Source organism: Canis lupus, chromosome 6, assembly GCF_011100685.1.
Source record: "Canis lupus familiaris isolate Mischka breed German Shepherd chromosome 6, alternate assembly UU_Cfam_GSD_1.0, whole genome shotgun sequence".
NCBI classification, from domain to species: Eukaryota; Metazoa; Chordata; class Mammalia; order Carnivora; family Canidae; genus Canis; species Canis lupus.
This window is the reverse complement of record NC_049227.1, coordinates 23,190,180-23,677,766: the sequence shown is the minus strand read 5'-3', so window position 1 is coordinate 23,677,766 and position 487,587 is coordinate 23,190,180. Positions and strand designations below refer to the sequence as shown.

Below are 487,587 nucleotides of genomic sequence, written 5' to 3'. Positions count from 1 at the left end.
TCCAACCTCCTAGTCCAACCTCCTACTCAAGCTCATGTACCACATCTCAAGCTCGATGTGAATCAAATTGAAATCATGTTTTCCAGGGTGCCTGGGTGGCTCAGTTGGTTGGGCGTGTGCCTTCCGCTTGGGTCATGATCTTCCGTGGGTCCCAGGATTGAGTCTCACTTTGGGCTTCCTGCTCAGCGGGAGGCTGCTTCTCTCTCTCTCTCTCTCTATCTCCCTCCTTTTGCCCCTCTCCACTACTCATTCTCTCTTTCTCTCTCTCTCTGTCAAATAAATAAATAAAATATTAAAAAGAATAGAAACCATCTTTCCCACAAATTCCTCTGCATCCTGTGTTCCCTCTCAGGAAGGGAAGAGACACCACCAGTGCCACCATCCAGTGGCTCAAGTCCCAAACCTGGCCATCACTTTTGACATGTTCTTCTTCACATCTTCATCAGTGAGTTCTCATCAGATCCCTTCCACAGTGTCTGTCTGACCCACCCTTTCTGTCCCACACACTGTCACAACCAAACCATGGTACAAGGCACTCCTTCCCCTAGACAGCTGCAGTAGACTTTGAATGGAACCTCCTGTTCTTGCTGCCAGAGGGAACTTTCTAAACCCAAAATTGGAACATGCCTCCCTCTAGCTTAAAACCTTTTGTGGTTTCCTATTGCCCTCGGGATGAAGTTCAAAGCCTCATGTGGCTTTCATGACCTTCCTTGCCTAACATGCCAGCGTCATCTCTTGTGGTTAATCCAAGCTGCTCTCTGCTCAGCTGCCCTGAATTGCCTTTAAAGCAACTCAAGACTCACCAGGCTCTCATTTGCTGCTAGGATTTTCCATATGCTGTTTCCTCTTCCTGGGACTCTTCTCTCCCATACTTAACCTGTCCATTTCAAGTCCCAGCTAAATGTCACCTCCTCGGTTGACCTGTGCCAGGTTTGCATGCTGCACTGCATAAGACTCCTCACTGGTTTGTAACTTGAAATGATCACAGCTGTAAAACTGAGTGAGAAGACTTGCCTGCCTTCTGTGCTCTGTAGCCTCAGGACGAACTTGGTTTCTGGCACACAGCAGAACTTTCATAGTTATTAGCTAAATAAATAGATGAGAGGCCCCTGAGCCAAGCCTGAAGACCAGAGAGGAGGTGGATCAATGAAGCTGGGACCTCAAGGTTAACAGCCCCATGTGGGGCAAGCCCCCTGAGGCCCGAGCCTTTCCACAGGATCACCTGCCACGCTTCTACCAACAGAGGTCTGTGGAGTCAGCTGGGGCTCTCCGTAGGACATAGAGCGGGCTGGAAAGGAGCCCTCCCTAACTCAGGTCACAATTAAATCACCCCAACCAACCTTTGTCCTTGTAGGGTAAGGAGGTTTGCTCCCTGTGGCCTCCAGTCTTGGAGCATTAAATTAAAGATGTAGGCAGTCTGCTGGAAACTATTAAAGTTATCTCAAATGCTTTTCTCCTGGAAATTAAGGAGGCACCCCTGGTTTTGTTTTTTAGGTAGCCGGATCGGTGGGTTTGTGTACTGGGCTAGGACAGGAAAGGGCCTGGGTTGCAGTTTCTTCCTTCTCCCGTTCGCTCTCTATTCCTTTTTTTTTTTTTTTTTTTTTTTTTTTTTTTTTTTTTTTAAGAGCGTAAGAGAAGAGCAAAAAGGAAGAGGGACTGAGAAAGGATAACAAACAAATTGAAGGGTGAGAAGAGTGACAAATTGAAGGGTTCAGGAAAAGTGAGACCGTCCTGGGTGTGGCAGCGGTGGGATTCGAACCCACGCCATCGAAATGACTGGAGCCTAAATCCAGCGCCTTAGACCACTCGGCCACGCTACCGCCCGCTACGACGCCTTCCGCTGAGACTATATTAGTCTAATGACGTGGCATCTCACGCTCCATGGCCCGCCCTCCTGGGTTTTGCGCATGCGCAATATCAGCCGAGTGTTTGCTGCGCCTGTTAAAGGCGTCTTGACCGCCGCCTCCCTTCTGGGCCTCGGAATCACAATACTTTTGTGATCGGCAGCAAAAACTACGGTCGGAACCCAGCATTACAAAGGAAAGGAGAGTTCCTAAATATTAAGCATTAATATTCAGTCCTCCCATGCGTGTACGTGGGCTTTGCCGTGTGCGTCGTATGCTGGCTACGGCCACGAGGGGGCGGTGCCGCGCCGCCGCTTCCTCCCGGCCGGGCTGGGGCCCGGCTGCTCTGTCCCCACCTGCGGACCCCCCAGCCCCACTCCAGGTCAGCTCTGCAAGCCTGGGTGGCCCCACGGCGCGGTCCCTGCTCCCGCGAGGTGAGAATCACCGGTCCAGGTGGATGCCGTTACAATGACAACGTTGTTACACGGTACCCCTTGTCCGCATCTTAGAAGCTGAGGTGCAGAGAGGCCAAGTGACTTGTCTCCACCTGCCGAGCCAGCCTCCCAAGACGCTTCCGTGCAGGCGATCTGTGTTTTCCGTTTTTAATGCAACACAGTTGCATTAAGTACAATCTCTAAATACAGAGCAACTACACCGTACATAAGTACGCGATACATTTCTATTTCCCATCACCCAGAATTAATTGTTAACGTTTTGAATATTTGCTTCAAATATAAATTATTATTAATTATTAATTAATTATTATATAATTAATTATTAAGATTCAAGTGTCTTTTGATATCCTTCAAGTTCAGTTCCCCTTCCTCCTACCTGAGGAGTCTCAGATCGTTTTAGTCCTTTTTAAAAAAAAATAATTTTGCATATTCTTGGGCTTCTCCATTTCCTTGCATGTTTAAGGAAAATAACAGAGATACAGCATAGTAAAGATAGGCAGGGGAGTATGTATGGTAAGCGGAGTATTGCCCACCACCAAAGATGTCCATATTCAAATCCCCAGAACCTGTATGTTACTTTATGTGACAAAAGGGACTTTGTTAAAAAGAAATAAATAAAAGTAAAAATTAATTTTAAAAAAAGGGACTTTGTTGATGTAATTAAGGATCTCAAGATGGGGAGATTACTCTGGATTATCCAGGTGGGCCCAGTATAATCACAAGGGTCCTTGGAAGAGCGACGCAGGAATTAGAGCAGGAGATGTGAAGACAGAAACAGAGGTCCTAGTGATAACCACCACAAACCAACAAATGCATTAGAGGCTATAAAAGGTAAGGACACAGATTCTCCCCTAGAAGGTACAAGACGGAACACAAGTGCCTGTGACACCTTGATTTTCAGACTTCTCACTTCTGGAACTAGAAGATGACTGTGTTGTCTTAATCCACTAAATTTGTGGTAAGTTGTTACAGTAGTCATAGGAAACCAGTACAGTGGCTAAACCAACCCATGGGCTTGGGAATCACACAGGCTGAGCTTGGACTAGCTGTGTGACCTTAGGAAAACTACTTCTTTCTGGACGTGTTATTCATCCCTGTAATGGGGTGATCATAATACCCACTTCACAGGATTGCTGTGAGAATCAAACTCATTCATTCAGCACATATTTCCCGAGCACCTGCAGCGTGTCAGGCACTGTTGTGGGTACTTGGCTACTCGAGAATGAAGCAGAGGGAAGATTGAATGTGGTAATGTGTGTCATGCACTTAAACATCCCTGGCACATAGTGCGGATGTGGTGGTGGTGACCCCAGGGATCTAAGCTCTTGGCTCCCTCCCAGTACTTCCGTGTGCTCATCATCAGAGTTCTTACCTGGGTGGTGACCAGTTGGTGATACTATTCCACATACATCTCCCTACCTCTGCCTTAAGCAGGTGTTTGAGTCTCTCCCGGACCCTGCTAGAATGTCAGCTCCAGGAGGTCAGGCAGTCGTGTCTTGTTCACCCAAAGCCATATCCCTAGTACCTAGAACAGTATAGGCTGTGAGACTTCTCCTCCTACTGGTGGTTTTGCATTGCTTGGTTAAGGCCACTCCATCTTGCTACCTGGACCTAGACAAAGTCAGAGGCAAATGCCTCTGGCTGGAGCTGCCAGACAGGAGAGCTCATAGAACTTTTGTCTGGATGTGGCCAAACTGTGATCTGTTCTTCTGGAAGATCACTTGCAGCCACAAGCAGGAGGCAGAGAGTTATTTAGGAATTCCCTCCCCCATGCCCCTCATGACTCAGCATTCTCCTATAGTTAGACCATATGCTGGGAGTAACCTTCCCCCACCCCAACTCTCTCTCTGATCATTTAATTCAAGTGAACATTAATCCTGTACCTACTAGGCCTGATCAGGCAAAGAACAAGTCTTCTGAGAGGAGAGCTGCTTCCAAAGCTGCCCAGAACCCTCAAGCCAAAGCTGCTTCTCCAACAGAACAAAAATCCAGTGGAGGCAAGGCCATGAGCTCATCTGCTCCACTGAGCATTCCTCTCCTGGCCTGACTTCCCACAGCCGTGCTGACTTGGCTTCTCCAGTGATTTATGTCTTCAAGGGTGCTGTTTGAGAGAAGGCAGCTTCTGTGCAAAGCCAGCCCTAGCCAAGCGACCACGGAAACCACAGCAACAGGACTGTTGCATTTTGGGGTTTTGTTTCATTCTGTAAAAGTTTTGGTTTTGAAGTGACATTTAAAAATAACTTTTGCAAATAAAGTAGTACGTGTTCCTTGTCGAAACTCGAGCAAAGAAGGAGAAGCACAAATAAGAAAACAAAAATCACCTTTAATTTCTCTACCCAGTTAAACTCTGTCAACACTTCAGTGAATAAAGGAAGGTGCTTTCTGTCTGTGAAAATTTGAAATGTAGAGGCCCCAGCTGGCTCAGTCAGTAGAGCATGTGATTCTTGATCTTGAGGTTGTGGGTTTGAGGCCCATGTTGGGTGCAGATATTACTTAAAAATGAAATTTTAGGGGCACCTCAATGGCTAGGTCGATTAAGTGTCTGCCTTCAGCTCAGGTCATGACATGATCTCAGCCCTGGGATTGAACCCCATGGCAGGCAGGCAGTGCCCCCCCCCCCCCCCCCCCCCCCGCCCCGCTCAGCGGGGAGTCTGCTTCTGTCCCTCCCCCACTTGTGCATGCTCACTGTCTCTCAGATAAATAAAATATTTTTTTAAAAAATGAAATTTTTAAAAATAAATAAATTTGAAATGTAATGGAAGACATCCCCATTGCAAATTTTTTTTCAAATGTCATATCACAGGTATAAAGTTGAAGGGAAATTCTTTTCCTCACCACCACTGTCCTTTACAGCTGAACCCCCCAGCTCAGAAGTACTCCCTGTAAAGAGCAATCTTGAGCTGTCCTTCTGGATCTTTTCCTATGCAGATGTATGGCCAAATGCCCCACTCTAATCCTGGGGTTTGCTTTGCAGATGGCAAAGGGAGGTATGCCCTCCCCAAAAGACAGAAGTGTGGTCATTTCATAACTTCTGTGAATCTTTCTATAGCTATACACAGACATTCCAATGGTCCTGTGACAACGTGCTTCACTTTTTTTTTTTTTTTTTTAAGATTTTATTTATTCATGAGAGACACACGGAGAGAGACAGAGACAGAAGCAGGCTCCATGCAAGGAGCCCAACGTGGGACTCAATCCCAGGTCTCCAGGATCACACCCTGGGCCATAGGCAGGCGCTAAACCACTGAGCCACCCAGGCGTCTGGCACTCCACATTTTATGCCTCGTAGGCCTGGGACCTTCGGAGCCAAGGAGTTCTTTCAAGCTGCTGCTTTTAAGCATCTCACTGTGGTTCCCAAGAGTTGGGGAGGGGTTGTTAGGTGATGAATAGTTGGGAGACAGGATTTTTAGGGCAAAGAAACTATATGATACTACAATGGTGGATATATGTCATTATACACTTACCTAGACTCATAGAATGTACCACACCAAGAGTGAACCCTAATGTGAACAATGGACTTTGAGTGATAATGATGTGTCGGTGTAGGTTCATCAGTTTTCACAAATGTACCACTCCAGTGGGGAACAATGATAATAGGGAGGCCGTGCCTGTGTGGGGGACAGGGGAGGTATAGGAAGTCTCTATGCTTTCTCCTTAATTTTGCTGTGAACCTAAAATTGCTCTATGACCCCTGTGGGCACAGCCTCCTATGGAAAAGGGATCTGAACAGTTAACACCTGAAAACCATTTCCCTTCTGTGGTGTGTGTGGCTAGTGTGGTTTTTTTTTTTTCTTTCTTTTTTCAAGATTTTATTTATTTATTCATGAGAGACACACAGAGAGAGAGAGAGAGAGAGAGACAGAGAGAGAGGCAGAGACACAGGCAGAGGGAGAAGCAGTCTCTATGCAGGGAGCCCAATGTGGGACTCAATCCCAGGTCTCCAGGATCACACCCTGGGCTGAAGGCAACGCTAGACCACTAAACCACCCGGGCTGCCCCGCTAGTGTGGTTTTCCATGCTAGCCTAAGCCTGTGCAAAGACTATACCCGTCTCCTTGAAGTTGGGAATTGCTACATATCTGTGACAGGGCCAGTGCACATAAGAGTTGGGCTACTATTTCTGGTGGCCTTTCCTCGGCTGCCACACTATGAAGCACTGGGTGAGATGAAGACTCCATGAATATTTTGGAGGCGGGCTGCTTAGCAGCTTTAATGTGATATAATCCACAGATCATGCAATATGCCCATTTAAAATATATAAATAAGTCAGTGTTTTTTTTTGTTTTTTTTTTAGTATATTCAAAATTGTGCGACCATCACCATGATTAATTTTAGGACCTTTTCATCACCCCAAAAAAGAAACTCCATACCCATTAGTAGCCACCCCTCATTCTACTGAAACTCCCTTCCCAGCCCCAGACAACCACTAATCTACCTTCTATCACCATGGATTTCCTCATTCTGGACATTTCATATAAATGAATTTTTTAAAGGTTTTATTTATTTATTTATTCATTCATTCATTTTTAAAGATTTTATTTATTTATAAGAGACACGAAAGAGAGAGAGAGAGAGAGAAGCAGAGACACAGGCAGAGAGAGGCAGGCTCCATACAGGGAGCCCGACGCGGGACTCAATCCCAGAACTCCAGGATCACACCCAGGGCCGAAGGCAGATGCACAACTGCTGAGCTACCCAGGCGTCCCTTATTTATTTATTCGAGAGAGGGAGAGGGAGAGAGGGAGAGTAGGTGGAGGAGCAGAGGGAGAGGGACAAGCAGACTCCATGCTGAGTGCAGAGCCCGATGTAGGGCTCGATCCCACAACACTGAGATCATGACCTGAGCCAAAATGAAAAGTCAGACACCCAACTGACTGAGCCACCCAGGTACCCCTCTTTTGCCCATTTTTAAGTTGGGTTGTTTATCTTTTTATGGCTGAGAGGTAAGAGCTCTCTGTTCTGGCTATGATTCCCTTATCGGATACGTGACTGGTGAATATTTTCTCCCATTCTCTTAATTGTCTTCTCACTTAAATATATACATATATATATACACATACATATGCATATATGTTTGACATAAAATCAAGGGGTGCCTCGGTGGCTCAATTGGATAAGCCTCCAACTCTTGATTTCAGCCCAGGTCTTGGGATTGAGCCCTGCATTGGGCTCCTGCTGGGCGTGGAAACTGTCTTGGGATTCTCTCTCTTCCTTTCCCTCTGCCCCTCCCACCCCTGCTTGCACATTCACACTTTCTCGCTCTCTCTCGCTCTCAAAAAAAAAAAAAAATATATATATATATATATATAGAGAGAGAGAGAGAGAGAGGACACAAAATCACAATATTACATTGGTTGCTGGTGTGATTTTTCACTGTCTTGGTATCTTTTGTGTCTTGTGGGTTACTGAGTCCCATGGATTACTCTGGTGGGAAAGCGGGGGAAAACCCAACTCCCTGTCAGTGGGAAGAGGGATTTTCTAATAGAAGCAGGGCTTTTGTCCCTTAGAACTTGAAGAGATGTTTGTCCATGTGAGAGGAAGAAGGGCAAGTTTTAGGACAGGGGAGCAAGGCTTAGAACTGGAATGTGCCAATGCACGTCCCAGTTAAGTGTTTATTTTTCCTCTTGGACACTGTAACATTGCTGGTATGGGTGAATGTTTTCCCTCCTACATTCTTTTTGTTTTTTTTTTTTTTTCCCACAAGAGAACAAATCTACACCTTTATTTATTTCAGTAAGTTTAAATCCTTGAAGGGTACAGCATCACACGGATTCGGTGGCCAATGGCTTTACCAGGAAGGTTGCTTCTGAATTTGGTATGAACCATGCCACTGCTTCCATGAGCATGAGTTACTTTTCCCCAGATTACTCTGGTTTTGTCTGGTTTGCCACCAGGAGTTACTATGTTGTTCTTTGCTCTGTACACATAAGCACATTGCTTGCCTAGATAGAATTCAGTTTCATCTGGAGCATAAACACCTTTGATCTTAAGTGGAGCTGTGTGCTCCCTCTGGTTCTGGAGACCCCATTTATAGCCTGCAAAAATGGCCTTGGACCAAAGCCTTCCAGACATATTCGTCGTTTTAGGAGTCCTGTTTCCACCAGGCTGCACTTATTTGCACCCAAAGTTCAGGAACAGGAGCACTTCTCACCTCCACAGGCCCCAAGTTGGTGGAAAAAGCGCCCTCCTACATTCTTTTTTGTTATCCAAACTCTTCCATAAAGTCTGAACAGCTTTGTGTGATGGCGATAGGAGGAGATTAAGGACTAAGCAAAAACCAAGAATGATCTGATCTACATCTCCTTGCTGAGGCCACCCAAGGCACTTGTCTGCCTATGGCTTCTAAAAGTGATGTCTACTTTTCCTTCAGGGCTCCACTCAAATGTAATTTCTTCAGAAGAGCCTTCCTGAACAAGTTCCCCTGTGTCATCTCTTATTGCCTGCTACACTTCTCACTCGTGGCACACCTGGCAGTTTAAATGGTATGGAATAAAGACTATGTGAGAAATTTCCGTTCTCCCATTTCTCTCTGAAGCAGGCCTTTTTCCCAACCCCTAGCCCAATACTTGACACACAGTAAGAACTGAATAAATAGGGATCCCTGGGTGGTGCACAGAGGTTTGGCGCCTGCCTTTGGCCCAGGGTGTGATCCTGGAGACCCGGGATCAAATCCCACATCGGGCTCCCAGTGCATGGAGCCTGCTTCTCCCTCTGCCTGTGTCTCTGCCTCTCTCTCTCTGTGACTATCATAAAAAAAAAAAAAAAACTGAATAAATATTTGCCTTAAGAATGAATGTCCAGAAACCCTAAGCTTAAATCCTACCAGCTCTCTGGGAAAGAGATATTCTCTTTTTAAAATTTGGCAGAAAAGATCTAGATTAATATCTCATTGGGCTAAAGGGATGGAATATGTCCATTGGCCAGGTCTTGTCATGTGTCTACTCTTGGCCCCAGGTCAGTGGTGAGGGCTGTTCTCAGCAGCTGAGAATAGGGTGGTCTGGTTTCCTGAAGACAAAGCCAGATCTTCATGCAAAGAAGGGGAACTTCTGTTGGGCAGACACAAATTACAGAGGCTCAGAGGAGTTAAATACCATGTCCAAGGCCACAGAGCTATAAATGGTTAAGTAGTACAGTCCTTGTTGGTCTTTCTTTCTTTCTTTCTTTCTTTCTTTCTTTCTTTCTTTCTTTTTCTTTCTTTCTGTCTGTCTGACTTTGGACTTGGACAGAGTAGTTCAAACTTTGTTCCTGCCCTACTTTCCCACGGTCAGAATTTCAGGTGCAATTTTGTCTTGCCAAGAGCCAGTGGAGTTTTCCCAAGATGACTAAAGGAGCCAACACTTCAACCCAAAATATCTACTAGCTCTTGTATTTTCCAAAATTTGTAGCACAGAGGCCAAGGATAAAACACTGAATGATGGGTTTCTTCTTTTTTGTTTCTAAGATTTTGTTTACTTATTCATGAGAGAGAGAGAGAGAGAGAGAGAGAGAGAGAGAGGCAGAGACACAGGCAGTGGGAGAAGCAGGCGTCCTGCGGGGGAGCCCAATGCAGGACTTGATCCCAGGACCACGGGATCACAACCTGAGCTAAAGACAGATGCTCAACTGCTGAGCCATCCAGGCATCCTTCAATGATGGGTTTCAAGACCATTTATATTTTTCATTCTCCTCACCACCTGATGAGATGCCATCTGTACCTCACCCCCCTCCCCAAGCTGCATAAACGTGAACCTACTCCCTGCAGAGACCATAGCATCTGGTAAGCTGAAGGCCTTTGCTCTTCCAGGGGAATCTGAATTTTCAGGGACCTCAAAAACAGAGGAGTGAAAGCTTAGGGACAGAACACTTGAGGGGCCAGTCCATACCCAGACCTGGGTCAAATCCTGGCTCTGCCATATACTGTGTAACCTTGGAAAGTCCTTTAACCAGTCTCAGTCTCCCTGTGTATGAAGTGGGGATGGTAAGAGGGTTGGGATAGGAGTGAAAAGAGCTAATGCCTGTAAAGCAGTTACCACAGTGCCTTGTAGACTGAGTGCTCTATAAATATCAGCTCCTATTGCATCGCTTCAGAGGCATGTCAAAGCAGGCATTACAAATGACAGGTGGCTCTTGACCACAGAAAACATGTCCACAAGCTAGTGTTGTGCTGAGGGAGGTGGGAGGGGCGTTGAGCAACAGATAGGAGTCCATTCTTCCTAGGAAAAGTGTAAATATGCCTACATGCAAACCCAGATGTCATCATCTGTCTCTGTGTCTGTGTTTGCTGGGCCTTGCTTGAGCAAAGACTCAGAATGCCCTCCAGCTCCTGAAATGTAGATACCCCTTGCCAAGAGGAGCCACCTTAGAAACGCTTTGGGCCGGGGCAGGGGCACCTGGCTTGCTCAGTTGGAGGAGCCTGTGACTCTTGATCTTGGGGTCTTGGGTAAAAGCCCCATGTTGGGTGTAGAGATTACTTAAGTAAATAACGTTTAAAAATTTTTTCTTTTGGCAAATCTATCACTAAGAGTCTCAGTTTTATGATCTGTGAAATAGAGCTAATGCAACCTACCTTTCAGGGTTGGTGTGAAGATAGAATGAGATAAATGAGATAAATGAGATAAATCACTCAATAAGTATCACTTATTTTTATATTTGAAATACGAGTTGTAAAATCTCTAAAATTTTACTAGAAAAGTATCTGGAAGGATAGAATATCAACATTAATATATGTCAACTATGTATAATTAATATAATAAATAGAATTGATGCATATTAATATGTATTAATATTAATGTATCAATACTAATACATATTCTGTATTGTATTGATATATGATGTATTAATATTAATGCATACTAATATGTAATAATACTATTAGTAATAATACTAATATTAATACATACTAATTATATATAATATATTAATATAGCCTTTACTTTTTTTTAAAAGATTTTTTAAAATTTTTATTTATGATAGTCACAGAGAGAGAGAGAGAGAGAGAGAGAGAGGCAGAGAGAGAAGCAGGCTCCATGCACCGGGAGCCCGACGTGGGATTCGATCCCAGGTCTCCAGGATCACGCTCTGGGCCAAAGGCAGGCACCAAACCGCCGCACCACCCAGGGATCCCTGGGATCCCCTTTCCTTCTTTATACCTTTCCATATTTATCCATTCATTGCCCAGCTGTTTATTAAGCATCGAGCATGTGCCAAGCCCCGTGCTGAGAGTTAGGACTACGGCAATGTACTAGAACGGTAAGGAATGTCTAGAGGGCAATAATTACCCAAATGATTGCAATTGTTGTAAGTGCCTAAGTTTTTACAAAGCAGAAACCAGGACAAAAAAAAAGGCAGTTTCTGATAAAAATATTATAAGTTTACGCACGGAGACTTAATGAGCTGGATTTCTAGGGATTTTGGAAAGGACTTCTGGGCTTGCCCACGGGGAGGGCGCCCTCTTGGCAGGTGGGTGCTAGGCCCGCCCCTCGCATTAGGTGCGAGCGAGGCGCGGCTTCTGCGCTGGAGCCCGGAGCCCCGCCCGGCGGCTGCAGGACCGCCCACGGCCACCAGGGGGCGGCCACGGGAGCGCCGCGCGGTGCGCCCGCGGGCCCGGAGCCCCGCCCCTGCCCGCGGCTCGAGCCCCTGCCGCTGCCCCAGCCGAGCCCCGCTCTCGCCGGGATCCGAGGCCGGACGCCGCACGCCGCACGCCGAGCTGCCCCGGCTCCGCCGACTGTCGCCTGCGCCCCGCCCCTGGCACGCGTCCCCCGCGCCCCGGGATCTCTCGGACCGCCGCGCGCGGCCCCCTCTGCGTCTCCGGAGCGCCTGCCGGTGCGCCCCGCTCGCTGCTCCCCGGCACTCTCGGGGGGCCAGCCCGCCCTGCACCCTGGAGCACCGGGCCGCCAGCCTCTGCCAACTCCTCTGGATCCTCGCGGCCGTGCGCAGCGGCGGCAGCGCCTGTCCGCCCGAGGGAGGTGGGTGCGGGCGCGGGCGGGGACCGGGAGCCGGGAGCCGGAGCCGGGAGCCGGGAGCCCGCGTGCAGGCCCGGCGCGCCCCTGTGCACCCGCGCTCCGCGCGCAGGGGGTCGGGCGTGGGAGTGGAGCGGAGGCGGCGCAGATGGAGCGGGGGGCGCTGCTCCTCGGGTTTCAACTCCTGGCGGCCGTTTGCCTCTGTGAAGGGGTGTGGGGGGGGGGGTCCCGCAGATGAACGGCCGTGTCTGCTCGGAGAGCGCTTGGCGCACTGTTGACTGGGAGAGGCAGTGTGGGGGCCTCCGCCCAGGGCTCCTCGGAACCCGCGCAGGGTGCGGGCAGCGCTGCCTTCCTGCCTCCCCCGGGGCCCAGAGCCGCATCCCCTGCCCTCCCCCCACCCCCCGCCCTCGAATTCCTGGAACCTCGAGGACAGTGTAGACGCGCCCCTGCTGCATTGTTGGCTGCGGGAGGGGGTCTGGGTGTTGGCAGGCTCCGCGGACACGTGCGCCGAGGGCCGGGCATTGATAGGCGAGTGGTGGCGCGGAGGTGGAGGCCTCCCGGGTAAGTCCCGGCCTAGATCTGTCTGCCCCGGTGGAGGATTGCGGGGAGCCAGCCTAGCTGCGTCCCCAGGTTGACAGATGGGCTGTGGGCACACTCTGGCTTCTCGGCCCTGCCTTGGGGCCACAACGTCAGCCAGGAAGTTGAGTGCCATCGCCCATTCCTCTGATTTTACAGAGGAGGAAACCGAGGCCCAAGGTTGTCCAGCAGCTAATATGCAAAGCTCATGGAGCCTGCAGGTGTAGAGCAAGCAGGTGGGAGCCGGTGGTGCCCTCTGTGTGGATGTGTGTGGAGGGGGGAGGTTCCCAGGGAGGCTTCCTGGAGGAGGTGATATTTGAGCTGATCTGGAAAGGACGCCAGTGGAAGGAGGTAGGGGTTAGAGATAGCGTATGTGCACATGCATTCCTTTGTTCCTGTATTGACAAATATGATAAACCTCCTTGATGATGTGAATTCAGGTGTAACATAGTTGGGATTGCCATCTGGGATTGCCATCCGTCTCTTTTGACTTCCCTTCTCAAAGAGGGGTGTGTGTGCAGGGCCCCCAAGTTCATATATTATGCAAGTGTTGGGGAGGCAGGAAGTCAGGGCCTGATGATCACTTGAAATGGTCTCAGATTACATAGGATTAATCGTGTCCGTTCTATGACTTACAGTTTCTCTCTTCTGTGCTGTTGGGGGACAGAACACTACTTTTTGACTAAGGATATAGCCCTGACTTTATTTTAACCCATTTTTAATGTACCATGTGGCAGAGATGGCAGTGAGTCGCCTATGGTCGCCTATATGCACATTCTCCTCTTCCCGAGGTATGTCCTGGCTGAGTTTCCCAGGTGCCCTTACCGTTTGGTGGCCTACGTGATTGCGTTTTGGCTGATGGAACGTGAGCAGAAATAGCCTGTGCCCCTCTCAAGTTTAACCCTAAAAACCTCCCTCTCCTCTTTCTACATTTACCAGTGGATTGGGAGGGCTGGGAGTGGGGGGCAGGGGGCGGAGCTACCAGCACAAAGGAGCCTGAGCCCCCAAGTGACCTTGGAGCAAACCCCCCCCTTTCTGCCTCCCCTGAAGTCCCTGGTTCCATGTCTGCTGAAGAGAATGGGGTCCAGTAAGCTCTTTGGAAGGTCTGGGGCTGTGCATGGGGTTTGTTGGCTGTGGCCTTCCCCTCCGGGTGATCTGGCTGGGCCATTCCACTGTGGAAGGGTGTCTTTAGGCCTTTTTTCTCACACTGGTTGGATTCTCCAAATACATCTTGTCCAGTTTGGGGCAGAATTGGTGGCCAGCTGCCAGGACACTGAGAACAGTGTGGAAGAAAGCTGAATGTCAACAGCAGAAACTTAGATTTGTTTAAGCCCCTTCTCTAGAAGGTTACTCATTCTTATCCACTTCTTAAAGCTGAAGCAGAAAAAAATCAATGATCAGGACTATATCCAAAGTAATACCGGCTGGCTGGACTGATTAAAAAATAAAAGTTTCTGTGTTGGAGAGACCAGTTCTGCTGACCAAGAAGCTGCAGACTATTGCCTTAGTGAACTGAGAAACTGAGAATGTTCTAGAAAGTGATTATGGTGACCACCATGGATGGAAGCAACTTGGATTTTTTTAAGATTTTATTAATTTGTTTGTGATAGAGCACACAAGCTGGGAGGGAGGGGCAGAGGGAGAAGCAGACTCGGCCGCTAAGCAGGGAGCCTGATGTGGGGTTCGATCTCAGGACCCTGGGATTATGACCTGAGCCGAAGGCAGACGCTTAACTGACTGAGCCACCCAGGGGCCCTGAGGCTTGGATTTTTAAATGTTGCTGGATTAAACCCTTGTAGTCAAGGCTGATGGGCATAAGCAAGAAGGCTTCCAACCAAGGAAGGCGTGAGTCATTAACCTGCTAGTAATAAAGTAGGAGATGACCGTCTCTTGGTCCCCAAAGTCCCAGGAGCATTTCAAATGGCTAAAAAGTCAGAGCATGGAGTGTTCAGTTCTTCAGCTCTGACATTTTTCTAGACCTAGCAAGGACTCCGCAGGGAGTGCCTGGAAAGCAGGTGGCTCAGCTGCAGAGAATTTCTCTAGGCCATTGGTTCTCCAACTTTATGGCACATCAGAACCACCTGGTGAGCTTGTTTAAACACAGATTGCTGGGCCCACCTCCAGAGCTTAATTCACTGGGCCTGGAGTGAGGCAAGAGAATTTGCGCATTTAACAAGTTCCCAGGTGTGGCCCTGCTGTGAGTGGTCCCATGACCACGCTTTTAGAAGAACTGTTTTAGCAAGTGATGGCTGAGTGAAAGCCCTGATTCAGCCCACATTGGCTTCACACCCACCTCCCCCACTTTCTAGCCATGTGATTTGGGGCAGGTCACTTAACCTCTCTGTTACCTCGGTTCCCTATTCTGTAGGATGAAGCTGATAGTGCCTACCTCCTGGGATTCAGGGGAGGCTTCTTGGAGGAGGTGACATCTAAACTGAGACCTCAAGAATGAGCAGACTTGGCCAGGGGATGGGTAGGGAGGGCAGGCCAGGGTGTGTGCCAGGCAGAGGGCACAGGGAGTGTGAAGCCCAGGGAGCTGAGAGGAGCTATGGCATAAGTGCTTTGTAAGTGATCCTGAAATGCTGTGAATCTGTTCTGGGCTACATGTCTTAGGGCAGGATTGCAGTTGAGGGAGACCTGGCCAGGGTGTGGAAAATGGGCTGCCGGGAGGCCCACATTCCATTGGCCCCAATGAGGTCACATGGCCCCACCTAGGCACACAGGATTCTGGGAAATGTAGTCCGTGGCAGGGCAGGGCAGCATAAAGCCCTGGTGGAGAGCTAGCTGTCTATGCCACAGTAGCTTTTTCTGACCCTTGGCTACCTCTCTTATCTCTTCTCCACTTTGCTTTGTTGGAAGAGTGAATTTTACAGATGAGGAAGCTGAGGTTCAATTTGCCCAATGTCACTCAGGTACTAGTGGCAGAGACAGGCCTTTTTTTTTTTTTTTTTAATTTATTTTTTATTGGTGTTCAATTTACTAACATACAGAATAACCCCCAGTGCCCGTCACCCATTCACTCCCACCCCCCGCCCTCCTCCCCTTCTACCACCCCTAGTTCGTTTCCCAGAGTTAGCAGTCTTTACGTTCTGTCTCCCTTTCTGATATTTCCCACACATTTCTTCTCCCTTCCCTTATATTCCCTTTCACTATTATTTATATTCCCCAAATGAATGAGAACATATAATGTTTGTCCTTCTCCGACTGACTTACTTCACTCAGCATAATACCCTCCAGTTCCATCCACGTTGAAGCAAATGGTGGGTATTTGTCATTTCTAATGGCTGAGTAATATTCCATTGTATACATAAACCACATCTTCTTTATCCATTCATCTTTCGATGGACACCGAGGCTCCTTCCACAGTTTGGCTATCGTGGCCATTGCTGCTATAAACATCGGGGTGCAGGTGTCCCGGCGTTTCACTGCATCTGTATCTTTGGGGTAAATCCCCAACAGTGCAATTGCTGGGTCGTAGGGCAGGTCTATTTTTAACTCTTTGAGGAACCTCCACACAGTTTTCCAGAGTGGCTGCACCAGTTCACATTCCCACCAACAGTGTAAGAGGGTTCCCTTTTCTCCACATCCCCTCCAACATTTGTTGTTTCCTGCCTTGTTAATTTGCCCCATTCTCACTGGTGTGAGGTGGTATCTCATTGTGGTTTTCATTTGTATTTCCCTAATGGCCAGTGATGCAGAGCATTTTCTCATGTGCGTGTTGGCCATGAGAGACAGGCCTTAAACCCAGATCTGGGGGATCCCTGGGTGGCCCAGCGGTTTAGCGCCTGCCTTTGGCCCAGGGCACGATCCTGGAGTTCCGGGATCGAGTCCCACGTCAGGCTCCTGGCATGGAACCTGCTTCTCCCTCCTCCTGTGTCTCTGCCTCTGTCTTTCTCTCTGTCTCTCTATGTCTATCACGAATAAATAAAGAAATCTTAAAAAAAAGAAAAAAACCAGATCTGTTTGTCCCAAAAGCCTGATGGGCAGATATAGTCTGAGTGCTTTTTTGAGGGCCACTCCATGATCTAGGCTTTCCCTGCTCAGGATCTCAGCTGTGTCTCAGGCTAACACCCCGATGCCTTATAATTATAATGGGATACTCCCTCCACTCCACGCTTGCAATGCCCATGATATGAGCAGAATTGCCAACTTTTCTCTAGTTACTCACTCATGCAACATGCATTTATGGAGAACTTGGTGTGTGCCAGGCATTGTGCTCTTGGGAGCTAGAGAGGAATAAAACACGGCCCCTTTTGTTCCAGATGCTCACATGGTCTGGCCACCGAAAGGCTGTGTAAACACAGAGTTCTCCTGAGAAGTGAGACATGCTGTATCCCTGGCCTGACCTGCAGGAGTACAGAGTGTCCTGGGTACATGAGAAGGGTGCCCAGCAAATGATTAAAAATTAAAAATCAGACTCTTGTGCATCTTGTAAATTGAAGCTATAATTACAATATTTTGTGCTTTGTCTTCTAAAGTGTATTTTTCTGATTTTTTTTAAAACAATAAAATTGTCTTTGCTCCATGACAGTTTTATATGCACAAAGCACAGTGTACTGCAGTGACATTTTTATGAGCCTCAGCAGAGCAAATGTTGACTGAGCTCCTTGGGTTCAGCTGGGGGTTGCTGTCTCTCATAGGTGAGCTAATTTCTCCAATCAAAAGAATGGTATGCCCGGAGATTTGCTTTTAAGGAAGAGAGGAAGGAGAGTAGGTCAGGGAAGTCTCCTAGCACTTCCTCCAGAATCTTTCTTTTTTTAAGATTTTATTTATTTATTCATGAGAGACACAGAGAGGGAGAGGCAGAGACACAGGCAGAGGGAGAAGCAGGCTCCATGCAGGGAGCCCGACGTGGGACGATCCCAGGACTCCAGGATCAGGCCCTGGGCTGAGGGCAGCGCTAAACTGCTGAGCCACCTGGGCTGCCCCCTCCAGAATCATTTTAAAGCACAGTCTCTTGGCACCGTTAACATTCTGAGCTAAATAATTAATTCTGTGTTGGGGGCCTGTCCTGCATGGTAGGATGTTTAGCAGCATCTTTGGCGTCTATTAACTAGAGGCCAGCTATACTCTGAGAGTTGTGACAACCAAAAATGTCTCCAGACATTTGCCAAGTGTCCCCTGAAGGGCAACATTGTTCTAGACTACATCTGTTTCCTATCGCTACTATAACAAATCACCACAAACTTGGTGACTTAAAACAACACAAATTTCTTATGGTTCTGGCTTCTGAAATTCAAAAGTAAAAGTGTCAGCAGGGCTGAGTTCCTTCTGCGGACTCAAGGAGAAATCTGTTTCCCTGCACTTTCCAGCTTCTAGGGGCTGCCTGCCTTCCTTGGCTGTGGCCCCATGCTCCATCTTCAAAGCCAACTGCATAGTATCTTCCAATTTTCTCTGTGACCCCTGCTTCCATTGTCACATTTCTTTAGCTCTGGCCTTCCTACACCCTTTTTATATAAGAACCCTTGTGATTGTATAGGGCTCACTGGATTTTCCAGGAGAATCTCCCCATCTCAAGATCCTGAACTTAATCACACCTGTGGAGTTACTTTTGTCATGTAAGGGAACATAATTCACAGGGCCTGGGTTTTAGGATGTGGACATCTTTTGGAGGGCCAGTGTGCTCACATAGAATGTTTGGCCTTGGGGCAGCTGGGTGGCTTAGTGGTTGAGTATCTGCCTTCGGCTCAGGTCATGATCCCGGGGTCCTGGGATCGAGTCCCGCATGAGGTTCCCAATGGGGAGCCTGCTTCTTCCTCTGCCTATGTCTCTGCCTCTCTTTGTGTGTCCTTTATGAATAAATAAAATCTTTTTTAAAAAAAAGAATATTTGGCTTCTGGGTGTAATGGAAATGCTTATGGAGAGCCTGGCAGGAGTGAAGTGACTTAGGGAGTGGGGCATAGGAGTTGGTCAGAGCACAATAACAGCTGGTACTTTTGAGTGCCAGTTCTCTGTCAGGTGCCACATGCCTGCTCCCACTGACTCCTCACACGGCTCCAGATATGGGTATTGTCCTCTGTTTCATGGATGAGGACACCACCCAGGGAGGACTTTCTGGAGGGAGCAGAAATTTGAGCTGGATTCTGAAGGGAACCAAGGGGCTTAGCAATAGGGAAGAGAGGCTTTTCAGAAAGAGGGTCCTCTGTGGTGCGCAAGCAGGAAGCTAAGAGCTTGGTGGTGAATGGTGACTGGTTCTTGGGCAGCGCAGGTGGGGATAAGATGCAAGGAGGTGGCAGGTGGGCATGGACATCTATAAATCAGTCCTTTTATTCTGACATAAACTCTATTATTTCCACAGTGTTTTAAATAAACATTTCTTTTTCTTTCCTTTTTTTAAGATTTATGTGGCATCTGCATGGCTCACTCGGTTAAGTGTCTGCCTTCCACTCAGACACTTCCACTGAAGTGGCCTTCACTGCCTTCCACTGCCTTCCCCATGATCTTGGGGTCCTGGGATTGAGCCCCAAATCAAGCTCTCCACTCAGTGCTTCTCCCTCTGCCTCTGTCCCTCCCCCTGCTCATGCTCGCTCTCTCGCTCACTCTCAAATAAATAAAATCTTTAAAATAAATAAAAGATTTATTTTAGAAAGCGTGCGAATGTGCATGCACACACACGCGCCAGTACAAATGGGGGGATGGGGGTAGAGACAGAATGCCTTGATTCCACAACCCCAAGATCATGACCTGAGCTGAAACCAAGTGTACAACACCCAACCAACCTAGCTACCCAGGCGCCCCTAAGTAAATGTTTCTTCATGAGCACCTACCATACGCCAGAGATAGAGACATTAATAAGACACTGACATAAGCTTGACTTGGTAACCTCTGATCCTGTACATTTGTTACTATCCCCACCCCCAGTAAATAAATAAAACGTAGTCTGGAGAGGTATTTGATTAGCACTGTGGAGCCCTGCTCAGTGCCAGGCACTGTGGGGGACAGACTCAAGGCGTGGCTTACCCTTAGAACAGAGTTTTGGCTCCTAACGGGGAGGCTGGGATTCAAAGTGGGCCCTGTGGTTGCAGAGCGCAGGCCCTTAGTCACTGTATTGGGCTTTGACTTGCTAATTTGTTTTTCATCAGCTTTATTGAGTGTAATTGACAAAAATTGTGCATACTTAAGGTGTACAACGTGATAATTTGACATAGATATGTATTGTGCCATGACTACCACAATCAACCTAATTAACATATCTGTCATTTCAACGTGTTAACATTTTTTATGTGTGTGAGAACAATTATGATCTATTCTCAGGGGGCACCTCAGTGACTCATTCAGTTAAGCGTCTGACTCTTGATTTCAGCTCAGCTCATGATCTTGGGGTCACGAGATCGACCTCTATATGGGGCATCCAGCATGGAGTCTGCTTAAAATTCTCTCTCTCTCAAATAAATAAAATCTTGAAAAGAAAAAAAAGATCTATTCTCGGGGTGCCTGGCTGGCTCATTCGGAACAGCATGGGACTCTTGATCTTGGAGTCTTGAGTTTGAGCAGCAGGTGTAGAGACATTTAAAAGAACTTTTTTAAAAAAAGGTCTATTAGTGAATTTCAGGTATACAATAGAGTATTATTAACTATAATCACTATGCTGTACTGTACTTTACATCCCAGGACTTACTCATCTTGCACAACTGAAACTTTGTACCCTTTGACCAACATCTTCCTATTTCCTCCACCTCCCAAGCCCCTGTGAACAACCACCATCCTACTCTCTGTTTTTATGACTTGAGGTTTGTTTTTTGTTTTTTTTTCAATTCTTCATAGAAGTGAGATCATAAAATGTTTGTCTTTCTGTGTCTGGCTTATTTCACTGAACATAATGTTCTCCAGGTTCGTTCATGTTTTTGCAAATGACAGAATGAATAACATTCCATTGTATATATACACCAGATTTTCATTATCCGTTCATCCATCTCTTAGGTTGTTTCCATATCTTGACTATTGTAAATTAATGCTGCAGTGAACATGGGAGTGCAGATATCTCTTCCAAGATAGGTTTTTCTTTCTGGTTTGAAGAAAACTGAGAACTCAAGCTCGAGCCTAAGATACTGTTGAAACAAGCCGGGTACAGCCCCGGACAGGCTGCCCCTGCTCACTTCTCCTCCCCATCACAAAGCAGGCTGTCAGTTTCTTCACCCAGGAGCTCCAGTCATTGCCAGATGAGCGTGTCTGTGTCGAGTGCTTAGCATGGGACCTGGGATACCAGAAGCTGTCTACATGTGTCACTTATCTGCCTTATTTCAGTACAAATTACTCATCTTTGAGGTCAGTAGGAGCAAAAGTATCTTCTGCTTTCTTATCACTCATTTGCAGCACAAAAGCCACATCTTTCCTTCTCTCTCACGGTGAGATGAACTCTTACTCAGCTGTGAGAAACCATAGCTCCTTCTGCTTGGTGGAATAAGAGGTTCTTGGCGTGAGATCTAAAGGAACCAGGAGAAACCTGCCAGTCTGGGGGTGGTGGGGTGCAGAAAGGAAGTGGGATGTTCGAAGGAAGCTCAAATCTCATTTATCAAACACCAGGGAATCAATAGATGAGGACTCAAATAGATGAAATAAGAAATAGCAGAGAAGCCACATTTAGAGATGTGGCAATATCTACCTAAACTAACATCTAGAATAATTAGAAGTGGCTGCCTCTGGAGGTGGGAAGCAGGGCCGCTCGTGTCCTGTTGCAAGTGCTGTTCACTAAAGTTGAGGAGTATCCAACCTGTATGATCATACATGGTGGCCTTGGTAGGAAAGGCGTATTCTTTGTAACTGTGTGATTTACTTTTTATTTTATTTTTTTAGATTGCATCTATTTGAGAGAGAGAGAGAGAGAGAGATAACATGAGTGGGGGTGGGGAGGAGCAGAGAGAGAGGGAGAAGCAGACTCCCTGCTGAGCAGGGAGTCTGATGTGGGGCTTGATCCCAGGACCCTGAGATCATGATCAGAGTGGATCATGACCAGATGCTCAACCAGCTGAGCCACCCAGGCGCCCCTGTGTGTTTTAATAATATTTTTTTTAATTATAAGAAATACTATGCCATTGCTCTACGTCCTGGCTGGGTTTTAAGCTTCATATCGGGGGTGCCTGGGTGGCTCAGGTGTTTAAGCATCTGCCTTCGGCTCAGGTCGTGATCCCAGGGTCCTGGGATCAAGCCCCGCATCAGCTCCCTGCTCACAGGGGAGTTTGCTTCTCTCTCTCCCTCTGCCCATCCCCCACCACCTTTTCCATGCTTGCTCTGTCATTCTCTCAAATAAATAAATAAAATCTTAAAAAATAATAATAAACTTCATATCACAGGTGAGAAAAAACTATGTACAACCAAACAAGTCCTCCCTGCCCTGCCTCCAAAGGGTAATTCAGAAGTCTAGGTGGGTACTTCGGCCTCAGGCATGTTTGGATTCAGGGTCTCAAATGACATCATCACTCTTCATTTTTTTCTTCATCTCTTGTTCTACTTTCCACCAAACCTTTGTTCTCTGGCGGCCTCAGCCCATCTCGGATTCGCGTCCTACAGGAAAGGATGCTCTGCCCTTCTGGGGTCTCAGGCCCAAGCGCGGGCTAACCTGGGGTTGCGCCCGATTGGCTAGCTGGAGTCACATGCTCCCCTTTGAGCCAATCACCGTGGCCGGCCGTGATTGGCTTAGGCCGGGGTCATGTGACACACCCGGTTACCCCGCCAACCGCGGAAGCTGGGCGTGGGGGAGAGGCAGATCCCCGAGCAGGAGCAGGAGCTGAAGTAGGTGCGAGATGCAAGGTGGCACCTAAGTCACCCTGTTCGCCGTGGGGCAGCTGAGGACGTGGTTCTGCCGTGCTGGGCGCATAGTAATGTGTGCACTGGCCCGCGCAGCGTGGACCATATGGGATCCAGGGTGCTGGCTCCTGGGAGTGGCGGGCAGGAGATTGTAGTTCATTTCTGCAGCTGACGAGGCAGCTCGAGGCAGCTCGGAGCGGGGGAGGGGAGCCCCGAGGAGGACCAGCACTCAGTGTGGCTTGGGCCACAGGCCTTGACCTAGACATGCTTTCTGCCCCAGCCACTGCCAGAGGAACCTTTTATAGCAAGACCCAGTAAAAGCAGTGGTTCCTTGGCCAGAGCCTGAAATAGCCTGTTCCCCCAGGACCCCTGAAGAAGCTTGGCTTGGCTGCTGACCAGGTATCCAGGTTACCAGCATGGCTGGGACCCAAGGCCCAGTCCCCCCTTATTTATGATCGTAAAAATGATGGTGATAAGAATAGCTCTGTGTCATTGTGCTTGCTCTGTGCTAGCGCTGTAATGGGGTGGGTACAACCCTGATTATAACCAGGAAGCTGAGACTTGATGGGGATCCTTAAGTGGCCCAGTGGTTTAGCACCTGCCTTTGGCCCAGGGCGTGATCCTGGAGTCTTGGGATCAAGTCCCTCATTGGGCTCCCTGCATGGAGCCTGCTTCTCCCTCTGCCTGTGTCTCTGCCTCTCTCTCTCTCTCTCTCTCTCGCTCTCTCTTTCTCTCTGTCTCTCATGAATAAATAAATAAAATATTTAAAAACAACAACAACAACAAGGAAGCTGAGACTTGAGAGGTGATGTCACACTTGAACTTGGGTCTGACTCAGAGCTCCGTGGAGCTGCCTCTCCATACAAACATTTTCCCAGGGTGTGTCAGGGATTGGGAAGGGAAGATGAGGATTTCTTTTTTTTTTTTTTTTTAATTTTTAAAAATTATTTATTTATTTATTCATGACAGAAAGAGACAGGCAGGCAGAGAGAGTAGCAGGCTCCCTGCAGGAAGCCCAACGTGGGACTCGATCCTGGGTCTCCAGGATCACACCCCGGGCTGAAGGCAGCGCTAAACTGCTGGGCCACCCGGGCTGCCCAAGATGTGGATTTCTAAGTGAGAGCAGAAGAAGCCTTCTAGAGAATTCTGATGTCTTGGGAGCTGGGGTCCTGCTCCTGGTGGTAAGCTTTTCGCTGACAGGAGCAGACCTCTGTAGGCTAAAGGAAGTCCAGGTCAGGTGGAGATTCCTGGGAGGTCGGGGTCTTGGCTGGTGTTGGAACACACATCGAGGGGCAAAGTTATGGGCCAGTGAGGGCTCCTTGCCTGCCTAGGGGAATCCAACATCTCCAGGGCTTCCTGGGCAAATGTGGGAGTTAGCTGACAAGTATGGGCTCTGGCTTGAGGTGACAGTTTTCCCAGGCTGATCCTACCCAGGTATTGACTTCTCATTAAGAGATGTGCTGTGACTTTTTGTGGGAGAGACAATATTACTGGACCAGTTAGAATTAGCAAGTAGTAAAGGAAAAAAAGAAAATTTCAGTAGATTATGTAAGTTTAGATAGCAAAGTCTGAAGATTGTGAGTCCCCCTGATATAAGATTATGCTGCCCCAGGCTCCTTCCGTCTCATAGCTCTGCCATCCACAGCATATGGTTTCCTCTTCCTGGTTAAAAATAGCTGCTTGAGTTCCAGCCATCATACCTCTGTTCCAGCCAGCCGGAAAAAGGAAGACTCCAAAAGGGCACATTCCCTCCCTTTAAAAACTCGTCCCTAATGTTGAAAACAGCCTTTCTGTTTATATCCCGTTGGCCAGAATTTGGTTACGTGGTCACACTTAACTGCAAAGCAATCTAGGAAGTGTAGACCTTATTTTGAGTGGCCATGTGCTTAGCCAAAAACCAGCAGTTGTTATTAAGAAGGAGAGAATAGCTGTTGGGGGACAGTTAGCAGGCGCTGCCACAGCTGCCTTAAGAGCAAGTTTATGGCAACGGAAAAACCATAAAACAGCTCCTGCTCAATCAGTTCTAGATTGAGTGCCTGCTGAGTACAAGGCGCTGTGACAGGCAGGCTCACAGCTGCTTGTCTGAAGCTCCTTTTGTTTCCCTTGTGAACTGGCTGTGGAACCTCAAGCCACTGCCGCACTCAGCTCCCCCCACAAATGGGGGAGTTGGTGAGATGAATTAATTTAGTCCACATCACCAGTAGCACAGCTTGGGTTTGTACTCGAGTACAGGTTCCTAACTATACTGCCTCTGCCGAGCACCATCCCAGCCCCCAGAGGCCAGTGACCTGCCTTTGTCAGCAGAGGTTCTGGCCCAGGGCTGAGCAGGGCAGAGTAAGCACTGGGGCTGGGAGTGGCCGGGAAGCAGGGAGAAGTGGGCCCAGGGCCCAGGCAGTTTTTGGTAACAAGCAGGGTCAGGTGGCTCAGGCATTGGCTCCAGCCCATGACTGTGTCTTGCCCACGGGATAAGAAACAAGCTTTGCAGTTGACACCTAGAGCTGTGATTTTCAAGAAATCACTGTGGGTGGTTCATTAAAGAAACAGAATGAAAAGAAAGTAAAGCAAAACAAAAGTGAGTAGAAAATAGAGTGCATTGTACAAAGTAAAGCTAAGTACAGATTCCCAAAACTTTAATTTACATTTTGTGTGTATCGAATAGTTAGGATAGAAATAGTTAGGATAGAAACTTTAATTTACATTTTGTGTGTATTGAATAGTTAATAGGATAGTTAGGACTGCTGTAATAACTGTTTTTTTTTTTAAGAAATATTTATTTATTCATGAAAGACACACAGAGAGGCAGAGACACAGGCAGAGGGAGAAGCAGGCTCCATGCAAGGAGCCCGATACGGGACTTGATCCCAGGACCCCGGGATCAAGACCTGAGCCGAAGGCAGAAGCTCAACCACTGAGCCACCCAGGCGTCCCCTTTTTTTTTTTTTTTTTTTTAAATATTTTTGTAATAACTGTTAAGAAAGAGCCAGAACCTCCTAGAAGGCTGCCTGCAGATGGAAAGAGCTGATAAGAATAAAGGGAATTATTGCCTTGATCTGAAAATGTTTTAAAATTGTTTTCACTTATTTATTCTTTTATACTGAAAGCAGTCCAGCTCTGTAAAAAGTGAAAACAGTATAGAAGTGTGCAAAGTTCTTAAAAGTTCCCTCCACCCCCAGCTGCCAGCTTCCACTGCCACTGCTCATCCCAATGTTGGTAGAACTCCCGGGGGTCCCTGAGGGAAGCTTTAATGCATCTACAAATGTCCTTTTTCTTTTCTTTTCTTTTCTTTTCTTTTCTTTTCTTTTCTTTTCTTTTCTTTTCTTTTCTTTTCTTTTCTTTTCTTTTCTTTTCTTTTCTTTTCTTTTCTTTTCTTTTCTTTTCTTCTTTTCAAGTAGGCTTCACTCCCAATGTGGGGCTCCAACTCATGATCTCGAGATCAAGAGTCGCATGCTCTACCAACTGAGCCAGCCAGGCCCCCTTTCCTTTAACAAAAGTAGGATTACCATAATATACTTCCTGTTCTGCAACTTGCTATCTATCTATCTATCTATCTATCTATCTATCTATTTATTTATTTTTTAAGATTTTTATTTATCCATGAGAGACAGAGGCAGAGACACAAGCAGAGGGAGAAGCAGGCTCCCTGCAGGGGAGCCTGATGCAGGACTCAGTCCCAGGACCCCAGGATCACGACGTGAGCTGAAAGCAGACACTCAACCACTCAGCCACCCAGGCGCCTCCGCAACTTGCTTTTTAAATTTAACAGTTTTCAGAGTGCTTAGCTGGCTCAGTCAGTAGAACAAGTGACTTCATCTTGGGGCTGTCAGTTTGAGCCCCACATTGGGTGTAGAGATTATGTAAAAATAAAATCTTAAAAAACAAAATTTCACAGTTTTTCTTAGCTTTTTTTTTTAAACTGAAGCTATATTGAAATATAATTCACAAACTGTACAGTCCATCCATTTAAAGTGTACAATTTGGGGTGCCTGGGTGGCTCAGTCAGATAAGCGTCTACCTTCTGCTCAGGTCATGATCTTGGGGTCCTGGGATCAAGCCCCACATCTATCTCTCTGCTCAGCAGGGAGTCTGCTGCTTCCTCTCCTTCTGTAATCTCTCTCACTCTTGCTTTCTCTCAAATAAAATCTTTAAAAAGGTGTACAGTCCAGTGGGTTTTAGCATATTGGCAGTCATACAACCAACACCAGTTTGAGAACATTTTGGCCAACTCCAAAGAAACCCATTAGCAATACTCATTCCCTCCTCTATGTCTCCCCTTCCCCATCCTTAGGCAATCACTCACATATCTTCTCTCTATATAGATGTACCTTTTCTGGATATTTCCTATAAATGGAATCATTCAATATGGGGTCTTTTGTGGTTATTCTTTTACTTAGCCTGATGCTTTTAAGGTTCATTTAAGTGTTGGGTTCTTCACTCCTTTCTGTGGCTGCATAGCATTCCCTTGTGTGGATACATTTTGTTTATCCATTCATTAGTTGCTGGATACTTAGGTTGTTTCCCCTTTTAGCTATTATGAATAATACTTCTGTGAACATAAGTATACAAGGTTTTATGTGGATGTTTTCATTTCTTTTGGCTGTATACCCAGGAGTGGAATTATATTGTAATTCTGTGGTTAACTTTCTGAGGAAACAAGTGCCAGACTATTTTCCAAAGTGGTTGCACCATTTCACATTCCTACCAACAGTGTATGAGGGTTTCAGTATCTCTGTACCATGCCAACATTTGTTATTTTCTCATTTTTTAAAAAAATTATATCCATCCCAGTGGGTGTGGTTTTTTTAAAAAATTTTTTTATTTGTTTATGATAGTCACACACACACAGAGAGAGAGGCAGAGACACAGGCAGAGGGAGAAGCAGGCTCCATGCACCGGAAGCCTGACGTGGGATTCGATCCCGGGTCTCCAGGATCTTGCCCTGGGCCAAAGGCAGGTGCCAAACCACTGCGCCACCTGGGGATCCCCAGTGGGTGTGGTTTTGACTTGCATTTCCCTACTGACCAATGATGCTGAGCATTTTTCAAGTGTTTATTGGTCATGAGTATATCTTCTCTAGAAAATGTCTGTTCAAGTCCATTCAAGCCCTTTGCCCATTTTTTAATTTAGGTTGTCATTTTATTGTTAAGTTGTCTATGTTCTTTATAGACTTATAAAGAACTCCTCTCTTGATTTGTGAAGGTTTACTCGTTCTCTCGTCTCTCGTTGCTATCTCGGTGATTTGATTTGTGAAGGTTTACTCGTTCTCTCGTTCTCTCGTTGCTATCTCGGTGTCCTTTGAAGCACCAGTGTTTAGTTTTGGTGGTGCTTAATTTATCTTGTTCTTTTGTTGCTTGTGTTTTTGGTATCATATCCTTTTTTTTAAGATTTTATTTATTCATGAGAGACACAGATAGAGATAGAGATGGGGGGTGGGGTCGGCGGGAGAGGCAGAGATACAGGCAGAGGGAGAAGCAAGCTCCATGCAGGGAGCCTGATGTGGAACTTGATCCCAGGACTCCAGGATCACGCCCTGGGCCAGGGGCAGGCGCTAAATCGCTGAGCCACCCAGGGATCCCCATATCTTTTTTTTCTTTTAAAGATTTTATTTATTTATTCATGAGAAACAGAGAGAGAGAGAGGCAGAGACACAGGCAGAGGGAGAAGCAGCCTCCCTGTGGGGAGCCCGATATGGGACTTGATCTTGGGACTCTGGAATCACTCCCTGAGCCAAAGGCAGACGCTCAATCACTGAGCTACCCAGGCATGTGTGTCTCTCTCTCTCTCTTTTTATTTTTTAAAGATTTTATTTATTCATGAGAGACACACAGAGGGAGGCAGAGACATAGGCAGAGGGAGAAGCAGGGTCCTCGCAGGGAGCCCAATGTGGGACTCTATCCATGGACTGGGATCATGCCCTGATTCAAAGGCAGATGCTCAAGTGCTGAGCCACCCAGGCGTCCCTGGTATCATTTCTAAGAAGGCTTTGCTTGACCCACATTAGAAAGATTTTCTCCTATGTTCTTTTCTTTTCTCTTTCTTTCTTTCTTTCTTTCTTTCTTTTTTCTTTCTTCCTTTCTTTTCTTTTCTTTTCTTTTCTTTTTTCTCTTTCTTTCTTTCTTTCTTTCTCTCTCTCTCTCTCTCTCTCTCTCGAAGATTTTATTTATTTGAGAGCGAGAGCAAGCAGGGGGAGGGAGAGGGACAAGCAGACTCTGTAGTAAGCATGGAGTCTGACATGGGGCTGGATCTCAGGACCCCGAGACCATGACCTTAACTGAAATCAAGAGTTGGACACCTAAACAACTGAGCCATCCCGGTGCCCCTCCTGTTACTTTCTAAGAGTTAGGTAATATTTTAGCCTTTATATTTAAGTCTTTGATTAGTTATTTTTGTGACTAGGGTAAGGAAGGGGTTCAACTTTATTCTTTTGCCTCTTATATATTCGCTTGTCCCATACCATGTGTTGAAAAGATTATTCTTTCTCCATTGAATTGTCTTGGTGCCCTTGTCATAATCAATGGCTGTAAACGTCAGGGTTTATTTATTGACTCTCAAATATATTCCATTGATCTGTGTCTATCCTTATGCCAAAACCCACTATCTTAATTATTGCAGCTTCGTAGCAAGTTTTGAATTCAGGAAGTATGACTCCTTCAACTTTGTTCCTCTTTTTTCAAGACTATTTTGGCTATTTTGGGTCCCTTGAATTTTCATATGAACTTAGGACCTGGCTTGTTAATTTCTTCAAAGAAGCCGTTAGAATTTTGATAGTGATTGGTTTGAGTCTATAAATCAATTTGGGGAGTATTGCCATCTTAGTAGTATTAAATCTTCTAATCTCTGAACACAGAATATCATCCCTTTTTTTTTAGATCTTTTTTTTTTAAGAGTTTATTTATTCATGAGAGGCGCACACACACACACACACACACACACACACACACACACAGGGGTGGGGGGCAGAAACACAGGCAGAGGGAGAAGCAGGCTCCATGCAGGAAGCCTGACGTGGGACTCAATACCACATTTCCAGGATCACACCCTGGGCTGAAGGCAGTGCTAAACCGCTGAGCCACCTGGGCTGCTTTTTATTTTTTATTTTTTTAGATCTTTAATTCTTTCACCAGGTTTTGTTTTTCAGTGGACTAGTCATGGACTTCTTTTTTTTTTTTTTTAATTTATTTATTTATGATAGTCACACACAGAGAGAGAGAGAGGCAGAGACACAGGCAGAGGGAGAAGCAGGCTCCATGCACCGGGAGCCCGATGTGGGATTCGATCCCGGGTCTCCAGGATCGCGCCCTGGGCCAAAGGCAGGCGCCAAACCGCTGTGCCACCCAGGGATCCCTGGACTTCTTTTATTAAATTTAGTCCCAAGTATTTTATTATTTTGATGTTCTTTTTTTTAAAGATTTATTTATTTATTCATGATAGACATAGAGAGAAAGAGGCAGAGACACAGGAGGAGGGAGAAGCAGGCTCCATGCACCGGGAGCCCGACGTGGGATTCGATCCCGGGTCTCCAGGATCGCGCCCTGGGCCAAAGGTAGGCGCCAAACCGCTGCGCCACCCAGGGATCCCCAATTTTGATGTTCTTTATAGATGGATTTATTTTCTTAATTTCATCTTTGAATTTTTTACTGCTACCATATAGAAATAGTACTGACTTTAGTATTCTATAATCTTGCTGAACTTTTTCTTCACTCTTTGTATATCTGTATATCTAGAGCTTCCCCTGTCTTTGTAATAGGCACACAACAGTGTATGGTATTGAAAGCTGTCGTTAATTTAACAAACCTCCACTGATGGACATTGTGGGCTGTTAGCATTTCTTTCTTTCTTTCCTTTTTTCCTTTCTTTTCTTTCTTTTCTTTCCTGTTATTGATCATGCTAAAGAGAACATTCTTTGGCCACTCAACCATTCTAGGAGTATGTATTGAGCACCCACTCTGTGCCAGGCACTCTTTGAGGCACTGGGGTTATAGACAATAAAAAAGTAAATGAGGTTTCAGCTTAGGAACATCTCTGTGTAGAGTATAAAACAGAGAGATGTGCTAGGGAGTGCCTAGATGTGCATTTGGGAGGAATTCTTTGAATTCAGGAGCCAGAGAAGATTTTTCTAAGAGGGAACTTTTGAGCCAGGATCCAACTGATGAGAAAGAACCCACTGTTGGAAGGTTAGGGAGATTGTTCCAGTCACAGGGAATAGCAAATACAAAACCCTGGGGTGGAAATGGGCTGGCTCCCTCTGCTCACCAAACAGAAAGCAAGCCAGGGGGCCTGGAGAGCTGCCAAGGCCAGAGGAGAAGTGGGCAGGAACCAGACCAAGGCCGGCTTTTTGGCCTTACAAGCCATTTGCATTTTATTAATAATGTGGAGAGAAGCTGCAGGAGGGTGTTAAGCAGCGGAATGACTTGATCTACTCTGTATTCTAAAAAGATCACCCCAGTTGCTTAAGAAGCATTTATTTTCCCTGCCTTATTTCAAACACTGAGTTCTTCAAAGTGGAATTACTGGGTCGACGGGTTTGTACATTTAAAATGTTCTAGATGCTGCGTGCCAAGTGCCTCCCCAAAAGATAGCTGTACTTTTCACTCCGAGGATGCCAGCTCTTTTTGTCACCAGGGCCATTCAGGGTGAGGTGCACAGTGAGCTCCCCCCACCCTTTCCCTGGGCTTCGGCATCCATTGTCTTGCTTCTCTTGTAGGACCCACAGCGCTGCATTTGCTCTACAATTCTGGCTGTACTGCCCACAGCTTGGGTAACACGGGCCTCCTGGGAACATGGCAGACGAAGACCTCATTTTCCGCCTGGAAGGTGTTGATGGTGGCCAGACCTCCCAGGCTGGTCATGACGGTGAGTCCGAGGCAGACAGCGACGATGAGGAAGGTTACTTCATCTGCCCCATCACTGATGATCCCAGGTCACACCAGGATGTCAATTCCAAGGTTAATAACTACTACAGCAACCTAACAAAGAGTGAGCAGTATGGCTCCAGTGGGTCCCCGGCAAGCTCCTTCCATTTTAAGGTGAGTGGACCAACCCATCCCACCCCAGCCCGCCTGCTGCAAGAGATGGGGAGTTGGGGGATCAATGGTTGGGGTCTTGCCCCCAACAGTGGACAGCACTCTAAATCCCAGATTGGGGGATATGCCTATTAAACGGGGAGGATTTTGTTAGCTTAAAACAAGTTTCGTTACTTTAGAGTGGTGTTTTGTTTTGTTTTGTTTTGTTTTTTTAAAGATTTTTTAAAGATTTTATTTATTTATTTGTCAGCAAGAGAGCACAAGCAAAAAAAAACAAAAAAATTTTTAAAAAAATTATAAAAAAAAAAAAAAAGAGCACAAGCAAGGGGGAGTGGCAGGCAGAGGGAGGAGACTCCTCGCAGAGCAGGGAGCCCGATGCTGGACTCAGTCCCAGGACCTGGAACTCGATCCCATGACCCCGAGATCATGACCTGAACCGAAGGCAAATGCTTAACTGCCTGAACCACCCAGGTGCCCCTAGAGTGGTGTTTTTGAAATAGCTGCTCAGGACCCACTACTGGGTTTTGAAAACATTGACTTCTAAAAAAATGCAACAGAACAGAATAGGTTAGGAAATATTGGAGAGCACTGAAAATTGTAAAGATCTTATTTTTTGGAACATATACTCACACATGTTCACATACGTAAATGTGATGACCTAGTTGGTTGTTGACATCTGAGTTCTAATCATGTAAATATTTGTATTTCCCCCCTGATGTATGTGTGTGTGGGTCCAGGGACGTGATTAAAAAATAACACTGCTTGGAGTTGGACATCCTTCTGGATTGAGGAAAGGGTACTTATTTTGTTAGGGATTTGTGTTCCTACCACGATAAAGCTGGTAAAAAGGAGAGGAGGAAAGATGAACATTACTGGGCTTTTGTATAATAACTGGTGATGAAAAAATTTCATTTATTTAGTTTAGTAATCTCTTTGCCCAACATGGGCTCAAACTCATAACCCCGAGATCAAGAGTCATGTGCTCTTCCAACTGAGCCAATCGGACACCCTGAAAAAATTTTGAATGCAACAATGTTATCCTGATTTAATTTAATGCCCACCAACAGAAGGTATCTGTTAGTGCTGTAAGCAAAATGCGCATCACCACTTTGGGATTTGGAATTGGAGCCATTCTTCTCTAACTTCAGAATCAATCTATTTTTAGAAAATTAATAATTCTAGTTCTTGGACAGTTGGGTATTTACTTCCTGTCAGGGCTGGAGTTCTAACTGAAGTCCCTGTGGGGCAGGCGGCTCTAGAAACAGCCTGGCGGGTCCCCTCTGAGATTGGGGGCCCCTGCAGGGTCAGCTTGTGGCTTGCCCCACTTTGCCGACCTCAGCCAGCCTCCGAAACTCACACTCAGCCCCACGGAGGGCAGTGTGGGAAGGACTGGGGAGCAGCCCAGTGCTTCTGTCTGTTTGCTGTGGGCCAGGGAGGCTTGGGGAGACAGAGATCCCTGAGATATCCTGTACCTGGTTTGAGGGGACCCAGGTGCCAGCAGAGGGCTCAGGGTTGAAGGGCTCAAGAAACAGACACCAGCTCACACCAGCTCAAGGGAAGAAGTGGTATTTATTATAACAGTCCAGGAATGTTTCTTGGGACCCAGGGGAAGAAACTGTGTCTGGTCTCTCAGGGGATGAGTCTAGGAACCGGAAGGCAGGAGGACTGTCTCTCTTTACCTGTCCTTCATTCTTCTCTGCCTCAGTCTAGCTAGCAGGAAAGTGGACCCCTACTGCCCCAGTGCCCCCTTATTACAGTTGGAGCCACATGCAAATACAGATTTGACCCCTCCAACCCAGTCGCTGGGGGTGAATATCTGGTTGGCCCAGCCTGGATCAGGCATTCTCTGTCTGACCCAGTCATTTCTGACCCAGGCCATGAGATTGAGGGAGTGGGGGGCGGTGTCCCAGAAGAGGGACTGCTTCCAGGGAAGGAGGATCCTGGTGGCCTCCTAGTCGGGGGGTCAGACCTCATAGCTTCTTGTCCAGAGAAACCATGAGCCTGGTGGGGGCTTTTTGGAAGACATTGAGAGGGCCCAGGAGCTAAAGAGTCTCAGGTACGGATGGCCAGCCCCTGACCACAAAATGTGACTACAGTGAAGCCTTTAAAGGAAGTGCAGACTGAGTCTGCCATTGAATGGGGGTTTGTCTGCACCTGTGGCTTGAGGATGTGAGCCTCACAAGGGCAGGACACTGTGGCCTCTTTATCTCTCATCCCTAGTGCCAGGGCTGGGGCCATGCTCTGCACACCGTAGGTGCTTTATTCAGAATCAGGGAGGGGAGGGACACCTGGGTGGCTCAGCGGTTAAGCATCTGCCTTCAGCTCAGGGTGTGATCCCGGGGTCCTGGGATCGAGTCCCACATCAGGCTCCTTCCATGGAGCCTGCTTCTCCCCTCTGCCTTTGTTTCTGCCTCTCTCTCTCTCTCTCTCTCTCTCTCTCTCTCTGTCTCTCATAAGTATATAAAGTCTTAAAAAAAACAAAATTATTTAAAAAAAATAATCAAGGAGGAGATGGAGGAATGCTGAACTCACTTTGGGTGCCCTCTTGCTAAAGGATAACATTCATATAAAACATAAACCCCTGTGGGCCATTTTACAATAGTTATTAAAATAAAAAATACAGTTCCTATGGCATCTGGAGATAGCAGACCTCCAGAGAATCGTCCTCAGCCAAAGTGTTCCCACTGGAAGTAGTATAGGCATTTGGGGAGGGACAGTTCTTTATTGGGTGGGACTATCCCATATATTATAGGATATTCAGCATGTCTGCCCCCCACCCAATAAGTACTACTATTCTCCCCTGTTTTTTTTTTAAAGATTTATTTATTTATTTATTCATGATAGACAGAGAGAGAGAGGCAGAGACACAGGAGGAGGGAGAAGCAGGCTCCATGCCGGGAGCCCGACGTGGGACTCGATCCCGGGACTCCAGGATTGCGCCCTGGGCCAAAGGCAGGCGCTAAACCACTGAGCCACTTAGGGATCCCCTCTCCCCTGTTTTTATGGCAACCTAAAATGTTCCCTGCCATGTATTTGCAAAGCCCACACGAGGGGGTACCCACCTCAGTTTAGAACTGGTACAGAGGTATTTATATCAGCATCCAAATTTACATATGCAAAGATACTGTTTGTAATAAAGAAAAAATGGCAATAGCTCAAATGTGCTTATTTAAATTATGAACTATGGTCTTAAGAGAATACTGTATTTACATTAAAACAAAGATGATGTTTTCATGTGATTTGACTTGAAAACAGTGCCATGGTGTGTGTGTGTGTGTGTGTGTGTGTGTGTGTGTGTGTGTGTGTATTTGGGCGGGGGAGGAGGGAAGATCCATGAAAAGCCATAGGGCAATATGGACATAATTAGAATAAACAATGTTAGCTATTTTTACTTTTAAATACTGGTAAGTAAAAAAACAAATTGAAATACAATACAGTCCCACATTTATAAAAAAAAATTATATACACACATCTTAGCATCTACATAGCAAAAACTGATGGAGGAATTTGTACCCAAGAGTTAACAGTGATTCTCTCTGGGGGAGAGGGTGCCGTTATGGGAGACTTTATCCACGTTATATGTATTTTTGAACATTCAGGAATTTTGAACTACATATACATATTGTGTGCAGAAAAGGACTTGTAGAAGAAGAAAAATAAAACAAAACAGCCAGGTAACCTCCCCTCTGCCAAACAAATCAATAAATTGCCCCTCCTCAAAATTTCTATAAGGCATAGTTCAAAATTCTCACCGAGGATGGGAGCACTCGTGGTCCCCAGGGATCCTTCAAGTAGGCTCTGTTCACCCCACACTGCTCCTTGTTCCTAGAATAGGTTTCCCTTTTCACGCCTCTGCCTGCAACCTCTTTAAACCGATGTCTCAGTCTGGTCTGTTAAAATGATTGTCCTGGCTCCCTCAGGATGTGGTTTTAAGACACCCTGCCCTGGCTATCTCTTGTGCATCCCCTGGGGCATCTGTCATCCTCTGACTCAGCAGCGGCCTGCAAGGCTGGGAACTGATGGCTCTTCCCATCCCCTATACTTGTAGAATGACCAGTTATGGACCAGACGTGCCTCTCTTCATTGCCCACCGTCCTAGGTAACCGAAGGCCGGCTCTGTGTGGTTCCTGTTGCCTGTGGCAGCTTCAGAGGGGGACAGCAGCTCAGTTTTCCAAACCTCCCTCTCCCTGGTGCTCCTCCACAAAGCTCAAGTGTTTTTTTGTTTACTGTCGACATGGCAACCTGGGTGGTTCAACCAAAGTGGCCACCTCGAGTTCCTCCAAAGAGGCACCACCCTGGCAGGTACCAGGCATGTATTGTGAACAGTCCAGTTCTGTCACTATCAAGGCCTTCCTCCTAGTTCCCTGGGGAATAGTGGCAGAGTCCTTCACCGCTGTCTTGAATGTCAGACAGCCAAGCGAGGATGTTTATAGTTTACAATAATGTGGAAAAGTTGTAAAGTGCTTCTGCTCTGGAGTTAAATTCAAATGGTAGAATATAGAGTACAGTTATAGCTTTGTAAAATACACTCACACGTGCATGCACACACATACACACACAACCAAAAACCCGGTAAAGAAGTATATCAGTGCACCAAAAGGGATTGTCTTTGGACAGGATCTAGAACAATCATATTCCCTTTCTACTGCTCTGTCATTTTTTCATTGCCTAGAATGAGCATATATATGTTTTTAATTTTTAAAAAATTTTTTAATAAAACGGGAAATTTTATTTTTAAAAACTGTTTTCCTGGTCTGGGTGTATCTCGGGGATCATTCCGTATCAGCATATATAGATCACCTCTCCTTTCCTTCCTTCCTCTTTTATTTATTTTTTTAATTTTTAAAAAATATTTATTTATTGTCAGAGAGAGCACGCACAAGCATGGGGAGCAACAGAGGGAGAGGGAGAGGTAGGCTCCCCACTGAGCAGGGAACCCGATGTGGGGCTTGATCCCAGAACCCTGGGATCATGACCTGAGCCAAAGGCAGATGCTTAACTGACTGAGCCCCCCAGGCGCCCCTCTCACCATTTTTATTTTTATTTTTCTTTCTTTTTTTTTTTTTTCTTTTTTTTTAAAGTTTATTTAGAGAGAGGAGGGGAGTAAAGGGAGAGGGAGAGAATCCCAAGCAGACTCCTCACTGAGTGCAGAGCTGGACACAAGGCTCCATCTAACCATCCTGAGGTCATGACCTGAGCCACAATCAAGAGTCAGATACTTAACCAGCTGAGCCACTCAGACACCCCTCGCCTCTTGTATTTTCTCTTGTATTTTTAGAGTGAACTATATTCTGGCACATGATGTACATGAATTTTTTTAGCCAGCTCCCCTCTTGGGAGACACTTTGATTGTTTCCTCCTTTCTTTTCTTTACAGACAGTGCTGTAATAAATCTCCGTATATGTATATCTAAGCAGACTTTAAAATGCATATATATTTCATAATACTTAAATATGTACAGGGTAAAAATAATTTGAGTTATATCCAAGGAATAGTGATAAGTAAGCCTTACTCCTCTGATCCCTGTTTCCCTGGGGTATGTCCTTCCAGAATTGTTCCTTGCATATATAAGCATGTACATGTATATATGACCCTCCCTTTTTCTTCTTTTACGGAAATGTTAGTTGACTATTAAACCTGTTTTGCACTCTGGTGGCTGTCTTCCCATATTGGCACAGACGAGCTGCCATCAGCTAGCACTTACGTAACAGCCACCATGGGAAGGACGGGCACTGCTCTGCACACTTTGCTCATTTGAGCTATATAGCAGTCCTGTGAGGAAGGCTGTAGAGAGTAAACCTGATGCTCTGAGATCTTAATCGCTTGACCCTTCTTGTGACTGCAGCGTGCTGCAGCTTATTTTGTTGTATCTTGAGGGCTAAATATCGTCTGCATGCCCCATGTTGTATTGAACCCATCCCTCATGGACCTTGTATGAAGGTCGTTTCCAGTCCTTTGCTACAGACAGCTCTTCCATAAACATTTCTGTCCATATGTCCCTGTGCCCATGCAGGAGTACACCTGCCAGATAAATCCCCAGGGGTGGAATGGCTGGAGCCAGACATTTAGAACTTGGCTGGGCAGTGCCAACTACTCTTCAAAGAGGTTGCTACTACTTCCCATGCCCTTGTCCCTTGTCAGAAGATTTTGGTGATTATACTTAGATTTTCAGTCCACCAAGGGTGACTCTAACAGCTTGCTCAAAGGACAGCAATTACCCCAGAATGAGACTGAGATGCCAGTGTCTGATGACTCACTGGGAAGAGAGACATCCCTGTCCACCAGAGCCCCAGGAAGCCCCACCCTGGCGGCACTGGGCTTCTGTCCCTGCCCAGTGGCCACAGGAAGCTCTATGACTTGGGGCTCTGCCCACTGCTTTGGAAATGCAGAATCTGACAGGGAAGCTTAGGCATCTAGCATCCAGAAAGCTTTGGACCTCCAGAAGTTGAGGGCCTGCTGGGCAGATGAAGGAAAAAGAGGGTGACACTGGCAGTGGGCAGGAGGCCACCCGGTGACCTGGTATCTAAAAAACAAGAGGGGACACAAGCCCGACTGCAGGGACTCCTCTGTCTGAAGCCTGTGCATGTGCTAAAATGCTCAATTCCAAAGTGCCTGGGTAGCTCAGATGGTTAACCTTTGGCTCAGGTTATGATTTCTGGGTTCTGGGATGGAGCTTGAACAGCAGGGAGTCGGCTTCTCCCTCTCCACCTGCCCCTCCCCTACCTCATGCTCGCTCACTCGCTCTCTTTCATAAATAAAATATTAAAAATAAAATGCTCAAATCCTGTGTGGAAATATGCTAGGATACAGAGGCCCCCTTTTTAAATTTTACTTTGCAAATGTTTTTTAGCAGCTTCATTGCAATATAATTCGTCTAACATACAATTTACCCATTTAAAATGTCCAGTGCAGGGGCACCTGTGTAGCTCAGTCAGTTAAGCATCTGCTTTCAGATTGGGTTGTGATTCCAAGGTCCTGGGATCGAGCCCACGTGTCAGGCTCCCTGCTCAGTGGGGAGCCTGCTTCTCTTCCCTGCCTCCCACCTGTGCTCTCTCTCCCTATCTCTCTCTCAAATAAATAAAATCTTTAAAAATAAATAAAATATCCAGTGTAGCAGCTTTAAGTATATTTACACAATTATACATCCATATCACCACAATCAATTTTAGCCCTAATTTTAGCCCACAATCAATTTTCATTACCCTAAAAGGAAACCCCACACCTCTTAGCCACAGCACCCCCCATATATGGATCCATTTCACCCAGCTCATGGCAACCACTAATCTACTTTCAATCTCTATGGATTTGCCTGTTGTGGACATTTCATATAAATAGGATTATATAACGTGGGGTCTTTTACGTCTGGCTTCTTTCACTTAGTACAGTGTTTTCGAGGTTCATCCACACAGAAGCAAGTGTATTTCATTGCTGAATACTACCCCGTTGTATGGATGGACCACATTTTATTCATCAGTTGCACTGCATTTGGTTTGTTTCTCCCTTTTGGCTTTTGCAAATAATGATATACGAGTCATGTGGACACGTGTTCATTTCTCTTGGGTAGATACTTGGGAATGCATTGCTGGGTCATGTGGTCATACTTTCTGCTGGGTTCTCCTTTTGCAAAAGAGCAGGGGAGTGGGGCTTGATGGCCTTGGTCTGAGTTCTGGGTCTGCAGTTCCTGGTTGCTGCAGGTCTATAGGCAAGTTTCCACCTTGCTCTGTGAGCCTCAGAGGTGCAAGCTAGGAATCTGTCTCAGGAGGGGCTTCCCGGGGGCAAGGGCATTATGCCACCCTGGGGAGTGTTACTGCTTTACTGGTTATTTTTTAAAGATTTTATTTGCTTATTAGAGGGAGAGAGAGAATGCCTGTGCACATGCACATGTGGGGAGAGGGGTGGAGAGAGAGGGAGAAGCAGACTCCCACTGAGCAGGGAGCCCAATGTGGGGCTCGATCCCAGGATTGTGACCTGAACCGAAGGCAGATGCTTAACCGACTGAGCCACCCAGGTGCCACCACCTTTGCTGGTTATTATTTCCAACCTTCCCATCCTTCCCTCTCCAGCCGTGGCTCTGAACCCGACTGGGTGGAGGACACCAGAAACAACTACTCTTTTTGACTTCTTTAGGACTTTTAGCTGTGTTTCCTTGGCAATAATTTGTTCAGCTGCTTATAGAAGTAATCCGTGTTCCTTGCAGAAAACGATGAGAGTGTAGCTATAATTGCTATTCAGGTGCTAGTGTGTATTTAATTTCAGTCTTTTCTTTTTTTTTTTTTTTAAGATTTTATTTGTTTATTCATGAGAGACACAGAGAGAGAGAGAGAGAGGCAGAGACTAGGCAGAGGGAGAAGCAGGTCCATGCAGGAAGCCTGATGTGGGACTTGATCCTGGGACCCCAGGATCATACCCTGGGCTGAAGGCAGACTCTTAACCGCTGAGCCACCCAGGCATCCCTATTTCAGTCTTTTCTGTATTTCACTATAAATATAGACTTGACTAAATAGGGATTTTTATGACAATAATAAGATCATGTGTATTATATGCTCTTGGTAAGCACAGTTTTTCTTGGCAAACAAATGGTGCATATCTTTCCATATTAGTAAATGTGGATCTAGTTTATCTTTTTTCTTAATGGCTCCCCTTCAGCCCATTGTATGGCCATAGCACAGTCACTGTAAGGTTTGCTTCTTGTGGGGGATACTTAGGCACTTTCTAGTTTTTTGCTGCAGTAGTCAATGCTGAGTTTCATGGAAATTGCCTAAAACCTCTAGTTGCACGTGGTCCAGAGTGGGGCAGCCGCACAGCACTGTGGTCTCTTCCCTAGTGAACAAGGGAACTTCCCCAGTTCTTCCTGCTTCTTCTATGTGTCTTTGCGTATAGATTAACCCTTAGACTGTGAGCCAGGAGGGGCAAGCCAGGCTGACATAGAGCTACGAGTTTCTTAGAGTCTACAGAAAGAATGATGGGAGAAAACATTTTATAACATCCACTGGGAGAACAACAGCTGATATTTCAGGGAGATTGGAGGCAGCCTCCAGATTCTTCCCCACAGAAGATCGGAGGTCTTGATTGCTGTGTTGCTGGTAGTAAGAGTAGTGATATAAATACAGCGCCAATAGCAGTAACATCCTATGTTGCAAAGAAATGGCAAAGGCATGACCCGAACATCTGGCCTCACTTCTGGCATATTACAGGAAATTTGTTGTTACTATTATTACTATTTATGGATTTATTTTTATTTTGTACTCTCAGGCTTTGAAGAACCAAGGGTTTTTCTGTTCTCTAGGCAGGGTTATGATTTTCTTTTTGAGAGCCTCCCCTGGGTCTCCTGTTCTGTTTAAGATACCACACCAACAACTGAGTTTGGATCTTTATTATTTTTAAAGATTTTATTTATTTATTTGAGAGAGAGAGCATGAGTGGCGGTAAAGGGGTAGGGGCAGAAGGAGAGGGAGAAGCAGACTCCTCACTGAGCGTGGAGCCTGATGCGGGCTTGATCGCAGGACCTTGAGATCATGACTTGAGCTGAAACCAAGAGTTGGATCCTTAACCAGCTGAGCCACCCAGGTGTCCCACACCTTGATCTTTTTAATGGCTGATACTTCTATACCAAGTGTATGGAATCATCCCCTGTGGACAGGCAGGTTTTTGGCAATGCCTGAGTTTCGTCTGGCATTGTAAGCACAGACCCATCCTTGGGCTCCTCACCTGTGCACACCTGGGTTGGTGATCAGGATGACTGCGTCACAAGTCAGTGAAAGCACTGCCAGATGGCTGTCAAAGGTGACAGTACCAGCTTCCACTCCCCTCCATGTCTGGAAGTACCTACTTCTCAGGCTTCCATAAACACCTGTTTTAATTAACCTGTTGGGTAAAATAGAACACCAATGATTTGCAGCTCATTACAGGCCTGTTGAACTGTAATGAGCATTGCAACCTCAACGAGCCACTATTTCTGGGAGGGGGAAACAGGTCTACCCCAGGTGTAGGGGCAGGAATAAACTTGGCCACTAGTAGTCAAAACATTCTTCATTGTCTTTTGTAAACAAGGAAATGGAGATTCACACAGCCGTGGGTGGAAACCAAAGTCCAGGGAACAAATCTTCATCTAGGACCTTTTATATTGTGCTTTAAAAGAAGAGTTAGTTGCATTAAACCCATCAGTTGCCAACAAGGAGTAGCATGATTCTTTTCTGGGTTTGGGAAAAGTAATTTTGATCCTGTGAAACGCCACACCCTCAAATTCTTAAATACTTTTTTCCTTGATTGTTTTCAGTTGGAGCCACAGCCTCCAGCCAGGAGGTAATTTCTCTTGGTACTCCTCACTGAATGGGGGAGTCAGGGAGCGTTTGAGTCACTGGTTGAGAGAGTGCAGCTGGAGAGCCATGTGTCCTGCACAGAGCACCCATTTGGGCAGGCTCAGAACACTGCAGGTTCCTTGACAGGCTGGGGTCAGAGTCTGTCTCTGCTGTTCACAGCTGCCAGAATATGAGAGGAGACTGGTACTTTTTCATTTTTTTTTAAGCACAGAGATTCAGGAACTGTTTTAGTTATAAACATGTCTGTGGCAGGGAATAACAGGGAAAAATCAGTGACAAGCTTAAAGTCTAACAGTGGAGAACCATAGGTGAATGATGACATCAGTAATGACCTAGCTATTCCAGATAACTTGTAAATTCATGATGTCATGTTTGTGTTTAAAAATTTAAGTGTTGGGGATCCCTGGGTGGCTCAGCGGTTTAGCACCTGCCTTCGGCCCAGGGCGTGATCCTGGAGACCTGGGATCGAGTCCCACATTGGGCACCCTGCATGGAGCCTGCTTCTCCCTCAGCCTGTGTTTCTACCTCTCTCTCTCTGTCTCTCTGTGTGTGTCTCTCATGAATAAATAAATAAAATAATCTTTAATAAAATAAAATAAAAATAAAATAAAAATTTAAGTGTTGGGGGCGCCTGGGTGGCATAGTCGGTTGAGCACCTGTCTCTTGGTTTTGGCTCAGGTCATGATCCTTGGAGTCCTAGGATTCAGCCCTGTGCTGGGACCCTGGTCAGTGGGTGTCTGCTTGAAGATTCTCTCCCTCTGCCCCTCCCCACACTTGTACACATGCTCTCTCTCTCTCTCTTCCAAATAAAGAAATCTTAAAAAAAAAAAAAAAATTAAGTGATGTGTTCTCTGCCTGTTGGAGTGTCATTTAGGAGAAATTTTTTGGAGAACTCCAAATTTGTACATTTTAAATGTGATCCAGCAACTACACTTCCAAGAAATATGTCCTACCAAGATCTTGCACAATTGCATAAGGATTTGGGTACGAGGGTGTTCACTTTGGGACTGACTGCCTGTACTAGTAATTATCGGAGAGAATCCAAATAGCCATCAGCCCAAGGTTAGAGAAATACCATAAGGCACATTTATAATATTGTATGCCTTACAACTGCAGAAGGGAAATTGGGCCAATTGTATAGCCTTTCATATGACATAGAAAGACCTCCAAGGCCCAGTGTTCAGTGGGAAAAAGGAAGGTGCAGAACAGAATGGGAGGCTCTGGCCCGGTGCTATATTCCCGTGTGTTAACAAAGGCAGAGGGGCAGCCCGGGTGATTCAGTGGTTTAGCGCCGCCTTCGGGCCAGGGTGTGACCCTGGGGTCTTGGAATCGAGTCCCCCATCAGGGTCCCTGCAGGGAGCCTGCTTCTCTGCCTCTCTCTGTGTCTCTCATGAATAAATAAATAAAATCTTTAAAAAAAAAAAAAGGCAAAAGAACAGACTTCCAGGGTAGTCACATTAGCAGCTGTCAACTGTGGTTTTCAGAGCAATGGGTCAGAAAGTACTTCCACTTTCTACTTCACATTCTGTAGTGCCTGTGGCTTTTCTACAGTAAGCAGATCATATATTTGGAATCAGGAAAATAATCAAGATCACTATATAAAGTGATCCCATGGCCCACTCTCCCGAAGGGCTGTACAGTGTGATTCCAGTCTTTCAAAAAATGCGTAGGAAGAATCTGGAAAAGAACAAGTCCAAAGCATTGACGATCGTTGCTCTGGGTGGACGCTGTGTGGTGGATTTGAAATTTGTCTTCTCTATTTTTTGAGTGTTTTCATGAAGCATGAATTAGCTTACGAATTGGAAGAAAGAAATCCTGGGCTTTAATTTTAGATTTTGCAGAGATTGGAAAGCCTCAGTGAGGAAGCCCTAGCCCATGTGAACCATACTTGTCCATGTACTATGTGCATGTGTTTCTCAGAAAACTCAGTTGCTCTGCCTTTTCTCTTCTGGGCAGGATCCCAGCCATGAGGCTGAGGCTCAGGCCGGGGGCATGCTTGGGGTGCTGACCTGTCTGGGCCTGAGTCCGTGGGAAGCCTGCAGAGCTAGTCCTCGTGGCTGAGAGACACTGATGGAGGGTGAGAAGGTCTGGAATTGCTGGGTCTGCCATCCACAGTGTTCATCCCACCATCCAGCCCCCTCCCTGTGGTTCAGGCCTCTGGCCTGGAAAGGAATTGGGGCCTCACAGATTCTGCAAGTGGCTGCAGGGCAGAGGTTCTGATTCTTTAGGGAAAAGTCAGGAAGAGATTGCTACCGAATATGAGTGGAGGAGTGTTTGGAGGGGACAGGGAAAGATTCCACTTGGGATTTTATAATCAATAAAATGAGCTTTTTATTATTTTTAAAAATTTTTATTTATTGGAGAGAGAGAGAGGCAGAGACAGAGGGAGAAGCAGATCCCTCACTGAGCAGGAGCTGGACGCAGGACTCAAACCCAGGACCATGATCATGACCTGAGTCAAAGATAGCCATTCAACCGACTGAGCCACCCAGGTGCCCCTAAAATGAGCTTTTTATTTTATTTTTTAAATTTATTTTTAAAATATTTTATTTACTTATTCATGAGAGACCTACAGAGAGAGAGAGAGGCAGAGACATAGGCAGAGGGACAAGCAGGCTCCATGCGGGGAGCCCAATGTGGGACTTGATCCTGGGACTCCAGGACCACGCCCTGGGCTGAAGGCGGCGCTAAACCGTTGAGCCACCCGGGCTGCCCTAAAATGAGCTTTTTAAAATAAAAAATGGGCTTATGTCATGATACTGTTGAGAATCAGCCTTATCTCCATAATATACCTTGGTCATCTTTCCCACTGAGTACCCAGAAGCCCTGGTTCTCAATAGGTTTTCAAAGGTGGGAGGGTTATTTTTGATCACCACAATGATGCAAGGCCACTAAGGCATTGAGAAGGTAGAGGACATGGATGTTAAAAGCCTGAAATGGGCAGGGCAGTTCTGCACAAAGAATTTTCCTGCATCCCCAGGATCTTGGAATGTCTCATGGAAATCTGTTTCTAATCATCTGAGCCTAGAACTTAACATTATGTTAATGTAAAGGCAACACATCTTCAGCGTGGTTGGAAATATTCTGAGTTTAGGAGGGTTGTGTTGTCTACGATTTTCATTTAGGGTGATAAAATTGGGCATATTTATGGTTTATACAATATTTACAGGTGATGTTGGCTCTGATAGGGTCCATAATTCCTACTAATAGGATAATAAGCACAGTTGTTTGGAAGGGCTCTTTAGCATTTTAAGTGGATATAATCAAAATGTATTTAGCCAGTCCCCACAGATGGACATTTGGGTTGAATTCAGTTTTGCACACAACAACACCTTTTATATATATATGTTTGCAGATTTGTGTTTGTACTTCTCTAGGACACTTTTCTAGATGTCAGATTGCTGGGTCAGAATAAAAGAATTCACATTTTTCATCTCAGTACATTGCCAGGTTGCCTTTGGAGGAGTTTTAGACCCATTGACCCTATGCGAGGGCATCCATCTCCCGGTGTCCTGACCAGCACTAGTTATTAACGGTCATTAAATTGTTTGCTAGTCTAGGAGTACCTGGGTGGCTCAGTCAGTTATGCATTCAACTCTTGATTTCAGCTCAGGTCATGATCTCAGGGTCCTGGGATGGAGGCTAGAGTTGAACTCCCTGCTAGTTGGGGCATCTGCTTGCGATTCTCTCCCTCTCCCTGTCCCAACCCCCACTCTTGCTCACGCTTGTACATTCATGCTCTCTCTCTCTCCCCCCATAATAATAATAAAAAAATATTTAAAATGTTTGCCAGTCCAAACAAGGTGGGATAAGGGGTTGGTCTCTTATTTTTATTTTCAACTTTTTGTTTACAGGTGAAATGGTGTGTGCTTTCCTGTGTGAATTATGTTTCTTTGGTTTCATAGTTAATTAAGATTTGTCACTTCTGCCCATGGGACGGCTGTGCCCACGTGAGAACAAATAGCCTTTGGGGAACTTTGTTCTTGAAAGGATAATAGATGGGAATATTTCTCTCTCTGATGTTGTCTGTCTCCCCAGAGCTGGGAGACGCTTGGGAAATCACAGGATGGGAGGAGGCTGGACAGCATTGCCCCAGAAGCCCCTGGTCTCACATTTCCCTTTGCCTTTTGCAGGAAGCTTGGAAGCATGCGATTGAGAAGGCCAAACACATGCCTGACCCCTGGGCTGAGTTCCACCTGGAAGATATTGCCACGGAATGTGCCACACGTCACAGGTCAGCAGCTTGTCTGGGGGTGCTACATGGCCCCAGGTTCAAGGACTCCTTGGGGGTGTGGGTACTGCTTCTGCTCATAATCAGTGAGGCCTAAGTACCTTTGGAGGTCAAGAATGGAATAATAATAGTATCTGCCAATATTTGAGCATTTATGCATGCTTAAGGTGCTTTGCATCATCTCGTTTACTCCTCAGGATGGTCCTCTAACATATGTGTCAGGCAGGCCTGAGCCATGCTGTAGTTAACAAATAGTCCAGTGGCTCAATGCAGCAGCAGTGTGCTTCTCACTTAAGTGAAGTTGGGTGAGAGCCCAGGGACCCTTGGGGGCCGCTCTGGGATCCAGGTTTTTCCCATCTTGTGGTTCTACTGTCTCACCACATGGCTCCTACAGTTGCCATCAAAGGGAAAGTGAATGCATGGAGATCCATGTGGGCTTTTTGATGCCTTGGCCCTAGGAAGATTAGCAAAATGGAACTATGAGCATCTAGATTTCCTATTTGAAAAGGCAGAAAAGAGGAGTTATCTCAGGGGGTTTCAAGGAAGAAAACAGAGAATACCACAGAATACCACCACCAAGAATAACTGTGATGACAATGGCTCTTATATATTGAATACATGTGACAGGCACTGTTTGAAGCCCTCTATGTGTGTGTATTCATAAAAAAGCCTGAAGTAGGATTCATGTCAAGTATTTGGGACCACTCTTGAGAATCTGATGAGGGCCATTCTAGAAAGTTGCACACTTATGTCTAATTTTGTGTTGGACCTATCCTGGAGTCCACCCCCTTGTCCTGTGACCTCTGTAGACCCCTCTAGGCTGAATCCTCTAAACCAATAGCCCGAGGCCCAGAAATGTTCCAGGGGAGATGGAGGTTTGCCCAGGGTTACTTGGATGGTTAATAAGCCAATCTCCTGACTCTCAGTTCACTGTCTTTGAATTAGTCAGAACTCCATATCAAAGGCTGATGACAGAAACCCAATTCACAGTGTTAAGCATAGAAGGGAATGTTTGGCTCACACTTGTGACTTCAGGTAAGGCTAGTTCCAGATGCTCCAAGGACACTTTGGGCTTTTAACTCAGATAGACTCTCTTGTATCAGTGGCACAGATGTTCCCTGAGAGCCCCATATTTCATTTCATCCAACAGAAGAAGATCTTTTCTTTCTCAAAAATTTTTTTTAAATTTTTTTTTAAATTTTTATTTATTTATGATAGTTACAGAGAGAGAGAGAGGCAGAGACACAGGCAGAGGGAGAAGCAGGCTCCATGCACCGGGAGCCCAATGTGGGATTCGATCCCGGGTCTCCAGGATCGCGCCCTGGGCCAAAGGCAGGCGCCAAACCGCTGCGCCACCCAGGGATCCCTCTTTCTCAAAAATTTTTAAACAAAAGTTCCATAATGAAATGTCATTGTTCTGGCTTTGGTTATATGCCCCTCTCTGAACCAGTCATGTGCCAGGAAGCTTTGCTCTGATTCGCCATGTCTAAATCACAACCCACAAGCCAGAGGGTCCTAGGGGTCAGTTCCACCCAGCCCACATATTCTGAGAATGGAGGACGGTGGTTCCCCAAAGGGAAGTTGGGGTGCTATTGGAGAAAGAATGCTAGGCAGACAGAAATGGTGTACCCTTCTATGTCTTTCTGCAATGTGTCCCTGCTTCTGTCTTGTGAGGAGATGGCATGCACAGAGCCTGGCATGCACCCCTTTCTGATCGCAGAAGGCCAACCTCCTAGCAGGCACTGGGGGTCATGCTGGCAGCTGAGGTCAGCATTGTGGGGGCCCCAGTAGGGCACAATATGGACTCTGTTCATCCCTGCCTATAAGGCCAACATGGTGACTGGTTGAGCACACCAGGTGACCCAGGCAGGCCCCTGGGAAAGCAGGCTCCCACATGCTGAGCTGGCTCTGTGTGTCCTGGAGCTCTGGGGTCCAGGGACCAAGCTGAGCTGTTTGTTTCCTAACTAAAGTGCTTAGAAACTCCAGAAAATTTCTAAACTGGAAGGCTTCCTCCTCTATTCCTGTTTTTTTTTTTTTTTTTTTTTTTTAGATTTTATTTATTTATTCATGAGAGACACAGGCAGAGGGAGAAGCAGACTCCATGCAGGGAGCCCGATGTGGGACTGGATCCTGGGTCTCCAGGATCATACCCCAGGCCAAAGGCAGCACTAAACTGCTGAGCCACCCAGGCTGCCCTCTATTCCTGGTTTTTAAAGAATGCTGGTGTAGGCCGTCCCCTGTGTTGAGACAGATTTCCTGTTCACATGGATTGTACACAGGCTGGCTAAGAGCAAGAATCTGGTTGAACCTGACCTGGGTCTGAATCCTGGCTCTCGGGCAAGTTACTCACCTCTTGAGCCTCAGTTTCCCCACCTGGAAAGTGGGCACAGTAATTGTGCCAATCTCACAGAGCTACTGCAAAGGTTAATTGAAGAAATCTGTTTTAATGCCCCACAGATAATGAATGCTTAGTGAACTTTGAGCAATTCTGACATTCATGGTGTCAGTGGCTGGGAAGGACAAATGAGATCTGTCTGACATCCCATATCTCTCCCGTCCCTCAACTTCTGGGTGTCCCTTAACCTTTAGTCTTGTTGGAAGTGAGGGTAGACAGTTTTCCTTTACCTTGGTAAAGGTAATAATAGTAATAATACATAGTAATAATAATAATCATTGCTGTTATTTATTGAACACAGTACTTGCTGTGGGCTGTTGCAGGCAAGTAGCAGCTCTGGTGGGCATCCCCCACCCTCCACCCCAGCCTGGGGGAGGTTACCTGCCAGGCTTCTGCTTGTCTTTACCCGTAGAGGTATCAGGCTCTGAGAAACCTGTTCTCACGGATCTGGGAGCGGTTTGGAGTCCATCCCGCTAAAGGGTGGGCCGGGGAGGCCTCCGCTAGAGCTGAGAACACCTCAGCCCTAGGGGAGGTTTTAGAATTTAGGGATTTACTGAAGTGAGGAGCTCTCCACCAAGCAGGTCTGTTTGAGGCCCAGCCAGGCCTAGGGGCAGATTTGCTCTGGGAGGATTCCTGAGAAAGGAAAGATGAAAATGTTCTGGAACCTTCTCTGTCTCTCTCTGCTTTGGGTGTCATCCAGCAGCCCCTTTCTCAGCTGGACTCAGAGGCAGGGTGCCCCCTACCCCTTCCTGCACCAACACACATGCCCAGCTACCTATGCTGGGCCTCACATAGGTACCCAGCAAGATCAGGGTACTGCTGCCTCCTGTCCTGGGACATGCACCATTTGTTGTGTTGACTGGTTAAAATAAGGATATTTATTTATTCAGCTGTTCATCCAACGTGCATTTTTTAAGCTTCCACACGTACCAGGCCCTGCAGTGAGGATGACACACAGGGGCCTGCCTTTGCGGCATTATAGTCCAGTGCAGGGGACCAGATGGGGAACAAGCCCACAAGTGCCGGAGGACATGTCGGAGAGGAAGGGGCAAGAGGCCAGTGTGTGCGGACCCGAGAGGGGAGGGAGACGTCCACAGACCCTTCATGTTTAGCCAGTGGGTGACAGGATCATGTTATAGATGCTGTGCCCTCAGGGTGGCTTCTCTCTCCAGGTACAATGCTGTCACTGGGGAATGGCTGGAAGATGAAGTTCTGATCAAGATGGCATCTCAGGTGAGCCATCCCCAGCCCAGTGAGCGCAGAGCTGAGTGGGCATTCTTCCTGAATAGACTTCTATTCCTGTTCCCTCCCCTTCACACTCACTTAATTGTTTTAACTAAAGGGCATTCTTTATATTATTGTGTATTTATTTTTTAAGATTTTATTTATTTATTTGAGAAAGAGACAGAGATAATGAGAGATAGTAAGAGACAGCAGGAATGGGGAGGAGAGGGAGAAGCAGCCTCCCCACAGAGCAGGGAGCCCAATGCAAGGCTCGATCCCAGGACCCTGGGACTATGACCTGAGCCGAAGACAGATGCTTTAACCACTAAGCCACCCAGGCACCCCTGTTTTATTTGTTATAATAATTTTATTGAGATATAATTCATGTACCATACAACATACCTATCTACACTGTATGGGTTCAGTGGTTTTTGGGTTTAGAGTTGTACAACCATCACCATGATCAATATAGAACATTTCACCGTTTCTAAAAGAAATGTCATCCTTACCCACCAGTAGCCAACTACCAATCCCCAGATCTCCCCCAGCCCTAGACAACCACTAATCTAACCCGTCTCTGTAGGTTTACCTATTCTGGACATTTTATGTATTTATCATACATCAGAAGTTGAACATACCTTGGCACTCTTGTCAAAAATCCATTGACGTAGGCATCCGGTAGTTCACTTGGTTAAGCATCTGCCTTCGGCTTAGGTCATGATGCCATATCCACCTCCATGCTTAGCGGAGAGTCTGCTTTTCCCTTTCCCTCTGCTGCTCCCTCTGCTCCTGCTCGCTGTCTCTCTCTCTCTCTCTCAAAATAAATAAAATCTTTAAAAATATACCAGTTGGCTATAAATGCATATATCAGTTTTCAAAAATTGCGGTCATCACTTAAACCTGAGTCATAAAAGGATTCAGTGGCTTGTAGCCATCCTTTTGGAAAAAAAAAAAAAAAAAGAAAGAAAGAAATAGACTAGAAAATGGAGCACCTCCTGCATTGTCAGAGGCGGATGGTTTTGCAAAACTTTTTTCTCATGTATCATACACTCCAAAAAGGGTGCGGCTTGATGAACTTCATAAAGTGAACACTCTGTGTAACCAGTGGCCCCCAAAAGTCCCCCTCCACTATGGTCACTACTCCCTTACCCCTGGGGGAAGCACCAACCCGGAATCTATTGCCCTGGATTAGTTTTGCCTATTTGTGTACTTCCTATAAATGGAGCCATGCCGTATGTATACTTTTGAGTATGGCTGCTTCTCCTCAGCATTTCGTCTGTCACATTCATACTTGTTTTTGCTAGCCCTATAGTTGATAGAATAATAAAGAATAATAGAAGAGAACAACAGAATATATTCATTCTCGTTGGTGTGTAGTATTCCATCAAGTGAGTAGACCTAATTGATTTATCCATTATACTGTTGGAGGACATTCAAGTTGTTTCTACTTTTTCTTTTTCTTTTTTTTTTTTTTTAAGATTTTATTTATTTATTGGAGAGAGAGAGAGAACCAGGGGAGGGGCAGAGGGAGAGGGACAAGCAGACTCTGCACTGAGCCTGGAGCTGGACATGGGGCTCGATTCCACAACCCTGACACCATGACCTGAGCTAAAATCAAGAGTTGGATGCTTAACTGACTGAGCCACCCAGGTGCCCCTATGCTGTTTTTCTGTTATAGAAAACAGAAAAGCAGAGCTTTTCTGACATTCTTTGACATTCACTGTTACCCCTATAACACCTTCACCCCCTGAGGCCTCTTCCCCTCAGCCACGGTGCAGGGAGGGTGGTCTTGTCATCCCTGAAGCCTCCAGGCTAGAAGTTTGCTCAGGCTTTAGAGCTGAGGTGAAGGAGGGAGGGCCCAGGAATTTTAGGATTGAGATGAGGTCCAGGCACCGATTTGGTGGGTGATGTCCAAGTAGGGGAGTCTTCCTACCTCAGGACTGCTTCTGGGTAGGACATGGAGACTGATAATCGTCTGTGTGGTGTCTTTCAGCCCTTCGGCCGTGGAGCAATGAGGGAGTGCTTCAGGACGTAAGTGACTCAGCCTGGCTCTCAGGGCCCTGCCCAGACTCTCTCAGGCTCCCAAGAGTAGGGGCATTGCAACATTTCTGGCTAAGAAGCTGAGACAGCAGCCTCTACTTTTTGTAGGCCAAGCTTCTATCTGGTCTCCTTTGGACCACACATTTGCCCTGGCTGTGGGGATGGGCTCGGGGAGAACATGGGAGTATCCCATTGACCTCTGCTCTGGTGTTTGGAGGCCAAAAGATGTGGGAAAAGAGACCTTTAGCTATGTCCCTTAAGCCTCTTCCCAGCTCTTTGAAGGATACAGTGGGTCAGGCTGGGTCCCTGATGAACCCAAGTGCCCAGGCTGCTGAAGATCCTCTGCTGCTTCCCCCAAACCCCAGAAAGAAGCTCTCCAACTTTCTGCACACTCAGCAGTGGAAAGGAGCCTCCAACTACGTGGCAAAGCGGTACATTGAGTCTGTGGACAGGGATGTGTACTTTGAGGATGTGCGTCTACAGATGGAGGCCAAGCTCTGGGGAGAGGAGTATAATCGACACAAGCCCCCCAAGCAGGTGCGTGGTGCCCCTTCCTGCCACCTTCCCACACAGGGCCAGGGACTGGAGACAAGGGCAACAGTGGTTCCAGTCACAGTTTCCCTTCACGGTCTTAATAATACCTAGTAACAACCATCCTCTATTGAGCATGATGGGCCAAACACACTCTGTGCAAAGAGTCCTTTCTTCCTAAAAACAGAGCTCTGAGGCTGTTTGAGGTTAGGATGTTTTTATACCATTTACAGATGAGATCTGTTAGGATTTTTGTTTGCAGATGTTAAAAACCCACTCAAGTGGGCTCAATACTAAAAAGGAATTTATTGCCTCATGTAACTGATACATAGGGCTGGCCACAGGTATGGACAGATCCAGGACCCAACAGGATGTTGAGAATCTTCCCCCATCTCTAGCTGAGGTGTTCCTCTGTGTGGCATCACTCAGGCAGTTTCTCCACTTGTAGTGGTGTGTCGACCACTGGCACCTGCAGGCTCACTTTCTGTCTTCTCAGAAACCTTGGTGGCATGACAATACCTGTTTTCCCAGAAGTTCCAATGAAAGTCTCAGAACTGGGTTTCATTGGCTCTGACTACGTCAGGTGCCTGTTGCTGAGCCAATCACAATAGCCAGGGGAGGGAATATGCAGATTGGGTAGGCCTGAGCCATGTGCTCACCCTTAGAGGCAGCAGTGTGGGTCCTTCCCCCAGACTATGTAGCCTGAAATTGGTGGCTCCCAAGAAAAAGCAGAAGGAGGGAAGGATGGATAGCATGTCTGCCCTCTGGGAGCCCCAGGTTCAAAGGGGTTAAGTGACCTGCCTGTTTGGGAGCCAGGGTTCAAATCCAGGCATTCCAGGCCCCTGCCCAGTTGGCTCCTTCACTTGAGTCCCCAGGTTGTTTAGTGACCCTGGGGCAAGCAGAATTTCCTGTTGCTTGTAGGCATTTGAGAAACAGCACTCCTTGTCTCTGCCCTGGCCAAATTCATAGCTTAGCTCTCCCATTGTTTGAATACCTACTAGATAATAGGACACTGTCTCCTGGGCACCTCAGGAGAGCCACACTTCCAAGAATCCAGCAGAATTTATTGAGTACCTGCTGTTTGCACGGCTTTTGGTTAGGTACACTTGGGGTAGACACAAGAACCCACAGTCCCCACCCATGGGGTCTGTGACCTCCTCAGTAATTTGCTACATGCCGTTGGGCCTCCTATCTCTTCCTCCCTCAGCTTGTTCCTGCCTCAGGACCTTTGCCCTGGCTGTGCCCCTGGCCTGTATCATTGTCATTGCCTCTCTCCACCGCCCCAACCTTGCATGATTTGCTCCTTCTCATAGTTCAGGTCTCAGCTCATATGTCACCTTCTCAGCAAGGCCACCCCAGGCCATCCTAAATGGAGTAGCCCTTCTACTACTGTCCTCTGTCACGGCTGTCTGTCTATTCTAGTTTCTTTTGTTTCAAGCAGTTAGTGCTGTCCAAAGGAGACTTGTTCCTGTAGTTAATATTTTGGTTGCCTCTCTCCCCCAGGGGCAGGGATTTTATCTGTCTTGTTCACTCTATCACAGTGCCTAGGTGCTCAGTAAATAATGTGATTGGCTGAATTGAGGAAGGGAAAGGAATGTAGTTGTCCGAGGGGGAACCGGCCATCCCTCCATGGCTGCACACCTCCAGCTACCCCTCCCCCAGTGAGCCCACTGGCCAAGCAGGTGGCCCATCCATAGATTTCCTTGTAGGGATAGAGCCAGTATTGGGGGTAGGAACCTCTGAGAACCAGCTGCTCCTTCCCCTTAGGCTGGTTCTTGGAACTGAGGCCAAGTTTGGGGACGCTCTCAGCTCAGGATGTCTTCAACCTTTGCAGCTGTTGTCTGCCTGTCTAATGATCCAGCCAGACAGTTCCTTGGATGGCTGTTTCCCTGGGAAACCCAGAGCCTTCTATACTAAGTGTTGTTAAGGGGGGGATGGGGTGCCATGGGTTGTGTTTCAGGTTTTACCAACCCCATTTTACAAACCATTCATGGGATTTACACATTTCCTTCTACATATAGATTAAACCTGTACTTGGTAAAAAAAAATTCAAGGAATGTCTAAGTTCCCCATAATTCCCCATTGCAAAGAGAGACTCACTCTTTATAGTTTACTGTATATTGCTCTAGAGTTGTATCTACTAGTAATATCATTATTTTTTTAAGATTTTATTTATTTATTCATGAGAGACACAGAAAGAGAGGCAGAGATATAGGCAGGAGAAGCAGGCTCCCTGTGGGGAGCCTGATATGGGACTTGATCCCAGGACCCCAGGATCACAGCCTGAGCCGAAGGCAGACGCTCAACAACTGAGCCACCCAGGGGCCCCTACTAGTAACATTAATGTCAGCAGATGTTGATGGACTCTTTCATGTATCACCAGATTTCATCCTCACACTAAGTGTGAGATCCCCATTCCATAGTTGAGGAAACTGGGGCGCAGGTGGTCTACATTCACAGTATTAGTGTAAGACACAGGCTAAGCTGCTTAGTGTACAGACCTGTAAATGAGTGCTAGCGCAAAATGGTTTCCTTCTTTCTCACCTGACAGTCCCACTTTGGTGGGGTGCTCAGGGTGCGCTGGTGCCTCACCTCCTTAAGTCATCCAGAAGCCTGGTTCCTCCTGTCTTGTTACTCTGCCTTCCTGTGGGGTGTGGCCCTGGACCATGTGACCTGGTTGGCCTCACTGGCAGATGTCCGCTCTACAGCCTCGGGAAGGCCAGAGGAGGAGGGTGCAGGCTAGAGTTCCATCATCACTGCTGCTCACTCCCCCATTGACTGGGCTTGATCACATGGCCATTCCTAGCTGCAAGGGAAGCTGAGCCCCATCATTCCCACTGGATGGCCCTACATCCTATTGGAATTCACATGGGCTTGTCTGAGTCCCTCTGGGCTGCTCTAACAAAATACCACGGACCGAGCAACTTATAAATAACAGCAATGTATTGCTTACAATTTTAGAGGCTGAGAAGTCCAAAATCAAGGTGCCAGCATGGTCACATTCTGGTGAGGTCCCTCTCCTGGTCTACAGCCAGTGCCTTCCTCTGTGTCCTCAGCGAAAGTGCAAGGAAGCTCTGTGTGGTCACTTTTATTGGGGCACCAGTCCCATTCATGAGGGCTTCTTGCTCATGACCTAATCCCCTCCCAAAGGCCCCACTGAATACTGTCACCTTTGAGGGTTAGGATTTCAACATATGAATTTGGGGGGGGGTGCACATTTAGGCCATCACAGGGGTTTTCATTCTTAGAAGGAAAGGGGAGAGTGGATTCTGGGGACAACTGGAAATTTCAGCTGCAGAGAACTGATAACTAAGTGCCAGGGTGGGAGCCCAGGCAGGCTGGGTTCTCCCAAGCCCTCTGCTCCGGCCTGCCATCGGAGGGGAGTGCCGCCTGTCTCTTGCCTGACCTGCTCCCCACCGACCAGGTGGACATCATGCAGATGTGTGTGGTAGAGCTGAAAGACAGACCAGGCAAGCCGCTCTTCCACCTGGAGCACTACATCGAGGGCAAATACATCAAGTACAACTCCAACTCAGGCTTTGTTCGCGATGACAACCTGCGTCTGACACCACAGGTGAGGCCCCTAGACGGGAGGGTCCCTGTGGGTATGAGGTCTCCCCTCCAAAGTGTCCTCAAGTCTCATGAGACAACCCAGCCAGCTTCTGTGAGCAGACCTAAGGTACCTGCAGGATTAAACAGGCCCCCTTCCTTTGTCTTTTCCTCTGTACAACCTTTCGTGGCAAGGAAGGCCCCACTACGGGCAGAGCTGGGGTGTTACAGCCCCTCCCTTGGTGGTGGCTGACCTGTGTCCATGTAGGCCACACCCTGGTCTCTAGCAGTCAGTCACCTTACTCTTCCTGTCTCCCCCACTCCGCCCCAACCCCTAGGCCTTCAGCCACTTCACATTTGAGCGTTCTGGGCATCAGCTGATTGTGGTAGACATCCAGGGTGTGGGCGACCTCTACACTGACCCACAGATCCACACCGAAAAGGGCACTGACTTCGGAGATGGCAACCTAGGTAGGTGGGGAAAGCCAGCTCATTTCTGTGGAGACCGCAGTCCTTCTACCCCCCCAAAATCTCCCAGCTCTTTGGACACCCAGGGAAACCAGATGAGGTGGCAGGTTGGCCTTTCCAAGATGGTGGGGATGGAAGCTTGGGACACCTGACGCCCGCCACTTCAGCGGATTCGACGCCTGCTCTTGCCACATTTATGGTGTCCCTCACTGCCCTGCTTCTGTCACAAAGCAAAGTGGTGCTCTAGACTTCCTTGCTCTGTCTACAGGTGTCCGGGGGATGGCGCTTTTCTTCTACTCTCATGCCTGCAACCGGATTTGCAAGAGCATGGGCCTAGCTCCCTTTGACCTCTCACCCAGAGAGAGGGACACAGTGAATCAGAACACCAAGCTGCTGGTGAGTGCCCAGGGGGAACCTGCTTAGCCCTTCTGCTGTCAAGCCAGTAAGCTATGCCTCTCTGTGATGGTAGCCCAAGCCCTGTGATACTTACTTGAAGAGTTCCAGGGACAGAAGGACCTCAACCCCCTCTGTGCCCCTCATCCCTCCCAGATCAGTGCACAAAACCCTTCCAACTGTCCCTATTAACACAATAACTGGGGTCTGCTTGATTGGACCTATTTTGACCAGAGTGAGGAGACCAAGAATGCACAGGTAGTGAGAGGTGTGTGGTATGTGTATTCACGTGACGTGTTGACAAATGGCTGAACTAGACTTGGACCTGGCTCTTTGGGCACCTTGCTGTGTCCAGAATGTACCCACTTCCTCTCCTATTACCTTGATCAGATGCAAGAAATTGTTGGCAAAGACCAGCTTGGGATTCTGGATGCATGGCAGCAGGCATTCCCCCAACTTGGGGCTGTAGAGTTGTGATCAGCACTTTGGGAGTGCTGGCCGGCTTTGAGCTCTTATGCCAGATGCCCCTTTTTAGATGCCTTTGGGTTAATTTCCCACTGGTTATTTTTAGATTTTCTACCAGTCCCTAAGCAGGCATATACAGGAACTATCAACTGAAAGGGCCTCAGGGTTCAGGTGAATAACATGCTATTGGAAGAACCCTTCACTCCCCAGAAGGTTCTGTGTGACACGGGTGTCCCTATTAATTCTCCAGCAGTCCGCCAAGACCATCTTGAGGGGGACAGAGGAAAAGTGTGGGAGCCCCCGAGTCAGGACCCTCTCTGGGAGTCGCCCTCCCTTGCTCCTTCGCCTTTCAGAGAACTCTGGAGATGAGAACATGAGTGATGTGACCTTTGACTCTCTCCCTTCCTCCCCATCTTCGGCCACACCACACAGCCAGAAACTGGACCACCTCCGTGAGTGACGTTTTGGTCCTTGGTCATCGTGCTTGGAGGGGACAGGCAGCAGAAAGAACACGCTAAACTGGCTTTCGCTTATGTTAGGAAATCAGACATGCTAACCAAAAAGGGTCACGGCCCAGATGGTTTTATGAGTGAGTTCACTGAATACATTTTTAAGACGCAAGTCATCCAAATGCTATAAAAACAACCCCTATTTTAGAAAACAGCATAATATTTTTCAGTGTGTTCTGTGAAACTTGCAAAACCTTTATACCAAAATTTAACAAAACAGCAAAAGAAGAAAACCTACATTCCAGCCTCACTTATAAATACACAATATAGGAATTCTAAGTAAGGTCTGAACAGAACCGTTAGTATCCTAAAAGAATAGTCTGTCATAATCAAATAGGGTTTTGACAGGCTTCTGAGAGTTATTCAATGTTAGGAAATCAATGAGCATCATGAGTAGGTCAGAGGAGGAAAGCAGAATCATTATTCCCGAAGTTGGAGTGAGAGTTTGCTGATGTGGACGTGGGATCTGCAGGAAAGAGGGGAGGCAAGGCTGCCTCTAGGGTTTTGATCTGAAGAACTTCAAGGGTGGTATGGCCATTTATGCAGCTGGGGAAGGCCACGGAGGAGCACAGGGTGAAGATTTTAGTGTCAAATGTCAAAGAAGCCTTTTAGCCCTTACCCTGAGAAGACTTTGGGTATAGTTTAAAGCAGGATTTGACAGCCTTTTCTTAGAAGGCCAGAGAGTCCATCTTTTAGACTCTGTAGAACATATGGTTTCCACATTAGCAGCATGAATGTGGCCATAGGCGGTACTCAAATGAATACGTGTGGCCTTGTTCCAATAAAGACATTTGAGTTTTATATTCCAGGTAATTTTCACATATCTCAGGTTACTGTTCTTTTAATTTTTTCAACCATTTTAAAATGGAAAAACCATTCTTAAAAACCACCTAAAAAAGAAAACTAATCAGGTTTAGCTGTGGAAGCTCAGGGTGGGAGATAGAAACTGGAAACCACCAGGAAAGAGGTGGTTGGCTGCTAAGCCATCTGAGGCTTCCCCGACTTGTAGCTACCCATTGGGCCCCAAATATATGCATGGCTGTGGTTCCTTCATACCTGCACCTCACTGAAGGCCAACTGTGGCCCATGTGTGTGTGCTTCTATGCATATTGTGCAAGTATATTTGTATTACAGCTTTGCAGAGGCACAGAGGTTAACTCCCTGCTCAGGACCCCACAGCTGGCAAGTGGCAGACTCTGAATAAGTTTGTTTCTTTTTTTTAGGCTTATTTATTTCACAGAGCAAGAGTAGGGGAGGGGCAGAGGGAGAGAGTCCCAAGCAGACTCTGTGCTAGGTGCAGAGCTCGATGCAGGGCTCGATCTCATGACCCTATGATCACGCCCAGAGCTGAAACCCAAGAGTTGGTTGCTTAACCGACTGAGCCATCCAGGCACCCCCAACTCTGAATAAGCTCTTAAAGAAGAAGTATAGCCCCCCTGGTGCTGACAACATTCTTCTATTTTTGCACCTTCTTAAACAAATTTAAAATGGGGGCATCTGGGTGGCTCAGTTGGTTGGGCATCTGCCTTCAGCTTGGGTTGTGATCCTGGGGTCCTGGGATCAAGTCCTGAAATGGCTCCCTGCTCAATGGGGAGTCTGTTTCTCCCTCTTCCTCTGCTGCTCCCCGCTGCGTACGCTTTCTTGCTGTCTCTCAAATAAATAAAATATTTGAAAAAAAATTTTAATGCAAAAAGGCCTGTTGGCAGGTGCATTCAGCTCTCAGCTGTATGTAGTTGGTCTTTTAAACAGTTCTAGTGTTAGAGCCAGTGCATTATCTCTGTTTTCTCTTGCCCAGATTGGCCTGTGTTCAGCGACCTTGACAGCATGGCATCCAGAGAGCACGACCATCTGGACAACCACCGGGTAAGCTGGAGAGGGACTGAGGGAGCAAATCTAGGAGGAATAGACTCACTGAATCCTCAGATCCGGAGGCAGGCAGCCCAGGTCTACTCCGGGCACTGCTCAGAGGGCACAGGGGATTACAAGTAACACACAGCCTCCTGCCCAGGGCAGTGGTGTCGTCTGAGAAGAGCTGGATCCATTGTAGTTCCCAAAGATGGTTAGAGATGAAGGAATCCAAATTACCAATAATGCAACCTTCTGGTAAATGTCAAGCAAGCTCAGCCCTGGGGTGGTCTGGTTACAAGTATGTGTGGGTTGCTGTCCTGGGGAAGGGAGCTATCCTGGGTTTCAGACAAGTAACTTTATAGCACAGTCCAATATGATGCTCTCAGGCTGGAAAAACAGGACAGGTTTCCAGCGGCCTCTGGCGGCTCCGTGGTAGGAAGCTAAAGCATCGCATTAGCATTCATGAAAACCTATATTACAGGTCAAAATAAAAACTTAGGGGGGCACCTGGATGGCTTAGTTAAATGTCTGCCTTCTGCTTGGGGCATGATCCTGGAGTCCTGGGATTGAGCCCTGCATTACATTGTGCTCCCTGCTCAGCAGAGAGCCTCCTTCTCCCTCTGCCTGTGTCTCTGCCTCTCTTTGTGTCTCTCATGAATAAATGAATAAAATCTTTAAAAAAAAAAAAAAAGAAAGAAACCAGAATATTTTTTCAGTTCACACAGAACAAAAGCCTTAGGGGAGGTGGAAGAGAAGTCTGTAGGTCAGGGCCTTTTCAGGATACACAGCTCCTTGGGGTGGGAGGATCCCTGGCCAGACCAGAGACCAAGGATTCCATTGTAAATGTTTGCATGCCACACGCCGCCCCCCCCCCCCCCCCCCACCGCCAACTAAGACAGTGATCCATTTACGCTGGTGACACCAAGATTCTTTTATTTTTTAAATTTTTTAAAAAGATTTTATTTATTCATGAGAGACAGAGAGAGAGAGAGAGAGGCAGAAACACAGGCAGAGGGAGAAGCAGGCTCCTTGCAGGGAGCCTGACGTGGTCTCGATCCCTGGTCTCCAAGATCAGACCCTGGGCTGAAGGTGGCACTAAACCACTGGGCCACCAGGGCTGCCCCTCTTTTATTTATTTTTTTTTTAGGATTTTATTTATTTATTTGAGATTGAGAGAGAGAGAGAGCACGGAGAACATGAGCTGGGGAAGGGGCAGGAGGAGAGGGAGAAGCAGACTCCCTACTGAGTAGGGAGCCTGATACAGGGCTTGATCCCAGGGCACCGGGATCATGACCTGAGCCAAAGGCAGACACTTAACTACTGAGCCACCCGGGTGCCCCACCAACCTTCTTTTAAATATATATTTATTAAAGTAAAGGAAAAATGGCTTATCTATAGAGAAATGATAAGTATAAATTCACAAAAGTGGTTTTTACCTGGAGCAGGAGCAGGCTGGGGTAGGGAGGAGTGCATAAGAGGTCTGGATTTTAACAGTAATGTTTTGATTTATTTTAAAAATAAAAGATCTAGGGCAGCCCAGGTGGCTCAGTGGTTTAGTGCCACTGTCAGCCCAGGGCATGATCCTGGAGACTTGGGATCGAGACCCACATCCGGCTCCCTGCATGGAGCCTGCTTCTCCCTCTGTCTGTGTCTCTGCCTCTCTCTCTCTCTCTCTCTCATGAATGAATAAATAAATAAAATCTTAAAATAAAATACGAGATCTAGGGGCACCTGAGTGGCTCAGTGATTGAACATCTGCTTTGGCTCAGGTCGTGATCCCAGGGTCCTGGGATCGAGTCCCACATCAGGCTCCCTGCAGGGAGCCTGCTTCTCTTTCTGCCCATGTCTCTGCCCTCTCTCTGTGTTTCTTATGGTAAATAAAAATTTAAAAATAAAAATAAAAGATCTAGGCTTGGGGGTGGGGCACCTGGGTGGCTTAGTTGGTTGAGCCACTCTTGATTTCAGCTCCAGTTATGATCTCAGGGTTGTGAGATTGAGCCCTGCACTCAGCATGGAGTCTGCCTAGGCCTCTCTTCCTCTCCCTCTGTCCCTTCCACTCTTCTCTCTCTCTGTCTTTCAAATAAATAACTAGGTAAATAAATAAATAATCAATCAATCTTTAAAAGATCTGAAGAACTAGGGCCTAATGTTAGGAGCTGACAAAGCTAAGTGATAAGTGCATGTGAGTTCATTTAGTATTCTCTGTTCTTAGTGGCATGTTTGAAATACTTCTTAGGAGAACAAAAAAGAAAACATAAAAGTATGAGCTAAATAGTGTTGCAGGTGACATGTGGATATGGCCAGAATTGGATGCTGGTGGACAAATGATTGAAATTTTAGAACTGCTGAAGTATCTAGAAGAACAAAAAATATGTCACAGTTTTGGCAGAGGGCTTCATTGTAGTAAATCTTACTCTCAGTGCTACATTTGTGTCCATAGATCATATCTCAGAAACCAGCCTTTGTTTTTCTGCCTGTGAAATGGGTGAGCTGCTGTTAACAGTAGCACTTCCTCTGATCCACACTCAGTGGGTAATACCTCACTTCATCTTCATCCTTCAGTGTAGGTGCTCTAATGAATCCCGTGGCCAAGGAAACTGCTGCCCAGGGCCTAGCGGGCGAGTCACAAAGTTCAGACTTGAGCCTAGGCAGTCTGGCTCCAGAGCCCGAGCTCTTTGCCATTACTTTGTACTGGTCCCTTGTCACCCAACCAGCAAGGACAGAGGAAAGAGAATGTTAACTGAGGTGATAAGACAAAGGAGAGAGAGCAAATCTGGCTTGGCTGTCCAGAAGTCACCACCACTCAGGGGACCACTGAGACCCTAGGATCATCTTCTCTCTACAGGACTCTGAGAACAGTGGAGACAGTGGATACCCCAGTGAGAAGCGGGGTGAGCTGGATGACCCAGAGCCCCGAGAACATGTAAGGAACCCCCAGGAAATGAGACCAGACTGTTTTGTTGCCTCATTGTCCAGGAGGATGGAAAGGTGGAGGGAGGGGCGGGCAGGAGTGGATCTTGAGAACCTAATAGGTAAATTGATACATGAGATAATTTCAGATAAAAATAAATGCAGGACAGAAGATAAAATGGGGTAATGTGGACAAAAAAAAATTAGAAGGCAAGTGTGAGAGATTAGACAGGGTTGAAAATGTTGGACAACTCTTAAGGCAAAGCTGGAAACTCTGGTTGCTGGGCAGAGAGGATGCTGGGTAATAGGTTGGAAAAGTGCTAGAATAGGTGGAAGGGCCCAATTCCACACATGGTATTCCAGCATCCCTGGGGACTACTCCCAAGGTCTCCAAGGCAACCCATCAGCATCCTGGTGAGGGTGGCTCAGGCAATGGCTTCCACTTAGAGGTTTTGACGTGTGCCAGAGTTGAGTGTGAACATCCACGCCAGTCTTGCTGGAAATCCCTTGGTCTCAGCTTTGTTACTACAAATAAGACTGTTATGGGAGCTTTGGTAAGAGGAAGGACGTTTTCTTGGTGCTTGTCTGCCATGATCCTGTGCCTTTGAGTCATTTCCACCTGTGCATACAGAGAGGGTGAGAGGAAGGCTGTGGGCACATCAGCTTATTAGTCCTGCGTCGTTACTCAGCATCCTCTCTGCTTGGCACCCAAGAGTTCCAGCTGCCCTTCCTAGGAGGCAGGCTTGTCCCTTAAGAGAAGGGCCCCTGGAAGGAGGGTGCCCTGGAGTCCCCTGCATGGAGGGAAGGTGGGGACCAGTTCTTGGGAGCCAGGGCTGCTCTGTGACTCATTCTGCCCTTCTCTTCCCTCAGGGCCACTCAAACGGTAACCGGAAGTACGAGTCAGACGAAGACAGCCTGGGCAGCTCTGGACGGGTAATGCGCCCCAAGGCATCCTTGTCATGGCTGCGTGCTTGCATTTTCTAACCTCTGCTTCTCCTCCCTTGTGTCACTGCTGTCTGCCCAGGCACTTCACATACCACCAGCTAATGGAAGATTTTTGCAAAGGAACCAGTCCCTTTGGCAAATACTTTTTGAGGCCCTGACCTAGTAGGGATCTGTGGAGAGGAATAGAGAACAGGGTAGCCTGTCCTGGACGGGGGCTTATAAGGGCCACAGCTCACATGTCAAAGTAATGCCCGTATAACCTCATAGCATTAGTTAATTTACTTCTTGCAACCACCCAATGAGACAGGCTAACATTATTCATCCCCATTTTACATATGAGAAAATGGAGATCTCGAGCAGCTTTCCCCAGTTTAGCCGGCAAATATTTCCAACAAGCATCTCAGGAGTTTGTTATCGGGCAGATAACAGATGTAGGAAGACCAGCCCTCAGGAGCCCTTCTCTTGCTGACTCTGAAACATGCTTCGAACCTCTCACCTTCCAGCCTTTGCTAAGGCGAGTGTCCCACCTGCCAGCTCCTTTTTCCCACTGTGGTCACATCTCTTCAAAGCCTACCTGTTCCCCCAGACTGGTCCCCTTTGGCACCTCCTACAGAACCTTCCCCGATAGCCCCAGCAGGCTTGACTTTTGCTCTGTCCGGACGTAGATCATTTACCCCGTGGTATTTATTTACCACATGGTACAAGGTCTCCGCATGATGTGGAGCAGAGTTGTTCAACCATGGTACTACTGACATTCTGGGCTGGGCCCTTCTTTGTCATGAGGGGTGCCCTGTACATTGCAGGATGTTTACTGTGCACGTACACACAGCTGCCTGGCTCTGTCCTGTAAGGACCTTTGGAAGAGCGTCTTTAACTGGGAACATGACACATTTTCAAAACCCATTCCCCAAAGCATCCTGTTGATTCCGAGAGAAAAGCGGAGTGGGTGTGCTGTAGGGTCTGAAGTCAGACTTTTCTGATGTATTGTATGGGTCGCAGGCCAAGGGGGCAGCTTAGTGTCCAGCTTCCTCAAGCAAACCCTGCCTGATAAATGAAGCAGAAGCACTTTGAACTGCTACAGTGCATTCTGCTGGCCTTTGTGTCCTGGTGCTCTAATATGCTCTCTGTGCCCATAAATTGGCAGGATTTGAGGGATTAGAAATGGAGTTGTGTTTGTCCAAGAAAATTTGACACCTTAAGGACTTGCCCTCTGCATCTTGCCAGCCAGGCTTGTGCAGTAGGAGCAACCGACGGCTGGTGGTGGCGCCTGCATCCCCGCCCCTCGTTCCCTGGCCTGTAAACCACTGTGCCTGGTTCTCTCCTTCAGGTCTGCGTGGACAAGTGGAATCTCCTCAACCCCTCCCGCCTCCACCTGTCAAGACCTTCTGCTGTGGCCCTGGAAGTGCAAAGGCTTAATACTCTGAACCTTGAAAAGAAAATCGGGAAGTCCATTCTGGGGAAGGTACCAGTGATGCCCATTTCAGAGCCCTCTTGCCACTGACCCAGAGCCTGGCCCACGCTTCTACTCCGCTAACGGTTCCTCCTGCAGGCTGGCTGGGCGGCCCTGGGGTGCAGGTGCTCAGGCAGCTGAGCCAACACCTAAGTCTGTGTGGCAGGTGCATTTGGCCATGGTGCGCTACCATGAGGGTGGACGCTTCTGTGAGAAGGGCGAGGACTGGGACCGTGAGTCAGCCGTCTTCCACTTGGAGCACGCAGCCGACCTGGGCGAACTGGAGGCCATCGTGGGCCTGGGGCTCATGTGCTCACAGCTGCCCCACCACATCCTGGCTGATGTCTCTTTGAAGGTGAGGGGTGGAAGGGACCCAGCCATGATCTCCGAGTTGTGAGTTTGAGCCCCATATTGGTTGGAGAGATTACTTAAAATTAAAATCTTTAAGGTGCACCTGGGTGGCTTAGTTGACTATGCATCTGATTAAGCAGTTAGCATTGATTTTAGCTTAGGTCATGATCTCAGGGTTGTGGAATAGAACCCCGTGCTAGCTCTGCACGAGGTGTGGAGCATAAGATTCTCTACTTTCCTCTCCCTCTGCCCCTCCTTCTCTCTCTCTCTCTCTCTCTCTCTCATATTTTGTTTATTCATGAGAGCCAGAGAGAGCCAGAGACATAAGCAGAGGGAAGAAAAGCAGGCTCCATGCAAGGAGCCCATTGTGGGACTCGATCCTGGGACTCCGGGATCACGCCCTGAGCCAAAGGCAGATGCTCCACCACTAAGCCATCCCCCACTCTCCCTCTCTTAAAAAAATAAAATCTTTAAGAAAAAAAATTGTTGATAATCTCACAGTTGGTTGTCACGAGACTGTACAGCTGGCTGCAGCATACTGCTGCCTTTGGCCTGTTCCCCCAGTATCTGCCACAGAGCCTGGCACAGAGAGGACACTCAGAGGGATCTGAGGGCTGAATAAAGTAATCTCAGAGCCCAGAATGAGTGGTGAGGGGCCAGGACTGGGGGAAATCTCCTTGTGAACTCAAGCTGTTTACATAAACCACACCCTGGCAACTCTGTAAAGGGATTTATAAGCCATTTCAGTTTCCCCATCTGTAGGCTTTCCAAAGGCCTTTCTCTGGGGGATGGACTCTGGCAGCTTCCCCTAGCAGGAGTGTGGTTGGACAGAGCTTCGCGGTTAGGATAGGGCAGGCAGGAAGGAAGTGAGCTGTGTCCCAGCAGGCTTCTGGCTTAGCAAGTAAAACGGTGGTGTGCCCGGAGAAGCCGCTGTGTGCTCTAGAAAGCCCATCACCCATTTTCTACAATGCCACCCTTGTTTTTTAAAAAGATTTTATTTATTTGTCAGAGAGAAAGAAAGCACAAGCAGAGGGGGTGGCAGGTATAAGGAGAAGGGAGCCTAATGTGGGGCTCAATCCTAGGACCCTGAGATAATGACTAGAGCTGAAGGCAGATGCTTAACCGACCGAGCCACCTAGACATCCCGTTCAATGCCGCTTCCTTTGGAACTTTTGTTGTTGTTTTGTTGCTAAGACATTTATTCACTCAGCACATGCTTTTTGAGACTCTCCTACACTTGGCTCTGTCCTAAGTTCCTGCTCTCAAGGACCAGACTTTTCAGGTGGAAAAGGACATAGTAACAGACTGTAATTAACAAATAAGAATCTTACAACAGAATTAAAAATAGCCTCTATTGAGCACTTCCTGTGCCAGGCATTATTCTAATATGCTGGGGAAAAAATATGACAGGGAATGTAACTGAAAGTAGCTGGATAGGCCTCTTGTATTAGGACACAGGTTCTAGCTGCAGGGGAGGCTAAGAAATGTGGTCTTCAGGTGGTCAGCCAAGTGCCGGCAAAAATGTGGCAGAGGAGGATGGATTTGAGGACAACTGGTGGTTCCTGCCACGCTTCTCGAAGCCCGAAGGTTGAGAAGGGCCTTGTGGGCTGATATGAGGGTTTGGGATTTCTCTGAGTGAGATAAGAAGCCATGGAGCAGCTTTTGAGAGAGTACTGTGACCTGACTTGGTCTTTAAAGGCATCTCTGTGGCTGCTGCTATTGGAGGATCTTGAAAGAGCAGAATGGAAGCAGGTAGGAATGTGCAGTGTTGGTGGGAATGTAAAATGGTGTGGCCACAGTGGGAAACAGTTGGACTACTCCTCCAAAGGCTAAGCATAGTGATACATGTGATCCAGCAATTGCACTCCTAGGTATCTACCCAAGAGAATAAAAACACACATCACATGAAAACTTGTAACAGATATTCATAGCAGCATTATTCATAATAGCCAAAAGGTGGATACGATCCACCAACTGATAAATAAAATGTGGTGTATTCATACAATGGAATGTTATTTGGCCAGAAAAAGAACAAGGCACTGATAAAATAAAACCTTTATGCTAAGTTTTTTTTTAAAGATATTATTCATTTATTCATGAGAGATACACAGAGAGAGAGAGAGAGAGGCAGACACAGGCAGAGGGAAAAGCAGGCTCCACGCAAGGAGGCTGATGTGGGACTTGACCCTGGGTCTCCAGGATCACACCCTGGGCTGCAGGCGGCACTAAACCACTGCGCCACTGGGGCTGCCACCTTTTATGCTAAGTTAAAGAAACGAGTCACTGTAGGCCACATAATGTATGATTGCATTTATATAAAGTGTCCAGAATAGAGCAATTTCTAGGCCAGTGGTTACTTAGAGCTGGGTGGGATAGGGGCATTTGGGAAATGATAGTGGGACGGTATGATCTTTTGGTTTCTTCTTGGTCTGATGAAAATATTCTGAAATTGATAATGGTGATAGTTGCACATTCTGTGAATATACTAAAACCACTGAATTATGTGCTTTAAATGGATAAATTATATGGTATGTGAATTACATCTCAATAAAGCTGTTAAAAACTTTAAACAATAAATAAAAACTTTTACTTTTTAAAAGATTTTATTTATTTATTTGAGAGAGAGTGAGCGAGAGAGAGAGAGCACACAAGCAGGGGCAGAGGGAGAGGGAGAAGCAGATTCCTCTGCTGAGCAGAAACCCTGACATGGGGCTCAATCCTGGGACCCCAACGACCATGACCTGAGCCAAAGGCAGATGCTTAACTGACTGAGCCACTCAAGCACCACCCCCTTGAAGCAGGGAGCCCCACTGGAGGCAAGAAATGATGTAGCTCTCTGGAAGAATCGGAGCAGATGGAGTACAGTGAGCCAGAGTGGGCTGAGCTTGCATTCCTCCCTGCCTCATCTCGGTCTCTCTCCCCCTCTTTGGTTTGTACTGACAGGAGACAGAAGAGAATAAGACCAAAGGATTCGAATACTTACTGAAGGCAGCTGAAGCTGGCGACAGACAGTCCATGATCCTGGTGGCTCGGGCTTTTGACACCGGCCAGAATCTCAGCCCAGACAGGTACTGTGGCTGTCACTCAGGGATTGCTGGTGGGATCTTGGGCTGCAGGTGGGGACCTCCCATCAGTATCAGCACAGACCCGGGTTCTGGGCTCAGCTCCCCTAGACCCACCTACTGGGGACAAGTTAACTTCACCTCCCTGAAGTCAGTCTCTTCATTGTGTGAAGTAGGAATAATTAAAGAACCTGTATCCCAGGGTGGTTGTGTAAGGGTTAATTGAGATGATGCCTATAATTCTCACGGTGTTGGGAGATACAGCGTGAGATAAATGACAGACATCTTGGCCATTATGTGAAAAGATTTGCTTTCGATCCAGAGTGTTTATCCCTAGATAAAAGGTTTAAGGGTGATTATTTTCATTTATTTTTTATTTTATTTTATTTTTATTTATTTATTTATTTATTTTAAAGATTTTATTTATTTATTCATGATAGAGAGAGAGAGAGAGGCAGAGACACAGGCAGAGGGAGAAACAGGCTTCATGCTGGGAGCCCAACGCGGGACTCGATCCCGGGACTCCAGGCCAAAGGCAGGTGCTAAACCACTGAGCCACCCAGGGATCCCCTTCATTTATTTTTTTAAAGAACGCTTTTATTTTTAAAAATATCTTAAAAGATTTTATTAATTTATTAGAGAGAACATGAGTGGGGGGGGGGAAGAGGGAGAAGCAGAATCCCTACTGAGGAGGGAGCCTGATGCGGGGCTCGATCCCAGGACCTTGGGATCATGACCTGAGCCAAAGGCAGATGCTTAACCAACTGAGCCACCCAGGCGCCCCAAAGAATACTTTTTATGTATGTATGTATGTATTTATTTATTTTTAAGAGACAGAGAGTGTAGGAGGAGGGACCAGGGGGGAGGAAGAGAGAGGATCTGTGTCCCCACTGAGCACAGAGCCTGCAGGGCTCAATCTCACAACCCTGAGATCATGACCTGAGCAGAAATCAAGAGTTGGTTGCTTAACCCACTGAGTCACCCAGGTGCCCCTCTACTTTTATTTATATTATTTTTCACTTCTGAGAGGGAGGAGGGAAGGAAGCAAGCTCAAGGAGTGGTTCAGTCTTGGTATGAGTTTCCAGGGTGAGTCTGAGTCTCCTGGAGACTATGGCTCTGCAAGTGCCAGCACTTTTCCAGCTGTCCCTCAGGCTGAGATGCCAGGACTAGTTTCTGTAGTGGGAGGAAGAGAGGGTAGCCCAGCTTCACCTCATCTCCTAGGCTTAGCCAGTGGGAAGTCCCAGTGGTCCCAACAGTAGAGATCATTTGGGGGAATTGAACTGGTCATGGGACCCATTGCTCAGCCCTGTGGCTCCCCCTGGATCTCAAATACCCCTGCTATCCTCTGGGGCCCTGGCTTTCTGGATGGAAGCAGGGTGGGCACTTTCATTGTCTATACCTACAAGGTTGGAACAGCCTGGAACTTCCCTCCTCTTTGGGTCAAGGTCTTATCTCCCCTCCCTGGGTTTAAGGAAAGTCAGGACTGTGGCTGGGTCATACCCAGCTCTCAGTGTCTAAAATGTCTTGTTATGTGACATCCTGCCTGTATTACATATGCAGTCCAAGAATTTATCAAATTCTACTATGTAACAATAATTCCTCTTCTATTTGGACCACATCTATATATGTGTGATTTTATTTCACTGAGAGCAAGAATCAGGTGTCCTGCATCTCTTGAATCCCAGCACTTATTGCAGGGCCTGGGTTAGTGGTTGAATGAATGAACCGACACTTCTCTCTGACATAGAGCAAGTATATTTTAGCCTCATTGTATGGGTGACTCAACTAGTTCTGAGAAGCGAAGGGACTTGCCCATGGTGAGATAGCTAGTAAGTGACAGGGCCAAATCTGGGGCCCTCTCCCCTCTCCTCCAGTCCGCTGTGTACTGGCCTGCTTCTCCGTGGACTCAGAGCTATACTGGCATGGAGAGGCGGTGAACAAAAAAGACATGACTTGCTTATGTCAGGTCAAATGCCGACATGTCCGGCGCCCATTGATTGCAGTGGGGAAGCAGGGCTTGGGTGGGAGGCCTGGAGGTGGGCGTTGAGTATTTGTTTCTGAGGTCCTTAAGAAGTCTTTGCTCTGTGTGTTTTCTCTTCATGCCTTTGTTTGCTTTTTATTCAAGATGATGGGGGGGGGGGTTGTTTTTAAGAATTTTTTTAGTATTAAAAAAAAAGAATTTTTTAGTATTAAGGCTGTCAACTCTTAGGCATAGGCTTCTGTCTCTCTCTCTCTCTTTTTTTTTTTTTTTTAAAGATTTAAAAATTTTTTTTGACAGAGCCAGAGAGCACAAGTGGGAGGAGTGGCAAAGGGAGAGGGAGAAGTGGGTTCCCCGCTGATCAGGGAGCCCTATGCGGGGCTCGATCCCAAGATCCTTGGATCATGACCTGAACAGAAGGCAGACGCTTAATGGACTGAACCACCCAGGCACCCCCATAGGCTTCTCTTTTTTAAAAAAATGTTTTTCAGAGATGGGTATCATCAATGGGGGGTGGAGGGTGGCACATGTACCTCTGGATGACCATTGTTACTGGGTTTGGGACAGCTGGTTTTTAATATTCATGTAGTTAAATCTATCACAATTTTCTTTTATAGCTTCTGCTATAGTCATTTTCTTATTCTTCTTCCTCATTCCAAGCAGTTCCAGCCTCTTCCATTCAGGGAGCGTTAATTAAGGGCCAGCTCTGGGTAAGGCAGGGCCCCATGTAGGCCCAAATTTGCATTTATGTGGTTTCAACCTTCTCAGAAGTGACCCTTTGATACAGGGAAGGAACAGTCATTGGAAATTACGAGGCAGGGTGGGCACCCTGACCACTGGGTGTAGAGTCGGGTGGGGGTGGGCAGGGAGAGATTAGGCCCTTTCTCCTCTTTCCTGTATAATGTTTTTGGGGCAATTCTCCTTTGCCCTTTTAGACTGGGGAGGGTCAAAGCTGAAAAGAGTGAGATCACATCATTTAGTGGCTCCCAGTCCACTATTAAAATCCTAGTTTGTTGGATATGTCACTGGTAATTTTCAAATGAGTTGCCCTTTGTATGAAATAAAATGGAATCAATGTTATCTCCTGAACCCCATCCCAGCCAGCCACTTGTTTACATTTATACATTCAGCAGACATTTAGAGAGGCTAATCTATTTGCCAGGCCCTGGAAATGCAACACTGGATAACACAAAGTTCCTGCCTTCTTGGAGCTTATGTTCTAGCCAGGGGAAACCATGATACCCAAGTGAATAAGGAAACAGAAGAGTTAGAGATTGAGTTAATTGTAGGAAGTAGGGTGTGCCTCTGACGAGGTGACATATGAGCTGAGGTTGGGGGGATGTAGAATCAGGTATGGAAAGACAAAGAATGAATGCTCCAAGTGGAGGGAGCAGCAGGTGCAAGGGCCAAGGAGCAGACAGGGTTAGGCATGTTCAGGGAAGAGAAAGGGGCCCAGCCAGTCTGGCATGGAGGGAGCTTTAATGGGTTAATGGGAGCCAAGGCAGGGGTAGATCCAGGTCAGGTAGGACCTCAGAGGAGAGGCCAGCAAGTCACTGGAGCTGTTTGCTCCTGGAACATTTCACGAGACCTATAGACTTTCTTATCTGCATCTCTCTTTGCTCTTTCCTGATGTGCTATAAATAGTTACTCACATGCTTAGTACAATCTAAGAAAAAGAGCCCGCTGCCCTGTTTGCTCTGTATTTCACATTGTTCAGATTTGATTGGAACCTGTGTATGCCCTTGGTGGCTTGGCCTTCTATGTGCTATAGTAGGGAAAAAGAGTTGAGAGCTGAGGGGTGGAGCCACTCTCTCTGAAGAGAGAGAAACCCACTCTTCAGGGGGGAGCCCTGTGTTGTGCTGGAGGAAAGCCAGAGTTGGCTAGCACTGGGAGGGCATAGGATGGGGCTGAGTGGTTACTGTTAGCTTGGATGGTTCTGGAGGCCTTGGCAGAGGGTCCCCCACCCACCTTTTCTCCTACTTGAGTCATAGGGCAGATTGGCTGGTGTCCTAACCACTGCAAATGCTAGCCCACAGTGTGATTTTATACAAACTAGGAATATTGCCCTCTTCCTTAAGATACTCTACATCATCTGTTGGAAAATTGTGTAATACACCAATCTTGCTAAGGAAAGCTACTTGACTGCTGTCTTAATATCTAAATCTGCAATGTGAATGACACCCCGTAGATATAGCATTGGGTACTGTGGGTCGTGAATCATAGGTGGTGGCCCCACTGGGATCCCTGACTTGCCCCTCCTGCTGATGGGCCTCCTCCCTCCTGTCTGTTGCCATGGTAACCTCTAACTTTATCTCTCTATCTCTATCTCCTGGAAGGTCCCAGGACTGGCCAGAGGCTCTGCACTGGTACAACACTGCCCTGGAGATGACAGACTGTGATGAGGGCGGCGAGTATGATGGGATGCAAGATGAGCCTCGGTACATGCTGCTGGCCCGGGAGGCTGAGATGCTGTTCATCGGTGGCTGTGGGCTAGCGAAGGACCCACAGAGATCAGGTAAGGTCTGGCAGACCTGCCCCTGGTAGGGGATGGGGAGCAGGGCTGGGCTGGAAGGGACATAATTCATGTCTCAGTGGAAATTATAGCAAAATGCAGGGCTGAGTCTCTTCTTTCATTGGAGAGAAGAAGGATTCCTACTGGCCCTGTATGCCTCCAGGATGCCCATGTGATGCTGGTTCAGGTGGGGGCTTTATGGAGCTGGTATACAGATGAACATTCTTATTTCAATAGTTACATATTAGGAGTTTGGTAGTTTTGCAGTTTTAAAAATTGAACTGACATTTTCATAAAATTCACCATTTTTATTTTTATTTATTTATTTATTTTTAAATATTTATTTATTCATGAGAGACACACACACAGAGAGAGAGGCAAAGACCTAGGCAGAGGGAGAAGCAGGCTCCCTGCAGGGAGCCCAATGTGGGACTCCATCCTGGGACTCCAGGATCACGCCCTGGGCTGAAGGCAGTGCTAAACCTCTGAGCCACCTGGGCTGCCCCAAATTCACCATTTTTAAGTGTATGTATGGTTCAGTGGCTTTTAGCCCCCAGGTGCGCCCCCATTTTGTTTATCAATTCATTAGTTGATATGCCTGATCTGTATATTTTTTCTATTACATAATAAACATACTGAACTCCTGATTTCATAGGATGAGCCTAAATTTAAGTTTTTTAAGGTGGTATTAAAAAAAAACAAACTAAGCAAATAATAGTGGAATTCTATAGTCCCTTATTTAAAATTTCTAAATCCAAAAAACTCTGAAAACCAAGTGTTTTTGTATACCTTGCACAGATTTTCTTGGAAGCAAAACCCCTCCAGAGCTGACATGAGGCTGTTAATAATCTTTATTTCTTCTAGTTTATTTCTTCCACTTTTTCACGCAGTCCCACAATTGGGTCTTATAAAAATCCCCTGCCTGATTCTCATTGGCTCAAATGCAATCACCCACCCACCTCCTAAACCAATCACTGAGCTCATTGAGATGGCTTACTCTGATTGGCTGCGCCGCAGTCTGGTTGTCTGATTGGCTCTGTGTGATTCCTCCGGGCCTGGTGGGAATGGAGGGAGTGCTCTGATTGGCCAGGCTGGAACCACGTGTCCACCCGGGTTCCAGGGAGGTTGAGGGGATAAGGAGTCGTTTGGCTCCTTAAAGAAATCTCAGGGTGCTGTTCCCAGGGAGGGGTCGGGGAAGGGGCGCTGGCAAAAACGACAGGTGATTCACCTCTTGGTGCCCCGTTTTGCTCTTCTTCAGGCGACTTGTACACGCAGGCAGCCGAAGCGGCGATGGAAGCCATGAAGGGCCGGCTGGCCAACCAGTACTACCAGAAGGCGGAGGAGGCCTGGGCGCAGATGGAGGAGTAGCTTGCCCGGGAAATCACTGCCGGCCAGCCCCGCGCAAGAGGGCTAAGACGGGGCGGGGGAGGGAGAAGACTTATTGACTTATCTGGGGTTTTTTTGGCGAGGAAGGGCAAGTATTTTTAGTGTGCTGTAAATTAACTTTTGTATTTTGTTTTTTGACTCTTGAAAATGTCTTTTCTACGAGTGGAGACACTTAGTTGTCCTTTGGGGCAGCATCTTGGGGAGCAGGAATTGAAAAAGCAGCCTAATGAACCAACATATGGTTTTAAGGGTTTTTTTTGTTTTGTTTTTTTGGGTTTTTTTTGGGGGGGGGTTGGTCATGTGATCTAAGAAAATACATTACCACCATGGATAAAAAATTAGGGCTTTGCTCACCGGCTGTTTCAGGCTGTACTGAAATGAAATCTCAGGTCCACAGAATTTGTATCCTGAGTTGTGATGGGGAAGGTAGAGCTGCACATCAACTTTCCATGGGGTGTGTGTTTTCATGACTGAGTGCCAAGCCTTAATTCTCAGAGCATTTGGAAGCATGCATGGCATTGTTCTGTGGATATGAGATTGCACGGTACCCGGCCCCCTTCTGCTGGTGGCAAAGGCCCGCCCACTGACCCTTTGCTAATCTTTTAGTTTAATTTCCTTCCCGAGTGCAACTGATTTTCTGGAATACAGCCAAATTCCGTTTTGTAGCATGACTTCTACAGTGGGTTTTATAAAACAGGTTTGATTTTTTGTATGCACATGTTTACTACCTCTAACTTATCCATCAGCTAGTGTGGAATTGGGTGCGCCTCAACCTTTTATATGTAAGAACAGCAATTTGGAATTGGAGCCTTTCCTCCAAGCAGACATAGTCTGCATCTCAGCGGCAGCATCCACCGTGTAACTGAAGTGTCTTTGTACGGTGTTTCTCTGTGTTTTCTTAGCATCTCACGTTGGTATGTAGGCTCTGTTCCCCAGCCCCTGTCCTTGCCATTTTCTGTTTGAAGTTGGGCTGATTTTCTTGTAAATTGCAGCAGTAAGAGTTCAGCAGCAGCCCCTTGAGATTTATCCAAGATGTTTGAGGATGAGAGGGCAAGAACTCTAAACACTCATTAATTCCAGTAGTTTCCCCAGGGCCAGGCTGCGTCTCTCTGTACTTAATGAGCTTTCCCTTTAAAAGGAATAAGACTTAATATGACTCAGCTGGTGTGTCAAAGCAAACACACTGCTTTGATCGAGCCCAAGTGCCAAAGCAGCCTCTCTTTCTGTGTTTAAAAATGAAAACATAAAAAAGCAGAATATGACATACAGACCGTTCTTATCTATTAAAACAGCTCTTTCAACACATTACTGTTAAGTGCTGTGGATGGCCTGGATAGATAGCTAAGCAAATGCTTATTGAGGAGTCAGTGAACCTGTGTATGCATTGTGTTCGAACTGCAGACTGTGCCCTAGGGGAAAAAAAATCAAACATACTCAGAATTACCCTTGAAAAATATCCTTTAAACCACCTGTAAATTACAGTATCCCTCATTTTTGTGTGGGTTCACCACAACTGGCTTCATTTATGAGTTGGGACTAATCACCCTGTTTTCATTTGTACTCAATCAAGAAGTTGGCTTGCATTAGGTTTTTTGTTTGTGTGTTTTAAACCAGTGCATATAGTTAAATTGCATATGGTAAATGTACATGAGAAGCAGCTTGCTTGTGACTTATCTCTTACCTCTGGTAAAGGGCCTGATAGTAAATATTGTAGGCTTTGTAGGTCCATATGGTCTCTGTTGTAACGACTCAGCCCTGGTGTTATAGTGAAGAAACACCCGGGAACAGTACCTAAATGAATGAGCTTGGCTGAAATTCCAATGAAACTTTATTTACAAAAATAGCCTGCCCAGGCAGTAGTTTGCTGACTCCCACTCTAATCCTTGACAAAGGGTTACTCTGAAGGCAAAAGCTATCTCAGTTTTTCAGCTTTCAGTGCTCAAAAACACAGTGCTTTGGCAAAGTAGTCACTCAATAAATGTGTGAGCAAATGGAGAACCAACCCTAGTCAGCACCTAATCCATGGCTCTGATTTCTTTCAACCAGTTAATGACTTGTCTGAATTGGCTTTCAGTGTCACTCCTCCAGTTCCATCCACCCACCTCTATGGCCTTAACTCAGCTAGCTTCTCTTCCAGGAGGCTGGGATGGCCTGGATAGATAGCTAAGCAAATGCTTATTGAGGAGCAGTGAGAGTACAATGATCTGCAAAATACCAAGATCCTGAGCCAGTAGGAGAACTTACCCCACCTTCGAAACCTAGTTTTGTGTCTGCTAAAGGTGGTTAGGGCATCTTTTTTGTTTCAGATTCTGGGCATGCAAAAGACAGAGAACCCCAGGACATTCCAGCCTAATTGGGAAGACATCAGAGACCATCTTCAAGTGCAAGGGGCAGGTGAAGGTCCAGAAGATCAGCAGAGTCTGGGATATAGTCCCATATCTTCCATCATAGATGGAGAAACCAAGGTTTTGAAAGATAAGACTCTCGCTGTGACCCTGCTGGTTAGCAGCTAGCTGCAGCTAAGATTTGAAAGCTGCTGTTATTTAGAGGATCCTGGGAATAAAAGTTAAAATTAATCTAGAGTATAATGTCCCTTTCAGTTTTGCTATAGGTTTTGTTTCTTTTTTTTAAAGCAGACTTTTTGGATGTAAGGAGGGAAAAACCATCCCCAACCCCAGTGCATCTGAATATCCCTTCCCATCCCCTCCCCTGGGGCACTGTGGGAATTCATCATCAAATGCAAACTTGGGGAACCAAGCCAGGTAAATCACCCTGGTTGCTATCTTAGTGACTTCCTTTCATCCCAACACATTTGTCTGCAGTACTGGAAATGATTTACAAATCAACACGTTTACAAAGGTATATGCAGCTTATGTGGGGGAAAGGGGACAATATGCATTTTCTCTGCATGGATTTATGCCTTTTACTCCTGTTTCTTGTCTCAAGGTAACCATTTAACCAAAATGAGGTGGATCTTGGGTGGGGCCCAGAGGAATGGCCTGTGTTATAAATTTATTTTTGCATATGTACCAAGTTCCATATCGTCTTTTCAAATAAAGTGGTTTCTTTCTTTCCAGTCTCAAATACAAATGACTCCTAGTAATAAGGGACAAAGTGGCTGCCTGGATGAAGTAGCTGTCTGGAGGGCCCAGGGTTCATCTGAAAGGAGCAGGTGGGATTCAGCTCCAAGTGATTGTCACCATGGGAAGTGTGTGGGCACAGTGTCACCCCATTTTCCAGTCTTTCAAGAGCTGCTGAAATTGGATTTGTTAATGCAAGGTCTCCTGATTTTTAATATTTTTAATAAATTCTAGTTTTTAAAAAAATTTTGTCTAGATTTGGCCCTACATTGTCCGTTGCTTTCAAGTATGTGAACTTCTTTTTTTCCTGATTTTTCTCATCCATAAAACAGAATAATCTTTACATTTCAGGGGATCCCTGGGTGGCTCAGCGGTTTAGCGCCTGCCTTTGGCCCAGGGCGTGGTCCTGGAGTCCCGGGATCGAGTCCCACGTTGGGCTCCCGGCATGGAGCCTGCTTCTCCCTCCTGTCTCTCTCTCTGTCTATCATAAATAAATAAATAAATCTTATTAAAAAAGGGGATCCCTGGGTGGCTCAGAAGTTTAGTGCCTGCCTTTGGCAGGGGGCGTGATCCTGGAGTTCTGGGATCAAGTCCCGCGTTGGGCTCCCTGCATGGAGCCTGCTTCTCCCCCTCCGCCTGTGTCTCTGCCTCTCTCTCTCTCTCTATGTCTATCGTGAATAAATAAAAAATTTTAAAAAATCTTTACATTTCAGAGTTGTCATCAGCCTCAAAAAAGATAATGCATGTTAAAGATGCTTTGTGATCCAGAACTTAAGAAAATCGTGGTTGCTGGTATGAGCATTTGGTTTCAGATTAATGCTTTTTTTAACTTCAAGAAATTTGAACTTAAGCCTAGTACATTGAAGTCACATACTTTGGTCCATTTCCTCCTGAGTCCCCACCAAAATGACAGAAAGGAGATTTTCTTAATGGTGTAAGCCCATGAGGCTGGAAAGCAGAGGGATTATAATTGAATTAGCACTGAGAGCCCCCCCCCCCCCCCCCCCTGCAAGGACTGAGGCATTGGCACCAGGAACCTCTGGAAGGGAAAATGAAATGGGTGAAAAATACAAGGTCAATTGAAGACGACTTAAAAGTATTGGACAGCTACACTAGCTCACCTCCCCTGTGTAGCCAGCCAGCAACCTGTCCATCACCCTCAAGAACCCTGGGAGGCCAAGCACAGTAGAGAGTCCAACTACTCTACAGAAAAGAGGGCTAAGGGGTGTCTGGGTGGCTCAACTGATTGAGGGTCTGCCTTTGGCTCAGGTCATGGTCCCAGGGTCCTGGGATCAAGCATTGCATTGGGCTCCCAGCTCAGTGGGGAAGTCTACTTCTCTCTGCCCCTGCTCATGTGTGCTCTCTCTTGTTCACTCTGTCTCTCAAATAAAATCTTTAAACCCTTTAAAGCCTCATTCTTGAATAGCCAGCCAAAGATCCCCATGTCCCTATGTAAGCATCCATAACCATTTCATACAAAAAACACCAGAACGAACGAACAGAAGAAACCATCTTGGAGGAAACAAAATGCGGGAAGAAGGAAACCTTAGACAAAAAACTATCCTTAATTTCCTCAGCTAAGATATTGCAGGGGCGCTTGGCTGGCTCAGTCAGTGGAGAGAGTGATGCTTCATCCCAGGGCTGTGGGTACAAGCCCTGTATTGAGTGTAGAGATGACTTAAAAATAAGAATCCTTTAAAAAAATTTGCACCCACAAAAGAACAGATGCAGTTCTAAAAATGCACACAACAAAAGAGCTCTTGTAAATTGAGTATGTTCTTACAGAAATGAGTAAATTAAATTACAGGGTTGGAAAATAATGGAAGAGATCTCCCAGGAAGTGGAACAACAACATCAATTTTTGGGGTACTGCTGTTGGGGTCCCAAGCCCACTGCCAAGAAAGGATCCTTGAGATGTCTTTGGTGCAAGAAAAGGTGATTTTATTAAAGCCTCAGGGACAGAGCTGCTGTGGCCCCAGAATTGTGAGAAGCAACCGGATTATATACTTTGGGGTTGGGGGAAGTAAAGATAAGTTTCAAAAGGATTTTCATATGCTAAAGATGACTCAGGATATTGGAAGCCTTGCTATGTCAAATCAAGATGGTTTTTCCCTCTAGCAAGGTGTGAACATTGACAGTTGGGAGCTTCCAGGATGAACATTATATATGCTCTACCTGCCTCAAGTATTTATCAATAGGCTGCAGGTTATAAGGGCATTTAATTTTATCTATATTTCCTCCTGCCTTTTTTTCCCACATAATCAACCAAAAAAAAAAAAAAAGATGAAAAATGTGAAAGAAAATTCTAGAAGTCAGAGGAACCGGCAAACAGCTGTACACTGTTCTACAATGGAACACTTAAAATCACTACCACTTTTGTGAAGAAATTAGCTAAGAACATCCCAAGATTATATATGTGTGTTTTTTGTTGTTGTTTTGGGGTGGTTTTGTTGTTTAAAGATTTTACCTTTGCATAATCTCTATATCTAACACAAGGCTTGAATTCACAACCCCAAGACCAATAGTTACCTGCTCTTCCACTCTTCCAACTGAGCCAGCCAGCCGCCCCTGTATGTGTGTTTTTTTAATGATCTTTCCCTTGGCCATTTAATATTTGGAATCGGAGTTCTAAGATCTTAATTTCATAGATAAGATTTTCATACTGGCTTTGAATAGAAATTGAACTTGCATGTAGATATAGTGTCATTTTTACTAGACTATATTTGCCATGTGTTCATTAAAATTTAAAGAAGTGAACTCAGTCCTACCAGTATACAAATAATTTATCAGTAAGCAAATATTTTTACTGTAATACAGTGAGGGTTCCAGAAAGATTTGGTTTCTTTCCTTCTACCTTGACATACTTACAAGTATTTCAGATCACCAAAAGGAACCCTGGTTAGGACAGGGTTTGGTATTTTCCTTTTATGAGCCATTTGAAACAGCTACTTGTTTTTCTTCCTACACATTTCTTTCTGACTTAATACATATTTTTAGTTTTCCCAATTATAAACTAAATTCTTGAGAGTTGGAGTTCTTAATATTAAGTAGTATTTATTGGGGAAAAACCAGTGTAATAGTCTTAATTAAGACAAAATAGTTTTTTTTTTTTTTTAAGTCTAAGAGCCTAACTTACGAGTTTGAGGCAGTTAGAGGGGAGAGAATCTTTTTAAAAAAATTCAAGAGTATTTCTCAGAACTGAAGGATGTATGTTTCCCAGAATAACAGGCCGCACTACCTAACACAATGAATAAAAGTAGACCTGTGCCAAGATTCATCTTCATGTAATTTCAGAACAACGAGAACAAAGGATCCTGGAAGCTTCCAGAGGGAAAGAACCAGTTTTATACAAAAGATCGAGAATCAGAATAACATCAAACATAATCTCAACAGTAACATTGGAAGTTGGAAGATGATGCCTTCTAAATTCTGAGGAAAATGCTTTTAACATAACACTCATATGCCCAAAATATTCATCAAGTATAAGAATAAAGACATTTTCATACCTATAAATTCTCAAAAAAATAATCTTTCATGTATTCTTTCTCCAGAAGACACTGGAAGATTTGCTCTATCAAACAATGGCTAGGGGCGCCTGGGTGGCTCAGTCAGTTAGCGTCTGCCTTTGGCTCAGGTCATGTTCCTGGGGTCCTGGGATGGAGCACCCCATGAAGCTCCCTGCTTAGAAGAGAGCCTACTTCTCTCTATCCCTCTGCTCCTCCATCCCCTACCCCTGCCCGGGTGCGTGCTTTCTCTCTCTCTCTCACTCTAACTTAAATAAATAAAAATCTTGAAGAAAGAAGAAGAAGAAGAAGAAGAAGAAGAAGAAGAAGAAGAAGAAGAAGAGAAGAAGAAGAAGAAGAAGAAGAAGAAGAAGAAGAAGAAGAAGAAGAAGAAGAAGAAGAAGAAGAAGAAGAAGAAGAAGAAGAAGAAGAAGAAGAAGAAGAAGAAGAAGAAAGAAGAAGGAGGAGGAGGAGGAGGAGAGGAGGAGGAAGAGGAAGAAGAAGAAGAAGAGGAAGAGGAAGAGGAAGAGGAAGAAGAAGAAGAAAGAAGAAAGGGTAGTGTGTGTGGGATTAACAAGAAATGCATGGGATCCAGCACCAGACTGAGGTGATATCAGATCTCCAAGAGTGTAGGAAGATCCAGCATGGTGGCCTTGCCCTGAACTTAGAGTTTACAGTCCTGTGGGGGTGCCTGGTTGGCTCAGTTGGTGGAGCATGCAACTCTTGACTTGGGGTCCTGAATTTGAGCCCTTTATTGGGGTAGAGTTTACATTAAAAAAAAGTTTATGGCCTGATAAGGGGCTATGGGAGAAATGTCTTTTAGAAACTAAAGCAGTAGAATACCTTATATGTCGTGTGGCAAGGATGGAAAATCTGAAGTTAAGTTAGGTATGGATTCATAGAAACTTGATACATTTTTTTTCTAAGGTGATTATTTAAACATTTTCCAGAAAAGGAAAAATAATAGCTGAATGCATAGCTAAGCTCGGGCTTAGTGAGTGCCATTTACTACTTACCACACCAATGAAAACACAATATGAATATTTGGAGGACTGAGGTCAGGGAGTGTTTTCAATGGTGGAAGTAGGAATGGCTAGAGTTCAATTCTTACCTTCCTTAGTAGGAAGCCAATTAAGAATGTCTAAAACTGAAAATATATGAATATATATATGCGTGTTGTTTACACATATGGTGATAAATATCAGAAGAATCAGATGAAAGTTGAAAATGGTTGCCTGGGGCAGAAGGGGCAGGCATACTGCTGATTTTGATAACAAGACTTATGGCCCTGATACATGCATGTACAGCTTTGATAAAATTATCAACTTAAAGTAAGAATTTAGGGACACCTGGGTGGCTCAGTTGGTTGAGTGTCTGCCTTTGGCTCAGGTCAGGATCTCAGGGTCCTGGGATCCAGCCCCATATCACACTGGGCTCTCTGCTCAGGGGGGAGTCTGCTTCTCTCTCTCCTTTTGTGCTTTCTCTCTCTCTCTCTCTCTCCCTCTCTCTCTCGTTCTCAGTCTTTAAAAAAAAGAATTTAAAATAGCCACTAAGTTAAAAATACTAAAGTTGCTAAGTTAAAAATTCATGATAGTAATTAATGTAGTGAGCATCTACTGCTTTACTGAATCTAAGACACCATCAATCTTAAGATGTACCATTATTTTATGAATCAGTAAGTAAAAAAAAAAAAAAAAAAATCAGTGAAGTAAACTGCCTGCCATTGATCACAAGATACAGGCCAATTGTAGAGATAGTGAAATGTGAAACACAAGTCTCAACCACGATATATGGTGTGTCAGACATTGGGCTGGGCACATACAGTTATCTCTAACCTGGTGACCAACGACAGTAGTATTGTAATCATTTCACAGATGAGAAAAAGGAAGCTTCATGGGGTTCCATGGCAAAAGCATTTGCCAAGAATGCTTTCAGTCGTCAAGAAAGAAGCTTCTAAGAGCAGATATCATCATCGTTCCAACATAAAAAATGCCAACTGAGGCTGTTGTGTTATTTCCCACCAGTACCTTTCCAGGACACCAGGGAGCATGTTTGCAAAACTGAAAGAGTTTTAGAGGAATAGAGGAAGAGTTCCACCAGCAGCAGGGCCTGCTGCTGGATGTGGCTCAACACAGGACATCTCACTCAGGCCTGTGGATCTTCGAGTAGTCAAGGTATAAGGTGACCATATGTCCTGTTTTACCAGGGAGAGCCCTACTTCACTCCTATACCCCAGTTTTATTTCCAATTAAGCATCTATTTTAAAAAAAGGGGGCTCAGGGCATCATCCTAAGGGTATATGCTCTGCATACAATGCCAATGTGTCTCCTGCAAGAACCAAGTTCCTTTTGGGGAAGCCTACATGATCCTGTGGCTGCCTTGGTTGTGGGTAACTCAATGCTGGGTAACTTTAGCAAAGAAGCCATTTTGGGGGGGGCGGTGTATGCAGCTTACAGAATGGAAGGTAAAATTGAAAGAATCAAGCCTCAGAAAGAATAGTGCTAGGTCAAGTATGTAGATCTAAGAAGCAGAAAGTAACAGATGGTCTGGAAGTTCAGTTTACTGCCCTCCTGCTATTGATGGCTACTGGATTCAGATTCAGATTCAGATTCCCAAGGCTAAAGCCTCTGATTGGCCTACCCCCTTAGCAGTTTGATTGATTGTCCCTCATAGACCACAGGCAGTAGTGTTTCCCAAAGGAAAATATCCGTATTGGAACCAGAAAATGGGGGAAAGGATTCTGGGAAGGCAAAAACAACAGGTTCTCATCCAGAGTATTCCCTTTGGGGAAGAAGAGGAAAAAGGGCCCTGAAGTTTTAGAGGCGAGTGTTAAACTTTTCGTATGGTTTTGTTGCAAGCCTATCTCAAAATTGTTTATAATCTTGCTGTAGGCGTGGATCCTCTGGGAGGCTAATTCAAAGATTCATATTTAGGAGGAAGAGATTTCAAAAAGTTTACTTTTTAATACAGTACAACCTATATAGAGGAAATTGCACAATTTTTAGTGTACAACTTGGTGAACTTTCGAACATTTTCGGCACCCCAGAAAGCTCCGTTGGGCCTTCCCAGACAATATATCCTTCACCCACCCTACCCCGCCCTGCACAAAGTAAACACTGTTTTGGCCTTTATTCTGGTAGATCCAGTCTATAGGAAAGAATGATTAAATTAAGCAGAAAAGAATATTCTGTGAAAGTTCACTACGCTCCTGATAGATGATTGTCAACAGGGTGGGTAGAAAACTAGCTTCACAGTACAAATCTCAATGCTATTAAATTTCATAAGAAGAAGCTTAAGCATTTTATCAGGAATGTTCATTTCTTTCCAGAAAGAGATTTGTGGAGAAAAGTTTGGTCTCCATCCAGATTTGGGATAACTTTTCTTTTATAGGAGCAAGGGAGTGAAGAATAGAGGAGATCGAGGACTGAGTCCCCACGTGGATCCCCACTGCCTGAAGCTGAGTTAGGATACAGAGACAGTCAGCCTTCACCTGACAGTCCCTAGACTGGGGTCAGGGTACAGATGGGTGGTGTTTGGTCTGTGGTGCTTCCCCCCTTCCACCTGTGCCCCATTAACCAGAGGCACAGAAGGAGGTACACCAAAGGAGAGTCAGGATTTCAGCCCTTCCCTCCACCCCCCCTCCTTAAAGCTGCTGGGACCCTGAGAGTCCGGGAGTTCTGATGAAATATTCTGGGTCTCCTGCTTATTAGTTTCACACCTGATTGTTACAGACAGTTGTGTAATGGGGCTGCAAGAGTGCAAGAAACTCCAGGGACAGACCTGAATTGCTCCAAAATGTTCTGTCAGAAATATCTCTAGCTTTATTTGAGCCCCTACCATACAACGGGGGTTTATTTCTTACAATAGGCAGCTACCAGGTAGCACTAGCTTTAGCAGAAAGGGGGCATTCATTGCAATGATAAAAGGATGTCTCTGAGACTGTGAATCCCACTGGGTCCTAGGAAGGATCTGCTGCTGGGAGCTGGAAAACCCCTGAGGATTTCTCTACGACTCCACTCTTCTCATCGTATCATTTTTTCTCCCCCATGTACTGGCTTTCTCTACTTCTCCAATCTATTTCACAAAATAGGGCCACCTCAAATCTCCCTACATCCCTTGTTCCAGTCAGTCTTAGTCACTAACACTTAACACTCTGTGTCAAATCTAATTAAATTAATAAATCAGGAAATCACCATGTCTCAGTTTACATTCTCAAAAAAGAATCTGATTGGTCTGACTTGAGTCCTGTATCTACCAGAGAGCCCACTGGCCATGGTGTGGCAAGGGCAGGGCAGGGCACAAAAGGTGATTGCCAGGGATCCGCTCTCTGGGCTGGTCGGGCAATTCTTAGAAATGTGAGATTAGGCAGATATTCTAGCAATTTTCCTTCACTGTGGGGAAATTTCCTTTTGGAAAACCCAGCACAAACTCACAAAGTCCCTCCTAGTACTAAAACACTGCGACTAGATTAATGCTTCTATTGATCTTAAGGACTATTCCCCATTTAGCTTTGTGATCATGGTATCTCCCCTGCCAGGTAAGTATTCCCCATTTAGCTTTGAATCCCCCACAATAGATAGCCTGTGTCCTCAATAGATGGCTGCTTCTATATTTTTAAAAAATTCTTTTAAAAGCAATAAACTCTCCCTGTGCAATGAAATCTTCGCATATCAGTATTTATGTTAAAAAGGTAGTTGGGGGAAAAAAACTGAGTTTAGGAGGAATTAAAGATGAAGAGAAATATGGAATGCCCAAATGTTAGGGTGTGTGCCAACTGGATATTAACCAGAAACTTAAATATAACATTATAAACAACTTACATTCACATTGTGTGTTGGTTAGACTTCATAATGTTGGAGTAGAAGAACATGATTCAGAATGATCTTGGTACCGTAATATTTATGAACGTGGAAAACATACGGAAGATCATTCTATATATTGTTCATGAGAATATATGTATATATATATATGTACACACAGAAATATCTGTATCTATAGGTATAAATATAGATGTGAAAGTATAAGAAACTGATTGAATACACATCAAATTATAATAGTCATAGCTGAGGGAGGATGTTTGGGAAGGAGGTTTTATCTTTAATTTATAATGGTTTAAGACATTTTTATTTAAAAAAATTTTTTTTAATGATCTAGTATATTTTTAAATGGATTTTTAAAAGGACAGCATATTCATATCGTTTCCTGAGTAGCTTTTAAGAAAAAAGAATGTACATAGGAAAAGAATTGGAAGTGAAATGTTACCATATTAGATGGTGGGAATGTGGGTGATTATTTTTTCTTTGTACTTCTTCTGTATTTTTATTTTTATTTATTTTTTATTGTTTTCTTCTGTATCTTTATGTTTTTATTTTATTTATTTATTTTTATTTAAAAAATTTTTTATAATAAATTTATTTTTTATTGGTGTTCAATCTTCTGTATTTTTAAATATCTATTTCCATCAACATGGATTGATATTTTAAAAGTATATTTGGGTGAAACAAAAAACAAAACAGTTGCAGATCAAGAATAATAGTATAATATTTATGTAAAAACCCATACACAATAAAAACAAAATATCCATTTTTCTCTGAGTATCTGTGTATCCGTATGAAGACAGCCACATAAATTCACAGTAAAAAACCCAGAAAGACAGACACTAAGCTGATAATAATGGTCACCTCTGTGGATGGGACTTGGGGTCAAAGGTAAAAGTGCATATTTGGGCCTTATCTGCAACGTTTTAATATTTTTGTAATCCTTCATTTATTATTTGAGTACCTAAAAATTAAAACACCTAACTTTCCAGAGAAAGCTGCTCAGGCGAGCTCCCGGGTTTGGCCTCCCGAGCCCCCGGGGCGAGTTACTACCGGAATCCAGGATTCCTCCGGGGATACGTGGCCGCTCCGAGGTCTCCGGGCTCAACAGCCGACTCCGAACACGGATTCTTAAACTGCTTATCGCTCTGAAACCTGTTCGGGGTGGGAAAAAAAAAAAAATGTGGCTGTAGATATTAGAGGAAATATTTTCCTTTAGACGCATGATACATTCAAAATCTATCAAAAACAAGCGAAACGCGAGAAACATTAATGAAATTTGCTCGGAAAGTATTAAATAGCTTCCCGGAAGGCCCCCTCGGCAGCACGGTAGCGTGGCCGAGCGGTCTAAGGCGCTGGATTAAGGCTCCAGTCTCTTCGGGGGCGTGGGTTCGAATCCCACCGCTGCCAGGGCGCTTTTGTTTTTTTGGCCCTACCGCTTCGGCAGCGGGCCGCTCTCCGCCCTTTTGCCGGGTCACCAGCGCCCCCTGCTGCCAGCCCGGGCGGGCGGCCCGCATGAATGGAGCGGCGGAGGGGGCGGGTCTGCGCGCGCCGGGGCGGGGCATTGTGGGTAAAAGGAAGCGCGAGGCCCGGCCCCGCTCCCCCCACGTGTCCGCTGGAGTTTCTCCACCAGGCAACATGGCCGCTGCCTGAGGAGACCCGGGCCGCCGCCGCCTCTGCAGCCCGCGGGTACCTGGGCCGTGGCCGCCGCCCGCGCACGGCCCCCGCGGAGAGGTGAGTGCCGAGAAGGCAGCGCACGCGTCGGTTGGAGCCGGGCCGCCCTCGCGAGGTGGGCCTGGGCTGGGCTGCCGGGTAGGCCGGGAGGCCCGCGCCGCGCCGAGCCCGGGGGCTGGGGGGCCTCCCGGGGCTCGGGCGGGAAGGAGGAGCAGCCGGGCCCGCTCCCCCCCGGAGACCCGGCCCAGCTCTGCGGGCTCGGCCCGGCCCTGGAGTCGGGGGTGCCGCAGCAGGGCTGCCGGCGCTGACTCAGGGTCCAGCTGCCTTGCTCCGCCCGGCGCAGGCGGGCCTCCTGCGGGAGCACCTGTCCGAGGGCAGCCGGGTCCCGCCAGCGCGGCGGCCGGTGGCGATGGCCGCGGGGGGCGCGTGAGAAGGGGGCCTGACACCCGCCGGACGGCGCGGCCCGGCCTGCGGGGCCGGGGGGCGTCCCCAAGCCTGCCCGGGCGCCCTCCTCGCCGCTGCCCCCGACGCCGGCCGGGCCCGGCGCTGCCCATTCATCGCTTCAGGCCACCGAGAGCCCGCGCCGGGCGGCGGATCGGGCCCCGACGCCGCTTGGAGGAGGTGTCCGGAAGCACGTCGAGTAAGCCGGCAGGCACATCAGCAAGGTCGTTGACTTGTGTTAGCTTTACAGTCGTTGGGCCGTAGAGGAGGTCTTCGCAGTCGCCAGAGCTGCTTCATCTGTGAAATGGGGATAATAAAATTAACCTACCCCGTAGGCTTGTGGTGAGGGCTTCAGGTAAGACGCGACACGTCCCAGCTCGGCAGCGTTGTGCTCGCCTCCTCCGACCTGGGAAGAAAACACTCGTTGCCGAGTAAATAGCAAAGCTCCCGCCGCAGGTTACATTTACCCCCTTGTCTAATTCTCGCCGCAGCCCTCGCGGGAGGTTGGTACTTTTATTATCCCCATTTTAGGGATGAAAATAGCGAGACCCCTTGAGACGAAACCATCCCAGGTGGGTCCCAGATGGTAAGTAGTTGAGGTGGGATTTGAACCGGTGTAGTTGTGTTTTGAGAGTCCAGGCTCTTAACCACTATCCCATACTGCCTTTTATTCGAGAGGTGTGCAGCACAGTGGTTAAGAATCCGGATCGTTGACATCAGCCAGACCCCGGTTTCCCCCCTGGCTCTGCTCTTCTCCAGTGCTGGGACCTTGGGTGAAATTACCTACTCCCTTAATCTTAGTTCCCTCATTTCTTAATTGGGACTGATGCATGTTGACTTAGAGGACTGTTGAGAAATGTGACGGTAGTGTGAAGTCCTTGGAGTAGGGTCTGATGTTCAGTTAAGGGTTAATTGGTTCTGTTTCTCCAGGCTAAGTCTTTAACGGAGGTAAAAGCCGAGGTGACCCAGAGTGGGGAGATGCCTTGCCCAAGAGGCTCACAGGCAGCTAGAATCCAGGCCTTGAGACTGTTTGCCTTGAGACCCTCTCAACTTGACCCTGCTGTACTTTGTCCACCCTCTAGTAGCTAAAGAGCCTCTGGAGTTGCCTCCGAATTTCTGATTGGCTGACAGGTTAGATCCCTAGGTGCACAGGGATGCACCCAGGTGGGGCATTCAGGTATTTCCTTTGCTCTGTACCCCTTCTTAGCTCTACCTGGCGTCCTTGTCTCCTTTCCATTTGTTGACAGCTCCCCGCTGGGGGAAATTTCATGAGCTCAAGGCCATGGTCACTGCCACAGAGTACATTATGGCCAGGAGGTCTGCTGCTGCCTTGGCCACAGCCCCTGTCTGTTCCTCAAGTGTCCATAAGACACAAACCATGAGTCCACCAGTGTCTGGATGGGGCTGAGTTAGGCTCACTGGGTAAATGGTCTGTAACTGCCTGATTCCACACGTTCATTTATTTCATTATTCTTTGTGTCCTATATTGAGTGTCTGCTTCATGCCAGGCACTGTTCTAGGTATTGGGAGAGCAGCATGGATTTTAAAAAGAGATAATAATCCTTATAACAACTTGATGAAGTAAAGCGTAATCATCTCCACTTTATGGTTGAAGTAACTGAGAGGCCCCTGTGGAGCTTACATTCTAGTGCAGAAGGCAGACAACACAAACACACATAGACTAGCTAGTTGCAGATTATGGTAAGAACCACGAAAGAAAGAAAACAGGGAGAGGTGGTAGTGACTGGGAGCCGGTTGACCGGGGGAGCTCTTGAAGATGGGCATCAGGGGAACCTCTCTCCTGGAGGGGGTGGTGGTGGTGATATCTAAGGAAAAAGAGCCAGCTTTGAAAAGCCTTGGGAGAAGTAGATGACTTGCAAAGGTTCTGAGACAGACTGGGGCCTAGCCTCTTGGAGGTCCAGCAGGTGGCTACCTGGCTATGTAGATGGTGAGGGGAAAGGCAGGGACAAGGTCTTACAGGGCCTTGAGGCCATAGAGAGAAGTTTGGGTTTTATCCTATGTGGCAGGTGAAGGGTTTTGAGCAGGAGAATGATATGATTTACTCTTTCGCAAGGACAACTCTGGCTGTTTCTGGGAGGGTTGGAGGGAGAAAAGAGGAATGCCAGGGAGACTTGTTGGAGCAGTACTTTTTAATCATGCATCAAGATTTATTAGTGAGGGGTGCCTGGCTGGCTCAGTCGGTAGAGCATGTAGCTCTTGATCTCGGGGTGGTGAGTTTGAGCCCCATGTTCTGCATAGAGATTACTTTAAAAAAAAGTTTTGCTGGTGGGATGTGAAATCACTTTGAGGGATTGTAACCAGCGTGTTTAATTTTAATGAGTGGAGGTCGAAAACAACACTGTATCACGGATAGTAGGGACTGTTATGGTTGTTTGAAACCTTAGCTTAGTTACATAATTGTGTCTATGTTCTGAGTCATTTATATGGAGTGGATTTCTTAGTATAGGCCTTGGGCTGAAAAGTTGGAAAGCTACCTGGTTGGTTGATGTCGGCTGGGAGGATGAAGGGAAGCGAGAGCCCTGTTACCCCCGTCACATGTGCCAGCTGGAGGAGGAGCAGGGGCCCCAGGGATCCCATCCTCCCTGAGCTCCTCAGTGACTAGGGAGAGGTTAGCAGAGCCCAACAGTAGCTGAGAAAGCCAGTTGCTCAGGAATGATCGTGTCTGGGGAACCTCCCAGGGCACACCTCTTCATATATGACCTGTTCCCTGACTCGTGTGTAAGTCCCTGGTCTCTTAGTTGTCCACAGAGCCAGGCACAGAGGATCTAGGTGCTTGACCTCCAACTGTGGTGCTTGGTGGCCAGTGCAGATGGGGTGGGGTCTGGGGCTCTGTCATCCATCACCCTCTGTCTGGGCCAGAGCAGGAACCTAAAACTGTCAGTCTCAGGCTTCTGATTTTTATCGTCTTCAAGCCGTCACTGTTGAGGTAGCATCTTCCCTCTAGTTTTACCTTCTTGGGCCCTCCACATCTTCCTCCACTCAAAAATCTTTGGTAGCTCCCTATTAAATAGCCTTCCTGTGGCTTATTTATTCAGACAACAGGTGTGTAGGGAGTGCCTGCTGTGGGGTAAGGAGGGTACAGCAAGGGACAAAATAGACCAGAATCTCTGCCTTCGTGTAACTTACTGGCAGTGAGGGTGGGGACAAAATAATAACTGTCGGGTGGTGATGCGTGCTTTGGGGAAAACCAGACCCGGGAAGGGAATTGAAGAAGGGTATTGCAATTTTGGATACGGTAGATAGGGAAGGTCTTGTGACAAGGTGACATTTGAGCAAAACCTTGGAAGAGGTGAGGGAGGGAGCCATGAGGCTCTCAGGGTAGAGCGGTTGCCAAGGCCCGAGGTTGGGGGAGAGGAAGGATGCCTGTGGGAGAGGAGGTCTGAGAGGTAAAGGGGTGGTGGTGGCAGCAGGTGAGTCATAAAGACGGGCTTCTGTCCTCAAAGGCAGAGGCATGGCGAGCTGATGTGACTTTCAGGGGATCACTGGCACTGGCTGTGGGGTTGGGCAAAGATCGTAGGGCCTCAGGTGAGGCAGGGAGACCATTCTGGTAATTGCAGGCAGTGGAGCCGTCTGGATGGGGGCTGGGGCGGTGACAGTGGGGGTGGCTGGACTTCAGACATCCTTTAAGGGTGGAACTGACAGGAGTTTCTGGTGTGGGGTGAGGGGAACAGAGGCATCGGGGACGAGGCTAGTGTTGGGGCTGAGCCGTCTGAGTTTGGAATACGTATCTGGAATGTGCCAAGTGATTCCAGGTGGTACACCGCAGGCAGAGGGCTTAGATGACCTTGAGCCCCACCCATGGTGAAGGTATTAGGCCCTTTTAAATATTGAATAACTCAGGTGTTAAGTAGATAAGACAAATCATGATGGTCTTACCAGAAATTAGGGGTCTGGGGGCTGCTTCCGGAGGTACCCACATGAACATCCTCTCCCTGCGGGAATAAGAGTCAGCCTGAGTGAGTTAGTTCCCCTCTGCCAAGGAGACCTGCAGCCTTCTCCCCTCCAGGTACTTGAGGTATAGCCAGTCACCTGGGGTCCCTCTTGCTCTCAGGAGTCATGGCCTGTCCAGATCCTTCTGTCCTTCAGGGCTCAGCCCAGATGCCCCCTTGTCTTCCCCAGCAGGAAGGCTCTTCCTTCCCTCTGAGCTCCCCTACCTGTAGCTGTTACCTGGCCTGGCTTGGAATCCCGGGCCATCGGCTGGCTTGCTCTCTGGCTAACCATGCACACCATCCCTGCAGCTCCCCTTAGAAAGTGGGGACACCCAAGCCTCCTTGCAGGGTTGTGTTGAGTAAAATCTGGGAAGAGGGTCATTTTGTGTCACACACAAAACAGGAGAATCCTCTCACACAGAGTTGAGCTTCAAGTTTGCTTAAAAGTCAGATACCAGAGACAGTCCCCCTGGAAAGCCTTGGGACTCCCTGCTCTTCCTGTTGGGCAAGTTTCTTAACACTTGCCCTTTATGGCCCCCAGTTGGTACTCAAGGTTTTCATCATGGCTGTAGACCAGCCAGTCTCCATCCTCCTGCCTGGCAGTGACCTCTTTTTTGTGAGTGGTCAAAAGACCCTTAAAGCTGGTCATGTATTTCCCCACAGGTGCAGCCGATACGTGCTGCTGTGGGTCCACCTCTTTGCACCCTCTGGTGGTTTCTCCTTGTTAGATTCTGGCCAGTGGAGGTATAGAATTGGCTGTCTGTGTTGACTCCAGGAAAGGCATAGGAAGAAGGTCAGGTTCTGTTTATCTCAGGCTCTCCTCTCCCAGAGCAGGGCCTGTTGCAGCATAGGTGGCACCCAGGGGTGTTGGCGGTGTGGCTGACTGACATTTGTTTCAGGCCTCTTGCTCTCCCTTGCAGATTGAGTCTGAGGATCGTGCGGCTGGCTCCCCCTAGTATGGCCAATGAAGAGGATGACCCAGTCGTACAGGAGGTAACTGCTGCTTCCCACCCTCTGCTGGGGCTACCAGGGAGGAGTGCCCCGGCCCAGGGCTTTAGGCAGTGGGACTGTGGCCCTTCCTTCATCTTCAGGCCGGCCTGGCATCTTTTGGCATCCCAGGGTCCCCTAACACAAGCTGTTCCCTCTGCATGGAACCCTCTTCTTCTAGATAACTGCCTGCAGATAACCCTTCCCTTTCTCCCAATCCTTGATCCAGCATTTCTCACTACCCCCCCCCCCCCCCCCCCCCCCGCCTCATGTGGTGCTCTCCTGTACATCCTCCTTGGCCCCTTCAAGCCCCTTACCTTGGCCATGCTCTGTGCTTGCTCACAGTACTCCCCATCCCCTAGACATAATCTCCTTCCATTGGAACATAAGCTTCACGAGGGAGAGATTTTGTTTTTTACCATTGTGCCTACAAAGCCAAGTTCAGTGCCTGTCACTTAGTAGATACTCAGTGACTATTCATTGAATGAATGGGTTTGACAGCTCTCCCTTCTTCCTGGGCCTGCCCAGAAGTCATTCAGTAGTTGTTCACTGGATCCACTATGTGCTGGGGGCTGTGACAACAGTGAGCAAGGCAGCATCCTGCCTTTGGAAAACTTAAGATCTGTGGGCAAGACTGACAAAGATGGGGTCTCAAGATACAGATGGTGGGGAGGTAGTTGCAGAGTTGGCCCAGATCCAGACATATCCTAGAGCCACTGGGCCTTTGCACATACTGCTCCCAACCACCTAGAATGCCCTTCACCTGTGCTGATGCCCTTTACTCCTCCTTAAGGCCTGGTTGGGGGAGAGAACATGGTTCATCTGAAGAGCAGGGAAGCAGGGAGGTAAACTGCTGCATGGTGGGGCAAAGCAGGGGTGGTTAGTGTTGAGAAGGAGGAGAGTTGGGTCAGATCATTCTTAGAGGGGCTTGCAGACCACCTTAAGATGATGTGACAGGTCAATCCAGGGTAGGTGGCAGAGGGCACAGGGAGGAAGCGCAGGCAAGTGGGTAAGCTCTCCTCTACCCTGGCCTCGTTGGAAAAGCATTTAATCTGGCTCTAGGATACATCCTGATCTGAGCGGCCTCAGGGAAGTACATTTTTATTGGGTTATAGTAGGCCTAGGAAGGGACCAGGAGCTCTTATCCTGGTCGCCCTGGGAGCTGTAGAGAGGGAGGCTGGAGACTCCTTCTGTTTCTAGCAGTAGCTGAGCTCTTGCCTCCTCCCCCACACTGCCTCTAGGAGCCACGACCCCTGACTGACATCCAAGGAGCAGGGACATGCCGGGGCAGGCACCGGGTTCTGTCTCCTGTTTAAGTCTTCTTCCCTTTTTCCCAGATCGACGTGTACTTGGCCAAAAGTCTGGCAGAGAAGCTCTATCTGTTTCAGGTAATGATGAGAGCAGAGGACGAAGGGTGCCCCTTGAGCGTTGGGGTGGTGGGTGAGGGGGCCTGGGAAACCTCAGCCTTGCTTAGGGTTTGGGGCCCAAAGTGTAGGACGAGGTGGTTCTCTTGGCTTTTGTGGGTGGGCAGGTGCATAGTCTCACTTCGAAGGTGGGAAAACCAGGGCAGCTATGAGAGGCAGAGCAATGTTGTGGTTAAAGCTTGGGCTCTGGGGATGGGTAGACGTGTGGAGGCCCAGTTCCATCTCCATTGTGACTTAGCTGTGAGCCTCGGCCAGGTCCTGAAGCTCTCCATACCTCCATTTCCTCATTTGCAAAATGGTGGCGGTAACGCTGCCTGCCCTGTAGAGTCCCTGTGGGGGTGGATGAATCTGTGCTAAAGTGCTCAGAACACGGCCCAGCCTGGAGCTCAGCTCCACAGTCTGTTTTAGGGGAGTTTTGTCCCCCTTCCTACCTGCATTCTGAGGCAACTGTTAGCCTGTTTTCTCGCTCTATGGATCTGCCTGTTCGGGACATTTCATGTACATGGAATCATGGCATAGGTGACTTCTTAGCTCACTCATGTTGTAACATGTATCAGCACCTCATTCCTTTCTGTGGGCAAGTAGTATCCCACTGCCTGGATACATACACCACATTTTGATTATCCACGCCTTGGTGGGTGTCTGGGTGTTTCCACTTTGGGCTTTCATGAGTGGTGCTACTGTGAACATCCCGTACAGGTTTCTGTGCAGACAGTTGTTTTCATTTCTCTTGGGCATATCCCTAGGAGCGGAATTGCTGGATCTAGTATATAACATTTAGAGGAACGGACAAACTCTTTTGCCCCAGTTTACGCTTCAATAATGAGGTTATAATTTTAAGTATTTTGTCTTCATGTTGCCTATGAGAAGGTGAGGCGGCACAGGGAATCTGGTAACTTGTGCACAGGGCCTGGGACAGGGCAACAGTGGTGGTGCTCCATATGTAAGCTGGGAAGAGACCCAGCATCCTCCTCCTGCCCCCGCCCTTGAGGTCTGCCTTTATGGGCTGTGGGGCTGGAGGTCTGTCCTTCAGGCCTTCCCAACCTGCTTCCTTGTCTGGCTGCAAAATGATGGGGAACTGATTGGTGGTCACGGTGATGGTTTCACACCCCTCCCCCCGCAATATGTGTTCTCTGTGAGCCAGGCCCTGGGTCAGTGTCCACTCTCTTTGCCTTCTTCCCTGTCCTAGCAGCCCTGTGAGCAAGGAGCCAGCCCAAGTACACAAGTTGCAAGGGGCAGACCTGGGATCAGAACCCAGGCCTGGTTCCAGAACCTCTGCCCTTTACCACCACCCGTCCCATCCCAAGATCAGGAGATTACAGGGCTGCCCCAGATCTTGGCAGACCAGGGGCCTCCTGACTGTTGTGTGCAAGCCTATCCCCGCCCAGGCCCTTTTCAGGCCCAGACTATTTCTCCTACCGCTGCCCTAAGCTCCAGCCCAGGAAGCAAGGGGGAGTCACTGTGTTGCTAGTTGAGTGAGCTTTTGGGAAATCTCCATTGCCTTGGGCTGGAATGGAGCTGGCCAGAAAGGGCTCTCACACAGAGGATTTACTCTGTGCACTGCCACACTTCCAGCAGACTCCAGAGGCTGTCATGGTACAGGTGCCACAGCTTGTCAAGGGCAGGTCCAAACCATGACTCATCCATCCACCTCATAGTTTGGTGCAGAAGAAAGGAAAGGTGCCCGGTAAGGGCTGATGGGGGAAGATATCTCCATGTGTTCAGAGTGAAGAAGTGACATCAGAGCAGTATATCCAAGTGTGACATGAAAACAACTTCACGCATGGTGATACTGAGGCCCAGAAGGGACTCTCTGAGTGGATCAGTGGCAGCTTTTTATTACGGCAAAGTTTACAGGGCAGCAGAGAAAGACTGGGATGATACATTCGCACATACCCATCACCCACCTTCAGCCACAGCACATCACCGGGCAGGTCATCGGTCTGTGCTTCCCGTGCATGGCCTTGTGTCCCCTCCATCTCCACCTGGATGGGTGGTCTAACTAGCAGCAAGATGGCGGATCCTTCCTCTTGCCTCCAGGGCAGGGTTCTGTGTGCTGAGGCCTCTTTGGGTTCCTAAACTTGGGTTTGTCCCTCGGAGGTCAGAGACCTTTGCAGATTGCCTTTCGGAAGGAAGCGGATGGAGCCAGCATGAAGGGGACACAGATGGGGACCAGCAAGGACTCTGGTCTCTGCTTGGCATTGATTCTTGGTGGAGCCTTTGAGCCCAACACTGGGGTAGGCTGGGCGGGTAGCTAACGGCTCTCTTCCTTCCCAGTACCCTGTGCGTCCAGCCTCGATGACCTACGATGACATTCCACACCTCTCCGCCAAGATTAAGCCCAAGCAGCAGAAGGTGGGGCTGCCCTCTGATGGAGGTAGAGGAGGGGAAGGGTGGCACAGGTGGGGGCTGATGGAAGTGAACAGGCCCTTGGGGACTAGAAGCCCAGAGAAGGAGCAGTTGGAGAACGAGTTGCTTGCAGAGCCTGGAAAGCTCAAAAAGGAAAGTTTCCAGAAAGAAAGGGGGTAAGCAACTCCAGAGAGGCCAGGAGAGAATAAGGCTGGAGATGAGTTAGAGGAAATGGGGGCTTGTGTTCCCAGCAGCTCTGGTACAGTGGAAAATCTAGTGCCTCAGAGGGATGGGGTGACACTGGCGGGGAGAACTGGAGCTGTGCCTTGTCCAGGGGTGGGGGGGGCAGGGGAGTGGCTGCAGCTCCAGCCTCCCGTTGCCAGTTCCCATTGCACTGACTTCTCAAGAAAAGTTGGAAATGAAAATATTTATGAGAAACTCCCTTGAATTTTAAATGTTGGCACCTAATGTAGATTTTGGAGGATAGAATAGGGAGGACAGACAGAACTGCATGACCTCCCTGCCCCCCAAATAGCACCCTAGCCTTTCTGTTAGGATTGGGATTTGTGGCCTTTTGGGGGGGGGCGGGGATTTGTGGCCTTTGATGTAGACTGAACCCAGGGGCCCTTGCGGGACATGTGTCAGGCCTGCTTCTGGGCAGGACTTTGGGGTCCTGAGTCGCTCATGCTGGGGGGTGCTCGTTGCCTGCAGGTAGAACTCGAGATGGCCATTGATACCCTAAACCCCAACTACTGCCGCAGCAAAGGGGAGCAGATTGCACTCAATGTGGACGGCGCCTGCGCGGACGACAGCAGCACTTACTCCTCGTGAGTTCCCTGGGTCCAGCATCCAAGCTCTGACGGGCCCCGATCCGAGCCTTCCAAAGGCCTGTAAGACACCAAGGCCCTTGTCCCTCATTGCCAGGCTCCCTCCCAGAGTCCCAATTTCACATGCTTGGGTCTGGTGCAACGCTGCCCCGTGGCAAATGTCTCCTTTGATGGGGGTGGGGGCTTGACCTACTACTTGTCCCTGGGCCACAAACCAGGTCTTGAGTTTTCTCTTCCCCAGCTTCCCTCCTGAGGCTCGCACATGCTGAGGTGGGGCCTTGCGCCCTGTCCCTGGGTGTTGAACTTTGGAAGGTGTCTGGGGTAGAGAGGGCTATCCCTGCTGTGCTTTGAGATTGGAGCTTCCTTCCCCTTGACTTCTGTTCTCCCCATGCTCCCAGGAAGCTGATGGACAAGCAGACGTTCTGTTCCTCCCAGAGCACTAGTAACACAGCCCGTTACGCTGCTGCGCTCTACCGGCAAGGTACCCACACTGGGCAGCCAGGCTGCTGTGGCTCCTGGAGGCTGCTTGGAGGGAAGCAGGATGGGGGCTGGGATGGGGTGGGCTATCTCTAGCCTGGTACTCAGCTTGCTATTCTCCGAATACCGGACACCCATAGGGGCCAGGCTGGTTGTGGAAGTGACATTGTCAGGGCGCTGGAATAGGCCACTTCTGAGGATTTCTGGCTTTGGATCTTGACCTGATAGAGATGCTGCTTCCAAGGTCATTGTCCTCCTGGGACATAGGCACAGCCTAACTCCCCCTACTCACTTGATCGTGCACTCTCTCTCCCTCTTCCTCCTTCTCAAACCCCCCCGCCCCCCAAAAAACAAAACAAGGTGCTTGTGCATGAGCAGTTTTACTCTTAGCATCTACCCTAGAGAATTAAAATGTCTGTCCACACAAAAACTTGTACATGGATGTATCATAGAAGCATAATAGTGAAACAGTTCTGTCAGCTGATGCCTGGATTGCACAGTGCCATGCCATTAAAAGTTACTTGGCCACGTGAAGGAATGAAGTACTCCTACATCCTCTAGCATGCATGAACCTTGAAAATGTGATGCTCAGTGAGAAAAGCCACTCACAGAAGGCCACATATTCTGAGTCCATTTATATGAAGTGTCCTAAAGAGGCAAGTTTGTAGAGAAAGCAGGTCGTAGTTGCCTGTGGCTGGGAGGAATATGGAATGGGGAATGACCGAGGATGGGTTCAGGGTTTCTATCTAGGGAGACAAAAATGTTCTTTGGGGGGTGGAGGGAGTGAGAATCCCAAGCAGGCTCCATGCCCAGTGCAGAGCCCAGCGCAGGGCCTCAATCTCAGGAGCCTGAGATCATGACCTGAGCCGAAATCAAGAGCGGAACACAGCCGAGCCACCCCAGTGCCCCTGAAATGTTCTTAAATTGACTATAGTGCTGGTTGTACAACTCCAGGAACATATTAAAATACATTGACTAGTTTGCTTTAAATGGGTGAGTTTTGCATGGCACGTGAATTATATCTCCGTAAAAGCATTGAAAGTAAGTGTAGAGTTCATAAAACAATAAGTAAAGCTAATCTGAACACTTAGGAAACAAACTAGAATAGACTCAAAAGTATTATCAGATAAATATCTTTCTTTTTTGCGTCTGTGTCTCACATCTTGCAACTAGGGCCATTCATTTTTCTTAACTATTTTTTATTGTTAAATATACTTTTTAAAAAAGATTTCTTTATTTTAGAGAGTGCACACTCCCAGGAGGGTGGGTAAGGGTAGGCAGAGGAAGAGGAGAATCTTAGACTCTGTGCTGAGCACAGAGCCTGACACGGGGCTTGACCTCACAACCTTGAGATCACGACCTGAACTGAAACCCAGTCAGACACCTACCTGACTGCGCCACCCAGGCACCCCTCATTTTAACCATTTTTAAGTGTATATATAGTTCAGTGACATTGAGGGCATTCAAGTTGGTGTACCACCGTCCCCACCATCCATCTGCAGGACTTTTCCCATCTTCCCAACGTGATTGTATTTTTCTGTAGCCAAATTGCCTGTCCTGTCTTGTTCTTTAGGATTCTTTCTCCCATCCTAGAATTTTTTTTCTAGTATTTAAAGTTTAATTTTATACAAAACTGTTTAACATTTCTGGAAATTATTATTATATGGAGAGTGAGAAGATGATTTTTTTTTAAATTTTTTTACTTCCGTTTTAATGAACAAAGTGTTATATTCGTGTCTGTCGTACAATGGAGTGATTCAGTGATTCTGTACCTGGCTCGGGGCTCATTGTGATACATGTGCTCTGACTCCCCATCGCCTATTTTACCCATCCCCCACCCCCCTCCCCTCTGGTGACCATCAGTTTGTTCTCTGTAGTTAAGAGTCTGTGGGTTCTGTGATTGTTTTGTTTTGTTAAGTAGGCTCCACACCCACCCAATGTGGGGCTTAAACTCCTAACCTAGAGGTGGAGAGTCACATGTTCTATAGACTGAGCCAGCCAGGAGCCCCAAGTCTGGTTTTTTGTGTGTGTGCTTTTTTTCCCCCATTCTTTTGTTTCTTAAATTCCACATATGAGTGAAATCATTTGGTATTTGTCTGACAAGGGCCTGGTAGGAAGAGCAGGCTGTGTTTGGAAGAGTTGCCCTGTGTGTGCCAGAGTGAGCTACTGGCAGGGAGGTGGTGGTGACCGGGGTTGGGAAGGCCTTAAAGGCTTAAAGAAGCAGCTTTGAGCAGAATGCTCTAGGTATATGCCATTGTGTGCTTACTGCATCCTCAGGGCCAGGTGGGATTGGGAATGGCCACATTCCCAGTGGTCCCAAGGCTCTGGGACTGGGGGCTAGAGCAGAGGTGAGGTTGTTTTGGCAGCAGGCCAAGGCCAGGATGGGATGGGTGGGCTAGCCCTAGTTCCTAGAGTCAGGTCCAAGCCCTTCTTCCTCTGCCAGGTGAGCTTCACCTGACGCCTTTACATGGCATCCTGCAGCTTCGGCCGAGCTTCTCCTACCTGGATAAGGCAGACGCCAAGCACCGAGAGAGGGAGGCTGCCAATGAGGGTGAGCTCTGGGGCCCTTCTGTCTGTCTGCTTCTTGGCGGGATGGGTTGGTCATGGAAAAAATCACTGCAGAGGGGGATGCCTGGGTGGCTCAGCTGTTGAGCATTTCCTTTGGCTCAGGGTGTGATCCCAGAGTCCAGGAATCAAGTCCCTCATTGGGGTCCCTGCATGGAGCCCGCTTCTCCCTCTGCCTGTGTCTCTGCCTCTCTCTGTGTGTCTCTCATGAATAAGTAAATAAAATCTTTAAAAAAAAAAATTAACTGCAGAGGGATGGATTCCAGGATGCTTAGCAGCATCCCTGGGCTCTACCCACTGGATACCAGGAGCACTCACATCCATAGTTTTGGCAACCAAAAATGATTTCCTGCATTTCCAAGTGTCCCCTGGTGGACAAACTTGCCCCCAACTGAGAACCGCAGACTTGTGCAACCACCTTTGTCTAGAAGGAGAATTTGCAGATCCCCCTGCATGAGGCTTTCTGGGGAGTTGGGGGCTCCATTAGAGGCTATAAGAAGAGTCTGCTTTCTCTTACAGCAGGAGACTCTTCACAGGATGAGGCAGAAGAAGATGTGAAGCAGATCACGGTGAGTGAGCTCTGGCCCCGAGAAGAGGGAGGGTACAGCTTAGGGGGACAGTGGGGCCGGCTTTATATATAGGTCAGCTGCCTGCAGGCTGCAAGGGATGGGAAGATCTATGCAGACCCCAGGTCTGGGGGTGGAACAGATATTGCAACAGTGTCTGATCCTTCAGAGCCTGCTTGCTGGGCAGCCTGGAGGGATAACCTGTCCTCTGTCCACGCTGAGCTACCCTAGCTGTACACAGGACAGCAGCCTGGGGTTTCTGTAGAGTTGGGACCCTGGGGCTTGGCTGGAATTGGAATTGCCTGGGAGGAGGAACCAGGGCCTAGGAGGTCCAGTGAACCCACACAGTCTTTGCCATGAAGCCCATGTCCTAGTGGGGCCAAACCCCATGTTCATGAACCACGTAATTTTGTCTTTCCAGTGGTACGCAGATGGAACGTTTCTATCTTAATACTTATTTCTATGTTTCAGACATTGTTAGAAGAATATTGACCTTCCTTTTATGGTTTATAGAGTTTCCACTGTGTACGATTATGTAGGTTAAAAATGAGTATTTAAGAAAGAATGCTCAAATAGTGACACAGATGGCATATAGACGTGGCTTAAGTTGTGAGCCTTTGCATATCCTTAGGTCGGGCGGATCCCGACCTAACCAGTGTGTGTGTGTGTGGGGTGCTCACCCTGTTCTCTCAGTAGCTTGTTGAATGATCTTAGAGCCCTCCTTCCCTTCTCAGGGACTCAACTGGCCTATGAACTTTAAAGGACGCATATAGAATCCCAGGATTCTGGGGCACCTGACTGGCTCAGTCAGTAGAATGTGCAGCTCTTGCTCTCAGGGTCCTGAGTTCAAGGCCCTGTTGGGCATGGAGCCTACTTAAAAAAAAAAAAAAAAAAATCCCAGGGTTCTATAATCCAGCCAATGCCCCTATGCAGGTGCCCTTCATAAGAGAGGTGTCAGGGCTTGGTTCCATCTGGACTCTAAGCAACAGAAACCCCAATCTACCTGGCATGAGCCCAAAATGGATTGTATTGGTTTCTGTTACTGAAAAGTTGAGGGGTAGCTTCAGGTATGGCTGGATTCAGGTGCTCAGACTCTGTCATCGAGACCTGGTTTCTCCATCTCCATCTCCAGGTTCTGCCTTCCTCTTTTGGCCTCTTTCTCAGGCAGGGTGTCTGTCCCCAGTGGTACAGAGTTGTCCCAGCTCCAGGCTCACATCCTCCCAGCTTCCAAGACCCCAGGGGAAAAGAAACTTCTTTCTCATTACTTCTAACTAAAGTCCCAGACTGGACTCATTGGCTTGGCCAACCCTGAACCAGCCCCTGTGGCTAAGAGGACTTGGTGCTCGGATTGTCCAGGTCTGAGTCACGTGCCCACTCCTGTGGCTGGGAATGTGTGTGGGGGTGGGGGCAGGGGAGGGATATCTGCTCCCCTGAACTGAGGGGGACCTGGGCATTTCCCCAAAGAAAATGGGGGTCCTGTTACCAGGGGCAGTGGAAATGGATTGGGCACTGGGCAGGCAGGAGCAAAAGAAAGCTGCTCCCTGGCCTGTGTCAGCAAGTCACAGAGAGGGATGTGGTTGGAACTGAATTTAAGAGATCTGTGTCGGGAAATGGGGAGGTGGGAGTGGTGTGGGGCTCTCCGGTGTCCCTGGTGACTTGGGACAGCAGCCCAGGATGGGTCCCGGGCCTGAGGCCACGCCCCCCTCCCAGGTGCGGTTCTCGCGTCCAGAGTCCGAGCAGGCCCGCCAGCGCCGTGTGCAGTCCTACGAGTTCCTGCAGAAGAAGCATGCTGAAGAGCCCTGGGTGCACCTGCACTACTATGGCCTGAGGGTGAGCCAGGGTCCCTGAGGTGCGGGCCTGGGAGAGAAGCCCGGGGCTCTGTGTGGCCTCAGTGGCTCATCTTGAACTGGTTTCGTGTTCAGTGAGGGCCACTTGGTGGTAGGCCAGCAAGAGGGGATAAAGTCTGGTGGACAGCTGGTCCACTTAGCATGTGTCCCGGGGGGAGCAGGAGATTGGGAAACGAGTCGGCTGTTTCCTGGGTCAGGGATTTTGACATCCCTTAGGCTCTCAATGTGAGCATCTTGCCACCCCCTGGGTGGGGCTTACTTAGCTTTATGCATCATGGATCCTGAATGAAGGTGCTCCGTGGAGAACCGGCCCTCGGCCACTGGCTGAGTTCACCGTGTATCTGCCAGGCATGCTTTTTACTAGGTTTCCATCTCGTGTGCTGGCTTAGAACCTAATCCTTGAAGCTGCATCAAGTAAGGGAAGCAATTGAGCTGAACCCAAAGATGCCCTAGGCCTCCCCAACATTTTTCTAGTGGGGGGCAGGGAACAGCAACTCCTGATCTCTGGAACCTCCTAAAAGAGATTGGTGTTGGCAGAGCCTTAGAATCGGACATCGAAAGCTCTGCCATTTCCTAGTGTGTGGCTTTAGGCAAATTACCTCATGAGGTAAGTTGATGTGTATATGAAGCCATTGGACTTAGCCTGGCATGTAGTAGGTGCTCAGTGGCTGTTAGCTGTTACTTTGTCATTGCTGTTAATGGTCCTATGGTAATGGTCACAGGCAGGGCACCTAGGACATGGCTGCTGGGCCTGCTCAGTTGTAAAGCTGGAAATGGTTGGTTGAGGCCACACCACAGAGGCCTTGAATGCCATGCTCAGGTGGTTGAATATGATCCTCTGGCTGGCCGTGTGGCAGGACAGTAGGCGGCTGGAGTGGAAGGTGATGCAGGGGTAAGAACTGGAGTGCAAAGGATCTTAGGGGGGTGGTGCAGGCCTGGAGTGGTAGCTGAGGGTCTTCCCACCCTGCCCCTTCCCCCACAGGACAGCCGCTCTGAGCATGAGCGCCAGTACCTGCTGTGCCAGGGTTCCAGTGGGGTTGAGAACACAGAGCTCGTCAAGTCACCCAGGTGGGACCGGCTGGGCCAGGGTCTTAAGCTACCGAGCCTACCACTGGCCCTGGGGGTGCCCTTCAGTGTGGGGGCCTTCCTAGGGATTGTGGCCCCTTCTGTAGCAGGGGAAATGGACATGGGAGGGGGCCCTCCCTCTGGAGAGGGCCGGGGGGTGGGTGTGGAAAGAGGTTGTCGTCCTTTCTCTGCAAGTTGTGGGGGAGCTAGGTCTTGGTGGGTGTGGGTCTGCCACCTACCCCCAGCCCTCCTTTGGGAGGCCTCAGCCTTGGTGGGGTCTGGGTTTGTGGGCAAGGGTGGAGCAGGCAGAGCCCAGGAGCGGCTGACCCTGCCCTCTCCCCCACTGCAGTGAGTACCTCATGATGCTGATGCCACCCAGCCCAGAAGAGGAGAAGTGAGTAGAGTTGGGCCAGATGCCACCCTCCCCACCCCAAATCTTTCCTCTTACCCTCTCCTCTAACCCACTGTCTCTGTTTTCACCAGAGACAAACCCGTGGCCCCCAGCAACGTCCTGTCCATGGCCCAGCTGCGCACCTTGCCCCTGGCTGATCAGATCAAGATCTTGATGAAGAATGGTGGGTGGACACCCACTTCCTCCAGGGGGAACCCAGCCCTACCACCTCCTGGGGAAATGGACTCTAGGACAGACTAAGGACTCAGCATGGGCCTGGCTTGACGGCTCTGGCCTTGCCTAGAAGGAATGCACCACAGTGGCCTGTTGGGCTCCCTCAGCAGGCTCTGATTCCTGTTCTCGTTCTGGCTGGGCCACTGCCCTGCTGTGAGCCTGGGCAGGCCACTGATGTTCCCGAGACTAGGGAACTAGGATAGCTCCTGAGGGCGGAGATGAGGCTTCTTCATGGCTTCTACAGAGCCTTGCACGTGAACATGAGCTCCATTCGTTCCCTTGCACTGTTTTGTGGTACCTGCACCAGGCTGCACCCAGTAGGGACTGGTGTCTTTCAGAGGACTTGGGGGCCAGAACCTGTAGGGTAGGGTGAGTCCTGAACCTCAGAGCTTAATCCCAGGCCCTGGGCTCCTTTCCTGAGATACCACTTCTAGGATCTCCAGGTGCCTGAGCAGAGGCGAGCTCCCAGCTCTGCCTGGGGCTGCTGGGGTGCCAGGCCACTGCCCTCGCTGCCAACAGGCCTTCCCCGGGCCCTTTTTGGGCCCCAGGAGTCATGGTCTTACCTTTTTTTTTTTCTGAGTACACTCCACACCAAACATGGGACTTGAACTCATGACCCTGAGATCAAGAGTCACGACTTTACCAGCTGAGCCAGGCACCCCGTAGTAGTCTTACCTTTAAGGAGCACCCCTTGGGGTGTTTCCTCCAGAATTCAGTAAGGTGGGGTGCCCACACAAGCAGCCAGTGAAGTCAGCTCTTATTATTACCCATGTGTCAGTGTTATTCACACGCTGGAGTGGTTACATGAGCCTGAAGCTGTATAGACTTGGTGAGGGAGAAGGAAGGGCCCCTTCGCTTGTCTGACATCTGTGTCCTCCTCAGTGAAGGTCATGCCTTTTGCCAACTTGATGAGCCTCCTAGGCCCCTCCATCGACTCTGTGGCTGTTCTGCGTGGCATCCAGAAGGTGGCGATGCTGGTCCAGGGAAACTGGGTGGTGAAGAGGTGAGTTCCTCTGCATGGGACCATCTGATGCATTTCAGTTCGTGATTACTGATGTTTTGGGTTTAAGTCTACCATAGCACTGGTTGTCCTGCATTTTATATCCATTCTTACCTGCTACTTGATCCTTTTTTGTTACTCCATTTCTCCCTGCTAATTTAGAAGTTACCCTTTCTGGGTTCTTTTAGTGAGTAGCCTACAGATTCAGAGTGCATTCATAACTGATCATAGTTATATTAATGGCTGTATTTTATTCTTATCCAGTACAATTCAGAGACCTTAGAATGCTTTCTGTTTATCTTCCTCTCAACTCATGTGCCATTGTATTTCTATTTTTTTATTTCTATATTTTTAATTGTAGTTTAAAATCCACAAGATGTTATTTTATCCAGTCAGTGTTCTTCAGATTTCACATATTTTCTTTTTGATTTTGCTTATCATCCCTTTCTGCATCTGAGTTTCTATCTGGGATAATTACCTCCTGCCAAAAATTGCCGGGGTGTTCCCTTAAAGAAGATCTGCAGGGGGGAGGAGTTACTTGGGTATTGTTTGGTTGCAAATATCTATTCCACCTTTATTGATTGTTTGTTTTAAGATTTTATTTATTTATTCATGAGAGACCGAGAGAGAGGCAGAGACACAGGCAGAGGGAGAAGCAGGCTCCATGCAGGGAGCCCAATATGGGACTCGATCCCAGGTCTCCAGGATCACGCCCTGGTGCTAAACCGCTGAGCCACTGTGGCTGCCCTTCACCTTTATTGTTAAAAGATATTTTTCTTGAGTGTAGGATTCGAGGTTGATGGTTTCCCTTCCACACACTGACATAGTTTCATTGTGTTCTCATTCCCATTGTTTCTAGTGATGAGTCCCTTGGTCCCCTCTGGCTCTTTCTGAGATTTTCTCTTATTGTGGCTTTCCACAGTTCATTAAGATGCATCTGAGTGTGAGTTTTGTTTCATGTGTCCCGTGGGGTTTGGAGCATGTGGCTTGATGCCTTTCAGTAGTTTCTCTTCTGTGACCCTTCCACCAGACCATTATTTTCAAGAGGGATGGGGGTAGTAGGGACTTCTATTTTGACCCCTACCTTGTGTCCCTGACACTCAGTATAATGCTTAGCATATCTCAGACCCTTGGTAGTAAGTGTAGGTGCATTTCATGTATGTCTGAATTATGTTTTTATTTTTATTTTTTAAAAAATATTTGTGTATTCATGACAGACAGAGAGAGAGAGAGGCAGAGACACAGGTAGAGGGAGAAGCAGGCTCTATGCAGGGAACCCAACGTGAGACTTAATCCCGGGTCTCCAGGATCACACCCCAGGCCGAAGGCGGCGCTAAACCGCTGAGTCACTGGGGGTGCCCTGAATTATATTTATTTTAAATAGTGTGACATTAGGTACACTAGTAAGGGCTCACTTTTTAGAAGGTGTGGTGTAAGGTGAACAATCTCTTTAAAAATTTGTTCCAAATTTTTTAACTCCTTGCAGAAGCTCCTGTCATTTCAGCTGGTTGGCCAAGTGAATTGTAGAGTCTGTTCACGTTACTGCCACCTGGTGGCGCCCTTGCACTGGTAAACTTGTCCAGTGTCTGTCAGTAGTTGGAGCTGTTGTGCCACACACGTGTTTGATTATGGAAGGTCTTTGGATGTTGGATGGCACATCCCTCATTAAGTGGGACCACCCAGGTATATTTACGTTACGAATGGGTGAGAGCCAGGAGGGGCCGTCCCCTCACTCAAGGACACTGACCCAGAGAGGCAGACACTTGCCAAACATCTGGCAGCAAGGTGGTCCCGGAGCTGGGGTTTGAGCTCTTGGCCCAGCAGTGCCTGTGGCCCTGGTGCTTCTGCCCTTTCAGCCTGGGGTCCATCCCTGTAACCTGGACATGGGGCCTCTGGGGCTGTGTGTTTTCTGGCTCCCCGGTTCTTCGGCTCCTGCTGCAAGCCCTCACTGCCATGCTGTGGCCTGTGGGTGGCGCCCCTTTCTTGCCGTGTCCCTTCTGTTTCTGTGTGGAGGTGATGCAAAATTTACACATTGTTCACGAACTATGTCGTGATTGCTTGTTCTGTGTCCTGTGCTCCACTGTCATTCCTACACTGTCCCTGCCCTTGGGAATTGTGTGGGGCAGAGATGGGCACCATTACAGATGAGCCCAGGGCACGCACCACGTTTATCCATTTGTTCAGTACCTACCTAGCAGCTCCCTTCTCTGTGTGGCAGTGATGAGCAACATAAGCCATGTCCCTGTCCCCAAAGAGTGTTTCTGGGATGGGAGTGGACACAGAGCTCGACCTTAAAGGAAGGGTATTAGTTGGTTGCCAGGTAGGATTGAGGAGGGCAGGAGTGAAGTCTCCTAGCAGAAGGAGGGGGCAGGAGAGCAGAGGCACCCCAGGCATAGGATGGTCTGGGGTGGTGTGAGTGTGACAGCGTCTGTGGCCGAAGTTGGTCAAGGTTATACTCGTAAGCCTCAGCACCCTGTGCCCCCAGGCCCTGAAGTTCTCTAGGCTTGCCTGGTGGTTCCCTTCTCTCCAGAGGCTTCCGCCCCACTCATGCCTCAGGGCCCATCCAAGTCCCATCCAGGTCCCAGCCCCTGACCCCTCTTGCTCCCACTCACACTGCCTGCCCGTCCCTTCCAGCAGGTGGTGAAGGCCTCGTGTCCTGCTTTCCAGCCCAGTCTCTCCAGGCCTCACAGCTGCCTTGCCTGTGGGACTCACTGTCTCAGGCTGGCCTGTTTCTGAGCCCCTGTCCTCCCTGACTGCGGTGGCTCTCAGGCTAGGCTAATGTGTGCATGCAAAGTCAAGAAGGGTTGACAGGAGGAACTCTTGGGGGAGGGGGTTGTTTTAAGAGTGCTGCTTTTCTACAGACATGTTCACAGAGCCAGGCTCCGGGAAGCCCCAACGGAAGCTGCACTGGCCGGTGTTGGAGAGGCCTGGGCTGGGCTGGGCTGGGGCACAGGCACTGCGGGAGGCAGAAGGGCTGAGGAATGGGACTGACCTGTTGCTCCTGCTCTCATTGGCAGTGACATCCTGTATCCCAAGGACTCCTCCAGCCCTCACAGCGGCGTGCCTGCCGAGGTGCTCTGCCGGGGTCGAGACTTTGTTGTAAGTGCTCAGTGCTCTGCCCTTTGCTTGGTCAGGCAGGGTCATGGGAGGGGGTTGGGGCCAGTGCAGGGCTTTTGGAATCTTAGCTTGGGCAGTGGGAGAAGAGCAGGTATGTGTGGCCAGGCCAGGGGCAGAGCTCTGGACCCTGTTTTCTTTGTCCTTCAACTCAGAATCCTGGAGTCTTGGGCTTTGCAAGAACACGGGAGTTCTCTGGCCTGGGGATTACAAACCAGAGGCCATAGGTGGACTCTGGTACAAACCAGATTTCTGGCTCATTATGAATGCTTGTGGACAGTCTGGTACCATGGGCCCAAATCCCTGAATAGTTCTGGCTTTGGGTGGGGCTGACAGTCGTGTTCTCCATAGTCCCGGGAGGCCTGCTTCTCTTCTACCTGTTCCTGCATTATTGCTGTGGGTTTTTGCGACTCCTCAGTTAGCTCATTCCTCCAGTCCATTGCCCTGCCTCATGCCCTGCCCTTATCCAGGACCTGAGTCCTGGCCAGGGTATCCCTCTCATAGGTTTGAACCCCGGCTGCTGGATTTGCACTGCCTCCCATGAGGGAGTTCACAAAGTTCAGCTTTGTGCTTTGAACTTGGGGACCTCGGTCTCCTAGGCTGTCCACAGTGACCATGACATGTTCATGCAGCCCTTGAGCTGTTCAAAAAGAGTGCGAGCATCTTTTCCCAATTGGATGTCCCAGCTTCTCTGGACAGATAGTATCTAGGTGCAGATGCAGTTTATTTTTGTCTCGGAGTCAAAGTGCAGTGGATACTTTATCCTGGGCTTGTTGGCCGAAGCACACGTGCCATCTGCCACTGCCTGCCAGCTGTTCTCTGTTCGTGCGGACACTGCCAAAGCGGGGCCTGGGAGAGGGTCTAGTCAAACCTGAGTTCTTAGTGGGGAAATCCCAGGCTTCCAGGACAATTACAGGGGCCTGGAGGATGGTCTTATCAGTGATCCGTCTTTGCCCCCTGGAAACATGCTCGTTTTTCTCCCACAGATGTGGAAGTTCACGCAGAGCCGGTGGGTGGTAAGGAAAGAGGTGGCAGCAGTGACCAAAGTAAGTGATGCTGGGAGGCCCGGGCCCTGCCACTGCGGGGAATGGGGGCTGGTGGCCTGTCAGGCCTGCGGGCCTCACCTCTGTCGTTGCCCCCAGCTCTGCACAGAGGATGTGAAGGACTTTCTGGAGCACATGGCCGTAGTGAGGATCAACAAAGGCTGGGAGTTCATACTGCCTTACGATGGGGAGTTCATCAAGAAACATCCAGATGTGGTCCAGCGGCAGCATATGCTGTGGACGGGCATCCAGGCCAAGTAAGGGCTTGCTGGGCTGTCCACAGCCACCTCGCTCCCTGGGTCATGTCTGGGCTGGGGCTGCATGCACCCCTTCCTTTGCTCCAGTGGACACTGTGGATTGATCCTAGAACCCCCTCCCCCCCAGCACAGGCCTGGCACAGCCATCCCACAGAGCTGAGGGGTTGTGAAGGAGCAGGAGCCCCAGGGGCTCCCAGTGGGTGCGGGGCCTGTGCGCTGTCGGGGAGGGCGGACAGGGCTCTGGGCACATGGCATCCTCAGGCAGCAGGATGTCCCTGGCCTTGGTGGCAGCTGTTGGCTCTAGTGAGGCAGGTGACAGGGGACGTGGCATAAAGTTAAAAGAGTTTATTCTTCTTTTCAGATTAGAAAAAGTCTATAATCTTGTGAAGGAAACCTTGCCAAAGAAGCCAGATGGACAATCAGGTGTGCGAGAGGTTTTGGACTGGGCAGGCCCCTAACCCAACTCTGGCTCTGGGAGGCCTGCTTCGCTGGGGCTTGTCGGGGCTTGGGGCCGCAGAGGGATGTGTGGCTCTCCCCACCGGGTGTGCTTTCTGTGCCTTCCTCCCTCTTCCCCACAGACCTCAGCTTAAGGCTTGTCCAGTAGCCAAATCCCTGGCCTTGGGGACTGGGGGCTTCTCAGCTCTGGGGCTGTGTTGGGTTGCAGGCCTTCCTCAGTCGGCAGAAGGTGGCGGTGGGACAGGAGGAACTGGCAGGGACTAACTCAGCAGTAACCCCTTCTGGTTTGAATCCCCCAACGCGGGATTCTGTTTTTTCCCCAGTTCTATTTCTCCCATCCCTGGGGTAGCTAAATCCCTCCTGGGTCATGTGGGGGTGAGAGGCAGGACTATACCGCTGGCTTCAGCCCTGGCCAGCCTGCATTGTTGGGTGCCTTGCTCCTCCTGTCGGGCTGGGAGGGGCTGTCCGTGGGCGGAGGGCCCTTCCTTGTGCCGTCGCTGAGCAGCGCTGCCTCTCCCCGCAGGGCCTGCTGGGCTGCTCTCTGGGGACCAGCGGGTCCAAGTGGCCAAAAGTAAGGCCCAGCAGAACCACGCGCTGCTGGAACGGGAGCTACAGCGGAGGAAGGAGCAGATGCGGGTGTCCGAGGTCCTGCCTGGTGTGCGGATCAAGGAGGAGCCCATGAGTGAGGAGGGAGAGGAAGAGGAAGAACGAGACGCAGAGGAAGACGAGGAGCCCATGGACACCTCTCTCGGTGGCGGCCTCCACAGCAGGCTGGCCAATGGGCTGCCTAGTGGGCGGGCGGCAGGCGGGGACAGCTTCAATGGGCACCCGCCCCCTGGCTGTGCCAGCACCCCCGTGGCCCGGGAACTGAGGGCCTTCGTGGAGGCCACCTTTCAGAGACAGTTTGTGCTCACACTGAGTGAACTCAAGCGCCTCTTCAACCTGCATTTGGCCAGCCTGCCACCTGGTCACACACTGTTCAGTGGCATCTCAGACCGCATGCTGCAGGACACGGTGCTGGCCGCCGGGTGCAAGCAAATACTGGTGCCTGTAAGTAGAGCCTGCGCCCCCAGATGGGCATACACACAAAGCCACCCCTCAGGAGGGCTCCTGGGCAGGCAGCAGCTTTCCTGGCAGAAAGGAAACGAGTTGAGTTACTTTGGAGTGGCCTGGGCCCTGCTTGCTTTGGGGGAACCTGTTGTTTAGAGGCCACATGGGAACTTGGGAGGACCACTGACCTGGGTTTGCATCCTGTGGTGGCTTTGTGTGACCTTGGGCCTCTTAGGCTCCACACCCTCATGTGACGTGGGCAGATGTTGGCTTCGGTGTCCAAGGATGGGGGCCAGGCGCCCCCCCCCCCCCCCCCCCCCCCCCCCCCCCGCAGTGCTGGCCCGTTGCTTGAGCTACAGCAGGGCCTTGGTCCACGCAGGATCCTATCCTGCCAGCACCTCTTGTTCCTGTCGGCCTGGCCGCGTTTCAGGCTGAGTGCACTTCTGTCATCACTTGCTCTTTGCAGTTTGCCCGCGTAGAAACCGACTTTGAGAGAAGTGAAATGAGCTTGTATAAAGGTCATACGTCCAGGAAGCGCTGAGCTGAATTGGAGCCTGTAGTGGCTGCAGGGCTGAAATCTTCTGCTTTAACAGAGATGCACTGAGCCTGTCACCAGAGCCCAAGGCTCGTGCCTGGCTTCTGGCAGGCCTCCCGCCCTAGTAGGGCTTAGCTGACCAGCACGGCCAGGCCCGCGGAAGGGGCCTCTTGTCCCGGCAGCAGGAGGGGCCCGGAGTGGAAGAAACACAGGAGCGGGGAGGCTGTTGGACATTTCCCTCAGCTGAGGGTAAAGAGGGCCCAGCCGTGGCTCCAGGAGGTGGTGCTGGTCATTTTCTCCCTGAAGGCTCTGCCAAGGCCTGGCAACAGATCTGTGTGGTGTGGGGCTATTGACGTTGTCAATCCCAGGTCAGAAGCACCTGCAGTTTCGGGTGATCTGAGGCGACGGCCATCTTTGTGTGCGTGAGACGCAGAAACTAGGACGAGAGGCCCTCAGAGCTTTGCTGCCCGGGCTGCCCCAGGAGATCTGGCCCTTGTGGCAGGGAGCCTCCTTGGTGCGGTTTCCTGTACAAGGTACTAGGGTTTAGGGGCCCTGCCCAATGTGGAGTCACCCTGGCCTACCCAGCAAATGGGTCTAGTTAGCTCCAGGGTCACGTTTCTGAGCTGGGCCAGGCAGGGGAGGGCGCCTGCCCAGGGTTAGCAAAGCCGCCTCGGGCTGCTGAGGGATGTGAAGTGGCCACTCTCAGGCCCCACTGGCCCTGCTCCTTCCTCTTGGTGGGGCTGGTGTCCCCGGGGGATCACCGACCTTTTTGCTTCTCCCATCGACCTCCCTCCCTGTGATCCTGATGTAGGGACTATCTAGGATAGCTCCCCCACCCGCCTCCCCCGAAGGAAGATAAGCCCCAGTCCCCCCAATGTGCTTAGCCTCGTTTTTCACACAAGGGTGCTGAGGTCCAGGGAGAGTGAGACTCAGATGTGGGTTTGACCCTAGTTCTGCTCCTTATTAGAGGTGTGACCTGGACCTGAGTAAACTCTGAGCTGGATTCTCCCCCAGAGAGTCGGGGCTGCCACACCCTGCTCCTACCTCCGGTTTTCTGTGATCGAATGAGATTGTACATTTAGCCCCCCTGCGGCTTCCTGTGGCTGGTAGTCGCCGCTGCTGTTGCTTGGATTGTGTCACGGCTGGAAACCACTCTACCGGGTGCCCTGAGCCTGGTCACCCTTTTCTTGGTCCACCTTCGGACGCTGCCAAACCCGCTGGTGTGCTGGGCCCGTACTGACACAGCCCTGGAGGGAAGGGGTGGAAAGGAATCCCCCGGAACAGAGCCTCCTAGGGAGGTGGAGGTATGGGGGAGTATTTCTTAGGACACGTCTGAGGGTTTATGTTTAGGGTAGGGTGACACTGGATGTTGGAGGTGAGCTAATGCCAAGCTAGCAGGAGAAACAAGCCTGATCCCCTCCTTGTCTCGTGCACCTGGGGGCTTCGGGCTGCGGGTGCCCCACTCTGTCCCACTGAAGCCCTAGTGAGTGGGAGGAGCTGGAATTGGAACCCACCGTCGCCCATTGATTCATTCCCTGAATGGGGCTCATGCAGACTGGGAGGGGCGAGGGGCAGGGCAGGTGGACCCCTGTGGTAAAGACAACTCACACCTGGGCCTTGGTTAGTTTCCCCCCCAGACTGCTGCATCCCCAGATGAGCAGAAGGTGTTCGCCCTCTGGGAGTCTGGAGACATGAGCGATCAGGTAAGGTGACCTCTCCTGCCATCTCAAGAGCAGGGAGGTGGGGCCGGGCCTCTGAGGAGCCCCAGAGTATAGTAATTTACACCTCAGATTTTCCGTCCACTCCCAGTTTTAAATATTCTGGCTCCATGTCTCTGTGTATTGTTAAAACAGGCTGGATGTGCCAGTGATGTGAGCCAAAACCAGTGGTTCCTGATTGCCAGTCTGGACCAGCTACATTAGAACCCTCTTTTTATTTTTTAAAGATTTTATTTATTTGAAAGAGAGAACAGGAATGGAAAGAGGGAGAAGCAGGTTCTCCCAGTGGGGGAGAGCAGGGGGCCCAGCGTGGGGCTCGATCCCAGGACCCCCGGATCATCACCTGAGCCGAAGGCAGCCACTTAACCGGCTGAGCCACCCTGGTGCCAGAGTCCTTTTTTAAAAGCTATAGACTCAGGATTGACCCTAGAGATTTAATTCAGCTCCCTATGAACAGGATAGGGTCCTAGGTACTTACAGGTTTATAGACCTTCCCTCAGGATTCTCTCTTCCAGCTGGACTCGTGAAGCAGGGATGGCCCACATTTCTCAGGTGGCCTCTGGCAGTAAGAATCTCTTATCAGATCTTAGGTGCTGGCTTTCTAAGAGGAATTGGTCCATTTTGCCTCTTGTCACCCCAGCAGGAAGGGGCTTGAGGGTCCAGCAGACAAAATAGGAGTTAAACCAGCAGCCGTGTCTATATAGTCAGGGACTCTGAGGTCCAGAAATTTTCCTTAAGTCATGAACTTACCTAAACTTTAAGGGTTAAGATTAAACTGCTGAACTGTTTTAGCAGTTTAAAACTCTAGTCTGCCCTCATCCAGGTCCTGTCCCTAAGGTGTGGAGGGGAGGGGGAGCATTCCCCCTCTTGCTTCAGTGGGGCTGATGACGGGGAGGCCAGGATGGAGGGGAAGGCTGGTGCCCTGGGCCTGTGATGGGCCCTGGAGTGAGAGCAGTGCGGCAGCTCTTCCCGGGCCAGCTTCTGTGCTCTTGGCCAGGATAGGTGGCATTTGAGTTTTCTAGTCCTGAAGGAATAGGAAATTCAAAGAATTTGACAATTAAGAGAAAAAAAGTGTGTATTTTTAAAGATATGCAAAACAAAGCTTTTGGCCCTGGCCTGTCTGGATTCTCCGGACTGGGCCCTGTCTTCGTGCAGCTTAGATGGTTAGATGGTGCCTTTCCCACCTCCTAAAGCAGTTATCGCTCCTGTTTATCATGAAACACCATGTCTAAACTGCTTTTCCTCTGCTGGCACTTCCCTGGCTCTTTTCTTCTTGGCATCTCAACAGGACAGGTTGGTCAGATGTATTTATCTTAAAAGAAGTCCTGGGCACACAGACTGCAGTGTGGAGTTAGGTCCATAGCTTTGCATTTCTTGTTTGGGGATGTTTCTCTTTTAGGTGACTGTTTTCCAAAATAACATATTTTTGCTACTAAAGCACCGACAGGTTTTGCTTGAAATCTTTTCCAAAAATTACCGGGTACGCCGGAACATGATCCAGTCGAGGTTGACTCAAGAGTGTGGAGAAGATCTGAGTAAACAGGAGGTGGATAAAGTGCTAAAGGTACACCCACTTTGTGTAACCTGGCCCAGAGGGTTTGGGCCCCCATGTGGGGGGCGCTCAGGAGGAGGTCGGCAGGGTCTTTGTTAAATCTGGCTTCTCCCAGCCCCTCCCCAGCCAGGTGGGTCTCTGCAACCACTGAGGCTGGGTGCTGGTACGGTGGGTGCGGGCAGAAGGAGTGGACTAAGATGTGGACACCGCCTTAAAAAATTGTCTAGTGGGTCATCCTTTGAGGTTCACCGGGCCTCTGTGAGAGTCTCCCCTCCCCTTCTGAATCTCGTAGCACTTGCTTTCAATAGACCCAATTTCTAAAATTTAGTTTAAAAAGGAATATATAATTTATCTAGTATATGAAAGTAAGTATACTACGTGTAATGCTTCTATGAAGTGACTGTGGCACAAATACCATATTTGCAGAAGCACTGGAACACAGAAAGCTGACAATTTCCTAACATCATGATGATCTGAGCCCATGATATAGTGCTGTTAACGAGGCACCTTTGTTCTGGGTCAGCTTCTTGACCTTTGTTTTCTTTAATCTTATGCTTACAAAGCACATTCACTTATGGTTCCCCACTTTTTGGACACCCCTGGGAGGGAGAGATTCTGAGGCCCACAGCCTGTGGTCAGGCAGGTCTTGAGTCACCATCTGTCTTCTAGCCATTAATCCTAAATTGAGTAATGGTGTTCTGTCCAGGATGTAAGGTCTGCCCCTAACACATTTCTCTCTCCATAGGACTGCTGTGTAAGCTATGGGGGCATGTGGTACCTTAAAGGGACAGTACAGTCTTGACAGGAGTCACAAACCACTGACCCAGTGAATCCAAGCCCAATGAAGGACGGCGGAGCCAGCAGAGGTGGAGGCAGTCTTACTGCTTCAGAAGACATGGAGCAAGAGGAACTGACCGTGGCGCGGCTGGGGCATTGTGCTGTCTGGTGGACAGTGGGGATCATCCTCAGCCAGTGGCAGGGTCAGCATAAGTTAGATCGCTCCCAGGAGAGAGGGCAGCCGGGACCTTCTTTACAGTATAATTTGAAATTCCTGATGTATTTTGCTTATTACTTGGTTTCATTCTCATAATAAAGAGAGTGTATACTGACCACAGGCAGGCTGATGAAAATCATGGTTTAATATTTTACTTTTCAAACTTAATGCCAACAAGGTCTAAGTTATGTTTACAAGATGAAGAAAACCTCAAGGTTTTAAATATTTAAAATGCCTAGAAGCTAGTAATTTAGTCTTTGATTACCTATGTGCTAAGACTTCTGCCAGTTTCATTAAACAAACCAAATCGAATTCTTCTTTCACCATTGGGTTTCTGTGGCCACCTTACCTTTTAAAACCACTTTATGTAGCAGTCTCAGCTGTTTACATGAACCCTAGCAAAAAATCAGAATCAAATCCATCTATTAATGTTTGCATAAGGATGCAAACAAAACCAGGTAAGTATGGAACAATGTATAAGTGAGATCATTACACTTTGATGTAAAAATTTATATTTTGTGTATTTTTAAAATAAATACTAACACTGACCTGGCATCATGGTGCTACTGTCGTCTGAGGGTTCCAGGAAGATAGTGGTGTCTGTGCTCCCAGAGCCTCGCATGTAGTCCGGGAAGGGAGCTGAGGGAGGAGGGGAGAAGGCAGTACGGTGCAGTCGCATATGTAATTTTTAAGTTTACTAGTAGACACATTGAAATAGTAAAAAGAAACTGTACTGACATTTTTTTACTAAAGAAATGTAAGATACCGTTTTCAAGATGCGGCACTTGATACTTCCGACACTTGCAGTTGGGACCAGCCACAATTTAAACACTCAGTTGGGACATGTAGCTAATGGTGACCTTAGTGGACAGTGCAGCCCTAGAGGATTAGGACAAAAGTCAGAGTAAGCTGGGGTGGGCAAGATGTGAAATTCTGCTACCTGATCTTCCAGGATCTGGTTGGGACACCAGAGCCACTACTACCGGAAGGTTTAGGTGGTGGCCCCACCAACAAAAAGAAAAACATCTAATATTTGGTGGTATAGTATAGGATGGTGGTATATTATGTTCTTGGTACTAATTGTTAGTAAACATGAGCCTGAAAAGAGGAAAAAAAATTCCAAAGTTGGAGAGTATGTCCAGCTATTGTGTGACCCCCTTACAAAGGGGAGACCCCTCATGTTGTACAGCAGAGGCAGTGGACCACAGAGAGGTTATGGGGCTCAGTGGGGAGTCACAGCCTGAAACAGATGAGGAAAGTAAATCAGGAATATAGGAAATTGTTAAAAATGAGGTATAAAAATTAATGTTAAGATAAACCAGCCGATGAAGGAAAATGGCGTAAGCCTTAAAACTGGTTGGAAATAAGATTACAATAGATCAGTTACTAAATAAGAAAAAGCCCACGTATTTTCACGGATGAATGATGATCACATGACAAACAAGGGTTAAACTTGAGCATGTAACGAGCCTCCAGATACTTCTGAAGAATTGATTTAAAACCTGACAAAGCATGATAGGAATTAAAATCGTAAGTAGTAGATTGAAACGGCACATTGAAAAAAAAAAATCCTAAAATGTCTAACAAAGTGAGGATCCTGGGGATGGAATAACTATGATCACAGAAATGCAAGGGTGGTATCAGGGCTTCTACCATGCAGCTCATAACATGAATAAGAAATGAGAAGGGAAAAGATCTCCTCTCAGGGGTCGAGACCTACAATTCATTCCAAATATAAGTCCTGAAAAGTGGAATAGATGAATTCTCACTAACCTCGTTAAAACGGTAAAAATTTAACCTGCTGAACCAAACCCTCCACATATTCCTTAGGATTGAGATACATGTTTGCTCAGCATAATTAATATCCTGGGTATACTACTTAGAGAAATTAGACAAAGGATTAAATCAAAATTAAAAATTTACACAAATTAGTTTTGTTTTTTTAAGATTTTATTTATTTATTCATGAGAGACAGAGAGAGGCAGAGGGAGAAGCAGGCTCCATGCTGGGAGCCTGACGTGGGTGGGACTCGATCTGGGGTCTCCAGGATCATGCCCTGGGCTAAAGGCGGTGCTAAACCACTGAGCCACCCGGGCTGCCCACAAATTAGTTTCCTTCTAACAAGTTAGACAAAAAGGTGTTAAAACTTGTTCGGGGGCGGGCTGGCTTGGTGGAGCATGTGACTCAATCAGGGTTGTGAGTTCAAGCTCCATGTTGAGTGTGGAGATTTTTTTTTCTCCAGTTATGTCAACTAAAAGCAACTCAACCATTCAACAAAACAGCTGGAGTCAGTATCTTTCCTATAAGTAACTATAGTTACAAAATAATGGGTGCCTGGGTGGCTCAGTTGGTTAAGCATCTGCCTTCATTAGGCTCAGGTCATGATCTCAGGGTCCTGGGACAGAGCCCCACATCAAGCTCCCTGCTCAGTGGGGAGTCTGCTTCTCCCTCTCTGACCCTCCTCCCTGCTTGTGTGTGCACTCTCAAATAAATAAAATCTTTAAATACACACACACACAACAAGAGAGGTGCCTGGCTGGCTCAGCTGGAAGAGCATTCAACTCTTGATCTCAGGGTTATGAGTTCAAGCCCTATGGTGGGTATAGAGATTACTTAAATAAAACATATATACATACATGCACACACGTTTATATGTTTTAACAGAAGAAAAGACCTTATAACATCCAGGAGGTGAACCTTCTAAAATCTGTAGACCTAAGTGATAAAAGTTTGGAAACTGAGACACAGACCACTAGAACAAATGGGAAGGCATAAACCCATGTTTTTGGACCAAAGTCTGTCACAGTCTATACTTAATTTAACCATTTTTTTAAAAAAAGATTATTCATTCATGAGAGACAGAGAGAGAGAGAGAGAGGCAGAGACACAGGCAGGAGGAGAAGCAGGCTCCATGCAGGTAGCCCGATGTGGGACTCGATCCTGGGACTCCAGGATCACGCACTGGGCCACAGGCAGGCACTAAACTGCTGAGTCACCCAGGGATCCCCAGTTTAATCAATTTTTAAATTTGATCTCAATAACCATTTCCCACCAAGAATCAGACAAGCTAACTTTAAAGTTCATATCGGGGGAAAAAACACGCCAAAAAAACGGGGGAAATTCTGAAGGAGCAATAATGGGAGCAATATTCCCTTAATAGGAAAATTTCAAGCTAAACAGTAAGTAATTGCCACAGGTGCATGAGAACCAGATCTTAGAAACAGGTTCAAATTCATGTAGAAATTTAGTACTGATTCAGGTGATTTTTTAAAGATTTTATTTATTTATTTATTCATGAGAGAGAGGCAGAGACCCAGGCAGAGGGAGAAGCAGGCTCCATGCAGGGAGCCCGATGTGGGACTCGATCCTGGAGTCCCTGGGCTGAAGGCAGGCGCTAAACTGCTGAGCCACCCAGGGATCCCTGATTCAGGTGATTTCAAGTGATGGGGAATAGATGAAGTTTAGGAAGATTCTAGAAAGATGGTGGTGTGAGAATACCAGAAATCTCTCCTGCTCTAGGACACTAATTGCACAAGCAGAATTTGTCTGATGTAACCATTTTAGAACTGTACAGAACCTAAAGGCTTATAACTTCCAGGAAGAACAGGACCGTCAGTTGCCAGCAATTTTGGTTAACTTTGGCTCCTAGCAGAGTAGCAACAACCCCACCACTAGCCATATTCACAGAGCAGTTTGCAACAGCTTGCAGGAACCTGGGTGGCCAAAAAGATTCTGTTCAAATATCAGGAATCTGCACGGATTACTGCTTCTGGCCAGAGATGCAGAAGTGGGCAGCCACTGTTGCACACACCTGCCCCCTTCACTGCAAGTCTCTCCAGCTGAGGCTCAAGTGACTGCCAAGGTATTCAAAGGACTGGCATCCTCCCCACAACCTCCCCTTCATTTTTCACTTTTCTCCCTTTGGGGAGCCAGACATTGAAAACTAGGATATTCAAAATATGATCACATATACAGAGAAGACTAGAAAGTGACCATGCATGCCCAGAGAAAGTCTCAAAAGACCTGAGAAAACCTTAACCTTATGCCTCAGGCTGATCCTCAGCACAGACACAGCCTGCAACAATCTAAGGAACAAAACCAATAACCAAAACCAGCAAAACCTGGGAAAGGATCAGACTGACTCCCAGAGTTACTATATGATCAAATTAAAATGTCTGGTGTTCAAAAAATCACAAGGCATACAAAACCAGGAAAATATAGGGCATGGCAAGGAAAAAAATAAATCAACAGAAACTGTCCCTGAAAGACCTAATGGCAGATACAGTAGACCAAGACTTTAAGACAAATGTGTTTTAAAGACATGAAAAGGGGATCCCTGGGTGGCGCAGCGGTTTAGCGCCTGCCTTTGGCCCAGGGCGCGATCCTGGAGACTCGGGATCGAATCCCACGTCGGGCTCCCGGTGCATGGAGCCTGCTTCTCCCTCTGCCTGTGTCTCTGCCTCTCTCTCTGTGACTATCATAAATAAATTAAAAAAAAAAAAAGACATGAAAAGAACTAGAGGATGTAGATAAAGAAAATGATGTGTGAGTAAAATGGAAATGACAGACTTAAAGAGCAAACCAAAATAATTCTGGAGCTGAAAAGCACAGCAATGGAAGTGAAAAATACGCTAGAGGGATTCAAAGGCAGATTTGAGCAAGCAGAAGAAAGAATGAGCAAACTTGAAGGTAAGATGATGGAAATTCTAGAGAAACAAAGAAACACAACACGAAAGTGAGCAAAACCTAAGGGACCTGTGTGACGCCATAAGAAGACCAATATACACACGTGGGAGTCCCAGCAGGAGAGAGAAAGGGGCAGAGAATACATGAAGAAATAATGGCTGAAAACTGCTCAAACTTGATGAAAAGGCATGAAGACAAACATTCAAGCAGCTCCGTAACTCCAAGATAATCTCAGACCCACTGAGAGACATTATAATTAAACTTTCAAAAGCCAAAGAGAATCCTGAAAAGCCGCAGAAGAGCAAATCCTCATACACAGGGGATCCTCAATAAGATAATCAAAAGATTTTTTTTAAGATTTATTTATTTATTTATGATAGACATAGAGAGAGAGAAGCAGAGACACAAGAGGAGGGAGAAGCAGGCTCCATGCTGGGAGCCCGATGTGGGACTTGATCCCGGGACTCCAGGATCGTGCCCTGGGCCAAAGGCAGGCGCTAAACTGCCGAGCCACCCAGGGATCCCCAATCAAAAGATTTCTCATTTAAAACATTACAGGCCAGAACACAGTGGGCCAATAGATACAAACTGCTTTGAAAACGGTAACAACAAAAACTGTCAACCAAGAACCTTATTATCCAGTAAAACTGACCTTCAAAAGTGAAGAAGTTAGGACATTCCCAGGTAACAAAAACTGAGGGAGTTCATGACCATTAGATGTGTCCTGCAACAGGAAACAAAAGGGCACTAGATATTAACCAGAAGCCCTATTGAGAAACAAAAATTTCAATAAAGGCAAATAAATGTATGGACAATTATAAAAGCCAGTATAACTATAACAATGGTTTGTAATAGTACTTTTTGTTTTCTACATGATTTAAGAGACTAATGCATCTGGGACTGCCTGGCTGCCTCAGTCAATAGAGCATGTGACTCTTGATCTTGGGGTTGTGAGTTCAGGCCCCACATTGGGCATAGAGCTTACTTTAAAAAGAAACAAACACACACATTTAAAGAAAACTTATCAGTGTAAAAGTAGTATTACTGCAACTTTGATTTGTTTTGTTTTTTAAATATTTTATTTATTTATTTACTTTAGAGAATGAGCGAGTGAGAGCACCAGTGTTGGGGGTAGAGGGACAAAGGGAGAGGGAGAGAGAGAATCCTTCAAGATGAGCACAGAGCCCAGCACTGGGCTCAGTCTCATGACCCTGAGATCATGAACCCAGCTAAAATCAAGAGTCTGATGCTGAACTGACTGAGCTACGCAGGTGCCTCCTGCAACTTTGATTTGTAACTTCAAATCTGATCTTCTATATAACTTAAAAGACCAGTGCATTAAAAAAATATATAAGTTTATGTTTTTGGGTACAGTTATATACCCATAAAGAGGTAGCTTTATTTTTTTTTAATTTTTATTTATTTATGATAGTCACACAGAGAGAGAGAGAGAGGCAGAGACACAGGCAGAGGAAGAAGCAGGCTCCATGCACCGGGAGCCCGACGTGGGATTCGATCCCGAGTCTCCAGGATCGCGCCCTGGGCCAAAGGCAGGCGCCAAACCGCTGCGCCACCCAGGGATCCCAAGAGGTAGCTTTGTGATAACAATAACCAAAAGGGGTGGGGATGGAACAGGTTGTTTTTATTTTGTTTCTTGTTATTGAAGTTAAGCTAAAGTATAAATTCAAATTACTGTTTTAACTCTAGGATGTTAAATGTAATCCCCATGCTAACCATGAAGAAAATAGCTGTAGGATATACACAAAAGAAAATGAGAAAGGAGTTTTAAACATCTCATTACAAAAAAAAAATCAATAAACATAAAAGACGGCAAGAATACAGGAAATGGAGGACAAAAAAAGCTATGAGGCATACAGAGAACAAATAGCACAATGAGAGAATTTCCTCCTTATTAAAATTACTTTAAATGTAAATGGCTTAAACTCTCCAATCAAAAGACAGAGATTGGCAAACTAAATAAAACACATGATCCAACATGGATGGACTAAGAGGGTATTATGCTAAGTGAAATAAGCTAGAGAAAGACAAATATCATGATTTCACTCATATGTAGAATTTAAGAAACAAACAAATCAGACTAAAATACAGAAAACAAATTGGTGATTGCCAGAGGGGAGGGGGGCAGGAATGGTGAAATAGGTAATAGGGATTAAGAGTACACTTACCTTGAGCACTAAGCAATGTATAGAACTGCTGAATCATTATATTGTACATTGGAAACTAACACTCTGTTAATTATACTTCAATTTAAAACCCACACAAGGGGATCCCTGGTTGGCTCAGAGGTTTAGTGCCTGACTTTGGCCCAGGGTGTGATCCTGGAGTCCCAGATCGAGTCCTGTGTCAGGCTCCCTGCATGGAGCCTGTTTCTCCCTCTGCCTGTGTCTCTGCCTCTCTCTCTGTCTCTCATGAATAAATAAAAAATATTTATAATATTTATAATATTTAAATATATTAAATAAAATAAAATAAAATACACACAAATGAGGCAGTTGGGTGGCTCAGTGGTTGAGCATCTGCCTTCAGCTCAGGGTATGGTCCCAGGGTCCTGGGATTGAGTCCTGCTTCAGGCTCCCTGCAGGGAGCCTGCTTTTCCCTCTGCCTGTGTCTCTGCCTCTCTGTGTGTCTCTCATGAATAAATAAATAAAATTGTAAAACACACAAAATCCAACTAGATGCTGTCTACAAGAGACTCCGTTGAGATCCAATGACACAAACCAGTTGAAATTGAAAGGAAGGAAAAAAGATATTCCAGGGAAATTAGGAGATTTTAATACCCCATTCACAATAATAGAACAACCAGACAGAAGATGACTAAGGAAACAGGATTTAACACAGTAAGCCAACTAAATCTAGCAGACATATAAAGAACACTTTACACAACACAATACACATTCTTTTCAAGTGTGTATAGGCCATTTTTTTTTAAAGATTTTATTTATTTATTCTTGAGAGAGAGAGAAAGGCAGAGACACAGGCGGAGGGAGAAGCAGGCTCCCTGTAGGGAGCCCAACATGGGACTTGATCCTGGGTCTCCAGGATTATGCCCTGGGCTGAAGGCAGTGCCAAACCACTGAGCCACCCAGGCTGCTCTGTATGGGACACTTTTAAGGAGAGACCATAGGCCACAAATTTTCAACAGATCTTAAGATATCATACAAAATATCTTCCTTGACCACAATAGGATATATTTAGAAATCATAACAAAAAATAGGAAAATTCACCAAATTGCAAACAATATAGTTTTAAACTACCAATGGATCAACTTAGAAAATACTTAGAGATGAATGAAAATGGAAATACAACATCCCAAAACTTATGGAACACAGCAAAAGTAGTGCTAATGGGGAAACTTAGTGTTATAAATGCTTACCTTATACAAAAAAGAAGGACATGTGTCTGGCTCAGTTGGTAGAGCATGTGACTCTTGATCTTGGGGTTGTGTGTTTGAACCCTATGTTGGGTATCAAGATTACTTTTTAAAAAATCTTTAAAAAAACAATAAAGATATTAAATCTACAACCTGATTTTACAACTAAAGAAACTTTAGGGGATCCCTGGGTGGCGCAGCGGTTTGGCGCCTGCCTTTGGCCCGGGGCGCGATCCTGGAGACCCCGGATCGAGTCCCACGTCAAGCTCCTGGTGCATGGAGCCTGCTTCTCTGTCTGTGTCTCTGCCTCTCTCTCTCTCTCTCTCTTTCTGTGACTATCATAAATAAAAAATTTTAAAAAATGAATAGCAACATGTTTAAAAAAATTTATCAACACACTATGCCACGTCAACAGAATGAAGAAAAAAACACAACACATGATCATCTCAAATGATGCAGAGAAAGCATATGGCAAAATACTACGTTTTTTCATGGTTAAACAAACAAACAAACAAACAAACAGGGGCAGCCCCGGTGGCGCAGCGGTTTATCGCCGCCTGCAGCCCAGGGTATGATCCTGGAGACCCTGGATCGAGTCCCGCGACGGGCTCTCAGCATGGAGCCTGCTTCTCCCTCTGCCTGTGTCTCTGCCTCTCTCTCTCTCTCTCTGTCTCTGTGAATAAATAATCTTTAAAAAAGAAAACACTCAATGAACTAGGAAAATAACTACTTCAACATAATAAAAGCCATGTATGAAAAACCCACAGTGAACATCATACTCAATATTGAAAGAATGAAAGCATTTACCGAAAGTTCAGGAACAAGGCAAAGATGCCTGCTTTAACCACTTCCAATTTAACAGTATTGAGTTCTAGCCAGGGGGATCCCTGGGTGGCTCAGCGGTTTAGTGCCTGTCTTTGGCCCAGGGTGCGATCCTGGAGTCCCAGGATCGAGTCCCGCAACAGGCTCCCTGCATGGAGCCTGCTTCTCCTTCCTCCTGTGTCTCTGCCTCTCTCTCTCTCATGAAAAAATAAATAAATCTTTAAAAAAAGGAGTTCTAGCCAAAGCAATTAGGCAAGAAAAATAAATAAAAAGTTACTCAGATTAGGAAGGAAGAAGTAAAATTTTCTACTTGCAGAGGCACCTAGGTGGCTCAGTCTGTTAAGATGACTCTAGATTTCTGCGCAGATCATCTCAGGGTCATGAGATTGAGGTGCATCAGGCTCCCTGCGTGCTCAGTAGGGAGTCTGCTTCCTTCTCTCTCTCTCTCTCTCTCCTTACCCCATCCTTTTCTTCTCTTGTTCTGTCTCTCCAAAATAAATCTTATAAAAATTTTATTTGCAGATGATATATGTATAAAATTCTATAGATTCCACCAAAAAACCTGTCAGAATAAATGAATTCAGCGGAGTAGTTGAATACAAAGTCAACACTCCACAATTAGTTGCATTTCTATACACTACTAACAATGAACAGCCCAAAAAGGAAATTAAAAGCCAATTCCTTTTAAAATGGCACCAAAAGAATGAAATATTTATTTATTTATTTTTAGTTTATTAATTAGGCTCTACACCCAACGTAGGGCTTGAACTCACAACTCTGAGATCAAGTCATGCTCCTCTGACTGAGCCAGCCAGGCACCTTGAAATACCTTGTAATTAATTCAACCAAAGAGGTGAAAGATTCATACAATGAAAATAAAACATTGCTTAAAGAAATTAAGACAAAGTGGAAATACATTTCATGTTCATGGATTAGAAGGGTTAATATTGTTAAAATGTCAATATTACACAGTGATCTACAAATTTGATGCGATCTCTAAATCCCAATGACAGTTTTAGCAGACATGATAAAATTATCCCAAAATTCATATGGAAACTCAAGGGACACCAAATAGCCAAAACAATCTTGGAGAAAAAAAAACCATAACTGGAGGAATCATACTTCCTGATTTCAATACTTACTACAAAGCTACTGTAATCAAAACAGTGTGGTACTGGCATAACAAGAGACACACAGACCAAAGGAATACAGAGAACCCAGAAACAAACCTCACATATATGGTCAAATGATTTTTGATAAGGGTTCCAAGACCATTAATGGAGAAAGAACAACCTATTCAGCAAATGGTGCTAGGAAAACGGTATGTACATGCTAAAGAATGAAGTTGGACCCTTCAGCAACACTATTTTGTTTTATAATACTGGGTTCAGCAATGATCTCTTGGCATGACACCAAAGGCACAGGTAACAAAAGAAAAAACAGATTAACTGGACTTCATGACAATTTAAAAGCCTTATATATCAAAAGACAATCTCAACAGAGTAAAAAGGCGAGGCACCTGGGTGGTTCAGTCAGTTAGGCATCTGCCTTCAGTTCAGGTCATGGTCCCAGGGTCTTGGGATCGAGTCCTGCATTGGGCTCCCTGATCAGTGGGGAAACTTCTCTCCCTCTGCCAACTCCCCCTGCCTGTGCTTGCTCTTTCCCTCCCTCTCCCTCTGTGTCAAATACATAAAAATCATCAAAAAAAAAAAAAAAAAAAAAAAAAAAAAGTAAAAAGGCAAACCCCTAGAACATTTAAATGTAAAATTTTTGTAAATTATCTGATAACGGATTAATACCCAGAATGAATATACATGTAACTCAAGAGAAAAAACAAATTCAAACATTGGCAAAGGATTTGAACATTTATCCAAGAAAGATATACAAATGGCCAAGCACATTGAAAGTTGTGTCACTGATCAGAGAAGTGCAAATCAAAACTGTTAAGATACCACTTCCTTTAGAGTGGCTACTATCAAAAAATCACAAAGTACATTTTGGCAAGGATGTGGAGAAACTAGAACCAATGTGTACTGTGGTAGGCATGTAAAACGGTACAGCCACTGTGGAAAACCGTATGATGAAGTTTCCTCAAAACATAAAAACAGAATTACCATTTGATCTAGTAATTCCTCTTCTGAGTATATATTCAAAGAACTGAAAGCAGGATCTCAAAGGCATATTTGTACACACATTCATAGCAGTGTTAGTCACAATAGGTAAAACATGTAAACAACCCAAATGTCCACTGATGGGTGGATAAACAAAAAGTGGCATATACACATAGAATAATATTCAGCCTTAAAAAGGAAACCCAATATGCTACGACATGGATGAAATTTGAGGTAATTATGCTCAGTGAAATAAGCCAATCACAAAAAGACAGATTCTACTTCTGTGAGGTACTTAGTCAAAATCATAAAGACAGAAAAGTTTAAAGGTAGTTGCCGCAAACTGGGGGGAAGGGAGAATGAGGAGTTAAAGGGGCCAAGTTTCATGGTTACAAATGAAGAGAGTCATGGGGATGAATGACTGAGATAGTTGCACAAGAATGTGAATTTACTTAATAACACTTTATACTTAAAAAATGGTTAAGATGATAATTGTCATGTGTATTTTTACAATAAAAGAAAAAAAATGAACTTTAGGTGGATCAAACACCTGTCCAGCACAAAAAAGTATTGAAAAACTAATATAACCACAAAAAATTTTGCTTCACAAAATGCCAGTAACAAGGTAAAATTAAGATAGAGTATTTGTAACTTCTAGTTACAAAATGAATTTCCTCAATGCTTGAGCTCTTAAATAAGAAAAATAGGCAAAATACAATACGAATGGTTTAACGGACTATAAAATATTCAACTTTAGTAAACGAATTCTAAACTACAAGTAAACTCCACTTTTCTTCCATAAGTTTGGCAAGGGTCAAAAAGTTTACTGGCACAGGTGTGAGCAACTAGGCATCCTCCTGTATTGGCAAGCCCTGGAAGCTGGGGGAATCAGAAAACTTCTGAAAGACTATGATGGCAAAATGCTCTTTTTTACTTCACTTCTAATTATTTATTTTCTAGATTCATAACTGTCCAAAGATACAGGGACTACTTAAATGGATTCTTATATATGGCTATATATACAATATATGTATTTACATACATACACACATCAGCACACCAGACAGAGGCCAGTTTGTCGTGGGATTTCCTTTGGAGCTTAAATGGAACTGGATTATAGAACTGACAGCAGCAGCCACCTTCTTTCCTCAACTGCACCCATTGGCAAATATACATATGGAGTTTATATCCATAGGTGTAATACTTTAGTACTGTCATAAAGAATGCAGGGCAGCCCGGGTGGCTCAGTGGTTTAGCGCCGCCTTCGGCCCAGGTTGTGATCCTGGAGACCAGGGATTGAGTCCTGCATTGGGCTCCCTGCATGGAGCTTGCTTCTCTCTCTGCATCTCTCATGAATAAATAAAATCTTAAAAAAAAAAAAAAAAAAAAAAAGAATGCAGATGGTCTGGGGCACCTAGGTAGCTCAGTGGGTTAAGCATCTGCATTCAGCTCAGGTCATGATCCTGGAGGCCCAGAATCCAGCCCCATGTTGGGCTCCCTGCTCAGCAGGAGTCTACTTTTCCCTCTCCCTCTGGCCCTCCTGGTTCCTCCTGTTCTCAAATAAATCTTAAAAAAAAGAAAAATGTAGATGGTCAGATAAATGTTTCAAAGATCATGGTTCAGTGAAAATGAAAGATATAGTGAAAAAGGCTTAAAGTATACTCTTGTTTAAAAATATGGGGTGATATAGGGGCACCTGTATGGCTCAGTTGAGCATATGCCTACTGCTCAGGTCATGGTACTGGGGTTGAGCCCTGTGTTGGGCTCCCTGCTCTGTGGGGAGTCTGCTTCTTCCTCTCCCTGTTCTTCCCCTTCCCTCTCCCTACCACTCATGCTCTCTCCTTCTCTCAAATAAACAAAATCTTTAAGAACATATTTTTCAATCATATAGTTATTCTACTGAACACATTAACATGATCCCTAAGAATGGGGGAAAAAATAACTCCAAAAAATCATGGTCAAATCTGAGTTATCTGTTGGAATAAAAAAAATGTAAAGTTGGTTATAACAGTAAGATGGCTTCAGCTTAAAATAAGTGATCCATTTGTTCATTTTCATAGGTAGTTTTATTTGGTTTTTAGAAAAATATATACAATAACTGGAATTTCAATTCTCTTAAATAGTTTTAAATTAAAAGTATGCAAGTGAGAGGATGAGTAGATTCCCACAGAATAATACTGTTTAGTAATTAAGGTAGCAGACACGAATTCTGCACAAGTCACAAACATTTCCAGGAACGACAGGAACTGAACAAGGGTAGCTTGCGGCTGTCAGCTGAGCCAGCTCGGACAACACGGTAGGAGTGAGGGCTTGGATCTTGCTGCTTTATTTTGACTTTAGGGATGAAAGATTTACACATCTGCCTCTGCTAACCACTACAGCTTTGAGGAAAACCATCTGGAGGTGGGGGGTTTGGGGTGGGGAAGGCCCTCTAGGGCCTCTGCTAACAAGCTAACTGTGGTCAAACCGGAGCTTGCCTTTTCAGTTCGGCATTGGTTGGACTTAGACACATTATGACTTGTCAGTCACAGCTCAACTACTAGTGGATGGAACAAAACACAAGGCCTGGAGTATTTGTCAATGCCATTTATTCTGGATTAGACCCCTGCTTTCTCCTGGACATTCTTTCTTAATGAATTCACAGTATCCAACAGTGTTTGTGAAAGCTACTTCAGTTTGGCAGCCATCTGACTTCTATGGTTTTGAGAAGGAGGAGCAAAAGTTGCCTTAATTTTGTTTCAACTCTGCCCTTTTGCTCCTCTACACTATACAACCTCTATATACTATACACTATAGTAACTCCAGGCCTACTTCCCTAGGAGCATGGATCTATCCCTCCACTGGTTCTGGGGCTTTTCAAGGAATCACAACCTAATCAGCGCGCCAGCCAGAGGCCAGTTGTCATGGGATTTCCTGAGGAGTTTAAACAGATCTGGATTATAGAACAGACACCAGCAGCCACCTTCTTTCCCTGCTGCTGTTCGCAGCTGCTAAATAAGCAAAGCTACGAGGCAAACATCATGAGTAATATTAGGCTGCGGGGTTTACAAACACTTGTCGGAGTTGGAGAGAGAGGTGAAAAGAAATAGGCAAATTAGTAGTAGAGCTGGAGGTTGAATTAGGAATGAGAGGAAAGAGATCGGTATTTTGTTCTCTGTTCATCTATTTCTTGCTTAGTTTTCTTGATGCAACTAAAGATCTCCTTAAAAAGCGCTTTATATTCTGGAGGTGTGGTGGTGGTGGGGGAACTGACAGGCTCTGGGGTAGCAGAAGCTGGCTCCCAACTGCTGGTGTCAAGCTCAGGCTGGGTCTCTTTGGCCAGTGCCCTGGAGGTCTGCACGGCCTTATGGGACAGGGAGTCCTCTTCCTGCTGGCACTTCCTCAGCAGCTCCTCATACTTTACCTTCAGGGCGCTATACTGAGTGTCCACTTCGTGCAGAAGGGAGATGCCTCTCTGCTTCACAGCCTTGGCCCTCCGAATGCAGGTCTCCTCATGACCCCTCACGATGTCCCCCCCTGCCAAGCTGCTTAGCACTGTCTCACTGCTGCTGCGCTTGAGAGGCTTTCTGTGTGCTTCCGACACAGGCAGGAACATCTCCTCCAGCAGGCTCTGGCTGTGTTCTTTGAAAGGTATGAATAGAGAGTCTGGCACCAGCTTCTCAACCCCATTCACAAAAGGATGCTCTGACTGCAGCATCTGCCGCATCTCTGCCACCTCAGCCTCCAATTCCAGCGCCCGCGCTCGGTAGGCGTCAGTGGCTCCCAGCTGCTGTTCCAGCTCACTGTTCTCCTTGAGCACAAGCCCATATTCCTCCTCCATGGTCACCCGCTTTTGCCGCTCCAGGCTTAGCTGGGCCTGTAACATCGTCACTGTTTTCTTCAAATGCTCATTTTCTTCTTCATCAGGGCTTTGCTGACTTTGCAAGGAAGTGATCTTCTCAGCAAACACATGATCATACACAAAGTGTCTAGGACAAAAATGTTGAAAGAACATATTACCAAAAAGAAAAAAATACACACACACACACACGTTACATAGGTCAATTGGGAATGAAAAGATTTTTTTTCAAATTAATATATATTTTTTTAAATTTATGATAGTCTCACAGAGAGAGAGAGAGAGAGAGAGGCAGAAAGAGAAGCAGGCTCCATGCACCGGGAGCCCGACGTGGGATTCGATCCCGGGTCTCCAGGATCGCGCCTGGGCCAAAGGCAGGCGCCAAACCGCTGCGCCACCCAGGGATCCCCTTTCAATTTAATATTTTTGAGGAATGTGACAGTGATTAATTTTTTGCCTATTCTACACTAGAGCAATGGTTAAAATGAAATTCTGTAAGGCTAGCAAATAAGCACATGTAAGAAAACATAATTTTTGTGACTATTTTTTTAACCATTAACAGGACACCCATTTTCTAAGTCCAGTGATATGACTGACTCCTGTGAAGGAAATGAGAATGGCCCAGGGGTTCTCAAGCCTGGCTGCATATCAGAATCACCTGGGCAGGTTTTTCCCAGTACCCAGAGATCCCGATTTAGGCCTGAGGGACTCACTGGTATTGCTGTTTGAAAAATTCCAAAGTGACTTGATCAAGAGTCAAGGTTGAGAGCCTCCAAATGCAGAAGCCTAGGTCTCCTGTGCAAAGTCCTAGGTAACTTGTAACTGTGTTTGTGTGATGATTTGTATCTGCCTCTCCCCGAGACTGAAGTGGGAGGGCAGGAACTGGGTCTATTTTGCTCACCACTCCTCATGTCTGGCATAGCACCTGCCACATATGTGCTCAAGAAGTTCTTTTTTTTTTTTTAATTTTTAATTATTTATTTATAATAGTCACAGAGAGAGAGAGAGAGAGAGAGAGAGAGAGAGAGAGAGGCAGAGACATAGGCAGAGGGAGAAGCAGGCTCCATGCACCGTGAGCCCGACATGGGACTCGATCCCAGGTCCCCAGGATCGTGCCCTGGGCCAAAGGCAGGCGCCAAACCGCTGTGCCACCCAGGGATCCCCTCAAGAAGTAGTTCTTAAATATTCAGTCTCTTAACTCTAAATTATAAAGGCATTTCTTTTTCTTAAAAGATTTTATTTATTTATTCATGAGACACAGAGAGAGAGAGGCAGAAACAGGCAGAGGGAGAAGCAGGCTCCCTGCAAGGAGTCTGATGTGGGACTCGATCCTAGACCCTGGGATTACACCCTGAGCCAAAGGCAGATGCTCAACCACTGAGCCACTCAGGAATCCCTATAAAGGCATTTCTGAGGCAAAAAAGCTTTTTTTGAAATTTCGATTTTTTCCACTCTAATGCGAAATACAACCCCCAAACCTGTAGTCTATCAGAAGTACAACTTAATTTAAACGAAGACTTAACACATGCAAAGCACTGAAATGAATATTCTCAAGATTTCTAAAAATAAGTTTTTGCAGAATTACTAATGCCCAAGAACTTGATCAGTTGTATATTTAAGTTAAGTGGTTTTGCTCAAACCACTGGTAGTCTAATCACCAAGTAGCAATTCATAAAAGGGTACTTTTAATCTACTTGAATCAGGGATGTGTCGCTGACAGGCGACGCTTCCCCGCTCATTAATACCACAGAACAGCAGGTTCTTACTGGCGGAGATCGTACAGTTCCTTCAGACATGAGAAGCTGGGTGCCGGTTTCTCCTGGTCACATTTTCCCTGGCTCCTCCTTCTTTGGCCAGATGACTTCAACTCCTCCACCTGGCTCTGGAGGTGATCAATGTTGGTTTGTAGACATTCGATTGTTTCAGTCAGACTGTGAGGAACAGAAGCAAGCCGTTTGCTGCTTGTCATATTAAATTAAGGGCATCAGCAGTGAGGAGAGATTAGTTGCCAGCCACTCAAACTGGGCACTCTTAATTGGAAAGGACTTCTAATTTAATCTCTATTCTCCATAAAGAATTAAATTAAACTGTACCCCATATTGACCCAAATCCACTAAAGCCACATTCTATTCTAGTCAACACTAAGTAACTCCCTCTAGGGCTTCCTCAATGGAGTCTAGAAAATTTACCTCACAATCTTTTGCTGTGAGGCCTTGCTGTCAGCAACTAGCTTTTGATTTGTTTCTTCCAGTTCCCTTGCTGTGACATCTAATTGCTCATAAACCTTTGCATGCTGTTCATTCATCTGCCGTAGAAGCTCCACCTGCTTGGTCAGATACTGTAAGAGAAAATGATTGTGACCAGGTTATACATTAAACAGACAAAATACCCGCAGCATTCGAACACCCACTCTTGATTCTCCAACACCAACTGGGTATCTTACAATTCAATTCTGACACTGCCTACCTGTAGGGATTCCAGGTCAGAAGGGCTTGGTCCTATAAAATTGCTGCACTTCAGACACCAGTTGAAAGATCCAGAGACCACCTGTACTTCTGACCAACCAGCTGTAAATCTGAAGGTTTCCACAACCTCCCCTCAGGTTTAATAATTCACTCCAATAACTCACAGACCTCAGGAGATCACTTTACTTATACTGACTTTTTTTTTTTAAGATTTTATTTATTTATTCATGAGAAACACACACAGAGAGGCAGAGGCACAGGCAGAGGGAGAAGCAGGCCCCACACAGGGAGCCCGATGCAGGACTTGATCCCAGGTCTTCAGGATCACACCCTGGGCCGAAGGTGGCGCTAAACCACTGAGCCACCTGAGCTGCCCTATACTGACTACTTTATAAAAAGGATAACAACTCAAAAAAAAAAAAAAAAAAAAAAGACAACTCAGGAAGAGCCACATGGAAGACATGCACAGAGCAAAGTATGGGGGTGAAGAGGAGTGTAGAGCTTCTACACCCTCTTAAGATGCACTAGCCTATTAGCACCTCAATGTGTTCCTTGTTTCAGGGTTTCATTGAAGCTTCATTCTATAGCACGACTGATGAAATCATTGGCCATTGGTGACTGAACTCCATCTCCAACCCCCATTCCCTCCCCAGAGGTTGGGGGTTGGACTGATGGTTCTAACTAATATTATGGTTGTGCTTCTTCTGGCAACCAGTTCCCATTCTATCCTCAGGAAATTCCAATGGTTTTAGAAGCTCTGTGCCACGAAATAGAAAGATCAAATACATGGTTTTTATTATACCATAATACCACAGGTCTATTTTATGTAAAGAAAAACTTTAAGGGACACCTAAGTGGCTCAGCGGTTGACTTCAGGGCGTGATACAGGGTCCAGGGATCACGTCCTACGTCAGACTCCCTGTGAGGAGCCTGCTTCTCCCTCTAGGTCTCTGCCTCTCTGTCTTTCATGAATAAATAAAATCTTTAAATCCCAATTAAAGTACTTGTCTAATAGGAAATAAATACAGGCCATCCTTTATATGTTTACTTTCCTTAATGCTTACCAACATCCTATGTATCATGAGGCTGGTCTACTCTTCTAAAGCACAATGCATGCATAAAATTAATATTCAACAAGAATATCTGAGACTGACAATCCCACAAGAGTAAAAGCAATGGAATACATGATCAATGTTTAAGCAAAAATACCATGTTTTATAGAAATAAGAAAGCCTGAAGTAGAGAATTTTAGATGATTTTTTGCTTGGAAGAAAAATGGAATTTTTTTCTCCAAATGAGCTACTCTGGACAAAAATACAGGGGAAATAACTGACTTATCCAGAAAGAGATATTTAGCTTACTATAATTCAAAGACTCTTGTTATTTTTAATATTGTGAGAATGTGATCATCATAATCCTTTTTAAAGATTTTTTTTATTCCTGAGAGACAGAGAGAGGCAGAGACAGAGAGAAGCAAGCTCCCTGCAGATAGCCTGATGCGGAACTCGATCCCAGAACCCTGGGATCACAACCTGAGCCAAAGGCAGATGCTCAACCACTGAGCCACCTAGGTGCCCCACCATAATCCTCTTTATTCATGAGAAATTTGCCAGATTATTTACTCTGGTAAATGCTAAAATCACTTTCTAAATGTCCAAGGATAAAGGGGAATAATCACAGTCTTCATGCCTCAGTGTTAAATTACACTGACTGCCTCTCCTACAGCAACTCCACCAGAAGACAATGAAACACAGTATATATTCCAAATGAAATATTCCTAACATTTCTCTGGAGCACAACTAGAAAGAGGAAAAAAAGGTAGGTTCAAAGCATCATCAATGATCAAATGGTAAAAGACCAAAGACATGATTTTAAATTCTACATGCCTACCTAGCCTATAGCACAGAGCCCAATGTGGGCTCTGAACTCACAACCCTGAGATTAAGATCTGAGCTGCAATCAAGAGTTGGACACTTGACTGAGCCATCCAGGTGCCCAAGACATGACTTTTTAAAGATTTTTCTGAGAGAGAGAACACACATGTACACATAGTAGGAGCAGAGAGAGAGAGAAGGTCTTAAGCAGACTCTGCTGAATATGAAACCTGATGTGGGGCCTAATCTCATGACCCTGGGATCACAACCTGAACCAAAATCAAGAGTCAGATGCTTAACTGACTGAGCCACCCAGGAGCCCCAAGAATAGTATTTTTATTTACTTATTTTTTTAGTGGCTCTTTTATTTTTTTTAATTTTTACTTATTTGACACAGAAAAAACAAGCGTAAGTTGGCCAAGCTGAAACAGGAGAGGGAGAAGCAGCCCCCCCCCCCCCCCCCCGAGCAGAGTGCCCAATTCAGGGCTTGATTCCAGGAGCCCAGGATCATGACCCTGAGCCAAAGGCAGATGCTTAACTAAGTCACCTAGGCGCCCCAAGGAAAATGTTTTTAAAGTCATGTCTTGGGTGCCTGGTGGCCCAGTCAGTTAAGCATCGGTCTCTTGGTTTCAGCTGAGGTTGTGATCTCAGGCACATGAGATCAGGCTCTGCACTGGGCTCCACACTGAGGGTGGAGTCGGCTTGGTATTCTCTCTCCTCTGCTCCTCTTGCTTGCTTGCTCTCCCTCAAATAAATAAATAAATCTTAAAAAGAAAAAACAAAACCGGGCAGCCCAGGTGGCTCAGCGGTTTAGCGCCACCTTCGGCCCAAGGCCTGATCCTGGAGACCCGGATCAAGTCCCATGTCAGGCTCCCTGCATGGAGCCTGCTTCTCCCTCTGCCTTTGTCTGCCTCTGTCTCTCTCTCTCTCATAAATAAAATCTTAAAAAACAAAACAAAACAAAAACCCCACAACACTTCTTGGGGCTTTTTGTACAACTATACAGTTGATCCTTGATCAACATGGGGTTGGGGCACAAACTTCCGCATAGTCAAAAATCCACTTGTAACTTTTTATTCCTCTAAGACTTTAATAGCCTACTATTGACTGGAAGCCTTACTAATGACATGAACAGTTGATTAACACATTTTGTATGTTTATACGAATTACATACTTATTCTCACAATATAGTAAGCTAAAGAAAAGAAAATGTTAAGAAAATCATGAGGAAGAGAAAATATATTTACACTACGTTCTGTATTTTCAGAAAAAAAATCCTTGTGTAAGTGGACCCAGACAGTTCAAATCCATGTTGTCAAGAGTCAAAAGTCACCTTTACAACTGTAAATCTGTACAACTATATTTGCAAAGCTAAAAGACTTCTTTCAAAGAATGTGCCTAAATGATTTTCAGAGGACTATAAATGACAATGTGACAGTTGAAAAAAAAAGAATAAATGATCTTTTTCAAAATCTAGTGATATAACTTGGTAATATGTTGAGAAAACACTTAAGTCTCATAACTTCAACTTTCTCATCTGAAACTCTAGGGGCCAAAAATGTTTTTGAAAATTCTTTCAATTGTAGAAAGACAACGTGGCAAACACACTAAAAACTTTAAACATCCTCAGTGTGGTATGAGCAGCATCCTGTAATCGATCATTTCTTTTTTTTTTTTTTTTTTAAGATTTTATTTATTCATGAGACACAGAGAGAGAGGCAGAGAGACATAGGCAGAGAGAGAAGCAGGCTCCATGCAGGGAGCCCGATGCAGGACTCAATTCTGAGACGCCAGGATCACGCCCTAGGCCGAAGGCAGACGCTCAACTGCTGAGCCGCTCAGGTGTCCCGAGCATTAATATTTCTGCAATGGTAAGTGTGAATAAGGATTATAAACAGCTTCACAACAGTTCAGGTCAGGGTTTTCTGCCAAATGAATCTGCTGCAAACTTAAAGGAAAAAAAAAATCTTGTTTTATAGAGCCTTTGGGTTCAGAATTGAAAAATAAGGGGTTATGAATTGATGACTAACCTATCTTGTAGGATTTAAATATATTAAATAAGGTAGGTGAGCACACACTGATCACGGTCCCTCTCAAAGCCTATGTTTAGCCTTCACTGCCTCAGTACCTACCAGCTTCTCCTGGGAGAAGGCCCCTAATCCTGCCCTCTGGCTAGCGATGTCATAGTAGGTTCCTATGACTGATGGGAATGTGTTCAATCTCTTAGGGACAAAGTTTAGGATACAGGTATACATACAAAGGGTACAGAAACTTCACAAGCTACTTTATATCAAGTATAGGTGTCAAGTATTCTTTGGCACTGATTTACAACGACTGAAAAAGGCTAACACATAGACCAGACACTAATTACTAATTTACCACAGGAATTGTCTCTGCCCAGTTACTGGAAGACCCACATCCTCTGTAAAGGGCAGGTGAGAGGTCAATTTCCACAGAAATCTTTTGGTGGGTATAGAATCAGAGAAAAGAGCCTGGTGGGAGGCAGCAGTATCTAAGAGCATAGGTTAGAATCTGAAGTTCTGCTTCACCACCTCTAACCGGGTGACCTTTGGCAAGTAACCTTAATTCTCAGGCGATATTTCCTCATCACCTATCTCACAAAGGCTGCCGTAAGGTTTAAGTGTGTGAAGGGTTCAGCACAGCGTCAGCATATGGTAAAACTGCTCAGGAAGAGGCAGCTACAGTTAGTTTGCAAACTTTGCATGTGCTAAGATTCATCTATCTGAGAGCTTTATTAAACAAACTACAGGAACCTATACCCCTTTCTCCTAAAATTTTGAGTCGGTGAGACTAGGGTACAATCAGTATTCTGCATTTTCAGCAAAAACTCCAGGTGAGGTTAGTACAAGAGGTCCATGGATCACACTTATTAGAGAAATGTTGATCTTGGACATGGAAAACCCTGGAAGTCTCCCCTCCCCCCAAACTAATGTCTTTTTCTCTTAGGTCCAGGAGGCATCAGCATTCACTTGGATCAACAATGATTCTTAAGCTTCATGTTTACCATTTCCCTCCATAGGACTAGTACTTGCAGCTCTTCATTAAGATGAAGTGGAATTCTAACCACCCCAGCAGCGTTCTTTACCAGTTATGCTTCAATATGTTCTTTTAGTCACATCCCCCGAAATAATACATTAGTGGTCCTGACCTTGTGTGCTGCTTCTTTCATCCACCCAAGTACAGACTCTTTATACATGGCTAATTTTATCTACTGTGTGTTTTTTTTTATTTAAGATTTTATTTCTTCATGAGAGATGCAGAGAGAGAGAGACAGAGACAGAGAGGCAGACACAGGCAGAGGGAGAAGTAGGCTCCATGCAGGGAGCCTGACGTGGGACTCAATCCCAGGTCTCCAGGATTGGGCCCTGGGCTGAAGGCGGCGCTAAACCGCCAAGCCACCAGGGCTGCCCCTCTACTATGTTTTTAGAGATTTCATTTTTTTTTTTAAAGATTTTATTCATTTATTTATTCAGGAGAGACAGAGAGAGAGACAGACAGAGAGACAGAGACATAGGCAGAGGGAGAAGCAGGCTCCACATAGGGAGCCCAACGTGGGACTCGATCCCTGGTCCCCAGGATCAGGCCCTGGCCCGAAGGCAGCGCTAAACAGCTGAGCCACCTGGGGTGCCCTCTACTATGTTTTTAAAACATTATGGATAATGTCAAACATATAAAAGAGAAAAAAATGGTTTAATAAGCCCCCATCTATCCATCATCCAGTTTCAACAATTATCATCAGTCTTGTGACATTTCTACTTTCCTATTCTCATCTCCAATCATTTTAAAGCAAATCCAAGACATCTTAAATATCCATATTCATATATTTCTAAAAGACTTTTTGTTTTAACTACAATTTTAATCATACCTAAAACCTCCCAATAATCCCCTTACTATCATTTATTTTTCAGTCTTTTTTTTAAATATTTTTTTTCTTTATTTATTTATGATAGTCACACAGAGAGAGAGAGGCAGAGACACAGGCAGAGGGAGAAGCAGGCTCCATGCACCGGGAGCCCGACGTGGGATTTGATCCCGGGTCTCCAGGATCGTGCCCTGGGCCAAAGGCAGGCACCAAACCACGGCGCCACCCAGGGATCCCCTATTTTTCAGTCTTAATTAAGATTTTCCCAACTGTCTCTTAAGTGGCTCTTCCAGTTTCACCAGGGAGCTACTGATTCATCCTTATTTCACAAAGTATCTTTACCTTAAAACTATGGAGTTGCCTTACTCTAAGCAAGCTCCCCCTTCTGTTAGGGGATGTGTTTTTCCTAACTGGCTCCATTTAACCCAGCAGTTCTTAATCTGGGGTCCACAGACAGAACTGACAGGATCTGTGAACTTGAATGAGGGAGAAGTTATATCTTTATTTTCTCTAACTTCCAATATTTACCACGTGCTTTGATTCTGAATGGAGGCAACAAGCCATCAAGCCATAAGTAGTATGATGGGGTTGCTAGGACTTCATCACCAATAGAAATCACAGATATTTTCATATCACATGATAGTGATTGCAGAAATCTTGATTTATTGGCTACACTCATCACTATTTGAAATTATACTTTTTAGGTTGACAAACATTACCATATCACATATTTATTTTTTTAATATTTTGATAAGGCATTTCAATATAACAGATTCCCTTTTATTCTATATATTTTAAGAGGATCATCACAGACCTCACCAGACAGCCACAGGGATCTATGGCACAAGAATGGTTAAGAACTCTGATTGTCCTAAGGCCTCTGCTCAAACATAATCTTTTCAGAAGCCTTTCCAGACCACCCTGCCTCAAGCAGCACCTTTCCCAAGGTATCTTATCAGTTTCCTTTAAAACAATTAGCGTAATAACAAATGACCAAGTGCTTACTTGTTAGTGTCCAGTCTTTTTTTTTTTTTTTTTAAGATTTTTATTTATTCATGACAGAGAGAGAGGCAGAGATATAGGCAGAGAGAGAAGCAGGCTCCATGGGGGCAGCCCAATGTGGGACTCGATCCCAGGACTCCAGAATCACGCCTTGGGCCAAAGGCAGGCGCTCAACTGCTGAGCCACCCTGGCATCCCAGTGTCCAGTCTTTCTGACCCTCCTTGAAAAGGGAAGCCTCTTCTCTTTCTAGTCCATTTAGTACAATTCCTGATACATAGTAGGGACTCAAAAAATATTGGCTAAATGGCAATTCCTTTCTATCATGACCCTGAGAACAAGAGTCACATGCTCTACCAACTGAGCCAGCTAGGCGCCCCAAAATGGCAATTTCTAGACCTCTATTCACAACAGCTTATCGTGCTCTTTACCACAACTAAGACTGCTGAAATGTGGAGGAGACTTAACTAAAAGATTCTGAGAAGGGCTTTGGTTATAGCCCTCTTGGGAAAAGTTCCTAATAGCCACTAATTCCCTCCCTTTTGCCTCATTTATAGACTTCTCTGTACTTATTCCCATGGCACAATCTGAAAAACATTACTTATTCCCAGTAATCTGAAAAACATTTATAATTCCTACCAGCTATTATGTGGGCCCCTAATTGTTGTCCCCTTTTAAAGATATAAAGTTCAAATATAAAGGAAACAAATATGTAAATAAAGTACAAAGAGGCGATAGCAGTCCCCCTCTTTTCCACTGGGGATACATTCCAAGACTCCCAGTAGGTGCCTGAAAAAGTGGATAGCACCGTACCCTAAATATATGACTATGTTTTTTCCCTATACATACACCTATGATAAAGTCTAATTTATAAATCTGGCACAGTGAGAATAATAAAATAGAATTATAGCAATAGGCTGTAAAAAAAAGTTATGTGAATGTGGTCTCTCTCAAAATATCTCCTTTGCTGTACCTACACTTCTTCTGATGACATGAGCTGATAAAACACCCACGTGATGAGATAAGCCAGGTGAGTGACGCAGGCATTGTGACACAGTGTGAAGCTCCAAGGCACCTTCTGACCATACAACGGAAGGAGAATTGTCTGTTTCTGGATGGGGGCTGACCACGTAACTGAAACTGCAAAAAGTGCAACCACAGACTGGGAGGGTGGAGAGGACCTATGTATCAAGAAAAACTATAGTAAGTCCTTCTAGTTTGATATATAAACTTGTGATAAAAACACAATGAAACCATTTATGAAGAGCTTGTAATATTTTGGTCTTAGAGGACTTGGCTTTAATGGCAATCTAAAGAATGGCAGGGAGCTTGTTTTCACGTGGTAGGAGTTTAATCTTATTATTATTAAATCAAAAGTAATCAAAAAAGCCCTTTACTTCTACAAGAATCTGTAATAGGTTACCTAACAAAGAAGTCTGACTAACTTGGTCAGCAACTTAAAAGAAAAATTATTAGATCTCCCAGCAAGTAGTGGTATCAGACCAGAGAATCAGAACTGTATGTGGTCAGACCTTGCTTTAACACTTGACCTCCAAAGTTTCAAATTAGTATTTGTCAATTTTTTTCTGAATCTAGAAGGGACTGAGTTAGCTCATTTTCTACCCTTCATTTAAAGGCAAAGATAAGCTTCTAATGTTCTGGTTTTCTCTATTCAGAATCTTTGACACACAACCTCAAATGAATTCGACAGGACTGCCAAGATCCAAAATTCAAGTGCCAAAACTCAAGTACAAAAGCATCTGTCATATTAAACATATCAACGGAAAGGGAGACATTTAAGCAAAACATGGGGAGGCAAACACGACAGTAGCAAAAACACAGGCAAAAATGTCGATTTTATAGCCAAGAGTATCAAAGTTTAGTTCTCTGAGTTATTACACACGTTTCTTGGAATTTGCGTAGAATGCCACCTTGACTAGGAGTACAAGGTTCAGGTTATAAGCAAAAGCTATAAATAGTTCAACTTAACAACTGAGGCAAATCTTTCAAAAAGAAAGGCCAGCAAGATTACTATCTATTTGCAATTGCAGAACCGTGACCTGGAGTAAAGAAGAAAAGACAAAAAACCCCAACTTAAAACACATAAGGAATGCAATGGAAATTTGGCTTTTATGCAGTGTTGGGATTATCCTTCTATTAAGGATTATTGCCCAAATCCTCTGAGTTTAGTATCAAAATGACTTCTACAATTCTGAAGAAATATTTCCTTTTACCTTTGAAAAACCTTTTCCCTGATTAAAATACTTTATTTCCCCTGTAGGAAATTTAAAGGGGGGGGGGGGGTGGAGAGAAGAGGCATGAATATAAAAATAAAAACCACCTATAATATAATCTATTAAAAGCCTGGCTTGTTTTTAAAATCAATTTTCCAGTAATTGAAAAGGATTTTTTTCTGAATTAAGATTCATTACCAAAATTCTTATAACATGGATAAATTGTACAATTTATACTGTCCAAAATACACTTACATAACCTCATCCCTTCAGGACAACCCTGTGCCAATGTAGTGCAAGCATTCTTATCACCATTATACAGCAGAGAAAACAGGATCTGAGAGGTAATTCACATGCCTAAAGTCTCCATCTATTTGCTATAGGCTGGAGGGCTTAAACCTGAATCTTCTAATGCTAAAGCCAGTGCCCCTCCTATTGCCTTAAAAAAAATCTCAAGGTGGAAACCCACAGTTTAGGAATCAGAAGTGCTTTGCAAATTGCTAATCTGTCCCTTTCTTAAAATACTGATTTCAAGGGGTGCCTGGCTGGCTCAGTTGGTAGAGCATGTGACTCTCAATCTCAGGGTCATGAGTTCAAGCCCCATGTTGGGCACAGAGCCTACTTAAAAAAAAAAAAAAAAAGGATATAGGTTTCAACAAGTATTTATTGATGTTTACTCTGTGAAAGACCATGAATAAACATAGCAACAGCCTTCAATGTTGCACTGGGAAATGGGTGGGTAGACTAGAACAAATCATAAATATACAGAATATTGATAAATGTAGCAGAGGAATAAAATGCCTTAAAATTTCCAAGGAAGACATAAGTTCTTGAAAGGATATCTTGAAGGCCAGACTACTTTGAGTGGTAGTGACAAGGCTTATGGGAATAATACAGGTTTCCAAGCGGAGATGCAACACAAACATAAGGCTGTAGACTTGCTTACATGATTATAGGAATCTTTAAGAGAATCCGATTATGTCTGATGGTGCCAGATCTCATTACCCTCCAAGGCTTCTCTCCTCCCCCCTCATCCAGGAGAGAAAAACTTGCTCGGCAGTCTTGAAAAATTATATGTTCAAATCAACACTGAATAAAAGTCACACAGACTATAGGTATCTCTGAAGCCAATCTTTACTTTCAATAGTTTAATTTTTTTTTACATAAAAAACAATCACTGAGGGACACCTGGGTGGCTCAGTCTGTTAAGCGTCTGCCTTTGGCTTACTCAGGTCATGATCTCAGGGTCCTGAGGTGGAACCCTGTGTAGGGCTCTCTGCTCATAGGGGAGTCTGGTTCTCTCTCTCTGCCCCTTGACCTACTCATGCTTGGACTCTTTTCTTTAACAAAAAGAAACCTAAAACGATCACTAAAAAATACTGATCAATTTTTACGAGGATTATTTGAAATCCACTGTGAGTCTTTGAAAGCACACTTGTAGTTCTTATAAAACACCCTTGAGAGTTTCCTTATTTGTCTTTTTCTATAATGTCTATAATGTGTCACAGTTTGGGAGATTTTATACTAGTATTTTCCAAGTTTCAGTACCATTCTTCTGGATGATCTCATTTCAAATTTTTCCAGGTGGTAAGGCTAACTTTCTGGTTTTCAACTACATGTTTTTCTATCTTTAAAAATGATCATATATTACTTTTCTAGTCAGGAAAAGTCCCAATAAACATTCTAAAAAGTTAGTTTAAAACCTGTAAAAGTGGTAAAGTTCAAACAGGCTAAATTAATCTAGGTATTAGCATACTGGTTAGTGTGGGTGACGACTAGCAGAGCTGATACTGTTCTTATTTCTTACCTAGGTGTTGGTTTCATCAGTATGTTAATGAACACTCATTGAACTATATATTTAGGATTTGTGCTTTTTTCTGTATATATATATATTTCTTTAACATTTTATTTATTCATTCATGAGAGACACAGAGAGAGATGCAGAGACAGAGGGAGAAGCAGGCTCCATGCAGGGAGCCCGACGCAGGACCCGATCCCAGGACTATGGGACCACGACCTAAGCCAAAGGCAGACGTTCAACTGCTGAGCCACCCAGGCATTCCTCTGTATGTGTATTTCAATAAAAAGTTTACTTTTTAAAAGACAAAGAGAACTAATATAAGGTTTGAATTAAGGAAAGGGCCTTCATAAAGCTTAGGTGGTTCCTGAAGGTTGCAATGATAAGCATATAAAAAACGGTCACCTTTTAGTACGGAATTAGGCTCTTTGGCTGCCTGCTTCCTTTTATAAAAGCATCAAGCTTTCCTTGTTTTAGACTATTGGGAGTTAATATTGTGACTTGTAAGTCTGCACAGAAATAGATGTGACCTGATCAGGCAATAAGGCCACTTTGGGGGGAGGGTGCTCTGGCTACTAAGTGAGCTTAACCAGCACTGCCATTTCTTTCATCTCCTCATTTTGTCCCTCCCCATTGACTTTCATAAAGTGATTTATAAAAAGAAAGAAGATAGCCAACTGCAATGGTAGAGAAAAAAAATCTATGAAAGTGTTGTTCTCAGCCAAAACACAGCTTTGGATAAAGAGTAAAATGTTGAATGCAACAATGCTTGGATCTATGAACCAGGGAACTACATGCTTTATTATGGAAAGAAGAGTCATGAAAATGTTTCCGGAATATTCTAGGCTAAATTTATTTGAATAGGTTATACACGTATTTAAATTTATATTTATTTAATCATTAAGATCTGAATTGGACACTTCATTTCCATTACACTTTGCAACACCTTATAAAAGACAATAGATGGTATAGTGTTATTTGAAGATTGAGAGAATTTCAAAAATCTGTGGATTTTTTTTCACAATGCCAACAATCTGTCTTAACTGTTTAATCATCCTCAATACCACAGGGCAGAAGAAAGAAGAAAATAAGTCACTTAGATCATAAAGCAATTGTGTTCATAGTCTCCTGTGGTAACAAATAGGTATCATTCTCTTAAATGTTTCTACCCAAGTAGACTACGTTTCTACCCAAGTAGAAATAGATGTGTCTCACAGCATATGATATGGCCCTAGGACTGCTCTATGAAATCTTCTGAGTTGTAAAGCAAAGTCTAAGACACAAAGCAAGTATGAATTCTTTGTGTATGACACTTGGCTAGTTTTAACAGTTTTGCTTTTTTGTTTTTTTTTTTTAAGATTGTACATATTTATTTGACAGAGAGAGTAAGCAGGGGGAGCAGCAGGCAGAGGGAGAGAGACAAGGTGGCTCCCCACTGAGGAAGGGGCCTGACATAGGGCTCAATCCCAGCATTCTGGGATCATGACCTGAGCCAAAGGCAGATGCCCAATGGACTGAGTCGTCCAGGCTCTCCTAGTAACAGCTTTTAAAATGCTTGTTTTTCTGCATTTTTAGGTTTCTTGGAAACTATATTTAGTCTGGGTATGGCATGTTCTATGCTCTTTTGATATAGAACATGCTAAAAGTGGTAGCTAATAACTTCAATATCATTACAAGATATACCCTTCTAGATTATAAAAGCATATTTCTCACAGAGCTAGTCACCTGATTATTCATAAATCCTAATGAAGGGAAAGATCTGCTGTATACACACGTTAATTATGGCTACTATGTAAAATTAAGGATATTTAGATTATGAATTTGCCTTTTTTAGTATTTTCTTTGGGGGGGGGGGGTCCAGGGAGGGGCACAGGGCAAGGAAGAGAGAGACTCTTAGGTACACGCAATGCCCACTGTGGAGCCCAATGCACGGCTTGATCTCACAACCCTGAGATCATAACTTGAGCCAATATCAAGAGTCACAACTGAGCCACCCAAGTACCCCACTCAGTAAGTTCTGATCACTGTTCAAAGGTCTTTTACATTTTTCGTGCACATAAACACAAGAATCCTGTCTCTAATGTACCAATTTGAGAGGAAGGAGTTGTCATTTAAGTGCAAAGCTTTTTTTTGGGTAGGGGAGGTATGTGGGGAGGTGGAACATAGAGAAAAGTATTCTAATGAGACAACTGTCAGGTTAATATTCAAAATTATCATCTTTATATTTTCTTACAGATTTTATTTTTAAGTAATCTGTACACCCAACAAGGGGCTTTTTTTTTTTTTTTTTCCCAACAAGGGGCTTAAACCCACAATCCCTAAGTCAAAAATTAGAAGCTCCACTGATTGCACCAGTGAGGCACCCCCAAAATTATCATCTTTATAGTCACATGGCCAACCCATAACTGGACTACTTGAATGGGACCATTTACAAGATAGCACCCTGCATTTTATTTTTCATTTTGAATATTTAAAAAGATTTTATTTTTTTATTTGAAAGAGAGAGATTGAGAACACACAAGTGTGCATGTACATATGTAAGGTGGGGGTGGGGAGGGGTAGAGGAAGAGGGAAAGAGAGAATCTGAAGTAGGCTCCATGTTGACCAAGGAGCCTACTAGGGGCTCAATCTCACAATCCTTATATCATGGCCTGAGCTGAAATTGAGGTTCCAACGCTCAACAACCGAGCCACCCAGGTACCCCAGCACCTTGCATTTAAAGCCTTAATCTAGTAACTCTCATTTTAGTTTGTTATAATTAGGGGAAAAGTACTCTTTTAATTTAAAAAATATCTACTAAAGGGTTGCCTGGGTGGCTCAGTGATTGAGTGTCTGCCTTTGGCTCACGGTGTGATCCAGAAGTCCCAGGATCGAGTCCCATATTGGCCTCCCCATGGGGAGCCTGCTTCTCCCTCTGCCTTTGTCTCTGCCTCTCTGTCTCTCTCATGAATAAAATAGAATCTTTAAAAAAAATAAAATTTAAAAATCTACCAAAAATGTAAATAAATTAATATCAAGCAAAGAGAAAGAAATATCCATTTTATGATTTTTTTTAAGTATACACTACCCACAACATAGGGCTCGAACTTAAGATCAAGAGTTGCATACACTACCCACTGGCCTGCCAGGCATCCCTGATTCTTTTTTTTTTTTTTTAAGATTTTATTTATTTATTCATGAGAGAGACAGAGAGAGAGAGAGAGGCAGAGACACAGGCAGAGGGAGAAGCAGGCTCCATGCAGGGAGCCCGAGAGGGAATTGATCCTGGGTCTCCAGGATCACACCCTGGGCTGAAGGCAGAGCTAAACCGCTGAGCCACCTGGGTTGTCCTGATTAATTCTTTGAATGGCACAAGAAATTTAAACACATCATGAAATCAGTACTACAATTTAAAATTTTTTCCATCTAAACCCAAACTTAGGATGGTATTTGGCAGTGGTTGGGGAAGGGGGTATAACCAAAGAGGGAGCCTCAACAGTATGGGTAGTTTTTTCTTAAGCTGGGTGGTGGGTACAGAGCTATTCGTTGTATTCTCTTACACCTCTGGGAATATCTGAAATATTACATAATTCATTTTTTAAAAGAAAAAGGTAGGGGTGCCTGGGTGGTTCAGTCGGTTAAGTGTCTGCCTTCAGCGGGTCACAACGCCAGGGTCCTAGGATTGAGCCCCGAGTCGGGCTTCCTGCTCAGCAGAGAGCCTGCTTCTCCTTCTCTCTCACCCCTGCTCTTACTTGCTTGTGCTCACTTTCTCTCTCTTTCTCTCTCTCTCTGGCTCACACTCTCTCTCAAATAAATAAATAAAATCTATTTAAAAAAAGTTAAAAACGAAGCATAATATTCACAATTTTATTGTGTTTCACATAATGGTAAACACTGGACCATTTGCTTCTAGTATACTTCACCAAGGTAAAGAGAGAAATTTCTTTCATCAGACATATGTTGGGAAAGCACAAAAAAATAGAAATCAACCTCCCAAGTCTCTCCAATGGTTCTTTGAAAGTGCTATTTTAGCAGAACATGACTGGTCAATAGCAGCAACATGCCACAACTTAAAGTGTAACTCTCTTAATCAGTAAATTACCTCAATTTCCTGTAACTGCTCCTGATTGGTTGTGTACATCTGCTGAAGAGAATCTTCTAACTCTGTGTTCCGATCCAGTAATGTCTTCCCAAGTTCAGCAGCAAGTTGGAGATCTAGCACAACAAATGAATATTAGACTAATGCAAATGATCTCACTCACTTTATATAATCCTTGTCCTTAAAATAAGAATGAATCAAGACCTAACCCAACACATAAAATTTAAGTCAAATTTCAATGGAAGGTAGCATGGCACAGAAAGAAACCAGAGTTCTTTTCAAAATTCAGTTGAACTGGGTCCCTCTACCAGGTAATGCATGCTCTTATGTACCCACACTTGTAAGACTAAATAATAGTGATCTACTTTATGGAGATGTATTCTTAAGTTCAGAAATGATCATTCATCATGGTGATGCCTAACACCATAATTATTTGTTCATGGACTGGACTTATTCATATCTTTATTGTCTATTTTTTTCCAGGAGACCTTTGAGCCAAAGTACAGGTAGATCTTTTTTTTTTTTTTTTTTCTTCAGGTAGATCTTTAATAGTCTCTAAAGTTCCCATGAAATCTGGCTGCTGTGAATGCAAGTGTCAAAGCAAGGTTTGTGTTATAGATCCTGGCCTAAAGAGATGGAGAGAAGGGGTAGGAATCCCCTTAAAGTAGAGCTAAAGATCTGTCAACCAGTTGAATGTGATGTGTGAAAAAGAAAAAAAAAAAATAGATTTGGTGATAATGAATGAAGGATCTATTCTAGAGAGGGAGGTCACAAGGAAAGTTGGAAGGGACATTTTAGCTGGGCTTGATTGAGGAGTGAGGATCTCACCATGTAAAAAAGCCAGCCAGAGGCACTGTAACAGGAAAGAACTTGGTATAATCTACGACCTGACAAAAAGCCAGTGTGATAGAAGCATGAGGGGGAGAGTAAAGAGATGAAGCTGGAGGGCAGACAGAAATCAAGAGTACACAAAATTTTACAGTCCATGGTAAAGAATGTTTACGTTTTATTTTAAGTATGATGGAAAGTCATTTCACTTAATGTCATAAAAAGTATTTATATACATCATAAAATGTCATAAAAAAGCATTTATTATGTAAAAATATTATGAAAACTGGGAATCTTACTACATACGCTTTTTAAACTTAAGTTTTAGAGGTTGACAAATAAAGTTTTAGGTTTATTCATTATTACTGACATTAAAACTTAACCTAGAGAAAGTGGTAAAAGAAAAGCCACAACTTTTGTTACCTGGTACTGTCCATTAGAGTACATAACTAGTATTCTACTTGGTTAGTTTTCCCTCATTATGAAAAAAACAAATCATCAAAATCTACCACACACCACTCCAGCTCATTTTAAAACATTTTACACCTATTTATTAAAAACAAACAAACAGGGATCCCTGGGTGGCGCAGCGGTTTGGCACCTGCCTTTGGCCTAGGGCGCGATCCTGGAGACCCAGGATCGATTCCCACGTCGGGCTCCCGGTGCATGGAGCCTGCTTCTCTCTGCCTGTGTCTCTGCCTCTCTTTCTCTCTCTGTGACTATCATAAATAAATAAAAATTAAAAACAAACAAACAAACAGTATAGGGACGCCTGGGTGGCTCAGTGGTTGAGCATCTGCCTTCAGCTCAGGGCATGCTCCTGGAGTTCCGGGATGGAGGCTGCTTCTTCCTCTGCCTATGTCTCTGCCTCTCTCTGTCTCTCATGAATAAATTTTTTTTTTAAAAAACAGTATATATGTTGGTAGATAGGTGTTAAAATACCTTCTCTCATGATTTAAATATTAACAATATCCATTAATGGGCAGAAGACTTCAGATAACAAGTCTATGAAATAACATCTTCTATTCACAAGGCATAGAACCTTTATAAACAGCTCAAAGCTTTTAAGAGATACTAATCTAAAAAAAAAAAAAAAAAAGAGAGAGAGATACTAATCTATCTTTCAAAGGTATTTAGCCTGGATTTTCAAATGAGACAATGTGAAGCACAAAGATGCTAACTGACCTGACCACATCTACATGGTGAGTCACAGCAAAACAGAAACTACCGTCAACAGGTTCCAATCTCATAGTCTTCATATCCCATGTCTTTACACTGGGAGACCCACACACCTCTTTGTTTCAGGTAGACCGTCAATTTCCTTCTTTGAGATACTTCATCTTATCACTTGTTTTTTATAGATGGCAATGAGAAATCAGAGTTGAGCTACTTGGCTTTTATTGCCTGCTCTGCCAGTGAAAACACACACAATTCCAGGCAGTTTAATATCTTGTTTTCACTAAATGCGAAAGGCGCTATGTACAGCTTGCAGATGTTCCAAAAATAATTATTTTGTACTCCTAGGACATGTAGCCCTACACAAGGGGCACCACGCTTATTTAAGGCAAAGAGCATATAAACATATAAACATTACCTAGACATTACTTAAGTCTCTCCTGGTCTGTTTTAAGGTAGTAATTCCTCACTGGGAAGGGCCAGAGACTCACCAAAGGTGTTCTTAATCAGTGATCAAAACCTGAGGCAAAACCTCTTCCAGAATCAAGACTAACTTGAGACCATCTTCAACTACTTTCATTCAGTTATGAAACTGCCTACTACTTAACACACAGCCAGGAGCAGCTTTCCTGCTCCCGCTGCTGCAGAAAGAGATGCCAAGCACAGTACTCTTACTAGTAAATAGCATGCAGAAAAGAATTTGAGACTTGTCCTTATCTCAATCCTTATTTCCAGTTAAACAAAGCCCCAACCTGGTTCAGTAACCTGAAGTCTCAATCTCCTAAATATTTCATAGATGTTCAGGATAGAATTCTGGCAAAACAAGTCTCAACTACAAGTAAGTGTCTGTGAAGTCACACTGCATAATAGGATATTACTTCATCTGTTAGTTTAAAGACAAGGGTCTTTTTTTGTTCTTAAAAAAAATTTTATTTCCTGTTGTGTAGCATCTGGTTTCCATAACCAAAAGGAGCCAAAAGCTGGCAGTAAGCCCAAGAAGGGTTTCTAAATAATTAGTGGGGGGAATAAGAGAATGTTCAATGTCCTTTTTATTTTTAATTAAGGCACAAAAGGAAACAATATAGTTTTGAAGTCTTATGTACCTGATCATCTCCATTTTACAATAAAGATTTTCATTAAGAGGTTGTCTTTTCTACATCCTTTTGAACTGAACTAGGTAGCCACTAAAAATGCCACACTTGTGTGGTATTTTTACTTCAGGCTTAAGAATTAAAAACCTATTAATACCCTCATATGTTTAATACTTTCACTAATTAATCTTTGCGAGTGATAATAATCTATTTTAACAGCATAAACTGTAAGCTTTAAACAGGCACTCTATTCAGCCCTATGCCAAAGCAAAAGATTAGCTCTGGCAGCTGAGTAATTTTTTCAAAGAATCTCTCTTCCAGAATTCTGAAACCTTTAAATTCCACTGCTATCATATTTTTATTTTACTTCAGTTTTTCACAAACTATGAGGACAACAAATTCCCATGTTAAGCTGTGGTCTGCAGCAGTAATTCAACAACATTAGAGCTGAAAGCTTTTCCTATTACAAAATCAAATGCGTCATTTGGTGATGCTTCTGTGTAACTCCTGTTGCCAACGTTACTATAATTGGGAAAGCAAAAAACCTGAATATAAACATCAAGAAAAATGATGGTGCCAGTTTTAATGACCCTTCAACAATGATTCAGCAAATTAGTTGTACACATGGCAAATGTACTCATCACAAAAAGAAGTAGAAATATGAAGATTCCTTTAAACTAAGACTTCATTTGCTGATCCATAGAGTAGGAATTTGAAACCTTATTCTAAGCTTGCACAGCTCACCAATGACAATTACAATAGCAGCTGGACCAAAAGAAAACTCAGTCTCTGAAGTCTTTCCACCTTGTTCTCAGGGGCACATTTCAAAGCAAGCACCATCATTACCTGCACAGAAGGCTCCTGCTGTCCCAGAAAGGATCTTACCCACAGAGATCATTGTCAGTATTCTTACTGAGCCAACTCAGCTCTCTGACAAAAGACAGTCTCTTTATCAAAGTGTTCTGTAAAAGCAAAGGGTTTTCTCCTTCTGCCTGGATAAGCTTTACGTATTTCTAACAAGGTATAAATATGGTGGACCAGAGCCTTCCAAAGTTAGAATTTTTCAGCAAATTAAAAAAATTCCCCAGCAAACTTTGATATGGTCAATTTACTTAAATCATTCTGTTGCTAAAGGAAACAGGTTTGTAATTTAATGACTTTAAGAACAGGATCTTAAAAAGTTGTTTCAGCAGCTCTCTCCAAACAAGCCTTGCTCAGTAAAGTTAACAGTGAGGATGTTTACAAAACAAAACAGATGTCTGCGCTTGATAAAATCCCATTAGATGTGTTTATCAATCTGGTTAAAAGGACAGACTTGCTCCCAAACTGTATTCAGCACCAAATATCTACTGAGGACCTACCATGTGCCAGGCACTGTAGTTGGGCATGTCCTAGGAGGCAATATCTCCAGGTTTCACTAGTAAACAGATTCTTAGACTGTCAACTCCAGCAGTAGGATCCTATCTATCCTATCTGTGGATAGGCACTGTAGCCTCAGTGCCTAGATGAATACCTGGCACAGACTCAAAAATATTTTGGAGGGGGGGAGAAATTAACGCACTTAAAAATTCATTAGAAGTTTAGGTATTTTTTTTAAAGATTTTTTTTAATTTTATTTATTTATTCATAGAGATGCAGAGAGAGAGAGAGAGAGAGAGAGGCAGAGACACAGGCAGAGGGAGAAGCAGGCTCCATGCAGGGAGCCTGACGTGGGACTTGATCCAGGGTCTCCAGGATCACGCCCTGGGCTGCAGGTGGCGCTAAACCGCTGCGCCACCGGGGCTGCCCAAGTTTAGGTATTTTTTAACATATAATTTTTAAAAACTGGGACAAAGATATCCTTTTATTCACAGTGCAGACTTCATTCTTCTACAGGCTATATTCCACAAGTTATAATTGTTGGAATTTCACATCTATTCCTAACCCACACACTTGGTTATGACATACAGGGTTATGTCAAAGTCAAATTGTGGTAACAGATGTAAAAGTCTTCCAAAAAGTAGAGAACAAATTCCAAATGCAAAGTGACATTAAGTTGATTTAGACCTGTGCTCATTAAAGTTTCATTAAACTTGAACATCCGATGGCTTTGTTAAAGAGGTTAAAGAATTCCACATGTAGTGCCAACATGTTGCATTTGTTTCCCATAGACTGAAATCTTATGACTGGTTGTTCCTAAAACTTCCCACAGGGTGGAAGGGCAGTGTGGACTAAAGCACCTGATGGAAGGGAGCCATGAAAACACTAATCCCATGTGAGCGACTCAGTTCAATAAGTATTAAAACTGAGCCTCTATTATGTGCTAAGTATGCTAGATTTTTAAAAAGGGGAGAGGGCCTGCACAGATCTATGCTTGCTAAAGAAAAATATTTAGCTGTGATTATACAAACTACATAATTTATTGTAGGAAAATGCTCCAATTGTGCAGTGGTTGCCTCATTAAACCTGGAGAATGTATCAAACTAGGCCATCAATCCTTATAGGGAATTAAAAAAAATATTTAATTTATTCATGAGAGGGATCCCTGGGTGGCGCAGCGGTTTAGCGCCTGCCTTTGGCCCAGGGCGCGATCCTGGAGACCCGGGATCGAATCCCACATCGGGCTCCCGGTGCATGGAGCCTGTTTCTCCCTCTGCCTGTGTCTCTGCCTCTCTCGCTCTCTCTGTGTGACTATCATAAATAAATAAAAATTAAAAAAAATAAAAATAAAAAATAAATAAGAAAAGGGAGGGTTCCAGCTCACCTTCCTTTAAAAAAAAAAAAAAAAAAAAAAAAAAAAAAAAAAATTTATTCATGAGAGACACAGAGACTGAGGCAGAGACACAGGCAGAGGAAGAAGCAGGCTCCACGCAGGGAGTCCGACATAGGACTCGATTCTGGGTCTCCAGGATAACGTCCTAGGCCAAAGGTAGGCACTAAACTGCTGAGCTACCCAGGCATCCCCCTTATGGGGGAGAGGGGCAGCAGTTTTGAAAACAGCTTCCTTAAAATGTAAGACAAATTTGCCTATGGACATTCAGAACATGATGGGAAATACTGCACTGCAGCCACTGAACAGCTTGGGCTATTTAAGTGAAATGGTGAACTACTTTGGTTTAAGTGACTGTCCACGGCATATCAGAAGCCACCTTTCCCCAAAAGAGTTGTTTTGTTTTCTAAGTACAAGTCATTCAAGCCTACATCCTTCCCTGCCACCCCACATTCAATGATTAGCATGAACCAACACCATGGTCATTTAATAGTCACCTCAATTAGATGTTAATTTTCAGTGCACGTTTAAAGCTAAAAAAGTTGATTTACCCAGAACTGCAGACACCAAAGGTGCCTGAAAAAAATTCCTAAGGAGTGTTCAGTATAGTGGCTAAGAAAGTTTGCTCTGAAGTTTGGAGTGGAACCCTAGATCCCCCAATAATAGAATCTACTAGATTCATATAGCTTGATGAGAGGATCAAATGAACACCAGTGTTAAGAACCCACACACTCAAAAAGTGTCCCCAGTTGCACATTCCCGCTATTAATACCAAAAGAAAAAAAAAAAAAAAAGGGGAGGGCACTGGCTCCAAACTGAAGGCTGCTCCAAGATTTCTCTGGAGACACTTTCGGCAAGAAATCCAAGGCAGGCCAAGATCCCAATGCCTGTTTTTAAACTTACAAAAAATAATAATAAAATAAAAGCTAGAGCGCAAACTGCAAAGTGCCTCAAGTCACTTTCACTTGGCATCTGAACTATGCATAAGCAACAAAAAAAAAAAAATTTTTTTTTTTTTTTCAACTTTCTGACACCCAACTGAAGAAGCTGTAAACCGGTGATAAAGAAGACACAGGGTCTGGGCAGTGGCCATGACTCCTCGTTCTGAGTGTGTGAGTTCAAAAAATGCTCGCCCCCATACTTGACTCGAGCGAAGTCATTTGGCCCTTTTAACTTCGCTTTCCTCATCTGGGAAATGGGAGCAAGAGAAGAGAAGCTCCTCTCCGGGGAACGGATGGGGCGGCTGACGTGGGCGGGCCCGGCACGGTTCCTGCCACACACCCCGCACCCCCCCCCCCCCGCGACCCCGACCACCTGCGGCGGCTCCCCGTCCACGCGGGCTACGCGGGGTCCCCCCGGGGAAGCGCCCCCCACAGAGCGCGGCCCACACGCAGGGGTGGCGAGGATCACTGCGCAGAAGCGGCCTCCGGCGGGCCGGGCGCGCGGCGGGTCCCCACGCCAGGTGAGCGCCAGACCTTCCCGCACCTGGCGGCCCCCGGCCGCGGGCAGGGGCGACTTCGTAACGGTCTCGCGCCCGGGCGGCTCCCGGCCAGGCCGCCCTCCCGAGGAGTGTGTGTGTGGGGGGGTGACCGCGCCCTCACCTTGCTGGAGGTCCTGGTGGTCGTACCACGGCTCGTCCTCCTTCATCTCAAACTCCTCCACTAGGTTTTCCGCCAGCATCTCGGCCGGCTCTTCCGGGGGCAGCGGCCCCCGCCGCCGCCGTCCCGCCTCAGCCGCTGCCCCGGGCGCTCCACCGGCTCCTCCGCCCTCAGCCAGAGCCGCCCTCGGGCGGGACGCGCCGCCGCCCAGGCTCCGCCGCGCCTCCTGACCAGAGCTGCCGCCGGGCGACCCGCCCCGCACGCCGCGCACCGGCTCCCCGGCCCGCCTCGAGCCGCCCAACGGCCCCAACGACCGGAGCCCCGGCTCGAGCGCCCGGGCCGGCGCCCTGAACCGGCTCCTCACGCCGCAGCCGGGCCCAACGTGGCACTTTGGCAGAACCCTCCCCGGCCGGGGCCGCGATTCAAACCCCCGGCGGCGCCTCGGCCAATCGCGAGCGGGCCGCCGGTCGAGCGGCGGCGACGTCGTCCAATCCCGTCTCACCGCAGGCCCGCGGGTCGCCCGGTCTCGCGGGCAAGCAGCCAATGGCGACTCCGGAAGAAACAAAGAAGGCGGGGGAAAGGCGAAGGGGTGCGGCCGAGGGCCCCGCCCTCGCCTGTGCGTTGGGTCGCTCCTGGGCCAGCGTTTGGGGTGCTGGCGGTGGAGCTGGCGGCCTCCGCGGCGCCAGTGGTGGGTGTCCGGCCAGCCAGTTAGCCAGTGGGCAGCCTAAATGGGCTGCAGGGGCGGGGGCCCGCGTCCGAGCCGTGGGCGGCTGTCGTGGGCGCCCTTCGTGCGAGCGGAGGCGCGAAGGGTGCCGGGAGCCCGAGGTCCGCTGCGCGGCTGGCCTCTTCTGGACTTTGGACCCCCCCCCCCCCCCAGCTGTGCTCCTCGAGCTGGGAAGTTACGGATCGGTCGGTAGTTTAGGGCTGTTAGCTGTCTTCTCCTTGATTGAGCGCTCACCTCCAAACCCTTGAGAGTTGTACTCACTTCCCCCTGAAATGAAGGGCTCCCATTTGAGTGTCTGGGGGGGAGGGGGGATAGGGTGCAGTTAAAGGTATTTCCTTAGGGGAAAAAAATTGCAAGCACTTTTGTACACGATTTTTATAAGGTTCATAGACCGCCAGGTGTAGTACCCAGGGTCGTGACGTTGCACCTGGAGGGAGCTGGAGCTGAATGCAGCACTTGATGGCCAGCAGGGCAGTGAACTTCGCTTTCCTTGGGGTTAAAGTTAAAGTTAATTGCTACTCGTAGGGAGCGGCCTTTACCATCATCGCGCAGACAAAACTCAGAAACTCCTAAATGGGGTGATTGGAAGGTAAATGTTCTCGACCTTGACGGAAAGGTCAAGATACAGCTCATAAAAGACAGCCGTGCTCTCTCCTATAGTAGTAGAATGCCAACCAATAAACGTAGAAGCAATAATGGTATTAGTAATAAAAGAGGAACAGTAAACTCAAATCCTTTTCTTCTGAATTCGGTTATACCAAAAGGCAAAATGTTACTGATTACTTTTTATTGCTAGGTTAAAAAAAAAGAAGAAAACTGGGTTACGTTACAGCCTTTACTTAGCCCTAATTGTCAAAATTCAGGTAGAGATACAGTCCAGAGCCAAAAGAAAATAATTTAAAGCCAACTATCTTAAAGTAAGTCGCTAAAAAATTTTTTTAAAAATTAAAAAAAAAATAAAAGTAAGTCACTACACACTTTCTTTGGAAAGAGATGATTGGATTTAGGATTTGCTGACGGTGATTTGTGGAAGCTGAAGGGCTAGAATCAGGCATTTGACCTTCAAGAGACTCATTTTCATAGTCACTGATCCACAAGATTGAAAGTGCTAGCTTTTTTCTCCATGGCAAATAACTTAGATTCCAAATCAAATTGGTCAGTGTATTGAAATATTCTTTCACATTCTCCTTCAAAAGCAAAAAAAAAAAAAAAAAAAAAAAAAAAAGAGAGAAAGATATAGAGAGTTAAAGTTATTGATAGTTTAGTCTTTGGTATTAGTGGGTTCGTTTTAAGGACACCTTTTGGGGAAACGATTTTCCCTTGGAAAGTTTGTACAAAAATCACATTGAAAAACAGATGTTAGCTTTCGCTGCTTAAAGTCATGCTTTGGAGAAGTCCCCATCATTCTTTTACAGTCTACTTAGTCAAAACTTAGAAGCAGTCAGGAACAGCTTTCTCTGTGACATTAATATTATTTGGTGTAGTAGTAGGTTAGTGAATAACAACCCAAGTTGATTCTAAAAGGAAGTTTTGGGTTTTCATTGAATAATTCATGAGTACATCATACACCTGTCCAGCCTAATCATTATACCATTTTGCTACTTAAATTCTACTGTATAAAACCTTTTGTGGTAAAGAAGAACCAGTTTCAGAAAAGATAAAAAAGATAAAAAAGATCCCTGCTCGTAAAAGATAAAATTTTTTTTTAAAAAAAGATAAAAGATCCCTGCTCGTAAAGATAAAAATTTTTTTTTATAAAAAAAGATAAAAGATCCCTGCTCGTAAAGATATAATTTGTGTTTTGTTGCTATAGGAAAATCAGGTAAGGAGAGTTTTTAGATTGTAGTGGTGGCTTTAAAAAAATTGTTAAGTGGTGATTTTCAGTTTAATACTTTATGAAATAAGTACTTACCATGATGAAAATAATATAAACCAAAATATTGATAGTTCCTGTTGCAAATGAAAATAAAGGGAATTTTACTTCCTCCTCTCAGTATATATAAACAAAGAGAAATTCAGGCTACAAGAGTTTTTCAGAATATTATTAAAACCTTATAGTCACATGTTTCAGACAGGATAGGTGCTTAACTCAAATTCTTTTTAAAAAAATTTAACTCAGTGAACCTCTGCAAAATTCTGAGTTTATAAATACCCACTTCCTGATGTAATGATAGATCAGCTCAGAAGATGTGGCATGCTTCTTGTTTCAGCATGCCTGAAATAAAACTAAGAAAAAGGAGAGTGCCTACGTTTTGGTGAGCTAAATTTGTATCATGGCTTTTGGTTCAACTGACTCCTTTGTTTTGGCCTTCTTGAATGAAAACCCAGTCTTTTCGTTCTCCCTTAGGCCAAAAGTAACTCACTAGAATGGGATCTTCACCAGTAGTTCCCAGCTTTTTCAAATCCGAGAATACCTTTAAAGCCAAAAATGTTGGCTGGCCTCCACATAATGGCACTTGTGCTTTTCAGGTGTTTGTGCACCATGTAATGATAACAAAAAAATTCAGATGGTATCTTATCATTACAGCAGAACCTACAAATATTTTAAGGATACTAATGTACATATGAGTAAAATATTCTTTATTTAGTCTACAGACTATGTTTGGTCTGCATGTGGGTTTAATAACCCCTTTTAATTATAGGGCCCTATTTCCTATAGATTTGGCACCATTTTTGGATCTACCCAATGCAAAGTGAAGCTCAGGGACTTAGATAATTTGGTCACTTGAACCAGTTGCTCACTCCCTGCTTCTAGCTTGCCCTCCCCTTCCCTAAGAAATTGGGCAGTATAGACTGCAGTGCCTCCCTAATTCCCAAGGATTATTCAAGCAAGTAACATCTCTTGAGTTATCTGAATACTTGTGTCTTTGTGATTCAGAATGATTGTGGAAAGCTGGCTAAATATTCCAGGAAGTTAGGGATAAAGCAGAAAAATCATGGTATTATCTTATAGTCAAGGTTAAAAGGAAGATGAATCAGTACCTACCTTTTGCTTAGTTAAACTTTTCCTATTGTTTATTTGCATGAATCAAGTCATTGAATGGGTAAGACAATAGGTCAGATTTAAGAGGGACATCTAGATCAGAGCAAATGTATTATTATTTATTTTTTTTAAGATTTTATTTTGAGAGACAGCAAGCAAGTGCATGTGAGTAGAGGGAAAGGCAGAGAGAGAGAATCTCAAGCCCAACTCAGGACTGTGAGATCATGACCTCAACTGCAATGAAAGAGTTGGACACTCAACCAACTGAGCCACCCAGGTGCCCCCCAGATGTGTTATTTTTAATATCCATCTTTGATACATCCTTTGGGCTAAAGTTATACAGTCTGTCAGGAGAAGACCAAGAATAAATATTCCAATGCAAGTTTGTCACTACTGAATGGTTAACTTTATACTATTTCTTCTGCCTGACTTTAACTAAAGGATGTCACCTCCTTGTTCCTTTTCTGTTGCACCCTCCCCAGTAGGGAGGAAAATACCGTAAACACATCTCCTTGGTCCTTAGTTAAGCATATCCAAACTCATGAATAAATCTTACTTTTAGAACTTGAAAGAGTTATTAAAAATATATTCAAGTAGGGGCGCCTGGCTCAGTTAGAGAAGCATGTGATTCTTGATCTTGGGGTCATGAGTTTAAGCCCCGTGTTAGGTGTATTTTTTTAAATATATATGTGCCAGTGAGTTAAACTCTATGCAAATTAGTGTCCCTGGCAACTTCTCAAAAAATGTTAAGAGAATGATAAGAAAGTTAAGTGTTGAAACTGGTGACATATGTATAGCTAGTGGTTTTAGACTTTTCCTTACCTAAAATTAGTGTCCCGTGGAATTTTGCCACCCATCAGCTATTGTATGAAAACAGCTATTGTATGAATTTTAACTACTTTCCTTTTCTTTAAAAAAAAAAAAAAGGAAGAAGAATTCCTTAGTGTGGAAAATGACACTTTTAAGTATCAAACCGATTGCTTGGGGATATTCTATGATAACATTAGGGACTGAAATGCTAAATTCTGTCTTCAGTTTCTACTATGTGAAGCTGTTTTTACATCTGTACAAGATTTCAGAAGTGGCCTTTTACCAAGCCCAGGTGAGATGGAACCTTCATTATCTTATCACCTAGGACAGAGTTTCTCTTTCCCTACAGTTGTACAGTATTATGATTTTCCAAAGGGCTGACTCTTCACGCGAATAGCTGACTTTTCAAGAAAAGATTTTCTATGTCCAAGATCCTCTGTTTGAGGACAAAGAAATTTTTTAAATATTGCCACTTCAAACATAAAAGCTTTAGAGTTTAAAGGGAAGGCTTTGGTTACCTGGAAAATTCACTTATATGGAATAATATATTTTTTTATTTTTACAATTAGAAATATTAAGATAGTCTATGTCTAGAAAAGTTCTGTGGTAATCACAAATTGCATTGTAACTCATTACCAGTTAATGTGGTCAAGGTGGATAGAGTTAATGGTCTTAAAAGCCCTTATATTTTATAATGTTATTTATTACCAACAACACACTTGACTTAATCAGTATTTTTTGGCATTTTGCAGTGGCAAACATTGATATTTTAACCTTTCCTAATGGAATTATGTAAAAGTATGCCATGGTATATATACAGGCTTGGCCTTGTGTGCCTTATGGGGAAGCAATCTAACATATGATTGAAAGCACAGATGCTGGGGTCATCTGCCTTGGCTCAGACCCTGGCTCTGTCGTTTATTAGCTAGGCAAATTGATAACTTTCTGCAGCCCTCGGTTTCTTCATTTGTAAAGTAGGAATAATTGTAGTACCCAGTTCATAGGATTGGTTTAAGGATTTAATGAATTAATTGAAGTATTTGTACAATGCCTAAACACAAAGTGAATGCACATTGGCTTTTTGAGTGGCGTTAACTGATATGATTATTAATATTATGGGATATATGCTGGTTTTGAAAGCAGTGAGCTTCCCCCACCGCATAGTTTTAGTTACTTCACTTAAGAAATTTAGGAGTCACTTTCATCAATGTTCATCAAACATTCTAAAATAATAATATGTTGGTTTTTTTCCTCCTAGATGATTTTAATGATCTGGAATGCTCTTAATGACCTGACTGGGTACTTTCACAACAACTCTCAGGCTGACTGCTGTTCTAGCCGTCGTAGTTCTGTTTTGTACGGTGCCCCTTTATATTCAATAGCCTTCCTGCTTCCTTGGTTCCCTTGGAAATACTATCAAGAAGGTGACTGGCTTAGTGGACTTCACCTGGTAGTATCATTATGTGCTTTTGATAGCACGCTTACCTTTGTTCAGCAAGCTCAGTGTACACTGTTTGCAGAGATTTTCACCAGACATGAAAGTCGGCTTCAGCTTATTAAAATTAACCAAATGGCATCACTGGTAGGATCCACCAGTATCCTTTTCTGTGGCCTTATCTCTGATAACATGGAAATTTTACTCAATTTTCAGGCTGTTGCTGTGGTCATTGCCATTCTTGCCTCAGCCAGCCTTTACACTGGCATGTACCACATGAATCGGTTTGAACCTAAAAGAAGCCTGGAGGAAAACCTTTTCTCAGAAAGTGAACAGGATCTCCCCTGGACCTCTGTGGTCTCATTGATGAGACAGGTCTTGACGCAGAAAAACTTTTGCCTTTTCCTGGTAATGAATTTCTTCCAAGTCTTCCATTTAACCTTCTTCAATAACTTCATGATGATCTTTGCAGATAGTCTCATTCCTAAGGATGTTCTTTCTTCTTCCATAAGGAGCATCATGTATGGGGCAGGCTTTATTTGCCCACAGGTATGTGATGATTCTTCCTGTATCTTCCCACAGGAATGAAAGGTTTAACTCCTACCTAGCTTGGAAATGAAAAAGCTGATTATATCAGTACTTTGACAAAATGACTCACATAAGAGACTCAAAGACAGTAGAGTCAACGATGTTGCAAAAATGTTGTATGGTGATAGAGGATAGCTACACTTGCAGTGAGCATAGCATAACATATAGACTTGTGGAATCACTATATTGTACACCTGACACTAATATAACATTGTATGTGAACTGTACTTACTATAACTTAGAGAGAGAGAGAGAGAGATCCAAAGATTCACAGCCCCAGGTGTTATATAATATTTAATAGAAACATAATGGGAAAAAGAAATGAAAGGAAAAAAGAAAAGAGAACCTAATGAGAGTAGATAAGATGATATTTGAAACATTTTAGCTTTTGAATTTTGTTCTTCTGAGCATTCTCACTTAAACCTTAGCTGAGGTATATATATATATATATATATATATATATATATATATATATATATGAAATAAATGGCAATTTTGCTTTATCCAGGCATTTAATGTTCCTGTAACCATTATAAGGATGAGGGTTACTTGATCAAGAATTCTTGAAGCCAGGTTTCAAAACATTTGGTTTAAAGACTGAGTCCTGGAATTCTAGAACATTATTAAAATTCCATGCCCATGACTGTTACTGGAAAGGGTGTATCCTCCTTCCAAAAGTATACCAGCCTGATGGGTTGTTTTTTACACCACTTGGAGTGTTGATGAATCATATTGCTTTCTTCACCTATAAATATATCACCCCCAAATATGACTTAACCTAGCCTATGATATGGGTTTTTCCTATTTTCATAATTAAGTGACAGGTAAAATTCATTATCCTCTTCAGAGAGTGAGTCACTCTAGACAGATGAGTTTTTACTATTTACATGGTTCCAAAAACATTTAAACTATGTGGGATAGAAATAGTTCTAAGATATTTTAAGTGTTGCCACATTTTCTTATGCAAAGTATACAGGATACGATTTGTCTTTTTGAAGATTAGTTCAAGGCCTTTATCATAGTTTGGTTACCGTATATACCATAATAATAGTAAGTCACATTGGGTGCTTACCCTGTGCCATGAACCTTGCCAAGCATATCATATAAATTATCTCACCTAATCCTCACAACCACCTTTAAGGGAAAGACTCTTCTTATCCTCATAGATGAGAGAAGAGAGGTTCAGAGGCATCTGCCTTTAGAGCTGTGCACTTTTAGATTCTGTCTTTAAAATGTACTGTATTTGGCAGAGTATACCAAACAGAGTATCACTTTGGGCTTATCACAAAAGTCCCAGGTACTGGGTGTACATATTGAAATGATACTATTCGTTCACGGCACTTTGAGGTTTGCCAAGCTGTTTTGCTCCTATGTTCAATGATCCAGAATAGGGAACTGTTTGAGTTCCTATTTGCTTTATCAGATTCTAAAAATATATATATATATATATATATATTTCTATATAAATATAAATTTATAAATATAATTAAAATATATTTAATGTAAATACATTTAAATATATATATCTTCCAACTTTTAATCAGGTACTTGCCTATAGTATCTCCTCTAAGTAAAAAAAAAAGTTTGCAAAACTCTTAGGTTAAAAATAAAAAGAGGGGCACCTGGGTGGCTCAGTGATTGAGTATCTGCCTTCGGCTCAGGTCGTGATGTCAGGGTCCTGGGATCAAGTACTGCATTGGGCTCCCTGCAGGGAGCCTGCTTCTCCCTCTGCCTGTGTCTCTGCTTCTCTCTCTGTGTCTCTCATGAATAAATAAAGTATTAAAAAAAAAAAAAGAGGTACCTGGCTAGCTCAGTTGGTAGAGCATGTGACTCTTGATCTTAGTGTTGTGAGTTCAAGCCACATGTTAGGTGTGGAGCCTACTTAAAATTAAAACTACAATAATAATAATAAATAATAAAAACTAGAAAGAGTAGATAGTTTTTTCACAGCTTCATTGAGATGTAATTTACATACTATACAATTCACTCATTTAAAATGTGCAATTCGAGGTGCCTGGGTGGCTCAGTCAGTTAAGCATCTGGCTCTTGGTTTCAGCTCAGATCATGATTTCAGGGTCGTTAGGTGGAGCTCCACCTTGGGCTCTGTGCTCAGTGTGGAATCTGCTTGGGATTCTCTCTCTCTTCCTCTCTCTCTGTCCCTTCCCCTGCTCACATTCTCTCTCTCTGAATAAATAAAATCTTTAAAAAATGGAATGTGGGGATCCCTGGGTGGCTCAATGAGTTAGTGCCTGCCTTCAGCTCAGCGCATGATCCTGGAGTCCCAGAATCGAGTCCCACATCAGGCTCCCTGCATGGAGCCTGCTTCTCCCTCTGCCTGTGTCTCTGCCTCTCTCTCTGTGTGTCTCTCATGAATAAATAAATAATCTTTAAAAAATAAAAAAATAAGGTGCAATTCAATGGTTTTTAGTATATTTACATATGTAACCATCACTAGATTTTTGAACACTTCATTACCTCAAAAAAAAAAAAAATCTCATACCCTTTAGCTATTGCCCTTATATTTCCCTGAACTACTCCCCCAGCCCTAAGCAATCCTTGCTGCTTTCCTTCTTTATTCTGGACTTCTAAATGGATGTAGCTTGTATCAATACTTTATTCCTTTTTATGGCCAAATTATATGCCACTGTATAGATAATACCATTTTTATCCATTCATGAGTTGATGAACATTTGGATTATTTCCGCATTTTGACTATTATTAAGTAATGCTGCTATGAACATTAAAACAACTATTTGCATGGACACACATTTTAATTTGTTTTGGGTGTATAGCTAGGAGTGGAATAGCTGTGTTATGTAAGAACATTTTAAGATATTGTCAAACTATTTTCCAAAGTGGCTGCACCATTTTATATTCCCATCAATAGTGTACTAACATTCTCCAAATCTTCATCAGCACTTGCTACTACCTGTCTCTTTGGTTATCTTAGTGTGTGTGAATAGCATCTTATTGATGTATTGATTAGTATTTCCCTGATGGCTGATGATGAGAATTTTTTTCATATGCTACTGTCCATTTTATATATCCTTTGGAGAAATATCTATTCTCAGTTCACCTGCACAGTTTTTTTTTTTTTTACCTGCACAGTTTTTAATTGAGTTTCTTTTTACTGCTGAGGTATAATAGCTCTTTGTGTATTTTTGATACAATCTATTATCAGATTTGCAAATATTATTTGCAAAATGTTTCCCCTATTCTTTGGGTTATCTTTTCACTTTTTTGATGAAATTGGAAAGTGTGAGGCTTATTACTTTGTTCTTTTACAAGATTGTTTTGGTTATTCTGGGTCCTTTGCAAATCCATGTGAATTTTAGATTCACTCTGTCAATTTCTACAAAGAAGACAGCCAGGATACTGATAGGGATTGCTCTGAATCTGTAGATCAGTTTGGATCTATCTTAGCAGTATCCAATCTTTTGACTCATGAACATAAGAGTGTTTTCCATCTATTTCGATCTTTTAAAATTTCTTCAACAGTGTTTTGCAGTTTTCAGAGGATACATTATGCCTTTTTTCAGTTAAACTTGTTTCTAAATATTTAGATAGATTTTTAGTGAAGACCTGAGGGGCTCTTTCAGAGCAAAATACATGAGTTTTACCAAGTGATTCCTATAGATGTTTTTTATTTCCTGTTAGTTCATAGCCATGTTCTGGGTAGAGATCGCCAGATGGTTGAATTCTGATAAAGTGGAGGGCCTGCTGTGCATCTGAGCAAATCATAACAACTTTTTCTTTGTTTTTGTATTACAAAAGTAATACATGTTTGCTGTAAATATTCAGACACTATTGAAACATCCATGAGGGACGCCTGGGTGGCTCAGCAGTTGAGCGCCTGCCTTCTGCCCAGGGCACGATCCTGGAGTCCCCAGATGGAGTACCACATCTAGCTTCCTGCATGAAGCCTGCTTCTCCCTCCACCTATGTCTCTTCTGTGTGTGTGTGTGTGGGTGTGTGGGTGTGTGTGTGTGACTCATGAATAAATAAAATCTAGGGGAAAAAAGTAAAAATAGCTATGTTGGGGTAAATTACATCAGTGCTCTTTAATTGAATTGTATTGATGGATTTCAGGCTATTTTCAGTAGTTTTCTGTTACAAATTATACTTAACAGCTTTTTTAAAAAATATATTTATTCATGAGAGACACACAGAGAAGCAGAGACACAGGCAGAGGGAGAATAAGGCTCCTCGAGTGGAGCCCCATGAGGGACTTGATCTCAGGACACTGGGATCATGATCTGAGCCAAAGGCAGATGTTCAACCACTGAGCCACCCAGGTGTCCCTGCTTAACAGCTTTTAACACAGGCTCTTGTGTTTTTTTTGTGATCCATTAAGTACTTGGGGAAAAAAATGTAAGAGTTGAAAGAAAGGCATCTCTTGTTACCGCTTTTTAAAGGTATGATTGACCTCGGTATATTGCGTTTATTTATACTGTACGATTTGGTACATTTTGACATATGTATGTTCCATGAAACCATTATCACAATCAAAATAGTTTACATACTCATCACCCCCCAAAGTTTCCTTATGCCCCTTTATAATCCCTTCCTCCAGCCCTTGCTCACCCTCTCTCATCCTCGAATAAGTACCTACCTACTTTCTGTCACTATAGATTATTTTGCATTTTCTAAATTTTCTGTAAGGAGAATAATATAGTATGTACTATTTTTTGGTGTCAATTCCTTTAGTCATGTTCTGTAGGTATCAATATTTCATTCTTTTTTGTTGATGAGTAGTATTCCATTTTATGGGTATATCACAATTTGTTTCTTCATTTTTTAAAAAGGATTTTATTTATTTATTTGAGAGAGAGAAAATGCATGCATGCACAGGCAGGGGGTGGGGGGGTGGAGGGGCAGAGGGAGAGGGACAAGCAGACTCCCGCTGAGCAGGGAGCCTGTCATCGGTGTTGTGAGGCCTATCCCAGGACCCCTTCTCATGACATGAGCCGAAAGCAGCCACTTAACTGACTGAGCATCCAGGTGCCCCTCTTCCTTCATTTTTTTTTTTTTAAGATTTTACTTATTTATTCATGAGAGACACACAGAGAGAGGCAGAGAGATAGAGGGAGAAGCAGGTTCCTCGCAGGGAGCTTGATGTGGGACTTGATCGTCAGATCCCAGGATCACGCCCCGAGCTGAAGACAGATACTCAACCGCTGAGCTACCCAGCGTCCTTTTTTTTTTTTTTTTTAAAAAAAAAAAAAAGATCTTCCTTCATTTTTTGACTGGCATTTGGGTTATTTCCAGTTTTGGGCTATTACAGATAAAGCTGCTATGGACATCTATGTCTTTATATGGATGCATGCTTTTCTTTCTCTTGGGTAAATACGTAGGAGTGGAATGGCTGGGTTGCATGGTAGGTGTGTGTTTAACTTTTAAAAAACACTGCTGAAGTATTTTCCAGATTATTTTACACTCATACCAGTAGTGTAAAAGTGTTCCAGGTCTTCAACAATGCTTATGATCAGCCTGTTTAGTTTTAGCCATACTAGTAGGTGTGTAGTAGTATTTTATTGTGGTTTTGATTTACATTTTCCTAATGACTACTAATGTTAGTGCATCTTTTCATGCACTTACTTGACATCCATATAACCTTTTGGTGGATTGTTCAGATATTTTGCCTATTTTTTTTAAAAGATTTTATTTATTTATTTGAGATAGAGAAAGAAGGAGCGCCTGTGCCAGGCGGGGGAGAAGGAGGGTCAGAGGGAGAGTGTGAAGCAGACTCCCCACTGAGCAGGAAGCCCAAGACAGGGCTCAATCCAAGGACCCAGGGATCATGACCTGAACCGAAAGCAGATACTTAATTGAGTGAGCCACCCAGGTGCCCCTCCTATTTTTTAATTGTTTGTCATTGTTATCAGCTTCTACTGCATTGTAAGAGTTCTTTATATATTCTAGATACAAGTCCTTTGTTGGATATATGTTCAGCAAGTACTTTCTCCCCATCTCTCTCGGCTATAAATTTTTAAACTTTTTATTGAAGTATAGTTGACATACAATGTTACATTAGTTTCAGGTGTATAACGTAGTGATTCCACAAGTCTGTATGTTATGCTATGGTCACTACAAGTGTGGCTACCATCTGTCACCATACAATGCTATTACAATGCTATTGACTGTGTTCTCTATGCCACACCTTTTATCCCTTTGACTTACTCATCTCAACTATTAAATGTTAAGAGAAGCATGGCCAAAAGATTTCAACAATTTTTTTCTCAAACCCTCACACTAACATGAATTTCTGTTGATCTCAATAAAAAAAATCATAATAAAGTGGAAAACCAATGTTGCTTTAAGTATATTCATAATTTCTAGAGAAGTGACACATATAAATTATTGGGGTAAAAAGAAAAAATGACAGCTGATTGGAATTTGTTATTTATTTGTCTAAGTCACTTTAACTGTTGGATATAGTAATAAAGGATAAACAGCATATTTTAATTTTCTCAGGCTGTCTTCTAAGGGCTTTCTTTTTGAGGAGTGGAATAAGTGAAAGGAGAAAAGAAGGAACATGTGCTCGTTCTCTCTGATAACTGTTATAAGAGGTCTGTGACTCTTGCACATCACATTCCCCTTAGAGAGACAGGATAGTAAATGGGTTAAGAGCATAGAGTCTGCCAGGGAGGGGGGGCCCACTCTCCTCTTACAGGCTGTGTGACCCTGGGTAAGTTACTCAACCATTCTGTGCCTTGGTTTCCTCATCTGTAACATGAGAATAAAAATAGTGCCTAACAAATAGAATCATTATGAGGATTAAATGACTCAAAATATACAAAGTACTTAAAATGGTTCCTGGCCAAACTAACACTCTAGAAATGTTAGCTTTTATTATTAAGACCTAATGCAGCAAATATTTTATTCGATTTTCACTGCAAGAACACACTGACTTTATCTGTTTTGATTTAGGCTGCTTTGGCATAGGTTTGCCAATACTTATACTGAGACACACTATTCACAAACTCCTACTCAATAAACATGAATGGAGAGCCAAAATCCTCAGTTTGTAGAAGGCTTTATTTTAGTAAATGAAAAAGCAGTCTCTCTCGTTTTTATCATTGGCTGTTATCTTTTTATATATTGGACATTATAATAACAACTAACAATTGAGTACCTCATATACTGAGTGTGTGCTAATGGGAGAGAGAGATAGAGGTTAGCGAAAAGTGGAGACACACAGAGAGTGTTAATTGGAGAAAATGTCCTTAGGTAAAGTAATTTGTCTATGATCACACAGCTGATAAAGTGGCAAAGCTGAATTCAAACCAAGGGACATCTGATTTCAAAATCTTGCACTTTCCACTATGCCACATATTTCTTGTGTTTTATATATTCATGTATTAGAGACTGAGAACAAGAGGCTTCATTTCAATAAGTGGCAATATTTAATTTTACAATATTCCTATATGGAGGACTATAATGGGACTTGCTGGGGTGTTCTATGTATTTTCTCTTACTAAGAAATGCCTTGGATCACATCAGTCACTGAGCCATTGTCTTTCATATCCAGAAAATGAGCTCTTGTTCCTTGAAAGTAGATAAGTAAGCCAAAAGTTAGTCAGGGGGGAAAAAACCCTTTTGTTTATTACAGCACATTTGTATTCTACTTACATAATTCAAAATTCTCTTGTATGTACTTTTTGTTAATGAAAACTTTTCAGGGCTAAACAATGCAATTTTTAATTGAAAACAAAGAATATCTTCTAATCTTTGTTAATGTACATATGTATATTTAGCACAAATTTTTCACTCTAGAACAATGAACTTTTTCTATAATAGCTTGAAATGCAGAAAAAAAGTTAAGTCTGAGCTCTCAACATGAACCTATTAGAATTATGAAAATATGTAAGATTAGGCAAGAAACAAAATTCAAAGAAATGTGGATAGAATCATAAAATTATTGTTTATGGTGCTTGATTTTAGGATAAAAAGTACATTTCAGATATGTTACAGTAAGAAGAGTAGTGAAATATATATTCACTTATTCAATAAATATTTGTATTACCTACTGTGTGCTGGGTGAAGTCTTGGCTTTAACCCCAAATCTTAAAATCTGGATTTATATTAGATTTAGTTGGACCTTTCATATCACCAAAAAGCAATGTTGATTGCTTCTTTTTTTTTTTTAAGATTTATTTATTTTAGAGAATGTGTGTGGGAGCAGGGGAAGGGGTAGAGAGAGAAGAAGAGAGAAAGCAGACTCCCCACTGAGTGCAGAGCCTGTCATGGGGCTCCGTTCTGAGACCCAGAGATCATGACCTGAGCCAGATCATGACCTGAGCCGAAATCAAGAGCCAGACACTTAACAGACTGAGCCACCCAGGTGCCCCATGTTGATTGCTTCTAAGCAATGGATTTTTTTTTTTTTTTTTAAAGCAATGGATTCTTTCATGTGGTTGGTTTTAGTAAAATCTCTTCATGTTAGGGTAAAAATGAAAGTGTAGGAAACCGTTGTTCATTTAATAGGAAATAATAGCTGTTTCTTTGTTATTATGGAATATTACTATCCTTAGTCAATTTTTACAGATTATGTGGATACTAGCATTTCTAGTCACAATAGACCGTATTACTTGTGTGTTTCAACTGATATTGCAATTCAGAAGCAAATTTATTTTTTGCTGAGAACACTTATTTTATCATCAGCAAGAGTAAGCAGAATTCATGGTGTTTCATCTTAACACGATGTCACTCTGTTTCCATTACAGTGCCTTGTACTTATCAGTCAGTCCTGGCTGAAGAAGTTTGGTTACTATAAAATCATCTTAATTTCCTTCTACCTAGAAGGAACAGCCTCTATTGTCATGTTGCTTCTTGGACAGCAATACTATTACTTTTTGGCCCTTTATCTCACTATTATCATGTAAGTAAATGCCAGTGCCACTCCCCAAATTACACTAGGTCTTGCCATTTTCACCCTTTCAAGCAGTGAAACATTTTTGATCTGAACTGTGTTGAATATTCATTTCTAGGTAATCATTATACCTTTCTGCCAAACTGAATGTTCACAGTTGTTGTTGTTTTTTTTTTTTTCTTTTTTAGAGGGGAGGCAGTAGCAGAGGCAGAGAGAGAATCTTTTTTTTTCCAGAAAATTTTGTTTTATTTTATCTTTTAATTTAAATTCAATAATTAGCATATATTATTGGTTTCAGAGGTAGATGTCAGTGATTCACCAGTTTTATATAATACCCAGTGCTCATTACATCACATGCCTTCCTTAATGTCCATCACCCAGATACTCCAACCCCCAATCCAATCCCCTCCCTTCTAGCAACCCTCAGTTTGTTTCCCATAATTAAGAGTCTCTTATGGTTTGTCTCCCTCTCTGATTTCATCTTGTTTTATTTTTTCCTCTCTTCCCCTATGTTCCTCTATTCTGTTTCTTAAATTCCACATATGAGTGAAATCATATGATAATTCCCTTTCCCTGATTGACTTATTTTGCTTAGCATAATATCTTCTAGTTTCATCCACGTCATTGCAGATGGCAAGATTTCAGTTTTTGAGTAGTATTCCACTGAGTATGTATATACCACATTTTTATCCGCTCATCTGTTGATGGGATATCTGGGCTCTATCCATAGTTTGGCTATTGTGGACATTGCTGTTCTACACACTGGGGTGCAGGTGCCCCTTCGGATCACTACATTTGTATCTTTGGGGTAACTACCTAATAGTGCAATTGCTGGGTCCTAGGGTAGCTCTATTTTCAGCTTTTGAGGAACCTCCATACTGTTTTCCAGAGGGGAGAGAATCTTAGCAGGCTCCATGCCCAGCACAGCACCTGACTCAGGGCTCCATCTCCTGACCTTGAGATCATAACCTGAGATGAAATCAAGAGTCAGACACTTAACTGCCTGAGCCACCCAGGTGCACCTCACAGCTTCTTCTGTGAAGTTATTTCAAACATTAGATTTTGTAGTAAAGTTCCTCTTTTTAACCCTATTAAAGTGCATTACATAGTAAATGCTGCTGCCAAATAAGGATCTTGCCCCCAAAACATATTTTTTTGCCTTTGTCAACATCTCGGGAAGTGGGTCTACAGTCTGCCTAGGTGTCCAAGCCAGCAAATTTGTCTTCTCTTTCTTCTTTGTCTCCTACATCCAATATGCTATCAATTTATTAGTAGTTTTATTTTCCTCACATGTCCCAAATCCATCTCTTCCCTGCTCCCATTGCCATTCCTTTAGATCAGATCCTCATTGTCTCTCACATGGAGTAGTATATGGCCTTCTAGATGGTCCTCTTGGCTGGAGTCTCCAGACCCTCCAACCCCGTCGTCCACACTACTCCTAGAATAACATGTCATTCCTCTGTTTAAAGATCTTAAGTGGCTTCTCATTGCTTTCAAGATATAATCCAAATGATGACACATGAAGTCTTTTGTTACATAGTTCCTGTTTACTTAACTTCATCCTCATTTTTTATTACTCTTCCAGTTTCACTGTCCTCCACATCAAACAGGAATACTTTGTAGTTCTAGGTTCAAATACATCATGTCAACATGCAGCATTCTGTGCCCTGATAGCTCTTCACCATTGCCTGCCTGGCTCTCTCCTGGTGTTTCTTAAGGCTGCAGCTCAGGGATGGGCTTCTCTGAAAAGCCTTCTTTGATTTCTTCATCTGGATTAGGTATCCTTCCTACATGACTCCATACCCTCTGCTTATCTGTTCTGTAGCATTTATCCCCCTGCGTGTGTCTGCCTTTGGCCGCCAATGGACTGAGTTTATTGTGAGTAGAGTCTAGTCTCTTATCACTGTGGCCCCATTATCTACTATAGTTCCTACAAATAGTTGATCATTAAAAAATGTGTTTGGGGTGAATAAATTAATAATCCCTAGGTCCTTGCTGGAATAATTTGAGAAAATTTTCAAGATTTGTTTGCATTTTGAACAAATTGGTAGTGGAGAGTATAGTAACTAACTCCAATGATTGAATCTCTGCAGAATTTCATAACATTAGAACCTCACATAGATAACTATTTTATAAGTCTGTAATGGTGGCCCTGCCTATATCATATTTAAAAGACTTTTTAAAAATATTTATTTATTTGAGAGAGAGATTGTGGGAGAGAGAGATTGTGTGTGTGTGTGTGTGTGTGTGTGAGAGAGAGAGAGAGAGAGAGAGAGAGAGTACAAGAGGGGGCAGTCAGAGGGAAAGCAGACTCCTTGCCAATTGGGGAGCTTGATATGGGGCTCCATAATGGGACTCTGGGATCGTGGCCTGAGCTAAAGGCAGATGCTTAACAGACTGAGCCACCCAGGCAGCCCTAAAATGACATTTTAAAAAAGGTTTTATTTTTAAAGTAATCTCTACATTCAATGTGGGGGTTGAAGTCACAACCCTGAGAACAAGAGTTGCATTCTCTACTGACTGAGCCATCCAGGCACCCCCTAAAATGACTTATAGTGATTTTTAGAATGAAAGTTTTTTTTGCCTTTTTTTACTTAAACTCTCCCCCTATTTTTATTCTTCTATCATTATTAAAATGTTATATGATCTTTTATAGTCCTTAATTTATCCTACTTTTGATATCAAGAGAAAAATGTCTGATTAATTTCCCTGACCTGTTTTGTTCTTTAGAATCTGCCTATAAGTTAATCAGATTAAATGGGAAGGTAGTTGTTTGGGAATGAGGAAAAAGCATAAAAACTATTTTTTGAAAAAGAGACTCAATTATAGAGAACAAAGTGATGGTTATGGGGCGCAGGTACTTTAAACAGTTGATGGAGATTAAGGAATGCACTTGTAGCAATAAGCACCAGATATCATATGAAAGCATAGAATCACTAACTGTACACCTGAAACTAATATACTGTATGTTAACTCACTGTAATTTAAATAAAAACTATCATAAATAAATAAAAATATTTTAAAATAAAAAATAAAAAAATAAAAAAACTCCACAAACAAATCTTTTTAAAAACCCCAAGCAAAAGTAGTTATTTCTTCTCTCTCTGCCTATGTCTCCGCCTCTCTCTCTCTCTCTGACTATCATAAATAAATAAAAATTAAAAAAAAAAAAAAAAAAAGGGATCCCTGGGTGGCGCAGCGGTTTAGTGCCTGCCTTTGGCCCAGGGCGCAATCCTGGAGACCCGGGATCGAATCCCATATCGGGCTCCTGGTGCATGGAGCCTGCTTCTCTCTCTGCCTATGTCTCCGCCTCTCTCTCTCTCTCTCTGACTATCATAAATAAATAAAAATTTAAAAAAAAGTAGTTATTTCATTTTTTAAAAAGAATTATATACTCATAGATATATAATATTTGGAGGCAGGATGGAAGTGTGTGCCTAATATATCTTTATTTTTATAGTATAGTTGGCCTTCAAACAACACAAGTTTGAATAGCATGGGTCCACTTATACAAGGACTTTTTTTTGATAACTATAGTATAGTACTATAAGTGTATTTCCCTTCCTCGTGATAATTTTCTTTTTTTATGATAATTTTCTTATGAACACTCTCTCTTCCCCAGCTAACTTTTTTGTAAGAATATATAATGCATATGATATACAAAATATGTGTTACATGTTTATGCTATTGATAAGGCTTCCAGTAAACAGTCAGCTATTAGTGATTAAGTTTTAAGGGGGCAAAAGGTATATGTGAATTTTCCACTGCCTGAGGGGTCAGCACCTCTGACCCCCATGTTGTTCAAGAGTCAACTGTATGTTATTTCATTTTTCTTTCTTACAAAGCTTCAACTTTCATTTGATATTTGTTTTTTGATTTTGATATTTGTGCCTCCTCATTATATGCATATTTTATATGTTTATTTTAAAATTGCTTCTAGGGTGATTGTGCAAGCTTCTTTTTGCTTATTTAACCTGCCACTAGCTGATATGGTTGATGCAGATTTACTGAAATTCAATCGGCAGTAAGTACATTTATTCAAGTATTAGCTACAAGAATATCAAGGTAAGACCTATCAGAGTCTGCCTGTTATATTGCCACTACAAATCACGTATCTAAGAGACAATCGTAAGAGGCATCATTGGGAATTAGAGAGCAGAACATAATATAGGATATTCATAATTGTTTGCCCTGGGCAACTTTTCCCTGCTTTTGAAAGGGCATCATAATTTTTTATTCCTCAGGTTCACACAGCCAATGCTACAACAGGATTAGATCTCAGAAACCAAAGTGAAATCTCAGCTTTATGTTCTATGTATTGCAGTATGCCTTATTACACTGGTTGTTAAGGCAAAATGGCCTTTGCTCTGTGACATTGCAAGAGTTAAAATTAAAAGCAAAAAAAGATCATCTTATCTTTTTTTTATTTTAGAGATTTTATTTATTAGAGAGAGAGAGAGCACACGCACACGCATGCACGCAGAGAAAGAGAAAGGGAGAGAGAGAGAGAGAGAGAGAGAGAGAGAACAGGGGCAGGGGAGAGGGAAAAGCAGACTCCCTGCTGAGCAGAGAGCCTGCCACACAGCTCAATCCCAGGACCCGGGGATCATGGCCTGAGCAGAAGGCAAATACTTAACTGACTGAGCCACCCTGGTGCCCTACATCTTATCCTTTTTTTACTTGAAAAGCTATAAGCTGATGCTGGTGAGGGTTTTTTTTTTTTTTTTTTTGTATGGTTATAAGCTTTTTACATCAGTTATAAAATTCACATTATTGGTAAGTATGTTCTGATATGTGCCCTATTTTACAGATTAGAGAGGAATGTGTTATTTTAACACCAGTACATTCTAAATTTTTCTACAGAGCTAATAAAGAATGCTCTGTAGAAACATTTAGACTGAATGGCCTTTTTTTTAAAATGAAATTTATATTGAGAAACTCTTTGCCAATCCAGCTGCTTGAGTTCCTCTTTACATAATTCCTTTCCTTGTTTCAGGGTTTTGTTGCTAAGTTATGTTTGGATAAGCAAGATGGTGAGCTCCTTACATTGCAGGACCATGTCCTCACTTTCTAGTGTCTAGAAAAGTGACTGACTCAAATCACTTTTTTTAAACGAGTAATTTAACAAGAAGAAACCTCAGTTAACATCTTATAGTTCTCAAACTCTTTTTGAATGAGACTGGAAACAAGTAAATAAAATGTCTTAAACAGTTGGAAAGAAAAGGGCACCAACATTTACCACATGCCAGTCTGTACATGCATTATATGGTTCATTCAAGTCTCACACCGGCTTTGTGTGGTAGATATTATTTACTCCATAAATATGTATTGATTGCCTCCTAATGTGTGAGGCATTGTGGTAAATGCTGGAGATACAATATAGGAGGCCTTGTAACAGATTCCCTCTAAAACATACTCTCTCCTTTTTTTTATTTTTAATTTTTTTTTTAAATTTCTTATTTTATTTTATTTATGATAGGCACACAGTGAGAGAGAGAGAGAGAGGCAGAGACATAGGCAGAGGGAGAAGCAGGCTCCATGCACCGGGAGCCCGACGTGGGACTCGATCCCGGGTCTCCAGGATCGCGCCCTGGGCCAAAGGCAGGCGCCAAACCGCTGCGCCACCCAGGGATCCCTATTTTTAATTTTTTGAAAAAGATTTTATTTATTTATTTTAGAGAGAGAGAGAGCATGTGCAAGTGAAGGGATGGTGAGCAGAGGGGAACAGAGAGAGAGAGGGGAAAGAATCCCAAGCAGACTCCATGCTGAGGACAGAGTCCAACCCAGGGCTTGATCTTAACAACCCTGAGATCATGACCTGAGCCAAAACCAAGAGTTGGACACCCAATCACCTGAGCCACCCAGGCACTTCTTTAATTTTTAATTTTTTAAGTAATCTCTGCATCCAATGCTCAAACTCATGCCCCTGAGATCAAGAGTTGCATGCTCTACCAACTGAGCCAGCCAGGGGCTCCTAAAACATACTCTTATACACATTGCATGCTATATGCTTTTGACAAGTGGCTACTGTTAAGGATACTGTATTTTTTGCTGGCATTAAGCTGCATCCTTACCAAAAGTTAGTACTTTTTGTTTCAAATCTGTTAATGTCAGCTGTAACTGTTATTATAATGACATTATATAACTTAGAAACTATAAGGGTGATATGAAAGTTATTTCTATGAAAACTAAGTTGAATGCTTTATAAAGGTTTAACAAAGGTAAAATTAAATGAAATACTCTCAGATCTGATGTGATGAGAACTATAAATGTTTTTAGGAGAAAGTAATAAACCTAAAGCTATTGTGTACTCAGAATGCCTTGTAAACAACTTTAGATTCTCTCTATAACTGGCAGTAGAAACTGTAGATCATGTAATATGGATACTGTCCTTGCAAGAAAGAAGCACATCACTTTCACCTGTGGGCCCGTACTTGAAGAAAAAACCCAAAGGAAAGATTGATGAATGAGTACATTTCACTTAAAATAGTTAACTTCCCTTTTTCTAAAAAGGATTGTTTTGCTCTAGCCAACTGTCATCCTGATCATGTCAGATAAGAACTTAATACAATGAGCCAAAACAGAGGTAGACTTTACCCCTATGGCACTGGCAGCCTAGTGGGGGAGAGAGACAGCAGTTGTATTATAATATTATATCATCATACAACCATAGTTATCCTCATTTTCAAGAAACTAATAGTCATGAGGGTATATTAACTTTCCCAAGGTAATATAACCAGCAGATTGAAGAACTGGGAGTGAAACCTAAATTCTTCCCATCAAATCAGACTTCCTGCAATTCTCTGGCTAATCTTTCTTCCCTTTCTTTTTTCTTTCTCCTTCCCTTTTTCTTGCTTTTTCTTCTCTTTCTCCTCTTTGGTTTCAAGGCATCCATCATTAATGGAACATGACAAGATTTCAGTTTAGTAAGTCAATACACTGGATTACTGTTTTTTTTTTTTTAAATATGACATGACTTAATTATCAAAAATGATATGGCAGAATTCTTACTTAGAACACCCTTAAGTAATCCTTAATGAAATCTGGACTGAGAAACTTAAGTGTGAATCCCAGCTTTACTACTTACTAGGTGTGTGATTGTGGACAAATTCACCTATTCTCCTATCTCTAAAATAGGAGTGAAAATGTCTTCCTCATAGGACTGTTGTGAGGTTTACAATTTTTTTTTTTTTTAAAGCAGGCTCCCTCCCAATGTGGGGCTTGAACTCATGGGTCCTGAGCTCAAGAGTCACATCCTCTACCAGCTGAGCCAGCCCCGGGCACTCCTGTTGTGGGGTTTAAATGACTTAACATAGAATAGGGTACATACAGCTCTCACTTATTGATTCTATTCAAGAATCTAGCTGTGTCTCTCTTTGATCTGTTTCTTCATTGAAAGAGTTTGGTTCGGGGTACCTGAGTGGTTCAGTCAGTTAAATATCTACCTTTGGCACCAGCCATTATCTCTGGGTCCCAGGATCGAGGCCTGCATTAAGCTCCCTGCTCGGTGGGGAGTCTGCTTCTTCCTCTCCATCTGCCTCTGTCCCTCTCTCTAATTATGCTCTCTTTCTCTCTCTCTCTCAAGTAAATAAATAAATACGTTAAAAAAAAAAAGAAAGAAAAAGTTTGATTCTTCTATCTTTATGACCACTACAACTGAGAAGTTAATATTCTATAACTACTATTTCTATTATTGTCTGATTAGGGTCAAGGAGGACTTATTGACGAAAAGGTCCTTGATATACACATACATACATATAATATATACACATACACACACACACACACACGTAATTTCTGTGTGATGCAGACCCATGCTATCTTTGTCTGTTTCAGGTCACCTCTTTCCTCAATGGTTTTTGGCATCAATGCTTTGTTTACAAAACCTGCTCAGTCTTTAGCTCCCATGATGATACTCTCTAAGCTAAAACAGTATGGATATGGAAACCCAGATAAAAGGTAGAGTAAAAATGCCTTTGAAATAATGTAAAGGAAATATGAAAGCAAACTCAGCCTTTTACATTGATTACTAGGCAATTGTTTTGGACTTTGGATATTATTTGTCATTGATTTTCAGATCTTGAGTAAGCTATAACAGAGTACTAATGTCAAAGAAATTTTCATAGGAATATCTTTAAGGGTGTTCTTTAAATATTACTGCAAATGCTTATATAATTCAAAGTAAACTGCATATTGATTGCTTTCATTTTTTAACTAAATCATTCATTCACAAATGTTTCTGAGGACATGCTATTATCTGCCAGGTTTAAAGGTGCTGGGGATATAAGAAGAATAAGGAGCCTCCAAGGATCCCCACAGATTATAAAACACTGTGATAAGGGCTCTACCAGAAGCATAAAATAGGGCACTGTGGTAATACAGAGAAGAGATTCCTACTTTAGTCTGCTTGGAGCAAGGAGTAAAGAAGAGGGGGTTCCTGAGCTGAGCTGAGTTTTGGAGGTTGAGTTGGATTTCCCCTCTTGAACCTTGAAGAACATCATTCCAGGCAAAGAAAACAGCATGGCAAATGTCTGAAAGCATGAGAGAACTTTTTTTTAAAAAAGATTTATTTATTTATTTATTTATTTATTTATTTATTTATTTATTTATTTATTTATTTATTTATTTAAAGCAGAGGGGAAGGACAGAGGGAGAGGGAGAAGCAGACTCCCTGCTGGGCAGGGAACCTGACATGGGACTCCATCCCAGGACCCCAGGGTCATAACCTGAGTTGAAGGCAGATGCCTAACCAACTGAGTGACCCAGGTGCTGGAGAGAACTCTTAATAAGCTATTCACTTATTCACTCAACAAATGTCACTGAGAGCCTACCATGTCCTCTGCTCCGTGATAGGGTAGTGAACTGCAGTGAATAAACAGAGATCTGTGCCCTCATGGACTTAGTTCTAATGGGAGACAAGAAGATCAAAAATCAAATAAAATACATAATATGTTAGCTGGCAATAAGTTTTTTGGTAAAAATATGAAGTGGAATAAGAAAGTTGTAGAAAGCTCCATTTGTAATTAGAGTAAGGAAGGTGACATTTGAATAAATGCAGGGAGTTAGGAGGGCATCATGGAGGCTCTCTGGGGGAAGAGTGTTCCTGGCAGAAAACACAGCAAGTGCAAAAGAACAGAGGGATACCATACTTGGTTTTCTAGATCTCACAAGGGAGCCAGTATGGTTGGAGCAGAGTAAGCAAGAGGGAGGCCAGGTCTTGTAGGTCCCTGCAGCTCTGCTTCGTTACTTGGTTTCACTATGAGATAAATGGTGGTAGTGAGGCAGTGGAAGATTTGTTTATTTTTTTATTTATTTGTTTTATTGTTATTTTTTAAAATATTTTATTTACTTGAGAGAGAAAACTCATGCAAGGCAGGGTGGGGGAGGAGCAAAAGGGAAGGGGAAAGAATCTCAAGCAGACTTGCGTTGAGTGCAGAGCCCCTCTCACAACCCTGAGATCATAACCTGAACCAAAACCAAGAGTTGGTCACTGAACCAACTGAGCCACTCAGGTGCCCCTATTTACTTTATTTCTTAGAGCAGTTTTAGAGTGACAAGAAAACTGAGCAGGAAGTGTAAAGTTCCTGTATATTCGTCCTTCACCAGATAGAGACACCACCATATAAACATATCCACCTTCCCAGAGCGGTACATTGGTTACAATCAATGAAGCTACACTGACATATCATTATCACCCAAAGACCATGGTATGCATTTGGGTTTATTCTTGGTGTTGTACATTCTGTTGGTTTTGACAAATATATAATGACATTTATCCACCATCAAAGTATCCTAGAGAATAGTTTCATTGCCCTAAAAATCCTCTGTGCTTTAACTATTCATCCCATCCTCCATCTAACCCCAACAACAAATAATATTTTTGTCTCCATGATTTGCCTTTCTCAGAATGTCAGATAATTGGAATCATATAGCATGTAGCCTTTCCAGATAGGTTTCTTTCACTTAGTAATATGCATTTATGTTTCCTCCATGTCTTTTCATGGCTTGTAACTTATTTCTTTTTAGCATTGATTAGTATTCCATTGTCTGGATGTATACTTTATTTATCTATTCACCCACTGAGACATCTTGGTTGCTTGCAAGTTTTGGCAATTACAAACAAAGCTGTTATAAACATCCATACACAGGTTTTTGTGTGGATATATGTTTTCAGTTCCTTTGGGTAAATACCAAGGAGCATAATTGCTGAATTGTATGATAAATGTATGTTTAATGGTGTAAGAAACTACCAAACTGTCTTCAAAAGCAACTGTACCATTTTGAATTCCCATCAGCAAAGAAAGAAAGAGTTCTTATTGTTACACGTCCTCATCAGTATTTACTCTTGTCAATGTTTTGGACTTTAGCCATTTTAATAGTTATATATCTCATTTTAATTTGCAGTTTCCTAATGCTTTATGCTGTGGAACATCTTCTCATATGCTTATTTGCCACTTGTATGTCTTTGGCAAGGTGTCCAGGTCTTTTGCCCATTTTTAAATCAAGTTATTAGTTTTCTTTTTTTAAAAGATTTTAGGGATCCCTGGGTGGCGCAGCGGTTTGGCGCCTGCCTTTGGCCCAGGGCGCGATCCTGGAGACCCGGGATCAAATCCCACATCGGGCTCCCGGTGCATGGAGCCTGCTTCTCCCTCTGCGTATGTCTCTGCCTCTCTCTCTCTCTCTCTCTCTGTGTGACTATCATAAATAAAAAAAATAAAGATTTTATTTATTTATTCATGAGAGACATGGAGAGAGAAGCAGGCTCCCTCTGGGAAACTTGTTGTGGGACTCGATCCCAGGATCCCAGGAACAAATGCTGAACCACTGAGCTACCCAGGTGCCCCCAAGTTGTTCATTTTTTTATTGTTGAGTTTTAAGATTTCTTTGCATATTTAGGAATATAATCCCTTATCAGATGTGCCTTTTGAAAATATTTTCTCCCAGTCCATGACTTGTCTTCTCATCCTTTTGAAAGTGTCTCTAGCAGAGCAGAAGTTTTTGATTTTAATGAAGTCCAGTTTATCAGTTATTTCTTTCATAGATTGTGACTTTTCTGTTGTATCTGAAAAATCATCACTATACCCAAGTCACCCAGATTTTCTCCTGTGTTATCTTTTAGGAGTTTTATAGTTTTGCACTTTACATTTACATCTGTGATCTATTGTGAGTTAATTTTTGCAAAAGTGTGAGGTCTGTGTCTAGATGTTGCATGTAGATGTCCAGTTATTCCAGTACTGTGTGTTAAAAGACTTTTTTTCTCCATTGTATTGCTTTTGTGCCTTTATCAAAGATCAGCTAATTACATTTATGTGGATCTATTTCTGGCTTCTCCATTGCATTCTACTGATCTATTTGTTCTTTGCCAATATCATTCTATCTTGATTTTGTTGCTTTATAGTAAGTCTTTTCTTTTAAAAATGTTATTTATTTATTTGAGAGAGACAAAGAGAGCACAAGCAGGGGGAGGGACAAGCAGACCCCCACTGAGTGGGAAGCCAGATGCAGGACTTGATCCCAAGATCCTGAGTTCATGACCTGAGCTGAAGTCATATGGAGCCACCAACTGAGCCACCCAGGTGCCCCTATAGTAAGTTTTGATGTCAGGTAATGTCAGCCCACTGGCTTTGTTCTTCTTCAGTATTGTGTTGCCTGTTTTTAATCTTTTGCCTTTCCATATAAAATTTGGAATAAATTTGTTTATATACACAAAATAACCTGCTGAGATTTTGATTGAGATTGTATTACATCTATAGATCAAGTGAGGAAGTACTGACATCGACAATATTGAATCTTCTTATCCATGAACATGGACTATCTTTCCATTTATTTAGTTCATTTTTTTTTTAATTTTTATTTATTTATGATAGTCACAGAGAGAGAGAGAGAGGCAGAGACACAGGCAGAGGGAGAAGCAGGCTCCATGCACTGGGAGCCCGACGTGGGATTTGATCCCGGGTCTCCGGGATCGCGCCCTGGGCCAAAGGCAGGCGCCAAACCGCTGCGCCACCCAGGGATCCCTATTTAGTTCATTTTTTATTTCTTTCATCAGAACTTTGTAGTTTTCTTCATGTAGATCTTATACATATTTTATTATATTTATACTTAAAAGTCATTAATTTTTAGGATGCTAATGTTAATGGCATTATGTTTTTAATTTCAAGTTCTACTTGTTTATCATTGATATATGTATGCAACGGATATACGTAAGCAACTGACTTTTGTATATTAACTTGTATCCTGCAACCTTGCTATAATTGTTTATTAGTTCCAGGAGGTTTTTGTTGTTGATTCTTCTGAATTTTCTACGTAGCCAAGGATTTTTTTTTTAAGTTCTCTCACACCCCTATTGCCATTTTATTATAAACATTTTTATTTTCAAATATACAAAAAGTTGAAAAAGATGTATAGGGAAGACTTCTATATTCACCAGCTAGATTCAACTATTTGTATCTAACTATATTGTCTTTTTATTTTTTATTTATTAATTATTATTTTTAAAATATTTTATTTATATATTCATGAGAGACACAGAGAGAGGCAGAGACACAAGACTTCTATATATTCACCAGCTAGATTCAACTATTTGTATCTAACTATGTTATTTTTATTTTTTATTTATTAATTATTATTTTTAAAATATTTTATTTATTTATTCATGAGAGACACAGAGAGAGGCAGAGACACAGAGGCAGAGAGAAGCAGGTTCCATGCAGGGAGCCCAATGCGGGACTCGATTCCGGGACTCCAGGATCATGCCTTGAGCTGAAGGCAGGCACTTAACTGCTGAGCCACCCAGGCATCCTTAAATATATTGGTTTTATCATATATTGATCAGTGTATCCATCTTTCTATTTATGCATCAAACCATCTTGTTTTTCCTCACTTTTTATTATGAAAAATTTCAAACACACAAAAAAATTGAAAGAAAAATACAGAAAAACCATATACCCACTCCTTAGATTCAACAATTATTAACATTTTGTCATATTTGCTTTATCTGTATCTGTACGTGTATGTGTGTGTTTTGTTCTCTTAACTATTTCAAGGTTACATTGCAGATATAGTGGCAGTTCATACATCTTAAAATGTGTACACATCTTATACTTTAGCATACATCTCCTGGAAATAAAATCATTCTGATTGGAGAGTTTTTATCAGAGTAATGATCTGATTTGACTTACCCTTTAACAGCATTCCTCTGGCTGCTGTGTTGAGACTAGACTGGATGAGGGAGAGGAGTAGGATATAGAAACCTGTGTTCAGTAATATATGGTATTTCATGCTGATGGCAGCTGGAGGGAAGTGAGACTGGAAAGGTAAAAAGGACCTGATGTAAAGGATTTGTATGCTATATTTAGTTCTTAATCTTTGGTTTCCCAAATATGATGACTTTTTAAACTTTTGTTGTATGATTACTTTCTGTACTATTACTTGGTGAATATTTTTCTTTAATTATGAACTTAAAAAATCTTACGTCATAAGAAAAATTATACAAAAATATTCACAATAAGTTTCACTCTTTTCTAACCCAAAACACTTAACCAGGGATGCCTGGGTGGCTCAGAGTTAGGCACTACCTTCGGCCCAGGGCATGATCCTGGCTGGGGTCCTGGGATTAAGTCCCACATTGGGCTCCCTGCATAGAGCCTACTTCTCTCTCTGCCTATGTCTCTGCCTCTCTCTTTCTGTGCCTCTCGTGAATAAATAAGTAAAATCTTAAAAAAAAAACATAAAAAACAAAAGCATTTAACCATGAAAATAAAAAGAAAAATGTGTGACATGTGAAAATCATCGTGTGTACTACCAGGAGCACAGATACTGTTCTTTAGGGAACGCTGCTGTAAATAAAGGAAATCATTGGAAGTTATTAAGCTGGGGAAAGACATAACCTGAATTTTGTTTTAGAACATTCTGGCAGTCACATTAAGCAAGGATTAAAGGGGGACAAAAATTAAAGTTTGGTTATGTAACAAGTGCTTTGGATACAAAAGTAAATGAAATAGGTTGTTGCCACTAAGGAGCCTACTTTAGTAAAGGGAGATAGACATGAGGACAGATAACTTCAGCATGGAGTGGTAGCTACTATATTTAGAAGTATATACAAGATATAATGGTGGCTACAAGGTGGGTATGATTAACATCTCCTCAGAAACCAAGTCCAGGCTTTACAAAGGAAAAGATTCTTCAGCTGGGTTTCAATGGAGGTGTTAATACTGTGAACGGAGATCGGAGGTAGCCAGGAAAGAGTAACGGTACAGGCAAAGCATGGACATATAAAACAACAGGATATTCACTCAATAAACATTTACTGAACACTTACTGTATACATGTCCTATGTAAGCCCTAAAGCACAAAAAGACAAGAGATACAGCCCCTACTCTGAATAAGCTCAACGTCAATTATAGTAAAAATCATAATGCTATGTGTTAGGTATTATTGTTAGATGTAAGCATGGGATGCTGTATACCTAGCTAAGCATGTAATTCAGACTGGGTAGCAAAGAAGTTATCTCTCAGATGAATCTTAAAAATGTAGTAGGAGTCTGTGCAAGTACAGAGGGGCATAAGATCATGTGACATGTTTAGGGGAACAGCAAATGGTATAAGAAGGGCTTGAGAAGTGTGGATTTGATTCTAAAAGAAATGCAATATTGTTATTATTAAACCAAGGAGTAGTAATATCAGATTTCCTCTTGAAAACAGCACTCTGCGTCGTGGAGAATGATTTGAAGGGAGGTTAGCTGAATTATAATGAAAGAATAGTTTGAAGGCCAATGAACTGCTTTTCTATGAGAAACGCTGGTGTGGGCCTGGACTAAAGCAAAGTAACATGGAAGGGAAGGAAGAGATTCACATGAGAGAGATTAAGGAGTTAGAATCAATAGAAGTCGGTGATACTTGGTTATAGAGGCATGACTCACAACTGAGTAATCGTGTGTTAAGAAATGAGTTCAGTATACACAGGAAGTGAATGTGGACTGTTTGGGATGGCATTCCTTCTGTAGAATTTGAAGGCACTCTTTCTCAATCTCAGCTATTATATCTATGATGTGAATGTTTTCCACCTGCACTGAGGAAGTTGCTTGAAATCTAGGTAACAAAAGTCTCAAGCAGTGTTGTGGAAGAAAGCCATGATGGCTGAAAGGGGAGAGGAACAGAATCTGGGGTAGAAAGGATTCAGCTCATTCACCGATAGATGTGAGAGAATGCAGGAAGAAGGGGTGCATTTAACCTGTGCCCCTATAATTTTAAGAATAGAGGCCCTGAAGTTATGTTTCTCATTGCACATTAGAGACACTTGGAACTTGAAAAGTCATGATGTCCAGGCCTTGCTAGCTTATTCTACGGTATAGTTAACATGGAGAACCTAGAGATTTACTTCCTTGGAAACAGAGGCTATAGAGATTAATTCTTATTGACTTGGGCATGGACACGTTGACAACCAGACACGTTGGCAAACTAGTCTTCTGGTCCGGTAAGCATTTTTAGAGGTATAAACTTATTTAGGGCACTCAAGTATCATTTATCTTTGAGTGATAACTTAACATTTGGCATCTGGTGGCCTTACACAGCTCATGGTAATCTGAAAGTGCCAGATTACCTCTGACTGAAGTCCAGAGGCCAACTGCACACTTAACAGGAAATAGGTGATCAGAGAGTGATTTGAGATTCACGGTATGATGAATTTAGCAAATGTCTATTTGAAATAAATTTCATGCTTGTTAGGAAGTTTTCTAATATCTGATTAATATTTTACTCTTACAATATGCAGACTGTATGGTTCAGGGGTATTCTTCTTGTCCCTGCCATTTTTGAAAGATGATTGGTGATTTATTGATACAGCTAGAGAAATTTGGTTCTAAGGGGCATATTATTTTACTGAGTTTAATAAACCTATTTTTTTTCTCATCGACCCAAGGATATACTACTACTTCATAGCCTATAAATGTAGCAGTTAGTTTATTGTTAATGGAGATTCATAAATGAGGAACTTGGGCAAGAAAAGCAATGTATAATCTCTTCCAATTATAGAGAACAAGGTACTTCATGTCATAATATTGGAAATTGATTATCTTAATTATTTTATACATGTAGTTTCAATTAAAAATGCAACAAAGTCCATACTTTTCACACAAAAATGACAAATTCTAGTATATAATAGAAAAAAGGCTATTCCTTCTATTTGGCCAATTAAGCATGCTTGCATTCTTTTGTCAGGAAACATTTATGGAGTACCTAGTAGGTGTTAGCACTGAGCTGGGAGCTGAGATAAAAAGAGTCGTAAGGCATGATGCCTTTCTGCCTTTCTGGAACTCACATGGTATTAGTGGGTGAGGCAGATGGGAAACAGAAAGTCCAGTACAACAAGCTAGGTCCACGGTTGTGATAAGCAGAGTGTAAGAGGAACACATGCTGGGCACTTGGCTGCTTCTTACAGGATGCATACTGACTCCATGTGGTAGCACTGTCTTCTAGTCCTGGCCAAATTCTTGCTGCTTGATAAGACATTCTGGAATAGAAAGATGCATTTCCCCAGTAGTCAAAATCTGCCAGTTTATTTGTTGAATTACAGTGTCATCTGTGGATACTCTGCAGGAAACCCAAACAAAATCCATTACTTAAAAAATAGTCTTCTAGGTCTGCAATATATTCAAGTGTGTTTTTAGATGTTGTAAATGAAGCTTCCTCTTTGTTTCTCTTTTGTCTGAAAAGCCTCACAAGACTTCAAAAATTACACTAGCAACAAAAGTTTAGAAAATGACTTTTCTCTTAATGATGTAGTAAATAATACTGTCTTAAACTCCAGCAAGGAAGCAGATCAAAAATGAATTGCTTCCAGATGAATAACAGACAAATAACAAATGATCTCAATGCTTTGTCTTTTAAGTAATGAACATATTCTTGATATTTAATTATATGTAGTTAATCATTAAAATCAATTTTAAAGCTTGTTTTTTGAAAATAAGGCTTTCTATAGTGATTTACTATAGTAACAGCCTGGAAATTCTCAGGCAAGGACTCTCTTTTGCTTGTTTAATGATTTCTGTTTCATGTTATGACTAAATCAGTGGTTTTATTCAGTACAAAAGATTAGGTTACCTAGACTAGAAATGAGCTAGTCCTACATATTATACTTGGTGCTGGTGGATTTCGAAAGCTATCAATTCAATATCATGCTGTTAATTCTGCTGTAGTTCTGAAATACTTATTGTAAATTCCTTGGTTAATATTTTTACATATTCTTGACCTATGTAGCCACTGGAGCATAGAGACTTGAATAGGGAAAACAAACGAAAAACCCCTTCTCTGAAGAGCTCATGCAGTGTACTATAGGATCACTAGAAGAGCAGGAAATAGTCAGTAGGTAGGCCACTCCACGTATTCAGAGCCTCAAATTTTAAGATTTGACTTCCTCCTCCCCATCACTGTTTATTTGGGAATATAGGATTAAAAACACATATAAAATATTACAGCTGCAAAGAAGTGTGTACATATAAGCATATACATTTGTTGGGGTTGCTAAAATAAATATTGGGATAATCAGTCTTTAACAATGTTCTATACTAAGTCCATTTGCCACATATCCAAACAGGAGCCTTTGTAACATTCTAAATTAAGAGCATTTGGCCCAAAAGATTATGATTGAGGATAAATCAATTTACTAATGGTGTGTCAGAAATGGGATTATGATGTAAGCTTATGTGGAGGAAACTCTTTCCACAAGTTCATAGGACCGCAATAATATATATCCTTTGTTTTACCGTGGAATTACCAATGATGGTGATCTCTTCCCCATTGTTCACTTCTTTTCCTTTTATGTAAGGGTGATAACCTTCCATTGCAAAAGGACCACCTAAAGAGAAGATTATGGCCAAAGAAGGAGATAATCAACCTCAGGGTTTTTTTTGTTTTTGTTTTTTTTTGTTTTTGCGGGGGGGGGGGGGTTGTTTTTGTTTTTGAGAAATATTATACTGCTGTTTTTTCCAATTAGTCTTTAGAAGACTAATGTGGAAACGTTAACAATATCCCCAACCTCTGGCAAAGAAAAACAGGTGAATAGGGAGTTAGATCCTTACATTTCCACATCAGCAATGTGATCATATCAAGCTGTTAGAGTTCTTGGTATTTGTTATAGGTCACTTATTTTCATTGATACCTTCTGAATTAATTTTCACAGAAAGCATATGACTCTTCTTTAAAAAATTTTTTTTTTCTGGAGTGTCTGAGTGACTCAGTCAGTTAAACACCCAACTCTTGATTTTGGCTCAGATCATGATCTCAAGGTGGTAAGATTGAGTCCTGTGATGTGCTCCATGTTCTGCTTGAGATTCTCTCTCTCTCCTCCTTTTTCCCCTCCCCCTGTACATGCACTCTCTCTCAGTAAATACATAAATAATAAAAAATGCTTTTTTCTCTTCTGATAAATTCATATTATAAATACTACTTTCTCTTGGAGAGATTTTTAGTTCAGATCTAGATAAGAAACTCAGCTCCAAACTCACTAGGTGTGGAACTTTGAGCAATTTAATTAACCTAGTTAAACCTTAGTGTCTTCTTCAGGGTTATTGTGAAAATTTGTAGCAATGACAAAAAAGTGTCAAACAGGGCCAGGCACATAGTAAGCCTATAATCTATGTGACACCATCATTATTCCTTTTTTTTTAAAAATAAGATTTTATTTATTTATTTTGAGAGAGAGAGTGAGAGAGCATGAGTGGGGTGGGGAGGAGGGAGGCAGAGGGAGAGGAAGAAGCAGACTCCTCGCTGAATAGGGAGCCCCATACAGGGCTCCATCCCAGAGCCCTGGTATTAAGACCTGAGCTGAAGGCAGATGCTTAACCAACTGAGCCACCCAGGTGCCCCAACCATTATTATTCTTACAAGGGTCTCATCTGGCTGACCCTAGAAAGGAGAAGTTCCCTTTCTATTCTTTAGGTAGCAACGAATTATGTGGAATCAAAATTTCCCAATTCTAATTCAAAAGCATCTGTATTGCCACAAAACAATATTATGGTTTAGCAAGTGTAAGCTAAAACAAGAAAATGAAGAAAAAGACCCCAAACAGCAATATTTTAGAATGTTATGACCTGTTAGGTAGGTGTTTTTTTCTTTTGAAAGCAGAACATTATAGGAGAAAATTGGGTGCAAAATTTTTTTCCATAAGCAAGAGGTGCAATTGCTATTATTATTATAACATTAAAGATATTTGTTGATTGTCTCTGCCTCCACTACAATGTACACTTTGTTGATGGTAAGGATTGTTGTTGTTTATACTGCAAGCACCTAAAACATTAAGTGTGCAGTAAATATTTATTGAGCAAGCAAAATTATAAGCGGGGCTTAGGAATTATTCTTCTACCAGAGATTCACTCAAAAAATGTGAAGTTTGGAAAGCATAAAAGCCCTACTGGTCAACAGTTTCAACCATATCCAGGTAGAGTGAACATAATATGAGAGAGGAAAAGAAATTCTTTAAATCCTGGGCATCCTTCCGAGATTAGAATTACATTTTATTTTTTATTTTTATTTTTGCTTTTTGTAGAATTACATTTTAAAAGAAAGAGTGAATCTTAAGAAAAAAGCAGAAAGACCAGGGAGATTTTTGAAGAGCATCAAATGATTCAACAAAGTAGTGAGGAAATGACCTTTGCTTTGGAGTGCATGAAACATTAAAATGGTTTCAGTAATAAGGTGTCTCTGAAAAGCACTAGGTCTGAAACCACATGTAGTAATCAAATCGCCTTACTCATTTAAATGTTCATCCCCCTGCCTTTCCTTGAGCTTCTAGCCTAATAAAGCTTTCTCTCTGCAGTATTGTTAGTGTGATCACAGGAGGCTTTGCTTCCACAGATTACCACAGGTGTTCCACATGGGCCTTCTCACCATGCAAAAAAGACAAAAGACGATTTTGTCTTGGAGTTCGAATATCTCCTAGAAGGAACCCTGGGCAGCTGGAATCCAATTTCTTGATATTTTTGAAACTGGGATCTGTTATAACTAGAAAATGCCAAAGGATAATGGGCTCCTGCTGCTAACCAAACACTCAGATAAAATGCACAGAAGTGCCTCAGCCAAGGACAAACAGGTCTTTTCATAAAACACTGGGCTTCTGAGCACATATTGTAGTAATTCTGTGACTAGCTGTTTATGGTCATGGCTCTGTGGTTCTCTTCCCCTTGAAAGGTCTTGATTAGGCCAATTCCTTTCTTCTTTGTGTTTGAGAAATGTGTGATGTAGGCCGCTTCAAACTGGAACTTGGGTTTCCATTACCTTGTTGGCATCTTGTACCCGTTGTCAATCTAGTTATCTCATCCGGTCTGTCTTGTGGCTCTGGTTAGTTAACAGTCAAAGGTGGTGAGACAGGCATGTACACACCTACAACATCACATTCAAAAGTACAACCATGACCTTGTCTTCCAATCAAAATCTGTGCTCAGCTGTTTCAAACCTCCTGTGTCCTTGTTAGTAATGGCCAATTAGAAATCAGTGAATCCTTTCCCTGTAATGGTCAGAGGCTGCCAATTTATGGTAATGTGGACATAAGTGCCGATGGGAAAGGTATATTATTCAGGGCAGTTTGGCTGTGACACCCAATGAGTACAGGCTAAATTAAATAAAATGGAGCTTGCCAGCTCCTAAAACTGAAAAGTCAGGCAGAAGTAGATCTGGGTAGGTACTCGGATTATGATAGTGAACCTGTTTTATCTGTCCCTGACTTTCCCTCTATGGAGTGGAGCTTTTTACCACACAGCAGCAAGGTAACTCCAGGCTTACATGGGCCCAATAGCCTAAGATCCTAAAGGAAACACATACATTTCTCCCAGTAGCACAGCAAAAGTCTTTCAGTGGACCCTGAAGAGCTTTATGTGAGTCACAAGCCCATCCCTGACTCAGTAGTTGTAGCCTGAGGCTGGAGTTCTCTGACTAGGTCTGGGCATGTGTCTGACCAGGAGGGTGGGAGTTGGGCAGTCCATTGGAGAGGAAAGAAGGGAGAGGAGTTTTCTTCAAGGAAGGAATGCAGGGAAGACAAAACATTATATGCCCCAGAAATGAGGTTTTCCATAGATAGCTCGGGTGGAGCCGAAGTGACACCATATTTCAATGGTAACTTTGGTGCCTCTGTTACTTCCAGAGGCTACAGTTGGTGTGTATTGGATGGCCCCACCTGTGACCCAAGCCTCTGTGTTTGTCTCAGAGCCCAGAAAGTAGCAGCACAAGAACAATGGATCAGTAGGTCATAATCACTTCTTGGACCGAGTAGGACTTGAGATGAAGCATGGTCTTCTGGACCACTGGTTGGAAGGGATGGCCATTCCTAACAAATGCAGCCCAGTCCAGAGCACCAAGGATGAACATTCCCAACTATGGCTTTTAGAGGAGGAGGTAGTGATGGTTGGAGGTTTTGCACATGATTCTAGGCAGAAGCCTTCTAGTTAATGCCTATTTATTCTTCAGAACTCAGGTCAAATACTGCTTCTCCAGGGGAGCCTTTTCTGGACTCCACTCGCCAAGAGTAGGCCAGACCCTCTGGCTAAGTGCTCCCATCTAATACCTTGTGCTTTTCCATCATAGCATTTAATGCAGTGATCTTATGTTGCCACATGTAAATCACTCTTATCTGTGATTACTTGATTTGTATCTAGCTCCTACACTAGGTGAGCTCCTTGAGGGTGGGAATTCTTATCAGTTTTGCCTACCATTGAATACCCAGTACTTAGCCCAGTGCCAGCATATTAATAATCACATACTGCCTTTTTAAAAAGATACATGAATGACACCTAGTTTCTGGTAATAGATGATTTTAGTATAAAAATGTAACAAACTGCTTCTTCTTCCTAAACTGTCATATAGTTTGATCTTTTCTCATATTTCCTCACTTGGCTGAATAAATGAGGTGATATTTTAGGTAGTGTAGGTGACCAAAAAGAAGCAGTGGACTGGATAGTCAGCCCCCAAATAATCAGGAGCCCTCTTTTACTGTATATGATTTAAATGGAAAAAAGAAAGATCAGGAACATAATCAAGAACCACAGGAAATCTGGGGCTTAGTGGAAGTTCTTGGCAGAAAACCAGGACATGCTATTCCTGAATATTACTGTTAACGATACTTTCTTCTTGTAACCTCTAATTGTGTTGAATAATAATAAGTTTAGTAATAAAAATGAATGCCAAGTTCCCACCATTTTGTTTAAAACATGTCGGAAATGGCTGCTGGGTGGTTAAGTGTCCAATTCTTGGTTTGGGTTCAGGTCATGATCTCATGGGACATGGGATTGAGCCCTGTGTGAGGCTCCTCGCTCAGCTGGGAGTCTGCTTGGAAAGTCTCTCCCTCTGCCCCTCCTCCCAGTTATGCATGCTTACACATGCTCTCTCAATAAATAAATAAATAAATAAATAAATAAATAAATAAATAAATAAAAAATAAATCTTTAAAACATTTTGGCTGACAATTACAAAACTGAAAGTATTATGAGCAAATTTTTTGTAATTTGTAAAAAATTTTTTGTAATTACAAAACTGAAAGTATTATGAGCATGTAGATGTATGTACCTATGCACTCTGCCTCACCTCCACCTTCCATCCTCTCATGTACTGTTGCGTGTGGTCCTTCAGGCATGATCACAGGTTTATATGTCAGCCTCCTCTGGTATGGGCAACTGGAAGGTAGTTTGAAAAAATCCAGATTATTGATAAAATTGCTGTTACTTTTTAAAAGCAAAATTATTCTGAAACTTTTTGTTATATAGCTTTGAATTAATAAGAAACCATTAGAGAAACTAATTGTGTCTTAAATCTTTTTTTCTTTCCCTAGTACAATTTTAGATCTTCATGATGCTATGTTTAATTTGATTTGCCTGGTCCCCCTGGGCATTGTACTAATTCAGATTTTGGTTTGGAGCCCATTCTCAATCAGGAACAAGACAGACTACACAGGGGCTCTTTAAGGCCAATCCTGGATATCATGGGATTCAAACAAAACTTCAGTTGTTTATCTGTTCTAATAGAGTTTACATTATACCAGAAGGCAAAATGTTCTTTATAACCTCTAATTTGTTTAGAAAACAAAACAGATAAAACAAAAAAATCCAACATTTTAGGGCTTCTTGACTACAATAATAAACTGAATAAGAAAATTAAATATGGTTTAAGGCCTGTCTGTTGGCAATTTCCAAGTGGTCTTGTGCCTGGTCACAACCTGTTACTCTTCACCCTTGAATCACTCCATGAGTTGTTCTGGTTTCCCAGAGTCCACCTGACTGTGCGTGTCACTTCCTTTTATTTTAAGCCTCATACTGTTTCTTCAGCTGATTGTATTAGTGAAGACTTTTTTTTAAAAAAGATTTTATTTATTTATTCATGAGAGAGAGAGAGAGAGAGAGAAAGGCAGAGACACAGGCAGAGGGAGGAGCAGGCTCCATGCAGGGAGCCTGAGTGGGACTCGATCCTGGGTCTCCAGGATCACACCCTGGACTGAAGGCGGGCTAAACCGCTGAGCCAATGGGGCTGCCCGTGAAGACTCGCCCCACCCCCCTTTTCATTAAGTAATACTACATCACTATCATCTATAGATTCCCTTATGACTGATAGTGGTCAGATTTGGGAGATTCAGGAACTAGTGTAAGAGAACCCATGTAACCCAGATTTATATGGCTCACTGTCTTAGTCATGGAGCTTTTGGTTATTAAGGAATTCAACTTCAGCTATCTTAAATAATGGAAAGTTTCTTGTAAGGATATAATAGGCAAATTCATAGATATTGGGGGATAGGAAATAAAATAGAATTGAAGAATACAAGGACTGGAGTGGGAAAGGCAAGGTCTGAGGTAGCTTTCTCTGCCTCTGACATTTTTATTTCATTGTTCCCTCACACTTTCTCTCACACACACACTCTCAACTGAGCGCCAGAGCTTTCAGGTCAGTTGCTCACTTTCATCTAACTGATTCAGACTCTGTGTGCCTGTTGGATTCTCTCTCTCTTTCTCAGTTTTGTTTATTTTTAAGTAATCTCAAACTCACAAGCCCAAGATCAAGAGTTGCATGCTCTTCCAACTGAGCTAGCCAGGCACCCCTGTCGGTTAGATTCTCTACCAAAAAAAAAGATTCTCTACCCAAGAATGGTCACTGCTCAGCATGACACACTGTTTATATTGGTGTGCTGAAGATGCTTGACAGCTGGCTCTCTGAAAAAAAATGTTTGCATATATACATATATATCTTTGTTATACATTTTACTGATAAAAAGGATGTGTAGCATATGAGTTACAAATAATACAGTATACCTACTCTTCATTGTAAATTTCATACACCTATAATTTCAGCATGGCTTGTTATTTCTTTTTGTTATTTCTGAAAAATTCCACTGTTAGTCTTTATAATTCACAACAATAGTCATGAAATCAAGACTATGAATAAGCTTGATTACTATTCAGTTCAACAAAGAAGTCAGTTATGTTAGATCAAGGGTAGTTACAACCTAAATGTTATTTTATATTCTTATGTTAACTAGTAAGATAAAACTGAAATAATAAAGACATATTTCTGAACTTTACTCAGTTATTAAGTGATGTGAGCAACTTCTCTGATTTTTTGAATGACAGGTTTTGAATACTAGAAAGAGGGACGCCTGGGTGGCTCAGTGGTTGGGCGCCTGCCTTCGGCTCAGGTTGTGATCCTGGGATTCGGGATCAAGTCCCACACTGGGCTCCCTGTGAGGAGCCTGCTTCTCCCTCTGCCTGTGTCTCTGCCTCTCTCTCTCAGTCTGTGTCTCTCATGAGTAAATAAATAAATCTTTTTTTTAAAAAAGAACATTAGAAAGAATATGTCCTCAATTTCCTGTGCTTTTCACAGTGTAACAGCTATACACATGACCATTTTGAATTTTGCCTGCATTATTAACATTTTCTTTACTACTTTAAGTCTAGACCAGAGATTGGCAAATTATAGCCTGTGGGCTAAATCCAACCTATGGTCTCTTTCTGTACAGTCTGAGATCAAAGAATAAGTTTTACATTTTTAGAGGCTTGTTATTATTATTTTTTTAGAGGCTTGTTAAACAAATAATTACTGTGTGACAGGAACTCTATGTAACTCACAAGCTGAAAATGTCTGGCTCTTTATAGAAAAAGTTTGCCAACACCTGGTCTAGACAATCAACAAAACAATAATATATATTGATTTCCATGGTATAAATACATCCACTATGGCTAATTTCAGGCTATAAATATGATATTACTGAAAGCGGATTTAAGGGAAAGTATACTCAGTAACATACCACTATAAAATTAAAAAGCTAAAATCTTATAACACCAGATGTGCATGTTGCATCACCATACAGATACAGCAGACATTGATAACACTACAAGCATAAATAATAGTAAAATGTAGTAATGAGAAAGTAATGTTTTGATGTTTTGAATGCTTATCATTTTGTTTTTAATATCATTTACTTAAACTTACATATATTAATTTTTAAGCAATTGCTATGTTTAAAAATTAGCTTGAGAAATTCCTGAAAAATTAACAATAGCTCTCACCAGCCAGGATGAACAGGCTCCAGCATACCACTGGGTTGCTACTACTTGGTCTGTGGGTAGGTATGTTCAGTAAGAAGTGGAAAGAGTATAAGTAGAGTAGACCTGATCCATATGCTGAGTTCTCTGATCCAAGCCAGCATGTTGCAGTAAAAGAATACAAAATGGAAAAAAAAAAAAAAAAAGAATACAAAATGGTATATTTCCTGAATTAGTTTTCATTTTGGTTTCCCTAAAATCAGAAAAGTTCTTTTAGGACCTGGAGATAGAGAAAACTAGGAAAAGGGATGGTGACTATTATTTTCCAGGGAGATCTACTAATCATCAATCCACACTTAGTCCTGAAAGGGGAGTTAAAGATGGTGAAGAAGTTTGGACTTGTGTAAACTTTAATATGCCCCACGAGGAAAGAATTAGTGAACTTGAAGATATGTCAATAGAAATCACTCAAGCTCAAACACAAATAGAGTAAGAAAAAAGGGATAGGGCACCCCAGAGACTTGGGACAATATGAAATAGTCAAACATACTTTTTAATAGAATTCCTCCCACCCCCCCCAACAATGGAATAGGTTAGAGATTCCTGAGTGGCTCAGTGGCTGAGTGTCTGCTTTTGGCTCAGGGCATGATCCTGGATTCCCAGGTTTGAGTCCCACATCGGGCTCCTTGCATGGAACCTGTTTCTCCCTCTGCCTGTGTCTCTACCTCTCTTTCTGTGTCTTTCATGAATAAATAAATAAAATCTTTTTTAAAAAATGAAATAGGTTAGAAGAAATATTTGAAGGGACAATAGCCAAGAATTTATTTATTTTTTAAAAGATTTTTAAATTTATTCATGAGAGAGAGAGAGAGAGAGGCAGAGACACAGGCAGAGGGAGAAGCAGGCTCCATGCAGGGAGCCTGACGTGGGACTCGATCCCGGGACTCCAGGGTCACACCCTGGGCCAAAGGCAGATGCTAAACTGCTGAGCCACCTGGGGATCCTCAATAGCCAAGAATTTAAAAAAAAAATGAAAGACATAAAACCCAGAAGCTCAAGATCCAAGTAGCTCAGAGAACCAGGAAAATACCAGTATAAATATTAAAAACCCCACCAAACATAAAAACAAAAAACACCTACACACATCATATTCAAACTAATGAAAAACAAAGATAAAGATAAATTACTGATGGTAGCCAGAGAAATAACATACATTACGTAGAGAAGAACAACAATTGGATTAGCATCACATTTTTCATCAGAAACCATGCAAGACAGAAGACAATGTAATGACATCTTCAAAATGTTGAAAGAATAAAAACCCTTGTCAACTTAAAATTTTATACACAATGCAAATATATTTTAAAATTAGGGTGAAATCAAGACTTTCAGACAAACAAAAAGCTGGAAGAATTCATTACCAGCAGACTTGCATTACATCAAGTGTTCAGGGAAGTTACCAGAAAGAAACTTGGGTCTACATCAAGGAATAAGGATCTATAGAAATGGTTAAAATGAAGGTAAATATAAAAGACTTCTTTTTTTCTTATTTTTAAACACTTTAAAAGGTGATTCAGGATCACTTGTACATTGCTGTGTAAATGTAAAATGGTACCACCACTCTGGAATACATTTTGGCAGCTTCTTATAAATCGAAACATGCAAAAAAAAAAAAAATCGAAACATGCAATTACCATGCAACATAGCAACTATACTTTGGGGCACTTATCCCAGAGAAAGGAAAACTCACATTTACACAATAACCTATAAATGAATATTCATAACTTGATTCATAACAGCTAAAAACTAGAACAGCTCAGATGTCCTACAACAGATTAATGGTTAAACAAACTGTGATACATATAAATCATGGAATACTACGCAGCAATAAAAATTAACAAAGTATTGATACACACATCAACTTGGGTGATTCTCCAGGGAATTATACTGAATGAAAAATCCAATCACAGGTTTATATGCCATATAATTCCTTTTGTACATTTTTTGAAATGAAAAAAATTTAGAAATGGAAGACAGATTAGTGGTGACCAAAGGTTTAAGATGGGAGTGGGAAGGGTTAGAGATGAATGTGGTTATAACAGGACAACACAAACAGTCATTGTGGCAATGGAATTGTTCTATATCTTGACTGTGGTGGTGGACACATGAACCTACATATGATAAAACTGTATGGAACTAACACACATACATTTAAGTAAAACTCTGGAAAACTGAATAAGATTAGTGGATTATCAGTTTCAAAATCCTGGTTGTGATAATGTGCTATAGTTTGTAAGACATTACCATTAGGGTAAACTGGGTAAAGATTATATGGGATAACTCTGTACTTGTTCATACTACAGCATGTGAATCCACAATTATCTCCACTTATGTGCTTGCTCTCTCTGTCTCAAATAAATAAATCTTTTTTTTTTAAAGAATGATGACTGTAGTTAATACTATATTATAGGGGCACCTGAGTAGCTCAGTTTGTTAAGCATGGGACTTTGGCTCTGGTTGTGATCTCGGGGTCTTGGGATCTAGCCCCATGACCAGCCCCATGACCAACTCTGTACTCAGCAGAGTGTCTGCTTCTCCCTCTCCTTCTGTCCCTCCCCCTGCTCATGCTCTTTCTGTTATAAGTAAATACAATCTTTTAAAAAATACTATGTTATATACTTGAAATTTGCTAAGAGAGTAGCTCTTAAGTATTCTCACTACATGTGCATGTGCACACACACAACCCTAACTATGTGAGGTGATGAATATGTTAATTAACTTGATTATAATAATTATTTCACAATGTATATGTTGAACCATCCCATTGTACACCTTTAAAAAATCACATTGTAAAATCTATACAGTTTTTTGGGGGAGATTTATTTATCCATTTGAAAGAGAAAGTGTGTGAGTGGGGGAAGGAGCAGAGAGAGAGGGACAAACACTCTGCACTGAGCACAAAGCCTGACAAGGGGCCCCATCCCATGATCCTGAGATCACAACCTCAGCTGACACCAAGAGTCTGATGCTCAACCAATTGAACCACACAGGCAACCCCATATATACTCTTTTTGTCAATCATACCTCAGTAAGTCTGGAAAAAAATGGAAAAACTCCTGATCTTTGAGAGAGATCGTTAAGAAAATGAAAAGATAAGCCACAGACTGGGAGAAAATATTTGCAAAATCCCTATTTGATAAAAGACTTGCATGTAGAGTATTTTTTATAAAAAACCTCTTACAACCAGGGGCGCCTGGCAGCTCAGTGGATTGAGCATTAGACTCTTGGTTTTGACTCAGGTCATGATCTCAAGGTCATAAGATAGAGCTCCTACTGGGTACCATGCTGATGCTGTTGCAGAGGCTACTTGAGTTTATCTCTCTTCCCTCTGCCCTGCGCCTCCCCACATGTGCACTCTCACCCCACCCGACCCCCACACGTGCACTCTCTCTCTCTCTCAAATAAATCTTAAAAAAAACCTTTCACAACCAGTTAAAAGATAAGAAAGAATGCAACAAAAAATGGGCAAATATTTGAACATTCTACCAAAAAAGATATACAGATAGAAAATAAGTACATGAAAAAAAAAAAAACATCTTTGACTTTTGGGAAAAGGCAAATCAAAACCAGGGAAATACTACTACATAACTATTGGAATGGCTAAAATAAAAACTGACAATACCAAGTGCTGACAAGGTTGTGGAGCACCTAGAACTCATACAGTCCTGGGAGAATTAAAATGGCATCGCTGCTTTGGGAAACAGTTTGACAGCTTATTAGAAGGTTAAATAGATATAGAATCTGACATAGAATCCAGAAATCCCATTGCTAGCTATTTGCTCTAAAGAACAAAAAACAATATTCACACATGTACACAATTGTTTATGGCAGCTTTATTCACAATCACACACATAAAAAACTGGAAACAATTCAAATGTCCACCAGGTAATTAGTGAACAAATTGTGGTACATCTACATCATGGAATGACAGGGGATAGATTTACTGATACATCAGTGTGAATGAATGCCAACCACATAATGTTGAGTGAAAGAAGCCAGACTCAAAAGATTATCTACTGTATAATTCCATTTAAATAATATTCTGGAAAGGGTAAAACCATTGGGGCAGCAAACAAATTAGTGGCTACCAGGATCTAAGGTGGGGAGAGAGGTTGACAAGAGATCCAGGGAACTTTTTTAAGGTAATGGAAATATTCTGTATTTTGGTTGTGGTGTTGGTTTACACAGTTGTATGCATTTGTCAAAACTCAGAAACTGTACATAGGGTGAATTGCTTGACTTAAAAAATATTTACAGACCACAGAAATAGTTTTCATTTTATTTTTGGAAGATTGTCCTGAAGTGATTACACAAGTGCTATTTGACTTGCTGTTTAGAAATGTCATTTTTGGGATGCCTGGGTGGCTCAGCAGTGTCTGCCTTTGGTTCAGGGCATGATCCTGGGGTCTGAGATTGAGTCTAGCATCAGGCTCCCTGCTGAGGAGCCTGCTTCTTCCTCTGCCTATGTCTCTGCTTCTGTGTCTCTCTCATGAATAAATAAAACCTTTTTTTAAAAAAAGGTCATTTTGGGGGCCCCTTGGTGGCTCAGTCAGTTAAACATACAACTTCTGATTTGGGCTCAGGTCATGATCTCAGGGTCAGAGGACTGAGCCCCGTGTCTGGCTCCTGGCCAGGCATGGAGTCTGCTTGGGATCCTCTCCTCCTCCTCCCCCCTCTATCTCTATCCTCTACCCTTCCCCTCCCTCTCCCCCATGCCACATACTCTCTCTCTCTCTCAAATAAATAATCTTTTTTAAAAAGGAAATGTCCTTTTCTTCTTTTAGGTTATCTCAACACTTAAAAAAAATCATTACCTCAGGGCACCTGGGTGGCTCAGTCAATTAAGCATCAGCCTTCAGCTCAGTTCATGATCTTAGGGTCCTGGGATGGAGTCCCACATTGGGCTCCCTGCTCAGTGGAGAGAGTCTGTTTCTCTCTCTCTCTCTCTCTCTCTCTGCACTTGACTTTGCTCTTTCTATCTCTAATAAATAAATAAAATCTTTAAAAATTATTACCTTGTTAAAAAATTTCATGACTATTGAATACTTTTTTAAGTAACACTTTATTTTTTTAAAGATTTTATTTATGAGAGAGAGAGAGAGAGAGAGAGAGGCAGAGACACAGGCAGAGGGAGAAGCAGGCTCCATGCAGGGAGCCCCACGTAGGACTCAATCCTGGGTCTCTAGGATCACGCCCTGGGCCGAAGGCGGCGCTAAACTGCTGAACCACCCAGGCTGCCCAGTCACACTTTTTATTAAAGCACATATTGCTTCTGCTAAGACCCTCTTCCCTGCCTTCTCCCTGTGAGCCATGTTACAAACTCCCTATTTACAACAAGATTCTGAATCGGTACACCCGGGATGGCCCAGGAACTTACACTGTAACTAATACCACTGGGGAAAAAAAAAAATAATAATACCACTGGGGATTCTGATGCTCGTGGGCTGAGGACAGCTAACAAACACTAGGAGGCAGTAGAGCATTGTGTGAAGAATGAAGGTTCTATAATCAGACTGCCTATTTTAAAATCCTGCCTCAACCTCACACTGGCTGTGCAGTGGAAGCTTTGTGTCTTGGACCTTATTAGATTATAATTAGGATTAAAAGAGAGGACACACGTAAGACACTTAGCATGATGTGTCAGCTGTTGTTGTTTATATCATCTTTCTATGAAGAGTGAAGCTGTGGCCCAGATCCAGAATTCCATGTAGTAGAAATATACCCATTTTCATTTAGAGAGTTTTTCCTCCCAAGCACCACCCAGGGGACTGGGCATGCCTCACACTAAGGGGGAGGGAGATGGATATGGGGAGGAAGAAATGCAAGGATTTGGGCTTTAGGTCATAAGAAGCTCACAATTTGTCAAGCATACAACTGTCAAAACAAAAGATGTCTCTGCTTATAAACTCTGTCACAAGTATGTATTATGTAAATTATTTCCTATTTTGTGGAGTGCTATGGAAATCTGAATTTGTTAGATTTGTTGTTAAAGTGTGTGGAAAAACAAAGTGAAACCACTTCTCGTGTACTATGTAAGATATGTTTATGTTAGCATTTGGGGGAAAATCCATATAATTCGTAATTCATATAAGGAAGTAAGCAGGTGAAGAAACAGATCCTGTGACTGGTAGTCTCTAATTCGGGTGCACATGTACAGGTTGCCTTTATTAATTATCATTTTTAGAGACAAAATAATTAAGGTTATGTGATTTTCCAAGGTCACATGGAAAATGTCAGGGACATATCCAGAATGAGTTTTCTGCTTCCTGGTATGAATGCTCATCCTGTTTTTGATGACAAAGATGAGAGCTGGATATACGACACGGGGTTCAGGGACTAGGAGTGTATGGTGATAAGAAAAAAAAAAAGGCCCTGAAAGAGAACCAGAGGCATGTCTGAAGAATTTAAGAACGTTCTCATTTCTATTTATTTCACTTCTCAGACAAATGAGGTCTGATATTTGTTGGGTGAAGGAAGGCTGGCTGGCCATCTTCAGTCCCCATAAAGAGCATGATGTGGGTAAATCACCATTGTTTAAGGTTTTGCTGGTGTTGAAACTTGATATGTGGTTACATGGAGAATGGTATCATTTCCCACAGGCACATTAGCATAGGCCAAACTCACAGCCCAATGCAAAAAAAAAAAATTTTAAACCCCCAAACCTATTTACCAATTTACACTGAGAAATGAGACAGATCCTTGTGTTCCCCATCAGCACATGTCCACCATGTGGTGAGGAATGTGGCCATTTAGAATGATGCTAATAGATGATGTCATGGAGCCTGGATAAAATGGATGCACCTATCTCCATCCACAGAGAGACATCTGCTGCCTTGAGCCAAGCGGAGGGGTACTGCCTCCTGGGTTGATGATGGAGATCCACTACCAAATCAGCCTGCCTTTCCATTTTCTAAGGCTGACACTCCTCCCCACCCTCCACATGCAATGAGATGTTTTTTCTGTAGGTATGTTATGACCTTCCTGCAGTCAATCTGCAGTCAAGTCTTGGCTTGGGGACCTGCCTTTCTAAAAGGTGACTTTGTATCTTTTTGCTCTAATCCATCATACAGCTGCTTTTACAAAGTGTGACTCTTTTTTTTTTTTTTAAGATTTATTTATTTATGATAGAGAGAGAGAGAGGCAGAGACACAGGCAGAGGGAGAAGCAGGCTTCACGCCAGGAGCCCATCGTGGGACTCGATCCCTGGTCTCCATGATCATGTCTTGGGCCAAAGGCAGGCGCCAAACCGCTGAGCCACCTAGGCATCCCAAGTGTGATTCTTATATAGCGATTGTTTATTTCCAGAATTTTTTTCAGGGCATTTTTAACAGGGCAGTTTTGATGATCAATTGTATGTACTGCCTACTATATTAAAAAGACCTGACTTGGGATCCCTGGGTGGCACAGCGGTTTAGTGCCTGCCTTTGGCCCAGGGCGCGATCCTGGAAACCCGGTATCGAATCCCACGTCAGGCTCCCAGTGCATGGAGCCTGCTTCTCCCTCTGCCTATGTCTCTGCCTCTCTCTCTCTCTCTGTGACTATCATAAATAAATAAAAATTAAAAAAAAAAAGACCTGACTTAATTTTTTTTCCTCAAACATCTTTAAACATACGTTAAAAATGTAATGTATTCCTGACACTTGTGTCTAAACAGATATAAATTCTAAAAGGGATAAAAGAGCTAACAAATATTAAATGTTCTCAGATATATGATTTACCATGTATCAAGATGAAAATCTGCCCATGTATAGGACAATGGGGAAATTCCAGTCCATGTATCAAACAGAGACTCTAAAAATTAATTCATTGTACTATGAAATAACTACATGGATTAACTTAATTTTTCCCCATGAAGACTTATCCTGGGCAGCCTGGGTGGCTCAGCGGTTTAGCGCCGCCTTCAGCCCAGGGCCTGATCCTGGAGACCCGGGATCGAGTCCCACATCAGGCTCCCTGCATGGAGCCTGCTTCTCCCTCGCCTGTGTCTCTGCCTCTCTCTCTCTCTCTGTGCCTCTCATGAGTAAATAAATAGAATCTTAAAAAAAAAAAAAAAATGTAAAAAGTGCATGTAACTAACCTAAGGGAATTTGCTTAAAATTATGTTTAGAAAGCAGCAAATTTGGGACGCCTGAGTGGCTCAGCGGTTGAGCGTCTCTCTTTGGCTTAGGGCGTGATCCCGGGGTTCTGGGATCGAGTCCTGCATTGGGCTCCCTGTGAAGAGCTTGCTTCTCCCTCTGCCTAGGTCTCTACCTCTCTGTCTCTCATGAATAAAATCTTAAAAAAAAAAAACAAAACCAGCAACTCTGGCTCCACTGTCACTTTAGTTTTAAATTGGACTTTTCCTGGAGGCAGAACAGCCTGTTCTATATTCCCAGATAAACTATACTTTTGTGAGGTCCCTGAGCAAAGCTGGCTTCTCCCACTCTCACCTCCCAGAGCTGGTGTGGGAGGCTGGAGGAAGAAGATAGAATCTGAGTGCTATCGGTGGAAGGCAAAGCTTCCAATACCTGCCCCTGTCCTTTCTAAAACTTTTCTCAAAAGACTTGAGCATGGAAAGCTAATGAACTTGAAATAAACTTTCTATTGTAGAACAGCCTACTAGCTGTTTTCGGGATTGACTGTCGATTTTAGGAAATTGTCTGTAACAAAGGATGCTTGGTAAGGGAAAACCATGAACCGCAGGAAAACAGCTGTGATGGTCTCACAATGCTGAGGTTTTGGTTATTTAAGAGCCAAATGCCTTTCCTCTGGGTTTAATGGTTTGTGCACACGATACCTTTACGGAAGATCCTAGGCTGAGTTGTAAAGCAACTCACATTAGTTGTGGCTATATATATACAAAAAACAAAACAAAACAAAACAAAACAAACAAACAAAAAGATCAATCACTGTCTTTACCAGAGAAGGGAGATAGTTTTTTCTGATTTTCAGGTTGCTTGATTGCTCAAGTATCCTCTTTCATAAATGTACTCTTCCTCATTCTCATACTAGTACGTGGTTGTGTAAAAATAAAATGGTCTTCTTTCATGCCAGCAGAGATGTGGTTCTGTGCTGTTACACTAACTCTTTATGATCACTTATGTTTATGTATGTACATACATATTTTGTCTACTATGAAATATTTAGATTTTAAGTTTTTAAAGCTTTCTCATTGTACCGTGCAATTTTTTCATGTATTTCAAATAAACCATAAGTTTGAATGTTTTGTAGTTAACAAAACAAAAAGACTTTATAGTTTTAAAATAAGTATATGAAAACACAGTGGCATGAAGTGACATGGCACAGGGGGTGGAGAGGAAGTAGCCATTCATAAGACCAAACCCACATACATGCAGGAGACAGCAATTAAGAGGCCAAGGATAGGGATGTTTTGAAAATACACTTAAAACAAGATCAAAGAACATCTTTGGACCTTTGAAAATGCCCCAGAAAGTGAGTGAAAAACAACAGCCTTCTCTCTTTTTTCAGAGCTCTGACTCAGACCTCCTACGAGGAGATTGCAAAGTTGAAGCATGTATTTTAAAATAATACATATATTCCTTTCAGTGAGTTACACTATTACGTGCAATTTTTTTTAAGGATCCTAAAAGCAATCATGTATACATAAAAATTACATAGGTGGTCCACCAGGAGTCTTCACATCCCTCGAGTGGGATGCAAGGGCACTCCTATTTCTTTTCTTACAATTACTGGGTGCACCTATAATCCAGAGGAACTTGGGCAACTTCGGAAGCTCTCAAACTTAGAGAGATGTCAAAATGAGGGCTGCAATGCCACACTTCCTCTGGGCAGCATTCTGCACACTACTCCCTACACCCCAGTCAAGTCAGATCCCTCTATTAATTTTTGTTGTTGTTGTTGTTTTAATTTATGAGAAACAGAGAGAGGCAGAGACATAGGCAGAGGGAGAAGCAGGCTCCTTGCAGGGAGCCTGATGTGGGACTCGATCCCTGGATTCAAGGATCACACCCTGAGCCAAAGGCAGACGCTCAACCACTGAGCCACTCAAGTGTCCCTTATTTATGTATGTATGTATGTGTGTGTATGTATGTTAGAAGTTCTAACAATATCCAATTCTTTTCTAGCACTCAGCAGTTTGTAATCATATATTCATTTTTTGATTCCTTGGACAGGTCTGCCTCCTACTAGACAGACTGCAGATTGTCTGACGGTGAGGCACTATGTTTGTTTTCTGTTCCACATAGTACAGTAAATGGCATGTATTTAATACATATTTACTGACTATGTGAAAGTGGTATTTGTCTTTCTGATGTTATTCCTGACAAACAGAGACAGGTATGAGATTACCATGGTGTGAGGACTGAGGGGCAGGGGGAGGAAGCCGCAGGGTTCAGAAGGTTCTTTTCTTTTTTTAAAAAGATTTTATTTATTCATGAGAGACACAGGCAGAGACATAGGCAGAAGGAGAAGCAGGCTCCATGCAGGGAGCCTGATGTGGGACTCGATCCCGAGACCGTGGGATCACACCCTGAGCCGAAGGCAGATGCTCAACCGCTGGGCCACCCAGGCATCCAGGTTCAGAAGGTTCTAAACATGAAATGCCACCGTTGGCATGGAGTTCTATATATCAGAGGGAGAAAGGCTTGCCTACTCAGAAGACCAACATTCTTGACAAGTAGATGACTTCAGTTTGCTGCCTGATTCTATGATTTTTAGGTTTGAATGTTTTCTAGTTTATGTTTTATTTCCTGCCCCCATCCTTCCTCCCTTAGTTTGAAGTCGAAAGGAATAGACACAGGAGGAGCTCTCATCAAGAGGTCTAAGGGAATGTTTTATGGCGAATAGCTCTGCAGAGACCAGTCACATTAGGACTGAACATCCTTCTGATAATGTTGGTTGAGACTTCTAGATCACCTGATTCTCACAGATGTATTGTGAAGTAGGCAGCTCAGAATCATGGGCCTTAGTTTATAAATGAGGAAAGTGGGGGGATAAGAAGAGGTTGAATTATCTGGGTTATAGTGAAAACAAGAGCAAATTAACATTTTTTTGGAGAGCTTACTATGTGTTGAGGCCTTACATTAAGCCATTTATATTTAGACTATATACTTTAATCATTACCACATCCCACAAGACTATTTTATTCCCATGTTACAGATGAGGAGACTGAGACCTAGAGATCAAATTATTTGCTTCAAATTGCATTACCAGAACCATAGTCAGGCTTCAAACTCAGGTAGTCTGTCTCAAACTACTATGCTAATGAGTACACTGGGAGATCTCCAAGAGTACACTGTGTTATTTATACTTGCTTCTATAGGTCTGACTCCCAGTTTAATTCTGCTACTTTATGTTGCCAATTTTTTTGCAACCTGTTTGCAGTTTCACCTGAGCTTAGAATTTATCAATCAGAGACCATAGTGATCATTGCCTATGACAGAAATTGTATCAACCAAGTTCAGATAAAAATCCCCATTAAAATAACTGCTGAATATTTACTAATTTGATTTTTTAAGAGGTCCTTAGTGCTTAATTACCACAGGGCACATCTACTGAATATACTGGGGAATACTTGCATCATTCTCTGACACTACAAAACACGAAGAAGTATTAAAAAAAAAAAAAAAAAACAAATCCATAAAATGAGGTCGATGAAAACGTGATTTATGAGTTCTTTTTAGACTATGATTTCTTCACGGAGATGACAGTGACCAACAGCGACGAACACATTTTGTGTCCTCTACAGATCCAGTCCCTTTTTCTATGGGTTCCTTTCACATTATATTTTGTCACTGAAAAGAGAACATGAAATGTAATCTGTAGCTGATAAGAACAATTACAAAAAAAGGTACCTTTGCTTAGAGTTCTAGAGAGGAAAGTGATCCAGTCAAGATTTTGGGCCTGTGCACAGAGCTACGACATAAGTGAGACATCTAAACTCCTCCTGGTCAGGAGGGCAGTGAGCAGGTCAGTACAGAACGCTGTCGTTTATGTATCTTTGGGATATCACTGACTGCATTTGAAAGCCATGTAAGAAAGGATATTGGCTGGTTTTTGGCTTCTCATGTTATCTGCCTCTTCGCCTCTCCATTATGGATAACTGAGGTTTTTAATTGAGGTTTTAATATACAGTAGTGACATTCTAGAAGATGAAGGAAGGGGGCAGTCCCTGAGGGCAATCTGAACTTCTGCTTAGTATATTTACTCTTGCTGTTTTCCTTCCTCCTCATTTGTAATTCAGGAGGCTCTCTGAGAAGAGAGAGACAGCAAAGCTTCTTAGATGGATCGAAGGATCACGAGCTGGGATACCAAGTTCTATGAAAAGGTCTGCTATTGAATTTGCTCTACCTTTAGGCAGATCATTTGATCGTGTTGTGCTTTGGTTTCTTCCTGTGCTTGCTTGCTAAACGTAAATAACATGTATTTGACTATTTTGTGATTATTATAGAGTCTTTTAAATGTGTGGATGATTCATTTTTCCAGGCCAGCTGCTCAGGTATAAAATGAAAATCTGCTCCTTTGAGATGCTAGGCTCTACGGCCGATAAAATGAAAATCTGCTCCTTTGAGATGCTAGGCTCCATGGCCGTCAACTGACCTCCAAATCCTTAGGAGTTCAGCAGCCATCTAGTTGCTTCTTGTTCATCTGACACAGTTTACAGTCTCTGAGCTGTGGCTCCTCAAGTTTATTCTGTAGTTGGGGGGCAAACCTTTTGTTTCCTTTGTTTTCAGAAATGAAATGTCACTTTATATACTCTTGCTGTTTTCACCCTCCTCTTCCCACTACCCCCCTCTAGAAATACGAAGGCTTTCTTTTGGCACAGACAGAGCTCCTTTATCTCACACTGATTTCAGAGACAGGAGGGAGAGGTGACCTGGTAAACAAATCGTATTATCTGGACTGGCTAACACAGTTGCCTTTTGATGATTTGGGCCAGGGACCACTAGAGGTTTGAACTAGACTTAGGAAGGTTCAGGCTCTTTGCAGTTTTGGGAGGAAGCAGTCAGGGAGTATACTGAAAAGAGAGAACACAAAGTATCCTCCCCTGCCCCCCCCCACCCCATGTTTTTGTTAGTTAGTTATAGCCTACCTCATGTTAAGCAACAAGGTGTCCCTGTTCGACAAGTGCCAAGCTGAGATTCTCAGAACCTACTTTAAACGTTTGTGGGTAAAGAACAATTTTGTTCTTCACCATGCCACCGTGGCATAAATGACCATCTCTGAAGTGCAATATCAGAGTAAACGGAAAGGCTTCTTACTTTCTTTTGAACTAAAAAAAATTTTTTAAATGTATTTACATTATTTCTAGTGGAGTTCAATTAAAAGCAGTTTCTAAACAAACCTGGGAAGCTAGAGAGCCCGTGAAATTATGTTAACTCCTTAGTTGTAGCTTGGAGGTATAGCAGCAGGAAGGACTTCAGACACAGGAACACCGTGTGACCCCTTCGGTTCTGAAACGTTGCTAGGGCTCCTGTGCTAGAAAGGATCAAAGAAACATCGGGTAAATACTGCTCCTAGAACCCAGTTCGCTGGAAGAGCGTTGGTTGGGTCCAAATTTCCGTTCAAGGAAACAGGCAAGGGAGTCTAATTGAGGAGGGGTAGCGGGGGTGGGGGTGGGGTGGGGAGAGGCGGGGTTGTGTCTTCATTCTCCGACAGGGTCATCGATACATTAAAATATTACTTGCGGGTGCCCCGGCTGCAGGAGCTTCCAACAGTGGCAGAGCTTTCACGGATGCCTCTTAGAAGCTGCACCCAGCAACCTGCCAGGCGTGCGGGACGGGACTGGGAGGAGGGGTTGCTGATACCCGGTCTCCCCGAGATTCCCGGCGGCTTTGCCGCTGCAGCAGAGGCGGGTGGAGGCCCTGGGGGGTGGGGGCCCGGCTCGTCGGCTCTAAACGTAAACAGGACACTGTTTACCAACTGGCAGCGTCCGTCCCCGGCGAGGTGTCGGGTCTGACAGTCTGGACGTACAGACCGCAAGGAGACACCCTCTCCTCGCCCCCCCCCCCCCGCCCTCCTCCGGGGTCCGTCTGCACAACCGGCTGCAAGTCCTGCTGGGGTCCGGGAGTGGGGGCGCCCGGAGGCAACGACAAAAGCGAAGAAAGACCAGAAGCGCTGAGGGCACCACCTTAGAGGGGCCGGGACGCTTCAGTAACTCGCTTCGGAAGAAGCACCCCCTCCTACCCTAAGAAAGCGAGCAATCCTCTCCACCATTACGCAGGCGGAAGGCGGGGACGCGCGCCCGGCGACTGCGCGCTCCCTTTGTCCCGCTCCCCCCGCCGCCGCCGGAGGCTCGCGGAGCCGGGGGAGCGCGCCGCCGCGTCCCGTAAGTGCTCCGGGCGGAAACCGGTGCCGGCGGCTGCGGCGTTCCGCGGGCGGAAAGGAAAGGGGGGGAGGCAGGAAGGGTGCGCGCCGCCCGCTCCTCCCCACCCCCCCGCCCCCCCGCCCCCCCGCCTCGGCCCTGCAGGGGCTGGATGGGCAAGTTGGGCGCGATGGCTCGAGCCCGGGCGGCGGCGGCGGCGGCCGGAGGCGGCGGCGCCTCCTCCTCCTCGCCCCGGCGCCGGCGGTGATCCGAAGGAGCGGCCGCGGCCCCCGATGAGACTGTTCGTGGGCTGGCTGTGCCTGAGCCTGGCGTCCGTGTGGCTGGCGCGGAGGATGTGGACGCTGCGGAGCCCGCTCACCCGCTCCCTGTACGTGAACATGACGAGCGGCCCCGGCGGGCCGGCGGCGGCCGCGGGCGGCAGGAAGGAGAACCACCAGGTACGCGGCCCGGCGGGGGCGGGGGCGTGGCGGCCGGGCCTTCCCGCGCGGCCGGGCTATTGTGCGGGGCTCCGCGGCCGCAGCCGCCGCCTCCCGCCCCCGCGGGCTGTCGCCCAGTCGCCTCGGCCCTTCGGAAAGTTTTCCCGACGTCTCCCCGGCCGGGCGCCGCCTCCGGGCCCCGCGGGCGCCTTTTGTTCCCGGGCGCGGGCGGAGCGCGGCCTCCCGGTCCTCCCCGGGCCCGGAGCCCCGCATTGTTCCCGGGCCGCGGGCGGCGGTCGCAGGCGCAGGGGCGCCCGGGGTGCGGGACCTTAGGGGCGGGCGCGGGGCCGCGGGCATCCACCGGGCACCGGGGCCTGCGGTCTGCACCACCGGGCCGAGCCCGTGACCCGCGCGACCCGCGGCCGCCGCCGGCCTCACCCCCACCTCCCACCCCGCACCCCGCACCCCAACCCTTGTTTGTCTGCTTCAATCTCTCAACATACAAAGGGCCATAAAGAAATGTAACCGTGCATCGTGAGCCTTTTTAAGTCTCTGGGCTTAAGCGGCTGACATTTTTCCCTCTGCAGTTAAATTAAAAAAAAAAAAAAAAAAAGGGTGTTTGACAGGTCCTCACACTCCCATCCTCCTGAGCCTCCCCCCCACCCCCTCCACTCCTCCCTAAGAGAGAGAGAGAGAGAGCGAGCTCTCCTTGCAACTTCAGTGTTTTGGTATCTGACCAGAAAGATGTGGTAAGAAGGAAGATGATGCAAGCTTTTCCTGGAAGGGATTTTTTTTTTTTGTTTTGTTTTTTGTTTTTTGTTTAAACAAAACAGAATTAGGCAGGAGTGAATTCTTTTTAGAGTTGCGGATCGTGAGCTCTGCAATGTGACCGGTTAGGGTGGTCTTTTCATGATAGTTTTGTGCCACTCCACAGAAGTATGTGTGCAGGTCAGCTGTAGAAGGAAGAGTGGAGGAAAATTTAAAAAAAAAAAAAAAAAAAAAGGAAAAGTGACATTTCATATTTGACCGTAATGTAGTGTGTGGTTAACCCTGCCTTCATTGAGAAGAGGCTTTCTAACTCTGCCAGAGTGCTGGCCTAGGATTGCTAGCGTCTATAGTACATCTTGCCTTTGCAAGGAGCAGGAAGCGATTATTCCCCATTTTGCGTCTCATCATTTTTCATAGATTTTTGTTTGTTTGTTTTTCCTGTGTTACAGCATTTATTATGCCAGGCGTTCGGAGAGTTTACACGTGAAGAATTATCTAAGGACTTAAAGCAATTCATTAAGAAAAGTAGCGGTTTAGTTTCTATCTAGTAATTACCGGTCACGGCCCCTTTTCTGTTTTTCAAGGAAATAATAAATTTCCACGAAAGAAAAAAATTGTTTTCTGTCGTGACCCCACAGCTCTTGCAATTTGTCAGGGAATCATGCCTATGGTATTGTTGGGAGTGTGTACCTAAAGTCAGTAGGTGATCTTAAGCTGTAAAACCACATTCTTTGCTGTGGGTTAATTGCTTAACACTTATCCTTCTCAGAGAAACGACTCTAAAGTACCGCAGTGATAATGTAGTTACCAAAATGTCACACATCCGTATGGATGGTGGTGTAAAACAATGAATTAGAAATGTCATTTTCAACAATTGGTAGAAAGAAGGTTCTGGGTAGGATAAAAAGGAGACTGATTTCCATTGATGTGGAATTATGGTTCGAATCTCTTAGCTGTAGGTGTTTATGATTCTTGTCTTGATTACTTCTACTATAACACACTTGATATGTTTTCACTGCTTGTAGAAAAATTGGTTATATTTTAAAAATTGAGAAGCTGATTAAGTAATTTGTTTTTTGTGGAGTGTAGTTAGAATATATATATATCCTTAGCATAGCCTCAGAATATCTCCTAACAGGGGATACCTTCTAATCGTGTACCTTTTTAAAACTGAATCAGTTAGGTTCTGAGGAAAACTAATACTGGTTTCAGATACTTCGTTTACTTTGTTTCGCTTCTGAGCTACTCAGGTATGTGTGTACACAGGTGTGCTTTAACCAGTTGGACTAACAGTTTGGCAGCTAAGTTCTCCAGGTGAAGACTAATCTGGTACTCTCTGAATATTTAGGGGGAGATTGGCTCTTTTCCATAGAATGATCAATCCAGACATTATTTTGAGATGAGACATTGACATTATGAAATATTGCCTATGAATAAAGATAAAAATGAACAAAAGAAATGTGTATGTAGAAAGCATGGTGAGATAAAGTGAAAGAGGACGCTGTCCGCTCTGCAGAGTGTCTGTTTATGGTTTGTTATCTGCTTTATATTGCAGCATCCTAGGTGTGCCTCATAAACTATCTCACTTATGAAGTAACTTAACACTAATATTCTTTCCCCCTTCAAATTTATAGTTTCATCTAAGGTTTTCTGGTGTTCATTTGGGTGTGTGGGATCCATCGCCAGCCACATCTGGTTCTTTTGGACTTGCATGAAAGTGGGGTTATGGATTTAATTGAACTGTACTTAGCACAAGTTTTCTTTATGGTTATTTTATTAAGAAATTATGGTGGAGGAGTCTGGTTAAAAGAGTTCTTGGGAAATGTTTATCATTAAAAATTGCTATTTAGTTACTATTGCCTGGAGGTGAAATATAAGGCTCTTTTGAGCTAAGGTTGCTCTAAAACTATAGTAGCAGCACCATTTTAATAACTTGGTTGGTGTGCTAGCTTCAAATCTGGGATTATTTTTTCACTTTGGGCAAGAGAATAGCACGGAAGGGCTTGTCTTGGAGCTGGGATATGGCTTGCAGGCCAAATTGGGCTCACTGACTTTTTTGTTATAGCCTATGAAGTCAGAATAGTTTAACATTTTTAAATGGTCACAAAAAATATATTTTGTAATATGTGACAGTTTCTTTTATGAAATTCAAATTCCAGTGTCCACAAATAAAGTTTTGTTGGCACAGCCACCACCTTCATTTACTTACTGTCTGTAAGGGCTTCCTCACTAACAATGGCAGACTTGATTGGTAGGTACTACAACCTACAAGCCTTAAGTATTTATTGTGTGTCCCCTTACAGAAAAAGAGTTTTCCCCAGAGAAAATTTCCAGCTTCCTTCATCAGCAGCACATTTCTTAATCACAGGTTGCACAGTGGGTAGTTTGACTCATTGGGAAGAAATAGAGCCAGGCAGTGAGAAACTAGATATGTCGCTTTTTGGTATGGGCAGGCTTAGAACTTAAAAAGAAGGTAGCAACAACAAACACTTTGGATCTAGTGTTTTTGATGCATTGTACCTAGTACTTAAAGTTAATGCAACTATTATGGAGCTATTGAAACTTGAAAGGGCCATTCAATAGTTTCTGAGTTGATAGAGTAGAAAAAAGAATTGTTATGGAACTCCCTGGAACGAGGCCAGGACAGTTTCTTCAGGCGATGCACTGTAAGGATTTTTAAGAGCACAGGTAACACTGGTTATCTGCAGTTAGTGAAGTTTAACTTAAAATTGCAAAAGTTTGTGTATAGTTATTTTTTCACCTTATATAACTTCAGAACTGTGTTATGTTACAAACAGTGATGGAATTTTTTTTTCTTTTTAAACAGTTATGGATTTAAGACAGAATTGAAACTATTGGTGTTTTGTTTTTGTTTTTTCCAAATGAAAAAAAATACTTGGACATCACAGTCATAGGTCAAAGTGCTGCTAATGGACAAATTCAGCCTCCTGTCCCCTCATTCCTCGTTTACCTTGTGGTGAAGGCTGACCAAAGTCAGGCATGAGTTAACAGTGCTAAGGAGCAGTTGCCAGCTTGCCAGATGGACAACTGATGGATTTGTATCCTCTTCTGAATTGCCTTCCAGAACCTGGAGGCCTTTGCAGCTGAATACCAAAGAGATTTTGAAGAGTCTCTTTCCTTGTAACCTGTGTTGAAGCCCTATATAAGTGTTTGCCTCAATTTCTCGGAACACTAGGATCTCCCTCTTCTGCTGGATATATACCAGGGGCCTTTATGTTCCCCTTTGAAGGTGCTTGAGGGCACCCTGGTAATTGCCAGTAAAAGACTGTTGTTTAGATCCTCTGAAGCTTTGTTAAAATTTTAGGATTATAAAATTCTAACAGTATTTGAAATGAAAATTGCCAATAATTTATTTATTAAATCAAAGCTGAAACAATTTAATGTAATCCATATGAATTGTTTCTCTCCATGGATGAGAGAGTGCTCTGTCACTCTACACATTAAAATCTCACATAAAGAGGTTGTTGGTTTAGGTTTGTGTCATTTGTGGAAAAATAATGAGTGGTTTGAATATTTACTCTTATGCTGTGCCTAAATGCAAGAAAGTGTCAGTGATTGAATGTCTGGACTGATAGGATTCATTGCAGAACTTAGAATGTAATTTTTGAATCCTTAGCTGTCAGGTTAATGTCATTAGGCTTGGTCTGACCACCCCCTGTAGTAGAAAAGATTTTGTGTTCATGGACCCCATCAGTGGAGCCTTTCCAATTGTTTCTAGTGGTACTAAATGCCTCAGGTCTTTGGTTACTCATTCTTTTTGAGAATGGCTGGGTGCCCAGACCTACAGTGTGGTTTTAAGGCATTCCCTTGAACTTCAGTTCTCTGACTGGCTTTTGTGGGCCTTGGACAGGAAGGGGAAGGAAATCAAGTTATTGTGCTTCTATTGTGTGCCAGACACTTTAATGTATCATCCTCTCTCATCCTCCTAACAACTCCCAGAGGTAGGGGGTGCACCCCCTTTTTTGATAGAAGATTGAGCCTGAGAGAGATGAAACTTGCTTATGAGACAGTTGGTAGGTAGCAGAGTTGGGTTTTGACCCCAGCTCTGTCTGATTTCAAGGCCCAGGCTTTTTCACCTTTTCATGGTATCCCTCCTAGGAAATCTTGTGTTGTCTGAGAGTCTGGGAAAGTAGGCTGTCTCCTTAATAGGAAACTGCCTCCACCCTAGTTGACCTCTGTGTAGACATTGAAGCTATGTAGCTATACAAAACACCCATTGGAGTTTTGCAGTTTGTGAATTAGACCAGGATGGGACAACTGTTCCAAACTTTGGCTTTAATTCAGTTTGTGCGTGCTTCGGTCAAGTTTAATGTTGAAAAAAAAATCTTTCCTATGATGTCTTTTTTTCTGACACTAATTCTCTGACACTGGCTGGGTGTCCTACAATTCATTTTTATTCTTTTTTTTTTTTTAATTTTATTTATTTATTCATGAGAGACACAGAAAGAGAGGCAGAGGGAGAAGCAGGCTCCATGTAGGGAGCCTGATGTGGGACTCGATTCCAGGTCTCCAGGATCACACCCTGGGCTGAAGGCGGTGCTGAGCTGCTGAGCCACTTGGGCTGCCCTCATTTTTATTCTGACACAACCCAGAGTTGACATCCATCCAGAGGTTTAAGAGGTTTAAGGGCTCTGTTGTACAAGACTGCCCTCCCTTCAGATGCCAGCTGCAGGTAATGGGTACACGGACTACCTATCCATGCTTCTGCCCAACTTGGTTACAAATTCTGGGATTTCCATAACCCTCCCTCAGGTTAGATAATTTGCTAGAATGACTCAGAAGTTAGGAAAATACTTATTTACTGGTTTATTATAAAGGATACAATTCAGGAAGAGCCAATTGGAAGGGGTACGTATTGCAAAGTATGGGCGGGGGTGGAGGGTGGCACAGAGCTTTTCTGCCCTCTCCAGGTGAACCACCCTCCCAGCACATTGGCGTGTTCAGCCACCTGGAAGCTCCCAGAACCCTGTTGTTTAGGGGTTTTATGAAAGTTTCATTACCTAGGCATGCATGGGTGATTAAATCATTGGCTCTTAGTGATTAAACTCAGTCCCTAGAGGTTGGAGGTGGGGCTGAAGGTTCCATGGTTTGCCACCACCCCCTCATCGTCATATTAGCATTACAGAAGATACTCAGAAGATCACTCAGGAGATTCTCCAAGGTTTTTATGAGCTCTGTGCCTGGATCTAGGGGTCTAGGGGATGAAGACCAAATATACATGTATTTTTTTTTATTATACCATATTGCCTAAAATCAGGAAGTTGGCTTTTTAAAATCACTTTCTAATTCCAACTCTACTACTGTGCTCATGTCCTTTGTATTTTGGAAGAAAAGAGATAGTACACTTCTCTTTGATTGTTGAGGAACTCAAAAATAAATTTAGAAAAACTTCAAATTTTTTTTTAAAATTCTGTGTGCTAAAAAAAATAAATAAATAAATAAATAAATTCTGTGTGCTTTTTTTTTTTAAAAGATAGATTTATTTATTTATTTATTTGTTTATTTATTTATTTGAGAGAGAGAGAGAGAGGCAGAGACACAGGAGGAGGGAGAAGCAGGCTCCATACCGGGAGCCCGACGTGGGACTCGATCCCGGGACTCCAGGATCGCGCCCTGGGCCAAAGGCAGGTGCTAAACCGCTGAGCCACCCAGGGATCCTGAAAAACTTCTAATTTTATCCCTCGGTCTAGATAAGGAAATATGATCTTATAGGATATGCTTTGAAGGAACGATTCATCCACCAAGATGATATAAAGATTAGGAGATGTTTGTGGGTTTTATCTGTAAGACCTGACCTGATACCATATTATTTTGATTAGTGAATACTGTCACATACATGTTCAGAACTCATGTCTACCTGATGTGACTGTTTATTTGTCTGATTTTTAGTATCTTACAGTCTTGTTGCAAGTAGGGAGAACACTGCTATTTACTGTACTTTTTAGAAGATTTCCTGGTTAGTTATCACATCCTACTTTGTACTTGGCATCAGCAGATGACTGCATGGCATAATTGGTTTGATTAGAATTTATTTAAAAGATTTCCTTACTTATTTGGATTGAAGAAAATTCAAGTAAGCTTTAAAGGAAGATGCTAAGATGACGTTTTTCCAGACACCAGTGTCCAGCAGAGGAGGCCAGCCTACTGTAAGTAGGGTGGGTACACCGTCCTTCCAGTGTGAACATTTAACGAGCATGATGCTTTGTTCTTGCCTGTGCACCTTGGTCTCTGTAGTCTTTGAGGAGCACATATTCAAAGAACTTACCTGCTTGAAAGTGCATGAGAGCCTACAGACAGGCCACCCAGTGCTGCAAGCTCATTACAGCTTTTCATTTAAGCTGAATTGTCTGAAGAGAGGAACTCTGGGGGACTGCCTAATGGTTGCAGGGGCCCCTGCATTGATTTTTCTATCAGTATCTCATCTCAGAGCAAGGGGACTGCTTATTTAAGCCCTGAACATCTTGACCAAGATCATAATCCCATTACTCGATTCCCTTGCTTCCCTTGGTTTCTGATTTTTTTTCCCTCCTCTGGAGTATAAGTTCCTGGAGGCCAGTGAATCCGTCTTTCATTTTCCCTAGACCACTGTTAAGCTGGGATAATTAGGAAACACTAATGAAATTTTCTGGGTTGGCCCATGTAGTCGTTTCCAGGCAGTGGTGATTTTGCCTCCCAGGAGACGTTTGGCAATGTCTGGGACATTTTGGGTTGTCATGACTGGGGGGAGTGCTCCTGGCATCTGATCGGTAGGGGCTGGAGATGCTGCTAAATATCCTGTAATGCATCGGACAGATCCTGTAACAGGATTATCTTGCCCCAAATGTCAGGAATGCTGAGGCTGAAAAACCATATAATTTAGTTGCTATCTAGATCAGATTATCATTTCTCTAAACACACCCAGTCCAGTTTACTTGGGCAGAATGGTCCTGCTTTCTTTTCTGAAAATGAATCTCAGACATACTGGGTAGACTAAAGAGAATCTTTGAACGAAACTTTGGTAAAACACATGCGCCTAGAATAGGAACCTAGATTAGCTGGAAGTGCTCAGAAACCCTAGGCTTCCCCTTTATCCAGAAGTTGTGAGGTGGTAAATGAAATGTGAAGCACTTGGCCAGGTGCCTTGTACAAGGTAGGTGTTCAGTCAGGCTTTGTTGCCTGCTTGTGGTGATGCAATTTTGTGGTGCGTGGGTAGATTTAACCACTGTTTGCAGAAGTGGATTTAAGCAAGGCCTTTCAGGGGCATTGGCTGACTCAGTCGGTGGAGCATATGACTCTTGATCTCGGGATTGTGAGTTCAAGCCTCATGTTGGGTGTAGAGATTACTTAAATAAATAAAGTAAAATAATAAAATAATTTAAAAAAGAAAAGCAAGACCTTTCAAAAACCTGAATTTTAGAAATTGACAGAAACACAGTGACAGCTCTCTCTGTGGTTATCCTTATATCCCTTCTAGGATTTTGTTAGAAACTTCAAAATCTGTTAGGCTGCCTGTGATTTTTTCTTTTCTTTTTTCTTTTTTTTTTTTTTTTTTTTAGGTTTTATTTATTTATTTATTTGAGAGAAAGAGCACATGTGCCTACGAGAGAGCATGAGCAGGGGGCAGGGTGCAGAGGGAGAGGGAGAAACTGACTCCCCACTGGACCCCACTGTAGAGAGCCTGCTACAGGGCTTGATACCAGGACCCTGAGATCATGACCTGAGCTGAAGGCAGATGCTTAACCAACTGAGCCACCCAGGTGCCCCTGTGATTTTTTTTTTTAAAGATTCATTTATTTTTAGAGAGAGAGTATGTGAGTAGGGGGAGGGGCAGAGGGAGAGAGAATGAGAGAAAGGGAAAGAGAGAGAAAGAGAGAAGCATACTCCCCACTGAGCATGGAGCCTGACATGGGGCTCCATCTCATGACCTGGAGATCATTACCTAAGCCAAAATCAAGAGTTGAATGCTTAACCTGCTAAGCCACCCAGGTGCCCCTAGGCTGCCTATGATTTTAACAATAATTCATTTGATGAACATTTATTGTTCATTGTATCTGTGCCAGGTTCTGAAGTCAGTCATTGTCCCTACCTTTATGAAACTTTCTGTCTACTTGGGAAGATAGACATGAACATACAGTTATGTATAGTTACTCACTTCAGTGGTCATAAATGTTACTGAGGAGATATATGGGATATAGGAAAAGGTATTTGAATGTGGGGGGGCGGGCTACCTAGTCTGCAAGTTCAAGGCAAACATACTTGAAGAAATATTTAGGCTTAGATCAAATTAATCAGGTGAAGAGAAAGTGGGTTGAGGCGATGGGAAATGGAGGGGACAGAGCAGACAGGTGTGAGACAGCCTTGAGAAAGGAGCCTCGCAGAAATAGAGGGATACAGTGTTGTGGCATAGTGAATGGCCAGGGGTTATGGATGGGTAGACAGTGTCATGAGGTAGGCTGTGGACACAGAACGGACAAATCGTGTAGGGCCTGGTAAGCCATATTGAGCATTTTGGATACTAGCTTCAGACTTATGTGAAGCAAGGTCTTGATGTGATCAGATTTGCATTTAAAAATTTGCATTTTTAAAGAGGTTTGCTTGGTCACTTAAATTTTCAGACTGCTTTTCATTTCTGGAAGATAAAAATGGCATCTACATTTAAATGTGTATGTGTATGTTAAAAACCCTTATTGAGATATAATTCACATACCATAAAAATCATCTTTCTAAGTGTACAGTTCGGTGGTGGTTAGCACAGTATATTCACAGAGTTGTACAGCCATCACCACTCTAATTTCAGAGCATTTTCATCACTCCAGAAAGAAACTCCATATCCATTAAGACACTCCCTTTGCCAACTGCAATCTACTTCTTGTGTCTGGATCTGCCTATTCTGGACACTTCATGTAAGTGAAATCCTATCCTTTGTGGCTTTTTGTGTCTGGCTTCTTTCCCTTAGCATAATGTTTTCAGAGTTCATCCATGTTGTCACATGAATCAGTACTTCACTGCTTTTTATGGCTGAATATCTTGTTTATCCATCAATTGATGGGCATTTGGGCTAGTTCCACTTTTTGGAGATTATGAATAATGCTGCTGTGGAGTTGACATTTGCATCCTGCAGATGGTCAGGAGGAACATGGATTTCAACCTTTGTCTTTAAAGAGGAGAGCTTTACTCCTTTTTATTTTGTAGCAATTCTGTTTAGTAAGCAGTTTCTTTTCTGAAACACTTGCTTGGCTGTAAAGGTTCAACCACATGTGTGAATGTCAATGAATTGAGAAAAATGCTGTTAAGAACTTGAGTTTTCCTCTTGGCACTTGAAAGCAATATTTGCAGTTAATGATGCCAAGTTCTGGAAGTCCACTGTTTTCTGTTGTCCATTACAAGTGAATGCCGAGGAATTGTTAGCTCCTCTGTTTCACTTGAATGACTTCTTGTCCACATTAATAGAGTGTACCTGATTGCCTACAACCGAGGTGATGGCTTTCATCCTGATTAGTCATTTCAGAGAATAAAAAATAAATAAAAGTCACAGTGGCCTCAGTATTACAGAGTTCAGAATGTGCACAGAAGGTCGTGAGTATAATAAAAAATGGTTTATGACATGTACTGGGGCATAACTTCAGGCACGATGAATATTAAGAATTAGTTAATGATAAAGCAAGAACATTTTCAGACCAAGGAAAAAAGTATAGGCAGTAAATATAAGAAGCTTCACAGCTTATCATGTACAGTAGAAGAAATGAAAATTGTTTTCAAGTCCAAGCAGTTTTGGTAACAGTGTTCAAATAGTGAATTAACACAAATCAGTCAACAGTTGGCACATCTGGTATTTAGTTTGGATATAGGTTTGTGAAAAAGATGAGCTAATCTTTGCAATTTTAATGTGCCTGTTTGCTTGTTTGTATTGGTTTCTAACTGGTTCCTTTTAATGTTAGTGTCAGGAATGTTACCCAAGATTTCATTCCACATTTAGCAAGCTTCAAATGACTGTAAAATTGGTCCACCAGTTGAGTAAGCTGTTACGGGACACCTGCTGATAAATGTCATATTTATCAGGGGGAAGCAAATTACTTTTGGCCAGTAGACTTTATTGGGAAAAAATTGATTGTTTCTTAGCAGATCATGGATTAGTAGTAACTGGTCAACCCTACAGTTTCATCATTGTAATTAATGGGCTTACTGTTATTTATCAGCCATGTTAGAGGAATCTCATTGCTGTTATTATAGGATTCTTTTGTGTGTCTGGTACTATATTGAGGATTTGCCTGCATTCCTTCTTTAATCCTCTCAGTAGATACCAGTGACAGGTAGGTATCTACTAGGATAGGTACATACCAGTGACATCTCTAGTCTACAGATGACTGAACTGAGGCTCAGTGACTAAGTGACTTCTCCAAGCTTGCACAGGAATGGTGGAGCCAGGACTTGATTGTGGAGCGGACCCTAAAGCTGGCCTACCCTACTATTTACCTTCCCCTTTCCTGGTACACTAACTCTAAATGAAAATGGAAAACGTATGTATTGTGGAAGATTAAATTTCATCCATGGTTGAGGTTCTTGGATTTTGCTCTCAAAAGTGCATTCTGGTTAGAGCCTGTTCCTGGGTATTTGGTTCTCTGGCCTGTTATTACTTTGTTTTCTCATTGATTGCAATGTGACCTTAAGTAACTTCTTAATCTTTCTCAAGAACATATTGCCCCTATTTGAGAATGTTATATGACCTGGTAAAGCACACCTCAGTATTTCTAAAGGCAGCTTAATCTGGTCACTGGAGTGTTAACTTCTGCTGCTTACTCTGCCATTGATGTGTTTGGTGGTTTTGAATTAAATCACTGCATTACATGATGGTTTCCTTATCTAAAACAAAGTTAATAATGCTAGTTTTGGCTTCTGAGACTGATTTTCAGTGAAGGAGAGGCCAACAGAGCTTTCCTAGATCTCAGAGTACTGGAGGTATAGTGACTGAAATAGTGGGCCAGGAGTCAGAACACCTGGATTATGGCCTAGCTCTGCCACCTACTAACCTACTAAGCTATATGATTCAGAAGCCTCTTCAACCTTCCTCTGCCCTCCCATCCCCTTAGGAGAATTAAATGAGAAATTATGTATGTGTAAGTATTTTACACTTTGTAGGTTATCTGAGTATAAAAGATGAGATTATCCTCAAAGTGCCAAGGGCCATGAGATTATGATATTTGGAAATATCACATTTGATTTAGTCTTCGGGCTTTTGTTTAGATGACACTTCAGTTGTGTATTTTCACTTTTTCTTCTTTTTTAGTGGTATGTGTGCAACAGAGAGAAATTATGCGAATCACTCCAGGCTGTCTTTGTTCAGAGCTACCTTGACCAAGGAACACAGATCTTCTTAAACAACAGCATTGAGAAATCGGGCTGGCTATTTATCCAATTATATCACTCTTTTGTGTCATCTGTTTTTAGCCTGTTTATGTCTAGAACATCTATCAATGGGTAAGTGAATCTTGTGTATTTTTTCTTTACCCTTAGGTTTATGAAAAAAAAAAGAGGAAAGTTGTTTTGTTGAAGGTGTTGACTGCCTCCGCTACAATATTTCTACTAGTTAGAATCCTTGACAGTGGGTCCAGTCTTCAGCCTTATGCTCCCAAGTGATGTTCATAATGCTGCTAATTTCCTGTGGGAGAGTATCAAGAACTGAATTCTTAACATAGCTGAAGAGTGAAATCTTCACCTTAAGCACACTTTCCAGGAGCAAGTTTTTTTGGGGGGATTTAATCAGCGCAGCAATGTGTGATGGCTTATTTCGAGTGAAGGGTCCAACATCTGTTCTTACATAATGTCTAGGCTCACCAGAATTTTTTTTTTCCGATTTTATTTATTTATTCATAAGAGACACACAGAGAGAGGCAGCAGACATAGGCAGAGGGAGAAGCAGACTCCATGCAGGGAAGCCTGATGCGGGACTTCATCCCAGGACCCCAGGATCACACCCTGAGCCAAAGGCAGTTGGTCAACCAATGAGCCACCCAGGGATCCCTCACCAGAATTTTTTAAACTTACTATGGAAGTACCTATCTCCAGAGTGGTTCTTTTGCATAAATCCATGGAAGAAGCTTTAGGAATATTTTTTATCTTTTCTTGGCCAAATTTTCAAGTATCTCCAAGGCCCAAGAATCTAGAATGCCAAGGGGAAAATCAGTAGGGCTCACTGTTTATGAAGCCTTTTTGGACAGCTTAAAGCCACTAGTTGGGCCCACTTTTTTCCCCCTTCAGGTTTGGAGCCAGATTCTCCTGAATGTCTGGATCCCCAATCTATCATCTGGTCCTTAAATATGTTTTTAGGCACCATGAGCCATTTCTCAAGATTTCTTACTTGATTTTCTTCATTGTTTATATGAAATTGCCTTAAGTTTGCTTCAGCAAACAGTTGTTATTTTTGTATTGGTAGTTGAATTTATACAACTTGGTCTGACATTTTGTTTCTGAAATTGGCTGCACCAAGTTTCTGTTCTATACCATTTTATTTTTCTTTGGAAAGCAGACAAGTCACTGTAGCAATCATTCTTATCCTTTATGGTGGCCTTTACCTCTTTAAAAATGACAAAAGGAAAAAAAATGACAAAAGGTAGGAATCCTCTCTTCAAATAGTATTTACATTCAACATTTCACATATAATTTTGGGTGATTTCAAACTGAACCACCTCTCTCCTTCACCCCCACCCCATCTCCAACTTCTGCCCCATTGGCTCCTGGTTAAAATTCCTTGATTTGGAATTTCGTGGTTTGGTCAAAGAGAAGCAATACATTTAATCAATCCTTTGGGTTCCCTTATCTATGGCTCTTACCTCCCACTCTCCCAAAACATGTCCTGTGTCCTTTTCTCACCTGAAAGCTTAATTTTGAGCCTGTTGGTACTTTGCTTCCATGATACGTTATTACCATAGATGGTTGTCTCTTTCTGAAATAATTATAGGCATACCTCATTGTATTGTTCTTCTCTTAATTGTACTTCACAGATATTGCATTTTTTAAAAAATATTTTATTTATTTATTCATGAGAGACCCAGAGAGAGAGAGAGAGAGAGAGAGAGAGAGAAGGAGAGAGAGAGAGAGAGGCAGAGGCACAGGCAGAGAGAGAAGCAAGGTCCATGTAGGGAGCCCGATGTGGGACTCTATCCCAGGACTCCAGGATCATGCCCTGGGCCAAAGGCAGGAGCTAAACTGCTGAGCCACCCAGGGATCCCCAGATACTGCATTTAAAAAAAATTTAATTGGAGTTCTGGGATAACCATGCATCATGCAAGTCTATCAGTACCATTTTTCCAGTAGCATTTGCTCACTTTGCATCTGTGTGTCATATTTTGGTAATTCTCACAATATTCAGACTTTTTCATTACTATATTATGATAATCTCTGATTATGCCTTGGTGAAAACTCAGGTGACAGCATTTTTTTTTTTTTTTTAGGAATAAAGTATTTTTAACTAAGGTATGTGCATTGCTTTTTTAGACATAATGCTGTTGCACACTTTATAGACCACAGTAGAGTGTAAACATAACTTTTATGTGCACTGGGAAACCAAACAATTCATTTGGCTTGCTTTATTGTGATACTCGCTTTATTGTAGTGGTCTGGGTATCCTGTACTGCGTGGTACCTTCTTTAATTAAGATGTTACTTATCAGACAAGAGGAAGGCCAAGTCAGGAGAGACATGATAGCTGCTTTCAGAGTTTATATTGTAAGGAAAATATAAGGAGGCACACCTCCTCTATAGATTCTAAATCTAGAGAGAACTTAGATTGTGGCCAAAGAACGGAGGATGGTTATTAAACACTAACCCCCGACTGTCCAAGGACATCACTAACTTTAGAAATTAAAGGCAAGGGGATCCCTGGGTGGCTCAGCGGTTTAGCACCTGCCTTTGGCCCAGGGCACGATCCTGGAGTCCCGGGATCGAGTCCCGCGTCGGGCTCTTGGCATGTAGCTTGCTTCTCCCTCTGCCTGTGTCTCTGCCTCTCTCTCTCTCTCTCTATGTCTATCATAAATAAATAAATATTAAAAAAAAAAAAGAAATTAAAGGCAAGTGAGGGAGTCAGACCTCTCCATAGTATGTGTTTGCTGGAAACTTTATATTGAGCTAGGTCAGTGTTTTGGTATTTTAAATGGGATAACTTTTTATTGTGTGGGACTGACCCACATATGTCAGGAAGCCTAGCTTTTCTGGCCTACCCTCACTAACTGACAGCATTCCCAATTCATCAGGACTACCCCCAGACTCTCTCACCTATAGGGCAGAGTTGGTCCTGGTTGAGAAACACTGGGCTTGATGAATTTTGATTTGATAGTTTTAATCTTTTTGTGGAGCCTTTGTGGCTCATGATTCTTGGGAATAACCAACTGAGCCTCTCAGTCACCCCTCTTTGGTGCCCTTAAATGTAGATAAATCAGATTACCTCCTGAGCTCTGACCGCAGATGACCTCTATGTCTAGAGTTTTAGGATTATCATGTCAAGGTTCCTTACATCCCAAGAAGTTGGCTAGGAAAACATGTTATTTTATAACTGGGAAAGTTTAAGCCAAATAACTGTTTTGTAAATTACTTTTGAACCTGTGGCAAGTCAGCAGCAACACTGGGAACATGCATCCCTCAAGCCATGCTGCCTGTACCCTCTTCCTGCTCTGACTCTGGCTCCTGTGTGAATTTTGTAAAGCCCCTTCAGTAAGTTCAGTCCCTTTTTTCAGATTTGCTTTCTGCAGTGTAATGTACATTAGAAGATTAAACAAAACAAAACAAAACAAAACAAAACAAAACAAAACAGCTGTATTGGAGGAAATCACTTTTCTCTGTAAGGGACAGCATCGTGTTTAACAATCTCTGATGTCCATGCTCCCAAACCCCCCTAGTTTTTAGCATTTCTGTGGAACATAAGATTTGCTATAAACACATTAATAGATATGGTGAAACTCTCCTATTGCCTTAATGGGAAAAAGGTAGAGAGGTGGTTTGTTATATGAACTCTGCAGTTTTAATCCTTTCCTAAACTGGTCTTACCAGGAGCACCAGGTTGCACACATCTTTCCAGTCACCTTGTGACATGTTGTACCTTATGATTATTTCCAGAAAGTAGCAGTACAGTACAGATTTCTGGCCATTTCCTAGACCAGTGGTTTTCAAACTGTGTTCCAGGGTCTGAAGAGGAAGTGCCTCAGGAGCTGCTTCAGGCTGCAAGGAAAGGCCCAGAAGTGGCAGCTTCTTAAGGCTCTTAACCTCATTTCTGCAGCAGCTCCATTTACCATTCATTGTCATCTCTGAGCTCCACTTGATTTCAAGAAAGGGTTTTACTGCTTAAAGGGAGTTGGAGAATCCCTGCTTGGGAAAGACTAGGATTTGAGAGCTAGAAAACCAGGGCTAAGTGAGGAACACATTCTGCTCCCCAACATGATGCTTCTGTGAGACTTGGTTTGAGCCATAGCTGCTGTTGCAAGAGCTTTCTCTGATCTCCATTTAACTCTTCTCCAACTCTTTTTTTAGAGGCATTACTGTGGTTTTGAATGTTTTTTAGGATCTTTAAAAATAATAGACCCAGACATTTGGGTAATATATAAATCAATGGAAATATGAATCTACTTTTTAAATGCAAATTAACTGATGCCACAGGGGCTGCTCTTTCTGCTTTTCTCTAGTGTCTCTTAAACATCTATGATAGTGAAGCTATTTTTCCTTACCCATTGTTTAGTTTCATAACAGCTTTTTTTATTTTCTATTTGATTTTTCTGCTTAGTGTTATTGGCTAGTGCTGTGGTCTGATTCTGTTGGCCTGTAGCAGAAAACATTACTCCATCTCTCTCCTTCCTAGTTTGACATAAGTTCTTCACATTCACTTTTTCTTTTTTAATTTTTATTTATTTATGATAGTCACACAGAGAGAGAGAGAGAGAGAGAGAGAGAGAGAGAGAGAGGCAGAGACATAGGCAGAGGGAGAAGCAGGCTCCATGCACTGGGAGCCTGATGTGGGACTCGATCCTGGGTCTCCAGGATTGCACCCTGGGCCAAAGGCAGGCGCTAAACCGCTGTGCCACCCAGGGATCCCCTCACATTCACTTTTTAATTTCTTACTCATTCTTCCTCCCTTCCCTTCCTCTCTCATTCATCCTGTTTCCTTTCTGCCTTTTATTTCTCTCCCTTCCCCATTCTTTATAGTTTTTATTTATAATCTCAGAGCCAAATGATACCTGGAGGTATTTTCTTATTTTACTAACTTTGCTTTTAACCCTGTAAGTCATATAAAAGGTAATGTATAATTTAACCATACAATCACATAAAATAAACATTTTGTAGGTTCAGAAGGAGGCTGTCAGGGCTAGTTACTATAGTTGCTCTGAATGTATGTGGGGGTGCTTACTTTGCATGGACTCTTCCATTTTTGTCCCCTTTTTTTTTTCCAGGTTGCTAGGAAGAGGCTCCATGTTTGTGTTTTCACCAGATCAGTTTCAGAGACTGCTAAAAATTAATCCAGACTGGAAAACCCATAGACTTCTTGATTTAGGTGCTGGAGATGGAGAAGTCACAAAAATCATGAGCCCTCACTTTGAAGAAATTTATGCCACTGAGCTGTCTGAAACTATGATATGGCAGCTTCAGAAGAAGAAATACAGGTATAAGTTTTAGACATCATTTGCGGTATAGTTCTTGGTTTTAGTGTATTATTTAGTATATGTGGTGCCAAATCAAGCACTTGAGGAGTATGTTATTTAAAGGATATGAATCAGAAACAATTCTCCATGATTAGAAAATTTTTAAAACTTTCTATATTACAGTAAAGTAGAAACAGAGAGAAATAATCTTTCCTTGTCAGTATTACTTTGGTCTAGAGGAGTCGGCTCTGTAGAAGGAGAGGGGCACGTGAGGGACAGCTTAGTAGAGGGAGATCAGACTTAAAGACTTTTGTGATTGAAATCTGACATTCTTTTTTTTTTTAATAATTTATTTTTTATTGGTGTTCAGTCTGCCAACATACAGAATAACACCCAGTGCTCATCCCGTCAAGTGCCCCCCTCAGTGCCCGTCACCCATTCACCCCCACCCCCCACCCTCCTCCCTTTCCACCACCCCTAGTTCGTTTCCCAGAGTTAGGAGTCTTCATGTTCTGTCTCCCTTTCTGATATTTCCTACCCATTTCTTCTCCCTTCCCTTCTATTCCCTTTCACTATTATTTATATTCCCCAAATGAATGAGACCATATAATGTTTGTTCTTCTCCGACTGACTTATTTCACTCAGCGTAATACCCTCCAGTTCCATCCACGTTGAAGCAAATGGTGGGTATTTGTCGAAATCTGACATTCTTAAGGTTTGGTTTTTATTTTATTTTTCAGTGAAAAAAAATTTTATTGTGGTAAACTCCATAACATAGAATTTACCATTCTAGCCATTTTTAAGAGTATAGTTAGTGGTATTAAGTACATTTACATTGTGTAACCATCACCACCATCCATCTTTAGAACTTTTTAATTTTTCCCACTGAAACTCTGTACCCATTAAATACTAAGTCCTCAAATCTACCCCTCCCCCCCATTTCCCTGGCCCCTGGCTACCACCATTCTATGTTGTGTTTCTACAAATTTGACTTACTCTAGGAACCTTATATAGGAGTTATACAATTATTTGTCCTTTTGTGACTGGCTCATTTCATTAATAAACATAACGTCTTCAAGGTTCATCCATGTTGTGGCATGTATCAAAATCTTCCTTTTTAAGGTTGGATGATATTCCAGTGTATGGGTGGCTATACCACACTTTACTTATCTATTCATCTGTCAGTGGACACTTGGGTTGCCACCACCTATTAGCTATTGTGAGTAATGCTTCTGTAAACATGAATGTACAATAATTGTTTGAGTGTCTGCTTTCACTTTTGGATATATACTCAGAAGTAGAATTGTTGGGTTATATGGTAAGACTATGTTTAATTTTTTAAGGGAATATCATACTATTTTCCTTTTTTTTTTTTTTTTTTTTAAAGATTTTATTTATTGATTCATGATAGTCACAGAGAGAGAGAGAGAGGCAGAGACACAGGCAGAGGGAGAAGCAGGCTCCATGCAGGGAGCCCGACGTGGGATTCGATCCCGAGTCTCCAGGATCGCGCCCTGGGCCAAAGGCAGGCGCCAAACCACTGCGCCACCCAGGGATCCCTCATACTATTTTCCCTAGCAGCTACACCAATTTACATCTCACCAGCAATCCACAAGGGTTCCAATTTCTCTGCATCTTCACCAGTACTATTTATTTATTTATTTATTTATTTATTTATCTATCTATCTATCTATCTATCTATTTATTTATTTATTTATTTATTTAATGATAGCCATCCTAATGGGTATGAAGTGTCAAATCTTGGTTTTAAGACCATCTCCTGCTTAAGAGACTTAGGAAGAAGGCTGTTCTTTATTCAGTATGGATTCTACCGAAGAGAAGAAGATGCTGGGTACAGAATGCAGGAGGTAATAGGGCCTGCTTCCTGATATTTGGGAAGTCAGGTTGAGCCTTAGAAGGAGAAAGAATTATGCACTCACTTTCTTATCCACTGAAGTTTTTGCTCATAACAAATTAACCCTAGAGACAGAGTATTGACGTAGCTCTGGGAGTAGTACTGGAATGAACATTGGCAAAACATGGGAATTTTTAGCTTGGAGAAGAGAGACCAAGTAGGAAGGATTTGGAAGGGAAAGTTATGATCAACAAATGAAATGGAGTTTTATATGGTAAGAGGAGTAAGTGTAATCTCTGGTATAATCATGCGTAGCTAGCTCTCAGAAGTTGAGGTAGAGTTTAGGGGCATTTACCTTCCTAACACCTGAAGCATCCAAGTCCTTGCCACTCTCAGTGTTTAAATAGCTGTTAGGAACGCTATTGTAGATTTCTATCTGTGTGAGGTTGAACTACATGATTTGTAAGATCCAACTTAGCTCTGGCAGTTTGTCTCAGATTAGATCCTGGAGGGCCTGTGGTGATGACTGCTGAAGTATTTCTTCACTTAGAAATTAATTCAACATTTCAAAACTTGGAACTTTTTTACCTTTGTTTTAACAATGCCTTAAATCATGCCAAATTCCTAATCTGATGTTCTCCTTCCACTTAAAAAAAAAAATCTGTTTTTGGAAGTGCATATGAGGTGGAAGGTGTTTGAAACTGCTTCATTCTCCTGTGCACTCCTGCCCCTTTCATTCCTTACTTGCCATTGAAGCCCTTCTTGACTAAATGCCTGAATGGAATTATCAGTGAAATTTAGATGTTTGAATTAATAATTCATTGTATCTAGAGTTTACATGCTATATAACCTAGTAGTAAACTTATCACCATATGAAAAATACTTAGTTTAATTTTTTTCCTAATTTATAACACATATGCCAAAATCTATTTGTAATTTGACCTAAATAGGAATTCATACTGGTTGATATTCCCTCCACTTTATCGTTAGTATTAAATAAAAACATATTCACAAAGTGGTATTTTTCGGCAGTCTGAGGTTTTAATGAGGAAATGGTATTCTTACTAAGATTGGGGTTCATCCAACCCATGATGGCAGGGAAGACTTATAGTTTAATACCTTTTTTTTATTTTGGCTTGGGAGCTAGCTATTATTTGTTTCTCTTCGATATCTGAGTTCATGAAAAACTGGCTTTCTAATAAAGGTTCTGGATGTCATTTTTGAAATAATTTACAGAAAATGTCTGGGTTTTTCCTCTGTTGCCAAGAATCACTATTTATGCCAGAAAACCCAATTGTAAAACTTAAAGATGTGGCTTTGATTTTTAAAACAAACCAATAATTTTTCTTTATACTGTTGGTGTTTTGCTTTTTATTTAGTCTATATCAAAATACTTATTGCTTTTTTCACTTCTGTAAAATATATTTTAAATCCTCCTGGAAGATAAACTATTACTTTAAATCGTTTTCTTGAAAAGAATAATTCCAGGGTTAGAAATACTGTTTTGCGGGCGCTTGGGTGGCTCAGTCGGTTAAGTGTCTGCCTTTGGCTCAGGTCATGATCTCCGGGTCCCAGGATCAAGCCCCACATTGGGCTCCCTGCTCAGCGGGGAGCCTGCTTCTCCCTCTACCTCTGTTTCTCCTCCCTGCTTATTGCTTATGTTCTCTCTCTGTCTCAAATGAATAAATAAAATCTTTAAAAAAATACTGTTTTGGAAAAGCCACAGACATAGGAAAGGATTATACAGTTTTTGATGTGTGCACCATTTAACAATTCTACAATACAAATGATAGCACATGACAAAATGGTTCTATGGCAGGAAAAAATTTGGGCAGCATATTTTCCTTTCTTGGTCTGCTTCACCAAAAACTAGTGGCAAAATTAGTTTAGGTGATCTGAATGGTAGTTAGTAGATGGTGGAGGGAATACGGGTGTGGTAAGATGCTGAGCTATGCAGGGGGTGGGTTTAGACTTAAATTCACATAGACCATTCACATGTGGGTAATCAAAAAGGAATCATATGTACAGTTCTAACACCAGAGAAGAGATCTTTAATATAAATTTGAAAGATGCCTGACTTTAATCCATTATCTGGAGGTTTGAAATCTTCCTTGAAAAAAATATTTTAGTTAAGAATTCTATTTCTTATGTTAACATCTTCATTTTCTCTTTTTAATGAAAAGATTTTGGAGACTGAAGAGCAGACTGCTCTTTGCTCTCATCCCACCACCCCGACAGGATTAATTCACAGACCTATCATCAGGCCCTTTCTCACCTTAGCTGGGGAGAGCACCTTCATTGCCCCAAATGTACTAGGAGCATTTCCAAGGTGTAATTTTTATTCTGCCAGTGACTTGCTGCGTAATTTGGACAAGTCACTTCTTCCACTGTCCTCATTAGGAAATCTTAACCACATGCGTTATTCCTGGTTTGAGTGGGGCTGATAAGTTTGTCTTCATCGGTGGAACTGAGTTTACAGAAGTAAAGATGAAGTTGGGCTTCTAAATGTATAGCTGTAACCATCCCTGTGTTAAAGCCATAATTTTCTGTTAGGAGCCTGTCTTTCTTTCTTTCAAAAACTGCAGGCAATTCAGAGATAGATTTAATGAGATTGTTCTAGATTAAAACATGATGATAATGCTTGGCTTCTGCTTCCTTATAGATGGCCTAAGACTTTTGTTGTAATTTTGTTTTTTAAAATCAAGTATATGATTTGTTTTTGCAATTTACAAATTTAAACTGTTTGACTAAAGTATTAATATGCAAATAGTCCTTTTTAATTGTTTATCTCGGTTTTTAAAATGGGAATAGATCATATTTGTATCTCAAAATTAGGATCTTTAGAGTTTGAGCTAAATCTAGTTTCTAAAATCATCATTGCAGTTACAAGTTCAGTACAACAAAGTGAGTTTGGAGCCCTAATGCCCTACTTACTTCAAGCAACAAAGGAATCTGACTAGTCCCTTGAAGTTGGTTAGAGTGTTGCTTTAGAGGAGGCTTTAGTTATTTAAAAAAATTTTTTAGACTGAAAAGAAGATGCAGCTGAGTGGTTTGTGCTCCTTTTATTCTACTATTCAAAAATGCTCTCAAATATCACTATGCTAATGAGTTTTCTGAAACAGCCCTCATTATACTTTTAGAATTTTCTAAGATAACTCTTACTGTATCTATTCAGCATTATCAGAGACTTGTTTACCAAAGATCCTTTCTCCTGTTTCCTTTTTTTCCCTGCCTCTATCATAACATGTCTCACCTGCCACATTCTGATTGTCATAACCAAGCAGAGTGAGTCATTTACAAATTGCCTTAAATGGTGGGGCTAACAAAGACTCTTGATAAGAGAATTCCTTCTTTTGGTGGATAAAACATTGTAAAGGATTTAGAAATGTTCTGAGAGAGAGAGAGAGAGAGGGAGGAAGAGAGAGCGAGAGACCGAGGCTGAGAGTGTTGTGTTAGGACCGAGGCTGAGAGTGTTGTGTTAGCTATGCTCTTCCCTTACGGTTTTAATAGGAACCTGTGCTTTATCGTTTTCTATATAGTTATTCAGATGTGAAGATAATATATGAGATGGCATCTGTCTCCTGGGAACAGAGTTGTGCTTAAAAAGCCATAGGAAATTATCTTATACCACCCCCAGCCATTCTTAAAAATAGGAGGGACCCCAGGAATATAAAACATGAATATACAATGTATTTTGTGATTAAATTCCAATGAATGTAGAAAGTAGGATTTTTTTGTTCATTTGATATTCAGGAATTTGATGGTCTAGTTATAGCCATTTTTATCACTTTATATCTTCATACTTATTAAACATATGATTAATTCTTATAAAGGAAGTATAGGTTTTAAGATCTGGAAATAGGTGAAACGCTAAATTTAAAGAAATAGGGTTGCTGTTTTCTTTTGCCTGGCCATTTTATTACTGCAAATATAAATTTTAATGAAAGAGCTTGCAGTTAATTTGAGTTAGATGATAAAGTAAGAGCCTGCAGTACATGCTCTAACTTTATGTTTAAGGATGTCTTTAAGTGGGTTTATATCAATCAGGTTATTTCTGATATTTTCAGAGTGCTTGGTATAAATGAATGGCAGAAGACAGGGTTCCAGTATGATGTCATCAGCTGCTTAAATTTGCTGGACCGCTGTGATCAGCCCCTGACTTTGTTAAAAGATATCAGAAGTGTCTTGGAGCCAACTAGAGGAAGGGTCATCCTTGCCCTGGTTTTACCCTTTCATCCCTATGTGGAAAACGGTAAGTGTGGTCAGGTCCCCTCTTACCCAGCATAGATGTTCATTGGTATTTGTGATTTTGTTTTCTTAGAAGAGCCTGGAATTGAAAGGAATTTGGTTAACCTATGTAAAATACCACCCATGTAATGATCACCCTGAGGATTTCCATGTGACACATGTTCATCTTAATGTGGATTTTATAGAACCCTAAATGCTCCCTTTGCAGTGATAATAGTGAATACTCAGCTGGGTCTGCCTGCTTGAAATTGAAAACCTAAAATGTGTCCAATTTTCTGCTCTTAAAATGGAGCCTGAATCACTTATTTATTAGCTTGTAAGCTGAGTCAAAAAATAAGTGCTGCCTTTTAATTTACCTGTATATACTTGCTGAACGTCATAGTTGTTTTGTATGTTACATCTCTTGTTTTGGACTCTAAAAATGATAATGCTGTTACCTGTTTTACCCTACTGAAGACCATTTGTGTTCCAGCATGTTTCATTTCTTTGTGTGACATTTGACTTTTTGATTGCATAGTCTTGCTCTTCAACAATACTGAATGAAGAATATGTTAGAAGAAATGGTTTGATTTCATATTACTCCGTATTTACTGTGACTTGATTGTAGTCACATTAACTCATGGTTTTAGCTAACATGGTTTTACATTTCAGGTCATGTTGAAAGTTATGACTTTAAGCTTCTCCTTTGCATTTTCATAAGCTAATGTGCAGTAATATAAAAATTAATTATCATGTAAAGTATTGCATGTTCAAATTTAAAAATCTTTATTTTTTCCATTTTGCTGCCTAATTCAGTTTTGGATTCAAAAACTCCCAAGAGCTTGCAGACATATTTAAGAAATCCATTACTATTTCACCAGGGTTGTAGTTGGCAAATATCTGTGAAACTGTCTTCAGGAGTAATGCTCATGTTTGCTTATAACCATGGATTTGCATTGCCTCACTTGCTCCTTCATTTCTTTTTGTCCATATTTTTTTCTCCTCAGGTTGTAGTTTCTTCAGATTAAATTCTTGCTTTAACCTTATCAAATGATTTTTGGACTTAGTTGATGGGAGTAATAAAGAATTCTTTAGACATAAGAGGGTGGGAAAGAACGCAAGTAGACCAGATAGTCCCTCCCCCATGTAACTTCTCCGTTTTCACATTCTTGTTGTAGAACCACCTGTCATAGTAAAGAAAAAAACTGCTTTACGTGTGAGTGCCCATATTGTGTGTGTGTGTGTGTGGGGAGGGTTCCTACAGTAAAATCTAGTAAATGTCCTTGATAATTCAGCAACCTGACCTTTTTTTTCAGTGCTGTTCCCTGTCTAATTAAGTCTCAGCTCCATCTCTGCATTGCAATCACTAGTTATCAGGTTGTAAGGTCTCAGTTTCCTGTGTCCTGTTGGGCAACCACATGATAGAATTTTTGTGCTATTTCCTGGCATAGCAGGAGGTGGAAGAGCAGTGGGAGAAACATCAATCTAACCATGAATTTTATTTTTTTGTGTTCCTCACACTAAAAATTGAGAGGAAATCCGACTGGACAAGAGAGTAGTCTCCAGTAAGGCCTAAAAACAAGCTCCTTGATTGTGGATGCATAGCACAGAGTTGCCTGTTGAGTCCAAGGAGTCTGACATGTGACACAGAGCAAACCTGAGACAAGAAGCTTTGTTACTGTGGGTGACCTTTAATGACCTATACATTTTGCAGATTGCTCCACGGCACTCTATTATTGCTTCCTTTCTCTAAGTCACTAATTAGATCCTGATGATTTCCATGTGACACAATGTGAGGACTGAAATACAAAATGACCTTGTGGTGTGAGTTCATGAATACTGGGCTGTTTTAGGAATATAGGAGTGTGCTTTGCATATTTGGCTCAATCTATTTTTTAACAAAAAGCAATTGTAGAAGAAATGATTTTTTTTTTGGTAATTTTTAAATTTGTTTTACACCATAGCCATTTTGAAAAAAATGTAAAATGTGTCTTTCTGATTTCAGTTTCAGTTTATTTGGTTTATTGACCCAGTTTTAGTTAAGAGTCATTAAATCTAGTGAGAATTGTTTTTAAGTATCAAATAAGAAAAAAGTATATAATGAAGAAAAGGAAAATTATATTGTAAAAATGAATAGTGGCATGTTTAATTTTTTTTTTTAAGATTTTATTTATTTATTCATGAGAGACACAGAGAGAGGCAGAGACACAGGCAGAGGGAGAAGCAGGCTCCATTCAGGGAGCCCGATGTGGGACTCGATCCCGGGTCTCCAGGATGGGCCAAAAGCGGCATTAAACTGCTAAGCCACTCGGGCTGCCCTTTTTTTTTAATTGTAATTTTTATAGAAAATGTTACTTTCATCATCTGGTTGTAAGTGGTATGTTGGAACCAGTTTTATTGGCTTGTGAGAGCTGATTATTATATTGTCGTGAGTTTAGTGAACTGGTCATTGAGTGGCTGCTACTGAACCTGATCATTGTATGGTCAGTGGTGGGAGCACTTAAATCTTGGAAATTGGCAAACACTGCAGTAGCCTCTCCCCTCCCCATGCTTGTTGGGAAACATTGACCAGCATGCCACTGGATGTATAACTTTACTTGAGGAAGTCCCCATTGATGTACTTTTAGGTACCAACAGTTTGCTTTATAAATAATAGTGAAATGAACACTCTTAGGCAAGTCTTTGCCCATGTGTAAGTATGTTCAGGACGCTTTCTGCTTTGAGAAACAGAAGGAGCGCCTGGGGCGTGCAGTTTGTTATGAGTCTGACTCTTGGTTTTTGGTTTTGGCTCAAGTCCTGATCTCAGTGTCTTCAGATCAAGCCCCATGTCTGGCTCAGTGCTCAGTGTAGACTCTGCTTAAGACTCTCTCTCTCTGCCCTCCCCCACGCTTGTGCTTGCACGCACTCTCTCTCTAATCTATATTTTTTAAAATGGAGCAACTATAAATCGCTTTTAAAAAATTAAGAGTTTATTTTGGAAAAGTGACTATGAATTGGGTTAATTAGGTAATATAGCTGTTCTGTTGAAGTTCAGAGCTTCTTTTCTTCATCTTCAGTGTATTGACATTCCCCTCAGAATTACAGAATGGCTGATGTAGTACCAAATGTCATGTGTAGGATGACAAAATCTTAAAAAGATAGAAGGGCACCTAAGTGACTCAGTCAGTTAAGCATTCGACTCTTGATTTCCACTTAGGTCATGATCTCAAGGTTGGAACTCTGCATCAGGCTCCTCACTTCATGTGGAGCCTGCTTATGAATCTGTCTCCCTTTCCCTCCACCCCTGCCCCCACCTCAGAAAAAAAAACAACAACAAAAAACAACTCCTAGAAAGAGAGAACCATTTTCCTCCATATATCATTTTTTTTTTTTATTTTTATTAGTGAGGGAGACCTTCCCCAGAAATCTCCCTTCATTTTAGGGCCCATTGGCAAGACTGGGGCACCTATTCCTGCCCAATCAGCAACTGGTGAGGGAGGAGCCAGGGACAGTCAAGATGCACTCTCTGGGTCTGGGAGGGAGTCATCTTCCCTGAGCATATTTACTTTACACTGTTGGGCTGAGCTTGCAGTGAAGGTGGAAGGGGATTGGTGCTGACTACTCTTCTGCCACAGAATATCTTCATTCGTTTAAAAAATATTTCCTGAGTGCCTAGATGCTAGAGATGTAGTGGGTAGGAAGTACTCAGATATCTTTGCCTTCATGGAGCTTATGTTCTAGTGAGGAAGACAGGAACCAAATGTCATGCTGTTGGTGATACATGTTATGGAGAAAACAATAAAAACAAGAAAGGGGCATCTGGAATTGACAGTTGGGTTTGGGTGCCATAATTTAAAGAGGATATTCAGGGAAGGGCCTCACTGAGAAGGTGACATAGAAAAATACCCTGAAGGAAGTTATGTCTAAGGATATTTATATGAACCATTTCTAAAGTTGGAACTGCTTGTGAAAGACCGTTTTCCAGATAGCTAACCTGAGATTTTAACCCCATTTATGGGATAATCATCTTTTCCCCAGTTCTTTGCTACCTTTATCATAGACTGAAATCCCATATGGGTTTGGTTCTATTAAGATTGATCCTTCCATGTGTGCCAGTACCAAACCATTTTAATTAACTGTAGCTTAGCATACATTTTAATGTCATAGCATTAGCTCCCTTCTAGTAGTTCCTTTGCAGATTTTTCTTGGCTTATTTATTTAACAGATCAACTGTAGCACTAGTTAATTTATAGATTGATTTAGGGAATATTGAGTCTTCCTTGCTAATAATAGGATGTACTTTTCATTTTATTCAATTCTCTTTTTGTTGTTAAAGATTTTATTTATTTATTCATGAGAGGCAGAGACCTAGGCAGAGGGAGAAGCAGGCTTCCTGTGGGGGGAGCCCGATGTGGGACTCGATCCTGTGACCCTGAGATCAGGACCTGAGCCAAAGGCAGACGCTCAACCACTGAGCCACCCAAGTGGCCCTATTCAATTCTTTATGTTCTTTAGTAACATAAAATTTTCTTCGTAAAAGTCCTGCACAGTTTTTGTTGGATTTTTCTAATGGTGTGTTTGTGTGTGTGATACTGTTAAATAGAAAATTTCCTTCTATCATTTTCTTAACTTTTAAATTTTTCCCCAGCTTTTGGGAAATTGACAAATAAAAATTATATGTATTTAAGGTATACAGCATGATGATTAATATACGTATATGTTGTTGAAGGCATTACTACAATCTAATTAATGCATTCATCACCTCACATAGTTACTCAATTAAGTTTTATTCTTCTAGCAAACTTCAGGTACAGAGCAGAATATTATTAACTGTGGTCGTCACGCTGTACATTAGATCCCCAGAACTTACTCGTCACTGGAATTTTGTATCCTTTGACCAGTGTCTCCCCATTTTCCCCACCCTCCAGCCCTAGGCAACCACCGTTCTACTCTCTAGTTCCACAAGTTTGACTTGTTTAGTTTTCACATATAAGTGAGATCATGCAGTATTTATTTTTCTGTGTCTGGCTTGTTTGACTTAGCATAATGTCCTCCAGTTTCATCCCTGTTGTTGCAAATGGCTCTTTCATCATATTTGAGAGTGAATGGTAGGTTTACAAACATAAGCAATTGATTTTTTATGTATGTACTAATTTTGTAATCTTTTACATTTTTGAAATATTTTAGTGTTTCCAGTAGCTTCTCTGTTGATTCTCTTTTGTTTCCTTCATACATCTACAAATGGTTTTGCTCCTTACTTTACATGTTTTGACTTTTTTGGTCCAAGTAAATTGGTAGTTAATTCCAGAATATGTTTTAAAAAATGGTAGGCATTTTTGTTTTGTTTTTGAGTTTATTTTTTTATTTTTATTTATTTATTTATTTATTTTTTTTTTTATTTATGATTGTCACACAGAGAGAGAGACAGAGAGAGAGGCAGAGACACAGGCAGACGGAGAAGCAGGCTCCATGCACCGGGAGCCTGACGTGGGATTCGATCCTGGGTCTCCAGGATCGTGCCCTGGGCCAAAGGCAGGCGCCAAACCACTGCGCCACCCAGGGATCCCTGTTTTTTAGTTTAATGAGAATATTTCTACTTTAAATATGATGCTGTGTTTGGCTTAAGATTGCTGTTGTTTGGCTTGAAATACATATTCTTTTAAATCTTGTTTTGTTAAAAGCTTAAAAAGTCAAGAATTGCTGTTGAATTTTGTTACCTGTATTTTCAACATCTATGGAGATAGTCATTCTGTTTTTTTTTCTCCTTTGACTTGTTAAATTAATAGTACTTGTATACTTTATAACCACCCTTGCATTTCTGGGCTTAGATGGGATAGTCTTCTCAAATTCTAAATAAAAATATTAGCAAAATGTTGATGAGTAATTGATTTATATCTGATTTGGAGGATGTTATCTTTCTCATGTTTTGGTATCACTCTTCTGCTGGCTTTGTAAAAAATAATTTGGAAGTTTTTTCTTCTATGCTGTAAAACAATTTAAATGGAATATGGCTTCCTGTTCTTGGAAAGTTTAGTAAAATTCTCCTGTGAAACCAGTGAGGCCTGTGCCTGTTGAGAGGTAGCCTTTAGCAACTTTTAAACTTTCTTCTAGGGTTATTATTCTGATTAGGCATATTTAGTCTTAAAACTTGAATAAGTCTAAATAGAAATAAGCAAGACTCTGGTAGGACTGTTGTGTGGAAAGAGCTTGGGCTTTGAGGGCTGGCCCTGTTTGAAACCTGGACCTCTCATTAAGATTAGTGTTTCATCTATAAGAGCGGGACTGATCTTTACCTCGAGGTTCTTCATGAGTATTGAAGAATTTAATGTAGGGGCACCAGGATGGTGCAGTTGGTTAAGCATCTGCCTTCACAGTCCTGGGATTGAGTCCTGCATCGGGCTCTCTGCTCTTGATGGAGAGCCTGCTTCTCCCTCTCCATCCCCCTGCTTGGGCTCTGTATATGTGTGTGTGTGTCAAATACATAAAGAAAATCTCGAAAAAAATAAAAAACTCTAACATATAGGAGAGTGCCCTACTGTGTCTGTCTCAATGTTGATATTTAATGTGTGTTAGATTTAGGTCATCCTATTCTGTCCTGTTACTTCATCTTTTTTGGTAGCTTTATTGATCCTATTTGTTCATAGTCCTTCAGTTTGAAATACTCTTCACAGTAATCATCAGAATTTGATGACTTCGCTAGGCATCACAACTTCATCTCAAAGTATGCACTCTCCATTGGTTTATGTGACTTGACCCCACAGAGCCTTCACTATATGCCCATGAGCCAGGGGTCTCCCATTCACCTGGGTCTCATGTGGCAGAGAAGAAGAAATTACTTATTCTGAAAATCCTGCTAACATCTTTCAGTATGTGGTTTAAGTGCTCTTGGGTAGAGGGCAAGGTGTATAGACACTAGAACCATGTCTCTGTTGTTTCTCTCTTATTGGGAGCTGTTTCAGTATTATTCTCTTCTCATGGTCATGGGAAACTCCAATCTAAACAGAAAGTTATAGCTTAATTTTTTCCAGTGAAAATTCTGGATGCCCAGCTAGTAGGAAAACTAATACTGCCAGGGAATCTCAAATACTGCTTACAGACAGGGGGTGAGGGTTGATTGCTAGGGAATGAAGTGTGCTTCACATCTCAGTTGACATACTGAAAAATATTTTTCTATAGAAATAGTGTTCATTTGTATTCATATAAAGGCATCGGAGAGCCTAGTTTTTACCAGGCAATGTTAGACAGTGAAAATACAAAGATAATGAAAAACTTGCTTCTAGTCTTAAGATACTTACAGAATGATACAGAAGATAGATGTAAGCAGACAATAGCAGGATAATCTGATAAGAAATATGACAAGGAACTGTGGGTTTAGAGAAAGAAAAACCCATTAACTGCTAGGGGGAGGTTATGGGAGTTTTATGTAAGAGGTGACATTTGAGCTGTGTTTGTATCTGAGAAGCATTTTACCAGGCAGAGGGAACAGCATATGCAAAACATGAGAGCGTGAACAAGGTGGGATTAGAAAAGGATAAAGTCAGTGTGACCCAAGGGTGGCATGAAAGAAAGACTTTTAACTGTACAATAGTCTAGCAACCAGTAGGTATTGGCTAGATGGATGAATAAAAGAATGAATATTAATATATACATCAGTAACTGTAATATATGACCTAAGGGAATGTAATTGCTTTCCCAAAGGAAAGTGTATTCCAGATTTAAGCTTAAATAGTAATCTTGGAAACAGTCCTTGTTGCATCGGGTAAGATTTATTCTAAATCAAATACTGGTTTATCTTAGGGATTTTGCCTGCTGGCTAAGTTACACAAAGAACAGTATAGTTTCAGTCCTGGGAGTCACAAAATGTAATGACTCTCAGAAATGAAAAGCAAATGATCTAATCTAACACTTTCTATTCACCTGGATAGTTAGTGCTTATCCTTTTTTGCCATCTAGCGTAGATGAATTTCAAGTCAGCAGTCTCAAAAGTAGGGCTGTACACCCAGGAGAACACAAGACTGTTTATTTTGGGTTATAGGAAGAAACCATTAACATTTCTATTTCTGTAACTATTTATGCCAATTGTTTAATTCCTACCTTTGTGTGTAAGTTACATATACACATATGCCCATACACATACATATGTGTACAAACATACACTATACGCAGCACACACAAATATACAACATAGGCACTCACACATATATATACAAACACACAAATAAAAGGAGTTTACATGCTCCCTCCCTTTCTTCTCTTTCCAGTTTTTCCTTGTACATGTGATTACATGTGTTGGAGACCACCAATTCAAGCCATCATTGCAAAATGTTTTCAAAGGGATCTTAAAATATTTTAAAATTCTGTCTGGGTTTTAAAAATAGAATTTACCTCATTTAATACCATTTTAAAAGAAACACTTTTTCTTTTTATTTTAAGTTTTTATTTGAAAGCACACAAGCTGGGGAAGAGACAGAGGGAGAGGGAGAGGCCAGATTCCCCTCTGAGCAGGGGCTCGATGCGGGGCTCAATCCCAGGACCCTGAGATCACGGTCTGAGCCAAAGGCAGATGCTTAACCCCCTGAGCCACCCAGGTGCCCCAAAAGAAAGACTAATGAAATAAAAATAGATTGTAATTCATTTTTAATAATGAATGCACACTTAAGGATAATTTAAATAGATTTTTCCAGTGAGGTAGCTTTCAAAGAACAATCCATAGCATGTTTTCTCAGTGAGATGGTAATGATTCCATAAACACCTTTGCTAGACCCAACCCCCTATCTAATAACTCCCCTCCTAAATCAATTAAAAATCAGTATTGCAAAAACACAGTCAAGCACAGTGCCTTGCCCACCGCTTCCCTGGTGCTGTTATTTAGCGCAACACTGACATCTAGAGTTGGCTGGGGCTTATTTTTTCTGAGGTTTTCTGTTAAACCTTCTGCGCTGCATCTTCCATATTTTAGCTGTCATATTCTTACTCTTTTCACTATTTGTAAGTAGCATGATGTAAGTTATTTTGCATACCCTGGCAGGAAAATGTGCACTGTACTATTGCCCAGTGGCAATACCAGAAGAAATAGTATTCGCTCCAAGATACTTTGCAAGACGGTTTTTCTTTTCTTTTTTTAACTCAAATTTTGGTACTACCCTTCCTCCTTCTACCATCTGTCCCAGCTTAGTCTCACTGGCCCATCACTTCCACAACCATAAAGACAATTCTTCCACTCAGAAGAAAGGCATGTGGTGTGACTTCTTCAGGATAGCAGTCATTATGTACCTTGTATATCAAATGAAACAATAGGATATATGTTATGAGATTGGAAATTTTTAAAATGTTAGACTACTCAGAATTCTTCTGGCAAGTTAGGAAAGTATTTCTCAGTTGTATTTTGTAAGGCTTTTAGTATTTTGGTAATTACTGTTAGTGAAAGTTTCCTTGTACTGTGGTATCCTCCTTTGTAGAGAATTGTCTTTTCGTCTTTGTTTTTTTTAAAAGCCCTAATGGGCATATGTATGTCCATTAACACTGCCATGACTTCTGGATTTGGATTTTCAGTGACTTAATTGAAAAGTTAAACATGTCTATGGTCTTTCGTAGTTGGGAAGTACTCTTCTGTTTTCATAAGTGTTGCCTTTATCCTGTAATAGTAAATAAGCCAAATTTAAGGTTGTATAACCAATGATGCCCCCTGCAAGCAACATGTAAACTACTATGCCCTCTTGCATTCTGTGTCCTAAGTACCCTCTAATAATCTTAAAGGTCCAATAATTATTCTTCCTATACTTAGAGTAAGACATGGGAACTGAAAATTAATTTTCCTTTTTAAAGCATTTTTCATCCTTTATTGTATTTTATTAAATATATTAAGATTCCATTCATCGCATTTTTGTTGTCAATATTGTTGAAGCAAGGATTATTTGGCCTGTAGTGTTTTCCAGTCTAGGATTTGCTGATTCTATCCTCATAGGGTACAGTAACATGTTCCTCTGTGCTCTGTTGAAAATTAATTTTCTTGTTGAGATGCTGTTGTGAGAGCCCTGGCTTACATTACAGTACTTCTAGACTTGCCTTCCGGACACTTACCTTTGCCTGTTTGCATAAAAAGACGCCCCTGCCTCAATAAGGAAGGAGTGAAGAGGCATTTACAATTATTCAGAGTGTTGTCTTAGGTAATTAGACCATTTCTTTGTGTATTTGTATACACACTGAGGTATGAAATGACCAGTTAGACTATACTCTCTCCTGAATGAAAATCCTTTTGAAAAGTTAGATTAAAAAAAAAAATACCTCAAATCAGACACTTGTTACATTTGTCCTCTTGGCAGCTGTTTAAGAGGAAAAATCTTTTGTATGTAAGTTCATTATTTTGGATACATTTTAATATAAATCTGAGCAGTCTGATTGTGCCTCATGGAAACTGAGGATCTGTTCCACTAGCACTAAAACAGCATCTTGTTTAAAGACTGATAAAACACTTGATTTTTATTTTCATTAGCTCATCTTGTCTAATGTGAATTTATTTCTGCCTTATTAGCAATAAGTGATGTTTTCTGTATAATTTGGCCCACAAGTGTTTGCAACATTTACTTACTGCCCATGACTGCATGCAAGGTACTATACAAGGGAATTTTAATCCACAAAAGCATCCTTGTCTGAATTGAAAACATTTCCTGTATCCAATGAGTTCCTGAAAGATTCCATGTCACCAGGATGTCAGCTTGGTCTCTATTTGATACTGTATCAGATATCCTTTGTTACATATTTATCAAAACAGATTCTATATAAAAATGCATTATTTATGAAAGTCCTCGTTCAGACTCCCCTATAGAAAACATGATTATTGATGGCTTGTTGGCAGCTTAGCTTTTTCAGTCAAATATGCTTTGTATCTGCACTACATCTCTTTGATACTGTACACTTACAGGTTGTTGTTTCCATGTGTCTCTTACTATATAGTTCCTGAGCAATTTCCTGAAAAATACGTCGAGCACTCTTCTTCTGTAAACACAAATGAGAAAAAATGCCTTGTCTCTCTTAGGACTAGAAGAGATGATTATTATATTATCATCCAAGCTTTTTCTTTCTTTACTACCACCAGTCTGAGAAACTATCCCCGCAACCCCCAAGCCCTCCAACACATCTACACTCACCATTAACTCTTGTATTCCCTGTATGTTAGGTAAGGTTTATGGTTGAGAATGATCAAATTTAAATCATAGTTTACCACTTGAGATTATCCTTGAGTTTCTCAGTAATAAGAAAAGCTATCTTTGGTTGAAAGTTACCATAATGTTCTCTGTATTTTTAAAAATTATTTAGAGTTTGAAGTAATTACAACCAGCCGCCATTTAAAAGGTATCTTGCAAGCATTGCTCTGTACCTTTCGTGAATCTTCCGTTTCTTTGTTTCTTAAAGAATTAGATTTTGACTGTCAAGAAGAAAAGGAAGGAAAAAAAAAAAAAGAAAAGGAAGGTCTTAAAACAGGCATTTTTTGCACTCAAAACATTGGCAGATATCTTATACACTATTAAGATTAAACTAAACACTTAAATGGTATACAGTGAGAGTTAATTTCTATGTCATTTCTGAGATGTTTTATTACATTAATAAAATAATTCATATTGGTGTTGATTATAGGCTTTGTAATAATCCTAATATAGCACATATGTACCCCTCTTATAGCCTATGAACAGCCAGAAGATATTCCTTCTCAAAAACTTCAGGCATTTAAAAAAAATTTTAAGGCAGTTTTCAGTGTCTTTGTTTACCCCTTTTTGGTCTTTTATAGATAACAGTAATGCTTCCCAGAGGAAAGATCGCATATAAGCTAGTTATAAAGAAGGATCTCTTATTCTCGTATTACTGGTTTTAAAGAGAAAACATTGCAAGTTGTGTACTCTGGTTGGTAATAACTTCAGTAATGATAATTTACACTCCCACAGACCACTCCTGCAGGTGGTGTTTCCTGCAGATGTACAGGAGGATGTTAATTAGGTGAGCTATTTCTGAGGCTCACGTGTGGAGAGATGGAAATTATTTCCTTATGATAATATTCAAGGCTGTAGGGACATCTAGTGCAAGGAAATGTGACTTACTTTGGAGAGGACTATGAAGATCACGAGTGCACCGGTAATGTAGATGGAGAGCAGTGATAGAACAGCTATCAGGAGACTGTGCAGTTCCTTCCTTTCTTTGTTAATTACAAAAACAGAAAGAACCACAGTCACTATGGAAACATATTATTGCAAATACATGTATAAAGTATAACTGGAGTTACTTTATAGTAGAGGTCAAACATGAACTGCTCTGCTTGGCTATTACTGTCAGAGTTTATTCAGGGTCTCTTGATTCAATAGACACTCAAGTATATGATATAATTAAATCCAGTTCATCAGTTCTTTAAATGTGTTAAAATTCAAAACTGTTACTCATTTTGAAAACTAAAAAAATTTTAAATCCAATTAATTACTTGTCATTATGTTAAGAATCACGTTTTATATAACATTATTTGAAGTCAGATAAACATTTTAGGACAGTTTGTTCAAGGGCATTTAAAATTTCTTTTGGTAGAAATGATGTACAGGGGTCACTAATAGTCTGTTCGTGGAGTTAAGATGTTTTTGCAACGTATCTGTTAATGCCGACATGTATAACTGAACTGTTTAGTATACACAGCTGAATAGTGGAGTCTGTACAAGGATCTGAGTAACATGAGTTGAGGATCCTAGGGCTTAATACACCTTTTAAAAGACAGGCATTGTTACATGTGCCCCTTCTTTCTAAAAAGTTTTGGAAGTAGAACTATTGAATCCATTTTCAAGTTCTGAATTTCTCCCTCCCTCCTCTCTTCAATTACCTGATTATTTGAAGCAGAAAATACAATTGGATTTGTAATTATTATCTGAGCAACCTGTACTTTTCAACTAAATATCCCGTAGGTGCTTATTCTGTGAACTCAGTTTGTACAGCATACATTTTTGTAACAAATTAATCATATTGTAAAATTTTTTTTAAAGTTTCAAGTACTAAATTAGAAGCTCTTGTAGAAAAAGGTGCAGGAAATTGCTGTGTCTTAGTAATACTTTATTTTGTCACTTGGAGAAGAATCTCTCTTCACATAAACTTTGCAGTTTTGAGACTTTTCATCTCTTTACAAACTACTTTCAGTTTTGGCTAACGTTTTTTATAGAAGACTAATGTAGTGAGATATACAAGTCTCTGAAGTTGTTGTTGTGTATGTTTTAATATCTGTAGCTGATATTTCTTGAGTACTTGCTATATAAGCCGGGTATCATCAAGTGCTTTATGTGTATTAACTCATTTATAATTTATCTTCTAGGTGAGAATAAACTAAGGTTAATGACAGTGGGATACCAAAAGCCCATTAGAACACCCCTAGTCATTAAAAGCAGGGATTGTACGGAATGATCTCAGGTCCCTAAAGTCCTATTTTATTTTATTTATTATTATTTATTTTATTTTATTTTTTTTAAAGTCCTCTTTTAAACCCATAGGGCTGGTTGATTTTGATGTTTTAATAATTTCAGTGCTCATCATACCAGAGTCCTTTTTAAGGGAAGGGATCCAAAAAAGTCAAGGATTTATTTCCCTTCTCTTCTTTCCCCCAGAATCACAGGAAGCTTTTTCCTGAAATTTCTTGATTTTTTAATTTGTGGGATATAGCCAGGTTCAATACCCTCACTTGAATGAGGAAATTGTTTTAGCAAATCTCAAGAACCTAGAGTCATACTGATCCCTTTCTGTTCTTCTGTCCATGCAGAATGGGTGGGGTCAGAGGTCTCCAAATGGCTTCTCAAATTTGTGTTTATTCTCCATATTGCATTTTTCCCCCTAGCTCCAATTTATTGGTCACTTATGCTTTGTTCTAGATGGTGCAATGCCAGCCTAATTGCTGAACAAGCTGCTCGATAATCATCCTAAATTTGCCTTTGGAGTTGGCACATTACCAGTCACTGTCATTCACAAAAGGAGGACCTGTTGGCCAGCCTGCACTAGCAGGGTCTGGACACAGAGAGAGAGAGAGAGAACCCTGAGTTTGTGTCTGTGGAGCCTGGGAGACAGGATTGGAGTAGTGCTTCAATCTAGACTTTGTGGCAGCTTGTGTCAGCTCGCACCTTCACTAGCTAGGGTATTGAGTTAGCATATCTTGTCTCTTAATCTCCACATATAAGTAATGTGATGCATTTAAAGGGCTGAGTGAAGCCTCAGCTGACTGACCTCTTACAACCAATGTGGTCCCTTCTCCGGTCTGCTTCGCTCCGGGTTCCTTTGAATTGGGAAAGATGATCCCACAGATATAGATTGCACTGTCATTCAACATCACCCTGTTTACAGTGAGGGTGACTTGGTTTTCTGTCAGGGCTTCCTTCACTGTGAATTTGCCCGCATTGTTGGTGCATCTATCCAAGCATAGGTTCTCAGGTTGGTCTACACCATAGCGAAACCACAGGCTTTTTGGTTGCTGTGAAGGGCACCCCATGTGGGTGAAGGAACACTGAATGGTTGCAGCCTCTTGATTGTAATCCACTTCAAGGTAAGGTGGTTGTGAGACAGAGACTCTGCAGCCACGTGCAGCACCTGTGGGAGGAAGCACACGAGCCACATTTAGTGAGCTTCTTGTTTCCCTTTGCCTCTGCTCTCTTAACTGACATTTTGGGACTAGGGAACTCAGATTCCTTTCTTTTTCTTAACTCTTTCTCAGCACAAGCAAGACTGTAGTAGTAAGATACCAGCGGCCCCCACATTCCCTGACCTTAACCTGCTATTTGCTTTGACGTCTGATGACTCGAGGACAGAGAGGTCCTAGTGGAGTCAGTGTTATGGGCAGAGGTGGCAACAGATCTGGAGTCGGGAATTTGGGGTTCCCATGTTGACTCTTAGTGTCCTTACAGGCTTTCCTTTGATCTCCGAGCGTGTTTCCTCATCTGTTTCCCTGGCCCCACAAGAGTGTTGCAGTCGATGTAGTAATGGGTAGTAGTAATGGGCACTCACATGCCCCTCATGTGAGTGCATGAGTGAAGGGATTTTTTTTTTTTTTTTAATTTGGCCTTGCGGGGGTTGGAATTGCTAGGAATTCATGGCAATGCACAATTACTCTTTTGTAAGCCTGATTGTCCCTACGGGAAACATAAAAGACAAGGTGCACACCTGGGGAAATACAGCCCTGGCTTCGCCTCCAGCATATTTGGTTACCAAGTGGAGGTCTAATGAGTTAGCTGTGCCACAGCTAAGCAGATTTGATTTCTTCCTGGTACCAGCACACTGCTCTGTAGTCCCTTGTAGCTTCTATCTTGTTTGATGAACGATGTTGTGATAAGGAGCACAGACTTGACTTCGGATGCTAGCTCTGAAGCAAGTGGTGTGTAGCAAAGTGGAGACAGTATATGCAGCTCGTGGAGTTAGTGGATGGTTTAAGTGAGACCATCCGTGCATAAGGAATGTTTACTTGGCTAAGCCTTAATAAGAATTTAGTAAGAGGTAGCTATTTCTGCTGCTGCACCTGTCACCACTTCTCCTCTTCCCATGGTGTCAGCCGCCCATGTCAGGGATAATTGTGGGTGTCTCAGCAGGTGTTCGCAGGATCGGGACTAGACACCCAGTCTAGTGCTCTCTCTGCTGCGTGCTTCCTCCACTCTAGGCCAGCTAGGTCCCCACCTTGGCCTTCTTTCTGATCCCAGGCCTGTGCCACTCTGGTGTTTATAAATGGGAAGATCTGCCCTAAACCCTTTTAGGGGCAAGGGAGAGCCTATGTAAAATAATATTGGTTGAGACAGATTAGAATTTATGCTAGTTTTTAGTCTGACTTCTGCTGGTCATGTGTTCCAAATGGTCTTACTCGTCTGAGTTTGTCCTTAGCTGCTGTAAATGAAACTGAAAAGTAACCCAAGTGACCTGATGCTTGAGTTTCAGACAGGGGTTTTTGTTGTTGTTTTTGACTTAATGGTTTTCATAGTCTTCATCCAGAATGGAAGAGAAATTAAAATTAGAATCATGGCATGTGTGATGCAAATATATTCTCACCAATGTTTTAATTTTAGTATACGTACAATCTGAGATGTGCTGGACGTGTTTTAGTGACCTGGTAAATGTAGACCAGATGAGAGGGGAAGGTCACCTCACTTGTCTGCAGCTGAATAGGATAGCACTCACTCCTACGTCTGGTAAATATTGCCTCATGTCTACTCAGAGGCAGTCCCTTTAGAAGTATGAACTCTTTGCAAGTTATGATCAGTATATCATTATGTTGAAACCCATTTGGGGGTTTCAAATGGAGCTGGGCCCGCCAAGATCTAACAGTTAGCTGACAGCACCTCAGTCTGAAGTCCTCTTCAGATAGTCTTAAAAGGGAAGCTGATGTTTAAAATTTTGGAGAACTAAAGTGCCGGGGAAGAATAAATACTTGCAACTTTGGAGTTTCATGTTTCCCCTTATTTCCGACTTCTGCATGGTTAGTCTGAGTGTCGGAAAAGAGCCCTTGATGATTTCTTTTGAGAGTGCTGACTGGTGAGGAAACTGCTGCCCCTCCCCTGCACCAATGACAGCCTCTTTGCAAAAGGGAGAAGTGTGGATAATGGGTCACACCAAGCCTAGTCCTGTAAGAATTTCTCTTTAAGAATTCTCATCCTGGGACGCCTGGGTGGCTCAGTGGCTGAGTGTCTGCCTTTAGCTCAGGTCGTGATCCTGGGGTCCTGGGATTGAGTTCTGCATTGGGTTCCCTGCTCAGCAGGGAGCCTGCTTCTCCCTCTGCTTATGTCTCTATGAGCTCTCTCTCTCTCTCTCTCTGTTTCTCATGAATAAATAAATAAAATCTTCAGAAAATTTTTTGGAGATAACTCCAGACATAAAAAAAAATAGGAGATATGAGATAAGATATCTCATATCTTAGAGGATTCTTTTTTTTTTTCTTTTCTTTTTTTCCCTCCAATGTGGTACCCTCTGAAAAGGTTGAAAGTTTATCTTTTTGGTGGAGGAAATAACAAAAAAGATGACTTTAGGGGTGCCTGAGTGGCTCAATGGATTAAGCACCCGACTCTTGATTTGCTTTATCCCTCAGCACCTCCTGCTCCAAAATCACTTTACTGTGATCCAAGCTAGATCCAAGCTGGATAAATAGAAAACTGATTTTTGACACTTTTCTTGGAGAATTTCAAGCATACACAGAAGTATGGGTAGCTTGGTGAACTCCCTGCTGCTCCATGTCCCAGTCTTGTCTCTCCTCTCCCCCCATCTGTGAAGCATTCCCACATGATTTTAGGGTAAATCTCAGATATTCTCTTTTCACATCTGTCAGACTATATCTTTAAAAGATAAGGATTCTTCTTTAAAATAATACTAATGAAAATAGTTTATGAAAGTCATATAAACAGATGAGAAAAAAAAATCAGAATATTACTGAATTCACCCATGGTCCTCGTGCCCAAATAACCATTGTTAACATTTTGATATATTTCTTTGCAGATGAGAAAAAAATTATTTTAAGACCTTTTTCTACCTTCCCTGTCCTATGACCCAGACTTTGTGAACAAGTTTGAGATTATTAGCTTTATTACAGCTATGATGAGATAGATTATTAGAACCACTTTCTTTTTCTTTATTTTTTAAAATAATTTTCATTTCTTTATTCATGAGAGACAGAGAGAGAGGCAGAGACACAGGCAGAGAGAGAAGCAGGCTCCTCACAGGGAGCCTGACGCAGGACTTGATCCCCGGATCGGGATCACACCCAGAGCCAAAGGCAGATGCTCAACCACTGAGCCACCCAGGAATCCCCCCACTTTCTTTTTCATAGAGAAAAAAAATCAATATAAGCAGAATTTTAAAAGTATATCTATTATGGGATGGTTATGCTCTATAGAAGGAGCCATGGCAGCATTTCTTTTTTAATGACAAGTACTTTTTAATTTACAGAAATCTGGATTTTCAGAAACCTTGTTCTTTGAAAATATTCAGCAAGTATTGCATAGTGCCTATCAAGTGCAGTGTGAGTTTGCCTATATGGAAACGACATTGTTGATGACTAGCACATGCAATTTTAAGAACATTTTCAACCCTTTGTTTGGTGAGGTCCTCTTCTCTAAAGCAGCAAAGGGAATTTTCAAGGTTAATCTGAAACTTTTGGGCAGCCTGGGTGGCTCAGCGGTTTAGTGCCGCCTTCAGCCCAGGGTCTGATCCTGGAGACCCGGGATCGAGTCCCACATTGGGCTCCCTGCATGGCGCCTGCTTCTCTCTCTGCCTGTGTCTCTGCCTCTCTCTCTGTGTCTCTCATGAATAAATAAATGAAATCTTTTAAAAAAATCTGAAACTTTTTTTCAGCTATTCTTTTATTACTTATTTGTCTGGGGGAAGAAGACCATTTCTATAGTGTTAGACATTTCAAAATTAATCTGTAGGGGCTTAAAATATAAATGTATTAGGTGAGGAATAGCAATTGATTAGATAAAATGGAAGAGAAAAGAAAGAACCTTACCGACATAAAAGAGAATCAGATTGATTTCCAGGCCAAGAACGATCCTGCTTCCCTTCACAGTCTCCATTTCTTGGGGTGTGCGTGTGCGGTGGTGGGCAGTATGCATTTGAAGAGAGTGAGCTCTTTTTTTTCTGTCTCTTTAGAAAAGAAGAACTGAAGAGAGGAACTCTTATTAAGGAACCATAACCGGGAACTTTTTGAAATTGTGTAAAAGATTGTTTGTAACCCAGTTTCACCATTTAGAGTTGAGATTTTAGTATAGGGTACATTTCTAAATGTGCATATGGTAAATTGTTTCTTGAATTTGTAGACATTTTGAGGGAGATTTTGATTTACATGTAGTCTTTATTCCCAGGAGAGAGTATTGTTTGACAGATAAATTGTTCCTTTAAATTTCCAGAGTATTTTGGTCACTGATCCTGGGGTACCTACTGTGTGCTCAGTGCTGGGCCAGTCACACTGGAAGCAGAAGGAAGTGTTTTCATGTAGAGAGAAGAGAAAAATTAATGAACAATACATCGTGGTATAATGAAGAAATGCTATGTGACATTAACTAGCTGTACCTCAGATTTGTGTAACCCCTTTCTAATGTGTCTTTGAGACCAAGAGTGGGCCCTCTGTTGAAGTTCCCTCCTCCTCCCTCTCCTGCCCCACGGAGGCCTCATCAGTCGGGTTCTTCCTTGGAAGCAGCAGAAACAGACTCTGGCTGATTTCAGTGAAAGGAAATTGATTGAAAGGATTCAAGGGTAGCTCACACAGTCATGGGAGGATTGGAGAATCATGCGTAGGGTCTAGAGCCAAGAAAAACACCTCAGAAAAACATGCTGTAAAACTGATCTGAAAAGTGTACTCCTGCTGCCGAGCACTAGGGACCATGGCACAGACTGCACTCTATTGTTCATAACACTTGATGCTGCCCCAGCTGCTTAGTGTCATGGCCACTGCTCTGCCCTCCCAGAGAAGGAGCCTACGTCCCTCTTGTCTGGGTCACTAGGTCTTCAGTCTGTGTCCCAGGCGAGTGTTCTGAACTTAAGTCATGTGCCGGTGCCTTCACCATAGGAATAGAGGGGAAAGCTACTTCCCCAGGCTTTGACTGCCATAGGACTCTAGGAAGAGGGTTCAGGTGCCGGGTGTCTTTGTACTCTTGGCACATATCATGCATTTTCTCACAGAAAGTTACTCTCTGTCTGAATTTAGTAATATACTTAATATGTGTGCATTTTAAAAAACATCACAGTATATACAAACAACCTAGAATTGACATATACCATCATCTGTGTGTGTCTGTGTGTCTGTAGCCAATGCTTGGTGTGAACCTGAAGACTTTATCCAGCCACCCCATCCCCACTCCTTAAGCATCTGAATGCTCTCCTAGGCTTGCAAATGACCGGGACAGATTTCAGCCACTAGTCCAAGAAATGCCAGGCCGACACATCCGTTCTAGTGCGCGCTCTCTCTCTCTCTCTTTGGTTTTGGAGCTTAACTTGTATAAAAGTGTTATGAAAAGTTAGGGAGTAGCTCAACTTCACTTGAAAAACACATCGATGATCTGTCGTTATAAATTAAAAGCCTCATTAGTCTGTTTTCGGCCTGATAAATCTTTCTAGTTAATACATTGCATACATTTACTATATCTCGGGTGTATTTTCTTGCATTTATCCCTAACCTTTCTTTCACATTTTATGGGTAACTCTCTGCTTTCATATTCCTGTGTTTAATGAGGAGTTCACTAAAACCATGAACTATTACAACCCATTTGGTCTAATGAAGGGTAATATCTGAAACTGTCAAAGATGGTAAAACTATAAGTTTTGGATCCAGACAAACCTGGGAATGCATTTCTGCTCTTACCCTCACTAACCTTGTAGGCTTGGGTGAATCCTCAGCCCTCTGGGTCCATACTTCATTTCTGTCCTCTTACCTCGGGGATATGAGGAAGATGATTCATCAAAGTCCCCGGTGCTTGGCACATACCAAGTCCTTGGCAAATGTTGTTCTTCCTCCCTTCTCTCTTTAAGTAACTTGTTTGTTCAAGAATTTAACTTAATGTTTCTATTTGTTTTAGTAGGTGGCAAGTGGGAGAAACCATCAGAAATTTTAGAAATCAAGGGACAGAATTGGGAAGAACAAGTGAATAGTCTGCCTGAAGTTTTCAGAAAAGCTGGTTTTGTTATTGAAGCTTTCACCAGACTACCATACCTGTGTGAAGGTGACATGTATAATGACTACTACGTTCTGGATGATGCTGTCTTTGTTCTCAAACCAGTATAGACACGTGGAGGCCCAAGTCTTCAGAGCCCACCCCAAGAATGTACACTCCAGAAGAGGGTCTGCGTTTGCGGTTATGTGAAGGGAGGACCTTTGGGGACTGCCATTCTAAATATCATGTAGGAATTTAAAAAGCCAAAATACTAATTATTTCTTTGTAGTGTGTAAAAGGAATGTTTTTAAAAAACAAAACCCAACTCTTTGAGGATTTTTATCAACTCTTTACTCAGTAATACAGGTCACACTCCAAGTATGGAAGATATTTTTTATACTTAATTGCAGTAGGGACTCATCCCCAGTCAAAGCAATAGTCACGACTTCACATGGAACCAATAAATATGGATTGTTTTTAATAAAATGAAGACTGGCAATAAAGCTGTCCATTCAGTTGCAAATATTTGGTTACAAGGTATAGCCACTGATACTCTTTCATGTTTAGAAATTCTGTCATTATTCAAAAAATGTTTTTAATCATGCTAATAAACTTTTTTGGAGATGACTCTGGCATCATGTTTGAGTTAATATAAGGCTCCCCTAGGATCTTTTATTGCTTTGGCTTCAAGAGTGCCCACATAGTAGCATTAGGTGAAAAGTACAGTTGACTATGTGATAAAGGCTTCCGACTGGGTGAGGGGCTGGGGGATTATTGAAATTGTGGTGAACACTGAGGCAGTCTAGACTAACCCTTGAAAGAGCAACCTCATTCAGATCTAATACTTCAGGGACCATCTCCCACTCCCATTTTATGTTGCTTTGGGAAGTGCAAAACACTGGCTTCTGACTTTGTGATAGCTTCCACACTAGACTCAGAATTCTGTTTTTCTGGACAATCTCAGGTTCTCATAATTTTTTTTTATTCTTTTTTTTATTTATGATAGTCACACACACACACACACACACACAGAGGCAGAGACACAGGCAGAGGGAGAAGCAGGCTCCATGCACCGGGAGCCCGGCGTGGGATTCGATCCCGTGTCTCCAGGATCGCGCCCTGGGCCAAAGGCAGGCGCTAAACCGCTGCGCCACCCAGGGATCCCTCAGGTTCTCATAATTGAACCATTCCGTTGTGTCTGCTGATAAAACGCAGCCTAAAAATGTTTTAATTCCCCTTCTTACTCTACACATGTATACCTCTTTCCCAGAACCTGGTTCTTCCCGAAATCCTTAACTGAGTTTATTTGCCAAGAATATGGATTGATGAAGACCATGTTAGACTCCTACATTCTAGAATCCTTGAGTGCCTCCAACCATATACCCACAAATGTTGCAATAGAGGAACTCATTAGCAAGATCAATAACCATTGTGCATATTCCAAAGAGAGTAGAGCACTTAACCCAGAATCTAAAATCTCAATAATAACAGAGACACGGATTTAAAATCGTGGTTATTAACAATATGTTATTCTCATGACTTTATTTCTTTTTTCAGCCAGGTGTTTCATTAAGTATTCTCATTTATATGCTCATAGAAGTCATCAAGTCAACACATTTACTGCAACACCTGGGTATAAAGGAGAATTAAAGCCTTGAAAAGAGTTACTTTATTATTCATTAAGAACAGCATCCCCACATCCTCACACCAATATCTTCCACTGTTATGTGTTGTCATAAGAAGAGTTGGGTTATGTGATTTATGCAAAATTGTTATTGGTGCATTCTAGTGCTTTTTTTCCAGGGATTCAAATACTTAGCACCCTAGATTATAAAAATAGAGGAAATGAGTAAACTTAATGTAGTTCTTTCACAGCTGAGTTTGTTTCTTTATAAATTGTCATAATCTTGCTGTTTAGACTGTTGAACAAGAGTGCAAGAGTAATGGATGTTCAAAGAGGCAGTTGATGCAAAGTGTTTCATAATTTTGAAATCAAGAATGAATAGGATGGTCTGTTAAAAAAAAAAAAACACCAAAAATCTCTCTTCTTATCCCCCCCCCCAAAAAAAAACCCCCAGAAAATACATTCATTTATGCATTTCAGAGACACAAATAGTTTCTCAAAATCGGAGGTTCTCTGAAAACCAATATCTTAACAGTTCTGTTTTAGAATGAAAATTTGAACAACAAATCCTAGCACATTTGATACCTGGTCTTGAAAGTCTTTGTGGCCTGTCGCCACTCCACTAGGTGGCAGTGTTGCTTACTGACTGTCAATGGCTTTTTTTTTTTTTTTTCCTAAATGGAATCCTGTTTTTTTTTTCCCCAAAGTACAATAAAGTTGCCTTCTTGTCTGCACCATTCCTCGTGTAAGTGCTTCATATCAGGTTCAAGGTTGTGCTAGAGAAATTAAGAAGAGCTCTATTTGTGGACAAAGCAAGTTAACCTATTGATCTTGAAGGTCAGGGGCAGAGGAAAGGCAAGCTGCACCTGTGATTGACAGCTCCTTGCACCTGCAGTGTGAGCCCCTTGAGTGTTAGGGCCACTGTTACAGAGAAGAGGAGAGAAGGTAACAATACCTTCAGTCATTTCTCCCTTGTGCAGAGTAGTTAAAAGTGATGGTGTATTTTACCTTTCTGTATGTCTTACCAGTTTTTACTTAGTTGACTTTTTAACAGCAAAGAAGCTGGGCTGGGACAAAGTAAAACTTAGTTGTTTGAAGTCATCTTTCTGATTAAAGCTTTATTTTCACTTAGATCTGAGGACAGTGTTTAAATAGACTCGTCCTGAAGATAGATGTTTTCATCACTTGCTTCCTACTACTTGATTACTGATAGAAGTGTTTCATGATCCTTTTTTCTAATAACTACAGCACATATTCAACATGGATTTTCAGTGGCTGAAGTGATCCACCATGTTTGTGCAGACGGCCAAATCCCCCCAAATGAGCTTCCAGCAAGTGCCTCCATATTTCAGCTGGAAGACGATGCACCGAGTTGGGGCTATCTGATCTGACTTGCACTGCCTAGGCACCTTCTGAGCACACACTTGGGCTTGTAATTGGCCTGAAACAGGATGCTCACAAACTTAAAACCAACTTCTCCAAGATACAACCTCAGGAACTAGCAGAAGGAAGTTCACACTGTATCCATGCTAGGAAACATTTGTTTGTAATCTAAGTGAAAATATGCACCCAGAATCATTAAGGAAATATTGCTGCAATATAAAATTCAACAGCTTGCTTTTTTGCAGTTAGTGGATGATGGGATGATAGTTAGGCAACAGTGAATGGCACAATAAAAATTAAAATTTCATAACTACTGTAGCTATGTATAGGCATTTATATTTTGCTGCTTCCTTTATCACTTCTAATGTATTTGTGTTGTCTTTGTCTTCTACTTAGGAATTAATTCAAACTTTTAAAGTTGTCACCTTTTAAAAATTTATTTAAAAATAAATAGAATGCTAGATTTAGAGAAATCTTGCAATGATAGTACAGAGTTCCTGTACACCTTTTACCTAATTTCCCTAATGTTTTATGTAGCCATGGCATGTTTGTCAACACTAAGAAATTGGCATTGGTATATTAAGTAAACAATAGAGTGTTGGGATTTTAGGAGCCAATTCAGAATACCATATCCCATTAAGTTGCTTACTTTAAAATTATTCGTGTTCACTGACGTGGTACCATTATTTATCTTCCAATGTTTTAAGTTGTAAAATACACATAACAAAATGTACTATCTTAAACCATCTTTAGGGGTACAGTTCAGTGGTCCATGTATATTCATACTGTGCAGCCATTACCATCTATCCTTAAAACTCTTCATCTCATAAAACTGAAACTCTCTCATTAAATACTTCCCATTCCCCCTTCCTCTACCCCCTGAAAGCCACTCTTCTGCTTTCTATGAATTTGACTACTCTAGGTTCTTCATGTAAGTGGAATCATACATTATTAGTCCTTTTGTGACTGGCTTATTTCACTTAGCATAATATTTTCAAGGTTCAAACATATGCAGGATGCCTGAGTGGCTCAGTTGGCTAAGCATTTTTCCTTTGGCTCAGGTCATGATCCCAGGGTCCTGGGATCAAACCCAGAGTGGGGCTCCTGGCTCAGCTGGGATCCTGCTTCTCTCTCTTCTTCCTGCTTGTGCTGTCTCTATCTCTCTCTCAGATAAATAAAATCTTAAAAAAAAAAAAAAGTTCATCCACGTGGTAACCTGTGTCAGAATTTCTTTTTTAAGGCAAAAAACAGTCCATGTGTATATACACATACACCACCAATGAATGCTTATCCATTCATCCATCAACGGACATTTGTGTTACATCCACCTTTTTGTTATTGTGGATAGTGCTGCTGTGAACATGGCTGTACAAATATGTAAGTCACTGCTTTTGCTTTTTTGAGAAAATTTTCAGTTCCAGTGTAGTTAGTATACAGTGTTAGACTAGTTTCAGGTACAATTTAGTGATTCAACACTTCCATATATGACTCTGCACTCGTCAGGATGAGCGCTTTCACTTGTTGTGGGTATACACTCAGAAGTGGAAGTGCTGGATCATATGGGAATAGTTTGATTTTTTTAGGAATTGCCATACTGTTTTCCACAGCAGCTGCAGCATTTACACTCCTAACAATATACAAAAGTTCTGATTCTTCACATTCTTGCAAATGCTTGTTCTTTTCTGTTTTTCTTCAGAGTAGCCATCCTAATGGATGCAAGGTGTTATTTCATTGTGGCTTTGATGGATTCTAGAACGATTTGTTTTTATAGCACAACTTGTATGGCATTGGGTTTCATTTACTAGTAATTTGTGCTTTGTGGCTTGCCATTTATATTGATACCACTGAATTGGAATCTGTGCTCACTGATACAAAGTACTTCTTTTTAAAAGCTATGAAATTTTATACTTTTGGAGAATTAGGAGATCACTATTACATAATTAGAACTTAAGATTTCCCTCTGGATTTTAGAGTCAATATGCTGTATTCTCACGAATTAAATATAGTATTTTTGTTACAAGACCATTTAAAAATCGTTTTGAATATATGTAAAATGAAAAGACCCCCCCCCCCCAATATATGACCATGTAAAATTGGAATGCCTATACATCTGAACTTCTTAAGTTCTGGAAAGAACAGATATACTTCCCAAATGCTGTTTTCTTATATCCTGTTTAGGCATCAACAGAATATTGTGTTTTGTTTTGTTTTTCAGAGTATTAGTTTTAAATGACCTTGAACCCTCAACATTTATTTTTATTTATTTATTTATTGGAGTTCAATTTTCCAACATACAGCATAACACCCAGTGCTCATCCTATCAAGTGCCCCCCTCAGTACCCATCACCCAGTCACACCCACCCCCCCGCCCACCTCCCTTTCCACCATCCCTTGTTCGTTTCCCAGAGTTAGGAGTCTCTCATGTTCTGTCTCCCTTTCTGAGATTTCCCACTTATTTTTTCTCCTTTCCCCTTTATTCCCTTCCACTATTTTTTATATTCCCCAAATGAATGAGACCATATAATGTTTGTCCTCCCATTGACTTATTTCACTCAGCATAATACCCTCCAGTTCCATCCACGTCGAAGCAAATGGTGGGTATTTGTCGTTTCTAATGGCTGAGGGAATATTCCATTGTATACATAGACCACATCTTCTTTTATCCATTCATCTTTCTATGGACACCGAGGCTCCTTCCACAGTTTGGCTATTGTGGACATTGCTGCTAGAAACATCGGGCTGCAGGTGTCCCGGCGTTTCACTGCATCTATATCTTTGGGGTAAATCCCCAGCAGTGCAATTGCTAACCCTCAACATTTAAAAAAAATATTTATTTATTCATGAGAGACACAGAAAGAGAGGCAGCAACACAGGCAGAGAGAGAAGCAGCTCCATGCAGGGAACCTGATGTGGGACTTGATCCCAGACTCAGATCATGCCCTGAGCCAAAGGCAGATCCCCAGCCGCTGAGCCACCCAGGCATCCCTATCAACATTTTTTGATGGTAGAGTTGAGGTGGTTGAGAATATATTGGCAGTCCCTTTTATACTCAGCAGAACAAAACAGGTTTTCCTACACTTGATTTTGCCACTTTTTTTTTTGTTTATAAAATTTAATTTTTCTTTTTTAATGTAAGCTCTGTACCTGACAAGAGCCTTGAACTCACAACCCCAAAGTCAAGAGTCACATGCTTTACCAACTGAGCCAGCCAGGCCCCACTGCCACCTTGTTCTTATCATTTAGAAGGTGACCATGACTGATAATTTTTTGCATTATAAGTAACATGTTTATTATAGAAAAAGTAAAAACTGCATACAAGTGAAAAGAAGAAAGTGCAGATAAACTTTACCTAGCCTATAATCTTAAGAGAACCACTATTAACATTTTAGTAAAAAAAAAAGAAAAAAAAGCCATTTTAGTATATGCCCTTTCAGATATTTTCTATGCACATATGTTACCCTCCCATGTTTATAAACTTTTAACATTAAAAAATGTAAAAATGAAAAGATACTGTTATCCTTTCAGGATGAATCATGTGAAACTCATAGATACCTGATTTCTAAATCAAAAGTTGACAAAGAATGGAAGACATTTCCCATCATTTAAGGCTTGAGAATGAGCTTGTTTAAAGGATTAAACCAAGGGCTGGGGATAAAATAATTTTTTTGAGAACGCTGAACACTCGTATATAAATATTGACTAGATGAGCAACAGAAGAGTACAGGTGGCCATTTCTGAAGAGAATCTCTAATTTTTGCCACTGACAAAATAATGTCAGCATTAGGCATTTTAGCTATTGAAAAAGGTTCAGGTATTGAGATGTATTTCATTAAATATGAAGGATTGTAAGGAAATCTCTAGGGTTCACAATTATATTTTCACTAGAAAAGATATAGAACAGTTATGCATAATCCCACTGTGCAAACTTAACATTTCAATGTACTTCCAGTTTTAATAATAGTGTATATTACTTAATATTTGGCTTTTTTGGTTCTAAAATCATTTCCTAGGGCACCTGGGTGGCTCAGTGGTTGGGTGTCTGCCTTCGGCTCAGGTCGTGATCTCCGGGTCCTGGGATGGAGTCCCATATCAGGTTCCCCTCAGGGAGCCTGCTTCTCCCACTGCCTATATCTCTGCTTCTCTCTGTGTCTCTCATTAATAAATAAATTTTTAAAATCTTTAAAAAAATAAAATCATTTCTTGTGTTACTATTACATGGTCTTTGTTAATATCTATTTTAATGGCTATAGAGTTGATGTATCACAGTTTAACCATTTCCTTATTGGTGTACACTTACATTGGGTCTTTTTGTACTACCACCACTTGTTGTGTTTATATATATAATACTAGGACAGTAAATATTTTGGTGCAGGAGCCTTTTTCACTTGGGAGGAATTATTCTTTTTTCCTTCAGATAAATTAGGTCACATTTACGGACCAATCGGTTTGAACATATTTACAGTTCTTATTATTCAAAAAACTTTTCATTGTGGAAAATCCCAAGCACATAAACAGGAAGAAAGATAATAATAATTACCCCTCTTCCCAGGTTTCAACAATTATCAACACATGGCCCAACCTTGTTTTAACCAGGCTCCTGCTGCCCCGTGATCCCCTTTACTTCCAAGCAAAGCCTACACATCACCGCTGTTTTGCAGACATATACCTACAAAAGATAAGGACTTTTAAGAAAACCACAGTACAGGGGCGCCTGGGGGACGCAGTGGTTGAGCGCCTGCCTCGGGCCCAGGGCGTGATACCAGGGTCCTGGGATCAGTCCCACATTGGGCTCCCTGCAGGGAGCCTGCTTCTCTCTCTGCCTCTGCCCCTGCCTTTCTTTGTGTCTCTCACGAATAAATAAATGAAATCCTAAAAAAAAAAAAAAAAAAAAAAAAAAAAAAAAAAAGAGAGAACCACATTACAGGGCTCATACCTAAGAAACTTAACCTTTACACATTCGGTGCCCACACTGCTCCAACTATCTTGCAATTATTTTAACAGTCTGCTTTGGGATCCGAATAAAGTCCCTATGTTGCAATTGGTGGCTCTGCCATTTAGTTCTTCACACCCTCCCTGGCCAGCCACGGTCTCAGAGAGGGGCCCGGCATACTGCAGTCCGTCCGCCTGCGTCTGGCCCGTTTGGCTCTGGGGAGGAAGCCCCAGGCCCGGCCCGGCGCCGCGACCCCGGGGCACTCTGCGCGGAGAGGCTGGCGCCGCCCCCACCGCTCGGGCCGCCGGGGGTGAGCCCTGTGGCCCCGCCCCCTCCCCTCCCCCCCGCCCCCTGCGCAGCGGGACTCACAGCAGAGGAGCGGGCAGCGCAGGTGAGGCGCGCGCGGCGGCCCCCGGGGGGCGGGGAGGGCCCGGGGGATGCAGCGCAGGGGACGTGCGCGGACTGGGGGCGCCCCGCGGAGCCTCCCCGGGGAAGGGGACGAGGGGTGCATGGGGCGGGATGGAGGCCGCCAGTGGGCACAGAGACGAAGGAGATGGGCTAAGGGCAGTCGCCTCGGCTTTAAGGCTCTTGGGGGTGGGGGCGTCCACGGAGGGGGGCGTGCGTAGAAACTTCCAGGAAAGGGCTTCGAACCCGCTTAATACTAGTAGCAAGAAAAGCAACGCTGGCAACGTTTGTAATCATCATGGCAGGTGCAAAAACAATAGCAGCAATAGTAATAATAATAGCTGCTATTCTTTTTTTAAAAGATTTTATTTATTTGAGAGAGAGAGAGAGCCTGAGTTGGGGGGCAGAGGGAGAAGCAGACTCCCCTCCCTGCAGGGAGTCTGAGGCGGGGCTCATCCCAGGACCCTGAGATCATGACCTGAGAGAAAGGCAGAGGCTTAACTCCCTGAGCTACCCCTGAGCCCCTCATTGAGTGTGTCTGTGTGCCAGTTATGGGCTCAGTTCTTCACCTGTTTTCTTCTTTTTTTTAATGTTTTATTTATTTACTCATGACACACACACACACACACACACACACACACACACACACACACACAGAAAGGCAGAGACACAGGCAGAGGGAGAAGCAGGCTCCATGCAGGGAGCCCGATATGGGACTCGATTCAGGGTCTCCAGGATCACAACCTGGGCCCAAGGCAGGCACCAAACCGCTGAGCCACCCAGGGACCCCCTTCACCTGTTTTCTATACGAGGCAAGTTCTTGACATATTTTCCGTATTTTATGGAAGAAAACGTTGTAAGAAATGGGAAAATGCAGGTAAAGCAAATTCATCACGGACTGCGCAATGGATAAATTTATGAACTTTAAAAATGTTTACACAGTCTTTGTGAGGGAGGTACTGTTGCCATCCCCATTGTACAGAGGAGGAAACACAAGTCCAATGAGGTTAAGGAATTTGGTCAAGAGCACAAATTGGGGGGGATGGCGCCTGGGTGGTTCAGTTCTTAAGCATCTGCCTTTGGCTAGGGTCATGATCTCCTGGCCCTGGGATGCAGCCTGATGTCAGGCTCTGTTCAGTGGGGAGCCTGCTTCTCCCTCTCCCTCTGCTGCTTCTGCTGTTTGTGCTCTCTTGCTCTTTGTCAAATAAATAAATAAAATCTTAAAAAAAAAAAAGCACAAATTGGGTGGTCCAAACTAAGGCAAAGCTCCTGTCCTTGGGATGGCACTGGCTACCGGGTGCTGAGCAGGGAGGCTGGGAAGCAGAGCTGGTCAAAATGCTTTGGATTGTTTGGCTCTGGATTTGGGAACCAGCCCTTGCACTCAGTAGCTGTGTGATGTTGGGCCGGTCATTTGACTTCTTGGAACCTGTTTCCTCCTCTCTGAAGTAGTGATAATGTTAATATTTGCCTCAAAGATTCTGCAAGGATTCAGTGAGACAGTGTATGTAGAGGGGAGTGTACTTAGCTCTCTCTCATTCAATGGTTGCTGGGATTAGGACAACTATCAAGTCAGGCAGCCCTGCATTGGGACCCCTTGTCTGTCATTTGTTTGCTCTGTGACCTCGTGTGCCCACTGAACTCAAGTAAGTCAAGTAAACCTTTGGGGCTGATGGAGAGAGTAAATGGAAGGGAGGGCCTGGCATGATGCCGACACATGGAAGACGCTCAGTGAAAACTTTCTTCCTCTCCTTTTATCACAGAATCCCAAATCTTCCATTTTGTTCCCCTGACACTAAAAGAGAGGAAGGGGGATGACTGTCTAGAAGCTTCCCATCAAGGGCAGAGCTGGAACAAGAGTTCAAGCCTCCATGCCTCTAATCCAAAAAGTAACCACTCCTTTGACTTCTGTACCCACCGTGAGCCTGGCCATTCCAACACCAAATCCAGTTCAATCAGCCTGATATTCTACAAACCAGACAAGTTAACCCACTTTGCATTGATGGCATGAAAATGTGCATCCATGATGCAGACTGTAAATGGAGCTGTTTTACAGACTGTAAAACTCCATGTAATGGGGAATTGTTGGTTTGTGTCTGGGATGGGGTGTGCCACTGTTGGGGGAAACCTCCCAGCATTTCAACGTTTCAGAGAAGATGAGATGTCTCTCATCTGTAGGTTGACCAACTTATCCTGTTTTGCCTGTGACCTTTCCTGTCTTATTTATTTATTTTAAAAAGATTTTATTTATTCATTGAGAGAGACAGAGAGAGAGGCAGAGACACAGGCGGAGGGAGAAGCAGGCTCCATGCAGGGACCCTGATCTGGGACTCCATCCCGGGACTCCAGGATCATGTCCTGGGCTGAAGGCAGGCGCTGAACTGCCGAGCAATCCAGGGATCCCCTGACCTTTCCTGTTTTAAAAGTGAACCGTGTGTTCCAGGATACCGCTCAGTCCTGGGAAACCAGGATGGTTGGTGTCCTTGTTCATCCAAATGCTCATTCCCAGTTGCTCAGGAAATCCATCTTCGTTTCTGGTTTGTGGTTATTATTGCTGTTTTCATTTTAGGTTCTACCAAAGCAGCCCTAGCCTGCCGGATTTCCACCAGTGGGCAGCAGGGAGCCTTTGGTGGGAAGGGGGAGGGGCCCATGAAGAAAACCATCAACCCCCAAATCATGATTGCCCTGCACAGTCCATTCAATCCTTTTGGCCAGTCTCCTGAAAGAGTGACCCAAAGGGCTTTTAATTAAAACCAAATCCTGTACTGGTGATGCTCTGAGGTTTCCTTGGCAGGAAGACATTATGTGCAGTAGAAAGCCAGGCATCTGTTTCAGTAATCATATACCTCTCCGTAGAGTTAGTAGGGAGATGCTGGCAGTAAGTACAAGAAGCCTCATTGTCCAGGAAACTGGAGAATTGTGAATGAGGCCAGTGCCCCAGGGCAGCTGACCAAAAGGGAAGGGAGAAAAAAGAACCAAAGTTTCCCCGTAAAGCCCCTAAGCCCCAAACCCAGTAGGAGTTATTATGGAGAGTTGAAGGTACCAGCTGGGAGGTGGGATTGGTGGGGGCAGAGCACATCTGCAGAGTGCTTGGGGATCCTCTAACTTCAAAACCTGTTGGAATGTGTGTCTTTTAGTGTTTGTAGGTTTCAAAAGTTTCAGTTTGTTTTTGCCCTGGGCAGTAAAATGAGCCTAATGGTTTGCAAAGCTGGTTGTGGAAGTCCCCTTGGGGGTTAAAGCATCCATTTGTTTAACCAGCTAGACAATACCAGAGAAATCTGTAGGAAAGGATCCCAGGAAACCGTGGGTGGGCATTATGGGGCTTCCCTTCAAGTTGCTGTTAATATCCCAAGAGGGTGGCATCCTGTAATTGGGGTGTGGGCTGCCTGAGAGTCAGAGGAAGCAAAATGCAGCCCCAGTTTTCATCTGATTTGATCTATAAACAGATTTTGAGGGGTTCCCCCCTCCTTCCACTTGACCTGAAAGACCCATCCCTACCTGTTTTCCTCCTGGTGTGTCCCCTCCTGTGAGCACCCATCCCCTTTCCCCCCTCATATATCCTCCCCTCTTTTACTAAAAACACGCAGTCTCTTTTGTTGCTTTTTCTTTTAAAAATCATTTGTGAGGAAAATTTCAAACACATACAAAAGTAGGCATAAGAATATATTGAACTTTGGGGCACCTGGTTGGCTCAGTGGTTGAGCATCTGCCTTTGGCTCAACGTCGTGATCCCAGTTCCGGGATTGAGTCCCGCATTGGGCTCCCCTGCCTATGTCTCTGCCTCTCTCTCTGTGTCTCTATGAATTAAAAAAAAAAAAAAATATATATATATATATATAGAACGTCATGTACTCATCACTCAGCTTCCATTGGCAACTCATAACCACCTACTTCCTCCCCTATTATTTTGAAGCCATTTCAAACCCCACATTTCTTCTTGTAAATATGGAAGTGTGTAGCTCTAAAAGCAGGCTTGGCAAACTTTTTCAGCAAAGGAACAGAGAATCAATATTTTCAGCTTCGTAGAACACAATCTCATTGCACTGACTCAACCCTGCTGCCACAGCATTGGAAGCAGCCACAGACAATACTGACGTGAACAGGCCTGGCCCCATATTCCACAAAACCTTTACTTAGGGACGCTAACATTTAAATTCCATACATGAAGTTTTCATGTGTCAAGAGATAGCACTCGTCTGTGTGTGTGTGTGTGTGTGTGTGTGTGTGTGTGTGTTTTAAACTATTTAAAAATGGAAAAACCACTCTTAGCTTGTGAGCCACGTAAGACCAGGTGGCTTGTTTGAATTTGGGTTGTGGTTTGGTGACCCCTTGTTGGAGGAGATCATTTGAGGGATAATGTAACTGTTGGGGGGTGACCTATGAGCTGGCACTGGGTAATAGGAGCCCCCTCATCCCCTCTCCTGTCCTTGGAACGTGCACTGTGCCCACCATCCCACATGAAGAACTCCAGGAAGCAAACTCCAGGCAGCCAGCTGGAGGACTTCCAGGGGCCAGCTTGTTGGTGTTTGTATATGGAAGAACCTTGGTTTTTCCTCCTGAGCGAGGGAACCCGGTTCTCCAGCTCCTTCTTTGTTCTTGTTCTTGTGAGTCTTTCAGACCAAAGTGTGTCCTTTACCACTTGCACAAAGCATGCAACACCAGACACTTGACTTGTGATGCTTTTGGTTACCAAATAACGTGGAGGTTCTCCTCACACCATGTAATTCTGTGATGCCAGCTGGGTGTCCTACAGTTTAACTCAGACACCATCTGCCTGGAGTCAGAGCAGTCCCATGATACTGTTCCCCTCTCACCCTGCTTCAGTACCTGTCCATGGTGTAGGTCTCCAGGTCACCCACAACTTCTGGGTGACATGGCTGTGTTGCCAGGGGAACTAGGGGGACCTGGACCATGGGGCCTCTACCTAGTCAGACCTGAAGGAGTCACCGAAGGTTCTTGGTCTTGTCATGAGAATGAACTCCAGAACAGACACACAGCATAGTGGTTGGATCACACAGCAGGAAAGTTTATTAAAGTCAAAAGCACATTCTTGAGATATGAGAGAGAGAGAGAGAGAGAGAGAGAGAGAGGCAGAGACACAGGCAGAGGGAGAAGCAGGCTCCATGCAGGGAGCCCGACATGGGACTCGATCCTGGGACTCCAGGATCACACCCTGGGCTGAAGGCGGCGCTGCCCAGCCACTGGGGCTGCCCACATAGGCACAATTATTAACTCCATTTTCAGCTCCTGTCTCTTCTCTGGAGGATGGGGGTGGGGCTAGAGCCAACCAGGAGCCCACCCAGAGTCCCCTCAATGGAAAAAAGATGATACTAGTACTTTTACCATTTAGGAATTTATTAAGTTTTAGGAGCTCTATGCCAGGAACTCAGAGCAGAGATCAATATATATTTTTTATAACCTCATGGTCTTCCTTCTTTTAGGATCTCATCGCCAGTACTTGGTGCTGTCAGTCTACTTAACTTTTAGCCACTCCAGTGTAGGTAGTGATGCCCCCCCCCTTTTTTTTAAGATTTATATATTTTTAATGAGAGACAGACAGACAGACAGACAGACACAGGCAGAGGGTGAAGCAGGCTCCATGTAGGGAGCCTGATGTGGGAATCGATCCTGGGACTCCAGGATCACACCCTGGGCTGAAGGCGGCACTAAACCGCTGAGCCACCCAGGGATCCCTGGTACCCTTTTTTTTTTTTAATTTTTATTTATTTATGATAGTCACAGAGAGAGAGAGAAAGAGGCAGAGACACAGGCAGAGGGAGAAGCAGGCTCCATGCACCGGGGAGCCCGACGTGGGATTCGATCCCGGGTCTCCAGGATCGCGCCCTGGGCCAAAGGCAGGCGCCAAACCGCTGCGCCACCCAGGGATCCCATGGTACCCTTTTTTTAAAGCAATATCTACACCCAACGTGGGGTTTGAACTTATGACCCCGAGATCAGGAGTCACGTGCTCTACCAAATGAGCCAGCTAGGTGTAGTGCTATCTAATTGTGCATTTAATTTGCATGTTCCTGATAACTAATGATGCTGATAATATTTTGTAAGTTTACTGGCCATTTCTTTTGTTTAAAATGAAGCTTAAGTTTGTATCTATTCTTGCCTCTGGCTTATCTTCTACTTACTGTATTGTAAGAGTTCTTTTTATAGTCTGGATATAAACTGCTTGTCAGATATAACAGAGCCTATGCTTCTAATCACTCCTCTTTGCTGGACTGAAGGGAATGAGAAAGGGTTGTAAGAATATAAACAGCCCATTGTCATCAAGGAGAGAGATGATTGTGTCTTTGACTAGCATGGGGGTTTAGATAGAGCAAAGTACATGGAATTTAAAACTTATTTTAAAAAAACTTCAAGGGGTTCTGAGTCAATTTGTTTTTCCTTTTTGTCTTCTGAATGTTCCTTTTTTTTTTTTTTTTTTTTTTTAAGATCCATTTATTTATTTTAGAGAAAGAGAGAGAGAGCATGAGCAGGGGGAGGGCCAGAGGGAGAGGGAAAGAAATCTCCAAGCTGCTTTCCTGCTGAGCATGGAGCTCAACTCGGGGATCCCCATTCCAGCACCCTGAGATTATGACTTGAGTTGAAATCAAGAGTTGGGTGCTTAACCGACCTGAGCTACCCAGGTGCCCCAAGTCTTCTGAATGTTTTTAAGTATATTTTAAAAATAAAAACCTGAATTACTTCTGTGCTTGAATTAACTACAGGATGATGTCCCAGGAACCTAGGACATACTTTCTTTTCCTGTTCTTTTTTCTGAGCCATGGAGTGGCAAGTCATAGCGTTCCAGATTCCAGGCAGGGTAAGTCCTGAGGGAGGAATAATCTGCCATAGTTACCACTCATCTTAAGGAATGTAATGGGATGGACCAGTTTAGGTACATGATACTATAGATGTTTGGGATGTATGCATATGTGTGAGTATGTGTGTGCATGTGTGTGTGTATGCACACATATGTGTAGGATTTTCAGGATTTTTCTAAAAGGATTTTTCAAACCAGAGTTTTCTCACATTGGGCACATATGGGCACAGGTATAATTGAAATTCACTAAAATTTTTCTTCATGAGTGATTTTTTTTGGGGGGGATCTTTTCCTAACTCATATGTATATTTCTGCGGATCACACAATTCAATTCTAGTTATACCTTCGATGGCTTTCTTACAGATTTGCATCCATTGTTGCAAAAAATGGCAGTGAGTATTTCATTTTCTTTTAACCAAAATCTCCTCTCCTGAAGATGAGATTTTGGATGTTTTGCTTGACAATATTTCTTTACCTTTTAGGAAGAAATAATAGATGGAAGCTATCTGAATGGTAATGTCTCTACTCTTTCCCCACTTTGCTGCTTCTAAAAATTTCAAATAGAATGTGCCTGTGATTTCTCTGGAATGATTCTTTAAAGTTGTCTTTTCATTTTATTCCCATGCAGCATTACTGGATCTCATACAGTTTCAAAGGTAACCTACTCCAGAGGGGAGGGGAGGGGATGGAATAGATGTTTAATAAAAATTCCTAAGTGAAAATCTCTTAATTGTAAAAAGTAATACATACCTAGGTATTCATTACAAAAAATATCAACCAGGGTACAAGTTTTTTAAAGTAGCTACATGTGTTTCACAAACTTTTATTCCTCTCTGCTCTGGCACAGGTGTTAACATTTACTGAGGGTTTACTATGCAGCAGCCTACCATTGTTAGTGCTTTGTGTGTAGAAACATGTCCAGTCCTCAAAAGCTCCCCCAGGGAAGGTGTTGTTACCCCTTGGACAGAATAGTGAAACTAAGGCACGGGGCGGGTGAATCAGGGTCATGCATCTGGGAAGCGTGGTGGAGCTGAGGTGTGTATCCAGTAGCGGGGCTCTAGGACCCATTGCCCTTTCATGTTGTATACAGCATATGGGCTGGTGTTAGATACCGGAGTTGTGGGCCAGGGCACTAGAGAGTGTTGTGGAAAGACAAATATTAACAGATCATTCTAAAATGATGAATACTATGAGGGAGAAGAAATGAGGGGCTTGGGGGCCCATGACAGAGGTACTCAATTATGTTAAAGTGAGAGTCCCCGTACACATTCTTCTTCCTAATGTAACTTTAACTCCAGTCAATAGTTTTGGATATACTATTTCAGGCTAAAGTTATCTATCATCTACCTATCTATGTATCTATCTATCATCTATCTATCTTTGTGTTCATTTTTTTTTTTAAGATCTTTTTTTTTTAATTTTTTTTTTAATTTTTATTTATTTATGATAGTTACAGAGAGAGAGAGAGGCAGAGACACAGGCAGAGGGAGAAGCAGGCTCCATGCACCGGGAGCCCGATGTGGGACTCGATCCCGGGTCTCCAGGATGGCGCCCTGGGCCAAAGGCAGGCGCCAAACCGCTGCGCCACCCAGGGATCCCTATCTTTGTGTTCATTTATTCATTCATCTATTTAGTAACAAAAACAGGATTATAAAAGGCTTTCTAATTGTTTAAGGCTGGAGGATTTATCTGCTGCCAGTTACTCTGTCATAGCTAGAAGCTAAAGTACAACTTGTTCCTTTTTATTGATGGATGACATTCCATTGAATGCACATGCCATATTTGTTTAACCTTTTACTTGTTGGACATCTGAATTGTTTCTAATTTTTGACTGTTCTGAATGAAATTGTGCATTTTCTATGTGATGGGTACCATTTTAAGGACTTTGCATGTGTGAACAAATAAACTCTTCCCAATTTTTAGCTATGTTACAGAGAGAGGGAAATTGAGGCACAGGAAAACTCAGTAATTTGCCCAAGGCCACACAGTTAAGTGGTGGAGCCAGGATTCAAATCCAGGTTTTGAGCTTACACTCTTTAACTATGCCATTTCATCTTCTCATGGTATATACTATATCTGCTTTTAAAATTTAATATAGTAAGGTCATCTTTCCAAGTCAGTCTGTTTGTCTTGTAGTTAATCCAAGTGGATTGTTACAGAAATTAGAATATTGCGCACAGCTCAGAAATGGATCTTTGTCTTTGAGAGAATGGGATCCAGGAAGATTATTAGATTCAGAAACTCCCCCACCACTGTGCCAGGTTAACAAATCTCCTACCTCTTCCAAACACAAAGTTCCTAGCATTCCTGGTCCATTCCCTATGTCCTCTCTGAACTGTGGTCTTCTGGCCACTTAGCAAGTAGGGGAACTACTCATCACAGGGGAACCTGTCATCGTGACCTTCTCCTGTCTTCAACTGAAGCTCCCATGGGTGGACAGCAGACCTGTGCCACAGAATCCTGGCCTATCTGAATTCACGGAATGTCACCTTCACCATCCCCAGCCTGCAGGTGTGTACCTGAGACTCATCCCTATCACATATTCTCCTCCCAGTTCTCAAGGGTTGTAAGCTCAGGGGCCAGGCTGGATGGAGAAGTGGACTAGGTATAGAGCTAGTTTTCACTTCCACAAAGAAACATGTTCTGTCCAGTTGTTTTGAAACATGATACAAGCTCTTTTGTGTTTTTCCAGCTTTCTACCTTTGATGGAGACTTGGTGTATTAACGTGTAGGCTGAGCTGCTGAAACAAAGAGACCCCAAATTCCAGCAGCACAAACAATGTAGTTTATTTCTATTTCATGTTATATTTCAGAGCTAGGTGGGAGATCCAGAGTGGAGAGGAAGCTCTATTTCTTTCTTAAAAAAAAAAAAAAGATTAATTTATTTCAGAGAGAGAACAAGTGAGCAGAGGGAGGGGCAGAGGGAGAGCGAGAAAATCTTTTTTTTTTTTTTTTTAAAGATTTTATTTATCTATTCTTGAGAAACTCACAGAAAGAGGCAGAGACATAAGCAGAGGGAAAAGGAGCCTGATGTGGGACTCGATCCCAGGACCCCAGGATCACAACCTGAACCAAAGGCAGATGGTCAACCACTGAGTGCCTCCAGGTGACTCAGAAGCTCTGTTTCAAAAGATTATCCAGGAGCCCAGGTTCATTCTATCTGTTGCTTTGTCATCCTCTAGGGAGTTGTTGCTCACATGATTGAAACAGCACATCCATTCTCCAACCCAGGAGAGGGAGTGTTGGGAAAGAGGAAGTGAAGGGTGAGCATTTTCTCTTTAAGGACATGACCTGCAAGTTGCTCACTTCCTCCCACTCATGTGCCATTGGCTCACAGTCCACAGTCTCATGTTACTGCAGAGGAGGAAGAAGAGAGGCCTATCTGAGAAGCCATGTGATCAGCTAAAACTTGTGGGATTCTGTTGCTAAACAGAATTACAGGAGACTGGCTCTTTGGGTATAATTATCAGTCTCTTGGTCATGGGACCAAGAAATATTTTTCTTCCCTTTTAACACTACTGTAAGAAGAACAGTAGCATAGGCATGTTGATAGAGGGCAATGATGTTTGTGGAGTGGTAGGACATGATGGGGACTGTGACAAACTGGACAGCATGTGCCTCATTGACGTGGTCATCAGCCCGGTGTGGTATGTTGTATCTTTACCATTATACTGTGAATGGCACAGAAAATTGAGGAAATACTCTTTTATTATTAAAAAACTACTTGATTCAGCAAAGAAACCATAACGTCTTTGATGAGTGAAGTTCTTTTTTTTTTTTTTTTAAGATTTTATTTATTAATGAGAGATACACACAGAGAGGCAGAGACACAGGCAGAGGGAGAAGCAGGCTCCATGCAGGGAGCTCATTGTGGGACTCGATCCAGGGACCACAGGATCACACCCTGAGCTGAAGGCAGATGCTCAACCGCTGAGTCACCCAGGCATCCCTGATGAATGAAGTTCTGATGTCTTTATTGTTTCAATTTTTATTTACTTTATAATGATAATGAAAATATTAACCAACATTCACGTGAGAACTACATTCAGAGAGCTGGTTGCTAACCCTTTAGCAGGACACCCGCTAGCTGGAGGTGGCTGTTGGCCTCATGGCATCTGCTTTCTTTTTTCTGTTCCTCAGTCTGTGGCAATCTAAAGGCAAGTAATGCCAGCCCCTTTGCTCTCCAGCAGTAAGTTTTCTCATGAGATGTGTATATTTTAACCTGTTGAATAGATATCTTCTATTTCTTCCCATGTATAAATTTATTTATTCATTCAGTATCTACTTATCTAGCCTCTTATCTTTGCTAGGCACCATTCTAGACACTGGAGACTCAGAGGAGAACAAGGCAATCACGTTACTACCCATATGGGCCTTGCATTCTAGAGGGAGAGTCACTGAGTAAATAATTATTCAACTCATTTAGGGTAGGGAATGATGAGTGACACTTACTGACCATTTACTGTCTACTAGGCAGTATTGAAAACACTTTACACACATTTATCTCATCCTCATAACAACCCAAATGGTAAGTCTCTACTGTGTCTATTTTTCAGCTAAGAAAACTGAGACCCCAAAGTAGTGTTGCCTGTTTAGCAAATAAAAATGCAGTATTCCCAGGGCACCTGGCTGGCTCAGTCAGTGGAGCATGCGACTCTTGATCTTGGGGTTGTGAGTTTGAGTTCTACCTTGGGTGTAGAGGTTGCTTAAAGAAAAATACAGTGTTCTCAGTTAAATTTGATTTGCAGATGACTAATGAATAATTTTTTTTAGTATATATCCCATGCAATATTTGGGGATGTACTTATGCTAAAAAATTATTCATCGTTTAACTGAAATTCAAATTTAATTGGGCATCCTGTGTTTTACCTATCAATCCTAGTTAGGTTAACTTGTCCAAGGCCACACAGCTAGTCAGTGGCAAAGTGGAGATGTACACGTGGGTTTTCTGAATCTAGAGTCCACCTTTTGCCCTTGATATCACAATATGCTGCCTCTATAGAGCACTTTTATTTAGTGGAGATTTAGAAAATAATTCCCCAGATAGCAGAGGTAATTTCTTTTAGGAGAGGCTGTTGTCCTCTCCTCTTCACTTTGGAGGGGATGCCAAGAGGGAGTTTGTTCATGCTGCCTGAATTTTGCTTCTACTCTGGTAGCTTGGGGCATGGGAGGGGGTTTGAGGAGTGCCAATCTGGGGGTGGTAAACTTCCTGGACAGAGGAACTGCCCACTGGTCTGGACGTGAAACCCCAATCACCCATAGGGACCAGGCAGGCCATGGGGAAATCGGCTGGCTGGGTGGGTGGTGAAGAGGAGTGTAATTACAGGGAACAGCTGCCCCTCAGCCTGCAATTATCACCAGGAAGGGGATATGCTTAGCATTGTCAAATCTTTGTGTTTTCCAAGAGAAATTGGAAGTCTGGATTTTTGTGGGGAATCCCCTGACTTTGAAATGTTGGCAGCTAATGAAAAATTTTGCAGCTAGCCAAATCAAACATGTCTGCAAGCTGCCAGCTTGTGGGCTCTGCAGGGAAGTAGGTGGCCTGCTTGGGCTGCTGGCCATGGTGCTGACCACGTGCTCCTGTCCTGTCCTCACTGACTCTTCTCAACACCCCATATCCAGGCAGCCATGGAAAACCACCTGGAGCAGCGTCTGTATCAGCCCCAGAAGCTGCTAGAGGACCTGAGAGACACAGATGCTCAGCAATTCCACACTGTGATGAAATGCCTCTTAGAAGACAAGAAGGACCTCTTGGTGAGGCATTCTTGGCACCCTGAGAGTAGGGGAAATCCAGGGCCAGTTGGTATTTGTTGAGTTGAATTGAACTGAGCCTGACTCAGTCCTTCTTTATGTCTTCCTACCACTTTCTCCTTTCACAAACTCTCCAGGAGTTGCAGACCTTGGTTTTCTCACTTACTTTTTACAAAGCTCAAATGAAGAGTCTTATACTGTATATTCTCATGGGAACTAAGAAATGGGGGGGGGGGGGTTACTGAGGAGCTTCTAATAGTTTGGTTTGATAAACATCCACGAATGATTGCTGTGCATCAGTGGATACTGGGTACAAAGATGAAAGGCTACCTTTGCCCTCAAGGAGTTTATAGTCTGGGGGTAGAAAAAAACAGAAATAGACAAATTTCCATAAAACAAAGTTGGTGATCGGAGAGTATCACAGAGCAAGGTCTATGAGACCCAGAAAATCTTTGGGACCCAGAAAGGCGAGGTTTAGAGGTTTTTTTTTTTTTTTTTTTTTTTAAAGATTTTATTTATTTATTTGACAGAGAGAGAAAGAGAGAGAGTGGGCGAGCAGAAGCAGGGGGTAGTGGGAGAGGGAGAAACAGGTTCTCTGCTAAGCGGGGAGCCTGACTCAGGGCTCGATCCCAGGACCCCAGGATCATGACCTGAGACAAAGGCAGACACATAACCAATTGAGCCACTCAGGCACCCCTGGAGTTTTCTTTATCAGAGATACTTTAATGTGAAACAGTGTTTTTTAGAAGAAGTTGAACCTGTAAACATTTTAATAGTCACAGACTTACTTTAATGTGTGTTACTAAAATAGAATGGATACATCCAACCTGTCAGTTTGGTAGAGATGTAATGTTTCCTTTTGAAATGAATTTTAGTTAAAAAAAGGTCAGTTAAAAAATGAATGAAGTAAATAATACTGAAGTAAATAGTATAGGCAGTGCAAAGATATGGCAAAACTGAGGATGGTGGTCTATGAAAATGATATTGATTAATATTTATTGAGGATTTACTATGCATCAGATGTTATTCTAAGGGAATTGTCAGCAAACTGTTTCTGTAAAGGACCTGATACTGAATATTTTAGGCTTTGCAGGGCATGTATTCTCTGTCACAACTACTTAACTCTGCTGCTATAGCAGGAAAGCAACCATAGGTGGCTGGTAAATAAATGGGCATGGATCTGTTCCAATAAAACTTTGTTCACAAAAACAGGCAGTAGGCCAGATTTGGCTTGTGAATCATAGTTTGCCAACACTGTTCTGAGGGTTTAACATGCATGGGTTGAATGAATCCTTTCCAGGATCTTCTGAAATAAGGACAATAATAATAATACCATTTCAATATTCAGATGAGGAAATGGTCTTAGAGAGGTTGAATGAGTAACCTTGTGTCACACAGCTCAAAAGTGGCAGATCTGAGGTGAGAACCTGGGCTCCTGACTCCAGCAGTAAGTCCTTCTGGCATCTAGTAAAGCCTATGGGCCCCTTTTCAGCATAACATGTTAAAAATCTATAAAATAAAATACAAAGGAGGCCAATGCTATTGAAAGACATTTATCAGAATAATAAAACACACATTTGGAGCATAGTGATTTATGTGCTTAACACATCCAATAACGAAATTTAGCTGTGAGTCAAGTAGGTTTTGTAATTTTTACGAGGTATTGATTATAAAGGAGATTTCAAGATATCTTTGACAACTATAATGTGTTATGAAAGTGTCTGATTTCTACTGATGACAAATGTAAGGTCCCGCTACTGCTTTGGTGGCTTATTGTCTATATTAATTCCTGAAGGAAATGCTGGAATTGAGTTCTGTGGCAGTAAAATGGAGGTGCAGTTTTCCCTAACGTTCACATTCTAGCCACAGACCTCTGCTTCAGAACTCCTAAACTGCATTCTTAACCACTACACTGTTTAGCACCCCCAAGAGTAAATGACCAAAGTTAGGAAACACTCCGTCATAGTTAGAAGTGTGGGCTTGGATGCAGATATACTTGTTTCAGATCCTCGCTCTGTGTAAGCTTGGGCAGGTTGCTTATTCTATCTTTGGTTTTCCTCACCTGTGATACTGAGATAATAATAACATATAACATTTGTTGAGTGTTCACTAGGAGTCAGGTGCCCTACATGCCTAGTGTGTGGTCATTGTGGTTATTATGTTTGTAGGATGAGCTGGGTGAAAGACTGGTGCCAATCAAATTGTGACTAAGCCCTGTCAGCATTCCTGGGTTCTGTGGTTCAAAAGAGCCATTCATTCATTCATTCATTCATTCATTCATTCATCCTAGCAGGCTTTCTCAATGTTTTTTTTTCTTTTTGGGAACCAGGAATTCCACTAAGCACATGGCTTGGGCCTCAAGGACTTTCCTGGCTCAACCCCTGCTGCATGTATAGTCAGGTACCTGGGCTCCACTGAAGACCAGTTAAATAAGACTTTGAATGGTGGTGCTGGGATCACTTCCCAGTGATTGTGCAGCCAGGGTTGAGAACCACTGACATGGAGGAAAGACAGGTCCATAAGCATCTGTAATGCACCACAGAGTTTCACACAAGGTGCTCTTAGGAGCACTTATTGGAGGGAGATTTGATTTGACCAAAGTAGGAGGGCACTTGAGAAGACTTCACCAAGAAGGTGATGATAGTTGAGCTTGTCCATGAGGGATGAGCTGGGTTTTGCTAGAGGAAGGAGGTGGGGAGGGAATTCCAGCTCAAGCATGCACCTAAAAAGTTGCCTAGTGTGTTGAGGGAGGTGAAGGCCTCGACTTTGTTCTCTAAGAGATGGAAAGTTCTAGAAGGTTTGACATAGTGTGCTATTAAACAGTGGTCCTGAATTTCCCCACTGCTAAGTGTGGTTCTTCTCAGGGCTTCCAAATCTAGAGGCCTCTCTCAAGACAACGCTAGATTCTTTCTTTACTTTAGGAGCTGGAAGACATCGTTATTGACTTGGGAGAGATTCGGAAACAAGCCTTGCAGAGCCCTGGCGTGAACCGCAGCCTGTTTCTCATCACACTGGAGAGGTGTTTCCAGGTGCTGAACTCCCTGGAGTGTGTGGAGATCCTGGGCAGGGTCCTGAGGGGCTCCTCAGGCAGTCTTCTGCAGCCAAACATCCCAGAGAAGCTCCCCCAGGACCTGCGTGAGGACGCTTTCAAGAACCTGTGAGTGCTTCCCCCAGCCCTTGAACCCTACTCTCCATTCCTCAGAAGTAATATATGGCAGAGGGAAGGAAGCAGGGGGAGCAGGTCAACATGTGAGGTCTGGAGCAGAGCTTAACATCTGTGGAATTTAGAGAGATGGTTTGATTAAAACAGTGCCTCCCAAATGTCAGTCATTCTGGTACCATCCTCACAATTTTTGCCATATCTGTACATCATTGGTACACTTTTCTTTACCTCATGTTTTTTCTTTATAGTGATTCATTCTTTTTAATTAAAATTTATTTAAAATAAAACTTTGATATCATTACTGAAAGGTCAAGTCATATTTGGACCAAATGGGACTTTGTATATGGCAACAAGGAGGTCATTGCTGACTGGGCCATGAGGAGAGGTATGGTAGGAGGGGAACAAGCTGTAGTGAATAGAGGTGACCGAGACACTTCACACCCAAGGGGGCATATCTGTAATAAAAATGTCAGATAAATATTTGCAAACAACATATCTGATAAAGGGTTAGCATCCAAAATATATAAGGAACTTTTAAAACTCAACATCCCAAAACCAAATCATCCAATTAAAAAGTGGGCAGAAGAAATGAATAGACATTTGTCCAAAGAAGACATACAAATGGCTGATAGACACATGAAAAGATGCTCAACATCAGTCATCATCGGGGAAATGCAAGTCAAAGCTACAATGAGATATCACCTCACAACAACTAGAATGGCTAAAATCAACAACATAAGAAACAATAGGTGTGGGCAAGGATGTGGAGAAGGGGGAACCCTCTTGCACTGTTGGTGAGAATACAAACTGGCACAGCCACTCTGGAAAACAGTATGGAAGTTCCTCAAAAAGTTAAAAAATAGAGCTACCCTATGATCCAGCATTGCACTGCTAGGTATTTACCTAAAGGATACAGAGATACTAATTTGAAGGGCTACATGTACCCCAATGTTTATAGCAGCAATATCTACAATAGCCAAATTATTGAAACCACCAAAGTATCCATCAATTAATGAATGGATAAAGAAGGTATGATCATTACATATATACTATATGATATATATTATTATTATATGTTACATTATTTTATATATATATTATTCAGTCATAAAAAAAGAATGAAATCTTGCCATTTGCAATGACATGGATGGAACTAGAGAGTATTATACTAAGTGAAATAAGTCAGAGAAAGACAAATACCATATGATTTTACAAAACAAATGAGCAAAGGGAAAAAAAGAGAGAGAGGCAAACCAAGAAACAGACTCTTAACTACAGAGAACAAACTGATGGTTATCAGAAGAGATGGGGGTAGGGGTGGGGGAATGAGTTAAATAAGTAATGGGGATTAAAGTATGCACTAGGTGTTGTATGGAGGTGTTGAATCACTTTATTTGTACACTTGAAGCTAATATTACACAGCATATTAGCTAACTGGAATTTAAAAACTTAAACCCCCAAACCCAGAATGTCAGATACTAACCAGTGTAGGTTATTATCTCATATACTGTTGGTGAGAATGTGAAATTGTGCAGCCTTTTTGGACAACAGTCTGGCAGTTCCTCAAAAGGCCAAGTGTAGAGTTGTCATCTAACCTAGCAATTCCGCTCTTGGGTATCTACCCTAGAGAAATCAAAGTGTCTGTCCTCACAAAAGCTGGCATATGAATGTTTACAGCAGTATTATTCATAATAGACAAAAGGTGGAAACAACCCAGAGGTCCATCAACTGATGAATAGATAAACAAAATGTGGTGGGTGCAAGCAGTGGAATAGTATTTGGCTGTGAAAAGGCCATGAGTGAAGTGGTAGCGCATGATCCAACATGCATGAATGTTGGAAACATCATGGCGAGTGAAAGAAGCCAGTCACAAAGATGACATATCACATGCTTCCATTTACCCGAAATATCCAGAAGAAGCAAATCTATGGAAGACAGTAAATTACTAGTTTGTAGGGGTTGGGGTGATTGGTCATTGGGGGTGGTAGCTAAAGGGTATGGGGTTTCTTTCTGAGATGCTTAAAATGTTCTAAAATCAAACATGGTGATGGTTGTACAACACTTGGGAATGCCATTAAATTGTACATTTTCAATGGGTGAATTGTCTGGTGTGTGAATTATATCTCCATAAAGCTGTTAGAAAAAAAGAAAAAGAGGGGCGCCTAGGTGACTCAGTGGGTTAAGCATATGACTTCAGCTTAGGTCATGATCTCAGAATCCTGGGATCAAGCCCCTCATTGGGCTCCCTGCTCGGCGGGGAGTCTGTTTCTCCCTCTCCCTCTGCTGCTCCCCCTGCTTGTGCTCTCTTTCTCTAATAAATAAATAAAATCTTTAAAAATTAAACACACACACACACACACACACACACACACAAAACAAGAAATGACTAAGAGGTGAGGAAGTGGAGAGAACTCTTTGGAAGGTATTTAGATGTGAAGGACAAAAGAGAAATGGGACAATAGCTACATATAGCAAGGGAGTGGGAAGGCTTTTTAACACAAGACAGCTTTGGGTATGTTGGCTGTTTTGACCATGTCTCAAGTCCATCTCTTTGTTCCTTAACTTGATGCCTGTGTTTGTCATTTAGATCTGTGGTATTCAAAGATCTCTACGACCAAACCTCGGCTCATTCCCAGAGAGCTCTCTATTCCTGGATGACTGGGATTTTGCAGATGTCCTTCAATGCTACTGGTGAGCCTGGGGTTCTAGGTAGGATCACTTTTCAGGGAGTGTCTATCCTTAAAAGTGGTGCTTCTTTTCTGAAGGTAGGGATTTGATTTCATTGTCGTTTATGATTTTTACCCATCCATCCCACCTTGCAAAAAGGGTTTGATGTGGCCTATGGAATAAAACACATACCCCAGGGGTGCCAGGGTGGCTCAGTTGGTTAAGTATCTGCCTTGGGCTTAGGTCATGATCCAGGGTCCTGGGACCGAGCTCCAGGTGGGGCTCCCTGCCCAGCAGAGAGTCTGCTTCTCCCTCTGCCCTTCCTCTGGCTTGTGCTTTCTCTCTCACTTTCCCTCTCAGATAAATAAATAAAATCTTTAAAAAAACCCCACATATCCTATTCCATCTATACACTTTCCAGATGTTCAGGTCTGCAAAATAAGAATGCCGCTGCATCTTACAATCAATGGGCTGTCCTAGTTTGTAAGTGGAATGTAAATAATGACAGTGTCTTAGATTCGAAGAGAACCTTTAAAGTAAGGTTTCAGGCTCAAAAATCTGTATCATAAATCTGGACTAAAGTGGGACACGATAAATTTTTAAAAGGAAATCTAGGCAATAAAGTACAGAAATTTAGCGCGAAGTTTCCTGGCAGCCGAAGCAGAAATAGGTCAAGATTCATTTATTTTGCAGATGTGTTATTAGGGGAGTCAAAGTCATGGAGCTGGAAAATAGGAATGGTGGTTGCCAGGGGCTGGAAGGAGGGGAAACTGGGGAGTTGTTAATTCTTGGGGACAGAGTTTTGGTTTTGGAAGATGAAAATGTTCTGGAGATGGATGGTGTTGATGGTTGCACAGTGAAGTGAATGTACTTAATACCATGGAACCATACACTTACAAATGGTTAAATTTGTAAATTTTGTGTTATGTTTTCTTTACTACAGTTGAAAAAAAAGAGAGGAAAGAATGGCTGTGTAGATTAGTAATGCAGACAATGTCTCACATGGCTTCCATTTGTTGAGTTTTTAATGTAAGTCATGTAAACAGAACACACTTTTTTTTGACACTTACCAATCCTACTGTGTATCAGCCACTGGAGATACAGAGGAAGAGAAGACAAAGTCTCTGCTCTCATAGAGCTCTTGTTTTATTGGGGGAGGGAAGGGGGAAAAACGTTTTAAGCCAGCAAATTAGAGAGAAAGAGAGGCAGAGAGAGAGAGAAACACAGAGAGAGAGAGGGAGAGATAGAGAGAGATGGTTCAGGTACCAGTAGGTGCTATGAAGAAAATAAAATGGATAAAATAAAATAGAACTTGGCCAACCTTTTCTATAAAGAGTCAGTGTAAATATTTTAGGCTCCATGGGCCTGTAGTCTGGCTGAATGAATCAACTCTGATGTTCCCTCTCTAAAGCAGATACTGACAACAGATGAGCAGGCAATGGCTGTGTCATAGCTGAGCCTTATTTAAGGGCCCCCAAATTGAGATTTCATAATTGTCACATGCCACAACATTGTCTTCTTTTGATTTTACTTCCAAGTATTTAAAAGTGTAAAAAACTAAGCTCGCAGCCTTTACAAGAGCAGGTGGTGGGCTGAATTTGGCCCATGGGCTGTAGTTTGCCAACCTTGGATTAAGAAATCAGAGAGGACCTGACATTTGAACTGAGACCAAAATGAGAAATGGAGTGGGTGCTTTGAGGGTCTGAGGGAAGGGTGTTGCAGGCAGGGGAACAGCAAACACAGAGGCTCTGGTGTGGGAATGAGCTCAGTGTTTTGGGGAAACATAAAGGAAGCCTGTGGGATCAGAGTATAGTGAGGGCCAATCAATCCTTTTCCTGGAATTGAGCTCTGAGCTGTGTATATAAGGGGCGTTCAACAACAGAATAATCAATGTCTTCAGTGCCTAGCAAAATTCCCTCTGCCTGATGCATATTTACGGACTCCAGAAATCTGAGTCTCGCACTGTGTAACCCTGAGAGAGCCACTCACCCTCTAGACTTCCCTCAGTCCTTATTGCCAGAATTTAATTAGAGACAGATTTTCCTTCTAAAATTCCTATATGCTGTGTTTCATTATTATACTAGAGTGAATTAAAATGAATTCTGTTTGGACTTTAAACTTTTTATTTTTCATGACGTTCCTTGAGGTTACTGGAAATACTTTGGGTGTTGAAAATACCCAAATCTTTGGGGTCCTTGGTCTGCAGAAATACAATTCATGCTTTATAATGAATTTAAAATTAACAGCTCAACTTGTTTTTTTTTTTAAAGATTTTATTTATTTATTCATGAGAGACACACAGAGAGAGAGGCAGAGACATAGGAAGGGGGAGAAGCAGGCTCCCTGCGGGGAGCTCGATGTGGGGCTTGATCTCAGGAGCCCAGGATCACTCCCTGGCAGAAGGCAGAGGTTCAACTACTGAGCCACCAGGCATCCCTTAACTTGGTTCTTGATGAATTTAGTGATTCCCCCCCTGCCCCACTCAATTCTCTAGCCTTCTAGGACTACCCTTCTAATAACCGAGTCAGTTGTCCAGAGATGTCATCTCATCTAGGGGATCCTAGGGTGTGTACCTGTATTCACCCATAGCTCTGATTCCCAGGTTGGGAAGGCATCCTGTTGTTCTTGTGACCCAACCCATATAGCAGCTGACTTCACCATCTGGTCTGGGCATGAGAGTCATTGCCCTTGGCTTTTCGCAACAATTCTTGGTGATGGAGTCACTGTACCCTGCTCTTCTGCTTCTTCCATTTCTCCAAAATGCCACCAACATAATGGTGTTGTGTCCAAGAATCTTTTACCAAAGAATTGGAGGCAATGGGGGCAAATGGATCCTGACAAGATTTTTCTTACAGTCCCATTGACATCTCTCTGGTGAGCAATTTCAGATGCCTGAACAGAGTGGCAGAGCCTTCTGGGAATTCAGAGGATGGAGATATTATTACTGATGGCTGAGGAGATAAGACGAGGCTTTAGGGGAGAGGAAACGTTTGAGCTCAATTTTGAAGATAGGATTTTGGAGCAGAAGAGTGAGGGCAAAGGCATTATAGTAGATGTAGATGAGAAGGGTCTGTGAGAGAAGATTTGGAGAACATTTGGGGTCATATGAGGAAGGATGAGTAGGTGGTTTGGCTCAAATACAATAACCTGGTGCTAATCAATAAGGCTGATAATGATTGTTACTGGTGGTAATAAAAGAGAGTGAATTGCTAGATTATTTAGTAACTAAGTGAACTAAAAGTAAAACTATATTCTGTGATTTTTACTATTAAAATAATTTGCATTTTAAAAAGGAATCTTAAAAAAAAAAGATTTATTTGAGAAAGAGAGGGAGAGAGAGAGAATGAGCAAGTTTTAGAGGGGTGGGGAGGAGCAGAGAGAGGGTGAGGGGGACATAGCAGACTCCACAATGGGTACAAAGCTTGATGCAGGGCTCAGTCTCACGACTCTGAGATCATGACCTGAGCCAAAATCAACAGTCTGAGGCTTAACCAGCCACACCACCCAGGTGCCCCCAAATAATCTGCATTTTTAGCAAGTTCCCAGGTGGACCATGCTGCTGTGGAACAAGGCCTCAGGGGGCTGGCATCTGTGATTGCCAGTGTGTAACATATGTCTCAGAGGTAGGAGGCTGTCCATGAATGGTTGTTGAATGAATTAATGAATACAATAAGAAGGTCCTGATATCAAAGATGTTTTTGACTATCCATACCAGGCAGAGGCATTTATTTATTTATTTACATATTTCTCCATTTATGTATTTATTTATTTTTGCAGATGACTCTGTTTCATGGGTCAGTGCAGAAAACTTGTGGATTTTGGGGAGATACATGGTTCACCTATCACTTGAAGAAATTGTGAAAATTAGTCCCGTGGAAGTAAGTTGGAAACGTACATTTACATGTCCCATCACCAAGCCATCTGGGGTAAGGTGTATTCTAAACCTCTCAAGTTCAGCCAGCCAAGTTTCCATGCCCTGGAAAATTGGATACCCACCTCAGCCAATATATCTTGAGTCTCTGAAGAAAACTCTCAGGATGAGGCCTCAAGTGGTTGGTCATCAGGTTGTGTTTAGTGTAGAAGAGCCAAGAGAAGAAAAAGAATTATAGATAAAGAAAGCTCTGATGTGAACAAACATGATATAAAGAAAATGTTGGCTGTGAACCAAAAATCATTTCAGGGTATTTTTGTATTCAAGAAAGGCCAAGGACAATAGCTATAGAGTTTCTGGTCCTTGAAAGGATGAACTCAAGTCAAATGAATCCTGGATTACTAACAATTTCAATTTATAGCAACTTCTATTGATAGCTATTTCAGCATGAGGAATGATTGGATTTTAACTGTAGAGTTTACAGTTGAGAAATAAACAAGTTGTAAGGTTACTTTCACTCACTGGTCAGCCTGTCTCTGTCCTCTTGATGTTGACCTAATGACACTAACATCCCTTGGGCATCATGATTCTGGAATGCAGCCTCTAAAGCATGCTGCCAACAGGGAGGCATTCATAAAGACTTTGGGGCTTGCCTGCAATTTTTATCATATGTGCCTTACCTTTCTCCTGGCCAGTGAGAGAAGTGTTTGTATCAAACGACTGGCTTGTTCAAGGGCCAGTTGATCCAACAATGTCTGCTTATAATGAAACCGAAGACAGAGCCAGGTTGTCCTTTTTAAGAAAAAAATTTTTAAAAGATTTTATTTATTTATTCATGAGAGACCCAGAGAGAGAGAGAGAGAGGCAGAGACATAGGCAGAGGGAGAAGCAAGCTCCCTGTGGGGAGCTTGATGTGGGACTTGATCCCAGGATTCCAGGATCACACCCTGAACCGAAGGCAGATGGTCAATCACTGAGCCACCCAGGAGTCCTTTAAGAAAAATTAAAAAATTTTTTAATTGAAGTACAGTTGACATATCTAGATTCCTCTTTTCACCTCGGAGGTTGAGAATATTTCAAACATCTTTCAATTTTATAATCCTCAGTTTTTAAAATGGATTAAATCTCAGTTTTGCTCTCCCAATAATGAGTGAACTCCCAGAAGTTGGATAGAAATTAAATTCTTAGAAAGCTGGACCACTGGGGAGGAATCTCTAAGATCAAGAGGTCATTTGCAACTTTTCTTCATCATCTAAAAGTGTAGAGAAGGGAGGTGAAGAAAAAAAAAAAAAGAAAGGAGGTGAAGCCACAGAGTACTGATGCTAAGAGGGACTTTTATATGGATAAAGAGTAGAATCCATAAGGGAGAGACAACTTTACCAGCACAGAATAACAGTGCATAGAGAGATAGGAGATTTCAACTTGACACCCTTGCACACATAGATGGAAAATGAACAAGAACGGAAGGAATCTGAATGGTATATTAAACAAAATTGAATCTATCTACCTGTATATTTGTATCTTACCAAGGGAACACACTCTCTTTTCATCACCCGAGGCCCATTTGTAAACTCATTCATCTACTTAAAAAAACAAACAAACAAAAAACCCCTGATTCCCCCAAGTGCAACATTTGTGGGCCACATTCTCTGACCTCAATATAACAAATCTACAAATAAATGTGCAAACATTAGCTTTCCAAGAGTTCAGTGGCTTGGATACTAAAATATAGCACTTTGCTAAATAACAGTTGGCTTGAAGAGGAAGCTAAAACAGTTGTTACAGACCACTGAGAAATCAGGGCCAATGGGAACTGGGCATCTCTGAGTCTCTGGGATGGGTCACAGCATGGACCACTGAAGCAGGGCTGCTTGGGGTCACGTCACCCTTCCTCACTGATCTTCCTGTCCTTGTCCATCAGATTGGGTTGTTTATCAGCTATGACAATGCCACCAAGCAGCTGGACACAGTTTATGACATCACGCCTGAACTGGCCCAGGCGTTTTTGGAGAGGATCAGCTCCTCCAGCTTTGACATGAGGAATATCTCCACCATTCACAGGCAAGGGGCAGGGGCTCTGGGTCCTCAGAGTTGTTTCCCAAAATGTGACCTAAGCACCAGCGTCCTCTGAGCAGCAGAGGACCTTGGGAGGGAAGGGAAGTGGTTGGTTCATCTCTTTATTTTTTTTAATTTTAAAAAGGATTTAAAAAATTTATTTGTTCATGAAACACACAGAGAAAAGCAGAGACATAGGCAAGGGGAGAAGCAGGCTCCCTGTGAGGAGCCCAATGCGAGGCTCGATCCTAGGACCCTGAGATCACGACCTGAGCCAAAGGCAGATGCTCACCTACTGAGCCACCCAGATGCCTCTGGTTCGTCTCTCCACATCTCTGTGCACATGAGGCAAGGCATTTCTCCCAAAGAAAGACCCTTTGCAGGGGGTATGAAGTGGCGTGGGGTGAACTAAGGTTTTCTGAGCATCTTCTGTGCCAGGCATTTTATGCAGCTTTTTCAAGTGCTAAGATTCCAGCTCTGAGCATGGAAATAGAATATTTTAAATACTCAGTACTCTGTCCATTCCATGGTCAATGTGTAATTTCCATTAGGGTGGCTTGAGTATTGGAAAGAGCTTTTGGGTCCCCATATTTGTGAATCTATTGTTATCCAGATTCTTAGGTGGGGGGACCCACAGATGACATCAGCTCTAGAATTCAGTGATTGAAACATGACTCTCCAGGAATGATTTCCAGCAGGGGAGGAGGGCCAAGAGCTGGGTACTTGGTGATTCCAGGAGGGGTTTGAATATTAGCAGGAGGGAAAATGCAGTGGGGAAGGGTGGTGAGCACTGTCTAACTATCTGTCAGTCTCTCAGGGCACATGTCACAGTGCTTCCTCTGGCATCACCATAGTACCTTAAATTTTGTCAAAAAGTCACTTGTAGAGAATATTCTTATATGAAACTATGACACCTTCTTCCCCATCCCTAGTAACTTTTACCTATAAGCTTTGGACCTATGGATCCCCTTTTTCTGTGATTGTATAAAAGTAACTTAGTGGTTCAGAACATGGAACGTGGAGCCAGCCCTCCTGAATATAATCCTGGCTCTGGCACATATTAGTTGTGTGATTTTTGGCTGTCAGTTTACCTCTCCCGACCTCCATTTCCCCATGTATAAAATAAGAGATAACTGGGATCCCTGGGTGGCGCAGCGGTTTAGCGCCTGCCTTTGGCCCAGGGCGCGATCCTGGAGACCCAGGATCGAATCCCACGTCAGGCTCCCGGTGCATGGAGCCTGCTTCTCCCTCTGCCTAGGTCTCTGCCTCTCTCTCTCTCTCTATCATAAATAAATAAAAATTAAAAAAAAAAAAGAGATAACTATCTGCCTACCTCGTTAAGGTCCTAGTAAGGATTACACCCACCTGACACACAGTAGGTGCTCATGACATATTAATTATTCTTAATGTGGTTGTTAATATTCAGTCTTCACATCCCCTCAGTCTTTTCTCATCCGACACAGTTTCAAATCCTTCTGCTGACCTGACTGCTCTCCTGTGGACATGTCTGAGCTTGTCAGTGTCTTTCTGAGAGGGTCCATCCAGGTTGAGCATGGTCAACCAGGCGGTCCAGCCATGCTGCATTGAATAGATTTCATATTAACTCTAAGCACATCCATTAATGAAGGAGTGCTTGGCATCCACGAGGAAGAATGCTGATTAGTTCCTGTGGCTCTTCCCATTGAACCCTCACAGTACTCCTGATTCCTCCGTTCATCATATTTATTATGATTACTGTAGCACAGAGTGCGGACTGCTCAATTGTGCATGCAGCAGACTTGCAGAGAAGTTTATTGTTGGATCGAACATTCCCTACAGCTGGGCTTCAAACTCTTGTTGGCCTGACGCTATGCTCTTTTTTTTTTTTTAAAGATTTTATTTATTTTTTCATGGGAGACACACAGAGAGAGGCAGAGACATAGGCAGAGGGAGAAGCAGGCTCTCTGCAGGAAGCCCACTGTGGTACTCAATCCCAGGACCCTGGGATCATGCTCTGAGCCAAAGGCAGATGCTGAACCACTGAGTCACCCAGGCGTCCCTGACACTGTGCTCTTAACTACTAAGTACAGTGCTCCCAGCTAGACCAGGGTTCAAATCCTACCTCTGTCCTTAACACTGTTATGCATCTTGTCTTTCTCTTTCCTTTCAAAGTCATCATCATTTGGGGGTGTAGGTTGTAAACCATCTTGGAAATAATCTGCCTCAGAGAATCCGTCAGGGTGGGCAAACCCTTTACCTCTATGTGGAATATGGGGAGTTTTCTGTGGTTAAGTCAGCATCATGCTTTCTTTGTGCCCCTTACTGCCCTGGGAGGAGAGATGATAGAGTTGGATGGGTCTAGATTTGAGTCCAGGCTTCTCTACTTGTCTTGGGCAAGTTGTTTGCATGCTCTGAGTCTGTCTGCCTTTCTGTGAAATGGGGTTGATAAAGGCATCTACCTCGTAGGGTGGCTGTGATGGGGTGATCCGGGCATGGGGCTCGGCACAATCCCTGGCTTGCAGTAGCTGCTCTGACCTTGACTCCTGGTTCTGTGTGGGAGGGACTGTGTCTGTGTCTCCCAGTTCTGAGCCCCCAGCTCTGAGTCCCCTTATCTTCCCACACAGGTTGGGGCTGCTGGTCTGTTTCTACAATGACCTGGATTTGCTGGACGCCACAGTGGCCCAAGTCCTCCTTCACCAGATGATCAAGTGCAGCCATCTGAGGGGCTTCCAGGCTGGGGTTCAGAAGGTATAATGGGGTGCAGAGCCCTGGGGAAATGGCCAGAGAAATGGGGAGGAGAGTCTTGTCTGGCCTTTTTTTTTTTTTTAAGATTTTATTTATATATTCATGAGAGACTCACAGAGAGAGGCAGAGACATAGGCAGAAGGAGAAGCAGGCTCCCTACAGGGAGCCCGATGTGGGACTCGATCCCAGGACCCCGGGATCACGCCCTCAGCTGAAGGCAGATGCTCAACCACTGAGCCACCCAGGCGTTCTGTTGTCTGGCCTTTGAGAGAAAACATGTAGGTTTCATCAGGATCTAGGTCCAGCCAAGGCAGATGGCATCCCAAATCCTGGGATGACCTTAGAATGGGAAGAAATGACATAAAGCAGTATAAGGGAAAACCTGTGATAGATAAAAATTCAGAGTGGCCCTCTTAAACTTAACTGTGCATAAGGATCACCTGGGGTCTTCAATGTGGATTCTGATTCAGTGGGTCTGAGTGGAGATTCTTCTTCTTCTTCTTCTCCCCCTCCCCCTCCCCCTTCTTCTTCTTCTTCTTCTTCTTCTTCTTCTTCTTCTTCTTCTTCTTCTTCTTCTTCTTCTTCTTCTTCTTCTTCTTCTTCTTCTTCTTCTTCTTCTTCTTCTTCTTCTTCTTCTTCCTCCTCCTTCTTCTCCTTCCTCCTTCTTTTCCTTCCTTTCTTCTTCTTCCTCCTCCTCCTCCTCCTTCTTCTTTCTCCTTCTTCTCCTTTCTTCTTCTTCTCTCTTCTTCTTCTTCTTTCTTCTTTCTTCTGATTTTATTATTTAAGAGAGAAGAGAGAACACACAAGTGGGTGGGTGGGGAGATCAGAGCGAGAGGGAGGAGCAGGGAGCCCAAAGATATGTGGCTCAATCCCAGGACGCTGGGATCAGGACCTGAGTTGAAGGCAGACACTTAACCAGTTGAGCCACCCAGGTGCCTCTGGAGACTGCACTTCCAGCAAACTTCCAGGCAATGCTGAAGCAGCTGTCCAGTGACCGTGCTTGGAACAGCGAGGAGATAATGTGAGGTTCTCAAACCTGGCTTTGCATTAGTAGCACCACCCTACCAGCTCCATCCCCAGAGATTCCCTCTTTTTTTAAAAACAATTTTATTTATTCATTCATGAGAGACACAGAGACATAGGCAGAGGAAGAAATAGGCTCCCAGAGGGGAGTCCATGCAGGACTTGATCCTAGGACCCTGGGATCACCATGCCCTGAGCAGAAGGCAAACACTCAACAACTGATCCACCTAGGTGCTCCCATCCCCAGAGATTCTTGAGGTATTGGTCAGGGAATGGTATGTTTAAAAAGATCCTCACATGATTCCAGTGCAGCCGGGGTTGAGAGCACTGGATTAGAGTGTATTTATTGAGTTCCTAGACCACAAAGTTCTGGACAACCTGGCACAGAAGGACTTTTTCATTTCCCTTCTCTCTCCATCTTTCTATCCTTTCTTCCCTTAAGATGTCAATTCCACCTGCATCTCTTACATTTTTGGCCCTTTCCATTTTTTTTTTTTTTTATTGAAGAGGTGATGTGAGAGCAATATTAAAATTCTGGGGCACCTGGATGGCTCAGTGGGTGGAGCATGCAACTCTTGATCTCACAGTTGAGTTTGAGTCCCGTGTTGGGCATGGAGCCTATTTAAAATGTAAAAAAAAGAAAATTTTGATAATACCATCCATAATTGGGCAGCCTGGGTGGCTCAGCGGTTAAGCGCCACCTTCAGTCCAGGGCCTGATCCTGGAGTCCCAGGATCGAGTCCCCACGTCGGGCTCCCTGCTTGGAGCCTGCTTCTCTGTCCACCTGTGTCTCTGACTCTCTCTCTTTCTCTCTGTGTCTCTCATGAATAAATAAATAAAATCTTAAAAAAATACCAATAATTCTGCAGTAGTTTTTCACACATAAGTAGTTTTTCACACACATAGTCATCATTATCGTGACCAGTGCATATGTTTATTTTCAAGGAAAAGGATCCCTTCCAAGCAAACTCAAATGAAACATCAGAAAGTGAATGTACTTAAGAGCCACAGGCGTTGCTGTGGCCTCCTTGACCAAGAAGGAAGTCCAATACAACTAAGATATGAGAGTACACTTTGAGATCACCTAGCTCAGTACTTCTCAGACCAGGGAGTACATCAGAGTCACCTGGAGGGCTTGTTAAAATACAGGTTGGTGGGCCTCATGTTCAGCGTCTCTGGTTCAGGAGGACCAGGGTAGGGCCTGAGAATCTGCATTTCTAACAAGGTTGCAGGTCATGTTGTTGGTCAAGGACCACAGTGCTTTGAGAAGCACTGCTCTAGCACATGCCACCGTCTTACAGGTGGAAGCTGAGCCCCTGGGAAGAGTCGCTGCAGAATTTGGAGAACCCAGAGGTTGTGACAGCTTTCTTTCACTTCACGCTGCTGCCCCCCAGTGGCCATTTCAGTATTGCCTGGTACACTTGTGCGCACTCTTCTAATAAGAATATACTGTTCCTACAACTTCAGGTGTTATCACATGAGCCTTTCTCATTTTTAGGTACAGAGGTCATGTTACAATAGGTGGCTTTATCACCTTCTTTACTGGAAGTGGTTAGGAAGCACACTTAGTTATAACTAGATAGGTATAGCATAATAAAATAATCATTAAGGCGATCCCAGTTACGAGAAAATCTGTGTAAGACAGAAGTAAAAAATATGGAAAATTGCACTGCCATTCATAGTACGACTATGCGAAAGCTACATGCTGTAGTTTACTTATTGTTTTAAAAGATTGCATTTGAAAGAGAGAGAAAGAACGAGCATGAGCAGGGGTTCAGGGAAAGGGGGAAAGGCAGAGGGAGAAGCAGACCCTCTGCTAAGCAGGGAGCTCGATGCAGAGCTTGATCCCAGGATCCCAAGATAATGACCTAAGCCAAAATCAAGAGTCGACTGCTTAACCGACTGAGTCACCCTGGTGCCCCCAATCATAGTTTTTTTTATGAGGTAGGAGTTTCCAGAGACTTTTACTTTCTTGTTACCGTTGAAAATTATTTTTACCAGGATTATATATATTATCATGAAGAACACCCTGGGTATTTCGTGAAAGAAGAACAGCCATGTATATGGATGCAGAGTTCAAGGTCACAAAAGGAAAACGGATATTATGAAAGTGTGTGTGGTAGAGTTATGGACAAAATGAACAAAATTTCCTTCTGCCATATTTCAAGGTTGATTTAATAGCAAATTGATATTTAAATGAAGCACAAAGTGAATTTGCCGCTGATTAAGGTCAAGGCCAGAGGAAGTGGTCCTCTCAGTCCAGGGCAACTCATTGTCTGGCCAGGGCTCAATGAGGGGGTCAGATGGGGAAGGGTGTTGTGACTACCTCAGGGCATGGGCAAGAGGGAGTCACTCTCCTGCTTGTTGTCCACCCTCATGCCAGCTTGCTCCCCTTCCAGCTCAAAGCTGACCTCCTGGACATTGCCACGGAGAACCAGACCCTCAATGAGACTCTGGGCTCTTTGTCGGATGCGGTTGTGGGCTTGACCCATAGTCAACTGGAATCCCTCTCCCCTGAGGCTGTGCATGGTGCCATCTCCACCCTCAACCAGGTCTCAGGCTGGGCCAAGAGCCAGGTCATCATCTTGTCTGCCAAATACTTGGCCCATGAGAAGGTCAGTTGGAGCTTTGAACTCTTTTTTAAAATCCTCTGAGACCCAAGGACCCATGGTGATATACAAGGATAGCCAGTCGGTAAGAAGATAGTGCCAAAGAGGACTTGCTCTGCTGTTTACTAGCTGGACAATTGGCTTAACTTCTTTTTGACTCAGTTTCCCTATTTGTAGGATGGGGATAATGATAGCACCTTTCCTGTAGGATGGCTGCAAGGATTATGTGGATCAGTACACAGGAAGAGGTTGGAACATGTGACCTAGAGTATGAGCTCAATGAGTGGTAGCTACTGTTGTGTTATGAGCAAAGGTTGGGATCCCTCCCAGGATTTTTTTTTTTTTTCTTGTTGAGCCTGGAAACACATCACTCTTCCTGGAATGGGACATAATGCTATTTTATTCATTTTGTGCTGCAGGGAGGGAATTGTCCTTGCAGAAGGTCTTATTTAGAGGAGACAGGAGCTTTAGTCCATCCTCTGGACACTCCTGGGGTGGGAAATGAGTCTTTTATCCTGGGGAAATCATCTCTCTGCCCTGGACTCAGTAGAAGGGGCTCCAGAGCCCTGAGTCCCTAAACATTTTGGTGTTCTGCTCTCTCTGTCTCATAGTCATGTCCCAGCCTGCAGTCTAGTTCATGAGGACTGGATTGGGAACATATTCCAAGATGACAATAATAACAAATATTCATTAGGTATTTCCTGTGTGCCAGATTTGGGTGTGAGTTAACCATTCAATGTTCTCAACAACCCTTTGAGGTTAGTAGTGTGTTATAACCTTGATTTTCCATGTCATTCATGAGAGGCACAGAGTGTGTAAGGGAATTGCCAAATTCCTTTTGTGTTCCACAAAAGGACACAGCTGGGATTGACCTCAGGATGTCTGGCTTCAGAGTCTGCTTGCTTAACTCCCATGCTAACTGCCTCCAGTATGGCACCATGACCATGGTCTATCCATTCTTACTTTCTGACTCAAGGCCAAGGCTAGCCAATTCTTCTAGTCCCTTCTAGCCTCATGACAACTTAGTTTTAAGGCTTTGCAGCCTTCCTCTGTTTTGACTTGAGCCACATGAATCTACTTGCACAGTTCTCTGTGCATTCGATTTTAGGGACCTGAGGGAGACTATGTTGTTCCTTCCAGCCTTGGACAAAGTGGCTTGTCTCTTTCCTAGTGTCCAACTTTTCCTACAGAGTTGTGAGGTGATTGTTGTGAAGAAACCAAGAGCTCAAAAGGTCTTGCCTTCCTTGGGGACAGTAGAGACTATGCATTCTATAGAGCATAGCAGGCAAAACACTCAACTGGGTTCTTATAGGACTAAGGAATAAATGTCACTGATTATATGGAAAACCATCTAGAATCTTTCCTCTAAAGAAAGGAGAAAAAATGAGTAGAGTTTCTGATGGGGCAGACAGCTATAATCATATTTGTCATAAAATACCAGACCCATATCTCAAAACATGCATTTCAACTAGAAGCTTCTATATGGTGATAGATGAGCATGGAGCTTTGTTATGTCAGGTGACATAATGAGAAGAATGGGCTGCCTTCGGGCACTGTACGAGGGAGTGAGGCTGGGTGAACTGAGAGCTCCACCACTGACCTCAAGGGGCAGCTGCTGGTCACTTCTTGCTAGTTGTTGCTAAAGTAGGCCTTGTATTGCCTGGTGTTCAGATTTCTTTTTAAAAAATCAAACTAAAAAAACAAGTCACTCAAACCTGGATTTTATTGGAAATTTCCCCAATTTAAAAAATATTGTCAGCTTGTTCAACTTAAATACATACACAAAAGCCCATTGCCTGGCTAGTTGTGGTGCCTGGGTCATCACCTTGTGATATTTGTGCGGTGGCCAAGGACAGCATAGTACTCCCCTGGTAAAGCCCTTGCCTCGTATGTCAGATTTTGATATTGACTCTCTTTCCTGATAGAAGGAAGGAAGAGCTCCCTAGTGCCCATCCAGATACCCAGCATGCAGTGGGGTAAGTGTCTGCCAGATGAGGAACCAGAGAAGAACCTCATCCCCCTTGTGGCTGGTCTTCCCAGGTGCTGTCTTTCTACAATGTCAGCCAGATGGGCGTGCTGCTGGCTGGGGTTGGCACCCAGGCCTTCTATGGCATGGATCGCAGGGACCTCTTGCAGGTCCTGAGAAGCACTAACTCCTTGCATGTGTCTGACTTGTCACCTGCCCAGAAGCAAGGTGTCCTCAGCAAGGTGAGAGGAAGACATCTGATCCTCAGCCACGTGGCTCCCAGAGCATGTGATTTTGGGGTTTTGTAATTGAAGTGTGACTTTGGGCCATTCACTCGGGCAGGGGTTAGCCCAGCCTTTGGTAAGGGTGTGTTCTAAACTTTCCCCTGATCCTCACCTTCCTTCCTTTCCAGAAAGAGCCTCTTGGGTCATGCTATATATCTTTCTTTCTTTTTATTTTTTTTTTTAAGATTTATTTTCGAGAGAGAACGTGAGTAGGAGGGGCAGAGGGAAAGGGAGAAAGGGAGAGAGAATCTCAAGCAGACTTCATGCTGAGCTTGATATGGGAATTGATCTCATGACTCTGAGATCAGGACCTGAGCTAAAACCAAGAGTCAGATGCTAGCTGACTGTGCCACCCAAGCGACCCAAGGATCATGCTATATTTTTTCCCAGACCCTGGTGCTTTCCTTACCAGTTGAATCTGGAAGACTTGATAGAATAATGTTTCTTGATAGAATAATGTTCTGAAAGTTTGTTTTTCAAATCTCAAAATGAACCCTGAGTTTCCCAGAGTGCTTCTGAAAGCCCCTCCCATGATCCAAAATCACACCTATGTTTCTCTTTCTCACTTGGCAGTGGGGTCTTTGGGCATCCTATTCTATAAGACCTGCTGCATCCAGTTGCAAAATCTGTCAGGAAACCAAACCCAAGGATTTTGGCTTAAAATGCTAACATCTTGCAAATAACAATAGCACATCTGGTTAAAATAGACTATGGGTTCTGGAATAAGACAGACTTGTGCTTAAACCTTCTTTACCAACTTTCAACCAATTACTTATTAAGCCTCAGTTTCCTTACCTGCAAAATGGGGGTAAAGATAGTCTCCCACCTCATAGGGTTGCTTAGCAGATATGGTGAATTTTATGGGCCGTGAAGCACTGACACAGTGCCTGGCCCTTACCCAAAGTTCAGTGCACCTTCCACAAGGTTGTTATGTTTATTCTCATTCTTGGCAGATGATCGAAGCAGGAGATACTACCTCAGGTATTGTGGAAATACAAGGGGCTTTCTTTAAGGAAGTGTCTCTCTTCGATTTACGGGGGGAACCTGGATTTAACACTACAGTCCTAAAGGAAAAGGAGCTTCGGAGGAGTCAGGTATGACCATTAAGGGTTCTGACATCAATTTGGATGCATGTGTTGGCAGAATGTGGGTTCCCCACGCCCATGATGAATACTCTGATATCAGCTGGGTGTCCTTACAATTCAACTCAATTCTGACCCTGCATACCTGGTGACAGGATCAGATCCCACAGGTTAAGTATCCCACAATACTTCATGCCCAGCCCCTCAACTTCAGATGCCAGTCACAAGTCCTCATTGTCTCCAGTGTTTCTGACCTACCAGCTGTGGATTGAAGGTTCCAGTGACTGCACTGCCCCCACTTCGGTTTGATTAGCTTGGTAGAGTGGCTCGTGGAAGTCAGAGAAACATTTTACTTACTAGATCATCAGTTTATTATAAAAGGATATAAAAAAAATAAAAGGATATAACTCAGGAACAGCCAGATGGAAGAGATGCATACGATGAGGGTTGGGGAATGGATGCAGAGCTTCCATGTGCCACCCCAGATGTGCCACCCTCCCAGCACCTACATGTGTTCATCAAGTGGAGGCTCTCCCAACCCAGTGCTTTTGAGTCTTTATGGAGGCTTTATCACCTAGGGCTGCTTGATGAAATCATCGGCCATTGATAATGGGTTCAGCATCCAGCCCTTCTCCTCTCTCTGGAGGCTGGAGGTGGGATTGAAAGTTCCAAACCCCCAATACTCCTTATTAGAAGGGTGACCTAGGCAGCAGAGAGATATAGACAAAAGAGACTGGACGGACACACAGGAGGCCATGTGAAGATGAAGGCAGAGACCTGAGTGATAAAGCCAAAGGTGGGACTGCTCGGAGCCACCAGAAGCTGAGAGAGGGAAGAAAGGATTCTCCCCTACAGTCTTTGGAGGGAGCCCTGTCCCGCTGACACCTTGATTTTTGACTTCTGGTGTCCAGAACTCAGAAGAAATGATTTCTATTGTTTTCAGCCATCAAGGTCATGGTAATTCGTTATGGTAGCCCCAGGAACTGCATACATTTCCAAATGGTGGCTTCAGGGCGGCTGGCTTTCTGTGGGTGGTTCAGGATTGCCAGGGGAAAACACCATGAGAACCAGTGTCACCTTTGGTGACCTCACCTTGGAAGTCACGTAGCGTCACCTCTGCCTTGCACTATCTGCAGAGGCAGTCACCAAGCTTCCCCTCTCCCCAGCCTCAAGCAGAGAAGACACAGACTCTACCTTTTGATGGGGTAATAGTTCTGGAAGGTCCTAGAAGAGCATATTGGATAGAAAATTTATGGCCACTTTGGAAAACACATCCTACCACAGATGTCTTCCAGACATTTTGGTCTCAGCAGCTGAGCTGATGGAGTTGCTGTTTCCTGTGACAGGGAAGACTGGGATGGGGCGGGGTCGCAGAACTTGATCCTGTGCCCTAGAAAATATGTGGGGCCACACAGAGAGCTTCAGGGACTTACCTCCCTAGCTGTTCCTTTCTTCTGGGCCTGCCTGCCATGTCAGATGCCACTGCCTAATGCTGGCTCATAATTTATTCTGCTTGGGGAATTATATTCAAAGTTTCAGAGTCTATAAAATAGATGAATGTCATACTTGATCACATCTGCAAGTTAGGTATTCTGTAAAATTACATTCCTTAAAACAAATGGCTCCCTTGCCTCCTAGGTATTGTTCTTCTAGAGTGCCCATCTGGGAGGATTGGAGGAGAGCATGTGCTGCAAGCAGGAGTTACTTAATTGATAGTACTTTCTAGCACATTCTGGTCTATTCATCCAACTCTTCTGCTTTTGCTTCCTGGAAGCTAGCAGGTGGGCATGGGCATAGACACTATGGAGGGTCCTCAACTAGTCAGTAGCTTTACAAATCATAGGAAGTAAACCTCCATCCAGCCTTGCTGCCCAATGGTTTTGCTTCTCATTCATGTTCTAAAGCATCGAGGATCCTCCAGGTGTGAGAGCATGTGTTCTGCAATCACTCTGACACTGGTTCAAATCCTCACTCTACCACTTAGCAATTGTGTGGCCTGGGTGAATAACATAGCCTATTAAGCTTCCATTTACCCATCTATAAAATGGGTGAGTAGTATGTCTTCCCAATAGAGCCTCCAGCTGCTAGGCACACAATGTGTTCATCATGGTGAGTGAGTGAGTGCTCCATCCATGCCAGCAATCATTCTCTTCCTTCAGGCCTTGTTCCTGTATGAGCTTCTGTCAAAGTCAACCAGAAGGCCTGAGGAGCTCCTGAGGTAGGTGAATGTAATCTGTCTGGGGGCTGATGAGTCCTTCAGAGCCTAATTTCCCAGGAAGGACAGTTGGACCTGTGCCCCATTAGACCTGCTTTCTCTTGCCCCTTCATTCCTCTCCCCTCCCAACCCTGTGCCTTCCTCTCCCCTCTCAAACCCCTTCTTCTCCTGGGTCCCTTGTTCTGTTTTCCAGCACAGGGCAGCTGGTCAAAGGTATGACATGCTCCCACATTGATGCCATGAGTGCGGACTCCTTTCTGGCCCATTTCCACTATTTTGAGAACAACCTCTCCCTGCTCTCACCATATCAGGTACCATCATAGCATATTGGCGCTTCTGATTCTCTCTCCCTGCCCCAGTTGTGGGCCTGGACTGACTGTGCCAGCTTAAGATATTTGTGCCAAGATCATTCCCAAGCAAGTCAGGATGTGGAGCCAAGTATTGAGCCAGGTTTCTAGCCAAGGTTCGGTCGTGTCGGCGAGGAGAGGGGAGGGGAGGGAAGGGAGGGGAGGGGGAGGGGAGGGAGGGGAGGGGAGGGATGGGAGGTGAGAGGGAGGGGAGGGGAGGGGGTGAGGGAGGGAGGTGCAGGGAGGGGAGGGAGGGAGGAGAGGGAGGGAGGGAGGAGGGAGGAACGGGAAGGAATTTAGGAAGGAAGGACTATTGTGTACTTCCTACTTCTTCATCCGTACTTCCATTTCCTTCAGCCTTCCTCCTTACTTCTTCTTAATGGTTGCTTTCTTCTTTCTTTTCTTTCTTTCTTTCTTTCTTCTTTCTTTCAGATTTTATTTATTTATTCATGAGAGAGAGAGAGGCAGAGATACAGGCAGAGGGAGAAGCAGGCTCCATGCAGGGAGCCTGATGTGGGACTGGATCCCAGGTCTCCAGGATCACGCCCTGGGCTGAAGGCGGAGCTAAACCACTGAGCCACCCGGGTTGCCACCAGTTTCTTTTTTTAAAAAGCTCCAGATAACTCCTGTCTCTAACAGCCAGGGCTTCACCAGATTGATTATTGTAAACTCAGATCTGAACTTTAAAATACAGTTGTCGGATATATCATTTGGCATGTAATTATGTTCTCCTGAGACTGACAGTCATTCCCTCCTTCCTGTCCTTCCCAGAGGTAGCCTGGAATGGGAATAATATTTTAATAAGAGTATTTTCTTCTTCATTTAATACTTCATTTCCCAAATGGTTAGGGAGACTCTTTAATCCTCTGGGGAGACCAAAGGCAGAAACTGACTTTTCACTGGATCTAAGCAAGTAAAATCAAGCCTTGAGAACAGCATTTGGACTTGGAGTTTAAACTTTTGATGGTACAGAGTCCCAGAGTCCTGAGAGGGCAGATACAAGGTATCTGCCCGACTCAGGCCTGCGGTGTTATAGATATGAAAGAAAAGTTTCCAAATAAGTGGATCCTTTCCCTGAGAGCCAAGAAGTAAGTGTAAAGCTTGGTGTATAATCCCTTGAGGTCTTTAGAGGAATAGGTAAAATTTTCACAAAGCCCTGTCATTCCCTTACATTCTATCAGTGGTTCTCAAATTTGAGCATCAACATTGCCTGGAATACTGGAGTTGTTTGATGGATATTAAGTTTCAGTTTTGCTAGATAAATAAGTTTCAGTTTTGCTAGATAAATAAATAAATTGATGGATATTAAGTTTCAGTTTTGCTAGATAAATAAATTCTGTGCAACACAGTGCCTGTACTTAACAATGTGATGTTGTGTACTTCAGCATTTGGTAGGAGGGTAGATCTCCTGTTAAGTGCTCTTACCACAAAAACAAAAACAAAAAGGAATAAAAGAAACTCTGGGAGGTGTTGGATGTGTCTATTACCTTGATTGTGTTGGTATCACGGGTGTTTGCATATGTCCAAACTTATAAAAGCACACACATTATATGTGCAGGTCTTTGCATATCAATCTACCTCAATAAAGCTGTTAAAAAAACACACAGATTAAAAAAGACAACACAGATTGCAGAACTTCACTTGGAATTTCTAGGGTGATGCCTGATAATTGACATTTCTAACAGTTCCCTGGTGGGAACTATTGAACTGTATTAAAAGTCTTGCCCCAGCAGGGAGGAAAGCAAATTATTTTGGAAACCTGGACCCTGGCATGGCTGTCTCCTTTATGCTCATCAAACTGATCCAATGGATGGAGGTCAGACCCGCTTTGAAGAAGAACTCCGTGTGCAAGGAGGAAGGATTGTTCCAACAGAGCTCCTTAGGGAGACTCCCTCAATTCTCAGAGCTTTCAAATACCAGTTAATTAGAAAATTTGCCTTTGTTGTTTACCTTATTGCTGAAAACACATAATTATTATAAAAACATAAAACAATATATGAAGAGTAAAATTTCCCCTGGAGCAGTGATTCTTAGAGTATTATTTGGTCCTATCTGGAGACACTTTTGGTTGTCACTCCTTGGGGGAGATGCTACTGGCATCTAGGGAGTAGAGTCCAGGGATGCTGCTTACTTCCTACAATGCAGAGAACTGCCCCGCAGCAAAGCGTTGTCCAACCCAAAATCTCAAAGGTGTGGAGATTGAGAATTCCTCTTTCTTTTCTTAAAAAGATTTTATTTATTTATTTGAGAGAATGAAAGAGAGAGTGTACAAGCAGTGGGGAGGGGCAGAGGGACAAGCAGACACTCGCTGAGTGGGGAGCCGAGTCAGGGCTTGATACCAGGGCCCTGAGATCATGACCTGAGCTGAAGGTAGATGCTTTACCAATTGAGCCAACCAGGTGCGCCGAGAGTCCCTCTTAAGATTGACCATAAGGAGAAGTTTGCTATCAACTTTGAGAGGTTTTTTTGTGTATATAAAATGTATTTATGTGTAATTTAAAAAATACAAATGAGTTCATACTATATACATTGTTCTGTTTAATGTTACAACTGTTATAAAGTTATATGTATAACTCATATAGTTATATATATTATATGTATATATATAGCTCTGTGTGTGTGTGTGTGTGTGTGTGTGTAGCCATTGTTCCATGTTGATAGATCTAAATCTACCTTATTGAAACAAAATAGTTGCACAGCATTCAGTTATGTGGATGTATCATAACTTACCTAACCAATCCCAAACTGAGGGACAGTAAAGTTGTATCTCTGTTAAAAGGTAAATCTAGGGGGCACCTGGGTGGCTTAGTTGGTTAGGGGTCTGCCTTCAGCTCAGGTCATGATCCCAAGGTCCTGGAATTGAGCCCCCACATCCAACTCCCTATTCAGCGGGGAGTCTGCTGCTCCATCTCCTGTGCCCCCTCATCCCTGCTTGTGCTCTTTCTCTCTCCCTCAAGTAAATAGATAAAACCTTAAAAAAAAAAAAAGGTAAACCTAAGCATATTAAAAATTTTAAGAATTCTTTTAACAAAAGCGATTGGAATTGGGCACAGGAAAACAGGAAGTGTTTTGGAGTGCTCTGGCGGAGTGGGGGTGGGGGGGCGGGAAGACTTATATAGAGAAAGTGCAGATGCAGAGAAAGGAATTATTTGGCTGGTTATAGCTTAAAGCGTAGTTGGCTCTTGGTGATTGGTTGTTGCCAGTGTTTTGATTTAATAACCTTGAAGCATTTGTAGACTTAGATTTTGGTGTGCTTTCATAGGGTGCCACGTATTTAGGGACACTTCAGTCTAACAGCCTCCTTGCTTAATTAATTTAACATCTCACTTTCTTGCAGTTATAAACAAAACAAGGTGAACATATCCAGACTTAAATTTTTGTGTTCACCTTGTGATTGCCTCAGTGTGATTGCCTCATCCATAAACTGGACACAGAAGTGGTGCCTACTATTATTTAATAAGTAGACACATATAAAGCACTTAGAACAGTCCCCGACCCACAGAACACACAGTCTATATTTGCTTTTATGATTATTGGACTAAATTCCTAGAACTGCTTTAATCTTTCAGGTTAATTGTTTGGCGTGGAAATACTGGGAGGTCTCCAGATCATCTATGCCACCTTTCCTCTTGGCTGCACTCCCGTAAGTGAACATTGGCTCTCCTCTCTGGCTCAACAATGAGATTTGTGGGAGTCATCCAAGTCATCTCACCCCCAGGTTTTAGTGAGGAACCAGACACAGAGTGGAGAGTGCCTTCCAGAATTAAGCCCTTGTGAACCTGGATTTAAATTCTGAGTCCCACATAGATATTTTAGGCAGAATTTCTTGTTTTTTGTTTTTTGTTTTTTTCCTGTTATTTAAAAACCAAAGCCAAAGCAATCCAAGGCTGAGTGAGTGCTAGTGAAGCAGGTCCCATCTTGGGTGGCCTCCCACCTGGCTCCAGGGTGATCAGGGCTGATGTGAGTCATGGGGACTTCTGGTATGTGTAAGCATTCAGGCCTGGGAGGTGGAGCCCTGCTTTTCAAACACAGTCTGGATATTCCTTTTCTCTTTATTTCCCTCTTCCTTCTCTTGCTGTTAACTGTCTTCATTTATTCGAAAAATATTTACTGAGTGCTTACCACGTACTAGTTCTCAAAGATAACTTATTTTCCCCTTTATAAAAGCTTATAGTCTCTGGGAGGGGGAATATAAAAGTATGAAGCCAATTATAATGTCAAGTTGATATTTGGTTAAAAGTGATAGAGCCTTAACTCAAACTGGCTTAGGCAATAAAAGGCAATCTTGGTTCAGGTAACTGGAAAGTCCAGGAATAGATTTCAGACATGGCTGGATCCAGGAGCTCAGTGGTCAGCCATCTGTCCTTTAGCCCTGCTTTCCTCTGTAGGCTTCTGCATCAGGCAACTTCTTTCTTTGTGGTGGTCTCTGGCCGATTCAAGGTTATATCTTCCTGGTTAAAAGACCTTTTCTTCCCATCTTTCTCAGTAAGTCATGGGTTTGCCTGGGGTTGTGGGGGATGGATAACTCTGACTGGTTTAGTTTGGTATTGTACCCCTGGAGCTGAGAGTGAATTGCAGTCCACCCAAACCACAAGGACTTCAAGTGAAGGGGGTGAGTCTCCAAGAAAGCCTGATGCTGTTACCATGGGAAAGGGTGACAGGTGCAGGGCACAGTGGGGGTTGTATCTTCTTCAGATTGAAAAGTCAGAGGAGGCTAAACTAAAGCTCAGAGAATGAGCTGGGGTTTCAGCGTCCAGGATGGACACTCCAGGCAGGGGCACAAGGGATGTTTGGTCCAGTAGTGGGCAAGGAAAGCAAAGCACTCTGGGGAATGCATGGTGTGTATCTGCAGGGTAGTTGGAAGCCAGAAGGCCAGAGAGGTAAGGGACAGTCAAATCAGGGAAGGGTTGTGTGACACCATGAGGTGTTTCACCTGTATTCTGGGCACAGATCCTCAGATTTATGTTTCAGAGAGATCATTACCTCTGTCCACATAGCACATGGAATGCAGGGGGTCTGGCTGGAAGGAGGGGAACATGGAAGCTTATTTCTAGAACCTGGATCTTGGCATGGCTGTCTCCTTCCACTCATCCACATCTCAGCTTAAATACTTGTGCCTTAGAACAGGCTCCCAGCTGTCCCCGCCATTGTTCTCCATTGCAGAGCCATTTTGTTTTCTTCCTTATATTTATCACTGGCTGAAATGGCCTGTTTTATTCACCAATTTCTGTTGTCTTAACCCTACTAGAAGGAAGCATTCTGAGAGCAGGGACCTGCCTCTCATGTCCTGTTCATGGCTGTAGCTGGTGCCCGGTACTGTGCCTGGCATGCACAGATACTTGCTGAGTGGATGGAGTGATAAATCAGATAGCAGTATCGTGAATGGAGAAGCAAGAACAGATTTGAGCAATAGTAAGCTAGTAGCAACGACAGATTTGGGGATAAGGGAAAAAGACACCCGGGATGGCGTATAGGAGGGAGAACACGCAGAATGTGGTTTTGGAACAGTTTGGTGGTCATGATGAGCAGGCCATGTGGGTCTAGAGCAGTCTTTCTCAACCTTTGTTTCAGTATTGCCTCCCTAAAGGGAACAATTTAATTTCTCCTGAGTGAGAGAATTTACCAGGAATAAGATTTTGTTGAATATGGCTGAGCTTTAGTGAGTCACAAATCATTGTAGGAACTAAGATTTTTTTTTCTTTTTGTTCCCTCTCTCTACCTGAACAGATTTTCTCCCTAGGGAGTTAATCTCCTCTGTTAAGAATACATGGCCAAGAGTTTAGGGGCGGGTTCTGGACTGGAGATGCCAGAATCAGGTGTCATTTCTCTTTCTCCTGTTCTCTCCTCATCTTTCTTTCTCACTTTCTATTTTATTCTCTCTTATCTCTAACTTCTGCTTTTTCTTTCTTTCTCTTCATCTCCCCTCAACCAGTACCCCAGTCAACATATGTTTATAGAGACCCCATCTCTGATCAATGCTACAGGGGTGAAGAAGAGGGGCATGATGGGAAATCTGTGTTCCTACTCACAGAAGAGAGTTGTGATACGGGGAGGGGGAGGCCTGCTCCCTCCCAAGGGGAGCCACAGCAACACTGGGGAGAGAACAAACGTTTAGAGAACGGCCCTGGGATAAGCTCTTGGGCATGTGGAGGCTGATGTCAGGGGCATATGCAGAGCAGCCACTGTTCTCCTCCTCTCATTCTTCCTGTCTCTCTCCAGGGCTCACCACCTGGCTTCTGTCCCAGCCTCCCAGTGTGTGCCCTTTCTGATCAGCCTGGGGAAGAATCAGTTGGACTCCTTGGTTTTAGATTCCCACAAAAAGAATTCGGTCCTTAGGAAGGTACAGCAGTGCCTGGTAAGGAAACTCTTCCTGGGTGATACTTTCTTTGATGTAGCTTCCTCTCTGGGTGTCTGTGGCCGTCCTGGGGAGCCCTTGGGGAGGGAGTCTGGCTGGGATCTTGAGCTTGTGGCGATGGCCGGAAACCTGACTTGCGGGTCTCAAAGCTGGCCCTGGGACCTTGGGTGGGACAGTGTTGGCCATTGGTTCTGAGGACTGCCATCCTGGCATTTGAATGACGGGAGGCTGCTCTTGGGGACTAGGAAGATCAAAGTACACAGAGTCTGGCATCTAGGCTGGCCTCTGACAGTGTGGCTTCAGCCCAAGTCACTTCCCCTCCCTGAGTCTCAGTCTTCTCATCCCTAAGATGGGTGCAAGAGCACTTTCAGCACAGGGTTATTGAGGGCATGAAATAGGCAATATGTTCTTCAAGGCCAATGCCCAAAGGGCAGACTGACTGACTGAGTGTGAATCCTAGCCTTGCCACCAGCAGGCAGCTTCTTTATCTTTAAAAAGAGAGTGATATTAGTACTTATCTCTTACAATTACTTTGAAGATGAAGATTAAGACCTGTAAGCTCTTAGAACACTGCCTGATGTGTATTAAACACTCAAATGTTATCTACTTTTGTCATTTGGAGAAAGAGCTTTAAATGCTTTCAAGTCCCATACAAATTTTGAGGTGCTGTTTCTATTCTTGCTGTAGTATTATTAGCATGGTTGTTAAACTCTGGGGTATCCTCAGAGCAGTGACACCACTGATGACATAAGTCCTCATTTATTAAGTGTTCACCATGTGCCAACTCCTCTGCCCACACCGGCTCCCTGCTGGGGTCTTCTAGACTGCCGAGGCCTGCATCCCTAGGGTAAAATCAGACCCCATGCTGTCTCTACTAGTCCATGGTATGGTGGGTGAATTCAGGTCCTGGAACCTTTACAAGATTGGGGATCAGGATGTGTTGTTGAGGGGTCAGGATCTTGAACCCTGCTCGATCTTCCCATCAGCTCCACTTGTTGGTTTCAGAACAACTCCATTGCCGATGAGTTTGCGGTAGACATCGTGGGGAAACTGCTCTGCCACTTGCCCGCAGCCATTATCCACAGTGGGATCTCCGCCCGGGCCTGGGCCACAGCCCTGCACGGACTCAGAGACTGCCCAGGCCTCAGCCCTGAGCAGAAGGCTGCGGTGAGGCTCAGGCTCCTGGAACAGTACGGGTGAGGAGGAGCCAGGGCTCTACTCTGGGGGGAAAGTGCTGGCCAAGGGGTGCCAAACCCTGGTGCTCCTGTCATCCAAACAGAGAGAGTCTCTAGCTTAGGGTAAGGTTAGCTGCTTATGTTTATTTTAGAAATAAGATGTTTCTTTTTTGGGCCTCAGATGCTCTGTAAAATCAGAACAGTAGTGGCTCCGCAGACCTCACATGGTTGTCACCAGTACCTCTTGGGATATTTAGGGCAAGAGTTTTGAAAAGATGGCACTTTATAAATGCAAGGAGGTGCCATCCTTATTCTTGTGAAGTAACAACAATAATAATACTTCAAATAATCAAAGTACTGTCAGCTCTGGGTCTGTGGGAGCTCTAGGTGTGGGGGGGCAGACACAACTATTCTTTCTCTTGTAGAATCTTCCGAAGTTAGGGTAGGCATTTGAGTAGGGAGGGCCTAGCCGTCAGTCAGCAGTTAAACAGCAAATGTTTCTGGAGTAATTACAGTGGCTTAGGCCCTGTCCTTTTTTTTTTTTTTAATTTTTATTTATTTATGATAGTCACAGAGAGAGAGAGAGAGGCAGAGACACAGGCAGAGGGAGAAACAGGCTCCATGCACCGGGAGCCCGACGTGGGATTCGATCCTGGGTCTCCAGGATCACGCCCTGGGCCAAAGGCAGGCGCCAAACTGCTGCGCCACCCAGGGATCCCTTTTTTTTTTAAGATTTTATTTATTTAATCTTGAAAGACACACACACACAGAGAGAGAGAGAGAGAAAGAGAGAGAGAGACAGAGGCACAGGCAGAGGGAGAAGCAGGCTCCATGCAGGAAGCCTGACATGGGACTTGATCCCGTGTCTCCAGGATCACACCCTGGGCTGAAGGCGGCGCTAAACTGCTGAGCCACCGGGGCTGCCCGGCACTGTCCTTTTATATAGAATTTAAGATCATGGACTCAGGAGACCAACTCCTTGGGTTAAAATTTTGTGTATTGTCTGTGTGACCTGGGAAAAGCTACTTAATCGTTTTGCACTTTAATTTCTACATCTATAGAATGGGGACAGTAATGGGAGGGGAAGAGAGGAAGGAAAGGCTGTGATGTATATGACAGAAATTCAACAATTCAAGCTAGAAAAAGAAATGGTAATTTATTGAGTTCAGAAACAGAATGTAACAGAAAACTCGAGGGATATACTTCAGGCATGACTGGGTCTGGAGGCTCAGGTGATGTTGTCGGGACTATGCTCCTCCTGTCTCTCAGCTCTATGTTCATTGGTGTGGCCTCGATTCTCTCCACTTGGTGTTGGGAATGACTTCCTATATTCTCTTTAGTGCTAGAGATATCAGGAAAAAGAGGGTTTCTCTAGTAATTCCAACAAAATTCCCGAGGGTGGCTTAGTGTCCTGCGTGGGATAGCCTGCATCATGTGCCTGCTGTCCTGATTGTGGGAAGTGGGACTTGTCCAGGTATGAAGTTGGTCTGCTCCTGCAAGAAAAGGATGCTGGGAGACAAGGACAACAGCATGGTGTTTCAGTTTACCACTTATCATCTCTTCATAGACTCCCCCGGAACTGGACGGCTGAGACGATGAAGGACTTGGGACCCTTTCTAGTACTTTTTTCAGGAGATGAACTAAGCTCTGTTGCCACAAAGGTACCTCTGTGTTCTACCCTGGGAAGACTGAAGGAGTTTGAAGGGGAGAGAAAGTGTGGTCAGTTAGATCCCATTGGTGTTTACTGCCCATTTGCTTTTTGGAACTTCCTCCCTGCTTCAGAGGGCTCAGATGTTCCAGCTCTGCTCTAGGATGCCCAGGGTTTGGGACAAGGGAGTGAGGCAGCAGCGAAACTAACTCTAGGCTTTTCAAATGGCACTCTGGGCAGGTGTGCACAGACTGGGAACTATAGGTTAGCTACCACCCTGCTGTATGTGTGCTTCCCACATGCAAGCCTGTTCAAGGGCTTACACTCAGCACTGCCATATGCACATACACACGTATGTCCAGTGTGTGCAATCCCACGTGCAAACACATTGAATCCAAAACCAAATCCTCATGGAGCATTGCCTTTGGGAACACACTTTGCCTGGAACAACTCTCCAAAAGTTAGACAGTGTAGGCCAACAATTGTGCCAAATGAGCACAGATTTCTCATCTTTTTCTTGTATAATGAAGCCACACAATCTCATTGACATACAACAATGAGCATTAGTTTCTTGCTGCCCAGTCTGTGGGTCACTGGGACAGCTCTGCTTCCAGAATCAGCTTCTGGGGCTCAGTCTACCTGGAGCTTATTCTTCTTACCACGGAGCTCTGAGACTCCAGAAAAGAGAGCACTAAAGTACGCTGGGATATGGCGCACTGTGACTTTTCACTGGGCCAAAGCAAGTCACATGACCAAGCTCAAACTCAGTGAGGCTGGAAGTAGTCTCCTTTATGCAGAAGCAAAGGGTGGAGAAGGAGTAAATATTTGTTGGACAAAACTCAGACTGACCGCAAGGCCCATCTGCACACTCTCACCCCTGTATATGTGCATGTGAGATGTACATTGTCATGTGTGCTCAGCAGGACCTGAATGCACGGGATGTCACCCAGGTTGATGCAGAGCACACATTCCAGTGTCCAAGCATGGTAAAATCATCTTCTGGGGTGTCCAGACATGTAGTTAAAAGTAGCAGAGGCACATGTATACACATATCCAATCTTCTAAAGATCAACTTTTGAAATTGAAAAAAGTTTTTTTAAAAAAGATTTTATTTATTTAATCATGAGAGACACACACAGAAAGAGAGAGAGAGAGAGAGGCAGAGGCACAGGCAGAGGGAGAAGTAGGCTCCATGCAGGGAGCCTGACATGGGACTCAATCCCGGGTCCATTCAGGGAGCCTCACATGGGACTCAATCCCGGGTCCCCAGGATCACGCCCTGGGCCAAAGGTGGTGCTAGACCGCTGAGCCACCTGGGCTGCCCAAAATTGAAAAAGTTTTATTGCAATATGATTAAATCTCAGAAACACAGTGCAGGGTTAAAAAAGATGAGTTGCAAAAGAATACATACAGTAGGATACTAAATAAATAAACAAATACTAGTTAAATTTTTTTTTTCACTCTGAAAATGCTTGAGTGGTGGTGGATTGTTTTTTTTTTTTTCACCATGAAAATAGTTACATTAATTTTAAGCACATGCAGAAACAGTTCTAGATGTAAGACAAGTCTAGAAGTGCGTGAGAAGGGCAGCCCGGGTGGCTCAGCAGCGTAAGCGCTGCCTTCAGCCCAGGGCCTGATCCTGGAGTCCCAGGATTGAGTCCCATGTTGGGCTTCCTGCATGGAGCCTGCTTCTCCCTCTGCCTGTGTCTCTGCCTCTCTCTCTTTCTCTGTCTCTCATGAATAAATAAAATCTAAAAAAAAGAAGTGCATGAGAATGGTTAATGCCAAATTCAGGGTGATGGTTATTTCTGGGGAAGGAAGGAGACTAACGAGTCAGGCAAGGATCTATCAATTATATTTGTGATGTTTTATTTCTTAAATTAGGTTGTGGGTACATCAGTGTTGTGTTTTATTATTCTCTCTACTTTTTTATTCAATGACTGAAATATTTAATAAGACAAATAATACATGCTCCTGGCTAAGACATTGCAACTATACCAGAAGCTACAGGAAGACAAAGTTTCCCTCCACCCCTCCACTTTTAGGTCTCCAGCCTGTCTCCCCAGAGGTGATCACTCTTCCCAGACTCTCTTGCATCCTTTCAGAAAAAAATCCTCCTCCTGCTTACATATGTTCTTCCCTTAAAACATACAAAATGGAAAATACCATTTATTCTGCTGTGCATTTTGCTTTCTAAAAGTTAACCATGTCTCTTGTGAGTTGTTTGTGACCTTAGCCGCACATGACAATCACTGGAGAGATTCTAAATGGACATCTACAGGACCCCCACTCCAGGCCAATGGTCTTTGAATCTCTGGGATGGGGCCTGGGTGTCAGGAGATTTCCCAGTTGATTGTCACAGCGGGGATGAGGAACTCATGGTTTAGAGTGTGACTCTACTTCTGAAGGTTAGAATAGAAAGAGGGGCTGTATAACCTGTGGAGAGAGTGGGGCACAGTGATTCATAGCTGTGTGAGACAGTTTGATAAATGCTCTAGGACTCATGGTCAAGCCTACCAGTAATATTCTGGGTCTTGACAAATTGCACTGGTTCTAGATGAGAAATGGCACCTTCTCCAGGACAATTGGAAGCTCCCTCATTGCTAGTCTCCACTCAGAGATAATCCTCTTTCTCCCCCCCTTTTTGAAAGATTGATTTGTTTACTTGAGAGAGAGGGAGAGAGCACAAGCAGGGGAAGGGGCAGAGGGAGCAGGAGAGAGAATCTCAAGCTGAGCACAACCAGCTTGTTGTGATCCCACAACCATGAGATCATGACCTGAGCCAAAATCAAGAGTCAAACGCTCAACCCACCGAGCCATGCGGGCGTTCCCCTCTCTTTCTTCTTTTTATGATAAATATAAAGTTTAGTAAAAATGTAAAAACAATACCAGACCAGAACGGGGTAGGCTAACCTATGCTTTTTATAGATCTTATCAGGTTACTCCAATAGTTGTGTACCATTTAACAGTCCCATAGAAAAACAAGTGTGCATGTTTAATGAATTTTGCTCACCCTTAAGTATCATCATTTTATTTTTAGGTGTTATCACTTTCTTTTATTTTTGGCAATCTGATGGGTGAAAAACAATATATACTTGTGTTATTGAACATTTATTGGATTGCTAATGGGGTTAAGTATTATTTTAGATGATTCTTTGTAGAGACCAAATTAGTTGAGCTAGGGGATAAATTTATATAAGAAGCTATTATAGAAAAAAACAGCCCCTAAGGGAGTAAGTAGTATCACAGTTTAAATCTGCATTTAATGTGCTTTATTATTTCTTCCTCCTCCTTCCTCTTCTTGCTTGCACACAGTTTCCTGAGATCCTTCAGCAAACATCTTTCAAGATAGCAGGGACCTTGCCCCCGCCAGAATTCCTCTGGGCTGTCTTTGAATCTGTCTGGAACAGCAGTGAGAGGAACCCAAGCTCTCACCCCAGCCCTGGTGAGTGTTTCTGGGGTATCCGAGCCAGATCCATGGCAGCCGTGTTTGGCTTGATTTCCTGGCATCAGGAGGCCTCCTTGCCTAGGGCATTGGATGAAATGTTTGCACAGCAGTAGAATGGCAAAAAGCCATAGGCCAAAGAATTATACCTTTAGTAAAGTGATTTGGAATCACGTCTTGTGCTCCTTACCCAGGCCAGGAAGTTAAATGGTGAACATGTGCAACAAACAAATTTCAAAAGGGTTTTCTTAAAGGGTGTAAGGAGCTAAGTGACTGTGCATTGCAGTGCTGGGGCCAGGCTGGCATGGTGTGAACCCTGGATCTGCTGCTTACTGGCTGTGTGACTTTGGGTAAGCCCTTAAACATCTCTGTGCCTCTGTATTCATCTTCTGTAAGATGGGGACGTTGAAAGTCCCTACCTCATTAGGTTATTATGAGGATTATAATGGATCAGAACCTGTTCACAACAGTGCCGGGCATATAGGAAACCTGTTCCATAAGTGTTAGATATTTTTATGATTTTTTGTGCACCACTTGTAGCAAGCAGGAGGCAACAAAGTTAATCAGACTCCTTAATAATTGTAATAATAATAGCTGGCAATCAGTGCTTGCTTTCTTTCCTGCAGCAAATAATTATTGAGCACTGACTATATGAACAAAACACAAAAATCCCTGTCCTCACAGAGTTTACGTTCAAGGGGCTGGGCTGTAGGGGTGGGTGCCAGACAATAAATCACATACAGTAAGTAAAAGACTTTGTATTTTTGTGATGATTCAGTGCCAAGAAGGAAGATAAAGGAAGGGAAAGAAGGGGTCAGGGAGTGTGGGGTGTGGGGGATTATAATTTGAAAAGAGAACCGTGGAGGTAGTTTCACTGAGAAGATGACATTTCAGGAAAGACCCAGGGAGTGTGGGCATGGACTGTGTGGACGGGTGGCGTTGGAGTCTTCCAGGCAAGTGGAAGTGTAAGAGGAGCAGAAAAGGAATGGAAAATGAGAGGCCAGTGTGGCTGGAGTGCATGAGAGAAAAAGCCACGGGGGGCCCTTATAAAGGAAACCCTAAGCACTTTGTCTTTGGGTTGGGGTCTTATGGAGTTGGCAAGCAAAGAAGTGTCATGATCTGATTTAGGTTTCTCTTGGGTGGTCCTCTTTTCATGCACTGTCTCATCCTCATCTCTGTCCTGTGATGTGGGTGCTGTGCTTCTCCCATTGTCTTGATGAGGGAAACTGAAGTTTAGAGACAGATTAAGAGACTTGGCCAAAGTTACAGAGTGAGCAGTGGCAGCCCTTGGATTTGTACCCAGAGCTGGTGATACAGCTCCTCTTGCCCTCACAACGCAGCAGTGCACTTGTCACGTGCCAGCGCTCCTACCCTGTGCATGTGGGTATGCGAGAGTAAGACTTGCCACACTCTGGAGAGGATGCTCGGTTATGAGTGCATCATTGGACTTTTCTTTCATGGCTCTGGGTATTCATTACTGCTGTGCTTGTAGTAATTAATGGATTAGCAGAATTACTATTGGTTTTGTTTTAGTTAATTTGTGTGTGTGTGTTGATTCATTCAACAAATACCTGCAACAAACACCTACTATGTGCTGGGCAGGGACTATACCAGTGATAAGACCAAGTCCCTGCTGCACTGTTTAACCATTTTCTTGCTCTCTAATTTTTACTATCATTGGATGCTGTTGTCATGGAAAGTGGAGTGGAATGGGGGGGGGGGTCTAGGAAGGATATGTCTTTTGTGGTAAAGATGCTTGAGGACTGCACATGGCAACCCTGATCTGGTCTGCTTTCGCCTCTTGACTGGAGTCTAGTGAGTTGCCGTTGAGAGGCAATGAGAAGGGAGTGGCCACAGGGCTTGGATCTACTGCCGCCCAGGTGGTGCTGGTGAGTCTGTGTGCCTCAGGTGGGCAGCTGCTAAGACCGGAAAGCCAGGATTGCTCTGAAGACAAGGAGCCTTCTCCCAGGTGGGGCATGTCAGGGAGAAATAGCTCATATGTGTGTTGATGATGTTAACTGGTTTGACCAGGTGAGATTCAACTTAGTCAAAGACTGAAATGGATGGATTTCTTCTGTTGCAAAGGAAAGTACAACAGGCCCCTTTCTCCTCTTTCTCAGGAAGTGGGAAGGCCATAACCTCCATGATGGGAAACTATTCCCCCTTCCCACACTTAAAGATTTTATTTAGTGATTTGAGAGAGTGTGCACGTGCTTGCATGCACTTGTACACACACAAGAAGGGTGGGGGTGTGGGCAAGGGGCAGAGGGAGAGGGAGAAGCAGGCTCCCTGCTGAGCAGGGAGCCCCACTTGGGGCTCCAGTCCAGGACCCCAGGATTATAACCTGAACCGAAGGCAGATGCTTAACCAACCGAGCCACCCAGGCACCCCTCCCCTCCCACACTTAGATAGGAGTGCTCCTTCCTTAATAATTCTGGAAGCCTTAACTCTGGGTTGCAAACTCAAAGGCATGAGGTGGCACCTGCTGGTAATATAACTAATAAAAATAGCTAACATGTATTGAGTGCTTACTTTATACCTGGCATTGTTCTACAGGCTTTATATATAATAATATATCTAGTGTTCCCAAAATTTGATGAGGCACTTTTATCCTCATTTTATTGATGAGAGAACTGAGGCAGAGAGGGATTAAATAGGTCTGGATTTGAACCTGAAGCCAGAACTGTTGGCCACCAGTTATCACTGTCCTCCAGGCAATTTGGAGCTCCATTGCAGTGTTGCAGAGCTCCTACTGAGTGCATGTGGCTCTCAGTGCAAAAGCTGGCATTTCCATGATTCTGCTACAAGGTAATTAGAGGCAGAAATGGGACTCAAGCCACTCCCTGCATGCCAGCTCTCAGTGTCTGTGCTGTGCTGCCCCTCATGAATAAATCCAACCGGACAAGTTTACTCATTTCAATAAAGACTAACATTCCCTGAAGCTCTCTTTCCTTTGTTCCTCCCCATTCTTCAGGTTGCCATGGTGTCATGGCTCCTTCTTCCAGTGACATCTTCAAGTTGGCAGAAGCCAATGCCTGTTGGGCCCCCGAGGACCTGCTCTGCATGGAGGAACACACGTTCATCAGGAGTGTGGAGCTTCTGGGGGCCGTCAGGGCTTTCAGCCTGCCTCAGTTGGTAACCCTAAAGGAGAAGGCAGTACAGGTAAATCCTACCTCAGGGAGGAAACATCCAACAGAGGGAAAACTGCAGCATGATGGTCCCAGCACTTCTATGCATAGAGCCCCCTGCCTCTGGGAGCTTTCACTTGCATTATCCTGTTGCAATTTCTCTGTATTAACCCAGCACCATTGGTGTGCTTCCCACATCCAGGACATTTCTAGTTCCTCCCTCTCAGGGCTGTGGCAGAGAGCAGAGATATATGTGTCTTGGCATCTAATGGACACTCAGAAAAAGTTCTGTGGGGATCCCTGGGTGGCTCAGCGGTTTAGCACCTACCTTTGGCCCAGGGCGTGATCCTGGAATCCTGGGATCGAGTCCCGCATCTGGCTCTCTGTATGGAGCCTGCTTCTCCGTTGCCTGTGTCTCTGCCTGCCCCTCTCTCTCTCTCAAATAAATAAATAAATAAATAAATAAATAAATAAAAGAAAACGTTCTGTGGATGTTCTGTGCTTCTGACTGAAATGGTTTCTAGGAATTGTGCTTTTCTTTCTCCACTTGAAGAACCTCGACTGATGCTTATAGCAGGTTTTCTCAGAATCTGTTGCAAATTTGTCTGAAAACATAGCAGGAAAGAGTAAAAAGGGGACTCGAAGTCTTTTTCCATCTTTATAAACAACGCTTTGAGTGGCTTGTTTTAGCCGTTAGGATGGCCATAGAATATCTGGTTACCCTTGTGAGGTTAAGACAGTAAGATCCTTAAAATTATATAAATGACCCAAGTTTATTGTAGAAAAGTCAGAAAATAATGAAGAAGAAAATCCATCATATTCTACCCAGAGAAAAGCACTGTTATATTTTGTTAAATTCACCTGAAGCTCCCCAGACTTCTGTATATGTCTATAAAGTATATTTAGAGATTTCATGAATATATTTCATGTATGCTCACACATACATATTACATGTTATTATATATCACCCAGTATTCAGTAACTTCCTATTAACACCCAACAGTATAAATGCATATTTTTTCATATCAGAAATATAAATTTATGTCAACACTCTAGTTAATATTTCATTTTATGGTTGGTCCTTTTTTTGCTAGTCCTTATTTATTTAGCAAATTGGTAGACTTTTAGGTTACTTATTTTTTTTTATGCCTCAAGGTACATATTTGTACATATTTTTGGGAGCACTTGTCTCATTATTTAGGCTAAATTCCCAGAGGTATAATTTTGGGGTCAAATCGTATAAATATGATACACATAACCAAAATCCCCCTCCAAATTTATATTCTCTGTATCAGAAATGAGGGTATCCTTTGCTGCATATTTTTAACACCATAAGTGATCCTTCTTTTTATTCCTTGTCAATATGAGCAGTTAACATGATGTTCTTTGATTGATGTTAATGTACAATTTGAAAAATTATATGACCAAGACTGAACTTTTTCCCCTGTTTCTTCTTTTGTGAATTTCTTGTTCATATCTTTTTTTTTTTTTCAAAACTCAGTAAAACTTTATTGCTTCTATTCTTTCACCATTAACAGAAAACTGGAGAAAGCAAAAATGTTTTGTGTTTACAAAGATAAATGGCCTCCTTAGGCAGAAAAGCTCAAACTACAATAGGGAAGAGAAAAGTGCCCTTCCCCACATCCCCAAAGTTGTCCTTGTCATCTTAGACAAAGCCTTAGTCCACTCACTGGCCAGGGACCTCGTATGTGGCCAATTCAAGATGAGGGCCAAGAAATCAGACCAGTCCTTTTCCATGATATAAAGTTGTTCTGTTCACATCTTTTGTGTATATATATTAAAACAAATGCAGTCATTTTTTTTCTTACTGATTTATAAGAGAACCTTAAATATGGATAGCCCTGGTGGCCCGGCAGTTTGGTGCCGTCTTCGGCCTGGGATGTGATCCTGGAGACCCAGGATTGAGTCCCACGTCGGGCTCCCTGCATGGAGCCTGCTTCTCTCCCTCTCCCTCTGCCTGTGTCTCTGCCTCTCTCTCTCTCTCTCTGTCATGAATAAATAAATAAAATCATTAAAAAAATAAATAAAGAGAACCTTAAATATTAGAGAGATTTACCTTATGTCTGTTTAAAAATATTGTAAGTAATAGTCTAATCTGGATTTTTTTCACTTCCAGGTATGGGACATGCCTTCTTACTGGAAAGAGCACCATATCACCTCCCTGGGGCGCATTGCTCTGGCTCTTAATGAGAGTGAGCTGGAGCAGTTGGATCTCAGCTCCATTGACACTGTGGTTTCCCTAAGCCAGCAGACAGAGTGGACTCCCGGACAGGTAGGTAGATGTTGCTTGCTTGATCTTTTAAAAATTACATGTCTGTCTTAATATTAGGTATATTTTCCTTTATGTCCTTGAACATACAGTATTTATGATAGCTGCTTTAAAATCTTTGCTGCTAATTCCATCATCATTTATTTCTGAGTCTGTTTCTATGGACTAATTTTTCTTCTATTTATGGGCCATGTATTCTTATTTTTTTTTTTATATGCAAGACTGGCAATTTTGACTGGCTGATGGACATTGTGAATTTTACATTTTTGAGTGCTTGATTTAGTTGTACTCTTTTGAAGAGTATTGGGGTTTGTTCTGGCATACATTTAAATTACTTTCAAATCAGTTTGATCCTTTTGTGGCTTTCTTTTGAGCATTATTAGGCTGAATCCAGAGTGACCTTTATTATGTAGTTAATTTATCTCCATTATTTGGACATACTCATTCTAGAGACTCTGCCTAATGTTGTCTGTATTTCAAGACTCCTCTGCTCTGGCTGGTGGGCAGTGATCTCTTTCTGACTCCATATAAGCTCTGAGAATTGTTCAGCCTATCACTTTTTAACGCCTCTTCCAAATATTTTTGTGGATTTCACTCCTGGCCTATGTAGAGAGGTCAGTACTCAGCCAGACAGGGGAAGACATCTCTCTCTTCCATCAGATTTCTCTTCTTGTGTTCTCTGTCTCTAAAGTTTTTTATCCTCCAATACTTTCCCCCACAGATTACAGGTGGGATCTCTATATTCTCAACTCAGACCATTGGACTTACTTGGGTTCCCTTTCCTGCTCCCTGGCCTGGAAGCTGCTTCTGGGCAGTAAGCAAGGGCAATTTTTGGGCTCTCCTTATTGATTTTCCCTCTCTCAGGGTCATAGTCCTGTGTTTTCTGTTGTCTAGTGTATAAATACAGTTATTTCATAGGTTTTGTTCAGTGTTCTCATTGCTTATGGTGAGAAGGTGATTTCTGTGTCAATTAATCCTTCATGCATTAAAGAAGAAGTTCTCTCCAGAATTTAATTGTTTCAACTGGGAGGGAGGTTAACCCACTGTATTGCTAGAAAGGGGAATCTTAGCAGCTCAGTGGTTTCTTTATGCTCAGGTAGCCCTTCTTCAGTGGTCATTATTCATTCATTCATTCATTCATCCATTCATTCATGAGAGACACAGACAGAGGGAGAAGCAGGCTCCATCCAGGGAGCCCGACATGGGACTCGATTCCAGGTCTCCAGGATCACGCCCTGGGCTGAAGGCAGCACTACACCACTGAGCCACCCAGGGATCCCCCAGTGGTCATTTTCAATACCAGGTTTATATTTTATCTAATTAGCATCCTCATAAAGGAGTGCCCCCCTTGCACTAATTTTTGAAAAAGCTCCAGCATTGACTCCTATTATGCAGTTGCCCACCCCAAGCAGTCAGAAGTAGAATATGTTAGTTGGCTAGGAAAGCATCATGGAGTGGGGTCCATCTCAACATGACCCTGTGAACTGACAGTAGGGCATGGGAATTTGGGAGGCTGCATAAAGGCCCCCGAAGACATCTATGTCCCAATCCCTGCAAGCTCTGAAAATGCTTAGGTGGCAAAAGGAATTTTACAGAATAATTAATTTAAGGATCTTGAGTTGGGAGGATTCTCTTGATGAGCCCAGTGTAATCAAAAGGGTCCTTATGAGAAGGAGACAGAAGGCCACAGATACAGGAGGCCATGTGACAATGGAAGCAGGATACAGAGAAAGATTTAAAAGCACTAGGCTGCTGATTCTGAAGTTGGAGGATGCAGCTACAAGCAGCCTCTGGAAGCTAGAAAAGGCAAGGAAATAAATTCTCTCTAGAGCCTCCAGAAGGAACACACCCTGCCAATCCATTTTAGGACTTAGAACCTCCAAAATTGTAAGAGAATAAACCTGTGTTGTTCTAATCCAGTGAATTTGTGGTAATTTGTTACAGCAGCAAAGAAACCTCCCTTTGTTGGTGTTCTCAAAAAAAGGGAAGTTGGGTGCTGGGTAGGCAAAACCAATGCATGTCCTCTACTCGCATGAGCTTTTTGGAGTCGGGATTGCCATGTCCCATACCATACTCTGAGTGGTATTCAAACAGAACACAATATGAATTGCACTCCCCGCACTCCCTGCCCCGCTGGGGCTGGGTAGCATGGGAGCCCTGGCCATGAGGATTATGTGAGCCAATACATGTGAAACATTTTGAACAATGCCTGGCACATAGTATTTATTCAATAAAAATGAATTGTTTTCATTGTTGTAGTCACTGATGCTATCATCATCATCATCATCATCACCACCACCACTACCACCACCACACCACATTTCCTCTTTCTGGCATCTGGCCTCATTTGCAAGATGGTCTAAACTCAGCAATCTGAGGTTCTTTCTATCCTGACATTCTATAATAACTGATTTTGACTGTTTGAGAAGTGCCACATCACCCTTTGGATATTAAAATCCTTCTATTTGCAGTCTGGGAGAAAACAGAAAAATATATCCAACTTAGAAACTAGAGTATCTCTTTCCCTTTGGACCAATTTTAATTCCCATGGATGCCAGTGAGATTTATCAATATGTTTGAAGAGCTTATGAAAACCTAACATTTGCATATATCATTTGCAGTCAGTTCCTCAACTTTCACTCCCAATCAAACCCTTAAATGCATGTTTCTAGATTAATAGTCAGACCTGGTGGAACTACATTAACAGAGTTCAGTTTAAAAACCAATATAAGGGGAGAAAAAACTATTATAGAAGCCAGAGGGATGAACAGAGAGATTGAAATCTTCCAGCTATTCATTTTTCAGAGGGTTAATATTGCCTAAAAGTGTTAGTATTAATTGTCTTGGAATCATTACGGATACACTGGTCCAGTCATTCAAGCAAATATATTTTGGCTTATCACCTTGCAGGCTGAGCTTGCATTTTCCAGGTTCCAGTGGCAAGACAATTTAACACTGCATCTTCAAAGTAATTTTATTTGAATTGTATTTTCGCACTTTCATTTTAAAATGGGCACGCCTGATAGTTGGGGAGCACAAATTGTTATGAGTCAACTAGTGAAACCTGATTGTGAAACCTTAATAGGAAAAGTTCAAAAACGACCCCAAATCTCTTCTCTTCATACCCAAATATCTTCACTGGCTAAGAGTACAGGCTCTGGAACCAGACCACCTGGGTTTTAATCCTAGCACCATTATTTACCAGCTATGTAGCCGTGGCTTAGTTACTTTCCCTCTCTGTGCTTCTGTTCCTCATCCATGAGAATAAGAACAATATTAATATTTCACAGGGTGGGATCCCTGGGTGGCGCAGCGGTTTGGCGCCTGCCTTTGGCCCAGGGCGCAATCCTGGAGACCCGGGATCGAATCCCACGTCGGGCTCCCGGTGCATGGAGCCTGCTTCTCCCTCTGCCTTTGTCTCTGCCTCTCTCTCTCTCTCTCTTTGTGACTATCATAAATTAAAAAAAAAAAAAACATTTAATATTTCACAGGGTATGGGCACCTGGGTGTCTCAGTAGTTGAGTGTCTGCCTTTGGCTCAGGTCGTGATCCCGGGGTCCTGGGATCAAGTCCCATGTCGGGCTCCCCACACGGAGTCTGCTTCTCCCTCTGCCTGTGTTTCTGCCTCTCTGTGTCTCTCATTAATAAATAAATAAAACCTTAAAAAATTTCACAGGTTAGTTGAGGGCTATATGTATATGTAAATGTAAAGTGCTGGTACATGCAAACATTCAGTAAATATTAGCTATTATTATTTTGGACAAACATTCCCAGTCAGACATTTAAGTCTGAGTGTGATATTACTGAAACTCCCCTATGGAACCTGTAGGCTTTGTAATCCCTGAGGGCAATTTCATGAAGACACTGGTCAGTCTGATTTGCAGAAACAGGAAATGTCCCCAAAGTCAATCCATCATGTGGAAGCAGCAATCCGATGCCATTTCAAAGGAGTACATATTGCCTACAACTTCTGTAGATCACTCACTCAGATATTCATTCATTCATTTAAAAGTCCTTGTGCCAAGTGGTAGGGTTACGATGGGGAATGAGCTGGGTATGTTGTGTGTCTTTGGGGAATTCTACTTGGTGATACAAGACAAAAAAGTGAACACAGTGAAAAATGTTTTTAAATTGTTATAATTGATAACAGAAAGTGGGCAAGGTGTTCATGGAAATAGGAAGGGAGGCTATTTGAGATAGGGGAATCAGGCAGTCTTCCCTGGAGAGGTAGAATTTAAACAGACCTGGGGATGGGAAGGCAACAGACATGAAAAGTGGAAACCCAATGCAACATTTCACAATCTTTGCCAACACTTTCTCTCCATACTGTGATGATTCTCACTGTGTGATGGGATGAACTGTTGATAAAAGGAGATGGGAAGACTCATACTATCCCTGTGACCCTCACTCCCATTCAGATGTTTGTCTTTGGATGTCTTCTCCCCAACTTTGTCTTGTGAGCTCTTGTCCTCTTGTAATCTTATGCACCTGCCCCTATGAGCACAGAGGGATCCAGACTTTATTATACAGTTCATCTCCAAAGGATTGACTTGAATCCTTCCTCAGGTGCAACATAGGTAGAGCAAGTGATTCAGGGTTCATTTAATTACAAGTGGCAGAAAAACCAACTTAAAGTGGCTTGACCAGGCAAAAAAATGTATTGGCTCCCATAATTGGAAAGTTCAAGGGTAGAGTTTAGATATGGCTGGATCCTGAGTCTTCAATATTATGATCAAGAATCTGTCTCTCACCATTTTTTGACTCTGCTTTCCTTTGTGTTGGCTTCAGTCAGAGGCAGGCTCATGCCATGTGTTGAAGTCTAGCAGATTCAGGTTTATCCTTCCAAGTTCCAATCCAGAGTAAAGAATGTTCTTCCAGAGAAAAAAGACTGTTTTATTCTCCTCTTTCAATTAGGACACCCCTAATTATTCCAGTCAAAATCCTGGTTGGTTTTGATTGGATCACATGCCCAATCTAGAACAAATCATGGGAGCCAGGTTAAGGGATGACAAGTCAGGACTCAGCCGTAGCATCACCCCTGGAACTCAGAAGGCAGTTAGCTCCAACTGAACCCCATGAAGTAAGAGTGTGGGAGGGGTGGCTCTCCAGAGAAAGCCACAGATAGCGAACGGCCTCTGTGCAAGAATTTCAGGGATTCTACACAGCAGCCTTCTTAAAGCTCATTAAAGAGATCTCCCTGTGGTTTCCAGTACCAAAGCATTTGATATACTATCTAGAATTGAAGAGAGAGGGACAAACCTATTAATGTAGGACTTTAAAAAAAGAAAAATTCACTGTGGCTGAGATAGAGAAGACTTCATGAAGAAGGTGACATTTGACTTGAACCCCCCTAAATAAAAAGATGGTTGAGTTTTAACAGTCGGAAAGGCAGGAAGCACATTTCAGATGTGAGGGATGATTTGAGCAAAGGCAGAAAAGCAGACTATTAAAAGGTTTTGTCAGAAAGTTCTGGAAACAGATGCTGGGAAAGTTTGGATCCTGATGCAGGAGAACTTAAATGAGCAAACTATCTGAAGGTCATGAATGACTGGAGAAAATAAGCTAGCAGACACAGACATGGGATACAGTTTCTATAATGCTGGTAAAGGATACAAGAGTTTCACTGCCAAAACACACTTTCTTGGATGAGGGGACACACTCACACACTCACTCGAAGCAGCACTTGAGGAACATGAGCCTGGATGCAGTGGCTAGGATGGTTTGGAACAAGGAGTGTGTCCAGAGGAGGACAGTGGGGATTGGTCAGGAGGCTACTGCTGTAGCTCAGTTATCCTCTCAGGCCTTGGATTTTCATCATCCCTGGATCATTCATCTTTTTTTAAAAAAATATTTTATTCATTTATTTATTCATGAGAGAGAGAGAGAGAGAGAGAGAGAGAGAGAGGCAGAGACATAGGCAGAGGGAGAAACAGGCTCCCTGTGGGGAGCCTGATGTGGGACTCGATCCCAGGACCCTGGTATCACATCCTGAGCCAAAGGCAGATGCTCAACCACTGAGCTACTCAGGTGTCCCTGGGTCATTCATCTTTTATTCTTCCTTATTTTTCTAGGCTAAATCCATTCTCCAAGGGTTCCTGGAGGATTCGGGCTATAGTGTCCAGGATCTGAAGAGCTTCCACTTAGTAGGACTTGGTACAACCCTGTGTGCTATGAACATCACCGAAATCTCACTTATAAAAATCTCAGAATTCAGGTAAGTAAACCAGTAGTGTTCAAAATGACAAATGATTGATTGACCAGCTCATTCATTCTGCAAGATGTTCTGTACTTCCTGATGCTTTGTCACCTTCCGGGGCTAAAATAAGGAGTGGAATCAGCTGGATCCTTTCTGGATGCTGAGCCTACCTACTTTCTGCGCACCCATTGTGTCTGGAGAGTCCCCCAGGCTCACACTGTATCCTTCCCTCTTAACTAGGGTGGTGATGGCCAGAATTGGGACCCTGCTCTGCAGCATCCACATCTTGGCTGAGTTTAAGAGGAAGGCAGAAGCTGTATTTGGGCATCCCACCAAGTGGTCCAGCTCTGTCCTGCAGGAGCTTGGGACTATTGCAGGTAAGAGGCACCTTGAGCATGCCTTCTCTCCCTTTCCAACCTTAAATCTCGGGACAAAAACAAAATAATAATAATAACAACAACAACAAAAGAATCCTTGGCTGTATGTAGTGAACATCTCTAAAGTTACAGTAGATCTTAGCTTCATGACTTGAGGTTGCAGAGGGTAGGGTCTACAAATCTGCTCTTTAAACAGGCTCTTTTGGTGCTTCTTGTGACACTAAAATAGTTTAGGATGTGATTTAATTGGCTTCTAAATAGTTTTATACACAATCTGAATTGCATAAAGTGAAGCTCCTTTTGGGCATACTTTTCGTTGTAGGAGACCAATCAGGGCTAATGTGACCCACTTTCTTTTTTTTAATTGGAGTTGATTAAGGAACTTGATTTTCCAGTGTGATTTTCAGGGCTTTTTGTAAGGAATGACGCTTGCCTAGAACACACAGATCTGTACATTATGCAGCACCATTAATAAAACAAGTAGAGTTCCGATGGCTTGAACTAAACCCTCATGATTCCTTTTTCTCCCCAGCTGGATTAACTAAGGAAGAGCTCCAAATGCTGGACAAGGATCTGATGCCATATTTCCAGCCATCAGCAATCAAATGCCTTCCTGATGAGATATTCAAAGTAGGTACTCAGTTCCTCAAGGAAAATAGGAGCTTGACCCCATTTCAAATCACATAAGGGAACAGATGGCAGGCCTTGGATTCTGGGGGCTTGCAACCAGATTTCTGCTGATAGGGCCAGAGGAGAACTGTATGCCAACAATGAATGGGTCACGAGATAATTTTAGGTTTAAACACATTTTTTCCTTAAAATTTTATGCTTTAATTGTATTTCCTCTCTTCATAGCAAGCTGTATTGATTTTCTATTTATGGTGGTATGAGAGGTTCATATTTCTTTATCCAAAACCCTTGGGGACAGATAGATACATTTCCAAATTCAGTATTTTTCAGATTTTAGAAAGATCACTCTGAATCTGCAGTATGTAACTTAACACTCCCAGCAGTGTCTGGGAAAGCACCTTATACATTAATATTTCTGTGAAGAAGTCAGTGATGCCAAACTAATTGGAATAAATAGAGACTATTAAAGGGCCTTACATCAGTTCAGGTTTTGCAGGCAAATAAGTGTGTCTTAAACTTTGGAAAAAACCTTCAGTTTTGAGATTTTTTTTTGGACTTCAGAATTGCTGATGAGGGATTATGGACCTGTATAACATTTCCTTTTTAAATAAATCAAAGTAAAAATATTTTTGTTGATTTAAAGAGAAGTATTGAGAAAACCTCGACAGGACAGGTGATAAACTGCTATAGAAAAAAATTGAGGAGGTAGCATTGGATCAACTAAGATAGGGAAGCAGGGTAGTCGGTAAGGGGTCCTTGCTCTGTGTCCCCATACAAGCTTAGGGGAGTGTTTGGTGGGGACAGTCTGCTCCGATGAGTAGTGGCCCTGGTGTTCTCGCTTGCTGAGTAACTTGGAAATAAGTTCCATCCACCACAACTGTGCAAGACGCACAAATGAGGTCAAACTCCCATGATGTCTCATCACCAGTTCGTTTCATGATGGTTAGCCGACCTGGAGTGGCTTTAGAACACAGGACAGTTTCTAGCACAAAGTAGGTGAAATAGATGTTTGAGGGGCTCTACATGGCATAGGTGGCTTGGTTCTGGATGCTGGCATGTTGCTGAGCACTTTCCACTGGTCTTGTTCAGAGTGCTCTTTGTGGTTCTTTCCTTGTTCAGCTATTTGTCTTTTTTAGAAATTTCGAGGTACACCAGTGATGGCCTGGTGAAGGGATATAACCCAGTGCCTTCGGGGCTTTAGGAGTAACATGACGGTGCAGTGGCCTGGGTAGAGTCTGAGCTGAACTGTGTAAACTTAGCTCTATCCAAGGGGAAGCTGCTTCTCATCTTTGGCACATCACATCAGTGCAGTATGACAATATGGGCCCAGTATTACCGGATCTTCCTTTTCTTTTTTAAGATTTCAGAGGTCTCCATTTTTGTGTGAAACCTGCTAATAATTAAATGTTGGCAACCACTTTGAATTTATTTTTTTAAAACACAATCCAGTAGGCCTAGAGATTCACTCTGGCCTCTGGCTTGCCAGTCAGCCATACTGGAAAAATAGGCAATTTTTATAATGCAGACTCTGTGTTAATAGTAGATGTAAGGTGTAAGCCAGAGGAGTACCTGTATTGTGTGTGTGTGTGTATGTGTGAGGAGGTGGGGGTAGGGGAAGGAGGTGATGCTGGCCTTGCATGACAGGTTAACTAGGTCGAGGGAGGAATATTGTTCTAGGCAGAAGGAAGCACACACAGAGGTACTTCCTCCTGAGGGCTACAAATATGGGTGTTCATTCTCCTGCAAGTGAAGAGTGCTGGTGGGAAGGCAGCTGGACAGGTGGGCTTGGCCCAAAGCATGGAGGCCCCATTGCCACATTCAGGAGCTGGAATTGTGTCCTGGAAGGGGAAGAACAGGGAAAGGTTCTAAGGGGGATGACACAATTTGAGGGAAACATCTCCCTAGACAGGGAATAAGAAGAAGGTGAAGGAAGAAAGAGAGGAGTGGATGAGGCATAACCCCTTTCCCAGAATCTTTGGGACCCTTAGAAAATAAGCAGCATGACTTTAGAAGCCTCTCTACAAATTCAGGAATCCTGCCATCCCATCTTATTCCACACCCACTGAAACTAGCCACCAAGTCCTCTGAGCTAGAAGCACCTTGAGTAACCACCAAGTCCTCTGAGCTAGAAGCACCTTGAGTTCAGTGTCCTCAAAGGCAATGTGCTTGGCAGGAGTTCCCACTTCCGGTGTCCATGGCGGCCGTCACTAATAGATTACCAGGCCTTTCCTCCACTGAGACCCTCACAGGATTCAACCCTGTGGAGTGCAGGCAGGCATGCCAGAGGGTCAGGATACACATGGGCGATGAGTTTTCGTGCCATCCCACATCTAGTCCAAAGGCCCAGAGAGGCTGTGAAATTTGCTCAAGATCACATAGCCAGCCTATGGCAGAGCTGGGACACATCAGATCTTTGGCTGGTAGGCCTGTGTTTTCTCCTCCATCAGTGTTTCTCTGGTCCTGGACGTGAAGCCTGAGGTGAGGGGGAGGTACCACACCCCACTTCATGTTAATTCGGTCTTGCCCCGAATTAACACTAAGTCACACAGTGAGAAAATCATGACTTTCTTTTCAACTCTCCTTTAATGCTGATTACTTCAAGGAGGGAGCCTCAGTTTGGAGCTAAAACGTCTTAAACACCTCCATAACATTTCAAGGCTCCTTCTCTTTATCATTTTTTAAGAGGCCTCGGGTTCAGACATTGCTGGCCAGCAAAGCCAGCTAGAATTCAGTAACGTTCATGCCTTTTGGCTTATTGTTAATGATTGCTGATGGCAAAGTCACTCTGGTCTTCCATTTTTGGGGAGATTTCCACCTAACGTTTTACATCTACATTTTTTTTTTTTAAAAGTACATTTATTCTAGTAGCGAAAAGAGCTAAGTGATTTTTAAGGAAAATTCCCAAGAGGAGCACAAATGGTACACGGGTGTGGCAAAATTGTGCGGGCCCTCGGCGGTGACTGCGGTTTGGGAAGGCCGAGGAGGGCCCCCCGCCACCCACCCCCTGAGGGTGCTGGCCCCTTTCTCCGCTGCAGGAGCTGTCCGCGGAGCAGATCGCGTGGCTGGGCCCCGAGAACGCGGCGGCGGTGACCCCGGGTCAGCGGCGGCAGCTCAGCCTGGTGCAGCTGCAGAGCCTCCGGCGGGCGCTAGATGGCGCCAACACTCGCTCCTGGCCGGACACGCCCGCGAGCGCCCGGCCCACCTGGGCCCCTTCCTCGGGTTCTCCTCCTGGTGAGCGCGACCCTCTGCCCCGGCCCCCACCCCTAGCCCCCTTCTCCCTGCCCCTCAGTACCCCCTCTGCCCGGCCTGGGGCGGGGAGGTTCCTAAGATTCAGAGTGGGGCCTCTCACTGTCTTTGGAGACTCTGCCTTCGGAGGGAAATCCGAAGTCCCTACCAAGCTCTGTACATGACCCCCCTCCGGCTGCGCAGTCAGGTCACCTGGGGGAACTTCTAAAACAGCCGGGTTCACGGTCCCCACCCAGAGCTCATGGAATCAGACTCTCTCGGGACTCAATGCATTTCAGCGGTTCCTTTGCATCCTACCTCCTTCTCACTGACCAGTTTTTTTTTTTTTTTAATTTTTATTATTTACTTATTAAGGAGAGAAAGAGAGCCCGAGAGCACAAGCAGGGAGGGGGAGGGGCAGATGGAGAGGGAGAAGCAGGCTACCCGCTTTGCAGGGAGCCCGATGCAGGACTCAACCCTAAGACCCTAAGATCATGACCTGAGTTAAAGCCAGATGCTCAACCGAAGGAGCCACCCAGGACCCCCCCACCCCCCGCCCTGACCAGAATTAATTAATACATCCAACCAGCATATATTGGGCACCTACTAGGTGTCAGGCCTGCAGCAGGGGCTGGGAATACAGATGTGAGCAAGACAGGTAAGGCTGTCTTGTGAATGAACAAGATGATTTCACACCTGAGAAGACCAGGAAGGAAGGAGGCAGAGGGAGGTGGTGGTGGCTAGGGCTGAGCTAGGATATGGGGGTCGGGAGCGTGTGGCTTTCCTTGCCTTTCTTATTCCTCTCTTCCCTCCTCCTGTGTCACTTCTCTGTGACCCCTTCTATCTTTAGTGAGCACCATCTTTGGACTAAGTGTGATGTTGGGCTCCGGGGAGATAGCAGTGACCAAACTAGATGTGCCCTCACTGAGCTCTCAGGAGAGCATGAGGGCGAGGGAAGACATACGAAGCCAGGCGACCATGAAGCAGTATGACAGAGAACACAGGCACTAAGGGAACACGGGGGCGAGGCGCTGAGCGAGGCTTGGGGGATCAGGGAATGGCCCCATAATTCCCCAAAGACAGTAATAGCTAAATTGCAGCCCAAGCTGGGGAGAATATGGACTCTGCCCCATAGGGCCAGTGTCCCAGGTAGAGAGAGCAGCAGGAGCGAATACCCAGCGAGCATCCAGAACTTGATGCTCAAAACCTCCACTCTACCTTTACCTGACCTGAATATCTCCCTCCATCTGCCCCCAGCCTTTCCCTGGGTTTGAAGAACTGGGAGATTCCCAATTTCTACAGCTACAAGTGGCCAGAGGTGGCACTTACAAACTGGAGCCATGACCTTTGATTTGCTATTATTATTATTATTTTAAAGATTTATTTATTTATTTGGGGTGGGGGGGCGGAGAGAGGCAGAGGGAGAGGGAGAGAATCCCAACCAGACTCTCTACTGAGCATGGAGCCCAACTCAGGGCTCTATCCCACAACCCTGAGATCACAACCTGAGCTGAAATCAAGAGTTTGATGCTTAACCAACTGAGCCACCCAGGTGCCCCTGATTTAATATTATTATTTTAAAAACTTTTCACTGAAGTATAATATGCATTTATTTATTTATATTAGAGAGATTGAGAGAGAGAGAGAGAGAAAGGGGTGGGAGTGGGGCAAGGGGCTGAACGAGAGACTTAAGCAGGCTCCATGCCCAGTGCAGAGCCTGATGTGGGGCTTGATCTCATGACCCTGAGATCATGACCTGAGCTGAAATTGAGTTGGACACCTTAACAACTGAGCCACCCAGGAGCCCCTAAAAATTATTTTTAAATATGTTTTGTGTGTAATACGTAACACACATGAGGTAATGCACAGGATTCAAAAGTGTTAGGTCAGAAAGAGAAAGTCTCTCTGTCCCCTCGTCACCTAGTTCCTTCTCCAAAGGCCAATAATGTTACCAGCTTCTTGTGTATTTGTCCAGAGATAGTCTAGACTTATCCATAGATTATCTCTGCATTTTCTTTTCTTTTTTGTTATCTCTGCATTTTCATAAAAGGTTGTTATACCCTTTGTTCTGTACCTTGCATAGCTCACCTAACAGTTTATCTTGGAGACAGTTCTGTATTTGTTCCTAGGAGCCATGCAATTGTTGGTTTTCTGGCTACACCATAATTGTATTTAACCAGATGTGTACAGATGGATATTTCCATTTTTTTCTATTTTTTTTAAAACTATTACAAACAAAGCTTCAGGGAATAGCCTTTTATCATTTGCATCTGTTTGAGTAGATCTGTGGGATAAAATCTTCAAAGTGAGATTGCTGGGTCAGAGGGTGTATGCATTTTTTATTTTGATGGATATTGCCACATCCCCTGTAGAGAGACAGGATCAGTTTTTCCTTGAACCAGCAGTGTCAGAGAGTAGTGTCCCCACTGGACCCTGGATACCTTCCCTTCACCCCACAGGCCCTTCCTGTGGTCGAGGCATTTCTTAATCTCTTGTATCCTAAACTTGCTGCATTATCAGGATCACTTGGGAGAAATCCTTAACATACAGATTCCAGGGCCTCATCCCAGGCTTGCTCAATCACAATCTCCAGGGGATGATTCTGGAATTTGCATTTTTTCTCTAAGATTTTGTATTTATCTGAGAGAGAGTGTGTGAGCAAGCATGTGCATGAGCAGAAGGGGGAGGGGCAGAGAGCAAGGTTGCTGAGCAGGGAGCCCAACATGGGCTTGATCCCAGGACCCTGAGATCATGACCTGAGCCATCCAGGTGCCCCCTGAAATTGGTATTTTTAACAGTCTCCTCAGGTGACTCGACTAAGGCAGCTCAGCTACAAGCTTATTCACACAATATCATTTAATTTTTACTCCCTTGCCACTCTCTTCGCCCCCAACCCCCCGACCCCCTGCTTTGGGGCCACTATTCCTTTTTCAGAGAAGAGCAAATAGCATTCCAGGAGATGAAATGAGTGGTCCAGAGGGAGACCCAGGGAGCTGCCCTGCCCTGCTGTGTCTGCCCTTCGTTGCCAGCTGTTGAGACCTCCTGTGCTCTCCTGTTTCCTTCTAGGAGCCCCTGGCACCTGGGGTCTTTGGCTTGGCTGTCCTCTGCTGGTTATCGTGCCTGAGACCATGTGGTGAGTGCATGTGCACACCGCCCTTTGGTGCCCAAGCAGCTGGCCCCACTGTGTGGAAACAGAGCACTTCAGACTGTGAGACCCCTACCCCACCCCACAGCCTCCATTGGGGGCAGGGAGACCCCAGGGCCTTGAAATTTAAAAGGCACCAAAAGGAAGAATAATTATTAAAAATGATTTTTAAAAGGTCTCAAGCTGGCTTGTGTCCTCAGCAGGGAGCCATTCTCTGCCCCATTTCAGCCTCCCTTGCTTTCTGGCTCAGAGACAGAGAGAAACTGTGGGGGTGGGGAGGGGAAGGGTGTTTTCTCTCAACAGCATGAGGACTTTTTTTTTTTTTTTTAAGATTTTATTTATTTATTCATGAGAGACCCAGAGAGAGAGGCAGAGACACAAGGCAGAGGGAGAAGCAGGCTCCATTCAGGGAGCCCGACGTGGGACTCGATCCCGGGTCTCCAGGATCACGCCCTGGGCTGAAGCCAGGGCTAAACCGCTGAGCCACCTGGGCTGCCCCAGCATGAGGACTTTATGTAGAATTTCCTGCCCTCCTTCCAGAGAGAGAGATACTGGGGAGTGGCAGGTGCTGGCAAAGGCACCATTTTAGCCAGGGCCTGATCTGGCTTCTAATCTGGCTTAATGTCCCTTCCTCAGAGCTACAGGCAGTATTGGATTTCTCCTTAGATATTTAGCAGAGCTGAAATAAATGAATCCCTCCACAGAAGCCAATATTCCTGCCCGATTGCTGGGACTAATTGATGTTTGGTGGGCATGGCATTGCTTGGAAATTAAAACATTTAACATGGCTCAACATTAAATCAATTTTTAAATACATTTTCCAGATGCCTCCCATTTCCTTGGGAGTCAGCTGAATGAATGACTGTGGAGTTATCAGTTAAGCTTTCAAAAAATTCTTTTTTTGATGAAGGTGGTGGCTCTTCAGGTTTTAAGTTGCTCTGGGCTTTGGGGATGGGTTGAAATAAAAGAAAATAGTGTAAGTCAGTCACCCATGTGATTATAGCCCAGCAAAGCAAGCCCACCAGCCCAATCCTTTGGAGGCTGAGAGGGATGGAGTTACTTCTGGAAATTTGCAAGATGCTCTCGGCCTCCGGCTCAGGAGAGGGGGACGGCAGTGTGCTTTGCCACCTCCCAGGCGTTACACCGTCTCAAAAATAGCAATCAGAGTTGTTTCTCATGACTTCCCTCAGGTAGCAAGTTAGGCATCTAGAGCACTTGTGTTCTGCTATCAGCACGCCCTGGATCCTTTTCCTGGTCACGCATCCGCAATAGATGTCTCATCTAGATAAGAAGAAAAGCTTGCCTGAGTTCTCCCAAATCTCTGGTGTTCATAAGAGGTGGGTGGATTTTAAAAAGCAGCACGGGTAGGTGTTGTAGAGACTGGTGTATTTTCAGATGTCACATGAAGTTATTATAGAACATTAAAAGACTGGCATATGGAAGGTGTGGCCCTGCAGGTGTTATGTAGGGTCTGATTTGGTTTTCCTTTCATCCTGGCGGGGAAATGGCAGCTCATGTTGCTTCCCAATCACAGATCTTGATCTTGTTACCACCACACCAGTCCCCCCCAGCTTAGCTGGGCCAGACTGGCTGATCAGAGACGGGTATTGCCTGAGAATGAGTCTGTACAGGTTCCGATCGGGTCCAGGCAGCCTTGGATCCAGCTCAATATATCTGCTTTCCTTTGGCCTTGGATTTTCCTGGGGAACATTAATAAAAACAACTTTCCTTTGAGTCAGACTTCATGCTGCCAATGTCATGGAGCTTTGGTGCTTCACCTTTCCTTCTTTCATTTTTTAAAAGATGTATTTATTTATTTGAGAGAGCGCATGTGGGAGGAGAAGCAGAGGGAGAGAGACTCCAGGCAGACTCCAGGTTGCGTGCAGAGCCTGACATGGAGCTTGATCCCAGGACCCTGAGATCATGACCTGAGCTGAAATCAAGAGTCAGCTGCTGTATCAACTGAGCCGCTCAGGCGCCCCACCTCACCTTCCCTCCTGATCATTTGGTTTTGATTGAATTCCTGGACCGTCCTCCCACCTTGGATGACAACAGTGATTCCTGGAGGGCCAGCTTTGCATCAGGTACTGCTCTAAGGACTTTACCTGTATCATTAGCTTCATCATCATCAAGACTCTGCCAGGTGGATGCAGTTATGATTCCCATGTTCCAGATGAGGGGACTGAGCCCGAGAGGTTAAGGACCTCTGGTCTAAGGCTTCTCGGATAGTAAGGATTTGGATCTTGCCTTTTTACCTCTCGCTCTGCTGCCTCCTGGATGAGTATCTTTTAACTTCTCCAATAAGTTAGATCAGAGAGAGATTCTGTAAATCCCTTCACCTCCTCCTCTGGCGGGAGGCCAGCTTGCCTCACAGCACACATAATTGGTGATTGCCTCAGGCAGGAAGACAAATCCAGCTTATGCCCTGCAGGACCCTTGGGGTCTCAGGTTGAGATGTACAGTCCTTTGCATGCAGGGAAGCAGCAGGGTCATGCTGGCAGGTGCTGCTCCCATTCACCTTTCAATGTCAACCCTGCCTTTGGATTCCCAGCCTCCCCCCCCACCCCCTGCAGGGATCATGGTCACTTTCACTGGCATGCAGATCACAGTGTGCTGGCCATGGTCCTGATTGGTCAGGACCTGCACCATCCTGGGTATCAAGTATTTGAATATCACCCCAGCTAGGTTCCTATGGTGAAACCCCCACCTTCAGGCCCATTCCAGACGCTGAACCTAGCTTGATGGGGGCTGGGAATGTTCCTGCAGCTTCAGCGTGCCATCCTGTGGGACCTAGAATTACATTATTCTCTCTAGTCCTGGCATCCAGGGAGTCACCACGGCTGCTGGGGATGGGCTGCCCGGCCAAGGAGAGGTGGCTGTGTCTTGAGGCTGTGTGTGTGTATGTGTGTGTGTATATGCATGTTTACCTGGCTCTATTGAAGAAATGCTGTCGTGATGGAGAGTGACAACACAATAAGGAACTTAATATTAAATATTTGATATTTCTTTATCCTTAAAAGTTTGTTGCCCATTCTTACCTTTAAAAACATCTGTATTACTTTCCTGGAAAACATACATGTATACAATTTTTTTAAGTAAAAAATAAAATTAATAAAAATAAAATAAAATTAGAGCTTGCAGAATTGCCAGGCCACACCATGAATAGGTGGGACATCTCCAAAGTGTGTTTTGGAGTGAGTACCCACTCTATAAATCCATCCCAGGCATCCATTGACATCTGGGATCCTCAGTCATCAGAGGGGATTCATTGATATTTCTTTCCCTTTACTGCCTCAGTTACTGATTGTTTCAGAAAGGGATATGGGCTTGTCTGACCTTTGGACAGATATCTACACCCTCCTGGCCTTCACCTCCATCCTGGCCTTTGATAATCAGACCAGCCATAGGCTGATGGGATCTGGAGGGAAGAGCTGTCCTTAGATGGGAGAAGACTAGGAATTGCCTTCAGTCTCTGAAACCCTCTCAAACACTCCTGAGTGTGGTGGCCTAAATGACTGTTCCCAATTCCTTTGATTACTCCCTTTGTTAGGCTTCTACATTCCATGCCTTTGCCATATTACTTTGTCATGCATCTCAACACTGCTTACTTGGTGCTTTGGTTATTGGAATGTGAGCAGAAGTGATAGATTCCACCAACAGTGGTCTTAAATGGGCTCACATGATTTGGCTTGACAGTTGCTTCTCCATGTGAGGGAACATGTAGATGGAGACACATGAAACAGACATGAACCCAGCCTTGCATGCGGGGAAGCAGTGCTGCTCTGGTTCATCTTTCAATGTCAACTCTGCTGCCAGATTGTGTAACCTAGCCAACCTGAATACTCAGGAGCAAGAAATAATTGTTACAGGAAGCCATTGAGACTTCGGGGTTATTTGTTACTGCAGCCAAAGCTGATTTACACACCATGTCTTCAACATGTCCTCCTCTCACAGTGCTGGTTCCATACTATGGACTGGAAGATGATACACTTTACCCCAAATCACATAGACTGAACAGGAAAGGGCTGATTCCAGAAGAATCAGTAATCAGTTTGGTAACTGAACTGTGTTAGAATTCTAAGATGGCCCCAACCTCCCCTTGCACACCCTGTGTAATCTCCTTCCCTCGAACGCAGGTGGAAACTGGGTGTGATGCAGTGTCACTCCTCTAATTTTTATTAATCTGTTGACTTAATCAAAATGGAGAGCATCTGGGTGGGCTTCACTTAACTAAGTGCACCATTACAAGGAACTAGGCCTTTTCTGAAATCAGAGGGATTCAGTGTAAGAGAACCAATGGAGGGGACCATGTGGCAAGGACCTAGTGTGGGCCTTTGGACCTTAGAGGTCTCTCCCTGGCTGACCTCTATTAAGAGAATGGAGACCTCAGTCATACAACCATAAGGAACTCAAGTCTTGGAAGAGGACCCAAGTCCCAGATGAGACCCTGGCCCCAGCATGCTTTCAGCCCAGTGAGATCCTGAGCAGAGAATCCAACTGAACCATGCTCCGACTTCTAACCTCCTGAGCTCCAGAGTTATGGATACACAGAGTGAGAGAAAATGAGTGCAGGATAGGCAAAGGTGAGCTGAGAAACAGGCAGCCATCTTTGACTGAAATAGTCTGGGTCTGGAATGCAAGCTTAACCTGGCTACCTGTCCATGTGCACAAACCCTGCCTAAGAAGAAGTTTCTCTGGGTGAGCATCCTATTCCTTTTCAGTTTCTCTCTCGGGGATCCTTTTACTTCTTGTGAAGAGGGGGGCCCGGTATGTTCATTCATCTTTAGCACTTGTCGTTTATAGTGACTGGGCATCAATTCTTCCTTACCCACAAGACTGAATTTCCCTCGGGGAAACTTTCCTCTGGGACCATCACTCACATGGATTGGGTCAGATTAGTTCCACCTTCAGCTCTGGGCTAGGCTCTGATTCTCTTAAACTGATGAGCAGGTCCTATTCCTCAGGCCCACAGGCATTGATTCAGGGATGGGCCAGTGAGAGTCAGGCCATGGATTTTTATTCAACTATTAGGAAAGAAAGAGATGGGCACACCAACAGACACAGAGAGAGCAAGGAAGGGAAGGAGAAAGTACAGAGAGAGAAAGACAGACTCTCTTTCCTTCTGGACATGAACTGGCCAATCATCTTAAAATCGTGAGAAGAGAAGCCATGAAGGAATGGAGTTAAGAAATGTGTGAGCAGGGTTTCTGGGTGGCTCAGTTGGTTAAGCATCTGCTTTTGGCTCTGATCATGATCCTGGGGTCCTGGGATCGAGCCCTGGGTTGGGCTCTGCTCAGCGGGAAGCCTGCTTCTCCCTCTCTCTCTCTGCTTGTGCTCTCTGGCTCTCTCTCTGTCAAATAAATACATTAAATCTTTTTTTTTTTTAAATACATTAAATCTTAAAAAAAAAAAAAGTGTGAGCAAACCTGGGTTCTGGTAAAAGCTCTTAGAGCCTGGATCAAACCATACCTGCAGATCTGCCCCATGTCCATTCAGTTACATGAACAAATTTAGGTTGGATTTTCTGGTATGTCCAGCTGGTTAGAAATGGCTTTTTTCACTTTCTTAATTTTTGGATGTCTGAAAATTGTTTTTTATCATTACAACTGATCACAAAGTGCTGTTTTCTCTGTGAACAAGTAGAACATGGACATCCTGGCTTCACAGGGCCCCCAACAGCACTAAGCTTTACCCTGAATTCAGCTGAGGTGCACCTTAGTGTCTGGTGGGTTACAGGGACTCTTGTTTTTGAAAATGTCTTTACACAGATGATAAAATAGCAAAATGGTATTTAAGAATTTTGCCTTGAGCCCTGGACTTGTTTGGAAGACAACTCTTATGGGGGGTGAGAGACTTGCTCTTGGGCACTCCAGTGGCCTTCCTCGTTGGGAATTTGGCCTCGGGGACTGAATCATACCGACTGACTCCAGAGACCCAAGTCTGGATCCAGGGAGATCTGCTTGTCCAACAGAGCCTATGCCTTCTGTCCCCTGAGGGCGGCCAGTGTTGCCTCTTGTTTTTCTTCCTCCTAACTTAGCACTGTGCAGGGCAAGAATTCTGAGGTGCAGTGGAGGGGCCTTTAGCTGTCCTGTATACTCTGGGTTCACTCACACAGCAGCTTGCTCTTTCCAAGTCTCTTTTTCTAAGTGGCATCCCGCAGTGCCTTGTCACATGACTTCTCATGAAGTCCTCTCTGATCTTTGCACAGATGCCGCAGGGGGCTTTTCTCTTTGTTGCTGTACGACCCATGACGGTTCCCATAATCAAACACCCACATTGGTCTTGTCAATTATTTAGCTATAGAAATGAAAGAACAGAAGCTTGGAGATGATGTGAATGATGCAGAACCCCAATACTGACTGATCCCCCCATACATGCTTTTAAGGTTCTGGCTCCTCACATTTCCCTGAAACCCGACACTTTTGTGGCATCCTTGGGGTGTGCTCAGAAATCTTCCTTCTAGTGGCTGGGACTGCACTTCCCAGAAGACCTTTGGGCAGTCATGGCTTCTTCCAGTGGCTTCCAGTGTTTTCCTTGCTCCAGGCTCTGGGAAATCCTCTCTGGGTAGTTGCAGTAAGCATACTGCCAGGCATACCTACCTTTTCTCTTCCAGAGAAGACCTGCATTTTAACAGCTGTTTTGATATTCCATGCTGCTTGGAATACCAGCTTCTGAGAGCCTGCCTTGCCTGCTCATTCCCAGGAGAATTTTTACAACTTCTACACTTCTTAAAAGCTCAGATCAAGCTGCCTGGCTTTTTTTGTTTATGTGTTGAATACTTTCTACTTATACCTCTGGATCCACTCTCCATTCTTCTCAATTCCACCTGCCCCGGGGCCCTGCTTACAGGGCGTTGGAGAGTCCCAGCTCCCTTCCTGCCAGCCTGATGGTTGGCAGTGGCTGTGTTCCAACTTGAAGACAACAGCTCTTTCTTATGGCTACTGCCCCCTGGGTTCCAGAAACATCTTTCTCCCCTTTCCTTTTTAGACAAGGGTGATCTCTTCACATCTCTTGTTTTTTCTCTTACCTCGACCCTCACCTCTGTAATAATGTCTTCATTAAACTGTCCTCAATAACCCCATTTGAGTGTGTCCTCCATTTCCTCTAGGAACCCTCTAGGAGGGTTCTCTAGCATCCCTTTGATTTGAGATGGTTGTCTACTTCCAGCATGGCCCAAGTCAGGTCAATTAATGCTGCCCTATTTTATTTAATCAAGTTTGTTGTTCATGTCATAAAGATGGATACTGCTTACTTGGTTGCCACCTTAATTGCAGAGAATTCTAGCTCCTTCGGACTTTTACTCCTAAACTTGTTGACAAATTCCTCCAGGTGCCCAGCAGAATAAAGTCCACTCTTCTGTCAGAGACCAGCTTTCTCAGGGAGCTGTGCTGCTTTTATATATACCAAATACTATTACCTAAGTCTCCCAGCTACTTCTTACAGATGCCACTACTCAACAGCTGAAAGCTATTGAAAAATGCATGCAAACAAAATTTTAATCTAACCAAGAAAATGCCCTTTTGACATCGTTCAAATCAAGTTACCATGTATGTCTGAAGGAGTATATTCCATCAGAGAAAAGCTTTTTAAACCCTATACTTTTTGACATTTCAACTGGTATGTTAGACAAGAAGTCTGCTACAGAAATATCATTAGCAATGTTGTTGGAAAAAAAATGGGCTAGCAACAAATTAAAGAACACATATCCATTGAACTTGATGAAATAATTTTAGAGGATGAGGCCGTGAAATCTTTACAGCGAAACTGTAGAGACACTAGAGAATTCTCCTTTTGCAGATTTTGATTTGGTTGGTTCATGCAGGCAAACCCTGGGGGAGCTGAGACTTTGTTAAATGCCTAACACATACTCAGCAAGAAAGATAAACGTAGGTGTTTACATCAAGGTGTTATACATGTGATCCAAGAAGTTGGCAAAAATACACCGAAAGTACTGGTAGTGATGGCTTAGAAAAGAAAAAATATGCACGGAAAGCTTCAGAAGCAGGTTCTATGTAAATACATCAGAATGTGGCCATTTATGACTTGTCTACCCCAGCGTTAGCCACCCAACCTCTCAGTGGGATCCCTGGAAGAATGTCCTCGCTGTTCTCCCTGTCTCAGATGTGCCATTCTATCCTATTTTCAACACAACCACCAGAATGAGACTTTCAAAAGGTAAGTCAGAGCGTTATTTATGATAGTCAACAGGTGGAAACAACCCAAATGCCCATCAACTGAAGAATGGACAAACAAAATAGGGTCTATTCATATGGTGGAATGAAGGATGGACACCCGCTATGAGATGGATGAACCTTGAAAACATGATGGTCAGTGAAAGAAGCCTGTCATAAAAAAACACCTATTGTATAAATCCATTTATAGGAAATGTCTAGAATCTACAGAGACAGAAAATAAAGTAGTGATTGCCAGTATTTGGGGGGAAGGCGGAACAGAGAGTGAATACTAATGGGTACAAAGTTTCTTTTCATGGTGATGGGAATGTGCTAAATTTGATTGTGGTGAAGGTTGTACAACTCTGTGAATATTCTAGAAACATTGATTTGTATACTTTAAGTGGGTAAATTCTGTGGTGTGCAAATTATATCTCAATGACAGATATTAAAAAAGAAGGCATGTATGAAAACCGTAAATTTTGTAGAGTTGCCGGATTAGCCATGCCCTATCAGGTTTGAGTAAGAATATATTCAGTTTACTGATACTGGGTTCTTTGGTATTCGTTTGGGCACCAGACTGTTTTGTGTGTTCAATCTGTATGCAACATTTTCGTCATCTCTGAAATTGTATTATGTACTTTACAAAACAATCTATACATCTCGAGGGTTGAGTATTCCAGGAAACATCTGTACTTGAATTTCTAGGTAAAATAAGAATCAGAAAGAATGGGTCTTGTACTTGCAGTGTATACAACTGGAAGTCCAAAGTTTAAAATAAGGGTGAAACCTGAGAAGAGTAGGGAATGGCTGGAGCTGAGGAAGTCTGTGGACAAAGCACAGTTCTACATACAAGTAGTGTAGATCATTTTAAGGGGGCAGGCTGCAAGTGGTTGATGTCTGGGGCCTCAGCTGGCACCTGTAATTCTTTTAGGTAGATTACAAAGAAGTGCCACTTATTTACAGGTGAATTTTATTTTATTATTTTTATTTATTTATTTATTTATTTATTTATTTATTTATTTATTTATTTATTTATTTATTTTATTATTTTTAAAAGATTTTATCCATTTTATTCGAGACAAAACAAGCACGGGAGTGGGGGAGGGGAGAGAAAAAGGGGGAGGGCAGAGGGAGACTCCCTGCTAAACAGGGAGCCCGAAATGGGGCTCTATCCCAGGACCCTGAGATCATGAGCTGAAGGCAGACCCTTAACTGACTGAGCTACCCAGGCACCTCTACAGGTGAATTTTAAACAGTGCTTTCTCTGGGTAATGGGACTAATTACTAAAAGGCATCCCCTCCTTTGCCTGACGCCCTTTGGACCAGGCTGTACGGCTTGACTAGTTATCAGAGGGAGGACTGGATTTCTATCCCCACTCATCACCTTGGCTAAGTGCCTTTGTACAGTACACACACAGCCCAAGTGTGCTTGGAGGCCCTGAGGGTTCCTGCTATTCCTCCTCATTACAAAACTCAGCAACTGAGACAGCTGAGAGAAGCATTTTAAAATTTAAATGAAGTGCAGGTCCATTTGTATATGAATCGTAAGGAATGCCATCCAGGTGAAAGAGGTTATATGTGACTGGTAATATCTACCTGAATCAGGGTCGAGAAGCTTTACCTGAGGTTTGCTTATCTGACAACTCCGGCTCCTTCCTTAGAGAAAGAATTAAATTGTGTAACTGATTGAATGGAGGCTTGTATGACATTTCAGCAGAATGTGAATGTAGATGTGGATAGTCTAAGGATGATTTGGAAATTAACATTTGAATATATGTAAAGAGGGGCCTGCTTGGTTTGAAATAGTCTCTTTTTTTCTTTTTGGTTTATTGGTAACTATGAGTTGATTTATCTCTAAATAGTTCAAAGACTTTTCGGTTTTAGCTCTTGGAATAATGCTTTTTTTTTTTTTCCTTTTCAAAGATGTAATATTTCTGCTAACAGAACAGAAAGATAACAAAGATGAGAACCTTCAGGGCTTTTTGAAGACAAAATGGTATTCAGAATTGGACATTCATTAGAGCGAAGGGATACATCTCTAAATCTGGGTTTCATGATTTTCGGTTTGTTTAATGGATTTCTTTGCTTAAGCTTCAGGTGCATGCATGATAATTTTGAAGAGCAGAGAGGCGGACAAATGCTGTTTGATTTATACGTCTTTTCAACAGCATTACAAAGTTTATCTCAGGTTTGGCTAAGCTTATTTTTCACACTCTTGGTTGAAGGTGGCTGTGAGTATTCTCCCTCCACCCTTGAGAAAAATGGGGTGATTTTTCACTTAGAAATTCTTCAACCTCAGAGGAGGAGGGGCAGAGAATTTCTAGAAGGGTTAGGAATGAAAGTGGAGGTGGGAGACAGGTCCTAATTGCTGCATGGGAAGAATAACCAGTTTAGAATTTCTGTCTTAATGGCAGATCATTTTATCTAACTCTTGATTGTGTTATGAAAATTAAGGTAGTGGATGCTAAGGGCTTGGAAGTATCCAGTCAATGTTAGCTGTTACTCTTCGTTGCATTACTGCTTTACTGCTTATGAGCTTACCAGGCATATTTGAGGACATTGGTGCCAAGGCTTCTGGGAGAATACATGTGTGGTTGACCTTTTGATCCAGTGAACTTTTTAGGATTTAGACTGAAGAAGGTGGTTAGCTGGCTTGGTGGAAGGCCTTTGTACTGGAGTCCTGAGAGCACCTCCCAGATTAGGGGATAACCTTGTCACAGGAGCTGGGGAGCATCACTGCCAGTCCAGCTTCTGAGATAACTGGCTAGAAACTCAGACTCTGTCAATGGAGGCATTTTTATAGTGTTGTGTCTACCTGGCTTTTCACATGGCTTACATTTTGCTTTTGCAGCTTTGATGACTCATGAGGCACTTTGTTCTTCCTTAAAGCATGTAGAAGTACAATCATAGAGCGTTTCAAAACTGATTGCCATAATTAACCTTTTGAGTTGCATTTGATTTTAAAAATGATAGCCTCTTAGTTTGAAATAGTGTAAGATGTATAAGAGTTACAGATTTTCTGTACACCCACCACCTATCTTCCCCCAGTGATATTTACATAGCCCTACTACATTGTTAAAACCAGGAGATTGATGCTGGCATGATCCTATTCCAGTTGATTTTAAAGCTTCATTTACTTATTTAATCCTTAATTGATTTAGTTGGGGTGTTATCTAGAAGCAGTACCACAAACTTTGGAACTCCTGGCCCAAGAAGTTGTAATTAGTTTCTGTGACAACAGCCAGCCACTTATCCTTTAGAAATTCCCATGATGACATCAGCTTTTTGTGAGGCACTAATGTGAGTTTCCTCATCATGACTGTTCTTCCTTGAGAACCATCTGTATGGGCAATGAGGATGTCCATGATACCTTGTTGGAGGGCATTTTATTCTTCATCGGCTGGAGCAAATGCACTAGCAGCCATGTTGGAGACCAGAAGACCATGTCTAGCTGACTCAGTTGCCATACAAAATAATAAAACCTGAGTGACTGTTATATAGACCATAATACCTAAAGGACCCGTGGATACTGGAAGAGACCCCAACTCCTTGCTCAACATTGCAGAAGAAATTGCTGTGGATGTGAAAGTTGATGATGGGAAATTGAACTGAGAAGGCATGACCTCAGTTTTGCACAAAAAGAAGAGAAAGGAAATTTACATGGAAGTCAGTGGATGGGCAAAGAGAGGACAAAGTATGGTCCACACAAAGAATAGTGATATTTCCAAGGGCAAAGATGAAGATATGGGGTGCAAAGGGGATAATCATAAGAGGGCCATTTTGAGCATTACCCATTTATGCTTTCCATGCTTTGACCCCTTCAATCTGTATAACAACCTGACAAGGTGAGTAACAATGTTCCTGTTTCATAGAGAGGGACGTTGAGGCTTGGATATGACATTGGAGATGGTCAGAGAAGGCTGGGTTTTGAGCAGGGGGGTGTCAATTAGCTGTTCTTCTGACATTCTTGACACTCTGCCTCTCTTCCTCTGCTCTGAACAGCCAATCTCTTTCCAAGTGTTGTCTGTTCTACCTTCAAAACAGACCTCTAATTCATCCACTTCTTTCCATTACCTTGTCATCACTCCAGGCTACCATCACGTCTCAACTGTACACCCTCACTTCCTCTTTACCTCTCACCTTGTCCGTTCTTTCAACAAAAGCCAGAGAAATGTCAAACAAATGGCATGTCTGCTAAAGCAAGGCCTTCATTATAACCTTCAAAGGCTTCCTTCAAGTTACCATTGTGGCTCACACCCCCAGCACAGTCTGGTCCCTGCCGTCCTCTTCAGGAATATCTTTGTAACCCTCCTTAGTTATTGTGCCTCTGCCATGTTGACCTTCCTTCATTTCCTTGACTACATCCTTTCCTTTCCTTCCCAGGGTCTTCACTTGTGTTGTTTCTTCTGCTTAAAACACTTTTCCTTCCACTTCGCCCTTGTGAAATTACTTCTCTGTTATGGACTGAGTGTGTCCTTGTCCCCAAATCCATATGGTAAAATCCTACCCTCCAATGTGGTGGTATTTGGAGGTGGGGCCTTTGGGGGTGGTTAGAATTTGATGAGGTCATGAGGAGACAGCATGCTTCCTCCTCTCCTGCTCTTTGTCATGCGAGGACATGACCAGAAGTTGGCAGACTCTAACCCGGAAGAAGGTCCTCACCAGAACATGACCACGCTGGCACCCTGATCTTCAACTTCCAGCTTCCAGGCCTATGAGAAATAAATTTCTGTTGTTGATAAACCGCCCAGTGTGTGGTATTCTGTTAGAGAAGCTCAAACAGACCAAGACAAGGTCTTGCCTCAAATGTCCCTTCTCTAACTCCAAATTAAAGTAGGTCTCCTGGGGCACTTGCATGGCTCAGTCGGTTAAGCATTTGCCTCCAGCTTGGGTTGTGATCCCAGGGTCCTGGGATTGAGCCCTGCGTTGGTCTCCCTGCTAGGTGGAGAGCCTGCTTTTCCCTCTGCCCCTGTCCCTCCCCGCTCTCGTGTGCTCTCTCTCTTGCCCTATCATAAATAAATAAATAAATAAATAAATAAATAAATAAAATAAAGTAGATCTCCTGTATTCATTTAGAGTAGTATATTTTTCTTCAGGACACTTTTCACAATGTATAATTATATATTTGTTGATTTATCTCACATCTAGATCTCCTTTTAGATCATAAGCTCCATGTTGCCAGAGATTTGTTCTTATCACTCACGCCTATACTGCCAGGGTCCCACACAGTGCCTAGCATGCAAACAGGCACTTGATAAATATTTGCTGAATGAATAAATGAATAGACGAATGAGTGAATGAATGAATAATACATATAAGATTGCTGACAATTCGGACTTTGGGGATTTTTGTATCAGTTTCATTTACTTTCTTAAAGAGTAGTAAGTTTAAAGTCACACTTCCAGCTAGGAGGTTTAATAATTTGAAGCAAAATCTTGAAATCTGTGACATGTGCCACATAGTGAATGGATCCCATACAACCCAAAGTTCCTGAGCTAAGATCCGGCATTGCCTCTGAGTTTGCCACAGTGAACTTGACCACAAAAACACTGCATGATGCACTGTTAACCACAACTAGCAATTGAGTAGTGAGCAGTGGTGTCAATCTTAAAAGCATAAGATATTCTTAGATGCTTATTTTTGTAATTGGTTTTATTATGGAGTTGCTAAAATGGGCCCAACCATATGTCTCTCCATCGAGAAAAATCTGAGCACTGATTGCATGAAACAGAACACTTGCAAAAGCATTGGAAAACCACTTGTGTGACTTTAGAGGCAAAGCACTAGTGTTTTTTGCAACTCAAAAGAAAAGTCTTGGAGCAATACATGAGAAGTACAATCAAGCAAACAGATAAAAAATTGTTTGTCTCTTCATTCAAGGTCAGCTTAGAATCACCGTGAAAGGTACATGTAGTAATAGAAAACCTGGTGGAGCCTGGAGCTGTAGAAATGGTTGAAATTATTTTGGGTCAAAAAGAGGCAGTCAAGTTGAAAAAGGTGCCCTTACTGAGTGACACCATCAAATGGGTTCAAACGACGTACTTGAGCAATTGGTGGAGAGACCCGGAGGCAGCCAGTCCTTTACATTTTAATGAAAGGGGAGACATCAGTGACTTGGCCATTTTACCATCTTTAAAATAATGAAGTCCATGAAGCCATGCTAATTTGCTCAGTGTTGCATGGTATAGCAGCTGCTGAAGGAATTTTCAGTAAGATATCATTTTTCTCCTTTTCCAGCAAGTATCGATATTCATCATGTGGTTCCAGAAATTTACTGTGTCTACGTTCCTGAAGTACTCTGACCCTGAGAAAGGGCAGAACTGAACCCGGAATGTGTTGTCCATGCACCTCAACTGAGGTTGAATTTTCTGAAATTGAAAGATCAGTATTACAGGGTCTTGTTAATAGTAATCTGGCGGGGAATTTTTCATTTGTTTTTCCTGATGGCAAGTAATTCATTCATCAGAACAATTAGACAACATCTTTGATGATGTTCATTTTCGAGGGGGTGTAATTACAGGCATGTGGTAAGAATTTAAGCAGTACCAAGCATGTTCAGTGAAAACTGAGTCTCCCTCCTCAGTGTCAGCCACAACACCAATGTTTTGTGGCTCATTCCAGCAATTTTGCACGCCTTTCTGTGCATGTGTGCATGTAAATGCATTTCCTTGTTTATTAACACAATGATAGCACGTTGTGTTCTTGCTTTAAAAACCTGAGGTGAGGGACTCCTGGGTGGCTCAGTGGTTGAGCTTCTGCCTTCCGCTCAGGTCGTGATCCCAGAGTCCTGGGATCGAGTCCTGCATTGGGCTGCCCATGGATAGCCTGCTTCTCCCTCTGCCTATGTCTCTGCTTCTCTCTGTATGTCTCTCATGAATAAATAAATAAAATCTTTAAAAATAAAAAATAAAATAATAACCTGAGGTGACATTCACCTAACAGAATTAACCATTTTAAAATGGACGATTCAGGGGTGCCTGGGAGGCTCAGCTGGCTAAGCACCTGACTCTTGGCTTCAGCTCAGGTCATGACCTCAGGATTGTGGGATTGAGTCCCACATTGGGCTCTGTGCTCAGTTCGGAGTCTGTTTGGGTTTCTCTTCCTTGCCTCTCCCTTCGCTCCTCCCCTTGCTTACACTCTAGCTCTCTCTCTAAAATAAATCAATAAATATGGGGCAGCCCGGGTGGCTCAGCGGTTTAGCTCTACCTTCAGCACAGGGCGTGATCCTGGAGACCCGGGATCAATTCCCACGTTGGGCTCCCTGCATGGAGCCTGCTTCTCTCTCTGCCTGTGTCTCTGCCTTTCTCTCTGTGTGTCTCTCATGAATAAATAAAATCTTAAAAAAATAAATAAAATCTTTAAAAAGTTTTTTAAATGTGCAATTCAGTAGCATTTAGTACATTCACATTGTTGTACAACCACTACCTCTATGTAGTTCTAAAACACTGTGCTCTTTTTTTTGCACTTTATTTTTTCATTTAACATATATCCTGGAGACTGTTCCATGCTAAGAAATATAGGCTTATTTCTTTCATCTTTATTGGTTAAATGACTCTTATGTCAGATCAAGGAATGAGTTGCTTAGATGCTCCTTTAAAAAAGGGGCTCGTGGGGCACCTAGTTGGCTTAGTCAACAGAGCATGCGACTCTTGACCTTGGGATTGTGAATTTGAGCCCCATGATGAGTGTAGATATTACTTTAAAAAAATCTTAAAAAATAAAAAAGAGCTCGCTGCCCAGCTAAGGAGTGGGGAGCTGGCAGCTTTTTCAGGGTCCCCCCCTCACCTGTTGAATTGGAATCATGTTCTTTTCCAGGCAGGATGGTGGTACTGGTGATACCCAAGTGGGCCTGGCTATTTCATTAACAAATGATCTTTGCTTCCCCTTGGGTTGGTGGAGACTTTGTTAGTCCTAGATTGTGCTCTCATGGCACCCCCCTCACCCAATTTTATTTCCTCTCCTTTTTCTTCATAGTGTTTACTCCCCAATATACATTTTGTCCTCTGTTTCAACATCTGCCTTTCAGAGAACCCACCCAACACATACCCACACACTGCATCTCCTGGATCTGGTCTTCTGCTGATTGACACTCAGCTTGCTTTCACTCTTGCTCCTCTAGCTAGGGTTGGATGCACATCTTTGCACACATGTCTTTCCATGCAGGCGCAAGAGTATCTGGAGAGTAAATTCCCAGAGGCTGAATGGTTGATCAATTTAAATGTAGCATTTAAACTTTATTTGCTTGTCTTGTAGTTTTAACTTAAATTTCTTTTTATTATGAGTGAGGTTGAACAATATCTCCAACTACTTAAAAATGATGGCAAGCAAATGGAAACATTGCTTTGTATTAAAATAAGTGGAGTGTTGGGGTCCCTGGCTGGTTCAGTTGGTAGAGCATGTGACTCTTGATCTCTGGGTTGTGCGCTTGAGCCCCACGTTGGATATGGAGATTACTTTTTTTAAAAAAGCAACAACTTAAAAAAATAAAATAAGTAGAATGTAAATGATTTGCATTGGAATTTAAAGATAAATATAATATGTTACAGAAATCCCTTGCTTGTGGAAGGCTACTTTATGCTAAATCCAGACATCTTTGGGTACAAATTCTCTTTCCTATGTAGTTAAGGAAACTCTGATAGAAGTGGAAAGTCCTTCAAGTTGGTGTCATGGAGATTTTCTTAAAGTTCAGGAGAGCAAGTATCCACGTATATGGAATTTCCAGAGTACTGAATCTGTTTAGGTTAATACATTAGGTATCTTTTTTTTAAATGTATAATGAGTTAAGTAATTTTGTTGTGTGAGGGGTGCCTCGGTGACTCAGTCAGTTCGGTGCATGCCTTCAGTTTGGATCATGATCCTGGGGTCCTAAGGTCCTGGGATTGAGCCAGGTGTCAGGCTCCCTGCTCAGTGAGCAGACTTCTTCTCTCTCTTCCTCTGTCTGCCTGCCACTTCTTCAGCTTGTGTGCATGCTCTGTCTCTAAATGAATAAATAAAAAAATAAAAATAAAAAAAATGAATAAATAAAAAATCTTAAATTTTTTTTTGTTGTATGAGTTGTCATGAGTTGGTGATTAGAATATTTTAGCTCCTACCATTAGGTAAAGTGTCAGCCTCAGCAATATAAAGTGTTATGCTAGCAATGACTATGTGTCCTGCTTTTCTGAATGAGTCTTAGGAGGACTCAGGGCAATGAAAGCTAAGATCTCAGTTCTAATGTAAAAGCTATGAAGGATAAGGACCAGTGGGAATTTGTTCTATCGGATGACAGAAGCTAGATGGGGGAAACGTGAAGGAACATTGTAAAGTTCTGAACTCTGCTCACAAACCAAGGCTGGTGGAGTTATGTCCTACATCCACTTTTCTGTCCTGATTCCCCAAGAACAGGAGACTTGAGGAGCTGTATTGGTTGGACTACAGGCTGGCTGGCATAGAAGTCTTAAAATACAATTATAAAGGCTTCTTTCTTTCCCATGTTCAAGTCCAGGTTGGTTCAAGGTTGTGTAGGCAGCGTGGTTCCATGAACTTATTCAGAGTCTTGGATTTCTTTTGTCTTATTGCTCTGCTATTCCCTGGAGTTTTGCTTTTATTCATGTGGTTGAAGCTTACTTACCAGCTTGCTCCAGCTCGTAGGAAGGGTGAAAGATAGGGTTAAGGACCAGTAATTTTATTTTTCTAAAAAAGTATTTTTTTGAGAGAGAACACGAGCTGGGGTGGAGATGCAGAGGGAGAAGCAAACTCCTCACTGAGCAGGAAGCCCAACACAGGGCTTGTTCCTGGGACTCTGGGATCATGACCTGAGCCCAAGGCAGACACTTGACCAACTGAGTCACCCAGACACCCCAGACCAGCAATGTCCTTTTAAGAAAAGTGCTGAAGATGCACTCACATCTTCTTGGTGAGAATTTAGTCACGTGGCCATATCTACTTGCTGAGAAGTGAGATTCCAGTAGGTCAGCCATGTGCCCTCTTAAAACTGGGAATATAAAAGGAAGAAGGCAGGATAGATGGTGAAGGATAATTAGCTATCTCTACTACATAGGATCAGAATCTGGAAGAATCATGGTCCAAGAAAGGTAATAATTCTGCATCTAGAATCAGTCACATCCATTCCAAGCAGTCTGAACTGGTGTCAGGAATAGGCAAAATAGTGAAGGAAAGGAGATGGCATCACTTTCTTCTTTGATCCTTCAAATAGGCTTCTTTCCTTTAAGAATCTGGTATCTAGGGGCGTCTGGATGGCTCAGTTGGTTGAGTGCCCAAATCTTGTGGAATCTGCTTGTCTCTCTTTCTCTCTCTGCTCATGCACTCTTTCTGTCTCTTAAATAAATGAGTGAATGAATAAAATCTTAACAAATGGGGCACCAGCTATGTACCAAGCACTGGATAGGTGCTGGGTATGAAGAGGTGCTCGCAGAGCTTCCAGGAGACTGGAAGAAGTAGACATTAACCCAAGACCTTACAGTTAGATATATAATTACAAATTCTGATACATTCCTTGAAGGAAATGTTATTTTATGGGGAAGTATGAGATAGGCATCTAACTTCTATTAGAGATTGAGGGAGATCTTAGAGGAAATCTTACTTTTTAAAAATTTTTATTTATTTATGATAGTCACACAGAGAGAGGGAGAGAGAGAGAGAGAGAGGCAGAGACATAGGCAGAGGGAGAAGCAGGCTCCACGTACTGGGAGCCCGACGTGGGATTCGATCCCAGGTCTCCAGGATCACGCCCTGGGCCAAAGGCAGGCGCCAAACCGCTGCCACCCAGCGGATCCCAGAGGAAATCTTACTTAAACTAAGACCAAAAAATAGATGCGTGTTGGAAGTTGGTTGGCAGATGAGTGAGGGGAAAGAGGGTCCAGGTAGAGAGATTAGAACAGTGAATGAGGGGGAGAGAAATGAAATATGTGGCTGGAGAGAGAGAGGCAAGAAAGTTCTCTTACAGCCTCATTGGCCATGTGTAGCAGTTAGCTGTTCTGCATTTCAAACTACTCCAAAATGTAGTGGCTTAAAATAGTTCGTGTTTCAGCAGGTTGGCAATTTAGGCTCATGATTTATTGGTTCATGATTCATCAGGTTGGCAATTTAGGCTGGACCTAGGTGGGTGGTTTTTGTGATCGAGGCTAAGCTCTCTTTTGCATCTGTAGTCAGCTATGGAATCAGCAGGTGCCTCTGCTTCTGGAAGTAGGTTGGCTGCTGGCTGGGGAAGCTTGGCTGTCCTCCATCTGGTCCCTTACTCTCCGTTAGGCTAGCTTGGACAGGCTCGGTCACGTGATGACAAGGTTCTGAGAGAAAGTGAAAGCCTGCAAGACCTCTTGACTTACTCAGAACTGGCACTCGATCATTTCTGCCACATTCTGTTGGCCAAAGAAAGTCATCACAGGCAGCTCACAGGGTGAGGAAGTAGACACCAACTCATGATAGGAGGAGCTATGAAGTCACATGGTAAAGAATGGGGTATAAGGAGGGATGAACAACTGAGGGCATTTTTGCAACGAAGTAAGGAATTTGTGTGATTGGAAGGCAGAGGAGATTTTTAAGAAGCAACTAGCAATAATAGGGCACATGACCAAGGTGATTTGTACTGCGCTGTGCTGGAAACTTTTGAGAATTTTTGCCTTACCATCTTGGTTATAAACTCTTTGGATGCAAGATCTGTGGTATCCTTTCCCAGGGCTGAATAGAACCCATCTGCCAGCTCAACTCCCATGGCTGGAAACAAGAATTGAAAGCTTTATGTTTTCAGCACCTCCAGGCTTCCCAGTGAGGTGCTGTTGAGGGTGTTCGCACAGACGCTTAGCTTGTTTGGAGTTGTGAAGCTAATACCCTTACCACAAGCTGAGCTGTGAAGAATCCCAGACTCGTCTAAATTATAATTTGTTTGTTGGGCCTTGAGGGGGTCTGGAAAGCCTGTTCCGACTTCTCTCTCTTACAACACACAAGCATATTTGCCCAAACAGGCATTTCTCTTCTGAGCATCTTTTAGAGAAGTACACAGTACCCCCCTTATGGGTGGGGTACATCTTCCAAGACCCCCAGTGGATGCCCAAACCCACAGATAGTACCAAACACTATATATATATATATATATACTATGTTTCATCCTATAATTACATACCAATGATAAAGCTTAATTTACAAATCATAGTAAGAGATTAGCAATAATACATAATAAAATAGAACAATTATAACAATATACTGTAATAAATGTTCTGTGAATGTGGTCTCTCTCTCCCTCAAAATATCTTATTGTACTTCCTTCTTTTTGTGGTAATGCAAGATGACAACATGCCTATGTGGTGAGATGAAGTGAGGTGAATGAAAATAGGCGTCATGACATAGTGTTAGACTCTTCACCTGATGATACATCAGAAGGAAGGTCATCTGCCTCTGGACTGCCTGTAACTGAAACCACAGATACGGGGGAACTACTGCATTCGGCCAAGTAAAGTATGCTGCTTGTTAGGATATTATCTTTCAACTAAAGCATCCTTCTAGACTCTACTCTGTGATGCTGGGGCTGGGGATCTGTGAACTACATTTCTCCTTTGCCAGCTAAATGCTCCATGAATAGGGAGACTGGAAGGAAGAAGGGATGCCTTCCTTTGCTTGCTCTTTTGGTACCATTATTCCAGCAATACTTTGGCAGGGGCAGGTAGTTACACCAGCAATTGTCCCAGTTCCCAATTTTATCCCCCATACTCCTAGAACCAGCCTCAGAGACTGGCATTGTCTGGGCATCATCTCTGCCTCAGAGGTTTGAGTTCCAGCTCTGAGGGTTTCTTCTTCCAAGCTTCTGAGTTCTAATAACCCTATACTCTTCCCTCTGTTCTGTCAGTAACTGCTGCATACAGTTACTATTTCTGTGTTAACTCAAGTGTTCTCTTTTTGCATTTTTAGTTCTCCCATACTGTCTAAAAAATTCTAAGATAAACTTGTGCAGTTTCTGTTGTCCTGCCTGAATTTTGACTGTTACATATGAGATACGGGATTGTTTTAAATGGTACCAAGTTGAACACTTGAAAAATTCTTAATGGATATTTAGCATAATGTGTATTATGAAAAGAAATATACATAACACACTAAACTCAATAGCTCTTAGATATGATTGCTTAAGATTAAAAATATAAATTAATAATGAGCTGACTTAAAGAACAATATTAAGCAAATCACAGAACAAATGGTACATAGCCAAAACAATGAAAGTGGTCCTGAAAGTCTGAAAGCATGAAGTAAGGCACGTCCATCTTGCTCATTACTCTAAATAGCTCTTTAAGCAGCAAAATTACCTTGGTTTCAAAGAAGAATCAAGAATCAAAGCCACAAAGTCAGATTTCCTACATTTCCTTATATCCCAAGTTTACATGTCATGTTGCCAGGATTGAGGGTTCCAAAGGCAGCAACAAAGCCTAGCTTTTCCATGGCAAGTCCATCCAATAGCTGACTTTTTGTTGGATTTGGAGGATGAGGTTTACATATTCAGATCAACAAACAACTGAGATGGTAGACTGCCGTTTTGAAAAGCCTTCCCTTAGTTACGCAGAAGCAAAGCTGCACAAAAGAAACCAGTGGAGTTGCTAAACTTTGGGGCTCAGATCCCTGTGTTCTATACTCATTAAGTTGCTAGACTCTCAGTCCCTTTACTGGTAGGACTCTGAAGGTCAAATGCCAGACATGAGAAGACTGTGTAGCAAGGTCAGCAGAGGGAGGACCACTCAAATGTCTTACCTGTAGCTAACAAGGAAAACCTGTAATGACATCCTGTTCTGAGAAATCTAATGCCACCTCCTCTTGCTGTAGTGACAAGGATTTGAGGTAGTTATTTTTGTTTCAAGCAACCCTGGATGGAGAGAAAGTCAACCCACACAGTCTGGAGAGGGGGACTAATCATTCAAGTAAGAGACTTCTCTAACAGTTACAGAGGTGGCCAGGCCTAATGAGGTTGGCCCAGTGGGAACTGTGCATCTGAAATATGACTTTTGGATTATGTGAAAATGAGTAGAAGAGAAGTACAGTGGAGACTTGATGTGAGACAGTTGTCTCTGGAAACACTTTAGCAAAAAACAACAACAACAACAACAAAAAACAAAAAAAACAACAACAAAAAAAAAACTTGGAGATGTGTCCCTCCATGACTGACACTCAGTATCATGGGCTTTAATTTTATTTCACTTCTGAGAGAAAAGCTGACATAGGTGAACTACAGACAGAATGGAAGGGGATATGAAGAACTATTTCATTTATACCTGAATGTGACAGCAAAAACTTTTCAATTTAGACATTCAGTCCAACACAGACTTCTTAATCTTTAGAGAGATTCTGATGTGCTAAAATTTTCTGGTTGAATGTTTTCCTTTAGGAAACAATCCTTTAGGAACAGAGGTCCAGAGTTAGAGGCAAAAGCAATTCAGAACCACAATTTTTCTGAGATAGCTAACAGTTCCACTTGGAATGATCAATATGATATTAAAAAAATGGTTCCTTGGTTTCTGCACTGATTTTAATCTTTTTGGAATTATTTCTACACAGTGTCGTAAAAAGGACCATGCTTGCTATTTATTGATAGATTTTCCTGAGTGTCTCACTGCAAAAACTTTTTCTAAAAGCATTATTTTCTTAATCACTAAAGTTTGCCAAGTGCCCCTGGATGAAGCACATCAGGGCAGGCTTTGTGTTCTGAATTATTTTGGACTTGTTCCTTTTCTCTTCCTTATATCTAATTAGTTCTTAAATCCCACATACTAGGTCTCTTCACTCAAAAAATGTTTCATTTGTTTAAAACTATTTATTGAATGCTCAGGATGTGCCATTTTCTCCCTCAATCGGGAAATATTTATCCTCTAAGCTTTCATTCAGTGCTCTTTATTGGGAGCTCTTAGCATCCAGTGACATGAGGGATCTGCCACTGGCACAGTAGGTTTCTGACATCTTTAGCATCAAGGATATCACTTTGATTAATACATTGTCTCTCTTGTATCCAAGCATAAATATGATAGCTGTCAGGTTTGTGTATATGCATCAATTTAAATAGGGAAATAAAAACAACATTAATTTCCGTCTCTTAAACACACAATACGCCCATTACTATTGTGGTCACCTAGCAAAAATGACTTGGACACCTCCTCCCCACAATTTAGTCCAGATGTCAAGATTAATGATGCCACACATGTACAAAGAGGAAAAAGTTTTAATTCTTACATAATGAGGCTTTCTAGGGAGGGCCAGAGTCTCAAGCAGGTTCAAAAATGGCTTGACAGAGGCGGGAGGGGAGACTGGCTTAGCATTTATGGTGGTTAGGGGTAGGGCTGGAGTGAGGGGTCTTGTGTGACTTGCAACTTCTAGCTGGCTCCAAAGGAGAGAGCATCTAGGCTTCCTTGCCAGCTTGCTTAGATTTGGGGCAGAAGGGGAAGAGGGAGGGTAGATTTGGGAGATGTCAGCAGTCAAACATCAGAAATGAAGGCAGACTCTTTATTATAATTCACCCTTGATGTTTGACTAATGACTGAAATGTGCTATGTTTCATTTAATTGAGTTTGAGCATGTTTAATTAAGCACTAATAGTTCTCTATGAGCCTGTATCTTGAGATCAGTAGGGGAGATGAAAGTTTCATTGAATGAATCATTAAAGATCCCAGCATTGTGTATTTTGAGAATTGAAATGAGTGCTTTGGTCAAAACTTCAAAGGAGATAAGAAATGTCTTGGTGAGGGCCTGTACTGTGGCTTAGTATGTACAGAGACATATGTGACCTTGATTTACATTTTGGGGCTCTGTGAGGCAAGAGATTCATGGAATTCTTTACCCCAAAGGGGACAATCTTGGATAAGGAATTGTTTCTGCCACTGGCAAGACTGATGGCCAGACCATTGACAATGGTCCACAAGTCTATAATAGTGTGCAGATGGGGCTGATTGTCAACCAGGGCATTCAGTGCTAAGATAGCTTTCTGAAATTCAATGAATTGTGATCATTCTTTGGTCCCATCCTTTTTTAGGGCTGTCCTCATTAGGGATGGAAAGCTTCCTACTATGTTCCATCACATTGATTGTGGTTATGATCTTTCTTGCCAAGATTATGTGCAATGGCAGGGCTGTTGAGATACTCCATGGGTAGCCAGGTAAAGGTGTATTGTGTCCCTTTGATGGTGAAAACAAATTGTGAATGAGAGGCTGTTAAAATAAGCACTGAATATATTTAGCCAAATCTATGACTTTAAAGTATTTACCAGTTGCTGATTAGATGAAGTCAGTAATTTACATAATACTGGATATGGGACCCTCAGTTGGTGGGACCATGACATTAAGATTACAGTATCCATGGTGAGGTACCATTCATTCCTTCTAATGTTTAGGAACAGGCTTTTAAATGGAGCAGTAGTGGGCATAATCATTCCCTTCTTTAAATAGGTTTTGGATAACATGTTTCCATCTTAAATGCCCTGTTTTGATTTATATTGGGTCTTATTAAATATTTTAACCAGGAGCAGGGAAGTCCCCGGGGCTCCATTTTTGATAAGCTGGTATAAGTGGTGAAGATTTTACTGAATTTTAATTTATCACACTTTGAATCAGAGTGTCCATGTCCGCTCTGGGATATTTTAGGGCAATGGGCACTTTGAGTATGGGGAATTTAGGCAAGGCAATATTTCTGACGGTGAAGGAGAGGCACACCCTTTTGCTCTTGTATTTTATGTCCAGTGACTCCCATAAGATTATAGGGAAGACCGTATTTTAATTTAGTGAGGTCCTCAGGTGTAAGTATAATTTGAGTCTCATTATTGACTAAGTCCAACTGGTGTATCTCAGTAGATGTTAAAGTTAATTCAGAACCTATGCTGTAAGGTTGTAAAAGCCAATCTACTCTCTTTTACCTTTTTATTCTAGAGTCACATAGTAAATTTTGGATTTGCTATTGGGCCAAATCTCTGTTTCAGTTGTTTTGTTTCCTTTTCTATCCAGGTGGTATCATCATCATCGTCATCGTCATCATCATCATCATCATCACCTGGTGGTAGTTACTATCCTTTGGGGAGTAGGTCATCTCTACCCTGCTCATATTTAGAAAATTTTTCCTCCAGACACCCTCAAATTAGTATTGTCAGGATTAGGGGCGTCCCCCGGGGAGATGGAGCAATAAAGATGATTGCTTTATTGAGTTTTAAGACCCATAGTTTAAATAGTTTATTTATTTTAAAGATTTTATTTATTTATTAATGAGAGACATAGAGAGAGGCAGAGACAGGCAGAGGGAGAAGCAGACTCCCTGCAGGGAACCTCAGGCTGGACTTGATCTCAGGACCCCGGGATCACGCTCTGAGCCGAAGGCAGACACTCAATCACTGAGCCACTCAGGCGTCCCCATTTAAGTAGTATTTAAATTAACCTTTTGTGTCACAGAGGTGCCATGAGTGTTTTTTCCTATAATTCTGAGGACAAAACTTGTTATGACAGAGGCATAGGCAGTAGCAAGAGCATTTTGAGGGTCCAAGAATCTGTGGGGTGTTGACCTCAGGATATTCTTCTACATGAATGACCACCAAAGGGCATGCATATTGTATAGGGCATCAGCTTTTCCCCAGAGCCCTCCAGGGAGCTAAAGCCTGATTGAGACACACACAATGGTCACAGGGTAAGAGTCATTTCCCTAAAACTAGTGGCAGCAATGGCTTATACTAGAATAGAGACACAATTCAATCTGAAAGACACATGTACGGGTCAAGACCAAGACACATGACCCCCCACCCCCACTCCATAAAAGACACGTGGCCCAGAACTACTTTAAGGAGGGCTCCAATCCCATATTCCTGTTCCTAAATGCCAACTATTATTGACTTAGGTTGGTTAAATATAACAGAGCCTTGAAGAACTCAGCAAGTATAGCACAAAGCAGTTCAGCTCAAAGTGCAAGCTAGCCAGCAGGCAGCAGCATAACTCAAAGAGCATACTGGCCGGCAGCATTTCATAATACATGCCTTCCAGCAGGCAGCAGAGCCAGTTTGCAAGCCAAAGCAAGAAAAGAAAGACCCTCGCTGGTGGTGGGCGTTGCCTAGACATCCTGCTAACAGTGTCACTTCTTGTGGTCACCCTAAAGCAGTGGGATGGACTCCATCAGTCCAAATTTAGTTCGTATGTACAAGGAGAGAAGAAGGTATGTCAAAGTTTATTCTTCAAATAACAGGGCTTTCTGGGGGAAGAGCAGGGCAAGCTTCCCAAGCAGGTACAAGATGTCTTGAGAGAGCAAAGAATAGAGACTATCTTGGCTTTTGTGCTGGTGAAGGGGTAGGGCTGGGGTGAGGGCTCCTGTCCACCTGCCAGGGCTTATGTGGTGTGAACATCTCACTGTTACCAAAGGAAGGAACACCCAGGCTTGTTTATCAGCTTGCTGAGATATGAGTCCAAAGCAGAAGGAGAAAGTGTGGAGCTTGAAGGCTGTCAAGGTCAAAATAAAAGAAATGGAGTCAGACTCTTTAGTACAGATATGTTATCTCCTTTAATTTCCATTTTACAGATGAGGTCACAGCTTTAGAAAGGTTATATAGGCCACATGCTATGACAGAAGTAAAATAAATGGTGGATCTGGAAGTCAAACCCAGGCGCATGTGTGTTCACTTGACCACCACACTATGTTACCTCCCTGGAGGAAAACAGTCCTACCACTCACAATCTGGGCGTCTCAAATGTCACTAAGGGAGTATCAGTCAGCACTGAGGGGTCTTATCCATAAAAAGGGAGTTGGACAATGTTAGTGTCTAAAAATTGTGGGAAGGGTGGGAAATATGGGCCACTTTGGGCTTGAAATATATGTTGACTGTAATTTCTGTCCTTTGGTCTGGTTGCTCAGAACAGCTCACAACATTTGATTATCTATATAAGCAGCAATAGGCCAGTCAATATTAACTGGAGTTTCTTAACCTCAGACAAGGGAGAGGGGAGGGCCAGATATGGGCCTTTGGACGAGCGGCAAGTGTCCTGTGAATCATACACACGCACGTACACATGCATGCACGGTACTTTACTTCCCGTTTTCTTTCTGTTGTTTTGAATAGAAGTCATCCTTGGGAAAAAAAAAAAAAGTTGTGGTCAAATTATATAATGAAGGTGTTGTTTCATTCCAAACAATTGTGCTACGGAATGGGACGGTTGCTCAGTAAGGTAATACACTAAGTTTATGGTTGTCGCAAGCTGATACCTAGATTAATTTCTCTGATAGAAATGAAAAAAGGTTTACCTTGCCATAATGCTTAAGGAAATCGTATGCTTAGCCCATTTGGGAAGTATCATGAAATAAAAGCATGAAGCAACTTCTGTATACCTTGATTTTAGTTTTATTACTGAACATAATGGGTCACTAAAGCCATAAAGGTTCTTGGAATGAGAATTACTTGTCAGTGGATGCATGGAGCAAAGCTGAAGGAGCACTGTCAGCATCCCCAGAGAGTATCCTGCAGTGTAGGTATGTTTCCTGAGAAGGTTAGATTAGAAAAGGGTAAAACTTCCTCTGAACTTGCCTTTTCTCCTGCCCCCAAGCCAGGTGTTGGACCATTCTACAACCCTGCCTCTCACATTGCCAAACAACAGAATATCTGTGCGAGAGGGGATGTCTTGGGGAAAATCTGTGCCCTAGCAATGATCAAACTGGTTTATGACTTGGAGCAGAGACACCAATAGAGCAACCTCACCTCCTCTAACAGAGAAACATCTCCTCCTGATATTTGAAAGCAGGAATTGTAGCCATTCCTTCCCCTCAGCCTGCAGTTGCACGAAAATACCTACACTTCTCAGTGCAGAGCTACTACTCTTCATCCGTTAGGTGCCCTCCAGTGTCATCACAAGAAGCATTTTCTTTTGGTGGGTCCCTTTGGAGACATGAATGGCTGAAAGGTGTTTTGTTTTGTTTTGAGGCATAACTTTAACTGAAAAAAAAAATCTGGGCATGGAAGGGAGCATCTGGCGTGCTTGACAACACATGGCTTCCTTCCTTTAGTGGAGATGCTGCATGCTTCATTACTATCTACGTTGGCATCAAGGACTCGGCCAAAATCTTGAAAGGAGTCTCATCTAGTGCCGTAAAAGCTGGTCTTTTGAGGAGTTTTTGTCACAAAATGCATGCATAATATTATATTCATCTTGTTTAAGCACAAGCGTGTTGCCTTTCTAGAAAACAAATCCCCAAACTCTTGCTTGAAAACTGAACAGAATTTTCACCTTTATGAGGGAATGAAAAGCCCCCTTGCAGAACAGTGTGGCAGCAAATTCTTTCACCCCTGGATTTACTTGGAGGGCCTTTCTAGCCAACTGAATGAAGCAGATATTTCTACTCAAGGTCCTTCAGTTACCATTACGGATGTTGCAGAAAAACTGTGAGCATTTTCAGCCTCTCCAAAGTGTACAAGACTGAAATAAAGTGCTTCTGCAGACTGGAGTTGAGAATGATAAACCTTATTCATTTCTTGGTGTGTTAAAATCTGAACACACTTAGGAGTGCTGAGGAACTAAATAGATTCTGGTACCAGTTCCAATGTGTGTGTGGGGTGTATTCCCCTACCAGCAAGAAATTCTCCAGCACCAGCTGGGTGTCCTATAATCCAGCTAAATTCAGATGCTAGGTACTTGGAGATAGCACCAGATTCCACAGGTTAAGGGCTCAATCATACAAGACTTCCTCCCCATCACTTCAGATGCCAGTCACAAACCCAGTTGTTATTGTGCTTCTGACCAAATGGCTAGAAATCAGAGGTTTCCCCAAACCCCTTCTCAATTTTGATTGATTTGCTAAAGTGGCTCACAGAACTCAGAGAAACATTTTACTTAGTGATCACTGATCTATTATAAAATAATGTAACTAAGGAACAGCCAGATGGAAGGGTTGTGTAGGACAAAGTCTGAGGAAAGGGGCATGGAGCTTCCATACCCTCTCCAAGCTTGGCACCTCCATGTGTTCACTAACGTAGAAGCTCTCTGAAGCCAGTCTTTTTTTTTTTTTTTTTTTTTTTAACAGAGGCTTCATTACATAAGCATGATTGATTAAATCATTGGCCATTAGTGATTGATTCAACCTCCAGCCCCTCTCTCCTCTCTGGAGGTTGGGGGTGGTACTGAAAATTCCAACCCTCTTTTTTTTCTTGGAGAGAGAGAAAAAGGAGCAGGTGCAGAGGGAGAGAGAGACACAGAATCTTAAACAGGCTCTATGCCCAATGCATGGCTTATGTGGGGCTGATATGGGCTGACAACCCTGAGATCCTGACCTGAGCCAAAATCAAGAGCCACCCAAGGTGTCCATGAAAATTCCAACCCTCTAATCATAGGACTGGTTCTCTTGGCAAAAAGACCCCATCCTTCTGTGTGGGTCCACGTGCCACCTCGGTAACATAACAAAAAACACCTTGATTGCTCTCATCACTTAGGAAATTCCAAGGGTTTTAGAAACTCTGTGCCAGGAATGAGACAAGACCAAATACATATTTCTTATTATAACTCATAGTATCATGGGAACTTATTCGAGGGTGTGAAAATTACTAAAAGGAAATCTCACTTAGAATGGACTCAGAGGGCGCCTGGGTGGCTCAGTCCATTAAGCATCTGCCTTTGGCTCAGGTCATGATCTCAGGGTCCTGGGATCAAGCTCCAAAAGGGGCTCTCCAGTCAGCGGGAGTTTGCTTCTCCCTCTCCTTCTCCCTCTCCCTCTGTGCTTGCACTCTCTCTCTCTCTCAAATAAATACATAAAATCTTAGAAGGGGAGGAAAAAAGCACGGAGTCAGGAGGCAGAGGGAGCTCTCACACTCTACCACTCCTTGTCAACTGCAGACCCAAAAGGAAGAGATGCACCTTGCACCGGGGAAGGGAGAGAGGCTTGCCTCCTGCCCTGGCAACAGCCCAGCCAAGGGGAGACTCTCACAACTCAGCCAATGAGAAGCCACTATACTCAGAACTCCAAGTTTGCTCTAGTGGACTCTTTGTTTATAACAGCTCCACTAACTCCTCTCCTTTCCCCTATTAAAAAAATAAGTAAGTAAAAAAAAAAAAAAAAAAAAGCTCCCGTCCTTTGTTCTGAGGACTTGCAGTAGTTTGTCTAGAGAAGGCTTGTCTTTCCCCATTAGACACCTGGCAGTTTTATTTTTAAGGTTAGTGGTCAGCAGGGGGACATGAAGAAGACCCTAACAACTCTGAGGCTGGCGAGCAAGTAGGTGCCGGTGCCCACAGAGGGGACTGAGCCCACTGTTTTCTCTCCTGCCCTGGAGTCAAGGGTAAGTTTTTGCCTGGATATTGAGCTCTGCTCTCTTTGTGTCTGAGCAATAAGGGATTTATTTATTTATTTATTTATTCATTCATTCATTCATTTAAAGAGAGAGGGAGAGGTGGTGGAGGGGCAGTGGGAGAGGAAGGGAATGAATTCCAAGCAGGCAGCCAGCCCTGTGTGAGGCCTCCATCTAATGACCCTGATATCATGACCTGAGCCAAAATCAAGAGTCTGCGCTTAACGAACTGAGCCACCCAGGTGCCCCTCTACAGGCTTTATTTAAGGCTTTTTCCTTCCTCAGAGTACTCGTTCGGCTTTTGGTGCACCGTGTTTTGGGGACCAGGTGGTGCCCACTGGAATTGTGCTGGCCTTTGGTCTGATCCCTCTGGAACCAGACTGTATCTATCGAAACTGTGCTGTTAAGGAATTTTTTCTCTTTGATGTAGAGAAAAATCTCTTAAGAAATGGTATCCTAGTCATCCAAATGCTTCAAAGTAACTTCCTCCTGGGACAGTGCTGGTGTCATTTAAAAACATGTCCCTCCTCATGCTCATTTCTAAGGAAATGGACCAACTTAACCAAGAATAATTTAGACCATCAATGACCATAATGAGGAACTTCTGAGCTCACCAAACTTATTTTACTCAAATTAGAAAGCCGTGGCTCCTAAAACAAAAACAAACTGAATGAGATACCTTGAGGATTCCAAATGTTTTCAGGATTCCAAGTTTGCTTCTTTGCAGACTAGTATCTCTAAATTAACCGAGGCAGACAAATAATTGAAAGAAGTCAAAATGTCTCTGAGGCCTCTTCCTCACCCTACCCCCCGCCCCCCTCCCCGGGTTTCCTAACATTTGGCAGCCTCCTGTGCTCAGGCCCTGCCTCCTCCTTTCTTTTGTTCTCTGAAGAACTTCCCTTTTCCAAGCCTCGCCCAACACCACCCCCCCCCCCCAACCTGTTAAAACCTCCCTTTTAAAATTAAGTCTTCTGAGAATCCAAATAAACCCCCAGGTCTTTAAACTCCTTGGACTAAGGCTGAATTGCAGCCATAGTTGAAGAGTTTCCCGGCATGGCTGAGGACTCCCATAGGTTTGCTCAAGAATTTAGCATAGTTATCCAAACTTACCAACCTAGTTTCTCAGATTTATATCAATGACTCTACATGCTTATTGCTGAAGGGCAGGCTAACATTTGATTGACCTAGCCCAATGGGAACATCCCGAAGGGGATTTAGAGAATCAAACCCCTAACTTTTGGCAAGATGCTAGAACACTCACTGGAAAGCACCACTCAACAGTTACAGTAGCTTTTCTGAGCCTGTTGATTGGAATAAGATTCAGGCTTGCACACAAAAGCCTGATGAACTTTTTCATGGCTAGTACAGCCAACTCCAGATTGCCTTTAAAGAAAATTCTGGTTTTCCTTTAGACATTGAATCCATCAGGGTAGCATTTAATTCTAAGTTTATTAATGGGCTGAGCTGGTTTCTTCTTTCCTGTGTTTGGAATGGGAAATTTTGTGCACTTCAGATTTAGTTAACTGGCAAACCTGTGTTCTCATATCCTACGTGAGTCAACTAGAAGACTGCTAAAATTCTTAATATTTCATCTCTAGCAGGTGAAGGCCCCTAAACAAAAACAAAACCCTTCTAGCTTCTCCTATTATTGCAAAAAGCCTGGGCATTGGCTTAAGATGTTACCAACATTAGCATTCAAGGCCCTTCAACCCTCTGCTCCGCCTCTCCAGTGTTCTCCCAATTCCCAATGATGGGCTCCAAGGAACTTCACAATTTCCACTATTAATCAGCTTGGAAAAAACCATTCTCCAGATTAAGAATGAATCTGTCTCTGCCCCTAGTTATACTGGAGCTACACTCTCTGTGCCCAACCTCACTGCCGTAAAGCAGCCGCCACCCCAGGTTACTAAAACAGTTCAAGTACTGGACATCTCTAATTAACCTCAACAAGTTCTTGCCTCTGAACCTCTAGGTTCCTCTAGGCCCTCTGAGAGATATGCACCCTTTTCTCCTTAGTTCCTCTGGCCCTCTTCATTTATTAGGCCAAGACCTCTTGGATAAATATGCCAGAATTGCTTTCTCCCAGAAGAGAAGAATAATTCTAGAATTTGACAGTGGTAACCAAAATAGCCAACCGAGGGAATTAAACGACCCTTTGACATCTAATTTGTTCCATCTCTGATGTTGCACCATGGCTGAGTCTAGGGACTCTGGTCACTTATTTGTATTAGACCAGTCGCCATCTTTGTTATGGGCAGAATCCTTAGCTGTTACTGGCAGCTTCCACTGTGCACCTCCCATCAAGATTCAGATAGACCCCTCAAAACCTCTTCCCAGAATTAATAGCCTATAAAGAAGCCCTTCAAGACAGCAAGCCTATATAGAAGATTACAAAGCTCAGGGCCTCATTATCCCCTCACTAGTCCCTATAAACATCCCATTTTACCTGTGACAAAGTCCAGTGGCTGAAGATGGAGGTTCGTCCTGGACCTACTAGCAATAAATAACATTGTTCTCCCTTGACACCCTGTTTTCCTAACCCCCATATGCTACTCACATCCACTCCCGCTGAAAGCAAACTTTTCATTGCAAATGATATGCACAGTGCATTTTTAGTATTCTTGTTGATAAGGCTAGCCAGTATCTTTTCGCTTTCACTTGGTAAGAACAGAAATACAGCTGGACAGTAATGCCCCAGGGTTTCACAGGGTCTTTACTTTTCACAAACCTTTAAAGCTGATTTGGTTGATAGAAAGTTTTCTGCAGGCTCTACTTTGTCAAAATATGCAAATGATTTGCTTCTCTGCTCCCCTTCTGAAACCTCTTCACAGGAAACAGCATTCACCTATTGCAACTTTTGGCCTTAAAGGGACACAAAGTTTCCAAAGAAAAATTGCAGTTTGCTCAAACTCTAGGTTCTAAACTTAGGGCATTTGATCTTGAAAGGAGGACTACATTTCCACCCAGATGAAACCCTTCATGACTGCTTAACTCTGACAGATTACCTATTGACTCTCGGTGGAAATTCACAGGAAACTTCTCTAACCAATGCAGATTTTTCATGGTATACTAATGATTCTTATTTAAAGGGTGAAAATGGTAAATATGCTGAGAGTATGTTATTGCAACTCTTTGAAGTCACTGAGATGACAGGTTCATCTTTGAGTACTTTAGTCCTACAGGCTGAATTATATGCCCCTACTCAGGCTTGTATTTGTTTATTTATTTATTTTTAAAGATTATATTTATTTATTCATGAGAGACAGAGAGAGAGAGAGAGCCAGAGACAAAGGCAGAGGGAAAAGCAGGCTCCATGCAGGGAGCCCAATGTGGGCCTTGATCCCAGGACTCTGGGATCACGCCCTGGGCTGAAGGCAGGCGCTAAACTGCTGAGCCATCCAGGGATCCCTCAGGCTTGTACTTTAGCCAAGAAAATCTTAAGCATTTACACCAATAGTTGATATGCCTTTGGGGTAGTTCATACTTTGGAATATTATGGAAACAACAAAGTTTCCTTACCTCCAATGGGAATAAAACTTAAAATGGCTCCTATGGGGGGGGTTCCTGGGTTGCTCAGTCGATTAACTGGCTCTTGATTTCGGCTCAGGTCATGGTCCCAGTGTAGTGAGATTGAGCCCTGCATCCAGTTCTGCACTGAGAAGGAAGCCTGGTTGGGACTCTCCCTCTGCCTCTCCATCCCTGCTTGTACTCTTGCTCTCTTTGTCTTTCTCAAAAAAAAAAAAAAAAAAAAAAGTGGCTCCTGTGTCCAAAATTTATTAGATGACATACTTTTGCTGGCTGGTGTGGCCATTAAGGTTCCTGGGCAATCCAGACTCCAAGCTCAGGAGGCCAAAGTAAACTACCCCTCTGATATTTCTGCCAAAAACACCACTCCCAAGTAAACTCATAGTCAAACCTCTGTCATGTTCCAAAGGGATGTTCTCCCAAATGATAATTTGGAAAAATGGAATTAGAGATACCTAACTCTTGGCCCTAGAGAGGGAAAAACAGTAACTGGAAATCTAATAGTTGTTGGCTCAATAAAAAGAACTCTGGTTTAGACCAGGTAAGAATCCATTCCTACAAGAAATTCTAAAAGTCTTATTATTTACCAACCTATATGCATTGAACCACTGGTCTACTAACAAAATGATAGCAATTAGGAACCAATATTGGTGGGGAAATATTAAAAAGGCTGTGAAAAGCGCCTCCCTCGTTTGTCCCACCTGTCCTAACTATAATCCAGGGAAACCTGTTTGTATAGATTTTATATAGCTCCGCTGTCTCATGGATATATGTATGTTTTAGTCATAGTTTTCATGTTTTCTTACTGGACCAAAGCTTTCTTTTATAGATAGGCCAAAGCTTCTATGGGTAAAATTCTGTTAGAGAAGATTATCCATATCTGGGAAACTTCTCTTGAGCTTCACAGTGACTGGGGGACCCATTTTATTGGTCAGGTGTTTCAACAAGTCCGTGTTGTTTGGCTGTTTTTACTTCACTTCCATTGTGTACACCATCCTCAATCCTCAGGATTACTTGAACATACTCATGGCACTACTGAGACTCCATTGGTAAAATTTGTAGAGACCTTCCAGATATTTTGGATGAAAATATCACCCAAATTATGGGACTCTCATTGGTCCTTCTAAATCTCAGATCTACCCCCTTTGGAACTCACAGACTCTCACCCTTTGAGATAGTTGCAGGGGAACCAGTACACCTGGCCCCTGCCTCCTTTGACCCATAGCTGATAAAAGGAAATACACTTCAGTGTTGTAGAGGCCTGATTGCTCCTATTAAAAATAACCATGCTTTGGTGGAGCCATTTTTTCACAGTGTGCTTCCAGGAGACAATGACCTTAGCCATTGCACCTTCCTACCTGGAGATTTCATCTATTAGAAAAGACACCTCCTGAGAGATTTCAACCTCAATGAAAAGCCCTTATCAGGAACTGCTTTGTGCCACCAAACTCCAGGGAACAGACTCTTGGAGTCACATGAAACATCTAAAGAAAGCACCCACCCCTGACTGGACCCGCACACCATCTGGTGACGTGAAAGTTAAGATTTCCCAGAATTGAAGCAGGCAACATCTGACAAGACAGCTTTCCCAAGATGTCCACACTAGGCCTCTATACCTTTTCTCACTATTGTTTCCTTTCTCTATTTTGTGGAAAGATATCATCCTTGTCTGCATTTCCCAAGCCTTGGTGAAAGGGAGAAACCTCCGTTTTGATTATGGTCTTTTGGAAATAGCCTTATCTTGATCCCAGGACAAATTCATCTTTCACTTGCTTTTCCTGAAGGGCTAGAAGGTTTGGAATCCACAAAAGTCATTTGAACTGTTCAATGACTTTGAATTCTTATCCATATTCATGTTTTTTGAATTCACAACTTTACAGACTGTATTATTGATAATTCTTGGTGTAAGCAGTTCTTTTGTGATAATAGTACTATTTAAAAATGTCTTTGGAGTGCTGCTGTTTTGCAGAAAGTTCATCAGCAATAGCTTCCTGTTTATATTTACACTACATCTTCCCAAATATACTTGGTAAACTCTTTCAGTGTGCTCTTCAGGATCCACTACTCTGCTTTTGTGGCCCCTCTAAGTGGAGACCTCTGGGAGGCATATACGAGTCCAGATTTGCCTTCATAGGGAGAATTGTTCTTCCTGAGGTTGGAATGAGTGCCAATAAGTATTTCAGTTGCCTACTTTCAGACCTAGAGTCCTGATTTGGAATCATACAATTTGGAATGTCATGTTACTTTTTATTTTGGATAATTATTTGAGGTTTTGCATTTTGTTGCCTTTTAAACTTAAACAAAACAAAACAAAACAAAACAAAAAACCAAAACTATGTACCCAGTAAGGTGATGCTGGCTTAACACCTCAAGATGATCTCCAGTGCTTAACCATCTTGGATCACATTTGGGAAGGGTCGGAGAGTTTCTCCCTCCTAAGCTTCCTTGCTACTGAAACATGGCCTTAAGGAGTTTCCAACTGCTATGCAGGTTCCCTCCAATGTATGCCATCACAACCAGCAAAGGTGTTCCTTGGTACTGAGGAACAAAACCACTAAAGGTGGAAAACCTGATTCTTGATCAACAGTGCTTTTCAAAGAAAGATCTCAATCGAATGGGGGAAAATATGAAAATCAATAAAAGGAGACTGTGTTTAGTATGGAGTTGGGAGGCCAGCAGGGGGCAACTCTGCCCAACAGCAGCCAACTGCAGAGCCAACAGGAAGAGTCACAGCTTACAGAGGAAACTAGCTACTACTTTACTCCAGCAGGAGGAAGAAAGGCTGTCCTCCTGCCCTGGCAACAGACAATGAGAAGCCACTATGCTTCAAACTCCCAGTTTACTACAATGGACTTTTAGTTTAGAACAGCATTTCCTACATTCCTCTTTTTTTTTTAAACTTTATTTATTTATTTATTTATTTATTTATTTATTTATTTATTTATTTATTCATGAGAGACACACAGAGAAAGAGGCAGAGATACAGGCAGAGGGAGAAGCAGGCTCCCTGCAGGGAGCCCGACGTGGAACTCGATTCCAGTTCTCCAGGATCATGACCTGGGCTGAAGGCGGCGCTAAACCGCTGAGCCATCCGGATCACCCCTCTTTCCTCTTTAAAAGTACATTTTTCTTCTTTGTTCTCCAGATTTGCCTTGTGGTTTTGCTGAAGTGCTTGTCCTAGATGGCAATTCTCTTGTTATTCCCAGATAAACCCATTTTTGCTGGTAAGATAACTGGCAGCTTGATTTCTAAGGTTAACGGGTTACTCAGACGATCTTCAAAAAACTTTTTTTTTTTTTTATTTAAGATTTTGAGAGAGAAAGCACAAGCAGGGGGAGGGGCAGAGAGATAGAGAGAGAGAGAGAGAGAGAGAAATCAGATGCCTTGCTGAGCAGGGAGACCAATCCCAGGACTCTGAGATCATGACCTGAGCTGAAATCAGACACTTAACCAACAGAGCCACCCAGATTCCCTAGACCATCTTCAAATTTAAACATGATTCATAAGGACTGCTCTTATCCACTTAGCCTCACTAACTTCAGGATGAGAGAAAAAAGTTGACATAAATTCAATGTTAAAAATATTTCGGAGAATTTGGTGTTTATTGATACAACCCCACCCTAAGTCAGCAAAGTCAATAATAAGAATATTAATTTTTTCTTTTCCTCTGCATTTCTGGGGTTTGGGGTTTTTGTCCATACAGGTACCATTTATTTTTTTTAAAGATTTTATTTATTTATTCATGAGAGAGAGAGAGAGAGAGAGAGAGAGGCAGAAACATAGGCAGAGGGAGAAGCAGGCTCCTCACAAGGAGCCCGATGCAGAAATCGATCTTGGACCCCAGGATCACCCCCTCAGCCAAAGGCAGATGCTCAACCGCTGAGCCACCCCAGCATCCCATACAGGTACCATTTAAATGAAAATTTGAAATTCAAATCAATTTGATTTGGATACCAAAGACCACTTCACAATTCCAACTTTCTATTCAGGCCAAGAAATCACAGAAATCTCATTAAAGTGAGATTCTGAGAAGAATTGAAATTTTTTTTTGGTTTTATTTTAGATATATTCCCTCTACCACTCAAATAGACCTTGAATCTTAGCATGTTATAAAAAATGAGGCCAAGAGTTTTTTTTTTAAAGATTGTTTTTAATTTTTCTTCATGTGTAGGAAATACATTTCCAATATTGAAAAAATTTAAATGCAAAAGTTTTGGTGTATGTATTTCTGTGCAGTTTTCTGGGAAGGAGGGGCATAGCTTTCTTCAGCTTTTTCAAGAGTCTGGTGCTCGTCAAGGAAGAACTAGAGCATATGGCCAGGTTGGGCGCTGCAACCTCTTTTCCACCTGGTTCTAATTACTCCCAGTCACTGGTTAGTTCGGCTCCTAGGTTCTCAGGATGCCTCTGCACCTCACCCAGCTACCCTTTAAACTCAGAAAACTCAGGAAGGTTAATCAGTCCAGTCCCTGGTCCTTAAATCAATCAGTACAGCATTGAAGTTCTATATGAATCTCCCAAAGGTAAACAGATTACTATTTAAATGTTATTGCTGTCATTAGCATCAGCTGTTTTCATTATAAATATGCCGAGATGTTAATTTCTAATCCAGTTTATAAATTATGCTTACTACTTTGAGATCTTAAAATTTTTTTTTTTTTTTTTTTTTTTTTTTTTTTTTTTTTTTGGTGAGGGATTATCTGTGAGGAGTCTTCACTACCTTTCTCAGTGGGCCCTTTGCCTGTGTGTCCTCTGAGCTCCTGCTCTTACAAATTCTGGTTCATCTTCTGCCCTGAATATTTCTTCTTTGGCTATTTTCCTGGCATATTCTCCCTCCTTCCACACTATTGCATGGCTGTCCTTCAAGATCTAGTTCTCATACTTTGTTTTTTGCCTCTGCAGAGTAGTCTACCCAGTTTTCACCGTCCATCATGTCACCTCCGTCGGAGCCTTCTGCTTTGTGCACTGTAGCCTGGCTTCCTGAGGCATGGTAAGTACTTTTAGCTGGCATGTGGTTTATTTCAGTAGTTCCATATTTATTTGATTGTCGCCTTCCATGTATGGCATGGAATACTGGTTTCCAGTTACATTAGTTATAGGAAGTTTCCTATTTAAAAATGCACTTAAATTAAAAATGAGTTGATTGAAAGCAGGGGTTGACAAACTTTTTCTGTAAAGGGCCAAATAGTAAATATCTTCAGTCTTGCAGGCCACGTGGCCTCTGTTGCAACTCCTCAGTTCTGCCGTTGTAGCTCAAAAACAGCCATAGACGGGCAGCCCTGGTGGCTCAGCAGTTTAGCGCCGCCTTCAGCCCAGGGCCTGATCCTGGAGTCCTGGGATCGAGTCCCACGTCGGGCTCCCTGCACGGAGCCTGCTTCTCCCTCTGCCTGTGTCTCTGCCTCTCTGTGTGTGTGTCTCTCGTGGATAAATAAATAAAAAAATCTTTAAAAAAACCCAGCCATAGGGATCCCTGGGTGGCGCAGCGGTTTGGTGCCTGCCTTTGGCCCAGGGCGCGATCCTGGAGACCCGGGATCGAATCCCACGTCGGGCTCCCGGTGCATGGAGCCTGCTTCTCCCTCTGCCTGTGTCTCTGCTTCTCTCTCTCTGTGTGTGTGTGCGACTATCATAAATAAATAAATAATATTTAAAAAAAAAAAAAAACCCAGCCATGAATGATAGTACTCGAATGAGTATGGTCAGATTAGGCCTGCAGTTTACTGACCCTTGATTTAAAGGAACTTATTAAAATTAGGATTCAGGGAGTAAGTAGATATAGTAGAAATCATAAAACTGCAATGTAAATGCCTCGGATTGAGACACTTTGTTCAATATGTGTTCTTGGTCACAACTACTCTGTATATTCGGGATGCTCAGAATACTTATCCTTTATCTTGAAGGACATAGTCTACACAGAGAGACAAAAAGAACAGATAATTATACTAGGCTGGAGGAATGACCTGGGAAATGTCACCAGACATGTGTGTGTGTTTGTATATGTGTGTGTGTGTAAGAGAGGCTGTGTTTTTTTTTTTTTTTTAAGAGAGGCTGTGTTGATCCTGAACAACCTGCTCCTTTTCCCACTTTCTAGATTATTGACCTGTATGTTATTATGTACTTTATGCTAGCTTTTGCCCATTTTACAGATAAGGAAACTGAAGTTCAGAGAGGTTAACGAATTGCTGAAGGTCACCGAGCAGGATTTGAACCAGATAGTCTGACTCCAAGATCGATATGCGTAGCCACACTGCTCCCATGCCTCAATAACCTTGACTACAAAATTGGTTCTTCCCACCAGGATGATTCAGTATAGATAGCAGAAACCAGCCTAGTCTTTGAAAAGTTGTCAGCCTGTGCAAATGCCCTGGACATCTTCCCTGTCACAGGACCCCTGCAAAGGTGACTCAAGCAGTGTAGATGGGAGAAGCTGGTTTCTTCACCTGCTCCAGTGGTAGACTGAGGATTTGCTTACAGCCTGGAAGCTCTAGGTTTCTGTGAAGGTGGGAGGCACCCAATCTGTCTATTTATTTATCAGCTGTTACTCAGTGTGATGAGGGACACTTGCCTGCTTATGGGACAAGGCTACCACAGTAATAATAATTAGTTATAACAATAACGCTGCACTTCTATAAGACTCACCGGTGTTAGACATTCTCCTAAGCACTTTGAATGGATTGCTTGTATAATTAATGAATCCTCATACCAACTCTTTGAGGGGATGTATTATTTTCCTATGGCTGCTGTAATAAGTTGCCACAGATTGGGTAGCTTAAAATGACAGAAATTCATTCTCTCTTAGCTCTGGAGGCTAGAAGTCTGAAATCAAGTGGTTGGGTAGGCCATGCTCCATCTGAAGCCTCTTGAGGCATTTCCCCATGTGTGCCTGTCTCTGTGGCTCCAAATCTTTCTCCTCATAAGGACACTGAGATACTACCCTAATCCAGGAAGACCTCATCTTAATTTGATTAGCTCTGCCAAGATCCTCTTTCCAAATAAAGTCACATTCTCAAGTATCAGGGGTCAGGACTCCCAACTTTTTTGGGGGCGCAATTCAACCCACAATACCTAGGCACTATTATTATTTCCATCTCACAAATGAGGATCTAAGGCACTGTGAAGTTAAGAATTTGCCCAGAGTCAAACAGCTTTGCTGGCAGGGCCTGGCTTCGAACTCAGGTATTCTGAGACTCTGCGCTCTTCACCACTGTGCTAACAACTGCTTTGCCTGCAGAACTGCCTGGTCCGGCACATCAGACACGCCACACCCTCCCATAGCATCTGGTGACAACACACATGCACTGAATTAGCTGAACAGGAATGTCTAAAACCCCATGCCTGTGTCAGTGGGGTGGCTCCCAGGAGCTCGAGGACAGGTGAGGAGCTTGGCTGTGCATGGGGGTTCTTGTTTATCTCCGCAGGGAGCCAGGCCCCCCGTGTGGCTGGGTAGGCACATGACCAGCTCCTGCTGCCACCCGGGTAATTGGTTTTCTGTGTTCATTTCAATAATGAACAATATTAAAGGAGGCTGGAGATGCAGGGGAGATACAAGCATTGTGGAGGGAACAAAGAAATTTTCATGTGTTGAGTCGGTTTCTGGGGAAGATGAGGGACATGATAATCGAGTATTAAAACAGAAGAGATTATGCAGCGGCCCTCACACCATCCATCACCGCCCTCGTCCTGGGCAGGCTGCGAGATCCCCGCATTATCTCCGCAGTTTATTTACATCTCAAATCAGGTTGCCCTGACAGCAGCTAAAGAAATTCCAGGGAAGAGATGTAACTACATGATCTATTTCCTACAGAAAGTGCAAACACAATACAGACTATCTGGTTAAATATATCATTCCAGAAATGATCCAACCGCCGAATGCTTAAATCTGTGTATTTCTCGTCATCGTGAGACCGTTACACACCCTGCGAGGCCACCTGACTGTCCCGTTCCCTACCTTTCTGTTTGCTCCCGCACAGCTGCTGCTGTCCCCCTCCCCGAAATGCTGGTGTGCCTCAGGGTCCGACTTCCACATTCTTTCCTTCTCTCCGTGTTTGCCTGGACAACCTCATTTTCTATATGGCTTTCACTACTGCCTGGATGTGTATTGATGACTTCCAGATTGTACCTACCGAGGTGCCTAGCACTTGTTTTTTTTTTTTTTTCCCTCCTCAGTTATTTAAAATCTTTCTGGATCGATACTACATTTTCGGAGTCAAAATCCAGACGATATGAAGGGTTTGCAAAAATTCTCCGTCCCTTCTTGGGCTTGTATGTGCCTAGCTCCTATCTTCATAGGAGAGCAGTGTGGTTTCTTATGACTCCTTCCAGAGGTGCTTTACATATATATAAGAAAATACAAATATAAATGCTAATTTTTCCTCGTTTTCTCCTCAAATGTATCCTATCATACACATATTCTGCACTTAGCTTTTTTCACGTTTGATCTTTCCACAGCAGTATTTAGAGAAGTTCATTTTTTTCTTCTCTTTTTTAAATTTACAATTGTACAGTGTCCCTTTAGCTGTCCCATAATTTATTTAGCCAGTCTTCTACTGGTGGACATTTGAGTTGTTTCTAGTCACTTGCTGTGATATTTAATTTTAGGTGTCAATTTGTCTGGTCCACAAGGTACCAAACATTTGGTTAAACATTATTTCTAGGGCAGCCCAGGTGGCTCAGCAGTTTAGTGCTGCTTTCAGCCTAGGGCGTGATCCTGGAGACCCGGGATCGAGTCCCGCATCTGGCTCCCTACATGGAGCCTGCTTCTCTCTCTGCCTGTGTCTCTGCCTCTCTCTCTCTCTCTCTCATGAATAAATAAAATCTTTAAAAACAAACAAAAAAACCCTTTATTTCTAGATTTGTCTATGAGAGAGTTTCTGAGTGAGATTAACATTTGATTCAGTAGACTGAGTAAGCACATCACCCTCCCCAGTGTGGGTGGGCCTTATCCAATCAGTTGAAGGCCTGAAGAGAATAAAAGGCTGAATAAGAAAGAATTCTCTCTCTGCCTGTCTTTGAGATGAGACATAGATCTTAAATTGCATTTGAACTCAGACTCAGACTAGAAATATACCATTGGCTCTCCTGGGTCTGGACTTCTCAGCCTTTATAATTGCATAAGCCAATTCTTTATAATTTCTCTCTCTCTTTTTTAAATTTTTATTTATTTATGATAGTCACAGAGAGAGAGAGAGAGAGAGAGGCAGAGACATAGGCAGAGGGAGAAGCAGGCTCCATGCACCGGGAGCCCAACGTGGGATTCGATCCCGGGTCTTCAGGTTCGCGCCCTGGGCCAAAGGCAGGCACTAAACTGCTGTGCCACCCAGGGATCCCTAATTTCTCTCTCTTGATAGATTATTTTAGATAGATATATATGGGAAGATAAAGACATATATAGCTATAAGTCCCAAAGGGGATCTGGATCTATTGCCATGATTTTCTCAACACATGCCTTTCTAGCACCTCTGACAGTGAGGAGGAATCCAGAGATGAGGGAAGAGGGGGAGAGAGAGACAGTCAGAGTCAGGGGTGGTGGTGGTGGTGGTGGTGGTAAAGACTTTTTTTTTAAAGATTTTATTTTATTATTTATTCATGAGAGACAGAGAGAGAGAGAGAGAGAGAGAGAGAGAGATTGAGAGGCAGAAACAGAAGCAGGCCCCATGCAGAGAACCTGATGCGGGACTCAATCCCAGGACTCCAGGATCACGCCCTGAGCCGAAGGCAGGTGCTAAACTACTGAGCCACCCAGGGATCCCTGGTAAAGACTTTTTACAGCAGCACTGCCTCAGGGAGAGGAATATTCCTGCCAGGGAGAAGGAGGAGAGAGTGTTACGGAAGGAAAGTATAATCCCTAGCTGGGCCTTCTCATGTCAAGAAACATCATGATCTTGGGCAGCCCTGGTGGTGCAGCGGGTTAGTGCCACCTGCAGCCCAGGGTGTGATCTTGGAGACCTGGGATTGAGTCCCACGTTGGGCTCCCTGCATGGAGCCTGCTTCTCCCTCTGCCTGTGTCTCTGCCTCTCTCTCTCTCTCTCTCTGAATAAATAAATAAATAAATAAATAAATAAATAAATAAATAAATAAATATTAAAAAAAACCATCATGATCTTGACTGATTTCTTTTGGATTCTGGGAGGAGGAACCTGTGTGTATTGTTACTATAGGGTGTGAGTCTTGACACACTGTTACAAATTGAATTGTGTCTCTTTAAAATTTGTAAGTTGAAGGCCTGACCTCCAATAGGACTGTATGTGGAGGTAGGGCCTTTAGGGAAGTAGTTAGGGTTAAATGACATCATGAGGATGGATCCCTGATCTGATAGGACTGATGTCTTTGTAATAAGAGGAAGAGATACCACAGTGCTTTTTTTTCCTCCAGGCACACAGAGGAAAAACATGTGAAGACACAGCAAGAGGGCAGCAGTCTACAAGACAGGAAGAGAGTCCTCAGAGTCCTCACCAAAACCAACCCTGGCACCTTGATCTTCGACTTGTAACCTCCAGAACCATTAGAAAATAAATGTTATTCAAGCCACCCAGTCTATGGTATTTTGTTATGGAGCCCCCGTTGACTAATGTACTCATGTTGTTTTTAATTAACTTTAGTTAGATAAATAAGAGATACTTTCATTCTCCTTGTAAAAAAAAAAAATTAAAGAATCTTTATCCAAAACCTCCTATCTTGGTTCTTTCGATCAGGAGTTGGCAAACTATGGCCTATAGTCCTAATCTGGCTCACTCTCTGTTTTTGAAATCAAATTTTATTGGAACATAGCTTATTCATTTATATATTGTCTGTGGCTGTGTTTGCCATATGTGATCAGGCACAACAAGGACTGTAAGTCTGGAAAAACAAATCTTGACTGGCTTTTTATAGAAGATGATCACTGACTACCACTCTAGACCAAGTCCAGGAGTAAGCACCGGTAACAGATTGGTGTGAATTATTTCAGTTTAGATAACATGGTGTTACTTGGGGTATGTGTGTTATGGTAATAAGTATCCTGTCCTTCTGAGAGTCCTGGATTTGTCCATGTGACTAGAAAGATCTACTTCATCGTTTTAATTGCTGCATGATAGTCCAAAGTATGAACATACTTTTTCTATGGACATTTTTGTTGTTTCCAGTTTCTTTTTTTTTTTCACCCCCCCCCCCCAAACTGCTATAACAAATATCCTTATGCATGTATGTGAGTGATTGTGATTGATACCAAGACTGGAACTGGTAGACTATGAGGCAGATACATTTTAAAATTTGGTCCTGGCTTTTTATTTTTTTTTAAGATTTATTTATTGAGGCACCTGGGTGGCTCAGTCAGTTGGGTGTCTGCCTTTGGCTCAGGTCATGATCTCAGGATCCTGGGATCGAGCCCCGCATCAGGCTCTCTACTCAATGGGGAGTCCACTTCTCCTTCTCCCTCTTCTCCTCCCCCCTGCACAATGCTCTCTCTTTCTATCACTATCTCGCTCTCTTAATAAATGAATAAATCTTTTTTTTTTTAAAAAAGAAGATTTATTTGAGATAGGGGGTTGGGGAGACACAGAAGGAGAGAATCTTCCCAGCAAACTATTCACTGATCAAGGAGCCCATTGTGGGGCTTGATCATAAGACCCTGAGATGATGACCAGAGCAAAAATGATGAGTTGAGTACTTAACCCACTGAGCTACCCAGGTACCCCACTCTTTGTCCTACGTTTTAAGAGATTATGCATTTATGTGGTTCGAAAATTTAAAAATGACCTACAGGGTCTGCATTGCAGAGTCTTATCCCCACCTCTTTTCTCATCTAGTCTGCCCTCCCCCACCCTTACAGGTATTATTAGTTTCTTGTATATCTTTCCAAGGTTTCTTTATGAAAAAAGCAAAGAAGAATAGATATTCCTATTTTATCTTCTCTTTTACTCAAAAGGAAGCATCCTATATTTTTTATCCCAAGATTTTTTCACTTGACAGTATCTTTTGGAGATCTTCCCATAACCGTAAATCTTCTCCTATAAGTTTGTAGGGCATATACCCATGCCTTTTCACATAGTATTTAGTTAGTGTGGTATTTCTTTATTGTGGATGTACCATAGTTTATTTAACTAGTCTCTTATAGAGGATCACTTTTTTCCCTATCTTTTGCTGATATACAACTAAGATATGCACATTTTAAATTTCAATGGATAACAGTCATGTTACCCTTCAAAGGGGCTGTGTATTTGCATGCATTTTCAAGGAGCTAAAACAGCAGACAGTTGCTTGCACTGTATGCTCCATCAAGTTCAAACCGTTGTCAGCTCCCAGACCCTGCCATGTTTTATCATGTGTCCTTGCTATTCTCTTTCCTGCGACCTCTCTTTCTATGCTTTGTCTTTCTAGCTGACTCTAAGATTGTCTTCTGAGTTTTGCCTTGAATATCTGGGAAATTGTCCCCAACCCCTCTAGGTAGAGTTGATTTATTCCCTCTCTGTATGACCACAGACGCTTGCCTGCATTTGATTTTTGCACCTCTCACATTGTTAATTTTATTTCTTTACCAGTCGTGTCTCCCGTCTTTCATTGTGGACTACTTGAAGTGAGGGGCCATATTTTTTGTCATCTTTGTATTCCTAAAGCCCAACACAGTGCCTGTTGTGGAATGGCTGCTCAATAAATGTTGGCTGGATGAATAAATTAACAAATGATCACTAAAAACAGAGATGAACCAACCAAATTGAATTTGGACAATGAATCCATGGGTGTGTTTATCCACTAGTCTGCCAATCATGCAGATCAGCTTATCTGCATGTGCTGATGGAATTTCCACGTAATTTGCATGCTGGAGGGGGAGCCTGCCAATTCACAGAGGATTCTTCTAGGCATTTGTCATTCATTAGAGAACATAAGCTTGCATTGGTGTTTATGCAGCACAATGTCAGCCAATTAGAGGAGATTGTAGCTTTGGAAACAAACATCTGCTTGATGCTGGGTAAATAATATTTAGAGTCTGGTGTTTTATGACTGTCTATATGATTAATTTGAATCCCATATAATTTAGTATTTGACCATGTGGGACTCAAAGAGATCAAGCCCATAACCCATGTTATAGTTGCAAAACCATATCTGGCATTTCCTACCATGGCCTCAGGTACCAAGCGATGCTTTCTGGTTGAGGTGACAGCAGGGACTAGAAGTAAGAGTCTACTTAGTGGTGGCTGCCTTACATAAAGAATAACAGAGATAGACACCTGTCTCCAAATTCTATCCTGGATAACCCTTCTGTAGACAATTCATAGAATACTGGGAGAATGTGAATGTCTTCTGGCGGCTTTTGATAATTGGTTCTCTTTTTTTTTCAGGGAGAAAGAGGTTAAAAGAAATATGGTAAGAAAAGTGCCATCAATCAAGTTCCTTTTCAATGGCAGATTCTTTTCCAGGTGGTTTTTCTTCCTTTTTCCCATTTGCAGTTCACAGCACTCAGGGGTCAGAATTTCCAGTTACCGTTTTATAAATAAGCAGACTGTGTCAGAGGGACTTGTCCTGGGCTTTCAGCTAGCAGGCAGCTGTGTTGGGAATTAAAGCTGATAGGCCCAAGCCCCCCAGGATACCCCCCTGCCTTCTGAGAGGAGGTGGCCAATGGTATTTGGCAGAGCCATTGGCTGTGGCATACCTCTGATTCTCTGCAGATAGTGCTGGGTAGATTGGCTGTGAAATCTGTCTCCCTTGCTTCCAAATAAAATAATTAACTGCTTTGGTATCTTTGTCCATGGGGTTCTTAAGAACATTATCCAAGTGCTTTGTGTGGTAAAACGAGGGACCTATTGAAAAGCCTGCTGCTGGTGGACATGCACATGTAGCAAATGACAGCCAAGTGGCCAAGAAGGCAGGATTTTTGCTAAGCGAATACTTAGCTACCAGTTTGCATAACCACCATCAGATTTTTTTTTTTTTTTTTTTAAAGACTGGGCCACTGGATTTCAACAGAATCATCTACGGAACTTAAAAAAAATATGCATGTCTGGTCACCACCCACAGATATTCTGATTCTATGGTTATTTTAAACAAGCTTTCCATTCTATTCTGATGCACAGCCAGATTTTAGAATCTACAACCTAGTCTATGGATCATTTGAGTCATCAGAACTTGAATAAGGATTGCTTTCTTTGGGTACATCTTTTCTTGATCATATCAAATCAATCTTTCCCTCTCTCCTTCCCTCTTCCTTCCTCCGTCTTTCTCTCCCTCCCTTCCTCTCTCTCTCACCCTTTCTCTCTCTCATATATTTTTTGCTAGCAGTTAGAAATTCTTAAAAGCTTTTTGCCACAAAACCATCTGCTGGAGAAATCTCCCACTAGGTTTCAAATGCCAAACTGTTCTCAGTAGCAATTTTCTTTATTATTTTTGGGAAAAGAATGAATTACATTTCTTCCCTATGAAAGAAAATTCTTTAAAAATAAAAATGTTCATTATGGACCAGTAGCAGTTGCTTACATTCTTGAAAGAAATAGCTTTATTAGACACGTGTTCTGTGAGTTTACTTCAGGTTTCTCTCGTGGGCTTGAGTTTTGCCTCAAGGTTTGGATGTATGGATGGTGACAATGTGGGGATGCTCTGGCGGGCAGTGGTAACTCCAAAAGGAGACCAGTTTGGTTCAAAGAATTGCAGGATTTTTTTTTTGACTTCCTGATTCCCACACGCTTTACAGAAGTAGGTCCTACAATGCTATAAGCCTAGGTTTATATGGGTTGTCACATTGCATAATCCCCTCCCAGTTCAAAACTTCCCCCATTTCCATGAAAACTCATATCTTGTGGCTAGTAACGGAAGTGTTCTTAAGGGACTTGAAGAGAATAACCCTGAAAATGCTTCCTTTGCCTCCATTTGGAGATGGTGTTAAGAGTCTCATTGGATGATTTTCTAAGCCTTTGAAAATTCATTTTCTATGGCAGATGGCTAGCTATCCACCAAGACCTAATGATCCCCTTTTGATGGCATGGAGTTGCTCCTGGGACCTGGGACCAGGGACCACAGGCCCACCTCCCCTTGCATCAACATGTGGTCATTGATTAGCCTTTACCAAGGGAGCATGAGTGGAAGTGACATGTAACTTCTGGGTCAGGATCTTTGAAGAAGTGAGTACCTTTTCCATTGCTCTTCTTTCTTTGCTGAGTGCAGATAATCTGAAGCCTTGGGGGAAAGTGGAATTATAAGATGGAAGGAGCCTGGGCCCCTGGGTCACTGCATGGAAAAAAGTTGCCTGCTGACCAGAAACACCCACTGGGCTTTGATGTGAATGAGAAATAAGCTCGTATTATGCCAAACCACTGGAATTTGAGAATTTGCTTATTACACCTGCATGGATTACCCTTATTAACCACACACTGACTGATCAGCCAGGCACTGAAACATCTTCATCTGGTTTAGGGTTTCTTGACCTCCTGACACAGAGATGCTGATAAAAGCAATGACTCCTAACATCCAGCATCAAACATAGAGGATAGGTAAGTAACTTTTGTCCTGTAACAACCATCCTGAGAGAAAAGAGAATGATATTTGTTACCAGATAATGGGATGAGTAGAAAAGGATATTAAAGATAAGAGAGGATTGTAAAAGCAATACCCGTTGGGACAGGCAGGCAGACAAATGATTTCTGCTCCTTCAGAAGGGGGAATATTTCCCACCCCATCACGTTTAAGCCTCTGACGACAGGCTTTGTATCCTCCACTGCACTAACCCTGCAGGGACAGTTCTGGCAGAAACCAGGGAAGAGGATCACTTTGCAAATAACACGTTTCAGTATCAATAACAATAAATATCCTTGAAAGTCTCCACAACCCAGGCAGTAGGTTAAGTAGAGCGAGGACAAAAAAATCTGCCAAATTATATGTCTTCAGAGTGCTTACGAAGCTGTCCGAGTGACAGAACATAATAATAAGAAATATTAAGGAACAGAGGCCAAGAATAAAGTGAAGAGGGAAAAGGGAGCTGACACAGGTTTTCAGGAAGGAGCAGCCTTCACTTGGGCTGTGACACAGCATTAGGCAGAGTCCTGGCCAGGACTCTTATTTTGGCAGCTACATCCGGGTGAAGTAGAAAGAAGAAGAAACAAAGTCTCTGCAGGACAATTTGTTTAAAAATTTTTTTAAAAATAATTTTTAGAATTTGGGTAATCCTATATAAAAGTAAGCCCTTTAGGTAGATGTCATTTGACTTGTGAGTAGTGACCACAATAAAAACTGCAAACCAATGTTCTAAAAGTCTTCCAGCATCATAGTCATTGCGCAATTCTGATTGGAGTCAATACCACACTTTTGAAAAAATGAACTTTTTTTGGGGGGGGGCAAACAATACATATTTTAAAAATTATCCATCAGAATGGACACTGGCCTTGGAGGGGACCTGGCCACTCCCAGCTGTACTTGGTGTTAACCTTTCACTGCTGGATCATGGGTAGATTGGGGAAGGTTCTTGAGGGCAGGGTGTTGGGAGAGTGACTTTTTTCCAACCAATCAGAAGTATTTTAGCAATCCACACAGCTGCACTTGTGCACACTGGCCAAACAGTGATCTAGAATACAGAGAAAGTGGAATCTCACAATGATTCTACCTCTCAGAGAGTACTGCTGCTAATGGTTTACAGTATGTCCTGCCAGACTTTAAATTTTCCGTGCAAACATTAGACCTTACTATGCCTTCTGTACCACAAATTTTCCTTTTCTCCCCTCTCAAAGCAGAGTGCATTGTGATCATTATGTGATGTGGGCACACAAAGAATTACCTTATGCTCTTGCTTTTCCTTTTATCTCCTAATTAGAACTTGTGGACCTAAATCAATACCATTACTGGAGTGTTTTTATGCACTACCAAGCTGCATCCTTCCACTCACACAGCATTTTAAACATACGTTGTTCTTTGGTGCTGCTGCAAGCTCTATCAAGAGCCCTCTCTTGCAGCTACTCTTCCTCCCATGATCTTCCCTGGTTGTTTTTTCTAGTCTCTTGCTTCATGTCCCGCAGGGCTCACCCTGGTCTTAATCTCCTAAGCAAACTTTAGCTTTTGGAAGGATCCATTGTGTGTCATTAATTTCTCAGTCAGATTTCTTGTATCTCTCTCTCTCCCTTCATGCTTTCCCTGGTTTGGTGTTCTGTCCTCTACCCCCTGTCAGATGCTGGGAAGATCTTCACTGTCTCCAGACCCTACTTTTCTGTAGACTTCTCTCATGGCATCTCACATCAGGAGTCAGATAGTGGAAGACTTTTTTTTTTTTTTATTTTTTAAAAGGTTTTATTTATTCATGAGACACACACACACACACAGAGACAGAGACAGAGACAGAGACAGAGAGAGAGAGAGAAGCAGGCTCCATGCAGGGAGCCCAATGTGGGACTCAATCCCAGGACTCCAGGATCATGCCCTGGGCCAAAGGCAGGTGTTAAACCACTGAGCCACCCAGGGATCCCCTAGTGGAAGACTTTAAATTCAAGGTTATGCTGTTTGGATTCTAAGCCATAAGTAAGGGGGAGAGATGAATTGACACACAGAAAGTAGTGTTTGAGGAGGTCAGTGGGGTAGTGAGGGACAGGATAGACCAAGATGCATAGTAGAATGATTTAAGCCTAGATTTGTGGGGAGGGCAGCCAGGGATCTGTCCAAGGTGTTGCATGATGGGTGCTGAAACATCACTGGATGTTTGTAGGTTTTTATTTGCAAAAGCAACAGCATAAACCAAGCAGGACTCACAGGATGGAAGTTTTTCTTTTCTGGCTATGCCATCTTTACATAAGAGTCAGAACAACCAACCAACCAACCAGTATAGGAGGCTGGCTAGGTTTTCTTTCTGGACATTTATATTCTCTTGCTCTTTTAGTCCTCTCCGATTCAGAATGTCTAGAAATGAATTCATCACCCCTACTCCCCAAACTTACCCCTCTTTCACCTTTCCCCATACCACAAATAGCACCATCATTCCTAAAAGGTAGAATCAGCCTCAACTCTACCTTTTCTCATACTTCATACAGTCTCCACTATGTTTTGTCGTGTCTTCCAAAAATAGACCTAGACCCCATCCTCTTCATTTCCACTGCTACCTTTTTGGCTTCTGGCACCATCCTCTCTCACCTGGACCACTGCAATGGCCTGGACTCCTCTCCTCCTTATTCTCTTGTTTCCTTCCATCAATTTCCTCACAGCCATCAGAATGATCTTTTAACAATATAAATCTCATCAAGCCACTCAATTGCTTAAACCCTTTAATGGCTCCCCACTGCCTTCAGGAGATAAAAAGAGCTCTTTATGGTGATCAGGACTTAAATGATCTGGTATCTTTGCTTTATTTTATATCACTCTTTCCCACTGTTCTATAGTCCTTTCTTTTCTTCAAAAATCGTGTGCTCTGTCCAGACTTAAGACCTTTCCTCACACTGTTCTCTCTGCCTGGAATGATTCACCAGTCCCTGCCTTCACCAACCTAATGCCTGCTTCATTTCATAGCTCAAAGTTCACTCATTCCAGGACATCCCACGTTGGTATCTACCTATTAAATGTTTCTGAAATACTCTGTACATCGTCCCAATATCCACTGAACATATTCAAAGTTTCCCTTCTAGATTTTTTTTTCCATCAAGGAAGCGCCTGCATCTCTCGTTTACCATGGTATCATTTATAATCATACCTGACGCTTAGCAGGTGCTTAGTAAACATTTACTGAATAAATAGCCAGAAGTCCAAGGACCCAGACTGGATGAGAACTGAGCTAAATGCCCTCGGATCTGGATTCCTTATTGTCCATGGGCAAAAGTGACCTTAGAGCCAAGGGTTACAAGTCTCCAGCAGCTGCATATTGCAGAGAAAAGGCCAGCAGATGTTCTGATTGCTTCTAGATGTTGCTGGTGGGCTGTGTCAGGTGGGGCTGCCAGCCAGGCCTTGCCATGTCAGGAGACCCTGGGGGAAGGAGCCGATCTCAAGCTATAGCAGATGGTAAGTGCTGTCTTTAGTCTTTAACATTTAAGGGAAAGAACTGGGAATAGACACTCGGCTCAGTGGCAGTTATGATGCATTTAAATAAGCTTTGCACATCATTTACAGAAATGCATATGCCTCCGAAATTCTTAATTGCCCTTAGATTGTGTAGGAGCTTCCTCCTGTCCATCTTTCTATTCTCAAAGCCTGATAAAGAGTAAGCCCTCCCTGTGCTATGTGAGGCTACCTGCTGAAGGCAGGCACATACTGAGACTTAGTGTCATTTGACTGGCCTTGGGTAACTGATCATCTTCTCAGGGAGAGTCACACTCCCTAACAGAGGAGACTATCTTTGCCTCTTTATATCTCCTCCAGTTTACTCAGTTGTTCTACCCAAGCCAGTGTTGGGCTAGGTGGGAAGATGCCATTTGCCTTATTGTATTTTCCTGGAGAATAAAGATTTCTGAATAAGGGAAATAGGGCTTGGGTAGGTATTTCAGTTGGCTTCCATTTGAAAATGGGAACATGAGGACCTGCTTCATATGATTGTTGGAGAGATTAAGTAAAATCACATACGTGACAGGACCTAGCCTGTCCTTGACATATGGGAGATAACCATAGAAACGTAGATTTGCAGATACCATGATGGTCATAGTCATGGGCTTGCAGTTGTAGGGCCCTGGGTTTAAATCCTGGCTCTGTGACTAGCTTTGTGAACTTGACAACTTGTTTAACTTCTCTGAACCTCACTGTACTCATCGAGAAAATGGCACTAAATAACATGATCTAACTCATAGAGTGTATTTAGGATTGAATGCAATAATGCATAGAAAATGTGTGGCCATATAGTAAGAGCTCAATAAAAAGATAATACTATTTAACATCATTATTATTTTTGGACAGGAGATGATAAATGTGGTGTCCTGGCTGCTTGAAATCATCTGGGCTGGGAAGTATATATTGATACCTGTCATCTTTCCAAATAGTCCAGCTAAAAGCTTGGAATTGTCCTTGAATCTTCTGTTTTTCTTACTCCCCACAACCAGGTGCATTAGGTATTCCTGTTGGCTTTACCTTTAAAATAGAAACTGGCTACTTCTTTATCCCTTCCACTGCTACTACTCTTGTCTGAGACACTGACCTCTCACTCCTAGATACTGCTACAGCCTCCTGGCTGGTCTCCCTGCTTCTGTATTTCCAGCGGTCTTCTCAACACAGCAGCCAGAAGGATCTTGGTAAAAACACAAGTCTGCCCATGTCTCTTCTCTGCTTAAAACCTTCCAGTGGTTCGCCATCTCCCCTAGACTTAAAACCAAAGTCATTCCAGTGACTGAGGGGCTCAGGTTTCTCTCAATGTGATCTGCTCCCTCTCCCGTTCCTTTCTCTCCTCACTTTCTACTCTCTCCCTCATTCATTCTGTTCCAGTCACACTAGTTTATTTGCTGTTTCTTTTTTTAATTTTATACTTTGATTTTTTTATTTTAAGTGAGCTCTACGTCTAACATGGGGCTCAAACTCAGGACCCTGAGATCAAGAGTCTCATGCTCTACTGACTGAGCCAGCCAGGCACCCCCTTGCTGTTTCTTGAACATACTGGGCATACTCCTCTTGGGCACTTTGCATGGGCTGTTCCTTCTTTCTAGAATGCTCAAAAGAACATTAAATATTTGTTAAAGAATGAACCAAAAGGAGGCACCTGGGTGGCTCAGTCAGTTAGGCAAACAACTCTTGGTTTCAGCTCAGGTCATGATCTCAGGGTTGTGAGATTGAGCCCTGTGTTGGGCTCTGTGCTGAGCATGGAGCCTGCTTGAGATTCTCTCTCTACCTATCCCCCATCCCGCCACTCCTCCCCATGTGCGTGCTCTTTCTCTCTCAAAAAAGGAAAAAAAAAAAAAAAAAGAGAGAGAGAGAGAGAACCAAAGGGAAGAAACTTTAAAGATTTAGAATCTGGGACACATGGGTGGCTTAGTGGTTGAGCTTCTGCCTTTGGCTCAGAGCGTGATCCCAGAATCCTGGGATCGAGTCCCACATCGGGCTCCCTGCAGGGAGCCTGCTTCTCCCTCTGCCTATGTCTCTGCCTCTTTCTGTGTATCTCATGAATAAATAAATAAAATCTTAAAAAAAAAGACCTAGTCAACTTATACATGAGGAATCACGAGGCCTGCAGAGTATTTAAAAATTTAAAAAGATTTGCTACTAGCTCAAAAATATGATTTTATTTTTAAGATTACAATCGAAATTTAAAGGTTCTAATGAAGACTAAAATGATCTCGTAACGTTAGATCCACAGTCTCTAACGGAAGGTTTGGGTAGAATGGAGAAATGGTCGCCCCCTTTGGGCCAGGCAGACTCTTTCCAGTTTGCTGTAGTGCCAACCCAACCCACTGTCCTCACTTAGGTTACCTTTTGGCCCTTGGAGGCATCTGGTTTTGCTTCTTTTATTTAGCTTTGCCAGCAGCTGGAGTGTATGCTCCCATCTCTAAGGCAGATGTCCTGTTCCTGTGGGCCTGGTCTCCCCTCTGCCTGGGCTGTCTATTCGTGTTTTACGTAATTAGATGCTGGTGTGATTGACCATGGAAGATCAGTCCTCAATCACTCCTGAACACATAAAAATATTCGTGAATACATGAAATGAAAATGTTTCTCTGATGGGAACATCGATCAGAGGGGTGATGTTTATGTAGCATTGTTAATTGGATTTCCACAATGAGATATTCAGTCGTTTGGGATTTGTCTGATGCATCGTGGGCTGGGATGGTAGCTCCTGGCAATGATTTGAGGTGGCTCCATGGTCAGGGAGCTGAGCAGCTATCTGACCAACAGGCTGGGGAGAAGAAGGAGGGTTGAGGAGGTCACTGGGGGTTCTTTCAGCCCAAACTTCTTATCGGTGAGCTGCACGAAGAACACCATCTCTCAGATTTATCCACAGTTTTAATGAATGTCCTATTTGAGATAATGACCCATATCTGGACTTGCACAAAGCCCTGAAAATACTCCTACGAATTGTGTTTTATCTCAAGTACTGCAGTGTGCAGCATCCAACATTACCATTGATATTATCTTTTGAGAACTCTTTCTCAGGTTCTTTATTAAGGTTTAATTAAATTTTATGTGTTATCAATTAGGATTAATCTACATTTAGTCTGAATTAGAAGGAGCCAATTATAAATAACACCACTTCTCATTTATTCCTGAATGCAAAATGAAGGTTTTGAAACTTCTCTTGGAAAACACACACACACACACACACACACACACACACACACACACACAACCACTCTGAACCAAATGTGCACTTTAAAGAGTTTTATGCCCAGGAGGCAGAAAGTTCTATTAAAATAAATAAAGTAAAAAGATGAGAATTCTTATAGAAAGGTGTTACAGACAGAAAACGGGGGTAGTGAGGGAAGTCCGAATTGTGATTAAAGCAGACATCTAGGAGGAGTTTTAAGAAGCTTGCATTTTCTATTTTTACACATTTAGAAAGTATAGATCTTCCTTGACTTAGGATGGGGTTATGTTCCTATAAACCTGTTGTAAGTTAAAAATATAATTCAATACACATTAATACACCTAACCTACTAGATACCATAGCTTAACCTAGCCTGCCTAAAAATATGCTCAGAACACTTTCATTAGCTGACAGTTGGGTAAAGTCATCAAGATAAAAAGCTTTTGCACAGTTAAGGAAATTATCAACAAAATTAAAAGGCAACCTTTATTATTTTTTTTTAAATTTTTTTTTTATTTATTTATGATAGTCACAGAGAGAGAGAGAGCGCGGCAGAGACACAGGCAGAGGGAGAAGCAGGCTCCATGCACCGGGAGCCCGATGTGGGATTCGATCCCGGGTCTCCAGGATCGCGCCCTGGGCCAAAGGCAGGCGCCAAACCGCTGCGCCACCCAGGGATCCCATAAAAGGCAACCTTTAGAATGGGAGAAGATATTTACAAATTACATATTTGATAAAGGGTTAGTATCCAGAATCTATAAAAAACTTATCAAGCTCAACACCCCAAAAAACAAATAATCCAGTTAAGAAATGGGCAGAAGACATGAATAGACATTTTTCCAAAGAAGACATCCAGATGGCTAACAAACACATAAAAAGATGCTCAACATCACTCATCATCAGAGAAATATAAATCAAAACTATAATGATACCAGCTTACATTTGTCAGAATGGCTACAATTAACAACACAGGAAACAACAGATGTTGAAAAGGATGCAGAGAAAGGGGAAGCCTCTTACTCTGTTGGTGGGAATGCAACTGGTGTAGCCATTCTGGAGAACAGTATGGAGGTTCCTCAAAATGTTAAAAATAGAGCTACCCTATAATCCAGCAATTGTGCTATTAGATATTTACCCAAGAGATACAAAAATACTGATTTGAAGGGGCATATGCATCCCAATGTTTATAGCAGCATTATCAATAATAGCCAAGTTATAGAAAGAGCCCAAATGTCCATCAACTGATGAGTGAATAAAAAAGATACAATGGAATATTATTCAGCCACAAAAGGAATGAAATCTTGCCATTTGCAACAATGTGGATGGAGCTAGAGTGTATTATGCTAAGTGAAATAAGTCAAAGAGAAATACCATGTGATTTCACTTATGTGAAATTTAAGAAATGAAACATGAACATAAGGGAAAGAAAAAAAGAGGAAAGCAGACCATATTAACTATTAAGAACAAACAGGGTTGCTTGGAGGGAGGTGGGTGGAGGATAAGCTAGATAGGTGATGGGGATTAAGGTGGGCACTTGTGATAAGCACTGGGTATTATATTTAAATGATGAATCACTAAATACTACTCCTGAAACTAATATTACACTATATGTCAACTAACTAGAATTTAAATAAAAACTTGAGGGGTGCCAGGATGGCTCAGTTGTTGGGCATCTGCCTTTGGCTCAGGGCATGATCTTGGGGTTCCAGGATCGAGTCCTACGTCAGGCTCCCTGCATGGAGCCTGCTTCTCTCTCTGCCTGTGTCTCTGCCTCTCTCTGTGTGTCTCTCATGAATAAATAAAATCTTAAAAAATGAATAAATAAAAACTAGAAACATTAAAAAGTCATCCAACACAAAGCCCATTTTATAGTAAACTGTTGAATATCTCATGTATTGATTGTATACTCTACTGGAAGTGAAAAACAGAATGATTGTACAGGTACAGAATGGCTGTTGACTCTCGTGATCGCGTAGTTGAATGGGAGCTGTGGCTGCTACTGCCTAGCATCATGAGAGAGGATCCAGCTGCATATTGCTAGCTTGGAAAAAGATCCAAATTCAAAATTCCAAGAAAGGTTTTTATTGAATGAGTATTGCTTTTGCACCATTGTAAATTCAAAAAATTGTAAGTTGAATGGTTATAATTCAGAAACTGTCTGTTATGGACATATAGCTACAGATATTGCAACGTTTTGCTACAAATAGATATTTTGTTGTAGCTCCAAGAGTTTTCTTTTCTTTCTTTCTTCTTTTTAAAAAAGATTTTATTTATTTATTTGACACACAGAGAACACAAGCAGGGGGAATATCAGGCAGAGGGAGAGGGAGAAGCAGGCTCCCTGCTCAGCAGGGAGCCCAATGCAGGGCTTGATCCCAGGACCTCAGCATCATGACCTCAGCCGAAGGCAGACGCTTAATTGACTGAGCCACCCAGGCGTCCCTCAGGAGTTTTCCAGAGAGCATGCAATCTAAAAGAGAAATCCTGGGACACCTGGGTGGCTCAGTGGTTGAGCGTCTGCCTTCGGCTCAGGGCATGATCCTGGGGTTCCGGGATCAAGTGCCACATTGGACTCCCCGCATGAAGCCTGCTTCTCCCTCTGCCTATGTCTCTGCCTCTCTCTCTCTCTGTTTCTCATGAATAAATAAATAAAATCTTTTAAAAAGAAAAAGAAAAAATAGGCAAAAACAGGAGTGGGCAGTTTTCAGGAGAGAAAATGCAAATGGCCAATAAGCAAATCAAATTATGTTCATTCTTACGGAATAAGGAAAATGTAAATAAAAAGACAGTAAGATCATGTTAAAAATTCATTAGGTTGGCCAAAGTGGAAATGATTCATAATCCATGACTTCTGACTATGTGGGGGAAATAAGGACTCTTATACTTTGCTGGCATGAGTAAGAATTGTTTTAACCATTTAAAGTAATATGTGATTTGTTTAAGTTAGGCTATTGGTTAAACAAAAATCTGGAAGTAGCTACTGAAATTCAAAACAGACATCTCTTTGACCTAGCTTTTCACTTTGGGTAAACAAATAAAAATACCAGATCAATAGAAAAATATTTATTACAACATATCAGATACTTGCAAAAATCTGGAGACAGTCCAAATATACAAAAATAGGAAATTATTGAGTAAATTAGATTATTTCTTTTTTTTTAATTAGATTATTTCATACTCTGGAGTTTTATGCAGCTATTGGGGAAAAACATAGAAATATACCTAGAATGTCTTGTTAAGGAAAGCAAATTTGTATAGGATGATATAATTTTTGACAAAAAAGAAAATCTATTCATGTGAATGATACATACCAAATAGTTGACATTAGTTATTTTGAAGGGAAGGGCTCATGTTGAATATATGTTGCTTTTATAGTTTGAGAGGAAAATTTAGTGAAGCATATTTTAAAAAGCAAAAGGTATATCTGTGTCCCTGAAACAAATAACAACAGATGGACTTTGGACTTCCAACAGAGTGCCATCTTAAATCTTCAGGTAGGTGTGATGGAGGTGGGGGGTTGGTAGGGATCTGTAGTCTATCAAGGGTCTATTTCATATGCGGTTGGTAAAAGCTCTTCTTGGCCAGTTTTGGTTGTGATGTTTGTGCTGCCATACTCTGCCACAAGGGGATGGTATCATCCACTGACCCTGGTTATGATGGACCTTCCATCTGAAGAATGGATACACTAGGTCATGTAGGGGCATGCATGTTATGTTTCAGCAAATATGCTATCTTGCAGATGGAGAGAGGCTGAGGTCAGGCCCTGGTTGCCAAAAGATCTTTAGCCTTCATTAGGTCTGAGTGGCCTCATTTGGTTGTGTGATGCTCCTGTTGTGGGTTAAGGTTATCTATTGACCATATGTAGAGCCTAATATTCAAACTGTGTGATGGGCTAAAGGGTAGGTGGCTTCAACTCTGCTTCTTTTCCTTTTATTTTGTTGTTATTATTTCCACTTTTGGGACATAACTAGGGTTGAAGTCATTTTATTTTTCAGGGTTCTAGGCTTCATGTTTGCGTCATGGCCAGCCAGTGCATCTATCGAGCAAATGTTTATGGAATATTGGGCACTGTGGTAGGCACATCATTGGCCTTGCTCTTGTACTTTGTGTTTTTCACATTGGTACTGAACAGCTATTACTATGTGGAAATAAAGAAAAAAGAACAATCTCCCAAGTAATTATTGAGTCAAAGGAAAAATAAAATATATAATCAAAGACCACTTAGAGAATAATGACAATGTGACTCATGCATATGAAAACTTACAGGATATAGCCAAAGCCCTTAAATTGCTTTTTATTGTTGAAAATAAAAATGAATGAAGTTAGCTTTAAAAATCAAGAAGTATGAAAATTAGAAAAAAAAATTTCAGGAAGTAAAAAAATAATAAATCTTTTCAAGAACAAAGCAGAAATCCATGGATTCAAAAACAGAAAAGCTCAAGATATAATAAATGCATCCAAGAAGTGGTTCTTGGAAGAAAACCAATAATACAGATAAACCTCTGGCATATTGACTGAAGGGAGGAAAAACAAAACAAAATTATAAATGAGGAACTCAAAAAGGCATGTGGGAGATTAAAACCCAAGATATTACTATGCATAAGTCTTTGTAAAGAAATGAAAAAATCCTAGTGATGCAGATTTTTTGTGCAGTCTCAACGACAGAAATGGACTCATGAAAAAGTATATGTGAAGAGAAAAATCACCATATAAAAATTAAAAAGTTAAAGTGTTACTAAATGGTAGCTCTAAAATAGCCTCCTTGAACAGAGATTTTTCTAATGTGTTTTTTTTCCCCAAATTTTCCAGTAGCAGATTTTTCCTATACTTGACTAACGGTTCCAGATTATAGAAAAGCATGGAAAACTCTCTAATTCATTTTATGAGGATGGAACAACCCTGAAATCCAATCTTGAAGACTATAGTGGTGTGGGGGGGGGGGGGTGGGGGTGGGGACAGAAGACCAAGGCACTAGATGAAAAACTATAAATAAAATAATAGCAAACAGAATTCAATAATACATTAATAGAATCATTCACCATGACCAAGTAGGATTTAGCCCCAGAATGCAAAGACTTTTGTTTTTCAGATCAATTTTATTAAAAAAGAAATAAAAGAAAATCTCATAAGATTAGTTGAGGCACCTTTTTTGGCACTCCTCCTGGATTTCATTCTCTGCTCACCTTCCTTTCTTCCATCCCCCATCCCTTGCAAAAACAACTATTTTGAAGTTGGTATTTAGCCTTCTAATCTATGTTTTGTACCCCTACAATTTTTATGTTTCCATAAATAATCAGCTACATATAATTTTGTATGTCCTTAAAATTTCATAACTGGCTTTATTCTAAATGTGTCCCTCTGGAACTTGATTTTTCCCCCTCCCCCTAGCATTATGTTCTCAGGATTTATCCATGTTGATACAAGTAGATCTAGCTTGTTCATTATACAAATGCCCTATATTTTATTTATCTTTCATTTTCCTTTATTTATTTATTTTAAAGATTTTATTTATTCATGAGAGACACAGACTGAGAGAGGTGGAGACACAGGCAGAGGGAGAAGCAGGCTCCATGCATGGAGCCCGATGCGGGACTCCATCCTGGGACTCCAGGATCATGCCCTGAGCCAAACACTCAACTGCTGAACCACCCAGGAGTCCCTCTTTCATTTTGTTTTAAAAAGATTTCGTTTATTTGAGAGACAGTGAGAGAGCACAAGTGGGGCGGGGCGGGGGGCGGCGGGCAGAGGGAGAGGGAGAAGCAGACAGCCCATTGCAAATGTGAGGCTTGATCCCTAGGAACCTGGGATCATGACTTGAGCTGAAGGCAGCTCAACTGACTGACTGAGCCACCCAGTCACACCTATTTATCTTTTATTTTCTACACATGGACATTTAGGTCTTTTCCCTTATTTTAGTAGCTGTTACAAACAATGCTACCACAACAGTACATACTTTTCCCCACATGCAGTGTGAATAAGGTTATAGTTTACTCTCTTATCTGCTGGGTGTGAGAATTCTGTTTCCCACAGCCTTGCTAAGTCTTGTGTGGGATGGATTTATTTCTGTTTTAATTTGTGTCTTCCTGATTTTTCCAGTGTTCATTGATCAAGAGTGTTTCCTTTTCTCTGAATTGTCTCTTTACACCTGTTGTCTAATTTATACTAGATTAAAAAATCCTTTTCCTATTGATTTGTAGGATTTCTTTTCATGTTCTGTTGATCCAGGACTATCTAATAACAAGGAATATATTAATACATCAGAGAAATAAGTAAAAAAAAAGATACCTCGTATGATATGTCAATAGATACCAAAAAGGCGTTCAGTAGAACCTGAGATTCATTTTTGATAAAAAGCTCTTTGAAAATGGAGAAATAGAAGCATGATAAAATTATCTCTTTTGAACAAAGTACCCATCAAGACTTGCTGAGGAAATATTATCAGATGCGTTCTCATTAGAGATGATGATGTTTACTGTTAGGGGCTGAATTCCACCCCCCCCCCCAATTTATATGGTGAGTTCCTGACCCCCGGAACCTCAGAATGGGACTGTGTTTGGGAAGAGAGTCTTTAGAGAGGTAATTAAGTGAATATGAGGTCACTAGGATGGGCCCCCATCCAGTGTGACCAATGTCCTTGTGAGAAGAGGAAATGGACATAGAAGACACAGGGAAGGTGGCCATCTGCAGGCCAAGGAAAAAAGCCTGGAATAGATCTTCCTCTAATGGCCCTACGAAGAAACCAACCCTATTGACACTTTGATGTTGGACTTTTAGCTTCCAGAATTCTGAGAAAATAAATTTCTGTTGTTTGACCCACCCAGTCTGTGGTACTTTGTTATGGCAGCCTGAGCAGACCCATACACTCATGTGTTGTGAAATGTTTGGTCAATAACTATATGATATTACAGAGATAAGAAGTACAACCATGAGAAAGAAAGAGACCAATATATCATTCATAAGTGATGTATCATGAGAACTAGAACATTGTCAATAGGATGGTTCAGGAACATGGCTGGATCTCACATAGACATTTAAAAATCAATAACCAATAAGAAAGCTATTATTAAATGTCTTATTTGCAATATCAACAACAACAACAAAATAACCAGACTGTAAGAGAAGAAGTGTATGAAAAAAACTATAAAAATTTACTGAGGGGCTCCTGGTGGCTCAGTCAGTTAACAGCCAACTCTTGATTTTGGCTCAGGTCATGATTTCACGGTGCTAAGATCGATCCTTGCATCAGGCTCCATCCACACTTAGCATGGAGTCTGCTTAAGAGTCTCCCTCCCACTCTCTCTGTTCCTCCCTCACTCATGCACACGTGTGTGCATGCCCACTCTGTCTCTCTAAAAAACAAAAATAAAAATTTACTGAGCAATGCAGATGGTTTAGATAAACAGATGTATCAATTGCCTGGATAGGAGCCTAAAGAGATTTAAATTCTTCCAAGATTAGCCTACAGATTAACACATGGAATTTACATTGTTTACTACCCTAAGAAAATAATTTTGTGGTCCAGTGAGGACAATGTGGGAAAGGAGTCCTAACAACGGACTCGAAACACCAGATACAATAATGTGTTACAAAGCTCTAACAATGAAAACAAGGTGGCAGGGCTCAAGAATTCAGAACTAGGTAAGTGGAACAGACACTTAATGTGTATCCCTTAACAAACAGCAAGGATGGTAAGTGGAAAACAAATGATGCAAAGATAACCTTTTAAAAATCAGAGAGGAGTGGAAGCTGGAGTGAAGGAACCAGGTAGGGCAACTAAGGCTAGCATGGGTTGTGGGTATAGTTATCAGCCAGTGAGAGGAAGGACTGACTTCTGACTCCGACTCCCATCTTCCCTTTGCTTCTATTCCTACACTGGCTTCAGGGAAGGGCTACAAGATAGTCAGAAGCACCCCTGCCCTTCCATCCTCATTCTACTTCCCTCTGGCTGAGTAGACCTCCTAGGACTTTCTAGGAGGCCCACCCCCTGACCCCCCCCATGGAAAGTCTTCATGTAATAGAAATCATGCTAAGGGTGTTTCATAGAACTCCTAGAAGTCAGGACTTTATGGTTGGCTAGAAGAGTAAATGGTCTCATAAATAGCATTCATGCTTCTCAAAAAACCATGCCTGGAGTGAGTGGTCCCCCAGTGAGCTCTGGCTCATTCTCTCATGTGTGGAACTGGTCCTGGAGGCAAAAGGCACCAGGGATCCTGCCTGCAGTAATGGAGTCCTCACCCTACCCTCCTCTCAACACAGAGCAGGCCAAAGAGGAAGGTTGCCGGGGGTCTTGCCACACTAAGTATGGGAGTGGGAGGCATCTGGGAAGTGGAAGGATCCTGGATCTTTTATTCAGTGCTCTGGAATAAGTTCTAACTTGTGGACGTGGAGTGAAGGAGTAGGAGAATGCATTATGAGGTAACGTTCCAGTGTAATGTGTGATCTAGAACGGGAGTTGGCAAACTTTTTCTGTAAAGGCCACATAAATATTTTAGGCTCTGTGGGCCATATGGTTTCTGTTGCAACTACTCAGCTCTGCCTTGAGTGTGAAAGCAGCCATACGTGGTACGTAAATAAATGGGTGTGGGTATGTTCCAATAAAACTTTATTTACAAAAACAGGTGACAGATGTGATTTTGCCCTCAGGCCATAGTTTGCAGATCTGTGGTTTAGAATTTGATTTTGGGGATCCCTGGGTAGCGCAGCGGTTTAGCGCCTGCCTTTGGCCCAGGGCGCGATCCTGGAGATCCAGGATCGAATCCCACGTCAGGCTCCCATGCATGGAGCCTGCTTCTCCCTGCCTCTCTCTCTCTCACTGTGTGCCTATCATAAATAAATAAAAATTTAAAAAAATTTAGAATTTGATTTTGTAGTTAGACCCATCTTCACTCCTTCCTTTGTAGGACATTGGTAATGACTTGACTTCTTTAGATTCAGTTTCCTCATATCTAAGACGGGGTAATAATAGGTCTACAGGATTGTTGTACATAGTAAGTGCTCAAGAAATGTGAGCTTTATTGTTGGTTTGTTGTTAGAATCAATATGATTATTGTCTCTTGTGAGGAACAGAAGAGACTCAGGAAGGTCACCCCAGGACAAGCATAATCCCTTCATCCTGGCTTAAAAGAAAATCATGAGGTGCCTGGGTGACTCAGTTAGTTAAGCATCAGACTCTTGGTTTCAGCTCAAGTCATGATCTTGGGGTCATGGGATTGAGCCCTACACTGGGCCTTGTGGTCAGCATGGAGTCTGCTTGAGGTTCTCTCTCTCCCTCTGCCCCTCCTCTCATGCTCACTCTCTCCCTCTAAAATAAATAAAAGCTTAAAAAAAATCCTGAACACTGATTCTACTTAACACTTCTGTCAGCAGGCACAAGTCTTTAACATTTCTAAGATGCTGTAACATCTGTTGGCAGGTCTTTGGATATACTTCACATCAAATCTAAATTCCTGAAGGATCCATGCTTATTTTTGTAACTTCAAATTGGAAGTTGAACTGGAGGTTTTCATGGAATTCAGGTCAGGACTTTAGAATTGTTTTGGAGAATAAGTCACTGTCCCTATAAATAACATCTGACTTCTCAAGGGTCCACAGTGTGGCCAGATCATCCTTCTGCACTTTGGCTAAATTTCTTTCTTACTAGGCAGTCATTTGTTGCTGGACATTTAGGAAAGTACATACATTCTCCTTCTGCTCCTCTCTGCTCTATCTGGAACATCTCCAAGTCTCTGCTCTGGGATTACTTCTGTGGTGATACCATTTTGTCACTGTCAGGAGCCAACATGTGGTCTCTGAAAAGCTGGCTCTTATTTGATGGAAGGGCCTCTGGCATTACGATGTCCAAATTATTTTATTTGCTTTTTTTTCAGAGCCAATAAATCAGTGTCTGAAATATATCTTGCAGCCTTCTCCCACCTGCATCCCCACTGCCCTGATGTGGACCATCACTGTCTCACTGTCTCGCTCTGTGGTGCCTGGACCACTGCCCTCATGGTCTCTGTGCCTCTCTTTCTGGTCCTCATGTAGCTCCCCACCCATTTCTCCATGCAGCAGCCAGTGATCTTGGAAAAAAGCAGATTAGATGATATCAAAAATTTTAATGGCTTCCCACCAATCTTAGAATGAAATCCAAACTTCTTACGTTGGTCTCTAAGGCCCACTTCATGCGGCCCATTTACCCCTTATCTTGTCATAGGGTCGGGCCCACTGGGTTCCAGCCACACTGGTCACCCTCATATTTCTCAGTAACACTAAAAGGCCACTGCCTTTGAACTTTGTACACAACTGTCCCCTGTGTAACAGTGCTTGTATTCATTTCCTCTGGCTGCTGTAACCACAAACTCGGTGGCCTAAAATAACATAAATTTCTTATCTAACAGTTCTGGAGGTCACAAGTCCCAGATGGGTCTCAGTGGGTGGAAATCAAGGTGTACTCCTTCTGGAGGCTCTAGGGAGGAATCTGTTTGTCTTTTCCAGAAGTAGAGGCAGCCTGGATGCCTTGGCTGCTGGCTACATCATTGGACCTCTGCTTTCCTTGTCACAGCTATTGTTCTCTTGCCTCCCTTTTTCCTCATGAGGACCCTTGTGATTAGAGTGGGCCCTATGGACTAATCCAGGATAATCTCCCTACTTCACAGTTCTACACTCAGTCACATCTGCAAAGTGCATTCTTCCCTGGGAAGTCACAGATTCAAAGGCTCTGAGGATCAGGACATGGGCATCACTGGTGGGGGTGGTGTACTTCTCAATGTAGCTAACTCTCTAGTGTTGAATTTAATGGACTTCCTCAGGTCTTTCAACCAACCCCATCTATGTAGGTTTCCCCTGATCTTTTCCTCTCGGAACACCATGTGACTTTGCCTTATTGCAAATTCCTCAATAATGTGCTCCATTATTAAACTTATTTTGATTGTGTATTCTAAAGCTGAAGGCACCCTTACTGCACAGACCTTAACAGCCCGCATCTCTCCTCGCCCTAAGATCCTCTAACCAGACGGGTCTCCTCCTCCCTACTCACAGGCTTGGTCCCGCTCCGGCCTGGCCTGAGCTGAAACCCTGGAGAAGAAGTAGGTAGGGATGATCTTGGCTTACCCTCAAGACAGTCTTGCCAGCCGGCTTCCATATCCAGTTTGGTTGGGAGGCCAGGGGCACAGCCTCCTTAACTCCTTTTTAGTGGGGAACTGGGTCATAGGGTGAAGATTGGAAAGTGGAGAGTTTTCATGCTCTCTCTTTATAGACATGACTCTTGCCAGCTAGAGAGTTACTGGCAGGACCTATCCTCATCTGAACCAGCAAATGGTCTGGCTGGAGTGCTTTCATGCACTAAAATTTATGATATTAATCACAGCTCAGTGAGAAACTTTTCCAGCAGCAGCAGCAGCAGCAGGCTCTCTGTTTTAGGTTGGGCTCCTCAGAAGCAGCCCCTGTGATAAGGATTTGTATAAAGTGAATTTATCAGGAGTTCTCAGGGAACACTGGTAGAGAAGTGGAAAAGAGGGATGAGGACTGGAATATGCAAGAAGAGGGTGGTGTCATCAAGCAAGATCCCATGGAATGTCAGCATGGCTCAGTCCCACAAGGGAGCTCTACAAGTAGTACAGGTAACGTCTGACAGTTTTCCCACAGAGATGAGAGCTGGTGAGGTTACGTACCTTACCTGTCACTAGCTGGTTGAGGGCTAAAGGGAATTCCCTAAATGGAAATTCCTGGCCACTTCAGGCTCTTGGCAAACTCAGGCAAAATGAGAGCAGTCCTCTGATAAGGAAATACAGGTCCTGGCTGAGCGAGGACACACCTGGTGCTGCACACCTGTGCTTGTGTGCAGACAATCATAAAGGGATCTGAGTGTGTGGGGGTAGAGCCCTGAAAGCCCAGCTATATTCTCCTACTCTTAAGCGGACCTGTCAATTCATTCAGCACATGTTCATCTTTAACCCTGTGCCAGGCTCTGGGGATACACGGAACAAAGGACATGGGCCCAGCCCTTATGCAGTCTAAAGGTTGAGTAGGGGAGACAGACATTAAGTTTTAAAAAGCCTACTAGAGTGAGGAATTACAGTTGTGTTTAGTGCTATGGATGAAAGGCATGCTACCACCAGAGTAGACCTGGTGTGGTGGATGGCTGAGCATGGAAGGCTTTTTGTGATGCTGAGGCAAGAGCTGAAGCATGAGCACAGTTGAGCCAGGCCAAAAAAGGGAGGAAAGAATGTTGTAAACCAGGGGAGCACATGCAAGGGTCCTGAGGCAGAAATCAGCAGGAGCTGAAAGAAGGCTGATGTGGCTAAAGTTCCAAGAGTAGGGGGAATGGTAAGAGACCAGCTTGAGGCTTGCTGAGGGGTGATTTTTTTTTCTTGCTTGCCACCTAATTTCTTTCTGATCCTGTCCAGTGTCTTTCAGACCCAGATATGTGGGCTGTTCTACATTATGTTCCTTGGAAGCCAAAGGGAAATGGGGACATAGAGAGGATGTTAGGTGGGAGAGTCTATTTTCAACTGTTCATCTTTTCCCCACTGAAGCTTATAGCTGAAATTAATACATAAATTTACAGCTGCAAGTCAGTTGTGATAAATAATCCCAGAAGTGTTCCGATTATTTACATTTTTATGGAATCTTGCCTGAGCAAACCCAGAGAGCTCACTAGGCACTTGAAGAATTATGTCTTGTTCAGAACCAATTTAATAGCAATGGAAAATAAAGCCATCTGTGGAAACTTGTAGAGTAGAGTAGTAATTCTCTGCCAGATGAGCAATATACAAAAAGCACCCAATGAACCTGAGCACACCACGCTCAAAGGAGAGTAACAACCACAACTTAAATGAACCGTCCGAGGACATCAGGCCTCTGAGTATCTCTTGCTTACATGTCATTCAGATGGGCATTCTGGTCATGTTGCGATGTGGCCAGAGTCCCTCATGATGGGCCTATGTACAGTGGCGCTGACTGGAGGCAGGTCGTGCAACAGGGAAGAAAGTTTGCTCAATGGAGGGGTCCACAGCGTGGGTCTGGGGCCAAAGAGTTGAGGTTCACATCTAGGTTCTGTGACTTACTAGCTGTGTGACATCGGGCATGTCACTGTTTCTCACTGTCCTACTGTCCTACTGCATCAAATGGGATAGTGTGTGTTTGTGTTCTTCTCTACAAACCCAGCTAACAGCATTGGTTTCCTGTTCTTTGTTTCTTTGTTTCTTTTCTTTCTTTTTTTTTTTTTTTTTTTGGTTTCATAGTTTATCGCTTATTTTTAAAAGCTTTATCGAGGCACAATTTACATGCATTAAAATTCATCCATTTTAAATGTACAGTCCAATTAGTTTTTAGCAAATTTATATAATTGCGCAATTACGTCTATAATCCAGTTTTAGAATACTTCCATCACTCCCCAGGGCTTCCTCATTTCCATGTATGGCTGTTGCCTGCTCCCACTGCCGGCTCTAGGCGACCACCAGTGGGTTTCCATCTCTACAGTTTGTCTTTTTTAGAAATCTCCTGTAGATCCAATCATACAACAGGTAGTCTTCTGTGGCTGGCGTCTTTCACTTAATTGATTAATTAATTAGTTGTGGTTTTGAGATCGGTCTGTGTTGTTGCGCTTATCCATAGTTTGTTGCCTTTCATTGCTGGCATGGACATACACCCCGTTTTACCCACTCACCAATTGATGGATCCTCTGTCCAGTTTTTGGCTGTTATGAATTTCTATGCACAATTGCATACATGTCTTTGTGTATATGTTTTCATTTCTCTTGAGTAAATATCTTGGAGAGAAATTACTGGGTTGTATGCTAAGTGATTTTTAAAGAAACCGCCAAATCATTTCCAAAGTATTTTTTTTTTTTTACCATTTTACATTCCCACTATGAGTATGAAGATTGTAGCTACTCTCTGTGTTAACCTTTGATTTATCCATCCTTTTTATTTAGCCCTTCTAAATATGTTGTGGCATCTCATTGTGGTTTCACTTTGCATTTTTGTGATGGCTAATGCTGTGCACACCTTGTCATACACTTATTACTCCATTGGTGTATCTTCTTTGGACAAGTGTTCATTCAAATATCTTGCCCATGAAAAAAAATTGGGTTGTCTATCTCCTTATGATGGAATTGTAACCATTCATTATTTTGGATACAAGTCCTTTGTCAGATCCGTGTTTGGAAAATGTTTTCTTCCAGTCTGTGGCTTGTCTTTTCATTGTATTTAACACTGTCCTTTAAAGAGCAAAAGTTTGAAATTTGGCCAAAGTCCAGTTTGTCAACTATTTCTTTTATGGATTGTACTTTTAATGTCAACACTAAGAAATGTTTGCCTAGACCAAGGTCACAAAAGTTTCCTATTATGTTTTCTTCTAGAAGTTTTAGCTCTTCTATTTGGATTATGGTCCATTTCCAGTTAATTTTTTGCATATGGTGTGAGTTAAGGGTCTAAGTTCATTTTTTAACATAAGGATATCCAATAGTGTTTGCACTATTGTTTGGAAGATTACCCTTTCCTCATTGAATTACCTTGGCCCTTTGTTGAAAATCATTTGATCATGTATATGTGGGTTAAATTCTAGACTCTCTTACTTTTCTTTTGAGGGATAAAAAGAAAGATGTAGGCTCCCACTTGATGTAGGCTCATGGGATAGTATTTGGAGACCCCATTCTCTCTGAGCTGCGGAGTAGGCACAGGAACCGACCTGGGATACTCTGATGCTTTCTACCTAGGATTTGAATCCTGAGCAGTGAGACAAGGTGGTGGCTAAAGGAAGAAGTTTGATTTAATTACAAAAGTGGCCTCCCAACCAAATTCATCTCAAAAGACTTTGAATTATAACAGCTAACATCCATAGACCACGTGGTGGTCTATGCTCAGTGCTGTAGTAAACACTTTAATTACATATACTTGTTTAATACCTACAGTAAAACCATCAGACATATCCTATTATTATCCCCCCATTTTACAGATGGGACAACCAAGGCATGCACAGCCCAAGTAACTTGTGTAACCTCAAAGCTAGTGAGCAGCATGAACAGGATTTGAACTCACAGAGTCTGGTTCTAGAACCCATGCTCTTAAACATCAGGCTATTCTATTTTGGTCGTGCTTTTTTTTTTTTTTTAAAGTTTATTTATTTAGTTAGTTTTAGTAATGTCTACATCCAAGGTAGGGCTTGAACTCACCAGCCTTGGATCAAGAGCTGCACACTCTTGTGACTGAGCCAGCCAGGTGCCCCATGCTTCTTTTTTTCTAGCTTCCAGAGGTACCTTGGTCCCTGTCTGCTCCCAGCCTTGGCTGTAGCCTAGAGGCTACTTTAGAAGGTCTGATCCCCATTTCCTTACAGGAATTTCCCTGTGGATTAAATGATCTATGGTCAGTTTCTGTTTCTTGCAACTAAAGTATGCTGACAAGCCCAATTCATAAAATCATCATGAGGATTTCAGGAGGATGATGCATTAAGCTAAGCACAGTACCTAGCACATAGCACATCAATAGATGTTAGAGGTGGTGACAGTGATGATGATGGTGGTGGTGGTGAAGAGACCTGAGGTCAGGTAACAAGTGTAATACAACAGAACCGTGTGCAAGGTATGGTAGTGGTAGAGAAAAGGAAGTATTCAACTCTGCCTGGAAAGCTCCATGAAAGCTTCGGAAGAAATACTGCAGTTGGGTCTTGCAGGATGCATAAGAACTCACCAGGGAGGTGGGATGGATGAAGGCACAAGAGGATGGAGGACATGGGAGGTGGAAATGGTACATACAAAGTCCTGGTGTGGAAATCATTATGGTTGAGCTGAGGGTGGGACTGGGTGGATGATAGAAGATGAACTTGGAGGGGTATCTGGCCAAGGATATTGGACTTTATCCTGAACGGGGCAGGGAATCCCTGAAGGAGAATACGTCCTGGTGTAAGGTTGTCAGATGAGCATTTGAAAAGCAGCTGGGATTTCCACCATAAGGTGGAGTCTTCTTCAATAGTGTATTGGTGCACCAGGGCTGCCATAACAAAATACCACACACTCGGTGGTTAAACAACAGAAATGTACCTCTCAGAGTTCTGGAAGCTGGAAGCCCAAGATTGAGGTGCTGGCAGGTTTGGTATCTCCTGAGGCCCCTCTCCTTGGGTTGCAGATGATTGTCTTCTTGCTGTGTCCTCACATGGTCTTTTTTTTGTATGTGAGCATCCCTTGTGTCTCTCTTCTTATAAGGACACCAGTCAGATTAGGGCTCCACTCTTATGACTTCATTTCATCTTAGTTATCCTTTTAAAGGCCCCATCTCCAAATACTGTCACATTGAGGGTGAAGGCTTCAACATATGAATTGGTGGGGGACACAATTCAGTCCATGTAACTAGCATTTTATGAAACATGTATTATCTCCTGGGCCTTGTGCTAAATAGTTTGCATGCAATCCTCAATTTCATCCCCGTACCAGCTCTGCAACCTTGGACAACTAAGTTAACCTCCCTGTGCCTCACTTTTCTCATCTGCAAAATGGAGATAATAATAGTATCTGTCTTATGGTGTTATGAGTATTCCATGAATTAAGACACGTAAAGCATTTCAGACAATGTCGTACAGGGTGTTTGTTAAATATACAAATAAGCCCCTTTCTGGAACGAGGGCAGAATTCAAATCCTCATTTTACAGACAAAACTGAGACCTAGAAGGAGGCCAACTGGGAGAAACACTTAGAGTCAGGGCTGTCATAACCACAACACCATTACCTCAGATCTTTGAAATGAGCTCGGGGGGTCCTAGATTTGGGGTAGACTCTGCTGTGTTTCTCAAGGGAAAAGAGCCTAATCAGTCTCATATTTGAAGTGCAGGACTTTTCAAGAAGCAATCACTGGCTGCTAGACCAGCACCAGGACGGGCACTCTGATCTACTCTAATCTGCTGCCTCAAATGATTAGTAGGAATTTTTTTAGGTGACAAAGGGGGAACAGAGCACAGAGGCATAGTTCATGTGTTTGCAGGAAGAGTAGAAATTCTAGTGTGCTGAAACAGAGGGTGCCTGGGAGGAAGGGGGGGGGTGGGGGTGTTCGGGGCCAGCATTCACTGAGATTTGTCCATCCTGTCTGCCCTTTGGTTGTAAGCCACCGGGAGAGATGTTGGAAAGAGGAAAGCACGATCACTTCCTCAGCATCAACTCACAAAAATGGAAACTGGGCAAATTAGTCAAATAAAACAAAACAATTAAAATAGAAACAAATGTCAACTAACCATACTTTTGGAAAGAGCTGCTCCAAAGATCTAGACAACAGGAACTAACAGAAAACTCTTCAGAGGCCCTTTTACGACTTTTCCTTCTTTGTGGGATCCCCTCCAGCCTCAGTCCCGAGGTGGGTGAGCCTCTTGATTGACAGTCCTACCAGACTCTCCAATGCGGGAGGGGAGGTTCCCCCAGTAAAAGTGGGGGCTGTTACCTGGAGATGGGGAGTTGTTAAAAACTTAAGAGGAGGGGCACCTGGGTGGCTCAGTGGTTGAGCGTCTGCCTTAGGCTCACGTAGTAATCCCCCGACTTGGAGTTCGAGCTCTGCATGGGGTCCCCGCAGGGAGCCTGCTTCTCCCTCTGCCTGTGTCTCTGCCTCTCTCTGTGTGTCTCTCATGAATAAATCAAAACAGAAACAAAACCAAAAAACCCCAAATAACTTAAGAGGAGGGTTGGAAGTAGACTTCTAGAGGGAGCAGACCTGAGAATCAAACCAGAGTAGGGTGCTCTTGTTCATTTTTCACAGCCAACCCACAGTTCCATGTGCAACGCAGCTGGAAAACTTGCCCCCCTGCCGAATTTTAGCTTGTGACTTTAGGGATAAATATAGGTCTTTTTCAGTAGTTAAAATCTAAGGGTAGGCAACTAGATATGTTTCTATCCATAGAGAGACAGTGTATTTTATGAAGAAATGCCTTTATTAATTTTTTTTGAGTAGGTAATACTTCAGTAGTATATTCCTATGGTTCAGAAATCAAAATGATATAAAAATTATACATGTAAAAGTCTCATTCCCACTCTCAGGCCCACAGGTAAGCATTTTTTAGTTTCTTAGGTGTCCTGGTGTTTCTCTAAAATTCTGTTACAAGGACAGATGAAAATGTATAGGAAGGACTTGCCCTGGGTTTCCCTTCTGGAGGGTGTTGGGGTCTCCAAGGAGGCCTGGGGAAGACAGACATCTATTTTATCAGCCCAGCGCCAGTTCTGGGAGTCTCCCAATGACCCTTTGTGCAAATCTTTTGTGGGGCTGTGAGCTCCCCAGAGTCCTCAGTGCTCTACTTTATTTCCCAGGGGAAATCCAAGGCTTCCAGGCCTGGGAATGAATACCCCAAATCAATGGAATACTCCAGCTCATTGGGACCAGGGAATCCAGGAATTCAGGCTAGATTTCACATTCCTGCAGGTTCTCTAGGGTCAGCAAACTACAGCCAGAAGAAGGGTTGGCCACTTGTTTTGTAAATAAAATTTTATTGGAATGCAGCAACACCCATTTGTTTACCTGTTGTCTGTGGCTGCTCTTCCTTTACAACAGCACGGCTGGGTGACAGATTTTCAAAGCCCAACATGTTTTCTATCTGTCCCTTTACAGAAGGGACAGCCCTGCTCTAGGAATTCCCCAGGGTTAGAGAACCCTTGATGACCTGAAGTGAGGAGGTCATCCCTTTAGAGAAGGAGCAGCTCAGACAAGAAGTCCCGAGAGTCATCCTAGTGGCTTTGCCTCGGCCTACCCCCACCTCACGTTAGTTCAGCAGCAGTGCCTGTTGATTTTTCCTCGAAAATATTCCTGGATTCTGTCCATATCTCTCCCTCTTTGGCAGCATCATGGCTTCATCTCCTACCCAGGCCACCACTGTCTCCCCAGGCCTACCTTCTGCTTCCATCCATTCTTCACAGAGAAGCCAAAGTGATCTGTGCAAAGTGTGGATCTGATCAGATCACCCTCCTGCTTAAAATCCTTTGGTGGCTTCCTATTTTTAGAATAGGGCTCGACTCCACAGTCGGGCCTCTGCCTGCCTATCCAGAGCCTCTCAGGCCATGCTCCTCACCTCTCCACATTCTGGCCACATAGTTGATGCTGGGATCCCTCCAAATCAGGGCTTTTGCACATACTACTTTCTGTGCCTGAATACTCTCCACCATCTCTGCTTTTCCAGCAAATTCCTTCTCATCCTCAGGTGCTACCTTGACCATCACTTCCTCAGAGCAGTCTCTCTCGACCTCTCTTGCCAGGTAATCCCCTTCTCATAGGCTTCTGTCCCCACTCCGAACATCTTGTCACAGCTGCAGTTCTACATTTATTTGTGATAGTTTTCTGCTTCGTCTGCTTTTTTCCATGAGAGTGGGAACCTGTAGGTGATTTTGCTGACTCCGGTGTCCTCAGTGCCTAGCACTGTACCTAACACATAGTAGACTCTCAAGAGATATTTCCCAAGTAACGAATGATCATATTCCATTCCAGCCACCTCTAGGTGATGGGGACAGATTCTTCTGTGCAGCTTGTTGAGGTTTTAGGTGCCAGGATCTCAACTTTATCCCCTGAGAACCACATTTAACAGAGTGAATTGGCAAAGCCAAAGCTAGGCTGGTGTTGATTGAATGCCGCTTTGAGACAGCAGCTGCTGAATTCCTTCCAATTGATGTCTTCAGCCCCAGACAGGCTGTACACAGCATGCTTTTCTCCAGACTGTGTCCCTGGGATCAGTCCTACCAGGAGGGCTGCTTGTCACATTTGCTTCCAGCTTCTTGGTATCTGGTTCCCCAAGAGCCCAACCAGAGAAGATGCTAATGAGGGAAGACAGACAGGTGTCTTGGTGCCCCTGCCCCCCATCTGTTAAGTATTCCATGGGATCCAGACACAGAATTTTATTTGTTTTTCTGGACCTAAGCTGCCCCTTGACATAGCCAGTGATTGCTTTTTTAAAACCATGAAGGGGAACTAGGTCCTTTCATCTACTGATAAGGTGCTAGGTGACAGAGAGATCAGCATCCCAACACATAAATCTGCAACTAATCCTTGGGAATCAATATTTTTCATTAAGAACCTGTGAGAGTTGGGCCATTATGGGGAAAATCTGTTTAGGTTGACACCTTGATGAAGTTATTCAGTTCAGGGGCTTAAGTCATTGAAAGGTAATAAAGAGCACAGAGCAATCTCGGGGCTGGTTAGGGGAGAAAACGATGGGAGTATTGAGTTTCAGTTCAGTGAGAAATGACCTCCTGATTTATTGGGGAATGATGGGGTGCTGGCCTCTTGGGCAGGCCAGGCCAGACACAATCAACATGGCGGCACCTCACTCACTGCCTTGCACCCACCTGCAGCAGTAGCTGCTATTTATAAGCTGTCTGGCAGTGAGAAGTGGGGAAGTATGTTAGGGGTCTTGAGATAAACATTCTCTAAGTCCCGAGCCTCATAATGCTCTTTCACATTTTGGATTTTTCCCTGTAGGTCATGTAAAATAGGGGCATCGAAGCATTTTGAAGAGCTTAACAATGGGATGGAATTTCTGTTTGTAAAACTGCCTTTATGACCCAGTGTATCTGGAAGGACCCAGCCCATCGCCAGAAAGAACCAGGCATTCTTGGAGCCAATCATGGGCATAGTCAGAATCCAGAGGAGGGTTTCACAGTTGTGGGTCCCATTGGTCCATAGAGCATTAAGAATTACCTTAGGTGGGCTCTTGAAAGTACATTTTCCTGATCTCTTGCCATCTTTTTTCCTTTTTTTTTTCTTTCCTGCTTTTCTTCCTCCTCCCTCCCTTCCCTCTGCTCTGTGCATTTACAAGTGGAATTAGCCACGTTGTATGAAAACTTTCCCTTGACATATTCTTGTAAACCCAGAAAGAAAAAAAAAAAAGCCAGATCAGAATGTTTTAGATGGAATGAAACATGGTATTTTGATTTAATGCAGCTGAGAGATGTCTTCTCTGGGGTGAGAATGGGGAAGTATTGAAGAGATGAAGGGTACAGAGAACCTCATTCTACTGAAAAGTCATGCTGGCAGCTGGACTGGATATGTACGGGGAAGGTAATATGGAGGCAAGGAGTCCAGGTGAGGGTCTGAACCAAGACAGTTGCAGTTGGGATAGTAAGAAGGTAGACTGAGGAAGTAGCTAAGAAGTCAGATCCATAGGAGTTGCTGGCAGTTTGGATTTGGGAGATGGGGAAAAGAGCCAGCCGAGAAAGCAGGTGGGCTGGAGCTCAGCCGAGAATGTGGGGCTGTGAGTTCTTAGGGTGATGAAGAGGTAGTGAAAATCTGAGACCTGAGCAGGATCATCTAGAAAGAATGGAAGGAAGGAGAAGATAAAAGAGCCAAGAGTGAAGGGACCAGTAGAGAGGACTGAGGAGCAGTCTGAGCGGGAGAAGGGAAACCAGAGAGAGTGGGACCATGGAAGCCATGGATGGAGAAGAAGGGAGAGGACAACTGTCCCACCTGTCTGCAGAGAAGTCAAGATCACAACTCAAAATGCTCCTTTGGCTTGGCAGTACAGTGGCATCTCCGACCACACTCTGACCAGTCTCAGTACCATGCTGGGAACCAGAGATCAGAGGACTGAGGGGTGAGCTGACCTCTACTGCTTGGGTTTCTCTCCCACTGTTCTGTAGACCTGTGCTCTTAGGCCCGTGGTCCTCACCTAGTACAATGTGAATGGCTCCCCCTCCAGGCCTGCGTGGAAGTGAAGCTTCTTAGTGTAGACAGGATGCTTGGCTCTGGGAGGAGGGAAGGGGTGGTTGCTATAGAGGAGTATTACTTTCATTATTTTAACTTTGAGGAGATTGGAGCACTGTTTTGCCACAGAGGAAGAAAATTTGAAGAAGAGACGCCCATTAAAGGTAGAGAAAAAGGAGGGCAGAAAGTAAATGAAGGGGTAGGATCTAGAAAGAGATGTAGAAGCCAGCCTTGTGCAGGAGTCAGGGGGAAAGGAGGAAAGTGCCCCGCCCAGCCCTAACTCTTTAAGGCGGCCGGTTCCTCGATGCAACATGCCACTTAGATTTTGTGAGAGCCAGCCTAGGGCAACAGTCCTAGGCTCAGAGTTTTTCTAGACTACCGTTGGGCTTGCCTACGTGAGCTGTCAGTCTCCTCTCATTTCCTGGTCTTATATTCTAACCATTCCTTCATTCATTCATTTATTTTTTTTATTTTTTTATTTTTATTTATTTTTTTTAATTTTTATTTATTTGTGATAGTCACAGAGAGAGAGAGAGAGAATGAGGCAGAGACACAGGCAGAGGGAGAAGCAGGCTCCATGCACCGGGAGCCTGACGTGGGATTCGATCCCGGGTCTCTAGGATCGCGCCCTGGGCCAAAGGCAGGCGCCAAACCGCTGCGCCACCCAGGGATCCCCATTTATTTTTTTTAAAAAGGATTTTATTTACTTATTTGACAGAGAGAGAGAGCACAAGCAGGGGGAGCAGGAGAGGGAGAAGCTGGCTCCCCATTGAGCAGGGAGCCCCATGAAGGGCTTGATCCCAAGACCCCGAGATCATGACCTGAGCCACCCAGGCACCTCTGTTCATTTATTTATTGATGTACCCATTCAGTAAACATTCATTGAGCACCTGCTGTGTTCAGATATTGTACTAAGCACTGATGGGTACATAACTAAACACAACCCAAGTCCTGCCCCTATAGAATTTAGAGTCCTGTGACAGAAGCAGACTTCTGCAAAGGCAAACAAAGTTTGTTTGTTGCCTTGTTTCAGGCAAACAAAGTGCCTTGTGATTGAGACTTTCATCTTGATTAGGTGCTGCTAGTCTCCCCTGGGGTAGGAAAGAAAGGAAATGGTTGCAGGGAGTCTTGTTTTTATCCATCCCAGTGTTAGTCTGCCACATGTTAGAGTTAGTGACAGACTGCTTGACTAGTCTGTTGGAGACATTAGAATCTATGCCTTATTGGTTCTTGTATCCCCTACGCCAGGCACAGACCCTGGTCCTGGGAAGATGTTTAATGGACCTAAGTGCTTGATGGGTGCTTCTTTTGGTTCTAAACCCTAATGGTTATGTCTGTGTCCAATGTATCTCAGCCTTTGAAGTCCTGGTCCCCCCTTCATGATTCATCCTCCATCCTCCCAAATCCTCACATAAGACTTAATCCTGGCAGTCAGTTGGGTGTCCGACTCTTGGTTTCTGCTGGGGTCGTGATCTCAGGGTTGTGGGGTTGAGCCCTGGGCTGGGATCCGTGCTGAGCTGCAGTCTGCTGGAGTTTCTTTTCCTCTCCCTCTGCCCCTCCCCATCATGCATGTGTGCTCTCTTTCTCTCTTAAATAAATAAATCTTAAAAAAAATAATAAAGTAAGGGCATGGCTTAGTCAGTTGATCAACTACCTTCTGCTCAGGTCATGATCCCAGGGTCCTTGTATTGAGCCTGGCGTGGGGCTCCTTGCTCAACGGGGAGTCTTCCTTCTTGCCTCTCTCCCTCTGCCCCTACCCGTGATCTTTCTCTCTTTCTCTCTCTCAAATAAAATCTTAAAAAAATAAAAAGATTTAGTCCTTTAAAACTGTTTATTAGGGATCCCTGGGTGGCGCAGCGGTTTGGCGCCTGCCTTTGGCCCAGGGCACGATCCTGGAGACCCGGGATCGAATCCCACATCAGGCTCCTGGTGCATGGAGCCTGCTTCTCCCTCTGCCTATGTCTCTGCCTCTCTCTCTCTCTCTCTCTCTCTGTGACTATCATAAATAAATAAAAATTTAAAATAAATAAATAAAACTGTTTATTAGTAGCCATTAATTCATTTAGTCATTAAAAAATAGGCATTCTGCAAAATAATAAATCACGATATGAAATAGCAATAATATATATATATTTTAAACGGCATTTACTTAATCAGTCGTCGTTTTTGTCAACCTGTCCTGGTACTGTAGCTAAATGTCCCCATTTCATTAGAGATATGTTGTGGGTTCCCTTTCCTCTCCCTCCGGGTGGCAGCATGGAGTAGTGGTTAAGCCCTTCCTTGCATTTCGGAATCCGATTTTTCTGGGCCCACATCTTGGTACTGCCACTTGGCAGCTGTGTGACCTTGGGTGGGTTAGTAGCTCCAGTTCGCCCATTTCTATAAAGGAGAATACAATAAGAACCCATCTCGCAGAGTCTTCCTGAGGACTTCCACAAAGCGCCCTGGATATAATTGGCACCTCGTGTTTTCCATCAGGTGATGGCTGTACTGCGACGATCCAGCGACTCCCGCACAGACTGCAAGAAGCACCTGGCCATCCCAGCCCCTCTGCAGGGAGGGAGGAGCTCTAGCTTTTCCGTTTTGCTCCCCGATCTCCAAAGGGAGCAGCATTTCTGAGCCAACACCAATGCTTGCCTGCTGCTCGCCGCTTCTGCGTGTATTGATTAGCGTCCCACGGGTGGGGATGGGGGTACTGTTCTAGAAACACTCACTTTGATTCCTCAAATAAATCCCCCCAGGGTCCTGCTAGGAAACTAATTGGGAGTTGATTCCGATGAATAAATGTGCTGCGGCCGGCTGAGGGATTGACCACGCCGGCAGATGGCTGGGGCATGAGAAACGCTCTGTCGCGGCCTTCTGAGGGGCGCATCAATAATGGATCGGCTGCAGCCCTCGGAGGGGGAAGCATTTCTGCTGCAGGTATGAATTATGGATGCCGTTTAGGGTAATGCGGATCTATCTCAAAGGTTCCGCTCAGTTTATGTGCTAGTAAAAGCCGGCAATTTGCTTGTGTTCCAGCTATAATTTGCGCTACATTAAGGGACCCTCCTTTTCCATAATGGATGTGCGGTTGGACGCAGGCGCAGCCGGGCCTCCAGGGCGAGGCCAGGTGCAGCCAGGTGAGGCGTCTGCAGCCAATCGCAGGCCCCGGCCCGTGAGCCCTGCTGCGGGGGCGCTGCAGGCCTCGGCTCCTGCCCAGGCCAGGCGGTGGGGAGCACAGGTTCTGGAGCCGGACTGCCCGGGGTTTTCATTCCGCCTCTGCCCTTTCCAGCCCGTGTGACTTTCTGCAAATTACCCAGCCCTTCTGCACCTTCGTTTCCTCCTCCCCCCAGAATGGCACTAATAGTAACGGGCCAGTTTACACGCTGTAGCCAGAGCCAGCTCTCCAAAGCCAACTGTTTAATTATCAGGGATTTTGTGAGCTGGTTGTTCAAAAAAAGATATTACTAAAAATTAAATGTTATAAACTTGTACTTAAATGAATTATATTATAACCCAAGGTGATAAGTACTCAAAACTCATCAGTTCGTAATTATTTTACTCCATATTGCTGTTATCTGTGCTCCCAAGACTATTATGTCTCTTGTATCTGCATGGTGGCAGGGGTTGGAGTGTCCCTGCACACCTCCTCCCGACTCCGAGGCCCATGACATCACATTTGTACCCTGACATTGGCGGTGGTGGGAGTATTTACACCAGGGACATGGGCAAACCTTCCCACAAGAGCTGTTCGTTCAACTTTAAGGAGCGACACTACTATTACTGACCTAATAAAGTTGTTTGGAGATTAAATAGTGAATATGCTTATATATTGCTTAGAACAGGGCCTGATACATAATAAGCACCATATAAAAATTTGCTATTATTTTCTCAGAGATTTTTGTACATTTTTCTAGCATAGATCAGCTAGATGGTCACTGTGATTGAGTGGAGCCCCCTGAGGAACCATGAGCTTTGACCCCAATGATCCAACAACCCAAGGAAAAACCTACTGATTTTAGCCTAGGGGCTGGGACAAACACAGGCTTTTTTTTTTTTTTTTTTTAAGATTTATTTATTTATTTGAGAAAGAGAGACAGAGAGAGAGTGGGGAAGAGGGACAGAGGAAGAGGGAAAAAGAGAATCTCAAGTAGACTCCCCACTGAAGGTGGAGCCGGATGCAGGGCTTGATCCCATGACCCTGAGATCACAATTTGAGCCGAAACCAAGAGTCTGATGCTTAACCAATTGTGCCATCCAGGTGACCCCAAACTCAGGTGTTTGAGCAAAACTAGGTTTAGGCGTGCATGTTCTCCTTGGCTTTTCAAAGCACTTTTCTTCTGTGCAGGCAAAGATTCTAGAGGTTGTCTTAGTTTTGGTGAGAGGTGGAATTCTGGTTCTGTCCCTATTAACTCAAGCGAGTTACCTTACCTCTTCAACTCTCCTTAGCTGTAAAAGGAGAGTAATTGCTACCTTGTGGGTTTGGTTGTAAAGGTGCTATGAGAGCCAGTGGAGTCTCTGGAATCTGATTGCCTGGGTTCAGATCCTACCTCTAGCACTTACTGGCCCTGAGACCTTGGCAAAACCCCTCAATTTCTATAAGTTTTAGTTTTCTTATCTGCAAAACTGGGGCAATAACACTTCTTAGTTGTGGGATTAAATGGAATAAAGGACTTAAGGAGGTTAGCACACTACCTGGATATAATAGGTGCATAATAAATCTTAGCGGTGACCATAGCTACTGCCTGGTCTTCAGAGATCTTTACTCACAAGCAGTGCTGGGGAGGTTGTCTCTGAACAGCGGGCACTACGGGTAGGGGCCTGGGAAGCCATGGGGAGGATATCCTGAGGCCTAACTGGGCTGGGGGGTTATGGTTCCCTGGTACCCCTACTACCCTCTGCCATGAAGAAGAGAAGATGGAACCACTGGATGCTCAGTGGGAAGCCAGCCATGGATATGACTTTGGGGCTTTCCAGGACCCCAGAGAAAAGAGGGACCTGAAAAATGATGGAGTAGGGTCTAATCAGGGACTGATAACTTCTTTTAACCCTGTTTCTTGGGGTGGGGTGGGGTTTCAGCTGGATTATATTTGGTTTAGATAAACAATATTATTTTCACTTTTCTATTTGAGAGCAATTCATAGTTGTGACTGGTGTAAGGTGCTTGGCTCATAAAAGAGACTCACAGGCTCTAGAGCCAGGTAGACCCAATTTCAAATCCTTGCTCCACCAGTTTCTTGGCAGTGTGAACCTTGGGTAAATTACTTAACCCCCATGTGCCTCAGTTACACCAATTCTACAATGGGCATTACAAATAATAGTGTTTGTGAAAATGAAATGACCCTTAGCCTAGTGCCTCAGACATAATAAGTACTAAGTACGTAAGTGGTGGTTGTTATTACTGTATGCTTTAGGAGTCTAGTAGGAAAAGCTACAGTCCATTAAACAAAGGAAGACACGGAGACACCGGGAAGCCAGAAGTCCCCTCTGAGATCAGGAAGGACTCAGAAACCCAACCCTTGGCTCTCTTGCCATCTAAGCCATGAGGGAACACTTTGTTCCCAGTACCTCTCAGAGCCAGGATTCCACCAACCTGAGTGTTCCATGTTCTCCAAAGCTTTCCAAAGCTATAAATAGAGATGGAACTTTCTGAGAAAATTTGCTGGATCAGAGCTTTTGTCTAGGCAGACCACTTCAGTTGGCCTTGGCTCCCTTCCCTGATTGCCTTGTTCCATGAATCCATTGTTTCAGTTCACTCTGTGGTTTCTACTGGAATCTTCTAGAACCACTTTACGCTTAAAGAGGAGAAGAGGGTGGGATGCCTCTGGCATAACACAGACAGTGAAAAGACTCAGTCTGATATGCTGGAGATGCCAATGAACCCGATGGGGCTGTTGTTTTTAAAATTCAAGTGGTATGTATACTAATTTAGTTATTTTTAGAACCAGTTTCTGATTATAAAGCACTATGGGGCAATTACGGAAAAATTTGGAAGTAAAAAATCCAGTACTTTCTTTTTGAAGTTAAGCAGTTTAGTAAAAATCCAATCCCCTAAATCCCATTGGATTTTTGAAAAGAATTAACACTGTATAGAATTTGTAGTTTTCCAATTAATTAATCAGTAAATGAATTAACCAGAAAAATTTTTACCGAGTGCCTTTTTTTGTGTGTGCTAAGGTTGGTGCTGGAAATGTAGTGATGTAAGAAAATGAAAAGCTCTGAATTGATAAAGGTCATATAATCCCAGAGGGAATCCAATCTAATGACAGTGTAATTAGTGATCAAGGATTTGTTCCTTAGGGTGGCAAGAGTTGGGACAGACAATAAATGCAGTATGAGCAGGGAGACAAATGAGCCCCAAGGTGATAGGAAAGCTTGTCCAAAAATCCAGTGGGGAAATGTCCTGTTTCTTAGGCCACAAGTGAGGGAAAGATGACTCCCTTCCTCCTTCCCTCCACCCATTACCATCCACCCCTCCCTTCACCCACCCACTTACCTATCCATCCATTCACCCATCCACCCACTCATCTGTCCATCTGTTTATCCATCCATCCATCCATCCATCCATCCATCCACCCACCTATCCATCCAATTAAAAATCTTTATTATACTTAAACAGGCTTTCTGAGGAGTAATTGATATACAATAAATTGCATACATTCAACATCTGTAATTTGATGAATTTTGACCAATGGATACACCAGTGAAGCCATCACCACAATCAAGATAATGAATATGTCCATCATCCTCAAAAGTTTCCTGTGCCCCTCTGTAGGACTTCTCACCCACCTTCCCAGACAACTACTGATCTGTCTTCTGTCAGTGTGCATGAATTTGCATTTCCTACAGTTTTATCAAAATGAAATAATATACCCTGCACTTTTTTTTTGGTCTGGTTTCTCTCACTTAGCATAATTATTTTGAGATTTTTCCATGTTGTAGCATGCATGAATATTGCATTCCTTCTTATTACTGAGTAGTATTCCAATTAAGGGACACAACAGTACACACAGTTTGTAATTCACCCGTTGATGGATATATATTTTTTAATTTTTAAAAAAGATTTTATTTATTTATTCATGAGACACACAGAGAGAGACAGAGAGAGGCAGAGACACAGGCAGAGGGAGAAGCAGGCTCCATCCCGGGAGCCTGACATGGGACTTGATCCCAGATCTCCAGGATCACACCCTGGGCTGAAGGCAGGCGCTAAACCGCTGAGCCACCTGGGCTGCCCATATATGGATTTAAAAAAAAAATTGGGGCTGTTAAAAAATAAAGCTGCTATTAACATATGTACATATATTTTTTTTAATGGTTGTATCCTTTTATTTGTTCTTGGGTAAATGCCTAAGAGTAGAATGGCTGGTTCATATAGAAGGTACATTTTTATCTAAAAAGGTAAGAAACTGACACACTGTCTTCCAAGGTATAGCACTATTTTACATTTCCACCAGCAGTATATGAGGCTTCTGTCTACATCTTCATCAGCATTTTGTATGGTCAGTCTTTTAAGTTTTGATGATTCTAGTAAGAATAATAGTGGTATGTGACTTTAATTTACATTTCTCTAGAGATTAGAGATTGAGTCTTTTTTCCCCGTGCTTATTTATCATTGACATGTCTTCTTTGGTGATGTGTCCAAATATTTTGACTATTTTTTATTGGTTTGTTTGTTGACTTATTATTGAATTTTCAGAGTTCTTAATATAGTTGGGATATGAGTGTTTTGTCAGCTGTATGATTTATCAAATATATGATCCTCTCAGCCTGTAGCTTGCTTTTCATTCTTTTACCAGTATCTTTTGTAGAGCAGAAGTTAAAATTTGATCAAGTCCAACTTATCAGTTTGTCCTTTTATGAATCATGCTTTTGATGATGAATTTGAAAAAGTCTTGCCCAGATTGGGATTACAAATGTATTCTCCTGGGATCCCTGGGTGGCACAGCGGTTTGGGCCTGCTTTTGGCCCAGGGCGCAATCCTGGAGACCCGGGATCGAATCCCACGTCGGGCTCCCGGTGCATGGAGCCTGCTTGTGTCTCTGCCTGTGTCTGCCTGTGTCTCTGCCTCTCTCTCTCTCTGAAAAAAAGAAAAAGAAAAAGAAAAACAACAACAACAAAAAACCAAATGTATTCTCCTGTGTTCCGAATATTTTGAAGGTTTAAGTTTTTAATTTAGAGTTATACATTTTGAGTTAATTTTAATATATGGTGTGAGGTATAGATAGAAGGTCATTTTTCTTTTTGCATATGGGCATCTAATTGTTCTACTACCATGTGTTCAAGGCAGCATCCTTTCTCTGCTAATTGTCCCTGTGCCTTTGTTACAAATTAGTTGCCCATAAACATGTCGATCTGTCTGTGGACATTTATTGTTGCATCGATCTACTTACCAATGATTTATCTTTATCTTTCTTTATGTCATTGCCACATGGTCTTGATTACTACAGCATTATAATGAGTTTCGTAATCAGATAGTGTTAGTATTCTATTTTATTCTTTTTTTCCCCTCAAAGGTATTTTGGCTCTTTTAGGTCCTTTGCATTTCCATATACATTTTATTTTAGTTATTTTATTTTTTAAAAGATTTGTTTATCTTAGAGAGAGAGCATGAGCAGGAGAAGCAAGTGAGAGGCAGAGAGAATCTGAAGCAGATTCCGTGATGAATGCAGAGCCCTACACAGGGCTTAATTGCATAACCCCTGAGATTATGACTTGAGCCAAAACCAAGAGTCAGACGCCTAACTGGCTGCGCCACTGAGGCAACCCCCCTTATATGTTTCAGTGCCAGTTTGTCAATTTCTACCAAAAAAAAAAAAAAACCTGCTGGGGATTTCTGTTTGGTTTGCATAGATCTATAAGTTGTGAGAATTTACATCATCTTAACAATATTGAATCTTCATGAACATAGTGTATCCCTGCACTTACTTAGGTTTTTCTAAAACTTCTCTTAGCAACATTTTGTAATTTTCAGTGTATGAGTATTTCACACTTTTTTTCAGATTTATCTCTAAGTATTTTACATTTTTGATGTTATTATGAAGGTATCATTTTATTAATTTCCATTTCTATCTATCTATTGCTATTTTATATACCTCAGGCTTATTTATTTGTGTATATTGATTATATCCTGAAACTTTGCTAAACTCACTTGGACTGGTACTAGTAGCTTTCTTGTTGATTTCAGCAGATTTTCTGCTTGATGATCATGTCATCTGCAAGTAAAGATAGTTTTACTTCTTCCTTTTCTATCTAGGTGACTTTATTTTATTTACTTTTTTTTTTTTTTTGCCTTATTGCCCTGGTTAGAGACTTTAGTATAATGTTGAATAAAAGTAGCAAAAGAGGACATCCTTGTCTTCTTCCTTGTCCCAAGGGAGATGCTTTCATTCTTTCATCATGATGTTTGCTATAGGTTATTTGGATGCTCTTTATCATGTTGAAGAAGCTCCCTTAGGTCCTACATTGCTGAGAGTTTTTGTTACGAATGAGTAAAAAATTCCACCATTTTATCAGAATCTTACCAATGAGATTTTTTTGCATCTATTGAGATGATTTTTTTCTTTTTTTAAGTTTGTTTCTATGTTGAATTACTTGATTTAGTTTTGAAGGTAAACCAAACTTACACTCCTGGGACAAGCCTTACTGGTCAAAATTATCCTTTTTATGTATTGTTAGATTCAACACGCCAGTATTTTATTTAGCAATTTTGCATGTATAATCAGGGATATTGGTCTGCAGTTGTCTTGTAATATCTTTGCCTGGTTTGGTAGTGGAGTAAGTTAGTCTTACAGAATCAGATGGGAAGTATTTTTCCCTTTTCTATTTTCTAGAAGGGTTTATATAGAATTGGTGTTAGATCTTCCTTAGGCGACTGATAGAATTCATCAGCAAAGCTATCTATGTATCCAGATTTTATCCAGGTAGAACAGCTCCCTGGGCTCTGGAGTCAGACTGCCTTGGTTTGAGTCCTAATTCTAAAACTTAGCAGTAGGTGAACTTGGGCAGGTCTCCAGACATTCATCTGCAAAGTGGAGGAATAACAATGCAATGGTACTTACATCATAAGATTATTGTGAGGAAGGATGCCTGGGTGGCTCAGTGGGTTAAGCATCTGGCTCTTGATTTCGGCTCATGTCATGATCTCAGGGTTGTGCAATCGAGCCCCACAATCTGGCTCCTTGCCCAGCAGAGAGTCTGCTGGAGATTCTCACCCTCTGCCCCTCTCCTGCTCTGTCTCTCTTTAAATAAATAAATCTCTTAAAAGATTGTTGTGAGGATTAAATAAGGTGATGTACATATTCAATAAATTTTACTTATTATTATTGCCATGTACCAAAGTCTCCTGGACAAGAGTGAGTTGCACAGTAGGATAGAAAGGACCTAGAAGGAGGGTATGGGCTGTTCTTTCTGGATATGGCCTCACTCACACAGGCCTTTCTGTCCTAACTTCCTGGGATCATTGAATAGAAAACTGGACCCACCATTTAATGTGTGACCAAAGTAACTTCTCTTAGACTGGTTTTCCACATTTGTAAAAAAGGGTTATTAATAACATCAAGTATCTGTTGGGCACTTACCATATGCCAGATGCTGTCCTGAGTACAATCCATGTTTTCACCCTGTTACATTGTCACGGGGCGGGGGGGTACTACTACCACTCTCCGTTTTCTTGATGGGAAAGTGAATGAAACAGAGAGAGGATAGTAACTTACCCAAAGCTGCACAGCTTAACAAGTGGCAGACTGGGATATGAACCTAGGCCCTCTGGCTCCATAGCCTGCTTTCTCGCCCCCTACACTTAAACCTTATCATTTGTTGTTGTGGGAGCTTTGCAGTGGGGTGGGGGGGAGGCAGTGTAGCGTGGAGATTGAGGATTAGCTGAGATAACTCAGGGTACATGAAAGATGTCAGTAAGTGCTACTTTACTTTCCACAAGTTCTATGGAATTCTGGAAAGAATCATCTTTCAGCACACCTGTTATTTTACTTTCGCTCAGGGGCTGTCCCCAGCTCAGCCCCCACCCAGGGCTGACTCCAATTAGAAGAGGCTCTGTTTCCGCTGAGAGGGCATGCTCCAATCCCAGAACAGGTCTGACTCTGGAGGCTAAAGGGCAGGGACAAGGTCTCCTGGCTCCTTTCTACTCCAAGTGTGGTCCTTGGACCAGCAGCATCCATATCACCTGGGAGCTTGTTAGACATGCACAGTCTCAGGCTCCTCTACAGATCCATTGAGTTAGAATTTGTATTTTAACAAGACCCCAGGTAATTCACATGCACATGAAAGGGTAAGAATCACAGCTGTAAATCAATACTTTTTTCTACTTGATCCTTTCGAGTGGCCACTCAGTTGAAGTGATGGGGTTCACCAACATATCCTCCTGACAGCTATGATGTTTATATCGAGTACACGTTCATCTTCCCAGAGAAATAGATGCAAAGTCAAATGTCTTCAGCAGGCCAGGTGAGAACTGTGGCAAGCTGGAGCATGTGCTCTCTGTTTAAAGGTGACACCCTTGTTCTTGACAAGGGTTGTTAAATGGGAATGCAAGCTCAGTTTGCAGATCTTCTGCTGTTTTATTTTTTTAAAGATTTATTTATTTGTTTCAGAGAGAGAGAGAGAGCGAGAGCATGAACAGAGGGAGGGGTGAGGGGAGAGGAAAAGAGAGAATTCCAAGCAGACTCTGGGTGGAATGCAGAGTCTGATATAGGCCTCGATCTCAGGACCCCAAGATCATGACCTGAGCTGAAAACAAGTCAGATGCTTAACAAACTGTGCCACCCAGGTTCCCTATATCTTCTGCTCTTTTAATCAAAGCTGGACATCTGGATATTTTTCTGAAACCTCTTATCTGTCAAATGTTAACAACTAATTGAAAGTAATAACATAACTTTGTGGGTCAAATAGACATGTGTGCAGGCCATATTCCCCATAGGATGCCAGCTTGTGACCTCTGACCTAAAAATGACTTCAGAGTAGCCCAGGTTCTTGAATAAATCTAATATGTACTGTGATGATCGTCTTTGGGATGTTTGGGCATTTTTGCACATGAGATGTTCCATTATTTGGTTGTTTCTAATGCCAGCCACATGCAACCACAGCATTCAGGTGCTGTTCCATCTTCTGTACTTTGGCATGCATCTGTTCCCTCTGTATAAAACTATCCATGTCTACCGTGTGCATCCGGCTGATTTTGATTCACCCTTCAAGACCCAAATCATGCTTCACCTCCTCTGTGAACTATTTTCTGGTTTCTCCTATTAGAATTGACCACTAGTCCTCCCACCTCCCTGCCCAGGGCCATGTTCTTCTGGAATCACTTGTTCATATCATTTTTTCCCCCTCTCTGCTCTCAGGTGCCAGAGACTGAGACTTCCGTAGTTCTGTATTCCTTAACATTCAGGAAGTGGCAAGCGTGGAGTAGATGCTTGTGCTAGTTATCTATTAGAGTACAATAAATTACCCCAGGATATAGCAGCTTAAAAACAATCTTATATGCATTTATGACCTCCATTTTCAGTGGGTCAGGAATCTGGGCATGGCTAGTTAAATGCCTCTGGCTCCAGGTCTCTCACAGGGTTGTAGTCAGTGTAGGCTGGGGCTGTGATCGTGTGTGTGTGTATGTGTGTGTGTGTGTGTGTGTGAAGGCCCAACTGGAGAGTATCTGCTTCTAAACTCACTCATATGGTTATTGGCAGGATTATGTGATTTGGGGGATGTTGGAACTGAGGGTCTCTGTTTCTTGCTGTTGGCCTCAGTTCTTTGCCACATGGGCCTGTCATTGAACATTTCACAACAGGCAGCTGGCTTCCCTCAGAGTGTGAAAGAGCACCCCAGATGGAAGTAACTCTAACTGCCTCTTTGTAACCTAATCCCAGAAGTGATCTCTCCTCACCTCTGCTGCTAGAAACCAGCTACAAAATACAGCCCACCAGCAAGGGGAGGGACTTGCACAGGACAGGGTAGCACCAGGAGGCAGGGACTACCCGAGCCATCTTAGAGGTTACCTACCATAATGCTCAAATTGCTCCATGTGCTGTGGTTACTTGCCCAGCCTTGGGATTCAGATCACGCAGGTTCAAGTCCCAGTCCCATCACTTACCTTGAGCAAGCTTAGTAATAGGAATGGGCATCAAAGGCTTTCTGATCCATGGGTTATTATGGCAACTGTGCTTGACACAGTGCCTGCCTAGCTCTGAGTAGGTTTGCTGTCATTAGTGTTGTTACTTAGAAATGATTATTGAAAGTACCAAAGATACATAAGTAAGAGATTGAACATAGGAGAAATAGAAAGCAATAGAAATAGAAGGAAGATGGGGCACCTGGCTGGCACAGTAAGTAGAGCATGTGATTCTTGATTTCAGAGTCATGAGTTCAAGCCCCAGGTTGGGCCTGGAGCCGACTTAAAAAAGAAAGAGAGAAAAAGAGAGAGAAAAAGGAAAATGGCTGGTGAGATGCCAGGTCTCTGAATCTCTGCCTCTCCCTCAAGGTACTCGTTTGTAGACATTTCCCCTTCCTCACGATCCATTAGCTTGATCTTTGCCCGCATCTGACCCCCACTCCCACAACCCACCTTCCTCCACGGCTAGCAGGATCTCTCTTCTTTGCTCGGATCCTGTCCCTTTCCCACGCCAGGCTGTTTTAACCATTACTGTCCCCAGGCCAGAATGCTCCCAACCACCCATTTGTCCCCCCCACCCCATTGTTCAGTGGTGGAGTGCTGCAGGGAAGGCTGGCCTGACAGTGGGGGTTGTTTGGGTCTATTACAAGTTCACCTCAGCTGGCTTCAACTGACCCTTTGCTGCATCCTAGTCATCTTGTTGTTTGTTTTGTTTTTGAAGCTATCAGAAGTACTCTACTTAAGTACACATGACACATCATTCTGACTTTTCCTCCTTCTTTCTGCCCTTTCTCCGCTCATGGTCTCGTCATGTATTTCACTGAAGTAGTAATAATACCCAACACTCACTGACCATGTACCCTGGGTTGGTTGCCGTGGAAGCCCCTGAAATGAATGATCTCAATGATCACAGCTCCTGCAAAGTTGGTACTGGTGTCACTCCTATTTTACAAAGAAGGAAAATTGAACTCAGAGAGGTGGGATTTGAATCCACATTAGTCTGAGCCACCAGCTTAAGCTCTTAACTCATTTTATGGAAAACGGAGCTTAGATTCTTTGGTCTGCCTACTTCTTATCTCTGCTTAGTCAGCGGACTGCACGAAGCTTCCACTCCACCCCAGCCCTTCACCAACAGTGTTTTCCCCAGGGACCTGGAGGCCGCATTGCTGAGTGCTCTTCCTACTTGACCCTTCTTTGGCATTCCAGACTGCTGGCTACCACAGGCCCTTTTGGAGCTCATCCCTGGCTTATGTGGCTCCACACACCCCTGGCTCTCCCATAGCTACTCAGGCTTTGTACTGACTTCACGTCCTCATTCCATTCCTTAAATGTCAGCACTTTCTAAAGCTCTGTCCTGGCCCTCCTTGTAGGCTACACAATCTCCCAAGCTGACCTCATTTACTCTCATGGCTCCAACTATCAGCTCTCCATGAATGATTTCTCTATTCATGCTTTAGTCCTTACTTTTTTTAAAAAAGATTTTATTTATTTACTTATTTGAGAGAGCGAGAGCGAGCAGGGGGAAGGACAGAGGAAGAGGGAGAGAATCTCAAATAGGCTCTACTCTCAGCTTGGAGCCTGATATGGGGCTTGATCTCAACCACCTCAAGATGAGCCAAAACCAAGAGTCAGATGTTCAACTAACTAAGCCACTCAGGTGCCCCTAGTCCTTACTTTTTATTTGAAGCTTCTGATCTGTATTTCTTACCACTTAGGTGTTCTGGAGGTATTTTGAAATCAGCTTGACTAAACTCAGTGTCAGCTCTCCTAAACTACCTGCTTTACCCTTCACTACATAGCCTAGCAGTATAACCTTACCCTAGTCTGGTCTTTGGTTACCAAATTCCATTGGTTTATCCCAAATATTACTAATAATGATTCTTCTGGAAAGGTCCCTGTCCCAGCTCAGTTCCTCATTACCTGTTGATTGGACTTAATTCAGTAATTTCTTGAATGTCTCTATGCCTTCAGTACCTCCACAGCTCCCCATCTCCACAAAAATAGGCCCATTTATACTATTTTCCTGTTTAATTTTTTCCCACTGTGTACTTAATAAATACCAGATTTATCAGACTAGCATCTTGGGATCTTCTCATATTGGCCAAACCCTCTTTACTTTTTATTTTTTTTATTTTTATTTTTTTTATTTTTATTTTTATTTTTATTTATTTTTTTTTAATTTTTATTTATTTATGATAGTCACAGAGAGAGAGAGAGAGGCAGAGACACAGGCAGAGGGAGAAGCAGGCTCCATGCACCGGGAGCCCGATGTGGGATTTGATCCCGGGTCTCCGGGATTGCGCCCTGGGCCAAAGGCAGGCGCCAAACCGCTGTGCCACCCAGGGATCCCTTATTTTTATTTTTTAAAAATATTTTATTTATTTATTCATGAGAAACACACACACACACACACACACACACACACACACACACACAGAGGCAGAGACACAGGAAGAGGGAGAAGCAGGCTCCATGCAGGGAGCCTAACGTGAGACTAGATCCTGGGTCTCCAGGATCAGGCCCTGGGCCAAAGGCAGTGCTAAACTGCTGAGCCACTGGGTTGCCCCTTCTTTCCTTTTAAAAAAAATTATTTAAATTCAGTGTAGTTAACATATACTGTATTATTAGTTTCAGGGGTAGAATTTAGCTATTCATCAGTTGCATGTAACACCCAGTGTTCATTATATCACATGCCCTCCTTAATGCCTAACACCCAGTAACCATGTCCAGCAACCCTATTTGTTTCCTGGAGCTCAGCGTCTCTTATGGTTTGCCTCCCTCTCTGTTTTTATCTTATTTTATTTTTCCTTATCTTCCCCTATGTTCATCTGCTTTGTTTCTTAAATTCCACATATGAGTGAAATCATATGGTATTTGTCTTTCTCTAACTGGTTTTTTTGCTTAACATAAAACACTCTAGTTACATCCTCATTGTTGCAAAAGACAAGATTTCATTCTTTATGATGGCTGAATAGTATTACATATATATATATATATATGTAATATATATACACACACACACATATATATCACATCTTCTTTAGAAATTCATCTATTGATAGATAACTTGGCTCTTTCCATATTTTGGCTATTGTGGACATTGCTGCTATAAACATTGGAGTGCATTTGCCCCTTTGAATCACTATATTTCTATCCTTTGGATAAACACCTAGTGGTGTAGTTGCTGGGTCATAAAGTAGCTCTATTTTTAACTTTTTGAGGAAACTTCATACTGTTTTCTAGAGTGGCTGCACCAGTTTGCATTCCTACCAGGAATGTAAGAGAGTTCCCCTTTCTCTGCATCTTTGCCAATACTTATTTCCTAACTTGTTAATTTTAACCATTCTGACTGTTGTGAGGTGGTATTTCATTGTGGTTTTGATTTGATGCCCAGTAACGTTGAGCACTTTTTTATGTCTGTTGGTCATTTGTATGTCTGCTTTGGAGAAATGTCTGTTCATGTCTTCTGCCCATTTCTTGGCTGGATTATTTGTTTATTGGGTATTGAGTTTGAGAAGTTCTTTATAGATTTGGGGTACTAGCCCTTTATCTGATAAGACATTTGTGAATATCTTTTCCCATTCCGTAGGTTGCCTTTTTAGTATTATTGACTGTTTCCTTTGCTATACAAAAGCTTTTTATCTTGATGAAGTCTCAATAGTTCATTTTTGCTTTTGTTTCCTTTGTCTCTGGAGACAGGTCTAGCAAGAAGTCACTGTGGCTGAGGTCAAAGAGGTTGCTGCCTGTGTTCTCCTCTAGGATTTTGATGGATTCCTGTCTCACTTCATACGTTTTGAGTTTATCTTTTTGTATGGTGTAAGAAAGTTATCCAGTTTCATTCTTCTACATAATGCTGTCCAATTTTCGCAACACCATTGCTGAAGAAACTGTCTTTTTTCCATTGGATATTCTTTCCTGCTTTTTCCTGCTTGGTCAAAGATGAGTTGACCATAGAGTTGAGGGTCCATTTGTGGGTTCTCTATTCTGTTCTACTGATCTATGCATCTGTGTTTTTGTGCCACTACCATGCTGTCTTGATGACTGCAGGTTTGTAATACAGCTTGAAGTTTAGAATTGTGATGCCTCTAGCTTTGATTTTCTTTTTCAACATTACTTTGGCTATTCAGGGTCTTTTCTGGTTACATACAAATTTTAGGATTGTTTGTTCCAGCTCTGTGAAAAATGCTGATGGTATTTTGATAGAGATTTCATTGAATGTGTAGATTGCTCTGGGTAGCATAGGCACTTTATTTTTTTTTAAAGATTTCATTAATTTATTCATTCATGAGAGACAGAGTGAGAGAGAGAGACATAGAGACAGAGACACAGACGCAGACAGAGGAGAAGCAGGCTCCATGCAGGGAGCCCAATGTGGGACTTCGATCCCGGGTCTCCAGGATCACACCCTGGGCTGAAGGCGGCGCTAAACCGCTAAGCCACCCAGGCTGCCCAGCATAGGCACTTCAACAATATTTGTTCTTTCAGTCAATGAACATGGAATGTCTTTCCCTTTCTTTATGTCTTCTTCAATTTCTTTCATAAGTATTCTGTAGTTTTCAGAGTATAGATCCTTTACCTCTTTGGTTAGGTTTATTCCTAGGTATCTTAGGGGTTTTGGTGCAATTGTAAATGGGATCAATTTCTTGATTTCTTTTTCTTCTGCCTCATTGTTTGTATATAGAAACCCAACAGGCTTCTGTGCATTGATTTTTATATCCTGCAACTTTGCTGAATTCCTGTATCAGTTCTAGCAATTTCTTGGTGGAGTCTTTTGGGTTTTCTACATGGATTATCATGTTGTCTGTGAAGAGTGAAAGTTTGACTTCTTTGCTGATTTGAATGTCTTTTATTTCTTTTTGTTGTCTGATTGCTGAGACTAGAAATTTGGTACTATGTTGAAGAATCCAAACCCACTTTTCTAAGTTCATTATTAAAAACAATACTTGGTAATTATTAGTATAGTAAGGAATTCTTGATTTTTTTAGATTTGTCTTATAACCATACAACATATGAAATTTCCCCTTTAACTAGATGATATAGTGGATTACAGTGAAGATACTGTGATCTTAAGCCATCCTTGTGTTCCTAACATAGGTTGTGTTATTTTTTTGATGACTTGATGGATTTCAGTTTCTAATAATTTATTTAAAGCTGTGTATCTGTATTTATAAATGAATTAGTGCATTGCTTTCATCTTTTAATGTTTTAACAGACTTAAATAATGTGATTATGATTTCATCAAAATAATGATACTGAACTTGTATACATGTGTATTATTATGTACCAGCCATTGTTCTAGGCTTTTTTTCTTAATTTTTAAAAATTTTTATTTATTACTTATTTGTCTGAAAGAGAGAGAGGAGAGAGAGAATCTTAAGCAGGCTCCATGCCCAGTGCATAGCTACTGCAGGACTTGATCTCATGACCTGAGCCGAAATCAAGAGTTGGATACTTAACCAGCTGAGCCACCCAGGCTTTCCTCTAGGCTTTTCATATGTATACATTTGTTCAATCTTCACAGCATCTTCTGAAAATCCATTTTGTAAAGTTTGTGCTGCTTATGGTTCAGTGGACACTTTCATGACAAAGACACAGGTCTGAGTTCAGGCTTGGGAAATTTTCTTCTGCAATGTGTGCTTATTGCCTCCATTCATTTCTCTCTGCTCTCCCCCCTGAAACTAGTTGGATTCCAGAATCCTAGATCTTCCACTTATTGATTATGTGGGTCACTTAACCTCATGGTACCTCAGTTTGCTCATGCACATAAAACAGGGCTGGTAATGAACACTTGCCTGTGGGGTGGTTGTGAAGATTTTAACACTTTGTCTGGTTTGGTTTCCTGGAAAATATTCACTAAATGTCAGCTATTATCATTAGTGGTATTAGTACTAGCCTTATATTTGTACTTGTGATCCTTCTCCTTCCTATACATGGGAGTACAGGTTATAGAAGCTTAACCCTGAAGATGTGTGGCAAGAGGAATTGGCTGGTAGCTGCTGTGGAGGTTCTGTGTTCCTCCTGGTTGAGGGGTTTACTGGCTACTTGAGCTTCTTCCTGCATCTCCAGCCCAGAAATACACAGAGAGTATATATTCACATACAGGGAGTCATGCTGTCCCACCTAATCCCCATCAATTTCTGGGGCTCCAAACTATACAAACAAATCTGTTCTCCCAGGCCCGTGCAGTTGTTTCCTTAAATGACTATCCTATAAATCACATAACCTACTTCAAATACCAGGTAACTATAAATAAAAGATTCCCCCAAACCATAGACTCTTACTTATAATGAACATCAATCTCTTGAGCTCAGGTTCAGTAAAAAATTTTTTTTTAATTTTTTTTTTAATTTATTTATGATAGTCATACAGAGAGAGAGAGAGGCAGAGACATAGGCAGGGGGAGAAGCAGGCTCCATGCACCGGGAGCCTGACGTGGGATTTGATCCCTGGTCTCCAGGATCGCGCCCTGGGCCAAAGGCAGGTGCCAAACCGCTGCGCCACCCAGGGATCCCTCAGTAAAAAAATTTTTAAAGATCCATAGTTATAGATTCATGTTAGCCTTTGCTATGGTTTTAAATTTTTTTTTAATTTTTTATTTATTTATGATAGTCACAGAGAGAAAGAGAGGCAGAGACATAGGCAGAGGGAGAAGCAGGCTCCATGCACCGGGAGCCCGACGTGGGATTCGATCCCGGGTCCCCAGGATCGTGCCCTGGGCCAAAGGCAGGCGCTAAACTGCTGCGCCACCCAGGGATCCCCTATCGTTTTAATAACAATTGTCCAAACACCAGTAATTGGGAGCATACACCCTTCCCAGTGCAAAGAGACCAGTCTCTGTTGTTTCAGAATCCATTCTCCCTGGTGGGGGTTTTCTGCACCAAGTCTAAAGATAACCACCTTTTTCTCTTTTAAATATTCCTGACTTGAAGAGCTAGTAGGTAGCGCAGCTGCTGGTAACCAGAACACATAGAACCATTTCTCCATTCTGGCCGTCGTCATTCATTCATTCACTGACATCAGTGACAACACAAACCATGTGCCCAATATGTTAGGCCTGGGGCAGGATGGGGCAGGGGCACAAGATAGCTGAGCCCAGAGCTCTTGGTTCACCTATAATTCCTGACCACTTTCCCTCCAGCCTTCTCTCTCCCACCTGTTCCCTTTGGGGCTACATTCACCTCCTTTGAGTTCCTCCAAGCACCTCGTTCCTTTCTCCTAAGACCAATGCATGGAGCATTACTCTTTGTTCAGGAAGCTCTTTCCTTTCTCCTTCTCCTCCAGGCCTCTTCCTCAGGAAAGCATTCCTGAGACTCCAGGACCTTGCACTCCCCTCCCTTGGCACCTGCACTTCTTCCCAGCACCTAACTAAGGTGGAATTTGAGTCATTTGAGTAACTATGGCTTACTGTCTGTTCCCCTCCTAGAACCTAAGTTCCATGTGAGCCCAGGCCAATCTGGTGTTTCTGCCACTGTATCCCCTGTGCTTAGCACAGAGCATCCTATTGGTGCTCAGTAACTACTTGGCAGGGAAGGAACGAAGTCGTGTTCTCTACCTCGTGGTGTTTACCATCCTGGGGCGTGGTGATCACTAGTTGAGTGGTTGTGGATACTCTCCCTCTCTCTGAGCCTCGGTTTTCCCTTCTGTGAAAGGGAGAAAACAATAATACTCGGCACAGAGTTGTGAGAATCTGATGAAATGATACATGGAAAGCTCTTAGAAAGTGGTTCATGCATAGTAAGTGCAGTGCCCAATAAGTCAGCAGTGATGAGGACAGTGATGACAATGCACAGTGTTCTGTGGCAATTCTGAATTGGTGTTTAACTAGGCCTGGAAGGATTCACTAATAAGTACATGGTGCTGGAGAGGCAGCCCTGGGCTGGGGGGCCGGGGGAAGGCTGCTCTGAGGACGGTCTCAGCTTGGGCTGAGACCATGGTGGCAAGAGGGATGGAGCTAGGGACCCATCTTCTGAGCAGAGAGAGCAAAAGCTGTGGTGACCGTGGGAGGAACCTGGCTTAGTTTGCTCACAGACTCATTAGGAGGCCCTTGTGGCTGGAGCAGAGCAGGTCAGCAGGATGGTGGTAGGAGAGGAGGTCAGATCATGCAGAGCCCTTTAAATCTTGGCAGGGAATTTGGATCTTATTTGGAGGTGGTGGAGAGTTTCAAGAAGGGGCATGATTTGATCTGAGTTTAAAAGTGTCTCTCTGTGGAAAATAGTATGGAGGGTCCTCAAAAAACTGACAGGAGAATTGTCATATGATCCAGCCTATAGTATGGGTATTTATTTATCTGAAGAAAATAAAACCATGGTCTTAAAAAGTTATCTGCACTCCCATGTTCACTGCAACATTATTTGCAATAGCCAAGGCATGGCAACAACCTAAGTGTCCAACAACAGTCGAATGGATAACATGATGTATGCGTGTGTGTGTGTACACACATACACACAAAGGAATACTATTTGGCTATAAAAAAGAAGAAATCCTTGCTAAGAGAGTAGATTGTAAACGTTCTCACCACAAGACAAAAAATTATAGCCATGTGTGGTGATAGATGTTAACTAAACTTATCATGGTAATTGTTTGGTGTGTGTGTGTGTGTGTGTGTGTGTGTCGGATCATTATGTTGTATACCTAAAACGAATACAATGTTATGTGTGAATTATATCTCAGCTGAATAAATGAGTCACTGCTGGATGGCGAATGAGCTGTAGGGATAAGATTGGAGATGTGGACAGATATGCCAGGCAGAGAAGGACATTTCATAGGGAAGAAAGGCTTTAGCCAAAGGGCCTGAGTCAGGAATGAGTTGTCTAGGGGAACAGAGAGATTTCAGGGTGGCAGGAACCTAGTGTGCTTGGAGGAATATGCATTTGCAAATGTGACTTGCTTCCAGACTTCCAAGTCCTGAAGGACATTCCAAAGTTTTTGGACTTTATCATGGAGAAAAGATTCTGGAAGGTTATTTAAGAAGGAGATTGATAGAAAGTATCAATTGATCGAGGTCCAATCAGAACAACATAAACTTTTCTAGATATTTTGAACAAAAGTCATTTAATACAGGGAAGAGCTGAGGAACCAACCAAGGGCCGGGATAGCAGCTTGCAGGTTACCAACCACAGGAAGCCAGCACCTCTCTTTGGACTGGGAGTACATGGGGAGGAGGTGGTGTTACCAGAATCCAGAACCTGGGGCTGTGCAATAGGACGTAGCTCCATGGTGGGGGGTGTCCAGCCACACTCAAGCCATGGGAGAGATGCAGAAGCTGCCAGTCAGTGCCTGAGACTGATTTCTCTCTTTCGCAGCCCAGATATCCCACCAGGGCCTCCCATTGGCCAGATCTGACCAGAAGTCAGTTGGCAAGGAAGCCTGAGAAGCACAATGGGGAGGAGGGCAAGAAGAGATCTTTGGCCAACAGGACATGGCTGCCCACAGGACCAGCTCTGTTTTCTAGGGAGATGGCAATTGCAGCTGTGTTGAGGAAGGGCTGGCTAACGTGAGGGAGGCCAATTAGGAAATTGCCACAGGACTCTAAGGGATCGGAAACAAGAATCTGAATTGGGCAGAGGCAGTGCAAATGGGGAAGGGGGGGTTCAAAGGATGTGAGCACTTGAATATAGGGGCTGAGAGGGAGCAGGAAGGAGGGCATGGTTGAGGTTTCTTGTTTGAGCAGATGTGCAGAATCCAGGCAGGCAGCAGGAGGAGTGACCATTAAGAACCCCACTGCAACATCTTGAATTTGAGGTTCCTGCAGGAGTCCTTGCATTCCCCTGCTGGAGCTTTGGTTTCATTCTGTTTGATGATAATGAGTAATAATGGCATTTACTGATGCTTCCTACATGTCAGGCATGGCTCTAAGCACCTCATGTGTAATAACTCATTTGATCCTTACAATGCCCTTATGAGGTGGATGTTACTACCCTCATTCTACTGAGGAGGAAACTGAGGCACAGAAAGATAATACTGGATGGAGCTCAGCTAGCTTGTAGGGACTATAACGTCAATCCAGGCAGCCTTGCTCCTGTCCACGGCAACCTCCCTGTACTATTGCAAGGATTGAGGTAATGTAACCTGGGGTCTGACATAAAGGAATCGCATTCTTAAATTTTGTCAGAAATATGGTAGCTTTTGTGGGAAACTTTGACCCATACTACTTTGAGAAGAATGAGAGATATAGGGGTGCCTGGGTGGCTCAGTCCATTAAGCGTTTGATTCTTGATCTCAGCTCAGGTTTTTTTTTTTTTAATTTAAAAAAATTTTTTAAAATTTATTTATTTTTTTTAGCTCAAGTTTTAATCTCAGGGTTGTGAGTTCGAGCCCCACTTTGGCCTTTAATAAAAGAAGGAGAAGGAGAGCAAGAAGGAGAAGAATGAGAGCTATCAATGATATCACTGAGAGAGGGAGGAGGAAGTATGGGAGCTGAAATAACAAAATTTGAGTCAATAGACTTGAATTCAATTCTGGTCTCTTAACTTTGACATCTCAGTGGTCAGAAACAAAGAAATTTTAATTCTCTGAGTGTTGGCTTATTTGTTTGTAAAATGGGCATAATAATGCCTCCCCTGGGTATTGGGAGAATGAAGTGAGGCTCAGGATGCGCAGTGCTTACCTCAGTGAATGGCACATAGTTAGGTGCTCAGTAGCTGTTAGGACTCCTTTCCTGGGGACCTTCTGGGTCTGACCCTCTAATCCTTGGTCCTTGGCTCTAATCCTGGTGCACTGGGGATTTGTCATTTTGCGAGCACCTTCTCCTCTCAGCCTTGGCTCCTCCTCCTCAAGAGTGTAGGAACAGACCTCCGAGACTCCAGCTCTGAAGGCCAGACAGCACACAATGTCTAGGCCCCGAGTGTTCCATGCTGTCAAATGGGACCGTGACCACAACCTCCCAAACAGGCTGAGCGCTGGGGGCTACATTGAGAATGTGTCATCTTTGAGCACAGCAGTTTGTCCTCAGAAGGCACGGGTTTGCCATCAAGAGGACATTCTGAGTCTACCCAAGGCAAAGGAAGAAGGCTTGGGGGCAGGATCAACACTGGCATAATGTCTCTAAGAGTTGGAAGCATCTTAGAGATGACATTCTATTCATAAAATGTCATTTGTTACTCTAAATTTGGGCATGGGTAAATGAATCAAATTGTTCTTCATTTATTTGTTCACCAGGAAATTACTGAGTACCTACTATGTGCTGTGTGTGCATGGTGGAAAGTGCTGGAAATACAGCAGTGAACAGAAGTCCTCTGGGAGCTCACCTTCTAGCAAGGGTGAGTGAACAAGTCAACCAATAAGCAAGCATACCAATGACATGAGGCAGCTTACCTCAATGATAAACATTACATGGAAAAGAAGAGACAGAGGCGCCAGTGTGTTGGAGAGAGTGGTCAGGGAGTGCTCCCTGGGAAGCTAGCATCTGAGATGAGTCCCGCAGGTAGATCTCACCTTTATTCCAGGTACACGGATGGCTATTGGAATTCTTCAAGCATTGGAAGGGACAGTCTGGGTTGAGACTTCATTTACATTTCAAGAGTGCTCAGAATCCTTTGGAAGCAATTTTCTCTGCTGACTTTGGAGAATTAATTAGTTAATGCCTGCGTGACACTCGAAAATCTTGGAGGAATGGAAACATATGATTATTATTTCCCCATTGAGGGTTTCTAAATGGAGGTCTGAGTACCTGGGATTCTTGCCCAAAGGAGGCTGAAAGAGAAGTGCCCCGCAGTCCCCTGCTAAGGAAACATTTCATTCTCCTGCCCTGCTGGGAAATCTGACTTCCATTTTTATAAGGCCAAAGAGGGACTTGGAAACAGGGCCAGTTCTGACACTGTAATTAATTTCAAAGAACGTCTTTTACCTTCACTGCCTATAAAAAGATTAAAAAATAACTTTTGTTTAGGTACTACCTTCCTCTAGAGAGCCCGCTCCACTCCACAGCAAGGAGTTTGATCCTGTCGCCTTGCTGTGAAGTAGGCAGGAAATCTACTACGTTTTCATTTTTGTTTTTTAAACATGCAAGAAATTACACCAGAATTTCCCCAGCAACCTTGGGGAATCCAGCTGTCAGAAACCGTACCTTTCACTCTCTCCCAGAACCTTACCCTTGACTCTGCTTCCTTTTGAGAATTTGGATTTTTGCTGATAATTTTCATCCAGTTAATCTCTCCCTCTGCTTTTTCCTAAGAATAGCTAATGGGATTGTGCCCTTGCCCCAAGGCAGGTGCTCGGTATGCATCATCTCATTTAACTGAAAATTTACGGAGGGTAGGGACTGTTGATATCACGGATGTCACAGATGAGGATACTGAGGCTCACAGGAGGCCAAGTAACTTCCTAAGACCCCAGTGCTCGTAAGCAGCAGGGTCGAGACTCGGACCCAGGCAATTTGACACCATAGTGCACACACTGAAAAAGTCCCATCTACTGCTTCTTTTGAATTAAAGCCCTGAGTATAACTTAGATGCCTTTGAGATTCTTCATGCAGTACCACATTCAGGACACCGAAGGCATACCCTATATTTATTTATTTTTGGGGGTGACAGTACCGTTTTCTTTTCTTTCTCCTTTTTTTTTTTGCGTGTGAAGCAGTGTGGGTGGGAGGTGGGCGGGTGCAGAGTGGAGAGAAATGCCTTTTATGGATCGTCTGCTAAACCTTGTGAAGCCGTAGCCGAGTCTCGGTGCCAGACAACTGCGCCTGCTGACTTAATGACTCTGAAGGATGACAAGGCTTAAAAAATCGACTGTCACTGCAGAGCTTGGAACAGATTGAAATAGAGCGCTTGAGTCATCTGTTAAAGATGCCACTCTGGGCCCGTGTCATGCAATGCCCAGTTAGCGTCAGGAGCGCACTAAAAACTAAATGTAACTTTGCTTCAGTTCTGATGCCTAAGGGCCCTTGTCCATGTCCTGTGTGAGGGGACTGCGGGACAGACCCTGCTGCTTGGCAAACATCCCATTGCTGATGGCCACTGATCATGGGAGGGTGCCGCTGAGTTATAGGAAAGGCGTCTGGTTCAGTGATGAGTAAATAATGAGGTTCTCAACAGAGCTCCCAGCAAGGGTCACAGGATAGTTCCTGTATTGCCTGCAATGTCCCTGTCCATTCTGCTTCAATGACCCTATACACCTTGGTGTGCCCCGCAGCCAGGTGCCCTCATGTGTGTTCCCAGTACACCTGCACCCACAGCCCCACCCATCCTGTCTCCAACCCACATTTCACACCAAACCTTGTCCGGAACTCATTCTCGCCTCTACTCTTATGGAAATTATTCAGAGCATGGGGTTTAAAATCAGAGGAACCATAAGTAGAAGGTCCCCACCATTTCAATCATGTATATGACAAACCCACATAAACAGGGATGTCTGACCACAACCAGTCAGGGTGTCAGTGGGAGCCAGCATAACTCAGAGAAGTACTTCAAGTATTACTATGTAAAGGGTGCAAAGTGTGTCTTATTTAGCAAAGAGATGGGTGTACAGATATGATGGCAGGGAAAGCTGGAGGGTAGAGATACTGATATTGGTGATGGAGCAGACCAACTGGCTTAGAAGCCTGGCTCCACTACCAGATGTGTGACCTGGGACAAGTTACTTAAACCCTCTGTGCTTTAGTTTTGCCAGCTTGAAAATGAAGATTAATAATAGCATCCAACTTTGGGGTTGTCATGGAGATTAGATCATCAGGAGTACAAGTGTCTGGCACTGTGTTAGTGCTCAATGAATTTTAGCTGAAAAAACAAGGCCAATAAAAAGGGATCCAGGATCTAATTTTTGATTTGGGAAGATGGAGAGAATTGAAATGAGCAAAGGATCATCTTCTAGCAGGATGATGACTAAGTAGAAAATCCTGTGAGGTCCTGTGGCCTGGGGTAATGGTAACTACATCTTACAGAAGTGTCATGAAGTATCATGACCGCCCCGATGAGTAGCATTGATAGAAGGAAAATCTGCAATACTGGAAGAGGGAAGTGTATTAGCATAAGTGATATGTATGTGGGCAGCCTGGGTGGCTCAGCGGTTTAGCCCTGCCTTCAGCCCAGGGCCTGATCCTGGTATCCCGGGATTGAGTCCCGCATCAGGCTCCCTGCATGGAGCCTGCTTCTCCCTCTGCCTGTGTCTCTGCTTCTCTCTCTCTCTCTCTCTCTCTGTGTCTCTCATGAATAAATAAAATCTTAAAAAAAATAAATGATAGTATGTAAAAAGTATTTAGTGTATTTAGGTGTGGTATAAATATAAATACATTTGGTCTTTGTCTCTAGCACAGAGTTCCTGAAACCCTTGGAATTCTCTGAGTGATAGGAGTACCCTTTCTTACTCAAAAATGAGTCCTTAGGGTGCCTGGGTGGCTCAGGTGGTTCGCCTCCGACTCTTAATTTCGGCTCAGGTCATGATCCCAGGGTTTGAGATCGGGCCTGAGTTGGGCTCCAAGCTCAGCAGGTAGTTTTCTTTCTCTCTCTCTCTCTTAAAAAAAAAAATGAGCCCTTTTAACAACCTGAGTTAATGCTAACGAGGTCACTAAGGTGGAGCCCCGAGATAACCTCAGGATGGGGCCCTGCTCACCAGCAAGACTAAGTGATGAAAAGAATTCTCTCAGCCCCACCCACTTGCTCCCTAGGGTTGTGTGCGTGTGTATGTGTGTGTGTGGGAGGTGTTCTGGAGATTAAGCTCTATAAAACTCTTGAACAACAAGATTTGAAGAGTTTTAGGGTTGGGGGATGCTTGGGACCTTTCTGGACCTTGTCATATGTGCCTCCATCTAACTGTTCCTTGTATTCTTTATGATATCCTTTACAATAAATGGTGATAGTAAGCAAAATGTTTCCCTGGGTTCTGTGAGCCATTGTGGCAAATTTTTGGACCTGAGGAGGAGGTTGTGGGCATCCCTGGTTTGTGGCCAACTTGGACAGAAGTGATCGGCACGTGTCTGGGGCAGTCTTGTGGGACTCAGGATCTGCGCTAACTCTGGGAAGTTAATGTCAGAGTTGAATTAAATCATAGGATACCTCTTTGGTGCCCACAGAGAACTGGAGAATTGGTTGGAGCAGAAAACCCACCCATTTTGCATCAGGAGTTCTGTTGATTGGGGAAATCCTTTTTCTTTTGACAGTTTTCGTAAAGGTCTGATGACTTGGTTATGTCAGCTGACGAATGTTCTGTTTTATGGGTAGAAATGGAGTGTATACTAAGCGAATGGGTCTGAGAGGACAAGTCTCGATTGGAAAGGTAGTTGAGAATTCCAGAAAGAAACATTCCAGAAGGAAATCTGGAGTGTTTCTCTGTTATAAAATAGGGTCCAAGAACACAGCTGGGATTCAACATGTGGAACAGAGGCCCAGGTCGTGTTCATTGTGGCTACCTCTCCAGGTGGCTTGGGCCACAAGGCAATAATCAGGAAAGAGAAGGTTAATTATGGGCAGGACAGAGTGTGGACCTGCCTGCCTCCCCCTGAGTGAGGTTGGAGAGAGGCTTCTGTAGAGAACAGAGTGGGATCTCATGGGGAAGATCTAGTGTCACGAGTCTCAAAGATATTCTGAATTTGTATTTGGGAGAATGGCTGGGGCATTACACCAGATAACCATTCTTTCTCTTGCAGGTGTGATTGCAACTGGCCCGTGGAGACCAGGCCACCTGCTGTCCTGCTCTCTGTCCTGCTGGTTGTCATTACTGTAAGGTCAGAAAACACTGAGGGAAGCCCAGAGGTTTCAGCAGTCATGTCCAATGGGGGAAGTTCAGTGTCAACCCAGATCTCGTTGAGAAGTAGCTCATCCAACCCAAACTTGTGAACATTATTTCCATGTGGCAAGGGCTGACCAGAACATTTAACCCACAGACTAGGAGTGAGGAGTGAGGTTAAATGGTAGCCAGGTCCATTTAACCTGGTGGAGTCATGGAGTTGTTTGCAGACTGGAGGATAAAGCAGGCAATCGCCTTCTGTAGAGTATCTTGAAGGGTAGCTTTGCTGGTGTCAGGTGTTGAACTAACAGTCCAATAAATACACACACACACACATGCACACACACAAATATGCAATTAGATGTTTTGATCAATATTTTTTAATGAAGTATGTTTAGCGTTTTATTGAAACTTTCTGGGGTCTTTCTGGAGGGAGGCCTCCTTATAATACCATTAATAATCCTGGTATTATTAAGCAACTGCAGGGCAATAAGAAAGAATCATTGCAGATAATAATAAAGCCTCGATTAAAAGCAAAAGTGGAGGCTACCATAAATGGCAAAGTTGAGGATGAAGAAACCATGGAGGAGAATCTAGGTTGGATCTTGACAGTAACGATGGTGAGTAAGGTCATACTGAGTGCAGGCACTGTCCGAGCCTTTAGTGTGTGTTAGTCCTCATAACAACCCAGTGATGTGGGTATAATGTTGTCCTCATGGTATCAGTGACTAAACTGAGGCACAAAGGGTGATAAGTGATAGAGTCAGAATTGAAAATAAGTCTGGGCATGGAGCATGATGCCGTAGTCCTCATGCTGTCCTTCTCGGAGGCTAAAATCAGAACTGTGGTTGTAAATCATTCATACTTTGTTGTTTCTAGTTATTCCTCCATTTGAAGTGAAATGTATATGGTTCCTATTCCTTGGTGGGGGCTGTATAATTCTAAATAAATCTTTCTGTGGTCTTCATAAAGTCCTGAGTTGAGAATTCCCTCCAGGCATCGTAAATGGTGAAAATGTTGGCAGGGTGGACCCTATCCTCCTACTGTGGTGAGAACTCTGTTGCCCAGGCCGTCTGTCTAAACAACTGACAGGTCTGCTGAGATGTCCCAGGTACAGCAGATTGATGTGTCTGAAGCTGGACTGACACTTTGTGTCTGAGTTTTTCTTTCATCCTTCTGTGAACCTGGGATCCTTGATTGCTTCCATCTCTTTTGGTCTCCAACCTCATGTCCAGTTGGCCATCAAGTTATCAGGTGCAGCTTCTTAAATAATCCCCAAACATGGCCCCGGCTCCAACCCTACTGCCACCACAGACTATTTCATGACAGTTTCCACAGCCATGTTCCAACTGGTAACCCTGCTTGAGTTTCATCATCTTGTGAAAACACAAGATATCTTCTTAATTATTATTATTATCTTAAAGATTTATTTATTTTAGAGAGAGAGAGAGTGAGAGGGCGCAAGAATGGGAGGAAGAGCAGAGGGAGAGGGAGACTCCAAGCAGACTCCCTGCTGAGTGCAGAGCCCAAGGTGGGGTTCGAACTCAGAACCCTGAGATCATGTCCTGAACTGAAACCAAGAGTTGGGCGCTTAACCAGCTGAGCCACCCAAGTGTCCTAATTATTTTTTTTTTAAATTTTTATTTATTTATGATAGTCACACACAGAGAGAGAGAGAAGCAGAGACATAGGCAGAGGGAGAAGCAGGCTCCATGCACCGGGAGCCCAACGTGGGATTCGATCCCGGGTCTCCAGGATCGCGCCCTGGGCCAAAGGCAGGCGCCAAACCGCTGCGCCACCCAGGGATCCCCCTAATTATTTTTTTATTTTTCTTTTTTCCTCTATAAACTGTTTTGATTTCCCTTATGTTTTGTGAAGACTTGGAAAGGCGTACACCTTGGTTTTAAATCTATTGGTAGCTACCTTCAAGATTTGAAAAGATGTCCTTTAATTAAACTATCAGAGTCAATTCTAGAAGTGCAGTCTTGGAAGGAATGCTCCTTTTTCTGTGAAGGAAGAGAAATTTCATCTTTGATCTTTTCCTGCCCCAGACGTCATGAATTTAACCCCATCAATTGTCTCAATTATAAAAAGAAAACTTTGGTGGGGCGGGTAACCAGCAACTTGTATCCATAGTAAGATCACATTCCAGAGCTACCATTTCCATTGCACTGGCTGCCAGGGGCACTGTGTGTGTCTTTGCTGGCCACTGCTGCCCCATTCTTGAGTATTTACCTCTGGTTGCTATTGCATTTTTTCCCAGCATGAGTCTTTAAGTATTTTATTCAGGTTGAGTCTTTGCATGTTTGAGAAAATCTTGGGGCGCCTGGGTGGCTCAGTCGGTTAAGTGTCTGCCTTTGACTCAGGTCATGATCTCAGGGTCCTGGGATGGAACCTCATGTTGAGCTCTCTGCTCAGCAGGGAGTCTGCTTCTCCCTCTCCCTGATCCTTCTCTCTCTCTCTCTCTCTCTCTCTCAAGTAAATAAATGAAATCTTAAAAAAAAAAAAAAGAGAGAGAGAGAGAGAGAATCTTTTTGATGCTTTCTGGTGACTTCTCCTCACATTATATCTTGACGTGGTATAAGGATCCTTTAGGTCACGACTTTCGTGCTTTGTAACCAATGCCCTGATATTTTCTGGCATTTAGTGCTCTGGAGTGCATGTCCAAAGCCAGCACGATGCTTTGCCTAGGTAGTTATAGGAATTTTAAAATTTTGCCCCAATATTTCTCTGTGTGGATCGTATTTGCGTAAAGTCCAGTCTCCACTTTTAAACTTATATTTGTTTAGAGCTCAAATTTTTCTACCATTAGTCTGTAGTGTGTCCACTCCTCTGAGATTTCTACTACCTTTGGTTCACTTTCTCTCGTGGTTTTTATCACGTTCCCATTTCCTCCGAGTTTTGTGGAAGTGCATTTTCTCAAGTTTTTCTTCCACTGCCGACTTCACCCTCTGAGTGGCCTTGTCTCCCACAAGCTGCCTCCAAAGTGGCCTAACTTGATTATTTTGATTGTTTTTCATCTTTAGATAAAACTTCCTAATCCAAAATTAACTTCTTGTGGAGACCACCTGTCCCCATTTTATAGACTTCTCGGATCCTGTGGAAATCACAGATCAGATATTTTAACAGTGTTTCTCCCTTCCCTTTCTCTTATTTTCTTTCTGCCTTTCCTTCTTCTTCCTCTTCTTTTTTATTTGGCAGTAAATTAATTTCCCCTGACCCTACAGAGAAGTTCCCTTCCTTTAACTGTACACTATTTTTTGTATGCCTCATGCAGCTTCTCATATTTGCCCCGATTTTTAGAAGAGGGATCCCCAGGTCTACCCTGAAAGGCAAAAGAGAAGAAAACCCCAAAGATTACCAAGCAATGAGCAATTTTAGGGATCCGGAAGTTTGTGTGAGGGTAGGTCAGGGATACTGGAAGGAGCAGAGTCTTTGAGCACCCTGGCACGGGGCTTTGTCACAGACACCAGGAGCGAAATCCAAATCTCTCTATGGCACACTAGGATCCAGGTGTACAATGTGTATAGCACAGTCTTTAAGGGAAGACAGAGGCTTTCCCACCAACATAGAAAGATCTCACTAAACATGAATCTGTAAGTGCAAGGCTTTACTCTATCAATCACTAGTTGACTGTTGGCTTTGCTTAGGAGTTCTGAGTTCAGGTTTTTATTTTTTTTTCTTGCTGTTTCTTTTTTTTTTTTTTTTGTATATTTTTTTATTGGAGTTCGATTTGCCACCATATAGCATAACACCCAGTGCTCATCCAATCAAGTGACCCCTCAGTGCCCATCACCCAGTCACCCCAACCCCCCACCCACCTCCCTTTCCACCACCCCTTGTTTGTGTCCCAGAGTTAGGAGTCTCTCATGTACCGTCACCCTCTCTGATATTTCCCACACATTTTCTCTCCTTTCCCCTTAATTCCCTTTCACTATTTCTTATATTCAAAAGAATGAGACCGTCTAATGTTTGTCCTTCTCCGATTGACTTACTTCACTCAGCATAATACCCTCCAGTTCCATCCACGTCGAAGGAAATAGTGGGTATTTGTTGTTTCTAATGGCTGAGTAATATTCCATTGTATACATAAACCACATCTCCTTTATCCACTCATCTGTCGATGGACACCGAGGCTCCTTCCAGTTAGGCTATTGTGGACATTGCTGCTAGAAACATCGGGGTGCAGGTGTCCCGGCGTTTCACTGCATCTGTATTTGGGGTAAATCCCCAGCAGTGCAATTGCTGGGTCGTAGGGCAGGTCTATTTTTAACTCTTTGAGGAACCTCCACACAGTTTTCCAGAGTGGCTGCACCAGTTCACATTCCCACCGACACTGCAACAGGGTTCCCCTTTCTCCGCAGCCTCTCCAACATTTGTTGTTTCCTGTATTATTAATTTTCCCCATTCTCACTGGTGTGAGGGGGTATCTCATTGTGGTTTTGATTTGTATTTCCCTGATGGCAAGTGATGCAGAGCATTTTCTCATGTGCATGTTGGCCATGTCTATGTCTTCCTCTGTGAGATTTCTCTTCATGTCTTTTGCCCATTTCATGATTGGATTGTTTCTTTCTTTGCTGTTGAGTTTAAGAAGTTCTTTATAGATCTTGGATACTAGCCCTTTATCTGATAGGTCATTTGCAAATATCTTCTCCCATTCTGTAGGTTGTCTTTTAGTTATGCTGACTGTTTCTTTGGCTGTGCAGAAGCTTTTTATCTTGATTAAATCCCAATAGTTCATTTTTGCTTTTGTTTCTCTTGCCTTCATGAATGTATCTTGCAAGAAGTTGCTGTGACCAAGTTCAAAAAGGGTGTTGCCAGTGTTCTCCTCTAGGATTTTGATGGGTTCTTGTCTCACATTTAGATCTTTCATCCATTTTGAGTTTATCTTTGTGTATAGTGTAAGAGAATGGTCCAGTTTCATTCTTCTGCATGTGGCTGTCCAATTTTCCCAGCACCATTTATTTAAGAGACTGTCCTTTTTCCAGTAGATAGTCTTCCCCGCTTTGTCAAATATTAGTTGACCATAGAGTTGAGGGCCCATTTCTGGTTCTCTCCCATTTCTGGGCCATTTCTGTTCCATTGTTCTATGTGTCTGTTTTCGTGCCAGTACCACACTGTCGTAATGACCACAGCTTTGTAGTACAACTTGAAATCCGGCATTGTGATGCCCGCCCCCCGGCTCTGGTTTTCTTTTTCAATATTCCCCTGGCTATTTGGGGTCTTTTCTGATTCCACACAAATCTTAAGATTATTTGTTCCAACTCTGTGAAGAAAGTCCATGGTATTTTGATAGGGATGGCATTAAATGTGTAAATTGCCCTGGGTAGCACTGACATTTTCACAATATTAATTCTGCCAATCCATGAGCATGGAATATTTTTCCATCCCTTTGTGTCTTCCTCAATTTCTTTCAGAAGTGTTCTGTAGTTTTTAGGGGATAGATCCTTTACCTCTTTGGTTAGGTTTATTCCTAGGTATATTATGCTTTTGGGTGCATTGTAAATGGGATTGACTCCTTAATTTCTCTTTCTTCAGTCTCATTGTTAGTGTATAGAAATGCCAATGATTTCTGGGCATTGATTTTGTATCCTGCCACATTGCCAAATTGCTGTATGAGTTCTAGCAATCTTGGGGTTGAGTCTTTTGGGTTTTCTATGTACAGTATCATGTCATCTGCAAAGAGGGAGAGTTGGACTTCTTCTTTGTCAATTTGAATGCCTTTTATTTCTTTTTGTTGTCTGATTACTGAGGCTAGGACTTCTAGTACTATGTTGAATAGCAGTGGTGAGGGTGACACCCTTATCGTGCTCCTGATCTTAGGGGAAAGGCTCCCAGTGTTTCCCCATTGAGAATGATATTTGCTGTGGGCTTTTTGTAGATGGCTTTTAAGATCTTGAGGAATGTTCCCTCTATCCCTACACTCTGAAGAGTTTTGATCAGGAATGGATGCTGTATTTTGTCAAATGCTTTCTCTGCATCTATTGAGAGGATCATATGGTTCTGGGTTTTTCTCTTGTTGATATGATCTATCACATTGATTGCTTTATGAGTCTTGAGCCAGCCTTGCATCCCGGGGATAAATCCCACTTGGTCATGGTGAATAATCTGAATGTACTGTTGGGTCCTATTGGCTAGAATCTTGTTGAGAATTTTTGCATCTGTGTTCATCAGGGATATTGGCCTAAATTCTCCTTTTTGGTGGGGTCTTTGTCTGGTTTTATTTATTTATTTATTTTTATTAAAAAAATTTTTTTTAATTTTTATTTATTTATGATAGAGAGAGAGAGAGAGAGGCAGAGACACAGGCAGAGGGAGAAGCAGGCTCCATGCACCGGGAGCCCGACGTGGGATTCGATTCCGGGTCTCCAGGATTGCGCCCTGGGCCAAAGGCAGGCGCCAAACCGCTGCGCCACCCAGGGATCCCCTTTGTCTGGTTTTAGAATTAAGGTGATGCGGGCCTCATAGAACGAGTTTGGAAGTATTCCGACCCTTTCTTTCAGAACAGCTTTAGTAGAAAAGGTATGGTTTCTTCTTTAAACGTTTGATAGAATTCCCCTGGGAAGCCATCTGGCCCTGGACTTTTGTGTCTTGGGAGGTTTTTGATGACGCTCCCTGGTTATCGGCCTGTTCAGTTTTTCTATTTCTTCTGTTCCACTTTTGGTAGTTTGTGGTCTTCCAGAAATGTGTCCATTTCTTCTAGATTGCCTAATTTATTGGCATATAGCTGCTCATAATATGTTTTTAAAATCATTTGTATTTCCTTGGTATTGGTTGTGATCTCTCCTTTTTCATTCGTGATTTTATTGAGTCTTTTCTCTTTTGTTTTTAAGAAGGCTGGCTAATGTTTTATCTATCTTATTAATTCTTTCAAAGAACCAACTCCTGGTTTTGTTGATCTGTTCCACAGTTCTTCTGGTCTCTATTTCATTGAGTTCTGCTCGAATCTTTATTAACTCTCTTCTTCTGCTTGGTCTAGTTTTTTTTTTTTAAGATTTTATTTATTTATTCATGATAGTCACAGAGAGAGAGAGAGAGAGAGAGAGAGAGAGAGAGAGAGAGAGGCAGAGACACAGGCAGAGGGAGAAGCAGGCTCCATGCACGGAGCCCGACGTGGGATTTGATCCCAGGTCTCCAGGATCGCGCCCCGGGCCAAAGGCAGGCGCTAAACCGCTGCGCCACCCAGGGATCCCATTGGTCTAGGTTTTATTTGCTGTTCTTTCTCCAGTTCCTTTAGGCACAAGGTTAGCTTGTGTATTTGAGGTTTTTTTCCAATTTTTTGAGGGATGCTTGAATTGCAATGTATTTCCCTCTTAGGACTGCTTTTGCTGTATCCCAAAGATTTTTGATGGTTGTATCTTCATTCTCATTAGTTTCCATGAATCTTTTTAATTCTTCTCTAATTTCCTGGTCGACCCTTTCATCTTTTAGCAGGATGCTGTTTAACCTCCTGTGTTTGAATTTCTTCCAAATTTCTTCTTGTGATTGAGTTCAAGTTTCAAAGCATTATGGTCTGAAAATATGCAGGGGACCATCCCGATCTTTTGTTATCAGTTGAGACCTGATTTGTGACCCACTATGTGGTCTATTCTGAAGAAAGTTCCATGTGCACCTGAGAAGAATGTGTATTCAGTTGCATTTGGGTGTAAAGTTCTGTAAATATCTGTGAAATCCATCTGGTCCAGTGTATCATTTAAAGCTCTTATTTCTTTGGAGATGTTGTGCTTAGAACATATGTCCATTTGCAGAAAGTGCCATGTTGAAGTCTCCCAGTACAAGTGTATTATTATCTAAGTATGTCTTTACTTTGGTTATTAATTGATATACTTGGCAGCTCCCACATTCGGGGCATAAATATTCATGATTGTTAGGTCCTCTTGTTGGATAGATCCTTTAAGTATGATATAGTGTCCCTCTTCATCTCCTACTACAGTTTTTGGGATAAAATTTAACTTATCTGATAGGAGGATGGCTACCCCTGCTTTCTTTTGAGGACCATTTGAATGGTAAATGGTTCTCCAACCTTTCATTTTCAGGCTTAGGTGTCCTTCTGTCTAAAATGAGTCTCTTGTAGACAGCAGAAAGATGGGTCTTGCTTTTTTATCAGTCTGAAACCCTGTGTCTTTTGATGGGATTATTAAGCCTATTCATGTTTAGAGTTACTATTAACAGATATGAATTTAGTGTCATCATAATACCTATTCAGTCCCTGTTTTTCTGGATTATTTCTTTGGGCGTCCTCTTTCTTTTACAGGGTGCCCCCTCAATATGTCTTGCAGAGCTGGTTTGGTGGTCACATATTCTTTCAGTTTCTGCCTATCTTGGAAGCTCTTTATCTCTCCTTCTATTCTGAATGAGAGCCTTGCTGGATAGAGTAATCTTGGCTGCATGTTCTTCTCATTTAGGACCCTGAATAGATCCTGCCAGCCCTTTCTGGCCTGCCAGGTCTCTGGGGAGAGGTCTGCTGTTAATCTAATATTTCTCCCCATAAAAGTTAGGGATCTCTTGTCTCTTGGTGCTTTAAGGATTTTCTCTTTATCTTTGGAATTTGCAAGTTTCACTATTAAACATCGAGGTGTTGAATGGTTTTTATTGATTTTTTAGGGGGGGATCTCTCTATCTCCTGGATCTGAATGCCTATTTCCCTCTCCAAATTAGGGAAGTTCTCAGCTATGATTTGTTCAAATATGCTTTCTGGTCCTCTGTCCCTCTTGGCGCCCTCTGGAACCCCAACTAAATGTAGATTTTTCCTTCTGAGGCTGTCATTTATTTCCTTTAACCTTTCCTCATGGTCTTTTAATGTTTTTCTCTGTTTTCCTCAGCTTCCTTCCTTGCCATCAACTTGTCTAATATGTCACTCACTCTTCTACCTCATTAACACTTGTCGTTAGGACCTCCAGTTTGCATCTCATTTAATTGATTTTTAATTTCGGCCTGATAAGATCTAAATTCTGCAGTCATGAAGTCTCTTGAATCCTTTATGCTTTTTCCCAGAGCCACCAGTAGCTTTATAATTGTGCTTCTGAATTGGCTTTCTGACATCAAATTGTAATCCAAATTCTGTAACTCTGTGGCAGAGAGTACTGTTTCTGATCCTTTCTTTTGTGATGAGTTCTTCTTTCTAGTTATTTTGCTCAGTGCAGAGTGGCTAAAAACGAGTTGTAAAAAAAGAGTTCGAAGCACAAACTCTTCTCTCTGTATCATTCTAGCTGTTCTCTCTTTAAATCTCAGGTGGAATTCATAGGTTTTCAGGATGATTTGAAAGTTATCTAGGCAAGTTGGTGGGGACAGGTGACTTGGGGACCCTACTCCTTCACCATCTTGCCCCGCCTCTGAGTTTGGGTTTTTAAATCCAGCTTCCCATCCCTGCCTCAACCAGGGAGGCTGGGTTCTAAGCTTGATCTTCTCTTAAATTATACTTTGAAAATAGGTTTAGTTACTGTTCTAGGCGCTGGAGCTATGGACATTGTCTTTGTTCTCATGGGATCTATAATCAATTGGGTAATCATCAGGTATTAATCTAATGGTCATATTAATAAACACAAGCAAAGGATAATTAAAAACTTAGTGTGTAATGGAGTGGGGAGGGAGGTTAGGGTATGCTTCCTGGAGGAGGTGGCATTTGAGCTGTGACCTGAAGGATGATTAGATACCAAGCAAGCCAAAGTGAGTGGTGGAAGAGCTTGCTAGACAGAGGGAGTGCAAAGGCTTTGGATGGAAGGAAGCCTGAGCAGTTTGAGGAATCTGAATAAAAATAAAAAATACAGGGCTAGAGGTGAGGAGGGCAGAGCAGGTGAGGGTAGGGGTGGCGAGAGGTACCAGATGAGATCAGAAGGATTGCATGGGTCAGAGCCATGGGCCCAGTCTTCATCTTTAGAGCAAGGGGAGTCCTGGAGGGATTTATCTGAAGAGTGGAGCTGGCAGGGGTGATGATGATGCCATCAGACTGGGCCTTTGGAAAAGTAGCTCTGGAAGCAGAGACTCTCCAGACTGCGGGAAGGGATGGTGGGCAAAGTCGGAAGAGGAGTAGATTAAAGAACATCCTTCAGGACCTGAATGGTGACCAGTCCCACTTCGTATGAGCACCTGAGGGTGTGCCTGCTTTGAAGGGAAAGAGTGTTATTGTTTCTGTGGCTGTTTTCCTTGTGTGAAGACTTGCCACTTACATTGGGTGGTATGTCCAAGTGTGTGTGGGAACTGGTAGGGGAAATCAGTTACTTCTTTGGGTTTATTGATCTGTCCCTTCAAGGGTGTGGGATTCCATGGGGTGGAGTCCTTCAGGTTGGCCTTAGCCCAGGGAGCCTATCCTGCAGGCTGTTCCAGGGCCTTGGGAGGCATCTGGGAAGGGGATCAGGAGCCGGGTTTCAACTTGCTCGTGCTTGGATCCCACACCTCTGTGACTTAGGGATGGGGGTGGGGGTGGGGTTCCTCCCAGCTTCTCCCCATGACTTCGCCAACACACCACCTTGCCAAGAAGGTATCAGACCGCAAAGAGCTCCTTTCGCCTGGTCCTGTCCAGGCTACACTGAGCGGAAGTTACTGGAAACCTCTGACATGACAACGACACCCCATCTGTATCCTCTATTAGCCACTGGTAAGTGGAGGGTGGTAGAAAGCCATGCTCACAAACATCGAGAAATATGAACATAAAGCTACTTCTCTTGAATCATACCTCTAAATAGCCTTTCCAAAAAGATAAACCAGCTCCCACTGCTCAAAACAAGAAACAAGAATGCCTGTTCTTTCTCTTCACTGGGTTTTTTTTTTTTTTTTTTTTTAATGTCTGGTACTTTTTTTGGAGGAAACCGCTGTACCTTGTGTGGATTTGTAGTTCTTTTGTGAGCTTGTTGATTATGAATCGTCTTTCTTCTTTCATCAGTGTCTGCTCAGGTCACAAAGAGTTAATGTAAAATGGCCTTATCCCCCTGCAGGGGAGCCCTGCCTTAGAGATACCACAAATTGTAGCAGCTCTGAGAGATCTCTGAGCTCATTTCCAGGTAGATCAGAGATGATTTTTGGAAATGTTGTTTGTGTGCAATGATTAGAACGGCTCTCGGAATCTGTTCTGTTGTAAGGTTTATTATTTCTTATTTTGTAGCCAAGACTTCTTATCACTAGAAAATCCAATAAATGAATGGACTCTGCAAGTCAATAAAATAATTAGTAAGTCATTTCTGGGTGGAAAGAATTTTTTAAATTGAAGTTAATATGACTGACTGCAGGGGTCAGAGAGGTGCCAGAAGGAGGCCAGCCAGGTCAGGGAAGTGCCAGGTAGAGGTGGGACTGAAGAGAATTAGGAGACAAGCCCCGCCCCCACCAGGGGAGGCTGCCTTTTACCTCCGCTGAGGGCTGATGGTTGCCATGTGGGAATGCGGGCTCAGGTGCTACCTTGTTTTCTGAACATCTGGATTTTTACATGGACTTAGTTGGCAGCTAAATTCAAAATACCTCTGCAAGGTCACGCATGACATAAATAGTGTAGCCCACCTGTTTGCAACCTTGGGTCTAGACTGTGAAGAAATTCTTTCATTTCAGTGATTTACATTTACTTGGGGCCCTCACAGAGAGAAGGAAAATTAAATGTGGGGTCCCACAACCTTGGGGCTTTGCTTCTCTTTTCTTACTGGCGGGAGGAGGCTGGTATTTTCAGAACTCTGCTCATAAAGAACTATTTTCAAAATGAAGAAACATAATCCATGCCGAACCCACTGACCCAGTGGAGAAGAATCACCAGGGGGAACCACCAAGGGAACCGTCATGGCCAACAGTTCCAGCCTATCACTTTCTCAGCCTCACATGGAGTCCAGTGGAAGCTGCCATGTAAAGTTGTGTAGGTTGTATACTGTTCAACTGTAGAGGGTCTTAGTCACAGTGTAGACAACCCTTGGAGTTGTGTAGTGTTACCACATGAGGCCTGCCAGAGGCCAGATGTCCCATATTCCAGGGTTGATGTGGTATACACGTTTGGACATATGCTTAATGTACCTGAAGGTGTGCAGGTTCAACTTTCCACTCGACTGTGACCTGAGAGGAAGGAATCTGCCTTCTAGTTCTAGTAATTAGCACCATGCTTGGTACTCAAAAGACAAAACTCCTTCCCCTGCTTAAATCAAATGTCCAAGAAGCCATTGATAGTAGATTTTGAAGACTGGGAGAAAAGTTGCCTTTAGAGATAGAGATTTTTTTTTTAAGATTTTATTTATTCATTCATGAGAGAGAGGCAGAGACATAGGCAGAGGGGGAAGCAGGCTCCATGTAGGGAGCCTGATGTGGGACTTGATCCTAGGACCGGGATCATGACCAGAACCACAGGTAGATGCTCAACCACTGAGCCACTCAGGTGCCCCTAGAGATAGAGATTTGTGGGTCATTAGAGACTTCTCAAAGTCACAGGAGTAAGTGAGGTTGCTGGGCAATGTGGGAGACCGGGACCCTGATAGAGGAAAGGAAGATGAATTCACAAAGAAGATTGAAGATGAATGTGTAATCAAGAGAGATGTCATCACAAAAAACGAGGACCCACCATATTGTCTCCATCATCAGCACATAATGAATATTCTCAATAAGTATTTGGTAAATAGATGAATGAATGAAGTAGTGAGCAGTGGGCACTGTGAAGTCCTGCAGAGAAATCATGCAGAGTGAAAACTGAAGAGGGGCCTTTGGGTTGAAAAGAGGCAATGAGACGGTTATTAATAACTTTGGGAAGAGCAGTAGCTGTCTCAGTAGAGCCGCCCCTTCTTCCTGGAAGCTTTCCCAGACTACCCTATAACTGCTCCCTCCTGATACTATTTCCTGCCATAATACATAACACTCCATCTTCAACACCTGAGCAAGTGCTTGTTACCCAGCATTACATTTATCTGCTCTTTTCTGTATCTTCCACAAGTCTGCAAGCCTCATGTGTTGAGACCAAACTTGATTCCTTCCACATCAACCCTCACAGTACTCTCTGTAGTGAGGTACAGTAGAGTGTTAATGCAAATTTCTCTTTAAATAGCAATAGCTACAGGGCAGTCCTGGTGGCTCAGTGGTTTAGCGCCGCCTTCAGCCCAGGGTGTGATCCTGGAGACCCGGGATCGAGTCCCACATCGGACTCCCTGCATGAAGCCTGCTTCTCCCTCTGCCTGTGTCTCTCTGTCTCTCTCTGTCTTTCATGAATAAATAAATAAAATCTTTAAATAAAAAAGCAGCAAGAACTAAGGAAAGAGAAAACTAACCTCTGTATGATATAATAGGTGCAGAATTGAGAAATGTGCAAATATAAATGGACATCTATCTAGTGGAGGGAGAAGCACATTATTCCCTGGAGAGTTATCACTTTGGTTTCACCAGGAGATTCATGGAGAGATCTCTAGCATTTGGCAGACCTGAGGGAACCAGGAATCCACGTTGGAGTTCTTGAGATGCCACTTAAAACAAAGGGTCATTTTTTCCTACCTATTTCAGCCCTAAGAAATAGGAAGAGTAGGTGTTAGCAGTGAGAGCTCTCGCGGTAAGAGCGACGAGAGAGATTTGGGAAGGCTGACTCCCGATGAAAGTGGAGGGTAGAAGTCCAACATCTTCCAGCTCAGGCACAGAAATATTTATCAAATGTGGAAACATGTGCATGACATCTTATTAAAGGAAAAGCAGCTACCAAATGATAAGTACAATGTTTTTTTCTAAGACAAATTGTTTTTCTTTCCCATTCTAAAAAAAAAAAACCAAAAGAAAAAAAAAAAAACAAAACCCAAAACCTGAGTTTTTCTTAGAAATTAACAGTTAAATAGGAAATAAGAGATGGGAAGGACATTCATTTAAAAGGTTTTTACCTGGTTATGATCGACTTTTATGTTGGAGACTTTTCTTTTTTTTCTGGGGTTTCTGAATTGAGAATTACTCTGAGAGGAATAAAAAATGCACAATAAATAGATTTCCACATGAACATTCCCCGTATGAAATTTTTGAATAACATGCTTAATGATAAGATGATTATGAGAATATTTGTTAAGTGACAAAAGTAGAATGCCAAATGAGTTACATGTGGAATGATGCCATGTTGGCAGTGAGGGTTTATATGGGTCCGTGCATCTAGGCCCAGGAAAAGATAGTGGTGGTTATCTCCTGTCTCCTGGTGAGCCTCAGGGTGATTTTTATATTCTTCTCTTCTGTACTTTCTGTTATAATACCTATAATTAATGTCACAATAGAATTTTTAAAATTTATAAAAATATCCATTATAATATCTACATATTACCTACTAATTAAAATTATGAATAAACAAAAATACCGGGGCGCCTAGGTGGCTCAGTCAGTTAAGTATTGGACTCTTGGTTTGGGCTCAGGTTGTGATTTCAGGGTTGTGGGATCGAGCCTAGCCTTGGGCTCTGTGCTCAGTGGGGAGTCTGCTTGTGATTCTCTCTCCCTCGCCCTCTGTCCCTAAGCTTGCAGGTGCATTCTCTCTCTCTCTCTCTCCCCCCCTCTCTCCCTCCCTCTCTCTTTCTCTTTAAAATAAATGAATACATTAAAAAATCTTTTAAAAATAAATAGAGGCTCCAGGGTGGCACAGCCAGTTGAAGCACCTGATTCTTGGTTTTGGTTCAGGTCATGATCTCAAGGTCAATGAGATCAAGCCCCATGTTGGGCTCTATGCTCAGTGTGGAGTCTACTTAGGACTTTTTCTCCCTTTTCCCTTCTCCCCTGCTCTCACTCTCTCTTTCTCTGTCTCTCTCAAATAAATAAATCTTTAAAAAATTAAATAAACAGGGATCCCTGGGTGGCGCAGCGGTTTGGCGCCTGCCTTTGGCCCAGGGCGCGATCCTGGAGACCCGGGATCGAATCCCATGTCAGGCTCCCGGTGCATGGAGCCTGCTTCTCCCTCTGCCTGTGTCTCTGCCTCTCTCTCTCTCTCTCTGTGTGTGACTATCATAAATAAATAAAATTTAAAAAAATAAAAAATAAAAAAAAATTAAATAAACAGGAATACCCATAAGGATGACAGAAAAAGCACACAGGTCAGGAAATATGTCTGTAAACATTCTGTAAGAATTTACAAGTTAGGGGATCCCTGGGTGGCGCAGCGGTTTGGCGCCTGCCTTTGGCCCAGGGCGCGATCCTGGAGACCCGGGGTCGAATCCCACGTTGGGCTCCCGGTGCATGGAGCCTGCTTCTCCCTCTGCCTGTGTCTCTGCCTCTCTCTCTCTCTCTCTCTCTCTCTGTGACTATCATAAATAAATAAAAATTTAAAAAAAAAAGAATTTACAAGTTAAAAATCTTCATATTTATTTTTTTCATTTCCTATTTTCATGTGATAATTACAGTAAAACTTTAAGATTTCTATTTTAGAGAGAGAGCATGTAAAATAAGGGAGGGAGAAGAGGGAAGGGAGAGAATCTCAAGCAAGAGTACAGAGCTTGCCTGGGGTTCAATCTCAGGACCTTGAGATCATGACCTGAGCTGAATAAGAGTTGGACACTTAATCAGCTGAGCCACCCAGATGCCCCTACAGTAAAACCCTTAAAAGAAATTAAAGGAATGAGAAAGCATTGCTTTGGTCATGTCGGGCCCCTCCCCAACTGCTTAAAACCCTTCCACAAACAGCTCCCTGTTGCTTTATTTTTTTAAATTATTTTAAATTTTTAAAAATTATTTTAAAATTTATTTATTTGAACAAAAGCAAACACAAGTAGGGGAAGAGGCAGAGGGAGAAGGAGACTCCTCCAGGGAGTGTGGAGCCTAACATGGGGTTCGAGGTGAGGCTCCATCCTGGGCTGATCCTAGGACCCTGAGATCATAACCTGAGCGGAAGTCTGCCCTCTAACTGACTGAGTCACCCAGGAGTCCCTCCCTGTTGCTTTAGAACAACGACTTTTAAACTATTTCCTCGGGTGGTCACCTCCATATAGCAAAGCAAACATGCAAAAACTGCCATTTCTGTTTATCAACATAGACACTCTCTGTTGACTGCCAGCTACGATGGACAGGAGCTTGACTCACTTTTCATTGTATCTCTCTCACATCTTCCTGCTATAATTATTTTATATACTATATACTATATATATAATGTATATTATATACTTTGCAATTTGGGGAACTAGTTTAGGCCAAAATTCTAAATGTGAGGCCCTTGGAAATGTGAACAAAGTCCAACCTCCCTTGCAAGGGACTTGCAATGCCTTTGAGGAGCTGGCTTTGTGTAACTCTCTGCCTTCTGCTGTCTCCTGCCCCCTCTACCTGTGTCACTGCAGCCCACGAACTCCATCCCCAGGCCCTCCTGGACTCCTGCGAGTGCTGGCATTTCTGCTGGGACACACTCCTTCCTCCACCCGCCCCCTTTGCCTGTCCAACTGCTGCACGGAGTTGAGGAGCCAGCTCAAACATCACTTCCTTTCAACTCTGCTCCCCCATTCAGTCACCCTTATTTATATATATTTTCCCAGCACACTGTACATCTCCTTTTCAAGTACCCATGATGCTGTTCTTATTTTACTGACTGCTTTTTCCATTAGACTGTGTCTCTGGCGCTGTGCCCACTAGGGCCTTCCTGACACTTAGCGCAGTACCTCCAAACCAGAGGTGTTCCAGGATTTGTAGAATGCGTGAGTGAATGTTCACTTGCAGGGGGCAGCACAGAGAGGGGCACCGGGAGCTTCCCAGCTGCTCATCCCGCAGCCTTCAGAGATGGAGTTAGGTAGGTGATGGTCACCAAGATTTCCAAGGGTCTAAGCTGATAGAAAACAAAGTTTAGGGAACCAGCCTGCACTGGGGCAGTGGCCATAGGCCTAGCAGTAGAAAGACAGGTCCCTGATCAGGTCGTGTTCTCATTAGTCCTTGAAAGGCAAGATCACCTGGTGGAGGAACCCTCACAGAGACACAGAGGCTGGCAAGTGCTTGCCCTCCAGAGTGGCAAATACCCAGGGTGAGAAGGTGGGCAGGAGGAGGCGTGAAGGGGGGGGGGGGGGGTCATAGGAAGTGACATAGGAGAGAGAGAGTTTAGGTCCAGACTACAAAAGCTACTTATTCCATGCCTTGGACTTTAGGCAACATGGAGCCAGCCAGGATTGGTTTTGTTTTGCATGGATTTTTATTAAGCAGCATAATAATTGGAAACCGTGCCAACTAGCTTCCCTGTGATGGCTTCCATGTTATGGCTGTAAAACACATGTGCCATGATCTATGTCAGAGAACCCCAAACATGCAAACAGCTCATTTGATCTGAAATACTAAGCACTTTCATTCAAAATGTTGTGGGAAACAAGCTTATAAACGGTGTTTACAGGCAGTGTCATTTGGGAGCTAAAGCATTTCTGTTTTGCTGAAGCTCTTTAAAAAATTTATAGCAAGATCAACATTATAATGCCAATACAGGGAATTTTTAAAACCCAAACAAATAAAGAAATGTAACCACTGGTAGAACACAAGAGGATATAATAAGTCTTGTGCTAAAGAATACTGGCATGGAGGGATACACGCTTATTGTTTAAAAAAAAGGTGTAAGAAACAAAGAAACAGCACAAAATAGCTTTTAATGGAAAATAATATTCTTGCCCTACTGCTTCCTGCTCAAAATCCTGTTTCTCAGAAGCAACCAGTGTTAACCCTTTTAAACTATTTCTTCGGGTGGTCACCTCCCTATAGCCAAGCAAACATGCAAAAACTGCCATTCCTTTTTTTTTTAAGATTTTATTTATTTATTCATGAGAGACACAGAGAGAGAGGGGGCCAGAGACACAGGCAGAGGGAGAAGCAGGCTCCTTGTGGGAGCCTGACGCGGGGCTCGATCCCGGGTCTCCAGGATCAGGCCCTGGGCTGAAGGCAGGCGCTCAACTGCTGAGCCACCTAGGCTGCCCAAAAACTGTCATTTCTGTTTATCAACATAGACACTCTCTGTTGACTGCCAGCTACGATGGACAGGAATTTGACTCACTTTTCATTGTATCTCTCTCACATCTTCCTGCTATAATTATTTTATATACCATATACCATATATATATATATATATATAACATACTTTGCAATTTGGGGAACAAACAGGTTTAGGCCAAAATTCTAAATGTGAGGTCCTTGTAAATGTGAAGCTCACGACAGCCTTGGAAGTAGGGCAGGTGGCCGTGGGAGGTGAGAAGGGACAAAGCTTGAGGACATCCTTCATGTCTGTCTCTCTCCCTCCCTCTCCTATAATCCACATCCAAAGCTCCGGCAGATTCTCGTGGCTCTGCCTTCAAAACTTAGCCCGAGTGTGACAGTGTCTCCCACTGCTTCTGACGCTTCCTTTCCGGTCGAGCCACATCTTGTCTTGCTGTATTATTGTACTTGCCTTCTGATGGGTCTCCTGTCTCAGCTCTTGCTTCTCTGCAAAAGGAGACTTTCTGGATGTAGGTGGGAGTACGTGACTTCTCTGCTCAACAGCCTTCAGCGGCTCCCACTTCACTCAGAGCCAAAGCCAACTCCCCACCACCTGTGGGCACAGCTTGTGCCCTGATGTCAGCCCCAGATCACTCGCCCCCTTGCTCACTCTTCACAGTGGCCATGATGTTCCTCAACCAACCCAGGCTCACTCCCACCTTGGAGCCTGTGCACTTTGATCCTCTGCCTGGAATCTTCTTTCCCAGCAATCTGCCTGGCTCGTTCCTTTTCTTTAGCCCCTCTGGAAGGAGTGCTAGTAAGTATGGGAAGTGGTAGGGGCAGAGGCCATTTTTTTTTTTTTTTTTTTTTTTTTGTGAGGAAATCTGGCTAGGGGGAAGAAAGGAAAAGGGGTGCTAGGAAGAGACCAGACAGAGGGAAGCTTTTCACACTAAGATGGCCCCAGGCATGGGTTCTGAGGCTAGGAGTCCAGGAAACAGAGAAGAGTTAATGTGGAGGGAATGTCCCTGAGGAGGAAGAGAGCAGGCAAGATCAAAAGCATGAACAGATGAAACAAAATTAATTAACAGGTTCATGCCTGGAAGCCATCCTTTCTCTCTGAAATGGAGGGCAGGGTCGAATCCAAGAGGACCGGGCTAACTTAAGGGGCAAGAGGAGGTGGTGATGTGGGTCTGAAACACACCAGCTGCTGAGGGGAGCAGGAGAGGGAGGTGTAAAGGCCTTGCTCTGTACGCTGAGGGCCAAGCACAGCCAGAGACCCTGCATATGAAATGCCCCCCATACATGCTTGTATGGTAGATTTCCCGCTCCCCAACAACGCTCCACAGTCCGTGTGTTGTGATAATAAAATAATAACAGACAGTTAGAGGATGATCATTTCTCTTCAGATGAGGAAACTGAGGCAGAGGTGACACAGCCAGTTAGTGGTTGCGTTGGTCAGGGTTCTCCTGAGAAACAGAACCAGTAAGATCTCTTTTTCTCTTTCTATCTCTCTTTCTCTCCCTCTCCCCCCCACCCTCTCTCTCCCCACCTCCCCTCTCCCAGAGGGAAAAGGTCAAGAAAGAGGTAGAGATACAAAATATAATGAAGAGACATGTCTTCCAGATGAAGCAGGAGGGAATGGAGCCCTCTCTCAGAGAGACAGGGAGAGACTGATTAGAGGCTGAAAGTCCCTATAATCAGTCAGTAAGCGGGAGACCCAGTAAAGCTGAGACTATAGTTCTGGTCCAAATGCTGGGAGGCTTGAGACTCGGAAAGAGCCACTGTTTCAGGATCTGAAAACAGGAAAGAGCCAATGTCCCAGCTCCTGGTCAGGCAGAGAAGTCCCCTCTTTTCTGATCAGCCCTTTTGTTCTATCCAGAGCTTCGACTGATTTGACAAAGTCTACCAACATTAGGGAGGACAGTCTACTTTTCTGTCTACTGGTTCAAATGTTAATCTCATCCAGAAACACCCTTGTTGAATATCACACTCAGAATAATGCTTGACCAAATGTGTGGGCATCTTGAGGCTTGGTCAAGTTGATGCATGAACTCTACCATGATGGTGGTGGAGCCTGAGCCAGGCTGCCAGGCTCTGCCCATCCTGAGCACCCACTGGAGTCCAGAGTTGAAAATTTGCTGACATAGCAGGCTGAGATATTGAGGAGTGCTTGATGTAACGCCCCAAGGAAAATGTAAGCTGAGACATACTAGTACTGATGGTATTATTAATAATAATTAATGTTTTCAGAAGTGAAGCTAGGATGGAGAGGTACAGGAAGTCTCCCGTGGATGTATTAGTTAGGGTAGAGGCTCAGCTATCCCAACAAAAGGGACCTAAAAATACAGAGGCCTCAATAGAATGGAAGTTTCTTTCTTTCTCACATAACTGTCTACAGATGGGAAGGGTGGTTTTGCCAACACCAACACATGGGTCCCGGCTCTGGTCCAAGTTGGATTTCCAGTTGGTACCACCTCCAGTCAGTGGGAAAAGGAAAAGCACAGGGCAATGCATTCCTGTCCTTTTTAGGATCGATCATGGTAGCCTCTACCCCATGTGGCTATTGAGCACCTGAAATATGACCAGTGAAACTGAGGAAGTGAGTTTTATATTTAATTTTAATTAGTTTAAATGTAAATTTAAAATCACTACTCTGTTCAGTTACTGGAAAGCTCTTAAATGTGTTTAGAACAATGGAGATATATGAATATACTTCTTTTTCAACTGTGAAATCTAAATACAGATCAACTATTTCTTTTTTTAAACTTTTTTTTTTTTTTTTTTAATGATAGAGATTGAGAGAGAGAGAGAGAGGCAGAGACACAGGCAGAGGGAGAAGCAGGCTCCATGCTCCGGGAGCCCGACGTGGGATTCGATCCCGGGTCTCCAGGATCGCGCCCTGGGCCAAAGGCAGGCGCCAAACCGCTGCGCCACCCAGGGATCCCCAGATCAACTATTTCTGATGAAAATTTAGTTTACTTTTTACATCTTTACTGAGATGTGCTGTAGTTGCGAAAGAGCCATTGGATTTTGAAGACTGAGTATGGAAGAAAGAATGTAAATTAACTCATTAATAGTTTGTCCTGGGATTAAGCCCAGCGTCAGGCTCCACGCTCAGGGAGGAGCCTGCTTGAGATTTTCTCTCCCTCTCTCCCCACCCGCTTGTATTGTCTCTCTCTTTCTCTCAAATAAATAAATAAATCTTAACAAAAATAAGCCTACTAGAAAATTCGGAATTATGTATGTGGCTCACATTTTATTTCTACTGGACAGTACTGGTCTAGACTCTTGGAAGATGTACACATCATTTACGTGCACATCCCAATGGCAAGGAATCGGTCACAAAATAATAATCTCCCAGAGTACTCTAGAAGGGGAACTCACACACAACATTTTCCAATAACTGTAGGGACACTGTTGCTAAGTGGCATGTTAAATTTTGATAATGGATAAGAATCTCATACATAACATATGATCCCTTTGAGAACCAGCATTCAGCACAATGCCTGGCTTACTGTAGGTCCTCAACAAACATTTGTTAAATAAATAAATGAATAAATTAGGCCATTTAGATGAAGACAAAAAGGAGATAAAATATGTAATTTATTCATTCAACAAATACCTGAGCACTGACTGTCCCTAGGCCCTGGAAATATAGCAGTGAACAAAACACACAGATTGCTGTTCTCAGGAAGATCAAGGTTTAAAATAAACAACAAACCTGTAATAAATGGTGTGATGTCAGTTCACAGTAAATACCCAAAATAGAAACACTTGCTAATGGAGAAATTGAGAGTGATGGAGTGGGGTGCATTTCAGATTGAGTGACCAGGGAGACATCTGTAAGGAGGTGATGTCTGTCCAGAAACCTGAGTCAAGTGCACAAGCTGGACTTGGAGATATTTGATGTAAGAGCATCACAGTCAGAAGGAACAGCATGGGCAAAGGCCCTGAGGGCAGGAAGTACTAGTGTTGCTAGAATGACAGCAAGAAGGCAATGGGGCTGGAGAAGAGTGATGAAGGATTGAGTCAGAGCAGTAGGTAGAGGCCAAACAGTTTAGATTTCATCCTCAGTGGGATGAAGACCACCAGAATCGTGTTCTTAGAAGCGATTTAAAATCATCACTGCACCTCTTTTTTTTTTTCCCCACTGCACCTTTTATAAGCTATTCCTGCCACGAGAGGCAGGGAGGTGTGCACAACATCATGAATATGGGCCCCAGGCAGGGCAAAATGTGAAGCTTTCTGTGATTTTGCTATAGGGCTTTCAGAAATTGGTGTTTAGCAGCCGCACACTTTCTTTTTGGCTCAGCAAAGAGGGAGCAAAGCACTGTTTTGGGCTTCCTTCCAGACTTGGAATTAGTTTGTTTTCTATCTTTTATCACAAACATCCTGCTGCCCTTTGCCAGTATTCCTGGTAATAGAACCTTTTTGTTTTGTTATATTTTAATCTGCTTAGTGCATGTGGCTTGTCTATCTGGCCCCACAAATCACCGGTTATCATCACAGTCAATGGTCTGTGTCCAGCCAATTTCACAGACAAACACCTCTCTCCTGGTCACAGTCCCTGACGTGAGGAAGTCTGATTTACAAAGTCAATAAAAATGCATTCAGGGAATTACTGGGCCTGCTGGCTTAATAGATGAGATTAAAATCTCCAAGTTTCGGACAATAAGAAGTCATTTAACACAACGTAAGGTGGCAAGTGGGTTATGGAAATGTCAGCTGTCCAGGGTCAGGCACCACTAGAAGGGGATTTATTGGAAGACAAACTAATTGATTAATTGCCTTTAGTGCCTTTACCTGCATGACCCTAGGGAGCAGATATCATAGTGTATTTCGTTGGTCACTTTAGAGAGCAGACAACTTTTTCGTAGTGGAAAATCATCTAGAACAAAAAAAGTAGGACATTTCGTAAGGATTTTTTTATATATTGAGTTTTCCTCATTAGCAAGTGAATAAGTGTTCGTTGTGGCTTGGCTTACCTGGAAAGCAGGACCAGCCAGAGGGAGAAATCAGCTGTGATACAATCACAGCAAAGGCCCCCGCTGATCCCATGGAGGCTCCGGAGCTGGGATTAAGAGACCAGGCCTTTGCACGCCAGCATGGACCAGATGTTGGATGCAGATGTCTACTGGAAGTGCAGGTGTGACCTGTGTGAGGCCACTCCTTCAGCTGAAGACAATTCCTAGAAAGTGTCTAGAAGCTGGGGGCAGGGGTGCCTCGGAGCTGGAGCAGGGACCTGGGGGGTGCACCGCAGTATCCACTACAGTAGACGTTTTAGAAGGAACAGGACTAAAAAGTAAAAATCACCCCAGATCCGACCACCCTGAGCAAAGGATTAACTTTTTGGTGTATATCTTCTCAATCTTTTATATCATACAGATATATGTATGTATATGAAATGTGTATTGTGTGTGTGTATACACATACACCCACATACACACCCACATATGGCTGTGCAAAAATGAGTCATACTATTTTATATCTTGCCTTTCTCTGAATATAGCATAAACATTTTTCTCTGTGTTTATGTAGATTAAAATAGACACGTCTAGCCTTTCAGCAATTTCATATCAAAGAATTTTCATTAAGGAAGTAATCTGAGATATATATACAAGATGTTTATTACAGCATTATTTATAATGGTTAGATGACCCAGAATAACCTAATGTCCAAAAAAAGGCTCTGTTTAAATGCAATAGGTGATAAATGTACCATAGCCATGGTAATCAGAAGTCTATTTTAATGATGTAAGGAAACTGCCCCCAACATAAGGCTAAATATTGAAAAAAAAAAAAAAACCAACAACACAGGATACAAAACACTAGTATCTGGGTGGGGAAAAAAAAGGTTATGTACATTGGAAATAATAGAATACCCACCAAAATGTTAACAGTGGTTATTTCTGAATGACACAATCACAGGTGCCTTTTGTTGTTAACTGTTTTTCCGTTTTTGTTTTTCCAGAATGTATTATTATATAATTAGAAAAGAGTATAAAAATATTTTTGGTTGGTCTCCAAATATTTTTAATACTACTTTAATAATAAAAACAGTAATTAGCATATATGACCAAATAGCCGATAACACAAAATGGTATACAAAGCAAAGTTAGCTCTGTTCCGTTCCAGAAACCTCCCCCTCTTCCCCCTTCTTTCCCTGAGGGATAACCGCTATGAGCAGTTTCTTTTACATCCATGTTGGAATGTTCTATGTGATATAACACACCATACACACACATGCATAAGGAAGAACATACGATCCGCTCAATATCCTCTCAACTTAATATATGTTGGAGAACTTTGTAAAGCACAACATAACAACTTCATTCTTTCAGTGGCTGAGTAGTGTTTCCCACTCGGCACCACAGGCAGAGATGGGTGAGAGTGGGCGGTAAGCCCTAATATGACAGTAGATGTACAAGAGGTATTTGTTGGGTGAACACACCTACCCAAGAGGTGAGAGAGGGCTCTGTTCCCTCCTGTCTCATCTGTAGGACACGCCTCTTCATTATTTTTGGTCTCTCCTCCTTCCTTGGCCCTCTCCTTTTGGCCTTATTTATTCGAGAGAGAGAGAGAGAGAGAGAGAGGGGCAGAGACACAGGCAGAGGGAGAAGCAGGCTCGATCTCAGGAACCCAGGATCATGACCTGAGCCAAAGGCAGACATTCAACCATGGAGGCACCCAGGTGTCCCAATCTTGCTCTTTCTTTTGAAAATTTGGGCATCTTGGGGCGCCCAGGTGGCTCAGTCAGTTAAGCATCAACTCTTGATTTCAGCTCAGGTCATAATCTTGGGGTCTCTCTTTTCCTCTGCTCTTCCCCCCTGCTCTTTGTCTCTCTCTCTTTCTCTCTCTAATAAATAATCTTTTAAAAAAAAGTTGGGAATGTTGGGGCATGTGAGTGGCTCAGCTGGTAGAGTGTCCGGCTCTTGATCTCAGGCCTTGATCTCAGTATTGTGAGCTCAAGCTCCCCATTGGGTGTGTAGTCTACTTAAGAAAAAAGTTGGGAATCTTACTTTTCGGATAAATATTTCCAGGATCATTGACTTTTAACTCACTAGCTCTTTGTTTTTTGTGACTGTTAAATTGATTATCAATTAAGTTATTTAGCATCCATTCCTAGCACCTACTCTTTCCAGGAACTTTCTAGGCATTAAGGACACAAAGATTCAGATGAATCAGTCTTGTAGTGAATCCTGAGGTGACGGGGACACAAATGACCACAACAGGCTGCAGGTTGGGTTACCTGACATGTAGAGAAATGAAAACATAGCAGATGATGTTAACTGAGCAATAACAGTGTGCTAGCCATCGTGTTAAACACTCTACAGGCATTGCTTTGCACAAGTCTCATAAGAATCATGAGATTTAAAAAAAAAAAAAAAAGAATCATGAGATTTTACAGATGAAGAAACTAAGGCTTAGTTAGGAAAGGTCAGTCCTCTGCCCAGGGGAGTGTTGCCAGAATGTAGGATGCCCAGTTAGATGTAAACTTCAGACAAACATGTCCCATACTTATTCCAAAACAATTATTCATTGTTTATCTGAAATTCAAATTTAGCTGTGTGTTCTGTATTTTTATTTGGTAAATCTGACATCCCAAGCTCAAGGTCATCCAAGTGGCATTTGGACCCAAATCTGTCTGACTTTAGAGATGGATCACAACTACACACAAAGTCAACGGGCAGCATGCTCTCAAATGCCCCTCAAAGTCAGATTTTCTTCAGAGCCTTCTGGCCTTTGAGGGCCAGTGTACCAGAATGTCACAGGCCCTCAGAGAAGTCAGTGGTGTGTGAGTGCTGGTACCCGTGTGTGCCTGCACGTACAGAGATGGAGGGAAGAGGGAATCTTGCCACCTTTGCCCTCCAGGTGCAAGAAGACAGCAGCTAAGCAGCGAAATGAGTGGCTCATATCTGGGCTGCTCCTTCCAGAGGGAAATCAATGATTTAGTTAAAGCCTCACATGCCCTGTGCTGCGGATTGGGGCCATCCCGGCGGAGCTGCTCTGCAGAGCCTTTTTATAAACCAGCAACAATTTACACTCCAAATGAAGTCCTAATAAACTGCCGCTGCAGCTCTGCCAGGAGTTGGCCCGGTAAACACTTCCTTTTAATAAAACACATGCACTCTGGTCTCAGCAGGGCTGCAACGGTTGTGTGTGGAGCATCCTGGCCCTGCAAGCTGGGCCCGGGGGCTGGGGGAGGGCCTACACAGCCCATTTGTGTGGAGGTTTATCTGCTCTTAGTCCCCCAGGTCTGTGTTCTTGAGGAGCTTCAGTCAGGACAATCGCACACTGGGTGATGGAATTCTAGTGTTTGCCTGAGATGAGCCCCTGATTCCTCACTGCTGTTCGGGGGGGACAGTGCTGCATGGTTACTAGGAACTCTGGCCTGGAAGACAGGTTGCTGGGTTCATTCCCGGCTATGTGACCTTGGATACATTTACTTAACCTCTCTGTGATGCACTTTATCAATTATAAAATGGGAATAATAGTGCCTACCATTCAAAGCTGTGGCACAGCGCCTGGCGTAGAGTAAGTGCTCAATAGCAAGTGTTGCTGTGATTTTATTATTCAAATGACATTTCATATAATGACGGCGCTGTTCTTAACACATAATAAATGCTTATTAAATGGCGTAATACGTATACTAATATAGTTAGGATGATTATAAGTATTAATAAGCTATATCAGAAAGACTTTTATAATTTTGAGACAAAATTACATTGCTGTAGGGACACCCGGGTGGCTCAGTGGTTGAGCATCTGCCTTCGGCTCAGGGCATGATCCCGGGGTCCTGGGATGGAGTCCCACATCAGGCTCCCCGCAGGGAGCCTGCTTCTCCCTCTATGTCTCTGCTCCTTCTTCTCTGTCTCTCATGAATAAATAGAATCTTAAAAAAAAAAAAAAAACATTGCTGTAAAAGTCTACCTGTTGCCCTCACTTCATCCTCTTGAAGCTAAACAGAATAAATTTAACTTGACAATTCTCAAGTATTTGCCTTGCTCCTAAATGTACCCCTAAATATGTTTCTTCCCAGTGGAGGTTCACCTAGTTCTTCAGCAACTCATCCAGATGTCCTGCTTCTTTTCCTATTGCGGCTTATGTTTAAAATGGGGATCGTAACGCTTACCTTCCAGGAGGGGATAAGTTGGTGTGTCTTAAAGCCCCTAGCATGTCTATAGCACACAGCAGGTGCTGTCCCCTGAGAGCAGAATGTCATTGTCCCACTTCCCGGGAGCCAGCCTCACTAGCAGCTATGAGCACAGGCTCTGGAATCAGATTGCTTGGGTCCAAACCTGGCTCCCATCAAAGCTGTGCAGCCTTGGGCAAGCTGCTTCACCTCTGTCTGCCTCCCTCCCCTCATCTGTAAAATGGGAATAATGATGCTGTGTGCTTGTGTCGATTCACTGAGATGCTTCAAGTAAAACACCTAGAACAGTGCCTGGTGTGTAGTAGGTGCTCAGTCAGTAGTCTTAGGCTATTCTTCTTCCAAGCGAGCCTGATAACTGCAGGCAGTTATCAGGGACAGGAACTATTCCTTCACCTTTTCTTTCAGCCCTGCCTCAGCCTACCATCTTTGGCCAACCCCTCCCATTATAGGCTTTTCCCAAGCCTATGGTGTTCTCCACACAAGTTACCACTAAGCGTCAGTCAACACTCTTGTCCTCCACCCACTGTTATTTCCGTGGACTCGTGTATAGGCCTTCACATTAATCCCTATTCAATTCCATCCTGCCAACTTTGTGCTGTGATTCCAAAGGTCCAGGGGCCTTTAGGGGGCTCGGTCTGTCATCCAACATGGGCCAGCACGCCTTGTGTGAGGACAAAGTGGATGTTACAAAACCAGGAGGAAGAGCCAGAGCTTGTAGTAGACTTATGATGCTCCTGCCTACCCAGAATTCATGCCCCATTTTTTTGACAGCCGTCATTCAGTGTCCCCTAGGGAACTACCCCTCTGCCACAGCATGTAGTTTTGATGGGGTTGTCAATCAAGGTGCTGGAGGGCACAGGTCCCAAGCTGGGCCAATTGAATTCTTTCTCTGGAACCTAACAGTTGAGAACCTCACAGGGAACTTTTGCACTCAAGAAGAAGAAAAAGAAAGACAAAAGAAAAAAAAAAAAAGCTAGTTCACCTTGAAAGCATCTGCTTGAAGAGATTGTCTGCTAGATCCTATTTTGTGGATCTTTAGTGCTGCCTTTTCCTAGCCTGTTGGGAGTTCTTCAGTTTTGCCTTTGATGGCATATACCAGGTATTTATTGCCATAAGCATGCTGTGTGACAAACTGTGACAAATATGTCTTCCCCAGATTCCTAGGTTCCAGGCCTAAGCCCCAGGATCTCAGAATGTGACTGTATTAGGAGACAGGGCCTGTCAGGAGGTGATTAAGTTAAAATGAGGTCATCAGAGTGGGCTCCCCTCCAACCTGAGTGATGTCCTCATGAGAAGAGGAAATTTGGGCACACAGAGGAAAGACCATGTGGGGACACAGCCATTTGTGGCCACCTGCAAGCCATGGAGAGAGGTCCCAGAAGAAGCCACACTTGCTGACACCTTGGTCTTGGACTTCTCTCCTCCAGAATTGTGAGAATATACATTTCTGTTGTATAAGCCACCCAAGTTGTGGTTATTTTGTTATTGCTGCCCCACGAAGCTAGTTGACAAACCATCCCAACACTCAGTGTCTTAAAACACCCAAGTATTTCTTCAGCTCATGAATCTGTGATCACATAGATGGTCTTCTGGTCTCTGTTAGGTTCACTCCTGTATCTGCAGCCAGCTAAAGGTCAGTGAAACAACTGCCGGTTGACCTCTTATGTCTGGGAGGTCAGCTGGGACCTGAGAGAGTTCCAAGGTGACCTCAGTGGGACAAATGGGGTGACTGAACTGTATCCAGCATGTCTCACCCTTCAGCAAGCTAGCCGGGCATGTTCTCGAGATAAAGGCAAAGGAGCAAGAGAGAGAGTGGGAAGTGGCAGTGCTTTTTCAAGCCTCTCTGGTATCACAGCTGCAAATGTCCAGTTAGTCATAGCAAGTTACAGGGGTGGGAGGAGCTGCAAAGTCACATTACAAAGAGTGGATACAAGGAGCGGTGAAGAATTGGGAGATATTACTGAGTCAACTTCATGCCATGAACCAGTTCAGAACCTCCTGATAAGTTTCTCTTATCCCCAACCCCCCGGTTGATTTTTGTGGCTTGGGATTAAAGAACTCTCACTGAGGCCGAGCTGACTTGCATCTACATTTGAGTTTTAGAAGCCAACAGAAGAGAATGGTTCAAAATGGAAGCCATGTCAACCATGCCGAATGTTGGCTGGAAGTCAAGTGATAAAAGGACTAAGAAAGGACTGTTGCATTTATGAGCCTGTAGGTTACCTGTCACTTTAGTAATAACTATTTCTGTGGGGAAATGGAGACAGGAGCCAAATCAGAGTGAGTAAAAGGTGAAGAAGGATCTTGTGGGATATAAAGCCTGGAGCAGGATATGGGGTTAGGGAAGGGTCTTTAAATCTGTTTTTACAGGGGAGAAGGAACATGAGAAAGGAACCAGTAGGGTTCAAAGTCTAATTCTAAGCAATTGAACTGAGGGTAAATGAGTCCAGCCTCTCCTGGAGCAGGTCCCTTCCTTTTTCTGGGTCCAGGGATTATCGTTCCCGTTGGCTTTGACCTCTTTGCGTCAGCATCTAGGAGCTTGTCTGATGTCCCAGTAGAGTGGCCTCTCCTGAGCACAGATTTCCTGTCTCTGTCATAATACACCATGGGAACATTGTCCCACCCACCCCTTCACAACACCCGGGAGAAGCCAGGGCTGGGATCTGGGATACGGACGGAGTAGTGGTGGTGGAAAGCCTCCTCACTTATGCACTGGAGGGGATGATTCGACATCCAGCTTGAGACTGCCCCTCTCATCCATGTAGGTGGGTCAGTCATCAATGACAACCCAGTTACATGGAAATCCTAGTAAAGTCGGAAGATCAGAAAAAGAAAACTTCCCTGTCACATAACTAAATTATACCTGGGGCACACATGGCCCACCTGGAAGGTGAAGTGGAATGGAAGCCAGCGCCAGGAAAAAGAATTATGGAAGGAAGAATAACACCCTAATTTGAGTCCTTTGCGAGGCCTGGAGCCAACTCATGGAATTAATTGGGACTTCAGCTCCACCACTTACTTGCTGTGTGACCTCTCACAAGTGAATTAACCTCTCTGGGCCTCGTCCTCATGGGATTGTGAGGATTAGACACAATTTCATTTGTTCAGTAACACCCTGTCTACCACGTGAATCCACTCTTTCCTTTCATCCACTGTGTAGTGATTAAATGATCGCCTCTCACCTCCGAACCCAACTGTCTCTACTGAGCTTGGTGGTGCTGGGACCAGGACTTGGCAACACATTTTTGGCGGTGTCGGTGTCGGTGTTGGGTCGGTGTCAGCTGCTCCAAGTTAGGCTCTGTCCACGGGGACAGAGAGGCCGGAAGACCAAGGCTGGGGGGACAGAGAGGCTGGAAGAGGAGGGTCAGACTCGCTTCTTCGTGCTCCCTCGCACATTTCCTTACCAGCCCTGCTGGGTCCGGGATCCGGGATCTGCTTTTTCACAGAAGCAGTGTGGCAGGAGAAGCCATCATCCATCTCCGCCAGCTGGCCAGGGTCCCCCTCACAGAACCCCGGGCCCCCTGGGCGGCTGAGCTTTAGCCTCTTCCCTTGTGCCCTTGCTGGAGTAGGGGAGCTGCTTCTCGCAGGGCGGTCTCCCTAATACCTTTTTCCTGGTTGCCCACTTTCCACCTCTTCCACAGTCCTTATCTTAAATCCAGCCCTGCTCCAGTCACTGGTATGGCTTCTGTCTTCTAACTGGACCCTGACGGGTAAATCCACTCTTCGCAGACCCTCCCCAAAAGCCCTACCCCGGGTCCATGCCATTGTCCTGAGTTCATTCTTTCCTGCGCCCTCCAACCCCCCCCACCCCCCGCCAGCAGTTCTCCCATCATACAGATGGCTCAACCTGGCTGCATCTGATGCCCTGGGACCTTTGGTAAAATATCTTTTGGGGGGCCTCACCTCCAGAGAATCTGACTCACTCAGGAAACCTGAGGTGAGAATCTGTTTTTCTTAAAGATTTTATGTATTTATTTGTGAGAGAGAGAGCAGAGAGAAAGAGAGAGAGCACACAAGAGTGGTGGGGGGAACAGAGCGAGAGGGAGAAGCTGCTGAGCAGGGAGCCAGGATGTGGGGCTTGATCCCAAGACCCTGAGCCCAATGCAGACGCTTAACCCACTGAGCCACCCAGGCACCCCGGAATCTGTATTTTAGATAATTGCTCCCGGTTTGGGAAATCACTTTTCTGCTGCCAGGGACCAGTTTTTTTTCCCATCTTTGTTCTCAGGAACTTGGCCCTTTGCAGGCCTCCATGTGAGCTTGCTGAGTGAGTGGAGAGATGTTGTGTTTGCACTATTTTGCAGCCACTTCCTCTCCATGGGATCAAGGACCAAGGAGAGTTGCAGATGATTTTGTTTTTCCATTACATGGAAGAATGTGTAATGGTGATCGGTAGAAGAGAAAGTATACTCAGTCCCTGTTGCTTCTCAGGTAAGATCACGAACAGAAGACCCAAGCCTCCAATGTATTAAAAATAAAGTTAGCAAATATTTTGAGAAGTTATCCTACAAAATAATGAATCATTGTTTTCAGGAAATACCAAGGTCATCTCTTTAGATGGTAGGCTAAGCTGAACTTCTGCTTAGCTAACTGGGCAAACAATTTGTGAAATTTTAAGTAATTCTGGAGCAAAAGGTCTTTTATTTCTTCTTCTTCCTTTTTTTTTTTTTTTTTTTTTTTTTACCAGAGTTTTAGTTCACCTGAGGTAGTGGATCAAATGAAAGTAGATTACTAGGGGATCCCTGGGTAGCTCAGCAGTTTGGCGCCTGCCTTCAGCTCAGGGCATGATCCTGGAGTCCCAGGATCGAGTCCCGCATCGGGCTCCTGGCATGGAGCCTGCTTCTCCCTTTGCCTGTATCTCTGTCTCTGTCTCTCTCTCTTTCTGTGTCTTTCATAAATAAATAAATAAAATCTTGAAAAAAAAAAGGAAGTAGATTACTCGTCCCTTCGTCAGTAAAAACTGGTTTGGAGACAGCTGTTGTAAGCTCATTATGGCATGGGGCTGGGAAGGGGAGGATGGATTTTTACTAGTTTACTTTTTATAGAAGAGAGAAAAGCCATGCGGGGCTAAGCATTAACCAATATATAATAATTATCCTCAAGTTAAGTAGATAATGCTTATCCATGATTTGTTCTAACTATATTAAACTATATCCATAGGAAAAATGGCTATTAATTGATGGATCAGTGTTACCATCCTCTAGAAGAGTGGTTCTTGAAGATATAGCTCCCCACCTTCAGGTTGATCTGAAGCATGGTCAGTCCGGGAATGTAGAACCACAGGAATAATTATGCTAATTATAGGTACCTAGACAGTGTAAGGGCAGAAATCCGCAGTTGACATTAGCTAGAAAGCCTCTATTTAGCAAGCTTGATGGGAGGAGAGACACATATTAAAGCATATTCATTGACCCATTTATTGGCCATTGACCCAACTAGGAAGAATCAGTTTCCTATTGTAGTGTGTACATCAAGGAGGTCAGAGGTGGACACTCTACATTAGCTGTGATTCCTTTGGCTGGCCCATTTTGAATACTTTTCCGTTGCTGTCAAAGGAGAATCTTGGCAGGGAATTCAATTTCTAAAATATAGTCCTTTGCAGATAAACTTGGCTCATCAAAATCTGCTTGTAAAACCTTGTCCACCTTCTAAATTAGGAGAGAAGCCATTGAGAGGGAACAGCTGGAAAGCTACAGTAAGTGGGAGGAGATTTAGGACTATGGGACTGTGGTCACTGCCTGAGGGACACCACAGGAGTTGGGGAAGGCACATTCTTCTGAATGGAGCTAATTCCACGTGGGCAGCCAAGTCAACACGTGGGAGGATCTGTGGGCTTTTCTGACCTGGCCTCTGCACAAAGAGAAAGCTCAAGGCAAAGCCAAGGGAAAGGAATGGATAGTATGCTTGAGGCAGAAGACAAAAATGGTAAGAAATAGCCCCAGGGTCCAAGCCTTTGGCTGAGGGGAAATCTGAAAGGCATAATTACCCTGAAACAAAGGAAGTGAGGAATACCATCAGTTGTGGGGGAAGATAGTTGGGTAAACTCCACAGGCGGATGAAGGGTAGCACATCATTAAGCTGGGGAACTAGCACAAGAGTCCTCTAGATATTTTTTAGCCTATAACATAAGGACTCATGTTTGCCTCAGATGATCATCCCTATCCAAGCAAGGGAGTGTGGGCACAGCCAGCTCTCCCCCAAGGCCAATGCAGGGGCCTGATAACCCGCTCCTGCCCCAGAACACGAAGCTGTTGCTCTAGACTGAGCTCGTTTGCAGTCTGCAGACTGCCTACATTTGATAAAATGAATGCACCTGTATGTCAGTCTTTCTGAGGGATGCTGTTGGGGGACAATGGAAAACAGTTGAGGTGCAGAAGCTGCTGAGCTGGACATCGCTGAGCGCTTACTTAGAACAAATAAAGCAAGTATGTACGATGCAAACGAAACCCAACCAGAGACATGAGCAGTGTGACAAGATGGCAGCAGTGGTTCCCCAATCATGCCTAAGTCAAGCGGCCTCCCTGCCTGGCCTGGGAGTGACAGCCCACAGATCCCTCCCACTGGACTTCGGCCCTGTCCTGGCTCTGCCCTGGCTGTCCCTACACACCGTGCTCATCTCCACGAGCTCACAGAAGCCAGGTAACCAAACTGCGGGAGTAGTTGCCATGGCACTTTAGAAGGAACACAGATCAATGTAAGAAAAGCAAATTACCTGGGGGTAGAGAACGATAAGAAAATAATAAGGTTATACGTGTAATTGGGCATCTTTACTAGCTGATGCTGGTGAAGAAAACGCTCAGTCTCTCCCTAACCACCCGGGCCTCGCCAGGCTGCATGTAAGTCCATTCACACCCACAGAAGCTTGTTCTTAAATGAGAGGAGATAGGAGTTTGGTGAGGAAAGAGGCCAAAGAAAGAAAGAGAATGGAGGGAAGAGAGATCTCCCAGTCCAAAGTCAGGGGTTGGATTTAGGAGCTGATAGAGCTGTGGAAATGACATTTTAAGAAACTCTAGACTGCAGTGTATTTTCTCCGAGTCCTTGGATCATGGGGTGTTGTCCAGAATTGGGAAGAGAGCCCTCCTCCTCATTCTTGCAAAGAACCCAGCCCTACGTGGAACCCTGAGTTTTGGAGTGTTAGGCACATCCAAGGACAACATGCTGGGCATGGAATTTTCAGCTGGGTTGGGGTGGGGAGACACCTTCAAGCATCTCTGTAGATGCCTGATATAGACATGTAGGAGCCACACTGGGAAAAAGAGGATGACAGAGCCGCAAGGTGGCTGCCACTGGTGGTCAGGTGCATGAGTACATGGCGGGGTGGGGGCACTCCACTGGGGACCCCTAAAGAGAACTAGGACAAGGGAATGAAGTCCTGCTGTCACAAGCATAGCACTCTTGAGCCAACTGACACTTGTGCTTTATACTCATTGCCTAAACCTGCATGAACTAAGAGACCAGGGCAGAGCATATTAATTAGCTTGTACACAGGACACAATGGGTGACTTGTGACCCCTCCCCATGCGCCACCAGTCCTAGCCAGGCTTCAGCTGGTTCAGTTGTCTCTATGAAAGAAAACCAAGCCCCACGGCCAAATAACAAGGTCAGAGCTTATTCCCATCAGGCCAGGTTGAGTTGCTTAATATGAGTTTGGGGTTTGGTTTGTGTAGGGGCCTAGTCACCTGAGTCCTGCTTGTAGGATCCGGACATACCCTGACACAGCTCAGATGTTTACCAAATATCTGTGCTGTGGACACCTCTTTCCTGAACTTCCTAGATCACTTATTCTGTCCATAGAAGTTGCTCTCTGCAACCATGTTCCTGCCCAGTGATCCTGACCCCCCTCCTAGCCACAGCTAATAGGTCCAGGGGTGGACACTTGAGCTAAGTTAGACCAATCAGCTTCTTCCTCAGGGAATTTGGAATTTTCTACGGACAGAGGTCAAAGGTCACACTCGATTGAGGGTGATGCTGGGAAGCAGCACTTCTTATACTTGCACACCAATCAACCAGGGTCTCATTCAAGTGCAGATTCTGACTTAGTAGGTCTAGGGCAGGGCCTGAGCTTCTGCATTTCTAACAAGTGCCAGGGGATGCCTTTGCTGCTGGTTCTTAGACTGCATTTTGAGAAGCAAGGACCTGCATAGCGTACTGTATTTTCTAACAGAAATTTTTTGATCATACACCCCCATGGGTGTGCATTTATTTATTTATAAATTGTACAAGCATCATACTGTTATGTATATTATCAAACAGACAAAAATGGGAAAAAGTTAAAATGAGATAAAACTAAATAAAAATAGGAATTTGGACATTTTCTTCCTGTATCTCAGAGATAGCTTGTCCCTCCCAATGGTGTGTACACACCACCATTTTGGGGGTCACTGCTCCAGAAGGAAAGTACACACACACACCACTAGGAGCCCCCCAATTTTCCTGGTTCCTGTCCTTGCCGAGGACTGGATACCTAAAACCTCTGTCAAGTCCCTGATATTCCAGCAGATTTTCAGTGACTTCCCTTGTGTGTTTCTGTTACTTGCGGCCAAAAGAGCTTCATTGGACTGAATGTCTATGTTCCCCTGAAATTCATATGATGAAACTCTAATCCCAATGGTATTGGGAGGTCAGGGTCAGGTCTAGAGGAGAGGCGAGTCACTCGAGAAATGGAATCAGGGAGCAAGTGGGCTATGACCCACGACATTGGTCAAGGCCAGTGGTTTATGGCCGGAGCCCTGGACAACATGGGATGTCCAAGGCCTCTTTTCATGCTTTGTGCGGCAGCAGCAGCCAGCAAGAGAATCTGCCTTTGCACTACAGGAACACCCATTAGAAATGACCTCAGGGTTAGCCCACCTCTTTTTTAGACTTCGTAGTCAGGGGGGAGATATGGGAAGACCCATACTCCAAGAAAATCCTCTGGAAGGATGCCTGGTGGAAGGTACAACAATTTGGCACTAATTCTAGAGACACACTACTTCTGGAGAGCTACTGTTCCTAGCATCCCATCTCTATTTCTTAACACATGATGTGAACTTGTCTTCCTGGGAGAAGATCCTAACCTGTGGGTCAAGTGAATTAGTGGTCCCAGTGGATATTATAACTGCCTATTCCCAGCCCCTCCTACCCCCCGACTGGTCTTACTCTCTGCTTTCAGAGTTGAGGACTGTAAATCTACATCTTGATCAGTCTAGATGGTAAAATTGGTATTCTAGTATCCCAGGTGGTTCTGGAAACTGAGGAACTAGCCGGGGGTTCTCGACTGCCCAGTGGGATTACCAGGAGAGCTAAAAACAAACACACAAAACACTACCAACAAAAACTGGTGCCCGGGCCTCATACTAGACCAATAAATGGGAATCTTCCTGTGTGGAGCTCAGGGCTTTTGTTCTGAACCCTCCTAGGGGATTCTATTGTGCGGCCTGCGTTGAGAACCACTGTTTCTGGGCAGTATTTCCCTAACTTCCCTGCTGGTGTGAATCGCCTGGGGTACTTGTCAAGCATACAGCTTCCCAGGCCCCTCCCCTAAAGATTCTGATACCTGTGCATCAGGTTGCAGCCCAGCAATTCGTATATCCAACAAGCAAATGACTTGACCTTACCTACCCTAGTGGGGTAAACATAATCCTTTTTGTTCTCAGTATGGGAAGGAGTTCCCTTCATTTTACCCTTCCCCTTCTCCCTATTTCCAACTCTGAACAACATCCCCCACTTGGAAGAAGCAGGCACATTTTTGATGCATATTTTGTAGTCTGTTTACCAGATTCCTCACTGAGTTCTAAGTACCTCATCTTCAGAAATGTGCTTTTTCCTGCAGCTTTATCTTTGGCCATTGTCTATAGTGGCCCTCGTCTGTGTTTGTTTCCCACACCAGGGCTTCATTCCCTGCAGCTGCAGGGGCAGATGCTCCTGACCTGGATACTGCCCAGGTGTGGAGCTTAGGAAGGCAAGGTGACAGGCAGGAACTACTGCCGTGTACTGGGGACATTCCAAGATGCTCTTTGTCGAGCCTTCCTGGTTTGTGCACTATTGTCACTTCTTCCTTGAGGCCATTAGGTGAAGACTCTGGATTCAACACATTCTCAGCAACCAAAGCATTTGAGAGATCTCTGTTATTTCTTTGGATCAGAGACTCTATTTGAGGTTCCTTTTGCCATCACGTGCATTACCTCTCGACTTCGTCTCAATTGAGATTTTCAGTATATGTGATACATGAACAGCTGCTCTCCTGCCCCAAATGGGCAAAAGACGTGGACAGTCAAATTTTTTTTTTTTTTTTTTTGTGATAGTCACAGAGAGAGAGAGAGAGAATGAGGCAGAGACACAGGCAGAGGGAGAAGCAGGCTCCATGCACTGGGAGCCCGACGTGGGATTCGATACCGGGTCTCCAGGATCGCGCCCTGAGCCAAAGGCAGGCGCCAAACCGCTGCACCACCCAGGGATCCCGGACAGTCAAATTATACAAAAACACAAGTAGTCAATAAACAAGTAATAGTAATAATGAATGCAAATAAAATTATAATACAAGGTCAAGTTTTTACTTGGTCTGGCAAAGGTCAAAGAGTAGTAACAGTGCATATTGTTGGCGAGGCTGTTGTGAAACAGGCATTCACATTAGCGGGGACTGTGAGTCGGTCCAACAACTTTAGAAGACAATCTGGCAGTAGCTTTCTGTATTTAAAATAGACCTAACGCTGAGAAAGGAATTCTAGTTCTAGTAATTTACTTTGTAGAGTTATTCACAAAAGTATGCCAAGATATCTTTATATGTATCCTTATTCATTTTCTGTATGTATCTGTATCCATATGTACATCTGCATCTGCCTTGGGGTAGACACAGATGTGGGATATTTGTCGCGGCACTTTTCAATAGTGAAACACTGGGAAGCAACCTAAGTGTCCAGCAGTATGGGAGCAGTTAAATCCACTATGGTTCATCCAGATGCTCTGCAGCTGTTAAGGGGGAGGAGGAGAAATCGGTACGCACTCGTGTGGAAAGATCACCGCATCATTAACTAAAGAAAGCAAGGTTTACATTAATTACATAATGAGAAATATTCAACTTGCTTCTAACCTACCCTGTGTTCTGAGATTATAAGAAATAAAGAAGGAAAAACAAAGGTTTGACTCTCATTCCTATCACTTGGGAGCTGTATAATTTTGGCCAACTTACACAACTTCTTTTTTAAAAAATATTTTTTCTTATATTTTCTCTTATGGATTTTCTTTTTTCTTTTTCTTTTTTTAAAATTTATTTATTCATGAGAGACACACACAGAGAGAGGCAGAGATACAGGCAGACAGAGGCATGAAGCAGGCTCCATGCAGGGAGCTCGATGCGGGACTCGATCCTGGGTCTCCAGGATCACACCCTGGGCCAAAGGCAGATGCTCAACCGCTGAGCCACCCAGGTGTCCTCACAACTTCTTTGAACCTCAATTTCTTTATATCTAAAATGGAAGTCATCAGAGGCATTTCATAGAACTCTTATGCTGTTTAAAAGAACTAGTATGTTAGAGGTGCCTGGGTGGCTCAGTCGATTAAGCGAAGGACTCTTTTTTTTTTTTAAGATTTTATTTATTAATTTATTCATAAGAGACACACAGAGAGAAAGGCAGAGACACAGGCAGAGGGAGAAGCAGGCTCCCTGTGGGGAGCCCAATGTGGGACTCTTTCCGGGAACTCTGGGATCAAGCTCTGAGCCAAAGGCAGACGCTCAACCACTGAGCCCACCAGGCATCCCAAGGCAAGGACTCTTGATCTCAGCTTGGGTCTTGGTCTCAGGGTCATGGGATCAGGCCCCATGTTGGGCTCCATGCTGGGTGTGGAGCCTACTTAAAAAAAAAAAAAAAGGAAAAAGAAAGAAAGAAAAAAGAGCTAGTGTGTTAAACCAGTATGTGTTAGTTCTCATTTTCCAAAAAGTAAAAATTATGGTGACCTAAATGAACATCCGTATGTAGTTATACTAGATCGATTTTTTAAAAAATCAATGTTGGTTTCTCCTGTAAACTCTAACTTTTCTAGAGTTGGCCTTTTTTCTTAGAGTCCATGTTTCAGGGAGGCTATAGCTCAGGGGAGGGGGAGTGAGAAAATGAGGAGTTTTACATGCACTTTTTCTAAAATCCACCTAGCTCATCTTAGCATAATTCAGTCCTAATTCATTTATTTTCTCTCTCATTCTGAATTCTCCCTTGCTGGCTTTAAGACAGAGATTTAGTGAAAGCTGTATTTCAAAGCCAACAAATGCTTACTTGAGTTTGGAAGGTAACAAAAATGAGTGAAGTAGACAGGGGATTCAATATGAAAAAGTAGGAAGAATCTTGATTTCTACAAAGAAATCTGCTCATGCCCCACATCCCAGCTACCAAGAAGGCACATCGTGAGCCCAAGATGGCTTGAGAAACTGAGTTTGTAACCTTGATGTTAGCTTCTTCACAGAGAGTAACTGAAGGAAAATGTAAGGAGAGGGGGGCATATCTGTCAGGTTCCATTCAGAAGGAGATGGCACATTCAAATTGGTACAATTTGAGGAGATTTTGTTAAGAAACTGGCACCATCCATACTGTGTGGGAACAAGAGAAGGGAGGGTTGCATTGGGCAAAGCTCTTGAGAGGGACCTTCCTTGGAGGGACAGAGCAGCCCGAGCTTACCTCTCAGAGGGAGTCAGAGGAATAAATGTCCTGCCCTCCTGCCCCCCTACTCCTGGCACCACCCCCTGACCAAAGCCATCTGGGAGCTGGAGGACACGGAAGCTCATCGATACAAGGCATACAGCTCATCCTTTGGGAGCAGCATGAAGAGGAGTGGAGAGGGGTGATCTGGAGGGACAAATGGGGACATCTGGCATAGGGAATGGAAGCAACAGATGTTTGAGGATTTCTAAGGCTTCTTTGGGTCAGGCTTCTGTTGGGTGCAGTCCAGACTCACAGAGTGGCCTTCCGCACAGTCAAGTCACTAGCCCTACGTGCATTTTAACTAAGGAGGAAGAGAGCCTAGGAGGAATGTGTCGCTGGGGCAGCCCAGAGCACTGCTGCAAGGGAACTTGGCTGGAATGGGCAGTTCAAGCCCTGAGAGAGGATCCATCCTCTGCTAAAGGGACAGAGAATCAGGAGTGCGGGGGGCTTGCTGGCAGCTCCACAAAGACAGGGATCTGACTCTGCTTTGTTCCTTGGTGTATCCCAAGCACCCCCAGCAGCGCCTGGCACACACATGCTCCGTAGATACCTGCTGCGTGAATGAGCTGTGTGTGCAAAGTGTAGCTGTCTGCTTACGTCCTCAGGGTAGAAGCATTCGGCTGTGCTTCTCAGCCCCTAGGCCTCCCAGGACTGTTGAGGTATCCTGATCTTTTTCGGAAATGCTCTTGGAGGAACCCCCAGAGCAGAAGGCTCTGACTGGGGGGGAGCCACATCCCAGTATCATTCTGGCTCAGAAAACAAAACCAAAAGCCTCTTCCCCAGCTGCCTCCTTCCCACCAGCTGGAAATAACTCTGGGAACAAGTGGCTTGTGTTTCTGCATATTTCTCACTTGGCAAATCAACAAGCAGTTGGATTAGAGGATTAGGAACTAAATGAATGGCTAATGACTTCCGTGAGGACATGACGCAGGTGGCAGGGAACATGCTGAACTGGAGGGTTTCCTGGGGCAGGTCTCAGGCCTTGGTCTTAGAGGAGCCCTGAGAAGGGGGAAGAGGTCAGTCTATTCCTCATCTTCCTTAAGGTCCACCTTGGCTGGTATCTTAATTCCCGTCCTGTGGATTGCTAAATCAAAGGACCAGAGGCTTGTTCTACTTGTCAACTAATATCCATTGAACATTTACCATGTGCTGGGCACTGAAGACAAGGCAGTGAACAACACTGGCACTTTTTCTACCCTAACCTGCTTGCAGTTGGGAGTCTGTGTCAGAAGCACATAGAGTTTGTTACAGTGCACACTCTGGGGCCATATGCCCAGATATTCTGACATTGTAGATCTGGAGTTGGGACCAGGAATTTGTATTTTTAAAAACAAGCATATAGGGGCCTCTGGGTGGCTCAGTGAGTTAAGCATCTGCCTTCACTCAGGCCACGATCCCGGGATCCCGGGATCAAACCCCATATTAGGCTCCCTGCTCAGTGGGGAGTCTACTTCTCCCTCTGCCTCTGCCCCTACACCCCACCCGTGATTTCTCTCTCTCTCAAATAAATAAAATCTTTACAAAATAAAATAAAAATATCCAAAGTCCTTCTCATGCAGTTGGTCCCAGCTGTATCTTGAGAACCAACTGGTCTACCAGGAATCTCACACATTGAGAGAAAAGAGATCCCCCATCAGGTAATTAGCACCCCACTTTCCCAGGCTAGAATGCTGCCTCACTGTAAGGATATTAGGTTCTCCAGTAGGCAGAAAAGGAGAAAAAGCTCACATTGTCAAAATTATTCTTGAAATCACTTAGGAGGTTATTATACCATCTTTTAAAAAGACCAGCCCAGATAGTTCTCCTCCACTATGGATGGACATTCCTGTTTCTTCAGTGGGCATCAAATGAATGGCTATTTAAAACGTACAAATCTTTAAATATTCCACACAGCGTGATATTCCTTTTATCAGAAGCACACAAGGAGGGCAGCCTGCGTGGCTCAGCGGTTTAGCGCCGCCTTCAGCCCAGGGTGTGATCCTGGAGACCCAGAATCGAGTCCCACGTCGGGCTTCCTGCGTGGAGCCTGCTTCTCCCTCTGCCTATGTCTCTGCCTCTCTGTGTGTGTCTCTCATGAATAAATAAATAAAATCTTAAAAAAAAAAAAAAGCACACAAGGAATAGCAGATTCAAGGCCCCATTTCAGGTTTGCTCTGGGGTGTGCACTTACTGAACAAGGTGGCAGAAAAGATTGCCTGTAACTATTTCAAGTTACCAGTTCTTTTTCTTTTGAATCCAAGGAGTTAGATTTGCAGAAATTAAATATGTGTGTGATACCACTCCATTGCACCAGATAGATCACGAGGGGTGCCTGCCACTTACATTTCCCCATTTCAAGAAAGCTCAGAGCACTTCCAGGGCCATTGCTACCTTTGGAGAAATTCTTCATTATTAGGCTCCTATGCTTTGCCCCATAGGTTATTGTACCCAGGCCATACCCTGCACAACCTTTAGGGGTGCTATTCACATTGACCATAATTACAGTGTAAATGGCACCCTGGAGTTATGCAGTATACAACCTGCACAACCTGATGCAATGGCCCTAGTTGTACCCAAAGGCATTTTGGCAACCCTGAGAACCTGTGCCAGGCCCTGATTGGGTGGGTGGGGAATACACTTATTTTATTGTTTTCCAATAATACAGCAGTGAAAACCCAGACAAATGGAACACCCAAGAGAATATGAGTATCCGTATTTCCAATTACACTGAACATGCATTCTTCACCCACATGAGTGCCAATTTGTATTATTCTGAGTTCCACTGAAATTGGCCCAAGCCCCTGGGGTGCTTCTTGCCTAGTTTCACTTGTTACCCTGGGATAATTGGTTTAAAACTGATTACTGGGTCACTAATTATGGGGCCTATTGACAGTGTATTTCAGCTTAGGGAAGCAATTAAAAAGTTCACCCTAATTAATCAGGGGTAATTAACAGGTCTTAAATTTTGTCAAGAGATTAATTATCAAGAAATCCAGAACAAATCAATGTGCATTCCAGTAGGGTGAGAGAGGACTCAGTCACTGGAGCTGGAGTTATTTGGGGCATTTATTCCTTCATTTATTCATTCAAACACAGATGTTTACTGAGCACCTATGTGGTACTGAGCATGGAGCCCAGGGACTTGGGTGGCTTTGCTGATGTCGCTTCCCCTTGGACAGAATGGTTAGGCATGTCCCCAGGGACTTTTTCAGATGGTTGCAGAGAGCTTCTCTGAAGGCGTAATAATAGTCATACCCCTAGCTAATTGTGCTGAGCACTTATTATATGTCACATGCATACTAAGAGCTTACATGTTTTGTTGTTTATAGTGACCCTATCAGGTATATACTATTGGCTATTTAACAGGTAAGGAAACTGAGGCCCAGGTAGGTTAGGAAACTTGCCCAGGAACACCCAGAACAATGATTTGGTGCACCTCTCCCTGTGTTGGTGTCCTGGGAAAGGAGTCGGTTAACTAAGTCTGCCTTCCAAGGGTAGCTACTAGGAAGGCGGCATAAGGTAATGAAGTGCAAGGGCTCTGCAGCCAGATAGACTGCCCAGGTCAGATCCTGTTGTCACTGCCTAACCATATGAGCTAGGGAAGTTTAATCCCACCTCTCTGTGACTCCACGCTTCTCTTCTGTAAAATGGGTGTGTAATAGTATCTACGTCATCCCACTATTTTAGGATGATTCATATAAAATATTTTAAATTCATATAAACCGTGAGTTCCTGGCACACAGTAAGTATTCAGTGAGTGTTAGCTGTTAATACTATTACTGTCTCCAGAGGGTGCCTGGGTGACTCAGCTGATCAAACGCCAGACTCTTGATCTCAGCTCAGGTCTTGATCTCAAGGTCTTGCGTTCAAGCCCTCCAGTGATAAAGCACATATAATTACTACCTTCTTACGGAACCAGGAGTTTATTGCCCTAACTCTTACTCTACCAGCTTGTATTGTTCTACTGTGGCGTTTTAAGAATGAATTTCTATTTTGCTTGGGAACGTGCTGTGGATCTAATTGTGTCCTTCCCCCCAAGTTTAAATGTTGAAGCCCTACCTATTCCCCAGTGTGATGGTATTTGGAGGTGGGGCCTTCGGGAGGCGATTAGGTTTAGATGGGGTCATGAGGATGGGGGCCTCATGATGGGATTATGGCCCTGACAAGAAGAGAAGGAAGAAGAGAGAGCTTGCATTCTCTCCCACCCCCTCTCCGCCCCTTTCCCCCAGGTGAGAACACGGTGAGACAGTGACTCTGCGAGCCGGGAGGAGCTCTCACCAGAGCCTGACCGTACTGGCACCCTGGTCTCAGACTTCCAGCCTCTAGAACTGTGAGAAATGTCTGTTCTTTAAAGGCACCCAGTCTGTGGTATTTTGTTATGGGAGCCCAAGCTGACTAATACAGTGTTCACTGATTTTCTAGAATTGATTGATTGGGGCTGCTTTGCTGGGGGGAGGTTTAAATGCTGTGTAGCGAGCGTCAGTTCTGTGTCTCTGATATAAAAATGCTCCATTGCCTATAAGTCAACATTGATAGCAGGGAGGATGGCAGCTCTGAGAGTGGGGGGGTGGGATTCTGGGATAAATTCTGCAGTTGCATCTTTTCTGAGATCTGCGTAGGATCTTTTCACAGGTACAGTTAGCAATGGAGGCATCAAGCGATGCCAAATGTAATCATGATGTCCAGAGACCTGTAGAAGTGAGAAATTGAAAGCCTTGATGGTCATGGTGAGGAAACGTGGGCTGCAAACAGAACCAGCTGTCACCCTGTACTCGCCTCAGTCACTAGCCTGAGACTACAAAAATAAGAATGCATTTCCTTTCATGTCTAACCAATAGTCATGAGAAGCCGTGTTAAGTAGGGTGGTCAGGAAGGAGTCCGAGGGTCTGGGTTCAAATCCTGTCCCAGGCACTAACTAGCCAGCTGACTTTGGAGGATCACTTAATCTCCTTGATCTAGCTGTTAGATGGGGATCACAATAGGTTGTCACAAGGATTCAATGACCCTGAGTATGTGAAGTGACTAACTCCGTGCCTGCACACAGTGAGCACCCCCAAATGGTCTAACATAACAATTCCACACACCACTTGCCGGGATAAGGAGAACATTTCATTTGTTCCTGGAGTTGCTTTCCTAACACATTCCAAAGGGCCCTTAGGATCCTCTTCCGGCTGTTCTCTGCCTTATGCATCAGGGACCAGTCAGAAAAAATGCTTATGAATTGAGAAAGTTAATAAACACGGACTGACCTTAAATTCTGTAGTCTCTGAACCTTGACGTTAAGGCTGTAAGGGAACAATTGTCCAGCTTCTCCTTCCTCTCTGCCTGTTTTATATGAATATGATCATTATATTAAAATAAGGCATTGTTATACTGTTGAGGTTTGGTGGGAGACAAAACTCCTTCCTTTCTGTAGGAGCAGGGGGTCTAGTTATAAGGCTTTTCCGGTGCTACTTGCTCAGGAAAGAGGTGTGTCTTGCAGACCAGAACAAGATGCTGAGAAAGAGCTATGAGGGTCACTCAGGTTTGGGCTCAGGCTCTCTTGTTCTGCATAGCGAGAACATCTAGCAGGAAGCTTCCTGGTGGGGCATGGGATGTACCAAAAGGAGAGTCCAAGTTGTACCAGCCTTTTGGGGTCGGAGCATCGCATCAAGATAGCATGTGAAATGGGACAGGGCTTTAGTGTTCTAGAAGCAAGGTTAGTGTTGCAGGATGATAAAATTTGCCCGGTTAGCCATGGTGTTTCTCTCTTCTTTTTTCCCCTCTGTGTTTGCTTCTTTTTTGTTCTGTCTTAGCATTTAACTATTTGAATAACCCAGCAGGTTAGCTCTGCTACAGGATAGGGTGGAGATAATAATGTTGGAGCAAAGCTTTAAAGGGAAGCGTGTTTCTTTTGATTAGAGGTGAAATTCATTAAATCATGTTTTCACCCGTCCATCCATCCATCCATCCATCCACCCATCCATTTATTAACCTGTCCATCCTTGCATTCTTCCATCCATTTATCCATCCTTTTATATATCCACCCAACCAACAAATATTTATTTAATACCTTCTGTGTGCCAGGTACTGTTCTAGGCATTGGAGATACAGTAATGAATGAGACAGAGAAATGCCCTCAAGAAGCTTAGTTCCTAGTGACAAAAGATAAGTACCAAACAAAGTAAAACATCTAATATATCAGTTGCTGATAAGTGTTGGACACCATAAATCAGGAGGTAGGGGGAGAAAAAGGAGTACTGGGAGGTGAGCAATTTGAAAGGGAAACTTTCATCTTCTCATCTCACTGGGAGGTGAGACAAAACCAGAGCTGTAGGTTCCAGCCACCCTTCCTTATGAAGAGGCTTTTAAGAAAACGTGGTGGCGCCTCAGACCCTCCCAAGGGTATTGCATCGTGGCAAATGAGGCGACTCGATGGCAGGCCCCTGCGCACTCGTGGAGTCATTTAAAACAAGCACGTCCTTGAAGAGGGAGACTGTGGTTCTTGCCTGTGTAGCATCAGTTCTCCTTATTCCTGTAACTGCATCCTGGATTTTCTCTTGGGAAACGACCCTTCCCCCTTTCTCAAGTTTCTTGGTTTAGGGGCTGATCTCTCTCAAACTGCATATGACCCAGTTTTGGCCAATCAATTTGCTTTTCCTAGTCACGTTGATTTGTTCAGACATAAACACTGGAATATGTGGATCTAATGAGAGCCATGCCCAGGACTTGGCCTGGTGCCACTGGGGAGGAGGCCCCCTCTTTTTTGATGGCTGTAAGTATATAATGTAATGAGATACAATGTAATTTAAAAGTCTACAACTGGGGCACCTGGGTGGCTCAGTCGGTTTGGGGTCTGCCTTTGGCTCAGGTCATGATCCCAGGGCCCAGGGATCAAGCCCTATATTGGGCTCTGTTCTCAGGGAGGGTCTACTTCTTCTTCTTTTCTTCTTCTTTTCTTCTTCTTCTTCTTCTTCTTCTTCTTCTCTCTTCATTCAGTTCTCGCTTCTGCTTTTCTTCTGCGTCGTCAGTAGTCGTCGGCTTGACCTCGGTGTTATGCTTCTGCGGTTCTTCTCTGTATGGCTTCTTCTTATGGCTTTTTCTTCTTCTTCTTCTTCTTCTTCTTCTTTCTTCTTCTTCTTCCTTCTTCTTACTTCTTTTCTTCTTCTTCTTCTTCTTCCTTCTTCTTACTTCTTCTTCTTCTTCTTCTTCTTCTTCTTCTTCTTCTTCTTCTTCTTCTTCTTCTTCTTTTGAGATTTGTTTATTTACTCATGAAAGACACAGAGAAAGAGAGACAGAGACATAGGCAGAGGGAGAAGCAGGCTCCTCACAGGGAGCCCGACATGGGACTTGATCCCGGATCCTGGGATCAGGCCCTGAGGTGAAGGCAGACGCTCAACCACTGAGCCACCCAGGCTTCCCAGGGAGGGTCTACTTCTGCCTCTGCCCCTCCCCCCATTTGTGCATGCACTCTCTCTCTCTCTCTCTCTCTCTCTCGCATTCTCTCTCAAATAAATAAAATCTTAAAATAAATAAATAAATAAAAGTCTATAACCACTAGTGGCCACCTTTGCCTTCCGGGGAAGAGTCTGCTGAGCATGAATTCAATCCAGAGGAGACCTGAGAGACAGAGAGATAGATTACATCACTGGGTTTCCCCAGTGGAGCCTGATCCACCAACCCCTAGATCACCAGCTTTGTGAGCAAAGCATTTCTTCAAAAAACTTCAGTCATTTTGATCTGGGACTCTGTCACATGTAACCCAAGAATCCTGATTAACATGGTGCCAAGTACGACTGAATGGATAAAAACATCAGAACTTTCTGGAAGGAAATCTAAGAAATCTAAATCCCATTCACTTTGTTTCTATCTTTTTACATCAAGAAGTTCAACATGACACCCAATGTGACATGTACTGGCCCTTCTTACCTTTGCAGCTTTAAAAAAGGAAGCTGATGTATGTGCAGAAACATAAAGCATGGGGAGTAAGACGTACTTTCTAAGTATGTTTAGATATTGATGTTAGCATGTTTCAAAAGTAATACATGTTTGCTCTAGAGAATACAGAAAAGCACGAAGAAGAAAATAAAAATTATGTAACCATTCATACAACTTGGCCTACCTCCTTGGTTTCTTCTGCATCCCCGTTCCTGAAATAAGATACTCTTGTAATCCATGTTTATTTTCATTAAAAATATATTTGATTCTTTCCCCGTGTCAACAATTATTCTCCAATAACAACATATTTGACCACAATCTGGAAAGAACGAGAGTTTCAGAAAAATACAAATAACAACAGAATAGACACCTATACACCCACCATGTACAATTAACAGCTGTTAATATTTTGTTATATTTGCTCTCACTTGTTTTTTTTTTTTAAAGAAAAAAATATAAGGTACATAGCCAACTTCTCCCAACAGTGAACCCTTCTTTATTTTTCCCCATGGTGAAAAGCAGTCTGAAGAATATCATTATTGAACCACAACTTTGTATATATCCATCATCCTCTCAGGGTAAAGTCTTAGAAATAGTGGAACTGCAGGATCAAGGAGTCTACATATATTTCTGCCTGCCATAAACAATAATGCCCCTGTCCTGCATCCCAGCCAGCACATAATTCCCCTTAGTTTTAACAGTTCCATGGGAGGGGCACCTGGGTGGCTTGTGGTTGAGCATCTGCCTCCAGCTCAGGGCATGTTCTCGGGGTCCTGGGATCGAGTCCTGCATCGGGCTCCCCACAGGGAAGCTGCTTCTCCCTCTGCCTGTGTCTCTGCCTCTCTCTCTCTCTCTCTGTCTCATGAATAAAGAATTAAAAATATTAAAAAACAAAACAATTACATTGGAGAAAGTTGACATTTGGTTATTGTTCTAATTTCTATTTCCTTGATTCCTACTGATGGGAAATGGGCTTTTGATGTGTATCAGTCGGTTTGCAATTTTTCTATTTTGAGTGGCATTTTCAGGCCCTGTGTTTCTTACTCTGTTGGGGTATTCATCTTTTCTTTTGGAGTTGATGGACCTGTTTCAATATTAAGGCTATTTTCATATTTAGTGGCTGTATTTGGCCATGCACCACATGCCCTTCAGTTTTATTTATGGTGGGTTTTTAAAAAACATAGGTTTTTACTTTTTCTTGCCGTAATAAAATTCGTCAGCCTTTTCCTTTATGTTTTCTGCCTTTATGTCCTGCTTAGGAAATTCTTCACCATCGCAAATCCTACAATTATTAATCTAAAATGTTTTCAAGTGGCGTTATGGTTTCTACTTTATGTTAAACTTTAAAAACCACCTAGAATTCATTTTGGTGTATGATGTGAGGTTGGGATATTATGCATTTTTCTAAACGATTATTACGTGTCTTAACACTGTTTATTTGAATAAGCCCCCTGAGGAAGAATGCCCATTTGACCACATGCTATATTGCCTTTTGTATATTTATGTCAATTTCTGAAAGTTTTATTCAGTTCCACTCATTGCTACGTCTTAGCTCCATTAGTATTTTCATTATTATATCTTTGTAATATAATTTCCTATATATTCT

General features: G+C 43.4%; 7 protein-coding genes, 2 long non-coding RNA genes, 3 other non-coding genes and 1 pseudogene across 51 annotated transcripts; 7 read left to right on the top strand and 6 right to left on the bottom strand.

Annotated features, from left to right (window-relative positions):
* Positions 1-1,738: 1,738 nt before the first annotated feature.
* On the bottom strand, positions 1,739-1,820 carry TRNAL-UAG. Its single transcript has one exon. It is a non-coding gene; the product is annotated as a tRNA-Leu (tRNA).
* A 6,217-nt stretch (positions 1,821-8,037) lies between these two features.
* Positions 8,038-8,370, bottom strand: LOC100685664 (annotated as a pseudogene).
* Positions 8,371-12,047: 3,677 nt separating this feature from the next.
* Positions 12,048-77,468, top strand: EEF2K (eukaryotic elongation factor 2 kinase). Of its 7 annotated transcripts, none has more exons than XM_038540082.1 (18): positions 12,048-12,242; positions 31,258-31,579; positions 46,029-46,129; positions 49,694-49,754; positions 51,739-51,776; positions 52,151-52,322; positions 55,741-55,890; positions 56,204-56,336; positions 56,602-56,729; positions 57,442-57,643; positions 59,496-59,563; positions 62,394-62,471; positions 63,329-63,391; positions 64,731-64,865; positions 65,020-65,208; positions 68,148-68,272; positions 70,908-70,954; positions 72,581-72,688. In XM_038540082.1, the coding sequence occupies exons 2-17, from the start codon at positions 31,334-31,336 to the stop codon at positions 70,939-70,941; spliced, it is 1,923 nt and encodes a 640-aa protein (XP_038396010.1). In that variant the 5' UTR covers positions 12,048-12,242; positions 31,258-31,333; the 3' UTR covers positions 70,942-70,954; positions 72,581-72,688. The 7 variants fall into 7 exon arrangements, with proteins under 7 accessions (XP_038396010.1, XP_038396009.1, XP_038396004.1 ...); XM_038540081.1 differs by lacking the exon at positions 70,908-70,954 and adding an exon at positions 74,015-77,468 and having other exon boundaries at positions 12,050-12,242; positions 57,445-57,643; positions 72,581-72,759; XM_038540076.1 differs by lacking the exon at positions 70,908-70,954 and adding an exon at positions 74,015-77,468 and having other exon boundaries at positions 12,051-12,242; positions 72,581-72,759.
* Positions 77,469-86,870: 9,402 nt separating this feature from the next.
* TRNAL-AAG lies at positions 86,871-86,952 on the top strand. The gene has a single exon. It is a non-coding gene; the product is annotated as a tRNA-Leu (tRNA).
* A 177-nt stretch (positions 86,953-87,129) lies between these two features.
* On the top strand, positions 87,130-116,613 carry POLR3E (RNA polymerase III subunit E). Of its 5 annotated transcripts, none has more exons than XM_038540074.1 (21): positions 87,130-87,276; positions 92,528-92,600; positions 93,932-93,982; positions 96,296-96,373; positions 97,079-97,194; positions 97,593-97,675; positions 100,115-100,222; positions 100,759-100,805; positions 102,513-102,632; positions 103,632-103,717; positions 104,064-104,108; positions 104,198-104,289; positions 105,222-105,342; positions 108,357-108,438; positions 109,440-109,499; positions 109,596-109,753; positions 110,115-110,176; positions 110,733-111,259; positions 113,420-113,497; positions 114,951-115,076; positions 115,810-116,613. In XM_038540074.1, the coding sequence occupies exons 2-21, from the start codon at positions 92,565-92,567 to the stop codon at positions 115,864-115,866; spliced, it is 2,133 nt and encodes a 710-aa protein (XP_038396002.1). In that variant the 5' UTR covers positions 87,130-87,276; positions 92,528-92,564; the 3' UTR covers positions 115,867-116,613. The 5 variants fall into 5 exon arrangements, with proteins under 5 accessions (XP_038396002.1, XP_038395999.1, XP_038396003.1 ...); XM_038540071.1 differs by having other exon boundaries at positions 100,756-100,805; XM_038540075.1 differs by having other exon boundaries at positions 87,181-87,276; positions 93,836-93,982; positions 100,756-100,805.
* Positions 113,804-121,780, bottom strand: LOC119872181. The gene is made up of 4 exons (XR_005360827.1): positions 121,397-121,780; positions 116,825-116,937; positions 116,608-116,697; positions 113,804-114,536 (listed from the first exon to the last, which is right to left on the bottom strand). It is a non-coding gene; the product is annotated as an uncharacterized LOC119872181 (long non-coding RNA).
* A 7,335-nt stretch (positions 121,781-129,115) lies between these two features.
* CDR2 (cerebellar degeneration related protein 2) lies at positions 129,116-155,858 on the bottom strand. Of its 2 annotated transcripts, XM_038540053.1 has the most exons (6): positions 155,683-155,858; positions 148,241-148,353; positions 141,105-141,308; positions 133,096-133,244; positions 132,673-132,837; positions 129,116-131,036 (listed from the first exon to the last, which is right to left on the bottom strand). In XM_038540053.1, the coding sequence occupies exons 1-6, from the start codon at positions 155,759-155,761 to the stop codon at positions 130,187-130,189; spliced, it is 1,560 nt and encodes a 519-aa protein (XP_038395981.1). In that variant the 5' UTR covers positions 155,762-155,858; the 3' UTR covers positions 129,116-130,186. The 2 variants fall into 2 exon arrangements, with proteins under 2 accessions (XP_038395981.1, XP_038395982.1); XM_038540054.1 differs by lacking the exon at positions 141,105-141,308 and having other exon boundaries at positions 155,683-155,852.
* TRNAE-CUC lies at positions 142,901-142,973 on the top strand. The gene has a single exon. It is a non-coding gene; the product is annotated as a tRNA-Glu (tRNA).
* A 420-nt stretch (positions 155,859-156,278) lies between the features above and the next one.
* LOC489976 (transmembrane protein 180) lies at positions 156,279-206,908 on the top strand. 9 transcript variants are annotated; one of them, XM_038540061.1, is made up of 8 exons: positions 156,282-156,367; positions 156,786-156,992; positions 160,314-160,488; positions 161,455-162,180; positions 170,946-171,100; positions 175,032-175,115; positions 178,928-179,050; positions 206,795-206,908. In XM_038540061.1, the coding sequence occupies exons 3-8, from the start codon at positions 160,339-160,341 to the stop codon at positions 206,808-206,810; spliced, it is 1,254 nt and encodes a 417-aa protein (XP_038395989.1). In that variant the 5' UTR covers positions 156,282-156,367; positions 156,786-156,992; positions 160,314-160,338; the 3' UTR covers positions 206,811-206,908. The 9 variants fall into 9 exon arrangements, with proteins under 9 accessions (XP_038395985.1, XP_038395989.1, XP_038395988.1 ...); XM_038540060.1 differs by lacking the exon at positions 206,795-206,908 and adding an exon at positions 203,479-203,740; XM_038540062.1 differs by lacking the exon at positions 206,795-206,908 and adding an exon at positions 193,904-194,230 and having other exon boundaries at positions 161,455-162,039.
* Positions 183,871-210,944, bottom strand: LOC102153375. 14 transcript variants are annotated; one of them, XR_005360823.1, is made up of 6 exons: positions 210,807-210,944; positions 209,965-210,098; positions 193,660-193,748; positions 188,864-188,944; positions 187,409-187,680; positions 183,871-184,399 (listed from the first exon to the last, which is right to left on the bottom strand). It is a non-coding gene; the product is annotated as an uncharacterized LOC102153375 (long non-coding RNA). The 14 variants fall into 14 exon arrangements; XR_005360816.1 differs by lacking the exon at positions 183,871-184,399 and adding an exon at positions 191,362-191,466 and having other exon boundaries at positions 185,160-187,680; XR_005360819.1 differs by lacking the exon at positions 183,871-184,399 and adding an exon at positions 210,304-210,513 and having other exon boundaries at positions 185,160-187,680; positions 210,807-210,911.
* On the top strand, positions 208,864-256,059 carry METTL9 (methyltransferase like 9). Of its 3 annotated transcripts, none has more exons than XM_038540066.1 (5): positions 208,864-208,947; positions 223,414-223,604; positions 228,559-228,768; positions 234,670-234,854; positions 255,358-256,059. In XM_038540066.1, exons 1-5 carry the CDS (start codon positions 208,903-208,905, stop codon positions 255,561-255,563), a joined length of 837 nt encoding a protein of 278 aa, XP_038395994.1. In that variant the 5' UTR covers positions 208,864-208,902; the 3' UTR covers positions 255,564-256,059. The 3 variants fall into 3 exon arrangements, with proteins under 3 accessions (XP_038395994.1, XP_038395993.1, XP_038395992.1); XM_038540065.1 differs by lacking the exon at positions 208,864-208,947 and adding an exon at positions 211,095-211,382 and having other exon boundaries at positions 255,361-256,059; XM_038540064.1 differs by lacking the exon at positions 208,864-208,947 and adding an exon at positions 211,095-211,382.
* Positions 243,429-253,449, bottom strand: IGSF6 (immunoglobulin superfamily member 6). Of its 4 annotated transcripts, XM_038540067.1 has the most exons (7): positions 253,293-253,449; positions 249,044-249,403; positions 246,901-246,995; positions 246,186-246,233; positions 245,728-245,803; positions 245,093-245,130; positions 243,429-244,443 (listed from the first exon to the last, which is right to left on the bottom strand). In XM_038540067.1, the coding sequence occupies exons 1-6, from the start codon at positions 253,396-253,398 to the stop codon at positions 245,099-245,101; spliced, it is 717 nt and encodes a 238-aa protein (XP_038395995.1). In that variant the 5' UTR covers positions 253,399-253,449; the 3' UTR covers positions 243,429-244,443; positions 245,093-245,098. The 4 variants fall into 4 exon arrangements, with proteins under 4 accessions (XP_038395995.1, XP_038395996.1, XP_038395997.1 ...); XM_038540068.1 differs by lacking the exon at positions 245,093-245,130; XM_038540069.1 differs by lacking the exons at positions 245,093-245,130; positions 245,728-245,803.
* Positions 256,060-263,713: 7,654 nt separating the features above from the next.
* OTOA (otoancorin) lies at positions 263,714-332,249 on the top strand. 3 transcript variants are annotated; one of them, XM_038540050.1, is made up of 29 exons: positions 263,714-263,760; positions 270,491-270,585; positions 270,949-270,977; positions 271,068-271,098; positions 271,214-271,241; positions 273,009-273,096; positions 276,208-276,339; positions 279,258-279,493; positions 282,087-282,190; positions 285,944-286,044; positions 287,959-288,098; positions 290,696-290,819; positions 294,239-294,454; positions 296,489-296,656; positions 297,652-297,792; positions 299,940-299,998; positions 300,189-300,306; positions 303,912-303,985; positions 306,562-306,697; positions 307,703-307,893; positions 309,440-309,533; positions 312,836-312,965; positions 315,940-316,127; positions 318,231-318,386; positions 324,454-324,596; positions 324,819-324,955; positions 325,488-325,585; positions 328,621-328,816; positions 331,877-332,249. In XM_038540050.1, the coding sequence occupies exons 2-29, from the start codon at positions 270,492-270,494 to the stop codon at positions 331,945-331,947; spliced, it is 3,423 nt and encodes a 1,140-aa protein (XP_038395978.1). In that variant the 5' UTR covers positions 263,714-263,760; position 270,491; the 3' UTR covers positions 331,948-332,249. The 3 variants fall into 3 exon arrangements, with proteins under 3 accessions (XP_038395978.1, XP_038395979.1, XP_038395980.1); XM_038540051.1 differs by lacking the exons at positions 263,714-263,760; positions 270,491-270,585; positions 270,949-270,977; ... (1 more) ...; positions 271,214-271,241; positions 273,009-273,096 and adding an exon at positions 274,010-274,232 and having other exon boundaries at positions 331,877-332,248; XM_038540052.1 differs by lacking the exons at positions 263,714-263,760; positions 270,491-270,585; positions 270,949-270,977; ... (4 more) ...; positions 279,258-279,493; positions 282,087-282,190 and adding an exon at positions 284,891-285,040 and having other exon boundaries at positions 331,877-332,247.
* Positions 332,250-487,587: the final 155,338 nt, after the last annotated feature.

Coding starts and splice junctions, on each gene's coding strand:
- IGSF6 (XM_038540067.1), bottom strand. CDS start 253,398: ATGCATACTGCCCACCACCGCACACGCACACCCCAAGAAATGGAGACT. Junction 246,996..249,043: donor GACCACATTGGTTGTAAGAG/GTCAGTCAGCTG, acceptor TAATTAACAAAG/AAAGGAAGGAACTGCACAGT. Junction 246,234..246,900: donor TCTTCATAGTCCTCTCCAAA/GTAAGTCACATT, acceptor TCTTCTTGACAG/TCAAAATCTAATTCTTTAAG.
- METTL9 (XM_038540064.1), top strand. CDS start 211,218: ATGAGACTGTTCGTGGGCTGGCTGTGCCTGAGCCTGGCGTCCGTGTGG. Junction 228,769..234,669: donor CTTCAGAAGAAGAAATACAG/GTATAAGTTTTA, acceptor TGATATTTTCAG/AGTGCTTGGTATAAATGAAT. Junction 234,855..255,357: donor TCATCCCTATGTGGAAAACG/GTAAGTGTGGTC, acceptor TATTTGTTTTAG/TAGGTGGCAAGTGGGAGAAA.
- OTOA (XM_038540050.1), top strand. CDS start 270,492: ATGATGTCCCAGGAACCTAGGACATACTTTCTTTTCCTGTTCTTTTTT. Junction 306,698..307,702: donor GGAAGGTACAGCAGTGCCTG/GTAAGGAAACTC, acceptor TGTTGGTTTCAG/AACAACTCCATTGCCGATGA. Junction 328,817..331,876: donor TTCCTCGGGTTCTCCTCCTG/GTGAGCGCGACC, acceptor GTTTCCTTCTAG/GAGCCCCTGGCACCTGGGGT.
- CDR2 (XM_038540053.1), bottom strand. CDS start 155,761: ATGCTGGCGGAAAACCTAGTGGAGGAGTTTGAGATGAAGGAGGACGAG. Junction 148,354..155,682: donor CCACCAGGACCTCCAGCAAG/GTGAGGGCGCGG, acceptor TTGTTGTGCTAG/ATCTCCAACTTGCTGCTGAA. Junction 132,838..133,095: donor TCACAGCAAAAGATTGTGAG/GTAAATTTTCTA, acceptor TGTTCCTCACAG/TCTGACTGAAACAATCGAAT.
- EEF2K (XM_038540076.1), top strand. CDS start 31,334: ATGGCAGACGAAGACCTCATTTTCCGCCTGGAAGGTGTTGATGGTGGC. Junction 51,777..52,150: donor ATGAGGGAGTGCTTCAGGAC/GTAAGTGACTCA, acceptor CCCAAACCCCAG/AAAGAAGCTCTCCAACTTTC. Junction 63,392..64,730: donor GCCTGGGCAGCTCTGGACGG/GTAATGCGCCCC, acceptor TCTCTCCTTCAG/GTCTGCGTGGACAAGTGGAA.
- LOC489976 (XM_038540057.1), top strand. CDS start 160,339: ATGACACTTTTAAGTATCAAACCGATTGCTTGGGGATATTCTATGATA. Junction 162,181..170,945: donor CAGGCTTTATTTGCCCACAG/GTATGTGATGAT, acceptor TTTCCATTACAG/TGCCTTGTACTTATCAGTCA. Junction 175,116..178,927: donor TTACTGAAATTCAATCGGCA/GTAAGTACATTT, acceptor TGTCTGTTTCAG/GTCACCTCTTTCCTCAATGG.
- POLR3E (XM_038540071.1), top strand. CDS start 92,565: ATGGCCAATGAAGAGGATGACCCAGTCGTACAGGAG. Junction 105,343..108,356: donor GGAAACTGGGTGGTGAAGAG/GTGAGTTCCTCT, acceptor TCTCATTGGCAG/TGACATCCTGTATCCCAAGG. Junction 115,077..115,809: donor AGGTGGATAAAGTGCTAAAG/GTACACCCACTT, acceptor CTCTCTCCATAG/GACTGCTGTGTAAGCTATGG.